Source organism: Hyperoodon ampullatus (assembly GCF_949752795.1).
Source record: "Hyperoodon ampullatus genome assembly, chromosome: 6".
NCBI lineage: Eukaryota > Metazoa > Chordata > Mammalia > Artiodactyla > Ziphiidae > Hyperoodon > Hyperoodon ampullatus.
Genome location: NC_136919.1, coordinates 62598156 through 63174871, shown reverse-complemented (window position 1 = coordinate 63174871; position 576716 = coordinate 62598156). Strand labels below are relative to the sequence as shown.

General features: G+C 39.6%; 1 protein-coding gene across 9 annotated transcripts; it reads right to left on the bottom strand.

The window, feature by feature from the left end:
- Nucleotides 1-108130: 108130 nt before the first annotated feature.
- Nucleotides 108131-543320, bottom strand: NFIB (nuclear factor I B; the record flags this gene model as incomplete). 9 transcript variants are annotated; one of them, XM_079705898.1, is made up of 13 exons in its annotated part: nt 108131-109699; nt 120828-120875; nt 122885-122973; nt 132963-133045; nt 136114-136279; nt 140323-140507; nt 144350-144484; nt 164590-164708; nt 168332-168452; nt 174686-174754; nt 204676-204729; nt 331412-331943; nt 337969-337998. In XM_079705898.1, the coding sequence occupies 13 exons, from the start codon at nt 337996-337998 to the stop codon at nt 109570-109572; spliced, it is 1761 nt and encodes a 586-aa protein (XP_079562024.1). In that variant the 3' UTR covers nt 108131-109569. The 9 variants fall into 9 exon arrangements, with proteins under 9 accessions (XP_079562024.1, XP_079562022.1, XP_079562023.1 ...); XM_079705896.1 differs by lacking the exons at nt 120828-120875; nt 337969-337998 and adding an exon at nt 543076-543320 and having other exon boundaries at nt 108133-109699; XM_079705897.1 differs by lacking the exons at nt 120828-120875; nt 337969-337998 and adding an exon at nt 543076-543319 and having other exon boundaries at nt 108133-109699; nt 136141-136279.
- Nucleotides 543321-576716: the final 33396 nt, after the last annotated feature.

Here is a 576716-nt window from a genome sequence, read left to right as displayed (position 1 = left end):
TATTACTCCTTTATTAAAACAGCCTTTTGAGCTGGTCTGTTTATGTGAATTTTGGAAAAACATTGTGTTGGTGAATTATGTTACAATTAGTGAAATTTCAGGAAGGAAAGCATTCAGGACACGTATTTTATGGCCATGTCACCCGAAATATTATTGCTAGTGTCTGATTTATCAACAATCTGCTAGAGGGATGATGTTCTTCTTCTGTATTTTTAGGAGAGCAGGAGGAAGACTTGAGTAGTTATGATGTGGTCAGAGACTGATTTATATTTTTATTATATTGCTTCCCATAGCAGTCAAATAATTCTGAGCAAAAAAGGGAAAAGGGGTAATTGTAATAGTACAAACTTGCTGTAAGACATAGAGTGTTCTCTTTACACTGTTTCTCAGTGTGAAGTTCTGCGTGATGTTTAATACTGTGGCTGGACTTTCAAGTCTGCTGAAATCACAATTCTCACGTAATTACACAAGGCACATCCTGTGGATTTGCAACCACAAACTAATGGCATAGAACAGAAGAAAAGATACCTGGGGGATGCAAGCATGTGAAATCCTTGTGTTTTTTTCCATCATAGCCAATAAGCAAATTAAATGCCATCCTGACACCCGTGGTTTTGACTCAAACACGAGTACCTGTGGGTTCAAAGAATGCCACTGAAATCCAGCTCGGGCCTGTTACTGACCATGTGTGTCTCGGATGATGTGTTTTAGGCATAGGGCTCCATGACCAGGGACAAGCTTAACTCAAACTACACTGTGGTTTGGAAGAGTGTGCCTGCCAGTATCCTAATGCACTTATACCAGCAAGGGCTGGGTCGAGAGAGTGTCATTTGGTCCAAGGATAGGAGGCAAAGGCTATTTTAAGAACAATATGGTTTGGGGGGATCTCTGTGAAGTTTATGAGTCGTCAGAGAGGAGAACATAAAATTTGCTCTACGCATGTAATTAAAATACAGGGTAGGGCTTCCCTGGTGGCGCAGTGGTTGAGAGTCCGCCTGCCGATGCAGGGGACACGGGTTCGTGCCCCGGTCTGGGAGGATCCCACGTGCCGCGGAGCGGCTTGGCCCGTGAGCCATGGCCATTGAGCCTGCGTGTCCGGAGCCTGTGCTCCGCAACGGGAGAGGCCACAACAGTGAGAGGCCCACATACCGCAAAAAAAAAAAAAAAAAAAAAAAAAAAAAAAATACAGGGTAAGGGTAACTGAACTCAAGTGTAAGTCAGAGAAGAGCAGAGTGGAGCCAGGGGATCATAATAAGCATCCTGGTTGAAGTGAAAAGCAATTTGTGGTGGGGCTTTCAAATTCCTACTTTAGTGGACCGATTTGGAAAGCTCACAATCTTCCTGGCTGGGTAGGTTTACTTTCAGAGCCCTTTCATTTCCAAAAAAAAAAAGTCTCTAAAAATAGCAGTGGAGTTTGGTTTTGTTTTTTTCTGCAGGACAAATCACACAGTTTTATAAATGAATCCCTGTTTCTTGGGAGCAAACGGCTAAGTTGAACAGTAATCAGCATTCCTCTCCTCCGTCCATGATGGGGTGGGGGAGGGGACTAGGCCACAAACCCCATCTTCTCCCACACTTCCACCAGGCCGATCAAATTCCAAAGCGTATTCTAAATGCAGATTTATGAAATGGAGACAATGGAATGGGGGGGGAGGAGACTTTACCTCCCCCCCCACCAAACAAAAAACACGTTACTAACTCTCCTGGAGTTTCCTGTTCTGTGGACCAATCATCTGCTTGATGCATGGCATTATTCACTTGGTCCCAGAAGAGTGCATGCAGTGTCAGGAACCACCCATCCTCCTGTGCAGAAGGGGCCGTAGGGATGGCTCCACTGTTAACCATGCTACCTGTTACCACAAACTGGTGGGCCTCCTACATGAGCAAGACTTGGCGCCACATAGAAGAATTAGACTGTTACTTCTATTCAGCCCTATAAAACAGACCCCTCACAGCCAAAGACCAAATTTATAAAGTAGTTGGGCATGGGCGAGATAGAAGGATACAAACAGATTAGGGAAGAACAAAGGATCCTCCACATGGTTTTATATTATAAGTGATCGGTAAAAAGAACAATTAAGCAAAAACTCCTAGACATGGGCCACTGCCTCCAGAATCTCAATGTCTAAACATTTTGGGGAGGACAGTTTCCCTTCTTTTAAGTGGACTATTAGCTTAAAGTATAAACTATACTGAAATGCAGAACATCTGAGTGGAAAGGGCCTTAGCCTTAATCTGGACTAATATCATCGTTCCCCCTCCTGGGAAAAAGCATCCAAAGATAAAGCACAGACAACTTTCAAAACTACAGACCAAGAGGACCTTTAAGATGGCGGAGGACTAACACATGGAGATCACCTTCCTCCCCACAAATACATCAAAAATACATCTACGTGTGGTTCCACTCCTACAGAACACCTACTGAACACTGGCAGAAGACCTCAGACTTCCCAAAAGGCAAGAAACTCCCCACGTACCTGGGTAGGGCAAAAGAAAAAAGAAAAAACAGAGACAAAAGAATAGGGATGGAACCTGCACCAGTGGGAGGGAGCTGTGAAGGAGGAAAAGTTTCCACACACTAGGAAGACCCTTCACTGGTGGAGACAGGGGGTGGGTGGGGGGGAAGCTTCAGAGCCATGGAGGAGAACGCAGCAACAGGGGTGCAGAGGGCAAAGCGGAGAGATTCCTGCACAGAGGATCGGTGCCGACCAGCACTCACCAGCCTGAGAGGCTTGTGGGCTCACCCGCCGGGACATGTGGGGGCTGGGAGCTGAGGCTCGGGCTTCAGATGTCAGACCCAGGGAGAGGACTGGGGTTGGCTGCATGAACACAGCCTGAAGGGGGACAGTGTGCCACAGCTAGCTGGGAGGGAGTCCGGGAAAAACTCTGGACCAGCCTAAGTGGCAAGGGACCCTTGTTTGGGGTGCGTGAGGAGAGGAGATTCAGAGCACCACCTAAAAGAGCTCCAGAGATGGGCGTGAGCCACAGTTATCAGTGCAGACACCAGAGATGGGCATGAAATGCTAAGGCTGCTGCTGCAGCCACCAAGAAGCCTGTGTGCAAGCACAGGTCACTATCCACACCTCCCCTCCCGGGAGCCTATGCAGCCCACCACTGCCAGGGTCCCGTGATCCAGGGACAACTTCCCCTGGAGAACACACGGCACGCCTCAGGATGTTGCAACATCACACCAGCCTGCGCCACCACAGGCTCGCCCCACATTCCAAACCCCTCCCTCCCCCGGATCTGAGTGAGCCAGAGCCCCCTAATCAATCGCTCCTTAACCCCCTCCTTTCTGTGTGAAGAACAGATGCCAGAGGGTGACCTACATGCAGAGGCAGGGCCAAATCCAAAGCTGAACCCCAGGAGTTGTGCGAACAAAGAAGAGAATGGGAAATCTCTCCCAGTAGCCTTAGGAGCAGGGGATTAAATCTCCACAATTAACTTGATGCACCCTGCATCTGTGGAATACCTGAATAGACAATGAATCAGCCCAAAATTGAGGTGGTGGTCTTTGGGAGCAACTGTAGACTTGGGGTTTGCTGGATGCAACTGACCAGTTTCTGATTTTTATGTTTATCTTAGTTTAATTTTTAGCGCTTGTTATCATTGGTGGATTTGTTTATTTGTTTCATTGCTCTCTTCTTTTTTTTATTACTTTTCTTATTTTTTTATTTTAATAATATTTTTAAATTTTTTTATTTTAATAACTTTATTTAATTTTATTTTTTCTTTCTTTCTTTTTTTTTTCTCACTTTTCTTCTGAGCTGTGTGACAGACACGGTCTTGGTGCTCCAGCCAGCTCTCAGGCCTGAGCCTCTGAGGTGGGAGAGTCGAGTCCAGGACATGGGACCCCAGAGGCCTCCCATCCCCATGTAATATCAATCGGCAAGAGCTCTCCTAGAGATCTCCATCTCAATGCTAAGGCCCACCTCCACTCAACAACCAGCAAGCTCCAGTGCTGGATGCCCCATGCCAAAAAACTAGCAAAACAGGAACACAACCCCACCCATTAGCTGGGAGGGTGCCTAAAATCATACGAAGTTCACAGACACCCCAAAACATGCCACCAGATGTGATCCTGGCCACCAGAAGGAAAAGGTCCAGCCTCATCCACCAGAACACAGGCACCAGTCCCCTCCACAAAGAAGCCTACGCAACCCCCTGAAACAACCTTACCCACTGGGGGCAGAGACCAAAAACAACAGGAACTATGAACATGCAGCCTGAAAAAAGGAGACCCCAAAAACAGTAAGTTAAGCAAAATGAGAAGAAAGAAATACACAGCAGATGAAGGAGCAGGATAAAAACCCACCACTCCAAACAAATGAAGAGGAAATAGGCAGTCTACCCAAAAAAGAATTCAAAGTAATGATAGGAAAGATGATCCAAAGTCTTGGAAATAGGATGGAAAAAACACAAAAAAATGTTTAATAAGGACCTAAAAGAGCTAAAGAGCAAACAAACAACGATGAAAAACACAATAAATGAAATACAAAATTCTCTAGAAGGAATCAATAGCAGAATAACTGAGGCAGAAGAACAGATAAGTGACCTGGAAGATAAAATAGTGGAAATAACTACCGGAGAGCAGAATAAAGAAAAAAAGAATAAAAAGAATTGAGGACAGTCTCAGAGGCTTCTGGGACATCATTAAACACACCAACATTCAAATTATATGGGTCCCAGAAGAAGAAGAGAAAAAGAAAGGGACTGAGAAAATATTTGAACAGATTATAGTTGTATAAAAAACTTCCCTAATATGGGGAAGGAAATAGTCAGTCAAGGCCAGGAAACACAGAGAGTCCCACACAGGATAAATCCAAGGAGAAACACGCCAAAACACATATTAATCAAACTATCAAAAATTAAATACAAAGAAAAAATATGGAAAACAGTAAGGGAAAAGCAACAAATAACATACAAGGGAATGCCCATAAAGTTAACAGCTGATCTTTCAGGAGAAACTCTGCAAATGAGAAGGGAGTGGCAGGACACATTTAAAGTGATGAAAGGGGAAAACATGCAACCGAGATTACTCTACCCAGCAAGGATCTCATTCAGATTTGACGGAGAAATTAAAACCTTTACAGACAAGCAAAAGCTGAGAGAATTCAGCACCACCAAACCAGCTTTATAACAAATGCTAAAGGAACTCCTCTAAGCAGGAAACACAACAGAAGGAAAAGACCTACAAAAACAAACCCAGAACAATTAAGAAAATGGTAATAGGAACATACATATCAATAATTACCTTAAATGTAAATGGATTAAATGCTCCATCCAAAAGACATAGACTGGCTGAATGGATACAAAAACAAGACCCGTATATATGCTATCTACAAGAGACCCACTTCAGACCTAGGGACACAAACATACTGAAAGTGAAGGGATGAAAAAAGATATTCCATGAAAATGGAAATCAAAAGAAACGTGGAGTAGCAATTCTCATATAAGACAAAATAGACTTCAAAACAAAGACTATTACAAGAGACAAAGAAGGACACTACATAATGTTCAAGGGATCAATCCAAGGGGATATAACAATTGTAAATATTTATGCACCCAACACAGGAGCACCTCAATACATAAGGCAAATGCTAACAGCTATAAAAGAGGAAATCAACAGTAACACAATCATAGTAGGGGACTTTAACACCCCACTTTCACCAATGGACATATCAACCAAAATGAAAATACATAAGGAAACACAAGCCTTACAGGACACATTAAACAAGATGGATTTAATTGATATATAGAGGACATTCCATCCAAAAGCAACAGAATACACTTTCTTCTCAAGTGCTCATGGAACATTCTCCAGGGTAGATCATACCTTGGGTCACAAATCACGTCTTGGTAAATTTAAGAAAATTCAAACCATATCAAGTATCTTTTTCAGCCACAAGGCTATGAGACTAGATATCAATTAGAGGGAAAAAACTGCAAAAAATACAAACACATGGAGGCTAAACAATATGCTACTAAATAACCAAGAGACCACTGAAGAAATCAAAAAGGAAATCAAAAAACACCTAGAAACAAATGACAATGAAACACAATGTCCCAAAACCTATGGGAGGCAGCAAAAGCAGTTCTAAGAGGGAAGTTTAGAGCAATACAATCCTACCTCAAGAAACAAGAAACATCTCAAATAAACAACCTAAACTTACACTTAAAGCAATTAGAGAAAGAAGAACAAAAAACCCCCAAAGTTAGCAGAAGGAAAGAAATCATAAAAATCAGATCAGAAATAAATGAAAAGGAAATGAAGGAAACGATAGCAAAGATCAATAAAACTAAAAGCTGGTTCTTTGAGAAGATAAAATTTATAAACGATTAGCCAGACTCATCAAGAAAAAAAAAGGGAGAAGACTCAAAACAACAGAATTAGAAATGAAAAAGGAGAAGTAACAACTGACACTGCAGAAATACAAAGGATAATGAGAGATTACTACTAGCAACTATAGGCCAATAAAATGGACAACCTGGAAGAAACGCACAAATTCTTAGAAAAGCACAACCTTCCAAGACTGAACCAGGAAGAAATAGAAAATATAAACAGACCAATCAAAAGCACTGAAATTGAAACTGTGATTAGAAATCTTCCAACAAACAAAAGCCCAGGACCAGACGACTTCACAGGCGAACTCTATCAAACATTTAGAGAAGAGCTAACACCTATCCTTCTCAAACTTTTCTAAAATATAGCAGAGGGGGGAACACTCCCAAACTCATTCTACGAGGCCACCATCACCCTGATACCAAAACCAGACAAAGATATCACAAAAAGAGAAAACTACAGGCCAATATCACTGATGAATATAGATGTAAAATCCTCATCAAAATACAAGCAAACAGAATCCAACAGAAAATTAAAAGGATCATACGCCATGATCAAGTGGGGTTTATCTCAGGAATGCAAGGATTCTTCAATATATGCAAATCAATCAATGTGATAAACCATATTAACAAATTGAAGGAGAAAAACCATATGATAATCTCAATAAATGCAGAAAAAGATTTTGACAAAATTCAACACCCATTCATGATAAACACTCTCCAGATGCTGGGCATAGAGGGAACCTACCTCAACATAATAAAGGCCATATATGACAAACCCACAGCCAACATCATTCTCAATGATGAAAAACTGAAACCATTTCCACTAAAATCAGGAACAAGACAAGGCTGCCCACTCTCACCACTATTATTCAACATAGTTTTGGAAGTTTTACCACAGCAATCAGAGAAGAAAAAGAAATAAAAGAAATCCAAATCGGAAAAGAAGAAGTAAAACTGTTCACTGTTTGCAGATGACATGATACTATACTTAGAGAATCCTGAAGATGCTACCAGAAAACTACTAGAGCTAATCAATGAATTTGGTAAAGTAGCAGGATACAAAATTAATGCACAGAAATCTCTGGCATTCCTATACACTAATGATGAAAAATCTGAAAGTGAAATTAAGAAAACACTCCCATTTACCATCACAACAAAAAGAATAAAATACCTAGGGATAAACCTACCTAAGGAGACAAAAGACCTGTATGCAGAAAACTATAAGACACTGATGAAAGAAATTAAAGATGATACAAACAGATGGAGAGACATACCATGTTCTTGGATTGGAAGAATCAACATTGTAAGTATGACTATACTACCCAAAGGTATCTACAGATTCAATGCAATCCCTATCAAACTGACAATGGCATTTTTCACAGAACTAGAACAAAAAATTTTACAATTTGTATGGAAACACAAAGGACCCTGAATAGCCAAAGCAATATGGAGAAAGAAAAACGGAGCTGGAGGAATCAGGATCCCTGACTTCAGACTATACTACAAAGCTACAATAATCAAGACAGTATGGTACTGGCACAAAAACAGAAATAGAGATCAATGGAACAGGATAGAAAGCCCAGAGATCAACCCATGCACAAATGGTCACCTTATCTTTGATAAAGGAGGTAAGAATATACAATGGAGAAAAGACAGCCTCTTCAATAAGTGTTGCTGGGAAAATTGGACAGCTACATGTAAAAGAATGAAATTAGAACACTCCCTAACACCATATACAGAAATAAACTCAAAGTGGATTAAAGACCTAAATGTAAAGCCAGACACTATAAAACTCTTAGAAGAAAACATAGGTAGAACACACTATGACATAAATCACAGCAAGATCCTTTTTGACCCACCTCCTAGAGAAATGGAAATAAAAACAAAAATAAACAAATGGGATCCAATGAAACTTAAAAGCTTTTGCACAGCAAAGGAAACCATAAACAAGATGAAAAGACAACCCTCAGAATGGGAGAAAATATTTACAAATGAAGCAATTGACAAAGGATAAATCTCCAAAATATATAAGCAGCTCATGTAGCTCAATATCAAAAAAACGAACAACCCAATCCAAAAATGGGCAGAGACCGAAACAGACATTGCTCCGAAGAAGATATACAGATTGCCAACAAATACATGAAAGGATGCTCAACATAACTAATCATTAGAGAAATGCAAATCAAAACTACAATGAGGTATCACCTCACAGCAGTCAGAATGGCCATCATCAAAAAATCTACAAACAATAAATGCTGGAGAGGGTGCTGGGAGGGAACTCTCCTACACTGTTGATGGGAATGTAAATTGATACAGCCACTATGGAGAACAGTATGGAGGTTCCTTAAAAACCTAAAAATAGAACTACCATATGACCCAGCAATCCCACTACTGGGCATATACCCTGAGAAAACCATAACTCAAAAAGAGTCATGTGGGCTTCCCTGGTGGCGCAGTGGTTGAGAGTCCGCCTGCCGATGCAGGGGACACGGGTTCGTGCCCCGGTCCGGGAAGATCCCACATGCCGCGGAGCAGCTGGGCCCGTGAGCCATGGCTGCTGAGCCTGCGCGTCTGGAGCCTGTGCTCTGCAACGGGAGAGGCCACAACAGTGAGAGTCCCGCGTACCGCAAAAAAAAAAAAAAAAAAAAAAAAGAGTCATGTACCACATTGTTCACTGCACTATTTACAATAGCCAGGACATGGAAACAAAGCAACCTAAGTGTCCATTGACAGATGAATGGATAAAGAAGATGCAGCACATATATGCAATGGAATATTACTCAGCCATAAAAAGAAATGAAATTGAGTTATTTTTAGTGAGGTGGATGGACCTAGAGTCTGTCATACAGAGTGAAGTAAGTCAGGAACAGAAAAACAAATACCGTATGCTAACACATATATATGGAATCTAAAAAAAAAAATAGCTCTGAAGAACCTAGGGGCAGGACAGGAATAAAGACGCAGACATAGAGAATGGACTTAAGGACATGGCGAGGGGGAAGGGTAAGCTGGGATGAAGTGAGAGAGTGGCATGGACATATATACACTACCACATGTAAAATAGCTAGCACAGGGAGATTAGCTTGGTGCTTTGTGACCACCTAGAGGGGTGGGATAGGGAGGGAGAGGCAAGAGGGAAGGGATATGGGGATATATGTATACGTATAGCTGATTCACTTTGTTTTACAGCAGACACAACAATGTAAAGCAATTATACTCCAATAAAGATGTTTAAAAAAACCAAAAACTACAGACCAACCCTCTGTTTTGGAAGCAGAGTAGCACGATTAAGAGAAGAGCATGGGTTCTGGATCAGATAGATCTGGTGTCAGATTCCAGCTCAGTCACGCCCTGGCTGTCACTTAACCTCTCAACCTCTCCATTTCTGTACCTGTCAGGTCAGGATAACAAGATCAAGGTCAGCAAAGGCTGTTCAGCCATAACTGTGGCACAAGCCCCTGCAAAGGCAGCATTAATAATGGGAAAAGTGATTGAATTGGATGAGAAGACTCAGGGAAAAATTAAATAAATATCTTTTAGTGGATTGGCAGAAAAAAAAAAAAAAACATCAAATATTCTGGTGCCGAAGTTTTTCCCAGAGCCCTGGGGTTTCTAAAGCCTGTTTTCCAAGACCAGAGGGGCAAAGAGAAGCTGGGAGGGTTGGATTCCAGGACCCCCCCCACCCATTCCTACTTGCTCCTTCAACCAAAGAAGCTTTGTAACTTTCTCTGTGACATATTGGGCTTCTGAGCTACATCCCAATGGAGAAGATATACAGATATCATCCTCCTACCCCCAACCAAAATGCTTGTGGAGGAAACAACACAGCACAGAACTGAAAAGGAAAAGCTGGGCAGCCTCAGGCAACCCACCTACCACCTCTGCACCTCACATCTCACATGAGAGGTTTGGACCAGCAGCACCTCGGGTCTCTTTTTGGAGCCTCATCTCTTTCTCTTTAATGCATAGCCCCTCTCCTCCCCTCCCGCCCCATAAGGAGAATAGCACTTTCCTTTCCCTTCCTGATGGAGAGAAGCCATGCCATTCTCCCTCCTGGTGAAGCCAGCAGACTGAGACCCAAACTCCTCATCACTCACTCCTCTGTGCCAGGGTGAGGTTTATCCTTGCCCATCTCTCCTTCCGCTGATGGCTGGGAAGAAGGAGAAGAGGAGGGAAGTCAAAATGAGCTAGGTATTTCTTTCTGTTTCTAACTTGCACTAGTCCCCCAAATATTGTCCTGGAGAGGAGAAGAAGTGGGGATGATTCAGCCCTCAGGGAGGCAAAGCGGCTTTGAGCCATCCTGAGGATGCTCATCATCAAGAGCTGGCTGCCCATGTCTGTTGAACTCGGAGACTTGAATAATATTGTGCACTTTATCTTTATAGCCTCTTTTATGCTAACAGGCCTGGGGTAACAAAAAAGGGCAATGTACTGCAGTCAGCTAAAAGCTTTGCCATTTGATTGCTTCATAATTTTACCATTCATCTAATTTGGAGTGCACATTCGTGCCACAAACCTGTCTGTCACCCTTAACAAGCTCTTTGGTACAGACCAGAACAATCCTCCATAATGTAAACAGCCTTCTCCTTCAGCAGAGAAAGAAAGCACACAACACATTTTTAACACTCACAGATGTAATTGCTTTGGACTTCCCCACCCATGGTATAGGATTTCTCAATTCCCAGGACTTTTCATCAACGGATAGCTTTTAAAACCTTTTCCCTATTCTTTCTTCAAAACTATTTCACGCACATTTTCTTAACACCTTCTGTGCACAAGCCACCATAGCAGACAATGAAAGTGATGGGACACCTGTAAGATCTGGACTTTGCTCCTTGGAGAAGAAGCCAATGTCTTAAGGACTAAGACACACGTGGTTTAGCCTTTGGTTCTTCCACTCAGAAACTGTCACCCTGCCAAGTTAATCATCCTCTTCCATCTAAGTTTTCTCATTTGCAAAGTGGGGTGCAGATATTATTTGTTAAAATTGGTAGAGATCAAATAGGGTAATATATGTGTGTATGTGTATAAGCAAATTATACATGTATATATATATATATAATCCCATCCCACGACTCCCCACTCCACTCCCCTTCCCCGCCACTCTTTACTTCATAAACATACAATCAAAGACACACCCCAAGGGAAAGAGAGAGTGAGGGAGATTAAGAGTGAGAGAAAGAAGCCTTTACCATCAAGTACATGTGGATTTCATTTCAGTTCCTCAACTGCTTCCCTAAAGATCAAGACCCTTCTTCCATTAATGTAATTTCCTAATTTGCACTATGTGATAGCTGACAAAATTCAATAGGAGGAAGGATAGAGAGTAGATCATGCCACTTTTCCATCAATCTGTATAAATTTTCAAATGTCTATAAGAATAGAAATTGTTTAAAATGAAGAAAATTCTCGAAAGAGAGCTACCAAGTCACATGGGAAAAATTGGGGGGATGTCAAATCAAAAATGACAATGCAAATTATGTCTCAAAGTTAGCAACCAGCTTGATTGATTTATTTCACGCTTTGACTAGGTTAACTATTGGTTTTGATATCATCAAAAAGCAAATGCTATATTGCAAATGCCATGCGAGTCATGGGACCTTTTCTTAATTATAGCCATCAAAAGTGGGTCAACAGGGAAGAACCTCCTTCTTGAATGAGTCAGTGAAAAAGTTGATAACAGATGACATTAAAAAACAGGGCCCCGGGACTTCCCTAGTGGCGCAGTGGTTAAGAATCCGTCTGCAATTGCAGGGAACATGGATTCGAGCCCTGGTCCGGGAAGATCCCACATGCCGCGGAACAACTAAGCCCGTGCATCACAACTACTGAGCCTACACTCTACAGCCCATGAGCCACAACTACTGAGCCCACATGCCACAACTACTGAAGCCCACGCACCTGTAGCCCATGCACCGCAACAAAGAGAAGCCACTGCAATGAGAAGCCTGCGTACCGCAACGAAGAGTAGCCTCCGCTCACCGCAACTAGAGAAAGCCCACGCGCAGCAACGAAGACCCAACACAGCCAAAAAATAAATTAATTATTTAAAATATTTAACTTAAAAAAAAAACAGGGCCCTGAATAGCTTCTCTATTTTATGTAAATATTCAATGGTGACAAAATAATGAGTGAGATAATGAAACATGAGGTGGATAAATTACTGTAGGAGGGCAGAGTGACTAAAGTGTAGTTTAAAAACTTGATGTGGTCTACGTAGATGAGCCTGGAACTAGGTATTTTAGGGAAGCTAAGGTACTAATAGAGGTCAAAGGGTTGTTTGCTTGGGTGTTTTGCTTTGTTCTGGTTTAGATCTGCTGGAGGCTACAATTATAAATCTCATATCTGCCACTCCTACCAAACCAAGAGCTCCTGGAGATAGTGTCCCAGGGTCTAGAGACAGGCCTAGCTTATAGGAAGCATTTAATCATGATGATGACAAAGACTACAATGACAGCAGTAAGAAGAACAATAGCTATTGCAACTGAAATAATAATAGTTAACATTTATTCAGCTCTTACTATGTTCCAGACACATTTCTAAAATTTATATGCATGTGTGTATATATATATATTCCTTTAATATTTATGAGATCCCTCAGTAAATATAATATTAGTTTTTTACCATTTGTAGAATTAATTTAATGTCTTTTTGTTCTCGTTAATACCCAATTCCTTGTCAATCCACTCTTCCACTGCCAAGGGCCATGGCTGTCTAACTTGGATCATAGTGAGTCTGCTACGGCTAGAGAAAGGACCCTGGCAGAAAGAGGGCAAACCTGCCAGAGAGAAATGAGAAAGCCAACCTTTTCTGTCCTGAAGGTGATGAAGCCAAAATCTTAATTGGGGGTTATCCCTAAATAGAGGGATTGTGTGTAATTTTTATTTTTTCTTATGTGCTTATTTATATATGCCAAATACCAAACAGTGAATGTGTAAGACTTTTTAAGTATGTAAAGAAAAACATTGAAGAACCATTTTTCAAAGAAAGAAATATGCTACAGTCTATGACATGAATTTGAATCAACAATAAATTATATGATGCCCAGACATATTACAACCAGTGTCACACACACACACAAAAAGAAGTAATGTCATTACAAACACTGGCCAGGAATTCAGGACTTACTTGATTTTTCTGTCCAGTTTGAGCCCTGAATTCTCCGAGCCCTGAAAATAGTAATAAAAATGATTTTTGGAAAGAAAAACAAAACCTCTCTAGGAGGGTTAAGAAAGCTGGGATGAAGGAAAAAAGAGAGACAACTTATCAACTGAATTCAAGTATATGAAAATTGTCATAAAAATGACATGGGGGCTTCCTGGTGGCACAGTGGTTGAGAGTCCGCCTGCCGATGCAGGGGTCATGGGTTCGTGTCCCGGTCTGGGCAGATCCCACATGCCGCGGAGCAGCTAGGCCCATGAGCCATGGCCGCAGGGCCTGCGCGTCCGGAGCCTGTGCTCCGCAACGGGAGAGGCCACAACAGTGAGAGGCCCGCATACCGCAAAAAAAAAAAAAAAAAAAAATGACATGGACCAGCTGTTCACCATCCCCATTTAGGACAAAACAAAACAAAGAAAGTCTCCCATGGCAGTGAGAGTTTGGTGTGCAACAAGAAGATCTTCTTGAAGATAAATGTGATGGACATGGAAAGTTCACAGCTCTCTATCCCTGGAAATACTTGAAGCTAATATAAACAGGTGACTCTTCTGGGGTCTGCATGGAATAGTTTTGCATGGAGCCTGACAAGTTACAATCTTGCAATTCTTACCATACTCTGATGGACGTAATCTATTGGCATTAGAGCTGGGATTTGACACCTTCATGTAGGGAGTGAGCAAAACAAAGTTTCTCCATGATGTGTTTAAGTGTTAACTCAGTTGCAACCACATTAATATTCCATATCTGAAACAGCTGACCAAAATGTAGACTCCTCCAAAATGTTCCCTCTGAAAGAAACTTGGTAACAGAAACTATTTTAGAATAATATTGGACCACCACTTGTGTCTTTTCTCTTGCTAAACTATATTAAAAACTGGAATTATAATTGGACATGGTAGAGTCATTCAATTGGAACCCATCAAACTGATGTTGCCAAAACCCTGATATGTTGGCTTCCTTTCTGGGGGGTAGATTAAAAGAATATCCGTGTTCCTGCACAAATAAACTCAATAGATCTAGATTCTTATATTTCCTATGTATGTAGTATTTATTTAATGACTGCTCATTAAACATATCACAACAGGCCAAATATTTATGTGATACTTTACAATACTTAAAGAATGTTCCTATATAAATCTTATCTGATCTTTATAACAATGCTAAACAGGGCCAGTATGTTATCATTTTAATGATTCTGAAATGAAGGTTCAGAAAAGTTAAATGACTTGCTCATCTCCACTCGTCTAATAAGCATCAAGGACTAAAACTGCTGGGACCGTGTGGTTAATCTTTCAAGTCTTTTTTTATTTCACTTCACCATTCTATCCTGTCTCCATCCTTTAAGGGTTTATGGTATAGTTGGAGACATGCAGGTCAAAAATTTAGAAGTATTAATATCAAATAATACCATAAGGCAATGCAAAAGTCACAGGAACCTATAAAATCAAATGGCTAAATAATGACATAAATCATAAGGGCTGCCAGAATTTAGAAAACAAAGAAGTCAAGATGGCTAGAGGAGTCCAGACTTGATGAAGGAAATAGACATGATATCCTGAAATATGGATAAAGTTTTGTAGACTAAGCAATGAAGAAAAAAATGTTTCGGATAAAGGAAAGGGCAGAAGCACTGAGTGGGAACTTCAGTGAGGGTTTCCGAGGACCACAAAGAGATCTGCAGGAGTGCCAAGTTTACACAGTCAAAGGGATGTATGTTAGGATTGGGGAGAACTGTAAAGGGAGGTAGAATTAATATTGACTAAATGTCATTGTTCTAAGCACTTTATAAGCCTAATACTACTTATTTCTCATACCCTAGAGGTGGTTATTATCCCTATTTTCCAGATGGGGAAGCTGAGATTTCAGCCATGTTAAGTGGTTTGTCCAAGAGTTTGGCTGCTTTGGTGAATTGCAAAAAAAAAAAAAAAAAAAAAAAAAAAAAAATGGCCACAATTTCTCCTGTCTGGAAAGCATCCCCCTTTTCAATATGCCTTTACCTCTCCTTCCAGAAAGAAGTGTAGTCGTTGGTGGGAACGTAAATTGGTGCAGCCACTATAGAGAACAGTAAGGAAGTCCCTTAAAAAACTAAAAATTGAGTTACCATATGATCCTGCAATCCCACTCCTGGGCATATAACCAGACAAAACTCTAATTCAAAAAGATACATGCACCCCAATGTTCACAGCAGCACTATTTACAATAGCCAAGATATGGATGCAACCTAAATGTCCATTGACAGATGAAAGGCTAAAGAAGTTGTGATATATATATATATATATATATATATATTTTTTTTTTTCTGATCACATGGCCATCCAGAATAAAGGCTACATTTTCAGAACATCTTTGTAGACAGTTATGACCATGAGACTAAGTTCTGGTCATTAAATTAGAGCAAACGTGTCATATGGGAGCTTCTTTTGCCCCTCTTTTCCTTGCCCTTTCACACTACTTCCAACCTGCAGCACAGGTATGAATCTCACACTTAGCCACCATCTTGGATCATGAAGACAAGGATCACACATTAGACTGAGTAGAACTGACAGATGCCTGCACCTCTGATGTCCCCGTGGTGCCACCATACCAACGCTCCTACCTTTGCATTATTTTTATGTCAGAAAAAGTGACATAAAATATTATCTTGATTAAGCTACCAGTATTTTGGAATTTTGTCACATACAAGTCAGCTGCTACACTAATACATTAGTGGAGGGAAGGAAGCATCAGAGGACTGTGGTGTCTGTCCAGGTAGAGGAGATGAAGATGGTGTCTGCAAATGAAAGAAGGTTTGAGCCTGGGTGATTAAGGACCCTACAGCATTTTCCCTCTTTTATCTATTCAGTTCCCACTACACAACCAACCCACACCAGTGAGTTTTTAAATTGTGGGAATTTGTGCAGTCAGTCTTCTCCCTGCATACTTTTTTCATTGAAGTATAGCTGATTTACACTGTTCTGTCAGTTTCAGGTGTACAGCAAAGTGATTCAGATATACATACATATATATATATATTTTTTTTTTTTTTCAGAACGTTTTCCATTATAGGTTATTACAAGATACAGAATATAGTTCCCTGTGTGATATAGTAAGTAAGTCCTTGTTGTTTATCTACTTTATATATAGTAGTGTGTGTCTGTTAATCCCAAACTCCTAATTTGAACCCCACGAGTACCAGATCAGAACAGTTGCCCATTCCCAAAGGCAGCAAGATGAGAAAGGGTTCATAATATGCATAGGATGGTCATACGGAAGGTTGGCAAGGTCAACATTAGTGCCTTTCTTACGTGAAATAGAGTTGTTCATATCCCAGAAACACTATAAATCTGCACCATTTCATCAAAAAAAAAAGGGGGGGGATGTCATTCAGGATAGAAGGAAATGGTATTCAAGGTGCCAGGGACACATCAGTTGACACAATGGACAAAGACCTGCCTTCATGGACCTTCCATCCTGGAAGGGAGAGGCCAACAAAGAACCATAAACATGACCAATAAAGTCAACGATATGGCATGTCAGTGATACCTCCTCTGTTAAAGAGGAAAAGAAGGGTAGGTAGCCGGGCTGGGGAGGGAGAAATATCCATTTGGCAAGATCCCATACTTTTCTAGAAGGCACATTAGCTGAAGTATATGGAACTCTCTGGGGAAGAAGTTTGTACACATCCACAAAAGATATGGATTTACTTTCGATTAATTTGCAGGAATAATAATAAATGTATTCACTCTCTTTGTGTCAATGAGGTCACCTGAGAGGTTAATCTAAGCATGGGTAAGACCCATATATTTCCCCATTTAGAAAAATAAAAAGCCCAATAGAATTAACATTACCAAAGATACTGCTTGATAGTTAAAATCGTATAATAACTATAGTCATTTTAATACAGCTCACATTTTGAGCTCTTACTACGTGACAGGCACCGTGCTAATGGCTTAACAGAGATGAACTCTCAGAGAAGATTGTACCTGAGGCAGAGGGCTGCCTATGGAAGCCCTTTTTCAAGAATAGAATCAAAAATGTGTTCCTAATTGCCACAAAAGTGTGTATGCAAGACTTCCCGTGTGTGAGTATATGTGTGTGTGTGTGTACCAGCCTTGTAAATACTGAGGCACGTTTGCCTTGGGCACCTAAAGAGTTTGGTAAATATTTAGATGTCAGATGGTTAAAATAGCATTAATTGAAACCTTTTTAAATACCCTTTGGGATGGGGGATGGATTATGGTATAAATTTATTGGCTGCTATTTAAATGAAAAAAATTACAATGCACCATAATGTTCATTCTAATCAAGTGATGCTTGAAGATTGAATTTCAGACTGTAAATGTGGTGCACACATTTGTCTCTGAATGAGACTTCGTGTCCCAGCTGTTGAAACGTTTGTGGGAATGGGAAAGTTTTGTGGACTAATAGATTCCTGCAGCAGGGCATAAGCTTAATGCAGCAAAAGATGTTTTCACTGAAAAGACAAATCATCTTATTTTTCATATATACACGGTCATTCTGGGTACACTTATGCAAAACATTCTCCCAAGAAGGGTCTTTGACAGTGGAAAAGAGATATCTGGGAAGGAAAAGCAATTTCTCCTCCTGAAATACAGGGGGTAACTTAGAAAAGTAGAATTTTGGACAACTCTGAAGATACTAGCTGAGAGTATCAAATGTTTTCAAGAAATTATTCAGTTATCATGAAATACTATTTTTATTTGTGGCACAAATAAGCCAGAATAGACAAATGAGGCTGTTAACAAGGTATTTACTTATTTCTTTCGAAATTATGCTGAGTTAACCCAACCACAAATCTTTGCAGCATAAATCTAAAGCAACCCCAAATTTTAAGTAACTCGTCCAAATGTCCATGAATTAGTTATTGCTGGAATTAGGATTGGAGCCCAGGACATCTGATTTCAAAATCAGTGTGTTTGACCAGTGTCCTTACAAGGAGGACATATACACACGAGAGAGGGAGAGAGGGAGAGAGAGAGAGAGAGAGAGAAAGAGAGGAAGGATACATACATACATACATACATAATGAAGTTGATTGATCAAATTACGTTTTTGTCCTTTAAACTTCTACGATTCTTGCAATAGATAATTTTTGGACTGTTGTTTAGACAGGCAGCCTCTGCTCCCTCTTCCTTTGATAACCGTACCCAGATTTTTCTCTTAGAAACAACCTTCTCCCAAATGAACTTCAGGCTGACTTCTCCTCCAGCTCCAAGAACATGATAGCTTCAGTCTTGGCCAAAGAACTGCATTCCCCCCCAGCCACAGGGTTGGTTCATGGTTGTGCATGTGAACTAATCTAAGCCAGACCCGGTGAGACATTTTCTGGGGCTACTAGAAGAAAGACAGGTTCTCTTTCCACCTGGACATGAAATTGGAAGACGCTAATGCAGTCATCACACCAACACATGGAGTCTGACAAGGAAGCAAGACTTAGGAAAAGCAGAGACAGTTCAAAGATAGAAATGCACCCGCCCCCGAGGAGTTTTGAGTCCCCCAATTCAGCCATGCCCACAGCCAGCCCCACCCCTACCCCACATGTTATGTGAACCTGTACATGCCTTTCTAATGTAAGCCAATTTGGACTGTGTTTTCTACTGCCTCTTACAGCAAGAGTCCCAAGGGATACAGTTCTCCTTTCCAGGGAAGACAGGACAGGAGAGGGACAGACAGATCTACTTAAATCGGCACAATAGGGCTCAGAATCTTAGCCAGGGGCAGAGGGCAGAATATGAGATTTCAGGGGTTGACAAGAAAGCTGTACGAAGTCATTCCTAAACCTCAGATTCTCTACTGTATAGTGAGACAGGGCTCACCCCTCCCTCCAAGGTCTCCATCTTTATGTTTCTGGAGTTTCAGTAAACAGTAGAGAGCTCAAATATCCTTACTGAGAAGTTAGGGAGCATGATCAAGGGGCAAAAGCTTTGTTTGCTGTGCAATATTTTTTTCCTTTTCTCCCTCTCCCCTCACACTCACACACACACACACGCCCCCCACACATGTATCAACACACACATATCCATGCAACCTCCAGACCCCAGGATAAAGGAACATTGAGAGGAGACACCACACCCTTCCTGTTTTTCTCTTCTATCTCCAAGTTGTACATAGAAAAATATCCCAGCATCGTAATGGCTGTAACATAATCCAGGCTAAATGTAGAAATTGCAAAGCTAAGGCTGAAATAGACACCACGTCCTTAACTCAATCTCATTGAATCTCTTTAAAACAAAGTAAGAAAGGAAAGGACAAAGACAAATCATACTGGGGAGAATGGTCACCTAAGTAAACCACCAAGTCGGGTTGGTCTGTCTTTTGTCAGTGTGGGCACAGAATCTGCCGGCGCTGTCAATGTACTTTTGTGGAGAGTTATCACTGGCTACATAAACAAGGCATATCGTTTCATGGCAGCAATAAAATACACACACACACACACACACACACACACACACACCCCACCCCACCCCCCCTCTACATGAATGCTTTCTGGCTTTTCTATTGCTCTGTCCCAGACAGAGACAGAAAGATTCTGAGGACCAAATGACGTAAAGGGGAAATGCTGTCTTTTCTAAAACACAGGCCTCAGACTGCCTTTTTTTCTTTTTTACCTTTAGCATCTGAGACTTCAAACAGAAACTGAGGCCAACAAAAGCCAAGAAGCCAGAGCCACCACCTTGCAAGGGTTAAAACTAGATCAAAATCAAATGGCACTCTGCACCACGTCTTCTGCATGACTGATACTGCAATCGATCTGCAGCGGTTCATTTTCTCTCTGGAATCTCTGCCTACTGAGAACAAATACAAACACATGTGGAACCAATAGGAAGCAGACCAAGGGCTTTAAGAGTGCTGCACCAACCTGTGTCAGAGAGTGCTCACTTAGCAGATGGGGGAAAATAAAGAGTCAAGGTACCTGGAAGTGCTAACAATCCTCTTTTGTCTGTCCACTGGAGAGTACAGATGGATTCCGATTCAGAATAAGAACTGTATTGTGCCCTGCTTGACTCTTGTACCGTGTCCCAGGATGAACGGAGGCCCAGGTGTCCAACATCTTCCATGTTCAAGACAAACATGATACGGATTCTTTCCCGCTGCTAGCATTTGAAGTGCTGATGTGATCACCAATCTGGGGGAAATTCTACTTAATAAATCAGCCTTTCAAAAATATCTGAAAAAGAAGGATTTGCCATCAAAGCATTGCCAGTTTGTGGGCACACCTTACTACACGTTGATTCTAATTGCAAATACAGGATTCTTGCCCTTCAGTTGATAGCTAGGGGTGATTAAAGTCACTTAAGACTGAAGCTCTAGCAGGTGCTCCTTTATTTTTTTAAGATGTAACAATGAGAGTGTAGGGGTCACCCGTGGTCAGAGGAGGTCAAGTGGTTCTTTTGGCCAATGGGAGTCCCAGTGTTCTAGTGAGTTTCCAGCTTAGTTCATTGCATTCCACCTGAGTCCCTCACCCTTGTCCTTGCTGGCTCCTTGAGCCACTGCCATCACAGACCGTAACCAGTTCCTCTCTGAACCAGGCCCAGAACAGTGGAAAAGTGTCTGTCACTCCCAAGGCAGCTGCATGGAGCTGAGAGTGTGTCCTGCTGCGCAAACTCAAGGCCAACCCAGAGGTTGGTCTGGTAGGCTCCTAAGTTAAATGCCAACCTCTCATAATTCCTTTCCCACAGCCATCAGAACATCATTTTAGATGTTCTGCTGTGAACTCCTTCTCACTAAATCTTTGTGATACGAGATGCCCTGTTGCCATTAGCCTTCCAGAGGCCTTCTCTTGGAATTTCTCCTTCGCTCATTAACCGGTGGAATCAGAATCTGGAATTGGTGGAAAAAAAAATAAAACTCCTCTCCTCAGACATTTTATGAGAGATCACAGAATGTTCACTTGGCTGTTTGTTGTCGTTGCTGCCTTGTGACATTAGGGGGTGGGCTTCCCGTGTGGACTGAGGGTCAAGCAATGATAGACTTTGCTAAAATTAAAATCGAAAATTTAATTAAATTCCACACATATTTCTTGAGCTCCAGTGCAAGCTGGTTCCAAACTTCAGGTTTAAGGCCTATCAAAGTGTAGTGATTTTAAGCTGAATGGGAACTTCGAACTTCTTCTGTCAAACCACCTAATTTAGAGGTGAGCGCCGGAGAATCCAAGTGACACGGGAAAAGTCATAAAACTGGAGATACAGCCAGCGAGAGACCAAGCCCACGTCTCTTGACTACACCCGAAAGACTAGGGCTCTTTCTTCCACGTTATCCCATCTGTACCTCTTAGTAGATGATGATATTCTATTTTTTTTTAACTAGCTGAATCTCACCCTTAGGCCCTGCACATGTGCTTTTGGGGAGAAGGAAGGAGGAAACTGCTTTGTCAATTCTTCTTTCAAAGAAAGGTTGAGAAAAGCTCAGCCACAGTTGTCCTGACAGAGCAATATCCATTCTTTCCTCAGGTAACAAGAAAGTAGGGAACAGAAACATCAACTAGGTTCAGACAAACAATCACAACCATTGCTAAAGACACCATGACAACACAGTATTTCCACAGGAAGAGTAGTGTAGTTGTTTGGCTCACCTAACGATAAAATTCTCTCTGGCAAATTATTCACTATCCGATCCCTGCCCTACGCACTGGCTCCCCACAATTTTCAGAAGCAAGTTCTAACACCTTGGCTTAGCACTCTGTTTATACCTGAAATGATTTCTGGGGCTTCCCACCCTAGGCCCCTCCCCTGTACTGGAGGCCTCACACACCAAACCTTGTTTCCTCTCTCTCCTATAATAGAGTTGAGACTACACACATAAGCAAGAAACTACATTTTCCGGCATCTTCAGTAGCTAAGTATGACCTGGGATTAAATCCTCCTGATGTGAGCAGAAAGGATGTGTCACGTCCAGGTCTGAGCTTTTTGATCCCCTCTTGTACCATTTGCCAGAGGACACCGGCTGTGAGAGGTGTGGTCAGCAAGATCACAGGGAGAAGTTGAACTGTGGTACAGTTGCAGCAGAGGCTTCAGAAGATCTTACGGGGAACCCTCGAAATGGGATGGATAGTCAGAATCATCTACCTTGAAGTTAGTAGAACTGGCCTTTCTTCATCTGTGTCTTAGACACATACTGCCACAGGGGAAGAAGCAAGGCAGCTCCCTTTAGTTGAGGGCAATTCCCAAAAGGGGTTCAGCTGAGATCTTGTAGCCATCAACACCCCCAGCAGCTGGGAGAATGTGTGTCTCCATCCCAAAGTGGGTGTCTGGGCTGTGCACCAGAACATCCACTACACCAATATTCACTACGCTGCACACAAATCTGGTCTCTCACATCATGCCAAAACCATCCTCTCCTGATTTTGCACAGGTTGCTTTCCCATCTCAGCTCTTATCCATATAGTTAAGTCCTATTTATTCTTCAAAACAGCACAGGTACCTTCTCTTCAGTCTTCCCTGACCTCCCTGAGTCGACTCTGCTTTATTGCCTCTCCTTTTTTGCTCCCATTGTAACTTTAGCCATCATTTTATCACATGACGCTGGAATAAGGATTTAAACACAAATTAAAGAGTAAACTCCTTGAGGGAAGGGACAATGTCTTATTCTCCCATATACCCCCGATGTTGACATGTTCCCTGGCCTATAACAGGCACTCATCCAATGTGACTTACTAAAAGTGTGAGTAAATGAATGAGTTAATACCTTAATGAATGTTCACATACGCTCTCATTTATTTCCAAGAAGAATTTGAGGCAGCCAAGTTCCAAAAAACGCAACATACTGCAGCTTATAGAGTAGCAGCTCAAAACATGCAAAACCTGGCAGAAATGCATGTCTCACTCCATGGAATGGCACACTACTGGAGTATAAATATGAGTCTTGGAAAAACCTTCATTTCAATGCTACAGATACCCAGATTGGTGACAGCAGGGTATCTTATCACGAGGACAAGAGATCCTAGCCAATAGCACTTTCAAGAATGTGTAAGCAAAGAGTTAACAGTCTCACAGCTGCCTTTCATTGGAGGTGTTAATGAGGTGACTGGGGGAAAGGATTCTTAAATGAAATTGTCTTCACCCACTCCAGTTAAATTCCAGTACAATGGAAAGACATGAACCTCTCTCCACATAGCCTCTTTCCCCACCCTCTTCTAATGGGCCCTGACCTTAGCTCTGTGGTTGCATGCCTTGGAACGGTCCACTAAGAACTTGGAACTGCCCACTTGCTTTCCAAACCTCAGGTTGCCTTGGGGAAGTTACTATAATTTGGTTACCAGAGATACTTAGGTTAAGGGAAATGATTCAAAAAATAATGTGTGGTGAGACAGAGCTGGGATGTCATCTGTCCAAGCAATCAGAAACCCAGGCATGAGGTCATTCCAATGTACTTTCTGCTTGTTTATTTATAAATGCTCTGTTTCTGTGGCATGAATCAGAAGGGCAATATTTTAGAAGAAAACGATCCTGAAGATACTGACCAGACAGAGTCTTTGAAAAAGGTCTCAAACATGACCAAAAAAACAAGAGAATCATTCCAGCTGCAAGTTGTTAACAGACCACAGTACCCCCATCATAGAAAAGTTAGGGACAAAAGGATGCTGTAGTGGGTAGATAGTGCTTGGGGCACCAGTGATGTAAATTTCTGAGATTAGTCCTTCAGGAAAGAGGTGGGTTAACATCACTATGATATAGAGAGAAGGGCCACAGTCTAGGGAGTCAGAGAGACATGCTTATTTGAGTTGGGCAAGCAGCTCACCTCACTGACTCTGAGTTTCTCATCTCTAAAGTAGGGCTGATGATCCTACCTCAGTGGATTATTGCGAGGCTTAAATGTGATAAGACGTAGGAAATATTTAGCACAAGACATAAGAATATTGTTGTTGTTGTTGTCATTGTTGATGAGGAAGATCATTTGGCTAGGAATTCTCTACTCATGATAGAATGCCATTTGTATGGCATGTGTATAATATTAATGTGTATAATACTAAGCATCTCATTGTACTATGGGTAGAAGAAGAGGCTGCTTTTCTCAGGACTAGCTAAAGCAAATAAGAGGAGAAATCCTAGTTGTTCAACCAGGATGATTCTCTCTGTTGAGAAATTACTTAATCTCTCTGAACCTTAGTTTCCTTATCAATTAAATGAGTCTCATAAGATCTACCTCATAGGGTTTCCATGATGTTTAAATGAGTTAGCAGCTGTAAAGCAAAGAGTACAGTCTCTCGCTCATAGTAAAGAGCTTTATTGTGACTGTCCTTGACTTTTTAAATCACTCTCTAGTTATCTCGTTGGTCTTTATATCAGGATGCTATTGAAGAATCCTCTATTTAGGGGAAAGGAAAAAAAAAGAATGCTCTAGCCACTTAATGATTATTTGTTCCAATGACAAATAACCTTCAATTTGACCCTACTTTCTAGTGAATAGATTCACATTTCTTGAACAATGTCTATTCCGGCTCCTTACCAACATATGACAAATAAAATTTTCTCATGGTCATCAAAAATGTTGTAGAGGTTAGGAATAGGCCAGGGCAGCAGCTATGCAAATAACACTTAAGCACACTTTACATAGTTGACAGGGAAAAGTAAGAGGCCTCTAGGCCAGCTCTTTTCCACTTACACTAAGCAAACAGACCCCAAAAAAATTCAATAAAAGCTTAGCCTAGCAAAGGAAGAACATTTTTTAAAAGGATCAATAACTCAGCAAAACTTTTGTCACATTTTAGTTTAATATTAAAAATAGAAGAAGCAGCTCTGTTCCTTCTGTTAAGTGTTTCTGTGAACATAAAACTTTTTTTTTTTTTTTTTTTTTTTTTTAATTTATTATTTATTTATTTATTTACTGATGGCTGTGTTGGGTCTTCGTTTCTGTGCGAGGGCTTTCTCCAGTTGCGGCGAGCGGGGCCCACTCTTCATCGCGGTGCGCGGGCCTCTCACTGCCGCGGCCTCTCCTGTTGCGGAGCACAGGCTCCAGATGCGCAGGCTCAGTAGTTGTGGCGCACGGGCTTAGTTGCTCCGCGGCATGTGGGATCTTCCCAGACCAGGGCTCGAACCCGTGTCCCCTGCATTGGCAGGCAGATTCTTAACCACTGCGCCACCAGGGAAGCCCCCATAAAACTTTTGTAAAATATAAAGTTTGAAAAAAAAAATAAAAGAAAGAGAACCAGATCAGCCTAGGCATATTTCACAGGGAAAATGTAACTTCAAATTTGCCTTAAGTATTTTTTCTATTTTTGCAGCAAAATATTATATGAATGCACTTAATAATAAACAGTAACCTCAAAAATAATAAGCGTATTTGAAAAGCACTTGCACACCCACTATTTTACTTTATCCTCACTACAATCTTGTAAAACAGGTGAACTGAGCTTATTATTCCCCCATCTTTATGCAACTGGGACTCAGGGAGGCTACTAATAAGACCCAGGTAACAGCAAATTATCAGACGATTCAAAATTCTCATCCAAATCTCCTTACTTCTTACTCTGGCATTTCACCTGTTGCATTTCAAACAGAAGGAATATAATACAAGGGATTGGATACAAACATGTTGGAAAAGCAAAATCAGAGAGAAGCAACATAAGTAGACAGTGATGACTACACTTGTGGTTAGAGTTATTGGAAGGAGAAGAGAAGGATGGGGCTGGAAGAGAGGGTGCAACATTCTCAGAATCTGGTGTGAGGTCTTGGTGCCAATTCACCATCCAAATATATTTCTCAAGGAAACTCAATATCCATGTCTTGTGACATGTAACCCAGCCTCTTTATTGATTTTCGCATTAAAATAAAAATATAGAAAAAGAAAAAATATTTTAAAACACTGTAACAGAGCAACAGAGCATATACAAGATTTAAAGGCATTCCTGAGAAATAGAATCATCCATGGCTCTTGCCCCAGCCCGGTGCTGCAATCCCATTTGCTCTCCCAAGGGGGCGGTGGCAGGCCCCAGTTGGGAAGGAGGACTAGGGTCCACCAAAGCACTTTGGGAAAGTGGGGCTCTCTGGATGTACCTCGTTTCAGGAGCTCCCTGACCTAGGAATGATGCAATGTTGGAGGCCTGAATGATCTTAGTGAACCATAAAACTTAAGTACAAATATTCCTGGGTGTTAACCATATATTCAAGCACAACCTGAATTTTTTTAAATGTTTTGAACAATTATAATCGACATTTATTGAGCTTACTATCTGTCAAATACTTTACTAAGTGCTTTTCTGTATCGTCTCATTGAATCCTCACCAAAACCGTATGTGGTAGTTACTTTTACTATTCCTATTTTAAAGACAGGGAAATTGAAACTAAGATGTTAAGTGCCTTACCCAAAGTCACACAACTAATGCATGGACCTGTTATATGAACCTAGGCTGTTTAATTCTAGAAACACATTTATAACCAGTGCTGTTTTCTTCTATGTCACTGGAAGCGTGACTTTGTTTTTTTTCCAATTCCTGCTCTAAACCCCTTAGTTCTCTGGGACATATGAAAGACCTGTTATTGTTTGGCCAAGGGTATAAAAAGTCAAAGAGGATATAAGCCACAATTTGCTTCCTGATTATATTATGCTCATATACATCCTGCCAATTACACCAAGCAGCGAGTCACGCTTTTTTGCTACACAATGTAGTTTTTCCCAAAAAATACATTGTGCATATTATATCTGGTGTGATTGACTTGTATAGCAACTACTATTTCATATATTTCGTTTTGTTTTGCTGTTGGTTTTTATTTCTTCTGGAGGAACCCAGTCCTAAAGCATCATTACACTGCTGACCTAGAAGTGTGAGTTAGGGAATTATGAATACCATTTACAAATGCACCTGGTGGCAACTCAGGACTTTATGAAAAGACACTAATAAAAAACTAGAAAAAGAATAAGATGAGATAGGAAGGTGAAATTCCAGGGTTTGATTGATTTCAACCAGCTTTACAGGGGTTTGTTTTGTTTTGTTTTTTGTTTTCCTCCCTCCATGTATGTTTGTTTCTGTGGTATACTTAAAAAGAAAATCCATTCCCTACTCTTCTGTTAATACAAAAGGATTCCCGTTTGTTTCTGTGGTATACTTAAAAAGAAAATCCATTCCCTACTCTTCTGTTAATACAAAAGGATTCCCCATGGGCTTCCCTGGTGGCACAGTGGTTGAGAGTCCGCCTGTCAATGCAGGGGACACAGGTTCGTGCCCCGGTCCGGGAAGATCCCACACGCCACGGAGTGGCTGGGCCTGTGAGACATGGCCTCTGAGCCTGTGCATCCGGAGCCTGTGCTCCGCAACAGGAGAGGCCACAACAGTGAGAGGCCCGCGTACCGCAAAAAAAAAAAAAAAAAAAAAAAAAGGATTCCTCATACCAACCCAAGGTCATTACAGTGCAATTAATATTGTATTCTGCCAATAAAGTTGTTAGTTATGAATTATTACATTCTCCAGGCATAGATGATGGACATAAATTTGGAGAAATTCTATCAGGAAAAAAAAGAGAAATGTAGTAATGGGAACATGCCATCTTCCATTTGAAACAGGACATTTGCCAAAACAAGAAAGTAAGCTAACCAGAATTTCAACACCTCCTCGGTGTTAGGAATTTTCACCTTTATTACTAACATGCAAGTCGGCCTCTTTCACCTCCTAAACACTTGCCAGTGCAGAGACCTACACTGCAGCAATTGGGAAGCTACTATCCTACTCTCCAAAGATAATCGCCCTCCGCAGTTAAGTGTTTGCCAAAACCATGGATTCAGGAGCACTAAAGGGCTCTGAAAACATAGTATTTTAATCATTGCATTTTAAAACATGCTTAAACTGCATTTTCCAGCTAAGGAGTGGTCTTGGCTATCAATCATATCTCCCTCACAAAGGGCAGTTCTCAGGCTAACTTGGCAGCTTTGAACAATTCGGTTGATCTGGAAATTTTTCATCTCCCCAGTTAGCATTCTTCATGTCCAAATCCAGGTGCCAAAACTTTTACTGAGCGATAGAACTACTGCTTAACTGCCTCTCTCACCTGCTACTGTCACTGCGATAGAACTACTACTATGTTTAGAGCTACTTCAGGAAAAGAATTGTCAAACCATATGTTGCAAAGTGACTGTTCCACGTCCCTTAGCTGTTTCAGTTAGTGCCACTATGCAATCTCTCACCCAGCAGTAGCTTTGAGCCTATTACATGGCTCAGTTGAACCAGAAATTGAGCTCAGGACAAACAGCACATTGGGGTAATCCATACACCTAGAGTGACCATACACTCAATTTGCCTCAGATGGTCCTGGTCTATGCTGATTGTCAACAGCCCATTTCCACTCACAAAGTTGTACCAGTTGGGACAACTTATGCGGTCACCCTGATTACACCTATAAAAGACCAAGGGACCAGGATGAGATGTATCTTAAGCCAGAACTTCCTCACTGGTAAATTTCATCATTCCCCTCCTCTTCCTCTTGGTAGTTGCCAGCAATTTCACCATTAAAGCTTCAAACCATAACCTATTGTACCTCTGGCATTTATTCCAGAGTCTGACATAAAGGGTAGTAACCTTAGAATTCTGCGTGATGGAACATGTCAAATCACAAGGCATATTGTTCATTCATACCATCCAAACATATTTATTGTATCCCTACTATTTGCAGGAACTATGCCAGGAACTGGGGACCTACAATGAAGCAGGTAAATTACTGCCCTCAAGGGGATTGCAATCTCAGGGAAAAGATGGATTTAAGACAATTTTAGTGATATAAGTGGTACCAACATCATGTACAATAGGGGTGTACAGAAGGGCTAACTAACACAGCCTTGAGAAATGTAGGGAGACTTCTTGAAAAATGTGACATGTAACTAAAGGAAAAGAAATGAGATAGAAGGTTCTTTTCTACATGTTACAGACAAAGGCACATTATGAGAGGGAAAGTCTGCAGGATGACTAAAGTGAAAATGAGAGGATGAGTAACCAGACTGGCAACAGGGATGTAGAAGGGCACAGAGTAGGCCACGTATGTCATTAAGGAGATTGGACTTTATCCCGGGGCAATGGAGAACCAGAACCAGGCTTTCATAGAAGCGTGACTTGATCAGATTCAATTTTAGAATGATCAGTCTGGCTATAGTATTATGACTATGAAATCATGAAACTCTTTTTGTTCTTAGGGAGAGGAGGGGCATTATTTTTGTGTTTTATTTGAATGTGTTGAATTGAATCATCTATGGAGAAAAGTCTCCTTGATAAAGTCAACCATGACTCGACAGTGAGGCACTCTGGGCTCAGTTGCTAATTCCAGGGCTTAATTTTCTGGTGTCCTTGGCCAAACCACACTAGGCTTACTTGGACCTCCATTTCCTTGTCTATAATACATGGACTGTTGTATTCACCTTTTACACAGGGTGATGTGAGGAACTGCTAATGAAATGCAGCCAACTTAGAAAAAAACAATGTTACAGAAATGCTTAATAAGTCCAAATAACAGCCAAGAGAGATGAAATGTGTGTGTCAAATGTTCAAGTGTACAGTGGAAGGGTTTCAACTACAAGATTTAATGATCTGGAGGCTCATTCTCACTACAGCTGTGTCCCAGCTAAATCTGAGCCTGGGGAAGCAGTCCTGCTCACCAATTAAGAGATAATCATCTCAGATCACCTCTGCTCAAAGCATGTCTCTGTACCTGGACTGGGGCTCACTTTCATTAAGAAGCCTTCCCAGAATCTGATGAGTCCAAGCCACAACTTAGGAAATCACACTCTGAAACTAAGCTCTGGAGGAAAATCATGTGCTAATTAAATGATGTTTAAAAATAAAATAATTGGGTGTAAAACGGTAAGATCTATGAGCCTCTCCATTACCCTTTTCAGGTGTTGCAGAAGACCAAACTCTTTGGATTTAAATGTAAGAGTTATTGATACGAATAACCGTTATTCATTGAGTGCTATCTATATGCTCTTTTAAGTATTTTGGCAAACATTAGATCATTAGTTCCTCTCACTAGAGAGTTATAAGTATTCCCTATTATATCTTATTTCTCAGCACTTGAGTTTGGAGAAGTTATGTCCTTCCCATCTGTAAAGTGACAGAGCTTGAATCATAACCCAGGCTGGTACAAATCTCGGCTTATGCTCAATGTCTCCACACTGCTCTGCGAAAAACTATTAAAAGGCCTATCGCTGCCTTCCTTCTTGCTGGGCTCTTACTTTCTCACCCTGACCCAGTCCTACTGCTCATACCATCTCTGGCATGAGAAGTTGCTGTTTCCAAAATGTGAGTCAGTCAAGATAGGAAGGTTAATTTATTTTCGTGGATTCATGTCAGTGAAACTTTTTTTTTTTTTTTTTTTGCGGTACGCAGGCCTCTCACTGCCGCGGCCGCTCCAGTTGCAGAGCACAGGCTCCGGACACGCAGGCTCCGGACGCATAGGCTCAGCAGCCATGGCTCATGGGCCCAGCCGCTCCGCGGCATGCAGGATCCTCCCGGACCGGGGCACGAACCCGCATCCCCTGCATCGGCAGGCGGACTCTCAACCACTGCGCCACCAGGGAAGCCCTGTCTGTCTCCTTAACCAGAATGTTAGCTCCATGAGACAGGAGCACAGATTTCTCTTGTTCTATTGTACTACTGCCCAGGAGAGTGTGTGGCACATATGGGGATTCAATAACTATTTGTGGAAAGAAGGTATGAAAGAAAACAGGATGAAGAGATAGTGGAACAGCAGTGGGGACATGAGCATGAGACTATTTAAATGGGGTGATCAGAAAAGGCTCTTTGAGGAAATAGCACTTGAACCTGAATGTTGAAAAGCGTCCAGTTATGCAATGATCAGGAAACAAAATATTCCTTGTGGATAGACCAATTAAGGATGAGTTTGACAAGTTCAAAAAGCAAAAAGGACTATGTAGGTGGATTATGGTGAAAAATGTGGATGCATCTATTTGACAAACCTGAGCAGTTACTATCTACTGCTAAAGTTTCCACTACAGATGCTAGAAAAAAGTGTCCTCACATTTTCTGTCTGTCTGATTGTGGCAGCCAAGACTGAGTAGAGGAAAAGAAGAGAAAACCATGGTAATACAGGTAAAACATGGAGACAGAATTTTTACAATTCAGAAATAAACTTAACAGTGAAGATCCTGTTTTACTCCAAAAAAAAAAAAATTCTAAAACAGTCAATTGCTTTCCTATATATCAGTAATGAACAAGTGGGATTTGAATTTAAAAAACACAATATCATTTTCACTAGCACCAAAAATATACAAATAGGTATGTAAAAATCTAACCAAAAATGTATGAAATTTATATGAGGAAAAATAAAATCTTTGATCAAAACTCTGAACAAAATCAAAGAAGAATAAAATACATGGAGAGATGTTCTCTGTTCATAGATTGGCAGAATTGATATTGTCAATATGTCAATTCTTCCCAACTTGATCTATAGATTCAATGCAATCCCAATCAAAATCCCAGCATTATTTTGTGGATATCAGCAATTTAATTCCAAAGTTTGTATGGATAAGGAAAAGATGCAGAATAGCCAACACAATATTAAAGAATGAAGTTGGAGGACTGACATTATCCAACTTACAGATTTGCTGTAAAGCTACAGTAATCAAGACAATATGGGATTGGTGAAAGAACAGACACATAGATCAATGAAAAGAAGAGAGAACCCAAAAATACACCCACATAAACATAGTCAACTGATCTTTGACAAAGGAGCAAGCGGAATACAATGGACAAAAGATAGTCTTTTCAGCAAAGAGTGCTGGAACCACTAGAAATCACATGTCAAACAAGAAATGAATTTAGGCATAGACCTTATACCCTTTACAAAAATTAACTCAAAATGGATCATAGACCTAAATATAAAACACAAAACTATAAAACTCCTAGAAGATAACACAGGAGAAAATCTAGATGACCTTGGATTTGGCAATGACTTTTTAAATACAACACCAAAAGCAGAATCCATGAAATGAAAAATTGATGTTAGGCTTCATTAAAATTAAAAATGTCTGCTTTGCTTCACTGTTAAGTGAATGAGAAGACAAATCACAGACTGGGAGAAAATATTTGCAAAAGAAAAATCTGATAAAAGACTGCTTTAGGGCTTCCCTGGTGGCGCAGTGGTTGAGAGTCCGCCTGCCGATGCAGGGGACGCGGGTTCGTGCCCCGGTCTGGGAGGATCCCACATGCCGCGGAGCGGCTGGGCCCGTGAGCCGTGGCCGCTGAGCCTGTGCTCCGGAGCCTGTGCTCCGCAAGGGGAGAGGCCACAACAGTGAGAGGCCCGCCTACCGCAAAAAAAAAAAAAAAAAAAAAAAAAAAAGACTGCTTTAAAAAATATACAAAGAACTCTTAAAAATCAACAATAAGAAAATGAAAAATCTGATTCAAAAATGGGCCAAAGACCTTAACAGACACCTCATCAAAGAAGATACACAGATGGCAAATAAGCATACGAAAAGATGATCCACATCAGAGTCACCAGGGAAATGTAAATTAAAACAATAATGAGATATCACTATACACCTATTAGAATGGCCAAAATTCAGAGCACTGACAATACCAAGTGTTAACGAGGATATAGAACCACAGGAACTCTCATTCATTTCCAGTGGGAATGCAAAATGGTAGAGCTACTTTGGAAGACAGTTTGGAGGGTTCTCATAAATCTAAGCATATTCTTACCATAAAATCCAGTAATTGTGCTCTTTGGTATTTACCCAAAGAAGTTGAAACTTACGTCTACACAAAAACCTGCATACTAATGCTTGTAGTAGCTCTATTTATAATTACCAAAACTTGGAATCAACCAAGATGACCCTCAGTAGGTGTGTGGTAACTAAACTATGGTATACGCAAACAATGGAATATTATTCAGAACTAAAAAGAAATGATCCATCAAGCTATGAGAAGACATGGAGGAACCATAAATGCATATTTCTAAGTGAAAGAAGCCCATCTGAAAAGACTACATACTGTTTGATTCCAACTATATGGAATTTTAGAAAAGGCAAAGCTGTGGAGATAATAAAAAGATCAGTGGTTGCAAGGGGTTAGTCGGGAGGGAGGGATGAATAGTGAGAGCAGAGAGGATTTTTACGGCAATAAAACTACCCTGATTCCATAATGGTGGATATATTTTTATATGTCATATATATATTTATATGTCATTATAAATTTATCAAAACTCATAGAATGTACAAAGTTCAATGAACCCTAATGGAATTTATGGACTCTGGTTGATATGATAATGATATGTTAGTATAGGTTCACTGGTGGTAATAAACACACCACTCTGTGAGGGATGTGACTAAGGGGGTGTACAAGGGGTATATGGAAACATTTGTACCTTCTGCTCAACTTTGCTGTGAACCTAAAACTTTTATAAAAAATGAAATCTATCTTTTAAAATGAGGAACAGAGAGAAGGTAAAAATAGCACCTAGATTTTTGGCCTAAGCAACTGGGAGAATTGTGGTGACAATACTGTGCTGGGGACACTGGAGGAGAGGAAGGTATTTGGGGCTCGGACAAAAGTTCCACTTTGTAAACTACTCTACAAATTTTAACCCTTTGAAAACCAAGAACACATGTCATAACATGTGATACCAAATTTACTGCTTCTGTGTGTCTGGACTTGGAAATAACATTTCTCCTTCTATCTTTGTGCATATACTTGAATTTGAAATAACAGTTCTCCTTTTATCATTGGGCGTATACTTGAATTGCTCTAAATTTTTCTTCATATCTACTCATACAGATAAGTACACTCAGATAGAGATTACTTAACTGCCCAAGGTGGGTTCACATTAAGAAAGAAACCCAGGCTAGTGAAAGAAGAGGAATGTCAGAGATGAGGCTGTGAGTTCCATGCTGGTGTGAGTGGCTGTGATCCCTGCATCAAATCCCAGACTAAATCTTGGAAGAGGATATGTCCATAGAAGTTTCCAGATAGACTGAAGGGCTTAAAAGCAGAGGACACTGGCTGTCCCTTTCCTGACTGGGACCCAGAGAGTTGAAGGGCCCAACTGTCTCTATCACCCAGCAGGGGCAGGACCAGGAAGGTAAGCTACTAATAACCTAGCAGAAGGGCATGGGATTCCCCCCAACATTTATCATCATGCTGAAGTGGTTAGTTTAACAAAATGTTTCCCATGAGCCAGAGAAGTACACAGTGACCGGGCAAAGGAGGGAGGAAGGGGAGGAGAGGGGGAGGAGAGGGTAAGGGAGGGGAGGGGAGAAAGAAGGGAATGAGAACTCAGCCTAAAGAGACCTTATAGTCAGGACTAGAAGTAGGTGACCTAGGTGAGCAGCCACTGGCCAGATAAGGACACCCGTACCTCAGGGGAAACCAGCATGAATAGTTGACAGTGGAGGACCAGATGCCCCTCTCCCTACCCTGCCTGGGCACTATATAAGCACACAGGAGAAAGAGCTACAGCTTCATAAAGAGAAGACAAAACCTTGAATTACCTGAAATTTACATCAAGCCTCCTGGACTAATAGGAGGCATGAAATAACAAAATAAGTCCAGTTGGAGAAAACCAAAGTTATAATACAGTTTTTCACCCCTGATTATAGGGAAAGCCTTGTATATGCTATGTATAAATGCTTTCAGTGTTCACCAAAAGACTTGGGTCTGTTTGATTGACAAGGAGTGTAACCAGTTCCTCTGCTCAAATTATTCATGATTCAACTTCAGAACAAAATGTTCCTATTGTTCTTCTTTCAGGCTTCTAGCTCAGTTTATTTGAAGCATATCTGGAGAATCGCAAGGTAATTTTTTTTAAAAGTTATCATCTGAACTATGTATGTTCCTAGATGAATCAAGATTTCCTTGATATGCTGCAATCAAAATAAAATGTAGCTATCAGCTGGATGCTGAAGTGGGTATGACTGGCACTGTCATCCAACTACTGGTTTAAGTATTTATATTCATCAAAACAAGTTCATATTTTTCATCAACTGACTTTTTAATAATCAATATGCATTCAAACTTTAAAATGTTTTTCACTTTGAAAAGCACTTTTAACATCATTTATATATTTTATAAATTGGAATGGCTTGAAAATGTCATTTAATAAAAAAAGGCTGTTACTGAAAATATTTACAAGCTACTGTTCTATATGACATAAAAGTTTTCATTTTAAGGACAATATTTTGGCAAATATCACTCATTGTATAAACTGTCTATATCTATCTTATCATTAATAAACACTAGCTTAATACTACTAATAATAACTATTTCCTTTTTTATTGTGGAAAGAACACTTAACATGACCTCTACCCTCCTAATAAATTTTACGGGTACAATACATTATTGTTGACTATGTATGATGTTGTAAAGTAGATCTCTAGAGCTTATTCATCTTATGTAACTGACACTTTATGCCTACTGATTAATAATCTACCATTTCCCCCTTCCCCTAGCCCCTGGTAACCACCATCCCAGTCTATGATTTTATGAATTTGACTTTTAGGTACCTCATATCAGTGGAATCATGCAGTACTTGTCTTTCTGTGTCTTGTTTCTTTCACTTAACATCATGTCCTCAAGGTCCATCCATGATGTCGCACGTTAAAGAATTTCCTTTTTTTCTAAGGCTAAATAGTATTCCATTCTATGTATATATTGCATTGTCCTTTTCCATTCATCTATGATGGACATTTAGGTTGTTTCCACGTATTAGGTATTGTGACTAGGGCTGGAATGAGTGTGGAAGTGCCAACATCTCTTCAAGGTCCTGATTTCAATTCTTTTGGGTAAATACACAGAAGTGGGATTGATAGATCATATGGTACTTCTATGTTTAATTTTTTGAGGGACTTCCATACCGAATAACTATTTATTTCTTGGTTGCTATTCCATGTAACAAGCAGTGTTAAGAATTTACATTTATTGTCTCTTTTAATCTTTCTCTCAACTCTTTGAAGCAGATATCATTGCTACCTCCATTATCACATTTGAGAAACTGAGACTTAGTAACTTGCCCCAAGTCAGACAGGTAAAAATCGGTGGACATACCTGACTTCAAAGTCTGAACCCTTAACCGCCAGAGAGTTTTCTCAATGGTTTCTAAAAACCCAATTCATGAGCGATAAATGGAAAAGTCAAGAATAGAGAAGTATAAATCCCTTGTGATATTGGGTCACTTTAGAAAATACTGGAACTTTACTGAGAGCTGTGAGTTACATTTTAAGAACACAGTTCCTTTCTCTCTAGTCTCCCTGGCAGCAGCGATCTGACAGAGGTCGCTGTAGAACAAAATCTTCCCATACCTGAACATCAGGGGGAATTAAGTTTTTCTATGAAATAATTATGTAAACACTAGAGTGATAAAGGATTTTGAGATACCAGAAATAAACTGAGAATCCCCCGTTATGGCATTAGTGAGGCCAAGAGAGCACCGTTGGAGGAGAAAAACTTGATATTACCAGAAACAGGCCAGCTCAGGGGAAATCAGTTGTGCGCCAAACTCCAGATTCCTCATGTGGGACCACCACCTAGTAGGCTCCACAAACCTTGGGGGCCTCAAATCCATGGAATACACTCTGTCAGTGCCCTCACCCACAGCTGTGTGTCTCCACATGTAACCAACAGGTCTCAACTTCTTCATGATAAGGAGCCTTGAACGAATCCTGGCACATGGAGGCTGTGTGGCAAATTCCAGAGAACAAGGCAGATAACAAGGCAGATCTATATGTACAGACATGGAATGATATCCCAGTGAAAAAATGGAGCACAAAGCACTATGCATCACAAGCTACCATTTGTATGTAAAAGATAGATATACATAGAATATTTCTGAAGAAATAAATAAAAATACTGATAACAACTGTTACCCCAGGGGAGGAATCTGGGTTCTGGAAAGAAGTATGGTAGTGGAGACCTTTGCTCTATGTGCCCTCCTGCATATTTGCATCTTTTGTTAAATGGAAATGCTACTTCTTCACATTAATAACTAAAAAATCATAACCCCCTTGAATACAAATCATTTTGGAGAATCACTAATCCCTGAAAGAATCTTTAGGTCAATATGTGTTTTTTCAAATTTATCCTCTCCATTTCTGTAAAACTAGTCCTGTTATGGTTTATTCCTATTACCATGAACTACATGTTATTGGAATGAAAATGATTTATTCTTTTCACCTTCACTATTTTTAGGGTGCAAATGTGATGATTGCCCCAGATGTTTCTGGTACTAATAATAAATTTGACCCTCAGGATCTAGTCTAGGGTATGCTGGACAGGTCAGGAGTCCCTCTGGGCCAGCAATGCCAACTGCTTTTCTAGTCACTCTTCCCAGTCTTGTGAAAAAAAGAAAAAAAAAATCAAAACACAAACATGTCAAGACAGCATGCTTCAGAGGCTTGGGAGTTGAGATATCGTAGATTCTAATCTTTATATCCGGGCCTCTGGTGATCTCACTCATAACTCGCCTGACCCTGCCTGGCCCTCTGTTTTCCTGTTTGCAAAGTAAAAAGTCTACACCTCCTAAGCTCACACAAACACTGTAAGGTAATGAGCATAAATGCCAAATATAATACACACTACTCTTTCTCAATCTCAACAATAAATGTGCCAAAACAGTGGCAGGAAACCACATGTCTCAGAAAACAAAACTAAAAAAAAAAAAACCTTTAAAGGTCAAGAATTACAGTATTGATTCCCACTCACTTTAGCCTTCACTTTCTCAGTGGTTGATGTCAGTGAAAAACTGTGGACTTCGGAATCTGACAAGTCCAAGCGTGGACCACTAAACTGAGTCCCTTTAAATCAGGAACTGAGTATCATCTTCGTTGTGTCCTCAATGTCTCCCACTGTATCCAAATCTAGCATCACTCAGGCAATTCTCCTCCAGCTACCTTATCCATGCCCATGGCTTTCATAACCACCTCTGCCTAGATCCTCATACTTTTAAATCTCCAGGACAGACCTCTCATTTAACCTCCAGATATGTTTATCCAAATTAGCATTTCATTTTAGATGTCTAAAAGATATCTTACAACACTTCCAAATCCAATGTTATAAATGTTCGCTTTAAATCTGACCATGATTCACAGTTTCCTATACAATAAAGACCCTCCCATCCAGCAAGCTTTGTGGGCAAAACTTCTAGAGTCCTCTGTATCACTTTCCTCTTCTTCACCTCCACATCCAGTCCATCAACAAGTCCTTTCAGTTGAACCACCTAAATAGTTTTCTAACCCAGCCTCTTTTCTCCATCACATTCCCACCACTATTCCTGCACTAGGCCAACTAGTTTGTCTATGTCTGGGGCTATTACAATAGTCTCCTGCCTGCTTTACCCTCACCCACTCTTGCCCCTCTCCTGTCCGCTCTCCACATTGAAACCACAGTGATCCTGTCATTCAGTGCTGAAAAGTCTCGAATGCATTCAATGTTTTTAAGACAAAGATAAAAACAAACAGAAAGGCTTATATCTCCAGCTTCACACCTACACACACACACACATACACCAGCCACGCTGGAACCTTCCAGTCTTCCTTACTTGCCATGCTCCTCTCTGACACAGGCCGCGTACTTACTGTTCCCTCTCTGGTTATGTTAACTCTTACTCATCCTACACTTCCAGCCCAGGCATTTCAACAACATTTCCTTCCTTCCCAGAGCAGAACAAACATCCTATGATACACTCTTTTAACAGCATGGATCTCTCCATCTTGACATTTAAGATAGTTGCAGTTTTACATTTATTTAGGACATTGCAGTTGGCACGTATTTTTCCATTCAGGGAAGTGCCATGAAAATAGGGGCTGGGTAGATTTTTGGTCATCATTGCATCTCTACTGCCTGACTCATGAAGGTACTTAATGAACATCTGTTTCATGAGTGTTTCAATGAATACATTTTTGTGGGGAAGAAAAACATAACCAAGCTTTGATACACTCTCTGTATGATCCTAAGCAAACAGCTCAAAATTTCTAAGTGAAATGTCTTGATCTATAAAATGAATATTAAAAATAATTGACTTACCAGGTTTGGAGAAGGATTAAAAAAGGTGGTATCATGAAACTTTTAGCCGTGTGCCCAACAGTATCTTTTTTTTGAAATTCAAATCTAATTTATGGTTTACTAATTAAAGTATAATTGATTTATAACATTGTGTTAGTTTCAGGTATACAGCAAAGTGATACAGTTATAAATATATACACATTCTTTTTAAAATTCTTTTCCATTATAGTTTATTACAAAGTACTGAATTTAGTTCCCTGTGCTATATAGTAATCCTTGTTTTTTATCTATTTTATATATAGTTGTGTGCATCTGTCAATCCCATACTCCCAATTTATACCTCTCCCATCCCTTCCCCTTTGGTAACCATAAGTTTGTTTTCTATGTCTGTGAGTCTGTTTGTGTTTTGTAAATAAGTTCATTTGTAGTATTTTTTAGATTCCACATATAAGCTATATCATACAATATTTGTCTTTGTCTCACTTACTTCACTTATTATGATAATCTCTAGGTCCATCCTTGTTGCTGCAAATGGCATTTCATTCTTTTTTATGGCTGAGTAGTATTCCATTGTGTGTGTGTGTGTGTGTGTGTGTGTGTGTGTGTGTGTGTATCACATCTTCTTTATCTGTTGATGGACACTTAGGTTGCTTCCATGTCTTTGCTATTGTAAACAGTGCCACTATGATCATTGGAGTGCACGTATCTTTTCAAATGAGAACTTTCATCTTTTTCAGGTATATGCCAAGGAGTGGGATTGCTGGATCATACGGTAACTCTATTTTTTTTTTTTTACAGAAACTCCATACTGTTTTCCATAATGGCTACAACAATTTACATTCCCACCAACAGTGTAGGAGGGTTCCCTTTTCTCCACATCCTCTCCAGCATTCTAAAAAATAGTAGTTTAATAAAGATAAGTTCTCTCCTCCTTGACGCCTCATTTGGTAGTTTGAACAATGAAAGTGGTCTCTAAATAAATATACAAGTGATTTAGTAAAGACATAAGATTTGCACAGACAATGCAGTGTTTCAAACAACTAGAGGGACAAAAATGGAAAGACAAGGTCCAGGGTTCCAGGTCACAAGTCAGTAGAAAATACAAAGTAGAAAGATAAAATAATAATCTGAACTCAACATTCAAAAACAACAATCTCATCCAACAAAACAAGCTTTTCAACAAACCCACATAGGATTCATTGACAAAGTAGCTAGAAGTGCTGTGAGTTCAGGGAAGAGGAAGATCATTCAAGCTGGAGGCAGGTAGGACTAAGGTGGTGACTTTTAGGGTGGGTAGACGAGTGACAGGTAAAGAATTGGGAGTGTGTGTGAGCGGGGGCGGAGGTGGTCAGCTCTAGTAAGATGTAAGAACAAAACAAAGGGAGCATGACTGTTCCGAGAATGATGAGGAGACCAGTTGCCTGGGTCACAGTAGATAAGGCTGGGAGCGTGGTTAATAGCCAGGTGTATGAAGTTTTGAATGCTAAGGTGTGGAATTTTTTTTTTAAATTAATTTGTTTATTTTTGCTGTGTTGCGTCTTCGTTTCTGTGTGAGGGCTTTCTCTAGTTGTGGCAAGCGGGGGCCACTCTTCATCGCGGTGCACGGGCCTCTCACTATGGCAGCCTCTCTTGTTGTGGAGCACAGGCTCCAGATGTGCAAGCTCAGTAGTTGTGGCTCACGGGCCCAGCCGCTCCACGGCATGTGGGATCCTCCCAGACCGGGGCTCGAACCCGTGTCCCCTGCATTAGCAGGCAGATTCTCAACCACTGCGCCACCAGGGAAGCCCCCTAAGGTGTGGAAATTTGACTGTTCTCTGAACAGGAATATTGACAATATAAACTCTTACAAATCTAGATGTATCACAATCATTTCAAATCCAAATAAAATACAACAGAGCTTCCCTAATTTGGATTCTAAGTTTCTCCAAGACAGCACTTCAGAGGAAGGAAGGAAGAAAGGATGGAAGGATGGAAGGATGGAAGGAAGGAAGGAAGGAAGGAAGGAAAGGAGGGAGGAAGGGAGGGAGGAAGGAGGGAGGAGGAAGGAGGCAAGGAACAAAGGAAGGAAGGTGAGAGGGAGGGAGGAAGGAAGGGAGGAAAGGAAAGGAAATGGACAAATGGACATCTGGCAAACAGCTTATGCCTCATAAGTTTCACATTGCATATAAATCCGTGGTTGAAGCCTGTCTCCGTGACTCCCCAAAGCATGCAGGTAAAGAGCATGTTGGCTTCTAGTGTCTTGGGGGGATGTCATCTCTGCTCCAGTGTCTGCCTCTGACACTTTATCTGCACGCCTCCCCAAATCAAAAGTTACTTGCAAGGCCCACACACAGAGCAAAGGCGCATGGAGCCCCAGATGGGGTGTTCATGGGCATGACTATGACCCATGAAATCTTTTGTGAATTACCTTAAGGATTTGGACTCATGAGATGATTCTGGGTGGCCTATCCTGCCACGCCTGCTATCTCCTCCACCATCCCCACCACCCTCCATTTCCCCTTATTTCTCAGCAATCCTAGGAATATATGAAACAAAGGACAATTCGTCTTCTACAAAGTTAAGGGGAGAAGTTCAGTACAAAGCAAATGACATATGTGTGTGTGCATGTATGTATACATAGATATGTGTGGGTGTATCAAAAGAGCAGACTTCTGGGCTTCCCTGGTGGCACAGTAGTTGAGAGTCCGCCTGCCGATGCAGGGGACACGGGTTCGTACCCAGGTCCGGGAGGATCCCACATGCTGCGGGGCAGCTGGGCCTGTGAGCCATGGCCGCTGAGCCTGCACGTCTGGAGCCTGTGCTCCACAACGGGAGAGGCCACAACAGTGAGAGGCCCGCGTACCACAAAAAAAAAAAAAAAAAAAAGAGCAGACTTCTTCATATAGACATAGGGAACTCGAATGCAACTGGGAAAAAAACCTATGAATTTCATCAGCAGCCTTCTGCTTTTCTTTTTTTTAAAATAAATTTATTTTATTTATTTATTTTTGGCTGCGTTGGGTCTTCATTCTTCATTGCTGCACGCGGGCTTTCTCTAGTTGTGGCAAGCGGGGGCTACTCTTCATTGTGGTGCACGGGCTTCTCACTGTGGTGGCTTCTCTTGTTGTGGAGCACGGGCTCTAGGCGCGCAGGCTTCAGTATTTGCAGCATGCAGGCTCAGAAGTTGTGGCTCACAGGCTCTAGATAGTAGGCTCAGTAGTTGTGGCACACGGGCTTAGTTGCTCCGCAGCATGTGGGATCTGCCCAGACCAGGGATCGAACCCATGTCCCCTGCATTGGCCGATGAATTCTCAACCACTGTACCACCAAGGAAGGCCTCTACTGCTTTTCTGACTGAGCAGACAAGGATACCAGCTATATCCCTTTCTATGTTTAGTCACTTGGCTTTTCTGAGATTCCACCACATGAGCAAAATTGAGCACTGTCTCGTAAGACTGCCATCCCTCTTCTCCCTGGCAGAAGAGGAGTTCCCTTCACCCTTTGCCTTCTATGAAAAACAGCAATAGCACTTGCCTCTAGGGGCCTAGTGGCCACTTGACCACGGGAACCCTTTCAGATTGATCTAACTCCTTCCCTGAAAGCACACATTAGACTGCCAAGCACCACTCACTAGCCCCCCAGACTAGCTCAGGCCCACCTGAATTATGTTTACATAGTCACCTAGACTTTTTTTTTCATAGAGTTCATCACAGTTCACAATTGCATTTTTTGTGTATTGTATTTGTAACATTTATCTCCAAATGGACTGTAGCTCCATAGGGGCAGAAGAAGTATGGGTTCTGCTCACCCTTGTATTCTCAGTGTCTAACCCAGCACCCAACATATAAGTGATATTCAATAAATATTTAAGGAAGGGAGAAAAGAAGGAAAGAAGGAGGGAGGGAGGGAGGGAAGGAGGGATTGGCCGGGAACTTTCTTCCCATCTGGTTCCTTTAAGGTCTCTGCCCAGTTTTTCTTCTTAGATTAATTTATAAAATTCTTAGATTAATTAATTAATTCTTAGATTAATTTATAGAATCCCATAAGGACAACTACTGGCTATAAATAGACTATAGCCTCTCAGGAATTCTCAGACAAAAAGGGAGAGACAGATGAAAGGAAATGAAGATTAAAGCCTAATATTTACCTAAATGGGACATCATAAAACTATCAAAAGACAAGACTCAATTTTAAGGTTTTGTTTTGTGGGTTACTCATGGATTAGTAAGAAATAGGAATATTTAGATTCAAAATAAGATATGATAATTATAAAAGAAATAGACACAAATTGCTGTGAGACTATGGTGTTGAAAAGGTACTGATCCCACCTTGGGGACTAAGGGAAAGTGCGTTACATGAGCTCTTTAAAGAAGCTGACATTTGACCTGGACTTTGAGGAGTGAGCTGGAGATTGTGTCAAGGAAAAGGAAGAGAGCATCACTGAAGCAGAGGAAATAACATGGTAAAGACCCAGAGATATGAAAGGGCCTGATGATTCAGACACTGGGGAAAGGTTTGGGAAAACTGGAAAAGAAGATATAAATTGAAAGTGGTGGGAGACTGAGCTAGAGAGAGAGATTTTCTTCTATACATTCCCCACTGGAACTGAAGCAGAGAAGGAAGCGGGCAGAACCTGGACAAATTTAAGGAGGAAAAGTGATAGAGGAAAATGCAATAGAGGGTTTTGCGTGTCCAAAGGACAGAACATAAATACCACTGTTCCACAGTCTGACTTTGCCCCACTGAACAACTTTATTTAACCTCTCTAAGCCTCACTTTCATCACCTGGAAAAATTAATATAATACTTGCCTCAAAAACCCAGCATGCAGCCAGGCTTTTAAAAATACTAGTTTCTGCTCCTCTTCTCTCCCAAAGTGCCTTGCACAAGGTTGCGGGGGGAGGGAGGGAGGGAGGTGGAAAATAGAAAAAAATTTTTAATGTTTGTTTTCTTTTCCTTACGAGTTTTGCTTCACTTCCTTTAACCATCCTTGATCTCTCTCTACCACCACCTGCCTCAAGCCTAGTTCCCGCAAGCAACCAGTGCTGGCTTTGACAGGTCATGATTTCTTTGGATGGATCCTTTTTTTTGCCATTGTTTGCTTCAGCTGTCATCCCAGGTCTTGGCATCTCTACAGGTTCCTATCCCTCAAACAGAAGCATTATCAAAAGGTTTCGGTTTTCAGTTTGTAATTACTGGGCTGAGTACCGGAGCTCTTTTCACCTCCTGCCCAACCCACATCCTCCCTAATTCCCACGACCACCAACCAGTCAAGTTTCCACACCTGCACGCAGAAAAGGAGTGTGTGAGGCTCCCTGGGAGCCTGGCTATTGTTTGGGAGAACTGGAAGCCACCGTGCTCAGAGGGTCCATCCTCGCTCCACACCACACACCCTGCTTCCTGTCAATCATCCTGGAACACCGAGCGCTGGGCAGACAATTTTGTCCACAGGATGTTTGTTTGCAGACACTGCCTTCCAAGTCTCAAAGCTCAAGACTTCTCCTGACAATCCAAACACTAGAATGAAAAAGCGGGGGGAACCCTTGGGCAGTTCTTTTAAAGCCTAATAAAGTCTACTTATATTCAAAAGTAGCAACAGGTTATCTCAGCTTGCAGAGGTTGAAGAAGCTAGGAAGCCTGATCTTTAAAATCCTGAGCCCCTGGGAAGTGGAGATACAGGTTTCCAAGAGAGGGTACTAAAAACATGTCCTTAAAGCACCTTCAGCATATTCCAGAGACAATTTCCATAAAGGATCAACCCTTGTTTCTTTGGGCACACTGGACTGCTCTGAGGGTAAGTACCTTGCAACTAAGCCACAAAGCAAAAGAATGTGCAAGACATATGTGCATAGACATTCAAAATTCTCAACCAAATCTGTGGGATAAATTCAATTGCCTGAGGTCACTGGGTAATTTCTGCAATCTAAATGTTTGAGACTCTAATGATTACATATGAAGCGATTGTGTGAAAAATGATTTTAAAACAATATATCCTCTTCAGGGAGCAGGTAAAAGAGTTTTCCTGCATGTTAATAGTGAAAAGATCCCCCAGTTGTCTTCTTAAGTCACTCAATAGTTTACTTGATATCCCTTGGCCTGTCTACTCCTACAGCTTCTATATAATTATTATACAGGAATTTTGAACCTTTGTATATTTACCGGCTACAACTTACAATCTTTGTATCTCTAGGAAATTGACCTAAGCTCTCTGAGATGATTTTTGACTGTGAAAAAGGATCATCATACAAACTCCACTGGATGGTACTGAAGCTCAATTGAGATCAAGTGTGAAAGGTGACGGGCATGCAATAGATGCTCAATAAACGGTAACTTAGAAAATAGAAAAGCAAGGGAAATTTGAAAGACAATCCCAGGATTGGCTTTAAAGTGGCTCTGACTACCACTTTCACTCTCTCAACCAAGTATTAAGGACAACCCACCAATAATCCTGGTACATCAAAGAAAGTCACAGAGGCCTTAAATAAGAACCATTTTGAGATAAGACATGGAAAGATGATCCAAAATACATTATCTAAAGCATCCTAAATCCAAAGAATTTGTCACGTGGGTTACAGGTTCATGAGCAGAATCAAGAACAAAAAGCAGTATGTTCCAGTTCATCTCTGGAACATTAACACACATCTATCAAGGAATACTACCACCAAAGCAGGACTCTCACAGTTCTTGCAGAAGGCCAGCTTATACTAGATACACCTGGGGTAGATCATTAATTACACTGACTTAGGAGCTTTTGGAAACACTTGTTCAAGTTCTGGCCAGATTTCCATACAATACTCAACTGCTCTAATAGAAAATTAATTCCCAGGATATTACAAGGATATGTATAGTCTGAGAGTTTTCAAAAGAAATCTCTAATGTACCAAATGTGGGTTTTGGGAAAGCTCACTAAACCAGGTCACCAAATGCTCAAAATGTGTGGACTATATACAAGAGAAAATTATATGCTGTTTTAATAATTTAAATAATGCTGACTAAAATTAATTTTATCATTTTATATGTATTGAACTGGCAAAGATTTAAGAAAACAACCATCATCAAGAGGCAGGATCAAGATGGCAAAGTAAGAAGATATTGAACTCACCTTCCACCATGGACACACCAAAACTACAACTAAACATAGAATGCCTCCCTCTGAGAATGACCTGAAGACTAGCTGAACATCATGTCTACAGCTAAGGGTATTCAAAATAAACCACTGAGACAGGTAGGAGGGGCCAGAGACAGTCTAGTCAGGACCCGCATCCCCAGTGTAGTGACCCACAAGTGGGAGGGGATATCATAAACACATAGGTCCTCCCTAAGGAGTGAGGGGTTTGAACCTCACATTGAGCACCCCAGTCCCAGATAACGGCATCAAGAAGACAAGCCCCTGTAACCATAACATTTGGCTATGAAAATCAGTGGGACTTACATCCAGGAGAGCCAGAGGGCTGTGGGAAACCAAGATTCCTCTCTTAATGAGCATGTGCACAAACCCACTCACTCCAAGTCCCAGGGCAGAGGCAACAATTTGAGAAGCTTCAGGGCCATATGTGAAGAAGATTCATTGGCTAGCTTTAGGATGAGTGCTGAAGGGGCAGAGATCTGCATAGGCACCATTTCCGACATTCACCATCTACCTTGCTAGTACCACTCACACTGCTCCAGGAACCCCCTGAGGACCTACTCCACCCCACACGTCCACCACAGCCAGCACCCCTCCAAAGCAGGTTCCAACCCACCATAGCCAGCAGGCAGCTTCAGCCAGGATCAGCAGCCCCCCACAGCACCTTCAGCCCTGGGGAGCCTACCTCACCCATCAGTGCACCCGGAATTGTTGCGCTGGGTCCCACAGGCAGCTACACTGGGGCCAGTCCCCCCCACTAGCAGACCCACAGCAACTACAGCAACACCACAATAAGATGGAACGTGCAGCCCACACAGGAGACACATCTGGAGTATATGGCTCTGGTGACCAGGGAGGATTGCTCTTCTGAACCCCACAGAAAACCTTCATAAGGCCACTCCCTCAGGAATGGGAGGCAAAGCTGACCTACCTAATATATAGAAATGAACAAAGAGTTATGCCAAATGAGGAGACAAAGGAATATGTTCCAAACAAAGGAACAAGACAAAACCCCATAAAAAGACCTAAATGAAATGGAGATAAGAAATCTACTTCATAAAGAGTTCAAACTAACAATAATAAAGATGCTCAGTGAACACAGGTGAACAGATGAACATAGTGAGAACTTCAATAAAAAGATAGAAAATATAAAAAAGAACCAATCAGAGGTGAAGAATACAATAACTGAAATGAAAAATACACTAGGTGGCATCAACAGCAGATTGGATGATGCAGAAGAACAGATCAGCAATCTGGAAAACAGGGTAATAGAAAGAACCCAATCAGAACAGAATTTTAAAATGTTTTTAAATGAGGATATGGGAATTCCTTGGCAGTCCAGTGGTTAGGACTTGGTGTTTTCACTGCACGAGTTCAATTCCTGGTCAGGGGATGAGGATCCCACAGGCTGTGTGGCAGGGGGGGAAAAAAAAAAGAGGATAGTTTAAGGTATCTCTGGGACAATATCAAGCATATTAACCTTTGCATTATAGGGATCTCAGAAGGAGAAGAGAGAGAAATGTGTCAGAAAATTTATTTGAAGAAATAGTGGCTGAAAACTTCCCTAAGCTGGCAAAGGAAACAGACCTCCAAGTCCAGTGAGCCCAGAGAGTTCAAACAAGATGGAACAAAAAGAGAACCACACCACAACACATTATAATTAAAATGCTGGAAGTTAAAGATAAAGAGAATCTGAAAGGCAGCAAGAGAAAAACAACTAGTTACGAATAAGGGAATGCATATAGATTATCAGTTGACTTTTGAACAAAACCATTACAGGCTAGAAGAGAGTGGCATGATATATTCAAAGTTTTGAAAGGAAAAAACTTACACTCAAGAACACTCTGCCTGGCAAGATTATCATTCAGAATTAAAGGAGAGATAAAGAGTTTCCCAGGCAAGGCGACCTTCAAGATGGCAGAGGAGTAAGACGTGGAGATCACCTTCCTCCCCAAAAATACATCTACGTGTGGAACAACTCTTACAGAACACCTACTGAACGCTGGCAGAAGACCTCAGGCTTCCCAAAAGACAAGAAACTCCCCATGTACCTGGGTAGGGTAAAAGAAAAAAGAAAAAACAGAGACAAAAGAATAGGGACAGGACCCGCAGCCGTGGAGGGAGCTGTGAAGGAGGAAAAGTTTCCACACACTAGGAAGCCCCTTCACTGGCGGAGATGGGGGGTGGGCAGGAGGGGAAGTTTCGGAGCCACAAAAGAGAGCACAGCAAAAGGGGCGCAGAGGGCAAAGCAGAGAGATTCCTGCATAGAGGATCGGTGCCGACCAGCACTCACCAGCCCAAGAGCCTTGTCTGCTCACCCGCCGGGGCAGGTGGGGGCTGGGAGCTGAGGCTCGGGCTTCGGATGTCAGACCCCAGGGAGAGGACTGGGGTTGGCTGCGTGAACACAGCCTGAGGGTGTTAGTGTGCCACAGCTAGCCAGGAGGCAGTCCAGGAAAAAGTCTGGACCTGCCCGAACAGGCAAGAGACCATTGTTTCAGGGTGTGTGAGGAGAGGGGTTTCCTTCCCTGTCCATCCACAGAAGGCAGAGCACCACCTAAATGAGCTCCAGAGACGGGCACAAGCCACAGCTATCAGCTCAGACCCCAGAGAAGGGCATGAAGTGCTAATGCTGCTACTGCAGCCACCAAGAATCCTGTGTGCAAGTGCAGGTCACTATCCACACATCTCCTGCCCCCGGAGCCTGTGCAGCCCACCACTGCCTGGGCCCTGTGATCTGAGGACAACTTCCCCGGGAGAACACACGGTGCATCTCAGTCTGTTGCAAAGTCATGGCAGCCTCTGCTGCCACAGGCTCATCTGGCATTCCAATTATGACTACTGTACCCCTCTCTCCCCCCGCCCTGAGTGAGCCAGAGGCCCCTAATCAGCCACTGCTTTAACCCCCTCCTGTCTAGGCAAGGAACAGATGCCTGAGGGCGACCTACACTCAGAGGCAGGGCCAAATCCAAAGCTGAACCCCGGGAGCTGTGTGAACAAAGAAGAGAAAGGGAAATTTCTCTGTGCAGACTCAGGAACAGTGGATTAAATCCCCACAATCCACTTGATGTACCCTGCATCTGTGGAATACCTGAATAGATAATGAATCGTCCCAAAATTGAGGCAGTGGTCTGTGGGAGCAACTGTAGCCTTGGGGTTTACTGTCTGTGACTGATTTGTTTCTAATATTTATATTTATCTTACTTTATAGTGCTTGTTATCATTGGTGGATTTGTTTACTGGTTTTCTTGCTCTCTTTTTTTATTACTTTTCTTATTTTTTTATTTTAATATTTTTTAATTTTTTATTTTAATAACATTATTATTCTTTCTTTCTTTCTTTCTTTTTCTCCCTTTTCTTTTGAGCCGTGGGGCTGACACAGGCTTGGTGCTCTGGACAGCTGTCAGGCCTGAGCCTCTGAGGTGGGAGAGCCGAGTTCAGGATATTGGACCAAAAGAAACTTGCCAGTCCCACGTAATATCAATCGGTGACAGCTCTCCCAGAGATCTCTGTCTCATCGCTAAGACCCAGCTCCACCCAACGGCCAGCAAGCACCAGTACTGGACGCCCCATACCAAACAACTAGCAAAACAGGAACACAACCCCACCCATTAGCAGAGAGGCTACCTAAAATCATGCTAAGTTCACACACACCCCAAAACACACCACGGGACACAACCCTGTCCACGAGAAAGACAAGATCCAGCCCGAACCACCAGAACACAGGCACCAGTCCCCTCAACCAGGAGGCCTGCACAAGCCACGGGACCAACCTTACCCACTGGGGGCAGAGACCAAAAACACTGGTAACTATGAACTGGAAGCATGCAAAAAGGAGACCCCAAAAACAGTAAGTTAAGCAAAATGAGAAGACAGAGAAATATGCAGCAGATGAAGGAGCTAGGAAAAACCCACCAGACCAAACAAATGAAGAGGAAATAGGCAGTCTACCTGAAAAAAGAATTCAGAGTAATCACAGCAAGGATGATCCAAAATCTTGGAAATAGAATGCAAAAAATACAAAAAACGTTTTAAAAAGACTTAGAAGAACTAGAAAGCAAACAAAAAATGATGAATAATACAATAAATGAAATTAAAAATTCTCTAGAAGGAATCAACAGCAGAATAGCTAAGGCAGAAGAATGGATAAAGGACCTGGAAGCTAAAATAGTGGAAATAACTACCACAGAGCAGAATAAAGAAAAAAGAATGAAAATAATTGAGGACAGCTGCAGAGACCTCTGGGACAATATTAAATACACCAACATTCAAATTATAGGAGTCCCAGAAGAAGACAAAAAGAAAGGGACTGAGAAAATATTTAAAGACATTATAGGTAAAAACTTCCCTAACATGGGAAAGGAAATAGTCATTCAAGTCCAGGAAGCACAGAGAGTCCCATAAAGATAAATCCAAGGAGAAACACTCCAAGACACATATTAATCAAACAATCAAAAATTAAATACAAAGAGAAAATATTAAAAGCAGCAAGGGAAAAGCAACAAATAATATACAAGGGAATGCCCATAAGGTTAACAGCTGATCTTTCATCAGAAACTCTGCAAGCCAGAAGGGAGTGGCAGGACATATTTAAAGTGATGAAAGAGGAAAACCTATGACCAAGATTACTCTACCAAGCAAGGATCTCATTCAGATTCGACAGAAAAATTAAAACCTTTACAGACAAGCAAAAGCTAAGAGAATTCAGCACCACCAAACGAGCTTTACAACAAATGCCAAAGGAACTTCTTTAGGCAGGAAACACAAGAGAAGGAAAAGACCTACAAAAACAAACCCAAAACAATTAAGAAAATGATAATAGAAACACACATATCGATAACTACCTTAAATGTAAATGAATTAAATGCTCCAACCAAAGGATATAGACTGGCTGAATGGATACAAAAACAAGACCCATACATATGCTGTCTACAAGAGACCCACTTCAGACCTAGGGACATGTACAGACTGGAAGTGCAGGGATAGAAAAAGATGTTCCATGCAAATAGAAATCAAAAGAAACCTGGAGTAGCAATTCTCATATCAGACAAAACAGACTTTAAAATAGAGACTATTACAAGAGACAAAGAAGGACACTACATAATGATCAAGGGATCAACCCAAGAATAAGATATAACAATTGCAAATATTTATGCACCCAACATAGGAGCACCTCAATACATAAGGCAAATACTAACAGCCATAAAAGGGGAAATCGACAGTAACACAATAATTGTAGGGGACTTTAATACCCCACTTTCACCAATGGACAAATCATCCAAAATGAAAATAAATAGGGAAACAGAAGCTTTAAATGACACATTAGACAACATGGACTTAGTTGATATTTATGGGACATTCCATCCAAAAACAACAGAATACACTTTCTTCTCAAGTGCTCATGGAACATTCTCCAGGATAGATCATATCTTGGGTCACAAATCAAGCCATGGTAAATTTAAGAAAACTGAAATCATATCAAGTATCTTTTCCAGCCACAAGGCTATGAGACTAGAAATCAATTACAGGAAAAAAACTGAAAAACTACAAACACATGGAGGCTAAACAATACACTACTATATAACCAAGAGATCATTGAAGAAGTCAAAGAGGAAATCAGAAAATACCTAGAAACAAATGACAATGAAAACACGACAACCAAAAACCTATGGGACACAGCAAGAGCAGTTCTAAGAAGGAAGTTTATAGCAATACAATCCCACCTCAAGAAATAAGAAACATCTCAAATAAACAACCTAAACTTAAACCTAAAGCGATTAGAGAAAGAAGAATTAAAAAAACACCCAAAGTTAGCAGAAGGAAAGAAATCATAAAGATCAGAGCAGAAAGAAATGAAAAAGAAATGAAGAAAATGATAGCAAAGATCAATAAAACTAAAAGCTGGTTCTTTGAGAAGATAAAAAAAATTGGTAAACCATTAGCCAGACTCATCAAGAAAAAAAGGGAGAAGACTCAACTCAACAGAATTAGAAATGAAAAAGGAGAAGTAACAACTGACACTGCAGAAATACAAAAGATCATGAGAGATTACTACAAGCAACTATATGCCAATAAAATGGACCTGGAAGAAACGGACAAATTCTTAGAAAAGCACAACCTTCCGAGACTGAACCAGGAAGAAATAGAAAATATAAACAGACCAATCATAAGTACTGAAATTGAAACTGTGATTAAAAATCGTCCAACAAACAAAAGCCCAGCACCACATGTCTTCACAGGTGAATTCTATCAAACACTTAAAAAAGAGCTAACACCTATCCTTCTCAAACTCTTCTAAAATAGAGCAGAGGGAGGAAAACTCCCAGACTCATTCTACAAGGCCACCACAACCATGATACCAAAGCCAGACAGAGATGTCACAAAAAAAGAAAACTACAGGCCAATATCCCTGATGAACATAGATGCAACATGCTCAGCAAAATACTAGGCAACAGAACCCAACAACACATGAAAAGGATCATACACCATGATCAAGTGGGGTTTATCCCAGGAATGCAAGGATTCTTCACTATGTGCAAATCAATCAATGTGATACACCATATTAACAAATTGAAGGAGAAAAACCATATGATAATCTCAGTAGATGTAGAAAAAGTTTTGACAATATTCCACACCCAGTTATGATAAATACTGTCCAGAAAGTAGGCATAGAGGGAACCTACTTCAACATAATAAAGGCCATATGTGACAAAACCATAGCAAATAACATTCTCAATGGTGAAAAACTGAAACCATTTCCTCTAAGGTCAGGAACAAGACAAGGTTGCCCACTCTCACCACTATTGTTCAACATAGTTCTGGAAGTTTTAGCCACAGCAATCAAAGAAGAAAAAGAAATAAAAAGAATCCAAATCAGAAAATAAGAAGTAAAACTATCACTGTTGCAGATGACATGATACTATGCATAGTGAACCCTAAAGATGCTACCAGAAAACAACTAGAACTAATCAATGAATTTGGTAAAGTAGCAGGGTACAAAATTAATGCACAGAAATCTCTTGCATACCTATACACTACAGATGAAAAATCTGAAAGAGAAGTTAAGGAAACACTCCCATTTACCATTGCAACAAAAAGAAAAAACTACCTAGGCATAAACCTACCTAAGGAGACAAAAGAGCTGTATGCAGAAAACTATAAGACACCGGTGAAAGAAATTAAAGATGATACAAACAGATGGAGAGATATACCATATTCTTGGATTGGAAAAATCAACATTGTGAAAATGACTATACTACCCAGAGCCACCTACAAATTCAATGCAATCCCTATTAAACTACCAATGGCATTTTTCACAGAACTAGAACAAAAAATTTCACAATTTGTATGGAAACACAAAAGAGCCCAAATAGCCAAAACAATCTTGAGAAAGAAAAACAGAGCTGGAGGCATCAGGTTCATGGACTTCAGACTATATTACAAAGCTACAGTAACCAAGACAGTATGGTACTGGCAAAAAACAGAAATATAGATCAATGGAACAGGATAGAAAGCCCAGAGATAAATCCATGCACATATTGTCACCTTATCTTTAATAAAGGAGGCAAGAATATAAAATGGAAAAAAGACAGCCTTTTCAGTAAGTGGTGCTGGGAAAACTGAACAGCTACATGTAAAAGAATGAAATTAGAACACTTCCTAACACCATAAACAAAAATAAACTCAAAATGGATTAAAGACCTAAATGTAAGGCCAGACACTATAAAATTCTTAGAGGAAAACATAGGCGGAACATTCTATGACATAAATCACATCAATATCCTTTTTGACCCACCTCCTAGACAAATGGAAATAAAACAAACAAACAAAAAACAAATGGGACCTAATGAAACTTAAAAGCTTTTTCATAGCAAAGGAAACCATAAACAAGAGCAAAACACAACCCTCAGAATAGGAGAAAATATTTGCAAACAAAGCAACTGACAGAGGATTAATCTCCAAAATATACAAGCAGCTCATGCAGTCAAAAAACCAAACAACCCAATCCAAAAATGGGTGGAAGACCTAAATAGACATTTCTCTAAGGAAGACATACAGATGTCCAAGAGGCACATGAAAAGATGCTCAACATCACTAATCATTAGAGAACTGCAAATCAAAACCACAATAAGGTACCACCTCACACCAGTCAGAATGGCCATCATCAAAAAGTCTACAAACAATAAATGCTGGAGAGGGTGTTGAGAAAAGGGAACCCTCCTGCACTGTTGGTAGGAATGTAAATTGATACACCCTCTATGGAGAACAGTATGGAGCTTCCTTAAAAAACTAAAAATAGAATTACCATACCACCCAGCAATCCCACTACTGGGCATATACCCTGAGAAAACCATAATTCAAAAAGATACGTGTACCACAATGTTCATTGCAGAACTATTTACAATAGCCAGGACATGGAAGCAACCTAAGTGTCCATCGACAGATGAATGGATAAAGAAGATGTGGCACATATATTCAATGGAATATTACTCTGCCATAAAAAGAAACGAAATTCAGTTATTTGTAGTGAGGTGGATGGACCTAGAGTCTGTCACACAGAGTGAAGTAAGTCAGAAAGAGAAAAACAAATACCGTATGCTAACACATATATATGGAATCTAAGAAAGAAAAAAAAAGTGTTTCTGATGAACCTAGGGGCAGGACAGGAATAAAGATGCAGATGTAGAGAATGGACTTGAGGACACAGGGAGGGGGAAGGGTAAGCTGGGACGAAGTGAGAGAGTAGCATGGACAATATATACACTACCAAATGTAAAATAGATAGCCAGTGAGAAGCAGCTGCACAGCACAGGGATATCAGCTCGGTGCTCTGTGACCACCTAGGGGGGTGGGATAGGGAGGATGGAAAGGAGACGCAAGAGAGAGGGGATATGGGGATATATGTATACATATAGCTGATTCTCTTTGTCATACAGCAGAAACTAACACATCATTTTAAAGCAATTATACTCCAATAAAGATGTTAAAAAAGAAAAAAGAGTTTCCCTGGCAAATAACAGCTAAAGGAATTCATCACCACTAAACCAGCCATACAAGAAATATTAAAGGGATTTCTTTAAATGGAAAAGAAAAGGCCATAACTAAAAATAAGAAATTATATTAAAGGAGACATATCACTGGTAAAAGCAAACATATATTAAAGGATCAATAATTTACAAAGCTAGTGTGAATTTTAAAAGACAAATGTAGTAAAATCAACTATAAATACAATAATTAATTAAGGGATACACAATTTAAAAGACAGAAAATCTGATGTCAAAAAAGTAAAACAGCAAGTGGAGGGAGTTATAGTGTTTTTAGTATGCGTTTGAACTTAAAATAGACTGCTCTATATAGACTGGTTGTCATACATGAACCTCATGGTAACCACATATCAAAAACTTATAATAGGCACACAATAACTTAAAAGAAAGGAATCCAAACATAAAACTAAAGAAACTCATCAAATCACAAAGGAAGAGAGCAAGAGAAGAAGAAAGGAACACAGAAGAACTACAGAAACAACCAGAAAACAATTAACAAAACAGTGATAAGTACACACCTGCCAATAATTACTTTAAATGTAAATGAACGAAATGCTCCAATCAAAAGACTGAGTGGCTGAAAGGATTTTTTTAAAAAGTCCCATATACATGCTGTCTACAAGAGATTCACTTCAGATCTAAAGACATACACAGACTGAAAGTGAAAGGATGGAAAATGATATTTCATGCAAATAGAACCAAAAAGAAAGTTAGGGTAGAAATATTTGTATCAGACAAGACAAAGTCTGTAACAAGAGTGAAAGATGAACATTTCATAATGATGAAGAGATCAATTCAACAAGAGGATATAACACTTGTAAATATTTATGCCCCCAACAAAGAAGCACCTAAATACATAAAGCAAATAACTGGATAACCACATGCAAAAGAATGACCCAGATCACTCTCTTACACCAAAAACAAAATTAAACTCAAAATGGATTAAAGACTTGACTGTAACACCTGAAACCATAAAACTCCTAAAAGAAATCACAGACAGCTCTTTGCCATCATTCTTAGCAATATTTTTTTGGATCTGTCTCCTCAGGCAAGGGCATGAAAAGCATAACAAACAAGTGGGACTACATCAAATAAAAAAGCTTTTTCACAGTGAAGAAAACCAGCAACAACACAAAAAGACAACCTACTAAATGGGAGAAGATAATTGCAAGTTATATATTTGATAAGGGGTTAATATCCAGTATATATAAAGAACTCAGACAACTTAATATTTAAAAATCCAATTATCAAAGGGCAGAGGACCTAAATAGACATTTTTCCAAAGAAGACATACAGATGGCTAACAGACACATGAAAAAAAATGCTCAACATCACTAATCATCAAGGAAATGCAAATCAAAACCACGAGATAGGGGCCTCCCTGGTGGCGCAGTGGTTGAGAGTCCGCCTGCCGATGCAGGGGATACGGGTTCGTGCCCCGGTCTGGGAGGATCCCATATGCCGCGGAGCGGCTGGGCCCGTGAGCCATGGCTGCTGAGCCTGCGCATCCGGAGCCTGTGCTCCGCAACGGGAGAGGCCACAACAGTGAGAGGCCCGCATACCACAAAAAAAAAAAAAAAAAAAACCACGAGATATAAGTCCACACCCGTAAGAATGGCTATTATCAAAAAGGCAACAAATAACTAGTATAGGTAAGAATGTGAAGGAAAAGGAATACTTGTTCACTTTGGGTGGGACTATAGATTGGTGCAGCCACTGTGGAAAATAGTATGGAAGTTCTTCAAAAAGTTAAAAACAGAACTACCATTGGATCCAACAATTCCACTTCTGGGTATTTTCCTGAAGAAAATGAAAATGCTAATTCAAAAAGATATATGCACCCCTATGTTCATTGCAGCATTATTTATAACAGCCAATATACAGAAACAATCAAAATGAACAGATGAACAGATAAAGAAGATGTATATATTGGGTTGACCAAAAAGATCGTTCGGGTTTTCCATAGCATCTTATGGAAAAACCCGAACAAACTTTTTGGCCAACCCAATATATAATGGAATATTGCTCAGCCATAAAAAAGAATGAAATTTTGCCAAGTGCAACAACATGACCTAGAGGATATTACACTAAGTGACATGTCAGACAGAGAAAAGATAAACACCATATGATTTCACTTATATATGGAATATAAAAGACAAAACAAACAAAACAGAACAGAAACAGATTCATAGATACGAAGGAGGAGCACAGGGAGTTGGGCAAAATAGGTGAAGGGGATTAAGAGGCACAAACTTCCAGTTCCAAAATAAATAAGTCACGGGGATGTACTACACAGAATAGGGAATATAGTCAATAATATCATAATAACTTCAAATGGTGACAGAGGGTAAACAGATTATGGTGATCATCTCATAGCATATATAAATGTCTAATCACTATGTTGTACCCCTGAAACTAATATAACATTGTATGTCAAATACTCAATTAAAAAAATATCAACCACCAGAGTACTGAAGAATGGAAGGTTGAGACTGACACAGTCAATCTTGAATGATGGTTGTAAAGTACAATAATATGAAACCAATATGAAAATATGTGGCAAATTATTTTTTAATAATTTATTAAAATAGGTTCATATTTTGTGACTATAGCTTTCTCTTATGATTAGAAAAAAAGCAATACACATTTTACCAACAAAAAAAGCTCAGCATTCACAGATGGGTTATTTATACAACCTGTAGCAATATCCCTACTAACAGTATTTTTGAAAGTCAATCACACTGCCCTTTAAATGCAGTTAATTAAAATATCGACTTAGAAACCCAAAAGAGTTTGATATAAAGGAAAAACGGTTGCTATTTCATTTTTCTTGGTCCATATTGCTTTATCTAAGCAAACTGCAAAGTGTCCTAAAAGCCATATGGGAGATGTACTTCCTCACAGCTGCAAAGGAAACATTTGCAGAACAGAAAACACCAGAAATCACAATATATTCTTAGAGTAGAATGGAAAGCACATGAAATATTTAAAACATGGAGTTGAGATTTCATATTAAAATATTTTAATTGCCGGTAGTGAGCCATTCCTTTTTATTTCAGGGCTCAGTTAGAGTAGCAACAACCGAGCAGGGAGGCGAGGAGGGAAGGAATAAAGGAGCAAAAAACAACAGTCACTCTAAGTGAAAACAGTCCCGACCAAACCACAGAAAAATTAAGTTTTTCTTTTTTTTGAATGGAATTGTGTTTTGTTTCTTACATAAGTTTTGGTGCTGTAAAATGTGGCACGTTTTATTCTATCCATTCCCTCTGAAAAGCCGAACAGAAACCAGTCCTCATGGTTTCGAGAGAGCAAACTTCCCCTCTCTCATGTTTCAACGACACAGTCTCCACTTGGGCCGGGGAGCGTATCATATATCATAAATCACTCTCTGATAGATATTTGGCAGGCACTCAGCACCCCAGGCTATGCAACCACGTACAGTATGGAAAATTTTTAAGGTGGAATCTTGATTCTGTAACTTAAAGACTTAATAGCACCTCAAAACATTTTACTACTTCCTGGTACACACACACACACAAAGCCAAGAAAGTGGAATGCTCCATATGGTTTTCGGCTTTATAGGATATATACACAATAAGCCATACAACTGTAAACCTGGAGGCGTTCTCTTGCTGTTGTTAATTCAACCTCAGTGAAAATGAAAAAAAAAAAGAAAACCAAAAACTTACAGAGTTTGATCCCAGCCTAGATCCTGAAAGAATCAAGTCACTAGGAACTTCTAGAATCTGCTTTTTAACTCTCCAATCCCCCACAGGTAACCATTCCACACCTTCTTAGAAACTGGGGGAGCAGCAGGACTAAGGGGCTGGGGACAGATTTTATGGTAAGATAATAACATGCTGTCAAAGGTACTGTCAGAGATTTCAACAGGAAGGCTTAACAGTTGATGAGAGTCATAGAAACCCCAGTAGAGTCTGTCTCCTGATTCCGGGCCCAAGTCTGACATTTCGAGGGCCTCTGTGCATGCCCTCCCACCTTCTCAGATGTTGCAAACCTTTTCAGACTTACATATTCTTCCTCAGGAGCCTCCTTCAACAAATCAAGCAGTTTTTGAAATTGCAAACTGCCTTTAACCCCTACATCACATCACGTCAGCAGGCACTGGGGCCCGTTGGAAGACTTCTCTCCCAGCAAAGCCCTTGTTGTGAAGCCATGAGAGCCCTTCTGTGCAAGAAGGGGTTAACTCCGCAGTATTTGGATGTGCCTGAATGTTCTGGGGCTGAGTTATTCTTAGAAGGACTAAGTGGAAACGGGGGAAATGCAGACTGGGCAGTAGGGCACTGAGTTCTCTGTGGAAAGAAATTCAATGAACACTTTTTCAAGTTTAAAATAAACGTGAAAAAGGAAGCGTTTAAAATAAATACTTCTTTTTTGCTGTTGTTGTTCACAAATTAGCCGTAGTTTGGACAGGCTAAATAGAAAACTTTCAGTGCAGTTGATGGAGAGTTTTCCTGTCCAGTCCCAATCAATTTGAGAAGAAAATTGAAGTGAAATTCAGACAGAATGGCGGGGTGCGAGGGATGTTAAATGGTTATACTGGTTACACGTGTATGCCTATTTACTTATACTATTACTGATAAGTAACTCACAAAATAACTTATACTCTAAGTAAATTATATCATTTCCACCCACCTGGCCTGTTTTTACCAATTTATTCTTGAGATGCTGACACTTCCCATCAATGAACGTCTTAGCCTTGATAAGCCTGATAAACTCTGAGGCTCACTGCTCCTCTCCCAGTCACTTGAGAGCCCACCTATAGCTGACCATCAAGTTCAAGACTGACCTCCTAACCACTTCTAAAAGAAAAAAATATATATATGATTGTTTTTCAGGAAGCACTGAGCAATGGCCCTGCCCAAGCCGGACACGTGTAACAGCCCTTCAGTCCTCTCCAATTCCCCACCTCTTAAATCAGTGGTTCTCAGCCTGGGCTGCAAATCAGAATCCCCTGGGAAGCTTTTAAAACTTTCCAAGGCCCAGGCTACATCCCAGATGCATTATATCAGAGTCTTTGTGGGTGAAACTGAGGTATCATTATTTTTTAAAAGGCCTCAGGCGCTTCCAAGCAGCCAGAGTGAAAACCAGCAACCTGATTGTTGTCCCTGTGTCCATCTTGCTCTCCTTCAATCAATAATTCCTCTGAAGTTAGCAGTGAGGTTTCTAAAGTAACATATGCAGTCACGTTTTCTCCCTATTTACCAGTCGTAAGGGTTCCTTAAGGCCTTCAGGAAAGCATCTGAATACCTTAGCGTGACAGTCAGTCTTCTGGCCTCCATTTCCTTCTCTGGCTGTACCTCCTGCTCATCCCTGCCTCCACACTCAGCAGCCCGGCCCGGCAGGACTACTGGAACCCCACATACACACACACTAGCCATGGAACAGGCTACTCTTTCAGGCTGGAAAATTCTCTCTCCCCTTGCCCAACACATTCTTATGTCTATCTTCTCATTCACCTTTGGATTCAAGTCTGGTGTTTCTCCTTGGGAAGTCCATCCCCCACAATAGCCCCAGGCTGGGTAGCTGTTCACCACCACTAGTGTGCCCCGCAAACCGTAGATGTATGTGGAGTACAGGCAGAGAAGCTGCCCATCACCACCAGTATTCCCCCCATATCCTGGAGCTCCCTCTAATACAAGTGGAAAGACTGTGCCCATCTATTTGTTTTCTCTCCCACTAGATCATGAACAGTTGGAAACAAAGATCTTGCTGCCATGTGCCCAGTTCAGCACCTGGCCCGTGGTGGAGGCACAGAATGAACAAGGGCTAACAAGTGTTCCATGCCAGTTCTACCCAGGAAACTCCACTTTCAAATGCAACATTATGCTGTTCCTGGTGGAGAATACCTCCCAGATTATTTGAATCCTCTCCATGAAACCCAACATTTTCCTGGGGTAGACACAAATTGTCAACATTCTATAGGTTCAATGAGATGCAGCTGAGAGGTACCTGTGAGGGGGCAGCAGTTAGATTTGGTGTCAAAGGTCAAAGTGCCTTCAGGCTACATTCTCAGAAGGGAAAGACCTCTGCTGCATATGTCAAGAATCAAAATATTTTTGTGGCTTCAAGACTTCGACCCACCTCCCAGTTGATTAATTCTCATTGAGAAAGAGATAGAAAAATGCCAGGAGAAATAATTCAGCATGGGAAGAGATTTAGACCATGAACTCATACTCTGCAATTGTGATAGCCTGGGGTTCGGTGCCAGAGGGATGAGAGTAAAGGGAAACAATGGCCTATCATTGCTTCTGGAAGCCCTGTTGGCCACAGCCATGCTGCCTGCCCCAGGAGCTGAGGAGAAATGGTTAGTCAATAAAATGGAATGTCCCACGGTGACCTACTGAAAGCATAAAGCTAAGCTAGTGGGAGATTGCTTTGCATGCCAGGAAGAGAGGGAGAGTAAGAGATGCAAAGAAAGAAGGGAAAAGGTAAAGGACACTAGGAGAAAAAGGAAAGAGACTTTAAAGATGAAGAGAAGAAAAGCGTGAGAAGAGGGCCAACAGGTATAGAATCTCCTGCAACCATCTAGAAAATGAATATTCTATTCTCATTTTACAGATGAGGAAAATGCAACAGAAAGGAGTTAACTGACTCAAAGTTATGGATCTACTAAGTAACAAAAGTAAAAAGAGGAAAGAAAAGGAGTGAGATTCTGAAGAGCAAAAATGTGGGGGAAAAGGGACGTGTGAGAGGCAGGAAGAGGAAGACAGGCAGGCAGAATAGGCCAAGAATGTAATTTAAAAGCAAATACAGCAGTGCTGATGTGAAGCCCATGCAGCATGAAGCCCATGCCGCCCTGGGACCATACCAGTCTCTCCCTTCTCTGAGTGTATGGACCTTTCTTGGGCCTGAGCCCACGTGCTCATCTGCTGCCTGGCCAGGTTGTAGTCTTACTCTGTGGAATTGCAGAAACAGCTTCAGGGAACAAAGTCGGCTTCAAGTGTTTCTGGCTAACCCTTCAGTAGACTGTGGAGAGCATGGAAGAATACAGAACATGCCCCAGGCCTAAGAACCTGTGCTTCTGCTTGTGCCCTGGACCTCAACCTAGAGAAAGGGTGGCCAGGCCAACTTCTCCAGGTCCATTTACTGTGACAAGAGGCCCTTCTAACCCCGACATCCACACCCCAGACACATCCTACTAGGCTAACTGCCGCATTCTGGTTCTCTGGAAATTGCAGGCCAGCTGCAACGAGCTTTGTCCTTATTGTCACTTCACATTATTTTTGGTGTACGTTTGTCAGTCTTGAATGCTAATCTGAGTTTCTGAGTTGGAGGAACCCTCTTTCTGTCCTTTTTTTCTTACACGTTGACACATAAGGGTCACTGCTTCAGAGAGGAGTCTGGCCAGCTGGGTGGGAACAATAATTTCAGGATGGAGGTAAGCAGCCCCCGAATTGCTCACATTCCTTTCTTCGGTTATCAACCATCATTTTTCAACAGGTTCACATAACATGCCAGCCTGAACGCACAGAGCTCCAAAACTACAGCTCTTTGCTATGGGAATGTTACTAAAACAACAAAAAAGTTGTAACCAAGTACCCAGTTATATCAGGCATTGTGAGGCTAATGATATCAACTCTAACAACAATAGCACATTTTATGGAGCACTCAACATTTCACAGATAGCTTCCACACGGATTATTTCATTTCATTGTCATTAGCAATCCTAAGTGGTAGGTGGGGCAAATATTTTGCCCTGTGCCTGGGTAAACGACCTTATTTTTGTTACAGCTTGTTTAAAGTAGTGAAACATAAGAAACAGTGTAAATGTCCAATAGTAGGAGCATGACTATATAAATTGTAATGACTCACACAACAGAATATTGTATAGCCAATGTGAAGCAGGTCTGTATTTACTGATGTGGAAAAATGTTTATAATGGTAAATGAACAATGCAGGTTACAAATATCCATACATATATAAAGAACACTTTTTTGGTATATTTATGGGCAAATTTGCACAAAATTTCTGGCAGATTATATAACAAATACTTTTCCTCTGGGTGGTGGATTTAGGGTGAATTAACTTATTTTTTTCATTTTTTATTTCTTAGTATTTTCTGCTTTGTCACTTCTATTTATTGCTTCTGTGATTTAAAAAAGGAAGGATGAGGCACACAATTATTTTTAAGTAATTAAGTATTCCTCTATAGCTTCTCACTCCTGATTGTCACTGCTTTGAGATAAAGCAGTCTAAACTGAATGATGTGAAGGACTCAATTTGGGTCAGCAGTATTTCAGTCTCTGTCTTAAATATACATTTAAAAATATATATTAGATATCGTAAGAGGAAAAATAAACAGTTCTTGCCAAACATAAAACTTAGTCAAAAGTTTGAGGTTTTAATTGTAGTTATTTGCAGTGAGTCTGTTTTTTGTGACATAATTGATGGAGTAGGTGCCAAGGTCATAGTGTGCTATTTGCAGAGATATACTAGCTAGTGAAGCAATAAAAGCAACAAACCTTAAGAAGTATTTACATATAAAGCATAAAAAAGTTTAAAACCAAGCAAATATCTTTAAATATAGTGGCTAAAAACGTAATCATAATCACTACAGAAATAAAATCTGTCTCTAAAATTAGAGTTAGCTCAGGCAAAGTAATGGGTAAGGTCTATTTAACTTTCAAAGGAGAGATAATTCCTATATACTATAAATGTTTCAAGAGCATAGAAGAAGATGGAAAGCTTCCCAGCTCAATACAAATAACTAGTATAAATCTTGTATTAAATGTGTAAGGACATTTATGGGAATGTATAGAGAACGACTTGGAAGAATATACCTCAACTAGAGGTCAATCTCATTTAGGTACATAGAGGAAAAAATTTTAAAGTATAAGAAAATTTAATCCATCATTGTATGAAAACAATCAAAATGAAATAGGATTTTCTCAGAAATGCAGGGATAGTTCAACATCAGGAAATCCATTGTATTTTCACAAAATTGATAGATTAAAGGAAAAAAATTTTTAATTACCCAAGGAAATGGATAAAATATTTAACTTAGAAAAAGATATTTTTCTGAAGTCTCAAGAGGAAAAGATACATAATTAAAACTGCATTATAATGCAAGATTGCACAATTAATGAAATAGAATAGAGTTCTGATAGATCCATGTCGATTTCCATATATCAGTGAAAATTAATATACAAAATGCTATATTCCACAACAATGGAAAAAACTAAATCATTAAAGAAAATCATGCTGAAATGATTTGGTATTTACTGGCCATTTATTTAGGGAAAAATTAATGTATACTCCTAATTCCTATTATACCCCAAAATAAATTCCAGATGACCAAAAGAAAAAAAAAAACTTGACATAACAATAAAAGCATTAGAAAAGCACGTGGGAAAACATTTTATAGACATCATAAAGAACAAAAATAGTGAAAAATTAAAACTTGTAATGGCAAATAATATCTTTAACAAATTAAAATATTATAACAGATTGTTAAAATATTTGTAGCATATATAAAGGACAAGGGATAAAGATCCAGAAAATACAGAAACGTTACAAATCAATGAGACAAATAAGCCAATAGAAAATGGATGAAGAATATAAACAGACAATTCACAGAAGAAGTGCAAGGATATATACAAAGTATATGTAAAAATATGCTCCACCTCACTATTAACCAATGGGTTATTTTCTCATCCATCAGATTAGCCAAAAGTTAAATATTGATAATATGCAGTGTTGATGAGGGTGTGGGGGAAAAGGCATTTCATGCTTTGTTGATGGGAGTGCAATTTGGAAAACCTAAACTCTGCCTTTGGAAGGTACTTTGGCAATATTGACCAACTTATCTGTAAGAATACTTGCTTGATTGGTTGCATACTTAGAAATCTTTCCTACACAAATACTCTCACTTAATTATGCAGAACCTAAAACAATTTAACTGTAAATTAGTTGAAGTATCTTTAATAATATTAATGGCATTTCTATTCTATGGAATAATATGCAACAATTAAAAAGAATAAAGTAAGTTTTCATTTACTGCTCTTTAGTGATCTGTAAGACACGTTGCTATGTTTTTTAAAAAAGCAAGTTGCAGAGCACAAAGAGCAATATAATTTGCGAGGGAGCCCCAAATAGTTGTGGAGAAAAATGAAGAAAGATGTGCTCCAGACTCTTAAAGATGGCAATAATGGAGGTGGAAGAGTAAAGGAAACTTCAGCCACTATCTTGACCCTGTCACATATCTAACTGGCAGAATCAATATACTGAAACACAGTAACTGATTAACAAAAATCATTATTTCATTCTTGCCTCTAGTTCCCTGTTATTCACTCAAATCACATTTTTAGACTTCTTTAGAGTTTACTTATAAAAGACTTTAATAACAATTCATGTCTATAAAATGCTTTACAATTTACATAGTACTTTCTTATTCATTATTGTCCTTGGTCAGGAAAACAGAGCAAGTATTATTACCTTCATTTTCCAGGTGAGGCAGAATCAAATAAATTGTCTAAAATTACAGAGCTAGGAGAGTATTGAATCTGTGCCTTCCTATCCCACTTCCATTGCCTATCACATGACCTCAGAGACAAGCTCACCGAATGAAAAAATTTTATATACTATGAGTCAATCTGAGACCAGCTGAAGGAACAGTTATTGAAGAACACAAAGTCTCCATTGAGCATTTCTACATGTAACATTGTCCCAAAGTATGAACATAGCAGTAGTGTGCACTCCAGTTTTACATAAGAGCCCAAGAACTTAAGTGACTTTTCCGAACACATGGCTAATTAATAGCAGAGTCAGATCTAGAACCTACCTCCTCAGCGCCTAATCCACTGATCCCTCCACCACTCTACTCTCACTTTTCTACCATATTCCTGCCATACCGTTCATCTTTATTTTTTGTATGTGAGGCATTGCAGATGCAGAATATATGATCAGAGATGGCTGGTGTACAAATTAAGATTTCCCGACCCTTTTTCCCAACTGCACTCATACTGCATTCAAAATATGAGAGATCGTGATAAACCTTAGCCCCATGGTATAGATACAGAGCCAATTAGAAGGAGTCTAGGACTGAAAAAGTTTGGAAGAAAATTGATTCCAGCAGGTTTATATTCAGATGAAGGAATGGAAGCCTAAGGAGGTAAAGTGACTTTTTCCATGTTCGTTCAGGAAGTGTCATAGGCAGTTCCAAATGCTGTCCTCCTCCCATTTCCCTGCCCTGTCTCATAGATTAGAAGATCTCACCAAGCATTGGAAATTCCAGAAAGAGCAAAGAGATGAGAGGGTGTTCTCTTGAAAATTAGGAAGAAAGGAAAATCCAAGTTTGAAAACCTATGTTTAAAGAATTAAAAAGCAGAACGAATGAGATGAAATTGGTGTTTTTATATGTAGTCACACAATTTTTATTTTATCATTAGAGTTGTCCATTTATTTATTTATTTATTTATTTTGAATCTGTCATCTAACTTTTCACTTTCTTTTTTCTACCCATTCTATATTTCTTTTTCACTCCTTCTTGCCTTCTTTTGGATTAAATATTTTACTATTCCATTTCACTCTTTATTAGCTTTTTGGTTATGTATTATTCTTTTTAAAGCACTTTTCTTACAGATTACATTATGGGCCTTAGATGTATAGCAAACTAGAATAAATTAGTATTTATATTCCATGCCAAGCAATGGGTGTCTAGACACTTTAATTACGTTTACCCTTCTCACTCCTTTTTTGTTATTTTCATGTATTTTTATTCTTCTCATACTTAAAATCCCAAAGACATTTTTGTTTACTTCATACAATTAACATATTTTTTAAAATTTTACTCAACTGCTTACTCTTTCTGTTGCTCTTCTTTACTTTCTGTGTTTCACTTTTCCATATGGGAATATATGTCTTCTCTCTGAAAGTATTTCTCTCAGTATGGGACTACCAGCAAGAGTTTTTGAAAGTTTTTCTTTGTCTGGAGATTTCTTTATTTTACCTTCTCTGAAAGAAAATTTTTCTTATGAAAGAAAGAAATTTTTGCTAGATGTAGAATTCTAGGTAGAGAGATTTTTTTCTTCCAGCACTTTAAAGATGTACTATCTTTTGGCTTCCATCTTTGCTGTTAAAAATGTAACACTTATTGTTGTTGTTTCTATGCAGATAATGTATTTTTTATTGGCTGCTTTCAAGATTTTTCCCTTTGTCTTTGGTTTTCATCAATTTCACAAGATTGTATCTAAACGCATTTTTCTTTCCATTTATCCTACTTGAGGTATAATATGCTTCTTGAATCTAAGGTTTGCTATCTTTCATCAGTTTTGGAAAATTCTCAGACATTATCTCTTCAGATGTCTTATACGTCTCTGTATCAGTCATTGTTTTTTTCCTAGTGCTTAAGTTTGGATACATTTTAATAAAGAGGGGCTGTATCCAATCTGCTGTTAAACCTATCTTCTGAGTTCTTCATTTGTTACTGAGGTTTCACTTCAGGAACTTCTATTTGATTTCTTTTACAGATTTCACTGTTGAAATTATCCATATTGTGTTCTATTTTTTTGAATATATTAGTCATAGCTATTTTAAACTCTGTCTGCTAACTCAAATATTAGGATCATCTGTGGGTCCATTTTTATTGGTTGTTTTTACTCAGCTTCATTTGGTCTTGTTTCATGGCATATCTGTTTATTTTTGTTCAAATGTCAAACATTGAATATCAAAAATTGTAGAGGACCTGGAGGCATCTTTAACTTCTGTCAAGAAGGTAGAATAGGACATATCACCTTTGTCTGATCAAAAGAGTTAGCTATTTCAAGACTGGATTTCAGTCTTTTCAGTCTTTCGGTCTTGGCTTATTTCAATTTTGACCTTACTGCTAAAGGAATGAAACTTTGTTGTCCCAACTGAAAGCCCAGGCTATTCACCAGTGACCTCTCTCCCTTGGCAGAACCTGAACTGAAATTTTTGTCTCTGCATCACCTTGAGACTAGTGAAAGCTCCATTTGATTCCTTGGTACTTCTGTTTCTGAAACCTCAATTCCTGGCTATCTTAATAGCCTTGAATTTCAAATTTTGTCTTCCAGACTCTGAGAGAGAACTGAACCCTCTGATCAATATCTCTGACTCCTAAGAGATGTTCTGTGTTTGGTTTCTTTGCCTCTCAGCCTTATAAGTCAAGGAAGAAAATTTGCCTAAAATACCAACCCTGTCTCAATGTGTTTCCCTTCTATACAGGACCTTGGACCCTCAAATCCTGGCTGCTTTGGTAGTTTTTTGATGTCTTAAAACAGATTTACTTTAAATTTCATATAGTTTCTCTAGTTGTTCTCACTTGAAAGTTTGATCTGCTTTGAGATACTTAGTTTTTATGGGAAGCAGAACTCTTATAGAAGAAATTGATGTGACAGAAATGATATATTAATTTTTGTGCAAACCTCAAATACAAATTTGGTTAATTTTTTAATTAAAAAATTCATTTTCATGAAGTCATGCATATAATTACCTCAAACACACACACAAATAAGTCCATGTATAACTAACTAATGAACTCCAAATAGGGTCTGTAGGTTGGACTGATATCAATCTCCTGGTTTGCACAATGTACTACAGTTATACAAGATGTCAACTTTGGGGAAGGCAGGGTGAAGGGTCATTCATCTAAGATACAAAGTTAGTAAAGCAGAAAAGTTAGAATTCTTCATTAAATTCTTTTTTGCTTTGATAACAGAGTAATATTGCTTTTTTGTAATAAAATTAGAGTGATGCAAAGATGCATAACATAGGAAGTTAGATTCAGTCAAATACTATCATAAAGAGGAAACCACTGTTAACAATGTGATGCATCTTTATTGGACTTTATGTGAGTAGCCATTGTGGTTTATTGGATAATTTTAAAGTAACAGTTCTTTTTCTTATGACTTTTTAATGATGGCTTTTCCCCCCATTTCTTTATAATAGACTCAGGATGTATTTTAAATTCTCAGGGACATAACTCTGTTTCATACATTTTCTTTCTGACATTTCTGAATCCTGAAGTACTCAAATTATTTCTTATTCATTTAGTTAACTTTCATCAATCATTTATTCTTAAGACAGTTTTCAATTACTATGTGCAGTGATTTGATGCTATCACTTGTATTGTTCATCTAACACAATTAAATGCATATCACATGTTACATTTTTATACTCCCTATTCTTGTGTGTATTTATACCTTCTCTTTTGTTATGTCCATTATAAACCTGCTAGACAGTCTCTGGGAAACTCATGTGAAAAGTCTGTTTCTCCCTGGACATTTCTCAGCAACTTCCAGTGAATATACACTTATTTTAAAATTTAAAAAATACATTTTCCAAAACTTATCAAAAGAAACTTCATCTTTGAGAATTGCCCAGTTTTGGCCAAAATGCACCCTTTGTCACATTACAGGATAAACTTTTAAGCAATTCACCTAGAACACATTCACTTTATGACATTTAAGGTGTTCTCCATCTCGACTAAAGGAAGAAGCAATTTTCCTTTGCCATATAAACAAGTGAAATTATGCCAAGGGGGAAAGTGGGCTCTGGGCTCTTTAAACTATACTTTTAAAAGAAAATAGGCTGTGTGAAGTCCACTGATTTCACAGATTGGTTGTTCGCAAGCATGCCAATTCAATTGGAGTAATTTCCTTTAGCCCATTAGAGAAAAGTTACAGAGAAGCCCAGTGTAATCTTCTGAATTTATGGTATCATCTGAGAAGGGATATTCTGTGACTATGAAAAGTTATAGTTGTTTGAGGCTAAAAGGAGTGGAGGCAAATGGTATGATTACGCTTTCCTTCATGAATCAATTCCAGATGTTGCCGTTAGACTCCCTGAGTGTTGAAGAAAAAAAAAATATTGGTGCTGGAGAGACCTTAGAGATAATCTAGTGGAGATGTCTCCTTTTACAGAGGAGGAAACTGAGGCCTAGAAAGACTGTGTGTGCAAGTCATACAGTCAGGTAGGAACAGGGGTGAGTCTAGAACACAGATCTCTTGTCTAACCCAATAATATTCCAGTGGTTGGGTTCCCATAGACAAGAGTAATCAGAAATCTCAAAGACAGCTTTGAGATAAATAGATCTTTTTATCCTTCTACAACCAGTACATAATATTAATACTTCTTTTTGACATTTCAAAGTCCATATTATATACATGCCTGAATAACAAAGTTTGGGAGGCATATTAGTAGAAAAACTGGAAAAGATCTAGGGTCTTTGATGAGAAAACAACCAGAAATATACTGATGACTTATATTGTAATTAGTTTCCTTTTAAGTGAGATATCCTCTAAATTTTCACTTTTAATAAATGTCTCTAATTGAGGAAGGCGTATCAAGTACATCTGACATAGACCTGCTACTCACTTAAATTGTTTCAAAAACAAAAATATCACCTAAACCACTGCATCATTCTTCATATTTCAAATTAAATGATTTTGCCTTCTCTCTTCTAGAACACTAATATCATGATATATTGATTCAATGTTTGTTTGTTTGGGGACACTTGAGATGGCTCTTCAATCTGACTCTTTTAGAACGGTCACTTTACAAGTGGTCATCCCTTATTCCTCACTCCCACAGGGGCTAGAGTCCAATCAGAAGTCCTCACACAGCATGGAAGGCACAATGTGCACTTCATGAAAGACAGTGCTGGGGTTCTCCATTTTGGCAGGATGAACACATGTGAGGGCTGTGGATTGTGGAGGAGAGAGATGAGGAGGCAAAATCTCAACATGCAGGGCTGTAATTCATTTCCATTCGGTTACAAATTGCCAAATGATCCCAATACAGAAGTGCACGCTCAATTTGAAAAATTCTATTCTCATCCGCTTGCTCACCTCCAAAGAAGTAACTTGTTAAAGTATTAATACAAAAAGCAAATATAGGGACAACTCAATCCAAAGACATATTTTACAATCCCACTTTGCTGAAAGGAAACTGCTTCTAACTTCCAAGCCTCAATTGCCTCATCTATTAAATGGTGATAGTAATAACCTAGATAGTTTTAACTTGCATTCAGTCAAAATAATGTATGTAAAAGAGCTATTGGACAACGAGTGAATTATTATGAGTTTGTTGTGTTGTTAACAGTAGTCTCTCATCATGTAATCACGAAGTATCTGTTTTAAAACAATGGTGCTCATTAACATTTTCTCGTTAATGTTAATAGTTAGACTTCATTTCTGAACATAGCATGGCAGAGAGAGAGGACAATGTAAGGTAAGAGTCACAGCCGTTTACTAGAACAGGTGATGCGCCTACACAAATTTTTAAGCACTCAGAATGCCCAAGGAGAAGTGGAATATCTGAATATCAGTCTTTAAAAAAGTGTGGGAGACTGATAGTTCATAACTTAGTATTAATCTAGAATGATCCTATTACCACAAAGAAAACAAAACTTTGAAGCTCACATGACATCAAGCATGAGGGGTTTTAATAACAATACCCAAGTTAGTATACCTCTAGGAAATGTTGAATGGTATTACCCAGGAAGTACCATGGGGATTAACTGAAAAAAACTTGTATTTATAGCAGGATTTCTAAAGAGAAATTGCCTACTTTTGAACAAGTCTCTTAATCTGCCCCACACCCAGGAACCTAAATTGGGTCCGAATATGACTGAAAGAAAATAGTATCCCTAGAGAGAGCCCAGACAAAGAGCTCTCAGATCAGAGAGATAATTTTAGCAAACTGGTAAAATGGTCACCATTTTGCAGAGTAAGTTAGAGAGAAGCTGTATCAGTCAGGACAAGCAAAGTTATTCTGTGGTAACAAACAGCCCACAAGAATCTCAGTGTCTTGAACCAAAGGTCTATTTCTTATTTTTGCAGAGCTTGCTACAGATCTGGGAGTCTCCCCAAGTCAACCGCACTCCATGTGTCAGCTCAGCACCCCACTCAGTTTCAGTCTTTCGGCTCCTCCATGTCAACACATGCCCCCATGGTCACCACAGCAAAAGAGCAAGCCGACGGGCCTAAGGATGCAATTCAGTGCTCTGGCATTTCAGTGACACATGAGTTTTCCACTCACTCCTAACTGGCTAGAATTAGCCATGTTGCCCATGAAAATGCAAGGGGGCAAGCAGGGAAGTATAATTCTCCCATGTACTGTTGCATATCATTAAGCCTTTGCCAGAGAGGCTCACTTTCTGTAGAAAATAATTGAAAATGATTATACATAAAGTCTAAGCCTCGAGCAAATGCAGAAATAAAAATTACAAATTTTTAGTGAGGGCCAGAATGTGAGGACGCATTCCAACACATACAATATGGAGAGAGGACATCAAGGGACATGCAGATGATAAAGGTAATCATTCAAACTAGAGAAAGCACTGGAAATTATCCATAGAATCTGCCATATATCTTACTCATTTGGTGGTACTTGTACGTGTTCAACAAATTTTACCTGAGGGACATGGCAGAGCACAGGTTCTGTCTTCTCTAAATGTATCCTTTTATTGCCCTCATAAAGTGCAAATTTAAAAGACTATCTAGATGGTGATATAATAGATGGTTGGACTGGTATGATAACCAAGATGTTAGTATCGAGAAACAGCAAAACAAAGTACACAGCAGCCCTTACAGCATTATACCTATTTCATGCCATCAAATCCAGCCCTTAAAATTTCAAAATGAATCATACTTGAGTGGGAAATGTGAGAGTAGACACTTCTAAGCACTGGCCAAGGAAAGCTTTGTCTGATATATTTTCTTTCTTTAGGGAGGTCCCCTGAAATAGGTGGCGATGTCATTTGCATTCTGAATACTATGGAAAATTTCCCTTCTTGAGTTTCTCTCCTAAGGCCACACTCCAGCAAAAGCTTAAGGCAGGTCAAGTCTATAATCTATCTGTGCTCTTGTGAATGAACAAAGGACCAATGGATCCTTATCTGTTAGGAAGAAGTGGTGACATAAATTGCCCAATAGTCAAGGGCCACCTGGTTCTCATTTCCATTTGCAGCCATTTTAGGACCTAGCAATTCCACTGTCATTTACTCTTGCTACTTTTCCTGATAATCAAAGGAGCTTTTACCCAAACTAAGTTAACCAGGACCCAAAGAGTGTAGTTTTGGCAAACATGGTATCAGAATCTTTAACCTAGGGAGAGAAACTCCTAAAGCCCCTTTGAATAAAGGGCTTCTGGAGGGAGAGTTTACTGGGAAAGCATGTCTTTCTTTGTCTTTGTTTTTTTTTTTTTTGCATAGTACAAATTTACAAGAACACCCAAAATCAGACTTTGGCAAATTAAATCAACCGGGAATGTATGTTTTAGGTATACTGGGGGGGATGGGACAGGAAAGCATGCTTTGCAGAAAAGATCGTAGAAAGGGAAGCATGGAATCAGCATATTTTTAGAAAAGAGCATTGCCTTTACCACCCAAATCTTAAATCTGACAACTTCCCTAGCAATCTAGAATAAAGTATTTATCCAAACACATGTCCTTTCGCACTCAACTTTGTTACCCCTAAGAAAAATGTAACATTAACATTATTTTGGGAAAGGCATTAAGAGATTTTTAGAGAAGTCTCACAGATGGCTGCTGATTGTGCTCAATGACTTAAGCATAAAAGAATCAGCAGCACAATTTATAGATTAAATTGTTTGCATCCTAGCATTAACCTGGACTTCATTAGTTGTCAGTTAAGGAATTGTCGAGAAAAGCAACAGGTAGGATGTAGTTGAGCGTTTGCTGATTCTTCTGTTAACTAAATGTTTGTTTGAGGTAGTTGACCAGTGTGAACTGGAGTTGGGTTAATCTCTGACCTGAATGTTCCTCTCAGCAGACAGAGGCCTGGAGTATTCTTAAATGTCCTCATGCACAAGATAGTGGTTCTCAATAGAAGAGAGATTGGACCATCTGTTAACATTATTTCAAACATACATAGTGAAATAAAAATCAAAGGAACTACAGATCATCAGATTAAATACTTCCTCACCACATGAGATATTAATTGCTAATAGAGTACTCTAAGATAAACAGAAGAGAACATTAAAATGGTTAAGAAGTTGGGACACTTTTTACAACAGTGTATTTGCATTTTAGGCAATATCAATTAACTCTGCTTTAAAACCTGAAGTGATTTTTATCACTTTTTACTTCCTCTCACTTCCCATACTTCTACTGTCCAATTTTTGTTGCATTTGTTCTTTTTCTAGGTTAGTATTTATGACTTTCGTACTCCTTTCTGCAATTGCTGTTCTCTTGGTTGTCTCATCTTAGTTTCATATTTAAATGAATGAGGTGTTTATCACCAGTTTTTACTGCAGTCTGTCTATTCCTAAATTCTTTATTTTGACTCAACTTGTTTGGAGTAATTTTTTTATCAGTTACTTTTTTCAAGAAAGACTTATGGGTGCCATGTCTGTTGCATTTGTTCCTATTTCAGGATGTCTGAAGTAATCTTTATTTCTGAAAAACAGTGTCTAGTTTAATAAGATTCTTTTCCTCTGAATTTGATAGACATTTGTCCATTGTTTTTACAGTGACTGTTATACATAACATCAAATTTCTCTTGATGAACAGTATGTCCTTTTGAGGAAATTTTCTTTTATTACATTTGTAAATATTTTCCTTTTCCATTCCTCAGCTTTAGAAAGAGACAGCCCTTTTGCTGATCGTTTTAGATGTCTTTATATCTTTCATCTCTGCTTTGTCTTAATCTCCTTATCTTTTGTCCTCTGAATTCCCTGAAAATGGCTCAAGCCTTCTCTACAAGTGGTCAATTTAATTTCTTGTTCAGCTGCTTCTTAACAACATGTGAAGGAATTATTTTAACTTATGATTTCATAAAAGCCATAGAAGGGATGAATTGATAAGGGCTAATGCTACCCTAAAATATGAACCATATCTGGTTAACTAATATATATGAATGTCTCATTATGTAAGGATAATGTGTAGTGGAAAATTCACTTAAAGTGAATACACTTAAAACAAGGACTTGACTGAAATTTGAAACTATAAGGATAAGTTTGTCTCAGTTTAGGTTATACTCTGTTAATTCTTAAAACAAAGAAAGGATCAAGTGTTGGAATTTAGGGGCATCATTTTTTGACAATATTGTATCGCTGCTTATTATAATATCATTCCCTTCACATTTGACTTTAATGAAGTGATCATAAAGAGAGTAATTTATAGAAAATATTAAGCAACTTCATTAATTTTTCTCAGGGTTTCTCTAAACCTTTTGACATTTGAGTCTTTGTCTTCCAACATACCTGTCATATCACCCTTCTTGGTGATTTTCTATTCTTCAAACGTTAACTGATCTAAAGCTGCCTGATGCTCAAATGCTATGATTAGAGTGATTTTCCAACATTATTTTTATGAAATCCCACACTGTTTACAAAGCTTTTTATATAACTTTGCAATCAAGTTATATTGTATTTTGCATTTTATTGCTGGATGCTGTAAGAGATTGAGCAATCCAGACCTTGCTGTGAAACATGCTACTGTCAAATAACTTTTGGATGGAGGCAATTTTTACATGTGTTGAGTTCTGTGAATGTTTTTTACTTTCCATATCCCTGCATATCTTACAATTCCAGATATAATAAGCTTATAATTAATAAGCTTTATGTATTAATAAAATTAATGAATTTACTATTCAGACATTTGTTAAAGACAGTAAGGAAGGCTATTCAAGAGGTACTACTACAATGGGGGTTTTGCAGTAGGGGAGAGAGATGGAGCTTAACATACAGCAAGAAGCAGGGTGGGGTCAATGGATGACAAATGGTTAAGAGGAAACATCTAGGCTGTGGGGGTTATTGCAAGACCAACTCAAAGGATTCTTGCTACAGGTAGGTCAGCATGATCAGATACCAAGTGTGAGAGATTTTTCATCAACTGACTCAACAGGATTCTTGCTAAAATTGGACTAAGTAGGTCAAGGCCGAGTCAAAAAGAGGACTCAGAGGAGCCTGACTCAAGTTTGGTCAAGGACAGTCTTTGTCAGTGGGCAGAAGGGCTTTGTCCCAGTACTGTCCTAGGTTCTCTCCTCTTTTCCATCTTATTAGGTGTGTGTAGCCTTTTGAATGCCCTTGTCTGTGTCAATGTCTCATATTGGACTCATCCTTTCTTAAAATAAGGGCTATAAACCGATTTCAAATTTCTCAGCCTCTCCAACTACAACTTCTGTGTCTTCCTCTCTTTGCTAGTTTACAAATCCACATCGTTTTGGATCCTCCAAAGGTATCACTTCTTCCAGGGTCAAGGCATTCTCTTAGTTCTCCCTGCAAAAGTTCTCTTTCCTCATGCTGCTGTGGACTTCGGAGTTTTACAAGCCTCTCTGGATTTAGGTGGGAAAAGATAACTTCCAGGCTGATGGCTACCAGGAAGACACCCCCATTCCTCAGAATTCCTTTCCCTGTGGTTGTTTCCTGACGGCCTCCCTCTATCAGATATCCCCCGGAAGCAGCTGGAATCAACCCTCCTCTGCTTACTGCCTAGCTGAGGGTTTCCTTTTTAACTCTTTCTTATCTAAGTACATGTGGTTGGCTCTGGACTACCTGTAATGGACTAAAATGTGAGATCGCATAAACCTAGCTTATAATAATTCCACTATCCACAAAGGGAAGCATAATAGCTCTATTATAAATGATTTCTCTATGCAGAAAATGTATATATCATGGCCAGGATGGCATAGCATGAGTTGTTCTTTTGGTTTATTATTTCCATTTTCAGAGTGTATTCAGTTATGTTGTATGCAAGGTATAAGACTCTCAAGGTGTAACAAGATAATGGATAGATGAAGTCTTTGTATACATTGATACATAGATTCAAATTTGAGTTCTATTGCTTGCTACCTTTGTGAATATGGCAATGGGTTATTTAACTTGTTTGTGCCTCAATTACCATATCTCCCCATTGGTGTAACAATGCCTCCTTTACAAGACCTCTGGAAGGAGCCGGGAGTACACATGTAAAGGACTTAGCATGGACCTTTGCATTGAGTAGACTCTTGATGACTGGTAAGTATCCTGAATATCAACTTACATGTTACCAAGAAAAAAACATTTTCCATAAAGGTAAAAGCCTTAAAAAATCATAACAAGAATTCCCATAATCCAAGAGTGCAAAGGGATCTCAGCCTCTGCTACAGGTAGAGTTGTTCTGAAGACATGCTGGAGAGCAGTTACTTAGTAATATCTCACCCAGCCTCTACCTACTGGGGACACAATCAAATGACCTGAAGCAACAGTGGCTCCTTGAACCTTGGACCTCTTGGGGCTTCAGGTTTCCCACCCAGATGACTCCTTCCCTTAGACCTATGGGCAAATACTTAAAAGAGATTAACATCTCACCTTAACAGCCTTATGACAACCAGCTAACAAATAACACAATGAATCTTCAATCAGCACCCAGTAACCCCTCCCACTTGACAAAATGTGAAAACAGAAAACAGAAAAAGGATTTTCCCCTCAAGGATTCCCGTTTGATATACTACCTTGACCTGCACCCAACAGTTCAAATCATGAAAATAAGAATCTTTTATGGTTACTGGGAAAATTCATAGTTTATCATATTTTGTCGGCTGGAGAGGAAGAAAAGACTTGGCCAGGTTCCTGAGGGAGAGACAGCCTGTCATATTTGCTGAGATTTATTTATGAAAAAGCACTCAGGATGATCCTTTGTGCAACATGCTCCCCTCCCGCTCAGAGCACCATTCATGCAAAGCGAGGAGGAGAGCCTTCCAAACTGTCTGGAGCTGAAGGTAAAGAAAGGAGGGGACCAAAATAAACAGGGGGACACTCTCAACTGTCATCATTTAATCCTCTTGATTATTTAAACTTCTGCAGAATAGTGGTTGCAGATTTGAAAGTAATACATCTGTTCCTTTCTCTCCCCACCCCCATGTGGTTTTCTAATCCCGAGGTAATTACGTTTTGACAAAAATTTATTGGGACATCTGTTTTTTCCCTTAGATCTGCAGGTCACTGTGTGACTCTAACAGCAGCCCAGCAGAGAGCTGTGCAGGACAAACCGAGCACAATGGCTGGAGGGGTCCAGGGTGTGCGCTGGGCTCTGGGTATCAGTTACAGACAGAGAGGGCAGTCCCCTGGTGCCAGCAGCCCACGCTTTCTTGTGTGCCACCTCACCTGGTGCTCAGCACAGTATTCTGGCCAAGAAGGGGGAGGGGATCAATGGGGGGGCGGGGGGTGGGAGGAGGAGGACTGGCTGGTAGCAGGCTGGCAGTGTGCATCAAGATTCATGCATTTGCTAGGTTGGCATCCAATATTAAAATAATTCATGGAGGGAAGAGGATGGGGATGCAATGCACAGGCCATATGTTCGGAACCCCTGCCCATAATGGCTGGCTATGGTTACCAGAGTCTGGTGCCGCCAACTAGATTAAATTATGGTGCCCTGTGGAGGCACAGAAATCACAAAGATTTCTCAAACTTCCGGCATTTGCTAAAACATGGAGTATCCTAAGAACTTTACCCGTACATAAAACTTCTTTTATAATTTTTTTAAAAGCACAACTTCACTTTGGTTTACTCTTTTCAGTGGATAAACCACCAAAACGTGCTAACTCCTATTTTTTCCCACAAATCTCAGCTCCCGTAGGAAATGCTTATATCAGAGTTCCACAGGGAATGCCTTTTCCCCGTGATTTTCTGTCTTGGAGCACTCATAAGGAAGTTTATTTTCCTGAAGTGTCCAACCCAATATCTTGACCTAATGTTTGAAAAAGAGTCTGGGTGCCTCTGTGCCAAATGAAACCATGGAACATTCTGAGATGTTTCTGCCACTAAGAACTTAATTAGGAATTTCAGTAACTAAATAAATTTCCATTTCCCCTTCCTCTGGTTTATTGATTTAAAAAAAAGGATTTATAACCTAGATATTTCACTTTCAAATAAACTCCAAGCTACATTCAATGACTTTCTTTCTCCTGAAGAGTATCAAACTAGCTTTAAAATGATTCCATACAAATATCCACTCCCCCAACCCAAATGTAAGAAAATAAAATGCCTCTGGTTATAACAGGGCATCTTTTCTATGAATGGATAAAAGTCATGCTATTTCCTAAATTTCTTTACAAAGGGAGATGGGAACAAATTCCCAGTTTTTAAATGGAAACACTGAGAGGTAGAGAGAAGGACTAAAGGTCATTTAAAAATGTTTTACTGCCAAGCTGGACGTGGAGCACCAGGCACTGGACCTCAGTTCTAGGCTCCGTTCTTTGGATTATCAAAGAACCCAATGATAAAAAAAACATCTAGTGGCTTCTGCAGAATCCTGGTGTCCCGTGGGATACCAGGTAGTCTGTGGGGAGGACAAAACAAAAACAAAGAGTTTTTTCTCTCGAATGAGTTTGGAAGTACTGGCTTACAGAAGCTTAAGCAGGCTCTTTAAGTCTGGGAATCTTTAATTTTTTATGGAATTATGGAGCTTAAGAGAATGAAAAACCATGGGATATATCTTAGCTCAGGCTGCTGTTACAAAATACTATAGAATGGATGGCTTAAACAACAGAAATTTCTTTCTCATAGCTCTGGAGGCTGAGATCAGGGTGCCTGTATGGTCGGGTTCTGGGGAGGGCTCTCTTCCCAGCATGAAAATGGTTGCCTTCTGGCTGTGTCCTCACACAGGGGAGGGAGAGGCTCTGGTGTCTATTTCGCTTCTCCTAAAAGCACTAATCCCATCCTGTGGGTGGGGGTTTGGGGTGTCCATCCTCATGACCTCATCTCACTATACCTACTTACCTCCTATAACCATCTCATTTGGGTTAGGGCTTCAACAAATGGCTTTTTGGGGGTCGCAAACCTTCAGTCCACAACAGGTTGCTGTTCAAACTTTTTGACTGTAGAATTATGAGGTTTAGACTGACCTTCAGTTTTAAACTTTGATGCAATAGGAATATCCTAATTGTCCCATGGCACACAACACAAAGTACTCAATTATTTTGAAACGAATTCGTTCACTCTTTTCACACTATCTCTATTTTTGTGCCAGTATCTGGAACATGAATCATGGCAGCAATACCAACCATGGTTGAAAAATTATAGAGGACAAGTGTGTGTGTACATGGGGTGGGGGGAGAAGTGACAATCAGTGTGTTCAATGTAGGTAGGAGAAAGGCAATCGACATACTGAGAGCTGTAACACTGGAAAAACAACCTCTGAAGCACACCAGTGAGTACACACTCTAATCTGGGAACCAGGAGTGTTACATGCAGCCCTTTCAGGTGCTAGCGTAGGGTGTGTGTGTGTGTCTGTGTGTGTGTGTGTGTGTTGGGGGTAGGGAACTCTAATCCTGTTTTTCTTTATTTGAACAAAAGCTATTAAGATTTCAGAATTAATCTCCCTAAAACTACTATTCTACTCTTTTCTTATTTCACTGCCCTTGCCTCACCTAATTTTTTTTATACTATCTTTTCCTCATCCTAATTTTCTCACTGATTTTTATTGTTTTCTTGTGTTATTGTATTGTAATTGCATAGTTTATTCATAAATATTTGCATAAAGCCTATTTTGCTGTAGTTTTTGTTTATTGGTTTTGGGAGTTTTCTTGCTTTGTTTCTCCTCCAAAGCAGAGAAATGAAGTTCAATGTAGAGAACAAGAAGAAACTTCCAGGATAACAAATTTTAACTTCTTTGGGTTAGATCTTATAGAAATGCTTAGAAAGAGAATGGACTAGGACTTTTTACTTAAAATGACAAATCTTTATTAATGTTGGGTTCTAGAACCCATGATATTCCTCATGCAACTTCTCAACATGAAATGCTGCCCCCCTTCTGGCTCTTCCCATCAAAATACTAGCCATTCTCTAAGAAACAACTTAAGTACCTCTTCCCTAAGCCTTCCCCAGGTCCTCAGTGGGAACCAACCTCTTCCTCTTTAGCACTCACATAGCCCTTTCAACTACCTCTCTGTGCCTCAGCTTCATCTTCCATAAAAGGAGAATAAGAAGAGGACCAGTGTGTCGTGATAAAACTTTTACATTACAATCTCCCATGCTAGATCTGTGCTTGCTGGATCCTCAAGACACAGAATGGTATGGAATATGGTAGGTATTTCATAAATGATTGTTCGACTGACCTAATAGAACCTAACCAGAGAAGTTCAGGGGCCAAAAGCGACAAGGAAGACTGCTTTATCTTCATCTCAGAAGGAGCATGGAGGTCAGCAGAGCCCCTGGCTAGAATTTAGGGAAACAAGGACCAAGCTCTGCCTCAGCCTTGAACTAGCTGCTTGACACTGGGAAATGCACTCTACCTCTCTGGATCTCAATGGCCTCATCCTGGAGATGGAGCAGTTGGGCTGGGTGAGCTCCATGCGCGGGGGGCTGCGACACTACAGGACTCCCCGATGACCAAAACGCACAAATGGTTCCTTCATGGGAGGCAGTGAGTCCCGTCCGTCAGAAAACAGCCAGCATCCGGAGGGAGGCCGCACTTGGTGTACGGGTTCCACATCCACATTTAGGTAAATTACAGGTAAAACCCTCTCACTCCCAGATGAAAATAATTTGGTCCTTCCCGAGCCTATTTTCCTGTCACCAGCGTATTTACAATTACTGTTTCAATGTTCCCCTCTTGGAGGTCATGGGAGCATCTTTTAACAAATACGATATGCACCCAAACGTACCAGGCTGCTTGAAAGGACTCAGATGTGCTAATTAGAGCGTGGGGCACACGTGTGTGTGTGTGGGTGTGTGTGGGGGGGCGTGTGTGTTGGGGGGGGTATGGGGCGTGTGTGTGTCTGCGTTCTCCCTGCACACACAGAGTGGCAGCTGGATGGATGGCCTGCCGAGGGGTGAGCAGAGGGCCCCCTGCCAAAAGCTGTTCCTTTAATTCACCTAAATGATGACCTTGAAAAATTGCCCTTTATGGGATGTGATGAGGTGTGAATTCAGTCTCCATCCTCACTTGGGTCCTGTCATTTTCTGCGCTGATTGCCAGTTGTGCCAGATAACATCAACTGGACTGGCAGAGGGTGGGTGAGACTGACAAGGTCCTCTGGGGAAAGCTGACATCAAAAGACCCTGCAAACTCATTTCAGTCATGGGCCTCTCTCTCATCCTTTTCTTTTTCTGGCTGCAATCAAACCAGCAGAAGTTGGTACTGGTTCAGTGACACCACCCATGCAGCTTAACTCCACCCTCTTTGATTGCCGGGCAAACGGCGTGGCTCGTCTGAGATGAGGCCCTGGAAGGTGCTCTATGCATTCCCTTTGCTTCTTAAACTCTTGGGCTCCTAACCCAAAGCAGCTCACTGCAAACTTATTCTGCATGTTCCAAAAGGGTGAGAGAGGAGAGCACGCATTCTGTAATTTTTCTTGTGCTCGAGGAATCAAATGCAGTCCATTTAACTTCATCAAATCACTGACAACAGGCACTGATACAGAGGATGGAAAATATGCAAGGCCAGAGAACAGCCAAAATCTGACAGTTTCTATCAGTATTAAAGCCAGATGTTCCACTGGCTGTTCAAATTTGATAAAACCCTCCAATGATAAAGGCTTCTCCCTGGGATCAGTGGGTCCCAGGGTCCATTCATCAGTATGGGGTTCATGTGGCAGTGTACCAGGCCACCGGGCAACATTTAATGCAGCACCAGGGCCTCTGTGAAGGCGAAACCGGTCCTCTTTTGTCTGTGGGCTTCTATAGGTTGTTGTGGCTTGAACAGATCTGTTTACGCTACACTTGCTATGGCAACGTTTATCTGATGGGGACAAAAGACATTTTGATTCTTGAATTAATAACACTTGAGTCAAGCCGATGATTCAAGAAGATGTATTCAAACAGTTTAACTGAAGGCAGTGTTTTCTTGGAAGCTAATTAATACAGCCACAGACCTTTGGCTGAAGTGATCTAAATGTGCAGCAAGCAAGTGTTACCGTGTTCTGTAAACCATCAAGCTAGGCCTGCAGTGAGTGAATGGAGAGGAAAAAGAATAAATGCACATCCTGTTGGCATAAGCCTCGAATCAGAGCCTGGGCAATTGCGCATTTTAAGGAGGACCCACAGAAATGGCTTTTGCTCGGCCTGATAATGTATCTGAACACACTGTAAAGTGCGAGAGGGCCCTGAGCACAGGACTGACTGTGAATTCACCTTCCAACCTTTCTCTTTGGTCCCCTGATGACTGTAGGCTCTAGTTGGCCCAGTCCTCCTTCTACCTGCCCCTGAGCTGTAACCACCCGCCCCCCCAAGGCTCAGGTGACTCGATTTCACGGCAGATCTTTCCTGGAAAGCAGATGTAGCCCCAGGGGCTCAGGTAAATGGCTCTCCCTCTTTCCCCCCACTGCAACTCCCAAACAGAGGTTTCCTTTTCTTCCCTCTATTGAAAACTTGCCAAAACCCACTCCATACTGTACAGCCAACCCCTCAACAGGCAATGGAGAATGATATTAATTTAAACTTCTGCCTTATTAAGTAACAAAACCCAGAAATAATGTGATCAAAGCCAAAAGACACAAACTTCTGCCATCTTTCTTGAGATAAAAGGAGTAAAACACCCATTAAATGAAGGAGGCTTGGACACTTAATAAAAATAGCTAATTAAGTGTTGGAGTAACTTAGCGTTTTGCCCCATGAGCCCTGCAATACTCAAGACTAGCCTGTATTCCCTCCAATCTCACTCCTTCCTTCTGTGACTCAGGCCGTCACATAATTCTTTCTTCATTCCCTTCACTGTGTGCCAGGGACTGCTGTATGCACCGGGAGTACAGAAGTGAGCAGCAGACCAGATCCTGGCTCTGGAGTAACAGACCCGCGGTATTAGGGTTGGTGAGCAGGACAGGACAAGCTGGTGTTAAGTGTCTGGATGAAAATAAATCAGCAGAAGAGGACTGAATGGGGGGTGGGAGGACTCAGGGGCTCCTAGTTGGCCAGCTCATCTGAATCCTGAAATGCCCATGAGAATATGTCCCTTGGAATAGAACCCTGCTCCTCTCTCTTACTTGTGCTCTTACAGTCTGTTTTTCAACGGTGTTAAGTGAATTCTGTACTTCACCTCCAGAAAGGTTTTCTCTTCTCCCTTTTTTTTTAACTTTTAATCTGCAAGTATTTTCAAACCTCTAACACAGGTCAAATATACAAAAAATGAAAAAGGCTCAGTGTCCACTCAACTATGGCCCACCTTCTGGATAGGAAGGTAGCCATGAACATCACTAACTCCAGGAGATCTAAAGCTGTGGTTGCCTACCATTCCTGGGCCACAGAGTCATCTGAGCAGAGAGTTTAAAATGTAGATGTGTGGGATCCACCCCAGCTCTGCCAAGGGAAGATCTCTGGAGCCGGAAGGAGACCAGAACATTTGCATTTTAATGAACCCCACCTTTAGATTAACTCTGTTGGACACTTAATAAAAATAAAACAAAGAGTGAGAGCTACCGGTATCAACGAAAGAACACTGGAAGTAATGAACATCAGTCACTAAAGCTCCTTAAGGCAGGTCCAAGGCCTTATCTAGTTTGAGAGTTTGACCTTTTAATACAGGACCAGATGGGATTCAATCAGTGAAAATGTTAATGAGAGAAGATACAAGTTCAAATCCAGCACAAACTTGGTCCAGGTTCCTGTAGGAGAGAGGAAATAATACCTCCTCTGATGAATGTCATGTAATTTAAATGAAAGAAAATATAGAAGAGCAACTGTCACTGTTCTTTGCAGATAACAGATGCTTTGAAATGGGCAGTTTCACTGGCCTTGGTTTCCTTCTATAGAACTCACTGCGATAAATGTTTGAATGTGATTTAAATTCCACCATGACTTTCCTTCAGCTATTCCCCTAGGAGAAGGAAAATATTTAAGAGAAAAGCATTCTTATTTCTAGTTTTTCTTTCTAGCCAATATTAGTGATTGGATTGCTTCAGCAACCAACCATTTTGATGAAAAAAGAATACATCAGACTTGACACTAGAAGCTGGCCCACTGGTTGCCAGGAAATCCTAGAAAACATGGGGCTAGGAGGGCTTTTCAAGATCATCTGGTCCAAACACCCTGTCTTTTATTTTAAAAACCTAGGGCCCAGAAAAGGAAAGGAATTTGACCGAGGTCACAGAGCCAGACAGTAGCAGAACGGAGGCAAGAATTCAGTGAAAGGGAGGTTTTCAATTTTTCTCTGGAGCTCTTAGTATTCCATGGAAGGGCCTCAGCATCATGAAGGAGAGAGAGTGGGGATACTCCACTCTTGCTTCAACTAGAGGAAGCCTGTTTTTTACCTTTTTTTTTTTATAAAGCTAAACATCCTCAGTATGGTTTTATTTGAAGAAATAATTTTACTATTAAAGACAACAGAATCACTCCTGGGCATATATCTGGAGAAAACCATAATTCGAAAAGATACATGCACCCCAGTGTTCACTGCAGCACTATTTACAATAGCCAAGACATGGAAGCAACCTAAATGTCCATTGACAGAGGAATGAATAAAGAAGATGTGGTACATATATACAATGGAGTATTACTCAGCCATAAAAAGAATGAAATTATGCAGCAACACGGACATACTAAGTGAAGTAAGTCACACAGAGAGAGACAAATATGATATGTATCACTTATATGTGGAATCTTAAAAAAAATGATACAAATGAACTTATTTACAAAAGAAACAGACTCACAGACTTCGAAAACAAACTTATGGTTACCAAAGTGGGGAGGTGGGGAGGCGGGGATAAATTAGGAGTTTGGGATTAACAAATACATACTACTATACATAAAATAGGTAATCAACAAGGACCTACTGTATAGCAAAGGGAACTATACTCAATATTCTGTAATAACCTATATGGGAAAAGAATCTGTAAAAGAATAGATATATGTATATGTATAACTGAATCACTTTGCTGTACATCTGAAACTAAACACAACATTGTAAATCAACTATACTCTAAACTAAAATAAAAAAATAAATAGGATATAAGGATATATTGTAAAAAATAATAATAATAATAACAGAAAAGCACTGCACTACACTATTCTGTAGTTTTCATCACAGTTGTTATTATTTGCTTCCTTCCCACCACCTAACTTAGTGCAACCATTATCAGAAGACAATAATACAATTTTAGAAACTGTACCTGAAGCCAAGTGTTCACATACTATCTTCTCACCCAAATGTCCTTCTTCGTTATAATAAGATAGAAGCATCATGAAACTTCCACTGAACAATTGCAAGAGAACAAATGAATACAAAAAGACCCTATAGGTTTAAGATTACAAGTGCTCAGGGGACAGTGGAAACCAAAGAAAGTCCAATACAAGTCTTCTCAAATGTACTGTTATAGATTGGGGTATGGTTTATTAGCTCTTCATTATAAAAACCACTTATATCTATTTGTAATTAGAAGATTAATTAACTTTTCCTCTTTCCCCTTATGACTTTTCAACCAAGAATAAGTAAAAATTCTAGCTAAGATTAAAAGAAGATGTGTCAGAGACTGCTACTTGCCTGCCAAATAACCATTCTCTCCTTATGAACAAACACCAGTTTTATTAAAGGAGTAAATGGGTCCATTCAAATATGTATCCAAACTCCCTCGCAACTAAAGAATATCAAGAGAGAGCATTACGACTGATGAGATGTGAGTACAAATGATAGAGAGGGACTCCTAGAAAATCTCTTAAAGCACGGCTTCACACACTTATTTTGCCCTTTACTCACCCAGTTTACCCTATCTGAACATGATGGATGGCATTCCAACAGTCATCTTGCTAACATGAAAGTAAGAGTTACACACTATGGATAGTGGAGCACAAAGCTAGAAAGCCCTAAGTCTTTGATGGCATCAGGGAGCTACCATATCACCCTGAGTACCGATCCCCAATGTATTTTACATGAGAGAAAAATAACCCCCTAAATATCTTCAAGTCACTTTTGTTGTTGTTGTCGTCTCACTTTTTCATTTCTGTTACTAGCAACCAAAGAGAATTCACAGCTTAAATAGTAGGTCAGCCAAAGTACTATAAATGAAGCTAAGCTTAAGAGTATTTCCTATGTAACAGGAAGCATTATTTGCCAGAAATCTGCCCAAGAAAACTTGTTCGAGTGAGATTTCCTGCCTTTTTTATGTTTTTCCAGATCTGAAACTTTTGGAAAGCTTATATGAACAGTAGAGTACGTGGGCAGTTATCCAAAGAGAATTGTTTTATGTTTGCCCAGCACTGTACAATGAACAGTGTTCGATACGATTTGTCAACGATTCTATATTTCTAAGAGTCAACTCAATGAAAGAAACTTAAATTTCAAACCATTTTCAAGAGGAGCTTATTTTATATGAACACGCCATTTAGGGCACACTACTAACTGAGATCATTTTCAGACTTGTCATATGACTGTAACATTAAATGACATTCATACCTACCACCTCTTTGCTTGGCCTTTGTATCAGTTCTCTTAGACAATATAGACTAAAAAGCATAAAACCACCAAGTCTCCATTAGGGCTCCCCAAAGCCATGCCCAAGCATAGAAAGTGTGTATCGAACACATTTGTATATGTGTCAGGTATAGAAAACAGCAAACTGAAACAGAGTGTGTCGTTTGAAGTCCTGAAGTTGACTAATGAGCTGGGTGGGAAATGGCACTGAGAGTGTTTCCTTCCAGCTTTTGCAAGACAGAGGCAAGCAGCCAGGCTCAGGAAATCCACTCAGCCAGGCACTGGGCAAAAAGAAAGAGATCAATTGGGATTTTGGAGGCACTCAGACAGAGCCATCAGTAGATGCAGTAGCAAGCTAGAGTTCCAGAGTGTGGCCATCAAACCCTGGGAGCAGTCTACCCCACAGATTAAGAGAAAGCTTTTGACAAAATTCAACACCCATTTATGATAAAAACCCTCCAGAATGTAGGCATAGAGGGAACTTACCTCAACATAATAAAGGCCATATAGGAAAAACCTACAGCCAACATTGCTCTCAATGGTGAAAAACTGAAACCATTTCCTCTAAGATAAGAAAGAGACAAGGTTGTCCTCTCTCACCACTATTATTCAACATAGTTTTGGAAGTTTTAGCCACAGCAATCAGAGAAGAAAAAGAAATAAAAGGAATCCAAATTGGAAACGAAGAAGTAAAGCTGTCACTGTTTGCAGATGACATGATACTACACATAGAGAATCCTAAAGATGCTACCAGAAAACTACAAGAGCTAATCAATGAATTTGGTAAAGTAGCAGGATACAAAATTAATGCACAGAAATCTCTTGCATTCCTATACACTAATGATGAAAAATCTGAAACAGAAATTATGCAAACACTCTCATTTACCATTGCAACAAAAAGAATAAAATACCTAGGAATAAACCTACCTAAGGAGACAAAAGATGTGTATGCAGAACACTTTAAGACACTGATGAAAGAAATTAAAGATGATACAAACAGATGGAGAGATATACCATGTTCTTGGATTGGAAGAATCAACATTGTGAAAATGACTATACTACCCATAGCAATCTACAGATACAATGAAATCCCTATCAAACTACCAATGGCATTTTTCACAGAACTAGAACAAAATATTTCACAATTTGTATGGAAACACAAAAGAACCCAAATAGCCAAAACAATCTTGAGAAAGAAAAACGGAGCTGGAGGAATCAGGATCCCTGACTTCAGACTATACTACACAGCTACAATATTCAAGACAGTATGGTACTGGCACAAAAACAGAAAGATAGATGAATGGAACAGGATAGAAAGCCCAGAGATCAACCCATGCACATATGGTCACCTTATCTTTGATAAAGGAGGTAAGAATATACAATGGAGAAAAGACAGCCTCTTCAATAAGTGTTGCTGGGAAAACTGGACAGTTACATGTAAAAGAATGAAATTAGAACACTCCCTAACACCATACACAAAAATAAACTCCAAATGGATTAAAGACCTAAACATAAGGCCAGACACTATAAAACTCTTAGAGGAAAACATAGGCAGAACTCTCCATGACATAAATCACAGCAAGATCCTTTTTGACCCACCTCCTAGAGAAATGGAAATAAAAACTAAAATAAACAAATGGGACCTAATGAAACTTAAAAGCTTTTGCACAGCAAAGGAAACCATAAACAAGACAAAAAGAGAACCCTCAGAATGGGATAAAATATTTGCAAAGAAAGCAACTGACAGAGGATTAATCTCCAAAATATACAAGTAGCACATGCAGCTCAATATCAAAAACAAACAACCCAATCCAAAAATGGGCAGCAGACCTAAAAAGACATTTCTGCAAAGAAGATATACAGACTGCCAACAAACACATGAAAGAATGCTCAACATCACTAATCATTAGAGAAATGCAAATCAAAACTACAATGAGGTATCACCTCACACCAGTCAGAATGGCCATCCTCAAAAAATCTACAAACAGGGATTCCCTGGTGGCGCAGTGGTTGAGAGTCCGCCTGCTGATGCAGGGGACAAGGGTTCGTGCCCCGGTCCGGGAAAATCCCACATGCCACGGAGCAGTTGGGCCCGTGAGCCATGGCCACTGAGCCTGCACGTCCGGAGCCTGTGCTCCGCAACGGGAGAGGCCACAACAGTGAGAGGCCCGTGTAAAGCAAAAAAAAAAAAAAAAAACTACAAACAATAAATGCTGGAGAGGGTGTGGAGAAAAGAGGACCCTCTTGCACTGTTGGTGGGAATGTAAATTGATACAGCCACTATGGAGAACAGTATGGAGGTTCCTTAAAAAACTAAAAATAGAACTACCATATGACCCAGCAATCCCACTACTGGTCATATACCCTGAGAAAACCATAATTCAAAAAGAGTCATGTACCACAATGTTCATTGCAACTCTGTTTACAATAGCCAGGACATGGAAGCAACCTAAGTATCCATCAACAGGTGAATGTATAAAGAAGGTGTGGCACATATATACAATGGAATATTACTCAGCCATAAAGAGAAACAAAATTGAGTTATTTGCAGTGAGGTGGATGGACCTAGAGACTGTCATACAGAGTGAAATAAGTGAGAAAGAGAAAAGCAAATACCATATGCTAACACATATATATGGAATCTAAAAAAACAAAAACAAAAACAAAAAATGGTTCTGAAGAACCTAGGGGCAGGACAGTAATAAAGAGGCAGACATAGAGAATGGACTTGAGGACACAGGGTGGGGAAAGGGTAAGCTGGGACGTAGTGAGAGAATGGCATGGATATATATACACTACCAAATGTAAAATAGATAGCTAGTGGGAAGCAGCCTCATAGCACAGAGAGATCAGCTCGGTGCTTTGTGTCCACCTAGAGGGGTGGGATACGGAGGGTGGGAGGGAGACGCAAGAGGGAGGAAATATGGGGATGTATGTATATGTATAGCTGATTCACTTTGTTATACAGCAGAAACTAACACACCATTGTAAAGCAATTATACTCCAATAAAGATGTTAAAAAATAATTACTGCAAAAAAAAAAAAAGGCGTAGCTGAGAGTTTCAGCTCTAAGGCCCTCAAAAATTCAGCTGTAATAGTAAGATTATCTGAATTGTTTATGTATTATGTTTATCACTTATAAAGAGGTACTGAAATATTTACAATTATGATATGATAGCTGAGGTTTCTGGCAAAATAATGCAGTTGCTGGGGGATATGACAATAGAAGAGAATATCAACATGAGCAGTCATCAGTTGATACTGGTTATAGCTGAGTGATGGTATACATACCACTCTTTAGTTTTGCATATATTGAAAAATGCCATTAGAAAGAGTCTTGTTTTAAAGAAGAACTCGCTTGAACTATAATCATAACAACAATGCAATTAATAGTACCTGGCCACTCTAAGGTTGGTGCCCTACCCTGACCGTCTGTCTCTGCACCTTCTGTCTCTCCTACAGCAGTCTTCATAAGGTGTAGTTATTTTGTTTACCTGATTTTAGTCTATTTCTCACTGAGCTTTAAGTTCAGAAAGAGAAACAGCTCTAATTTACTACTGAATATTCAGCATCAAGCCCAAGGCCTGTGCTGAGTGGGAGCTAAGTTAGTATTTGGGAAGGAAGGAAGGAAGGAAGGGAAGAAAACCATACTAGCACCACTGAAGGCACTTAATATGTCATTTACTATCTTATTTCATTTAATTCCAACCACCCCATGAGAAAACAGCCATTAGAAAAGATATATGCAGGCCTTGCTCTAGGTCATGAGCTGAGAAGTAGCAGGACCAGGATTTGGAAATGACCTGGATCTGCTTGGCAGGACTGAGAACACAGGCATGTGCCGCCACAGCACTCCAGACACACCTGTTGAGCACAAAGATGATTTCGGCTCACAGAGGGTGAGAATTGAATCTCGACTCAACAAACAGCTAATATGAAATCAGTCCTAAGCTAGTCTTTCTATTATGGAGTCTATTATTTAATGAACTCACTTGGAAAACACATCTACTGGATGGCCCTCCCTGGTATACGATATCTACCAGCAAATCTAAAATTCTGCCTGATGCCCAGACCAAATACTGGGTAAACCACTGCCCCAAATATGTACTGAATATAGATTTGACTTAATGCCAATAAGTTTTTGAAGATACAGTACAAATGTTACATAAGGAAGGAACTGAAAAAAAAAAAAAGGAGCAAAGTAGAAACCCTACAATCAGGATAGAGTTATAGTAAAATAGGGTCAGGCAGACCTTGACTTAAATGTTGCCGTTCAGTTATGTAGAAGCTCCGGGAAAGTGACTTACCTTCCTTGAGTCTGTTTCCTGAGCGTACTGGTATGGATAATAGTACTTCTAAAATTCTCATGGGTATGTAAGATACTTTTAGATGCGGATTGAATTTATCCTCTTACCTTTTTCTGCCCGCGTCGGTTTCAGCGTCTGAGGCACTTTTGCCTGGCCGGCTGAAGATCTTTGGTGTAAACAATAATCTAGCTACTCCTCTTCAAATACAACTCTGACCTTCAGGTGTTTGAACTGATTGGTCAAGAGATACTCTGGTGTGAGGTCCATTTATTCCATCAAAAGGGTCTCCATCAGGGCTACCCTGGCGGCGCAGTGGTTGGGGGTCCGCCTGCCGAGGCTGGGGACGTGGGTTTATGCCCCGGTCCGGGAGGATCCCGCGTGCCGCGGAGCGGCTGGGCCTGTGAGCCATGGCCGCTGAGTCTGCGCGTCTGGAGCCTGCGCTCCGCAATGGGAGGGGCCACGACGGTGAGAGGCCCGCGTACGGCAAAAAAAAAAAAAAAGAAAGAAGCTAGGGCTTCCCTGGTGGCGCAGTGGTTGAGAGTCCGCCTGCCGATTCAGGGGACACGGGTTCGTGCCCCGGCCCGCGAGGGTCCCGCGTGCCGCGGAGCGGCTGGGCCCGTGAGCCACGGCCGCTGAGTCTGCGCGTCCGGAGCCTGCGCTCCGCAATGGGCGGGGCCACGGCAGTGAGAGGCCCGCGTACCGCAAAAAAAAAGGGTCTCCATCATCGTTAGTACAAATGTGTCTCCTTGTAACTTCTAACTTTTAGTCCTAGTTGTGCTCATCTGAACCTAACATAAGTGGTCATGTCACTCTTCCACGTGACTGAACATCAATATTTGATAGTGGAGAGTGATCCGGTGCTTCCAGGTAATACTTCCAGATAAAATATCAGCAGTGCCATCAACCTCAGTTTTCCTTGATGATGATTATGCCTACACTAAGTTTCATAGTAACTCTTTATAATAAAGTATGGTTTTCTAAAAACTCAAGGATGTCACAGCTACATCTCAGCAATGAGTGTAGAAACTTGGTCAACCACTAGTGTGCAGGCTTCTTGTAACACATGTGTGCAATTTTGCCTTTTCAAAAAAAAAAAAAAGCAGCTCAGATGATAGAGGAAGCTTCCTGGGAGATGAGGTGTCCATCAGTATGTGTGAGGCTTTTTGTCTGAGCTAGTCAACCAGTTCAGAGAAATGAAGGAGTCACCCCAGAAGTTTTCCTCAACCTATCCTGATAAGGATAAGCTTAATGTCCCCTAAATGACTCTTGATGTTACTCCAGAAAGGAACCTAAGTAATGATTCTCCCTTCCTTGCTTGTGTTTTTTAATTGGAAGACTGGGATCTATTGCTTGAGCAAGATAACCATACCAAATTAGACTATGCTTGCTGGAATAAGGAGTACATACATTTTAAAGTAAATAAATGGTTTTAAAGCATGACACAAATTAAGCAATGTGAATAATTACCATCAAGCTTTCATCATCATTTGGGATCCATCTGGGGAAAATGACATAGGAAAGGAGCTTCCCTCCACAGAAGAAGCCCTCACAGGCTCAGCCTGAGCCTGGAACAGTGATTCTCAACTCTGATTACAGTGGATTCACCTGAGGAGCTTTTAAAACTAGCCAGGCCCACTCCCACACGAGATTCTAATATGCGGCTAGGGTGGAAAATCACTGGCCTAAAAAGAAAACAGTGGCCTGTGAATGCTGGGGTCACCAGGGGACTTGGGAACCCCTCAGAGGTAGGGTCACCCGTCTCAGCAGAGAGCAGCTAATTCTGCCCATTATCCAAGTGTCTTGGTCCCCTGAGCCTCTTGTCTCCTCAGGTGAATGAAACCCTGGTGGCTCCAGGTGACCATGCTTGTCACCATTTGGTATGGACTCCAAGCAGGGCAACATCATTCTCTCTGCTTCTTTCTCCCGCATCCTTCTTTGGCTTCTAGATTTCCTCAGAGGCAGCCATAGGACACAACGCTAATGGGGAGATAGAGGCAGCTGTGGTAATAACGCCTCCCCCCCGTCCCAGACCTCCTTCCCAATCATCCCTCGCCTAGGACTGGTCTCAGGTGTAGATAGAGCAGCCTGATAATAGCAATCACACTGATGATTTATGAAGTATCCGCTAGGTGGCACGGAGGTAGAAGCTTTCCATCTATCATTTCTGAAAAAAGATACTATCTTCATTCTGTAGATGGGGATATTGATGTTCAGAGTGATTAGGCAACTTGACCAAAACACACATGGCTGGGACCCAAATCTAGCTGGCTCTTTCCAGGACACACTGCCCGTCTTTACATCTTGCCCCCTGCAGTTTCTTATCCGCATCCTCAAATTACATGAAGTCCAACCCATGAGAAAACGAAAAGGCCTCTGGGAAAGTGGAGAGAGTGTGGGGTAGAGAGAGCGGTGAAGACTCAGAGCCTGTGGAAAGGAGGCGTTATTGACGGTGACAAGGAAAGGAGGAAGGGACAGGACGAGGGCAGAGGGAGGGATGAGCTGGGACACTTGTGAGAACCAGAGGCTGCAGGGCACCAGCCGCTGAGGAAGGGAAGGAGAGGGGAAGAGAGAGGGCCCGTCTCAAGAGGCCAGATAAGGCCGAGGTACGTTAACATGTATAAACTGCACTTTGTTTTCTCCCCTTAGGACCTGCTCCTTCTTTGGCGCCTGCCAAGCAAAACTCACTTAACTCTTATCAGATTTAGCCAAATCTTGGGAAGGCCAGTAAGTCAAAGGCAGTGAACTGATGTCTGGTTTCAGAATATCCACGTCAGAAACCTGGTCAGAACATGGTGAGAAGAAATGGGTAAGGAGGAATGTGGGAGCGCGTTTGGGGGCCAAAAGTGTTATAAGTAAGGGGAAAAAGAAAATAAACAGAAGTTAAATTTTACTCTGTGCTGACCTGGATTCCACTCTTGTGACCCTAGCTGGAGAAAAGCCCTTTGTCCCATGTCAGCCAAGTGTAGGGCCAGCTGCTACCGTTCAAATTAAGCCAAGCGGTGAAAAATCTGTTGGTTTGCGCATGCGACGTTGGTTCCTGAGATTGGGTTGGTCCTTCCCTGCTCTCCTCCTCTCTTCTCCAGGCCAGGGGAGGCGGGTGCCTGTGCTGACCCAGGACCTCCCTGGAGACACAGGCTGCACGCTGGTTGTCAGGCCCCTCCTTCGGCTTAATCAAAAGCCACCTGCAGGAAACTAGTGGTCAGATGGACTTTCCCACAATCCTCAGTTAGCATGACGTCAGGTCAGAAGGTTGCCCTGGAAGCCAATAAAAACAGAGCCAGACACATTTTCCCTGGGGGACTGATGTCCAGACGGGTTTCTCAGCTTAGCTGCTGCCCACACATCCATGCTGGTGAGCCAAGGCCGGGGGTTGGTTTTCTAATCTTCCCAAAGGTAGATAGGCTGGTTCCCTGAGCAGAGACTCAGAGTGAGGGTAACTGTGGGAATCAGGGAAGGGGAAACCTCTTCCTTGACACCCTCCCTGTCCCTGTTGGACAAATAGGGGAAAAAGAATATACTGTGAGGTGAAAACGGTGCCTGAGGAAGGAGCACTGGAGGAGTAAAGCTAGAATACGGTGCTAATCAGACAGGAGTCTGAGATTTTTAAGTAACCAAAGTCTACTTCATGCACTTTGAAATTCCACATGACAAGCCTTTTGGGAACACTGAGGATGGCCTCAGTCCACAGGGTCGTCCATAAATTCAGCTATAGAAAGACCGAGAGAAACAAGCTCTCCAAAACTGATAACAACAATGGCTAGCACCCTTTCTGGTCCATGTGTTACGTATCAGGCACTGTGATGGGTGATGCTCAAGCATGATCTCGTTTAATCCTCCACAGCAGCCATTTAAGGTAGGGCTTCTTGTTCCCATTTTACTGAGGGTAAATTTTAAATGAGGAAACTGAGGCCTCAAAAGTCTTAGTAATTCCCCCACAAAGTTTGGCTCTGTGCCAGGCACCTGTCATACCTTACCTCATCTACTTCTATTGAACTGGAGTTGCCCTCAGATTCTAGTTAAACAGGAAATGCTGCAAAGGCATTAGAAACCCCACCCTGTGCCAGGGAAGGAGAACCTGTAGGAAGGAGTAAGCCGGTTTTGCTTCCTCTGCAAATCATGGTGCTGGCACCTGGTTGTTGCCAATAAAGTTTTTGAAGAGAATGAAAATGATCACCTTGGCCCCAGCTTAAAGGTGCATTTTATTCCACAACTCAGAAACCAAGAAGCCTGCAGAACTGATGCCCAAGGATCAAAAGCATTTATCTAGTGCCAGGTTATATGAGATTAATAAGTCTTTCATAAATGAGTGGATGAATAAACGAATGATTTCTCACTCAAAAGTGTGGCAGGGCAAGGCTGGGCTACATTCCTATACCCATTCCTACCTGATTTTCCATGTCTGTGTTTTTCCGTGTATGTATTGCCATGTCTGTGTGCCTCTCTGCTTAGAAGCTTTTGGCTTAGAAAAATCAGACCTGAAGACAAAGCTTAGCAATGTGAAATTAAGGCTCTTAGTCATTCCTTATCGAAAAATCACAGTAATGATTTTTTTTAAGCCCATGATCTATTTTACCCTCTTATCTGTATTTATTTCTTCCAGTAAACAAAATTTAAACAAACCCAAGAAAGCTTCTAGGTTCTTCTTCCCCTTTTGCAGGAAAGACAGTTCTTCAGACATACTTTCTTTAAAAATAAAGTGCATATAATTTACCACATTCAAGACTTAGAGTTCTCTATTTGTGGAAGATTCCGAAAATAGAAGCATCTGCCATAATATCAGGGCTTTAGAGCTGAAGCGTCTGTCCAAACTCACAGACTGGTATTTCAAAATATTGAGGTAGTCTCCAGCATGGCTGTGATGAATTCTGTCAGGAAAAGGAGGCCATTTTCATTCTTGAACCCTCCACCTGGCTCTGCCTCACTGCTGACTTCCGTACCTGCCCGCAGCAATATGTGCTGGCCTGTGCAGGGCCTCGCACCATCAATGGAATCCACTGTTTCCCAGCGGGGCACCTGCATGGCAGCCTCAAACTGTGAGGCCATACCATAAGCCCCTCCTTTCTCCTCCGGGCACCCAGCGTGAAAGAAAACTTGTTGAGGCCTGGAAGCCCACTTGCATCATAATTAGACTGCTTGGCCAACAGTAAACCACCGACATCTCCAGGAGAACACAAGAAACTACTTCCCAATCTTAGGTACCTGCAAAACTATGGGCCAAGGCAGTGTTAGCATGGGACTTGAGCTCTCGCCTCTTGCCTCTGAAAGAATGTTAGGAGTGAAGACTGAGGAACACTACCAGGCGCCCTAACTCTGCTTCTGACTTCCAGTTTGGTTTGGTTTTCACAAGGGTACATGCACCTTTAAGCCATCCTCAGATCTGTGAGCTCATCAAGAGTGGGACCCCATAACACATAACCTGGACCAGATCTTAGCCGGAGCTGCAAAACACTGTATTCCACGCTACAAAAAGTCTTCTCTGAGGAGGTGTTAGTGCTATTATGACAATAAATATGGTTCAATCTAAAAATGCTTATTTATGACAATAAAAATTATTCACTTTGAAAATGTTTCACTCTTTCAATATCTTGTATTGATTTGTTGGTTTATTTGAATTTAAAAGACATAACGCAAAGGTAACGATCGTGGCTTTTGCAGTCAGGCATACCTGGGTTCTAATCTTGTGTCCACCACATCAAGGATGCGTGAATTTGGAGTAAATTGCTTAATCTCCGAATTCCTCTTTTTTTCATCTGAAAAATGGGGATATTGACAGCTAGAATATTACTGAGAATTAAATTAAATATTGTATGTAAAATATTTAGCACAGGCCCTGAACCACAGTAATAGGTCCATAATTAATGATCACTATTACTCTATTGTTTTAGTACAAGCCCAATGATAAATTAGTAAAGAATATGATGGTAGAATAACATCTTGAATGACACCGAGTTTCCAATGTCCACCTTCACCAAAACTTAATGAGGTTTATAATTTTGCAATTAAAATTGATGACAAACCATCCTCACATAAATCCTGGAAAACAGAGAAGGTCAATGATTGCTTTAATCTGATTAAAGTTGCTTTAGTTCTGATTTGAGGGTAAGAGAATTCTAAGATCTTCAAGTTCTATACTATTCAAAAAAAGATAACCAAACGATTTCATCAGACCAAATTGTAAGACACATGTTAAGCAATTTAGGGCTGCTCATTGGAGGATATTTAAATCTATCATTTCCACTGTTTGTTTGAACAAGTCACCTCACCTCTGTGCCTCAGTTTTCTCATTGGTAAAACAGGAATAGGATTAAATAAGATAGTGGAAGTAAAATACTTAGCCCAGGGCCTGACTCAATAATCATTCAACAAATGTAAACTATGCCCACTCTTGTGTTACTGCCAACAAAGCTCTTTCCCTCTTATTTGAAAGTTTCCTGCACTCTGTCATCCTGTTATGTACCTTTGTCATTGTTCAGGGTAAATCTTGATATTGTTGATTTGGTGATGATTTGTAACATGTGCTGTCAGACTTATTTCTCCACACAAACCTCCTTAAAACTGGATGGAGAATGTGCCCTGAGAGTTCTCACTGGAGGGGCAGCCAGTGGAAACAGGGCTCCAGAACCAGAAAATCGGAAGGGGAAATCACTGAACCTGGAGCAACCCATGTGGCTTTCATTAGCACCAGGTAACATACTCACAATTTAATAAGTACTCCCAGTGAGGACATAAGCTAGAGCAGAACCCAGTTTTGATTTCAAGCTACTCAGGCAAGAGGTCAAGGAGAAAATTAATACAATCTCTACCAGACCTAACGGGTTTCTCTTCTCATAGAGGAGAGATCATTCCAGTGCTACACCTTTTATCCCAAGCCTTAAAATAAATCTGAGTCTTTTCTGCTTAAGGAATTTATATAAAGTTTTACAAGGAGGTAAAAGTTAAATGTAGCTCTATGTTTAGCTGACTAATCAAAATAAGAGTAGATAAAATCAGAACTTCTCTGAAAAACTGAAGGTACATATATGTTGTATTTATGAAGAACCCACAAATATATCAGAAAAAGTCAAGAATATTTAAGAATCCTTTCTTTCATCTCTACTGTATTCCATCTACTCTAATTAGTTAATCAGTTAAAGGCTAGCTATAACCTTGACTATCATGGAGCTGGATCTAAAATGGAACATGTACAAAAAATTTTCTGTGATCTTAATCCTTTCTTATGACCTACAAGTGATATTTACATTTTTTTGGTTTATATCTTTATTTTTTCCTTAATCTGATTCTTGCTTTTCCTAGGCTGTGCCTCATACATTAAAATATTTGCATTCACTAAGAGTCATTAATTATATTCTAGTTTGTGTATGGACTTTCTTCCAAATGAAGGAAGCAAAGGACACTATGATTTCCTTTCCTTCCCTCTGCCTGTGTCAGCTATAAGATATGAAGAAAAATTAATTAGGCTTAACCCTTGACTTCTCAATATGTGTGTTTTTCTGAAAGCTTCTCTGAAATGGAAAAGAATGTTTATGTGTACAAATAGGCCAGGCTATTTTTTATCTATGTTATTTTTACTTAATCTGAACTCTAATTTGGAACTGATTACTTTGCTAGATTATGGAACAACCCAAACAATATTTCACAAATAAAAGTTCACAGCGAAATTAACGGGGAAGCCACATATATGCCCGTGTACTCCTACTTCTGCACATTCTTGAAATTCCAGTTTACATTTAGTTTTGCCTGAAATATTATTTAAGTATTCTGGATATTTTGGTTTAGTATTGCAAACATTAGGTTGTTCATATATTTGTGTTTTTACAAATTAGACAAGGAACTGCAGTATAAATGGATTTGGGGCTGAAATTTCTTTTAAAATATTTTAATTTGAATTTCTCATCATAATAAAGTTCTATCAGTGCCACTCCTCTTATATGTTTCTCTGGATAGGTGTAAAGCCACTTTATTTTTGTACTAACAAAGAGAATTTTGATTCTAGAATAGTAAAAATGTGAGAAACAGTAATTGGGAAAAACATATACGATCAGGACAGGGTGGATTTGACTCACCTTCTAAGTCTCTCTTTCTGAGAAAAGTGTCTTTTCCCTGTGTACCATGAAGGGTACTGGGCGGCTGCTGGAGGGTGCTGGGCATGGATCCAGGGCAGCCCTGGGCTCATTTACCTCCACAGTCACACTAATGGGGGTGGGGAAAGCGCCGAGGGGGCTTCTGGGAGACAGAACAGCCCCCAGCTGTTGTTGTTAAATGTGGACACACCCTTCAGGTTGCCAATCCCCAGGGTCCCCATTTGTTAACTCTGCCTGTTAACCCAGTTATGCTACCTGCCCTGCCCCCCTGCCCTCAAGCTGTGACCATCTGCAATTTTGACCCCCGCAGCAATAAACTGCTCGCTGCAAAGACTTCTTCATATAATCCACCCAGAAAGGAATCACTTATTGTTAAAAAGTAACAGTGGTGAGAACTTCTTGGAAAATGCAAAAGTTTCCCACCTCTACTCTGCCCTCCATCTATCCTTCAGGCCCTTATGTGGACTACTTTGGTCACATTAAAATCCAGCAGCCCAGAGTACCCCAGAGGGGGGCATTTTATTGACATGGAGGAAAGGACCATTTTAGAATAAGAGACACCAATGAGGATCATTGAAGTTTCCAACCCTGAACAGAAAGAGCAATTCTGGACAACCCAAGGATGGCTTGGGGGCATTTGGGACTGGGTGAGCAGGGAGTGAAGGGAGAACCAAGAAGAGGGGATCCCACAGAGGGAGGTGGCCTGGAAGGGAAGAACAGAACATTTGCTTCCTTTCCTGTGGGAGCAGCTATGGTGTCCTGTAAAGACTTTGTGGGGCTCCTCTGTATGAAGTCTGGAAAGCTGCATATCTCAGGCTTATCCAATCTCTCCCAGTCCATTGCAGATTTCACCTCCTTATCCAGACCCCACCTTAAGAGGAAAGAATGGAGTGTCATGTGAGCAGAGCACAGATGCCAGCTGTCAGCTTGTCCAAGGAGGGAAGAGAGTCAGATGCTGCACTCTTGCCTGGGGCTTCCTCTGCCCTCAATGTCCTCCGTTCACTTCTCATGACTTTTCTCTATTTGAGAAAACTTCTATTCCTTGCAAATTCTTGTGTCTCCTATAAAATAAAGCTACTTAGAAAATTAACACACTTAAGAAATCAGTGCTTTTCTTCCCTCACAAAGAAAGGAAAGTATTGACATCACCTGAAGGGAACTTCTAGAAGCTAAGATCAGGTCATGTACAGACGCGCAGTTTCCATTTCAAGAAATGGTCTCTTGGAAGGACTCTGTTGGAATATCTATCAGTAGAGACTTGCTGGCTGCCACGGAATTAAGGAAAGAAGTAATGTTCTCCAACAAGTAGCAATTCAATTATTTCAATAACACACACAACACAAACACACACGCACACATACACACACACGCAAAACCAATTGCTAATGAAAATAACTCATATCTTCATGTCCTCACTCTAAAAGAAACTAATCCATTCATTTCTGACTAATGTGTCACACTGCCCAATGATGAAGCCAATAATAATAATGATAATAATAATAGTAATAATAAGTAACACATTTCCAGCACTGTAAGAGCTTTACACGCACAATCTCGTTTATTCTCTCAACAGCCTGAGACACTCTCACTAATATCTAATTTTACAGATAAGGGAACTGAGGCAAAGAAAGTTTATGTAACTGGCTATACAGCTGGCCATTTCCAGCATTTGGAATCAGCCAGTTTAACTCTAGAGCAGGGACTTGAAGTAATTGTTGTGTACACTTCCTCACTGCTATCTCTCTTCTATCCCCAAATCTTGACTGATGCCAACAAAGCCAAACATTTTCGTAAGGGCAAAAAGTCGCTCTATACGTAAACATTTTATTTCAATTATAATATTCTTAAAACTACTTCCAGGACATTTCTTAATCTTCTAAAAAATCCAATTACCATCTCATCTCAGAGCCGTCCAGGATTCTCCATTTTTTTTCAGTAGATAGCAGTCAACTGATTTCCATGCAACTCTACACACAGCATTGTAAACCCACTGTATCAGGGCAGTTTGGGGAGGTGAAAGGGACCCGAGTCATGAATTAGAGGTGGTGGGATCAGGCAGTTGGATTCGTTTCAGCAAGTCTTTGATTGGGATGGTCAAATTCCAGGCATTTTTATCTCTTTTCAATGAAGCTTGCATTAGTTTTGCTTCATTTGTGCACATCACTCAGACGGATCGCAAAACCCTTTAAGCTCATTCCTTTTCAATTAGCTATTTTTGAACTCCAGCTGACTCCGTTCAGAATTGCAGTATTCAAGGAGTCTGGATTTGGGACCCCATCCTCAGTTTCAGCTCGCGTCCCACCTCCTTGTGCATAAGGAACATCGACCCTACTTGCACTGAAAAGTAGCACCGCTTCTTGGAAACCTAAGATGCTGCTCCTTTCCAGGCACTGGGAGAAAGAAATTCCTCTCCTCCAGTACTCACAAAACCACTAAACCCACAGCCGTAGGGTGGCCCCAGGACTTACCTTTTCTGTTGAGTGTGTGTGTTTGAGGCCCTGTGGTTTTTCCAGTCGAGGAGACCACAGTCCAGTCATCCCGGGCACACGTTACATCTTCACCTCATTGCTGAAAGGCCTTTCTCAGAGAGTGGGGGGCTGAAATTCTAGAACTGCACTTGCATTTCTACTGTCATTGTTTAGAGAGCTTGGGAGGACTGTATGTAGTAGGAATTGCAAGAAGGGTTTAAACAGATACACACGTGCCCAGTGCAATTGGAAGTACCGAACTGAAATAGTAACCATCCCAGATGCTAAGAAATTAAACCCATGCTACAAAATTCCCAGATGGAAGGACCAAGATCCACTTCCAAGATATACTGACCCCAACGCTAACGTAGGAAGAGCGGCGGGAAGAGGTGGAGGAGGAAAATAAAACATGAGGCCAGAGTCTGTAGCATAGCTCATTTTATTGTTTAAACAGTTTTTGCATAGGAAATATATCTGCTTCCAGTAATTGACTGCAGTATGAGCAGCTGCTAGCAGTATAGGCTGGATATAACAGTAACAATCACATTAAGTCAAGCTTGATTTACACCAGTTTAAAACTTGTGGCAATTGAGTTCATTTGCAACCCACAAAAAGTACCCAAAGAACATTATCCTCCAACCGGGCACAATAAAACCTTCGCTAACATTCTGGCCCAGTCTGGGGCTGATCCCAGAGGTCTGAACGCCAGAAATTAAGTAACTGTCATATAATACATCCTACTGCTAAAGGTTTGTTACACGGAGATTGTGCATGTGCCTCCTTTTTGAAAAAATTTAATTAAAATACAAGGTTCTGTATTTATGGCCCATGAGGACAAAAATGCCAAAAGTTTTAAAATGGATCAACCCTGGTGTGTAGCTAGCAAGCAATAACTGACTACTCGTCACCTACAGTTGTACTAAATGTATCTAAAGAAACACACAGTCCTACAAAAGTTGTTCTCAGAGAAATATCATTGAGGTGAGGGCACCTCTTCCCAGGATGCTAAAAGTTCTATGTGATATAAGCACAAATTAACAGCTTGATGAAGACATAATCTAATGCAGCTTTGAGAAGCCTATGCCTGGGATGGAGTTACCCCTCACATTCTACAATGTTGTAGAGATTTTTTTTTTTTCCAAGAAAATGTCATTTGAAACATATTTACAACTGAACTCAACAGAGACTGTGAAATTGAACAGGCACTGCTCATTTGTTTGAGTTTTTTGGTAAACATTTTGCTGGGTTTTTTTTTTGTTTGTTTCTTTCTCGTTTTGCATCAACTTTTTTCAGTCCATGCAACTTCAATGCCCTCGATGAAGAATGCATAATAAGCCATACTTCTTAAAAAAAAAAAAAAAAGACTTCCTTCTGCATAAAGAGATATATTTGCCACATCAGTCCCTGTAGCACAGTTTTCAAAACCATTCTGTCAAAAATACAGTAATACAAGACTGGCTTTAGTGTCACCAGCTCACACTGCCTTGTGTGTATGTAGGCCACCATTTGTTACTGGTACTGTATCATGCAATAAAAGTTATCAGAGGCTGGGGCTGGCGTGCTCATAGGCTAGTGGCACTGAAGCGTTTTCACAATCTCAACAATTTGAACTGCAACACACAGATATCTCTAAAGAGTCTTAACTAGTGAACCCTTTTATTATTTAAAAAAAAAACAAAAAAACAAAACTACTTACAACCATTGAAGAAAGAATTGCAACAACAACAAAAAAATGTAAAAATTGACCGTCTCCAACTTGTCCCCTTTGACTATATGAACAATGTCACCAACAGATCTGTGGCACGGACACAGTACAAAGAGTTGTCATGGCAATGAGTTTGGCTGATGCAAAGGTCATTGTGCAGGGTCAAAGGGCAAAAATCAGTGGTCCATGTTACCCCCCAACTGCAGTGCTCCACCCCACCCACACAATTTTTAAGGAATTAGAAAAAAACAGGGGAACGACCAGAAAGTGCAAAATATGAAGAAGGCAGCTTTCAGCTCCTTCAGCATGGAGTAGAACATTCAATTTTGAGCTTTTACAATTGGACTTGAATAGCCTGCACATTTAAGAAAAAAAAAGTTTTCAATAGAAACCCAATTTTTTAAAGTCCAGGAAGCATGCAGCTGGTTAATGTTAACCAAAGACCTTGACAGGAACATGTAAACTATATTGAATGTCATGCTTGGGGCCTATCTGCCAGCAATATTGTAGAGTTGTTTCATTAAAAATGAATACTGTACACTGAATATGGGATAACTTTCTGCAGCCTTCATCGTTTCACACGGTACATAGAGTTTGAATCTAGGTAAAGAACACATGTCCTGGTGTCACACCGCTGAAGATGTCCCTGTGCAATCTCTTTTGTTGAGTCCTTATGAAGCTACAAGTCACAAATCCAAGATTCTGCTCCCTGAGGACACGTTATGTGAGACATAGCACGGTTTTGTCATTTTCTGCCTATCCTGAATGCTCTGTGAAACAACCTTAAATACCATCACGTAACAATCACAAAAACTTTTGCTAAAGGCCGTATATACTAATAAAAAGACAGTGGTGCTTCTGACATTCTGAAATGCTCTGAAAACCAACTTTTCCAATACTAAATACAACAAAATAACCTTCATAAAATATAACTTTTCTCCATTTACACTTTTTTAAAGGATTAGTATCCTATGCTTTTCAAGCACAGGAATCTGTGAAATAACTCCTAACATGGACAGATTTTTTTTTTTTTTAATACATAACTTAAGAGCCTGGAGAGTTTTAACTCAAGTCCAGTCTCCAAACAAGGAATATTCTTGTTTACTTTAAAAATGGAAACAACATATAGTTCCATTATAATTGTTAAAAAGTTAGCTTTACAAACATGGGAATTTTAATTTAAAAAAAAATTCTTAACAAAACTATACAGTGTACAAATTACTGTCTACAAGGTAGGCGGTTCATGAAGAAGACCTTTCGCTCTTCTTGCTACTCGCAGCTTCACAGATTCATTCACATATTTTTTTTTAATGGAGCTGCCCACCCGAACATTACCCCATAACTATATTGCTATAATTAAGATTTTTGCCATGTCTTTATGTACAGTCTCCTTCACTGCCTTTTTCTTTTTTCTCCTTAGACAAGCCTCAAACGCTCATGTCACTCCAGAGGAAACACTTCAGAGGCACTGTGAGGGGTGGGCTGCAAAGCAACGCAGGGAAAGCTGAACAGTGCCGCGGAGCCGGGGCTGGAGACGCCACCCCCTACTGATGCCCTTGGGTGACCTTCACCATCCTGTAGCTCTGCAGTTCTGGGGAGGGGAGGGGCGTGCAAGACCTGCAAGAGGGGGGGCCCTTAGTCACAAGATACTTCCTGGTAAAAAGAGGAGGAGGCCGAAATGGATTTGAGATTATATAGAGAGTAGTATCTTTTTAAGAGTTTTATCTCAAAAGGAAAGGAGAAAAAAAAATGATTAAAAAAAAAAAAAAGCAACACTTGAACTAGGCCTTTGTATTCAAGAGGCAGGCAGGAATACCCACAGTGTGTAACTTATTTAGCTAGAGCTGCTCATTCACTGGCAAAAAAAAAGAGAGAGCGACTCTGCTCTTAAAAAAATACTGCGTGTCCTGTGAGGTTGATTTGTTCACCTACTAGGTTGAAGAGACATGAAGAGCTTGGCTGAGATGATCTGTTTTCCACCAGGGCAAGTCATCACAGAAATGACTGGACTTCCTTTTGAACTTGCGCTCCTGCTGTGCTTTTCAGCATTGGGGCTATCAAACTGAATGGGCTAATCAAACACAATTCTCAGGCCCATAAGCATTGTTCTAAAGTATTCATTATTAAATGATATGCTGTGAGAACAATAGATAGTTTATTTTATTAGGCCATGGCCTGGGGGAAGGGGGTCGGGGGCTCCTCAGGACAGCCCACCATGTGTCACTAATTCTAAAAGATTTTCCCCCTAGTAATGAATTCCCTCAATGGGACTGGGGCGGGGGGCGGGCAGTGGGGCAGAGTAAAGTAGAACCAGCCTCCATTCACCCTCTAGCCCTCCAGGGAAATTAAATCCAATATATATACTTGAGGTACCATCCCTTTAAAAAAATCCCATCAGCATCTAATGGGCTTAATTCATCCACAGGAAAATTCATTTCTAAAAATTCTCTATTTCCCTTCGAATCTGGTTCTCTGTTTAAAAAGGGCAGGTAAAATGAAAACTTAACAAGACTTATTATTTTTGTTCCTTAAAAATTGAACTTTGATTTTAATCTAGAAGTCCGAATACATGTAATAATAGCCCTCTGTTCAATCTCCTGGATATTAAAAAAATTTTCCAAGCGCACTACCATCCGTTTGAAGTAGTGAGTCACAGGTAAATCACAGACTAACATTCATGAAATGAAGAAACGGGGAAGGAAAGTGGTGGGGAAGGGATGCGGGAGCACCCCCTCCAGCAGGATGGCATATTTTAGAGGAGAAAGTATGCTCCGGTGTTAAAGCCCCAAAGTTGAAACATCTGCTAGATGTACTTTTCAACGACTATCTTTGCTAACTATGAGACAGGCTCACTCTCCACTGTGGATCCGGAACTTTCAAGAAAAACGACCACCCCCCCCTAAAAAAGATAAGACCGTTTGTTTTAAGCCAAGTCTGCCTCCAGGTGAATTGGTTGTGTTTGCTTGCTCTTACTCTGTTGCTATGAAAAGCAGAAAGGACTTCCACTTGCACCCAAGGTGGGGAGTTTGAGAGGGAAACCTGTGAAGTCGAAGTTTCTCACAGTAGGCAGAACAGTCGCTGTGCAGCCCAGGCCCATCTCAGGGTGCACTGCTTCACAGCTACACTGTAAAGTGTTAAAAATCCTCCCACCCACCCCAGAATATATATATATGTATATTAAAAAAAATCCCCTGTCCATCTCTCAGTACACAAAAGGACCTCATCACACTGCAAAAATAGCAGTACCCACTTTGGTCAATTAAAACAAACAAACAAAAAAAAAGCATACATTATTATTTTTTTTAAATCTGTGTACTTACCTATAATAACCAATACAGCTAAAAGCACTACCTACATAGGCAAAACTTGGTATTGCATAATTCGTATAAATTTGAAATCCCTCCCCCCCAAATATTAATTGGAAGATGAAAAACATGAAAGGTTAATAGAAAAAACACCAAAATACTGAAAATATTGCTGGTCGATTACAATTTTTAAGCGGCAACTATACACAGCCATGATATGCTTTATAAATGTGAGATAAAGGTATAACTGTCTAAAAAATCCATGATGTCACACATTTTTCTTCGTCTGGAGTACAAAATATTTTGTCATAAAAATGGTAAAGATTTAAAATGATAATAAATGCAGCAAAACAAGTGTAGTGATGTCACTTTTTTGTGTTTTTTTGTGTTTTTTGTTTTTTAGATTTCAAGGCAAGGCACGTAATGTGGACATTATATCTTCGTGCAAATTAGGATTACTGGAAAGAGTATTTTTAATTAAAATTTTAAGAGACATAGAGGCAAAAATGTGTCTGCCCATGCACACCACAGATCTGTCAATACAAGAAATTTGTTGAACAAGGCTAATGTCTGAAAGCACCATGCAAGTATTCAGCACCCTGATTACATTTGTTTTCTCAAGAGTGCATTTTTATATCCTACACCCTGGCGTTCCCAGTTTGTAAACTGTAAGCTTTACCCTTGTGACATGGATTTGCCTGCCTCTTTGTCTCTAGAATGCAGATTTTATAGAACCTTTTGTACACCCTATGGGTTCTTGATGCAACCAGTAATTTTAAATAAATAAATTCTACCTCCAAGGAGGCTGCAGCTAAACCAACATAAGTGCTGTGTTTTCATTAATTTTTTTTTCCTCAAGCACATGATTTGTCTTGATTTAATGCCTTTTTACTGCCCTCAAAAACTGAGGGGAAAATAAATTCGTTCAAAATTATTTTAAATTCTTTTTAATCCCCTCAATTTAGAGTCCAAGGGCTGAAGGACTTATAATCATGATTCCCCTTTAGATATAAATTTATAAATTGCACTTGCCTCTGTTAAGTGTTTCTTTTGTGGGGAAACTATTATATTAATTTTTACTGTTGCATGCAGAGATAACACTTCACCTACATAGAGGCATTTCTTCCATAGAGCCTTTGTGTTCAAACTGTTTTTTTTTTTCCTTTTTTCTTTTTCTTTTTTTTTTCTTTTTTTCTTTTTTTTTCTTTTTTTTAAGATTTCAAACTGGGTTACACACTGGAAAAGGCTGGGTTAAGGGCCAAAATTTAATAAATCTGTACTGATAACTAAAGGCTACAGAGATTTCATATATATTTTTTTTAACTTTTAGAAATCAGAGTGCTTATAAAATGGCTGGCTCATGGCTCTGTCACCCAGCACTTCTGATGCCGCCTCCTAGCCTTCGTTGGTGAGATAACCAGGAATAGTGATTCCATGCGTAAACAACAAGAATACTAAACCAATAAAACTAGCTTATCATGCAAATATTAAGGCATCTAGAAAGTCAGTTAAAATATATTGTCATAGAGACAGAACATCTATTTCCCAGCGGACTTCATGTAACAAAGGCTACTTTGCAGGGGCTGCGATCTACCATCAGTGAAATATCATCGACCCTTTTTATGTCATTACAGTTTCAACCTTAAGGGAATTAGTGATTGTAAGTGCTGCGATTGCTGGTCTATTATCTTCTTTCTTCAGTTTCTTTCCTTTCTCCCTTTTTGTTTGTTTTGTTTTGTCCAGTCTTCTCTTTTCCTTTTTTTTTTTTTTAATTTCTTAAACTAGTGCTGTATTTCATTTTTCCCTCAGTTGCTTGTTTCTGCTTGAAGGAAAGGTTCTCCGATTATGTTCAAACCGTAATTTTGGACATTTGCCGGTAGGATGGGTGTCCTATTTGATACTTGGAAAGGAACCAAGCTAGCCCAGGTACCAGGACTGTTGGCAGGAGAGGGGCAGGAGGGAGGGAAGAGAAAAAGAAAAAATACAACGTTACTCTATAACAATATTAGAAATATAAATTCCATAGGCATCAAATTACTACAATAACTTTTTTCCAAATTGCAGTTTAATATGAGATACATGTGCTAAATTATAAACATTATACGTATATAAGCTACATGGTCTATTTCTTTCACGGATGGTAAGACTAATTGTGAAAAAAACTCGAGTAAGACTCATCCATAGTTATTAAACTCTGATTGAGGATACTCTTCCTAAAATACTTGGTCTACTTTGATGTAAATATAATATGGTTTTTTGTCAAAAAAAAAAAAGAGAAAGAAAAGAGCAAATCTACAACAGTGCCAACATACTTTGCAAGCAATATTCTGATCTTGTTTTAATTCACCAGCAATTGTGATGTATTTCAATCTTTCACCTGCCTATCGGTTGAATAAAATTGAAAGCCATAATGAAAGAGATTTTTTTTTCCCTTCACAATAAGAGAAAATACATTTTTCGGAAGGCCAGTGCATAATGTGTAGTTGGAAGCTGACACCAGAAGCCAGGGCATCCCCTGTCCCTCCGCATCAGTCATGTCTCCACATCCCAGCTGCTCTGAGTTTGGGAGTCTGGAGAGCGGCCTGGGAGGAGCCCCACAGGAAGGGAGTAAGCAGAGGAGAGGCTTGCCCCTCTCCAACCAACTCTAATTTCACCGATACTGTATTTTGGGCTGTATAAAACAAAAACAGTTCAAAAAACAGTTCTCTAATTGCTACTGGCATAATCTCTCATTAAACAAGTATCATACAGAGGAAAATAACATGACACCTACATGTCACAAAACAACCCCATAACATACATTCTGGGTATACCTAATCAGATGCATTATTTGTTTCAACATTCAACTAGGAACTAATGTCAGCTAAGTAACAGCTGCATAAATAATCATGAAACAAGAAAACATCCAACTGACAATTCCATACCCAGTTTTGTCATCACCTGGCATGGAAATACAACTTCAATGTTTTAAATTTAATTTATCCTTTAAATTTAATTTATAGCCTTTTCTTTACTTTTGGAGCCATGAGATGGCTCCAAAGATGGCTCCGTGAGATGGATTCTACTATGGTAGCTATCAAGCTAGACACCCTCATTTTTTCATATTTAAATTAATATTTAACAGAAAAATATTCACAATGACCTTTTATGCTCAAGGGATTTTGTGATTAGAGTATGAGATCCATAATAACAAAGTCCATTTCTCTTTCTGTTCTCCATCTAATATAGTACCTGGTACATGGTAGGTGCTCAGTAAATTTTTGGATTAACAGGCAAATCAATTAAATATTCCAAATCACACCCAACTATATATTTTTTAAAAGTGTTGCTCATAATCACATAATTTCATGAGTACATTGCAATTTGGCCCCCTATAATAAGAAAATAGGCATCTCTGAACTTAAAATTAGAGATGTTTAGCATTAACAAAAATTAACTATGCAGGAAAAATCATATAATACTTGAAACAAAAAATTCAAATAAAAAGATATGTCATTATAGGATAAAAAATCACAATTCTATAGAATAAAAAGTTGTTATTGGAACCTTTTCTAAGAGACTTAACTGTTTTCACATATTTCTCTCTTCCCACACACGTCTTCAACAATTATTTCTTCATTTTGCACCACTGATTGGGAAGAGTGTTACATGATGCATCATGAAACATTTTCCCTCCACTGTCCTACTGCACTTGATTACATAGTACTACTATAGCACTACCTCAGATCATAATTATCTGTATCTATGATTATCTTACTTACTGAAAGGTAAGATCTCTAAAGAAAATGACCTTATCTTATCAATCCTTATTGCTGGCCATAGCTGATGCTAATTATTTCTCAACAAATAAATGACAAAAATGGATCTCCATTATTTTTAACCTAAAGCAGGAAGCATGTATGAAAAACAAAAAGACTAGCTCAAATTGATAATCCTTGACAGTAAAAGGTCAACGACAAGTAAATAACTTTGCAAAATTAACGAGTCCCAAATTAAATGGGCTCTAGGAAGTCATTTAGAAACTGCATATTTTAGGAAAATAAAGTGTATTTTAATGCTTGAAAATAGATGTGACTCCTTAAATGGAGAAGTCTACTGATTAACGGCAGAAAAGACAGGAATTCAGGGTTTATTTTGCAATAGTTTTCTTACTCAGTTCTTTAGAAGAGACATGGATTGTTAGTCTATGGAAAATCCTTGATAAAAATACATAGATGCTAGTGACTAACAGGACTCTTGCTGCAGAAGAGCTAACAAATTCAATTTAGATGTTTATTTAAACCTTTCAAACCTCCCATGCTACATTATGACCACGCCAAAATTGCAGTGTGTGATATATTTGTCAATACTGTTTATGAACCTTTGGGGGGAAATAAATCTCAGACATTAACACTATGCAGACCCCATATATGAGTTTACAAGTCTCTTATTGCCAATGTGGAGGTTAAATACAGAACTGTAAGGCACAGACATTTTTTAGAGCTTTTTGGTAGTCCCATTGAAAAAAATCTGGTAAAACTAATTCAAAGATTATGATAACAGTGCAAAGAAAAATGTTTAACCAAACAAAATAACTTAGATCATTTAATTTCCAAAAGACAATGCCTCAAATCTCATCGTTTTTCAGGTAAAAATTTAACAGTGCTTTTTACATATCAACTCTCTCTACATAAGTCAATGTCAATGATTGCCAGCATGGATAAAATAAACACACTTTCATATTTATGTACATATACAACTAGTTACATGTAAAATGCTTAATCATTTTAATTTCTAATAGAATGAAAATCATATGGATAACCTTATGTTCAATCCAATAATCTGTCTCTGTCTATTAAGAGATGAGAGTCTCTCAATTGAAAGATTTGAAAATATTCAAAGTCAAATTAAGCTACTTCAGCAATATATCTTCAAGCACTCATTTACTTGGTCTTCATTACATTTTCCATTGCCAAATCACCTTTTTTTTTTAAGGCAAACAGAAGATGAGCATGACTGAAAGCACATCATTAAAAAATATATACCTGCCATACTAGTAAAAAGAGAAAAGAATACAAGTACTTCGTGGAAAATCAGGCACAAAAAAAAGCCCCAAATATTTTGACAATACTTTAACACAAAGCAGAATTCACCTTAGTGACTTCTACTCTATGTACGCTCTAAGTATATAATGAGATATTTCATTAAAAATAAAATAAAGTTAAAAAAATTACAGGAAAAATTAATACATCTGATATCATGGATCATATTTTCATATGATTCTGATCAAATGTATGATGTGGCTGCCCCCCCCCACCAAAGGAAAGAAGCAAATAAACAAATTATTTTGACCTTAAGACACATTAATGGTAGGTGATGGTACGGCTTCATTTTATACTGATCAGACTATCTCAGAAGCATTGTGTTTCTTCTAGGCATCATTCTTCAAGAGAAACAAACTCTATGGCATTTCTTTGGTGAAGAAACTCACCAAATCATGTCATTTGAGGAACATTAAACGGAAACAGGGAAGACATGATAGTTGAGTTGAAAAGAAACATAGACTTGTTCCATATGATTCAGGTAGACAGAATTAGCGTAAAGGCAGAAACTTCCAGAAGATACCATGCTGAGGGCCTACTATGAACAAGGTACTATCTTGGGTGTTTTACATATGCTATGTCACTTAATTTTCTCAATGAACTCTTGAAATTGCCATCATTATCTCCTTTTCACAGATGAGAAAGTTGAGGCTTAAACTCCTCCAAGGTTACCCACCTAGATCTCAGATATGAATCAGTTCTGATCCCCATGGCCATTTAACTATTATACTGCTTCCCTGGGAAGTTAGACACTGACCAAACATTCAAAAGAACTTTTGAACAGAGTTTTCTGAAGGCAAAATGTATTTGCTTCAGGAGACAATGAATTTCCCATGCCCCACACAGCTGGCTAGTGCTGCAGCAGATTTGTGCACAGAATATGTGATCGGTCTGGGTGATCTAGCAAATCTGAAATTTGATATATCTATCTCCTTTGAAAACAAAGCTAGTTGAGACCGACGTTATGGTGAGGATTAAGGAGGAAGAAGATACCTCCTTCTTCTTTTTAAAAATGATACACTATTTATATATTTCTTATCTGGGACAAATTGGATAAAATGGCTACTCTTTGCATCTACAAGGAGTAAAGAGACTCTGTACCTTTCAAAGAAAGAAAGTGAGAAAACTCCTCTGGACAAGTCAACATTTGACTTGGTTGTGCTTTATAAAAATTACGCATTCTGTGACTGTGTATTCTAGACCAAAAAGGGTTGGGTCCTTAGCTTTTAACTAGGTACCCACGCAAGAACCATGGCATACCAAATAAACATATATGGAGTCATAAGTTTAGTAAAGAACCAAAGTCAAAGGCTTCCTTCAACTATTCGTCCTGAAATAAAAGCTAATTTAAGAATGGCAAAATTCATTTATTACTAGTCTGTGTGCATCTGATAATGGGTTGGGCAACCCATTTGTCAAACATTTTATGAAATGTCAAAGTATCCAGTGTACTAATACTTTTCAGGGGAATAATCATATCACCCATTCAGATTTTACATACTGATTTAATCATAAGACTACCATATTTGCTTTAAAGATAGTAAGTACTCTTTTAAGAAGCTTAAAAAAATATTACGGGAATGAAGCACCAAGAATTGTATATATTCATACATACCTCAACTGTACCAGTAGCCACATTACTTATAGATAGCAATAAAAATAAGCAATGGCCCAGAAAGCATGGAAAATAAATCAAATAAATACCTTAATTTAAAAGCAGGATTTGCCCTTAATTCCACTGCACCTATTTCAAATACCCCCAAGAAGGAAAGTTTATTATTTCCTTGGCTAAACATTTCTAATTTTGTTACTATAATATTAACACACAGGTATTAGTATCTCTCCCAAAATGCACAATAAACAATTTTCCCTATTAATAGCTAAAATCTACCTGGAAAAACCAATCAAGGGCAGGCTAATGAAGTATTAAGTTAGAAACCATACTGTCCTGGATGTGTGCATTTGGACTGGCAGCTTATTTCAATATAACACAAATGCTGCAGACTGTGTCTTATGAAAAAATGCTCCATCAGACCAGGGGAAGGAATATATGGGTAGTATTTAAGTACCCATATATTTAGGAATTATTACATAAATTATTATATATAAAGAATATATCTAAGAATTCATTAATGTATTAGAACAAAGAAAATGGTATTTATTAAATATACTAGTTGCTAGCACTTACCTAGTGTGTGCATTTGCCAGGCACTGATCTACGTGCTAGACCTACTTTAAAGCTTTCAATCCTCATAATACACTTATGAGAAAAGTACCATTATTATTCTGACTTTACAGATGAGGAAACTGAAGCTGGGAAGTTGTGTCTTGCTCAACCCCTGCTGCTGTTAGATTGTAGAAGCCAGGATTTGAAATCTAGCAGTGCGGTTCTAAAACCTACATTCTTACCCACTACACTTCACCTAACCTCCCTCTTCTGTGAAACACACTACTTATATTACTAAGCAAGAATTCATATTATCCTTGAATTATACAAGAGATTCTATGAATTGAGGTCCAAATCATTTAAGCACACTGAAATTCCCAAAGAATATAACTTTTGAGTCCAAATTTCAACACAAATACCTGTATTTTATTTATCCAATTCCAAATTCTTTTCAGCTGAAGGCAATATTTACCTTTTTTGATGTACATACAGATGTGGCTGTATGTCAGTAACTTGCTTGTTGTGTTCCACTTTTGATGCAGCTAGACTAGAAGTGAAAGTGCTTTACACAGGTCTTGGGTTTCTTCAATTTATTTCCCCCATTTTTAAGTATCATTATTGCCATCAGAATGATCCTATTTGCATGCAAGATGATTTCTAATGATTATTACTATTTGTAATAATCTGTATTGGAAAGCTCCCTGGCCGGCTCTTACCTAACTGCAAAGTACTCTTGTGGGCTCTCTGAGAAACACCAAATATCATAAACTGCAGGTGTCTCAATGGAATTATTCTAACTGCAAGCAACAGCACTTCATAGTAATGAAAGAGAAACATATCTGTTTCTTAACTAAGTAGGTAAATAGCCTGCTTTATTGCTACTCCTTGGGGACCAACGATTTTGAAAATAACATATCAAATCGGTAGGCCATCAAAGCTCATTAATTTATATTCAGTTGTTTCAGGTGGGTTTTGTTATCAGGGCATGCTGGATTGCGTGTTAACTTTACTGTGTGAGTACTAGCATTTTCTAAATAAAATAATGGCATATGCTGGTGAAATATGTCATCCAATGAAAAGCACAGGGCAAGAAGAGCCCTTATGTATGGGGCCACTGCAGCTAATTACCTAATGTGTACATTATAATGTCTGTACTCTTTTAGTAAACAGCCCTTACAAAATCCTAGAAGACCCTTCAACAAGGCAATCTATATACTTGAAAGTAATAAAAACTTATTTCCTTAAAATGTTTACTTTAGACATAAGTAGGAAAAATACTCTTCCCCTAAACAGGCCAAATTTTTTTTAAAAAACCCTAAAAACTGTGTTCCATATTTTTCATGTTTTAGAACTGAAAATGGAAGATAGAGATTTACTATGAAGACACCTAATTGTAAATAAATTACAGTACACAGATGCATATGTATCTAACAAGCTATGTAGCTGTGGGAGGTTTTAGCCCATTAAAAATATAGAATTATGAGGCTCAAAGCAGTGATTTGATCTCCTCCCACAGACTGCACGGCAGCAGAGAATCCTACGTGTGGATTTCCATCCTCTTTCTCTAGTCTGTATTCCTTTCTATCCCCGGGCTCCTTTTCAGTGCTATTGTTACAAGTGCTACAGCTCCCCTTATTAGCATATGTGAGTCTTCAACAGCAGACAAAATTCCCTACAAAAATAGTGCTTCCAAATAGTGCCTTTCACTAGAGAAAATCACCCAAGGCATACCAAATTAAATAGAAATGTAAGTTTTCTACAAAAGCAAAATGTGATTCTTTCCCAAATGATTTTCATTGAAAAGCAAAAATCAGTGTTATTTGCACAATTTCACCTCTAAAGGACAGAACTTTTTTGTCTCAGAATTCCTAAGCATAAAATCAAAAATGATTAAGGCACTGAACATGTTTTTATGTTATGCCTGCTACTCTGTTCACATGTGCAAAAAAACCTTCCTTCTCATAAAACAAAAATTAACAAAGGAGAGAATAATTGTAGCTGTCTGCAATTTCTGAATATTCAAAATTTGTGTTCTTCAATTTCTTGAACTTTTTCTCCTTTTGTAATTTGTTATTACGATTATTATCATGTTTACTCATTCATATGCTTTGTTATCTCAGTAAATATGACTGAAAGTTCACTATATACCTCCTAACAGCACTAGCAAACATGAGAATCAAAAAAGTAAGTTACTAAAGGGTGCGTTGGCCACTGACAGAGCTGATTTCTCAGGGAACTAATACATATGTAAATATGGTACTTTCCATGAAACATCTTCAAATCAAGGAGGTGTTTAATATACTTCTTTCACTGCAAAGGGTTAATCAGCAAGGTTTACATTTGGGAATTTTCGGCATCATGTTCCTCCTTCTCCCGCAGTACAGCCAAAAATCATCTGACAGGAAACGTAAGATTAAGTTTGTCCTACCTAAGCGAACAAAGAGTGCTCTGAACAGGCCACTGGTTTACTGCAGAGCGGGAACTTTTCTAATCCTGCTGGAATCTGCAGCGCTGCTCAGAAAATATCGCAGAAAAAGTTGTTTTCTTTCCTCTAACATCTTGTCTCTGGGTCATCCCATTTTGGTCACACTGCAGATCCTGCTGCTTCTCCCATAAAGGTTAACTTAAAGCTCCAAACATAATCATGTGGAAAATGGACATTATTGATTCCTATGGTCCATTGTTCCCCTATCCTAAGTCCCTGAAGTTCAAGTTCAATCTGGAATTACATCATGTCTGGTTTCTCCTGGTTACCAGACGGCTTGAGACGTGACCACGGCTACAGAAAAAACAAACAGCCTTCTTCACGCTTCGGCTCCCCTATCGATTCAAACGTAAACTTTTTTTCTTTCTCTCAAGTATGCTTCAAGTATGGAGCATGGTTAATTTAGAGATTAAGCTCCAAATTAGATTATCTAATGGCATCTTAATGGATTGCTGACCCATTTCCTGTGGGATGGCAGCATGCAAGTCTGGCTGGAATACAATTAATTTCTTAGGAAGTCTTCTGAAGAGTTTCCTAGATAAAAAGGAAACGCTGTGTTGTGCAAATCTTTCTTTACAAACGGAGAAAGTTAGGCAAAACTGCAACAAATCCCAATGTATTTTTCAACAGCCAGATTACAGATACTGCGTGTGTGTAAACACCAGATCAAGATCATTTTTAAGAACGATCACACTTAAATTTTTGATTTCATAACAGGTGCAAATAATTTTTATGAAAATGGAGAAGTAATTCTTTTAAATAGAATATCCAAGTACAAAGAACAACACTACTTAGCAGCCCTGGTTCCCAAACAATGGTCATGTGCAGTTTTGGCTTTTGCAGCTCCCCTCCTTGAACGGGATTCTTCCATTCATCTACCTTATCAGCATTTCTATCATAGTCCCAGAGTGGTTCTAGGGGCCCAGAATGGTGTGTAAAAAGTTGAACATTTTGAACACACTTTAGAGCTGACAGCTGAAAAGGAAATTCAGCACTCTGAGAATAAAGCTCCCCCCAGGAACTCCAGGAACAACCCAGCTGTTGTACTGTAGTTATGTGTCAAGATAACAAACTGAAAGCAGGAAATGCTAACCTAGTGAATTTGTAGGGATGGTCTAGGTATAATGTTGAAATACAAGTTAACTATTAGCATTACGTAAAGCCCTTTAATTACATATTACCCTTATCATACATGTGCCACATGTATACACATATGCACATGTGTATATGCATGTACATACATACACCAGTATGCATATACACATATACATATATTTACATACAAACATAGTTTGCACCACAATATTGAAAATTATTTTGTTTAAATATTCATTCTTGAGTCGTTGAGGACATATATTTTACAAAGAAAATTTTATGGACAAAGCAGTGAAAATGGTACATGGTTGAGGACAGGGTTATGCAAACAGGTTTAGATGTATGAAATGAACGCTATTACTCCTTCCTTTTTTGCCCTCCTTCTCCTGACCAACCAGATCCAAATATCTTTACTGGCTGCTAAATTTCTCCTGGGAAATCAAGCAACTCTCTAGAATTGCAGTAATAAACGACAATTTCTTACAAAAACATGTGTAAAGTAACTACAGAATGAAGTATTCAACTCATAGAAAGGAACTGCTAACACATGTAACATGGAAAATAGCTGATAAAAGTCTCTTCGGTGCCATTCAATTATGGCATCAGCAGAAACACAAAAATCCCTCCAATTATTTCAGTAAAATCTTCATTTATTCATTATTTCAGAGGCTGAGCAAATGGTTTGTGTAAACATATCCTTCAGTAACACACACATGTTTATTTTAGCCATCTGAAGGCTGCTGCTATGTTTATAGAAGCCATCAGACACATACAGCCACTCACTTGTGGCTTTGCCTTTTCTTGAAAGGGTTGAAGAGGGAGAAGAGGGAATGAAACAATAAATCCAGTTTCTCTTTTGCATAAAGCACTACCTCCAACGTTTTTAAATAACTTCTGTTTATGTTATTCTTGGATTGTCCTTTGGCTTTCTTGTTCATTCAATTATATTGCTCTTTCATATTTGCTAGTACAAGCTATGTTCTGGCTATAGTTTCAAGAAAGAAAGCCAGTTAGGGAGTTAACTGCTGTATTTGTTTATACCCACATAACTCACATATGTAACAGTGTAATTTGTCCACATCAGAGGACAAAGCACAGACACAACAGTACCCTTATGAACAACATAAGCAACTCATCATCACCTATTACTCGGCTAAGAGCTGAGCCCCTCCAGCCTCAAGCAGAAGCAAGCCCTCCACCAAGGGATTTCACTCTGGGTTGACTGCAGTACCTGACCTTTGGGTTAGAAAAAAATTCACATTTTCAAGACGCAAGCAACACACACACACACGCACACACACACAAATGGCTCACAAAATTCTAAGGTCAAAACAACAGAACACCTTCAGGGTTGCAACTTAATAAGTCTGTGAAAACTTTCCAACGGAGTCAGCTTTGGTTCCGAAGAGAATGTTTATACATTGTGGGTGGGGGACGCGTGGAGAGGGAGGAGGATGGAGGAAGTCTTCCAGTTTTGATTATACACACGCAGCTCCCTCAGCACTGCCATTTTCAGCCCTGAAGAAGGAGCTGCTTTGACATGGAAACACTTCTACAGAAGGATGGGCACAAAGCAGAAAAGGGGGCGACCATGGACAAGTGATTATACGAAGAAGGTAACGGCAGCAAACAACAATCAAAACAAAGCAAAACCAAAACACCTTCTTTGCTTTGTCCTTTGCTACTACTACAAAGTCTCCGGGGATTGCCTTTTGTTCAAAACAAAAAGCAACAACCACAACAAAAATAACGTGATATTTTCTTTATTCCATTAGGACAAAGGCAAACGATTTAATTCTCTGGTTGAATAGATAGACATTTCTCATGTATTTTTAATTTATTCAGATCATTCTAAAGTTTCAGCAGTGCCCTGAAGATTTTAGATGTCTGTTATCTGCCTTAAAAGTAGTAGTGTTACAGACATTTGTGATTTCTTTTTTCAATATCTTTTCTAGGAAAAAAAAAACTATTGAGTTTCATAAATAACTATAAGACACACACTATAAACCATGAATAAATTATGAATATGTTATGCCACAGACATGACCTATTTTATGATCAAATATGGACTCCACGTGTGCCTATTTTTGATAAGTATAACAAAGCAAAGCAAATTCCTGTCGCATTTGAGCACATTTACTCTGAACCGTATGATACTTGGATTTTAAGAACGGTGAGGGTCTGTATCAGTCACAGTGTATCTGGGACTGCCCACCACAGAGATTCAATAAATACCTGTTGAATGTATGAACGTGATGCCTGCCGTTATCAATTATGTGCCCTCTGAATCATGATAAAAAGGGAAGAAACAAACCAAAAGCTACCTTCATCAAGCTTTTTGAAGCACTAAGGCCATTCTACATATCATGATCTGCTAATCCAAAAAAATTATTTTTGAGAGAGAAAATAAAAGAAATCTTAACTACATGAATTCCAATTTTTTTTTCTGATTATGACCTGAAACTGATGACCACACCACTTTTTCACCAAGAAGGTGATTTGTAAGATGAACAATGCTCTCCTAAGAACTGAGTTTAGTCATCATATTAATTCACTCCAATACCTGCGTTCTGTGGTGATTCACTGTCCACTCACCTTTTCCTTTTGGGGATAACAATTTTTGAGTTGAAACATCACTACGAACTAGGTACAGTTATAGTTTAAGTCTTCAGTAATTTATATCCTTATTTCGCTTTAATGTACTTTAGCAATACTACCCAATTTTAGATAAGTAAATGTCAATCAGTAATCCACAGATTTGGAAGTTCACACAGCTATAGCCACATTTAAAAACACAAGTTCTTTCCATCTGACTCGCAATTTTTTCTAAATATGTTAAGGCTTGTATGTAGAAATGGGCCATTTGGCCAACCAACAGAGCATGGAATATAAGGATAAATAAAATTAGATCCAAACATTGTGTTATCAAGTCGAATCAAATTAAATTTTAAAATACTTACTAATAAAGACTATTTAAATAAATAGTTTATCTTCTTTCATTGAGTTTATCTTCTTTTTTGTAAGTATATATTGTATTTTTTCCAAATGGAGGAATAATATAAGCTTCATGGAAAAAAATCAAAATAGGTAAAAATGTACACATTTTAAAGAGGATGTTATACTAATCTTTAAAAAGAGGAAAAGTCATATGGTATTCATTTCAGGTAGTGAATTAATAAAAAGTCAACAAGCTTTTAAAACAGAATCCAACTAATTTTCTTCATTTTTACCTGAGAAAAAAGTGGGCATTTCATTAATTTCATTCTTTGAAACTCTACTCTTCAGCAGTTTCTGTGAAGCATACGGAGATGGGCAGCACTTTTACAACTGATACCCAAGTATGTACTTTTAACACAGGGATGCTTAGTAAAGAGAGGATGACAATCATAACACAGTTGGAAAATTATGTTGGCTCTACTTTTGTTGAACTCCTTATGGGATTACCTCACTCTCTTCTGTAAATTTTTATCTCATTACATAAGATTATACCATGAATTTTAATCATGTAATTTGTCAATTTGACACAATTTATTCTTTATTGAAATAATTCATAAGAAGCTGAATTAGCACTACTTACTTTCTAAAACCCGTACATGAGACAATATCAAAACTAGTTTCGAAAATGAAGTTTTAGAATGATTTTCTCAGCCAACCAAATAAAGTCAGCTCTCAGTGATTCACATCAATGTAGAAACAGAAGTTAAAACTTGACTTAAACAAAATTCCTTCTCTAGCTATTGATTCCAACAATCCCCCCACTCCAAAATTCATGAGTGTTGCTAATAACAGTTAAATTGACTAATCTGAAATTTTTCTTTTAGTTAGCTTTTTCCCTCTGAGAGGGGAGTAAATGAAGAGTAAAATGGCTTAAAGTTAACAGTAAAGAAAAAGAACTGAAATGAGAAGAATCTATAATATGAAAACCCCATGCTTTTTCCTCAGACAGCTGAAAAAAAATCTTCCCTAAAACTGTGATTTCATTTTTCAGGTCCTAAAGTCTAAGTGTCAAATCCCCTCCTCCCCATCTCCCCCGCAGTATTATAAATCGTTTACAACATTTGACAGCACTTAGGAATTCCAGTCACCAATTAGCATATGCTCTAATCTCCAATTAATTTGAAGTTGCATCTAAATGAGAAATAAAGGAAGAGGGTAGGGAGAGAAGGATGATATAGCCAAAACAACTAAAAATTTAACATATATATACTTTCTGTAAAGCTAGTTAGAAACAAACACTATAGCTCATGTAATTTTAGGTGTAAGTGTAGGGTTGGAAATAATTAAAATGTTACCTTTGCCAAGTAATTCCCAATGTATCCTCACTGGTACTGGGGTATAAATGCCTGCCGTTTTGATTCATGGTCCAGTCACAAATCCTCAGCTGTCAATTGAAACCTAGCAGTCAGATATGGATCGAGCAGTACTACAGTTTTTAGTATTTAAATGAACACATGCAAACTAGTACTGTACATGGCATTAACCTTACTTTCCCAAGAGGCAACTTAAAAAAAAAAAAAAAGAGCAAAAGAAAACCTTACTCTGAAAAGCAAAATTCCTAGACTGTTTTTCAGGAAAAGCTATTGCAATATGCTTCTCTATTAATTAAAGCATACAAGAGAAATGAGTGCTTAGAACATAACAATTAGACATTAATTAGAGTACAAAATGTGCTGAAATAAAAGCAAACGTTAATGTTCAATAGAGAGATATATTTTAGAAAAAAAAATTTAAAAAGTTTTTAAAAATACGTAACATACCAAATAATCTGCACTGAGTAAAATAATCAATAACTTTTAAGCATGCAGTTTGCAAAACACAGAAGACATGCAGTTTAGAGGAGAAGGGTCCCACCTTATAAACATCCTCCCTAACTTATGTTTAGAAGCATCAAGGGATTCAGTTTTAGATGTTTACTAATTTTGTTTTATTCAAAGTGGCTTATTTTTTTTCAGACAGAGTTGATAAGAGTTTCTACTTTTATTTTAAACTCAGAGTAATGGCATTGGAAATACTTTACCACATCTGAATAGAGTGAGGAATGCGCTGAATACAAGCTGAAACGAATTCTTCCCAGATCTCCAAATCATCAGCTCTGCCCTGCAGAGGTTGTTCCAGTAACCCTATCCAGCTCTGTTTGGTTAACAGCTGCCCTACAGTGCTAGCAGATTTATTGAAAAGATATATTGCTTATTTTTATCCTTAAGAAAGTAAACTTATCTGGCTTTGGGGGGAAAAACACACTAGAAAATCATGGTTTTTAATCTGTAGAGAGCTATGCTGTAAATTAACTGAATCTTGCATTGAAAAGATGACTTATTCAAAGCAGTCCACTAAACCTTGTTTGCTGCTTTTCAGTAAGCATTTCTAGAAGATGATGATTGGAGCCAAAGTCCCTTTAAACTCATGATAAGTTATTTTAATCCTTTCTGATAACGTTATGGCTAAAAAAAAAATTGGCTATTAAGAATCTTTTCCTTTTAGACTCTAGTTTCTATACACTCTAGGTAATAGTGATTCTGGAGTTTCAGAATATTTGGTTTTGCTCATTTTTCTACAGATCTATGAGGCTCCAAAAACACCACCTAAAATTCCCCAAACATGTATTTTAATTACACTGATATTTCAGGTAAAAGTAATTTTATAAATTAAAGAACTGAAAATTAATTAATCAATTAACTAATTAAAAAGCTGAAAAAATTCCCTTAATGTAGACATAGATAGATTGAAAGATATGTAGATTTTGCTTAGAATATATGTCATAAATAAGACATAAATCAGTAAAGAAATTAAATTAGAATGAAAAATATTCTTAAAATGGACCTTAATGCTTGCATAAAGGAGAAAATTTTATGGCAAGATTTTTAAAAAGTGCTCAAAAAGGAGCATCTAATCAGAAATGCAATGTGATGGGGCAACTTGAAAAATTATTTCTTCAGTAACAGTAGTCAGTTGTCTCCTTCAAACTATATTCTTCTCAAGCAATACTATGAAAACAATCTAAAGACAGTTCAAGAAGCTTGGCTTCATATAAAGATTACCTAAGGACCACTCATAGATTCTGCTCTAGTCCTAGTTTTGAGTCAAGTAAACATTCTGAAGAAGGGAGGCATAGAGCAGAGCTCTAGGCAGAGCACATGTTAATTCTGCCAATAATTAATTTCAGGTTAGTCTCTATGAGCCTCTCAGGTTATATTGGAGAAATTTTCATAAAGAGAAGCTATTTTCACAAAGCCAGGTGACCTAAATATCACTCACTGATTGGCTTGTTGTCTCCCAGACAACTGGGGACACTATTGTCTCCTTGGAAGAATGCATATGTAAATCAGTTAGTTTTTTGTTGTTCATGTTGCTAATTTTTTGTTTGTTTCTTTGTTAATCATCCCTCCAAAATGTCAAGTGGGCTGTCTTTAGCCACCCGTTGAACACTTAAAATCAACATACTTTTGGACTTTTCTTTCGTAACAGTAGTCTCAAAGGGATGAAACCTGACATTTTCAACCATAGTTAAGGTACATATGATCAAAATATCTTCTCCCAAACAGATAATTATGCTTAAATACACAAAAAATGATCACTGAGTATATTTAATAATCTACATGCCAAAGAAATGGGCAGGATATCAATTAGTATTGAATTCATTTCCTTTCAGTTACTGAAAATATAAAATAAAATTTAAATTTATTTAGCTATTTAGATTGTGGACTGGCATTATCAACATTTCTAAAAGTTTCTGAGGAGAAGTACTTATACCTGCTTATATGTTATAACTTACTTAACCAGGTTACTTGATCAAGAGCCTTTGAATCAATAATTAACCTCTTGATTAAGCAAAATTTTAAAGGTGATCGTGTGGACACGGGAAACAATAAACAATTGAAATAGAAACTGTATGTTCACTGAAAATTTCCATGATACTAATTCCTAATAAAATCAATTCCTAAGAATCTTGTTTGAATAGGATAGTCCTGACTCAGCAAATTTTGAACAGATTCTCAGGTGATGAAAGGTTAAGTGTATTTAAGCTTCTTTTTGGAACATGTTAAATATTCTTGGTATTAGTATAATTCAGAAATCCTAACCAAAATGGATTTTACTTTAGACTTTAAATGTTTAAAATAATAGGTGATAATCTTATTTAAGTTTAGGGTAGTGATTCCTCAATTTCTGTCCTGTGAGAGGGTAGGTGTTATGTAATTTAGCTATCAATTCTTTTTTTAAATTAAATTTTAAATCTTTAATTTTAAGTGGTACATAAATACATGCCTTTCATTAACATAAAAATTTTCTGCAAAGCTTCAATAACGCCCTAGTGATTTTTCCAAGTATTTTTCCTCAAAAAATAGAGAGATACTTTTTCCCCCTATAGTAATCAAGTTTAAAACACCACGGGCAAAGTAGTTTAGAAATTTAGTTTGTTAAAGTTGTGTGTTTGTAGCAACTCGTACATTTGTAACAATACAGACTCTTTGACAGATCTGATCATATGCACATCCTCACAGAAATGCACACATATAAATAATTTTAATTCTTTAATTTATATGCATCCACAAACATGAAATAAGATTGTCTAGAAAATTAAGGTAAATTTTGTATTAAAACAATTATGCCCAGATTTCCAAAAGCAAACAGAACGTGAGGTAAGGAAGTTTAAGATTCTCCTTCAAAAAAGGTATGAGTGAAGGGATGGGGTTGAAAAAATCCAAACTAAGAAAGAAGTGAAGGTAAAGTTTTCACTGCATATATTCTTAAGATGATGTCCCTAAAATCTCTGGAATGAGAACCTTGTTCTTAGCCCAACTCAATGAGTTTCAGAAAAACAAGCATGGGGACCATCTAGTTTCCCTCAAAAATCTGCCCAAGGGGAAACACCTAAGATCTGGATCATTATCCTTGCCTACACCACACTCAAATATTCATGCAGGTAGAATCAACATTGCCTGTGATTTCAGAATAAGAGTTTGTTTATTCACATGATGGCCCTCCATTGTTATTAACATGGGCTTTTGTTAAATGCCTCACAATTAGCTTTGGGAACAAAAGAAAGAAGCTAAGAAAATGTTCTACTTTGCTGGACTCAGCAAACAGTACTAACAGTCCCTTATGATGACAACAACTTTCTGTTGAACCAGTAAACCATTAAACTGTAAACAGAATAATCAACACAGGTAAATTTATCTTTTTGCTTTTCTTTTTTTTAAGCTTACAGGGATCCTCAAGGGAATATCTTGAAAGGTGTGTTTTATGTTCTTTTGGTTTTCTTCATTTCTCCAGATAGCCCCCAGAGAAAAAGATTTTTGGGGGGTGGGGGTGCTTTTGGGGGTGGGGTGATTAAAAAGATTAATCCTTCGGGATTCATATTTTCCTCTTAACTCTTAGATTAGTTGATTTTTATTTTATTAATCACCTACCAGAGAGCAAATAAAATGGCCTCTGAATGAAAAGGATGTAGCTTTACTGAACAAACAAAATGGTCAAGATAAAATTGTGATACAGGTGGAGCGTGTAAACATATAAAAATGAAAAAGATATTCAAGGTCATCCTGGTACCTTAAAGTTACATCTAATATCAATTTCTGAAAACCGTGCTTCTTGATATTTAATAAACACGGTAGGATTAAGTTAAATGGGTATGCATAGTTCATGAACTAAATAAAAACTACTGACCATAAATTATAAGAACTAGAAAATGAAAAGGATTTTTTTTAAAATTTTTAAATGGAGGTTACTTTCATCTGTAAAATTTAAGATTTCAGGGGAACTTGGAGATCATGTAGTTCAACCTCTTCATTTTCCTTTCCAAGATAAGAACAGGACAGAAAGGTTTAAAGGCCTGTCCAAGGTTAGACATGTCCTGTCATGTCACTAAAACCACACCTCCTGACTCTTAATCCCTGTTTCTCTCCCACGACACAAGTTTGCCTGTCATTATTCTTTTCCTACCCTACTCTTCATGTGCAGCTCAAGAATATTTAAGGCTAAAATGTCTATAATTATAACTCTTCATAATTTCCTTTATTTCCCTGATTCTGCTTAGATCTTCTGAAGTTAAAAATTTCAGAAAAGAAAATTGTCTCCCTTGTGATTGCATTGACTGAAATTTAAGGTTACAGTAAACAATTTTATTTTTATGTTATCTAGAATAATTTATCTGGATATTAGCCTTTGATACCAAATAAAAGTAAGTGAATGAATGGATGATAAAAGACAGACTTTGGAAGGTTTTTTTGTTTGTTTTTTAATTTTAAGAACTAGCCAAAAAGCTAAACATTTGCATAGCCATTATTTTGAGTGAAACTTCCTTTAAATGTGTTTCCTTTCCAGCTAGCATATGTGAAAGGTGACCTCTTATCCATTTACATACCTACCCAGAAGTCATGTGATAGGGTTTTACGTCAAGCTGTCAATTATGATAACAGACACAATAAGAACAGCCCAAGTGTTGATAGCCTGCTTCCTGACTTTATTGAAAAGTTTGTTGATAGTCTACTTGTGGCCTTTCAATTGCTTGCCTTTAATAAAAGACTACCTTGCCAGTGGTTTTAATGTACCTAGCTTTGGCTTTGCCATTTGTCAGGACAAATATTATAAAGGGATTTCAATGAATATCTTAGATAAACAAAAATAAAATCGTACAGAGGCAACATCTTAAAAAGGCCATTGGGTGTAACAGAAATTTTTAGTGTCATGAGAAGTCCTTTCAAATTCTAGTTTCAAATTTTTATGAAGAAAAGTGTTGAAAACATTTTCATGGAAAGTAGCCCAGTGATTGAAATTGAAATAAGAGCATCATACAATCATGCAAGAGATGTAACATGCGGAAGCCCGGGCACCAGTAAAATCCATGCAACTGTGAGAAGTAATGCAAGGACTTGAGTTGATGAGCCCATTGATTCATTAGCTCTAATAATAGGTAGCATATATAGTCAGGAGATTATAATTTTGAGATTATGAAAATAAGCCTCGTATCTTATAAACTAGAGCTGACTCGACTTTGTTGTCTCAGGGAAGGCAAAAGTGACCTCCCATTTGCTCCATCTCAAAGCTCAAATCTATATCAAAGGTTAATATGTACCTTAGCCCAACTCAATGAGTTTCAGAAAAACAAGCATGGGGACCATCTAGTTTCCCTCAAAACTCTGCCCAAGGGGAAACACCTAAGATCTGGATCATTATCCTTGCCTACACGACACTCAAATAGTAATAGTATGTGAATAGTAATCAATAGTAATTGATTTGAATAGTAATCGAATTACTTCGAATAGTAATCTTTTATTTCCAAACAAAAAGCTTCTTAGCTACAAACTTTTTTTCCAACTTGCAATAAGGGTTTTTTTTAAATACGTTGTACTGATGTGTAACAGTAAGGATTTATACTTTTATTATGGCCTTACACTCGAGTATAACGGTGATCAAATTAACCAGACCTTTTTATATTACCAAACTTTCTATGACTACAAAGAAAGAAGGCCTGCAATTTAGCAAATTCATTATGAGGCTGATCAGATATGAAATTGGTGCTAACTCAAGTAAGCTGTCTCATATTTGCCATTTATACTAAAATTGTTAGACTGGATTATACAAAAATTTCTGTATTTTCTAAGCAATACCCAATACTCTGCTATATAATTCCCATATTCTTGGGGAGATGAAATTTAGGAAGTGTGGTTTCTTCATTGCCTATCATAATGAATGTGCACAGTGTGTTCAGGAAGTATAAGGAGGAAAGGAAACACCGCATTTTACTAAACTTCTGTGAAGTTAAGCCAGAGAGGAGGTCCTTGACACTTCTGAAAAAGTTCCAAATCATAAAAAGACATTTCTCAGCAGAGACTAAAGAGTTCGGTTTGCCAAAAACCCACAAGTTCTTCAAGCCACCACACCATCGTCCAATAGAAAAGTTAAAGAATGAAGTTCCAATTGAAGTTCTGATTTTAACATTTCCCCCATGCCAATAGTGAATGCATTAAATAAGCCAATCATCTCAAAGACAGTCTAGTTCCAGACCTTGAAAAACACTCAAGATTGAGTTAAGAGATAAAGGGAAACTTTAAAGTTCTGATCAGCTGGCATGAGCTGATTATTATGACTAATTAGAGGACTCTTTTTAATGGAAAATAATCAATTGTTTTAAAGAAATCTTTTTTGAAATATTCTTCAAGATTATGTGATTTTATTTTTCAAATTCAAATGAGATATCACATTTAGAATGGTAGTGGAATTCCTGTGTCAGAAAAGCTATATTTCAAGGCAGTTAGCAACCAGTAATGAACAGTAATAACCATTATAAAAAGGAGCACAGTGATGTATAATTACTAGTAACAACTGCATGTATACCAAGTTAATGGTTATAAAAGCGTATGCTTTTAGTATTCAGATTTGCCAAAATGAATGTATTACTCTTACCAGTGGAGTACAGGGTTAATTTTAATATTTCCCATCTTAATTTAAGAAGTCAGTGTCCTTGTGTGTTAGGAATAATTATACTGAAAGCTCTGCTTTAGTGTCATTGTGTGGAAAGATTATTTATAAGATAGTCAAAATTATTCAACAATTTTAAATTTATTGTTATCTCTAATTTATGTAGGCTATATTAAAGTTCTTTTCTAAGAAAAAAATAGCACTCAACAACGCACATCAATACTTTTCATAACCTAAAAGGATAAATCTTTATAAAGCAGTCGCCAATAAACTGAAGAATGTACCTGGTGACAATATTTATTCTTAAGGGGTCATGTATATTAAAAGCTAAGGGGAATGTTTAAAAGAACTCTCTCAGACTAAAACCATTGCCTTTCTAATTTTGAATTTCTCCTAGCTAATATAAAATGATTGATTACCTTTATTTCATGTACCCCTTGATTTTTCTTTCCATTCATCACTGAGTACTTTAAACCAAATGCATTTAAAACCTGCTGCTAGAAGAGTGGTCTCTTTTAAATCTTTGGAAAGTAATGAAAGGACACAGTAAATCAATCTCATTTCTGCTGTACGGAAGAATAACCTTTACTCTACTGAAGTCATTTAAACTGTTTCTGTCCCTCTGTTCCTGGACAGTAAACATAAAACTTCATCTCTAGGATTCTGTTAAAATTTGAAAGGATTAAAGTAATTGAAAGCTTTTAACTAGAGCCTTAGTTTAGTAATATACATGTATAGTATGATACACATATACACTCATTTTCTGCATGCCTCAAATTGTAGCTTAGTATGAATTGGCATATAGGGCTTCTTCAATTCAAAAAGTAGCACTAATTCTTTCATTATACAGAAGACAAATTATCTGTCTGTATGGCACTTAAAACTGAACATTATATTTTTCATTATGAAGCTTATATAATTTTTCTTTCAAAGATCAATACACATTATATATTCCATAAATGTACACCATATTTGACCCATCTAATCATATTTATATTGTAAGAGGTCTTCACTTGACATTGTCTACTTAAATAACAAGTGGTGGCCTTTGATGAAAAAAGTTTGTAGTTCTAGAACTCATATATATATATATTTGTTTCAATTAAAATGTGCTCAGAACTCTATCTACGTTAAGACTAGTATTTTCCTGATGCTCGTTACATTTTCTTGATTTATCCTTCGACATGCGAAAGGAGAAATAACTTTTATATAATCAATTTTTGTGATCATAATTACATGAGGCTCTAATGACAGTCATAAGTTATAAATTAAAAACTTAAAGCTGCCTTAGGTTAGGACAGGAGGATGGGAAGATTGCTTCTAAATACATGAAAGTGGTTATAATATTCTAAGTGTGTTTGGGCTAAAGGTTTAAATAACAGAGGCACGATTCTATGAATTAAAAGTTAACTGAAAACTAGAGACATGTCATTAAGAATGCAAGTCTCATGACAAGAATATTTCTGAAAATATGGGAAATGATTTGTAAGAGAATAAGTTTCTAAACCTATGAATCCTGCATATGTTTTTTAAAAACACAAGGAACATATACATTTGTCAAATAGAACCATATTACAGTAATTATAGCACATTTCATATTATAGCAATTTTAGAGGTGAAAAAAAGCAACATTTCAGAAAATTATGTTGAAAAGCCAATGGCTGGCAAAACCACTAATTATTATTTGGTATTTTCATAACTGTGTACAGATGTTTTTAGTTAGCTCTCACTCTTGTTTTGTTTTGTTTTGCTTTTTTTTAAACCTGGCAAAACATCAAGTATCTTGAATAAGCTATCATCTTTACGATTTTCTCTGAACTCTGCATGTGGTGACCTTTAATATAAGCAGTCTGCCACCTTGGCCTGCAACTGGGCAGGATTTGAAAGTTCCACATGAGGCACAGATAGGCATGATAAGCATAAACTAGGTGGACAGGTCTAGAACAAAAGAAGCTGGCATGAGTACCTGCACAGGCTCGCTACATCTGTAAAAACTCAGTTGCACATACAACTTATATTATAAATGAAGAGCAAGCTCATTAAAACCGGCTCTTTCCGATTCATTATAGACATTTTTCCCTATGCAATATTTTGCACACTGTTAATTTCAAACTGCTCTGCTATTAAAACTTGAGAGCAGCAAACATATGCATCATAAAATATATTTAAATTTGGAAGTGTTTAGAATGATTTCTGTCATCCCGTAACTAGAATCGTGGGATTTCTGTATTTGTATGGTCCACGCTTTTGACTATGGCTAATTTGTTTATAAGCTACCATTAATCCTGGCTGTATATTTTCACAGTTTGGGTAAACACTTCATTTGCATTAAATTTACAGCATTAATGAGATGTGAAATTTAAAATGCTACTTGAAACATAAATGATGTAAGAAAGCAGAACCAAAAAAAGTGTTTTATCACATCTGAAATCAGTAAACCAATTTAAAGCTATTAAAATAGGAAGGATGCATCGCCTGAGATTTTAGCTTCAAAACTCATCTTCTTGGACTAAAATACCAAAATGAGGAGTAAAACATCTGGAAAATATGAAAGAGCTCAAAAAAACACAAATTGTGAATTGGGTAGTGCTCCTACTTTAATTGGCTTTTAAATCAATTGACAATTTTTGTCTTTGGAAGGTATAGGCTGGTAAGCTCTCAATAGCCAGTAAGACAGAAAAATACTCTGGCTAGCCAAACACTGTTTATTCATGGATGTTATGAAATATGCTACAAAGAAGGAAAAGGTCTTGAGCCAATTTGAGACACCCTGTTTAGAGAGGCGAGAAACAATGGATAAATGAGAAGATATTTTGGAAAATGAAATGATCAATTTCTTTCTCAGAAGCCCCGTGAGCCCCGTTCTGAGTCAAGATCTGAGAGGCAGCATGGAGAAAAAGCACCAATGCAAAAGCGTGGCTACACCATCACACCTGGGTGAAACTTGCCCACCTGTTGCTGATGTAGGAAGGATGGGTCTCTTGGGCTTAGTCCCACATATCGATTGGCTTGAGATGTGCCTGAGGCTGTGTAGGCTGATTAAGGAAGAACAAAAACAAAGATAAAAATTGCGAACTATCAAATGAACACCCTGTCCACGCAAATGAAACCCAGAGAAGTGGGACTTGCAACCAAAAAAAAAAAAAAAAAAAAAAAAACCACACACAATGTCTTTCTCTTCTCTTTCGTGTGAGTGAATACCACTGATATAAATGACAGTTGACCTCAAGTTGACTGGTTTATCCCCCTCCCCAAAAACCTATCCAGTAACCATATCCCATCCTTTGGTGTGGGCATCTCACACATGCTCTGGTTACAGTCTTGCAGGAGTACCAAGAACTGGCTAAATAGAAGGGTCCCTTTCCTAGATGTACCTTTTTACAAGATACTGGTTGTCTAATAATGGGATAATCAATGATGGCCTGTGATTCTAAATGTAAAAGCAGACTGAAAGTCTGTCAGGAAAAAGTGAAAGCTTTAAATGATGGGATTTAAGCAGATGTGCTTGATGATATAGGATGAAAAATGTCTTACTGAAAAGTCTTACTAAAAAGAATATCTAATATTATTAACATAAAGGAGAAGGCTATTTTATTATATCATATAGAATGAATTAGCTCAGTATTTTATTTAATGTGAAAATGCTCTTAAGTTTGATAGAAATGTTTCTGAAAAAAATCATTTCTTTTCCAGAAGCACAAAAAGTCAATTTTTTGTGATTGGTCCAGAGAGGGAGTTGACATATGGTGAATACTCCTTCAATTATTACGGTCTCACCTTGCAAGTACTTTTTGTACAGGTACTTTTTGGTGCAGAGCGAATTTTTCAAAGAAAACATCTCCCTAGTCCTAAAGATGTTTGTTCCTTTTCACAAAGGAAAGGACTAATGTATCTTCCCAGCACTAAGCAATCCCATTGTTCCATGTCAGAATAAACAGAAAAACTAAATTTTCATCATTTATGTTACATCTATAGGTCTGAAGAAAGCTATAATATTTGGTTTAAAACCATCAGATTAATGAGGAATCCAGACGTTAATTCTTAAAAGGTGTTTTTAAAACGAATACATTAATTCTGCCATGATCATTTGGCCCATTGAGGCTTTTTTAGGTCAACTTTTTAAAACAGTGAAGATGCTCACAATTCACCTTTTAGTTATTCCTGAATGAAGGGCTCACTCAAGAGCAGCCCTAAGCAGCCAGTGGCCCCTATTCAATCTCCAGACCTCTGGAATTCAACACACACCATTGAAGAAGAGCCTCACCCTTAGAGAGAGGACACCAAGTCTGTGCTATTCTTTCTTTTCAACCACGAGAAAGAGGTTTCCTTGGCCTCTGTGTTTTCCTTAATTTTTCTGATTTATGAATTCAATGGCTAATTTCTCATCAGTGGTGCCTGGGGAGGTGCAGCGACAACTTTGTTTAGAGGAAAGAAAAAAGACTCACTATATCGCTTTTGTGCAGGAGTGGAAAATGGACTGATGGAGCCATCCTTATACAACCAAAACATTCCTGTGAATATTTTATGATTTTATAAGTCAAATAAGATCTCTTTTTGATCAACCTGTATGTGAGTATAAGAACAATTCATTAACAAACAGGCTGACAGTACTCCCATAGGTGAGCTGCGATCCTTTCTGTCGGATCTTCCCTTGAATTTAATCTATTAATGTCAGTATAAGGGTAGGTACCAGAAGTTTCTGGAACTTTCAACTACTTGAAAGTCTTTGTTTTCTATTTGCTTTTATTTAAATTGTTGACTTTGTTTGCTCAAAGATGCCCAAGGCATCCACTTTTAAAATTTGGATGTAGTATTTTAGTGACTGTAATGTACATAGCTAACCTGTAGCACAAAGGATTCTTAGTCTTCCTTGACTGGGTCTCATCCATCTGTGCATTCAGGGAAGTGTTCACTAGTGTAGGACACTCTATCAACAAACTAGTTACTGAGAATTAATGATTACTGATGGGAATTACAAGCTTGTATGGTTTTATTATTTGATGGGGCCTCATGAATTTTGAGAAAGAAATGCTGAGTTCACTTTACACTCCAAGTATTGTCCATTTTTCTTGTAGGGTTCCTTCCTAGTCTTTCAGAGGCCACAAAAAAAGAGCACTTTCCAATGGCCAAGAAAGAAAGAACCAGTGGTACTTCTAAATCTCTGCAATTTCACACAGGAATTTCCAGAGCATAGGGATTTTCTTGTTCTAAAAATGAAAATAGAAGCTCTGGATTTAAGATATAAGTATAATTGACGAGAAGCATGCTAATTTCTCCTGACTGGAATTTTATCATTCCACTTTACCAATCTGTGCACACCAGCTCCAGTTCTAAAAAGCTGGCAGTTTGGATGAAGCCAATTGAAAAACTGTGTAATAACTCCTATGTACTTATGAGTACACTCTATACAAAGAAGCAAAGGAATCATTTGGGTTATTGGTATGTGCTATGTAAATTCACTGGCTAAATCTCTGACATTTAAAATGTTATGGCCATGCTAAAAATCATAATACCTGATGCACCATAATAGGCTAAATAATCAAAAAAATTTTTTTAAAGTTGCAGACAATGAAAGTGCAGGTAGCTTACATGTGCCTAATACTAAGCTCTGAAATGTTTTCTCCACCCAACATTGTGTGACTGTTTCTCACAATGACATAACCTGCAGTGATGTAAACATGCAATTATCTTACAGAGGTACTGATTCAGCCTGCCTTGTGAAGGGGCTTAATTTCTATAGGAATGCTCCAATAACTAACAATTACCTAATCTCTCTTCGGGTGATATAAAAACCTTGTACACTGTTATGTTATTCAGTGCATTTTCAATGTATACCTTGAACAAGCAGGCATGACTTATTATTTACGTTATAGCTATTTACTCAAACAAATAAGCTTCTCCCTTTTCAAATAGGATGCACTGAGTGAAATTTGATAAGAGAGAGCTTGCGAGAGCCAGGCCACATTCATGCCTGCTAGTTCCACATAAATGAGAAATCTCCATCGGGTCGGGTAGCTGGAAAAGTTGCCGTGTTTTCCACCTTGGATCAGATATCCAACGGCGCCTTTGATGGACATTTCTCATTTCCTACAGAAATACTTACTGGTTGCTGTAGGTGAAGCTGCCTCACCTTCAGTGGATGTAGTGATGGGTTTAGTATCTGTCATGGTCAGGGTCACAGGTCGCACTGCACTGGGATGGGGAGAGGGTGCCAAGACAGGAGTGAAATGGCCAGGCACTTTCCCTACTACTTGACCACTGCTGTTAGGCTACAAAACAAAAACAGAATGCCGGGTGAAACACTCCAAAAGGCAGTCATCTCGTCCAACAACTCCACTCAGCACACTCAGCTGAGCGGACCCCGCTCTCTCAGATCTGAGTCGGAGAGGCTCGTCAATGGTTAGTAGTCATAAGAAGCAGCAGCATTTAAAAGAAAGTCTTCAGCTTCAAAGCACTTGATATAGGTTTAGAAATCTTTACAACACCCCGAGAGCCAGGTAGAACTGATCCTTCTACTGAGTTGGACAGAAAACTCAAGTGGAGACTTCAATGCTGAGCCCGAGGCTAAAATAGAAGTCCTTACTGAGCTAGTGAGAATTAGAATCAGTGCTACCTTCATATCTGCTCTTCATGGTCACTTCTGGCTTTCAGAACACAAAATTTACCTAAATGATGATATCATTGAGACAAGGAAGACAAGAATTTCTAGGAGACCAGAGGCATCAAACTCAACAATTCCCATCATTTATAGTCAAGGCCTATTCTTTGGCATACAAAAATGCTAGCCCTTGCTCACACACAGGTGCGCTCAGAACCACACGTCAGGCAATTTCGATTCTAGAATCTCCACTCGACTTGTGACGATTTACTAATATAAGCAGGTAGAATGATATTTTAAACATTTAAAATTCCAGGGTCCACACAATGATATAAAAAGCTGAACTAGGTCCAACCCTACACCTACAAATAAAAGACTTCCAACGTAAATTAAAATGTGCTGAAGTGAAGCAGAGGGCAATCAAATATACTCTGCTTTTTGAGTTACTCTTCCATTGCTGGGCATGGAGAGTTACACAAAACATTGATTGTTGACACTTGTGAGAATTAAAGAGAAAATCTGCTAGGCAGTGATGGAAAAGATATTATTATCTGAGTTTTAGCCCCAGTACAAAAATAGTGTCCATAGTGGGAGACAAAATTCTAAGGGTACACTGTTTGAAGAAATACTGGAATGTATTTTTCTAGACAGAGAATGCTATTTTTAATTGTGCTCATGCTGGAATTCACCAGTACATAATGTACATAACAATTTGCTATGAGGGTGTTCTCCACAAATATTTAGTCTTTATAATCTGTACCACTTTTAAAGTCAAAAAAGCAATAAAACAGAATATTTATCTAAATGCCTGCACATAAATTACAAGTAGACATTTCTTTAAAGAAAAAGATAAACAGCTAAGAACACTTAACTATTAGAACTTAGAGACATGAAGTAAGTCTTAGTTGGGTGCCTCAGAGGCCACATTATTTATTCTATAAAGAAAATGAACTTTTGAATACCCTGAATATTCATCATGAGTAAATTAAGTATTTAAGTCAGGAAAACTGACCAGATTTTTTCCCCCTATGGAGACCTAGGAGAGAGTTATATCTTAGACTAATTTTATTTAAAATATTCCATTAAATAGCATGACTGTCTCACTCTAATCGGTGTAGCAACAATGCAATTAATCTCCAAACTGCTGTGGGAAGGACAAAGCATCTCAGTTGCTCGACTTAACAGTCAAAATCAGTGCAGCCCTGGAGGATACTGGAAAGGAACAGTTGACAACAGGTCAACAAGTACTCATTTTTTCCCGATTTTTAGAGCTAAAAAGGTGAATATCAAGAGCCCTATTTTGAAGTGCAAATTACCTGGTTTTGAGTTGAAGTTAAACATCAAAGCAGATATAATGTTCCTGCAAAAACAATTCTGCAGTTTATAATAAAGACCCACTTTTCCTTTCAAAGGGAAAAAGCAATTGGTTTCTAAAGAAGACCATCAACGTTTGGTTATGTGACCACTGCAAAAGACTGCTTTATATATCTCCCCCAAGAAAAAAAGAGTGATCATGTTTTATCATTGGTGGTACATTAGATGGTAAAAAGCCTTTCTGTATATTGTGTTCACCAAAACAGTTTGACAGTACCTACCTGAGAGCGTGGAAGAGCAAAATAACAATATTGTCAAGAAAATACTGCCACCAAATATATTACCTTGCCCACCCTGCAAGCTTTGTCTACTGGAATTGAATCGACATAAACCAACAAACATGTTTCTCTCATTTAAAAAAAGTGAAAGTGACAAAGAAAGAATTCCCAAGCCACTATAGACAACTTTCCTGAAACTCAGGGTCAGAAGAATGGAAGGGTTATTTCTTTTCAGTTTTCTGTTGGTTCAAACAGATGAAGCTACACTATAAAGCTTGTCTTTTAAGGTTGTTAATAGACGAACTTTCATATTGTAGATATGAAAAGAGAGACATCTTATCTGAAGATGAACAGCATTAGGAAAGGATTATCCTATTTATAGTACATTGCTCCTATTATACAAAATCCTGAGAGGGAATTTTTTTTTTTTTAATTGAGATGAGAGTAAGATGCTTCTCAGAAGCTGGGTCTTTACCTTGAAAATATGAAGAAAAACTGAGAACAATATAGGCAGATTATCACCTAACATGCCCTCTTAACTTATAAAGAAATTGAAATATACGTAATACAAGCACTGAATAATTAAAGAAATGCAGAACACTAAGGCCCTGATTTTAATTTGCATAATTTTTCCCCTAACAGCGCCTAATTAAGACATCAGTTAAAAAAAAAAAAAATCCAATGGAACTCTAAGATTTTCCACACTGAATTAACGTTAAGGACTTTTAATGGATGTCTTAATTAGACTTTGTTATTCATGGAAATTCTACACAAATTAAAATCAGACCTTGTGTGCACTGTTCCCAGCTGAGTCTAGCAAAATGCTCTATGGAACTGAGACTTTTGAATCCATGCTCTGACAGCAAATTTTACTTCTAAATTGATATACCAAGATCCTACTGTTTTACTTAGTAATTATTATTACAGTCATTAAAAGTGCTACACCATTTGAACATTTTCTTCTAAAATACAAATCATTTAACTTTAAATTCAAAATTCAAGAACAGTATGCTTAGTTTAGCATTACTAGTCAATGGAGCTAAAAGTATAGGTAACTTAATTTTAAGTAACCCAAATAGTGCTGGATATGTTGTTACTCACAAAAAAAAAAAAAAAAAAAAAAAAATCAGAAGGGACCATTTTGCTCCATGTTAACAATTAAATTAAGACCAAAGGGATTTTTTTTCAGATCTTTCTTTGTTAATTCTAAATTAATATGCACATACTGTTTACTGGCATTTTAGTAAATGAACAGCATTAATGACAGAACACTTATGAAAATCCCGCAGAGCGTTAAAAATGTGATAAGAAGTGGACAGGAGTCTTGGAGGTAAAAGAGCAGAGCCAAATACCAGACCATAAGATCGAAATTACATTATAGATTTTTGATATTATGATGATTGATAGACCTAGCTTTGGCAGACTGTCTACTTGATTGTGGAAAATCCTCTTATACCAAATCCCCATGAAGTGACCTCTCCATAGGAGAAACCACATGTTTAGGGAATGAGGAAGGCACATGAGTCACTACACTTATACAAGGAATCCTTAAAGCCACTGCACAGTGTTTACCATTATAAAAATTAGAAAAAATAAAAAAGACTTCTGGTAATGTCACTCATTATGAAACATAGTCATGTCTGAGCAAAGAATATTCAAGTAGTCATCAAACACTGAAAATGTTTACATTACCAAAGCTTATTTTAATACCTAATAGTTGGTCTATAAATACAACTGTAAGGTCTTTTGTGTGTGTTTATTTTAGTTCATACTTCGCTTCTGCCTGAAATAAGCACTTTGTCTCTGTGTCAAACCAGGTATTTCAGAGGTGTGAACTCCAGCTCAGAACATTTTTGTCAGTGGACCTTCTGCATTAACTTTCTCTTCACTCAATGAAAATCCCAAAACCAAGAACATCTTCACAAATGTGCCCCTTCCTTTGGGGCAACACACTTCCTACCTGTCATTCAGCCACCTTTCAATAAAAACTTAGTGAGTCACCAAGAAACTTCCTGAAGATGGATTTCAAAAGCTTGCTGTTCTGCCAGACACACTGTCTAAGTAAGCTTCAGGGCTTACCGTTAGACCTGTGCTTTAATTATATGTTCTCTCTCATTTTTACCTGGCTGGTTTGCGGACTGGATGGGTCATAAGAAGGTACATAGTTCTTCAGAGTATCCTGAGGATTCAGGTGGGGAGGATATCTGATTGTTGGATGAGAGAAGTAGCTCGATGGGGCTGGAGGGAGAATAGCTTGTGTTGGAAATGGCAACGGTGAGGGTGGAGGTGGAGTCCGAGTTGAGATGACTGCAGGAGACAGGAAAGGAAAGAGGACTCATTAGCTGTTGGCCATACTGCTCCGTCCCAATCCTACAGAATCCTGGGAAACTATACAACCGAAGGCTCTTCATTTCCTCCCTCTGATTTAACCAAACTCTCTTAAAATAAGCTAGTCTTTTACTATTATCCTCTATGCCAGGGCTGCTAAGCCCACACAGATATCACCACCAGTCTAGGGAATGAACAATCTTGCTTTCTAGATCTATGACTGGTTTAAAAAAAAGAAGGTTCTCTTTTATAGGTTAAGCCAATAATTCATAAAATATTTCCTTCAGCAAAGTTATTTCCCATCAGAACACATTCTTTGATTAAAAAGTCTTTGTCTCCTAAGTACAGACCAAGTCACAGCATTAAGTAGAGGGCAGGGAACCCACACATTTTCTACCAAAATTCAAAACAGAAGTGTACTCCACTTTTAAGTAAATATTTTGCATTATTTAGAAGGGAAGCCAATAATTAGTAATGTCCTGAATAATTACCTGATCATTGTATAAATGCTTTGGAATATTTGAACATAAACCTGGGAACTCTTTTTTTTAATGAAAAGGTTCCTTTTAAAACCAAAAGAGTTCTATTTTCTTCCTACTCTAACTTTTACTACATGTAGCTCAAAAGACATTATTGAGATAAGACCAAGAACAAAACCCTCAGAAATGCAAATTTAAACTTTCATATAGGCATATTAACTTACCCATAAATCACATATTTTATAAAGAGAAATAATGTACAAAACATATGTGATGTACATAATGTTTAATTTTACTGTAATTTTTCAAAATTAGTGTGATCATAATTTATTATTTAGTTTTTAAAATATAATGCTTAAGTTTAAAAATGGGGAAAGAATACAATTGCACAATAATTATCTCCATAATGTTAAATTTGTACTTTACATAAGTACAATTTAAGAGTATCAACCAGTATATATAGAAGTGAAGATTAACTGTCTATTTCTATTTACTATTTTGATCCAGATCATAGGAAATTTATATGATAAATGTTTAGTGTTTTATGAGACAATGTAGCAAACAATATGAAAAATAAATTCCTTCCATGACCTATAAATGAAAATCATCTGGAATGACTTATTTCCAGCTTTGTAATTATGTACAAAAAAAATTACCCTTAAGGGATATTCCTTATCTTCCCCAAAGAAAGCTTTTTCAGAAGATACAAGAAATTTAAAATGTACATCATAGAAGAATCATAAACTCAGTTTTATGGTCACAACTCTTCTCCCTGAATGTCCAGGGAACTCAGAATCCTCTGGATTGTTGCTACAGTACAGATTCCTGGGCCTAACCACAGACCTACTAGATGAGGACCTCCAGGAGTGAGGCACCAGAAAGTGTATTTTAAACAAGTGCTCCATGTAACCTTTGCACACACTGAAGTTTGAGCATCCTCCATCAAAGGGATGCATTTCAGAGAACAATTACATATTTCTTAAAACAAAACTCCTTGTTGAAATACTACTTTATTTAAGAAGTATACACACTTGAATGTGTAATTTAAGAAAATGCCAATGCCTAAATTAAATTGCACATCTTTTGACTTAGTGTTGAAGTGCTCTTAATCTCAGCTCAATTTAACCACGGTCTTTACTTATATCTGTACACAAACCCTTGGAGGATATATACATAGCTCCATCATGGGTCCTCTGGGCTTTAAGATCATTTGGCATCAGTAGTTTTGGAAGAGATCTCTTTTGATCTGAACTGGTACATAGCAAATCAGAGCTCAAATCTCTGGGCTCCCAAGTACTTATGCTCAAATAAGCTCTGGCTGGCCTGATACAAACTAGATAGAATGCAGAATTCCCAATGAAAGTAAAAATGGCTACTTTACCAATAAAAGTCATTCTTGTCCTTTAAAGAAAGAAAAGCAAACTACAAGGCAAAAAATGTTTCCCTTCATTATGAAAGAATTCATACATACATGCATGCATACATGTACATTTATGTATTCCTTGCCTAGATATTACAAAGTCTTCCTAATTGCCTTCTTTCCTCCAGTCTTGTTCCTTCCAATATATCTTGTATAGTCTCAAATTAATAATTTTTTTAAAAAAATATCATTTAAATCATGGAACTTCTCTGCTAAGAATCTTTCAATGGCTCCCTACTGCTTCAATAATAAAATCCCAACAACTTCACAGGTTTGTACAGACCTCAAGTGCTTTAAGACCCAGTCTTGCTCCACTTCTTTGGCCTCATCTCTGGCCACTCTCTCCTATTCAGGGCACATTTCAACATTTGCGGATCCTTCAACGTATGGCAGTTCCTTGCTGCAGTGACCTCTATTGCATTGATACATGCTGTCCCCTCTGCCTGAAATGACCGCCCCCCCTGGCTTGTTCCCTCCTGTGGTGAACTCATTCTTCAAACTTCAGTTGAGAACATACCTCTTCCAGGCATCTAATCCTCCTCCAAGGATGTAACCCTGTTCATATTCGATGCCTGGCTGATGATATGGTCCCTCTCTCTCCCCACTAAGCCATGAGCTCTTTAAGGAGAGAAACTGTTTCTCATGATAAGGTGTCTGCCACAGGCCCTAATATATTACATATTGAACATATATATGGTAAAGGACAAAGGTGGAAGGCTTACCTAGATCTCTCATGGTTTATTATGTAAAAATGTACTGTTGAATTTTTCCAAATATTAGAAATATGAACACTTTAATCAGATATCATAATAAATGGGTGATTTGACTTCTAAGTTAATTTTGTCCAAATACTCAACATTACAAATGTATGAAATAGTTACTGATTTTTTTCATCTATCTTAGCAGTACAATAAATAAATGTAAAAAATTTTATATACCACAGCTGACTTGTATATTCTTCTCTTAATTTTATAATTGTCTTAATGATAGCATTGAAGGCCATGCATTTTTAAGTATAGGGACAATACATATCAATATATATTTATAGACCAAAGCTAAGAACTTTATTATAAACAGATGTCATATCCCTTGAATAAAGGTTTAAAAACTAGATTCAGTTTTTTTGAAGAATAAAGAGTTGTCTCACCATAAATTTAAAGCAATAAAAGTATCACTATAAACATATATTTTTTTATATAATAAACTTTCTCCACCTAAAATTCAGACTACTCCTCTCTAGGGTTTAAGAGCAATAGGTAAAAAGTATGCAGTATTGCTTATGAATTATATCTCATTTTTAATTTTGAAAGAGGATTTAACATTAATTGTTCCTCAAAGTATAAATGTGAAATATTGGATTCTTTTCCTATTTAAATTATGATATTAAACATAATATCAAATGTACTAGCCCACAGGAAGGATTTATGTATATGAAATAATTGTAATTATTGAATGAAATGAAATAAAAATAATTAATTTTACTCCCAAATAAGTAGCTAAAATATTGATTTCTGTAGAGGAAATAGTATCTATGGAAATAGTGTCTATATATCAATGCTGCTGGAAATACTCTAACTCAGCAGCATACTTGAAACTCCATCTTTCTCTTAGTAAAATATATAAAATTAGGACCAACCTGGAAGCTACTGTTAAGATAACTATATATTTTCTTATTTTTTGTGATTGTAATCTTTCCAATACAGGCAATTAAAAAATACATTAGGTAGATGCTATTTAATTGTATGGCTTTAAAATTTTTCCTCATATATTAATAAAAATTTTTTGGATCAGATTACGACTCTCCCTCTTTGGTTGAGAAAATAGGTCACCTTAGCTATAAGGATAGAGTCTTGATCCATCCTTGAGGGTTTAGGCTCTGCAAACAAGAGGGAGGTTTCTCTTCTACGCTTGAAACTCCTTACCACTGTGTGCAACTCCAGGTATTCCGGGATGGTGGTGCTGGGGGAAAGTGCTCAATCTTGGGGAGGAATCTTGTGGAGATGTAGAGCTGAACAATGGCTTTTCAGGCTTCTTCATAGTAGTCGGAGAAGACATATCTGCAAAGAAAGAGAGGAAAGCCCAAGCTTTACAACTTTCTTAAGCTACAAGATTCACATCAACCTAGTAAGAGATCTCATTTCCCAACATTTTACAATTTTTGTACTTTTTGCTCTTTTACAAAATACATACTGGGGTCAAAGACCCAGCTACGTTGGAGCTTTGAAATATCTGTCAGAAACAATCTCCACTGAAGCTAACCCAAGGCTTCATTAACAGTATCATCGGAATTATTCTGACCACTAAATAAATTTTGAACTTCTGAACAACTAAGCATCACGTTTCCCTCGGTCCCTTGGTTCACATCAAGGTCTTTTTTTTTTTTTTTTTGTGGTATGCGGGCCTCTCACTGTTGTGGCCTCTCCCGTTGCGGAGCACAGGCTCCAGATGCGCAGGCTCAGCAGCCATGGCTCACGGGCCCAGCCGCTCCACGGCATGTGGGATCTTCCCGGACCGGGGCACGAACCCGTGTCCCCTGCATCGGCAGGCGGACTCTTAACCACTGCGCCACCAGGGAAGCCCCTCAAGGTCTTTTTTAACCTCAGCATTTCATTCTTAAATGTATACAGTTCAGGGGTTTGTCTTTTGACCAACTGAAAAAATAGAGAAAACCTGGTTCAAATGTGAAAAACAACCCTTGAGTATGCTGGTAAGTATAATCTATCACTGATTTAACATCTTTTATGGAAAACTCATTACTTGTTTAGCAAAAAAGACATTCCTTAATTTGTTCATTCTGCAAATATTTATTGGGTTCCTCTATTTGCCAGGTAAAGGGAGGATGTTACAAAAAATAAAAAAGTAATTGCTGCTGTAGGGATATTCACGGTCAGCGAAGAGAAAAATGGTAAGAAGAAAATGGTTGTCAACAGTTGAGAAGGAGAAAGTGTGTTGAGAGCAGAGGTGCTATGGTATTTGCTGCTACTTCTCCAGCCTCACTGCACAGGGGCAGTGATCACCTCAGCTTCCCCAGGTTAAGGATGGTGCCCCCAGTGACACCATGTTTAAAACATGGATGGGGGTGACATTCCCAGAAGGAGGAAATGTTCCAAAGGAGGGGGGCATAAAATATGTAAGTACTACACATAGTCTGTGGAGTGGTGAAGTACAAAGATGAGAGAGGGAGCGAACAGCTGGCAGGACCCACACAATGAGGGGTCTCAGATTTCATGTATAAATGTCTGAATGCTTACCCTGATAAGAAAACACTATTGATGGGCAAAATAGGATCATATTTGCTGTGTAGAGCAATCCCTCCAGAAACTGCATGGAGGATGAATTAGCTGAAATAAAGACAGTAATCCTGGATACCACTTAAGAAGATTAATTACTACATTCATTCCATAGATATTTACTGAAGGTCTAGTGTAGGCCAGACACTGCGCGAGATACTGGGGACACAACTGTGACCTAGATTTGGCTTCAGCCTCTATAAAACTTGAAATCTAGACAGGGGATACAGACAAGTTAAAAAGGAATTATAAAAAGTGCTGTGACAGGAGAAGTATTCAGGGCTTCATTCATTCATTCATCCCACAAATATTTAATACTGCCAAAAGACAGATATGAGACTTGAAATAAGAGTAGAGATAGAGCTAATGCAATAATAGATATCTCAACAGAATTAACTCAATTCAATAAATAACTAATTTAGAAAGTCATCATCTTGGGTGACCATGAGACTGTACCATACAGCTAGTTGGAATACGGAATTCAGGAGGGAACTCCAGTTGGTAAGGAGAGATGTGCCCTTTTTCCAACACCTAAAGTAATGCTGATTTTTACAGAGGTTTATAAATGTATAGTAAAATGTTCCAAAAATCACATGAGCCATGAAGTTTAGATTTCTATTATCAAAAACTTTAAATATATACATAGGTAGACAGAATAATAATGGATTCTTCTCCAGCACTCAACACTCAGCTTCTTCAATTATTCAATTATTTCATCTTTACACCATCTATACTCCCTCCCCCTGCATTACTTTGAAGCAAATCCCAGGCATCATATAATTTCACCTATAAATATTTCAGTTTAAGAAATATTTTCATATTTCTCCTCATAAAAGGAGAAAATTTTATTAAAAGAAAAATACCCCAAGACTTTATCACACATAAAATATATATACACAATTTGCATTTTTAATTAAGAACTTTTTTTTGACATGAGAAAAAAACTTCATGGTGCTATTAATATAAGAAACTAGTTATCACTGTTTTACCATTTAAAAAATTACCTAAGCTCTGGTAAAGGCATCCAATAAAATTAAATATATGTTTTCAGCACATTGACATGTAAAGAATACATATGCTACTGTAATTACAGTAGACATCATAGTCTACAAAAAAATGACAGGCGTACTTGTAGCCGTAAGCTACAATTTGTGACTAACTGTCTGTCACTAGCCTATCAGAACTTTGATGAGTCAGTGTACCATTTCCTTATATCTTTCTCAAAAAGAAAAAAAAAAAAAAAAAAGGAAAGAAACTTTTACTAACAAAACCACAGCAACGAATGCTGCTACATTAAAAAAAAAGAAACTTTTTAAACCATTTAAAAAATAGACAAAGGAAGTTCATTTCAGCTAAGTTACCTTAAAAATGCGAAAAATAATATTTGACTCCACTTAAGAGCTATGTGATTTTAAAAGGTAATACACAGGGCCTTCCATGGTGGCGCAGTGGTTAAGAAATCCACCTGCCAATGCAGGGCACACGGGTTCGAGCACTGGTGAGGGAAAATCCCACATGCGGCGGAGCAACTAATCCAGTGCGCCACAACTACTGAAGCCTGTGTGCCTAGAGCCCATAGCAACAAGAGAAGCCACCGCAATGAGAAGCCCGTGCAACACAACTAGAGAAAGCCCATGTGCAGCAACACATAAATAAATTAAATAAATAATTTTATTTTTTTTAAAAAAAGGTAATACACAAATATAGGTTTTGGCCTGCTGCAAGTTAATCACAGACATATAGATTGTTAGAGGTGGAAAGAACCTCTATAACATCCCTCACTTTATAGATGATGTAATAAGTTTCCATTCCAAATTTTTAATTTAAAATTAACTCTTAGAAAATGAAACTGGTTAAGTTTCTATCGACACTCTTATGCTTTACTTGTGCTTCAATATAAATTTTGAATTAAATTAACGTGGGTAAATGAGTTCCTAAAGACTCCACAGTATAAGTAATAAAGCATATACTATACATCATTTAAAAACAATTAAATATGACCAGAGTTTGGGAAGCAGAATGAGTGTCATTCTAGTTATGTCATTTCTGGAGAAGATCAACCAAGGCTATTGCAACTACTACAACTATTTCAGAATTTTCATTAAACCCAGGCGAATTCACATGAGCCTCTTTTCATAAAGGGCATATAAATCAGGGGTGTTTGTACAGAGAAATTCAACAATATAGGTGATTATGTAGTTTTTGAGAAACGAAGCCTTTGCAATTTCTTAGTCAAAATGATACACTTGGCTTTACTGGGTAATTATTACAGGTCCATTTATTTTCTAGTTCTCTTTAGGCATACACTGAATAATAATGGTACCTTCATGTTCAAAACACACAGGGGAATTATAGAGGCCAACACTGCAGAAACAAAATAAAATTCACTCTTCAAATTGTAAAAGGGACCATAAACTGCCTTCTTTTTAAACAACAAAATTAGCTTAAAGTAAGTAAAAATAAGAATGGGAAGGTCCACTGTCCATAGAAACAGTTTTTTTAAGAAACAGATAAAGAATGGAAGTATTAGAAAGTAGGCTTAATTGCCTTTGTTTTCCCACTACGTGAAATTAAACTTGGGCTCATTAATCAATAAAAATATACTGCTATACAGCCTGTACAAGGCACTAAGTACTTAAGGTGACACAAAATGAAACCCCTACCCCCTCACAAAGAAAAAAAAACCCTCTGGCCTGAAGAGGGAATAAAAATAAAAGGTTAATTATCTGGGAGAAATAAGGGTAGAGTTTCTAGCTATTGCATTTTAAGCATGAATCAAGCTCACATTGTTTTTATTTTAATTTTATTTTGAACGTCTGAACTCCAACAGACCTCATGCCCAACTTAAAAATGATATCGTTGCTATTTTTAATGCTCTAGTATGTTACAGAAAAAACATGTTTGAGGAGTGGATATATAGGAAAGATGTTTTTACGTGACCTTTCTGTGGAGAAAAACAAATGTCATGCTTTTCACAATCTAATGTCCTTCAAGCAGGAAGAATCATACATAAAAGGATTACGTTGAAAATAAGTTGAATAATAATAAAGCTGAATAATATATAAATATACAATAAGTTGAATAATAATAATAGATACTATTAATGCATAAGTTGAGTAATACATGAAATAAAGAAGTTGAAGAGAGAAGCCAGATGATAAGAAAAGGATTAGCTGGTGTTTTTACTGGTGGGAAGGAGGCAGGAGCTGCTGGTGGTGGAGGAGAGGGAAGCAGAGGACAGTGAGGGCTTGAAACCAGGCAAAGAAATTTAAATGTGATTGCAAAGCAGCACTATATAAATGAATTGACTGCCAAAGGGAAAACTTTCCAAAAGCTCTATTTTTTTTCCATTCCCCAACTCGGCCCATTTGATTAAATAGTTAAATCAAGAATTTCCTGTCTCTTCTCTTTCTTAAACATTCCTCATCGTGGTTCATCATAAAAACAGTAGTTGGAATCATCTCCTTCAGACGATACCTTCTTCATTCTAACATCTAGCATGGTACCACATTTTTACTTTAATCTTTCCTTATCATTCTATTTTATTTAAACTTTAAGCTCATTTGTTTATGGCCTCCTGGAGGAGAAGGGGGGCCAGAAGGGATGTGCTTCTAACTCTGTGCCTTTCCTAGCATAGGATAGTCCCTTGGGCTAGAAAATTGTTTTTCTGCCCTCATATTCCATTTATAGAACAATATTTTAACCACTGAACCAACTTGATTTACTTTCTCTTTAAGTAATCCCTCCTAAAGAATTTTGGTGGTCTAGATTTCCTTAATGATCTTATGATTGTGTCTTATATTATTTGATTTTTTTTCATTATTATTTTGTACTTGTTATATCCATAGCATGCCTATATGTATGCTTAAAAAAGTTGACTAATGGCTTACCTCCTACAGAAGATGATTTTATCAAGGGCACAAAAAAAAATGTGGAGGACAAGATCATGCTACTCAGGAAAAGAATTTTTTAAAATCTAGGATTAAAAGAAGGTAGAAGAAGTGGAGCAGACACTGTGTCTAGGCAGTTTATTTTAGAATCTCTTGCATGTGAAAGAAGCTATCTGGGGGAATGATAACCAGTAGCGTAGGATGAGTGAAATTACCACAGTGAGTCTATCTTAAAATGTATGATGCATGAATAGATACCACCAGACGAGAAGGAACTGAATGTAAAGCAAAGAGAGAATACAAAATCAGTCACTGAGCTTCTAATAAGTGTGAGAAACTAAGGAAAGGCATCAAGTTCAAGATGTTAAACAAGACAACCTGCTCCGTGTCCTGGTGATGCTTACAGTTCAGCAGAGAGGACAGACATTAAATACAAAAATTCATTAAATAATTGCAAATGTGATAATACTGGATTATAGAAAGGATTCTTCTTAATGGCAAAAAATTAGACACTGTCTTTTTAAAGGAGATTCACATTGATGGTGCTCGCCTTCAGTGTCTACACCCATGTTTAGATTTATAATTGGACAATTAGCTATGGCTTTAGAAACCAATTGCGTAGTTAAATACATAATAGAAAACTACCATGTAAGAAAAAGTTCACGTAGGTTACTTATATAAGTCAGTCCATTTAGACTTAAGCATGCCTTTAAATAAGTATTTTGCAAAAGCAAGTTATCACAGAATTTTTACTAGCCATACTGTAAGTTTTTTGGGCACTCTGACATACCTATATCCTAAGCCCTGATGCATCATTCATTTCACCGCAACACTTCAAAGAGATAAAGGCTTAAGCAAATAAAGAGTTAGATCAACTCATCTCCCAACAACGTAATTTCATCTACAAAGGAAGAGCCTTGCTGTGAAACACAGCGTATGCACTCGACTAGTCGGCAGCTTGCACAAATGGCGCTCCAGATGTATATCTGTTCAAGTCAGCCCAAGGCAACAATTTTGATCAATTCTAATGTGATAAAATGCTGCAGGGAAAGTGTGCAGAAACGTGTTTACGTCAGCCCTTAATTAAACTGTTGTTCACTTCCAAAGAACCTTAGGAAACACTAATGAGACATGAGTTTTGGCAATTTCTTCATCAAAGCAAAGACCCCTTCCTCAGTCTGTAGCAACCTGTCATCCAAGTCGCTCCTGGGATAAATGTCACATGACACTCCAATCAGTTAGCCACCTGTTAGTAGAACTTCACTGAAGTCAACTAGTGATCTAGGGCAAGCTCCAACAGTTACCTCAACACCTGCCTGTCTGGGGCACCTGCTCCTTTTTCACATATAGGAGAGCAATATGTTAGCCTTTCCAATATGCTTCAGTGGATTAAGGTTACAAATCGAATTTCTATCGCCTACGTAGAAAACACATCATTTTCTTTTAAAAAAAAATTCCTTTTCTTCTTCCCTACATGACACTTACAGTTTACAACTACTTGAAGTCAATTTTGCAAGAACACACAAGAATTCTTGAATTTCTATGAAGCTGTTCTTTTCAGCATAGCATAACACTAACTTAAAATATATTAACTGTGCCATTCCTATGATTTAGAAAAACATATTTCTATCTAGTTAACAAAGAAGCAAATTGCCTCAAAATCTTTTAAAATTCCAATCCTTTTACATCTTCCTAAGTTGTCTTTCCTATTTACATGTCATACTTGTAAACAAGTCTAAAAGAACCCTCTTGATACAAATCACCACTTGCCGACTTCTCTTATTTTCCAGTATTTAATGTTAAGGTATATTTTATTATGATGTACTTATAAAGCTATAATCATTGTTAAAAATGTCTTCCTTATTTTTTACATTATCAAGCTGCTGAGCAGATGATACAGGATTCTTTTTTTGCAGAAGAAAACTCAAGGTGCAATGAAACTTTGGTCCTTTGGTATGAGCATGATACAGATCAAAGAAGAAAAGTGCATATGTGGGAACATTTAGCTTAGGGAGTCCAGTGCCTAGGATTTGACAAGATTTTATTATATTGACAAGTCTTACTAACTTAATACCCCTCACAGTTTTCCAAGTTTCTTTATTTTTTACAGGTTTTAGACTTCTCTAGATTTTAAAGAGCTTTATAGATTTACAAAAACTCTGGATACAGAAAAGCTCTTCAGAGACCAAACCCATTGGAAGAAGGCAAAGGTGGTTAACATGCCCTTTACTCCACTGAAACTCTGTCAAGCAACACAAAACAGACTGACAAGTGAACGTTAGCTAAACTGGGGAATTTCTGCTTTCCATTAAAATGTTGGGGTGAAAGCTGGATGACAACATGAAAAAGGAATGACCCATCTGTATAAAATAATAATGGTCTTTATAATACATGAGATAATAAATGAGAGGCTACTAAAGCTGGTGTGTGGGGTGAGTTCAGGAGCTGGAAATGTGATCCTTTTACTTCAGGCCATAAATCCGGAGTCAGTCCTGAGACAGGGAAACAGCTTGGGCCCTGTGCCCAGAGGACAAGGAGAAGGCAGGGAGGATGACTCTGCCAACTGAGCACTGAAAGAGACCCAGGCTTCTCTTCCTCTGTTTTTGCCTGGGGGTAAATTGTGTGCAGGAGAGGAAAGTTTAGAGGAGAGGCTATTTATAACTGTATAAATGTTATGTAAAATACTGCAATTACCAAGCACAGAAGATCCCGGCCCAGAGCTTTGATGGATTTATTTCTATTGTTTCCCTGTGGGGAACCATACTGATCCTTACTTTCCTAAGTTTTACCTGTAGATAAAGGACCCATGTGGGGATACAGCCACTGTGGAAAACAGTATGGAGGTTCCTTAAAAAACTAAAAATAGAACTACCATACGACCCAGCAATCCCACTACTGGGCATATACCCTGAGAAAACCATAATTCAAAAAGAGTCATGCACCACAATGTTCATTGCAGCTCTATTTACAATAGCCAGGACATGGAAGCAACCTAAGTGTCCATCGACAGATGAATGGATAAAGATGTGGCACATATATACAATGGAATATTACTCAGCCATAAAAAGAAATGAAATTGGGTCATTTGTAGTGAGGTGGATGGACCTAGAGACTGTCATACAGAGTGAAGTAAGTCAGAAAGAGAAAAGCAAATACCATATGCTAACACATATATATGGAATCTTAAAAAAAAAAAAAAAAAAGGTTCTGAAGAGCCTAGGGGCAGGACAGGAATAAAGACGCAGACATAGAGAATGGACTTGAGGACACGGGGAGGGGGAAGGGTAAGCTGGGACGAAGTGAGAGAGTAGCATGGACATATACACACTACCAAATGTAAAATAGCTAGTGGGAAGCAGCTGCATAGCACAGATAGATCAGCTTGGTGCTTTGTGACCACCTAGAAGGGTGGGATAGGGAGGGTGGGAGGGAGACGCAAGAGGGAGGAGATATGGGGATATATGTATATGTATAGCTGATTCACTTTGTTATAAAGCAGAAACTAACACACCATTGTAAAGCAATTATACTCCAATAAAGATGTTAAAAAAAAAAAAAGGGGACCTATGTGGGGAAGTGCCCCAAGGGAGTGAGTCTGTAGGACAAGAAAGGAGAGAGACCAAGTAGGTGCCTTTACTTGAAAGCTTTGCATATTCCCTGAGGTACCCTCTCCATTTCCCCATTTCCTTCACAATAAAATGGGGCTCTCTCAGCTCCCGGCAAGAAAAGATGTACTGTGATGCCCAATGGTTTAAATGAAATATAAATGACAGAAATGAGGTGCATGGGTAGAGTCACAAGGCCATAGATTCACTGTTCTTTAAATATATTTCAGAGGACATGCTTCAAAATTGCTTATAGAGCCATGTGCTGTGTCTAAGTAGTTTGGATATGACGGTGGAGTTAAACAAACCACTCAGGCACTGCTAGTGAGAATATAAATTGATAAGACCTTTCCAGATTTTGTGCCAATATTTATCTAAAGTCTTAGAAATGGACATAATATTTAACTCAGGAAATCTACAGTAGGAATGTATTTATTCCTTTAACAAAATTTCATTGAGCATCTATGTATTCGGTGACTTAGTGCCAGACAATATGCCAGGTACGGGGGACAATGAATAGAACTAGACAGGAACAAAATGATCAGATTTAAGTACAAAGATTTGTATGCAACGATGTTCACTGTATCTTTATTAACTATACAAAAACTTGGAAACTATCTAAACATCCACAAGTAAAGGAGACCTTCAAAACTGTATAGTATAGCCAAAGGGTGGCATACTATGCAGCATTATAAAGTGGAAATTGAATGACATGGTAACATGCTATTATATTATAAATAAAAGACCAAAAAAAAAACCAGAAAAGAATTTACAAAATAGCATATATTGTATAAGCCCAATTTAGTGCAAAAATTTTACTTGACATAGAATACATAGGATATGCATAGAAAAAAAAATATAGAAAATAGACTGGCATATAATATATCCAAATATTAACATGAGTTATCTCCATGTGATAGAATTACAGGTGACTTTTATTTTCTTGTTTATATTTGACAATTTGTTTTTCAAATTCCTCACAAATAAGTTTTACTTTTATAATAAAAAATGGTAAAATACATATTTGGAGAAAAAAATACTGCCTGTAGGTCCATAGAATATTATAAATAGCTCCCAGTGATGGGTGGACAACACCGGATCTTAATACTGTGCCAGACATTATGCTTTAAGAAGGAAATGCCTCACTGGTCTTAGATATTGGATGCTACAAAAATGTAAAATGAAACGCTTTAATGTAACGCTTGCAATTTAGTTGGCTAAAGGCAAAACAATATATTTTTGAGAATACAATTGAAAAGAAATATCTGAATATCTGTTTCTAAGGACTCTTCTAGATGTAAAATTTTATGATTCTGTGGCAAATGTGAATAAGTCCTTCCTACACACTCCAAGTTAACAAAAAGCTCTGAATGTTATGACAAGACATATGGACTTAATCCCACTACAGTAGTTTGATGATGATGCCAGATGATTCAAAAAATAATTAGCTGCCATGTTAAGAAAGTATCTCCATATATATATATTTATCACACTCTAAAATAACTTCAGAAAATCGGCAAGCTACATTAAGAAGAGATAAGATATCATCTTCAATTAGATTTCTCAATCTTTTTTTCTTTTAAGGAAATCAGTTCTTTTTCAAAGGAGAAAACCGAAAATATGGTAGTCTTCATGTTAAATATATGAAAACTCTTACTTTAATCTTTGAGTTATTTAATCTTAACTACACAAGCATATTACTACATCCTTGAGCAATCTGAAACCTTTTGTGAAAATTTAAGTCTCTCCATATAGTATATTCCAACCCAAGCCTGTAAGTAGCATGTTTCTACAAGTCTCTGTTTATCACAGCTCTATTTAAAAAAAAAAGTCTCCAGGCTACACCAACACCCAATACCAAGTTAAAGCTCAAACCCCTTTGAAGCTCATGAACACCCTCCTGAGACATTAAAAAAAAAAAAAAAAAAAGCCTTGAATAATGAAGAACAATGCTAAAAGAGTGAATACTGAATAAATGAAAACTTATTTTTAAAAAACACTTCAAAATACTTTTGTCCATTAAGCAATTTCATTTCAACAGACAGACGATGATAAAGTATCTTGAGTAACGTCAGAAAATCTAATTTGAAAAGAGGAAAAGCACCAAACAATTATGCAAGGTTTGGAGTATATTTTAGATGCTTATTAAATATTGGCATAGGTAAATAGCTGCTATTCGCCATGCCTCTGGGGAGAACCTCTTGGCTATAGAGGCTTATTAGTGTTAAGAATCTGAGAGCCATGGACTATAAAATAAAATCAATACCGTAACCTTAACTGTAAAAGTCAGAAAGATACTGGAAGAGTTCTAATTTAACAAGATTACAGATGACTTTTTAGAGAACATTTGGGGAAAAGCCATGCATTTAGCAACATTTATGCTACAAGACATCTCAAGGTTTAGGTTGTTACTAATGCTGTTATTATACATGCTGGTAATGGTTAGGGTTGATTTTACTGATGTGTTACTTTAGTGGATTTACAGGAAAGTCCTGGAAATGATCTGGAACTTATTTCAAATAAAATCATTAAACTTAGGTAGTAAACTAATTGCTTAGGAACAATTATGATTTGATGTGGTTTAGTGTAGCAGGCAAAAAAAATCATGAAAATGTTAAGGTCTTCACTTTGGCAGCTCAATGCAAATATGATTACTCTGCACAATATTCTGTTTCTTTTAATGGAAAAGTAGTCAAAACTAGTATAAGTTGTAGTTTTTAAGTTCAGTCTAAATCTATATTTCCCTTTTGACAAATGTAAATGAAGAAAAAAAAGAACATCCTGTCAATGAAATTACTATGATGGCATATTTATTATCTTAATGGTTTTAGAAATCACGTGAAATTGATCAGTAACAAAACCTCTATTTGGTAATGGACCAATTACATTTGTGAGATAATGTCATTGAAACAGAATATTGTCACAGGATAATGGTCTCCTATTGCTATATCCCTAGTCATTTAGAGAAAATATAAATGTTGCCGTCTGGCTGAGTCATTTATTTTCAAAGTAGGAGACACAGATCCCATAACAATGTTCTGTTATAATAACTCAATCTCTCTCAATCATTTGTTGTACCAGAATGGTGCAGGACAGGGCTTGTATTTGTAAGAACCGCACATTCCTCAGGTATAAGGCAAAACATATGATGCCTCCAAGCACCTAAACAGCCAATTATCAAGTTATTCAACAAGAGCATTTAAAATAAACATCTAAAAAATAATTTAGGAAATGGAAAATGTTCAGAGTCTTCAAAAAGATTCATGTTAATGAAAGCTCAAAGACTCAAGTATTAAAGACCTATAAATACTCTGACTTCAATTAATTTAAAATCCAGAACATTAGAAAACAAAGGAACCTTACTATCCAACTTTATATCACAGATGAGAAAACTCAGTTTACTGACATTAAGTGTTCTGTCTAAGGCCATACCATTCTTTATATTGATAGTTTCCTGATCACCATTATAGTGCTCTAGGCATATGGCAAAAAATTAGAATAGAAAAGAAAAATATATATACAGCAATAAATATATAATTTTTATATTTTGACACACATAGCTCAATTTAAACTGAATGTATATCACACACCTCAACTAAAGACATTCTAGACTTTAGGATTATTTATTAACAACATCTTATTATTAAAAGGAAAAGAGATTCTTAACCTGAGTCCAGCCCAAGAACTGCACTAATGAATTCCTGGAGCCTGTGAACCCTTTTGCTATTATATGTATTTATTTGTAGTAAAGTTTCATATGTGTTAGGAAAAAAAAACTGTCATAGAGGTTTTGTAACTAGTTTGCAAAACCATGAACACAGCATGACAATGACTTCTTTGGAAGGCAGTATATACCGTAATAATGAGCATGGATTCTGGAGCGGAAGAGACAAGGCTCCCATTCTATCGTTGCTACTTATCCATGTATCTATGTCAAATTTCTTAACCACTGTAGTGATGAGCTTAATGAGCTGTAAAACGTTTGTTTGTTTTTAAATAGGATTGAAAAGAAAAATATATGTAAAGTCTTAGCTCAATCCTGAAAGGGAGTAAGTGCTCAATAAATGGTAGCCACAAATGGCAGGAGGGTCTGGTTTTCCTCAATTTAAATGTATTTGTTGAATGAAAAGATTTAAATTTATGTGGTTTATTCAACAAATAAATGATATACAAAAGTGAGTAAATATAAAAATAGTTAATAGAACTATTATAGGTTAAAGACAAGTTGAAAATACAAATATGGTATTGGATCTGCTTGGGACCTTCATTTAAACAAAACAAACTATACGATATTCTGGGGAATTTGCACTTGGGTTATACAGTATATATTAAGGAATTATTGTTATATTTGTTAAATTAATAATGGTATTGAGTTGTATTAAAAATAAAAATCATTGTCTATTAGAAACTTAAGTATTTATAAGTAAAATGACACATTATCTGGGATTCACTTTAAAATACTTAACTGGAAGATATTGAATGAAACAAGATGGGCAAAATATTGATAACATTTAAAGCTAAAAAATGGTACTTGGAAGCTCACTTTATGATTCTTTCTATATTTGACATTCTCTATAAAAAAAAGCTTTTTAAAACTTTAAATATCGTGCTTAAACATTCCATCCAAACCAGCTCTTCTCCACATTTATCCATCAAAAGCACTCATATCTCCCTTCTTTTTTTAGTTCAAAAAATTAATCATGGCACAAATATTAAGAGGTTGATTTTTTAAAAAAGAAGATACACATTTTACCATCTTAAAATTTTGTTTTGACAATTCTTCCAGACCTGAAAACTCATAAATTCACCTCTACACTTACTCTAGTTCTACAAGGTCTAACAGAATCTTCCATGAAGCTCCCTAGAACTGTCCACCTGCCAAGACTTGTTAAGCAGTGTTCAAATTCTCCTAGTCCATTTCTCCCTATGTAGGTAAGTTTATATATTGCTTCCTTAGGTGGGTTGCAGGATAACAGAAAAATACAAAAAAAAAAAATCACCCTTTGAAAAAGAAGACCTAGGCTCTGCTCTTAATTATCTGGACACTATGGATGAGACAGCCTCTCTGATACTTAGATTGCTTATCTGTCAGATAAGGAGCTTGAACTATGTCTCCCCTAAGGCTTCTAATAATGTGTTCTATCCCTGAAAAATCAACTTCTTATTGTATATGATATGGTGGTATAATAACTCAAAAGAAACTGGCTTTCCAAACTACTTCAAAATAAACTTAAATAGGAAATTAATGTGTAAATGGATTTGAAATAAAACCTTTTACCACTCTAAGAAACTTTTCATGGTACACTATGATAACGAAGCACACTGTCTCCCATGGATTTTCCACTTTCCTAATTTAGACTGTGTTCTACCAATCTAGAGAGCCAGTGTCACACAGCAAGTTATTTTTTTCAAACTAATTATCCATGATGGTTTTTCTACAAAATCCTGTATTTTCAAATCATTAAGGCTCCAGAGGACAGAAATATGAGTATCACTTTCCCCTAGTAAGTAGTATTGTCCCTTCTAGCATGTACACAGGTTGCGTCCCATCCAAAACGCTCCTCCTGATTAGAACACATGAAAAGAGCACAAACATCTGTTAATTAGTAGGCAATGTAAGGAGTTCTGATGAAAGCCTTCACCAACAACGTATTGTCTTCCTTTCTGTTTGAAAGATGTTCATAATGTGATTTTTCAACTACAGCAGTGTAGCCGAAGAGAACGAAATACACTATGATGAAGGCATCCCCAGAGTTTGCCCTCCGATGACATAATATATGGAGAGTCATTGCAAGTTCTGTAAGAACTGTAAGTTCTGTAAGAACTGTAAGTTCTTGATTTTTGATATTTTTTTTTAATAATAAGCTAAACAAAAAAACTTTAAAATTGTACTTAAACATTAAATTCAAGCCATCTCTTCACACGTATCCATCAAAAGCGCTTGTATCTTTGATTTTGTCTGGTTCAAAATTTGATATTTGAACATTTGATATTTAATCCTTGTGATACAAACTCTAGGACTGTAAGGAATTGCTGGTGTTCTATCTGGTCCCCAAAGGGAGCTTAAACATTCTTCCAGGAGATTACCAAGCTGTTTCCTTGCCATTTTCTAGGACTTCATTTAATGTCAGTAGTTACTCAACTATTTGTGAAAGCTGCTCATTCACCCAACTTCTACAGCTAGAAAAACCTTGAGAGTTTATCATTTGTCAGACTGTAGTTTGGGCTAGGGCACTGTTTTCCAAAGTCTGAATGTAGGATTAAATCTCCCTATAAATTCTTAGATGGGGGAAAAAAGGTTCTGAAGTCGTAAACTTAATAAACATATTCAGTCAATATCCACTCATGGATATTCACATTCACAGCACACAGTAGTATATTAAATATTCTACAAGCTCATTTATGAATAAAAAAGTTTAAATTTTTGTTTAAATAAAAATTTCCAAACTTGGTTGAATGTTCTTGTATCTAGCATATCTATTAACATTTTTTTAAACTTGTGAAAGGCTGGTCTCTGATTCCGGTTCTATCAGTGTCACCACATTCTACTGACTGTAATTTATTTCCTATACTTGATTAAATGCATGATACTAAGCTGGCATTATTACTCTTTAGCTCCCAGTGTTCCCTTGAGCCCTTTGGCTTAATTCATTATTTATTTAATACCATATCCTTACAGTACTCTATAAGGTGCAAATTAAAATTGAGCACAACATATAAGACTCTATTACTAATGAGAACATTTGCAAATTTATCACAAATAAATCTCTAGGGCTTGGAAATATATTAAAACTTCAGAAAAACTAGCTGAAGACTTATTTGTACGACAGAACTGTAAATTTTTTTAAATAGTGCTTTTTTCTGGTACCTATAGCAACCAGAACGCGATGCCTAAATATTGTCTATTTGAGAGTCCAGTATAAATTTTTAAACTACTTTTGAAATTGTAATTACATTCCAATACACCTCTAAGTAGTGCTAGTTTTTGCTAACATACCAATTTATTGATTTTTGTGTAAAGCTTTATTTCTCATAATGCTTAAAAGTAAGTTGGGCATGGAGATAGTCCCCTCATAACCTGATTTACATTATTTATTCTCTGTGAAGAAACTTTTTTCATAAATAATAAAAATTTATATTTCTTTTCAGCAGGCCAAGGGCTGGAAATTTAATTCATTCATATTTATGTGCCCAATGCCTAGAAAAAGTCCTGGCAAATAATAGGCATTTGATAAATGTTAATTTAGTTCAATTATCGCAAATTCTAAATGTGTAGGAACTAATAAAATTTTACTGCATTAAAAGTCTTTCTGAATTTACATTTTATCTAAGATTACAAGTTGTTTAAATACTCATTAGACTAAGAAGCTGTTAAATTTTCCATTTAGAAAGCCCAGCTGTATATTACAGATATATTTACCATATCACTAAACGTCTATTAAATAGCGTTTTAGGAGTTTTATATTCAGGCTTAGATGGATCGGCGACTATTAGAATGGCAGAGACAAAGTGATACTACCAAAGAATTGTTTCAAATGTTCAAGCATACCAATTACTAGTCTGTTAAATTTCCAGCCACAAAAATACTACAAGCTTTAGTCCCAAGAAAGTAACCTAAATTAGAGGAAAAACCAAGACCTGCCTCTATTTTTCGTCTTACATCAGAAGTTACAAAGGACTACTGTAATGATTTCAAGAGAATTATATCAGTGAGGAATTTAGTCTGTGAACTGGCTCAGGTGGGAAAAAATTTCAGGTAGACAAGCTCTCAGATGGAATATTTTGTGGGGTAAGTATTAGAATAATAAAAGAAATTTTCATCATGCAAATTGATAAGCTATCCTGGTTCTATTAATTTAACCATTAAAATGATGGAAAGCAGGATCCAAAAAACAGTTTTCAATAGAGGTAGAACCAGTCATGAGGTTTAAGACTAGGGAATTGATAAAAGAGACTAAGCAAGAAAAAAATATTCTAGAATCTAGGAAAGAATGTAACAGCTGCTATATATCCCTTTGTTACTGGCCCAGTTTTCTTTTTCTTCCTTTATGTATAAAAGAATATAAAGTTAAAACATAAACATTATGTAATGTAGATTCTAACAAATTTAATTTCTATCACTATTTATCAGAAGAAATTTAAGCAAATTATAAAGATTCCTATGAAATGTTTAACCCTATTAAGCAGTGTTCAGTTTGAAAGTGTTCATGTCTATATTCTACAAAATTAAAGTTGCAACTCTTTTATGTCCAGGAAATTGTAACTTTTTTGTGCTTTGAAAAGCCATATAGATATAATTATGTCTATAGTATGCTAAAATAAAAACACTTTTTTCATTAAATTATTAAAATACAGGAATATTTGTCACTGCATGAATTTAGATTTTGTATTAAAATTTTGCCTAATTTTTTAAATGAAATGAGTATAATCATTTAGTTACACTATACCCTTTATTTTTGCCTACTTGGAATAAATCTCAAAGGTTTAGGTTTGTGGTTCAGATTATAAGGGAAGGTGGAATGCCACATACTGTCCATAATTTTGTTATTTTTGATTCACATATTTCACTCAGTCGTGTTAAGGGTTATGGTAAAAGTAGACGTTAATGCAAAGTTAACACAAATAACTAAGGCAGACCCAGGAAATAATTAACAGTGAATTTTAAACATTTCTGCCAATTATAAGCACAAATATATTTTAAGCAACCAGTAAGTAGTTATTGCATACAATTAGCACAGGGATTTTTAGACATGTACTAAAGCTATTACAGTATCGAGTGGTACTCAATATGCCCTTTAGAAAACTCTCTTCACTACAGGCAAGTATGTCTAAAGAATATTTGAAGATGGACAAGAACAACCAGGGCATTTTACTTTGCAAGTTTAAAAAAAGCAATTTTCATCAAACAAAAGGACTGCATTTGGCTTAGCAAATTTATAACGATAGTACTGTCCTGCCCTCACGTTTTCATTGTAGTTGAAGTCTTCTTCCCACAAGGGCTTACTGTGTACATTACAAAATCTTCAGTCTTCAGAATTAAAGTGACAGACTTTTTTTTCTAAGCACACATGAAAATGGATCATTCTTTCTTACTCTTAATATGCCTTTACAGACTTCTCCAATAATTCCAGTCATCTTGACAAAAGAAAATCACCAAGACAATACAACAATTTTACAAAAAGAAAGAATGACAGTTTCCCTTCTACTTTTCAAAAATGTTTTATAATATGATTTGAGATTGGCTTTATTCAATAGGCTGAAAGAGGAATCAATTCTTACAGAGTGACACTCTCTATAATAAAGAACACCTACACTTCTGCACAACACATCCATTGCCACACATTCACAATGTTATTGTTATTACCATTAGAATCTTTTCCAGAACAATTTTCTGATGAGGAAAATATGGCTTTGTTTAGAAAAAGCTGACAATGTCAGTAAAACAAGCAATAAAATATAAAGGGTTGAGGGTTTTGTTTTTATTCTTACTTCTGCAAGTCTGGTTAAGTTCCTGTTATTTCCTGCCTTTGCTAATGAAACTGGTGTTCTGCCTATCAATGGTTCATGTAGCCAACAAATATTTATTTGCCCCTACTAAGCACTAAGTGTTGTGCATGGTTCCCAGGCGCTGGTTACACAGTAGCCAAACAGATAAAGTCCCTGCCCTCATAGTATAGACAGATTTAGACAATTAATCCCATAAACAAATACGGAACTACGTATTATAAGCACAATGAAGGAACAATACAAGGTGTCAAGAGGTAAAGACCTGATTTAGATTGAAATTCCTCAGTTTAGGCTGGGACCTGAAAACTGACCAAGAATTTGCCAGACGAAGAGACAGAAGAGGAGCCCTCCAGAAGGTCTTGGGTATTGCATTTCCAAATCTAAACAAAGCAGTAGGCTCAAGTGCAAGAAGGAAGCAGACGGCCCCTGCTGAGGCTGGAGCAGTGGTCAAGAGGCCAGAGGACAAGAAAAAGGTCCGTGGATCATAGGAAGGAATTCTGATCTTCTCCTAAGAGGAGCAGGACGTGACTGAAGTAGGGGAGTGATATGACATTATTATGTTTTAAAAGATGGTTCTGTCTAAAGAATAGATTGGGGAGGTGGAGTGAGATCTCAGAGCCCAACTCTCCAGCTGATTTTCAAATCCTTCCTTAAAACGATCTCCCTTTATTTCCATCCACACACACACAGCTTCCCACCAGGGCTCATACATGGCCATTCAGAAATTTACTTCCCCGCCTCAATGCCTGCCTGTGCTTTTTGTCTGTGCCCACGCTGTCCCCTTCTTCACTAGTTAAAAATCTCAGCATGCTAAAGGAGACCCACCTGACTCAATGTCAATTCCTCCATGAAGATGTTTTACCCTTCTTTAAATGCTATGGCGCTCGGTAGCAAAACATGGAGCAGCAGAAAAGGAGTCCTGAACTTTGGCTTTAACTGCTAAGCTTCAGAGCTATTTGGTCTCCTGAGATTACTGGACATGCAGCTCCTCAAGCCTCAGATACACATGCCCAAGTCATGGGCTAAAAAACATTGATAATGAGGTGGGGTTTTTTTTTTACATTTTTAATAAAATGGAGAATTTTATCTAAAAGAACTTTCAGATACATTTTGTGCTGCTGATATAAGTCATATTTGCACACATACCAACAAAAACTGTTAGCTAATCTTTGTTTCCATGTTTAATAATCTCCTTCTGTGGCAAAAAGGCATGAGTATGTCCGATGAAATATATTTAATCCAATAGATTTTAAGAATGAAAAGGAGCAAAGTATGAATTCAGAGAGTCAAATAATACCTATTTCTTAAAGTTATACTTTTCCCTAGAGTTGCCCTAGAACTGGGTTATAGTTTTATCTAGATAGAATAACTAGATTGACTCAGACACCAAGTGTCTTACATTACACTTATTTATTGTTCATGTTGTACCTACTTCCAAAAGGAAGTATGGCTTCCTTTAAATGGCAACTTCAGTAACTAGCACCTGTGAACCGCTTAAAGCCTGGCTCCTCCTTAAAATACCCCATTAAGAGGAGCAAATTGATTTGACTGAATCAGAACTTGTGCTTCTACTACAATCCAGCCAACTAATGTAGCCAGGTCATCATCAGTCACACACACATTGAGGGTTCTAAAAGATCATTTTGTCTAAAAAAAAAGTTTAATAAACACATAAAAATATGGGAATTTTGTAACTTAACTTTAACAAGATTTGACTAGTACATGACCTTAAAAATAATTTTATTGCAATCATTTCATGAAAAAAATATAATCCATATTGATTCAATTATGAAATTTTGACTAAATGAAATTTATGAAAGGAGCTGACATTTTACCCTACTGTTCCTAGAGGCAACGTCTTATTACTCACCTTGATCTCTTTCATGCCATGTTCGGCTTCCAGCAGCTGGTGAATTTGGAGAGGGATAAAAGTCTCCTGTAGGACTTGGTTCCATATTTTCATCTATGGATATAGTTTTGGGTCTTTTGCTGTTAAAATATGACAATAGTGAATGTTAATGGGATTTCTAGAAAGATGTGTAGCATCTGAAAATACATAATCTGAGAATTTTCTTACCATGGAAATTTCCACAAACACAAGTAACAGTATCTCAGAACCATTTTGAAATAATGGTGAGTATTTAAGACATCAATAGGAGTAGCAGACATTTCTAGTTGTATGTATCATTTATTATAATATATCAGAACTGTACCTGCCTAACAAATGTGTTTATTATATTTACATGTTGGAATATATTTCCAGTAGTAGAACATTATTTTCAGTACTAAAAAGTGAATTCTTAATGTGATAGGTATACTAATTTAAAAATTGTTATCGATTATACCTGGCTCATAATTATTATCAATATGAGTAATGTTCATTCGTACGGTACTTGCCATTAAAAATGTAATCCCTTCATATCAATTCAAAGATAAGTAAACTCCTTAACCTTCCTAAACTCAGTTTAATCATCTGTAAAATGGAAATAATAAAAAGGGGAGTGGTTGAGAGGATTAAATGAGTTATTAAATGTAAAGCTCATGCATTTAGTGGCTGGCATTTAGAAGACACTTATAAAATAGTAATTATTAGTAGCAACCCTATATTTAATAATATTAAAAAATTTATAGTACTTTACTGATTATAAACTATTCCATATATCCTTTTTTTTTAAATAGACCTTTATTGGAGTATAATTGCTTCACAATACTGTGTTAGTTTCTGTTGTACAACAAAGTGAATCAGCTATATGCATACATATGTCCCCATATCCCCTCCCTTGTGGGCCTCCCTCCCATCCTCCCTATCCTACCTCTCTAGGTCATCGCAAAGCAGAGGGAGATCATGCTGCTGCTTCCCGCTAGCTATTTTACATTCGGTAGTGCATATACATCAATGCTACTCTCACTTCGCCCCAGTTTCCCCCTCCCACCCCGTGTCCTCAAGTCCATTCTCTGTCTACATCTTTATTCCTGCCCTGCAACTAGGTTCATCAGAACCTTTTTTTTTTTTTTTTTAGATTCCATATATATGTGTTAGCATACGGTATTTGCTTTTCTCTTTCTGACTTACTTCACTCTGTATGACAGACTCTAGGTCTGTCCACCTCACTACAAATAACTCAATTTCATTTCTTTTTATGGCTGAGTAATATTCCATTGCATATATGTGCCACATCTTCTTTATCCATTCATGTGTCGATGGGCATTTAAGTTGGTTCCATGTCCTGGCTATTGTAAATAGTGTTGCATTGAACATTGTGGTACATGTCTCTTTTTGAATTATGGTTTCTCAGGGTATATGCCCAGTAGTGGGATTGCTGGGTCATACGGTAGTTCTATTTTTAGTTTTTTAAGGAACCTCCATACTGTTTTCCATAGTGGTTGTATCAATTTACATTCCCACCAACAGGGTAGGAGGGTCCCCTTTTCACCACACCCTTTCCAGCATTTAATGTTTTTAGATATTTTTCCTAAAAACTTAGGTTATTTTGATCCTTTATTCTTAAGATCAACCATGAAAAACAGGCCATTGCCAAATTCAAACCAAAATAACTTTCAAAGTATTATAATATATTTTAATAAAGAAAACAGTTTTATCTCAATTACTAAGAAAAGTGAATATTTAGAGCAGAGATTAAAAAGCTATTCTATGCCACATGCCATATTGCTTGATATACTGCTTTCAAACATCTCCACCAATACCCTATTAAACAGTAAGTTATGAGTATAGAAATGGATATTTTTCCTTAAATTAAAAAAAATCTTATTCACACCTATGGAAATAAAAACTAAAAATGATATCTTCTGAATGAACTTTATACAGTGATAATAAACCTAATGTCATAGGATTTCAGAGTTGTAATTCACTTTAGAAGCCATACACATAAACCAATCCTCCATTTTCTTACAAGGGGGAAGACAAATTTGGAGAAAATCAATTGCCCAGGGCATGTTAATGGAAGCAGTCTGACACAAAGTAAAGACTTCTGACTTCTGAGACTGTGCTCTTTCTACTACACTGTTTCCAAATCCTGGAAGCATGTGCATGTCTGGGTATATTCATAGATACATTTGTGATTAATATTTGACTCACAACTCCCGGAGTATTAACATGATGCAGAAGATGGCAATTTCTATCCATGCTAAACCCCAGTGAGAGTAAATAGCTTCTTTAGTTTCTTTGTAGGGTATCCAAAGTTAGAATGTATTTTTTAAGCCTCCTTTAATCTAATTCTCCCATCTGTAAATCAGCAGTAAATATGTATGGAAAACTTGAAATGAGGGAGAAAAGATTTTCATAAGGAAGTAATAGAGAAATGTTTTTTAAACCTTTTTTATTTGAATGACGTAGTATCTGATACTGAATGATCATGAGGAAAGATCTGTGTTGACAGCATACCAATCCACCAGACAAAATAAAAAATTACTAATCACATTTTAAATTTAGAAAAACTAAAGCATTTTTAACACTTCACCATATCACAGACAGTTTTAATGATAATAAACCCTATTATCTTGCTATGCAATCTAACTATACCAAAATATACTTTGACCATAAATGACATCAAATTGAACACAAACAAATGTGCATAGCCCCATAATTAATTCAAATGCAATTAATTTTTGTTTTTGAGAATAGCATAGGAATATAGTTATCCAGATTTTTTAATTTTTTAACAGTTGATACTGTGAAATATATGTTTTGCTCTGGAACTCATGTATGATCTTCTGTCTGATCGTGGGTATATTTAATGCTATGGAAATGAGATTGCTCTTTCTATATTGAAGATCCAACTCAAAAACCCCCAATAAAGCTATACTATTTGTCTTATTCACTCATCCCTCTTCTATCATTCAACAATAGGGGAACATATCATGAAATCCTATGTACTACAACTTGCCAAGTTAATTTTCCCTCATTTAAATAGGAGGTCTCTTTTTAAACTCCTGTGGGACTGCAAGTTACAATCAGAAGGTCAAGAGAGAAATATGAGAACGTCAGCAGAGAACTAAAAGGCAAAGTCACCTCACTGTAGCTGCTCCCCAACAAAGGCTGGTTAGGCCAAATCTCAGAGCAGGTAATACTTTCACTGGTAACTGAGAGTTAACTAAATTATTCAAAGAACATCAACTAATTGAAGAACCTGGCAAACCTGTTGCCTAGAATAAGGCTTTTTAAGGTTAAGTAAATGACACATTTTATTTTTCATGTTTCATTATCCCCAGCTTGGACATGGTATTAGGGTAAAAGTTGGATGACTCAATCCTAAACCAGGGATCTTTGCTATGGCAATATCATTTTTAAAGTCACCAAAAGAATTACTTATAGAGTTATAATACTTCATATAAGGGAATAAAAATATTAATACATTTTCATAGTTCCCTTGTCTCCCCAAAAAGACTTTTTAAAATGCTTTGAACAACAATTTAACTTTCAAATTTCAAAATAAATTTAACCAGGAAAGATTAAAACTTTGTGTAAAATCAGCAAAAATCTTGAACTCTTTATTTCCCCTTTCTCTTTACCTGCGTACCTATCTATCTGCATGTCTACTTATCTACCTATTTGCATATAGACTGAGAACAAAAGCAGCTCCTCTTTCAGTTACCTGCTTGGTGGAGAAGACAGCGACCTCTGAAGATTGACCCCCGAGTTCATGTCATGATAGTATGGTTGGCTTGGGATTTCTCCAATTGGGAAGTTGACTCCAGTTCCCTGGGTTATGGGTGCTGAGGAATGAAACAACAACACCAACAAACATTGGGAATGCCATTTACTGTTGTCATCTCTATTCAAATGTAATAATCTAATCTTTTCCATGCCTCTGGGCAAGGATGAGGGGAACTCTCTTTACCTTAAGAATCTAATACCAGCCATTCACTGGTTAAGACTTGCAAACATCCTCACGATGCCAATGTTCAAGTGTGGAAACTTGAGGCACGCTGACTATCATCACTGGTTACCCCTTCTCCCACTCCCACTGCCCAAGCTTCTTCACTCAGTCCTTTGTGTTAGTCGTCACTACACCTGTCACCCCACTAGTCTCTAGATGCACCACAGGGAACAATATATGTTGCCTATTGCTCAGCACCAAGCAAGGCACTCTGTACTAAGTCAGATCTCAAAAACCAAATTATTGTTAAATAAATCAAATTAGAATAGTTTCACAAAAGGTGATTATTATTTTATAATAATGTTAACATTAATGTTAGAATGCATTAGAAATCATATTTATAATTATTTGATATAAAAATAATTCTTGTATTAGGACAGGTATATAAGTAAAATTGGCAAATATGAAATAAAAGTCAAGATTCTTTTCCCAAAATACATATTCAGGTTTCACATATGAATGGTGAGTACAGTTTTACTCAACAGCTATGTTTTGTTTTTTAAAAAGTTTGTATGCCCAATTTCGTAAATCATTTAAAATATACTCATGGAGTTTTATACTTTAAGGTAGTATTTTATAAATCAAGAAGTCTTTTTGAGTTTGTTGAGGTATTAAGAACTGAAAATTTTACTGTAATATTGGTTGTTATACAATGAATTACATCTTTTCAAATTTTTTAATTGGTTTCTAGACATCTTGAATAAATCTGTCAGACAGCATGTTGTGTTAGACTGAGTAGGGTCTTGGGAAATAGACAGCCTTTTAGTTTTAACTCCCTCTGCCACTTATTGGCTATGTGCTTCAGTTTCCTGAACTGTAAAATGAAAATTAGAATAACCTATCACATATGATTATTTTGAGGATGAGACGAGGTAAGGAGTGATAAAAGTCCAGCATCATGCCTAGTGTATAACAGATATTCAACAAATGTGAATTCCCTTCTATCCTTGCTTTCTTCCCTGAAATTCTTCCCTGGCAACCTAGAGTGGTCAGCAAAGATGAAACAGTTCAAAAACCCACGCAAAGCTGGTGAACTGGTACAAATGAACCTATTTGCTGAAGGTCTATTCATTCAATAAAATATTGTGCCCATTACTGGCAGGTGCTGCAAGGGACACAAAATAGTCTAAGATAGTTCCCGTGCTTAATAAGACATACTGGGCAACAAGTTGGGTACACAAAATAGTCATGAAAAACACAGAGATACAAGCATAATGCGTTTTATAATGAAACTTCCAAATGAATGACATGATCAATCAATGCTATAGGATTTCAAGGAAAGAAGAATCTGATATGAGCTTGAATGGTCCAAGAAATCTGTGGAAAAGTCACAGCTGGCCCAGGGCTTTGGAAGATGAGTAAGGTACTAAAGGGAGGTTACTCTAAACAGCAATTACTACAGGAGCAAGGTCATGGGCAGAGATGATATACAAGATGGAGGCCAGCCAGGTTGGTGTCAAAGGACAATGCTTAAGAATAGTTTCTATCTTTTCACCTGTTTTTATCAGGCCTTCAAGATCTCCAATGAGAGAAAGTGTATCCTATGTGGGGCGGGAAAATTCTGGAGTCCTTGAAATTCACGCTAAGAATACAAAGTCTACTTAACCTTCCCCTCTCTCCAAACTAACCACATGTTGAGTAAAAAATTCCAAAGGGACAGCCGATTTTCAAGGACTTTTTCTTACTCAGAATTTTTAATAAACGTTTGAAATGTGTTCACTGTCAGTTGAATCGTACTTCAATTGCACTTCACTATCAGTTGAATTGTACTTCAATATCTCAGGCAGGCTGAGACTAACAAAGTATTTTTAAAGAAAATATGATTAGGAGGTGCATGCTTTATTGTAGAGAAACAATCAAGGAATATACAACGATTATCTCTCCCCATTAAAAATTAATCAATACATACGAGATTAGTCTCAGCTCTAAAACTCTGGAGTTTCTGCCTTCTGTTAGGTTGTTCATATTATATAATATGCTTTAGCCTCATTTTACACAGAAATATTAGTGTTCAACGTGCAACTATGCCTAATGGCCCAAGTTCTTTGGACAGTTAAAATGTAGCTGCTTGTTGTGGCTTGAGGTACACCAGAGGTTAAAAAAAATGCAAGGTAAGAAATCCCACAGTAACCACATGCTTTAAAGTTTATTATTAGAACCATGTTCTATGTGACATTGGAAAGCAGAGTATGTGCTGGAAGGAGGCATTTGAGGGGCTCAGTGAAGGTAAGCAATCTATTTGGCTTCCAACAGCAGTGGTGGATTCAATTCAAAGAACTGAGTTACCAAAAGGAAACTTACAGGTTATATCAACTATTTGCAATTTATTAAGCTCATGCAATATTTAGGCAAAGATTTGTAGTTTCTATTTAATAAACATATGGCTTGATAGTCAACACAGATTGCTTGACCGTAAGCATACTAGGTATAATTTATAGGAAAATGATAATTTAAAATCTTTGGAAATTTTGTTTTTTTCTAAGTTTTGTTCCAGAAGGATTCTTCCAAAGTATCAAGGAAGCAATAGTGGAATCTAAACAAACAAACGACCAAACTCAAAGAAAAGGTTACCAGAGGTGGGTGTTGTGGGTGGGAGGGAGAATTGGAGGAAGGTGGTCAAAACGTACAAACTTCTAGTTATAAAATAAATAGGTATTGGGGATGTAATGTACGACATGATGACTACAATTAACACCACTGTAGGATATACAGGAAAGCTGTTAAGAGAGTAGATCCTAAGAGTTCTCATCACAAGGATATATCGTTTTCTCTCTTTTTTACATACCTGTATGAGATGATGGATGTTGACTAAACTTACTGTGGCATTTCACAACATACATCAGTCAAGTCATTATGCTATACACCTTAAAATTATACAGTGCTACATGTCAACTAAATCTCAATAAAACTGCGGGGGTGGGGGACAAGACAGAAAATCAAGCTTTAGTCATGGCTTAAGCGAAACAAGAACAAAAACACTTTGTCTATGGATTTACACATGAGCACTGTAAAATTTAGTGTGCATTTTTACACTAAATGGGAGATTACGGAAATTAAAGTAGATTAATAGCAAACATGGCGAGATTCTAAAACAGCACACAGGCACAAAATTTATCTAATGACAAAGTGCATGAGAACAGCAAGTCCCAGGCAGATGTGCCTGTTTAAAAGCCTCTGGAAAAATTTACATCAGATGCAAAGATCAGTGTTAGCACCTCTCCCAGAGAGCAGCAAGGGGCCTGAAGGCTGCAAATCATGTTTAAGAGGCTGCCAATACCCTCTTAGAAACCAAGCTCAGAAGAACCTCGGATTCCAAGGGTTAGAGGCCAGCCCTTAATCTCTCTTATTGTTCTCCTCACTCCAAAAGCTGATCCTAAATCAACTTTTAAGATGGTGATAATATCATTCACCAGAAAGATCACTATCCTAAAACTGAATAGCTTCATTAGCTAAAGTCAACATGCACATTAGAGGGTCATATGAGAGTAAAACCCCAGAGGACAGAAACCATTAACATACCGTAAACCCTCAAGAAGTCAGAATTTGTGATATACAGCATAAGGGTTGTGCTGAAGTTGATGTTTACTTAGAAAACCCTTATTTCATAAACAATGAAGTTCAATTGTGTAAATAAGATTATAATGTGGATATATTAAAACACTTAGGAGAATAACTTCTCAAGCATTTCAGAGACACCTATTTATATATGGAGTAGAAAATAAATGTTTGCTGAATAAAGTAACTAATGAATGAATACAGATAATTAATATACTAATTACAAATTAGTAATGTTTGTTATAACAGATAACTTAAAAACCTCTAGGAGATGACAATATGAATCAAGAAAGAATGAATGGTATCTGTTAAATTTGCCTCATTTCTGAACTATTATAGAAAGGTATTCTTTTTTAAAGATTTTTTTGATGTGGACCATTTTTAAAGTCTTTATTGAATTTGTTACAATATTTCTTCTGTTTTATGTTCTGGTTTTTTGGCCACAAGGCATGTGGGATCTTAGCTCCCAAACCAGGGATCGAACCTGCACCTCCCGCTTTGGAAGGTGAATTCTCCACCACTGGACCACCAGGAAAGTCCCTAAAAAGGTATTTTTTAATCTATTTTTATGTTTCAAATTCAGATTTCTCAAAATATTAATCTGGGCTTTTAAAGTTCTCATGTGGCTCTCCTACAGCATCTAGCATAATGTTACCTATAATGAGGAACTAGTAATATTTTCGGACAGATGACTCTACTGTCCTTCTCATAAGAAGGGTGAAAATATATCATAAAACTGAGAAAAGTACAAATTTAAACAAATAATTTCATAATGTCTCATAACTGTAGCAGCATAGCCTCTCTGCTAAAGAGCAGTATGGGGAAACACACACACACATACACACATCTTTAAATACCCTCTTCCTTACACGATGCCATAAAGTAAGTAAGTCAGGCATGTTCCTTTCCAAATTAAAAATAAACATAAAAAAGTTCAAATATCAGAGGCCTTTGCACAACACATATTGATCAGGAAAAACACACAAGGCTCATCGCCTTGGTGAATGAAGTAAATGAAGTAGATCATCAGAATCCTCTTGCCCAGCAAATATGAACCCTGTAAGTACAGGCATACAGGATATTAATTTGGTCTCCTACACTGCCCCCAAGTCAACAGACCCAGGGCAGAAGTCTTTGCGGCATACATTTATCCACTGCAGAATTATGTCAGAAAGGATGCTACTAAAGTCTTAAATGCTCATGTACAGAACTCTCTGAAATACAGGCTGTTTGCACTAGTCACTTCAGAAATCTGAACTATTTGAGAAACTACAGTTCCAAAGACAAAGTCACCTACTACCTTGGAGATTACTTCACTCAACACCATGCTAAAGCACTACCTATACTTACCCTTAGTAACTCATTCTTTTTTTTTTTTTTTTTGCGGTACGCGGGCCTCTCACTGTTGTGGCCTCTCCCGTTGCGGAGCACAGGCTCCGGACGCGCAGGCTCAGTGGCCATGGCTCACACGCCCAGCCGCTCTGCGGCATGTGGGATCTTCCTGGACTGGGGCACGAACCCGTGTCCCCTGCATCGGCAGGCAGACTCTCAACCACTGTGCCACCAGGGAAGTCCCCTTAGTAACTCATTCTTGTTTGTTCTTTTTGGATCATCATAATTCTTGTTCATGACCTCTGAATTTGACCCAAATGAAAAACACAACTTAAACAGGCTCCAGAGTGCCCCTACATCATCTGAATAAATCATTCCAAACTGTGACACTCTCTATCAAAATGTCAGGTGAAAATACACCCTTCAAAGTTACATAAATAAGCTAAATCAGAGAAGAGAGCAAGTAGAGATGAGTCACTCCCTTCAGCATAATCAATGAGATAAGAACTGCATCTTACATATATTTGCACACACCAGTAATAACTAAAAGAGTTGATCAAGGAAACTTCCCCCTTGCTTAGTTAGCTGGCCAGGTGAACTTACTCGAGAAAATTTTCATCCAGCCTGCCAAGAATGGTGTCTCAGGTGAGGTGGCCAATGAAAACAATTGGACATTGTTTTGGATAACAATGCTTTCTATCTATATCCAGCTACAATCTGCAAAGTTAATTTCTGCATCCCTCTACACTCTGCATGTTAGTGTGTATATCCTGTACATCTCCAAGCCCTCACCAAAATGTTAGCAAAATGAAAAAGCACTTATCTACAGGAAACTTATGTGGGTTATCATAACAACACTGAGTACATTTAATTAATCACACTTCCTTTGATATAAATGACCATCTATGGTCACAGAGTGAACAGTGAATTAAACGAATACCAATAACACAGCAAGCAGAACAAACGCAAATTGTTTTTGTACTACAGAAAGTGTTGATTAAAATGCAAATATTTTAGAAAACCAGACAAAATATATTCACTTATGATTTCATCAAAAGGTCAGAGATTTTAAAACACAAATTCTCCTAATACACAGTTCTCCTCATACTGTATTTAAGGTTCAAATATAAAATATTTTAAATCATACTGTATAGTTAAATAATAAGAAAAGAGTTTACTTACTTCTGGATACCCTCACAAGTTCTGATACATTGAAGACTCCAGATTTTACAAAACTATCCTCAAGGTATCCTGAAAATAAACATCAAGATGAAAGAGATCAACATAAGCAGGAAGCAAATAAATGATTAAACACTAGAATTTGTTCAAGTGTTTTAAACCAAAGGTTAGAACAAAACCCAAGTATGCTTACAACGAAGAACTGTAAAAGCAAAACTCTTGTAAAATGCCAACTGGGTCTGCTTAAACAAACGTTTAACTTTTAGAAACTAAATAATCTCTCAGGAAAATTTTTTAACTTTCCAATTGTACAGGGCAATTGGTATGGTTTTATTTGCCACTGCCCACGCATAGGGAATGAAGGTTCAGGGGCCCTCAGATCGGTAGCACCTGGTAGACTAAAGTCCACCCATTAAAAAAAAAAAAAAAGAAAGAAAAAGGAAAACCACAACCACAATTAGCACCTTGTTGGAATTACTCCAAAGATCTCTTGAAACCACTGTTCTTTCACAAATCCTTCCCTGATTAAAAAGTGAGTTGCTGTTACCAGCACTCCCACCCTCGTTCCCATCATGGATCACACAAAAGCAGAACCCGTACGTACAGCAAATACTTTACACAGACCTATTTCTGTGCACCATTAATATACCTCACATGATTTCACTGCTGTCTCACCCTTGCTGCCACTCCCTGGGACTCCCTTCATTTCAAGAACTGGATCCTTTTTCTGGCAAATGTGGTGAAGCCAGACCTCCAGGAATGCCTCCTGACCCTTCCGTGACCTCCAGGTCCAGGGCCCACAGTAGCCGTGGGCCACGGGTCAGGAGCCTGAGTAAGTTAGACATGCTTGCTAACTGGTCTAATTCTGTCCAGGACTGCAGATGGGGACACCAGTCCTACCCCCAGGTTCTCATCCAGAAGAAGGAAATGTAGTGAGGGTGAGGAGGGAGGGAACACCTTAGGTAGGAGGGATATGGCTACTCCCTGCTGCCCCAGGGAGAGAATAAGAGTGAAGAGTGTGAAAATCCTCAGAATTAAAATGCTTCCAGGAAGAAACTCTAAATTCCAAGAACTGGCAATTTGATTGGATGTTACATAAAGCTTCAGGGCTGACCAAGAGATTAGATTCAGGGCAGGGATGAGAGAGGTCTGGGTGTTTTAGCAACATGGCTCACTCAAGTCAAAGAGCTGGGGTTTGACTCCTGACTACGGTTTGTCAGTGTGGCACCCTGGAGTAATTAATCATAATAATTAATAATTCTAAATTAATAATAGTAATAGTCCTGGAACATTTAGACTCTTTGCACCTCAGATTCCTCATTTATATATTAGAGATAATAAAATTACCTACCTTACATCGTTGTTACAAATAATAAGTGAGATAAAAATATAAAACCCGGAGTAGGCACTGAGTAAATGTTACCAATAAGTTAGGACTGGTCTATGAAGTCAGCAATCACCCATACACTGAAATATGCACACTGAATCCCAGACACTCTCAAGTTATTTGTAAATCATCATTTAGAAATTTTACCAGAAAGAAAGCCACCAGCCCACTTTTTAACCATACACAGCATGAAAAGACAAAGTCATTCAATTAGCACATATGCCTCGCTGCTGTGAATAAACAGGGGCGCTGCATATGTCTGAACACTGTTTTATACCCATCCATCCACCTTCTTTAGAAATAGCAAAAGAATGAGAAGAAATTATGAGATCTCAGTTGGTGATAAAACTCAGGTCTCATGTTAAGTCACTGCTCTGAAAAAGATATACATTTTTAAGAGGATAATAACAAAGTGTCCCCACTTGATGCAGCTCTATTTTAAGAAACGCCTACTTCTTCAGCAATTAATTTTTCACCAGGTTGAATTCATTTCAGTGATTATTGAGAAATTTCCAGGTAGACAACATTGTACAAAGTGCTAAAAAGCCACTGAGACAAAAAAAGGACAATGACTCCCTCTGTGTGGCTGGAGACAAAGATGTTTTTAATTTTGATAGGTTATCATTGTATACAAAGATTTCTATTGCTTTTGTTGTTTTAAGCATAATAGATTATACTTTATTTTACATGTGGTAAACATAACATTTTATATATGACAAATACATTAAATACAGAGAACTTATTTATCATGACTACAGCCTGTGTGCTTAACCAATCAGACAAGATTATTTGTCCTTCCCCTACTGTACTCTGTAAACACCTGCCCTCAGATCTTTCTAACGTAGCTGCCTCTGATCAGAAGGCCCTCTTTCCACAGGCTCAACTCACAGCCTTCAATGTCCAGCTCAACCACCGTCTGCTCCATAATCTGCTTTTCTACCCTCTCCTCCCAACTCCTGTGCCACCTAGAAATAATCTCTTTCTTCTGTATTCACATAGCACCTAGTTTGTTCTTACTTTATATCACTTTGCACATTCAAGTTTACCAAGATAATTGTTTTCAAGCCTTGTGTTTCTTCTTATTTGGGGGATTGACTGGGTTTTGTTCATCTCTATATCTCCCTTAACAACTAACTCATTGCCCACATTACAGTAACTACGAAACGCTTGCAGAACAAATGTAAAGTTCAGCTTTTTGAAACATGGTCACAAGTGAACACCTTAATAATTTTATAATATTGAAGATAAAGATAGCTTAAGATCAAAGGATAACTCTACTGACCCTTGTTATTTTCTGGAACTTGTTTGCCGCGGAGTTTATTTAAGCTTTTGGGCAAAATGGGAAAGCAAAATGATTACAGTCAGATTATATCTCTGACTTTGTTGTGTAATTAATGTACAACTTTAGACATTTAGTACAAAATAACTACCAAGGGACTAGAAGGGTTCAAATAGTTCACAAATATTTATAAATCGATGAATGAGTGAATGAATAGTGAACATTTCATTTATATAAATTATACCACGTGTAATACTTAATAACACTTCAATACATGGATATTATCTGAAGTTCATTTCCTTATCACTCCAATGAGTAGTTAGGACTCCATTTGCTTCTAAGTCATGCCCATTAAGATGGAGTGATGTGTGGTCCTGTCACGAGCCGAATCCTAAGGGAGAGAAGAGCCACCTCAAGGTAATCCTACCAGCAGGAAGACAGCAAGGCAGTCGCACACAGACAAATACAATGACTATCTCATAGAAAAGGGAAGGCAACTCAGAATGCTGAGGGTGCTTCTCCACTCCCTACCCCCAATTCCCCAAGTTCTAAGGAATCTGGATCTACAAGGGAAACTGAAAGATTTTACTAAAACTATGAAAGACATTGAAAATATGTCAGAACTGCTTTGGCACCCACTAGCCAAAATGCAACACCACAGGTCCCACTGGGCTCCACTCCTGCATGGAGCACAGCGAGACCTCAGTAAAAGGAGGGCTCCCAAGGATAAGTGGTAATACCTGCTGACCATGACCTTATAGGAGCGAGGTGGGTGGGAATCAGGCGGCTGGGTAGACTGGGAGAAGCACCTGAAGCAGATGGCTGCCCCCTTCATGCATCTTTGCACACAGCACAGCCTTTACAATGGACGGACGTTACCCAAGATGAGGCGGGCTAAAGAAAAGAAACAGTGGATGACACGGTACTTGGACAGCTAATAGTGCTTGCTCACAAGCATACGAGAGAGTACTTAAGGACTCTGGCAAAATAACTGGAGAGGATCATGCAGGGGGTCAGAAGCCCTGCTATACAATACAGAGGGTAAAACTCAGCAAAATGCAGGTGCTTGCTGTTAATACAACCTCATGTGTAACCTCCAGGCTTCTGGGGCCTTCTAAAAACATGGTTTTCATGTGTTACATAGACCACTGTGAATCTAAATAGCTGACACAGAGGCCAAAGATCTTAAAGCAATTTGGAAACATTCATATAGTAAATTCCCTTCATCTACCAAAGGAAATATGAGCAGCTCTGAGACAGAGCAGCTGCTTAATGGTTACTGAGCAATATTACACAACAGCTTACACCAGGAAGCAAAGAACAACTTAGCATTTATGTGATGCTGTATTTACACTACATGTATGCTTTTTAAAAAATAAAATTGAGTAGGAAATAAAGACCTCTGCAAACTGAAAATTCTCAAAGGCAGTATCAAATTATATTATTTTACTGTTTTTATTCTTCTCTAACAAAAGCAACAATAAATCACAACTCAGAAGTTAATATAGTGTTTAACCTCCTTTACAAACAATAACAGAGGGACGCAATGGCATATCTAACTGTTAATATCTCAAATTATAATCAGCACCATTTAAATGTTAAACAACATTTACACAGAAAATCCAAAGGAAGACTGATAATGGCTCATTTTTATGGTCTACTGTGTTCTATTCTTGAAATTAAAAAAAAACACAGAAAGCAGTTATTAAATTCATGAAAGCTGTCTTCAAGTATTTGAAGGACTGTTAATGTAGATGGTGGATTAGACTTATTCTGCATAGTTCCAGGAACTGTTTTCTTGGCTCAGTAAACAGATTTGTCATCCAATAAGAAAAGTCCTAGAAAGGATGGTGAGACCTTGCAAAGGTAATAATAACCAACACATGCCAAGCTACTGCACCAAGATCTTAGAAAGCATGAATGCACATCATGCCCACAATTATCCTCAAGTTGTTACCATTTTACGGAATGAGGAAACCTGTGTCTACAAATATAGGGGGTTTCCCAGTGGATGTAAAGACCCCTCCATTGGATTTAAGAATTCTCACTTTGGGTAGGAAGTTGGATAAGAGCACTTCAAAAGCCCATGCAACTCTCAGACTCCACTGTTTTACATGGTTGTTTTCCTGTTAGTTTTCTTGTATTGCTCAGTTTGGAGAAAGAAGAGGACACTGGGTATCTCACAGGCATGCTCCAGCCCTAGGATTCCAATTGTTCACTTCCTTCAACTGAGTGTAAAAGATGCCTAAATTGTTTTGCTTATAGATGTAAAGGGGGAGAAGATAAGATTATTTCATACTAGCTCTTTGCCAATCTTTATAAAACTTCAGCTACCAAAACTAACCCATTGGTGATTTTTCTGGTAGTGGTGTTATAAGACAGGACTCTCTTCAGTTTCTCAACTGATCTGAACTGTCCATGGTTAAGGATGGAAACTGTGATTATAAAATAGATACACTAATCCCAGCAAAGATAACAATTCTCTGCACAGAGACTGAATCTCAGCCTATAGCTAACATTTTAGTATAAATTTACAATTAAGTTTGTCCTTCAACATGAAATGTAAATCCCTGATGGTGATTGAAATGACCTGGTAGAGTCAGAATTTTTCTGACTTTAACACACTCTGATAGTAGTATATTAATATATTATTTATATTTTTAAGTATTTCCTTTGAGTCCATTAAGCTTTTCCTACATATATATAATATATATAAATATGGATTTTTATAAAATTGAGATAAAATTTAAATAAATGCATATCCTGCCTTTTTCTAATTAACACTGTATCTTTCCCTTTAGATTAAATACTTTTCCAAAAGCATGATTTTAATGCCTGCACCATATTATGCTGCATGGCTGTATCATACTTTATTTGACCATTCTCCCATTGTTTGGCATTTTAGGTTATTTCCCAGTTTAAAAAATATTATAAACAGCACTGCCATTAACATCCTAGGACACAAATTTTTGTCAGCAATTCTTATGATTTCCTTAGGCTGGAGTTCCCAGAAGTGGAATTACTGGGTCAAAGGACATAAACTCTTTTAAAGCTCTTGGTAAAAACTGTCAAGCTGCTTTCCATAAAGGTTTTTGCCAATTTATACTCCCTCAGGCAGATCATGAGCGTTTCCATGTCACCACCCTGCTGCCAGAATTACATATTAGTCATATTAATGGGATTTGTTTTTAACTGTGGCAAGTTGATAGAGAAAAGATATCATTACATTAATGTTATAACTTTCATTTAATTATAATAAGGTTAGATTTTTTCACATACATATGCATTATTTTTTTGAAGAGAACTTTCAAAAATATGTAAAATAGGAATAGTGCTAGCAGGAATATTTTATTCATAATGTTAATGAGAATACTTCTAGAGTTTCACAGTTAATAATTTTGGCCATTAACTGATGATTGATTTTTTCTCATCATCTGATATATTCGTTTCTTCCTAGTTTTCTCAGAGTTTTTTTTAAAGTTTTCTGATCAGAATCGTTGTTGAGTATTATTAAATGTCTTTTTGGCATTGTGAGATTATCCTTTTTTTCCATTACAGCATTTTTTGTTGTTACATATTACGAATTCTTAGATTAAATTATCTTTGTTGGTCCATGGAACATAGCTTTTTAAATTTACTGTTGAACTGGTTTATTAACAGTTTTCTTCCAAATTCTCTATTTGTAGTTGGGATACTTTTGTGGGAATCTTTGTATTTTATTTGCCAAGTTTTCATACCAGGGTTATATGCATGCTTCATAAAATGGTTTGGATGACAGTCATTATTTTTCATAAAAAAAAAAAAAAGTTGAAAGTTTGGAAAAACTCACTGGTAAAATCATCTTTCCAGAATGTGTTTCAGAGAAGAGTCTTAGACAACTCCAAGTGTTTCACGAAATTTAATCTACTCCTATTTTCTGATCTTGAGACAATTTTATTACATATTATTCAAGAAAATCAATTCTTGCAGATTTTAAAATTTCTTAGCACAGATACTTTATGGTTTACTAAGTGGGCTATGTTTATTTTTACTACATTGAAATTATAATAAAATTAAATTAAATTTTATAATATCATCTTAAAATATACTACAATTAATATAATTATATTAAATTACATTAAACTATACTAAAAAATCAGCTCTGTCACTTACTATGTAAACTTAAGGCAAGTTAAGCAACTTTTCTACGTCCCCCCATTTCTCTTCTCTAAAATACCAGATAATCATAGTCCCTGTGAGTCAATATGAAAGCTGTGTATTATTTTCAAATAATGAGAGACATTTCATTTTAAAAGCAGGGAAAAGGAAGACAGAACTTCCAAATTAACAGCTAGGAAACAAAATACAATGAATAGGAACTTAAGACAGTCAAAATAAGGACATAAAATATAAATAAATGATTAAAGTAAAACAAGAGGAATAAAATCAAATATATCAATCATTATAACAAATGTAAGTGGACTGAATTATCCCATAAAGAAAGCATTAGATTAACTTAAGCAAACAAAATCCAGCTACTTTTAAGGAACATACTTAAGACAAAGTGAGAATAAGAACAAAAAGTTGAAAATAAAATAGTAGGCAGAGAAGTCAGGCAAATTCACACAAAAAGTAATCTGTGTCAATTAGCAATGGTTTTAAGATGGAATTTGAGATGAATTAAAATAAACAGGTTAAAGAACATTATGAATGACATGCACCAAACAATATTGTGGAGAAATGCACCAATACATGCACCAAACAATGTACTGATGCAGCAAACAATATTGTGGAGAAATACATAAGATAAAATCTAATAAAATACAAGAAACTTGATAAAAATATAACTATAGTGAGAACTCTGAATACATCTTTTAGATTTGAACATGACTATTAGACAATTAGACTTATTTTTTAGAATGTGTCTTTTAGATTTGAACATGACTATTAGGCTATTAGACTTATTTTATATCATTCAAATACCTCTTATACTCTGTTGGTATATCCATGGAAATTTTATAAAAATTGATCATGTTCTTGACCAAAAAGAAAATGTTAACAAATTCTTAAAAGTGGAGAATTTTTCATGCCATTCTGTCTCATCTTTGGCAAATAAAACTAAAAGTTAAAAAAAAAAGTGACCATATCTTCTGAACTACATGAAAATTAAGAAAATAAGCCATGAATCAAACAGAAAATCAAAAGAAAAACTGTCAGCCACCTAGAAAGCAATGAAAAGAAAAAGACAAAAGAAAAAGGAAAATTGTTTACCATAAAAGAAAAACAGCAAAACAATCCAACAAAAATTCAAAAGGGAATTAAAGATAAAAGCTGAAATTAATACAATAGAAAAAAGAGGAATATTTGAAACAATGAAAGGAAAGATGATTCTTTGAAAAGACAAGCAAAACAGAAAAATCATTGCAAGCTTCATTAAGGGAAAAAAGAGAAGGCAAAAATATATAACTACAAGAATAGAAGGGAGACATAACCATAGAAACCAAATGCATTAAAAGAATTATGAGATTAACACATACAACTTACTGACCGCAACTTTGAAAACTTAAAAGGGGCAATTACTTACTAAAATAAAAGTAACCACAATTGTGCAAAGTGGACCCTGAATAGAACATTACCTAGTGCAGTGGTCCCCAAAATTTGCTGATCATCTGAACCACCTGGGGTTCTTAAAAAGCAATTTATGCGTGGCTTCCACTCCCAGCTATTCTGATTTAACTGGTATGGATATGACCCAGACATGAGGATGTTCTAAAAGTTGCCCAGGTGATTCCAATGTGCAACAAAGTTTGGGAACCACTACGCTAGTCTCTTGTTATTCGAAATGTGGTCCCAGAACCAACAGCACTGGCATAACCTGGGAGCTTGCTGGAAATGCAGAAGCTCAGGCTCCACCAAGACCCTCGAAATCAGAATCTGCAGCTTAATGAGTTCATATGCACTTTAAAATTTGAAAACCCTAGAACAGCATAAAAAGGTATTTTTAAAACCACTTTTAAAAATGACCTAGGTACAGATGGGTGCACAGCTGGATTTTATCTATCCTTTACCTTGCCTTCAAATCTCAATGCTATTTACACTCTCCCAGGCTGTAGAAAATGATGACAAGTTACCTGATGAAGCAGGCGCTGTCATAAGCCTTTATTAGGCCAGCAAAACTTAAATAACTAAACTTGCAATGTCCCTTATCAAAACAAAGCAAGCAAGCAACCAACCAAAAATCAAGCAAACATGTAAGTGCAACTTCAGGAATCCTAAACACAGCACTGGAACCAGCCAGAAGTCTCACCCTGGCAGGCCTCTGACTGTCTTCAGCGAATTAGGCCTCCTTCTAATACTAACTCGTTGGAACTGATGCACTTTGTTTAATGTATGCTGTCCTTTTTTTTTTTCTTTTTTTTTTAGCTGCTTGTTTGGAACAAAATGAAATGCATATCGCATTGTATCCTTCCTGCTTGCTGTTTTTTTCTCTTAAGTTTAAAAGTTATGCATTGAGGATAAAGTATACTTACGGAGAAATGTGCACAAGAATACCTATTAAAATAACTCCCATCAAGTTTGATGGTGTAACTTCAAGGGATTAAAAACTAACTATTTTGGATGGAAAAAAAAAAAAGAATCCTAAATAAAATTGAATATATTCAATTCATATATTCAAACAGAATATAACAATGTTACCAAAAAAAGATACACTATTATCATTAGAGTTTATTCCAGGAATGAGTGCAGTTCACTATCAGGAAATCTAGCGATGTAATAGAGAAAAAACAAACAAACAACAGTAACAAAAAACAACAACACATGATCATATCAATTGAGGCTGAAAATGTACTTGACTCCAAGAAGAGAAGCAGGCTTCCCTAATAACAAATCTAAGCAGAAATAGAGATAAAAGCAAACAACAAAGACTCTTTAGCAAAGCCAAAAAAAATTATACTAAAATGAGAAAATTAGCCTGCCATTCCTAGTTACCCAACCTCTTCAAGCCTCCTCCTCTTTTCAGTCCTTAAAAATGTAACCTGTAAATAAATCAGTCACAAAAAGGCAAACATTGTATGATTTCACTTAGATGAGGTATCTAGAGAGTCAAACTCATAGAAACAAAGCAGAATGGTGGTTGCCAGGGGCTGGGGGGAAGGGGGAAGAGTGAGTTGTTATTTAACAGGTACAGAGTTTCAGTTTTACAAGATGAAAAAGTTCCAGAGATTGGATGCATAACAAAGTGAATAAACTTAACACTACTGAACTATACACTTAAAATGGTAAATTTTATGTCATATGTATTTTACCACAATTAAAAAAAAACTGATCTGGAATTTGAGACCTAGAAAACTGTTATTAATTGCATATATATATATACATACATACATATATATATTCAAGAACTACTTTTTACATTGGAGTTTATGTCTATAATCTTATTTACAATAATTACTTAGATATAACTTTCTATTTAATTATTATTCTCATTATCAGTCTGCAGTTATTGCTATATTTATAACGATCAGTATATATCTGAGGACTTTCCTCATCCTAAATTTTTTCTTTTTTAATTTTGGTGCATCACTTTGTCAACTGCAACAGGTTTTCAAGTAAAACTTTTACAAAGAAAATAAGGGACTATTTTTCAAGACCACAAATAATAAAGAATCTATTTCTATCACCTTTGATGAGAAATAAAATTCCTTGAACATTAAAAGAAATGCAGGTAACTTTTTCCTCTAGGATAATTACAAGATTCTTCTTTTTACCCATGAAATACAAAAACTGCAACAGGATAATATTTAGATATTATTACTATTGGCTGGATATATTAGCCATATGAACCAGCATATTTAAATTATGTCGAGTTCACAAAAGTTTTCTTCATTTGTCCTTGATTCTATTTCTTTCCTAAATGCTCTGATTTCTCACTAAGAACACCTAAATAAATGCTTAATTTTCTATTCTCCCATCATAAACCTTTTTCTCACCATTTTTAACCTCTCTGTTCTTTTCCTCTGCTTTTGGAGCAAATATCTGTATCAGTGATTATTTCCACAATAGCAGTTCTGTTTTTTATTCTTCCAATCCAGATTTTAACTATATGAAAGCAGTTTTAGTTTTCTTGCTAGTCTTTCTTACCTCACATGGTACTCTGTTCATTGAAGCTATTATTTTATCTGTTCATTTTTCATGTAAGTCCCTTTTTCTAAGTAAACAAAATGTTTTCTCTGAAATTTCTTCTAGTTTTCATTTTCAAAGATATGTTCTTCTGGATCTTAATGACAGACCCTTTCCCTTGTTCTTCAGTATTTTCTCACCAAGGGCATAGCTGGTTGTTTTCTTTTTACTTACAGGGTAGTCTATCCAAATTTAGGGTTTTGCCTCAAAAAAGCATACTGTATTTTTAGGTTGAGATTGAGGGCTCTAGAATTGACATAATTGGATCTGGATTCTTATCATTTACTAGCTGGATAACTTTGATTAAATTACTTAATATAAATAAAGAGTAATAATAACCATAATAATGATGATAATAAAATAATAGTGGCTATCATTTTTTCAGTGTTATATGCCAGGGTCTGTGATAAGCACTTTAAACTCTATCTCAGTTCAATTTCCACACTTGCTCCTTTTTTTATTAATGACTGAATAAATACTTAAATTCTCTACCCCCTCCAATTCTCATTTGTGAAATGGAAATAATAATAGTAATACTGAACTCATAGATTTGAGGTGAATATTAAATAAGAACGTGCATATGAAGTGCTTAGGGTTCAATAAATGATTATTGGTAATGGCAGTACTTGTAGTACTAATAACAGTGTTAGTTGAAGTTCCAATTCCAACCAATCTAGTGACTGCAGGTCTTTCATCTAATGAACCTCTACTATAAAGTGGTGGGCTCTTCTCACCCCACCCTAGATATGTAAGATCCTACCAAGAAGTACATGAAAACCCTCACTTTCTGGAAAGACAGATGGGACCAACTTTACAAAGATCCTTATCTGTGGTGTTAGGAATTAAGACTCTAGCCCAGAGTGGAGAATTTTTGAAGGATTCCTGTTAGGAAATGGAATCAGACTGCTAGATGTCTTCCCATACTCCACTCCCTCTCTATAACCCATTTCCTAACCCTGCTGGTCTCTGGGTTTATAGCCCTTTAAATTGATATAGAAAAAGCTCTGAACCTAGGGGATGATAATAGGGTGTAATCAAACTTAAATGTCTACAATTTCTCAAGGAATCAACACTGATATCTTTCATGAGATAAAAGATAGGAAAACCACCATGTTTTAGATTAAACTATATGGGTCATATAGTTATGGATATCTCACCACTGAGATTCTAATTCCTTTAGTCTTAGTTTTAGTGTGCTTAGAAAAAACTTTCAAGGTTTTATATATACTCATGGAAGTTTTAGTGAAGAGTTGGGAGAATATGAATGAGAAGTTAAGCCAGAAAGGTGGACCTTATACTAGATAGCTAATGATAATTATTCTGCTGAATTGCCTAAAAAGACCTGGATTTAAATCTCACTACTCTAAGTCAAAATTCTAGCAGACTTTTTTTTTTTTTTTGGTAGAATTTGACAAGCTGATTCTACTTACGTGAAAATACAAAGGACTTAAAATAATTTTTTAAAGTTATTATAAACACTTACTATAAATAAGTTACGGAAATCAAGAAGAAACTTGGTATTGCAAAAGACAGACATATAGATCAATGAGATGGACCAGAAATAGACACATAAATATATGGCTATGGATATCTGGTAAGTGTTTATTCCCTTCATATATATATGTGTGTGTGTATATATATGTGTATATACATATATAATATATAATAAGTATATATTATACATAATAGGTAGATATGCAATTTATTCTATGCCAATTATACCTTAATAAAGTAAAAATAAATAAATTACCGCCTTAACCTATAAACAGTAGTCTCGAAATTTTCAGAAATCAGTATTTCCACATCACAAAAAGAATCACAAACGAATAAGGAACAGTCAATGTAATCAGGAAAAGTTTTGAAAATAATGACTTCCATTACATGCAATTTTTGCTACTTCTAGAAAGCTACCTTACCTGTTTCCATATTCATGATCATGCAGACGCTAGGAACATTTTGGTACACTCACTAAACAAAAGCATAAAACAGCAAACAGGACTTCTCTATAATTCATTTGATTGGGAGAAGAGAACTCGATCCATCTAAGACTGGTATTCTAAATCGGTAATCATATTAGAGCACTGCAATTCTGAGTCTGATACGTCCCTACAAAATTCATCATCAGATCATGCTACACGAGTTAGGAGTTCAGAACGTCTCCGAAACAGTCATATCTAGGGTGTAGTGTACCTACAGGGCAGAAGAAGCCCACCATAACTGTCTCTATGAAACACCCTACTTTTCCTGACTTAGGTCAGGTTCTGGGGCTGGGGATGTAACCTCAAGAACAAGTTACAATTGCTTTAGCCTACTGTAGGTCTAAGCCTCTATTTCATAAATCCTGAACACTGATGAACACTGTCTCTGACCAGACATTGCCTTAGATACTGGGTTTACAAATGGAGTTATACAGTCCTCACCTGAAGGTGTTCAGAATCCACTAAGTGAAAAAGACAAGTAAATTGTGATATAGGTGCCATTATGGTAAAGCTGTACTACAGACAGGGTCTGGAGAAGTTTCACTGATAAGGTGTCAAGGGGGTACAGGCATTCTAGGCAGAAAAACAACACAAAGACATAAAGGCTAAGGCTGGATACAAGGTCCACGTGGGCAGTGGAAGGGCAAGGAGAGAACACACCATGAAGGGCTGTATTAGATGCCATGGAAAGATTAGGCTTAGCCTAGAGTGGGAACCTTTGACACAGATAGGGGAGGGGAATGAAATAATCAGACTTGCACATTCTGAAGATCACCAGATGTATCACAGGGATAAAGACCCAAGGCAAAAATACCAGTTACAGAGATTAGGAAAATTATTAAAATAATCTAGGTGCTCTAGTTAAAAGGAGAGCATGTCAATATTTTTTAAAATAACACATTAAGATTCAGCACTTAAAAAAATATTTTGCCTTCCTCATCTGTTATAAGAGTAACTCCATCAGTGGTCTTTCCTTGTCTCTCAACTCGTCTTTCTACATGCTCTCTCAAAAACTCATGGACACTCCATGGTTCACCAGTCAACATTATATAAAGCAATGTAATTCATGTGGGTTATTTCTAGATATCAATAAGGACATATTAAGTATAAAATAGTAGAATGCTTTAGTATGTCGTGATGTGAGAGGATCATCTTCTATTCCTTGCTTACTTATTTAGAAAACATTGCTCAGCTTGAAAGAATTCAATTCAGAAGATGACTACAATCCAAAATACTAAATTTTGAAACTAAAAATCCACTACACTTACAAAAGTGCCACAAAATAAACAATGGAGCCAGTATCTTACAATAAATCATGTCATTCGCCATTGGTATCTGTCAGTGGCCTCTGTACCTCTCCAGAAAAAGGGGCTCCACTGACGCAGACTGCAGCTAGTTGAGAAATGCACAAGTAAACTTGTATCATTTGCCATGTGACTTCCTTGTGCCAGGGCTCCCTGGGGCCTCTTCCTCGATCTCCTGAGGTCTCTAAGCCCCAGACAAACCCTCCAAATCTCAATCTTAGCCCTGCATCCCAAACCCTTTTCTCCTGATGGCTCATAAGCATTTTTAAAAAACCATAAAAAAAATTACAGCTTTATTGAGATATAACTCTCATACCCTTTTAAAGTGCACAATTCAGTGGTTTGCAGTATATTCAAAGAGTATTGTATCTATCTAATTCCAGATCATTTTCATCACCTTAAAAAGAAACGCCACACCCATTAGCAGTCACATATCCATTTCCCCCAACATCTCCAAACCGCTGCCTTTATGGATTTGCCTATTCCAGACATGTCATATCAATGGAACCATACAATGTATATATTTTTAAAATACATCATGTCACTGTTTGTTTCATGTCATTAACAAGTGCACATGATGATTTTAATGATGATAAGATCAAATCTGAAAGCCAAGTGGTTTTTCTGTGTTCTTCCTCCTGAATGCCTTGGGGAAATGAATATGCTCAGGTATGGAATAGGGGTGGGGAAGGGGATATCTCTATTGGCGTCAAGAATTAGAAATATTTCAGTGCAAACAGGAAAGTGTCCCTAGTTCTATTACATAAAATAAAATGAAAGAGGGCTTCCCTGGTGGCGCAGTGGTTGAGAGTCTGCCTGCCGATGCAGTGCCCCAGTCCGGGAAGATCCCACATGCCGCGGAGCGGCTGGGCCCGTGAGCCATGGCCGCTGAGCCTGCGCGTCCGGAGCCTGTGCTCCGCAACGGGAGAGGCCACAACAGTGAGAGGCCCGCGTACCGCAAAAAAAAAAAAAAAAAAAAAAAAAAAGAAAGAGTGCAAGGCCCCTGAAGACCAGCACACAAGTTAAAAGACCCCAAAAGACCCAAAGTTATAACAACTTTGAAAACCAAAACCTGATTTTTTTCTTAAATTCTCTGACCACCAATGATACTATTAGGTAAAAGCCAACATGTGTCAAATTACCACACAAAAGTACTTGCTTAAGTTACTTGACACCTTGATACTTTCTGATAGTTACAGAAAAAGAAAAAAGAAATGAGATTTTAGTTGATCTGCCTAGTAAGTTGAAAACGCATTTTTCAATCTTGTGAGGTAGAAACAGATTAAAATCTAAGTAGCTAGATATATATATATATATATATATGTATCGACTTAGCATTTTATTCTGCTTGCAATATACAGAATTGATCCCTCTTTCCAAGCATGATGCTCTCATATGCAAGGTAGGGTCCCCTGGGTGCCTTTGTATAGGACGATACTTCCAGCAAGCTTAGCTTCTGCAGAGTTCAGTGATTTTAACTAGCCTGGAGCAAGTCCACTCTCTCTGTGATATCGAACAATCCCAGCTTTCCAGCTGTGAGAAGGAAAATGCTTTGCATTATTAAATTGTAGCCATATGCTACAAAAGCCGACCCTGTAAATATGGAGAGGGAAAAGAATTTAAATTGAGAAGAAACTTCAGATGCAGGCGGTCATTGTAAAAGGAACCTGAGGTACTTGAGTGAAAGAACTACTCAGGGTAGCAGGCACAGCCATAACCTAACCTAGGCTAATTATGAGGGAGACCTCTTTTCACACAGGGACTCTAACCCTCCCTGTGGGGAACCTAAGCACTCAGCAAAAAAAGAAAAACACGTGACAGTGATGCCTTCCAAAATTTAACAAACTGCAACTTATTTAGCTGCGAGACCTCTTGAAAGTTTTCTGGAACTAGGTGCAAGTATAAATGAAGGGCCTACATCAATGTATTAAATTTTCACTTGGACTCTATGTTACCCCATGATGATGTCATTTCAGATACCACAAGATCATGCTATGCAGTTACAAAGTAAGGAAACAGGAAAAACAAAAGCTTGAATAACTAGCTATAGCCCAAGAACTAGTCATTTTTCTCACAGCTTTGTGAAAGGAGAGTATATCTTAGGTTTAAATTACACTTGTGACTGTGTACCAAGTGAGCCCCTGACCTGTGCAAATGTAAAGCACATGAACCTCAAAAAAGGTAATGGAAAACAAGATGGAGGCCACTGAACTCCAGCAACTGCAATAACCTGGCACTGAAGCCTCTTCCTTCATTACTGTCCTGATCCCACAGCCTCAGAAACACAGCTGCCATCTCTCCCCAAGCTCATTCCCACTGAGGCAAGGGTCAGTCAAGAGTCCCCTCCATCTCCTCTCCTCACCCCCTGTCCACTGCCCCTTGTCCCGGCAGCCACAGCTATTAAAACTGCCCCCAGGGACTCAAGTGTGGGGCTCTCTGTGAATGCCAGGGGACCCAGACTCTGTCCTGCTAAGTCATCTCAACGAAAAGATTTCTCCTTTCTTTCTCTTCGTGGCATGCTCACCAACACTTAGGCCAAGCAGAGACAAGACCAAACTTTTCTCATTTTTCAGAAGGCGATGCACCACAATAAACTGTGTTATCTATCGGGGGCAGGGAAGGAGAGGCAAGGAGAAAGGTGCCAATAATGCAGTGGGATTACCACTGACTTCAGGTTTTGACCCATGAAAAAAATGAGTTTTAACCCACATTTGCCAATAACTAATTGGGACCTTGGGCAAATCACTTAACCTCTCTGCGCTGTTTTCATAAGTAAAGTAGAGAAGTTGGACTAGCCATCGATAAGCACTGACAACCTGATTTTTTTTTTTTTGATTAATGTTTCCAAGCTTGTGTCAAACAAATAAAGATACTGGATTACAGTAGTAAATTACTCATTTAAAAACTTTCTGTCTTGGGGGCGGAGGGGTATAAAATATAAATATAACATAAAGCAACAATCATAATACAGGTAGAGAGGCCCAACTCTGCCTGAGAGAATCCAGTAAGACAGATGGAAGAGTCTGGACATAACGGATGAACAAGAGCTTGTAGGGTGGCTACGGCAGTTCTGGCAGAGGAAAGAGCAGAGCACGTGGATGAAAGGGAAAGGAAAGGAACCTAGTATACTTGGTATCTGTTACTGAACAGCATTTAGAGCCATGACACAGAATATGGGTATATAAGGAGTGAACCATCAGTTTTCAAGAAAGTCAGATCCGTGTTTTATGAAGTGTATTCCTACAGTCTTAGAAAAAGAAAGAGCAAGGAGAGAATAGAGATAAGGTTTTTGCACTACTGGAAGCAAGAAATCATGTGTAGGGCCCAAATAAGGGTAACGGGAACTGAGAAGTGGGGTGGATTTTAAAGAGCTTCCAAACGAAAAGATGAATGAATATGTGGAGGATCCTGAGAGAGAACTTATGAACTACTCTAGCCGAGGGTGTCTGGGGAGATTCCGGTGGCCCTGTAGAGATAAAGCCTGGCAGAAAAGAAAAGGAATTGAATTTTAGAGTTGTTACCCATGCGACCTATATGGAAACGTGTCCAAAAAGTTGGGCACGTGAAACATTAGGAGAGAGATCTGTTCCAAAGGTATGCATCTAGGAATAATAAGAGGTGAATGAATTTAAAAGTCACAGGGGGAACTGAAAACACACAGAAAACTAAAGGCAGAAATCTGGTTAATAAGTAACTGAAAGAAAACATTATGGTTCCTGGATTACCAGGAAAAGGCCCTGTTTTCAAGAGCACAGTCAACAAAAGGAAAAATAAACAAATGGGACTACATCAAACTAAAAGGCTTCTGCACAACAAAGGAAACAATCAACAGTGAAAAGGCAACCTATAGAACATGAGAAAACAGTTGCAAACCATAGGTCTGATAAAGGGCTAATCTCCAAAATATATAAGGAACTCCTACAACAATAGCAAAACAAAACAAAACAAAACAAAGACGACTAATAACCTGGTTTAAGATGGGCTAAGGACTTGAATAGCCTTTTCTTCAAAGAAGATATACAAATGGCCAACAGGTATATGAAAAAAGGCTCAACATCACTAATAATCAGGAAATGCAAATTAAAGTTAAAATAAGATGTCACTTCATACCTGTCAGGATGGCATTATCAAAAAACAAAAAAAGACAGTAAGTGCTGTGGAGAATGTGGAGAAACTGGAACCCTTGCAACACTGTTGGTAAATGCAAAATGGTGCAGCCACTATGAAACATAACATGGGTGTTCCTCAAAAAATTAAAAATAGAATTACCATATGATCCAGAAATCCCGCATCTAGGTATGTATTGAAAAGAATTGAAATCAGGATCTCAAAGAGATATGTGCACTCCCATGTTCACTGCAGCGCTATTCATAATAGCGAAGATGTGGAAACAACCTGAATGTCCATCCACAGATGAATGGACAAAGAAAATATGGTATATTCATACAACAAAATACTGTTTAGCCTTTTTTTAAAGGAAATTTTGCTATATGCAACAACATGAATGAATCTTGAGGACATGATGCTAAGTGAAATAAACCAGTCACAGAAAAACAAATGCATGATTCCACCTATATGAGGTATCTAAAATAGTCAGTATCATAGAATCAGAGTAGAAGGGTGATTGCTAGGAACTGGGGCAAAGAGGAAATGGGGAATTGTTAATCAACAGGCAAAAAGTTTCCATTTGATCAAGATGAATAAGCTCTAGAGATCTGTTGTACAACATTGTAACTAGAATCACTTAAAAATTTCTTAAGAAGGCAGAGCTCATGTTAAGCGTTCTTGCCACAATCAAATTTTTTAAAAAATTAAAGCAAGGGAAAAGTTTTCAGTAGAGCATGGTCAAGTGAACCAAATAAATGTTCAAGAATATGGAAGCAGGAATAGAATGGAAAGGAAACACTGGACTCAGGTCATAAAAAGTGAATTTAATGAGAATCATTTCAAGTGGGGACAGAAGTCCAACTGCAGGAGAAATTAAGTAGAAATTTTAGTCTTTTATATCATGTCATGAAAAAGAAAAGCAAGATGGGTCACTTGGTTGAAGGGGGTTGTTTGAATGAGGGACAAAATATGCATTATTTTTAAAGTAAGAAGTTGTCAGGACGAAGTTAATAGAATAAGGGAGATATACTGAGAGGACCAGGAAAAGTAAGGGACAGAGAACATTTTCAATGGAGAGACAAGTTGGTACCTTCAGAAAGAAGGAGCACTATGGAAAGGCAAGTAGGAAAAACATTTATACAATGTGAATACAAGAGACTAAGATATAAAGTGTTGCCAGGGGAAAAGCAATCTCAAAACATACATTTGGGGCTTCCCTGGTGGCGCAGTAGTTGAGAGTCTGCCTGCCGATGCAGGGGACACGGGTTCGTGGCCCGGTCCGGGAAGATCCCACATGCCGCAGAGTGGCTGGGCCCGTGAGCCATGGCGGCTGGACCCGTGAGCCATGGCCACTGAGCCAGCGCGTCCGGAGCCGTTGCTCCGCAGTGGGAGAGGCCACAACAGTGAGAGGCCCGCGTACCGCAAAAAAAACAAAAAAAAAACAAAAAAAAAACCATACATTTGTATTCTTCCTCTTGTCATTATTAAAAACTATGTAACAAAATTTCATTCTGCATTTCCTGGCAGGCCAAATGGCTTACTTAGGAAAAAAAGGACTACCTTAAAACTAAAATTCTATTCCACCGTGAGACTTGAAAATATCTGTTTCTTTTGTCTCTTTTATATAACCTCTAACATCCTATTCTTATGCATCTTATGATCTGTAACTCTGTTTATGTCATCTAAAGTCTTTAGGGGAGTGCAGTGTAAAAATTCAACAAATTTCTCTTGGGATTCACAACAAATGATACTTCCTGCAGAAAGTCTTCTTGATCAACCCAGCTGGAAGAAAAAGGAGGATGAAAGAGCCCTCCCTATTACCTTTTCCCAAGCACCTGCTACTTGCCAGGTATGCTCTCCCATCTAACGTTTACAACTGGCATGGGTATAATTGACTGTGCTGAGTTCCAGAGAAGGGGGCTGATTTGGTCACACTCCTCATGGTCCTCATGATCATTGTAAAACTTAGAACCTTGATTCGGGGGAAATTTTTAATTCTACCGTTCATATTCGTTGCACTTCACCACACTCCTTACAGTGGCTGGAAGCAGTATTTCACAACTTTGAACTCCCATGACACTGGAGTGGTAGCACTAAGTAATATTTGGTTTTCACAATATGTATAGAATATTGTATGTACTTATGGGCTGAAACTTTGGGGAGAGCAAGGTTTATGTGTAATTCACTTTTCAATCTTCCACAGCATTTAGTCTAATGCCATGCACAAAATAGATGCCCATTAAATATCTGTGGCTGAAAAATCTACCTACAGACAGCTCTTTCAGGGCTGTTTATTGTTCTTGGCGTGGAATGGTGGAGGACAAATGGCTGTCTCTACTCATATAGAGCTGAATCAATCCACGCCCTGTCTCCTGGAATGTAGTATTTAATTCTGAGCTCAGCAACCAGTTGGCACTCAATTAGTAGTATTCATGGCCTAACAGGGTGGATAATTGGGGCGATATAGATAAATCCGCTTCTTTCATGTCCTTATAAAATATTCCTAAATTGTCTTTCTTTTTCCCCCAAAACTAATATTACAAGTGATCAGACTGGACCCATTCTAGAGGCTGGGCATGGTGCCAACCGCGATGTAGATCAACTTTTGAGGAGTGAGTTATACATGAGCACCCATAATGCAACCTGCAAAAATAAGTAGCTGAGGACTATTGCCTTCTGGACCTTTTAAGATTAATCTGCTAACAAAACTCATTACCTGTCCTCTCCTCCTTTACTCTGAGTTCCATCCTAAATTTGAACATTTAAGAGCTTTACTAATGTGATGTCTTCAAAAAAGTTAGAGGATAAAGAAGAAAAATGTCTCTGAAACAAAATCTATTAGGGAAAAAAAATCCTTTGATTTTTGTACTGACTCACATGGACTTCATTCTCAAATTACTTAAAAGCTTTACCTATTGTGTTGGCCCAAAAGTTTGTTTGGCTTTTTCCATAACATCTTATGAAAAACCCAAATGAACTTTTGGGCCAACACAATATGATGTCAGGTCTTACCACAGTTAACCTGTCTTTTACTGTCTTTCTATTTATACTTTTATGAATAGAAAGCCTGTTTATAGTCTGTTGCATATTTTAAAGAGCTGAAGTTTAGAATCAAGTATCATGAAATAGTGCATTACCCCCCATAAAAAAAGTTGGTTCTGGTGGATATGATAAATAAGGATATGAGAATGAGTGGGCATGAACTTATTAACTGAGGAGTGAATGGACTGTTATAAAAAAAAAAAGTCAGAGTGAATTTTCCCCTTTCTTTGACCTTGAACACTATATTCTAAGATAAAACGTGCTCTATGAGGTTATGCAGGGCCTATGCAAATATACCTGCTTTCATACGCAAATAGCAAAGGAAAATGTTGTATTATTTCTGTAACTATTAGAGTGTACTATTTGTCCCAAATGCTAAATTTTGACAAAAACAAAGTGAAAAGTCAAACAAACGTAGGCCCTAGTGATCCCTGCAGATGATAACTACAACTGCAGATGCTAGTTTTCTTGATTATTTGGTTGGTTTTCATTAGTTTCATGACAACCCTTTGGTAGCTTCAATCTCAGTATCTATAGAGTAGTGGAGAAATCAACCTCAAAATTTGTTTGATTTAAAAATTTTCTTAAATGCAAGACCAGCATATTATTATAGTTAATAGATACTATTATGGGTCAAAGGAGAAATCAAAAGAGAAATAAAAAAATACCTTGATACAAATGAAAATGGAAATGGAACACACCAAACCTTATGGGATGCAGCAAAAGCAGTTCTAAGAGGAAAGTTATTGTGACAAAAGTCTACCTCAAGAAATAAGAAAAATCTAAAATAAATAACCTAAATATATACTCAAGGAACTAGAAAAAACAACAATCAAAGCCCAAAGTTAGTAGAAGGAAGAAAAAACAAAGATTAGAGCAGAAATAAATGAAATAGAGACCAAAATGATAATAGAAAAGATCAATAAAATTAAGAGCTGGTTCTCTGAAAAGATAAACAAAATTGATAAACTTTTATCTAGACTCACCAAGAAAAAAAGACAGATGCCTTAAATAAATAAAATCAGAAATGGAAGAGGAGACATTACACCTGATACCACACAAAGTATCACAAGAGATTACAATGAACAATTATACTCTAGCAAATTGAACAACCTAGAAGAAATGGACAAATTCCTAGAAACATACAACCTACCAAAAGAATTGTGGTGAAATAGAAATTCTGAACAGACCAATTACTAGTAAGGATATTTAATCAGTAATCCAAAACCTCCCAAAGAAACAAAAGTCCAGGACCAGACCGCTTCACCAGTGAAATTTTTTTGGACATGTATTTCATTGTTTAGAAATTTCTAACAGAGCTTCCCTGGTGATGCAGTGGTTAAGAATCTGCCTGCCAATGCAGGAGACACGGGTTCAAGCCCTGGTACAGGAGGATCCTACATGCCACGGAGCAATGAAGTCCGTGTGCCACAACTACTGAGCCTGCACTCTACAGCCCGCGAGCCACAACTACTGAAGCCCACATGCCTAAAGCCCGTGCTCTGCAACAAGAGAAGCCACCCCAATGAGAAGCCCACGTGCAGCAATGAAGACCCAATGCAGCCAAAAAATAATTAATTAATTTTAAAAAAAGAAATTTCTAACAGAGCTATCATTAAGTACCTTTGTCAGGAGATGCCTACAAGAATCTAGATTGGAAAATAGGGACAGGAAAGACTGTCAGCTCTTCTTGCAAATCCACACAACATTGGGACAATCAGCCCAGCTTTTAGGTGCAAGGTGATGGATCACCCAAGGTACAGCCCAGCATCCCCCATGTGCAGATCTAGATGAACAGCAGGAAACTTCACAGGTGTAGATTTCAAGTGCAACCCCAAATGATGAATGACTTTCTTTGGTAGTACCCAAACAAGACACCAGAATAGAATCTGTAGAAAATCAAATCTATCATGATCAGCATTCCTACCTGAATGCAGTTAAGCTACCAAACATTCAAAGAAGAATCAATACAATCCTTCTCAAACTCTTCTAAAAAAATCAAAAGCATGTCCAAAGTCATGTTATGAGGTTAGCATTACCTTGGTACCAAAATCAGATAAGGATGTCACAGGAACAGCAATAACAACAAAAATTATAGGCCAATATCCCTCATGTACATAGATGCAAAAATCCTCAACAAAATATCAGCAAAGCAAATTCAACAATACATTAAGAGGATCATATACCATGATCAAGTAGGATTTATTCCAGTGGTGCAAGGATGGTTCAATAACCACAAATGATATACCACATTAAGGAATGAAGCATAAAAATTATTTGATCATCTCAGTAGATGCAAAAAAAATTGACAAAATTCAACATCCATTCATGATGAAAACTCTCAGCAAAGTGGGTACAGAGAAAATGTACCTCAACATAATAAAGACCATATATGCAATCCCACAGCTAACATCACACTCAATGGAAAAGCTGAAATCTTTTCCTCCAAGATCATGAACTAGACAAGGATTCCCACTCTCTCCAGTTTCATTCAACATAGTATTGGAAGTCCTAGCCAGAGCAATTAGGAAAAGAAGAAAAAAAAAGAAATAAAAGGCATCCAAACTGTAAAGGAAGAAGCAAAACTGGCACTATTTGTGGATAACATGATATTTTATATAGAAAACCCTAAAACTCCATCAGAAAACTGTTAGAACTAATAAGTTACAGGACATAAAATCAATACTCAAAACTCTGTTGCATTTCCATACATTAATAATGACCTAAAAGATAAATAAATTAAGAAATAAGAAAACAATCACATTTATAATTACACCAAAAAGAATAAAATACCTAGGAATAAATTTAACTAAGGAGTTGAAAGAACTGTATATTGAAAACTACAAGACATTAATGAAAGAAATTGAAGAAGACACAAATTAATGGCAAGATATTCTGTGTTCATGGATTATGATAATTAATATTGTTAAAATGTCCATACCACCCAAAGCAATATACAGATTCAATGTAATCCTTATCAAAACTCCAATGGCATTTTCCACAGAAATAGAAGTTATAAAATTTATATGGAACAAAAAGAGATCCCTAATAGCCAAAGCAGTCTTGAGAAAGAAGAACAAAGCAGGAGGCATCTCTTCCTGATTTCAAACTGTATTACAAAGCTATAGTAATTAAAAGAGTGTGGTATTAGCATAACACAGACATACAGATCAATGGAACAGAATAGAGAGCCCAGAAATAAACCCACACATATATGGTCAATTAGTTTTTAACAAAGGAGCCAAGAATATACAATGGGAAAAGGACAGTCTCTTCAATAAATGGTGTTGGAAAAATTGGAGAGCAGCCAGATGCAAAAAACTGAAACTGGACCACTATCTTATTGTACTCAAAAATTAACTCCAAATGGATTAAAGACTTGAATGTAAAATCTGAAACCATAAACCTTCTAGAAGAAACCCAGTAAGCTCCTTGACATAGACCTTGGTAATGATTTTTTAAAATCTGACACCAAAAGCAACAACAACAAAAGAAAAATAAACAAGTGGGACTACATCAAACTAAAAAGCTCTGCATAACAAAGGAAACTATCAACAGAATGAAAAGGCAACTTACTGAATGGGAGAAAATATTTGTAAATCATATATCAGATAAGGAGCTAATATCAAAAATACATAAAGAACTCATACAACTCAATAGCAAAAAGTCAAACAATCTGATTTTAAAAATGGGCAGATCTGAATAGATGTTTTCCAAAGAAGACATACAGATGGCCAATGCAGGTACATAAAAATATGCATTACATCATTACTCACCAGGGAAATGCAAATTGAAACCACAGTGAGCTATCACTTCACACTTGTTAGAATGGCTATTATCAAAAAGACTAGAAATAACAAATGTTGGAGAGGATACGGAGAAAAGGAAACCCTTGTGCTCTGTTGGTGGGAATGTAAATTGCTACAGCCACTATGGAAAAGAGAATGGATGTTACTCAAAAAATTAAAAATAGAGCTAGCATATGATCCACAGATTCCATGTCTGAGTATTTATCCAAAGAAAATGAAAACACAAATTCGAAAAGATATATGCACCCCCATGTTCTTTACAGCATTATTTACAATAGCCAAGACATGGAAACAACCTAAGTGTTCATTGATGGGTAAATGGATAAAGAAATTGTGGTATGTATGTGGTACATACATACAATGGAATATTATTCAGCCACAAAAAAGAACAAAATCTTGGGCTTCCCTGGTGGCGCAGTGGTTGAGAGTCCGCCTGCCGATGCAGGGGACACGGGTTCGTGCCCCGGTCCGGGAAGATCCCACATGCCGCGGAGCGGCTGGGCCCGTGAGCCATGGCCGCTGAGCCTGCGCGTCCGGATCCTGTGCTCCGCAACGGGAGAGGCCACAGCAGTGAGAGGCCCGCGTACCACAAAAAAAAAAAAAAGAACAAAATCTTGCCATTTGTGACAACATGGATGGACCTTGAGGGCATTATACTAAAGTGAAATAAGTTAGAGAAAGGCAAATATTGTATGATCTCTCTTATATATGGAATATATATAAATATAAATTAAAATAATATCTTAAATGCAAGATGAGCATATTGCTATAGTTGATACACCTTATTTAACTTATTCAATTATTTATGTAATTCCATTTTTGTTCCAGGTAGGATATAAGGTGGCTTATTTGACATTTACCCAATATATGATCTTAATGGTTCCCAGAGATTTTGCCCAACTACACACAAAAGCTGCCCCACAAAACAGCACAAGCATCCTACAAATTTTGCAAAAAAGAAAAGTAGGATAAGTCCATGTCATTCTAGGTCAGAAAGCTCTAGTTAATGATACTTGGAATGCTTCAGAAGTTTTCATCACAGAATTTGCAAAAAGTGTCCTAAGATTCAATGTTTCTTTGTTATATTTCCAGCCAAGAGAGAGCTCCCCACAACCCTACAGTCTTCCTGAACTCCAAGATGAGGCATCCACTTCTAGCTGACTTAGAGGCAAAATCCAACTTCTAGATTGCCTTGTTTTCCTTGGATATCAACCACTCCAGCATTAGGCAACTGATTAAGATTGGGAAGTCTAAAAGTTTATAGCAGAAGGAATGTAGAGACACAAAATAATATAGCAAGTCAAAGTTCATTTCAAAAGATTATAATCCAATCACACACATCTTCTAAAAGCGAAAGTAGAGGTTTTAATCATTGTAAATAAAATTAGGTCTGTGTCTAAGTTCTTAAATTAATGGCTTGCTCTCCTTTGGTCCACAACAGTTGTATGCTATAGTTGAAAGAGGACTCTTGCAGCTCTACTGCTTAGAAGGGATTAATTTACTGTTCAGAAAGAAGTATCTAGATATAAACATATAACTTTTGACCCCAACATAAATAAGAGAAATGTGCATCATACAAAAAATGAAGTAGCCTAGTGCTTCTTGACCAAAATAACAATGTCATGTCCTTGGACAAAGTCAGACTTTTTGGGCACCTTAGCCCAGAAAAGAGTATGGTGCCCATCCCCACTATGTAACAAAGAATAAATACAAAAAATTAAATCACGAAATAGTACAAGGAAATACTGCAAAGACTATTTAAGTGCTTTTAAAATAGTAAAAAAAAACCCTACTTAAGCACTTTTAAAAATAAGTAGCAAATATTCTTCCTCCCCAAAAATGTGTCTCTTTTGTTCAAATGCATGTGATTAGCTTGCTAACTAAGTACAAATCCCAATCAGGAAACACAAATTAAAAACTAAAGGCCTATCTGTAGACTCCATACTAGAGTCTGAAGAGCCTTAAGGTCACCCTTCAGAAGTTCTTCTGAATCAGATAGTCATGTCTGATGCTGGAGAAAACCCAAGCCAGAGGGATGCCCAGTTTGTGGGAGACCCATGCATCTGTACTTATAGAATGACTGGATGTGATCCCACCTTCATGTCAACAGTGGTAAACAGATTTCAAAGGGCCTTTACCTCCAAAAGGGCTTGAATTTTTGCCATCTCTTCCCAAGCTGTTATGAAATAAACACAGAAGGAGATGGTGGCAATGTCCAGGGGTTGCACATCTCCCAGTGGAAAACTACCAGTGACAAGAAAGAGCTGGAACTCAAGGCAATCTTTTTCAGAAGTTTACTTTCTCTTTGTTGTAACAATACAAACAGCAAAGTGATTCGACTGTTTCATTGCTCATGGTAGTAGATTGAATTTGCCCGTAAATGTATCATGCCTTCTCGATACAATAAATTTAAACTTCAGAGATTTCACATTTCAGCCAAAGCCAGAAAAGAGAGATGAAAAGAGGCTCCAAGAGATAAATTATGCTCTAAAAATACCAAACATGCTTATACTTATGAAAAGAGCTTTTAATAATAAGTATAATTTACCCCAATTGACTGCAAAACAAAAACCTTAATAAGTTATGATTTTTCACATTTCCAGTTAGATACTATTCAATATTTCTAGTGGTTTGATTTATGTCAAGGTATTACAGAACAAACTCTTACTTCCATCAAACAGAATTCCTTCATAATATCTAAGGTTAAGTCCATAATATAATGATACACAAAGCATGTTAAAACGATGGAATGCTTCTGAATCATCAAAGAAAATTCTAATTTTATTGACTTAATTTTGATATTTTATGTTTTATTATATTCTATCTCTGAAAAACTGGTAACCAATGTACAATTTACATATACATAATATTCAACTAATCATAATATACATTTACCTGCAACATTCCAGTTTTCAGACATAGTTCACAAAAGGTTTGATTTCCAAGGAAAATTTAAAAGGGAAAAAAATAGAGATGCTTTATCTTGATTGTTTCTGCTAGCCATATTATATGTAAACAGATAAATTAATAGGTGCTACACTGAATGTAGTAAAGAAAATTTAACCAAGCTTCTCAACAAATATTGAAAAATCATATTCTGTCATTATATAACTATTCAGAGATTATTCATTCAGCTCAAGTAGAGAACATTTTAAGTGAGTATGATTCTTTCTGTACATGTTCAGAAATGCATTTCAAACAATAACAGCTTTATTAATTTCAAACCAAGCTGTCATTCAAATGCAAAGAGCATATCCTTTGTTTAGTCTGACTTAACAATGCTTATCAACTCTTTTTCTAGTAAAGGTCCCCCTCCCTGCCAGTTCTTTGTAAAATGAGTGAAGAAGCTTTTAAAAAATGTTTGGATACAATTCACTTTTGGTTATCATGCTACACAGAGGAAACGTTAATAATTAAAAAGAAGAAATTTTAGTAAAGTTGAAGACATTACAAGCTAATAAATTTTCTCAACTTCAGAAAATTTCTGACAAATTTTATTATATTCTAAATAGCTCGCTTTCTTGGCCCCATCCACACAAAAAATAAAATAATCAATTTAACTGGAAGTTACATTTAAATTTTTTCAGTTTTTTCAATGTTTTGCTACCAATTTGTAGTCATATTAAATGATTTTTATGAAAGTAAAGAAAAATCAACTTAGTAAACATTTTATATCTATACTTAATTAGAATTGTTTTTATCTTTGAAGGATATACTACTTTTGTCATACCATCTGATTTTGTACAATACAGAATAAGTTAATATGCAGTTGGAAAAATTTTTTCGAAGATAAAAATTGAGAACAAAATATAGGCAAGACTCAGAAAGAAAAAAATATATTCTGTTTTGACTTTGCATTTTTACTTACATATTTACTTGTTATATCTTTCTAACATCATTTTAAAGCAAGAATGCTCTGTCATATTTTCTTGTAGTTTTGAGGGTTCTTCAGCCTCACATTAGCAAAGTATTATGACAGGAAGATCAAGCAATTAAGGACCTAAAACTAAGTCTACCTGTGGAAACTTTTATCATTACCTTTTATAAATTTGGGGGTCTATTTTCAATGAAAAGCCAAATGAGATCATTTTGGAGGTGGAGGTTATATGTGGTTAGTTTGAATTTTTTTACCTGTTTGTTTTGTTTTTGTTAGGTTATTCTTATGGCATTCTTTTACTAAAGTCACAGATATAATTAAAATTTTTATGAGATTAAAATATTAGAAATTCTTCTTTGCACTAGTTTTTATCTCATGAGAAAAGATACTACTCCTAAGTCAACGTCAAAATTCTATCTCTTCAGCTTTAGGAAAAACAAAACCATGAAGACAGTATGGTTTCTTATAAAAGCCATTTTCAGATCTGGAACAACTTCTGAAAATAAAGAGAGTATTCGACATACATTACACTACAGGAAAAGTCTTACTTTCATTATTTCCTGATTCTGGGAATCCCATTAAAAACATTATGGAATAAAAACTCATTTGCAAAAATCCTGCATGAAGACATAACCACTACCACCACCACCTACTTTTTAAAGTAATGAGATTTGATAAACTATAATAAGAGCATGAAAAATTATACTTTTTCTTGTGCATTTTAAAAGAAAGATTAGAAGGTTTTTTGGCTTTTCAAACACAGTGACTTTTAGCACCTGAAAGATATACAACTATAAAATACATGCATATTCATTTTCAAAGAAACACCAACAAAAAGTAAAACATTAGTGATTAGGTACATACTGATGACGCCAATGTGGAAGTATGTGCCACTGTGAAGGGCCTAAAAAGAATCACATCTTGTCCTGATCATACCTGCCTGCCAGAACAAAATAGGCAGCTGACCAATTACGGGGTGTTTATCTATACAGTGGTACCTTTGTTCTCCAACAATGTCAGATTGCAAACGTCCTGGAACACATATTTACCTGGAGGATTCTTGGCAGGATCATTGTGGCTTGGACTTCCTGATTGTCCAGAATCTGTAAAGAAATCACAGAAAATGTTTTCTTTTTAATTTGTTTTGAAAGAATTTCACAATCCTCAGAAGGACTTAAAAAAATTTTTTTAACGTAGAACAATGAAGTCGAGTGTTTGAATAAAGTATACTTTCCTAAGCCTTTCAGGAGCAATGTTTTATTTATTAAACTAGAAGAACATCTATATATATATATATATATTTTTTTTTTTCAAGAGGAAAAAAGTAGCGATCTCTAATATTTGTGGGGCAGGGCAAGGCTTTTTTAAAACAAAAGGTCTGGCGACAAAGCCACTGAAGGTGGTTTGAAGGTTGGGCCTGTCAGGAGCAGTAGGAAATAAAGCAGATACATTCCCTAAAAATGCAATCTGAGTGTAATTAAACATGCTTTTTTAAAAAACCTGAAAATGTTTTTATTCAATGAGTAAAAATACATAGAAACTAGAGTCCGTTTTTCCAGGATTTCAATCGCATACACACATATCCACTCCAATAATCCCCCAACCTACTGGATCCAGGCCCAGATTTGACTGCATCCCATGATAGCAATCGATTTGCAAACACCAAGAAAGGCATAAATTACTAGGTAGAAACCAACACGGCTTTGTGGAGAGCAAATTGTTGGATCAATTTAATTTCCATCTGTGATAGACGGACAGACTCGGCAGATAAGGAGGAAGAGATCAATGCAGAACATCTGAATTTCCTATCCCACATTGTTCTTCATCGATGCTACAGAAAGGAACATGGAAGCTACAGTACTGTTAAAATGCCTTTTCTAACTAACCTGACACTGTTGTGTTTTGCTCACTCCCCTTTCCTCCATGTCCCCTCTGCATTTATCTGTGTCATTTGCGCCATATTATTATACACTTACTTGCAAGTTGCTTTGTAATCTTCTTTTATTGGTTCTAGTATTTAAGTTTTGTCTCCCCAACTAAACTGCATGCTCCTAAGCAGAGGCAGAGATTCTGTCTACTTCTTTTGTGTTTTCCTCAGTGTGCTGTTCACGGCTGTGAATGCACTGGGCTGGATGGCTCAGATTCAGCAGCTTTCTTTGCTTGCCTAGAAGAGGCAATTTTGAACTTGATAGTGAATTTCAACAAAATTTCATAGGCGGCCACAGACAAGTCTCTTTCCTGAAACCTGGCCATTATACCCAAGACAGGGATCCAGTCTTATTTAAGCAGAAAAATCTTATGCTGGTTTTTTTCAGCAGGGTTATTCTGCTCTTCCACTGAAGTTATTAACGTACTGCAATTGCTGCTTCTACTATTAACTGCAAGGACATTCTGTTGACTTCTTTCTGTATAAAACTTGGTTATTTATTTCTGCCCTTTGCCTCATGCCTGCTAACTAGATTTAATACTGAGATCAGAACTGTGCCCCTTCATCCAATTTCCTTGTCTTTTTTCTTTTCTTTCCTTTTTTTTTTCTTGCCCTGGAACAGTTTTTATAAAATCTCAGTAAATATATTTAATGATTCCCACATTATCCTCCAATTTATTTCTTATTTCCCCAAATGGAAAAGAAACCAGTCAGGACTACTCCTGCAATCTGAGTTCTGGCTAGAGTCTTCTGCAGATAGTCGAAGAGAGTTAGGTACTCTCCAAAAGGTTTGTCTCATCTCCCATGAATTGTATTAGTTTTTCTGGAATTGAGGCAAGACTCAGTGACTTATAACTTAGGAGATCAATCTTTCTCTTTCTTTATTCCCATAAAAGATGGCCCAATACTGGCTACTTTCCAGGCATGGAGTATGACAGTTACATAAAAAGAGAAAAATTATATGATTTTGCTATAGCCTCAGCTGTTTTTGCCGTGAGTTCCTCTGACAAATGTCCCCCAGAATTGACATGACATTCCAGCTTAATCTCTCAAGTGACTCTAACATTTTGAGAAGTTCCTATTTATGCAGTATGTACCCACTGACCAGAGCCTCCCCATATTTTACTTTTCCCTGTAAAGCTACTTCACATTTATGGAGGTCTAGATATTGATCCCGCATGGTGGCTAATGACACCTTCACGATGACACAACATGAGGTAAATTAGAGTTGCCATCAGGGAATAGGAGCTGTACACTCTAGGTGAGCCTTAGTATTTTTAGTTAAATCAACTTCAAAACAGAACCACAAAATTCTTTCCCAACATCTTGTGGCTGAAATTTGGATCCAGTAAAGAAAAATGTCTCTTCCATTCCTGAGAAAGTATCCATTTAGAACAATGACACCCCATTACCACAACATCCCATTTGGAAAACCCTATTTTTTTTCTGCTTCAAATTACCCTTTTCCCCTATTTCCAACAACTGCAGACCAACTTCTTCAATTGAAAAAAAAATGTAATTTCTGAAAAATAACCCACAAACATTTGAGGGAAAGCTAAAGGAGACCCTAAACTTGAGGCATACACTTGCTTTTAATAATAATAATTCCACTTTCTAAAATAATCCGGCATTTACTGGCACACATGACAGATTTCCCCTCATAGTCCAATGTCTGTGCCCTCTCATGCAGTAAAACAGCATAAACTGGATCCCCAAAACACAGAAGAGGCCCCCTCAAGGAACGAGCAAAAGCACACTTACTTTTCCAACTGTAAATTCTAACACTCTAATCTACTTTTAACTCTTATGTCACCTTATATCGGTCACTTAATTCCAACTGCTGGAAAAGGAAGTAACCAGGGAGTCACAGTTGGCAGAGAAACCAAGAATGAACTGTTATTGTGGTGAACTTCAGAGAAAGAATTACTTAGACCACATCTAAAACCCTTCCAATTCACCACCTAGGTCAAATTACTCTATACCCAAAGGTTTTCTTTAACTGCTTCCATCATTTGCTCAAGTCATGTGTGTGTGTGTGTGTGTGTGTGTGTGTGTGTGTGTGTGTGTGTGTGTGTGTGTGTGTGTGTGTGTGTGTGTACTTCATATGTTACAGCGAATCCCGGCTCTGTCTCTCACTAGCAATGTGACCTTATACAAAATTACTTAACTCTTAGAGCCTTGGAGTCTTGATCTTTAACTGTAATACTACCTACCTTACAGAATCCTTGCAAAGATTTTACTATATAAAACATCAAGTACTGGTCAGACACATCTTACACATCAATAAATGAAAGCTATTATTAAACAGAAAAGACACATTCAAAAAATGACTAATATTTTTAACGGACTAACTCTCAGGAAGAAAGGGAGAAAAGGGATATGACTAAATTTGTCCATCCCAGTGTAAGCATCTAAAATTGTCCGTGGTGAATCAACTGAAGGTGGGCAAGTGTGTGCCCTCTTGAATTCCTCTGTAAGTGCTTTAGTCCCACCCTCCCCAAAAGGGAGGAAGGCATTGCTGCCATTTCGAGGCTCTCAGGGAGCTGTCATGCTCAAAAGGCAGGAGATACCAGCCAAGTGATGAAAATTACCTTCTAGAAGACTGAAGTCTTTGAAGGAGGAGGGCTGTAAGAATGGGACTGTGAGGTGCCCAGCACACACAGTCTTGAGGCTAGAAAGATTTTGATGCAGCGGAGAAAAAGGGAGGGGAAGGGGTCTTGAAGGCAGCAGACCTAAACCAGTCCTCTGTCATTCCCTCCACATTTTATTTCCTCTTCCCTGATCTCATTCTATAACTTCTACATTTCTTTGTCTGTCTCTTTCTGACCTGACTGGACGGAAAGTAGGATTGAAATACTTTGCATATTTCCCATCCTTTGTGTTTTAAAAGTGTGAATGAAACATATTATATTTCTTCTAGGAAAAAGAATAGTTAATGAGACCACTTCTAAATTAATGTTTTTTAAACTCAATCAATTCCTCCCTCCCCCAGGTTAAAGATTCTCTAGGAATAAGTAAAGGTTCTCATCCTTACATGATCCTTATTAACTTTCCTTCAATCTTTCCATCCACTCCTTTTTAAAAAGTAGCCAATCTTTCATGGCTCTTCTAATATCTAAACTTTACCTAAGGAGTAACCAAGTTTCTCTAATGACACAATTTTATGGAAGATCCTGAGATACTTAAGTGATCTGAATGGCTTGTACAAAGTTACATGGCAACTATTAAAACGTGTTCTCTACATGGGCCACCCATTCAGACACACTGCCTCTTGAGTGGTTATGATGCAATCTTAAAATCATGCAAAGCCAAATGAACTTTCACTCTGGGAACTTTATATTCCCCTAATCTCCCTCCTCCTTGCCACCATTTACCAATATATTCAAGACCTTCTTCAGAAATTTAGAAAAAACCTTTAGCTATTCTTTTTAACTGAAGTTGGAAATAATTATTATTATCATTGAAGTCTATACACTAATTAATGCTTTAGAAAGAGGCCAACTCTAAAAAATTTAGTTTGGATTTTCATTGCTAAACCGAGGAAATTCTAATGTTCTACTGATAATCTAATGGAAGTCCAATAAAATGTTTGTTAAACATGTAAGATAATAAATAAATACTGACCTGTTAAATGTTTGTATTAAGTACTAACATTCTCGGGGGGAGGGATGTGGTGGGGGATGAACTCAATTAATTGATGTGGTTGGATCATCACAACTATGAAAGGTTTTTTGAAGGTCATTCATGTAAGTATCAATTAAATGAGAATAAGATTTATGAAGCACGTTCTGTATTCCAGTTACTAATGTTTGGAACATATTAGGTTCTCCATAAATGTGTATTAAATTTCCATTTAATTTACAATAATGAGCTTTAACATATTGTTTTAAAAAGAATATACTTTCTACGCTATCTAGAAGCTCAGAGCTTGCTCAGACAGAAATGTACAAATTTTAAAAAATACACTGTGATAGGTGCTGTAAATGAGTACATACCAAGAAGAAATAATTAGTTCCTCCTATGATGGATGGGCAAGGGCATGTCATAAAAGATATCAGAGGGAGGTGACCTAAGGAACAGGGTCTTGAAAAATAAACAGATCCCACATCTTGCTAGTACATATTCCTCTTTACTAACAAGGCGATTTCTTCAAAACCTAAAACTGATTAAGCTTCTTTCCTGCTAAAACTCTTACATGAGTCCCAATACATACAGGAAAAAACTCCAAAATTTTAGGATGTCATTCAAGGCACTTTGATCTGGCCCCTACCAACACCTGGGTCACACATTAGCCTTTCAGTTCCATGTGTATCACCTCCATTTGATGCCCCTGAGTCTTTGCATGCGGTGTCCGTCTTTTTTCTCCCTAAAGTCCTCCATGTTGAGGTCATCCCTTTTAGATTCTGAACTATATGAGGGCAGGGATACTGCCCTACTTAGCCTTATGGCCATAATCTTTGGTATAGCACCTGACACACCTGTTTAAGTCAAATGAACAGAAAACAATTGGCCTATAAACTACGGAAGTGCACAAAGAAGAAAGACTAGAAAAAAAGGAAGAAAGACTAGGCATGCTGCCTCTGTGCAGAAACATCTAAAAATAAATGATACAAATGAACTTATTTATAAAACAGAAATAGACTCACAGACATAGAAAACAAACTATGGTTACCAAAGGGGAAAGGTGGGGGAGAGAGAAATTAGGAGTTTGGGATTAACAGATACACACTACTATGTATAAAATAGATAACCAATGAGGACCTAGTGTATAGCACAGGGAACTATATTCAAAATCTTGTAATAACCTATAACGTAAAAGAATCTGAAAAAGAATATATACGTATATATATGTATAACTGAATCATTCTGCTGTATACCTGAAACATTGTAAATCAACTATACCTCAATTTTAAATAAATAAATAAATCCTTGAGAAATTATCCAGTGGAAAAGAAAATCAAGTAGACAAACTTTGGGCTTCCCTGGTGGCACAGTGGTTGAGAGTCCGCCTGCCGATGCAGGGGACATGGGTTCGTGTCCCGGTCCGGGAAGATCCCACATGCCGCAGAGCGGCTGGGCACGTGAGCCATGGCCGCTGGGCCTGAGCGTCCGGAGCCTATGCTCCGCAGCGGGAGAGGCCACAGCAGTTTGAGGCCCGCGTACCACACACACACACACAAAAAAGGTAGACAAACTTTTGTGACAAGGAAAGGGGATAGAGACACAATTCCCAGGGTGGGTCTCCCAGCCTAATGTAAGGCTCAGTTCTGCTTCCCTTAATTTCTGAAGGACTATTTGGAAATGGGAGGGGGTAGATAAGAGGCACTATTTTGGGTCAGAAATGAAGGTTTGGCTCTCTCCTACAGAGGGAGGAGATGCTTGTCAGGGGAGGTCCAGGGAGCAGGCCACTAGTTTGCAAGCAAGAGGCCAAGAAGCTTTTGATGACCCTTATATATAAGCTGTCTTTCTACCCCAAAATTACACATTCCAGGAATTCATTTTCTTCTCTGATACCATGACTTGAGAGGCATGATTTTTATTTATAAAAAAAAAAATTTGAGAGGCATCATTTTTATTTATAATCATTCTGGTGAAAAGAAGGGATTGTACAAGGTAAACTGTCAGGTCCCTTCTGGCTCTAAAATTCTATGACTCTATAACAATATAGCTTTTATATCAAGGGATATCAGAAGAGTAAATGAAACCCACACTGTAACCTGTTAACCTACAGATAGCCTCTTGCTAGAACTAAAATTAGTCATCATGTGATAAAGGGCCCCTTTGTCATATTCCTTGGCTTTAAGCAGGTAAAGAAATAGCCCATTGTCAACTAAAGATACCATGAGAGTTTTCTAAAGGCTTAGAATAGTCCCCTTCTTTCTCTCCAAAACATTATTAACTACTGACATACTAAAATAGTATATTTTTACAAATTAAGTATATAGTATGCCAGAAAGAATCACTTAAGAAAGAGAAAAGCCAATGTAAGAAACAAAAACCTGAAGGAAGGGATACAAACCCACGCACTTTATAACAGGGAAACACAAAGTTAAGACAAAAACATCCACCTTTTTCAAGGAGAGAGGAGAAAACTATTCTTCTCAGACAAAACTCCCTCTCCGTCTGTGCAAAATCCTGCCTCCTTCTTGGCAGTTTATTTTCTACAAGGACTGATTTCCCTGGGAGTTATAGTGAGTTAGGTTTATGTAATCACAGTTCTGATTACATAATTTGCTGTATTTTTTCTCCAGCACGTTAAAAATCTATACAGCTTCAGTTTTAATGGAGGACTGTTTCATCAATTGGGATGCCACAAAACTAAAGTTTTACAGTACTTCCTTCTTCTGCTCTTAAATGGTTGAGAATAACAGAAAGAAAGAATCTGGGAAAACTAAGCACATTCTTATCTCTCATAAGCATGTAAGTGTGCGGGGAAATGCTCATTCTCTTCTTCTCTGCTTCGGTCTATCTGTCCCTTCTCAATAGATTACATTATATGGCATCCACTTCTCTGCAAAACTTGGGTAACTAGCTATCCATGGGAAGCGTTAACTCTGTCACTTGGTTAATGGAGTCCTTGACATATTTTTGCTGAGTCTGTATCCATTCCCCTAAACCCGGTTCTGAGCAGGAAGAGACATTAAACCTCTCTGAATACTTTTGACAGAACCAAAATAATATTTGGGAGACATGGTTTCTTACATATTTTCAATCATGCTTTTTAATCCATATTATTTTCCATCTGAAGACCCATACCTTCAGATCTCCCTTTTTATTGGTTAACATGGATTTTTAAAATATATATTCTATACAGCAAAACTCAGAGATTTAAAAAAAGGTTGCTATATTGAGGCTCCTTAAAGATAAAGTAACTTATTTAACCAAAGAAAAATACAGAACAAGAGAGTAGACAGGTACTATACCCTCTATTTCTTACCCCTACACATTCTACTAGTTCTATTATTAAACTTTCTTTTAAAGAGCCACCTTTTTCTGCTTAACAGGAGCATTAGGTTCAAAGCATCATATCGCAAGGATTAAAATAAGGATTTGTTTGGGCTCAAGACCAAAATTTGTTCACAAGGAATTAGCCAAAACCATAGGGCACTGAAATTTCAGGGAAAAAAAGAAAATCACACACCCATTTGAGAGCATATTTGTTCATGCCGGGGGACTATTCACCAATGCAGATGGGAAGACCCCTGCACAAAAAGTGTGAAACCTGCCAACATGTCTGGCCAGAGGTTTGTATTGCCTCATTAACTAGCACCAAACCCCCGCAAATGAAAGCAGGGATAATTGTATCTGACCTTTCTGGCCTCAGATTAAGTTCAATGACTCTCTACTGATCCAGGGATTGAGTAAACCAAAGGTCACAACCAGGATCGTCTAAACTTCTTGTTAGCCTATAGAATGTAAAGATACCATACTGGTCATTGTCAAGATTGCAAACTTTCTACAGTGTGTTTTCAATTAAGTAAATAAAATGTGGTAATTAAATCAAGATTGCGTAATATGTTTTTGATTTGTAATCTCATTTAAATTAATTAACTGACTCAATCCCTGTTTAGTTTTTAAACTGGCCTAGTTAGGGAAAGAGTCCCTGGAAGCAAATCCAGTTTTCTATCTTTAAAAACAAGGCAAAGCAATCTGGCATACTTTAAAAATGAAAAAAAAATTTAGATGCACCAGCAAAATATAAATACAGAGGCAAGGGTGTTAGCGTAGAAGAAGGAGGAGTTTTATGGCATGATTTTGACTAAAAAAATAGATCTAGCACTAGAGAGAAATAAACCAAAACATTATTTATTCAAAACATTTCTTTTCCAATTTTATGAAGATTGCATGTTTGTTGGAAGCAAAACATTTCCAGCTGTATTTTAAGTTTCTGAGGAGAGTTGTAAGATTTATAATCTTTCCTAAATGCTGCCCATATCTTATAATATGAGATGAACACGCCACTGCGTACTTTAGAAAACAATTTGCCAATGCACTCTGCCACATGAAAACAATGAAGTCCTTTCCAAAACCCCACCAGATCCAGGAGGAAAAGATGAGATGAATGTTCTGTCTTTCCCATCTGGGAGACATTGTGGATTGCAGCCATACTATGTAATATAATTTTTTTTCCCTTGGAAACCACGAAACCTGCATTTTATAGCAAGGTATGTAGTGCAAAGAGAATGCTGGTGAAATATGAATCTGAAAATGAAAACCAGAATGTCATCAGACTCAAGAGCATAAGTGTGGAGGCAAATTGAAAAATCAATGCAAAATTTCAACATAAACGAAATGCAACATTTGTGATCCTATTGGTCTGAAATTTTCTCTTAAAAGAAAAGCAGGGGAAAATAAATGCTCTTTTACCACCGAAGTCCTGAACAGCACTAGTTACACTGCCTGGCACAGTAACTTACTTATCTGCTTTATTTTGTCCTGGGGTCTTCATGCATTATTCTAAGTCCTACACCTAGCACATTCTGGGTGTACGTGGCCCTTCTGTGCTACGTCGGTTTTTGTATTTCCCCAAAACTTAATACAATATTGCTTATCTAGATTAAAACCAGACATAAGACTTTCTAATATTTTGTTGGCAATCTTTCTTCTCAGGGAGCAGGACGTGTTTTCTCACAACTGTCTGGAGAGTCAGAACTCCTGGGTTCCATTCAGTAACTGCCAACACTTGTGCTCTGACCCTAAGCAAACCACTTCATGCCTGAATCAGTTTGTATCTTGACCAATCACTTAAAACCGAATAAGAAAAGGTAGGAGTTTTTAGCCTTAGTCATTTCCAACAGGAATAAGAGGAAAAAAATAACTTTATACAACAGTGAAAATATGCACAAATATTTGTGCGGAAAGGCTAAGATTTGTTTTAATATACTTTAAGGTTTAATTTCCCACACTCACACCCACCCACCCCCACCAAGAAAAACCCCTCCTAGTTAGTCCTCCTCCATTTTCACTGTATACTTCCCCTTGAAAACACTAACAACGCAGGTAATTAAAGTTCTGCATTAGTGTACAGGTCTCCTGTTGGAGTGTAAAATTCATGGGTCAAGATACATGTTAGCCTTATTCACTGCCTGGCGTTTATATCTGCTGAATAAAGGACCACTCTTTACAATGAACAAGACCTTGATGGCTGATATCACTTAAAATACTTTCCATCTTTCTGAAATTATAATTAAATTGGCAGTAATGCCAATCATAATTTTTACTTGTTTGGTTATTACCTACATATAGTCTATTTTTAAGTGTCTGTAAACTCTCTACAAATATAAATTTAGCAACTGATTCAGTCAATGACCAAAAAGTCATATCCTTATTTTTTCCTGTGCTCCTTTATTCATTGGCATGTGTTCTTAAAAAGAAATGTTTTACCTCAACAGATTTCTCCATTATTTAAGGTAAAAAGATACTTCGCCAAATCACTGAAATGTTTAAATCATTATATGAGTTTAGAGAAAAGAAATCGGTGGGTTTTTTACATACCCTACTAGTTGTATGTCATTAATAAGTCACCCTTGCTTTATTATTAAATCATGGCTCTTAAGTCTATGATGATGTATTCATATAAAAATAAATGTATGTATTTAATCAAAGGTGTATAATACATAGCAGAGTAATAGAGTAAGATAGAGATAATATATTTCTACCATGGTAAAGTAGATTTGTACGTCAGACGTTCATTACTGCTTTTGTTTATAAAATAATTTTATCATAATATTGGAGGGAAAAAAATCAGAGAAGTCACTTGATGAAACAGGAAGCTTGCTGATGTGGCAGATAATGGTATTAAATGTTCTAACAGTTCCTTGATAAGTGGTTCAAAGAACTTCTGTCCTCATGGTTTCAGGACAAAAGCTAATTTACCAGGAATAAAACTACTTGAATAATACATCATGTGAAATTTTTTTAAAGGATAAAATGAGGAAACAAATGAGGAGATAGTAACTTCCTCCTGCAAATGAAAACTGTGCATGAGAGGAAAGTAACTCAATTTTACTGGTAAAATAAAAACCAAAAAATGGCTAACGAACATGACTTTTCCTTCTTTTTTTCAAGAGAAGGGTCAGGATTATTCTAATAAGTGGAATGATATGTTTGAAAGAACTCTGAAAAGTTTATAACTCAACAGAAATATGAAGATTTGTTATAATTTTATGGGGCAGTATTTTTTCAAATGATCATTTTAAGAGGAAAGTTAAAAATACAGGTAACTTTAAACAAGAATACTAAAAAGCCTATTATAGCAGCCTACTATGGAATCGACTGTCCATTACTATGGGTATTTGGAAAATGAGAAAAAATGATGAGAGGCATGCCCGCTTGCTTAATCCACTTTAAAGAAGGGAATCGAGAGTATAAGAGCACGGAGCTGTGAACCTTGTGCTCAAAATTCCTTCCATTTTGTCATTTTACTCAGTTTATCTTTAATGGAGATTTAAATGGACTCCTTAAGATTCAAAAATCTCTACGCTATACCTAAACACTATGAAAAAGAACAAGTTTCTGCATTATGCCCCATCCATATGTCTTAACCGTGAATGGTATCAAACCTATGTAATTTTATACATCAAATGCCTTCCAGATGTGACAAAATTTTAACGCAGACCAACGTCAAGTTCTTCACTGTAGACTCATCTCCCATGCTCACAAAGATTATTTCCACTGCACATAACATTACACACGGCTAATGTTCAATTTTCCAAATTGATTATTATGCTGCCATTTCAAAAATGACATTGCCTTCCAGTCAAACAACAAACTACAAGCTATGCTGCATACCCAACCTCCCCCTCAAAATCACAAAAGAACCAAGAAACCACATCATTATTTCCAAGTTGTAGACAATGCTTGATTACAAGGGCAGTTGAACTTTTCCTGGTCCATTCCTGATACCTCCAAAAGATGGAGAAGGAGAGGGTGATTATAATTTTTTGCCATCAGAACAATTGAGTCTGTCACCTGTTGTTTTGGGTTTTAAAGACTGGCTCTAATTACAGAAGATCGAATACTTCCTGACATTTACAGTATGTTAACAATTGAAAATTAACCAACAAGATCATTCATGGAGAATTTTCAAAAGCATCTAATAATGCTGATGAAAAAACATAAACTAAATTTTCCGGTAGGATAAAAAAAAATTTAGTAACTCAATGCCAGTAAGAAAAACTAGTATGATAAGGCTTTGGATAATATCCTGCAAACTTAATCCCTCCCACAAAATTAATGCTTTGAACCTTACCTCAATTCCATCCCCCCACCCCATCTCCAAAATCAGAATTGTCATGTAGTGATAATTTGTCCTCCAAGACATCCCTCACTCTGTTCCTGCTAACTACATTTCCCAGCTCATTAACAACTGGCTTCAAATTAGAGCCATCCAATGGGAGGCTCTGGTGGGAGTTGTGGAACTTGGAGAGTGGGAAGATAGGAGAAAGGGAGGTGTTTCTTCTCTTCTCTCTACTTTAACAGGTATCTCCAAGCAATGGCTGTCTCCTTTGTGTTCTAGCTTCCACAGGGTGGGCCCCTCTCCCTGTGGTCTCCAAGGGCTCTGGCAACACCACCTCCTCCCCTTATCCCTCCATCCCTCCAGCCTTAGTTGCAGTAGTGGGTTCCTACAGATGCTAATGTCTGGGTTGCCTCACTGCCCGTTTGGGTTTTTACCTGTTCTAACATCATTGTAACTGGTCTCCCCTAGGTAATTCTTTCTAGTGGACTCTGGTAAGAGCTCTATTTTTCTGGATCCTGATGGATACAGGTACTTTTTGTCATATTCATCACTCTAAAATAGATGTCAGGTAATAGAGTTAGCGTTAGCGGACTAAATATAATCCATGTAGAATATTAATAAATTTCAAGTCATTGTTACGATTTTCATTAAAAAAGGTGAGTCACTGCTCAGTACACAGTACAAAATGCTATACCCCAATGTGTTTTATAATGCATGATATTGGCAAAGATAATCAACATTTAAAAAAGATCAATTTTAAGGGCCTTCCCTGGTGGCACAGTGGTTGAGAGTCCGCCTGCCGATGCAGGGGACAGGGGTTCGTGCCCCGGTCCGGGAAGATCCCACATGCCGCAGAGCGGCTGGGCCCGTGAGCCATGGCCGCTGAGCCTGCGCGTCTGGAGCCTGTGCTCCGCAACAGGAGAGGCCACAACAGTGAGAGGCCCGCGTACCACAAAAAAAAAAAAAAAAAGATCAATTTAATTAATCAGATTTTCAATGCCAAGCTCTAAATCCATCTCTTCCAGCAGATCCTCTGCTACTCATACCCACCCATCCAGGTTTACAATTTCTTCTTTTTACCTACTCAGACTTAGTCTTTCCATCCAACTTTTAACAATTAACATGATACCTGGGTTTTTCCTTGTGCATGTGATTTTCCTACAAACATGACTGCCTGCTCCTTGACTGGATCAATTTATGAGCCTGATTATTTTTATAGAACGTTGTACATTTATTTCTATCTCATAAACAACTTTGAGTTGCTTATCAATTATCTGAATATCTAACAATATCATGTGGAGATAATAAAAAAGTTGTCTTAAATATAGACCAACAGGGCTTCCCTGGTGGCACAGTGGTTGAGAGTCCGCCTGCCGATGCAGGGGACAGGGGTTCGTGCCCCGGTCCGGGAAGATCCCACATGCCGCAGAGCGGCTGGGCCCGTGAGCCATGGCCGCTGAGCCTGCGCGTCCGGAGCCTGTGCTCCGCAATGGGAGAGGCCACAACAGTGAGAGGCCCGCGTGCCGCAAAAAAAAAAACATATATATAGACCAACATATATCAACATAAGAATAATATATATTTGAAAAGAGAAATAATTTCAGCATTACTTTTTTCTCTAGGAAATAGTTCACTCACTTGACGTCTAGCATTTTCACATTGGAAAATTCATAAAATAAGAATAGACAGAAGTATTTTCTTCAATTGGAACTGCATAATCTATGGTGCTTTACTAGAACACTTCACAAATAGGAGATAACAAAAATGTTTATGTTTATATGTATAGGGAAGTATATGAACTCACAATACTAAAACTTTACAATCACAAATGCAAGCAGTATGGATGTGCTTGATATTTTACAGTGTGTTAGATAACACCCCACTAGAGGGAAGTGACATTGCAGAAAACATAAAGCATCAGTTCACATGGTGTCACCTTTTTCTGATGAAACTTTAATAGGATGGCACCGGTGCTTGGTGGGTGTACTCAGTTGCCAGCACTGCACTATAATACCATGACCCTGGGTTTCCTCTCAATCATTTTGAACTTTCCCACCCCCCCACACCGAAAGTTTTATTTTCATGTTTCTTAAACATTAGTGCCCTGGTTTGTGATAGTTACCACCAAACATCATATGGAGAGGGTATCAACTGAAAATTACGGTTTATTAAATTTTTTTTAAACCTGAGCCTGAAATCTATTTAGTCAATTTTTGTCACTTACGGCAAAATTTGTAAATTTAATTCAATAAATATTTATTGAAAAAAGAAAATGAGTTATAGTCTAAATAGGCATAAAATGAGCATAAAGTAAGAAGAACAATAATTTCTACTTTTTGCATTTTCCCGTCCCTCCGTTTTGTTTCCAATGAGAACATTATAGTGCAATGAATAAGCTAAGAGACAACCTTCATAACATGACAGTAGACATATTGCACAGGCATTGAAAACTACAGGAATAATGCTGAGACCACGAGATAGAGACAGTCCTTGAATTTCTCTGGCAACATGGACAAGAGGCAGGAAGCCTAATGCCAGATAGAAAGTGAATCTAAATGTTAACCAGGTTTTTTTTACTACACACACGGTATTCTATACTTAAACTTTTGCTATAAGTTGCCGTCCAAAAAAAAGACAACAAGAAATAAGAAATTATCCCCAGTTCTTCCAATGTACTCTACATGTGGATTCTGTGATTTAAGAGCCATCACATAGGAATATATAACTCAGAGACAAGATAAAACAAATGAAATTGAATTGCTTACATTATACCAAGCAGATAACTGAAATTATGACAGATGTAACTGGCCCAGAAATAGGTGTAAAGAGGCACCCTCCTACAAATGGGCTGATAGAGCAAAGAAGAAGTAATCTCCACCTTCAAACAATGTATTTGAAGATCTGGTTGGAAGCCAATAAACAGAAAATCTCCATCCACTTACAAACGTCACAGCAGATATAATGGAACAAAATAACACTGAAACAGTTTATAAGGAAATGATTTTTTAATACTGGAGGCGGGTTGTATCACCTCAACCCAGTGGCATGAGCGTGGTCTCTCTCTTTCTCAGGGAAAGAGTAAATCTTTTAGTGTGACATTCCCTGAGTTGCTTTATAATGTGCTATGCTTGACCTGGAAAGAAATTTTCGGTCTTGGCATGTTGGCTGAGAATGCCAACGCAGGTAACCAGGGAGTGCTAATTGTGGTGTCTCTCTGCCCAAGACTTGGACTGAAACCATTAATTTACTTCATAGGACCATTCAACTCCCGGAAGAGGAGAAGGACTTCTGGTACCACTGACCTAAGCAGAACTGAAACCAACTAACAAAGACAGCAAGGTTGGAATGTTACAGCTTCCGTCATGAACCTGCGAAGCTCTGTCACCTGCCTGAGGGGAGCATAGCCCTTCTCCCTCCCGTGGTACTGGTTAAGAAATGAAAGAAAAAGCAACAGCTACTTAAAAGAAAATGATGCTTGCCATTTTACATCTTGTTGACAAAATATTCGATTTTCTAGCAGACTCTATATCTAAGGAACACTTTAATGAAGTAAAGATGGGGTAGAAGTCTAGCTAATTTTGCAAGGACATAAAGCAGAAATAATCTCTAAGAAAATGGTCATTTCTGGGTTTTGCTGGAAAATATAAACTACAAATGAGAAGACTTTTATTGGGCTGCTGCATCATTCTCATTTATTTAGGTTTGTTTACTCAATGGCAATATTAGTGATGGCAATGAAGTCAGGGTTCCAGACCCAACTTGAATACGAAAGTTAGGTTACCCCAATCTGGACCCCAAGCCAAAGCTTCCTCCTCACATTAGGCTCCCATTCACAGTGACCCTTGTGTTTTCAAAGTGACCACACTGCTCAACTCTCTCTTCACTGAGCAGGAATCTTTCGTGCTATGATGGATGTGTATGTCACACCACGAAAACCAAAATACAACAGACAACACAAAAGAGGAAAAAGGAGCCCAGGAATCCGGTAAGGACATTTGGAAGAAAAAAGAGGGGGTGCTTAAGAAAATGGTTTTCAAACTTTCCTTTGAAAGGATAAACCAACAATAATAAAATAATTACTGAAAGTTTTCTATTAGTATCATCCAGCAATTACCGAAACTGGAATTAACTGATATAAACCAATCAACTGGTAGAGAACAGTACTTATCTCCTCAGTCCATTCGCCATGCTAAAAATGATCCTAAAAGGTGGATTTTTTTTCTACGTTATTTTACAAACAAGCTCACATTGGCTGAACTTTATTTTCTGTTCCTCTGTTTACCTGGATTTGTTTTCAGCAGTAAGACACAACAAGAGGTGCAGTGATGATGAGAGTCTCAAGGCCATTACTCTTCCCATGAGATGAACAGGGAAGATCTATGATAAGTGGAAGACAGCTCCATTTATGTGGGTTAGAAGGAAGAAATAGGAACTTACTCTAGAACTTTCTTTGAAAAGCAAAGAGAGAGCTTTAAAACCTCATGTATTTCTATTGTGCCTAACTTCTCATTTTTCCCAATAGAAGGCAAGGTCTGATAATTTGGGGCACTTCTGATTTTTCAGCTCCTGGTTGGGAAAAGGGATTCCTGTTCAAGGGAGGGATGCTACCACTGCTGACTCCCCTCCCCCACGCCAGCACACAGGACAGTTTTAGAGCCAACCGCCTTACACCAAAATACGCCACCTTTAACCACCAAGCAAACAATAGTAATTAAGAACATTGCGTTAATTGTGTCTCTTCCCCAGAGGATGTGTCCTCCAAGGCTCTCTGAAATCAGACTAGGAGATTAGTAGCAATTTTACTCTCAATTCTCCTATTCCCACTAAAAAACAGGGCCTAAGTTCCTCACACCTACCCTCAGAATTATAGAGTCTATAAGTAAAAACCTTAAAAAAAATCAGAATACTTAGATCAGTTCTTCATTAGGTAGTTTATTTAACCATAGAAACTTTGATCATCAGCTTCTTGACTGGTTCAAAGTTTGCTGTCAATCTCATGGAACTTTTGCAGTTAAAAAAAAAAAAAGAATTGTAAAGAGCTATAAGATGCTTAAATGTATTTTTTAAATTCAGAATTATAAATGTAAGTTTTCATTGGTCTTTCACTGATGATCAAGATGACTGATAGTTTGGGCCCCATCAATCAAGAATTTGCAAAACCCATGTCACATGAGTTGGAACAACTAGCTACTGACAGTAAGGTTCTTTCTCACCTTCCATTTGCACTAAGTGATAGAGATAGCAACAATGCCTTACAATTTTCAAAGCACTTTCACCCACATGATTTTGCAATCTGAAAAGAGGCTGGCTTTATTCTCATCCTCTCCAATGGCCAGGAAAGAATGTATGTAGCTTGATAACTTGCAGAGTAAAAGGAAACCTGGATTCTTCTTTGCAGTTCTCCTACTGACTTTCTTGGCGACCTCTGGGATGTCACTTACCCTCTCTCTGCCTCAACTGTCTATCTCAAATGAGCTATAATAAAACTTTTTTATCCCAGTCCACTGGGTATTGGAACAATGAATCTGATAGGACACACTTTGATCTCTATAGGGAACGCTGCCATAAAAATAAAGACATTGTCGTGATTATTCTAATTGAGTTATTTGCAAATGGAGCTTCTTGATGGAGCCCAGCCCTCAGATATAGAAAAGTAAATTCTGCCAGTCCTCTAGGGTGCAATTGCCTTATGGTAATTATACCCATAACCACATTTCCTTATTACTGTTATAAAAGACTATGGTTCAAGGGGAAGCAAAGGGGGAGTTTAAGGAAAAATATGCTGTTTCTTTTCAATGGAAGATGCTGAACTTGCAAATGTGGAGCCCAAGGCTATATGTAAACTTGGACAGAATATGTGTTCCACATTAGTGGAGCGTTTGTTAGTCATGTCAGAAAGGCAGAGGTGTCCCTGAGCCTGCAGCTTTTCAGCAAATTTTGGAAATAATTTAGGGGAAAAAAAGGCAAAATTACAAAGGTAACCTGGGCCTAACTCGAGGAATGCTATAAAACAAAGAACAAAAAAAGGTTCAAGGCTATACCATCCTTACCAACAGAGGTAGCATATCACAAGATACAAGAAAATTAAACTGAGCTTCGGACAGATATGCTATGGACAATTTTACATGAAAAGCCGAAAGAGAATATTGGGGCTATGTTGTACTTTCCTTGAATCTACAGGCAGAACATACAGTGTTTCCCCTATTAAATGACAACAGCCATGAGAATTAGTAGGTGGCTCAGTTCTCCATATTCCTCCAATGGAATCTTTTCAAAATAAAGAAAAAAACTGCCTTGCATTTTGAAATATTAGCGACATGAAACTTTCTTCTGATGAGAGGTATCTCTGGGCCCATCACACTATAGAACTCCAAGGAACATCACAGTGTGGACTGCAGTGGGGAAGACAGCTAGAGTTGTTCTGTATACAACCTGTGGTGGCCCTATGTGTCACGGGGAAAAACTTTTTAAAAAACCTTAAAATTTAGGGTTCAAATAAGGGGCATGTATTTAATGTTTCTTATTAGTATTTTTTTAAATTTCAATCTTCCAAAAAGCATTTGTTGTTGTTGGTTTGCATACGATCTAAAGATTCAAGTTAAGATCTAGGTCTCCCAATAGATTGGGATTGACATATATACACTAATATGTATAAAATGGGTAACTAATAAGAACCTGCTGTATAAAAAAATAAATAAAAGAGTAGCAGTGAAAAAAAAAAGAAAAAGATCTAGGTCTCCCAAAAGATCAACTGAAGGAAACATGTGGGACCATTTGCTGTTTGGTGACAATAATGCTACTTGCTTTATCTTCATTTCACAATCAGTGACACCTTCAGTCTACAAGATTTAGTGAGCATCAGAATCATTTGAGATGCGTGTTAAAAATTCAGATTCCTGGACCTCACCCCCAGTGGCTGTGATTCCTATAGCAGTGCTGGGGCCAAGAAATGGCACTTTCAACAGGCACCCCAGGTTAACTCCTTTGTGCACTGTTCTCACACCGCTTACAAGGATGCTTTCTCACAAACCCGAAAGCAAAAAGTAGCATGCGACTACAGAGTCCTAACAAAAACAAACAAACAAAACTGCAGTCCTCAAGCCAAGACCAATTTCCATTTTAATCTCTCTCTCCCTGCCATGGGATGCACCAGCAGTTAGCTACAGCCAAAAATCACATGCGTAGAGTGAATCCTAAAAAGCAAACTAAATCCAAATCCACATTGAACCATTCTGAACTCTATCACACTTCACAGAGCTTTAAATAGAATTCTACTAGAAACATCATACCCTGACTGGCCAAGGGATTCTTTGGGTTCTGTTGCTTTATCCAAGTGATCCAAAGTGACCCCAGGTTCCACTCTCTGCATGTTCAGCTGTACACTTTTCTCCAAGTCGAGCACAGAAGGATTTAAAAGAAAACACAAATATTGGCATAGGTGACTTGAGGTTGCTTGACCTTTCCGAAGGAAGATTTTTGGCAATGGTGTCTTGGCAGCTCCCTGGAAGGCCAGGCCAGGACACAAAGAGGAAGACAGGAAGCCGGGAACTGGCCATGTGTCCTTGGCAGGCAGCAGTGCGGCAGGGTGAACCACCCTCATCCCTGCCAAACCAGAAACAGTGGGGAAAGCCCAGCTAATTGGCAAGTCACAGCCGGCTACAGTGTACATCCTCCACTTTAAATGCCTGATAAAGTTAAATGGTATGCCAGACCCTAATCTACTTAAACAGGATCCAACTTTACTTTCGGAAACTTGATTTGCTCCTGTTTGTGCTTCCTTGAGGAAGTGGTGCAGCAGCATCTTAGGATGGCTGAGGGCTGGAGAGATAAAACCAAGTAAAGATGAACTGGAGTCCAGTACATTTTGCTTTTTGAAAGGCCATGTATGCTCATGCTTTCAATTTTAACTAACAAGCATTCTACTTGCTCATTTATTTTAATTCAGAGGAAACTCTGAAGTCGACATTGTGTACTGAGGATGGATCTCAGTACATCTGAAGGCAACAGGCATTTAAAAAAAGGAATTAACAAAACCTATTAAGATATCCCAGGAGACCACAGAGCTGCACCCAGTTTGCAGTAGGCTATTGTTTTTACTTACATGTTAGTTGGCGCAAACATATTTTCCAGTAGAATCTGTATGTACTAGTATAATATCGCCATTATTGGAGCCTTTTACTGCTCAACTGGGGAGTCACACAGGGAGAAGGGTACAGAAGGGACTGTGCAAATAAATTGCTCCTTGCTGCTGCTGTTAACATGGTGAATTCTGGGACCTGGAACTGGGAGTGTAATTTCCCCCCCAGGGGAATGTCTGAAGGCTTGATAAGAGCAATTAAAAGGATGTGCTCAGTGGTTGGGCAAATTTCCTTTTATTTTCTATGAAATTGTTCATGCCTTCCCCAAAACTCACACAAAACTTTCAAAGTAGCTTCTGCTTCTTTCAATAGAGTAGCTGATGGTGAAGTTAGATGGAAAAAATGCAAATTTCCCTCAGAATCAGAAGAAGAGATTACAAATAAACATAATCCATTGCTTTCTGCCAGATATTTCTTAAGGTCTACAGAACATTCATCCTTTAAGCAACCCAGGACCACAGTCTGACTGAATCTGTTTTGGTGAAGTTACATGCTGAGGGGTAAAAGACAAGGGCAAAACTTAATAGTCCCTGATCACCATTTAAAACAAGCAAATATTAATAATAATCTTTATGCCCAACGCCAAGCTCTCAGAGTCAATAAGTCTAGATGTGTCCTAACTCCAAAATTACTATTTCTATAAGCTGCAACTTACCTTGAACTTCCCAAACTCCACCTAATTGACTTTGGACACTAAGTATCCCCAACTTTTAAAAATTCTCCTTCCCTTTTCCTTTGGGAAACCAATCCTTCCTAGTTCTAAGCCTGTCTTTCTGGGGCTCCTTTCCAATCTCTATGGCTATCTCCTCATCTGTAGACCTCTTACATGTTGGTGACACCTAAGACAACCCACCGAGTGGCCCCCCATCTTGTCTTCATTTGTTCCCCCTGAACAAACTCAACCAGCTCCATGTTTACAAATATTACCCATTTGCAGGGGACTCTAAATCTCAATTTCTAGCCCTAACCTCTCTTTTTAACTGCAACATCTCTCCCAGTGTTGCTAGTGCACAATCCGGGCACACTCTCAGCGCCCCCATCCATACCAATTAAGGGCACCCATACCCACTCAGTGGCCCAGGCTGAAAACTCAGGCGTCTGGAAACCCCATCTCCCTAAAGCCTCACATTCAACTGTTGGCCTAGACTCTATCTCCTACGTTCACTCCCTCATCTCCTTCTGAAATGCTGCTAAAATCCCTCATTGAGCCTTCATGTGTCCTCTGACAACAGCCTCAGCCTTCTCAGGCCATTAGGATTTATCATTCACAGTGAAGCCAGACTCCAACCTCTGCACTTCCACCAGGAATCACATCACTTCAAACCTTAAAACACTTTGATGGCTCCCTTATTGACCAGAACAACCCATGACCTGCTCTTCATCATCTGGCCCCAGCCTAGCCTCATCGCTCACTACAGCCATCAGACAATCTTCTTCTTTCACCCCTTCTTCCATCTATGCCCAACTTCCCAACACGTAAACTCTAGTACACTCTAGAAATTCCTAGAATACGCGGTGCAACTGCAGGTCGCTATGCCTTTGCCCATATGGTTTCTATTTCTGAAATATCCTTTCTTCACTGCTAAACAAACTCTTAATTCATCTTTCAAAGCCCTTGAATTTTGTCTTTCTTTCCTGAACCTTACTTTCTCCCTCCTAAGGAGGCCACCCCACCCCAGGGCCCACAAAAGCTTGTTCATGTCTCCAATATAGGACTTGAACACTGCATTATGGCTGGTTGCTTCTATGCTGCTTCCCTGTGTAAGACTGTGACCTCCTTATATTGCATTCACCCTGTATAATTCTGGGAGTTCACTTAAGCTGCAGAAAGGATGTTATCTTGGATATACCATCCATGAAGAAACTGAGACAAAGAGCTTTAATTCCCCAAAGAAAGACAAAGCAATCTATAGAAAAGCTTCACAATGACCTACCAGTTTATACAATTGATTAAAACTCAATATTTAGGATTCTGACTTGTACTTACCAGATTTACCCACTTGTTTGTTTACAAAACAAAACAAAACACAAGATTGAGGGCCTACAGTGTTCCATGTATCATCCCTGGGGCTCAGTCTACAAAGAGAACAAAACGTGATTTGTTCTTCTCTTCATGCAGCTTACAATTTAATCTGCATTGTGCTGAATTTCATCACTTACTAATAGGTAAAATGAGCTCTGTTTAAAATTTATAAATAAGCAGTATCCTCAATTATTACATTTTTTAAAATTTTTATTTACTTATTTATTTTTATTTTTGGCTGTGTTGGGTCTTCATTGCTGCGTATGGGCTTTCTCTAGTTGTGGTGAGCGGGGGCTACTCTTTGTTGCGGTGCATGGGCTTCTCACTGCGGTGGTTTCTCTTGTTGCGGAGCACGGGCTCTAGGCGCGTGGGCTTCAGCAGTTGTGGCTCACAGGCTCTAGAGCGCAGCCTCAATAGCTGTGGCGCATGGGCTTAGTTACGCCGCAACATGTGGGATCTTCCCGGACCAGGGCTCGAACCCATGTCCACTGCATTGGCAGGTGGATTCTTAACCACTGCGCCACTAGGGAAGTCCCTCAATTATCACATTTTGAAAATAAAATTAACGTGATACACACAGATTTAGCTGTGAGACAAACATTTTTTTTGCTTGATTTTTGTTTTTAACGAGTAAAACATCTGAGAGAATAAGAGCTGTTCTAAATGTCTTGTTTAGCTGTGATGAGCAGAATGCATAAAGGTGATATGGCAAAATAGCTATGGGAGCATAAAATAACAAGACTATGAAACACTGAGACCACAGCTTTAAAATTCTCTGACCTCCACCGTCTCTCAGGATAGCTGAAAGGAATCTGTTGACGAGCTTTGGATGCTGAACAGTCAAATACAACTTCAGATTGAAAATTACTTTATGGTCACACCCATAGATTGAGTGATGATGGAGCCAGATTAAACGAGGGACTCAAAAGGAGTCCTGAGAGGAAAATATTACAAGAATGGTTTTCTATTATGGAAATCCATCATTACGTGAAATAAAAAGCTAATTTTGAAAAACCACAACCAAGGCAAAGTTTCTAAATAGTAAGACATGAAAATACAAGTTGAAAACCGTTTTCTGTCTTTAAAAAAAAAAATTATTCATATGTATGGCACTTATATGGTATTCTCTAAGTTATCTAAGAAATGTTGTAAGCAAATCTGTGCAAAGAGGTATCCTGAAATGTGATGTCATATTCCTTACGAAAAAATTTCCTTTTCACAATGTCAATTAAAACCAAATTTAGCTTTAAAACTGTATGACCTCTACCATTTTTTAGGTTAGCTGAAAAGAATCTATTGACTAGCTTTGCGAGCTGAACAGTTGAATGCTACTTTAGATAGAAAATTATTTCTTTCACTCTATAAGAATAATTATCACAGCGATTACACAATTATTATAATTATATCTGTAAGAACTGTTATTGGGAATTTCTCTCTGAAACAGTCTCATGCATTGCAGGGGACATTTATCTTTTTTAATGATCACCAACACAAGTGTCTTTTTGTAGCCATATAAGTGATTTTACCTCTTCCTATTAATATCCTCTCGAAGCTTTTAGAAGCCAAAGGACACACCTCCACATTTTTTCCCTTAAAGCCATTGTTTCAGTTAAGCCAGGTCTGTGGCAGTTTTTGAGACAGAAAGCTTACACTTCCCCTTCATGGCAACACAACTTCACCATGTGCTTTCCTAAATGGATGGACACCCCCCCCCAAAAAAAACCCTCCAATCTGTGTTTCATAAACTGTACTCTAAGAGAAGTAGCAATAAAGTTTATTACAGACCTAAAGTATCTGCATAAACCCGGTTAATTGAAAAGTGGGTGGAGAAGGCTGCCAAATTAAATGTTTACATTAGCACAGCTGTATTGTAAAAACATTCTGCCCCCTGTGCTTTGTAATTATAAGATATTTCTGGACTGTGTATCTCTACAAAGTTTATCTCCACTGCCAAGAGTGTCTTGGCACGGAGCGGCAGCAGCTCTTGGCAGCCAGGAGCCCTGCGCGCGGGCAGGATCTAAAATGGCTGCCAAGCGGCCTCCTGAAATGTCGCCGGCCCGGCCCGCCTCGCCAAGGGCAGAGGGCAGCGGCGGCCGGGCGGGCCCACAGCGGCCTCTGAGGAAGCCAAGACGCACATTTCCCACAGAAAGAAGTCCTGCTACCACAACTGTTTTTTTTTTTTTTTTTTTTAAAGAGCTGCTTGAAAAACTAACTACAAAGTAATACTGCAAGGCTCCAAGTTAAAAAGTGGTGACAGGGGTCTTTTCTGAATTCCACTCGCCTCCATTTTTCAGTGACGCCTATGCCCACAATGATTGCTGCCCATGAGAGAAACTCGCGTAATTTTGTGGGGAAAAAAAGTAAAGTAAGAAGACCTCACTATAAGGAAATATACTACAGAAAAGCATGAGCAAAGGCCACATTTTCCCATTTGCAACGCATGATTTTGACCTGGATTTAGATAGAGTCTTTGGCAAAGCACATGTGTATGCAAAATGAAAACCAAAAAAATATTTAATATGCTTCCTTCTCTTTCGTTAAGGGGCTATGCTTCTCTGACATCATTAAAGGAACAAATCTGAGGGGGGAAAAATTTTATACCCTTCTATGGCAAACATACATAGCACAAAACCCACTTAATTGTAAAAATTGAGACCAAACCCATAGTGACTGCAAGTTCCAAGGGCTGACCAAAAGGAGGGAGGGCCAGGCAGAGAGGGGCTGCATGGAACTCCAGCCACCCAGTTTGCTCGTGGTAGGAATGTACAAAACACTTGAATTACAACTAAAGGTAAAATGCTTCTGAAGTACAGCTAGATCTCGCAAGATATATATTGTCTCTGTCCTGTTTTTTTCTCTTAAACTTAAGTCCCAGCTAAAATGCTGTGTCCACAGCTGCCAAACATTGCGTAATGAGGTCATTGGATTTTTCTCTTTTAGGGTGTCCCACAATTTTAAGCTCAGTTTGAGAGACACAGTAGGCCTGGTGTACTATCCTATAATCATTACTGGCAGCAATTACTGTTCCATAATTCTAAGCTTCAAATGAATCCAACGTTGCCTCTGCAGAGAGATAATTCAGAGGTGAAAGATGAATTCCATGATGCTGACATAGACCGGTGGCACTCATTATACGCATAGTGCTTATTCACTAAAGGCCCAAGCTTTCTAGCTTTAATTATAAGTCCACACACTCAGTGCAGCCACACCAATAATTTCTACTTCATTTTTTAAAATCCCCATCATAACCAAAGAACCTCTAATGTCTCTTTAATGGTATATTTTGAATGCTGTCCTTTCCCCAGTACTCACCTGAAATATATATATATATATATGTGCCTACATATACATAATTCTTGGACCTTTTTAAGGCAGAAGATTTTCTCACCATTATTATAATTCTGCACAGAAGACATATAGGAATTTTTAGCCGTTGTTTAATTAGTTATCAGGAGAATCAAAGTCACTTAGCTGTATAACACCAGGCCACTCTTAAGTGACTGGTGAACCAAAGTTGGCGTGTTCAGAAAATATCTCTAGTTCACCGTTAACTTACAAATACTTTCAAAACTTGAGCTTTTTTTTTTTTTTTTTTTACTTTCATGTGAGTTTATGGTTTGATGCTGCTAACTTCTTAACTTTCCTTCCTTGAGTGTTCCCAATTCTAAAATGACAAACTGTTCAACAAACAGAGGAATTCAATAATGTTGATCTATCACCTACTACATGCAGAGACTCTGCTATAGTATACAGAAATATGAGATTAAGACAACATGTTTTACACAAAAAACTAAAACTAAAACTAAAAAACAGTTTCAGATTTTCAGAAGAACTGTTTTTCTTTTTTCTTATGTGGGTCATTTTGGATACATATTGCCAAGTATATAGTCTGTGTCCCCAACTAAAATATAAGTTTCTGAAAATCATACACTTTATGTCTTGTTGAGTACACAAGACACTGAAATACATATAAAGCCGATCCCTACACTGGAAAGGATCCTAGTGAGGATCAATGCAATTAGTTATGCAAAGCACCAGTGCCTCATACGCTGTATGTGCTTAAAGGTTCTCATATCCTCTCCTTCATCAGCAAATACCTTGTGGATAAAGAGTAATAAGGTAATAGTAAGGCTAACAGTAAATGGGCATTTGTTTACATATCCAGCAGTGTTCTCAATACCATATGTGGATTTCCTCCTTGCAATAAACACTGTGGGATAGGTACTATTATTATCCCCATTTTCAGATAAGAAAACTTGCCCAGGGCTACTCTTCAATTGACTAAAACAGCCAGGAATGAAGCTCAAGCAAATCTGACTCTGGAGTCCCACCTAAATCTAATGTTTTCTCAAATTAGAAGTGGCACCATCGGACCCAAAAAGAAAGAAATCCAGGTAGAAGTTATTCCTCTACAGTTACAAGGTTCTTCGGGCAACTCCTAATTTTTGACACATAACGTCCCAATGTTCCCAGCGGAAGCCTCCCTTGAGTGGAGCCTGCTGACTGTGGTGAGTTTATGTTGTGGTTTGGTAATGTGCACAGGCTGGGAGAAGGATGAGACCAGAAAACCCTTTTTGCCCGTGGCAGCCCACAAATTGAGGACTAAGTCAGTGCATGCAGTTGAAAGGCAAAGGGCCAGCTCAGCATGAGTAGCTCAGCGCCTTGATAACATGTGACCACCAGACACCCTTTTCAAAGCCACTGCCCTCTTCATTCCCCACAAACCTCCTAATCTCCCACCAAAGTCCTGAGACTTCACCACAGGATCAAGTAATTCCCCCTCTAAGCCACATCTCGCAAATGACAGCCTGATTTCTCCCCCTGTGCCATTTTCCCCACGAATGTTACTGCAGTCTTAGCTGTACTTAACCAGGGTTTAGGGTCTGATCATTTGTCCACCTATACAACACGGGTGCAGAGGAGAGCCAGCTTCCCCTGCCACCTGACAGAGATCCACCAACTCCACTCTCACCACGTCCCCCTCCTCCTTGGGTGAATGAGATTCAAAGAAAGAGTACAGGTCAAAATACTTCTTTGCTTCAGATTAGGTGGTTACTTACAACACAGAGCACAGAATTATCAAACTTACAAGGTCAAGGACCACAGGATGATGCCTCCACTTGAAAATATGGCCAGCTACACCCAGTGTTCAAAATCTAAGTTGAAAGATTATTTCCCATTCCCGAAACAGCTCTATTCTCCCCCAACCCAAGTCACTTTGAATCATCTTTCACATTTTATTCTCATATTTTTAATCTTATTTTAATGACCTCAAGGTAGGTCATTTTTAAAACTCGAGGCAAAGTGCTGGCTCATCTTTAAGAGAATAAACCACTAGGTGTTAAATTCAATGGCTGTTTGAATTCTCATTGCAATCGGCACCCATTCTAACATCAAGGTTAAATTGTCAAATAGAGAAATAAATTACGCGTATTTCTAAATTTGTTAACTCAAGAAAATTGAATTATTCTCATTTCCACTAGAGGCAAAACCAGAGATGACTTTATGTCTCAGAAACTTTAGTATGACTTAAGATTCATACTTATTCATACTAACTTACTTAAATCTGTAAAAACAGACATGGCCTAAACTTTTATTCTGCTGCTTTGCAAGTGTATTATACTCACATCCTCTTGGTAGTTTCACTTACCAAAGTTTTTTTTTTAATAACTCTTCACAACTACTTTTTATAAAATGGTGTAAAATTTCCCCATATTATGGTCACTCCGACCATAATATGAAAATCATTTTGCCAAAAAATTCCCTGGAAGTTTTCCTCATTTTAGGTTCCTGCGGTTATTTTCACAAACTGAAAAAGACCATTCAACATTCTTTTGAAGGTGCACAGTATTCTATTTGGGGGAGAAAGTACATATTTCAAAAGATGCAAAAATATTCATCTTTTTTTCAAATAGCTACAGCATTAAATTTGACTAGGCCTACTGATTCATTCAGTCTGTTTTAAAATTTATTTTCAATATGATATGATTTCTGCCCTCATTCCCTACTTGAAACACTCCATCTCTAAGGCAGTGGGGAGAAAATGTCAGAGGTGAAAGAACATAAAATTGTATGAAAATAAAAATGTTTTCTGATAACTGACATGTCAGAACAGGGTAGACAGAAAAAAAATATTTAATGCTGCCTATTCATATATCCCTTTCCCACATGATCTGCACAAAATTATGTTATCTCTGTCTTATGAAGAATCAATAGATCTTAGGCCAATTTTTTTTATAAATAATGAGAAAATGCGGCAGATTATGACTAGGTTTTTCACCAAGGGTTTTTTTTTAAATAGTCATTTTTACCACTTGCTAAAGAATGTTCATCTCATCATTAAATAATTATTCACATTTCAAATACTAAGCTGGTATTTCTTTAAACAAAGTCCACGTTATTGCACTGTTGATAACTTTACGTTTGAGGAAAAAAAGAATCAAAATTGATCAGTGAATGTAATGACGAGTCCTGACAAAGACTCAACATTTATTAGAAGGCAATTGCTAGAGAACGTGGTTTTAATTGTGCATACATATTTTTATTCATTAAGATGAATAACCAATAGAATCCCATACTATGGTCTCCCAGCCTTATAACACATTAATAAAGTTCCTTAAAGGTTTTGGCAGGGGGCCAGCACAGTCCATTAACTCTTTGCAAGTTGTAAAAAGAAGTAAAGTCATTTCAGTCTGTTTTGTGGTTATGAATGAAACAGCAGGCAGCCTGTATGGAAACGTCACTTTGGATATGGTATTGGTAATGGATGCTTTGCTGCTCAATCAGAACAGTGTGGGGAGAAGTTAATGCACCTTACACAACCCAAACCCTCATGCACTGCAAAGCTAATCTAGTTAAAAGTGGAGGGAAAAGAGCAGAGAACTCCAGGTTCAGAAGATCTGTTCATCTCACTAATACGCTGTCACACTGCATCTGAGTAATATTGCCCAATGTGAAGCCCAAAATTTTAGAATACATTTGAAGCGATGGGGACTGCTTTTCCCTGATGATTCTTTTTCCTAACAAAACCTGGGGCAACCACTTAGTCAAATCTGGACTGTAAATTAGTAAAAGGTCTTTTAGTTAACGTAAGAGGCAAAATTCTACCTTGTAACTCTTTGTTTTGCACCCCTGTATTGAGTCATACAAATGACTGCAATGATTGGTAACTTCGTGTTTGTCTCTGACTTTGCCTAACGATTTGAATTGGAGTGCGACATTCTCCCCAAAGCTTTGCAGGGCCATCTGTTCTCATTTTTCATGACACTACAAACATTTTCTTTTGGAAAAAGGATTCAGTATTTTGCTTCCTTTTCAGAATGAAGAGCGGAAAACTTGAATGAAACTAAATATATAGAAAGGCATCCAAGTTGTACAAGTAAAGTAGTAAATGTGGAGGGCATTTAAAACATTTTTCTTCTGCTCCAGTGTAGAGACAAAAGTGCCTATTTTTTCTTTAAAAATGTTTTTTTCAAAAAATAACTGGAAATATTTACAAGATTGAAAAAAGAACTTAAAAAGAGATTAACGACCTTGAGTTTGAGAACACCAAAAATTCAGAATAGCTTTACAAATTGTTTTTGGCATTTCAGTGATGAAGAAAATACTAAAATATAAGCATACACAAACACACACACACACACACACACACACACAGTCTCCTTTAATTCCCAACCCAAATATGAATAGCATCGTTAGCCAGTTACTTCTGATTGTTAAAACCACAAATTGGCTGTAGTGACCTGTTGCTTCATATGAGGCCAAAACATAAAATTTCAAGCAGAAGAGGTAATTATAATAAGTATAAGAGAAAACATCTTCATTATTTTAATTTTGTTCTGTTCAAATTTTTAGTAAGAAAAAAACAGAAAGAATATTTTTAACTTTCAAATGTAAATGTTCTTGAATGAGTCCTAAAAAAAAATTCCCATTTCAAATTTCATTTATTCAGAGTCAGTTTTAATATGTATCAAGATAGCTGTATCTCTTGTACACTGCAGATTTTCCAGGAACTTATTATGTAATTTATTTCTGACTCAGTAAAACTAAAGGAAATCCTAGTTAACAGGTTGAAATTGTATTGAAATCGTACATCTGCATGTACATGATTATTTTGACTCTGTTTAGACTAAAAGCCAGATACTTAATAATTATTTCCTAAAATTTAGAATATTAATTACGTACATAAATTTCTACCATGTTAGGAATCACTCCAACCTAGGGAAAACCCAAGATAAAACTGCAATCTTTCATTTAAAAACAATACTGCCCTTAGCTTCATGTCCATGAAACTGTATTTTAAAAATATGTATCGTGTGTGTTTAATAGTAATACTACCTGCGCTAATGTTTTTCAATCTGGAATTAGAATTAAATTACAAAAATTGCATTCAAAAAACAACCTGAATTCAGATATTAATGGGTCTGGGAGGTTTCTTAAAAGAAATACTCTTCATTTCCTACAGCAATAGTATGAAACTACATAGAAATGTACAGAAACAGAATATATGGGCTATACAGATTTGGTCTACAGTAGTTAATTTATAAAGTAAAATAAAATAATCTTAGTGAATTTAAAATGACATTACTATAAAAAGCAGTGCAAATGGAGAAAAGCTTTGACCACTACATTGTCTACCTCTAAAAAAAATCCTAGGATAGTTACTCAAGGCAAGGAACCAACAAACTGTAATTCAAGTCCAGAAGACAGAGTCCAGAGGCAGGAGCAAAGCAAGGTAAAAGGAATAGGTGATGAGGGTGAGGGCCAGAGGTTTGTTCACTTATCACAGAGATGGTAACCACCCTGCACATCTGCCCTGATGGTCTCTCCACCTCTCATACCTCCCCAGGCTAGGGGGGACCCTCCAGGTCAGGCCTCTCCTGGACCCTACAATGAAATGTGAGTTGAACCATATGGTGCCATGTTATTGATATTAAAAATGATTAACTTTTTTTGTGACAATGATATTGTACTTAAAGGAAAGGAAGTATATACGTTGGAAAGATCTTCAACATCAATAATAGATAATTAAAAGATTAAAACATTTAAAGAATTGTCTCTCAGTTAAACAGAATATCCCCACCAAAGGAATACACCACTGGGCTTTATAGATAACTGCAATTTAGCTGGTATTAAGTGGACTGTTGCCTCAGTGTTAATGCAAATAAACTGCCGCTTCTTGAAGAATGAGTGCCACCTCTAGAGGTAGGTGGGCATTCCTTAAAAATGAACTGTTCTCACACCAAAGAGACACAAGTTAATAAAATCCCAGAGAGAATCTAACCTACAGCTATGAAGAACTTCTATGACCTGCTTAAATGAGCAAATCAAAAGACTCATATTAATAACCAGCATACTTATATTTAATTGGTGAAAGCAAAACTACTCCAATTCATTTTAAGGTATGGATGAGTCACATAAACCACTCATTGACTTAATTTTACTTAGAAATTACTCATACACTTTTGTTGCTGTTCTGGAAGGTCATGTAAATAATGATACACTCATTTAATTTTTAAACTCAATCATTTCTTAAAGACAAAATTAAAAATATTAAAGTAGAATGCGTTGGTTAAGTATCTCTATGAAAATAAGAATGAAGAAAAAGTTAGAAGGGAACTAACAACTTAAGGTAAGACTCAATACAAAATATAGGATTGGAAATTACAAATCAACAATTTCCTTATTAAGTCTGAGTGGTACTTAGTAATTATGTGAATAATTTAGGAAATCACCTGAAAAGTTTTATAATTCTTCCAAACAAAAACACGTTTCTAAAAAGTCTACTGGTATGATATTGCCCATCATATATGTTTAATAAATATTTGCTAGATAAATGGACTTATATTTAAACTATGTGGTAAAAATAATATCACTCACATTTATAATGCTTTACAACCTACAAATCACTTTCACATAAGCTACCTTATCCTAACAACGGTGTTAGGTAGGTATTAGTAATCCCATTTCATAGATAAGGAAATTAAGGCTCAAAGAGACTGAATGTTTTACCCAAGGTCAGAGAGCTAGTAAATTCACTGCTTAGAGAGTAATTAAAGTTTAGAGAAGTCACTTCCTTTTTCCCCATGCCAGTCTCAGAGACACACAAACATAACGTGCATCACATGTGAAATAGACAAGCAAACGTTATATGTCAATCATTGCATACTTACATTATTTGCCTATTTCCATTTGTACTTTTGTAGGCACTGTTTTGGAAAGGTAATATAACATATAATTACATCTTCCTTTAAAAAATGCTCTGATAGGGCTTCCCTGGTGGCACAGTGGTTGAGAGTCCGCCTGCCAATACAGGGGACATGGGTTCGTGCCCCGGTCCGGGAAGATCCCACATGCCGCGGAGCGGCTGGGCCCGTGAGCCATGGCCACTGAGCCTGCGCGTCCGGAGCCTGCGCGTCCGGAGCCTGTGCTCCGCAACGGGAGAGGCCACAACAGTGAGAGGCCCGCGTACCGCAAAAAAAAAAAAAAAAAAAAAAAAAAAAAGCTCTGATAATCATCTCACTGCCTAGGAAGTTTGAAAGAACAGAGAAAAAGAGCAGTCAGGAGACTCCTGTCTTAATTATTGCTCACCACTAAGTTCATCTTTGATAAGTTACTTATTCACTCTGGCCCGCAGGTTCATCATTAATCAAATAAGTGATTTATGATAAACACTAAGTTCCTTCTGTCATCTATTCTCCACAGTAGTGGTTCTCAAGCTTTAATGTGCCTAAGAATCACCTAGAGAGCTTGTTCTAACCCAGTTTCAGGTTCATCCTCAGAGATCTGATTTCATAGGTCAGAATGGGGCCCTAGGACTCTGCCCTGCTAAGAAGCTCATGAGTGATCTGATGCTTCTGGTTTGGGAACCACACTTCGAGAACCACTGCTTCACACTAACACAAAAAGCACTTTAGAAAATGTAAATCTGACCATGGTACCCTTCTGAAGCCTTCAGTGGTTCCCCAAAACCTGAACATAAAGTCTGAAGTGCTTCCCGGATAACAGGACCTGGGCATCCTGGTCTCCACCCAGGCTGGTCCCTCAGGATCCCTCTCAGGGCCACCTCATCCAGGAAGCCTTTCCCGACATCCCAGGCCACTAATCTGAGTTTCGCACCCCTCTGCTGTGTCTGGTGAGGAAGCGTGGTTCCCTCTCTCCTCTTACACGTACATAACGGGAACCATGAACTTACTTATCTCTGTTTTCCATGCACTGGTGTTGGTATGTAAAAATCCCCCCCACTCTCATCCCACAACATTTAAGGGACAGTGTCCCCCCCCTTTTGTTTAATATTCCAATGCTACCTTCCATCTATACGTCAGCTATCAAACATTTCTATTGTTTCTAGCAGAGCCTCCTCTACACTTCTCCACATTACTCCCCCCTCCCCCTCCCCCAAGTCACCACATCCTAGCTTACCACCAATGCCCCTTCCTTAAGATGTGGCCAAGATCAGGAAACCCCAACGAGGACACTCAGTGGAACACATCCCTGCATAGGGCACGACCTCCCCCCTCCTCCACCAGCCTGTTCCACTCCTCAGAGGCCTCCACATGGTCAAGGACCTCCAGGTACACTGGGCTGGCTTCATGTCCCAGACCTGCAAAGCCACTTGATTGGATGCCTGCTATCACTGTCCTGAAATTCTTCATTTTTGAACAGGAGGCCCCCACGTTAAGTATGGAGCTGGGTACATCTCACATCGCCGCCTACCATTTTGACCTGTGCTACTCCAACAAGCAACCTAACAGAAAAATCCTCCATGGAAACTTGAGAAATCCAGGCTCAAAGTTTCCCTCTAAGAACTGGTCACATTTAAGTCTTTCAGATTAAAAAAAAAAAAAAAAAAAGTATTATCGATTATATCCCTCCCTTTTTTTTTTTTTTTTGCGGTACGCGGGCCTCTCACTGTTGTGGCCTCTCCCGTTGCGGAGCACAGGCTCCGGACGCGCAGGCTCAGTGGCCATGGCTCACGGGCCCAGCCGCTCCGCGGCATGTGGGATCTTCCCGGACCGGGGCACAAAACTGTGTCCCCTGCATCGGCAGGTGGACTCCCAACCACTGTGCCACCAGGGAAGCCCTATCCCTCCCTTTTATACTGACTACCAGAACACTTGTGCTCATTTGATACTTGTTAATCTACCAGGCAACATTATTGAGCTTTATAGACTACACATTTGTACTCTTTTCCATATTTTCATTCTCCATTTCTATTTCCTTGGTCCTGGTTGTCTTTCCCATTTGAAATGTATTCTTATTTTACTGAATATGGAAGTCTTGCTGAGACCTGCTTATTCAGCAGTGCAGTGAACATGTGAGGGAGGCGTGCACTGTGAAGGTGGTCGTCCTGGATAATTTAAATTTAAAAAGATGCTACTACTTAAAATATGCTTATATGTCCATTAAGAAAATCCAGAAACAGAAGAAATTTAGGAATGAGTGTAAGGCTGAGAGAGAAACAAGAGGAGGAAGGACATTTGCTTTTCATTTTTACCCATATGCAGTATTTAATGATTTTTCTATAAATGTATTAATTTTAATTTTTTAAGTAAATAGTTGGGTAAAAAATAACATGTCAAGCTCATGAATGGGGTGCTTAGTAAGGCAAGAAATAGAAGAGTAATGGCTAAAGCAGTCTTTATTTAATCTCCAAAGATACCAACTTTCACATAGGTTTCTATAGATTTTCTAGCATATTTGTAACCAAAAAAACACAAAAATACTTAAAAAATGAGCTTGAAAAATTTAGTCTCTGGTGTACATTTAATGGTGTCCAATGAAAAACAGAGGTGACAGCACTGAACACCTGTACATACTAGTTGAAGGCTATTTTATGAATAAATGTTAAAAGTTAACTAATAAATAAGGAAGGATTTGGGTATTTGGGGGTAAAAAAAAAATGAGAGAAAGCAAATGTGTAAAAAGTTATATTGACCTGAGAATTTTTGCTTATTCTAAATTTAAAATGCATCCTGATTCAATTGTAAAGAAAGTAAAAAGTACATCATCAAAAAGTCATAAGAAAAAGAATTAGAAACTGTTACATTAAAAATTATCAGATAAACTCCAGGGATTATTCTCAAGAGTCAGATAAAGATGCACCATTTGTTAACAGTGGTTTTCTCTGAATGATGTACTGAGATGGAGTCTAACTTCCTATGTTATGCACTTCTACAATACTGCAATATTACTACAAAAGCAACTGTTACTCTTGTTATCAAAGCAAAATTTAATAAAGAATTCTCAACCTTCTTGTCCACTTGTTTGCTTTGTAACTTGGATAAATGTCCTTTAATCATCTCGTAAAAGGCAAATAGTAGTCTCTTCCAAGCGGGACTGTAGCGAGAATTGAGACACTTCATGTAAATTCCCAGCACAGTGCCTTGTTCATGGTGAGTATGCAATAAAAAGTAGGTATTATCGTCACTCTTAGGAATGAAGATAAAGCTGGTAGAATTCAAATTTAGTCAGCTATAATGGTCAATATGAAGAAATAACACAGATTTGTGTTGTTTAGAAAAGACAGTCTGGCAGAAGTTACCTGAAAAGCTAAATGCTGCTGGTCAAGAATTTTTGTTTTTGCATTTTTCTAAAATAACTTTAAATAAAAAATAAAATACCTAAATCTTTGAAATTAATAATCATTTGCAAAAAATATACAAATTGACAAGCAAGCTGGGCTTATGCCACAGGGAAGTTCTGTACTAACATGGACCCATATATTAGTTTATCCAGTCACTTTGCTGACCCCAAAAAGTCCCTGTGAAGGCGGGGCATAAACTAAAGAAGTTCTGGTATGAGAAAGGCCCAAAGCAGGATTCAGGTGGGTCCTGCCAAGGCTCACCTGTATCCACTGGTAAGAATGAAGGTTGTGTATGTGTGCACATGTGTGTGTACAAAGTTGCAGAGGAGGTAAGCTTCCACAAAAATGAGTGAACCCCAGAAGAGAGATTCTGTATCCTCCAAAGGGTTCACATCACCCGGATCATGACACCAAGGCCAGGGCCACATAACAGTCACTTCAATTCCATCATACTCATGTGACACTAAGGACTATGTTGTATTTGCCAAAATTGCTTTTAGAGTCTTGCTAAAGAAGGGAAAATAAGTATAATTTTCCAGTACAAATCTGTATCAGACAACCCCACAACTAACAGTCATTTATTTCACAAGGGCTACTCTAGCCTATGTACAGGACATGGTGCTTTACCCTGGACACTACAACAGCTACCCCCATCCGTCTTCTAAAATATTGCCATAGTAGCATACATAAGTTATGAGTAATTTTTGGAAAGTGCTGTTGGGCAGAACTTAATAAAATTAAGTGGAATATACATGAAGTGATTTAATATTTGAATTCATAAGCACGCTATGCCCCAAAGTCATATTCTTTGTATTGAGTTGACCACTTTGATCAATTGCCTTATGATGACCAAAGGAAAAATAGTAGTAATTTCCAAACCTTCTGGGCAATAACTTTTCCCAGGTTACATCTTTTACATATATTACACGCAACCCACACTAATTCCTATTTAAAGCAGATAGAATCTAAATTAGATTGTCTTACAAATTATTTCTGGAGTGGGCATGAGCAACCAAAAGATATCAATTATCTAATTATTTAATAATGCTGGGAGATAGAAAAAAAGATACAAACTAAGCAAACTAAATTTACATTATTTTGGAAGACTCATAAATCCTGCTCTGACTGGCCATATTACTAATTATTTCATTTAAGACCACTTCATTCCCCCCAAAGATTTTTAGAACACTTACCAAAGAACGCATACCACTGAGATCAAACAAACAGGACAGTCATTCTGAGTGAAGGGAAAGTTAGGGTAAGAAAATAAAATATCTGTGGCAGTGAGGGGCACAAAAATGTAAGCCTTTAGGTCCTGCTACTTTGCCAGTAAACTGTACTTTCTGAACCAGACTCAGCTTCTCCTGTGATTGCTGAGAATCCCTCTATTACTCTGTGGAACTAACGGCATTTTGAAGAAGGCAAGGATTGCTGAGCCTAACAAGGGAATAAGAATAATGAGGTGTGAGCTACAAGGCAGCATTTGGAAGGGATACATTTTCCCAAAGGAAAACTACCGAAGGAACAGGCCAGGTGTCCAGGAAATATAGACAAACATGATCACCATATTCAAGCCAGATATAAAATAAAATGATAATTTTTAAAAAATATTTACAATTGTTTTGTTTCCATGATACATTCAAGAGTCTGACTTCAAATAACAACCTCCAAACCGTGTTTCTGTTTTCAGTGCTTTTCTTGAACTACCATAAATGCTTTTCCTCAAGTAGCACCTGATAAAACCCAGATTCTACCCACTGGCATTCTATCCAAGCCAACAGAGCTTCAATAAGGCTCTTGAAAAAGATTTTTTGTACATTAATCCGAGACTTTGAAGGTTCTGGGCAAGCAGGAGTGAGGTATTATAGAACTCTGAGTTGGACTCCTGGCCACCTGAGAGACCAGTAACTCTACCCATGTCACTCAGCTAGTCTACAGAGATCCCTTCATTCCTCTATTTGATTTTGGTATTTAGTTTACTGGAGGTTTTACCAAGGGCTAAAGAGGCTATTACTACTGCCCAGATTTGGTCAGGGGTTTGGCATCTGACATGCACGGTCCCTTTTTTCCCATGAGCTCAAAGTGGAGAAGAATTTTTTTTTTAAATGCATTGGTCTTGATCATAGCTGATGCTTAGATTTCTATTAAGCCTGTAATCTTGTAAGTTCAGACACTTTTCAGTTATTGATCTACCATCCACCCAACCACTGCCATCATAAAAGACACTTATTAAGGACCTATTTGTTGACACTGCCCTTGGAGACACCACAGAGAGTGATTTTGAAAGAAACCCTTCCTATCCTCTAGGGAACCTAAAACCTTTCCTCTCTTAGTCTCCTACTAGCTCTGACTCTAGACCATTAAATTATCACCTCAGTCTCCAACTACAAAAACATTTCTTAAGTGCCAGTTCTTCAGTGAAGGGTGGCTAATGAAACTCATGCAGATAATCTGGTAGAAATTTTGATTGCTTTAGCCTTTTTTCTCCCCTAAGATGTTGCATCCTATGGAGTTTGGTACATCCTCTATTTCCTCTCTGCCATGTTTAAAGGCTTTTTTGTTTTTTAAAATTTGGTATGTTTAGTACTACCAACATTTTCAACAAGAATAGCAAATCTAAGGTGCGAATAATGGTATTATTTACTATCTTGATAATAAATATCACTATTTATTATCTATATGTTAATTTAGGTTAATAGATAGAGCTATATTGTCTTCTGAGAAATTTTAACATAGAGTCATCTTGTGGCACTAGGTTAAAAAAAAGTTTGGGTTGAAAAGATTTTTCTACATAAGATGTAATTTAGGGTTACCATGTCAAAACTGTGAACGTAAAATTAAACCTACTAACTATTTTGGTTTGCAGACTCATTTACTCAAAATTAGAAACAACTCTACATTTGTTGCAAGAGAATGAATTCAAGCTAGGATATTGTTCATTCACATGTTATTCCTGTTTTATGTGCGTTTTATGGAGGAGGCATGTTTGCTGGGGTTTCTTTTGTTTTGTTACCTTTACTAAATGGTGAGTAATGTTAAACTGCCTACGAACACTCCAGGGCAGAATTCAAGAAGAAAGCTTGAATAAATAACACTACATTTGATGAGATTTAAGAAATCCAGGGTTCTGCAGATGACAAGAAAATGGCATGTTCTTGTTTATACAGTGGAATTCAAGCTACGGTGAATAAAACAGTATATCAAACATTCTCCTGGAAGAGAAGAAGCCAATATCTTGACCCGTTACATCAGAACCCACCCTGTGACTCTGAAGGCCAAGGTTCCATGCCTGGGAACTAGACTAACTTCCCTGTGAGAAGATGAATCTGCACACAAGCTACTTCTCCATCTCCAGCCCTGGAAGAGCATCAAAGCAGCCCTTCGTCCATGATAAACAGTCATCTCAGCATATCATGGCTTCTCCACAGTGAGCCAAGGAATCTCCTCCCAGCAGGCTGGGGTCTGATGGGCTCATCAGCCTCCTTTCCAGGTGGAGAGAAGGCAAAGTCAGGGAACAAGATCCCATGAAACCTCTCCACCAAGGATTATCAGACACCTGTTTGAAATTTTTAGCATTTATTATTACTGATCATAATGACCATGTAGGTCCACTGCAAAGTCTTACGCCACAAAAAGAACACAGTCCTTTCTAATTAGTACAGGTATCATAAACAAGGTAAAGGCACCTCTCTGAAGCTGTCGTAAAGCCCTTGTGATTCACAGGCTCAGAGACGCTTTGATTCTGTTTTGTGAATTGAAGTAGGGGAAAGACTTAGTATTCTCAAATATCGTAAGGGGGTGGAGGGGGGCTAAGAGGTGGATTATTCTGCACAAGGGGTCTTCCTTCCTACCAGATCTAGAGTTCTGGAGAAATCAGGAGCCCTGCCCGGGAACCCTGGTTTCCTCCTGCTGTCACTCTGGATGCTGGACCCAGTGTCCTGGCCAGTGGATCGCAGCCGACAGCTCTCATATCTCTGCATACCCATCACCCCCACGTCCTTAACACTCACAAATTCCACCCCTCCCCACGCTTCCTCCCTTTTCTCCGGCCACTCTCCCAGCTCTTTACTCTTCCCTAAGGAACCCTCATTTCCCTTCTAGAAAACCTCCTTCAACAAAGTGTAAATTCCTCACTTCTGGCCCATCTCGTCACTAAAACTCAGCCCTGTCCAGATGAGTTTCCACCACCCAGAGCTTCTCTTCTTCATCCAATGAGATCTAGCCCTGCTCTTCCTCCCTCGCCCCCCGGCCCACGAACACACATCCCATCCCTGTCTTCCTTCCTGGCCCTCTCTGCCCCTCCCAAGGAGGGTTTTCTGCTCTGAACTAGGTTTTATCCTATCTACAGCCCATCTAGCTTCCTCCCAAGTCCATGAGCTTCTCTAGAACTACAATTCACAGTGAATTACTAAACTTTGTATGCCCAGGTCAAGCCAAATATTGACACATCAGAAGTCCTTCTGCCCTCCTGACCTGACCCTCTGCTTGATATTCTCACATTTCACTTGAAATCCAGAATCCTCTCCCTCGCAGCCCGGCTACTGTCCTGTATCTCAAAGTGAGAGGCTCCTCTTGGCTTGAAAGGTTAATCTCTCTGCCTAAATTCCAAAGTCTGAAGTCTCCTCTTCCTTGAATAATATTACAAACAGGTGTTATACATCCAGTACTGATTATATGCTGGGTACTGTGCTAAACATGCATTATCAGAGCCAGGCCTCACAGCAACCCTATCAGGTATTAACAGATTAGGCTGAAACATATAAGGTTTCAGATATTCAACTGGTTTTGACCCACAGAACTGTTATTATGTATTTATATGTGCAAAATTACTAGCCCCATTATACAGTAGGAAAAACTGACACTCAAGGAGACAAATAGTTTCCCCAACATCACACAGCTCAAATACCTAAGACCTCAAAGCTCATGCCGCCGTACCACACTGCCTCTGGAGCATCTTTTATCCCCCAACTTTGCACAGAGCTGGCTTTGTCTGCAGACCTTTATGGAGGCAATTCTGATTTTTCTCTCCATTAGTTCCTTCAACAGCCAGGCTAAGACCTGTTTACACGACTGAAGTTTTCCTAATGAATCCCAAACCAAGCTAATCCCAGTCTCCCTTGAATCCATGAGATAATCTCATGAGCTGCCCTTTCTTATGCCCTCTACCCCTCTACTCGTTCTTTACCAATGGGTTGTTTCTTCTCAAACTGAACTACATACTTGGCAAAGCTAAGAAACTCTAGCAGGGATGCCATTTCTCCTCTCTGAGCCTCTGTTTTCTCATTTATAAAATGAAGGTGTTAGAAAGGTCCAGAGTCCTCAAACTGGCTTCTGGATTAAACAATAAAGAGGAAATTATGAATTTAATTTAAAAGTGAAGTGCCAGTACATAAAACAGACCAAGGCTAGCCTGATTCAGAGAGGGAGGCATAGAGAGACCATCTCCTTAGCACCACCCATTATCTTTCCCTCCAAAAACGCAAAGGAATACTATCTTGGCTCCTAGCTGAAGGTAGCAAGTTGTCAAGTCCTTTGGATCCTTGGATCCCTATTTCCAATGCCCTGAAGCCCTTCTCAAACTAAACTGTACTAAATCAGTACTAAACAGGACATAAGCAGTACTAAAGCCCTTTTGATATTGCGAAGACTTCCTCCTGTGTCAATTGCTTCCAGTCTCTCATTTTTTCCAAAACACTCTCTACATTCCACTATTGTCAACTTTCTAGAATACTGCTTGGAACACATAACTCTCTTGCTCAGATACCTGTAGTTCTGTGGAAGGCAGAATTCTAAGAGGGTCCCTTAAATTTCCTGCCCCCTGGTCTACATGCTCTGCATAGTCCCTGGGACTGTGAATATGATGGATTTTAATCCCATGATTAGATTATGTTACGTTACACAGTTGACCTTAAATTAGGGAAGTAATCCAGGTCAACCTGATCTAATCACATGAGCTCTTTAAAAGCAGAGCATTTTCTCTAGCTCATCTCAGAAGGTAAGTCAGAGAGATTCAAAGAAGGAGAAGGAATTAATGTGCCATTGCTGGCTTGAAAATTGAGAGAGCTACATGGTAAGGAGAGGGGATAGCCCCCTGAGAGCCAGCAAAGAAATGCGGACCTCAGTCCTCCAACCACAAGAAGCTAAATTCTGCCAACGAGAATGAGCCTGAAAACAGACTTTTCCCCGGAGCCTCCAGATGAGAACTCGCCCCAGCAGCCTCCTTGATTTCAGTCTTATAATAGCACAGAGACTGTACACACTGCTCTGGACTTCTGACCAACAAAATTGCATATTAATAAATGGGTGTTGCTTTAAATTGGTGGTAATCTGTTACACAGCACAAGAAACATATACACCTACTGAATAAAGTCACTTCATATGGCATTCGGGGTCCTCAAAGGCCATTTCCTAAACTCCAGGTTCAGCTCCCCTGACAGGAAGTCATGCATTTCAAGCCCCAGGGAGCTGGACCACTGTGCCTTTGCCCATGCTACTCCCCTGGACAAGTCTGTCCTTCTCTTTATCCACTGCATTTAGGAACCCGCATTCCATGCAGACAAGATCAAATGCCTTTTCTGTCCTAGAACTTTTCCTAGTCTTTGGAATCAGCATTAATCCATTCCTTCTTTCTGCTGCTCCCTTGGAATGTTACCTGCAGCTCTGTTTTCTGAGTTACACAGCTAACCAGGGGCTCAGAGAGGTTAGGCACTATGCCCTGATCATAGAGCCATAGAGCAGGGACTTGAAGACAAAAGTCTTAGTCTATCCTGACAGAAGCCAGGCTGCACTCTGTATACTGTGAGCAGCAGAGCAGATCTCAGAGCTGATCTACTTTAACCAAGCCCTCCACTTACTGATAAGTGACTACATTAGATTCCAGTTCAAACGTCTATGTTGCCTTGTTTTTCTGAATTGCAACCCATTTGCATCAATTATAGCATGCACAATTCCCACCCACAGTTCCCAGAAGAAACACATTTAGATATGAACAGTGTTAAAAATAAGCATTCAAGAATTTTTTATTTTACGACATTTATCTATGAAAATGTAACCATTCATTATTTAATAATTACACTGGTTTCCTTTATACTTCAAGTTCTTTCCCGGTTGTGCAATTCCACGGGAGAGAGAAATCAAGAAGCAAAATTTTGAAAAATTACATTTGACCTCAATGGTTAAAAAAAAAAAAAGGAAAAAAAGGAGGAAGCTGTGTTAAAGGAACAAGTTAGAGCCAATCTAATTTCAATGAAACACAAAAGCAGAAAAACCTTCCTATTAGTTCTAGCTCAATTCCTCCACACCTACATCTGATAAGGAAATGGCAGTGCCTGTGACTGATAGAGAAGTGAAGCAGTAGGAACCCACCTGGTCTCACAGGCTCTGGCCATGGCTTCCTTCCCAGCCACCCTGTACCCTATCAGCGCCTCAACTACACTCCAGTTGGCCAAGAAGCCACTGATGGGCATTCTGTGTATCTTCTGGGATTCTGTCCTTCAAGTAAATAGGCTTCTACCTAACCCATAAACAATCTAAACAATACTCAAAGACATAGCTCATCATAAAGTAAAAGAGTCCCTCCTTAAATCCATTCTCATCCCTTATTGTATTTCCCTGAACAATAAACAACTTTTAAGATCTTTCTGGCCTACTCAGAAGGCCATATTCAACAAGCATAAGGTGGAAAACAGTCCTAAGCTAGGACTGTTTTTTTGTAGCTTAAGTCCTAAGCTACAAAAGCTATGCCACATTGAACAGCTATATGCCAACAAACTGGACAACCTAGAAGAAATGAATAATTATTAGAAACATACAGCTTACCATGACTGAATCAAGGAAAAAATAGTAAATCTGAATAGTCCAAGGAGATTGAATCCACAATCAAAAAATCTCCCAATGAAGAAAAGTCCAGGACCAGATGGCTTCACCGGTGACTTTTACCAAATACTTAGAGAAGAATGAACAACAGTCCTTCTCAAACTCTTCCAAAAAAACTGAAGAGGAGGGAACACTCTCAAACTCCTTTTATGAGGCCAGCATTATCCCAATACTAAAACAAGAAAAGGATGCTACTAGGAAATAAAACTATAGGCCAATATCCCTGATGACTATAGATGTAAAAATTCTAAATAAACTAGCAAACCAAATTCAGCAGCACATTAAAAGCATCATTCACCATGTTCAAGTAAGATTTATCCTTGAGATGAAAGGATGGTTCAACATATGCAAATAAATCAATATGATATATCAAATTAATAAAATGAAAGAATTATATGCTCATCTCAATAAATGCAGAAAAAGTATTTGACAAAATTCAACATCCATTCATGATGAAAGTTCTGAACAAATTAGGCATAGCAGGAACATATCTCAACATAATAAAGGCCATATATGACAAGCCCACAGCTAATATCATACTCATTGGTGAAAGGTTAAAAGTTTTTCCTCCAAGATCTGGAACAAGACAAGGATGCCCACTCTCACCACACCTATTCAACACAGTACTAGAAGTCCCAGCTAGAGTAATCAGGCAAGAAAAAACAAGGTATCAAAATTGGAAAGAAAGAGGTAAAATTGTCTCTATTTGCAGATGACATGATTTTACATATAAAAAATCCTAAAAAGTCAACAGTAACAACAACAAAAAACTTAGATCCAACCAATGAATTCAGTAAAGTTGCAGGATACAAAATCAACACGCAACATCAGTAGCATTTCTATACACTAATAACGAATTTTCTGAAAAAGAACTAAAGAAATCAATCCCATTTACAATGGCATCAAAAACAATAAAATACTTAGGAATAAATTTAACTAAGGAGTTGAAAGATCTCTACTCTGAAAACTATAAGACATTGATGAAAGGAATCAAAGGAGATACAAATAAATGGAAAGGTATCTTGTGTTCATGGACAGGAAGAACTAATATGGTTAAAATGTCAATACTACCAAAATCATCTACAGCGGGGTCCCCAACCCCTGGGCCGTGGACCGGTACCAGTCTGCGGCCTGTTAGGAACCAGGCCACACAGCAGGAGGGGAGTGGCGGGCGAGCGAGCGAAGCTTCATCTACCGCTCCCCATCGCTCTCTTTACCACCTGAACCATCCCCTCCCCACTCCCATGGAAAAATTGTCTTCTACAAAACCAGTCCCTGATGCCAAAAAGGTTGGGGACCGCTGATCTACGGGATTAATGCAATCCCTACCAAGCTTCCAAATGCATTTTTTACAGAAGTAGCAGAAACACTCCTAAGATTTATAAGGAACCACAAAAGACCCTAAATAGCAAAAGAATCCTGAGAAAGAAAAACAAAGCAGGAAGCATCACACTTCTTGATTTCAAGCTATACTGTACAACTGTAGTCATCAAAACAGGAAGGTACTGGCGTAAAAAGAGACAAATAGACCGATGGAACAGAATCGAGAACCTAGAAATAACCCCAAGCATATATGGTTAACTAATACTTGACAAGAAAGCCAAGCATACGCAACAGAAAAAAGACAGTCCCTTCAATAACTGGTACTGAGGGGTGGGGGGGGAGGGGTTGATTGGGAGTTTGAGATTAGCAGAGGCAAATGATTATGCATAGAATGAATAAACAACAAGGTCCTACAGTATAGCACAGGGAACTATTGGGTTGGCCAAAAAGTTTGTAAAACCCAAACAAATTTTTTGGTCAACCCAATATATTCAATATCCTGTGATAAACTATAATGGAAAAGGATATAAAAAAGGATGTACACATATGTATAACTGAATCACGTCTCTGTATAGCAGAAACTAACACAACATTGTAAATCAATTATACATCAGTAAAATATTTTTTTAAATATAAGTAGTGCTGAGATAATTAGCTCTTAACATGCAAAAAAATGAAACTGGTCCCATATTTTATACTAATCCCCAAAATTAACTCAAATTGAATTAAAGACTTAAATGTAAGGCCTGAAACCATGAAACTCCTAGAAGAAAATATAGAAACAAAGCTCCTTGATATGGGCCTTGATAATGATTTTTTGGATATGACATCTAAAGCACAAGCAACAAAATCAAAAATAAATAAGTGGGACTATATCAAACTAAAAAGCTGTACAGCAAAAGAAACCATCAACAAAGTGAAAACCATATATTTGATAAGGGGTTAATATCCAAAACATATAAAGAACTCATACAATTCAGTAGCAAAATATATATATAATTAAAAATGGGCAAAGAAACTGAATAGACATTTCTTCAAAGAAGATGTATGAAAGGCCAACAGGTACATAAAAAGATATTCAACATCACTAGTCATTAGGAAAATGCAAATTAAAACCACAATGAGATATCACCTCCTGCCTGTTAGAATGGCCATCAGCAAAAAGACAAGAGATAACAAATGTTGGCATGGATGTGGAGAAAAGGGAATATATCCAAAGATAACAAAAACACTAACTCTGAAGATATCTGCACTCACATTCATAGCAACATTAATTACAATAGCCAAGACATAGAAACAATCTAAGTGTTCATCAACAGGTGAATGGATTAAAAAGTTGTGAGATCCATCTATCTATCTATCTATCTATAATTCAGTCATAAAAAAGAAGAAATCCTACCATTTGTGACAGCATGGATAGACCTTGAAGGCATTATGCTAAGGGAAATATGTCAGATAGAGAAGGACAAATGTTGTATGATTTCACTTACATGTAGGATCTAAACAAACAAACAAACTCACAGAAAAAGAAATCAAACTTGTGATTACCAGAGGCAGAAGGTGGGCAGAGAGGGAACTGGAGGCTGGTGGTCAAAAGGTACAAACTTCCAGTTACAAGATAGATAAGTACTAGGGATGTAATGTACAACATGATAACTATAGCTAACACAGCTGTATGATATATAGGGAAGTCGTTGAGAGTAAATCCTAGGAGTTCTTAACACAAGGAAAAAATTTTTTTCCTTTTTTTCTTTATATGAGAAAATAGATGTTAGCTAAAGTTGTTGTGGTATTCATTTCACAATATACATCAAACCATCATGCTGTACGCCTTAAACTTATACAGTGATGTATGTTAATTATTTCTCAATACTGGGGTTGGGGGCGAAACTACACCAGCATTTGCTGAGACCTCTGTTCCAATGATACCACAGTTTTTTTCTGGACTCCACATCATAGTTCCGTATGGAGACCCTATTTCCCTAATCATGGAAAACTATGATCTCACCACTAAAAATAAACAGCTAAGAACCAAAGAGAATAATTGAAATGGAAAGTGTCCTGAACGAAAATCAAGCTTTATATGATCTCAGTTTAATCATCTGCCCTGTCTTGTTTTTTTCCAGAATTATATATTTTCCAGTTTCATATTTTCTTTACCACTAATGTAGGTATATAGTTTCTTCCCTTCAAGGACATTAAGTAGTTTTTGAATTGTATAAATTTTCCTCTGAAAGCATTTTTTAAATATGACCTGTAGCTTTGTTTACTTGAATGCATTTGATTTGGATATCCAAGGATTTAAAATCCTAAGGAATGCTATGAGAAAATAAATAAATATAAATGCTGTCCTTAAGAGGCCAGTGATTATTTGGTACTGGATTCATCCTTACACTATATTCTTCCTCAAGTACAGGGCACTTTATATAATGTATTTGAAAGCAATAAAGTGAACTCAGGATGGAACAAAGTGATGGATTGTGTCTGGGGTTTTTGTGGTTTTATGGCTTTGGGCTTATAAGCAAATTTGTTTTATGAAAACAACATGAAAAGGCCGTCATTTATGATATTAAAGTCTAATATAAAAAAATAGTAATGTTTTCCAGCTCAATAAGCAGGCATTAAGCTTAGAAGCAGATCTGGTTCTACCAAACTCTCAGGATTCACTTCCAAAGTTGCTGTCATTGTCTACAAAAAGATCCAAAAAGTATTTGGAAACACAGAACAAAATATTTAAAGGTCCAGGCCAATATAATTGTTTCTAATTATTTTTCTTTTACATTGGTTGTACATAATATTTGGTCATTGTGGTGAAATATGTGTTATTTCCTTTTGAATGGATCTCATTTCAACAAAATTGATTAAAATAATGACTTAGAACGTTGATCCGGTAAATTTTTTAACAGTAGTTCAGAAGATTCAATTATTGTAATCTTAAATTGGCTCTCATTGTTCAATAAACATTGACAAAATAATTAATTGAGAAGGTATGTACTCTACATTTTAAAGAACATGTTATTTTTTTCTAAGATCATTTAATGATGACAATTTGGCTTTGTAACAAAACTGAAAATATTAATTCATTGAGAGATGAATCATCTCTCATCCAGTAAGCCAATAAGCAGTATTTAAAGAATATTTTTCATTAAAATCTATTCAGTAAAAACACCCTCAAGAACAGCAATGAATATATAAGACTATGAGTCTCAAAACAACAAAAAACAAAAAAAAATTTAACATGACCTTTATTAACTGAAGCATGTATTTTTAAAAGCATTCCAGATAATTGCTAATCACATTTTAAAAATAAACATTAGATTAATACAGCCAAGGACACCTTAGAAATGAACAATTAGAGTTATTCAGATAATTCTGTCTTTGCTATGGACTAAAAATTTTAAATGACTTTTTTGTTTACATTTCAAATGGCTTTCTAACTTATAAACTCAAGGTGTGTTTGTGTCTCTGTGTGTGTGTAGAATCCTTCCTAAGGATGCCCCCAAAATACTACAATTTTAAAACCTTATTTATCAGTTCAAAGCTTTCTGCCACTTACCACTATCTAGTGTATTACCAGTTCCTTGGTAAAACTTTATTCTTAGACTGTGACATCCCTGTGGATGACTGTGGAAACAGCCTTCGCTTTTTATTCCCAGAGGTTAATATAAGACATAAAATATTACTAGGTACTCAGAAACTGTTTACTGAATGAACAAAAAATTGATGAATTTTTTTAAATCAATGAACATTGTTCTGAAATGTCCCTCTTTAAACTTGAAATGTATTATAACAGGTATTATAGAACAAAAGCAGAGCTGCTTTGGATTTTCATGAATTGGATATTTTCCCAAATCTAAGTAATAGGAATCCTGTCATGAAAACAGGAAGATAATAACAATACGTTGTGACTTACTTGTAATAATTTTTCTAAAATATCTATTTCCTCTACTGCTATATAATTGTTGATGAGAACAGTCACCGTGTGAGACGTCATTGATAAATAGGCATTTATAAGAAGCCTCACAAAAGGTGGCTTTAATTCTCAATACAGACTGTCAACGTGGATACTATTATTATCGGCCCTATCTTACAGGTGAGGAACAAGAGAGGCCTCAAGAGGTTAAGTAATTTGCTAGAGTTAATGCTGCTGGTGAGATGCAGAGAAGAGCCTCCCAGGTTTCCAGAGCCTGTGTTCCATCCACTGAACTACCGTGTCTCTTGGTACTTTGGAAGAATCTATATCTATGAATTTAATTTTACATAATTTCTCTTTCCAAGTGTACTTTAACATAATACCTTTTAAAGACAAAATTTCATTTTTAACTCATTTTGAATCATTCATTTACTCTTCCTTTAATCAGATTTCAAATCCAACTTTGCATTTCTATGTATCTTTTTTAAATTGTTATAGGAACAGTAGAAGTAACTGTAAATATACTGTGTTGAAGCTGACTTTAAGAGTTATTATATAGGAATAGAAACATACACATCAAAGGTTCATATTGAGTCATACTGAGTCATAAGGTTCATATTGAGTCAATATGAACCTTATTTTTCTTACTAGTGCTTCCCACATCTCAACCAAATAATCTTCTACTTGAGCCCATGCACTAAATCCTACCTACTCCCACTACACACTCAAATTTAGTGGTCAAAATAGCAAACATTTCACTCTTCACTTAATGTCTTTTTTTTTTTCGAATTTTATTTGATTTTTTTTTTTGATACAGCAGGTTCTTATCAGTTATCTATTTTATACATACTAGTGTATATATGTCAATCTCAACATTTAATGTTTTTGAAATATGTCAATTACATACAAATTCAAACTGCTTGTAAATTGGTGTATGCAGTTTTGCAAATATTCCAGTGAAAAAGCTTCCTTTCTGGCCAGGCTTTACCATTACATAAGAAAGGACCTCATGGTTTGCCTCTCTCAGTCCATCTGGGGTCTCTCTCTGTGACTGTATTTTAATCTTATTAAAGTTCGTCACCAACGTGGTTTATCTCTCACTTGAACCCAAATCAAAATCAGCTTAATGTCGTGTTCCTGGTGACTCAGTATGAAACAGGGACATGTCAAAATATCTTATATTTGGGGGATCTTAGAAGTTATTTTTTTCCCTTGACTTCTTTTAAATTTTTTTAGGTGATAACTTTTATGACTAACATTATCAGGTATACTACCTACTTATAAAAAGGCTTTGGGGAGATTTATAAAAAAAAAAAAGAAAGAGAGAGAACCACTTAAACTCAATTAGAAGTATCCTAAGTATCACAAGAAAACAGAATACGTAAGATTTAATTTCATATCACTTCTGTATTCACATACGGGTAACCCCCAACTTACTAAGGAATAGAGCTCCAAAAGCTCATAGGTGAGTCAGTGGTCTGGACCTCACTTTGAAATCTCCTATCAAAACAATATCATACAAGGTGACTAGGTTTTCATACCAGCCCACAAAGCCCAATTCAACCCTGAATGCACTTCAGCTACGATACCAATAGTACCAACATGAAATCTGAGTCTAGGGAAGCTGGCTTGAAGACTCATGCCAAAGTGGAGAACAAGTCTTTATACAGTGAATTCATTCATTCAACAGACATTAATTGAGTACCCAGAGGCTACAGAGCGTCAGTTTTACATGTTCTAATTCTGGAATTAAAGAGACCTGATCTTTAAATATTAACTGGAGATAAAATAATGCCTTAAAAGAAATTTTTTTAAAAAAGAAATAAGATAGGTAAAGTCCTTGGCACGTAAAAAATTAACTAATTTTAGTTCCTTTCCTCCTTTCCCAAGGGACAAAAAAGAAAAGGGGGCCGTAGCTTTCTCTATTTAAATTCCTAAAGAAAGACAACCTTAACTTCCAAACCCTCTTCTCTCCCTGTGGGCACTCCCATCTCCCTGACACCCATCCTCCCAGGTCCTGTGCCCCATGCCAGCCACCTTGGACTTCCCACTGTTCCAGGTACTAAAAGCATCACCTCTCAACCTAACCTTGTCCTCATTCCTGCAGCCTTTACTGTCCACCAGGTGCTAAAAGAAAAGCAGATGATATGAATTTAAAACAATTGCTTTTGGTAATTGACGTTTAGTTTTTAAGAAAAAGTCTGTCAATCCCAACGAATTTCTAATTAGTGTAACGTTTCGGACAGTGTAAGAGTGATGTAAAAGAATTCAGGAAGAGTATAATTGGAAGATGTTTGGGGACAGGGAGACAGCCATTCCTTTATTCCTTCAGAGTGAAGAAAATGCAATGAAGACTCATAGAGTCTTACGGAAACACAACTTCAAGGGGGCCCACATGGATTGGAATGCCCAAGAAGACTTCTATGTTGAAGGCCTTTCCTAGGATATAGGCCCCATGAGAGCAGGGATGTCATCTGTTCAAAGTAACCCTGAATCTCAAGGACCTAGAATAACTTCTGGTACATCGTTGGCAGTGAATTGAAAAAAATGTGGAAAAAAGAAAGGACACTGGCTTAAATTTAGACCTGACGAATGAGTAAAAATTGACTGGGACACATGGGATTAGTAGAAGTGAAGTCCCTTAGGTATAAAAGAGTAGGGCTCTTTGGCAAATTTAAAGAAGAAGAAGGAGACTGTCAAGATGATGAGTCAGAAGCGCTAGGGAGAAAAGAAATGAATTTGGAGAGGTGGGCAAAGGCCAGATCTGGCTGGGCCTTTCAGGATGTATAAGAATTTGAGACATTTTTTTCAGAGACTGCCTAACTCCCTCATCTTGAGGCCCCAACTTGGACTGAATGTTCCACAACCACAACAGGTCTGATACAGTGGCAGGGAGATTCTGGTGTGGGAGGCATGGAGGAAGAGTAGAAGCAGCCTCTGTATGTTAGGAAGATGAGTAACTCGAGCTATGCCTTTAGAGCTACCATACCTGTACTAGAACACGTTGCTAATGGATAAACAGACGGTGGATATTTGAGTCCTTTGCCTAAGGCTCTTCCATGAAGAAAAATCATACTTTGAGGCATTGTTTATACGTTCAGACTGCTTGCTAGCTAGCCAAGCACGCTGGGATAGTTCATTGAAAGAAAAACCTGAAAAATGAAAACATTTTACTCCTGAATCTCTCTCTTTGTGTGTGTGTGTGTGTGTGTGTCTGTGAGAGAGAGAGAGAGAGGGAGAGGGAAAGGGCGAGAGAGAGGGAGGGGGGAGAGAGAGAGAAGGGCAGAGAAAGAGAGACGGAGAGACAGAGAGAGGGAGAGAGAGGAAATTCTGTCAGGGGGCTGACTTTAAAAGAATGGAGGATTACACACTTCACTGTTCAAGGGTGACAGAGAGAAAACGAGGCTGGCACCAAGCAGGAAGCCCAATCCTGCCTGAATAAAACACTGCACATTTATGCAATCCCTGGTACGCGATCTTTTATCACAAACTATTTTGATTGCAAAGAGAGAAAAGCGCTAAGTAAAAATTATTTACTCTGGGTCTATTATGAAAAGAACAGATTAGCTCCCTAACACTTCGTTCTTTTTGAAGGTGTATTTTCTACCTTCCTGGTATGATTTATATTAATGAGAGGTTTAAAACAGGTTTTAACTTAAGAATGATTGCTGATGGTGAAGTGAGTAATTATACACCTTCTGACAGGACACGTGAATGGCTCATACAAGGGAACTGCATAACATGCCAAGCTAATCCTCCCTGCATAAAAAGGGAGAATACTTTGCAAGCTGGCCGATTTTAAGCTCCAGTTAACAAAAACCCTTTTTGTTGGAGCCTAAAACAAGAATGGGTTAACAAAAGCAAGGAGGAAAAAAATCTCATTTTTTTCCCTTCTTCACAAAATATAGTATTACAGGACTTAAAAGTTTTGAAAGGCCACGATGCGGCTGAAAGACCTGAGAAAGGGGCAAGGTCTGGGCCAACAACGACAAACTGAAAAGAAGGCAAGGAAAACCAGAACCTCTTATCAGTAGGGAACGTTATGATGTGATTCTAGTTTATTGTCGTTGGTGTTTAATTTTTTATTTTTAACGAGTTAAAGGTGTAGCGAGAGGGAAGGCGCCAACACTCTCTGGCTAGGTAGAGATGAAATGGGTTCATGGATGTTATAAAGGAAAAACCTTAAGCCATGGTGGGCGAGTCAACAGTGTGTGTGCCATTTCTGCATGGCTGCATTTTTCTCATACAAGAGCCACTTCTGGACAATAACAAGACCCCTGAAGCATCTGCTTAGGGATTACGTTTCGACCCGGCTACACTGAGAAATGCTCAGTTAACACAGAGCAGCCATGGGCTTAACTCTGTGCGTGCCTGGCCTGCCCACCACCAAACACACAAAATGCACAGTGGTCCTAGATGCTCTCTGAAGAAGACACTCAGCTGTTGGCACCACTCACCCGCTCAGGGAAAGGCAAGGAAGAAATAAAAGCCACCACATTTACTCCACATAATGGGAATTGAGAAAAGGAAGACTGGAAGACAAAGGTTAGCAGGTGAAAGGAAGGAAGCCCAGAGGTCCATTGAATTTCTTAGAGGGCTAGGGATCAAGTCTTAGTATTATATTCTTTTCTAAGATGGACATCACCTTAGAAAATTTCAAATTAGAAATCTAACAGACTCCTTATACTCTTATGTCTCGTATATGATTCATAGAATCCTAAATTTTGACAAGTTCCTAAGATGAGTTGAACTATTCGTCCTACTTTACTTAAATATTTAGATGGATTCATTGGCCGCTGCGGTGTCTTCTGCACCTACAGGGAGCTATGATCACAGAAATCAGGAACGCCCCCACCTACTTGCAGGGTCCCCAGACTCAGAGCCCAAGGGCTGCCAGGTCTCATCTAGCAAACTGACACGCCCAGCAGGACAGGTCAAGAGGGCAGGCCTGCCTCTGGTTCCTGCCTTCTGCTAACGCATGCTGCATTTGCTCTTGACAGGACAGAGCAGAAAGTCTTCACTTTTTAAGAAAGCCAAGGCAAAGAACAGGAAGCTGAAGTTGTGGCACTTCCTAAACTAACTGTATTACTACTGCTCTTCAAAAGATCCTTTATACACATGTGGTTTAACCCTAAAGATAGTAAATCATGTTGAAATTGTGATATCCACACAAATATAGCTTTAAAATACTCTTTCCAAATGCAAATAATAAGTAAATCATTTCCATTCCTTCATGGGTAACTGGAAACTGAAATTTCTAGATGTGGAGGAATTTCTCAGAAAGTGATCCCAAAATTTTCATGAAAAACATTTAACAATTTACCATAAAGAGGTTTGGTAAAGTTTGAGGTTCAGTATTCAGCTCTTTTGCTGTTATTCTTTAATATCTGTTTGCAAACTGCATATATTGCAAAGTGAGCCTATATACAAGGCAGAATTAACTAGTACTGTGAGCTGAAATATTTCAGTTTAATTAGAGTCCATCAATTTTGATCCGAAATAATGAGCAGAGGACACTTTCATCATCATTAGCACTCATTCCAATATGCAAAAGGAAAATTGTTCTGAAATGTATACATCTTCTTACATATATAAAGCATCTATTGATTATAATTACCAAAACAAAAGTCAAGGGCAATGCTTTCTTATTATGTTATACGTCAAGGAAAGATGCTTAGAGAACTTCTGTAACCCTTGGAAACACAGCACTGGAGCCTGGAGTCTTCTGACTCACTGACTCACTGTCAAACCTAGGAGGAATTATCCTACAATAAAATGTCAGAGGATTACTCTCTAGATTGGATGGCAGAGAGATTCGAGTTCTCAGCATCAGAAACATTACAAAATGCATGTGCCAGAAAAGTACATGCAATAAAAGTACTGGGAACAAGAACCCATTAACTGCAACATGTAAGAGAGAAGCCTACTGCTTGATGTAGCAGGATAAGAAGGAATGAGACTGGGGAGAAGAGGCATGCAGGGATATTATTAATCTATTTTTAAATTTTTGTTTCTTTATTCATACATTCATTTAAATTTTTTATTTAATTATTTTAAATCTTAGTCAAATAAATTTAAACAAAATTTTATTTCTTAAACTGGGTGATGCATGCAAGAGTTTGTTGAAACATTTATATTTTTGTATGTCTTAAATATTTCAAAATACATTTTTAAGAAACTGAACCAAGGGAATTAGGATAGGAATAATGAGGTGAAATCACCGGATCAAAGAATTGTAGGGAAAAAAGTAGCTGCAAGGATGTACACTTGGTCTCTTTGAACAGACCAAGAACAACCTAATATTTTCAACTTTAAATCCTTTACTATAATCGGGGTTTAGATGTGGCAGTCTTAGTATGCAGGCCTTCATAACAGGTAGGAGCTTAAGAAATATATGTCTATAGATGATAATGATAATTTTACTCAAATAGGACATTACGGAGAATGTTAGATGATTGAAAATCAATATAAAGAACAAATACTATGTCAGAAAAAACAACTTCACGTATAGTGTAAGAGCCTCCAATGGAAACTTATAAGGAAGACTGGCAGGCTGATTCTTTTGAGGAATTCCTAAAACAATGTTTTTGCAGATTTGCCTATTGAAGCTTTACCTTTACTGACCTTATTTTCAATCCTGAGCTCTCTCTGAGTCTTCATACATGCTGTTTCCTCTTCCTGGAATACCACTGCCCTTGCCCTGGTTAACTTTTGTTTTTTTTCTTTTTTTAACATCTTTATTAGAGTATAATTCCTTTATAATGGTGTGTTCGTTTCTGCTTTATAACAGAATGAATCAGCTATACATATAGATATATCCCCATATCTCCTCCCTCTTGCATCTCCCTCCCAGCCTCCCCATCCCACCCCTCTAGGTGGACACAAAGCACCAAGCTGATCTCCCTGTGCTATGCGGCTGCTTCCCACTAGCTATCTATTTTACATTTGGTAGTGTATATATGTCCATGCCACTCTCTCACTTCATCCCAGCTTACCCTTCCCCCTCCCCGTGTCCTCAAGTCCATTCTCTATGTCTGCATCTTTATTCCTGTCCTGCCCCTAGGTTCTTCAGAACCATTTTTTTTTATTCCATATATATGTGTTAGCATACGGTATTTGTTCTTCTCTTTCTGACTTACTTCATTCTGTATGACAGGCTCTAGGCCCATCCTCCTCACTACAAATAACTCAATTTTGTTTCTTTTTATGGCAGAGTAATATTCCATTGTATATATGTGCCAGATCTTCTTTATCCATTCATCTGTCGATGGACACTTAGGTTGCTTTCATGTCCTGGCTATTGTAAATAGTGCTGCAGTGAACATTGTGGTGCATGACTCTTTTTGAATTATGGTTTTCTCAGGGTATATGCGCAGTAGTGGGATTGCTGGGTCATATAAAAATGTGGAATGCTTTGCGAATTTGCGTGTCATCCTTGTGCAGGGGCCATGCTAATCCTCTCTGTATCGTTCCAATTTTTTTAGTATATGTGCTGCTGAAGTGAGCACCCCTAGTTAACTTTTATTCTGGCCGCCTTCACTGATCTGGTGTATGTGTCTGTCTCTTTTTTGTCCCCATAAGATTCTATATTTCAACACCATAACTTTCCCCATACTTTCATCAAACTTGATTGACTGCCTCCCTATATCCATACCCTACAGTTACTTGAGGTACTAATTCCCATAAAGCCAAGAACTGTGTCAGTCTTCATCTTTGCATTTCCACTATCCATACTACTACTGAGTGGCTGGCTGAATGAACTCTGACTATTCTAAAATCTTTCCACTTTCTTCTTCAGTTTAAAGGATACACAGAATGCTCCATGTACAATATATTCATTCTCTAACACCAGGAAATATATAGGTATGTAAATCTATGTGCACATCAATATATATGATTGGCAGATGAAAAGTTACACAGAACAAATAACTTTCTTATACAGCTTGACTGATACATACTAAGGTATGTGCTGAACATTGAAAGCAGCTGTTGACACTAGTTTTTTAGGAAATAATCACTAAGTCTCTAGATTTTATTCCTTTAAATTCAAGCTCGGAAAAGTTAAAAAAAAAAAGATCTGGTGTTCATGGGATACTATTTAAAACTCGGGAGGCAGCCTGATAGAGTAGAATGCATTCTGTATTTAGGAACTCAGTTCTGGACTGCTCCTTACCTAGCCTAGGTGATTCCTTTAGTGCCAAAGGCCTCAGGTTCCTTATCTGTAAATGATTAGATTAGATAACAAGGGCAACAACCAATATTTATACAGCTTTCAGTTGATGACTTTGACATATGCTATCTCATCCTAAAAGACCCCTCTGGGTTTTCATGTGCTGTGATGTCAGTTTTACTCAAAACTATTATTTGGTTATACGCCATTTACCAAACTAAATCCAAGAAGTAAATTTGTTCAGATAATTAAATTCTTATTAAAAAAAAAAAAAAGCACTGTTGTACTGCAATAGCTAGAATGACTTAAAATGTAATGTTGAATAACAATTAGGTGCTAAATCACCTTCAAAGAACCGACTACCTTTTGTTTTGCTGCTCACCGGAAGCATCACTGGGACCTGCCTGATAGTAAAGATCAAGGGGCTGGCTTTATTTGTCCACGGAGAAAGAAGCAGTCATCTCTGCAGGAAGGGTTCTGTCAGAAAGAGTGCCTGTCCCTACTAGACTGCACCACTTCTCCCCAAGGCTTGAACTTGAACTACTTAACTCTACAATACTCATAGAGTTTTTAATGTAATTGCTACTGAAAGCTCAATGCATTTATTTAAACTCACATTAAAGAGTAAATGACTAATTTCCCCAAAGCAGGTTTTGATAGAAGACAGAAGTCAGCTCTGTGGGTGTCTGGCCTCTAGTATGAAGACTACACTGGGTATTTTTTAAACGCAAATTTGAAGCATAAAAATAATACCGTAGTAATCACTCTACCTCCATCTTGCATCCCTATAACAAAGCTTCTTCCCAAAGATATACATATACATTATAGATAACAATTCTACATGGAACTGCTCACTAACAGCTAAAGTAAACTGGTATCCTTATGAATGTAAGGTTCTCTGTACTGCTGATTGTAGCTACTGCTTTTGAATTTATTTTCCAAAACTGACTTGAGCACAAAATAAAACCATCTCTTTACAACTTCTCTTTTTCCTTACGTTTGCAGTCTCCAGAGGAAGACTCCATAATTTCATCTTGAGAACTTCCTTGTCAGTAATCATTAGTGATGGAGACAGAAATTAAAATTGATTATTTGAATTCTACAAGCTGCTTAAGCTCGTAATTATCATAAAACTATGTTATACCCCAAATGCCCTCATCCTCTGGGAATGTGGGTGAGGGGCTTACATGAAATAGTGCATTTATGTTTCTCCAGGTTTAGGCCGATGTATGTAGAGTTGTATGGAAACTTAAAAACACATTCTTCTCGGCTGGACTAACCGAGGCAGGAAGTCACTATCCCCTCTTAGTAGACCAAACAATTCTCACTTCATTGCTAGAATTAAATTCCAGAGAATTTTTTGGATTCTATTTAATGAATGAGGATATATTTTTCATGTGGTGTCATTGTTTTACTACTTCCCATGTTTATTTGGACAGATTCAAGCACTGGGTAGGAAATGTATTGGTTGGCAACTTCAGTTTTGGAAGAGAAAGTAAACACATGCTGATTAGCAAACAGTAAACTCTACTGTGTTTAATTTTGGCTTCTCTTAAAAAAAAAAAAACAACACAAAAAAACCACTATTTGGTGTTGTGTTCCAAGTAGGAGCATTTGTCCCTAAGTTCTTTCCTAACCCCTTACTGGAGGGCTTCCAGAATTACTCTCATTTTTTTCCCTTCTTCCCCTAACACCAGTGGCAAACGCCAACATTATTTAAGAAAATACTTGTACATATGGTATCCTCCTAGCACAGATTTGCCATCCAGTTGAACAGTAGGGCCACTAACCCACACAAACTAAACTGCAAAATTATGAACTGCATAAACATAAACAATTATTTCCAGCTCTGATACATTCAAGGTAAAATCACACTTCAGGAAATCCCAGAAAGGCTATTGACTGAAAACGATCAGGTCTGAGAATTGAAGGTGGTAAATATGACAAAAAGCTAGAATTTCAAATGCTCTCTTTAGAGCCAACTTCTTTCATTTATCTCATTCGCTTGCTTTACTACGGCCGCCAAATTATCCTTCAAATTTAAGTTTATCCTTAAGCTTATCCTTAGCTCTCTCCTCGTCTATCCTCAGAGGCTCATTACAAGCAATATCACCGAAAAAGGGTCCAGGAATAGCACATACACGGAAAAGCCTCAGTATCTAAGATATATCCCTGCCCATCGGGCACAGACCCTTTTCATTATTTCAGAGCTCCGTTTCATAACAGAAAATTCATGTTTGATCTTTTATTCCTCATGATTAAAGCTCACTTACCATTATTCAACTTCCCATGATGCCTCTGAGGTATGCAAAATGTTGTCCCCACTCATCAAATGGGAAAGCCAAGGCATCCAGAAGCTATATAACTTGTCAAATGGCCCAGCAGAAGAGGTAAGCGCCATCTCTATCAGGTCTACATTGTTTATTCAACAGGCATTATTATGAATCTGCCAGGTTCTGCATTGCGCTAGGTACTATACCTATGTTCTATTATGTTCTAGGCCCAGGCAAAAGAGTGCTAAATGATCGAAGTTCCAACCCACATGAGGCTAACAGCTGGTGGGGGTGAGAAGCAGTAAACCAGGAAACAGGTGAATATAAAATATGCCAGGGAGAGATAGGGCGAACAGTCAAGCAGAGTAAGGGAAAAAAGGCTTGGAGGAGGGAGCAATGGATGGAGGGGTGGGAGAAGGCCTCTCTGAGCATACCTCTGGATGAGGTGAGGGGGCAAGCCCTGCAATGATCTGGGGAGAAAGGCTTCCCAGCAGCAAGAACAGGGAGAGCAAAGTGCTGGAGGAGTGGCGAGAAGGCCAGCGCTGCGGATGCTAAGAGAGCAGGTGGAGTGTGACCTGGGCAGGAGAGGGAGGCAGGGGCCAGGGCTTACAGCCCCGGGAAGTCACCATGAGATGGGGAGACTGCAAACACAAATGAGACTAAGCTAGAGAGAAAGAACGAGGGTGATGAGTTTGATACATAAACTCGTAACTAAAATGCACTGCATGGAAAAGAGGGGATGCTTCTCTCTGCCATCAGGTGGAGACTATATAAGCACAAACACACAGAATGGCCCCGGTCTGAATTTTTTACATGCTAGGAAACATTTTCACGCTGGCTGATCCCATCAAATACAAAGAAGTGGCTCAACAGCATCCAGTACCTAAGAGAGACCAAAAGCATTTCCTTCTGTAAAGCTCTGCAGCTGAGGGCTTACATCCGCCTGGTCCAATCAGTTCAGTTCCAAACAAAGGTAGGAAATGGCTGCATCCTAGGATTTCATTGTGGGCTCATGAGTCAGTGCTTTGGAACTTGGTGTCTTTGGGAGTGAGTGTCTATTCTTCACGTCTCTTGCCACAGGGGGAAAAAGGTACAGATAAACAGTAACACAACTTCACCCTACTGAGATACGAATCTGTGGGCTTTTCCACCCCTTCTCAAAAATAAATGAATGAATGACCGAAATTCAGGTCCTTCTTGTTTTTTTCTTTCTCTCTCTCTTTTGTTTCCTAATTCCCAGCTCTCCCATGTGTTTCCTAAACAACATAAAGTCAACTGGTGGTGAAAGTACACCACATGGTAATTATTTAAAGGCTGTTATGTTAGACCATGAAGTTTAAAAGAAATTTGTATTCTATAAAAGTGGCCAATAATGTATCCCATGACATAGGGATCTAAGAAATGAAAATTAAGAAATTTGTTGTAAAGAACAAAATGATTCCCCATAATTTAACCCAAAAGATTTGTGGTATTTTACTTTCAAAATGTTAGAACAGTAATTTAACTTTGAAAACTATTTTTTATAGAACAGTCGCAAAGAAAACAATATATAAATTCTAAGTGTAAAGTAAGCAAAGGAGAAAACAGTGTGTGTGTGTGTGTGTGTGTGTGTGTGTGTATTTTAGGAATATTATTCTAAATTAAAAAAGCTTCAGAGGTATATTTAACCTACAGGCTATTTTCTTCAGGAAAAAGTATATTATAGTAACAGCTGGATTGACACAGCACTCCCATTTCTGATGAAAGTTATAGAAGGAACTATGTACTGTATCTGATCTAATATTAGAAGTCACTTATTATCTATGATGGAAAAGGGAAAGAAAATAAGATGAGGAAGCAAGGTTTAAATGAGAATGAGAAAGGGGCCCCTGGTCTAACATAAATATATATAAGCATATCAATCCAAACATCAGCCAAATTAATTTATAACGATATCCTTGTGATCAATGTGACATAACGACAAGAAACTTACATGATTATACTGAGAAAGTTCAGAAACAGGATATTTCCATCTAAGCAAAGTAAAAATTATTTTCAGAACATTGGAGAAATCTGGTGTTTTCTACTCAGGCAGAATGGATTATGAAAACAATAAAAAGAATCTCCAGAGAGACAGAGTGAAAGGGTTTCTGTGTTAAGGAGAATATTACACTTCACTTTTCCAAGGTGGAAATAAACTGAGAAAAATTGAGGGGCAAAGGTGAGAATGGAGAAAAATAAAATCACCAAAAAAAAGAAAAAAAGGAAAAATGTAATAATGAAACAGGACTATAGTTTTAGCTTATATTAGTTTTTGCCCTTCCATTAAAAATTATACCTTAAAGTTCATTCCTCTTGACTGTATTGCCAATTTCTCAAATAATACACCGGTAAAGTTCCAAAATCTCATTAGACATATAAATTACATGTATAAAGGTTCTTGTATAGCCTGTGGAAACATTTTAAACTTCTTGTATAATATTATTTTCTTCAGCAAAATTGGGCCTAAAGTTTGGAAAAATTCCTAGAGAGTGAAACATCCCCCCCCCGCTTCTCTCTCTCTCTTTCTCTCTGGATAGTATTACCCAACTACATACCCAGCCATATATCTTTACACTACAGTTTCCTACCTATTCCCCTATCCATACATGTATAATGCTTCCATTTTGAAGCATATGGCTGGGGAGCCAAAAGAATTTAAATTGCCTTCAAAATGTGCATCGCATTATAAATGGTGTGAAAAAAGATCTCACTATTCAGCTCTCAACTTGGAGCATAAAGCAAAGAGGAAGCAACACAAGACTGCTTCAAACTTTATCCAAAAACTCAACAGCTTCACTTGTTTATAGAGGTACAAAAAGTATGCGACACAGTTTATAAAACAAGAATGGCGTACTGTATGCAAAAGTAAAGTTAAAAGCAAAGTATAGTAACAGCCCTATCTCGTTACAAACACTTGGCAGAGTGTCTAAAGTACCATGGTCAAAAACACGATACTGTCTGAGCTGAACTTCTGCCAGAAAGCACTCCCTAAGTCCAAGTCTCTTTAGCCATCATCACTACCTCATTTGGCAATCTCTCCCACGCCTCAGTTCATCTACTCAAAATTACTCCACAGAAACACAGAAAGCAGACAACCTCTCTAGCTATACAGGCTGTAAGTATCACGATGTGGTAGCACTGGCAAGTGACAGTGCAACATGCAGTTCTAAGGTTAGAAAGCCAGGACCAACTACACTGCATCCTCAAAGCTAATTTACATATCAAGTTGAGCTGGGCTGTCTTAATTTTTGGTAATCCAGGGTTTCTTCCCTACTCTCACAGTTAAGTCCAAAGGGTCTTTCTGAATCACAGCAGCTGAGAAAGAAGGCACATGGTAAGAATACACTCAGGCACCAAATATATTTTAGGCAAGTAAGGAGCAAATGTATTCAGAAGTAACCTGCCATTTAACCATTCCAGGCAGAGCTTCTGAATAATTCCAGATCATCAAAGACTGCAACCCTAGCTATATATGCATGGCATACCAGGCAATACCAAGGCTAGGGAAATGTCAAGACTTAGGTAGTAAGTAGATAAACAGAATATGTCAATATGGGCATCTACATCTATACTTGGCATTTATAACGAAAAACATGGCAATGTATAAGACAAAAGTACAAATGTGGCAATGAAAAGATAAGTGATGGGAGAGAAAGAGCTGCATGAATTATTAATATTCTTTGGGCATGGTAGAACTGGCTTCCAAATTTTTCTTTAATTCACTTTTCTCCTAGCATATTAAATAATTCAAAAACACAGATATTCTGATCTTAAGTTTACAGCTTGCCATATTTCCTAGAAAATAAACAATAATTAACAAATTTCATAGTTGTCCACCCCTACCCCCTTCTCTTCAAGAAACTTTATACTTTGAAATGTAGATACATAAACTACTTTTGGATCAGGGCTCACAAATATGTGTCCAAAGGAATAATATGTACAGGTTAGTCTGGTATATACCAGATGTAAGAAAAAGCAAATCCACAACCAGAAATATCAGTATTCAGCAGAAAAATATATTTTAAATTAAATCTCATTCTTCCCCTCCTTACAGATACAGAATCTAAGAAAACCAATCACAGGTATAATTTTTTTGACTTTTACCTGAAAAAGAAAAATTCAATTTGACTCATGAATCTAGGTTCCCTATATACATAAGGTTACAAAGATAATAAGATGGTCATTTATAAACTGGCTTCTCTGAGTGGGCCTCCTACCATATGCTGATATTCAACAAAAAGCATCTGTATGAAAAGACCAGAAAATTGCAAATGTAGAACTTACAAGGTAAACTAGGCAGAAAAAGGCTGCAAAGCCCAGGTCTTCATCAGATGCTTAACATGTTAAGCCTCGATTACCAAAAACTTTAAGAATTCTCAGTAAGCATAACTAGTGAGTCTTCACTTATCAAACCATTCTAAATGCAAAGTAAGCACATTACCTGCACATTGAAATAATTCATGTGTTCTTTTCTCAGATATTAGAACATGCATGAGAGTATTAAAAACAAACTACAAATCCCCCCTCTCTCTAGAAGTCTTAAGAGTCTAAAGTTTGCGTTGTATTTATCTTTTCCTACTCAAGCCTACAAGGATTTGGTCAGACTTATAGAAGTTATTAAGAAAAGTCCTGCAGGAAGAAATAGATGGAGGATTCAGATCACCCATGCCTAACCTTTTCAGGGCACCATGATCTCTCCCCTTGTGCTATACGTCAGAGATGTAGTGAAAGCCAAGTTTTAATTTAGAATTTAATAAAAATTGATTAAGCATCATGGAGCACAAACAAAGCTGCTCCATAAATCTTTCAGCCCTTTTTGTGCTAGGAAGAAAGCAAGCACTGTCTGCTGAAGCAGATGACAGATGCTGGCTTAAAGATAAGTATTATTTATACTTCTGTACCAGATTTCTTCTTATGCATATCTTATCATGCATGGGTATATGATCAACAAAGCAATGTTGTATCAGTCCGAGACATTCGAATGTACCCTGGCTCCATGGGAATGCGTTAAAGAGTTCAGGCCTAGGGTTCAATTAAACCAAGGTGGAGAGGGAAGAAAGTTTTGAAAGAAAACCAAATATCAAGATGGTTGTTATTTGAAATGTTCTTTCACACACAGGCTAATGAATATATATGCACTGAAAATAACTTTGTTCTGAACATATGCCTATGCATTTTAAATAAACGATGCATGTTGGAAAGATAAGAGGGTTTACCAAATCTAACCACATCAAGTTATCTCTATATTAAACTGCAGTTATTTGCACAGTATGTTGGTAAGAAGACAGCACCTTGAAAGAAATCCAGTACTTACATAAAGAGATCACGGATTTAACCGAGTTTGCGAATATTTTAGTCATCAAGTCTACAGTTTAAAAACTAAATCTCATTCTTTCTCTCTATATAGACACAGAAACTATGAAAACCAATCACGTGATGAAAATTCCAGGAGGCTTTCTGACTTCTAACAGAGTGAGGATAGCCAATGATGGGAAAGAGCAGTAGAAACTATTTACGTTACCTTTTAAAAAAAGATCATATTCTGCATTATAAGGTGCTTGAAAGTGCAGAATCTGGCATGTGACTCCAAAACAAATGTAACTCAGAAAGAGAAGCCACCAGGTGGATAAAAAACAGCAATCACAGCTGTCTTGACCTTCCTTCTCTACCCCAATTCCTGACCCCTTCCAGGATCTAGATTAAGGGTAGGCTTTCATTTTGTTGCTTTTTTTTTTTTTTTTTTGAGGGAAGATAAACTGGACATAAATGAGTCTTCAAGTGCAGCCAGAAAATCAATCTATGGTTAGATTCACCTAATTAAGGTTCAAAAGTCAAACAAATTAACAAACTTGTGTTCATCCATTTCTCTATACGGTATCGTATTGTCCTTCATTTCCCTTACCATATTCCTTCTAACAGTCCTTTCTGAGAAATCTCAACCTCACCTCAGATGGCCTGAAAGCTGGAGATACTCACCCACTCAAAGGCCAGAAAACCACAAGTGCTAAGGCTCGGGTGAGAGTAATTGTCTGGGTGAGCCCAGAACAGAATCCTTGCTGCTCCAAGGTGTCCTGCACAAGGACTAGATGAAGCCACAGCTACAGCTGCAAACATACACCAATGCTTTAACCTGACACCAATAGCAAAATTAAACTGTCTGGTTTCTTAGAAATTACTGTATAGATATCTCTTGAGAACTAGCAATGCACTAAAATAGAATACACAAATCAGTACTTTTATGTGGTAATACTAATCTATCACATGCAATAATTTTTCTTTCCTGAATTATATATGAAAATACATCAATAAGAGTGCAGCAATTATGAGCAAATATTTTCAGGAATTACTACTGTGTACGTGTCTTAAGCATACAACGCTACATGAAATCACTAAACCACATAACTGCTAAAAATATCCATGTTTCTCTTTCCAATTAAATAATGCCCTTTACTATACAAAAAGTCAGGTTGTAGGGGAAATGGTAGATAAGGGTTATTTTTAAATGACCTTACAACAGAAAACAGAGTTAAAATATATACCACATATGTATAACTGCATCACTTCGTTGTACACCTGAAACTAACACAACATTGTAAATCAACTATACTTTAAAATATGTACGTGTGTGTAGACGTATATGTGTATGTATGTGTGTGTGTCTGTGTATATATATATATATATATATATATATATATATATACACACCATATACTAGTGCAAATTGGATGGATATATTTTCAATCAGCTGATTTAAATGATAGAAGTTCAAAAAAATGTAAATCATCCACTTATCCTCTCACCCAAGTAAGAGAGAAAGAATTACATGTCTTTTGAGTTACCGGGGATGACTACAGTTAAGTTTCTTTGTTTGTTTGTTTTTGTTTTTGTTTTAACATCTTTATTGGAGTATAATTCCTTTACAATGGTGTGTTAGTTTCTGCTTTATAACAAAGTGAATCAGTTATACATATACATATGTTCCCATATCTCTTCCCTCTTGCGTCTCCCTCCCTCCCACCCTCCCTAGGTGGTCACAAAGCACCGAGCTGATCTCCCTGTGCTATGTGGCTGCTTCCCACTAGCTATCTATTTTATATTTGGTAGTGTATATATGTCCATGCCTCTCTCTCACTTTGTCACAGCTTACCCTTCCCCCTCCCCATATCCTCAAGTCCATTCTCTAGTAGGTCTGTGTCTTTATTCCCGTCTTGCCCCTAGGTTCTTCATGACCTTTTTTTTCTTCTTAGATTCCATATACAGTTAAGTTTTGCAAAAAACTTAAATCTCTATACTATCCCGCAGAATTCCTCCCTCCCAAAAGTAAAATAAAATAACTGCTTAGTATGCTCTGCAGTATTTGTAAGTTCGCAAAGCATGCCCAGTTCCAATACTCAGCTGTTTGGCCTTGGATAAATTATCCAACCTCTCAGTTTGAATTTTCAAGTCTGCTTAAGGATAACAGGCTTAAGGTTTGAATTAAATGAGATGTAGGAAAAGCATTTAGCAAAATACCTGGAACATAGCAAGCACTGAGAAAACAGTAAGTACTGTTATTATTATTCTTGCTGCTATTGTTCTTCTTACTATTAAAGAATTCATGATAAAACTCACTGGCCAGACAGGTCTAGCATGTGCCCCTTTTCTCATCTCTGATTCTAAGACATTGAGCTGTCCTGATTCTCCTCCTACTTCTGGGACTTCTCACTTCCATTCTCCTTTGTTAATCCCAGTGCTTCTACCATTTCCTTAAAAGTCAGCATTCCCCAAAGCTACATTCTTGGCCCACTTTCTCACCCTCTGCAGTGGCAATCAAACCCTTGGCTTCAAAGGTCTGAGATAACAACAAAGCTGTATTTTCATTTGTCTACCAGATATCACCACTTGAAATGTTCCTAAGTAACCAAAAAACCAAACTCATTCTCTCACCTCCAAATTTTGCACCTTTCATGCTCCTTGTCTCTGTTGAGGGAACTGACATTTACCAAGATGACCAAGTTAGAAACCTCAGAGTCATCCCCAATTCCTCTTCCTATACCCATAGCATGTCCCCCCTTTCTATTCCCACCAATGCAGCCTTTTCCATGTCCTTGCTTCTCTCCTGATTTTCACAGTAGCCCTAGTGCAGCTTGGTTGTTGTGTTCAACAAATATGAACAGAGCACCAATGATGTGCCAAGCACTGTCCAATTTGAATGCAAAATAGAACAGAACAAAACAAAACAGGAAAAAAAAACATACAAGCCCTTCTCTCAAGGTTCTTTGTGTCAAGTAGTGGGAGAGATCTGTAAACACCTAATTATACTATGATGTTATACAAGCAATAATAGACCCACGTAAACTATAGAAGGAGGGCACAAGAGGGAGAGACTATTCTATTTGGATAGGTCAGGGACACCTTTAGTGTGGACACTGCTCCAGAACAATGTTTTGAGGGTGAATGGGAGTTTGGTGGGTACAGAAATAGAGAGAAAGGCATTCTACGTGGCAGAAACAACATGAGCTAGACCTCCAACTTTAGGCTCTCTAGCCTCCAAATCAACCTGTATATTTTAAAACTGTGCCTGGCCAAAGCCCAGGTCTAACTATGATACGTCCCCTTTTCCATAAGACCTTCCAGGGCTTTCCACTGTTTCTAGAATAAAATCCAGATGGCCAGGTAACTGAGGGACTCCAAATTCTGACTCAGTTAGCTGGGAGACAGCTTCCACTGGTCTCCATACCCCCTTCCTTGGGTACAGCAGGTTTTGTCATATAGGACTGTGTCCCAGCCATCAGATAGCCTCTCTGCCCTATATCTTGTGAAATCCCATTTATCCTGTGATATCAAGATTCACTTTTCTGAAGCCTTCCCTGCCCAGCTGACCCTGGATTATTTCTTCCTCTCAGTTTTCAGACCCTTTGTTAATACCTCTATTTCTATACGTCTCACATCTGGATTTGTAGAGTGAATACCCACATGTCTGTCACATCATTTTCTAGAATCTGTTGCTCTAACTAGGAACTTCAATGAGTAACTGAAAACCACTTTACCTCAAATTAATAAATAAGTATCAGGAAATACCCTAGGGACTTCCCTGGCAGTCCAGTGGTTAAGACTCCATGCTTCCACTGTAGGGGGCCCTGCATGCTGCACGGCATGGCCAAAAAAAAAAAAAAAAAGGAAATATCCCATACCAAGCCCTCTTATTCAGTGCCGTTAACAGATGTAAAGGGTTAGAGGGACACAGCAATGCAGATGTGTGGTTCATATAAAACCACTAATATCCTACTGCCATGGACTGAACTGGGTCTCCCCCAAATTCATATGTTAAAGCCCTGAACTCTGATGTGGCTATATATCAAGACAGGGCCTTTATGGACGTAATTAAGGTTAAATGGCATCATACGGGTGGGGCCCTGATATGACAGGATTAGTGTTCTTCCAAGAGGAGACCCTAGAGAGCTAGCTCTCACCCTCTGACACATGAGGACACAGCAAGAAGGCCGCCACCTGCAAGCCAGGCAGAGAGTTCTCACCAGAACCCGACCATACAGGCACCCTGATCTCTGACTTCCAGTGTCCAGAACTGTGAGAAAATAAGTATCTGTTGTTTAAGCCACTCAAGCTCTGGTATTTTGTTATGGCAGCAGGACCTAAGACACATACCCTAGTCAAAAGAACTTGAGCAATCCAGGATTAAACGGTGGGACTGATTTTTCAAATGTCTGGTATGATGCTCAGTATATATAACTTTTCAAGCCGACCAATTAATCTCCCAACAGTAACAGTTTTTGTCACCAATTTACAGACAGAGAAGACTAAGGGTGTGAGGCCTTCCATGAGTCATCCAATAATCCAGTGAGAGCCGGTGCCCATACTGGAACAGAATTCTAAAGTCCTGGCTTTCAAAACCTTGTCCTGGAAGAGAAGCCTACTCTATGTCCACAGAAAAATGTGCCAGTAATCTAGGCATAAGTGGCACGGCTCTGCACTGCCTCAGGCCTGGAGGGCTACCTGACACGGCCTGGGCACTGTTGCAGGGCAACATGACAATCGGGGATCTGATGCCTCCAAAGCATGGGCTTTGGAGTAGGAAAGCTGGGGGCTGAAGCCTGCCTCCACCACTGACTAGCTGTTTAGCTTCAAACCAGTTATACAATCTCACTAGATGTCAGTTTCCTAGTTTATTAAAGGAGGATTTTAATACTTACCTCGTAGGGTTATTGTGAATATCAGAAGTAAGATACAGAAGGATATAGCCCGCTGTCTGACATACAGTCAAGACAATACTTAGCAGGTACCAAGCCTCAATGTTACCTCATCAACAATTTCACTCCCACCTAAACTAAAAGCAAGAATAGGTGATTTACCTCTTCTTATCTATAGTGGGATTTCTGCCTATTTGTTTGTTTGGTTTGGGTGTTGACTGTACACCATTTACTACTTCCTGGTAGTAATATCAATAATTTTCCTCCAGGGGCCACTCACCCCCCCAGTCTGAGATCATGTCCCTTAGGTGTCCTGCCTTCATCCCCCTAGCTCCAAGAGCATGCAGGCAAGTGGGCCTTGCCAATGACAATGCTGTACCAATTCAGTGACTGGCTCAGGGGGCTGGATGAGAGCCAGCCCAGGAACTTTTGCTGGAACTGTTGAGAAGGGATCACTTTCCTTCCCACTGGAGGTGCTCAGCTGATGGAAGGTAAACGTGCAGCTCTCCACCATGAAGGGGGAGCCTGCCCAAGAAGCAAGGTAACCAAGACAAGAGCGGCAGAAGGCAGTCAGAGAACCTTCCTTGTTACATCATTAGAGGACTTGAATCAAGCTATACCTGAGGACGCACTGAACTTTTCAGTTAACATCAGGCAGTAAATTCCCTTTCTCACTTCAGCCTGTATGACTTCAGTTCCTGACACTTACAATTAATATACAACCTGAACGCCAGCAAGAATCTGACACTTTTCAGTGACCAAAAGGACCCCTGGAAGTAAACAGAGAGAAAAGTTAGGAAAGAGAGACAAAGCTACAGGCAGCATTTTTCAGGGAATGTCAATGGGTTATTACATATCTAAAAATGTTAGTTAAATTAGTGGATGAAACTACGGGAATGTCCATGTTAGTGTCCAGACAGCCTGAGACATTGGTTAACGTCTCATAACGTTTCAGTAGACAGGTTCTGGAAACCATGGGTATGCACTAAACTAGGCTGTCAGTGGCATTTTAATGACAGGGAAAAAAACCCATAGGATATCTTGAATTTAGTTCACTGAACTATAGCATTAATAATAATAGATAATTTTGTTAAATTCTCACTGTGTCAACCAAATGTTTCAAATTTAGTATTTCCAATCACATATAATATCTACTCTGGGGAGTAGATATTATTATCCTCACTTTACTGATAAGGAAATTTAAGACTCAGAGAGTTTAAGTCTACTGAGCAAGTTGAAATAGTAAGTTGTGGAGCTGAGATTCAACCTCAGATCTAACTTCTTGATTTTCTTAAGTATTACCAAGAAATGGTATTACCCAGAAATTTCACTGGTATACAATAAGATCCCCTTGCTTTATGTCGTTCTGCCATCATCTGCCTCTTCATCAAACTATTGACCGTAATTCTTCATTCTGTGTTCAGTTTTGTGATCATCTGATTAGAGACATCTTTGTCTCCCACTAGACTAGCAACTCCCTGAGTGCTGGGCAAGCACTGCTTTTGCTTTTCACTGTGTATTGCCTGGTGAAAGCAGATGCTAAGGTAAGTAATGTTTAAAAAAACAAAGGAGGGCTTCCCTGGTGGCGCAAGTGGTTGAGAGTCCGCCTGCCGATGCAGGGGACACGGGTTCGTGCCCCAGTCCAGGAGGATCCCACATGCCGCGGAGCAGCTGCGCCCGTGAGCCATGGCCGCTGAGCCTGCGCGTCCGGAGCCTGTGCTCCGCAACGGAAGAGGCCACAACAGTGAGAGGCCCGCGTACTGCAAAAATAAATAAATAAGTAAAATAAAATAAAATAAAAAAACAAAGGAGAGGGAAAAGAGAGGGAGGTGGGAGAAGCAAGGAAGGAGGAAGGGTAACCTACATCTCTGAACCACTCCTTCACCACCCCCAAGTCCATTCTTGGGGTAAATGAGGGCCTGGCAACTGTGATTCTGTCCCCACGCAAAGGGCTAGACAGACGCATCCCTGGACCATGAAGGAATAGCATCAGGAATGTCAAAGTCTTGTGGGTATTTCCACTGGCTCACCCCCCAAACCACACCCGGTAGGAACAAACGCACTCAAAGGTGTCACCTATTTGTAAACCCTTATTCAAAACCCCTGAGTCGCTTTCATCTTCTCTTGATAAGTCTTAGGGTGACAAGCCAAATCAAAAACTCACTAAAATGTTCCGTTAACTATGCACCTGAGAGGCTATCACTCTCAATGTTTAGCTCTGCCGTAGAGAAGGGTACGCGGGCCTCTCACTGTTGCAGCCTCTCCCGTTGCGGAGCACAGGCTCTGGACGCGCAGGCTCAGCGGCCATGGCTCACGGGCCCAGCTGCTCTGCAGCATGTGGGATCTTCCCGGACCGGGGCACAAACCCGTGTCCCCTGCATCGGCTGGCAGACTCTCAACCACTGCGCCACCAGGGAAGCCCAGAGGAGGGTTCTTTTGAAGCTATGGCCTATGGAGCGTTATTGTGCTGGGGGAAGGGAGGCAAGAGGTGTGGGGGACAGGAAGAGTTCATTGAACAATATCTGAGCACATGTTATCTTTCCGTTCCCTTTATATAAATTCTCTGACGGACAATAATGTCCCCAGGTGGCTAATGTCACAAACCTCCTAAACATGAGAGAGGCATTGTACCATTCCTCAAGTATGGCTTTTTGGAAGAAAAGATCAGAGTGGAGTCAGAATGAAAGCCTGGACCCAAGAGGAAGAAAGAAGTCCAGAACCTCAGCTTCTGCCATTAAAACCCCCAAATGTGGACCAAGATACACAATATATCACTGGAACTGCACTCCCACGATGGGGCCACCACTGCTGCCATCTGACTATGTAAGGGAGTATTGAAGTCCCGTCACAGAACTTTGGTGGCTAAGAGAGACTGTCACAGTATCTGCAGAAAACAGTGTGCCTTAGGGAAAATACCAGTATAAAGCAAGATTAAACATACCAAATTCATCACTGGGAGTACAACATATAGAATTATTCGATCAACCTGTTTAACTATCAATTGTATTTTAATTTAACTTTGTGAGAAAAGCAATAAAAGATACTAACGCATCACCTTTCCCAGAGAAAGATAAGCAGAAAAGCACCTTGAGAAGTCAGGTTTATCCCCAAAAAGGGGTCTCTTTGGACTAGGACACACTGACTGCAAATACTTCCTTTCTTCTAGAATACTCTAATTATCAAGTTTTATTGGAAAGAACATGCATGGATCCATCGATCATACTAAATAAATAGTAAATGTTCATAGTTTTTCAAAGGCTTCTCTTAGGTACTATCTATTTCCAAGGGATGGCTGAGATGCAAATCTAACTTTTTGCATAATTAAAAATGATGGAATTTTGTTTTAAAAAAACAAACTAGAAACTTCAAGGAAAACTCAACCACTTGGCATTCCTTTGAAACATACACATAAAGGGCTTTACAGAGCTCCTCCTTGCCTATAGGTGTTTGTTGTGCAAGACAGGAATTCTGTGTGCAAGAACTGAACGAGGAATTGGAACCTTCCCTCCAAAGTTGTACCTAATTGCTTGCCAGGATATATGGACAGCAGCTAAAGAGTTAATCTTTAGCAACTCTGCTCAAAAATCCTAATGGCAGACTGCCCATCATTCTTTTAGACAGAGCTTGTCAGGAAAACTAGGGCAGCTTGTCCAGCTCAGCAGTCAACTGATTACTAGTGAACTCAATGGGGCTCCCAGCCAACCCCTGAGATTGCTGCCAGACCCTTGGGTATTCAAAGGCCAAGTTCCAATGTGGTTTACTTTGCCAGAATCACATGATGTCAGTGCTATTTTCTTCTGACCAGACTAACCAGTCATTCAGGTTCCTGCGAATGGTATCAGTGAGCGAGGCCGGCACTTCACTGGTAGAGGTCACAGAGACACGGAGGTGCTGGGCCTTGTCACCAGGGCCCAGGGGCCTCCGGAGCCTCCCGTGCAAGGGCAGCTGATCCGTTTGTCAGTCCCAGCGACCCAGATCCTGCACAGTGTCCTGTGCCCCAGAGTCCACTCCACGACCAGGAATGACTCAGGCTCCCTGGACAGGGGACACTTAGAGCCGAAAAACAAACAGGTCCAACTTTTATAAATAACCAGCTGGGTAGGAAAACAATAGAAAACAGGCCTTGGCTTTCACTCCTCTTACATTATTTGAGGTTTAATAGGCGAGCTGCACAAACTCTGTGGGATTTAGTCAGCTTTATCCACATGTGCCCACATTCCCTACACGGTAGTAAGGCATTAATTAATTTTTACATCTATCTGGAGATGTTTCCGTTGCTACAGGATTTGCAAGAGCGCATGCATCCAAGGGGTAGCCAGTTTTTAAAACTGTGGTTACCCTTATCTCTCAAAAAGAGAAACCATTTCACTCCCCAAAACACAAGGCAGAGAAATAAAAATGAGACCCACTTTTTAACCTTTCCTTCCTCTAGGAGAAAGTATAAGTGTCAGGAAGAGTAAAAGGGCTGGTATAGCCTGTGGACTTCCCTTTCAAAGTCTGGAATTTATTTCCCAATGCTTTAAGTACCCTAAACTATTTCCAGTTTTCCTCTTCATTATTTCTTTCTTAGGGCACTGTGAGACCGATTTATGATGAATTCATTTTAAAAACTCATTTTTAAAGCGGTTAAGTCTTGAAAATATTTTAAAAGTTAAAAATATGACACAAAGATTTTCTATTTTATCATGATATTTAGCTTTTTTTTTTATTTAGCTGTTTCCATCCTTTCCCTTTCCTGTTGGTAAATAAAGCACTGAAACTGCTGAGAAAAAATATGCACTAATGTAAGAATTATGACCATTTTCAAACATCTATCATTTTTAAAACAAAACAGAAACTGCTTCAGTTTTAACATGCAAAAGAAAAATAAAGAAAGATAATAATTCCATTAACTGTACTATTAGCATTAAAGACAGTACATGTTTGATGAGTGAATGAGTGAACGAATTTTCTATTATTCACTAATGGGTACATTCTTACTAAAAATTACCTTGGGGAAGCCTCTGAACAAAGTGACTGAGAAGATGATTATGAAGACAAGGTGTCTTAAGGTTTACTAATGGACCCTGCCATATTCCTTTCTGCCACAGCTTTGTTGTGGAGGTGGGCGGCAGTGGACGGCCTATCCATCTCCTTGCAGCAAAAGACTGCACCCATGACAATCACCTGTATTAAATCCAGGTAAACCTTTACAATCAAACGTCAATCTGTCAAGGAAGTTGCTCAGTAAGAAAAGACTGGAGAGGGAGGGTGAAAGGGAGACGGGAAGGAAGATCCTTAGGACAGAAGGAAGGAAAAGAGACCCCCCCAAAATTATTTTTTCATCAATGCTTCATAACTTTCATTTATTCCATCCATGAAAAAAGTTTAAGAAGATTGGCAACAACTTCAAAATCAATGTGATCACCACTTATTCAATCAAAATCAGGTGCTATAGTTATCTTTCCCTGATGGTTATAGCTCATCTTTGACTATTCAACTTGTCTTTTGTCCTGGTCTTTCATTTCCTTCTCAGATGCATCATCATAGTATACCTCTAACATAACATCTTTAATGAACTAACAAATGTTTGAAAGAGAGAAGCTTGCTAGATACAAGTTCTTTGGTGCAAAGGGACTAAGCAGTCACCACCAATTAGATTATAGCTGGATAATTTGACAGTTCTCAAGATGACTGTTTCAAGGAAGGCTGGAAATGTACAAAGAGAGAACAGCCTGTATGTGTGTCATGTGTGCTTTTCTCTGACTAGGACAATACGCCCAAAAAAATCCCAGAAGGAAAACAGAAAGGGAAATTCTGATCCTTTTGACAGTGAAGAAATAACACACAAATAAAATGTTTTAAGTCAAGTTGTCTGAAATTCTCTTTTGAGAATAAGTAATATCCTGGGAGCTGCCTCCAGATATTTTTGAGGAGTTAGTACAGTAAGTACATATAGCTCAGGCCAAAGTTCAAAGCTCCCCATGAGGTAACCACACTGTATTTTTTCCCATATGGCCCCTGCTGCCCCATGCATTAAGTTCTGTATTCCAGCCACACTGCATAACTGCTCCTGCATTTTCCTGCCCTTTGACTTTTCCTCATGCTGTTCACCTGGTCTAAATGCTGCCCACACACTTGCAAAACCCATGTCTTGAGATCAATTAAAAATACCACCTCTCTGGGTGTGGAGAAAAGGCAACCCTCCTATACTGTTGGTGGGAATGTAAATTGGTGCAGCCACTACGGAAAACAGAACGGAGGTTCCTTAAAAAACGAGAGTTACCATATGATCCAGCATTCCCACTCCAGGGCATATATCTGGAGAAAACTCTAATTCGAAAAGATACACGCACCCCAGTGTTCATAACAGCATTATTTACAATAGCCAAGACACAGAAGCAACCTATATGTCCATCGACAGGTGAATGGATAAAGAAGATGTGGTATGGATATATACAATGGAATACTACTCAACCATAAAAAAGAATGGCATAATGCCATTTGCAGCAACATGGATGGACCGAGAGATTATCATACTAAGTGAAGTAAGTCAGACAGAGAAAGACAAATATCATATGATATCACATACATAGAATCTAAAAAAATGATACAAATGAACTTATTTACAAAACAGATTCACAGACATAGAAAACAAATTTATGGTTACCAAAGGGGAAAGGGATGAGGGAGTGATAAATTAGGAGTTTGGGATTAGCAGATACAAACTACTATATACAAAATAGATAAACAACACGGACCTACTATACCGCCCAGGGAACTAGACTCAATATCTTGTAATAAACTATAATGGAAAAGAAACAAAAAAACACCACCTCTCCACAAGATGTTCCCTTCTCCCCCACAACCAGCGGAGACTCTCTACTGCATCTCAGTAGCTCCCACATTTATACTTCTCTTAAAGGCCAACACGATAGGGGTTTACATTACTTGCTGATCTACCTCTTCCACCTGACACAGCATATAAGCATGGAGACGTCCACCTTCAGGGACTTGCACTCTAATAATTGCTGATTGGAAGTGAACTGATGAGGCTCATTTATTTTACTGGACTCCAGTGCATCAGTTCTCTAATAGCAGCCCAAAGGCCATCCACTCATCCAAAAGCCAACCTGCTGAAATACCAGTGTTTATAGTAACACACAGGTATCTGAGCTAAATAATTGAGTTATCAAAAGCTTATTAATGTCTCACCAAGAACAGAATTGGAATAAGGTACGTTTTGCTTTTTTTTTTTTTTTAATGTTGTTTGGTTGGCATTCTGTGTGCATGTGTGTGTAGGTGTGTGACATGTATGTGTATATGTGTCTGTTAACAGGCAGGGGCTAGAGGGCTAAGTGATAACATTGATCTTTTACCCCTCTTCAGTGAACTTGAGACAAAAACATTAAGTTACAACCCTCAAATCATTAGCATATGAAAGGACCAACCTTGTTTCCAAATTTGAAATGAAATAAACTTGGCTGAACCAGGAGTCAACTCCTGGGTACTTTGTGTTCTGCAGCTGCAAAAGAATCTTGCGGAATGTGGTGACCATTCTGCCCCTAACAAATTAATGGCATATCCTTAGTGTAAAACCACATGGGGACTAAATCTCAATGGTAATACATACCAATGACTTTGAGCAACTAACCTTGCCTTGTTTTACTCTTCTCATGAAATGAACATGCGGGCAGTGACTGGGGTGGGGGTGGGAGGCAACAACCTTCATGTTAACCAAGCATGATCTAAACATGCAGGGCATACCAGGCAGAAGTGGTAAGAATCTAATATAATTAATGTGGACACGGATGTGCTCTGATTTCTTTAAAATACTTTAAGGGTAGTAACAGATGAACCCTCCTAACATCCTTTAAAAGAGAACAAAAATTATGATTCACTTTTACTGATGAAACAATGGAGGGTAGAGAAGTTGCACAAGGTCACTAAAAATTAACTTTAAACAATTCAGTTCATTGATGAGTGTTGGCGTGCTTTGTAGAGCACTTAATAGACTATGAGGATGTCACACATGAGAAATGATCAAATGATGGTCTGACTGCCTTTCCAAAACCTCAAGTTCGACTCTATCCTGTTCAAGGTAGCTCCAGATTCCAGGGACCCTTTAGCCTCCCACCTCCACCCCCCAGTCACGCTAATAAGGAAGTAGTGAATGACACAGATTCCGGAATCAAAGTACCTCGTCTACACCCACCACTCATCAGCTGTGTGATCTTGGAAAGTACCTTGACGTTTCTCTCATACGGAAATGGAAGGTAATAATGGTACCTGCAGCCATATGGCTGTTGTGAGAATAAAATGAAACGTGTTATGTAGCTTCTGTTGTACCAAAACCATTCATTTTGAACTACCTTTTCCAGAAGCCTCAAACCAACAAAAATACCCATCAAACGCCAGAGAGGTTGAATCTGAGGGTAACAAAATTCTTACTGAATTCCTGGTCTTAACGATCTGGGTTTTCATCTTTCATCTCCCACTAAAATGCAGTTACAGAGGGAAACAATGTGGTAAAAAATGTATGAACCACATACTCATTGTGCATATTTAGAAATAAATACATTTCCTTCAAAATTTTAACTAGACAAGCTCCCCTCCTTAAGAAAGAAAATCTTTTCTTTAGTCCACACGCCCAATTTCATTGCTATAAATCAAGAAGAAAACATACCAGGAGAATGGGATAGAAGGAAAAGAGAAAGACTCATAGAAAGATACAGAGAAACAGAAAGAAAGAAAGGAAGATGAGTGAAATATAATATTCATATTCCTGCCTTGGGTCCACTAACTTCCAAAAAGAAAGAGTATGTGTCATACCATTAACACAGTTTAGAAGCACTAGACTGTTGGCAGCCACAGTTACAGAACCACGAGAATCAAGGTTACTTAATTGTCATGAGCTCATAAATTGGACCCAAGGTGACGAGAATAGTTGGGTGAGAGGGATCTGAGTTGAGGGTGACTTGCTCCAACATGGTACACATTACAGAGACCCTCTTCCAGTGGTGACGAGATAGACAGCCTTCTCAGGCTCACTTCCAGACCTGCCTTCTAAAGAGAACCAGGAACTAACTAAGCTCCCATGGCTTGGTTTGACCTGGCTTTGCCTCTACCCCAGTTCTGAGGAGATTCTGCTCTACCTCACCGGAACTGAGCAGAGCTGAGAGCACCTAGAGGAAGAGCCCAACTCCTAACAGAGCCTCAGTCACTTGTAGGGATGAGGCAGTTTTTCCTAATGGTTTAAGCACCAAGCACTCCAAAGCCAGACTGCCCTGGTTCTAAACCTGACTGGGACACCTACTAGTTGTTTGGCCTTGAGCAAGTCAGTTCTATACAAAGCCTCAGGTTCCTCACCTATACAATGGGAATCAATGCAAGGTCACTGCAAATAGTAAATGAGATGATACACGTGTATAACGGAGGCCAGTCCCAGAAGGTCGTGGACACGAGGTGACTGCTGTGCCTTATTCCAGCTACTGCACAGCTGCAAAAGCGTGTGAGACACCGGAGGTGGCTCTCTCACAAGCTGGACATGAGACTGTGAATGCCCCAGGCTGGCAAAATCCAGCATCCCCAGTGCCTCACTCGGGGTTAAATGAACAAGGAAGAAAACCTCAAAAATCTTTCAGTCATAAAGAGATAATTCCAGGGATGACGTCTACAGAGCACCGTCTATGGTGTCTTTGTCTGAATTTATTAATACACGTACGCAGAATTATTTGTCAGTGCTAGAGAAAGATAAGATTTTTTAAAAAGGGACAATGGCTTTTTTAGAGAATTATATCACTATCTCCTATAATTAGGTTTTGTTTAATGCAACCGAGTAAACTGTCTGAAAAGTGTGGGCTTTTTTCCCCCCTCCATTTACGTTTTTAGTGGCGCTGGCTGTTGTTGTCAAGCATCTTGAGTGTTTTTTTATTGACATAGTAAGCTGTAAAAGAACCTCTTTGATGACTCATTTTAGAATATAAATTCAATGGAAGCAAAGGTACCGCTTATCATTACTGAGAACTTTCATTCAGATCTTCTACTTTTATAACTGCTCTGATCTAACAGGGCAATTGATTCCAACATGCAATTTAACCAACAGGCTGGTTAACCTTGGATGCTTATTAGTAAAGGAACAATGCTTTCAGAATTATGCTGAATGATTCAGCCCTTCCAGTCAAAGAGCTTTGCTGGTAGGTGAGAACAGGATGGCGTTTAAGTATCTGAGAACATTCTACCCACCTGGGGTACGTGGCCCTGTTCTGCTTCTGCCACAGAGCAAGGAGCTGGCATAAAACTAGCCCATACTTCTTGGATGAACCCTGAGGAGGTCTCATGACTACACGCCTTGTGAATTCTCTTTCTGCTGCTGCTACCAGCAATATATTTTTGAGTTTGCCCCTGGACGTCTTACAGTGGAAACCGTTCTAAATGAGAGTTTGCTGAACGTTGATGCGAACTAGGAAACTACTTTGAGCAACAGCCCCACTATTCCAGCTGTTTACTTTTCTGTTATACCTTCATTTCCTAAGTACTCTTTTTGGAAAGTTTTACACAGTGGCTTCATAAATCAGGTTAGTAAGGATGTCATTCCATTTTAAAGCACATCACATGGAAACATTGTAACAATAATAGACACACATGCACCTGTCTATGCGCACATTCACACACACACCTGCTACACTTGAAATTGAACCCCAGGACTAACAAACATACCATCCCTAGCTCTTTTTACGAAACCCTCTTTCTAGGATCTGCTTTCATTCAGGGGCTGCTACAGAATACCAGTGCTTCCCCAAACCAAGTTCTAAGGTGCATGAACTATTCATAAAAGTTCTATAAGGAGAGAGGGACAATTCTATAACCAAATTTGTCACTTTGCTGAGGACAAATTCGAACCACAGGCACACAAGACTGAAGAGAATCAGTTAGGTATTGTATGAACCCGGCCAACAATTCAACAGCCATATCTCAGAGTGATTTTGTTGTTCTATCTCTATTCATTGTTACACAGAAAGCTCATGAAGCTATAACATTGTTTCTTTGTTTAAAAAATAAAAGGCCACTGAAAGAAAAGCCAATTACTTGTGATGGTAATAGAAGTGAAGAGAAAGTGAAAAGGCCTACAGAAGTGGTGCTTCTTGCCCAAATACAGATACCTGGGGAAGAAATTATATTCCACAGAGCTACCTGTAAGTTTAGAAACTCATGATCATCCTTGGAAAAATCTCTCATAAATGTCAAGGGTCTATTATATATCAAAATGGTCTAAGTGTTTAGTCATCATGGAAATAAACTGGACATAACTGTAGATGGCCCTGAACAAAATCCTATCTTACATATGATGGAGAAGAAATTTCTCACACAAGTGGCGGTCCATTGGCTTAGGCTCTAGAAAAAGGGGCCCAGGGGTACCCGCGTCCCCTGCATCGGCAGGTGAACTCCCAACCACTGCGCCACCAGGGAAGCCCGGAAATCAGGTATTTTGAATTTGAGAACTGAGCATCCAATATCACCTCCAGATAGGTTCACGCTGGTTGGAGTTTAGCTTTTGTAGAACAGCCTCTGATGGCAGTTTAAAGTAGGGGGCTCCAAGGGAGCGCTCTCATGAACAAGGGCAGGACTGAACTGCTGGATCCTGAGAGGACCCACGAGACACAGGGGTACGGAGCACAGGTAGGAGGAGTCAAAGTGCACCGACGTAAGTGAGGGCCTATGGACTTCAGAGACATGGATCCAGTTACTTCCAGGCAGTGAAAGCTAAAGGCAATGGAGCCTGCAAGAGAGCCTTCTGGCCTCCTGCTGAACAGCTCCCCTGGGCGGCTCAGCACCCGTGTGATTGCACCCAGGGCCCAACTGAGGGCTGACTACAGATCACCCCAGACATTAAGACACATTAAGAAATGTGTCCAAAGTCTTCCAAACGAAAATGTTTCCTTTTAAAAATCACGTAACTGGGGCTTCCCTGGTGGCGCAGTGGTTGAGAGTCCACCAGCCGATGCAGGGGACGCGGGTTCGTGCCCCGGACCGGGAAGATCCCACATGCTGTGGAGCGGCTGGGCCCGTGAGCCATGGCCGCTGAGCCTGCGCGTCCAGAGCCTGTGTTCCGCAACGGGAGAGGCCACAACAGTGAGAGGCCCGCGTACCGCAAAAAAAAAAAAAAAATCACCTAACTGTCCTTTTAATCCATGTTCTTATTTAATTTATAGAGCTTTTATAAAACTCACTAGTCGCTTTCTAAAAAAAAACGTTATTGGGCTCCTAGAAGGAAAGGATGGTCTAACTTTTCCCCAAATCTCCCTAAATCTCAAGGTGCTTCAAATACTAGGGACTTTCCCCTCTTCTCTAGAGTTTTGATTTCCCATGGAAGACAGCCATTTAGAAAAGTCACTAGCATGCAGATACATGTTGTCAAACTTTTCCAGCTGCACAGCTAAGGCCACATGTAGGTGTGTGAGTGGAGAACATCTACTACCAAGGCTATAGCTGATTTCCACCTAGAGTGACCAGCAAAATATAGACTCTTGCAAGAGAGGTCAGACCCTGCCATCTGGAAGACCAATCACAGATTGATTGGCTTTAGACAGAGGTAACAGGCGGGTACATAGTATAGCCCCATGGGACCTGCTCTTTCTAAATTTGTGGACAATCAGTTCAGAGAGCTACCCGGATAGTGACAAAAGGGAGCCTGTATCACTGATCCATGTTTCTCCATCACAGTACATTTTGCCCTTTCAATGGCAAGGAACACTTGGGTATACTACACTGGTGGGATCAAGGAGAGGAAAGGAAAAAAAAAAAAAAAAAAGCCAAGACAGCAGAACGTAAGACTAAAAAGAAAACTTGATAAAGGGGAAGAAAGAAGGAACTTAAAAGCAGCCACATCTCAAACTTTCGTTTGAAAGTAACTGTAGACCATTCTTATCACATGTCAGCCCTTAATGAGGTGGCGTAGCTGACTTGGTCACATTCGTCTTTTTTCCCCCCCCCCGTATCTACTCAGTTCACCTCCACGAATCGCACCTGCCTTCCAGGGCTCCTCCCACTTGTCGCCCTCCCCACCGCGGCCTCCTAAACACAGGCCACCGATCTGATGGCATATTTCAACCCTGGCTTTGATGAAGAGGGTCACTTTGGCACACAGGTGATTTCCTTGTAGATTAAGAACATTTACTTTCTTCCTGCTGGATCCCTCCCAGAGATACCATCAAACCTCTACCTACGCAATTAGTTTTCACAGGTGGCTGTTTTGCCTCCAGTAAAACTACTTTCTTTCTCCTTCTGCAAGTCAAAGCAGAGCGAATGCACATGAAAACATTTCAGATATGAAATAAACACTTTCAAAAAGGCAACTATGATGCAATGCACTGTTCCTGGCTGACCCAAGTCATAGAATGAAGTCCACACACCAGGATCAAAGTTGGGAGGAATCATTTCTGGGAGAAGGGGCAGGAGATTTGGGGGGGAGAGAGGGCAGGCGGAGGGGAAAGAAGGTTGGAGATAAGGAGAGGAAGAAAAGCCACAATTTATGCTGGTTCATAATCAAAAGGGGTTTGCTGAGGACTTTTCTCCTTTAGCAAACTCTTCCTGTTGGACGTCTGTACTCACCATACACAGAACTGTGTATGAGAGGGGGATAGAAAGAGGTTCATACACGTGAACAGTAGTGGCTGAGGAGCCGGTTGTGTGTTTGTTGGTTGGTTTTGTTCCTGTTGCACCAGGACACTTTCAACATGAAACTAGCAAGTTCTGAGATGTTGTTGTTTCTCTGGTCCTTTTTCTAGGAAAAAGCTCCAATTTTTGAGGCAGCCACTTCCAAAGGAAAAAAAAAAATTCAATGTCGACATAAATCCCTTGAACTAAACATCTGTTTAAACTGTTTCTAGGTCAGGGGTCTAAAACTGTGAGACGCTAGGGGTGCAGACATGATTTCTTTCCCAAGGCCTCCAAGTGCTGCAGCCTGCACACATCCCGCAATATTGTTTAAACATCTGGTCTGCTTCCCCCTAAAGGAAAGGCCTGATAGGGTGGGTTGCTGTGGCTTTTTATTTTAACCTATAACATGATTTTGTTACTTGTGCAGCCTCTAAATAAACTGCTGTTAAACAAGGTGTTTTTTTTTCCATTAATGTATTATTTAAATGTTTCAATGGCATTCTGAATGGCATAGGGGGGTTTGTTTCACAAAAGCTGCAAACTCAAGGATGATCATAAAGAAATGGTTGCCATCAGTTCTTCCCTGTGCAGGAAAACTCTTCCAGGATTTTTTCCCCCATTATTCTCCCTCATTGCTCTGACAAAATAGAGCAGATACCCTGATTTTAAGTCAATTTCTATACCTGTATTTGTATATGGAAAAAAGACTTTAAAATATTAAAACATAAACTCATTCCAAAAAGGTGGGGGGTAAAGAGAGAAGAGGGATGCAGCTTCCCTTGTGGCCTGGCTCAAACTCCTGATATATATGGAATTCAGCACCGGTGACATCAAAGGGAGCTGAGTGGCCATACACAGGTTTCCCACCTAGATTCCTCATATTTACAGCTCAAATCACCCAAAGAATTTGCCTTATGTATTCGTTATGGAGAACAATTATGGATCTCGGTGATTAAAGAGCTTAGGGAAAGCAAGAGGGAAAGTGAGCCCCAGACAAGTGGAGCAGCACATTCAGTGAAAGTGAAAGTGAACGGTGCAAACTAAGCCCAAATACCAGAGTTTGTGCTCAGGCTCCGGCAGCTACTCATCCCCCAGCCCCTAGAAACTAGTATTGCTACTGTGTCATGTCTCTGCCCCTAAAACATGCTGGAGGTAAAAAGGCAATCCTAGAAAACTCCCAGTTCAGTGAGAAAGAGTGATTTTGCTGTTGTACAGCAGAACAATAGTCCATGGCTGTCAAGTATCATAAAGGGATTAGAGTTGTGTTTTGATTTATTTTAATGTACAAAGGAAGAAGGGAGACAAACTTCAGAGGGTTTGCCTCTGGCCCAGACTTCCGGCCTTAGGGAAACAAATTTCCCAGTGAACATTACAGAAATATAGAAATGCTCATTTAAAAGCGACCAAAAAAAAAAAAAAAAAATATATATATATATATATATACTTTCCTACTAAGACTAGATATATGTTATATTACAAAAAGTCAAATGCTTTTTTCCTCCCTCTCTGCTACTAGGGGAGGTGGTCCATCACACACCACTGCCCAGTCAACAGCCATTCTTATATCCAGGGAAGGTTATTTCTATACTTAGGTCACTTTTTCAAAATTCAAAAGTATATGTCTAATAATAATGTTTTTAGGAATAAAGAAAGTAACTACAAGAGGTTAAATAATTATCAAAATAGAGAAACCAAAGGAACCCCTAATGTCTGTGTACCTAGGAGCATTTAGGTGAGAAAAAGACATTTTACGATGGTTTCTCAGGAAAGTAAAAATAATCAGCGATGAGTTTTTATGTGTCTCAGGATTATCCAGTGTATAATAAGACAAATATTTTCATTAATTATTCAAAGGCTCTGTTCTGCTATGTCTTCTGCTACAACACTATAGAGATACTCTTTCCTGACTATGTCTTATTTTCGACAGACAGTATTTCTAGGAAATGCAGAAGAAAAGAATTTCAAACAGTCCTGAAAATATGAATTTTTAAATTCCAATCAGAGGTTGTTAGAGCCAATAAGAAACTTGAAAGGAAATCTGGGCTATCCCCCCACCTAAGGCAAAGTCACACCTAGAGCAACCTAAGCAGATAATCACCTAATCTAATTTAAAAATAAATCAGGTTCCATAAATTCCCTCCCTAACGCATTCCTGTGCCTAACACCCTTCTACTCACGAAATTCCTTTTCAAGTTACAGCCTAAGCACATTCAGTCATCATCAAGTGAATAAAAAGACAGATTTAGTGGATAACATGAGAAACTCTGTAAGATCAGTCATAAAAATTACTGGATCAGAACTGATTTATTTTGGCTAGGTATATGTGGGCCATCACAACAAAGTCCTTTGGATCAGGATTCAGAGCAAAGGCAGATGCTTCCCACTGTGGACTGGACATTATATCATATTTGCAACTAGGAATATCTATCTATCTATCTATCTATCTACAAACCACAAATAGTACCCAGCTATGAGGGAGGTATTATGGACTTAATATTTGTGTACACACCCTCCCTAAATTCATGTGTTGAAGCCCCAAACTCCAATGTGACTATGTTTGGAGACAAGGTCTTTACGGAGGTAATTAAGCTTAAACAAGGTCACAAGGGTGGGGCCCTGATCCAAGAGGATTAGTGTCCTTATAAGAAGAGACACCAGAGATCTTTCTTGCTCTCTCTCTCTGCCCTGTGAGGACACCATGAGAAAGCAGTCACTTACAAGCCATGAAAAGAGGCCTCAGAATGAAAACTAACTTGCTGACACCTTGATCTTAGACATCTTGGCCTCTAGACCTGTGAGAAACAAATGTGTGTTGCTCATTCACACATATTTGGTAATGGCAGCCAAGGTGACTGAGACAGGAGGCATATCATGAACACCCTTATGTTGATGACATGTCCCTCTCTTGAGACACTCATTTGTCTTCCCTGACATCTCTGAGACAGAATTCCTCTCATGTTTAGGATGACTCCTTCTAGTTTATTTTATTCATTTACCAAATGTGTATTGAGCACCAGCTATGTAGCAGGCATTGAGCTCTGTGTGAGATATCTTTGTGAATGAGTTTACAGGGCAGTGGGGAGAAAAAGAATGAATGAAGCAATTCTAATACTATGTGATAAGTCCTATGACAGGGAAGTACAAAGTGCTGTAAGAGCCCAAAGGAGAAGCTACCATCTCAGACAAGGGGGATCAACTTACTACAGTACAAAATGTTTCAGATGGGCCCTGAAGGATGAATGAGAACCAGTCAGCAAAAGGATGGGGAATGGAGGTTTTGGTCTGATGACAGTGTACATACATGCTGTGGGCTAGGAGATGTGGGTTCCTCTCCCTTAGTCACTCACTGTAGACCTCCCTCAGGGGTCCATCTGCAGCCCTCAGATCTTCTCTAGAAACAATCTCTCCTTTAATAGCTCCATTTACTTCCAAGTCTTCAATTATATTCAAATCTGAATTCCTAACCAGAACCTTCCTCTTGTGCTCTAGCACTCTTTTTAATTGACTGATCATCATTTCAGCATGGCAGGTGACCAACAGCTTGTCTAAAATCTAAGTCTTTATCCCTTCCTCAGATCTGCTCTTCCTCTTGGGTTGCCCATGTTTTCAAATAGCCCCAGGCTTCACCCAGTGGTGTAGCCATCTTCTCCTCCTCCTCCTCCTCCCTTACCCTCCATGTCCATCCATCACCATGCTCCCTTTCCTCAATATCTCCAGAATGTGCAGTCAGGTCCCAAGCATCAGATTTGAAGACTAACCTATATTGATTTATTATTACAAATAATGACTTGACGCTTCACTTAATTGAAAGCTGCAAAAATCCATGAATGAAAACACAAAATCCAAGAGATAAAGGCAGACAGGAAGTGGAAGTTGCTATCATAGAATCCAAACAGAGATAAACAGACAAATGAACACAAATTTTGAGCTCTGAGCTTTCTATCATACGGGGAAAAGAAGATGACGAGACTGACTACACAATTCTCATCATAGGATGAAAAGAGGCATGCCAAGAAATCTGTTGCCCGGAAGGGATTTCTCAGAGACATAGAATACTAGGGCGCTGAACAAGGGAAACAGAACAACATAATAGGAAAAAGCAGGTTTTGTAAAATAAGGAAAGATCTGCTACATATGGATCTTTTACATATAAAATATTTCTTAAATATTTCATTTACAGTGAAACCACCTAAAGTTAAATCATGATTCTGCAAATCCAGTCTATACAGGAGTACAGTGAAATGTTTCTTATAGAGAGCTCTCTAACAATCATGAAAGCCTCACCTGTCCCTGAGACCATCTCTGTAAGTGCAAATGCCTCGAAGGGATTTTTAACCAAAGCTATGTTCGTAACTGAGGTCACAAATTAGTACCAAACATACTAGGATACTAGACTACTTCTCGTCTTTTCCTATTTCATTTCCTCAGCAAGGCTTTCCCAGAGGACCTTAGCTAACAAAGACGCCCCCCACACCCCAGTTTAATCTATATACTGACATCGTATCATTCTTTGTTTCCTCAGAGCAGTTACCACAATCTGAAATGACTTGTTTATTAACTTGTTGATTTGACCTGATCATTCTTCCCCAACAGAAGGTAAGCTCCCTGAGGGCAGAGCTCATGTTTGTCTTGTTCACAATTATATCCACAGCCCTTAGAAGTACCACTGGTTTGTAGCAGGTGTGCAATTAAAATTTTTTTAATTACTGAAATGAATAAGGATGTAGTCTATGCTTTCTGTTTTAAATCTTTGTATGCTGTACCCCGTACATATGGAAAAGACAAAGATAATATTTTATATGAAAATGTTAAAGCCTGGCTTAAAAGGTCCTCTTCCCCGACTCCATTTTCTCCCTTCTCCAATCCATCTTCCATTTTGCTGTCAGAGTTGCCATCTATAAGACAATCTAATAATAACTGCTCCAAGATTTGTGAAGAGCTACCCACTGGCAACTCTTCATAGTGGCAACTGAAGCCCTCAGCAACCTGAACCTTTAAGCCTAGTCTTTTACAAGTCTCTTCACTCTTCCCACACAAGCGAAATCTACTCACTGTCCCCCTGGTCACTCATGGTGCACAATCACCAACATGCCCGTACCCATGTCCAATGACTTACCTTTCCTTGTGCTAATCCCAGCATCCAGGAGCCCCACTCCTCACATTCCTGTCTGAGGAAACTGTACTCATCTTTCTAGCTCATTTCTTAAGGCACAATTGCCTTCTCTGGATTCTTGTGAATTACTAAGTCCCTGCTCTCTTCTCCAATAGTACTTTTTACCTGTCTGTATGGCATTGTCCACCATCTGTTCTATACGATCTAGGTGGTTAGTTTTATGTTTCTGTTTCCATAACTAGGTTAGATTATGAACTCCCTGAGAACAAGGACCAACACTTTATTGATCTTCAGAGTTCCCCAATCTTTAGCACACTGCTAGGCATATAGTGGGCACTCAACAAATGTTCATTGAACTTAACATCTGCATAATTAGAACAACTCAAGAGGCATTAATGGTGACTGCTCTGGATTTCAGTTTTACATAGTTGAAGGCCTGGGTGCAGCACCACCATTTACTAGATTAGCTGATGGATTTCAATTTTGAACAGTTGAAGGCCTAGGCACAGGGAAACCATTTACTATATTAGAAGTGTATGAATGTCCACTTTACTAGCTTACAGTATCATATTAGTAATTGTTGCATGTAGTTCTGTTGCAGAAAAATTATTTACATTCCAGTATACAAATACACATTTTTTCCTAACAATGACTCATGTTACAAGGTGCTCTACTATATTAAAAACACTTTTAGAGACTCGGTCCGTAGACCGAACTTTTACTTTTTAATCTGACACCACATATAACACTATATCTCATTCTGTGCAGATTTAAAATGATTCAGGGACTTTTTCAGCCGCATTTGCTGATAAAAAGACAAATTTTTCAAATTCGGCATCAAATGTAAAACTAGTTTTTTTCCCTCTCTTTTTTAAGATGACAGAATCCTGAAAACCTTATATTTGAAGAAGTTTAATAACTCTAAGTACTTGGTTGAGAACTAAAATTGTGCCACTTCTTCATTGCTTTCAGTACTGCACCCCCACCAAGATTAAGTCTGCCAAATTACAACATCATTTCCAAAAGTACTAACAATCAACAGAGAGGGCAATGAATGAAATCGCCCATATGCATCTGTCAGGCTATTGAGCAATAAAGCATACAGGCTGAGAGAATGGTATTGAGACATATGTGTTCTTACCATCTGCACATGGTGCAGCAATGCATTTCACACATATGACACACCTGAAGCCTAATTTTGCATATGAAGAAGAAAGGCATTCATGCCAACTCTCAGCACAACTCACATCATATCGGTTTCACAATTGGTGGCTTTACGTCACTTTATGTTCCATATGCCTGTATGTCCAAAATATTTTTCCTTGTGACAAATGATCGAGACATAGAATCAGGTATCTTTTTTAATCAGAGAGGATACTGGCTTTAATCTTATGCTAACAAAATCTCAGTCACACTAAAACAGAGTATTTGGGAACAGATTTGTTTGCCTTCTCAGAACTAGTTAATTTTTACTTTAATCATACCTCAGAAGACTAAAGAAAGGAAAGGAAATTGAACTGCATAAAAAAACAAAGTGGCAAGCTATGTATATTAATTTTACATTAGATATTTTGGAAGGGCAATTCATTATTTATACAGGTGTTACCTGACCTCTGTCCAGGGAGTTATTCATTTTAACCTATTAATAAGCACACTATAAACAACAATGAAAGTTACGTGACCTTACACAGCTGTCTCCAGCCACTGTACTTCCATCGTTAAGGAAACTGTTAGATGACCCTGTTGTCAGAACACACTAAATCTGTCTGAATAAGGGAAAACAAGACTTTTTCTCCAAAGGATAAAGCAAAAATCCTGGGAAGAGTTGCTGCTCCCACTGTACAGTCACCCTTGTTATTTATCATTTATTATTTACCTATGTTTTTCGTATAAGCATTACAGGAAGCTTTTATGCTGCTTGTGGCACATAATCAGTTGCTTATTGCCAAGGGAAAGACTTTTTCCCCAGAAAGACAATCTGTGCACACACTAATTTGAAAGACAGGATAGGAGCTGCAAGTGTTTTAATAGCCCATTATCAAAAATTATCCCTTGGCTATAAAATCCCCAGACCATTGGCTTGAGATCAGCTCAAAGAAAAATGAGATTACAGAATTTAATCTAGTGAAGGGGAGTGAGAGATGAGTTTTAAAAAGCCTTAGATCACCAAAAAAAAAAAAAAAAAAAAAAAAGAAAGAAAAAAAAAAGAGAGCAGACAGAACCGAGATCAGCTTAGATTAAACCTTCCACATGTTTACCTCATACAAATCTGACATGTTCCAAGATAGATTTTAATTTTTAAAAGTATGCTGTTACTTTGCAACATTTTAATAAAGAGTGGGGAAGGTTCAGAAAAAAATTATATGGTGAGGTGACAGGAAACAAAACAGCATTTTGTCTTAAATTTGCACAATCTAATTTATAGCAATAAAGCAGAACCTATGAGTTCTGGTAAATGTCAGGGCTGTCATGTCCATTACATATGTGGGTAGGTATGAAGCAGAGTCTCCGTAGGCCCTTCAAAAATTGCACACAGCCGCACTAATGCAAACCAGAAGTCTCAGACTGCTGGATGAACACTCGGATTCATTCCCATGTGGATATTTAGAGAGGGTGCCCTCCAGCCCCACCCCATCCTCATTTATGTACATTTCAAGAGACCAACAGGAGGCCATAACCATGGAGGTAGCTCGTGAGAAGACAACTCCCACCCCGACAAAATCTGGCCCAACCCCTGTAAAGCAAGCAAGAGCCCTGTAGAACCTCCCTCTCCCCCTCTCCAACCTCTGCTCTCTTACATCTCCTCCCCCTTCTCCTCCCCCCTCCCCTCCCCGCAAGCATCTGCCTTGCCCAATCTCGCCTGGGCCAGCTCCAATAACAACATCTGCTTGGCAGCTTTTCAAGCCCACGGATAGTTATCTAACTGAGGCTTTTGTGCTGTACTGTTTATTCTATGTGAAGAAATGCCTCCTTAGTTGAAAGAGTACTTTAGAAAAACTGTGCAGCTATTAGCAAGTGAAGCACAAGGCTAATAACCCCCACCTGCTCATCAAATTAATTATGACATCTGAGTCATTATAACTCAGAAAGAAAACACGACTGCAGATTTGTCACATGTAGGAATAAACATGTATTAGGACCAGAAAAAAAAAATCAGACCAAGAGACTCAGCTGGACAAAACACATGCTTCCACCTTGCAGAAACTGGAAATATGGATCCTATCTTCCCAAGTGAACTGATGAAAAAGGATGAGTGGTTGGCCAGACAGCCACACTAACGTTAAATGAAGCAACATGAGATAAAGTCAGGGAATATGGAACCTCAAGGAGAACACTTAAGGAGTCAATAATAATTTCTTTAAACAAACCAAAACACAATACAAAGCCATCCCACCAAAGAAACTATGCTGTTCAAAATGAATGTGAGCCCCTGTCACTTGGTCCATCTTAAGTATACTCGCAAGGACCCAGGAGAGAGAATTTTTTCCTCTAGGTACAGAAGGATATTTTAGCAATGCTAATAATAGTCTAGGAAGAAAATACATTCAATATGAAAATAAAAACTTGTCATGAAGTTATTTAGCATTTCCTAGTTTTATGAGTGCATAAAACTAGCATTGTCAAAAGGCAAATTCTGGTCAGTAGCCATAAAAAATATTAAAATTTAAAGTCAGACATTTAACATCATATCTCATAGTCAATAGTGTTTTGCTAATATTTCATAGTATTATTGAAAGTGGCAAGTTTTCAGTGTATTGTTTCAATAAACTTAAAATAGCTAGCAATCTCTTATTCGTTCTATATATTTCTGGCATTTGCAATGATAACATATCTTTTAAAATATCTTATCCCCAAATTTTGAATGTTTTTAATCGTGATTTAGAATACAATTAAATTTTAACAAAAGTAAAATTGTTTCAAATAGAACATGATTTAATAGATGATAACCCAACCAATACAGCCATGACATATTCTTTGTCATTATTTCAAAAGAAATAAAATTCTGAAAAAACATTTGCATGAAGCACAATAAAAAGCACTCCCACTTAAATACTGTCAACTATAAATGTAAAGCCTTTTCACCTTTCTGCAGTATCTTTACTACTGAAAGAACTTTTTTTATATTTTTGGAGTCCTTGTGCTGCCTATCAGAAAACACGAATCCTTCTTTAAAAGCATATTACTATTTTGCCAAATGATATCAGCCTACTACATTTTATAGTCTACCTCTAGGAAAGTCATCCCATTATAGCAACAGCTATAACCAGTTCTGGCAAATAAAGTTCTTTTCATTCTGTTTTATAAGAAGCAAAACCCACAAAAGAGTTCATTTTAACACAGAACACATTAAATTTATAAATCCTTTGAGGTTTAATATAAAATGAAAGCAAGTCTCAGGAAGCAATACAATTCATTTTTTTCTCTCTCTCAGTAAAACAATTTTGTATCAGACTCCAGCGCTGAGTTGATTTATGTAAATGTGTTACTTAACCTCAACTTAAGATATAAACCCAGAGCAAACATAACAATGGCAATCCTGACACTCTACTTTGCCAAATCAGAAGATTTAGTCAGCCTAGACTAAAAATGAATTAAGATTATATGGAGAGTGTCAGTCCTAAGTCAAGAAAACATGCACAGCCAGAGCAGGCCAGAGAGATCACTCATTAAGTAATCAGCGATGCTACAGAGCAGTTGCATGTCTGGGAAAACACGTTCCCAGTTTTAAACTCCACAGCAAATCAAGGCACTCTTTTTAAATGGGTGCATTTTCTGTTTTTTTCCACATCATAAATCCTGAAAAGAACCTCAGCTCTCTGTTTATTATCCGCATAACTGTCCACATGTTGAGCTGGAATAGGACTTGCGTCCTTGAACGTAACATGGGCCAGTGCCCCAGGTGGAGAGATGGACTCAGGGCTAGGAAGAGTTAATGCCTCCCTCCAGAAAATAATCTCCAAGTTGCTTTTTAACAACTGCTTCCCACAATTATCAAATTCCTTTACCATGACAGGTAACAGCTACATATCCCAAAGAAGTATGATTGTGGACTCTCCAGCAGCAGATTTGTCTGTGTCTCCTGAGACACACACACACACACACACACACACACACACACACACACACACACACACACAAGTTACAGCCATGCTGGTCAGGCATGCTGTACAGAAGTCTGTCTGGCCAGGCCTGAAAAGTCAATACATTATTTTGTGAAAAATATCCTTAGCAAGTATCAGTATTTGTTGTCGGTTGGCCTTTGCAAATTCTAAAGGCACACCAGAAAGAGGGCTACAGAAACCCCAGCAGTTCCCAGATCATACACAGTACAGGGATTCTCGTAGCCACTTAATCTCAGCACGCATCTCCACCCCTACTTCCTTCCCAATGGTATGTGGTCTTGAAAACACAAATGTTCACGTTTCCTGAAGCTAAGCTGCAAAGGAAAAGTCCCCTCCCAAGAGGCTGAGCTGTAGGCCCTTAGTGCCCCTGAAATTGTTCACTCCAGTACAACATGATGTGACACTCACCACAATTAGCCACAGGGAAACAGTCTTTTTTTCACCTCTGATGTCATATAATAGATAAATCCATGATTTGAGATTGTATCAGTGAGCCATGTTATCTACAAACAAAGTATTTTAGGAAGAGTTTAAGAGGGCCACATTATTGCAAGGCTAATAACTTAAAGTGTCTAAAGGGCTGGGGCTCCTCTAAATCTCATCTTGAGATACTCTTGGTTGAAGAGGAGAAAATGATAGATGCAAATGATTTTTCAGAAATTAGACATTTTCACTGGTAGTTCTTCATTCTACGTAATCCTTTCTTCTCTCATTCTCTACCCCTTCTCTGGCTGGCATTTTTCTTCCCTGTGTGCATACACACACGCGCGCGCACACACACACACACAGGAAGACAGCCATTAATATTAAGAACAGTCTTCTGTAATGTTTTTCAGAATTTCTCAGGGGCTTAGGAGGGCTGCAGCCTTGCCAAAATTACAAGCTTTCCTCTAGTCAGAAGGGATGTCTTTTCAAAGCCCAGCCCTCATTTTTCAGTCTGATGTAAGTAAATTTACCTCTGTGTGCTGAGCTGAGCAGCTTTTCTTTGTCGTTTTTGTTTTTCTAATAGCTGCTGCTCTGGCAGAGCTATTCATTTCAAAGGGAAGTTAGAAGCATTCTTCACTCTTCCCCTTTTAGATTATTTGCAGTTACTGACTCTTCTGAAATCTTAGATTGGAACAGAAACCTAAAGCATAGCACCATTTGAATGCAGCAGATCACCAGCATTCCTGGGATCACATTTCTCTAGAGCAAGTATTCAATATGAGGCATAAGAATTAAGTCTAAATAGGTTAAAATTCACAAAATAAACAGGGAGCAGTATCTGTTTTAAAACATGGTTCTCCTCCATTCTGATAGCATGTTGATGGATAATAAACTTTTGGAAACACTGTTGAAGCACCACACAAGAGGTGGCAGAGTTGTGTTTGTTTTTTAGCAAAATTAACTGATTTCTTGAGAAAATCAAGTAAGCTGCACAGAGACAGTTAACTTTTGGAAACATTGTTTAGGCAACCAGTAAGAGACAGTGAAGTTATGTTTTTTGGTTGATTTATTTCAAGAAAAAGTCAAATCAACTGTCCCAGACCACTAATCTGATAAAATCTATGATAAAATCCAGTGGATGAACCATCGCTTAAAGTTCTTAATCTGTCCCTGCCTCAATCTATCCAATGGACCTTAGTTCACAATGGTGGACAACACTTTTGGTCCTTTTGCTGAGGGTTTACATGGACTGGGCCAAGATGGCCTCCCCCTCCCTGAATGCACCGAGATTTGTAAATTCTCCATCTGTGTAACATATTTAAATGAGTAATCCAGAGTACATTACCTTTCTGGTTACCTCATGTTAACTTTTTCTTTGTCAATCAGCATGCACCTCCTTTAATGAACACACTTGGGTTAACGATGGTTTTAGGGTCTTCGTGATTGTCAATCTCGAAGTCACAGTAACAGGTAACAGTAAAGGGATATCAGTGCCCTTGGAGTGAACAGTGAGGACAACATACATGGAGTCCTGGTGGGGGGACCCTGCCAGGCCAGAAAGACTCTCATGACTACCTCCTGAGTCATCCTATTCACCAGCACTGCCTTGAAGAATAACGAACATGTATGTAAGTGAAAACCCTTTTACACACTGGGGATTAAGGCCTCAGCATCTTTATTTCCTCGTTGTGCATATTTATCTGAAAGGTCATGAGTATGGTACTCTCCTTCATTGCATGCTAAGAAACTGATGCAAAACTAAGCCTGCAGGAAAGGGGAAAGACACTACCTTCCTGGGGCAATTTTCAAATGTCACTACAAATAGATAAAGCAGTGAGAAGGAACTCCTTCCTCCCCTCCTTTCCCCATGCCCCCCTTTTCTTTTGTTTTTGACTTTTGCGTGAATTCAGTCACCTTAATCTAATTCTATTATGCTTAATGAAGCCAAAAGACTAAAAGTTGTTGATGTTCAAACCCCTACCAGTATACCACAAACTTCCTTGAAACTAGGAAGAAAAAAAAAGAACTCATACTGAGAGAAGACTCTCTCAACCGTATACAATAGCTCAACCAATTACCAATTTGCATCTGTAATGTGAGAAGATGCTTACAAAGAATTACATGGTCAGGTACTTCATATTCATTTTTCTGTTGTTTTTTAATTAAGCCCAAAAGTTCTAGATTTACCATACTCAACTTCTGAGTATGAGATGGAGAGCCCAGCATTGATATTCTTTGGACTTGAGCCATTTAAAATGTAATGGAAAAAACAGCTGGGGAAGGATCCCATGCTTAAGCCCAGCTCTCGACTACCTGTTGGGTGACGACTTAATGGTTCTCAGCTGTAGAATGGGGACAATATCTATCTCACCCAATTGAGATAAATATTAAATAAGATACTGTAAATAAAAGACAAAAGTGTAAGTAATTGGGCCTCCCTGGTGGCGCAGTGGTTGAGAGTCCGCCTGCCGATGCAGGGGATACGGGTTCGTGCCCCGGTCTGGGAGGATCCCATATGCCGCGGAGCGGCTGGGCCCGTGAGCCATGGCTGCTGAGCCTGCGCATCCGGAGCCTGTGCTCCGCAACGGGAGAGGCCACAACAGTGAGAGGCCCGCATACCACAAAAAAAAAAAAAAAAAAAAAAAAAAAAAGTGTAAGTAATTGATAAAGTATACTTTAAGCCCTTAATAAGGAAATACATTAACATAATCCACATGCAATTACCTTCACAGCAGTATGGCTTGCAATTCACGGGATAAAAGGAGATGAATGACCGAAAGGGATGGATCCGAGAAGGCTGAGAGGTAGTGTCCAGGGCATTATTTGTGGAGTCAGACAGGCTTCAGATTAATCCTGCCTTTGCCACCTCCTAGCTGTGTGACTTTGGGAAGCTTATTTTAAATGCTTTGGACTCTCATTCTTCTTTAAATGAGGAATAATAATGTCTATCTTGTAAAAGAAGCTGGGATGTTTAAATAAAATACTACGCATAAAAGCCCCTGACTTCAAAAAATAAAATTCATGCAAGGGGAAACGGACCACACCAAAAATTTCTTATGGACAGTTTGTCTTCCACATCTGCCTTGTTAATGCAACTTCATGTAGTTACCTTCTAAATATCTTCAAGTATTCTGGATTAAGTTCAGATTATGTGCTTTTAAAAAGTGTATCTTTTCTATATCAAGCAGAAACGTGGCAAAGGAAAAATACTTTTGTAAAAGAATAATTTATCAACTTAGGAAATTTCTTTATGGTGCTATGAAGAATTTGTTTTCTTATAATGAGTTACTATTTGTGACCCATCTGTAAAAAATAAAACCTCAAAACACATTTTAAAACAAATAGGATATTTTAACCTTCCTAAAGGATAAGCCATTTTATATGTTGTGTTTTGGGGAGCTTTTTTAAGTAATACGTTTGTACTTAACCTGAAAGGAAAATAGAAAGTAACTGCCCAATAATCAGCTATATTTTTTGCTGTCTACAATTCAGAATTTTGAAACAAAGTCCTCAAACCCCTCCCCTGAAACAAGTATAATACACATGGTTTGCTAGCATAACTTATTTTAAGCATCTTTGGGCAATATGGATGTATGCGCACGCTCACACACACGTGCACACACGCAGACATACACACACTAAAATTTTTGAATCAATAAGTCATTTGGAAGAATCTCCAGAAGTGTGCCGAGGCATGTTTTTGGTGTTTTGCCAAATTATGTGCTTCTGTTTGTGGCTTTCAAATATGGATTAGACAGACGCACAAGCATGTACTGCTTGGCAAGTAGCAACAATGGTCTAGTCTGAATTTAGTAATATAAGCTTTTCATTAGTCCTCTTAGGTGAAAGAAAGAATTAACAACAACTTGTTTGAGCTCTACCTTTATATCCCTTTGTCATCCATTCTTGTTCACTTGCCATAGATTAGAAGCCAAAGGAATTTCAGATGTCCTCTGCAGATAGACCTAAAGCAAGGGCTTCAAACAGGGGTTCAAATGTCGAGTACATTTAAACTGGAACCTGAACTTTTGTTCACTGTTAGCCTAAAGCTATAACTCTGCTTTTTCAAATTCCCCACTGTACTTGAACATCCAATGTGCCCTCTTTTTTTTCTGACAAAGAAACAAAGATAGAAATTACCTAAAGAGATAAAAGGTCACTTGAGATTTCTGTTTCTCATGTCTTCAAATTATCATACACAAAAGTAGACTTCTACATGACAAAGAGCTCACAAAGATGTGTCTGTCTCTATGACGGTTTCTGGGAGAAGTTGTGTCCTTAATGCCCTGTTTACACCACAGTCACTCCAAACTTCAGAGGTCAGCTTCTCAAGACAATGGACTTCGGTGCTAAATTCAGAAACATTTCCAAAGCAAAGCGAATCCCAAATTCTGTCACAACCATCCTCATGACAGTATGTCTTTCTAACCAGGACCAATAATCATTATGATCGTCGGCCCTTTTCCAGATCACCTTAGAGAACACCAAGGGACGTTCAATTGATTTGTAGTATTTGACGTTTTCTTCTGTTTGTGCGTAAGAATAATCCTGATATCTAATAGAAAAGTTCACAAGAACCAAGAGGTAAAAAAGATTAAATGCTGACAGTGGCCCATTGTTAACTGAGTCCCCTGTGTGAAGCTACAGAAAGATTAGTTTATACAGCTGCTGCTATTTGTCATGACACTGCTAACAAGAAAAATATGTTCAATCGAAGTCTTACTTGGGACCTCCAAACCTGGACAGTTCAACGGTCTGAAACATATGTGGAAATCAACAAACAACACTATGGAGAAGGAAGACACCACTGTATCCCCTCTGGTTGTCTCAGAGGCCAAGGAAAGAAAAGATGTGAGCCTCTGTGTGAGCACAGCCTAGAACGTTCAGATTTGGGGTTTAGAGAACAAAACATGTAAAACAAAGGTGAGCTGGGGATTGGGGCAGGACCCTGTAAGGAGCATTACTAAGGTGTGATGTTGGGACTGCGCAGTAGGGAATTTAGACCTTTAAGCTCAGCGTGATTCATAAATGGTGACTTTCTCTGGAGAAAGTGAAAAACTAGGACTCAGAGAAAATATCTCCAGTCAGGGAATGAGATGAAAACCATGTCCTGTGTCCCTTACATTTCCCAGCAGTAGAAGTCTGCTCTGCCTATCAACTATAGGCATGCTGATAAAAAAAAGTGTGTTCATCAATTTTAGATTTTCAGTAAAGCATCTAAGAGAGGCTAAAAATCCAAAACAGGCTCCATACAAAAACATTATCAGTAACACGTATTAATCAAGGTGTCAAGAATAAGTCAAAGTTCATAGTCTCAGGAATTTTTCATTTTAGTGCAGAAAGAGAGGGTAGACCCAAAAAATATATACATCTATATATATTTACATACACACACACACACACAAACACACACACATATATGAGAGAGCGCCCAATTCAGTTCACAAAGCCCTTCCATACACGTTATCAAAATTTATCCTCTGAATAACTGTTAACCCTAGCACCATTTTACAGATGGTGAAACTGAAGCTTAAGTATCAGTAACATAATGGAACCAAAAAGGGAAGCCAGGTCTCCCACCATAGCTCTTACTTCTGTATTAATAGGAGAATATTATGTCTACCGATCCCCATGAATGAAAAAAGTGTATGAGGCCTGAAAACTGTGAATACTATTTTCAATATTAATAAATATATTCTCAAAGTTGTATCCCCTTTCCATTACCTTTCACACAAACATTTTACCTAAGACTCGACTGCTAAGCTTGAGAGCTTACAGAAAACCCAAATATAGGGAAGTTGAGGCTAACAGTGATCAGACTGTTTCCATAGGAATGGCAGGTCAAAGGGCTTCAAGGACACTTCAAGGTAAGAGTTCTGAGGCAGGAGGAATTGAAATACCATACGTCAGCAGACAAAACACAAATCTAGTTTGAGGTAAGTTGCTCATCTACAGCTCAGTGAACCTCAGACATTTTCCTGGATGAATATTTATGGGCCGTACCATGTGAGGCTTCTAATCTGAAGTTGCTCCTTCTACACACTCCTTTCTCACTCTTCCTCTCCAGTTCATTATCCTATTAGGAGCTGGCTGAGGAGGCCATCTTGAGCCTCATGGAAGGTACAATTACCATAAAGCTCCCGACTGCAAACAATGGTCTTATAAAAATTATGCAGGGGCTTCCCTGGTGGCGCAGTGGTTGAGAGTCCGCCTGCCGATGCAGGGGACACGGGTTCGTGCCCCGGTCCGGGAAGATCCCACGTGCCGCGGAGTGGCTGGGCCCGTGAGCCATGGCCACTGAGCCTGCGCGTCCGGAGCCTGTGCTCCACGACGGGAGAGGTCACAACAGTGAGAGGCCCGCGTACCGCAAAAAAAAAAAGCAAACTCAAGAGGTGACAATGGAGTTTGATTCCTTTTGCATATTCTTCATCTAAAACAATCCTCCTGCCCCCACATCTTTTGTGCATTTGACTAAAGCATCAAAATACACTTTCAACATAAGTAGCAGAATTACTTTGCGATCAGCTGAAGTGCCCGTTCCAACCCTATAAACGTGATCCAAGATGGTACTTCAAAACGACACACCTTGGAAATGACAGGTAGAATCCAGTATCCTATTTCTGAGGAAGAGAAATTAATCTTGAGTCCTATATGTCTAGTTTAGTACAAAGTCTGCTAAAGAGGTTATTCCTATCCTGGATTAGCTTCACTAAGCCAGCTTAAGATCTGATCTAAAATAATAGATTAACAAAATTGCCTATGTCCAAATCCTGATTCCACCACTTACTTGTTCTGTGACCTTGGACAGCTGATTTAACCTTTCTGTTCCTTGGTTTCCTTACAGGTAAAAAGAAGATAATAACAGAGCTTGCCTCACAGGCTTGATGTAAGAAACAGTTGACTATGTGTGTGTGCATACATGCATTAAACACATAAACCCACACACACACTCACAGACTCAAGTGTTTAAAAAGAATGCTGGTATCTACTCACTCCATCAAATCTTTACTCAGATGTTGCCTCCTCAGTAAGACCTATCCCCACCAATTTTAACAATTCAATCTTCCCTACCCTTGTACCCCCATTTTATCGATTTTAAAACTAGATGCGAGTGTTTCCCACAAGATCAATGCTCCTACATTCAGTATTCAATTTACAATTTATAACATGCCTTAAAAAAATGAGGCATCTCATTGGCTAGTCTCCTCCTATAGCAACCAGTTCATAAAGAATTCCATTCCTCCATCAGCCAGTGTTAGGAAAGGTAGGACCCAGAAGACAGCTCGGGGTGGGCACGTAGGTAGGGTCTGTGGTTCCTTGGAGGATGCATCTCTTTTGTGACCGATGGAACACTCTCCTCAGTAAATAGCAAAACAAAAACAAAGTAACTCGAGATATGGAGAAGGCCCGGAAGGGTTACAGACCCAACTGACAACAGTGGTTTCCTCAGAGGATGAGCAGAAATAGACCAGGAAGAATTTTAGCTTTTACAATGAGAAGCTATTTAAGTATCACTGTATAACTGAAAAATGATTTTTTTTTTTTTCGGTATGCGGGCCTCTCACTACTGTGGCCTCTCCCGTTGTGGAGCACAGGCTCCGGACGCGCAGGCTCAGCGGCCATGGCTCACGGGCCCAGCCGCTCCACGGCATGTGGGATCTTCCTGGACTGGGGCACGAATCCGTGTCCTCTGCATCGGCAGGTGGACTCTCAACCACTGCGCCACCAGGGAAGCCCTGAAAAATGATATTTAAAAGCCTGGATATAGTGCTACCCAAAGTCCTACTCTGAAATTTGTGACATAGAAAGAAGTCTGATATTTCTCAGTAAACACTGTAATAAAAGTGAGTTGCAGCACTTATGTAAGGAAAAACAAAAGAATAGTCAAATATAGTATCAAGCCCCTGTAAGTCTTTATGGTATTCATGTAAACTCTTTATGATTTTTTGGTAAATATTCATTTATTCATTCTAACTTTTCCTCTATGCACCTGTTTTCTCTATCCAGTACCAAAATACATGAACACAAAGCCTCAAAACTGTGCATTGTTAGGCCAAATATCTTAAATACCTAGAGACTACTAAAGGAAAAGCAAATATTTTATTGTTCCACAAGCATACTGACATGTACTTAAAGTGAAACAGACAAAAAAATTTAAGGGTGCCTGAGAGTTTATGTTTGAATAGAATTTTCTGCTATAATTCTGATGTTCATTTCACATCATATAAGACCCACAGCTGAACACACCCATAAGTGTGTTCACTTGACCCATAAGTGAATACACACAGTTAAAAGAATGATTTTCTATAAATTAATCTCTAGTTCTATGGTTCAATACCAAATATTCTTCCAATTTATGGTGGTTCCCTTTCAATCACCTCTTCCAAACTATGGACTCAAATCAGTACTATTTTGAAAACAAAAATTCTCTTTTGTATTTTACATCACTGAGGCCATTAAAAATATAAAAAGGTTTTCTTATAGCAATTTTTCTGGAGATTTATTAGACTGCAATACCTCACATGCAAAATAAATTAGTGGTCCATAAATTGCATTGCTTCTTCTTTGCTGCAATATGTAAGGTGAGCCAAAATGGGAAATTACATATATTTTTCTAGATAAATCCTGTCAAATAATCATGAGAAGAGCAACCAAAACAAAACAAAAACAAAAATCTGCATTGCAGTTGCTAACTTGAACCATGCCAATGAACATTCAAAAGATTAATCAAAGGCTTGACAGTTGTTAACAGTTCACCATGGTTCCCACAATTATCCAATTAAACATATAATGCAAATAGTAGAAGTCTTATGGGTTCCATAGAGCATGAATATCAGGCTGCTTCAGAAAACTATTAACTGTAATGTACTGTCTGCTGAGTCAGAAGAAAGTGAAAGGAGAACCAGTACGTTTATAGAGGAAGGCAAGCAGAAGAAAAATAGAGTGGAGAGACACGTAACTCAACCACCCTTTATGTGGTCATATAAACACAACAGACAGTGGTAAAATCTAGAAAACAAAACTTAAGTAACAATTATTGTAAAACCAAAAGAATGCAAAGCAATGATTTTACCCTATAATTCCTACTGGCTGCACGATACCCACAGCATACTTCAACCACACTTCTCTAGTTTGCTGCTACGTTAGAAACATGGATGTAATTATAGTTGTTGGCTTTTGACTCTGTCTGTAAACCATGCAGAGATAAACTGCTATTAGTGAACATACCAACTCCATATAATTGTGTTTTGACATTATAGGTAAAAACAGTGAGAAGAAAAACTAACCACAGCAATTATAAACAGCATGCTCAAGGTCATGTCAGGTCACTTATGACCTTGACTAAATTGCTGTAATCCCTAAGCTGCATTTTCACACGTTCAGATGCATGCACACGCATGCACACACACACACACACACACACACACACACACACACACAGGTGACTATCCCATACTTGTCTTTTTTAGGGAAACAAATTAAGTGAACATAAAAACTACTAAATTATACGTTCAGAAATACCCAAAGGAATACAAAATATGCACTGTATCGGTCAAATATCTGTACTTTTTATAAAACCATTATATTTTAAAAAGCCAAACGTAAATTTTAGAAGAAACATTTTGTGGTAGGTGTTCACTCTAAAAAAATACTCTATTTTGCAGCTGTATCTACTCAGGGGAAGAGAAGAATTGAGGCAATTTGATTCAGTATCAAAACTTCTGCTACTGTATAAGTTGGGTTTAGGTTGCCTTTTTTGGAGAGTAATTTTTAAATGCTGAATCCATCTACTTACACTTATAACATTTCTGTAATGATTATCCAACTATTTACCTCATTTTATTGGCTACAGACAGAACTATTACATCCATTTCTTTTCTTTTTATAATTGTCAGCCTTCCCCTCCCCCAGCAAAGTGGTAGCAAAGGGCATCAAGTGGGCAATAAATATTCAATAAGCATTATTTAAGCATGATACTCGGGAATAAAATACAGTATTGTTTTCAATGACTTTTCCTCTAAAGTATAATATGGTTTGTACCATCAGCAACAACATAAGTGTGAAAATCACAATAACGTTATATTATATGTGGTGGCCCACATTGCAGAGGTCCAATTTACAAGTGAAGTGATTAATTTTCAGAGATTATTTATAGAAGTGGCAATATATATACATAATCTTTAGTATGTGTTGATGCCATTAAACTCATCTCATCTATTTGTATATTTCTTAAAAGTACACAGAGATTTGTTTTGGGTTTTTTCCGTACGCTTTTCTTATTTGATCTCCTTAATATGCTGATCAGGAATGCAAGAGGATTTGCTTTTATTACAGATCAGGAAACAGGTTCCTGAAGGTGGGCTTACTTGCCCAAAACCACAGGACAAATGAGAAGCCAGGGAGCCAGGTGTGCAGGGCTCCAGTGCCCAAATACCCAGATTCAAATCCCTGCTCTTTCTCTTACCCACTGTTGTACAAACTCGGGTCATGGCTGAATCCCTTTCTGTCTGAGTATTTTTACTTCTAACAGGATGATGATGATGCTAAGAGTGATGGCTTCCATGTCAAGTACTGGTGAGGATTAAATGAGAAACACTATGCAAAGCCTTTTAACACAGTGCCTGGCATATAGTAAGAGCTTAATAAATATTAAATGTTATGACTTTGTTATGGTTACTGCCATCTTAGAGCCAGCTAAAACAACTTTGACAGGGTTAAAAAAATAAATAAATAACCCCATAAATATCAAATCCAGAGATTAAAGTTTGGCACACATCCTAAAAGAAAACTGACATAACTAAATATCCCTGTAACTCTTGACTGGGGCGGGGAGGCTGGGGGGTTGGCAGGGCCTGGTCTTAGGGAATGAACTGCATTGGCTTTTCTTAAAGGTTTTCTAACAATATACTCATTGATTGTGTCATCCCACCATTCACTGGACACAAGTTTAAGGAATTTAGATTAAAGTGAGAAAAAACTATACAAATTAAAACTGTGGTGAAAAGGCAACAGTGCACTAGTGTCTGTACCCACTTTATCTTGAAGATCAAAGTTCCCCTGTATTAACTGCCACATTCCAGCCCGGACAGAATAGTTTCTGTGTAACTAACTGGCAAGTCTAGCATCTTGACTGAAAGTTCACAGTTAAGGGCTTTAACATAATGTCTTGGAGGACAATGGACTCCTCATTCAGGGCAAGAGCAATCCCGATGGTGTTCAGGGTCTGCATGAACTCAAGCTGATTCAGCCTGGGCCTTCACTGGTCTTTTTATAAAGTATCTCTGAAAAGAAATCAAAGGAATAGGAAGAGAAAAGTATCTACATTCATGTTTGGGGGCAAATATATAAAGCCAACATGTTTAAATGTTTTGAGACAATGTCTTAAGAACATCAGAGAAATCTCTGTCACTTGTTGCTCACTGAGGGACAGAACAGCAGTGTCTGAGGAACAAACCAATGCACATCTAGGCAGCTAGAAAGAAGAAATATTTACAGTGGACAGAAAAAATATATGTAATTATTTCTTACTCTAGGTAGGAAGGACCACACTCAGATTTGGTGACAGCCCTTTAATTGACAGGTATACATGATTATAAAATGCCACTCACATCCCTTGAAAATGAAGAAAGACCCTTTAATGAAAGAAATTGTTCTACCTGGAGATGATTAAAGAACAGGCTTTTTAAATGGAGGAGTAGTAGTAGTGAAGTTGGGAATATGAGATGTGAAGGGGACAGTCATGGGTTCAAAACTTAGCTCTGTCACTCACTTGCCGTCTGACTGGAGAGTTATTCAACATATTTAACTTCAACTTCTTCATGTATTAAATGATGATAATATACCTACTTCTTTGGGTAACTATAATGATTACATTAAATAATTCATGTGATACACAGGACATTCTCAACACACTGTAGTTATTTTTGTTATTGCTACTATCAGTACCGATTGTTACTACCATAATAATAAAGCAGCAATAATAAGAGGGATCCCTGTCTTTTCTGAAGAGAAAGCAGAGTCATTTCTGGATCCTTCCATCACATTATCCTTCTCAAAGTCTCACTGTCTTATCTAAAAAGGAAATGAATCCGTTGAACCAAAAGGTCAATGAAACATATAGGAATAGGGGATGGAGGAGTGTTTGCTCTGCAAACCCCAGGGTGAGTTACAAATCTCATAATCTCTGATCTAAATAATCCACAAAGCAGGCACCAAAAATTCAAAAATAGTTTTGTCTTTGTTTAGAAAAATTCTACAAAGAAACTATAATGGAAATCAATTATGGTATGTGTCCTTCGTTCACATACCTATTTTCTTCAGAAAACTCTCATCACAGAAGGAACCCAGAGTAAATTTACTCAGATGTAAGCAAACGTCAATGAACCTGAGAAAAATGTCCCAGCTCTTCTAACAAATAATAATGATAGAAGAAAAAATATTCTGAGACTTGTAAGGAAAACCATTAGTTTAGCATGGCATGAGCAAAGTAGGGAGGGTTTTTATCATAAACCAATCATAAAGGCCATGATGCCTATTCTTGAAGAATTGGATTACCATGTATGGCTCTTGACTTGCTTAATCCTCTCTTTAAGGCTGTTTTATCTTCCCTATGTATCCTTTGTGGTCTACACAATAAACACATCCAATTTCAGGGTCTCATACAAAAGCACACTAGAATAAGAGGAAACAACAAATGAGAAAGACTGCTTAGCTTAGGAGAAAAGACTAGCTTGGAAATCACTATAACTTTTACTTTCTGTATCAGAATTAATTATTCAGAATTGAAAGAAACAACTTACAAGTCAAAGATAAAACAAATGATCATTTCAATCCTTTTAAAAATGTGTGAATAAGTTAAAATGAGCTTATCTTTTTAACATGCAGAGGTTATTCCTCACTCTATAACATTTTCTTTTATTCCTCCTGCCCTAATGTGAATAGAGTAACTTCACCATCTAGAAGTAGGGTTAAGAAAGATCTCCAGAGACAAACTACACGGGTTTAAATTTGCTCTGAGTCACTAAACTAGGCCACAGAGTTCTCATTTGTGAAAGGACAGTAAAGTACCTCTCATGGTTAAGGAGGAATAAACAAGTCACACAGATAAATCTCTCAGAACAATGTCTGATACATAGTAAGTGCTCACTAAGTGTTAGCTGAACAACTATATACTAAAAAGCATAGTGGAAAATCACCACAGCCTAGAAAATCCTACCTTCCTTTACTCAAACTATCTGTTGAGGCTGAAGTCGCTAGGCAAGACCTTTTCCAAGTCATTAACTCATTTACCCCTACTGAAAGCTTTTAAGATTACTATCCCCATTTTACACAGAAGAAATGGAGCCTCGGGAACTTTAAACACTTGCTGAGAGTCGTACAGCTAAAAATGATAAAAACCGAGTTTTAGGCTCAGTACTTCCAATTCCAAACTTATGACACTGTTTTCATGGCTCCTTCCAGCAAATTCCAACTCCCTGTGCTTCCAGTCACTTCCTCCAAAATCACAGTCACCTCTCAGGCTGCCATGTTAGCTGCAAAATCTGCAACAGATCTGCTGACATCTGAGGAGCTGGAGAAATTACTGAGTGTACCTCCAATACCACACTTCTATTCTTCTGTTTCTTCTATTAGTTGCCATCATCATCGCGAAGCCTAACACATACTCACTCTTCCTCCAAGCTTCACTACTGTTCCTGATTCTCTCACCTCTGAATGGTGCTAATGCCGCTCAGAGCCCAGTGCAATGGCTAGGGCTAGGGCAGAGTTAGGAGCAAGGCCAGAGTTCAGAAAGGCAAGCATCCTGACATGTTTTCAATTTCCTGCAAGAAAAGCTACACGCTATAAGATGTCATAGAACATGCTTGTTATTACCATATGTACCCGACAAAACTATTTTTTGTCATACAGATGAAAAACTCATGCTTGTTCATCAAAATCATCTATTCTCATGGTCTCACTGTTTTCTCAGAAATTGTCACAAGTTTTTGTAAGTCATTTCCTTCAGATGATAATCACTAACATTACTCTTTCCACAAGTGTTTATTAAGCAGCTAATAGCAACTTTTCAGTTAAGAAAAAGAATAATAAACAGCGGATGATTCCTCTTAAATTGTCTTTCCCTATTGAAAAGTTAGTACAATGCTCGTCTTCTCTATATTGAAATCCCCATACCCGGCACAGTGCCTGATACACAGTGGGTACTCAATGAATATTTGCTGAATGACTAAGCAACTTGTTTGTAGATAGGAGGATGGCTTTAAAATGCCATCATAAAATGGCAAATTGAGACCTTTCCTTTTAAATTTCAGTGTTTATAATCTCGTTGTATCTGCACATCATAATCAACATTCAACTGTACAATCAATACTCTATATATCCCCTCATGAGGAATAAGGGGAAGATAAGTATGAAAAAAGATCACTGCCCTCTAAGAACTTATATTCACATCTTATTTGTCTGAGGAGGTGAGGAAGCATAGAGGAACTTAGCATTTCACACACTGGATTCAATTCTTTCTTCAGGGGTTAAGCCTGGTAAACTTTAAGGCTTGAAAGCTAGTTTAAAGAAGTTACCTACGTTATAGCTACAGCCAAAGGATTATCAAAGTTTTCATTTATATTTTTTCTCTAATTTTCTATGAGGAAACATTATATTCTAGAATAGGTATCATTTACAGAGAGCAAAATATATTAGGAAAATTCAATATATAAAGCTGGGGGTTATTTTATTGTTGGGTGTGTCACTGTATCAATCCATTGCTCTTAGTAAAAAAAGTATAAGTTTGCATCAGATCAGATATTTCAGCCTGACTATAAAACATACCTCATCACACTGAAACAATTCTTTTTTACTAGTGAGTTGGAGAGCCACACTTGATTTCTAAAATAATAATAATAATAGTGATATAAACTGGACACAAAACTGAATTCAGCTAACTTTAGAGTATATTTTAAACAAAATATTTTTGCAGCATGTTCTGCTTTCCAGATTTTTTAACTGCCTATAGAATTATCTTCTCAATTCTAAAATATCTAAAACAAATTATTAGATAAATTAAAAAGATATTAAATAAAACATTTTTAAACAATGTATACAGGATTACACTGAAATCTGAAGCTAAGCTATATATAAGAATAATGTTGTTTAATTAGAATTATTAGAATATTATTATCTACCCTAAAAAAGAGATTAATTAATCAAAGCCATTTAGTATTGAGTATTTTAGCATCTGGGTTACAACTTACTATTAGATTTTTCCCTTATTAATAAATTATTAAAAACACCAAATCTGTTAGCCTACCAAAATAATAAAATATATCATTCTCATATAGTATATGTCATTGCCAAATAGAATTCATTTATATAAGATGCAGATTCTTGGTTATCTACCTCATTTTGTTTTGTTTTTGTTATATAACCCCTGAGAAAACTCTGCTTGAGATTCACCTCCTCTCTGTGACCTTTCCAGTGCAGTCCCACAGGGTCTCCACCCAGAGAGCTAGGCAAATCCAACTATATATAGTAGTTGGTGAGACCATTAGTTAGTTGTATACTTTTTCCACTATCTTGGTCATTTTTCTGTCTCTCACTACAGGTGACCATTATCCTCTCTTTTCTACTGATAAATTATTTGGGAAAGGTCATCTATATTTTCACTATTTTTTCCTAACCCTTTAAAATATTGAAATGCTTAGTACAGAGCTCCCACTCAATAAATGCATTTCTCAACTGCTTTTCACCTGTATATCAAGTGTTTTATATTTTCCTTGAAAGATACATTTTAATAAATCCATACGTGTCCACTTTCCCGACTATATGATATATGCAGAATCATATTAATCACACACCAAATAAAAAGAATTAATGTACCATATCTACATATACACACACACACAGACACACACACACACACACACACTCTTCAGGAAAACCTAATAATGATTGGTCAAATGAATAATAACAGGATAAAGATTATTACCGAATAACTATTGAGGAAAAGTTGCCAACACCAAAATTTTTTAGGCATTTAAAATATACGTTAGTGAAATGATTTTTTTAAATTATGTAATGTATTTTTAATGAATAAGACAAAGCAGTCAAAAATTATTCTTCAGAAAATAATCTTACACAAAATACTAAGATCTCTCTTCTCAGCTTTTTGCGGGACTATAATTCAGCGCTATCAGAGACACAAAGGAGAAAAAATATATATCACCATTCGAGCCCGTGAAAAGGTTTGGGATTTTAAAGTCTTGGTTTCCTGCATAAAATACCAGTGCCTCAGGTATTTCCTGCTAGGCAACAGTTACAGATATGTTCCTTTTTCTTTCTGATTATGCTTATGTCTGAGATTTCCTTATAACCCAAATGAAAAGCCTTATGAAAAATGGATAATGTAAAGTATACTGGATTCTAAGCAGAAATTTAAACAGGAATCCGGCATGTCTTTATGCTCCTAGGAAAGGCTATTTCCCTCAGTCACCTACAGATACTGAAACGAGCATTACGATTCGCTGTGTTTCTATATCGTTCATTTCTTTATGGATCGATTTTGAGACATTACATAGAAACTAAAATCTTTTAATTTTTGCTATCATAATATGTTTCTTCCTACTTTTGGCAGAGTACTGTTCCTAATTTAATGCTCTGCCCCACAAAAGGGAGATCAAGTCTTCCAGAATCCTTAGTATAGGTGGTAAGCATTCACTCATTGAACAAATAAGTACTCAGTACATACTATGCGCAGGCACCATACTGGTTGCTAATTACAAGTCATAGCAATAATTGCAAACATCTTACTGAGTATCTGCAATATGACAGGCATGGTGTTAAGCACCTCACAAGCATTTTCTCATTTCACCCTCACAATGCACTGCACAGCTCAAAAAACTGAATCTTAGAAAATATAACCAATTTACCTAACCACATACTGAATAACAGTAAAACAAACATTTAAAGCTGCAGCTTGATTCTAGAATATGCTCTATTGCTAATACAGATACTACACTTCATATGGTTTTATTTTACTCATTCCTGAAACTTAAAGCACATATAAGATACAGACACTTCTTATACAGTGACCAGTCACCAGTGGAGATATAAAAGAAAACAAAACAAGTCTCAGTAAAAATCAGTTCTTCCCAGTTTGAGGAACTTTTAAATTACCACAGTAACAGTTGTCTGATTTGCCCCTAATGTTCTATATTCAGTTTAAGTAAATTCATTCATTCCATAAATACTTATTATCTATTTTATAATGTGCTCCCACAACATTTCTACTGATTTTGCTGTCATGCACTTACATAATATCCGACTTTTACTCATCTATTTTTCCATCTACAATTGTGCCTTTAAAACATGCTTTCAAGCTTTCCTCATAAACTCTCAAACCAGAAGTTAGCTGCTAAAAGTAGCTGATATTAAACTTTTTCTAATACTGCTAATATCTCTGCTTTAAAAGTTATTAATCTCTGCTATATTCAGGAGCACCTTGATATACATAAGTACATTACAGGACACTCATATAATTTACAGATAAATCTTTCATGTTATAAAAGAATTCTTACCTTAGCAAAAGGATTCACTGAAAGTTTCCTTTTAAAATTGAATGCCCCTTGTGAATTTAACATGTTTTGGTTTCTAAAATTAAACTAAGAAAAAATTCTTAGAAACATCTCAAATAAAAGAAGGCATATGAATGTTTGTTTTAAACTGGAAAAAAAAAAGCAGTTTTTTAAACTAAGATGAGAGATATACACCACACAAAGGAAAATGGAGACATAGTAATTATCAAGCTAATCTGAAAATTGTAGACATCCAGGAAGCAGAACTTAAATCAGCTTCTGATAACCAGCTCCCATTTTTTCTTCCAATACCTGACTTTCAAAAAAAAGTTTTTCTTACAACCAGTCTCAAACATGACCTTTAATGGTTACTGGAAATCTGGCAGTACATTTTTTAGGGATCCTTTCTGTTAACAACTACGATCAAATCCATATTAATTGACCATAACTTAAACAGTTTTTTTCACCCACTGAAAAAGATAAAGATAGTCATTCTCATGAAGACCATAGCTATAGGGTGACTTCAGTAGAATATATCCTATGAAAAGCTATAAAAGAAAAAAACTGAACTCTTGAAGCAACTGATTTCAATAAATTACAAATGATAACACATATCTTTTAATCACAATTTTTCTCTTTGTACCTAAAAAAACTTGCTGCTATGTTCACAAAATAACACTTTTAATTATTTATGCTTATTTATGCCCATGTAGCCGTAAAACTAATGCAAACAACCAAAGTGGCTTTGGGCCTCTCTTAGACTCAGTACCCACAGCTGTAAAGTGAGAAGGTCTCTAGGGATTCTTCCAGCTCTAAAAATCTATGAGTTAAAGACCTCTTTCTTTAAAAAGCAAGCTTTTTATCTAGATTGAACCAAATGATTTGACTATTGGACTTTGAATTGAGCAACATGAAAGTGTTACTCAAGGGTCAAGTTACACATTTTCTATTTCTCTTTAATAAATAAAACGTATTAAAATCCCAGATTTAACAAGAGTATGCTAAACTTCATTAAACATTGCTTAATGTGAAGGGGATCTTCCCCCTGCCAGGGTAACCAGAAGCCAAATTCCTAAGATGCTGGAGCTAAGAGGGATAGTGGAAGTCTTCTGGCCAACTCTGTCACTTGACAGATAAAGAAACTTAGTCACTGAGAGGCCCCAAGTCTCCCAGGTACTTGCAGGAGGGAGGGCTACCAATTTTCCTCCCTTCCGCTTCAGCATGCTGCTTCAGTCACTATGTGGCATAGAGTGAAACTCTACATCAGTAAACAAAGGAATAGAAGAAGGTAATTCCATTACCAGGTCACTAAATAATTTAGAGCCTTTTTTTTTTTTTTAATGCAAAGACCTTATGTTCAGAAACTTACAGTTCAAAGTATGTTAAGTAAAACCATGTCCATATGCAGATATGTCTTCTCCCATATGCATCTTAAGAAAATAGCAAAGAAAAAAAATAATTTATCATCAGCCCCTAGGAAACAAAAACTGAAATTAAAAGAAAGAATGGAGTAAATCTAAATTGTATATTTTCATTCCTTCTAAAAGGATTAAATAACAGAATTCTAAATGGTTTGTTTGTACTTTCCATGCAATATGTAGATTAACCATGAAATTCTGTTTGGGACACTTTGACATCTGTTTTCAGTGCATTACAATGAAATCTGGGGACTTGATACATACATTTGCTGTAATAAAACTGTCACTAATCAGTGTTTTCCAAAATATTGCCCATAACTATTACTATTCAGTAGTCTCATTTGCATGATCTAATATTGTTGCTACATCATGTTTTCCCTGACAATGTGTTAGCTGGTCCCAGGCACATGCTCTAAAATGGCTGCAAACCACTCAATAATCCCAGCATTTCCATGGTACTCTGTACATATGCATGCAATCTGCCCCGGAATTGAACTAATACTACATCCTTCACAAAATTTTTTCCCTGTAACTGGAACACCCAAGGTTGAATTCACATCCCCAGGTGTGAAAAGCTCAACAAAAAACAAAAGAACCCACATAGAGGAGGAAATTATGCCTCATGGGGCTTACACAACAGAAGATGTAAACACAATCCTAACTCAGAACTCTCTTTAACAAATCTGTAATAATTGTTTGAATAGTGAATGCCCAGTCTGTCCTTAACTTAAACCATTTCCATGAAACACAGGACAAGATTGGACCAGACTTTGAAATTGGGTCTGCTTTATTTTCTCCAGGATTAATAAACAGCTGTATCAATGCAGGGACCAAGCAAGAAACACCAGTTCACAAGGTGTTAACACACCTCCGGGATATTAGATTGAACAAATGTTTCCATTTCATACTGCATATATCTGGTGTGTCATGTGCAAATCTTGGACCTCAGGCGGAGAGTGATTCTTTTATTTTTTTTGAGATTTTTTTTTATGTGGACCATTTTTAAAGGCTTTATTGCATTTATAACAATATTGCTTCTGTTTTATGTTTTGGTTTTTTGGCCATGAGGCATGTGGGATCCCCGACCAGGAATCAAACCCACAACCCCTGCGATGGAAGGCAAAGTCTTAACCACTGGACCGCCAGGGAAGTCCCAAAAAGTTATTCTGAGAGCCCAAAAAAAGGTCTTCGCCAAAAAACCAAAAACTTATGAAAAACAATTTGTCTACCTATGCTAACTCGAAATGAATTCCATATTTTATCAGTACTTAGAATCATATTCATTCTCCTTAATAGTCCAACATAATTTCATTTTGTCCTCCTATGAACTCATCTTAAACCTGAAATATGTTTCTCTATACACGTTTTATATCATACAAATGTTGGATACAAAAAGCAGATTAATTGTAGGCCCTAATACTGTGTTGTTAGTACTAAGAAGTCATTCCAAATGTTCCAAAAGGGATTAATGTAGTATAACAAGTCTATTTAATTATTGTAAGACCAGTGATCCTCATATTACTATAAGCAGCTTTTCCCTTATTTGGAGACTATAAATAGAACAGATACTGTTACATGATAACTATAAGTCTTAACCAAAAATATTAATGCTTTACCATCAGGAAATTTAAAGAAATATGTCAGCTTCACCAGGAGGCTAAGAAAAGCAACCAGTATTTAAGAATCATGTATGCATCGATTTGCATACATGGTCAATGCATATTGACCATTTCAGGTCAATATCAACTTTAAATCCTAAGCGCAAGCAAAGCTTTTCAAATGTATTAGAAGGACAAAATACTAAATCCTTCTGCCATCAACAGCAATCCAGTCTACACATGTCAAAAAATTTTGGATGTACTTTTTTATGTACTAAATAAAATACATGCTTCTTGATTTTGAACAGAATAGCAACTAAACACCAGGTATGTTCTCAAAAAGAAAAGACATGACACAGATTATTAAAAATTATGTGCCAGAATCAAAGCAAGCTAATCAATGTTCTGATTCTACTTTCTGCACACCCTAGTTACCCTTTAAAAGAAACAGTGAGATAACTTTTCCTATGAACTCCTGGCCAGAAACCCTAAGTATAATTATAATTAAAATGCTGCATAGAAGAATATGAAATTTTTTTGCACTGCATCAGTGTGACGTGTGATATAAGATATTTCCCTAGTAGAGACTGTGGGTATGGGCTAACGTGTCCACTTTGCAAATCTGCTGTACAAAGTAAGTGAGAGGAGCAACCCACTGTCCATGGGCAAGAAGCACCATGACTGGTGCCCCAAGGAAAATCTGGCCCACAAAAGAGGCTTCAGGACCACCGGATCCAACCAACCAGAGCCACAAAACTCAAGCGCTCATCCCAAATCTAATTTGGGAAGGAGAAGAAGATGTTTTAACCACTTCCCATTTGGCTTTCAGTTGTTCTTAGAAAAAGTGACATCACTTTAAGTAAGAAATATTAACTTTTTTCCTCTAAAGATTATTTAATTAATTTTCTTAACACCATAAAAAAGGACGAGTGGGAAAGACTGACTTAAAGAGGAAGAGTCCAGTGGCAATAAAGTGAAAACAATTCATGTAACTAATGAAACATTTTGAGTTTCGACCCAACTAGGGATCATTTTTAAATAAGACACTTTCAGACTTGAGTCTAAAAACCAGCAGCTTCCTCCTCTAGGACAATCCAGTCCACATCATCACCACTTCTGTCCAACCAAATCTAAAACATAAGTGTAGCTCTCCCAAATGTTGGCAATTTCATGTTTTTATAACTAAAAGTCCTGTGTTTTCACTGGAGTACAGTGAATTACAAGTACTTCCTACTACACCCTTCATTTGACACAAAGTTATTTACTCAAAGAGCCAACTAACAAAATTATTTTACTCCTTCCTTTCAGAGACTCCTAGATTGATCAGGAAATTAACTCTCTGATAAGTCTGATATAGAGGACTGCTAAAACTGTACAGTAATTCTACTTTAAGTTGATATAAAAACCATACACAACTAGGAACATGTTCCTACTAGGAAATATCTATACACATCACCGTCATCAGGACTTTCATTTTCCCTTTGGAGTGTCTTATCACCTGAGATACACATAAACTAATTGATGACCTCTTGCTGCAACACCTAATCACTCATTCTCTTCACTATTGGGCATCTTCTCCGGATGTCTATATTATGCCGTGTTCCTTTATAAAGAGCAATAATCACTCTTATTAATAACATCATTGCTTTCACTTACATGAATTATTTCATGTAATCCTAAAACAGCCCTGTGAAGTGGGCATTCTAATCCTCATTTTACAAAACAGAAAACTAAAGCACGTGGAGCTTAAGTGACGTAGCCAAGGTCACAAAGTTCATAAAGAGAAGAACCAAGATTATGAAGACATGTCAGATTCATGCACTTATTTTTCTATGTTCTACAAAAACTAAAAGGCAGGAAGAAGGGAGATGTGCTCAACTGTGAAGGAATCCAAAATGCAAAGCTGACAGAATATTTTAAATGGTATGTTATTTACTCCTCAATCTATGAATGAACCATCCTTCTTAAGTAATTCCTGAAAGATCTAGGCCTTACTTCTCTTTTTTTCTCTACCTTCACTTCTTTTCAACTCTGCAACACACACACACACACACACACACACACACACACACACATCAATTACACATGATCCAGGAACTTAGGCTCTTTAACTCAGAAGCTGCGATTTGTTTTACATCATTTCAGTGGAGGAACTGAGGCAGACTTCTGGAAGAAATCACAGACATTTTAAAAATCCTTGGGGGCTGGCCGCTGTTCTTTTATCACAGTCCCACTGCATATGACCCATTAGCCCACTAACCACATCCAAACTCGATTCTTTGTAGACTCCGCCACTGAAAACACCAATGAATGAGCAGAAAGGCATGAGAGGTGTTTTCAAGTCTAGACTGGATTTTATGGACGGGAGAGAGAAACTGAGGCTATTGACTAAAATCAGACGTTTCATTTACCTTTCTTCCTTGGATCCTCAGGATGCTGGATTATCAACACAATTAATGCTGAAAAGCATTTAAATTCCTTGATCTTGTGAACATTCCTGGGGAAAAAATAGTTTAAAACAGCAACAACCAAAAAAAAAAAAAAAAAAAAAAAGAAAGAAAGACAAACTCTCTCACCTGCCATTTCAGATATTTTTTAAATGGGAATAGAAAAACTGCATGCTTTTTTCCAAGGTTCTAGTGCCTGGACCACATTGTCTCTCATCTGTCAGTGTATCCACACACATGGATAAACAGTATGGGACATACAAGTAAGGAAATGCACATTCTAACTTAAACTTCCTTTTTTCCTCTAATAATTTAAAAATAAAATGTAACAGCTTGGATTTTAAATATTTAATCTGGCAAATATAGGAAAAATCATGAACTACAATGTCATATTTGGCAAAGAAAAATTTGGTAGGATAAAAATATCTGTGTTTTAACATTTTAGAAGGCATTTCCAATATTTTAAAAATAAAATTATTTCACTGCTTCGGAAGAGAACAGAGGTAAATTTCTCTATTTTTGCATAGGAGGGTTTCATAAAGAAGGCAAAACACAATTTTTATATTTGTTAAAATAAGCATTGAATTTCACATGCTGGCAAATGTCCCCAAAGAAGTAAAAGCTTCAAATTTACCAATGGTTCACTATGTTTTGAAATTTAGCTATTTAAGCCACAAGAATAGGTTTCCTCTAAAACTATAAGATGGACTATGTAAAGTTACAACATGACTCTCATTTCTTAAAAATTTTGTTTTACTCCTACATGTTTAGTATACAGCTTTTTCCAATACCAGACAAGTTTAAGAGGTGAAGTTTAAAAGTCAGTCATTTTAGGACTTACGCATTGCTAATCCAAAGCATAACTAAATTTACCAGTTTTACCCTATATAGTGACAATAAAATATTTTTATTGTAACAGCCGAAAATGTTGAAAAGTAATTATTAGGGAAACCATAAATATAAAAAGCTGAAAAGCCAACCTCAGAAGAGAGGGGAAAAGGAAATGGTGATATGAATAATCATAAAACACGGAAACTGAAAATCTAAGCAGAAGAAATCCAAATCCCTCTAAATGCCAGAATACTACCCCCCACCTCCTGGAGCAAGGAGGACTGCAAATTTGTCCCTATCACTGTCAGCAAACAAAAGAAAGTCACTTCTACGGCTAGACCATGTCAAACAGAAGACATCACTACTGCGGAGGGACGCCTGGAATCCACTGGGGTGTAAAGTCAGGGCTGGGGCTTTTTGTCAGCTATTACCATAAAAGAATAAGAGGAAACAGTGACATTACTACACAATAGAAAGGTCAAACAGCTTGCAGCCATTTCATGACCCAGACAAGTCAAGGTCAAAGGATTCAGGTAGCAAGTTAGCCAGGGCATAAGTTACAACACAAATGAATTGTTTTAACACATCAGCTTTGGTCAATTAAACCTAACAAGGCAAGTTGCATCACGTAGCAGGGTTCCTGACACTAAGGCCAGAAGCTGAGACCAACCTCATAAAACAAGGCTTTTAACATAGCATAGCAAATTTAAGGTAATCCATCCAGAAACTGCAGATGTCAGAATAATAAAATACAAGTTGTCCTAAGCAGGAACATTTTTCACACTTCAGAATTCACTAATAGAGGGGTATAGACTTCATATTGACATACTTGGGTTATTAACATGGGCACAAATGTAATCCCCTACTCACACGAATTACAAAATACACCCTATTTCAAATAACTATCTTAACATCTGTGCTTATGATCAGATTTTCGTCCTAAGCTCTACCATTCCGTGAACAGCAATACATTTCTCCAGGTATATTTTTCAATATGAGTTTTGAAAAATGAAGTTTTAAAAAAAATCTTCAGCTTCATGCTGCATCAGAATATGTATTAGTGTCACAATTATGAACTGATGCTTGTTAAATGCTTTTGTGTAGTTTTGTGGGAGATACATGTATTTTACAATTCAACTCAATACTACTTATTAAATTTTCTATTTTGAGACACGGAGTTGACGCTAGCCAGAATTTTAAAACTGCAATATATTTAAAGAATTTTTTCACAAAAGCAATTCTTATTTTCTTTTTTTGTGCTTGTTTAAACAAACCCCATTTTCAACTGATTTGTGCTTCATCCATAACTTACTACATGCTCTGAACTGCCTTAAAATGGGATTCTGAAAATAAACAACCTCCAGGCAACTCTCAGCTAGTAAAATTACTTCATCCATCACCCCATATTTTCAATTATATAGTTCTTATTCAGAGTTCTTTAATTTGTCTGTGATTCATCAGTGCTGTCCTGTTTAAACTATCATCATAAACAGAGAGAATATGTGTATCTAAGTGTTTTATTATAAACAATATATTTATGCACAAGAAGAGTTTGCATCCCCCTCTTAGAAGATTGCTTGATGTAATTTTGAGGATATTTTTTTCTCGTATGTGTGGCCTTCAATTCAGCCTCAAGGTCTTTCCACCTCATTGGTTAATTGGTGGCCATTTCTTCCAATTTTCTGAATAATATAACAACCAAAAAGCCCAAGCATTCAAGTCCCATTAGCCTCACATCCTATACCATCCAGTCTAATACAAACTAATCCCACAGACTCCCTCCTCCACAACACGCACTTAAAGTTCGCAAGTTCTCTGCAGTTTGGTGATTTATTCTCTATGCCAAATCCCAACAATGGAATTCAGTGAAATTAACCACATCACATAATTAGAGTTCAAGGACCCAAGAATGTACTTTAAGATGAGACGACATACCACGCTGCCACAGAAAAGTGAGCTTGAAGAGGAAGCTCCCCTCTTGCTATGCTTGGCGCTGAGGCATGCTGCTGTAATAACTCCTGTTTCCCATCACATAACCACTAGTCCTTGAGATTTCTAAAATTATTCCTCTGCCACAAGGATGGAGGGGAAAAAAGGTTGTAAAACTGCTTTGAACATAACATTGGCTGATCATTTGCTCTGTCACAGCGCATACACGGACAAACTCCTCAAGTGTCACGAGTTCAACTTTCCTCAACTTCAAACTAGGAAATGCTACCTTTTCACAGACTGAAGCGACACTTCCACCTAAAACTAGTTTCAGAGCCAGGGATCACCCTCGCCTTTGCCCATCTTTTTCAGATATTTAATAATTCCCTATTTTAATGAGCACCTCTTAGGCTACTTCCACTCTCTGAAACCTTAACCTTCCAACAAAGCAATAATGATTCTTTTGATTATAAAGTCAGTTATCATGTAAGCCAATGGGATGACAGACGTGAAAACCTATTTATCTCAACTTTTATGAATTCCAATTTCTATGAATTCTGGCTCAGCCTCCCACTGGGTCCCTGAAATTCCAACTGATTGGCAGGGATGGCAGGAGTAAAAGTGTCATAAAACAGTTTTTTTAAGCCCACTGGTCTAGTTTTTCAGTTCAGTCAAGCAGAATGAAAGTTTATGAGACAGACTTCACTCATTAGATATGTTGGATTGTTGTTCCAAATTATAGTGCCAAACTTAAGAGTAAAAACTTAATGGAGGGGGCTTCCCTGGTGGCGCAGTGGTTAAGAATCCGCCTGCCAATGCAGGGGTCACGGGTTCGAGCCCTGGTCCGGGAAGATCCCACATGCCGCGGAGCAACTAAGCCCGTGCGCCACAACTACTGAGCCTGTGCTCTAGAGCCCGCAAGCCACAACTACTGAAGCAAGCCCGCACGCCTAGAGCCCATGGTCCACAACAAGAGAAGCCGCCACAGTGAGAAGCCCACACGCCATAATGAAGAGTAGCCCCCGCTTGCCGCAACTAGAGAAAGCCCGCGTGCAGCAATGAAGACCCAAAACAGACAAAAATAAATTAATTAATTTTAAAAAAAGTTAACGGAGGATTAAAACTTTAATTTCCTTTTGGCAGTTTCCTTGTAAATTCCAAATTTAGGGAAAAACAAGTAAGTAAATAATAAATCCTACCAAATCTATAGTACAGCTATGTGTGGATATACCTCTTAGGTACCACTTTAGAACACAGAAACTTTATAAAGAAAGAATTAAAGCAGTGGCAACAGGCCTCCTCAATGGCTCCTGCCCAGCTGAGTCTGCAGGCACACACCCTGTATCTGTCAGGGAGCACCCCTTGGGAGACCTAAGCATCATCTCCTGTCATTGCACTGTTCCCCCAAATTACCATGATTCCTGAATAATGAACATCATTTTGGTCCTTTTGCATATGGAGTTATTTTCCCACACAAGAGGCATAGCGCACTAAATTTGCAAATCCAAACGTGTAATCTAGATGAATATTTTTCCTTACAAAATGTGTACAGCAGTGTATACGGTGAGAGGGTATAATGCAGAGAGTGACACCCAATGCTGTCAGCAGGACATTTCACCAACATTTGCTGCCTCCAAAAAGTGGATCATTATATACTTTTTAAATATTTGAAAATCATAATTGATAAAACAAACGATATACCTCTCTCTCCCTCTCCTCTTCTCTCTCTGTCTCTCTCCTTTCCTTTTGAAAAGTGAGATCATATCAAGAGCAACTCAAGAGCTTAGTTTGCCATATCAGAACACAGATGCCAAGCTCTCCCAGCTGGCAACTGGGGCCTCAGAGTTTAACTCTTGAATTGTCCAGCAAAGCTATCAGGGCAGGAACATCATGGCAGAGAGGGCAAACTTCTGGCCCCTTAGGCTGTGTTTTCTTCTTATCAGTGAGAAAATTGCTACATATCTCATATTACAATATATGTTCCCACAAAGGTCTCATTAAGCCTAGGAGCAAGACATGCCAGTAAGAGCCCTTCTTTATCTGGTGAATTGTGCGAGAGCCAGAATGCAAACAAGTGTGCACTAGAGTTCATAAGTTCAGTCAAGGACAGGACGCTAGATGGGAAAACTTGACAGTGTTCCCCTAAATCAAACATGCATACAAATGTCATGCTTTCTGAGCATTTCACAATGTAAGCACACCAAATCATCCTGGAGAGCAGCCTCATTATGAAAGCTTCCTTTTCCCCATAATGGGAAATATCTGCAAATGAAGTGAAATTTATTAAAAGGTTAAAATATGCTGTCAACTTGCAAACAATTATCTACTTAAGCTTTTCATAAAAAAAATAATTGTTACCCGAAAGGATTCTAAAAGTCAGTAACTGAGGGAGGAAAACAATTCTTAGCATTTGCTTCCTCCCTAATGAGATGTGACAACCAGGAAGGATTCTATTTCAAAAACAATAATAATGATTACAACTTCCCCTGTAAACAAGTCACGTTTTTCACAATGTCGAAATGCACTTTGATCATCATATCAGTTACCAATAAAACAACAGAAGTTGCCATCCACAATTTTAAGGATTCCACAAAGGCTAAAAAGGAAACTCCTCTCTCCTGAGAGCCACGAGGTTCCAGGCCTCTTTAGCACTCCAAAACATGTTTAATAAGAGTGCAAAGCACAGTCCAAAAATCAGTCAGGCTGAGTTGAAACTCGAATCTGGTAAATTCATGACAACAGTTACTCTCTCTTGAGATCTTGAAACATCTTAGTGTGTTGTGACCCATCTCTTTCTTCAAAACCCTTTCCTGCCTCAGAGAAAGCCCAGCCCCCTACAGCACGCCACCCTTCAGACAGGACACAGTGTGGCCACTCAACGCCTCCACAGGCCAGACTTCCTTCTGTGCAGCCTTTTGGGTAGCACTGCTAATCCTTCTTATTAATTAACGAGATAATGGTGGTTAACCAGAAAGCAATATGAATGCAAACCATCTAGGAAACTTCAACCAAAATTATTTCAGCCTTTTGGTTGGTCTTCCTGACGTTAGGTTTCCTCATGAAGGTTTTCTCATTTTTTTTTAACGTTTACCCTGTTACACATTACTAACTAGAAAAAAAAATAGAAAGGTCCTCTCAATGGGTTACTGTAAAATTTGGAAGTGTGGAAACTGAAGGAACTAAAAATTGCCTAAGAAATAAGCAGTGATGTGACTGAAAGCCACAGTCAGTCCTGGCAAGTGCATTCCATGTCACTGCAGCCAGCTAGCCCTCCATACCCTTCCCAGAGCACACGCAGAATCCTACAGCATACTTCTGTCCCGGGAAGGTGTGCTGTGCGAGGCTTGCCTGGTTTTTGTTTTGTTTTGTTTTGCTTTGCTTTCAAGAAGGCAGTAACAAAGACAATATGGGGAATAGGTACCACCTGCCCAAGAATCACTGGACATCTTTAATATCTTGGGGAAAATGGAGGCCACTTCAGAGCTGTTTTTCCTTTAATCTGTCACCATCTTAAAAAAAAAAAAAAAAGAACCCCCCCCCCCAAAAAAAATAGATAAAAGGAAGGGTTTTCTATCAGCTAAGGTTTGCTGCAGCAAACAAGCAAGCAGCTTTCATTCAGGGATTGTCAAAAACTTTTCAGTGTGCCCACTGCAATGCGGATGCCAACCAACGAATCAAAGGCATTCAGCAACTAGACAAAGAGGGTCTGATGCCAACCTCGGTGCCACTGGCAACCATTATTGGCATCCAGCACAGTGTCTGCCTTTTTTTTCCCCCTCGCCTGGCACTTCACAAACAAAATGGCGGTTCTTGTAGCAACGAAACAGCCGAAGCGCAGCCCTCTGAATCAATACCGTCAAATGATTTTATGGATTTAAACGCAGGGACTCCCACATGATGTGTATATTTTAGGTAAAGTGGGGGGTGGTATCATTTTATAAATGACTATATTGAACATGACCCTTTCCTAAACATGGAGCAATACAAAAATGGACTAAATTGTGGTCAACCAGACTCTAGGCACAGAAGAGGCTGAATAACAAAGAGATTTAGCTTTAAAGGAAATTCTGCCTTGCGGCCATGGGATGCACAAGTCTAATGAACTATATATCAAAACTGATTTCAAAATGCATACATTCTCCCCAAAACTGTATCAGATGCAGATGTAGCACTAGAGCTTGTGTCAAAGCTCTAGTAACTCTTTCCACATTTCAAAAAAAGATGAGGCTGAGGCTGCTGGGCATGAGAAAAAAAAAAAAAAAGTGTGGGTTGAACCAAAAGGGAAAGAGGGAAAAAGCATAGGAAGTTGGTCAACAATGAACTTTATTATTTGTTGGTCTTTATTTCATCCTCCAGAAGAGATGCAGTTTGTGATCTTGTATAAATAACCAAGAGGACTATTGACATTTCTAGATCTGGAAATTGTCAATATATTGTAACATCACTCCACACTGCAATGCGGATGCCAACTAACAAATCACAGGCATCCTGAGCTAAACAAAGAGGGTCTGATGCCAATCCTGGTGCCAGTGGCAACCATCTTTGGCATTCTCTCTGTTCTTTCTCATGTTTTCCTCCCAGTCGTTTAGAAGTGGGGAGAGAAAGAAAAAAGGGGGGAAAGGTAATTCTGTTGCTCATTCTGTTGCAAACATTACATTTTTCTTTTCTGATTTTTCTTTCATGTTTTTCTTTATACTTTTTCACCTGATTGATAAAACATACTTAAGTGGGTTTTCATGCACTTAGAGGAGAAATAAAAAGTCACGATGGGAGATATGCAGCCCTCTGACTGACTACAGACTTATATTTTAAAATTCTTTCTTTAATCAAATGCACTGCAAAATGACATAATTAACCTACATTTGACCAAAGGAAAAAGATATAAATTTTGAAAAAAGGAAAACACAAAAGCATCCTGATGTGACTTTTTCAAAGAAAAAGCCAACAGATGTTAAGAAGATATGGTGCACTCACAGGTAGCAGAAGATATAAATTAGGTGCACAGTGTAAAATAATAAAAGGTTTTTAAAAGAGAGACTAAAAACAACAACAAAATCAATGTTTTATCTGAAAATGTGGTCTGCAAGAGTTGCTTACAACTTTATGACTATCATGACCGATGGTGCAATGCAGAAAGCATTTATGCATTTTTCTTCCTTCAATCTATCTTCACAAATCCAAAGGATATGTTCTTTATTGTCAGTTCATCAACCAAGAGAGTTGGCTGCCTGCCCCAGGAGTGAATGTACATGCGTGCACACCTCAAGGACTAGCCTTCAAGCAAGCTAAAAGGTGAGCAGCAGTGAAGTGCTTGCAAACCTTCCCTCCCTGCACTAAAAAGTTACATGACCCACTTTCTAAAACTTTACTTCCAGCCTTGACTTTCACAACAGAGTTACAACACACTGACAGTCAATCCAACACATATATACAGCCCACCTTAAAATGTCACCTCCTAGACAGCTGTCAATCAAATTAAGTGTCATGTGTTAATGAGCTTTTATTTTGGGACACACAGGGGAAAAAAAAATTTTTTTCCCCAAACCGTCATTACCTGGACTTTAATTTTTCAGTGTATAGAAATACCGAATGCAATATTTCATTAAAAAAAACCCCAATATTTCCAAACGTATGATATCAAGCACCATTACTGAAAATCAAACTAGAAATTTTTAAATGACTTGTAAGCATATCTCTAAAACTATACCAAGGAAATACAAAGACAAAAAGCACATAGTAAGTACCTAGATTTCTGAGTCAAAAGAGTGATTCTGGTATTTTATATTTTGGGATGATGATGAAGTTCATACCATTTACTAAATCCCACACTTATATAACACATATCAGATAACCGTCTGCCACCTGGCTATCTGCAGGCCACTTTCCCTAGCACCAGGCCAAGTTAGCAAATGACCCACCACCTATGGCAGATTAAACTACAGTCCACTTTTGGCAGGTTGTTTTTTAAAATGTTTTACTATGGACTGTGCTAATACAAGGACATCTATATACCGATATATTTATTTGAAGTATTTCTTTAAACCTCCTTAAAGAAAATATATTAAGAAAAATAAAAATAATAAACATGTTTCATGAACCCAGAAAACACTCAGCAAAATATATCACCTATTTTTGAATCATTCAGGCAACATTTATACCACTCTCTTTATCAAGGATTTTTTAAAATAGGTACGGTATGCGGTTTCTGCATTCTTTTTGAGATTTATTTTAATCCAGTGTAACCAGTCTACTTTCTGTTTTTGTTCTGTAAGGAGAGCTGCGACTTCCCTCCTCGGTAAGTTTTATGAATTTACACTCAAGTAAACGAACAATATTAAGTGTTCCCAAGTCACTCTGGGAAAATATTATAACATAAATTATTTAGACAAGAACTATGATCCCTTTAATCTACAGCGAATATTACACAATCAAAAGTAGGTGTTGATAGAAATATTTAAATTAAATAAATCTAGGTCTACGTAAGGTATACTTTCTGATACTGGCTATCTTAAGCATTCTGTAATAGGAAATGTTAATTCTATTTTTTCAAGGCAATAGCACTAGATTCGTGAACAAAGTTGATCTACCTCGTTAGTTAGGAGGTTAATACAAAGATTGTTAAAGGACGGTTTGACTATTCATAAATCAAGTTACATTTTCAAACTGGGAAAAGATGACTAGATGCAAAGAATGTAGCCGAGGACAAAAAATGAAGTGTAATAAACTATAGTTTTCGGACTATCCTGTGTCTTTGAAAAAGTGTATTATTTCAAAGACACTTGAAAACACATCTCTTTGTGGCCTTTAAATATCCATGCCTACCCAGGTGGGAAAGCTCCACATCTATTTCCATAGCTTGCACATGGCAGTGGACAAGCAAGTGGAGGAGGGCATGCCACTCTCCCCAGAGCAGGTGAATGAGACCCAGGCGCCTCCAGGACCATCTAACCCAAGCCAGGTGTTCCTTGTGTGGGGTTTGCGGGCAGTGTGTGCCAGGCTAGAAGAAAGAACAATCTGCTCCTACCTTGCTCCTGCACGTAGTATGCCAAAAACAAATCAAGCTCCTTAACTGATACTGTGATATGATGTGGCTGGACACAAAGTGCTGGGTTTGTGCAATGTGGGGATTTCATGAGCCGCTCTCCATCGGTACTTTCCAAGGGGATGCCTTTGAACAGGATCACCATGACTAGATCCAGACGCCAGACTTTGTCTGCCTGTCGCAGGCAGTCGATTCTCCTAATCTTACCCTTCTGGTCGGGATTGGATAAGACACAGCACGGGTGCTTCTTGCCAGTCACGGTGAGCACAAAGTCCTCTCGGTACTCCTGGCGGATATCTTTGCGCAGTTTGGCCAGGAGCCTGGATGCCCACTTCTGTTTGATTTCAGGCTTTTCGCTGAGAAGCTCATCTTTGACTGCTCTTTCTTCATCCTTTGACATTCGCTTCTCGTGCTTTTTAAAGTACTTGCGTTTCCGAGCCTGCAGGTTGAACCAAGTATAGGCAATTGCACGGACGTGTGGAAGTAGTGCCTCGATGAATGGGTGAAATTCATCCTGTGGAAGATGAGGAGGAAAAAGAAGACATACACAGTCAGTTTAGTTTTTTAAAGGCTCCAAAACATCAGACCACAACCCATTCCCAATTCGGTACCAAGAGTTATGCATAAAAATAACATTCTTTTCTTATTTAAAATTATCAAAATAGCAGAACCAGAAGAAAATAAAGTATGCCAAGCTGCCCCTTTTCCACCAAAACTCACAGGTTGATTCTCCCTCCTAAAAAAGAAAATAAGGTTTATATTTGTTTTTCCACTCTGGCCCCATCCCCCTCATTCCCACCATGTATCCTACATTCTTTAAAACGTAAGCGACCAAGATGCTTGGCACCTAATTCAATATTTAAATATTTGATTGACCAACTAACACTAAGCAGTACCATTTTACAAAGAACACAGTGAGATTTTTTTTTTTTTAATCGGAGCAGAGCTGTTCAGAAGGCAGGAGCGATGCCACAGTTCATTTCTCTTCTCTGTGGCACAGAAACACAAAGCATATAGATGCTCAGTGTAATGCCACACAGTTCCCGCTTTTGGAGCATGCTCTCAGCAAGAGGCTGCTGGTGGCACAAAGAGCATGCGCCATTAAACTTGATCCATTTTCTTATCAAACGTCCAACATTCCAACACTGAAACAGCACCATTCCAAGAGTGGTAACTAGAGAAACTGGTATACAGTGAGGGAAAGTGGGCAAAGGACACAGCTTGTCGTATCAGTGTCCTGAACAGAAGGTTTCCATACTTTGAGCAGCGCATTCCCTCCCTCCACCAGCAACGCTGGCCCCCAACACACACACACACACACGCACGCACACACACGCGCGCGCGCGCGCGCGCGCGCGCGCTGCTACTCTCTAACAGACCCACAGACACGCTCTTGCATTTTTAAATAAAAGTTTCTAAAGTTGAAACAAAATTGACTCGGATGTTCTTCCGGCAGCTTTCCTATAGAGTCTGAAGCCCCACAGAGTCAGTTAATTTGTTAACCGATCACATGAGTGTGGCAATTATTCTAAACCCCTTAAAAATCAATCTGAGGTGAACAATGAAAAATGGCAACTTGGCACCAACTTTACATTCTTTGTGTCTCTGCATGCAGTGGCAGGGTGACACCAGGAGTGCACCGCTGGTCACTCCCTGCTTTTGTGGAATCAATACAATTCATCTGCTACGCCTCTGAATTCTTGGACAGGGCTGTGGGTGCCCGTACGCATGGACTTGTGAATCTGCACGTGGAGAGATCCCGTCTTGTGAATTAAGTGGTTTACCTTAGGCTCCTGTGTTTTTCCTGCCTGTTTCATGTAAGCCTTTTATAAGGGAGGGAAGCGGCGACGAGTGGCAGATAATTTGCACCTCCAGTTATTTCAAGTTACTTCCCAAAGCAGTCAGTATTTCATTACTTCCTGCCATAGGTAAAACCTGCCTCCTAAGCTCAGGCCTCTTACTGTTCCGAGAAAGAGCTTAACATCCAGTCGTGCACACTGTATGCAGGCAATAAGGCCAGATCTGAAACAAATGAGAACTTCCACTGCGGCCACTTTTCTGGTCACTGTATTGTCACCTCAACCACAAAATAACTTTCTCTAACTGTTTATATCCCAAGTTAGCATTGACGTCTTAGTGCTGGTCACCCTGACCTATGTGGAATAAATTCTATGTAATCAGCAGACTGATGAATTCCATCAGGTAAAAATGATGAAAGTATCACAAATGACACTCTAACAAAGAAGACACCCCCAAACTCCCATAGAGTTATGAACTCATTTTTAAGATCAAATTCAAAGTTTCAACGCTAAAGACTGCAGCATGTTCGCAGTCTGCAGTTCAGATCCGGAAGAGGTGTACATCCCATCCAATCAATAATGCAGTTTTCAAGTGTTTTAACATATCGCTGTAAAATGTTTCTAGAGCAGAATAAACCTAAATCAAAATTTTATAACAATACAGAATGTAGATGATTACATCACAGCATGAGGCATAACCAAATGCCATAGAGGAAATCATTAAACCGATCAGTAGTTTCCAGCAGAGATTTGAACAATTCAGTTACTATGCGAGCACATTAAACTAGGCCATGGAAAGAGTTAAACCACAATCTGTTCTTTGTGTGGGAAGGCAGCCCTGCTCACAGCAACCACAGCCCATGATAAGACCTCCCTATCTCCATATACTTTCTGATGCCAGGCTTTCAGCATTCACTGTAACTACAAAAACTTTGTTTATCCCCCTTAGAAATATATGCAAAAGGAAACCCTGCTCAAGGAGATGTGGACTCAAACATGCTTTGGGAACTCACTTCCTATATTCTGACTTTAACTATGATTTATTGATATGATCAAAAAACATACATATATACTCATGAACTAAAAACTTGAGATGTAAAGAGTACATGGGGGCAGGCGGAGCTTTGCCTCACTCACTTTACCCTTGCCATACTTTTAAAAATATGATATTATTTTAACAGATATTAAGCAACGTGTTAACTTCTAAGTACTTTTATCCTTAAGTACTATGTTCAGTAACATTTCATTTTCCTATAAAGACATCAAACATACTTTGATTAAATTTGTTTGAACTTCCAATCATCTATCATGTAACAGATCTCAAAATTTTAATAACTTATTTAAACAATCAAAATGCAAATTTGAGGGCTGAATTTGGAATTTCTTAGCAAATGCACACAAAACAATGTTTTTTAACGTTGCCTTGAGTTTGTTGCCAATGCTGCCAAGTAATGTTTTAAAACATACTTTTTTCCTATTGATAAATAGAAGTAGCAAACTTTCTCAGTCCACAGTTGCCTTATAAATATCTTTCAGGGCTTTACTATTATGTGAATTCCTTTCAAGCAAAACACTTACTTCTGACATGGAGACATATCCTCAAAAAAGTGATAAGTAGAGATTTTCAGCAAGTCACATATATTTCTGTGTTAACATGACTAAAATATCATCTCCCAAGTATGACTGTTTTCTAATGCTGTTACAATATATTTTTAGTGATTTTGAATGATATGAATATGGAGCATAGTAACTTGTCTTCATCAAAAAAAAGTGATTAAGGTATTCAGATGTCCTAATTAATAGATTATCACAATAATACTTTAAACAACTATGAAAATTATTTTTTAAGAAAGCAAAGCATGTAAATGATCTAAGATCTAATGGCTCTATGCTAAGGTAATATGCCACCTTGCTCTCTCAGAATTTTTATTAAAACACATTGGCATTCAGTAATGCCAATTCTTTCTCTTTTTAAACTTCCTTTACTTGAATTAAATTGATAAAATAAATAACCTAGTTACAAATTTCAAATATAAAAGTAAACAGTCCTAATTCTACTGGAAATATTTCTTTTTCTTCACAGAAACAGCGGTCTCCATGAAAGGGATGGAAAATTAGCTCAATATAGAGGCAGAAGAATAAATACTAGATGTTCTTGGAGCACTGCTATATAACAGTAAACCAGTTTTTAAAATGTACCTTAAGAACTTGAGAAACAGTGAAAGAAGAAAAAAATTCAATGCAATCATTCCAAGTGAAAGTTATACTATTAAGGATTTACATTATTTTTAGAAAAAGCAAATACAAAATCATATATGATGGTTCTTAATTTTCTTTTTATATCTGATTTATACTGATACATAAATACAGATTTATATCCATGTACTGATACTTTTGAATAACACTTTGATAAATATCAACTTTAACTGTAGCTCCTTCTGAAAATTCTTTCTAAAACCTAGATATCCTTTTGTGACAACTGAAACACTTAGTAAAGTTTTCAATCAATTAAGAATGTTTCTCTCTTTTGTATCTACATATCCTAAAAAATGTTTTGCTGCAGCTATTAGGCTCTTGTAACACAAAACTAAACTACTGGTCTGATATCAAAGTAACACCGTTAATGTTACTTTTGCAACACCTTACACTACCTATAAAGTCACACAGGTATTAAAATGAGAATTCTAAAGCTAAAATTTCTTCTCTAGTCTAGACCTTAAATCCCCAAAACAGTTTCAATATGTCAACTTAGATTTACATTATTAAAACAGTAGAGAATATCAGTCATCATGAATTAGTGTTGGTAAGCATGCACCCTTGAATACTAATGTGATAGCTGAATGACTATGCTGTATATGCTCCTAATATTCCATATGTCACGATGCTACAATATTATTTTTAACTTACACAAATTTAGATAAAGCTAGTGACTTTTCAATACATATTTAGAGGAAACCGAAAATGCAATGTAATCGCTAGCAATGTTTCTGAAAAGCCGATCCTGGAAATATGAACTAATATAGAAAAGCAATCCTTTACATGAGAGTAAGTGGTACAGCACTTTGCAAGTGAAAACCTTACCTCAATTTGTTTTATTTGAACTATGCTTCAATAATGTAAAAATAATGTCAAATGGATGTGGTTTACCAGAAAGAGGGAAAAAAATCCTGCTGATGGGTAATATGAAAGGTAACTTTTGCAGCTGAAGGCAATTCGTTATACCTGAAACAGTTTCATCATCATATTTATTGGCCATTATTCACAGCCTTAAAAATACAAATAGCTCAGCAACTCATTTTTCCAGTTTTGTTAAATTAAAGTGCACGTTTACTTGCTGAAAATAGCCATATCTAAGTTAATCATACTCAGATGCCAAACAAAATATAAACAATAAAAAATGTGTCAGCCAAAAAGCTACAGGACTGTATCCAATCACTGAATAAGCCTTATCATTGTTTTCATCTTCATTCACAATTTATGAATGCCTCAATCCTTTTGAATCACAATGGCTTCTAATTGTCATACAATTGAAACCTTAATCAGTTGTTCATCAGAAAAATGCATCATCATGATACTGGATTTTTAAAAAATTGTAACACACCTTAGACTAGGCGACACTTCTTCAACTGTTTAGTTTTTAAGCCAATGTCAAAGAAAATGGTTCTCAATTACTAATCGTGACATATCCTCCTAAAAGCTGAAGTCAACTGCCCCATACCTTTAGAGGTTTAAAATACTGCTTCAAGTAACAACTCTGGGCTAAGATATTTAGTCAGCTCGTCAGTTGGCTAGTTAGCTGGGCAGCGATGCCCCCAGGTAAGTCTGTTTGGTCTCGCCACTTTTCCATTTGACCGACTGCTTTAAAATTATATAAATTGTGTTCCTGCAAAAGTATAAAGCCACTATTTTATTTCGTGACACTGTTCCTAAAGTCTTAGGACAATTTTCAGAGTGAAAAAATTTAAATGACCTTACTTTCCAGCATTTCTTTCTGTCCTACGCCCAAATATCGTCAAATGAACAGGTCTCCACAAAATGAGCATGTTTTAAAAGTCCTTAACTTTCACCACGACCAACTAACTCGAGTCCACGTACAGACCGCCTTTGTGGCGTGGTCACTGGAAACCTCAAAGTGCGGATCGCGATGGACCTGAGTTTCAGATCCCCAAATTAAGCAAAGGAATGGGTCCCCGGACCACAACCTCCGAGTCGCTTCGTCTCCCGCCCATTGCCTGCAGCGGAGTCCAGAGGCGCCCACAAGGACTCCTACTGGAGTCCCCTCGCCCAAGTTCACCGGTTGTTTATAAGGGCTCAGTCCTCCCCTAAAGCTCCTCTAAAGCCGGAGTCCGCCTCGGCGCGCAAGCGAGGCGGCGGGCACCCTGGGCAGGGGTACAGCAGGCACTAGTGGGGCCGCGCGCGGGCTAGCGCTTGCGGGGCCCGGGCCCTGCCCATCCCCTGCGGCCTCGCCCAGCCCAGCCGCCCTGGCAGGGCGCGGGCGCCCGCTCTCCGTGCCCAGGACGCTGGGCTCGGCGCGCGCGGTGGCCGTGGGCTAGGGGCCGCGCGCCGGCTCCCGCGCCGCCCTGCAAACCCCGCCGCGACTCCGGGCCACTTCTTCTGAGGGGGACCGGGGTGTGCGGAGGTTAACTAAAGCCATTAATTGTCCGCAGACGAGAGCAGCAAAACAAAACAAAGGCATTTCGGGCTAGAGAGAAAGCTCGAGAAAGTGACCGAGGCATGTACCTGAGTGAGACAGATGGGAGAATACATCATGACTTCGCCTTAAAACGCACTTTCCCGGAGATGCCCAAGAAAATCTTCGAGAAGCAAGAATTTCATCTATTCATTTTACAGTCATCTGAGCCCCGCGATGCGATCAATCAGGACGGGGCTCTGCGCTGGATCACCGCAACTTCACAACAAACCCAGTCCTCCTTAAATAGCCAAAGATTCAAGTTCACTCGGCGTGCTAGATTTCCCGGGGTGAAATCCAATCTACACTTTTAACCCTCCTGCAGTCCGAGCGCGCTGGCCGTGCTCGCCGAGGCCGCCGCCGCCGCCGGTGTTGGCTGCTTTTCGCCTGGGTTTGGGGATTTGTTTTCTGTTTTGCAGTTGTTGTTTTTGTTGGGGGCTAGGGGGTGCGCGAAGATTCGGTGTGGGTTGGATTGGGGTGGTAGTTGGTGGTGAAATGCTTTTTTAAAAAAGGCGGGGAGGGGGGCGCAGGAGAGAGGGCGGGAGGGAGAGCGAGGAGAATGTGTCACCGCGCTGGGAAAGTTCAAGGTTACAGCCCCGAGCACTGCGGCAGGATCCCGGAGTGGCGACCGCAGGCGAAACTTTGCCGCGAGCCGACCATGTGTGTGCGCGAGGGGGAGCGTGAGCGAGTGCGCGCGGGTGGAGGGGCGCGCGCGGGAGAGGGCCGGGGTGGGGGCGGGGTGGGGTGGGGGAGCCGGGAGAGGCCGGGGTGAGGGAGGGGGCGCGAGCGCAGGTCTCCCGGGCGGAAGAGGCTCGCGGCGCGCGGTCCCCGGCTGCAGCCGCCGCTGCCCGCGCCGACTCCTCCACGCCCGGCTGCCCTCCCGCGCGCCTCGCCCCGCGTCTGACCCGGCCGAGCGAGGAGGCTGCTGCTGCCGCCGCCGCCGCCCAGAGGGATCGGAACGCGCTCCTGAAAAATCCCAAACGATAAATCCCGCTCTCCCGCTCGGCTCCAAACTCCTCTCTTTTCTGCTCTGGGCTCTTTTTTTCCCCTCCCTCTCTCGCTTTCTTTCGTTGCAAAACTTGGAAGTTGAAAAATTCACCGGTTCCACCCTCTGGACCCCGGTCGAGCTCTCTCCAAATCAGACTTAAGGATTGTTTTATTATTTAATTACACAATCATCGCTTTACTCCTCCTCCTGCAAACGCGCATTCCTTTTGCACCAGCCTCTCCACACCCCCCGCCCCCCACCTTTCTCCTCCTCCTCTTGCTTCTCTCTCTCTCTCTCTCTCTCTCTCTCTCTCTCTCATTTGTTAAAGCTCTCATACCACTGCAACAGCACCACGACTTTTTTTATTATTTTAAATAAGACCTTCTTTCCACCCTTTGGGCAAATCCCGCATCCCTCCCCACCCCCACGTACACACCCCTCGAAAACCCGCCCTGGAAGAGGTATTTCGGTGCTCGCTGCGGACTCTTTAAACCGCGGGAACCTCCGAGTGGGAGAAGCACTGAGCCGGACTGGGCCGGAGAAAGGAACGAATGGAAAATTCCCTCACACCCAGGCCGCCCCGGGGCCCAGGCTGGGGCGCCGACTCTCGCACCCCGGGCGGGCGCGGCCCGCAGTGCCCGCCGGCTGAAAGGAGGAGGGGGAGGCCGGGGAGGCGGGGGCCTGAGCGAACTTGGGCTCAAGTAGTTGGGGCGCGCCGGCGCGGATGGGGGCGGGGCCCTCCGGGGTCTCCCTTGCGCAGGCCCGCGTCCCGGGGCAGCTCCGCAGAAGCAGCGCGCCTCGCCGCGGTTTGCCGCCCTCCCTGGCGGTGCCCGGTGCACGTGGCCTCGCTCGGAGAGGGAGAACCGGGCCGAGCTGCCGCCGCCGCCACCGCCTCCGGCGCCTCCTCCTCCTATTCCTCCACCTCCCGCGGCTTGCTCCGCTCTTTTCCTCCTGCAGCCCCTCTGGCTCGCCCCCAATCCCCACCCCCCCGGGGCCCGGGGCGCCGGCGGAAAGCCGCTCCCGCCCCGCCTGGGTGCAGGCAGGGCGGGGCCGCGGCGCGCCCGGGGCTGCGGGGCGGGCGGGCGGGCGCGCGCGCGCGACTGGGGTGCGTGTGCCGCTCCAGCCCTGCAAAGGCGGCCGCGCCCGCCAAGCTCCCGCGCGAAGCCCCGCCCCCACCCCGCCGCGAGCCGCGGGCCCCGAGTGAATGAACTTGATTTCGGATATTTGGAGGCCGGCGGTTTGCCTTGCACCCTTTCTGCGCGCGCGCGTGCGCACGGGCACTGGCACACACAGACACACACTCTCACACACCCCGCCCCCCAAATTCCGGTTTTCGGCCAGGGGTGGGTGGGGAAGAGGTGGAAGCAAAGGCTGTGCAGACAATGGAGAGAGGAAAAGTGAGTGCCAGGGGCTCCGCGTCTACCTAGCCGGGGGCCGCGGAGAGGACTCGACGGCCCCAGCCCCGGGGCGGGGCCGCCCCCACCTCCAGCTGTGCTCTGATTTCCCTTTCCTCTTTTCCTCGCTTCCCCCCTCTCGATTTTTCCCCTCAACTTTCTCCTCTCTCTCTGTCTCTCCGGCTCCTGCCCACCTCCCCCCACCCCTTTATCACCCCACCCCGAGGACCCGAAGGAACCAGTGACTTTTTCCTTCAGCAAGTGGGAGTTATCCACATCAAGCATTTCACAACGACACATCAAGAAAAGTAGGCAGGTTCAAGTCAACCATGAAATGGTCACTTTTTAACCCCGTCCTGTCCTCATTAGGGAAATGCTCAAACACAGTCCGTTTTCAAAGAGCACTCTTAATGAGGCGAGCCTGCCAAGTCCACCAGCTGCAGGCCCCGTAAACCAAGAGCCCAAAGAAAAAAAGCACTGGGGAAAGAGGGGGAGTTGAGAAGGCCAGGGGTGGAGGTGGGGGGAGCGTTGGTTCTGGGAAGACAGGTAAAGTCGGGAAAATTTAGAGAACTCTCCCGGGTTAACTCTTTAGGGCACACACCACCGGGAGCGGCCTCCCTGCTCCCCCGGAGGCAAATCCTCCAGTCAGGTCTCTGACAACCTTAATTTCCTTTGTGTGGGTCATTTCTTCTTTTTTGAAAAGCCAGGATAAAGTTGATCGTCTTTATAGATGAAAGAAATGAGGTGACAGTCCGGGTTATAAATACTCATTTCTCTCTCAGAAATTTTTAGGCGATCTCATGCTAGATTTTAAAAAAAAAATCCCCAAAGCATCACTTTGTATTGCACATTATGCTGCATCCCTTTTCTCACCCTCATTCCAGAGTCTGAGGGGAGGGGGGCGGGGAAGCGCTACTGATAATACCAGCTTTAACTACTGGAGTTTCCCTTTGAACAAATATTCAATTTAACCGGAGTTAATTTACCATAAAAGACATTCCCCTTGGCACGAATGCACTTCTGTCCTTGAACACACCTCTTTGAATGCCTGAACTCGTACAGAAGCCATTATTTCGAGGTCTCTTTAAAAATCAAGCGCCCATCTCTCTCTTTCTCTCCCTCCCTCTCTACTTCCCTCCCTCCTCACCACACCACCCCCAGTGAAATCCTGGCACCCAGAGAGCGCTTCGTTCAGCCAGGGATCCTAGAACGAGCCGCTGTCCCCTAGCAAAAGAGGCCCAGTGCTGAGCCCTGGGCAAGTGTCTGCAGACAACGCTACCCCTCCTCCCTTATTAGTTTCCCTTACCAACAGAAACGGTTTCCTTTTGCCACCCAAACTAGGTCCCATCCTAAAGTTTCTCACAAGCTTAAAAAAGAAAAATGAAAAATTGACAACTCTTACACAGAAGAGCCCACAAAAGCTGCAGCAGCGCCAGGGGTGAAGAAGCAGCGACAGACCCAGGTAAGACCCCAGAGAAGTGAAGACGTCCGGGGCCTCCCAGGCCTATCCCTGAGGGGTTCAAATCTCTCCCTGTTTGTAGGGCACTTATGGTTGGGCACAGTTGGATGAGCATGGAAGATGCTTGGTAGTTGACGGTTTGGATCTGTTTCTGAGAAAAAGGAAAATAAAGGAGTAATGGTGAGGAGGGGAAAACTAAAAGGGAGGAAAGAATGGGCAACACAGACATCCGGAGTAGCTTATGGGGTGCTCATTTGATATGGCTTTGACTGTCCTCTCAGGCCTTGGAGCCATGGGCGGGATGGCTGACCGACCCCCCCCCACCCCCCCCCCACCCCCCCCAGAACACTACTTCTTGTACAGCTAATGCCCAGGCCACTGCAGGTCTTCCCAGGCTGAACTCTAAGAGAGGCTTCGGGAAAGAGGAGCTGATGGACTGGGGTGTGTGGAACATCTGTCTTCTCTCAGCAGGACCCTTCACTATCTGTGGTTTGAGAAATGCCAGTCTTTTAAATCCCAGGTAGAAGAGCAGAGAGAAGGAAGTGAGAAAGTACATAGGGTATTTTAGCCACTTTCCCTTTTACCCAGCATTTCTGTGCCACGGTATTAAGAGTGGTTTTAAAGTATCTCTGAAAAGCTTCTGATACTATCAAAGTGGGCCAAACACTTTTTAGACTGGTACTTACCTCTCCTAAACTGCCTTCTTCTCTCTCTCACTCACTGAAAAAGTTAAAGCAAGTCAATTTCATTCACCCCAAAATCTGGCTGGAAGAAAGAAGTGAAAGGCTTCTGCAGCAACAGGAAAATCTGATATTTCAGAATCCCTAAAGACCTCCTCCCTAGATCACCTATTCCCTGCCACCTTATAGAGAGAAAAGTTTCTTTTCTGACAGTTTATTAATTTCAAGAAGTGCTGGAGTGTCTGTGCTTCAGGTGACTGGATTTTTCAAAACTCAATTGTATATTTGAAAAAGTAAGTAGTATTACCCAATTGGAGCCTTTCATTGACCTCCAGAGAGGAGCTTAACATCTCAAGGGTCTTCTAATATTGATTTTCTTTTAACCTTCTCCTTTCTAAAGAAATTCAGTGACAGGTTGTGAATCCTGAGCAGTTTAAGGAAAGGTTCTTGGAGCTTAACAAAGCTGTCATTTTCAATACACGCGGGTGACTTTTCTTTTTTTTTTTTTTAGCTCTTGCATGTGATTAGAGGGGAGGCTCAACAATTCCACACACCCTGGCTGCATGGCCAGTATCAATATTTTAAAACTAAATACAAAAGAGACAGATGACCTCCTGACCCCAGGAAACAGGCCTGCAAGACTGCAAGTATCCACTACACCATGCCCAGGGACCTTTTCTTCTTCCAAATGAACCATAAAAATCATACACGTGTAGCCTGTAAAACACAATTTTATATCCACAAGCAAGAACATCAAAAATCCACTCAACAATGCATATATAAACAACCAACAAGTACCGAAATTGTCTGCACTTGATGGGAATTGCAGAATCATGCCCAGCTCTCTCAGCCCTTAAACTACTACTGTCAAATTAGGGTAGCGATTTTTCCCTACTAGAAAATTCACAACCGGTTAGCTTCCCCAAGCCCCATTGCCAGCACTTTGCCTTTCACTGAAATGAATAAATAACCGTGGACTTTTTTCCCATCCTCTGGGAGCTGTTTGGTGTCCCCTGAGGACAAAACTAAATGAGAAAAATGACGCTGTTAATAATGTCGCTGCTGAAATGCCTGTACTCGACTGTTTAAAAAAATACCATCCCACTAAGTGTGCCTACATTTCGGGCACATTTACAAGCCACCACTGAATCTGAACACAGACTGGCCAGCATTAAGATTAGCTGGCTTCCACTTCTGTACAGAAATGAGGCCAGTTCATCAACAGAGATTCCCAAGTTCTGAAGACATTTGCTTTCCGGGATTACAATGTCAGCAGTTGCCCTGTAATTTTTGCATGATTTATTTTAAACTTTGAAAATCATGGTAATATTGCCTTGCTTCACTCACAATACTTCAAAAGTTATAGGCACTTTCACATACAGTCTTCTTTGCTGATCATTTGAGAGTTGTAGCTATTGTCCTTTTTCAAGATAGCTGACCTTTAAAGTAAAACTATACTATCATTTTATTTCTACATGTAAATTGGCTTCTGTTACCCATCTACATGTGCCTCTGTGACATGAAAACAGATCAGTTTTAAAGATCTGTTTAGAAAGCTTCATCCAGAATGGCTAAGTCGTCTTTACATTCTGCATTAAGTGTAGAAAGTGCATTGCAAACCAACTCAAACTTTCTGCATCCCTTTCTCTAATTCTTTCCTTGAAAACTGCCTTTCTGTTTCAAAACCAAAACAATGCATAACAATGCATAACAACAGGACTGTGCATTTTAACTTTCAAATTTAGCCAACAATTGCATAATTACAAAGATAGAAGACAGTTGGGCCTATACAAAATGTATATTGATATTTAAGTAAACTTTATCTCTGAAATATATCTGAAAAAATTTTACAATACACAGTAAATTAATAAATTCCAAAGCAATAATATTGTCAAATTGTGTGATGTCACAAACTTTGAAAGCAAAGTTACAGATGTTCGTGACATTACATTCACCAATAATTATGCTGCTGCTCAGTCTGACCATCTTAAAATTAAATGGATGCCTCTGTCTACTAAAGAATAAAAGGAATTTATTTTGGACATCAAACAATGAAACTGTCACCGTTTATTGTATGAAACACTCAGCTAATCAATTTCCTATTAAAACAGCTTTCAACAATACTCAGCTTTAAAATTCATCAGGGCCAGTAAAAACCTTTTGCCAGTGCACAAGAATGCAGTCCCAACCACGGACGATAATTACCCTTCTAATACTTTTATTGCCCAAGCACTTTTTCCTGCGCTCCCCATCAGTGAGGCAGGAATCTGCAGTATAGTGTATCAGTGAGTTGGAGTGCTTGACCTTTGCCCACATATGATTTAATAGGGACTTTTCAGCACTGGAGCTTTCTCCATCTCTCATACCATTAAATGAAAACATCAAACCTCAGATGTAAAACTGGAAACCACAACGTTTTGTGTTTCACAACTCTTTGCAGTTTTTACTTAGGCTGCTTAAAGGTCAGTTTCTTCGCCTCACAGTGCTCTCCCCCATACAGTAAATATACTCAAAAGTCACACTAATTCTCATTTTGATTAAATCTTGAACTCCCCAGTCAGATACACACATTCATCCTGCTTATTTACATTTGCATTCTTTTCTAACCACATAAGCATGTGTGTATGACTTTCTGGATTTATTCCATTTTAGGGCTGATTTAAATATCTGTTCAAGTATGGGTTCACAAGTTAACTTTTTCCCGCCCGTTGGAAAGTTAAAATTACAAAGGATGGTGTTATAGGATCCTGTCAAAGAAAGTTAGAGTTAATCTTGTGTATTTTGGCGCCTTTTCCCTGCCAGCTACTGTACTTGGTTTGGGGGAGCGGGTTGGAGACCTTGTCTGTCCCATCTCAAGTTCAATGGCAGTTCTACTAACTCCAGGAGAAGATGGCCATGTTCACAGCACTAATAATAATTCCAATCACGCCACTTCGGCATTTTGTGTCAAAGTCGAAACTGGCTTCCCCGCCCCCTTCAACCCGAAAGCTGCCAAGTCCTCACACACTCCGCATTCAACCACAACTTAATGGATGGGATATTGTGCATTAAAATGTGTTCCAGACATACTGGCGAAGAGAGGACAAGGAAAAAGGGAGACAGACACACACACACAGTTAGGCAGAAGGGAAAAAATCCTAGAGCAAAAACAGCAGGGCAGGAAAAAAAATTATTAACAGGAGCAGGAAGAAATCCATCATTATCTTTTTTTTGTTTTTAAGGGAGGGGGAGAGTGGGAGGAGGGTTAACAATTCTATCCTGCCACTTCAGGAACAAGGGGCTAGGGGTAACTAAACTTTAAAATGAAGATTGATTTTAAAAACTCCAGTACACCAGAGCTAAATAAAGACACTTTTAAGTGAGCATACATAACAAATCTGTGCATATTCACCTTAAAGAGAAGAAAAAAGCTCCAAAAAGAAAGAATGGGCTACAAGGTACAACTAAAGTATCATTTGTACAGTAATTTTCTCCATAATGGGGGAGAAGGGGGGGAGTAGGGAGTTGAAGCAGGAAAAATGCTACATTTCACACTGTTTTGGACTCACAATGTTATCCACTGATTCTCACCATAAAAGTGTGACATATACACTAAAGTTGCCAAAGCTTAAAAAAAAAAAAAAAAAAAAAGCATTAAGGCTGGAAATCCAACACTATAGCCCAACTTGTAAAGAAGAAATGACATTTAGGTAAAGTCTCTTTACAATGTACAAACAGTAAAATATCTGTGTCTGGGGATAGAAGGGGATGCAAGGGACAAACAAGACAAGCAAATAAAACCCGTCATTTCAAAGCCACATACCACCGCATTCTATTACGTTAAATAAAAGAGATGTTGAGTCTGTAACAGAACCCTGGGCCGCTGACTTCACGTATCTGAGGTACAGACTTGTGGACTTTCTCAAGGGTTGTTTTGGTGTCGCTTATTGTATTTATTAATAGTTTTTATTTTAAAGCGCAATCCAGGAGTTAGTCTCTTACTTTTGTTTTTAATTATTATTTCTGCAATGCCACAGTTCTTGGCCCAAAGAAGAAAAGGCGGCAAAAGTCAAGTCTAAAAGCAGGCAGCCCCTCAGCCTGTCTGGGTATCCAGTTTTGCTTCCTCTCACTTGCAGAAGACTGTTTCTCGAAGTAGACTTGAAAGCCGTCCAGAGTGCTGTGTGTGTGTGTGTGTGTGCGTGCGTGCGTGTGTGTGCGCGCGCGTGTGTTTGCTGGGTTTTATTGTTTTAGCAGGGCTGCTCTGGGGCTGGGGGCTGCCACCCCGCCCGCGTCCGGGCTCCGAGCGGGCTAGGCAGATGCAGCCGGCGCGGCCGCGGGGTCGCGCGTTCGCCCCTTCCCCGCCCTAGGATCGGCCGGGCCGGCGGCGGGGCTAACCCGGACCGCGGCCACCCGCGCACCCTTTCCGCGCCCCGCCCGCGCTCCGCCGCCGGCGCCGCCGCAGCCTCCCCGGCTTTCTCTTTCTCCGGCCCACCGCCCGCCCGGCCCCGCCCCGCCCCGCCCCGCCCCGACCGGCCCAGCGCGCGGGAAGCGCGGCTCTTCGCTTCCGCCTGGCGGCGGGAAGGAAACCGAAAGGAGGAGCCGGTGGCGGGCGCGCGGCGATGCATATTCATCAGGGCGCCCGAGGCGGCGGAGGCGGGAGCGGGCCCGAGTGGGTGTGGCGGGCTGCCCGGCGCGGGGGCCCCTCGCGAGTGGCGGCTCAGCTCTTTGTGCCGCCCGGGCGGGGCCGGAGCGCGGCGACGGAGTGCGGCGCCGCCTGCCTGCGGGGCTGCCGGGCTCCGCGCGCCTTTGTGCTACCGCGCCCGGGGGCCTCCCCGCGGGCGTGCGCGAGAGCGGAACCGGGCGGAGCAGCCGCGGGAGACTCATCACCAAATGATAATAACGAGCACGGGATTGGTGCTCTTCCCTACTAGCCGCCACGTTTTCGGTCCCCTTCTCCAGGCCACGTTTGTTTGGGTGTAAAAGGAGTTCTGAAATGTACCTCACTGCGTAGCGTTATCATTTATAGGCATGCATGTGAATGTCAATAATAATCAGCCCCAAAGAAATATGCAACCCCTGGGTCCCCAAGAAGTAAACACCCTAGATGAGATGTGGTAGCGGGCTCATGCTCATAAAGCGGTTTTGATTAATATTTTTTAAACTTAAATATATGTAGGTTTTTTGCTTAGTTTTCAAGTAATCCAGTCAGTTGCATTTTAAGCATCTGTAGTGTGGTAACATAATGTTTAACGTTTAAACCAAGTTGTTATATAGCTCTGATTTAAAACTGAAGTATTAAATGTAAAAATATAGCACTCACCCTAAATTTACTTAGTACTAACCCATATGTGTTTAGAAAAGATTTTATTACAGAGATCCTGACTAATTATGTAATTGCACAACAGGCAACAATAGTTTCAAATATCCTCTAAAAACCCTGTTCAATTATGTGATTACCAGTGGGACCGGAATAGCTCCCAATGAATTGTTCTTATCTTTCTACTAAATGTGAGCATGTCACTATTTTAATCCCAATTATATTTACCCTCAAAGTCCAAGAGAACTTAAACAACATTGTTCAGGTTCTTTGTTCCTACAATACGCATTATAAAACAAAGAAGACATTTTGGCCTCATTATCCAAAAAAAAAAAGTTTTTTTCTCCTGCACTGGCGTGGGCACACACACGTGTATACATGCATACATTACCTACATATAATATACATATTATGTACATGTTTGTGAATAGTATACATATCTCATTTCAATGATAAGTGCAAAACTGAGAATTGGATTGACCCAACTGAGCTTTAGAAAATGCCGAACTTTAAAATGGGTTATTACCAGTTCCCAATTTCCCTTCAGAAAAAAAGTAACAAGTGTATATCTATATAGCTTTGGGAGGGAGATGAAGGATGGAGACACACACACACACACACGTATGTATGTATCTCCACATTTAGCTATAACTTCCCAAGGAAAATTAATTTTTAACATCTATCTTGTTCCAAGTTAGGTAATTTTAACCACTCAGCTAGTATAGCTCTAATTCAGTATACTCAGGCAGTCAATTCAAGTGGGTAACAAACAGATCTGTTTCCATTCTAGGATTTCCTAATAGTAGTTTCATGGTTCAGTAAATCACATTTAGCACTAACGAATCAAATATAAAATATGAAAATTCAATGTGGCTAAACTAAAATATATTATTTAGGGTGGTGGAGGGAGTGTTTAAGTGAGCAATGTTATCAAATTCTAAGATTTTTACAAGTGTGCCTCAGAAAGCTTCTTCTCTTATAATTATTTGAAGTCCATAGCAGAGTTACCAATCCTTCCCAACATCTATTTAATGCAAAGGAGAAATGACGTTACAGAGAGAATCCAGTTTTCTTTAGGAAATATCCTAAGACACGAAATGGGAAAAGGAACAGGAAAGGGGAAAGGGAAGGATTTCCTGTGCTTCTGGTGATGACTTGAATGAATCTAGATTTAGTGTCACCTGTCAAAGAATTTCTTCCTAAGTATATTATTTAGTAATAGAATGTACCATTGTATGTTACGTTCAGCGTTTCATAGATTATCTGTTTTTATTTGCGTGTCATTTTTTTCTTTTGACATGTGAAGCTTACAAGAGTACTTATTCATATGTATACCGATCACTCGTCTGTCAAATACGTACACATATTATAATTAAATGATATCCAAAGTTTATAAAATAAGGAGATTAATTTTCAACATGTCCTATAGAAATCGGTCTCACTAATTTGTAGTCACCTCAGCGGGTTGTTGCTCCTAAATCTTTTAATTGGCTAATGATCATGGTCTTCTAATCTACAACACTGGTTGATTTTCCAGTTTTCACATTTTTTGACATAAATAAATATGTAGAAATTCAATTCAGGAGTGTTTTAAAATAGATTCTTCTTTTAAAATTAAAATTATCTTGGTTAGAAGCCTTTCCTAATATACTTAAATTTCAATATCTTTTTATATTCAACTTTTTGTAAATTATAACTAATTATTCGTTTTAAAAAATAAGGAGTATCTAACGTTACTTAGGCATTTTGGCCTTCTGATACATCTAACTGAAGGGATTCCAGTAGAAAAGCTAATTTTTTTCTGTCTTTAGTTACAGGCACAATTCATTCCTTAGAACTAGAAGATTCTCCACTACACTGAAACTTTAGATTTTCTGTTTTTTCCTAAAGCCAATTAACTGGTAAAGCAGTTTCTGTATTTTTTTTCAAATTTAGAATTTTTTAGTGTACAAGCAACATCTGCGTGTGTTTATCTTTGAGAATAATCACAATATAACTATTTCTAAAAGGCATGCATTATTACAATGCTTTATGTAATAATTAAGTAATTCCTCTACCCCATCTCAACCAGTAATTTTCAGTCATTACCCCAAAGGTTTTTATTTTGTCTTATTTCTCTATTTCTCAAAAATACAGGAGGTGTGTTTTTATTTCTATTATTTTTATGATTAAAGGGTACCCACTAATTTATTAGATTATTTTATTTAGTCCATTATTGTACTAGCATTTGTGCAAATTTAGTGTATATAATAAAGATGGAATATTTAGAACTCAATACTAAATAAAACACAATACCATCTTTTAAAACAATTGAATGATTACGTTTTAGAATTAAAACTATGTAAGATATAAACCTGTGTAAACATTCATATTAAATATTACCTCTGGGAGATAGTTTCAATTATTTCTTAATTATTTTAAAAATATTTAGAGAGGCTTAAATTAGGACATTTATTGTATAAAGTGCCAACTTCTGGCATTTTGTTGGCATTCCACAGCTGAGAGCTGTCTCCATACAAGTTTTATTGAGGAGAGGAGAATGGATATCTAGAATATTGTTGTGTAAGAGGGATACCCAAGTATAAATAACAACCTCTGGTGACTATTTTTATTTTTCATTGGTTACAGCCGTCTTTAGCTATAATCCGTTATGCCTCTTCTTTGGACATTGACTGGGAAAATAAACAGTGTCTTTGCCACGAGACATAGTTGCTCATCATACAGAATTATATTTGTGGAAAAGACTTCAAGAGATTACCAGATAAGCCCTTGCAATGGGGTCAAAACTCCACACTGCCCAGGACAGGCACACCAGGTCACTTTCTAACCATTGAGAGTATGGGTACAAAAATAAATATACACATGCAGTGTTCCTTCTTTCACTAACTGCACGCTGCACCTGTGCACACATATATCTGATGACATCTGCTAACATAATAAATATCAAGTGGCTTGTAGTGTCATCAAAAATCTGAGGTGGTGGTATGGCTCACAGCCTCCTCAGCCCCATGCTATGGTCTTGGTAAATTTCACAGGCTAAATAGAGACAGACTCAGACTCATTCTGTACATGAACCAGAGGTTTTCAAGGGCAGGTTAAGGTGGTTTACCCAAGGGGAAAAAAAAAAGCCTCTAGTTATGACTCAGTGTGTGAAAAATCTGCTCTCTGATTCAATGGTGATAAATCAAGGATATCTCCCAGCTTCAAAAAAAGATCATTTTTATCTCAATTGTTATGAATTCTCAATTTCAAGGTTAAATTCTCAACCTTTCTTAGCCAGCATATGTTTTTAAGACTTAGTTTTTAAAAAAAACACAAAAAAACTATGAGCAATTAAATCTTCATAACTTGCTTACTCGCTTTTATATAACCTTAGAATTTTAACCATCAAAATATCCATGAAAAGAAAACAATAAATTTGAATGAATTTAAGCTGCAATGATGATTAAATTGAGCAAAGAAAAAGCAAGTGTTTTCTCAAAAACTTTTCAGGATATTTTGTGCCATATGTAAGGTTTCTGAAACAACAGAATCACTAAGGTATTTTTTTAACCATTTTCAAAAAACAGAAGCATCTGGCAATCCAGAAATCAGTGAGGCAACAGGATGCAAGAAAGCGCTAGACAGTCTACTGATCCTTCACTACAGTGCTGGCAAAGGACCATCCTGCTTTTTGCTCAGTGGGCCATTTTCAATGAGAAAGTGAAACTCAAGTCCCCTACATCCACATCCTGGGGCTGATTGTCCTCAGTGTCAAAGATTCATCTTGACATATCTAGAACATGGTAGTATTATTTTAATTTGCCCACTACTAAGGAAGATCAATAACCACATTTTTGTGGATATATTCCCCAACTAAGAAGGCCTAGATGCAGTCCAAGGAGTAGAGGAAAAATGCAATCTTTCTACAAACATGCATCACATGTTTAGTATGGGGCTGGGCACTACCCTGCAAGGATGGGTAGATTTTTAAGAATTTCTGCATTTATGATAAAAAGGCCTTCTATTCCTTTGTGCTAATATTCTCCTCTAAATTTGTTTATAAGAAAGTAACCTTCCCAAGGTATCTTGGAAGCCTTCAGATAAACACATTAAATAACAACCTTTGGTTTTCTGCTCACTTTATGGGTAGTTGATGTGGATTTATAGAATGAAAACAGTGTTGATAGAAAGCAAAGGAAAATGTAATTACAGACAATAAGTTACCCTTCCCACCCCACCACCCAGTAAAAGCAAAAAAAAAAAAAAAAAAAAAAAAAAAGCCTTCTATAATATATTCAGAAGCCAAACTAACAAAGTTGGGAAACTTTTGATACCACTATATTTCATGAGGTGGGACGTATTTTTATAAATGACAGGGCGACGGGGAGAAAGAACAGTGTTAAGTGGGAAATTTCAGGCACAAAGAGTTTACCTATGTGCAACTAATACTGCCTGCTTTTTAACAAATTATTGTTTAAGCATGGTTGACAAGCAAATACAGAGGTCAGGACAGAAATAGAAGTTTCCAGAACATACCTAATATCACTCTCCCTTTTTCTCCTCATGTCTGCTACCATTCTGAGCTGCCCTTAATATCTGTTTTATCTTTTTCTTTTTTTGTTATACAAACAACAAAAAAAGAGCAGAGATATTTTAAGTGAAAATTAACAAATATAAAGGACATCCACCTACAGTCCCATCACCTATAAATTTGTTTTGTTTGCACATATTCCAATCCAGTATTTGCTTACACACACATAAACTATTTGCGTGGTTATAATCTTAAGGTGGATAGAATTTTGTTTTGTACATTTCCACTTATTTACATTATTGACATTAGTGAAAGGACACAAAATTTAAAACGTTAAAACTAGAAGAGACTTTGGGACTTCTAGACGAGATAAAGAAACAAAACTGGCAACATCCTGTGTATTGCCCTGTCATATTTTTAATGTTGGATTTCACTGTCAACATGTTAAAATTGGGATATTTTACTTGAAAATCCAAATATCCTGCTGCTCTTGAAAAAGTGGGAGGGGAGACACTTTGGGGACGACTGTTGCACACAGGTTGGAGGAGAGCAGCTGCTGCCCCCGTTAGATGGGGCTTGGTCTCCACAGTCCCGATTACACCGGTTACCAACTTGCCTCTTCTTTCCCCGAGTTTACAACCCTGATCTACACCAAATGCTCTTCTTGTAGATGAAAACGGGAAAACAAGTTTCAGAGGGGTAAAGTGACTTACTTAGGGCTACTAAGCTAAACATTAGCATTGCCCACATTGTAAAAGAGGCTGACTCTTTTACAAGACTCTAAACAAGCACCACGTGTATTCACGTTTATTTCCGAGCATGTGGGGAAGTGAGGTTCTGGGCGCCAGTCCGATAACCTCACTAGAACTGCCTTGACCACAACCTCCTTTACAGACTGAAATGTCCCAGGTTAGCCACCCACCACCTTTTTGCTCCAGGTCATAATTAACATTTGATGTCCATAAGCCAGACACCTATACCCCCATAAATCCTGGCCGTGCTCACAGTGACTCCTGTTCTTTCTCTCATTAAAAACAAAATATCAGAATGCAAGTGAAGGAAGCTCATCACTTTATGGAGATAACATCCAATCTGCTGTTGTTGATAAAGGAACTACCTGATTAAAAAGTAAAAAAAAAAAAACTTTATGATATTCTTATCAGACCTACCTCATAGAGGTGTGATGATATACCAATACCCTAGCAGACAACCACTGTCCTAGAAAATATAAAACTCCCATATCTGTACAGAGACTATATTTTTGGAATGTTAAACCAGGACACATGGTGCCACCAAGAATCTTTTTTAAATGAATTTAAGATTTTTGGAAAGTTTTACAAAAGTTTAAAAAAATGATTCATTGTTAGCTGTGGTTTAATAAATGGGCTTTATGACAAATAATAAAAATGTAGATCCTCTAAGAATGCCTGGTCTCTATATCTATGTGGGCAATTCTTAGAAATTTGCCTAGAAAGTGGGACTTGATGGCAGTAACCACTGTGTTGGATTGCCATTAAGTGTCCCATGCAGTTTGTACTTGCTTGTAGTGCTTTGTTCTCCAGACAGAACACCTACTCTCTAGGTTCTGTTCCCAAATGGAGAAGGACCTGAGAACACACAGACCACGTCATGGAGTCAGCACAGTAAATAATTGAGAAGCTCCTGCATTATGTACTCGTTGAGTCTACAGTTACTCTCTTGGCAGGCACAGAAGTGGTCCATATTCAATCAGGCTCTAGGCTCATTCACAGAAGCGGTCTTTTATTTTAATTTCTATTTTTTATTGGAGTATAGGTGATTTACAATGGTGTGTTAGTTTCAGGTGTACAGCAAAGTGATTCAGTTATACATATACATATATCTATTCTTTTTCAGATTCTTATCCCATATAGGTTATTACAGAGTATTGAGTAGAGTTCCCTGTGCTATACAGTAGGTCCTTGTTGATTATCTATTTTCTGTATAGTAGTGTGTATATGTTAATCCCAACCTCCTAATTTATACCAAAGGGGAAAAGTGGAGGGGGCGGGGGATAAATCAGAAGCAGCCTTAACGGCTCTCATTCTGGCCAAAGCACCATCTTAGTTGAGCAGCACTAAGGAGGCCAGACCCTCTGTGCCCCGTTTCCCTTTCCCTGAGGACCGGAGATGCATATTTCTTCTGGAGCATTTTAAATGAGTATCTACAAACTGGATCTTCTCCTCTACTATGACCAATGGCAGCACCTAAGTTAAGCAAGGTCTCCCCTAGGGTGATGGTTTTCCCCGTTAGGTTAAAATGAGTGTCATGACAAGTGCTAATTACCACATACTGAGGTCTAACTATGGCTCTGCTCTCTGCTCAGAACGTCACATATATTATCTCAGCTCTTTTTTTTTTTTTTGCGGTACACGGGCCTCTCACTGTTGTGGCCTCTCCCGTTGCGGAGCACAGGCTCCGGACATGCAGGCTCAGCGTCCATGGCTCACGGGCCCAGCCGCTCCGCGGCATGTGGGATCTTCCCGGACCGGGGCACGAACCCGTGTCCCCTGCATCGGCAGGCGGACTCTCAACCACTGCGCCACCAGGGAAGCCCTATCTCAGCTCTTTTAAAGATGCAGAGCCTGAGGCAAGGGGAGGTTAAGTCACCAACAGAAGGTCACAGTGCTCCTAATCTCAGTCTTTCTAATACCAAAGCCTGTGGCTACAGCAGACCAGTACATGCAGCAAGAGCACAGGGCAAGGCTGTAACCATCTAGGTGAGTGTAGCCCCGTCACAGGTGTTGCCTTGGGAGGCTTCACAAGTATTCCTTAAAGCATTTTTATCACTTGTCTTTTGAAATTGTCTTTAGAACCCCAGGTACATTCTTTTAATATTATCGATGGGATAGATCTTCCTCCTTTGAATGTGGGATTTGAGTTTTGGATATATCCTTGATTCACTCAATACACTGTGGTGATTAAAGAATGTATCAAGCTGGGTAAACCAGTTTGGGTTGAAAACAAGGCATGACAGAATGTAACAAGATGATTTTCATTCTCCAGAGTGTTCTGAAGGTAACGGAATAGAGGCTTTAGAGTTGGACTTAGAGGCACCTGGGTTTTGGGTTCAAATCCTGACTTAGCCACCTAAAAGCTACGTGATTCTGGGCAAGGCACGTAATAATTCTTAGCCAAGGTTTCCTCACCTTCAAAAAGAGCATAAGAAGGGCTTCCCTGGTGGCGCAGTGGTTGAGAGTCCACCTGCCGATGCAGGGGATACGGGTTCGTGCCCCAGTCCGGGAAGATCCCACATGCCATGGAGCGGCTAAGCCCGTGAGCCATGGCCGCTGAGCCTGCGCGTCCGGAGCCTGTGCTCTGCAATGGGAGAGGCCACAATAGTGAGAGGCCCGTGTACCATAAAAAAAAAAAAAAAAAAAAAAAAAAAAGAGCATAAGAAAATAATACACGCATCAGGGCTATTGTTTGAGGATCAAAAAATATTCTGTGTCAGGATATGTAGGAGAGTGTCTGAAATTTAGACCTTTCTCAATAAATATTTCCTGAATCTGACTATCAGATTATTATTTGTCTCTGTCCTTGTGCTTCCAATGTGGTGAGAGATGATAAACAGGAGTTAACAGAGTCTGTGACAATGACCAGACCCCAGCACCCCTCTGAGTGCTACTGGGCCTGGTGTATAGCATTTATTTGCTATTATACTTGAAAATTCAAGAGTGATGTCCCTAGTTCCCTGACGCTAGGGGAGATGGATTGAAAGGAGGCTGTGGCGTGGGTTGAAGTTTATGGGAGGCAGTTTCTATCTCAAGCTTACTCCTTGGCACTCTCTAGAAATGTGCAAAACACGATAGCATCTTAAGCAAGTGCCCCTTCCTACACATTTATGGACTGCCTACCCTACAGTGGGTCCTGGCTCAACATGGGACAAGGGGCACTGCTGTTGTCACAGTTTCCAAAGGGCTGGTTTTGTGACAGGCATAGAATGATGCTACCCAAATTATAAGAACTGAGAACACCCCAGAACCCGTCCACATATACAGTGTCATTCATCAACTGAATAAGATGATGTAACTCTATGGGCAACAAATGAGCACCTGCTATGTCCAGGAGACAGAGTGTGAACAAACGATTTTCTAGCATAGAGGAAAGAGACCTGGAATGGAGAGGGGGAGGGGAGTGAACAGAGATAGAGAGTTTGTGTGGTGGTGTTCCAAATTCATACGCCTGCTAGGCTTCCCTGTAAGGCCAAAGAAGTGGTCTGAGAATTCTGGAAACCTTGAAGGAAACTTTATCAAAAGAAAGAAAGAGAAGTGTGCAAAGCTTTTCGCTACATACAGTCAATCAGGGGCATCTAGCGGAGATGGGGGATGGGAGCAGCCTCTGAGGGCTGTAGAGCTTTGGCAGCTGAACTAGAACCACCCTGGGCTTTCCTCTGCAGAATCCTACAAGTCTGAATACTTAGAGTCATGTTTTTCTTCTCAAGCTGACATATGTTCATTTATACACTGTAGCATTTATTAAGCATCTTAACTCATTTAATCTTCTTAACCATCCTATAAGAACAGCCGCAATATTGTTTTCACTTTACAGATGAGAAAATTAGGGTATAGAGAGAGTAAATAACTTACCCAAGGTCAATAACTTCCAAGTTTCAGAGGTAGGATTTGAACTTCCGTAGTCTGGCTCTTAACCACCAATTTTATGCAAACTTTTTCCTCTCCTCTACATGCTCCTCCCCCCAATAGAGTGGCTTTTTGCCCAACTTTAAAATCTTTCCTCTTTTCCTGCAGGGCTCATTCTAGGTCTCTCAACTCCCAAACTGGAAGCCGTAAGTGTGGGCAACCTTAGCACAACTACAGAGTGACACTAAAGGCCATCAAGACTTAGTCACTAAGGAGAAAAGAGGCACTTCAGCAGCCTTGGCTTCATTCTTTGGATCCCTAAGGGAGGAGACCTAAGTGACTACCCCCTCTGTCTCTCTTCCTGGCTTTAAAAAAATAAACTGTCGTCCACTCATATGAAGGAATGTTATACAGCAAGGAAAAGCACAAACTTCTCTACAACAGGCATGTAGAAAAGTGCACATCATAAGTTTATAGCTAGGTGAATAACCCATGTCACCAGTGTCCATATTAAGAAATGGAAAATTACTGGCAATGCAGAAACCACATCCCATTCTCCATTCTCTGCCAATTACTACTCCCACCATCCTTCCCAAAGATAACCACTATCCTGATTTCTAACAATACAAAATTGTATTGTCTGCTTTTGAACTTTATATAAAGGGAAGCATATGATATTCACTCTTTTACTTCTGAACGGTTTTGTTCAACATTTCATGTAAGAGTTCTTCCTGCTGTTGGAAAAAACAAAGTTGTTTTGTTTTTCCACATTGCAGTATGGAATTCTATCGTATGCATACAACACGGTTTATCTCTTGTATACTTGACAATCACTGGGTTGTTTCCAGTTTGGAGCCAGTAGGATAAAGGGAATAGAAGCATTCTTCTACATGTCTTCCAGTGTATGTATGTATGCATTCTCTTGGGCATAAACCTAGAAGAATTTCTGGGTTACAAAGTAGCCTATGAACAACTTTAGTAGATAATGCTAAATAAATTTCCAAAGTGATTGTACTAATTTACACTCCCACCAGCAGTGTAGGAGAGATTTAGTTGTTTTACATTTTCCCCAACACCTTGTATAATCGGTCTTTTTTATTTCTGGATTATAGTAATATCTCACTGTGGTTTTAATTTGTATTTTCTAGTTGACTAATGAGGTTAAGCTGCTCTTCACCTGTTTATTGGCCTTTATTTATTTATTTATTTTGGCCGCGCAGTATGCAGGATCTTAGTTCCTGGATCAGGGATCGAACCCATGTCCCCTGCAGTGAAAGCACATAGTCTTAACCACTGGACCGCTGGGGAAGTCCATTATTGGCCACTTGGATATTCTCTTTTGTGAAATGTCTGTTTGAATATTTTACCCATTTCTGTTGGGCTCTGCTCTTGTTTTTTTTTTTTCCCCCTTACTGATTCATAGGAGTTCTTTACACATTCTGGATATGAGACTCTTGCCACTTCTACCTGTTGCAGATTCTCTTCCCATTTTGTGACTTGCAATTTCACTCATTTAACGTTGTAAAATTTTTGTGAGTTTTTTTAAAAAACTGTATTAAGGAATAATTTCCATATAATAAACTGAACATATTTGAAGTGTACAATTTGTTGAGTCTTACCATATGAGTAAACTCCTGAAACTATACCTCATTCAAGATAGGAACCATTTCAATCACCTCCAAAAGATTTTCTGTGCTTCATGGTAATCCCTCTCTCCTGCTTCCCGTCCCCTGCAGGAACTGATCTGCTTCTGTCATTATAACTTGGTTTGTATGTTCTAGAATTTTATGTAAATGAAATTATTCAGCTTGTATTCTTTTTCATCTGACTTCTGTCATTCAGTATATTTTGACATTTATTCGTGTTGTTCTGTGTATCAATAGTTCATCTCTTTTTATCACTGAGTGGTGTTCTATTGTATGTTATATCACAATTTATCCATCACCTGTTGATGGGCAATTAGAATGCTTCCAGTTTGGGGCTATTACAAATAAAGCTGCTATGTACATTTGTGTACTAGACTTTGTATGGACATAGACTTCTATTTCTCTCAGGTAAATACCTAGGAATGAAATTTCCGGGCATATGGTAGGTATCTCTTTAAAGGGTCAACTTTTTAAGGAACTGTCAAACAGTTATCCACGGTGGCTGTACCATTTACAATTCCATCAGCAATGTATGAGAGTTGCAGTTCCTCCACATCCTCACCAACTTAGTATGATCAAGTCTTTTCGCCTTAGCCATTCTAATAGGTATGTAATGTGGTCCATTATCATCTGAACATTTGTTTCTCTAATGGTAAATTGTGCTGAACATCTTTTCATGTGTGTATTAGCCATTCTTATATCTTCTTTGGTAAAGTATTCAAAATCTTTAGCCCATTTAAAAAACTGAGCTGTTTCTTTTCTTTCTTTTTTAATCAATTTATTTATTTTTGGCTGCATTGGGTCTTCGTTGCCGCACGTGGGCTTTCTCTAGTTGTGGCGAGCAGGGGCTACTCTTTGTTGTGGTGCAAGGGCTTCTCATTGCAGTGGCTTCTCTTGTTGCGGAGCACAGGCTCTAGGTGCGTGGGCTTCAGTAGTTGTGGCACGCAGGCTCAGTAGTTGTGGCTCGTGGGCTCTAGAGCACAGGCTCAGTAGTTGTGGTGCAGGGGCTTAGTTGCTCCACGGCATGTGGGCTCTTCTTGGACCAGGGCTCGAACCCATGTCCCCTGCATTGGCAGGTGGATTCTTAGCCACTGCACCACCAGGGAAGCCCTGTTTATTTTCTTATTGTTGAGTTATTAAAGTTTTTTTGTATATTGTAGATACAAGTCCTTTATCAGATATTTGATTTGCAATATTTTCTCCCAGACTGTAGCTTTGCTTTTCAGTCTCTTAACTGTGTCTTTTGAAGACTAAAATGTTAAAATTGTGAGGAAGTCAAAATTATGGATCCTGCTTTTAGTTTCATATCAAAGACATTTTGCTTAATCCAAAATCACTAAGATTTTTCTCTTTATTTCTTTTGGAATTTTTAGTTTTATGCTTTATGTTGAGGTTCATTTTGAGGAAAATTTTGTATATTGTGTAAGGTATGGGTTGAAATTCATTTTTTCCCATATGGATATACAATTGTGTCAGTACCATTTATTGAAAAGACTATTTTTTTTCTCCACTGAATTGCCTTTATACTTTTGTCGAAAGTCAGTTGTCCTTATATGTATGGGTCTATTTTCTGGACTCTCTATTCTATTTCATTGATCCATTTGTCTCTCTTGATGCCAATAACACCGTGTCTTAGTTACTATTGCATTATAATAACACTTGAAATTAAGTAGTGTTAGTTCTCTAAATTTGTTCTTTGTTAATGTTGTCTTTTGATTAACTCTTCTGTTGTTCTCTTGATGTACTCTTCTGGTGTTTTGTTTTGCTTGTTTTTTAACAAGTTTTCGCTAAGGAACCTTGAATCCACTCAGACAGACACTCTTCTTACTTGGAGCAAGGAGGTGAGAAAGCCGAGGTGGAAGGTGAGCGGGAAGGGCACCTCCGATTCATAGTAATTCTTAGAAGTGACCCAGCATTGCGCCAGCTGTTTTGCATACAGCCTCTCATTTTATCTAAGATCCTTGTAATTTCCCTTCTAGGCATATATTTCAGAACAGGGTCACAAAACCTTTTCTGTAAAGGACCAGATGTTTTAGAGGGGGCCAACTTCCCGGGCTTGGACCGATGCATCTGCACAGTCCCACATGCTAAGAAAGGTTCTGTGCTTGTTGCATGCTCTGCTGTCCCCATGTTGAAACTCTTGATAGCTTTTTTCTTTAGGCGAGGCCCTTAATTTTCACTATAAATGAAATACTCTGTAGCCAATCCAGATTGTAGGCTCTGCGGGCCGTACAAGTCTCTGACTCACCTGCTCGTCTCTGTCCATGTTAGAGGAAAGCAGCCATAGATGATATGTAAAGAGTGAGCCCAGCTGTGCTTCAAGAAAACTGTATTTCTGAACACTGCATTTGAATGTAGTATCATTTTTACACATCATGAGATATTTTTCCTCTTAATCATTTGAAAACGTGAAAACCTTTCTTAGCTCCAAGGCCATACAAGAACAAGCAGTGGGTTCTACTTAGCCTATGGGTGGTAGATTTCTGGCCCCTCCTTGGGGAAAGTCCTGCACATGTGCAGTAGGTGAGGTGGACTGGAAGCTCACATCAGAACAGTTCGTGAATGCTCCAAACTGGAAACAAACCAAACGTCCCCACAAAGGTAGAATGGTTAAATACACTGTTGTGTATTTATCCACAACATATGATTGAAAGAAAGAAGCAAGTCACAAAAGAGTATATGCAGTATGATTTTATTTATATAAAGTTCAAAAATAGGCCCATAGGGCTTCCCTGGTGGCGCAGTGGTTGAGAGTCCGCCTGCCGATGCAGAGGACATGGGTTTGTGCCCCGGTCCGGGAAGATCCCACATACCGCCGAGCGGCTGGGCCCGTGAGCCATGGCCGCTGAGCCTGAGCGTCCGGAGCCTGTGCTCCGCAACGGGAGAGGCCACAACAGTGAGAGGCCTGCGTACCGCAAAAAAAAAAAAAAAAAAAAAAAAAGGCCCACATAAGCATTGAAACTAAAATAAAAAAATTAAAAGCAAGGAAATGATCATAAGAAACATCTGGATATTGGTTACCTCTCAGGAGAGGGAGACGATAGGGAGGAGACTTCTGAGGTCCAGGCAATGTTGTCTTTCTTGACTTGGGTCATGTTTACATTGTTGTTTATATTTATTCTTTGAACTATACCTTTTATGCATCTACTCTGAAGTGTATATCTCATCATTTTTAAAAGTTCAGTTCCTGGCGCTAACCCTAAGTTGGCATTTGGAGCCCCATTTCATAGTGAGGTTTGTGGTGGGCCCCAGGGGGCAGCTGCATGCCCAGGCCACATGTTTCCAGCTTCCTGAAGCTCCTCTGATATAATTTTGAAGACCTTTGGCATCCTTCTGGCCCTGGGCTTCCACATTTGCCAAGAAGAATCTTGGCTTTTATAGCATTCAAATGTTTTTTCTTTTCAGTTTGCTTTCGTCTCAGACACTAATGCTCTCTGCCAAATTCCCTCAAGGTCAAATCCACGTTATTATGGGTTCCATTGTCTTGAAGCCTTTCTTGTTTGCAAATTCCATTTTTCCTAATTTCAAAATATAATTATAAATGATTCAATCAGATTGAATTGGGCAGTGGATGTGTGTGCTGACTACTTTCCCTTTAACCCTCTGCTCTTCAGTGTTTATTCCCCTCTTAATATTTCTACCTTCTGGCTCTCCATGTGTGGCTGTATGTTGTCATTAGCTGGGCAGGGCTAAATTGAAAGAAAGGAAAATATGTACTCATGGTTGAAAGGACATGCATTTAGGAGTAAACCAACTGGAGTGTGAACCTCACTCAACTTATCAGCTGTGTGCTCAAAGCCAGTGACCCAACCTCTCTGAGTCTTTTCTTTCGTTAATGGAAGTGAGGGCTGAAAACTATGAGAGAAAATCATTGTGAGAATCAGATGTGTGAAGGTTAAACAAGAAAGCCTGTGACATGTACCTAGCTCTGCCCCTTCTGCTACTGCAGGACTTGTGGAAGGGACGCAATACATTTTAGTTTTCTTTCTCTCTCCCTCCTTCCTTCTTCTCTCCTCCCTCCCTCCCTCCCTTCCACCCTTTGCTTTTGCAAGATTTTTCTCCCTACCTCATCAACCACATTAATCCAGCAATTCCCTAATGAAAGAAAAGCATAATAGGCAGGTTGGGGCCAGGAAAAATTAAAGGTGAAAGATTTTGCTCTGGAGCCTGAGGAAAGAGCACAGAACACACTTTAAGTGCCTACGTCTCTTTATACTCCTCCTTTTCCCTTGAACTCATAAGTCTGCTCACACCTAGAAATCCAAGAACCACAGCAAGGCTGCAGTCAGAATCTTTAGAGAGCCTGAGAGAGATGCACCGTGATTTTAGGGATAAAAATTGCTTCCATGTAAATCACTTAGAACTTTATCTGGCATACGGTCAGCACTCAATAAATGTTGGATATGATTACTGTTATTATTGTCGTTATGATTATTATTGTCGTTCAGGACAAGCATCCCCACTACAGGCTATCGAAGTCGTAAGGCCGTTAGTTGCCTTGTTTACCAATTGGCTACCCAAGTTACAAATCACAGCGATGGTTGTTTCTTTTAGCGTTTCCCAGCCTCCCGTGTCATTTCCCCCCACGAAAGGTTTCATTCTGCCTTCTCCAGAACAAACATCATTATAATCACTTCTTGTTCACATCTCCGATATCCCCATGGCTCTTGTTGCTCTCACTGGTAGTAGCAACACCTCTGAATTTACTACCATCTGCAAATATCATTAGCTATTGTTTATTCCCTCTCCCACACTATTAATGAAGATGTTAATTAAGACCAGAAACTAACACTGACCCCAGCAGCAATCCACTAGACATTTATCCAACTGGATAAACTTCTGTTAGTCATTACCCACTGCTCCTAGACATTACCACCACTCCATTCCCTTCATCTGCTAATTTGTAAGAGACCAGGGGAGAGAATTAGGGAGCCCAGTATTATTTAAAAATTAACACTCTGATACTTAGGGTTTTTGGAAAGGGATTTGGTGGAACATCAGAAGGGCAGTTGTCAGTAGTAGGCATGAGTGAAGTGAGCCAGCCTCCAAAAGAATTTGGTAACTGCCTGGCTCCACTTATGGGTGTCTGATAATTTAGCAACACACTGTGAGGCTGGAGGACACTAGGACAAATTATAGAGTTTGCTTTCAGCTTCTTCCTTTTACAGATGATAGGACTGAGACCCAAAGAGGTAAAGAGACTTGTCCAAGGTCACTTCCCTGGTTCGTGCTAGAACCTGAATTGGAACTGGGGGCCTCTAATTTCCTGTCTCATGCTCTTTGCAGGAGCCAAGCTGATCATGCTTCACAGAGGTTCTGTTCAGACACCTGCGCATTAGCGTTTGCCTACTAAATCCTAGATGCACGGAGCAGTGTCCATCAACTTCATCTTGTTGTTCCCAGCAAATCATCTCCTATAGTAGGAGTTCTTTACATACTTAGTAAAGAAATGAGCATTGTTCACCATGATGCACTGTTCTCTCAACATATAAATTAGTGCTTCTCAACCTTGGCTAAACATTAGAATCACCCAAGGGAGCTTTGAAAAAATACCGATGCCCACAGCACAGCCCTTGAGATCTGGATTTAATTGGATTGAGGAGCGACCAGGCACTGGTAATTTTTTAAAGCTCCCCAGGTGATTCTAATGCAGCCAGGGTTGCGAGCCACCTCCGAGGATAAAGTGTTTTTCCAAAGATTCCTAAATTGGGAAGTTTCTTGTTCTACAGAATGGGGTCAGTACAGAACTGCTGTAACTTGGCAATTAGGAGCAAACCTTTCTCTTAAACAGGAAACTGACTGCTCTGCAAACCTTTTCCTTGCAAAGAATTCAAATTACCTTGCCAACCCAGAATGATGTAGTTTGGAATCTATTAATCTGGTGGTAGTATTTACACCTGGCAATTTTTCCAGGCTTTAACTGTGTAGGCAGTAGTGCCAACTTAAAGCTCTCAGGTGGTCCCAAAGTGAGTAACTGTTTTAGTATAAAAGCTGGCCCACTGGAAGCGAAGCAGAGTCAAGCAAGGAAGAGAGGACTCACCAGTGTTTAGGGGTTTGCTTATTTAGACATTAATACTCATTGTACCCGTTGCAGTAACAAATGCCTTCCTGCCGCTGGTACGGCAATGAAGCCTTAGCAGATGAAGAATGTAGGTCAAAGACAAAATAAGGAAACATAATCTCAGGCTTCTTCCTGGACAAGAGCCCAAGAAGAATAAAAGACAAGGCTCTGGAAGGCTTCAGAGGCTGCTAGGCTCCTGGCATCATACTTTGTGGTCTTTTCCATTTTAGGGGAACATCCCTACATGACTATGTGCCCAGCAATACTCACACACCTTTCAAAGAGGGAAATTCAGAGCACTCGTGTTTGGTTGTACAGGTTGTTCACTGTCCAAGGGTGCCTGGTGCATGGGGTTGAGATCTGCAGTGGGAAGAGGTGTTTCCAGGAAGGACAGATGGTTCTATTTGTAGTTCGCAGAAAGGCCCCACATGGAAATTGGGATGCCTGAAGACGGAGAAAGACAGGCACAACAGGTTTCCACATCCTGGTCATAAGTAGCAGGGGCCTTGTGATGAAAACAGGGAAAGAGAGAGAAGAAATGATGGAAAGTGTTGGAGAGGGACCGTGAGGGACTGCCCACCCTCACAGAATATGCCCCGAATCAGTGCCTCTCAATGGCCGTGAGGCTGAGATGAGACAGGAAAATGTACAGGAAGCCAGTGAAACATGGAAATGGAGTAACTGTAGAACAGACAATAAGATGCACGGAAAAAGGAAGTCCAGGGTGGGAATATTTTTCACACATTCACTCTCTCACCAACTGAAGTTGGGGCCCCAGCCACGCATGGCTCACAGGCTTGCCCGCTGCTCTCACAAGCTGGTCCAGGCGGGAAAGAGAAAGGAAGAGAAGGCAACCTGGCAACCGTCCCTGGTGGAGGGTCAGGACAGGCGCCTCCACCAGTGAATTCTTCCAGATGCCCTGAAGTGTCCTCCTAAGACACGGCCCGAGAAACAGCTTAGCTAGAGAGTGAGTCCTCTGGAGGGGAAAAAAATCAGTCATTTCGACAAGGTCAAAATACCAAGAAAACAGCTTTCCCAAGTGAGAAGTTCTGGGTCAGGATCACAGTTCATTAGAACCTATTCTTGCCTGCTTCTTACTTCTTAGGTTTTTTGGCCAGGGTGTGATTTTTAGTATGTGCCCTCAAACAGACGCTCTGTGGACACACAGTCTCTAATAAAAACATGTAAATGGGTTGGATTTTGGATAAGGGTTCTCTCCCTGTTAACCATTGAAAAGAAAGAACTCTAGGGGAGGGACTGCAATACTGGAGCCAAATAGTGCCATCCAAGGACAAATGAGCCCAGGTGGTATTTGGGCATAGAATATGACTGGGCCATGCTGTGGTCTGCACTGCTCCAATACTGGGACTCAGAGAGCAGTCAGGTTTCCATTAGGGTCTGAAAAGTGGGGTAATGTGGATGATTTCCCCTTTGCTTGCACCTTAGAAAGCTCAGGGAGGAAGCCAGTGGAGTGAGAAGGAAGGCAGGGCGGGAGGGAGGAAAGGAGATAGGGAGGATTCATTTATTGAGCACAGACTGCTTGCCAGACATTGCTCTTGGCTTTTTCATACATGCAATTCCACTGAATCTTTAGAATACCACTGTAAGGTAGGTAATGAGTGCCTACCTTGCCTAGCTAATGAGTGGCCAGGTTATGTTTAAACCAGGTTTGTCAGATTTCCAAATTCCTCCCTTTCCCTCTTGTCTCCATGAACTAAATCTACATACATATACACCTGTATATATGCACGTGCATATGTGTTTTATCACACTGGTGTTTCTTAATACTGCCCTTGTCACCAAGCAACCAAACAATGAGGGTAAATTTCCTCTGTTATGTTTCTGTTTTTTATAATCTTCTCAGGCTAATTGGTTTTCCTCTCTTCAGAGTTGCCTCCAATGTTGTTTTCATCAGACTTTGCCTGTGTGTTATTGAAGAAAGGAGGAAAAGAGGAAGGGATAAGGCCGAGGGAGACCATTTGTCCTGGTTCTGTTGCCTACTGGGCATGGTTTGTTTTCTTTTATTGTTGGGGGGAGGAGAATGCCACTGTTTGCCACCCTGTACCACCAACTGTGGGAATTCTCAGATCTCCTTTAGATAAACAGTTCAGCCCTCTTTAACCCACAACCTGCTGATAGCTGAAATCCTCCCTTTGCTTTCGAAATAGCCATCCTTGGAGAAGCTTCTTTTCAAGCAGCCATTCCATACTTCTCTTAAAGAGGCATTGAAGACCTTGCCCCAATTTCCAGGGGCCCCTGCGTTTTTTGGTTTTTTGGTTTTGTTTTGTTTTTTCCTGAGAGGAAGTGGAGAAGGGCTGGGGGTGGGAAGGCAGTGATGAGGCTGCACCTCCCTTCCCACTGGCCACCTGCTGCCCAGGGGAGGAGAGCTGTGACCAGGTTCTCCCCCAGTCCCCACCCCATGGCTCCTTGGAGCAGACACAGATGCTTCAGGAGGAGATGCTATCACAAAAGGGTTTATTAGGGAAAGAAAGTGTGAAAGGGATGGGGCTGTTGGCAGGGACGCCTGTTCCATGCTTCAGCCTCTGCTGTCTGCAGGTTTTGTTGATCGCTCCTTCCCTTTCTTTCTCCACTCCCTACTTTCCAAGGGTTTATATTCACTTTACAAAGAAAAGCAATTGCCAGGCAAAGATGTTTAGAGTACTGTATTAAAGTTTGGTGGAGAGGAGGGAAGAGGAAGGAAAAGGCTGGATTGTGGAGGGCACAGGGTGGGGGGATGATACTGGCTGCTGAAGACAGTGAGAGAAAGCAAAGGCAGGCAGGCAGGCATGAGAGGCCCCGAGCAGCGGCCAAGAAGCGGAGAAAGGGCTGCCGGGGACAGGGGGACAAAGTGTGCCTGAAGCCTTATAGAAAAAGAGCAAAGACCTGAACAGGAGGAACGGTTAAAAACCAAAGTGCAAATGGACCTTGGGGTTCTCCTGGCAAAGAGTTCCACCAACAAAATACAAAATAGGCCACCGCGACAACCCAGAGAAACAAGTGCTGTGGAGGCCGTTCGGAGATGCCACAGAAAAGGCCCAGCAAATAAATATATAAAGGGCAGAGTATGCTAATATGCTGAGAGCCTTTAAACGGGGGAGTGGGGCGGGGAGAGGGAGAGAGAGACTATGAAGGTCTGAGACAGAGCGACATCAAGTGAAAGCAAAAGCAGCACAGAGACAGACAGGAACAAAACACACACACACATAGCCAGACCCCATAGAGGGACACAGAGAGAAAGACAGAAAGGGCTGAGGGAGGGGAGTGACAGGGGGCGAGTGGGGTGAGAGAGAAAGTCTCTAGCCAAATGCGGGAGACTTGGCAGTGGGACAGCGGCAGCCGGGGCGAGGCAATAACTGCACTTGCTGTGTCTCATCTATTGTTGTCTGGGGGGGGGGGGTGGAGGGGGCAGGGGGAGTTGTTTGTTTGTTTTGTTGTTTGGCCTCTTTGTCTCTTTTGTTCCAAGCAGTTAGTTTGCTTCTTTCCCAGACACTGGGCTGATGGAAGAGCTTTACGGATTTTTCTTAAAGAAACAGGATTAGCTAGTTTACCAGTATTAGTAATTTCTCAGTCCTAACCAGTTCCTGCCTAAGTGACTGTTTTATTTTTTATTTTTCCTAAAGGATCATATTAAGAATGGAGAGTCAGTGTTTACGCTGTTTTTCTGTGCCTGATTAACAGGAATGAACTGGTCAATTTCACCCTCCCCACTCAACCTTCCTAGGGGTTTGCCAACACCGCAGGGGGCGGGGAGGAGGAAAGACAAAAAGGAGAAGAAAATCCTACAAACAAAAGTAATGGGGAACACACATAAATAACTCCAAACACATTGGTAGATATTCTACTTTTTTTAAACCTAAGCATCAAGATTCGAAATATAAACTTGAAGCTTTAAATAATCAGAAGAGGGGCTTTGAAGGAAGAGGGATGGCTCGGTCATCCCTCCCCTGACTCTGCCAAGGCACTGCCTGCTCCCTCAGAGTTACACCCGGGCTTTTCCCAGGCTCCATCCCAGAAGATAAACAGCACAGCCCCCCGGCTCTGGGAGCCTGTCCTGGGTCACTCCCCACCCCCTCCTTGGCCTTCCTGAAAGGAAATGACCATCCTGCACACTCAGGGAGCCGAGGTGCCAGTGTCACTACGCTGAGTGCGGAGTTGCTTTCTATTCATTTGAGGAGAGGTAGGGGAAAGGGGTGTACCGCAAGCCTTTCACGTCTTTGTTTCCACAGAGACTCCCTGCTTCCTGTGCTCCTAGTAATTTAACTAGGTTTTGGTCTACAGCAGCTTCTGTAGGAAATGAAATTTTAAAACACTCCCAAATTCATCTCTGTTGGGTTTTTCCATTTCTCTCTAATCCTCCCGCCCGAAGCACAGCCAGCCCTTTTCTTAATCTTATCTTTCTCCTCTCCTCTCCTGCCCTCCCAATGAAATCTAGGGTGCTGGAGATTAAAAATAAATACAACCCTAGGACTCTAGAAGGGTAGGTGGGGTAGGGATGGCAAAGGGAAGTGGGGGGGCTCCTTTGTGAATGGATCCTTTATACTCAAAGTAAACACAGACCACAGTGGATGCTTCTGCCCTCCGAAGTGTGGCTGGGTATCGCTGGCTCTGGGGGGTTAAGGTGCTTCTCCTTCATCCCGCCCTTGAGGAGTTTGGGACTTAAGAGACTGACAATTTCGTCAGCTGCTCAGACTTGGGGATGGCAGGGTGAGGAGTTAAGAAGCAGGGCTGCTTACACTCACGACTTTAGCGCTGCCCTCCTCCTCTACGTTAATTTTTCTTCTCTCGCCTCCCCACCTCACCCCACTCGCCACGCCTTTTAAAAAGCCGCCACAGGCATCTCGCAGATGATGGCGCCTCGTGGTTTTTCTGTTATTGCTGGGGGGCCATTTGAACGGGCGGGGGACACCTCCCGCCTTCCCAGGCTGACCTCCGCTGGGTTTTCTCCGACACAGCCTTGGTGGCAACGTGGACCAGGGCATGCAGGGACCGGCGGGGGGTGGAAGGGGGTGGGGCGATGGGGCGAGGAGGGGGAACCTCGGTCCCAGGCGGCCCAGCCCTAGTGGGGCCTGTGCGAGGCGCGGCCTGATGGAGCACCGGGCGAGTGGCGCACGTGTTCCCAAGCTCAGGGAGGTCAAAGGGAGGACATGGTGGGGCAGGTCTCGGCAGCTCTCGCGGGGAGGCATTTGTAGCCACCTTTGCTTTGGGTAGACGTTTCACGTCCGCGGGCACACGAGGTAATAGACATCCTCCTAACCTTGAGCGTCAGGCAAACTTGATTCTGTTGCCGGGGACGCTGGCGCACCCGGACTGAACCCATTAGCCCCTACGGACGTCGCGCAGGGCAGGCGTCGTCAGCGACCGACGGGGGGAACGCATCCGGCACGTGGAAGGATCAAGGCAGAGGGCTGGCCCCCAACCCTGGCGGGGTCAAGTACGATCCCCATCCTAATCCGGTGGGATTCAGAAACACCCGGCGACCCCAGGCCCGGGAGTCCGCCCCGCGCGGGTCCGCAGCGGATTTCGTTTCACTTCCCCGCACGCGGTGCGGCGTACCCAGAGATCCAGTTTCCCCGGAACGTTCCCGTTGACTTGGTTTGAAAGTTAAAGCCCCGGGGTAGTAAGGCTGGCCGCAAAAATCTCCAACTCCGCTAATCCTAGACAAAATAAAAACATAATAGGCCACAAACCAACCAACTCGGGGCCCTTTCTGTGGGTGTCTCTCGGCGGGGCACCCGTTGCTTCAGGACCTGGAGGGAGGGAACCTTTCTACCTCGAATTTTCCGTGTGTAGGAAGCCCTCAGGAAGGTGTTAGAACGGGGTCTCCCCCCTAGTCCGGTCTCCTAAACAGGTATAAAAATATCCCCCGCACCGGCTGCATCCGCAGCTCTGGCGGGGCTTGGGGGCGAGGGCCGAGGGGGAGGCACAGGAGGCTTGCCTTGAGGCTGAGCTCCAGCACGAATTTGCCCCACACCAGGACGGAGGGTCTCCTTGGGAGACGAAGCCCAGGCGGAGAAATCGCGGCCTGGGGACCCCTGGCCTCACTCAGGAAACAACCCGCCCGGCGCGAAGGATGCGTCTCCCTAGCCCAGCGCCGGGAAACTGGAAGGCAGGCGGACTCTTGAGGCTCCAACAGGATGTAATCTCAAAGAAAAAAAAAAATCTAAAAAAAAAAAGAAAGAAAACTAAATTTGCACAAAACTAAACTGCAAGCCCACAGGTCCCTGCGCCGCAAACGAGGTGGGGGAGGAGGGGGCGGAACGGCCAAGGCGCAGAGAGTGGAGGATGCGGAACGAACTCCGTCCCCTGCAGAGTCGGTGCCTTCGGGGGCTCTACCACCGCGCGCTCCCGCTCGCAAGGTTTGGACTCACATGGGAGGCCGAAGGTGGAGGGAGAAGAGAGAAAGAGAGGTGGAGGGGGCGGGGGCGGCGGGGGTTCTTTTCCTCCTCTTGCCAGCGCCAGCCGAGGCGAACTAGAGGTGGCAACGCGCTAGAAAACTTTGGAAAGTTTAGGTAGCACGGTTAGCGGAGGAGGCGCAGGGCGTGCAAGCTGAGCTAGGGTAGGCGTGGGCGAGCTGGCTGGGTGTCATTGGGAGGCCAGGTCCTGAGGCAGTTAAAGATCCAAGTCTCCCGGATCAGGTCCGCCCACGGCCCCAGAGATTTCTAGGGGCCAGTGACCCTGGGGAGTTTGAGGGCGTTTCTCTAGGGGACAGAGCAGGCAGAGCTGGGATTCCGCAGTGTGTGTTGGTGCGGAAAACATTACCCCACGACAGCTCAGAGCAGCAGCGGGAAACGCTTGTCTGCCAAAGCGGGGATTAGATCCGCCGGCTCAAAGGCTCGGTCGCCCACCTTCTGCCACCCGGCGAGGGCCTTGCGCGCGCCAGGGATCCTTCGGGGTGATGCGCTCAGTTTCGAGTCGCGCGCCGGGTCTCCGTGCACCACGTGCGCCCACGGCCTCTGGCGGGGACATTTGGGAGAGTGTCCCTGAAGGGGACGGGGCCAGGCAGCCAGGATCAGGCTTCTGCGACGTTCCGGCCTGCGCATCCTTGCTGGAGGCAGGACGCAGTGGCCCAACCCAACTTCTCCCTGCGCCCTGGGAAGGAAGTGTAGTGCGCTCTCTGGAGCGCAAGGCCGCCGCCGCCCATTCCACATACCGCCTAGCATTCTGCTTTTCCTCACTGCGCACCAGGGAAAGGCATAATTCAATAATATCATCCAAGTGCAACACGGCCTTTTCCTCTTTTGCTCTGGAGCCTAGGGCGTTTCGAAGGGGAATCTCCCAATTCCCAAATAAATACCTATGGGTCTAAAGCCGAGCTGGGTTCTGTAGTAACTACTTGGGGGGGGGGGGGGAGAATTCAAATTGGATGTGAATTTACATCCCGAAGCGGCTTATTTAGGCTCATTGAGTGCCATTCCAAACGGCCCAGCTCGCGCTATTTCGAAAGAAGCTGGAGATTGGAGAGAAAACAGGGTTATTTAAGATGACTTCCAGAACGGGACTTTCCTTCCCCGGCTCCCTGTGCGACTGCGTCTGGGCTCCCGCTTAAGGCAGCCTGAGCGGCCCAGCCTTTGATATTTAAGCCTTGCCAGCTCCCGGGTGAAACTACCTGTTGGGAGATTCCGCAACCTAGGCATTCAGCCCTCCTTTACCCCGTGCAAAATCCTGGCAGCGATGAGGATGGTTCTGGGCTTGGCACGAGAAGGGAGAGGACAGAAGAGCCGGGAGCAGCGGACAAAGTCCCTGGCAGTGCCCAGCGAGCTGCGCCCACGCTTCTGCTTGCTCTTGGGGAGCTGGTAATAGTACGCTGAGTGGGGCCCCTGACTTCAGGGATGGGCCCAAACTCAGCACGATTCTCTAAATTCGGAAACCACGAAGCGGTGCCGTTTGTGCTGGCACCTCGGTACAAGTCTAACTTTAAAAGACAAAAAGCCTCCAGGCGGCTTCCTCGGCGCCCACTCCCACCCCGCACTCCAACACCCCGCACTTTTCCCTGTACCAAAATTCACCTTACTATTTCTTGGAATTCGGAAAACTCCTCCGACGCTTGGACTCGCTGCAACCCAGAGGCTGCTTAAAGCTCTTGCAAGAGTTGCTTGAGGGAAATCACTGTGTTCTTGCGAGCAAACAGAATCTCTGTATTTTTAAACAACCTAACTGGATGAGGGAACGGAGCGAAGAAAGACAATTTGAGCAATCTTTGCAGTCTGTTAGAGGAAATTTCGGAGACTGGGGACAGGGGGCTTGTCTCTCACAGGAACCTGTGGGAAGGACAGTTCGGGCCGGGCCCTGGGGCTGTAAGTCTCACTTGGGAAGCGCACAGCCCGGGTCTGGCTCGCGCGTTTAATAACATTCTTTCCGGCAAAGTCTCCAGCAGATCCTGCCCTGACATTAAATTGGGGTGGGTGTGGAGACGCAGGCTGCGCTAAACCGGAAAAATTTCCCCCAGACGCTGAAGGCACTCCGCGCTGTGTCTCCGATGCGGGTTTCTGCTTTTTGATAGCGAATTCCACTCCGTTTTGGGAGAGGTGGAATTTGGGAGAGGCCCTACGGAGGGGCGCGTTTGGGGTCGGAGGGGACGGAAAGACTTCCTCTATAGCTAGGGGTACAGAGGCGCTTTACTTCTCGGCGCACGCGCTTACATTCCCCCATTGTCACAAAGCACTCGGCTGAAAACGAAATGGGGACAAATATTAGGCAACTGCAGGAAAGGAGGGGTGGTAATCCTCTTCTTGTTTAGGATACTCGTTTTGACAGCGAAGACTGAGGGGCTACACGGAAGAACGAGAATTTATTCATGAGAATTTATTGCACAGGGATGAGAGTGGAGACTTCGAGCCTAAAAGCTCAGAACGTTTCCCGCGCCGCAGTCTCTTTTTACGATCCTGGCAATATTGGGCTGTTCGGCCCTTAAGGCACACCTCTAGTCCCAGACCTTAGTGGTATTTCCCTTCCCCGTGTGCCTTCTTCCTGTGGCCACTCATCTCGGCATCCTCGCCCAGAACTAAGGGCGTCTGGAACAACTCCTGCAAACATGCGCTTCGCAGGGCGCACACGCACCAGTGGGCTCTCCCCGCGCGGCCCGCTCGGCTGCCCCGGGGACCCCTCGGGGGCCTGGGAAACCCGGAGTATTTTCCAGCACTCAACCTCGGCGCTCCTGTTCTATTTCAGTTCAGTCCCAGGGGCACGGACCCAAGGGTAGTAAACAATGCTGCTTATTAGAGATACAAACGGGCACAGAAAAGAACCGCGCGGAAAAGCAAGCGCAGAAAGCATTTTAACAAGTGGCCAGACATTCAGAGCTGCCTTTGAAAGTGACTTCTACTGTACAACAGAAGGCGTTTCTCTAAAAACACTGAAGTTCGAAGAATATAGGTTTATCAAAGCATGATGATTGGAGCAGTTTTTATTTATTTGGCTTTGCTCTCTGGAAATCAGGCAGAGTTGCTGCTACCTGCCGAAGCCTCTCTACCAGGCACCTCCTTCCTCCTCCCTCTTCCCCCTCCCTTAGATCGCTAGGCCTCATAAAAAAGGGAGGGGTCTTCCAGGTGTTGGCATACTTTGGAACCGTTATTTCAGATCCCACAAGAATTGAAAACACTACTTTCCCTTCGGGCAGAGACAACACGGGCTCTGGGGAGAGATGTCATTGTGATAGGCGAGGCCAGATAATTCAGAGATACAAAAAAAAAATTACACTTTTTCTTCTGACCTCCAGAGTGGGGTCTGAAGATTCCTCCTGGGGAGCGGGTGAAACCAATTTCTGCTCTGCCTGATGGCCTTAAGAAAGGGCCTCCCATCTGCTCTGAACACCCCCCTTGCAATGTCAGGAAATCTTCCTGCCTGCAAATATTGGCAAGAGGCTGCTACGACAGGCGGTGCTGCTTTAAATAGGAAGAAGACAACAGGGCAAAAGGAGTCTCAACCTTCCTACCCACCAGACCACCTGCCTCCCATCCCCAAAGGCCCAGCACTGGCAAAGGAGACTCTAAGGAAAAATCTCTGATCCTGAGCAGGGTGGGAAATGAATCCGTGTGTGTTCCAGGAACACGCCTCTATTGGATTCTCAGGAGCTGGGCTGCCCCAAAACAGGTCTCCCCAACCCAGCTGCTGAAGTTTTAGTGTCTGAGCATCTGTACCCTCCATGACCCAGTCTCTCCGCTTCTGTTGTGGTGGCTCAGTTAATGCTGGAAGAAACTTAAGAGGTTCCTCCATCCAGTTCTACTGGGTGGCTCTGCTTCTGCTTGTGCTAAGGAGAGGGTCTAGTCTCACGAAGGCCAGCCCCGTGCCCCACACAGAACTCTCAGCCTAGGAGATTGGACTGGGGCTGGCTCTGGCCGGGCCAGGGGGCTCTGACCTTGAATTTCATCCCCTCTGCCAACCAAGGGCATCTCTTTTGTCAGGAAATAATCATGAGGCCAACTACACCCAAGGAACAGCCTAAACTGTCTTTTCCCACCTCCCCCGGCCCCACCCCAAGCTGATGACCTCACAGTGTTCAAGCATTTTTGTTTCCTAATTTAATTCCTGTATTATTTTAGAACTTGTTCCGCTGTCTCTGGCCCTTTCCGCCTACCCTAGTTGACAACTTTTAGGAAGGGTTTCTGCCTGATGAACTCAAGCTTGAGAGACCTCCTTGCAAAGCCTGTGGCTGAATTTTAGAAGGTGCCTCAGTCACTTTTGGGGGTGAGCTCTGCTCTGTCCTTCCCACAGTTTTCCAAATCAACTGGCCTGTATCTTGTAATTTTACAGATGTGGAAACCAAGGCTCAGAGAAGGATTTGACTTACTCAAGGGCATATAGTGAGCTGAGAGCAGAGTCTGCATCAGACTCCGAGTTTCTTGATTTGAAGTCCATTTGCTCAGTTTTGAGGGTGGTATGATCGCTAATAATAAACTACTGTTCGGGAAGCATCAACTCCATACCAGACTACATGCCATGACAGACACTTTACATAAGTCATCATGACAGCAATTCTAAAGAGCATCATTAGCCCCAATAAAAATTTAAAAATAAAATTATAAAAGTAATGATATGCATAAACCAAAATACTTCCAATAATACAAAGGGGCATAAAATGAAAGTAAAAGTCTCCTACTCTGCCCTTCCCCCCTGTCCAGAATACCACTGACCTTTTTTGCCCTTTAGTGACTTTCTCCGTATCTGATAGACCTTATCATTACTCTATGAATGAGGAGAGGTTGGCTCACATCAGGCAGACTGGCTGGGGCTACCTGTCTCCAGGCTCAGCACTTCCATTCTTCTGCATTAGCTAAGGTGAGTGGGGAGAAAATGGAAGTGAAGGAAGCCAGAGATTAAAAAGAAGGGTCAGGCTAGAGTTAATCTCACCCCTTCCTTTCCTCTCCTCCTGCCCCATCCAGGCTCCCACTAATGCTACAGTTTTTCAGGAGCTCAGACCATAGGCTCTCTCAGGGCAGATAACCTGATGCTCATCTGTGATATCAACTAGACAAGCAGCTCTTCTCAGGCCCCTGTCACCTGAGGACTGTCACCCAAGTGCTGCCCACACCCTCTACTAGCTCTAGGACTGGTGCAAACCTCTTAGGCTTGAGATTTCCCTGCCTGTCTCTGCGGGTTGTTCCAAAGCTAGAATGAGAGGCAGGGAAAGGACCCCATAAAACTTGAAATCTCTCCATGTAAATAGAGCAGCTGCCTTTCAAAGGCCTGTATAGGACCCTGTGCCCTGTTCGTTCAGAACAGTGGATTTTTAGGGTTCTTTGCAAAAAGGGTGTGTTTTGGGGATTTGAGGGTTAGCATTTTGTGAGTTGTGCCTGTGGGGCAGCGCTAGAAGTACGTCTTAGAGAAGAAGGGGCTGTTCATTTATCCCTGAAAGACGGCAACACTGAGTCTTTGGAATCTGAGTGGATTTCTTTCTGCTGGAGAACAGATACAGCTAAGCTGGTGAGGGCCGAAGGAGGTAGTTACCTTGCCTGGGTTGCACAGTGGGGTGTAAGAGGTGTGGCTGAAAGGATGCTTAAGCCGGTCCCTTTGGGTAGCTGTCTACCTCCCAAGGCTGATCTGAGACTGTTTAGGGGCTGGAGCAGTGGTGAGGGTGAACACTGGCGGGCCTGAGCTTCCCAGAACCAGTCATTTCATTTGTTATTATTTTTTTGAGTGGAAGGGAGGGATATTAAAGGATGGATGTGATCGTTTTTCCAGGGAGCTAGTCCTGTCATTGAGGCTCCTTCATTCTGGAAGAATCTTTAGAACCATCCTCAATTGAGGGGCCTCCAAGTGAGAGCAAATGATAAGCTGCGGCCATGGTCTCCTAAGCTTTGCAGAGGAAGAGCCGCTGGGGAGGGGGTCTGGTGTCTCTGAAAAGCCCATCTACACACATGCCCAGAGCCCGGTGACACGCACAGATATGAGATGGGACGGAGGGAGACTGAACGTCAGGCAAGAAGAAGAAAACGGTTTTAAAGTGAATTAAGGGAGCTGGGGAGTGGGCGGGTTCCAGAGAGAAACCGTGAAAGGAGGGAAAGGCAGATTTTCCTGGAGGCCTAGCCGGGCTGCAGAGCTTGCCTTCAACGCCGGTGTCAGGACAAAGGATGCTGCGCCCCCTGGTGGCACACCGGCAGCCGGCGCCCGCACGCTACGGCGGAGACCGGGCGGCCAGACCCAGGGACCAGCTGGAAAAGTCGGCGGGTCAGATGCCTTTTCTTCTGTTTGCTAAGGGAGTTGAAGTTGAAATAGCCTTTGCTTTCTCAACTCTGCAGTCTAAATAGAGACGCTGGTATAAAGAGAGCGGGTTTTGTGATTGTGGTATGCAGTTTAGGCCGACAGGACAATGCCTGTTTGGAAGTAGCCTGGTGGGGTGGGAACTGCCCTGGCTGGGAGAAAAGACCTGCGTTTTAGGTGGAGTGCTGGTCTGGAGCTAGTCTTTAAAAATGTAAGAACCTCTTTTTCCTAGTCTTAACACAAACGGGGATGCAGTAAGATGTTTTGAAGGTCTTTTCCAAGCTCCAATACTGGGATTTATGAGATAATCATTACTCTTTTCCCAGAGCCTTGCACATTTGACATGATTTTTTTCTATTGACACACAGGTGCAAATGTTACATGTTTCGGCATCATACGTTCCCTGGTTCTGAGCAAAGATTTTTGTGGCTCCTTTCCTCTTAAAAATGCAAAAGAATCCTCTTTTCACACAGAAGCCATCCCCTCCACCTTTTGTGGAGCCTCTTGCAAAAAGCAGCAGGGTGAGCGCAGATCTTTAGTCTCTGCTCTATTTCTTTTAAAAATAAAGTAGGAAAGTGTTGTGCTGGAAATTATGCTGCTAAGTGTTACATGTGGTAGGTGTGAATGTATGTTTCAATAGTTCCAGGCACAAGACCAAAAACCTCCCCAGAATTAGCAGAATTTTCAGCTATAATCTGGCTAACATTTCTGCAAATAGGTACAAAGACCAATTTGGGAGTATGCTGCCTCCAAGGAGCTGTATAGTTGGGTTTCCATTGAAATTTGGGGCCATCCCTTAGATGGTCAGGTGATTTTAAGTAGGATTGCTGAGAGTTCCCTCTCTTAAAACCTGCAGATCGAGTCTGAGTAGCCAGTTATACCCCACGGCAATTTCTCCTTTCTGCTCTGCACTTGAAGTCTTATCGTTATAGAATGGGTACATTTTCGTTTCCGTTTTTAAGAAACTGATTATAGTGCTGCAAAGGATCACTTGAGTAGCAATCTTTTTTTTTTTTTTCTGTACGCGGGCCTCTCACTGCTGTGGCCTCTCCCGCTGCGGAGCACAGGCTCCAGACGCGCAGGCTCAGCGGCCACGGCTCACGGGCCCAGCCGCTCCGCGGCATGTGGGATCTTCCCGGACTGGGGCACGAACCCGTGTCCCCTGCATCGGCAGGCGGACTCTCAACCACTGCGCCACCAGGGAAGCCTGAGTAGCAATCTTAGTTTTGCAGAGGTAGAGGGAGTGTGCAGCCATTGTCCCATGGTAGACAGTGTCACCATGCCATATGCTACCCCAGAGGAGCCAGGTCCATCTCTCTGCGAGAGGGGAAGCAGGAAGAAGAGCAGCCCATGCAACATGGCGGATGGCAGCTGCTGAGGACCGGGCTAGTGCTGTGACTTGGAGCACTGTGCCCATTCTGAAGTGAACAGCTGTGTACTGGGCTGAATTGTGTTGTGTCCCCTCCAAAATTCATACGATGAAGCCCCAACCCCTAGTACCTCAGAGTGTGACTCTATTTGGAGAGAGGACCTTTAAAGATGCTATTCAGGTAACAGGAGGTCAGTGGGGTGGGCTCCCATCCAATGTGACTGCTGTCCTTATAAGAAGAGGAGATTAGGACACAGGCAGGTATAGAGGAAGAGCCTGTGAAGACACAGGGAGAAGGTGGCCATCAGTGAGAAGCCAAGCTCGAGACTGAGGCCTTAGAAAAAGCAACCCTGCTGACACCTTGATCTGAGCCGTCTAGCCTCCAGAACTGTGAGAAGATAAATTTCTGTCATTTAAGTCACTCGGTCTATGGTACTTCGTTATGGTAGCCCTAGTGAACTAATACAAGCGGCAACTTGGCACCAGCCAATTCTGTGCTCCATTTAGGGCTGCAAACATAGAGTTACCAAATTTTTCTAGTTTTCAAGAGAGGTTAGGAGTCTTTTGCTTTTTAACTCTTAGCAGCAGGGCTGGTGGCTTCACAGACATGCAACCTGTGCAGTCACACAGGACCTGGTACTAGGAAGGGCCTCGGTGCTTGGTTTAATGTGAAATTCTTAAACTTTGAACGAGGGGCCTGTATTTTCACATTCCACTGGACCCCGCAAACTATGGAGCCAGTCCTAACATGAAGTTTGAATAAAGTTTAAGGTTAAATAAAGTTTAAATAAGGCTAAGAGTATGAAACAAAATATGTCTGAGGCTGGATGCAGCATGGGACACGTGTATGAACTTTCTTTTGCTAAATGGATTACGATTTCCCATTCCCCCAGAATCCCTGGGAAGAAATTTGTAGAGCCCAGAGGCTTTCTGGGGGTTGGAAGAAAGGCACAGATATTCCCCAGGTGTGAGATTCTACATGAGCTAGTGTAACCCTAACCAAAAAAAAAAAAAAAGAAACTTTTGTTTTAGGGATGGGTAATAAGAACGTCACAATAAGAATATGCTGAACAAAGGGGAGGGATAAACTGGGAGACTGGGATTGACATATACACACTACTATATATAAAATAGATAACTAATAAGAACTTGCTGTATAGCACAGGGAACTCTACTCAAAACTATGTAGTGGCCTGTATGGGAAAAGAATCTAAAAAAAAAAAAAAAAAAGAGTGGATATATGTATATGTATAATTGATTCACTTTGCTGTACACCTGAAACTAATACAACATTGTAAGTCAACTATATGCCAATAAAAATAATAAAAAAAAAAAGAATATGTTGAGAAAAGGCCCAACACGAGGAACTAAGTGTTTGGTTTGGGATGGAGAGCTGGGTTGGGCCCTGCATATGCCTGATGCTGGAAGCTCTCCCAGAGCCATCCACCTGGGCACCGAGTTGGGCTTTGGGAAACTGGAACTGAGTATGTTCCCCAGTATGACCAGTAGGACTCTGAGGGGCAGTACAGCCCACTGTATAAGCAACATGGAGACACAGCAAGTGACAAAGTGAGAGGGACTGGCTAGACCCCAGTTTTCTGCCCACAGCTGGGGAGCAGGATTCTTTCTCCTTTGGGCTGAGCCAGTCCCGAGATTCTTGAGAGGTTTTCACAGTTGGGCTGGGTTAGGAGTGCTGAGTTGAGAGAGGGAAATCTGGACTGCCTGTTTCAAGGTGGGCCTGAGCACTCCACTGTAAGTGAATGAGATTCTTGAGGGTCATGGTGCATGCCATGTCAGTTGACTCTCATCTGGAAGGGAAAATTTTGCCCCTGGTGAAAGGAACATCAGTCATCAGTGAGCAGAGTCCCGGGGATATTATGGAGAGATCCTGTTTTTAAGGCTATGCATTGATTTATAGAAGCTCACTGAAAATATTATAGTGGAATGTTTGGTCAGGAGGTCTGCTTTTCTAGTTCTATTTCTGCCTGGTACTGGCTAACTGGAGAGTGTAAATTTTTAAAAAAAGTAATTTCTTATGCACATTTATGCAAACTCCCTCAGGGGAATGAGTGAAAGACTGTTTGAGACCCTCTGAATTTCTTGGAAGAAAGTTGCTGTATAAATTAATATAGAGCTTTTTTTTTTTTTTTTTTCATCCCAGGTCTGCACGACACTTGGAAGAACACTTCCCATCACGCAAGGGAGAAAATGAAGCTCTCTACTGGTCTCTATCAGAGAAGCTAAAAATTCCCCCTCTCTTTTCTGCAAGTTTCCCAAACCCTATGACTCTGATTTCCAGGCCAGAGAGTAAGGTTTAATTTTTATTACTCTTTATACTTTGCATATGGAGAGTGCCTGAACAGCACTGTGAGGTCCTAGTTATTATGAGCCTGTTGTGGGCAAGGCCAGGCCTTGGTGTGACAAGAAATTCAATCACACCTGCTTAGTGATCTGTGGGCCCCAAGTCAGCTCCTATGTTCTCCTGACAAACAGCGCCCTCCCCCGCCCTGGAGTTGGTGAGCAGACTCCTTCTTTGGGCTGAGCCAGTCCCAGGATTCTTAAGGGGTTGGGGTAGTGACCCCAAATTTAAGAGAATTGGAATTCTTTATGTGGCGTTTCTACTTCCATTCCTAAACGGTAGGGAAGGAGAACGAGCATGTGGAAAATAAGAAACCTCGCTAAAAATTGTAACTTAAAAGACCACTGGGTTGGGGCTTCCCTGGTGGCGCAGTGGTTGGGAGTCCGCCTGCCGATGCAGGGGATACGGGTTCGTGCCCCGGTCTGGGAGGATCCCGCGTGCCGCGGAGCGGCTGGGCCCGTGAGCCATGGCCGCTGAGCCTGCGCGTCCGGAGCCTGTGCTCTGCAGCGGGAGTGGCCACAGCAGTGAGAGGCCCGCGTACCGCAAAAAAAAAAAAAAAAAGACCACTGGGTTAAGAGAAATGAAAATTATGTCCACATAAAAACTTGTCCACAAATGTCATAGCAACATTATTCATAATAGCTGAAAAGGAGAAACAGTTCAAGTGGCCGCCTGGCCACCAACTAATGAGTGGATAAACAACATGTGGTATATCCCTACAATGGATTACTATTTGACAATAAAAAGGAATGAAATATTGACACATGCTACAACATGGATGAACCTTAAAACATTATGCTAAGTGAAAGAAGCCAGCCACAAGGGAACACCTATTGTATGATTCCATTTATATGAAGTTCCTAGGCTAGGTATATCTATAAAGACAAAAAGTAGACCATCGGTCACCAAGGGCTATAGGTCAGGGTGGAGACACTGGAAGATGACAGTTGAGTGGGTCAGAGTTTCTTTTGGCGGGTGATGAAAATGTTCTAAAACTAATTGTGGTGAAGGTTGAACAACTCTGTGAATGTACCAAAACCATTGGATTTTGCACTTTAAATGGGTAATTTGCATGGTGTGCAAATTATGTCTCAATAAAGCTGTTAATCTTTTTTTAATGATACTCTAAAAATGACCATTGGTTTATATATTTTTCTGAAGTTGCTCACCTTGGGATAAATGTGTCTAGGCTTAAAAACAGATTGTATGAACTAAGTAAAATGAGAATGTGGAAACAGTGATTTTTCTCCTAGGTAGAGAGGCTGATTTGCAGAACCATGTGTAGCCACAATAGTTGTACCAGTAAATGTTTTGAACTTTGCTGAACATTTTTTTCCTTAGCCTGAAATCATTAATACCTGTTTGAATGATGATACGGAAGTGGCTTTGTTGTTTTTGTCTTTTCCATATTCCTTTCCCTTTCCTAATAGCACCCCGATTTTCTCTTAAGGACCCACCCACCTCATTTTCAGTCCGTATGGTTTGCATGTTGCTGAATGCCTTAGGCTGTATGACTCCAACCTGATCAATTAGCAAATTCTACCCAGTGGTGTTGGAGCTGGCTCATACCAGCTCATCTGAACCAACCAGTAAATTTTCAGGAATTTTGCGAGCCAGTTGTTAAATGTCATCACCATTAAAATTTAAAGTATATATATTTATAATTAAATAAATTATATTTAAAACAAAGTTAATAGGCACTCAAAACTCATCACTTTCTAATTATTTAAATGCATTATACTCTTATCTGTGCTCTTGAGGCTACTGACATCTATTGGATCTGGATGGTGGAAGTACTATATAACGGTCTGCTACTGTGCATCCTTTCCCAACTCCAAGTTCAGTGACTTCCTGTTGATAACTTGAAATTGGACATGGTGGCAGTATTTAAACCATGGAGGTTAGGCAAATATTATATATGAGGGCTCCCCCTTTTTTGTCAAGGAGATTGTTAAACATTTACTAGCTGTAGTGGGTTGAATGGTGTCCCTCGCAAAAGATACGTCTGTACTCTAATCCCTGGAACTTGTGACTATGATCTTATTTCAAAAAAGGATCTTTGCAGGTGAAATTAAATTAAGGATTTTGAGATGAGATCATCCTGGATTATCCCAGGGGGCCATGCATACAATCACGTGTGTCCGTATAAGATCAAGGCAGAGGGAGATTAAACACAAATACACAAAGGAGACACACAGATAAGAGACAGAGGCAATATGACTAAAGAGGCAGAGATCTGAGTGAAGCGACCACAAGCCGAGGATTGTCTGGAGCTACCAGAAGCTGTAACAGATAAGAAACAGAATCTCCCCTAGAATCTCTGGAGGGAGAATAGCCCTGCTGACATCTTGATTTTGGATTACTGAGCTCCAGAAAAGAGGAAGTAAATTCCTCTTATTTTAAGCCACCCAGTTTGTGGTAATTTGTTACGGCAGCCACAGGAAACTAATGTACAAGCTGCAGCATTATACATGGTTCAGGGATGGGCATGTGACCCATGCTAGGAGAATGGGGGGTCTGCTTCTATTGTAAACGAAACACTCTGCTTCTAGCCGGGGTGGCTATGTGGTTCCATCTTTGCCACCATATTTATTTGCCAAAGAAGGAAGACAGCATAGAAAGTGGTAAAGTTGGGATGTAGAGACAGAAAAAGAGAAAGAGAGAGAGAGTCCAGACAATGTTATTTGAGAAGCTAGATGTGTTCTACCATTGAATTTTTTAAATTCTTTGAACAAATTAATTTCTTTTCTTTCTAAACCAAGTTCTTATCCAATAAAGCCATGTTAATTTTCAGAGCACAGATAGGGTTATAAATACAAACAACTGCTATCATTTCATTCGTTACTATTTAAATCAAGCATAACTAACAAAGAAAATTTAAAATATATATATATATATATATATATCAAACAGTGAACAATCTGAGATCTACCTGAATTCAATTGTGTTCACTTGTTCCACAATTATTGAGCCAACCATGTCTAAAACATTCCATTCAGGACAGATATCCATCTATTTAAGAGCTTAACAATTTATTTGCCCATAAGGAGTTTAGTGTAGCCCACATTAATGAGGTTACCAGCAGGATTAACTTTTCATGACATAGTCCATATTTTTCCAGACAGTACTAAATTCATGTAATTTCATTATTTTTCCTAAAGAGAACTTGTTTAATGCACAACTGAAATATTTTAACTTGTTTATGAGATTACATTTAAGTACATTCACAGATCTCTGTGAATAAAAAATCTCTCTCAGAATTTTTGGGTTGGGAAAATATTCTTATAGTGATTTCCAATAATACTGTACCTTTGGTAATTTTGTACCTTTCAGCAATTTTTATTTTCCATTATCCTTAGTAATTTCTGAGTGTGGACAAGCACATTTCGAAAGGAGCATGCCTCAGAAAATCCTAAGGACAGACATACCGTATTGAACTATTTTTAAAGTAAAAAGAAAATCTTTTATCTTTAGCATTTCTATCTCTAACCATTTTTCCAGTTCAAGAGGTTTAAAATTAATTCTGTACCTCATAATCCTATCTCTTACCTCTATTTTCAAATACCTTTGTTTTTTGATGAGCACATTTTGGATGGATTCCCAGTCAACTTTTAAAATTTAATTAAACTCAGCTAAGTTTAACTCAGATAGCATTAACAGAGAGTTTCTTGATAGCTGATTAACTGGGAACCCATCTTTAGGAATTCTAAGAAAAAAAGGTTGCTGAGCGTTGTTTGTTGCTAAAAGTTCTAATACTGACCTCACTAGCATCAATAAACGAATGCCCACTTGTCTTGATTTAAAAAGGAAGTGAACTTTCAAATGCAAATATCCAAATATTACATTATTCTGAGTATGTTATACTTGCTAGTAGCATTACTTACCAAAAAAGAGAATTGGAGTATTTTCAAGCCAAAAAACCCACATAAACCATCAAACACATAAAGAACAAGCAAGCAGACTGCACACACACACACACACGCAGGCACTCACGCACACGTATGTGAAGCATAGGGAATAAAAGATTTTACTGAGGACATATATCATACATTCATCGATCAATGTTCAAGCCTACTCTCTTAGTCTAGAACAGTACTTCTCCTGTACAAAAAAGTAGCCACCTCGACTTCCCTGGTGGCGCAGTGGTTAAGAATCCACCTGCCAATGCAGGGGACACAGATTCGAGCCCTGGTCTGGGAAGATCCCACATGCCGCGGAGCAACTAAGCCCGTGCGCCACAACTACTGAGCCCGTGTGCTGCAACTACTGAAGCCCACACGCCTAGAGCCGGTGCTCTGCAACAAGGGAAGCCACCGCAATGAGAAGCCCGTGCACCACAACGAAGAGTAGCCCCTGCTCACCGCAACTAGAGAAAGCCTGCGGACAGCAATGAAGACCCAACGCAGCCAAAAAAAAAAAAAAAAAAAAAGTAGCCACCAATGGAGAGGGATGGACTGGGAGGTTGGGACTAGCAGATGCAAACTATTATATATAGCTAAACAACAAGATCTTACTATATAGCACAGGGAACTATATTGGAAAAGAATATGAAAAAAGAATGTATATATATGTATAACTGAATCACTTTGCTGTACAGCAGAAATTAACACAACATTGTGAATCAACTATACTTCAATAATATAAATTTTTTTTAAAAAGGTAGCCACCAAAATTTGGGGGGAGATTAGAGTCGTTATCTATTTGGACTTGCAAGAAAACATGGGAAAATCAAAGCTTAGCTTTCAGAATCCCCATTTTTGTAGCCCCCTAGAAGCCTAAAATAAAAATTGGGAACACATAAAGTTCACCAAAGACAGAGGTAAACAGACTCACAATAAGTGTTTAGAAAGCTACTTTGTTCCCATGAACAAAAGCAGCATTTAAATATTACTCATTCTTGATAACGCTGGCTATGGAGAACTCAAGCAAGTTTGCTTTTTTCCTAAAGCAAAAAAAGAAACTCACTCACCACCAAAGCTGAAATACAAGGAACCGGAAAAAATCAGTGATTTGTTCCCTGATGGCAGCTTTATGCCAGAGGTACAAGAGTTTCTTTACACTAAATTGTTTTCTTCATGTGGAAAACATTGATAGGAATCTAGGTGAGTGGATATAATTAAGTAGTTGTGTGGCTCTAATATGCTCTTTTTTCCCCATCTAAACACCTCAACATCTGCCCAGGAACCAGAGGAAAGGAACAGCCTTCGAAGAGTTTGGCCCCCGAGATATTTCCAAACTGCCGGGACGAAGGCTTGGAACAACTACAATAGGGAACCATCCTGCCTTGGACCCGAAGCTACATTGATGACCTAATACATCTTTCCATCTCTGACTGCCATAGTTTTATGAGCATCAAGAACTGGGCATCTGCCATAGTCAACAAACAGAGCTTCTCCAGAGCTTATACAGCCACAGAAACTCAAGTATCCCCCACAACATAGATAGTACAGTCTCCCAGGGCTCAGGGTGCTGCCTCTAGCTTTCACCAGGTATAAGATGGAAATGCTTCTCTGGCAGGATAATTCTTAAAAGGAAGCGTGCGTGTTACCCTCCATGTTGTCTTGGCTTAAGAACTCTAAGTCAGTGCAGACCAGATTGCTGAGAAACTAGCAAAGGATGGCTTAAGGGTCCTCTCTCTCAGGGACCCCTTCCAAAGCCCTATACCTCATTTTGTATTTGTAATTTTGCATTCTTTTGGTTGAGTCCCCTTAACTGCATAAGCTGTAGAATCCCCCCCACCTCCCGCCCCACCAAATGGGGATCTGCCCTTACCTTGAAAAGAGTGTGAAAATTAAACACAAACTCCTATTCCTCTTTTATGGATACCCTGCTCCCCTGGCAAGTCACTGTTGATGATGAGATCCCTTGGTTTGTGTCTCTGGTCCTCAGCTGTCCTCTCAACTAGAGCAGTGGTTCAAAAACTGGCTCCTGGGCTTCCCTGGTGGCGCAGTGGTTGGGAGTCCGCCTGCCGATGCGGGGGACACGGGTTCGTGCCCCGGTCCGGGAGGATCCCACATGCTGCGGAGCGGCTGGGCCCGTGAGCCACGGCCGCTGGGCCTGCGCGTCCGGAGCCTGTGCTCCGCGGCGGGAGAGGCCACAGCAGTGAGAGGCCCGCATACCGCAAAAAAAAAAAAAAAAAAAAACTGGCTCCTTAGCTCCTAGTGGAAAGAACACTCCATTGTGGGCTAACTATTACAATGTCTCACTGCTCCACATTAGCTAAGTTTTGTTTTCTACTTAAGTTGATGGATTCGGAGTAGGCTTCTACACTTTCTTAACAGGGCTCTCGAGGGACCAAGTCACAGCATCATCTATTTTTTTTCTGATTACAAAAGTAACAGCATGTATATAGTATAGATCCATAAATAACTTGAAACATTATAATATATAGCACAGAAAGTGAAAATCTTTCATAATCCCACACAGCTGAGAAAACCAGTTAACATTTTTTTAAAGGCATATATTAAAGTATATTTATTATTTTACAAAAATGGGATTATATTCTCAACTTTGAAGTGTGCTATTTTCCACCTAGCAACATGTCTTACACATATTTCCATGCCAGTCTGTAAAAAATGATCTTCCTTTTAATCTTCTTTTCTTTTTAATGGCTCGATGGTATTGTATTCCATGGCCGAACCAAACTTTCCTTAACCAATTGCCTGTTAGTGCACATTTGGGGCCTTTCCAGTTTGCCCCGTAACACAGATTCTTGCAAACATCATTTTACACTTACATCTTTGAGCAGTTGTAGGAGTATTTCTCTATGATGAATTCCCAGAAGGTGGATGATTATCGGGTCAAAGGGTATGAGCACTTCATTTTTAATAGCTATTGCCAAATTGCCCTCCAATAATTTTATACCGATTTATACCCCCCAACCACACTGTAAGAAGGAGGCTGTTTCCCCACCCCACCTTAGCAACACTAAAATCATGCAATTTGGGGATGTCTGATGTGAGTTAGGAGTTAAGAGATTCAGCCTGTGGAGCTTTTTCCCTTTGTGAACAGCTAACAAAGACATCAAAAGTCTCCCCCTTTCCTTGATGAACCCTCTGCTCTGAGTGAGCCAATACCCAGACAGACATCTAGCTAATGTGAGAGGTGAAAATTCTAACACCTAATGCTTGCGCCTAGCTGGATTAGAGACAATTGGCCAGTGAATGCATAAGCAAATGTGTGAGTTATAGAATACTTAATAACTTAATTATGAAAGAAATATAAAGCAGTCCTGACTTGGGCACCTCAGTTTTAACGTAAACAGCACATTTGATCTCGTAGCATCAGAATATTTACAACGGCACAATTCCTGGAATTCACCCCTATGTTTAGTGGAGGAAAGTAATTTGAAAAATCTATTCTTTAAAGGTACGTGAAAAGTGACTTTGAGTCAGGCCATTTAAGAAGAGCAACGTTTGCCAACATCCAGTCTGAAGGAGCTCATTCGGAGGATTACCATGGTTTATGTCTCCAGAATCAGGATGAATGGGCATTAGACTGAGAAGAAACTTTAGGAGTTATCCAGTCAAAAGATTTCGAACCTCTACTCCACGAAGATTTGGGGTTGCTTTAGGGAGACAGAAGAAGTTGACAGAGGAGTAAGGCAGCAGGGGTTAAAGGCACATGGTATTCTAACCCTAATTCCACAAGAGCCCCACTGGGATCTGCTTCATATGGTGGGTTATACAGTGCCTTATCTGGAGCAAGTTGATCCCTTACTTTCCTCGTCTATAAAATAGACATGATAACAGTGCCTGTTAAGAGTAGTGAAGATTAAATTCAATAATACTGTACATGTCACGGGCTTAGCCAAATACCCTGCACATGCCAAGGACTCAATGAATGTTTACTAATGTATTATTTACGATTTTCCTTTGAAAACGGATTCTGCCGCTAAAACATACACTTGAAAACCACCCATTTATTTTTGTCATCTTGCAAATAAGGTGGTTCTTTCAGATGGAGTGGTGTTAGATTTTATTTCCTGCTTCCCAATCCAATGATCTTACTCTGAGACCCCAGTCCACTTTCACGGAGACTGCTGGGGGCTCTGAGGATAATCGGACTCCCACACACCAGGTGGCTTCACTCGCCAACAATGTGGCCAAGATCACAGCTCCTCTGTCTGCGTTCCCATTGATTTATAGAAGAAATATCAACGTACGAAAAAAAAAAGTTTCCCTTGCCCTGTGGGAGAAAGTCCCTGCAGGTTCACCATGAGAATTGAACATGGAAGTTGCAAAATGTTAAAAAGATTACCTAGTTGCCATCTCATCCATTATTATGAGGACAATTGAAAGGAGTTCAGAAAGGGACACTTAAACCTTCTAAGACTGGCCGAATTTTCTCTTCTTGGCCAGATGTTTTTAAAAGGAAGAATTCATCCAACAAACATACACTCTTATCAAGCCTTTTCTCAGGAAAGCTTGTCTCTATGTAGGGGAAGTTTTCAAGTTTTCCTAATGAATCACAGACATAAGCCTGGAGGGGGAGAGCTTCCAGCATTTTCCTCTTTGAATGGTCCAACATGAGACCAAAATCCAGGGAGTAAGGAGCAAAACCTTCCAAACCGTCTATCTTTTCTACCCAAGAACTCCTTCCATGCCCATCACTGCTGCTGCTGGAGAGCCAGACGTGGGTTTGGGGAGGGGCTTCTCTGTGTCAGGGCCATTTGGGGTCTGTGCTAGACTTAAGAACAAGTAGACATAAAAGCTGTAGAATTAAGGGTTGAAAACAGCGTTTAATGAAACCCCTCCCTCCAGACGCTCTTGATCAAAGTCTCTCCTTGCACTAAGACAACCGGTCTACAGTTGCATACATAAAACTCTGGCAACACTCTGTCCTCATGGCTTTCAACAGAGGCTTTAGACCTCTGAAACTGGGCATTGTCCCAGAATTGAGATCCAGTTGCATTACGCATACCAGAAGACACACCACCACAGCCGAAGCCCGTGCAACCACTTTCTTTTAACCTCGCGTCTGTGAAAAATTACTTTCCAAAAAAATAAGTGAAACCCGATGTCTTCTCCGGGTGGTTATTTTTGCGCCTATGAAGTCAGTAAAACTCTCCAGATTTATTAGACAGCCCTGCTGCGGAAGACAAGACCACTTCCTATTCCCCAGCAGAAATGTGTGCCATTCCTTTCTGTAACCTTCTGACCACAGCTTTTAATTTTATTCATTTCTTTTATTTTTCCCAGAAAATTTGTCAGAACCTTCTAAGATAAGTGGCTTGGCCTGCACTAAAATCCCAATCTCTGGCATCCAAAAGTGACAAAATGAACACATTTCAGGCTCCTCTAGCTTTTCTTCTTTCCTTCCTGTTTTAGAGAGACCCTCGTTCCTTTTCATCAGAAACAGCAAAGAGTCTGGCTGTCTCTCCTTCAACCACTCTAAACACCAAACGTAACACCTACCAACAAGTTATACCCCTGTGGGTATCCACTAACCATGGGATGATGACCATGACAATGACAACTGGAATCAGCTCTGTTTACTGCCACAGTATTTATTGAGCCCCTACTGTATATGCCAGGGTTCTCCTGCGTATGGAGATGCAAAAATGTAGAGGATAATGTACATTCTTTCCAGGAGCTCAGAGTCTACTAGGGGAAATACACATGTTAACAAGTACAAGTCATTTAGTGTGACAGGTTTACTAATAAACATAATCTTGTGGGATACAAAGACTAGGACGTGGAAAGGTAATGAAGGGCTTCTCAGAGGAGATGACTCTTGAGCTGTGTGTTTAAAGATGAGTAGGAGTTCATAAGATACACTTAGGGAAGGGCATGCCATGCAGAGGGACTACCAATTGCAAAGGATCAGAGGTGTGAACTAGCATGGTGCATCTGGGACCTAAGACGTTCTGTGCGTTGGGAATGAAGTTCAAAACGTAAGCAACCTGTGTTCATGCATGAATGTGGGTAGACTTTTTAGGCAAAGGGGAACTACCGAACAGGATAAAGACTTGGCGTAGCTGGGGTAGTGTGATCAGCAGAAAGAACACAAGTGGCGGAGTGCTATCCAGGGGAGAAATGAAGAGAGCCTGAACTATGCCAGTGTGATGGGAATGGAGAGGAAGATTTAGAGTGATAGCAAAGAGGAAGACATAAAAAGGTAGTAGAATCGCAAAGATTCCCACTCCAGAAGGACTTTTAAGCAATTGTATTTCATTATTTAACAGTGAAAATTACCTCCTAAATGCTTTTAGTATTATTGACTCACTAAATTTTTTTTCTCCACCTATTTCCAAAACTGATTTGAAGTAGGAAAGAGATTCTCTAGCTGCAGCCAGGGCCACCGTGTATGACTGTGTAACCTTGGCCATCTATGAACTAATGAAGAGCTTTTGTAGTGCATTATACCTGGTTCAGTCATTCTGAATATCGTTTAAAGAAACTCATACCAGCACCATCCTGACTAGCTTGAATTTTGATTATCCTCGTGTTAATATGCCATCTATCACAACTTACTTTTTACTTCACTGGATGATAACTTCTAATTCACTTACTCATCGTTTCAGGGCATTAAGAGAGAAGGTGCTCTTGGCTACGTGCGCTCATTCGGTTTTGGCAAAGGAAAGAAGGTGAAGTGCAGCATTTTGGGAATCAGAAGACTCTTGATTTGTTCCCTATGAAACTGGGCAAGGCACATAAGCGCAGTTTTACCAACTGTTTAATGGCCCAACATTAATGTCTACCTCATAGTTCTGGTGTAAGAATTAAACGAGCCTATGAATAGAAAGTGCTTGGCACATAGTAAGTTGACATGTCTTAGTACTCTCTGTGCTTGAAATATAGTATCTCATTATAATCTTCTAGTTTTACAGAAAAGGAAATTTAAGCTCTTGGAGGGCCTTTGTTTATCATTATATTTCCAGTCCGCAGAATAGTGTCTGCCTCAAAATACCTAAGTGTCTTGCTAAGAGGGATTAAATAATAACTTGTCCAAAGTCAAACATCTAGTAAATAGCATGATTAGGATTCAGACCTAAGTCTGCACGATTCCAAGCCCAGTGCTCTTTTAATAATTTCCCAGTTTCATTGTATAAAAGACAAGGACGTGGAAGCTGATTCAAGTGCTGCTTTGTGCCTTCTTTTACTACCAGTTCTCAAATGATTTGATTATTATCCTTTAGGGTTCTCAGTATAAGTAGTTTCCATCCATATCATTTAAAGGTCATTTCCAGAGTATTTATACAAGGGTCAAGCTCATGGCTTATATTTTTTGCTTGAGCCCCATTTCCAGTTTTTAATGCTTTCTAGGTGAGGTTCACCTGCTAGAGTCTACAGAAGGCATTTCAGCCTTAACATCTCCAAGCCAGGGCTCATCCACCGGCCCCCACCTCTCCCTTCTCCCACATTCACCCTCCAGAAGCCCTGCTTCCCCTTATGTCCTGATAGATGACATTTTTTCCACCCAGGCACTCAAGTGAAAGATTTTGGCTTCAATCTTTACTCCTCCCATTTTCCTTATCTGACTGGACACCAGGTTTTATTGTTTCTATCTCAGAAATGGTTTTCAGGTCTGACTTTTCCTTTTCACCTCAGCTGCTACTCTCTAATTCAGTACAGTGGTCCCTCGGTACCGGTAGGGGATTGGCTTCGGCCCCCATGGCCCCCACCAGAATACCAAACTCCAGGGGTGCTCAAGTCCCTTATATAAAATGACACAGTATTTGCATATAACCTACACACAGCCTCACACATACTTTAAATCACATCTAGATTACTTATCATACCTAATACAATGTAAAAGTTATGTAAATAGTTGTAAACACAATGTAAAGTCTGTGTCAATAGTTGCTGGCAAATTCAAGTTTTGCCTTTTGAAACTTTCTGGAATTTTTACTTTTTTTTTTTTTTTTTTTTTTTTTTTTGGCATTACGTGGGCTTCTCACTGCTGTGGCCTCTCCCGTTGTGGAGCACAGGCTCTGGACGCGCAGGCCCAGCAGCCATGGCTCACGGGCCCAGCCGCTCCGCGGCACGTGGGATCCTCCCGGACCGGGGCACGAACCCGTGTCCCCTGCATCGGCAGGCGGACTCCCAACCACTGCGCCACCAGGGAAGCCCTGGAATTTTTACTTTTCAACTATAACCCATGGAGATGGAGGGCTGACTATACTTCATCATCTTTTGTCTGAAGGGTTTGGGCAGCTTCCAAGTTGACCTTCTTCCCTTCAGTCCCTTCCCTCACCAGCCTTTTGAAGGCAAAATGATCTTCCTCTAACATAGAACAGATCTGACACTCTCCAGCTCTATAAAACCTTTGCCAGTGCCCCTTACCTCCAGTGTAAGAGGTTATACTCACTACTATGTAATATTTTATTTAAAACCGAGCCCAGTCAGATTTTCCTGCCACTCTTCCCATGAGTCCTTAGCTTTAGCTATACTGAACCACTTGCCCTTCCCCAAATGCCCAACATACTTTGGGACTTTGGGCCTTTCTTCCAGCTGCTTCCTCTGCCTAGAATGACCTTCCCCTCCTTTTTGGCCTTGAAAATTCCTGCTTATTCCTTAAGGCTCAACCCAATTTCACATCCAGGGTGAGGCTCTTTTCACTTCCCCCAGCTGACTCGAGGAAAATTAATTTTCCTTTGCATTCATCACAGCACTTCCAACGTTTTTATTAAAATTAGTTCTTTATGTATTAATGGTCCATGGAGACTTAAGGTCAAGGACTACTTAATTCATTGATGTGACCCCTGTCCCAATATAAAGCTAGTTAAGTTTTTTTTGTATTTAAGGAAAAAGCACATTGGTCTTTTTTTTTTTTTTTTCTGTATCTATTTCTTTTGAATTTTATTTTATTTATATTTTTATACAGCCGGTTCTTATTAGTTATCCATTTGCACATTGGTCTTTTAAAAAAATTAATGAATAACAGTATAAGTAGTAAAAGGAAGATAAGTCATGTGGAGAGTGGGATGATATCAGATGTTAGGGATTTTGGTCTCATTCATAGGAGGTACTCAATACATGTTAGTTAATTCATGAACAAATCTACTTTATAAATACTTGACCTCACTCCAGGCACAACTTTGCTTAATAACAAAGGTAAAGAATAGCTATGAAAAGGACAGATTGGTCTCAGGATCATATGAAACTGGAAATCCATTAAAACCATATCACTCCTAATAGTGAGGTTTCTTTAGACTTGCATGCTTTCTTACCCTGCTATGGGTCACCCTCAACATAGGATGTTTTCAATGTTTTAAAATCCTTCTTGGAGTTCTATCCATCTCTTTGTTTAAAATGTAATTTCCAACCAGCCAGAGAACCAACATTTTCTTATAGTTGTACATAGCCTGTTATCTCTGAAACTTTTGTCAACTTTTCCTCTTTATATGTCAGCTTTGGAAATGAGTTTTTACTTTTCTGTTGTAGGAGAAAACACTCACGTAAAGAACTGTTAATACTAAAAATATCTAAGTACCTACTTCTTAGGGTATGCAGTCTGCAAATCTCTCTTCAAGGCTATTCAGTGGTTTACAGGACCTGTTTTAATGAAAGATCTCACTGGATTGGGGAGTCAGAGACTCTAGGTTCTAGTTCTGACCTGCCTCTAGTCACCTGAGTGATGGTTGGGCAAGTCACTTAAACATTAGTTTGCAAATTTGGAGCACCTAGACCAGACTTGGACCACAGATGTATGTTGTTTACCCCTTACAGTGTTTGAATGAGGTGACAATTTAATTGGGAGATTTTATATAAGAACATAGGTTTTTATTTTCTCTTGAGAAATCAGCAGATCTGGCCACAGGGGTCCCACATTCCTACTCAATTTGTAGTAGCTTACCCCTTGAACCCTCTAACATGGCATGGGCTCTCCAGGGCTCCAGTGACTTCATCGTTTTCTACTGACCTTTAGTCTGCCCTACACAGAAGCAAAATACAAGTTTCTGTTTGTCTATGCACTTGTACTCAAGGGTGATATTAAAAACATTTAAGTACTAAGGCATGGGAACTGACCCATCAGAATGGATACCTCTGTGCTAGAACAACATCCTGGGGATGCCCTGCTCTCCCCAGCTGCTGTATCATGTGGAGGTCCAAGAGTTCCTAGAGAAAAGGCAGGGGCAGCATCATTTAGTGGGCTGAGAGCAGCCTCCATTTGCCAAATGCAAGGACTGTGCTGACCTCAGGTGCACACTTCCAGAACTTAAACCCTGCTTGATCGGTTGTTTTCTCAGAGTAGAGAGCGATATTCCTGTATCCATGTCTCTTATTGAAAACAAGTAAATGAAAGAAAACTAGATTAAAAAAAGGTAGAATGGTTTTCTTGCCCTTGGTTGCCTTGTTCATCCACCAACTGGCCGCTACAGCATATGAGTTTGATTTCCTGGTACAAACCAATCTATAAACTCTTTTCCAGCCTAAGCATAAGGAACCTCTAATTTTATCCATTTTATAAATGGAGTGAAAATTTTGCAAAACATCTTGAAGAATTTTGCAAATCATTGTACAGAATTTATATAAGGTCTAAAACACTGCTCGAAATAATAAATCACCAATAAATTATCTCCATTTTCTTACTGGGCTTTTCAATTTTAAAAGCACTCCGATATTTCTTTTTTTTTCTTTTTTAATTTAGCCATGGCTATTTTTCAAATGGAATTAGTGACCAAAAGCTAGCCTCAACCTCTAATTACAGTAAGAGACACTAGAGAGGAGTTGTTCCAGACACTGACCCATCTTGGCTCAGGGAAAGGCTCTGGGCAGTTTTACTATGTGCTGGCTTAGTACCTGGGGCCAGGAAACATCTGTTATAACATGCGGTCCAGTGGGTACTCTGCTTAATTATAAAATGGCATTGCAGTGTCCCTTTGAGTTGGCTGGCCTTAGCTTCTAATGCTATACCATCAAGCAAAATGCAGTTCTAGCTGTTCTGTAAACTGAATATCCAACCCAAGTGTTGAAATGCTTTGAGAAGAGTGAAAAAGTTAAACCTTTGCCCTCAGGAAAAAGGTATGGGGAAAGACAAAACAAAGAAATGATTTCTAAAAGCAATTGAGAAGCTTAGATCTGAATGGGCGTTCCTTATATAAGGAATGGGGGAGCTGATTCAGGGATGACTCACAGTTCTAGAATGAACTGTTTATATAGTGCTTCCTCCTCTTCCAGGAATCCTGTTTGGAAGCTCAGGGACAATGACAATCGAGAAGCAAAGGGAAAATTGGAGAAGAGTGAGGGAGTGCTCGGAACACTCAGAGGCTCATTCACCTTGAGTAAGAGGACACGTTTCTGTCCCGAGTCCACGCAATCAGTTATGTCCTAGGACTTAGGGTTAATTCTTGGAACACATACACTTGGGAATTCTTCCTAATGGCATGAAACTCTTATTAGCCCTTAAGAGAACTTACCTTCCCCAATCCTCTAATACGCTGAGGGGAGAACAGAGCCCATTGTCAACAGTGTCTGCTGAGGAATATCTTTTGTCTCATAGCTTGTTGTAATCACTTCCAGACCAGGGGTATATTTATGATTTACATAATGTTGCAGAGGAAGAGGTCTTAAGGACTTTTTTTCTCTAAATCTTTCTGAATTATTATTTTAGACTCCTTGCCAGGTTTTTTTAAAGGGGGAAGTTGATGAACTTTTAAACATGTCATTACATGCTCTGAAATACCAAATCTTTGTTCTTGCAAAGTTTCTTGTGGAAAGTTTACGGGCTGTGTGTGTGAGTGTGTGTTTGTGAGTGTGTGTGTGTATTTAGAAACAGGTAGAAAAGGAAATGGGTGAAAAGGAACACTTGAGTTTCACTGATAAAGTTAAATACATGTTGTGTGTTTCTGTTAGAACAAAAGTTGGCAGATTTGGGGGGATCTTACCCAACATTTGGGGTGGGTTTTGGAAGGGCAGCTCTATGCTCACTTTTCATCATGTTTCAATAATTAGGGGTAGGAGCTGAAGGGTTAAGCCCTAAAGCAAGAAAAGATCTCTAAGTCAGAAAACAAAGGGAAACTTGCATATTTCTGAAGATGACATCGGATCAGCCTGTGGATTTCAAGCAATTATGCGATATTATGATTCCCACTGAGCATGCATTAGTTGGAATACTGTTCTTTTTATTTCTCCATGTCCCGGGGTTGTACACTGAAAGAGCCCTGTTCAACTTCGCATGTCAGAATTTTGAAGGAAAAATTATAGTAAAATATGTTTAAAACAGTGGGGCCTTATGTGAGTGAGCACAACATTTTCCAAGGCTTTCAAAAATCCTTTTGTTAAAAATATGGTTTTTATTTTGTTTCTTTTTTTCTTTCTTTCTTTTAAAAATTTTTTTCTTTTCAGTCAAGCTTTTACCTCCTCTCCTTCCTGGAGAAAAGAAGACAGAAGTTTCAAAGGATATCCGTAACACAGCCTACATTTAGGGCCTGGGGACTTATAAAGGCTTTGTTTTAAATGAGACACCCCACGTGGAAAATAAACAAGTGAGAAAAGTTCTTCTGTATATAGAACTTCAGTTCCAACAACTGTGGTGACAGTCACACTGTCTGAGTAAATGTCCCCCAGAGTTGTCTTGTGAACAAAATGATGATTAATTGGGGATTCTGTGAGTTGAAAGATGGGTTGTTCATAAAGGGGAGGAACTTTTCTAGAGCACGAGGAAGTGAAGACTCAGCTTCTGGGTTGTTCTAAAAGGTGAAATGTCTTTTTTAAATCGAATTAATTAAAAACAAAATAAAACAAAAAGCAGGCACAGCGAAGTGCACAGATTAGGAACGATGGTGGATGAGTGTTATATTCATTTTATTTCACCATATTCTTTCTCCCAAAGGAGAGAAGTAACTTGTTTGATCAGTTCGGAATTGCATTTAGCTGTAATTGACAGAGACTTGACTTCCATGGCTTAAACATATAAGAGATTATTTCTAAAAGAAATCCTACCTCTGGCTCACTGGGGCTCATAGCATGGCTTCTCAAAGTCACCAGGGACCCAGGCTCTTCCTAGCTCTTTGCTCGCCCATCCTGAGGCCATGATATCCCTCTAGTCATCATATGTTCTCTCCAAGCATGAAAGAGGGAAGGCAAGGTAAAAAGGAAAGCCCTCCTAGCTTGGTTAACTCCCTTTAAGGAGCTTCCCCAGAAGGGCCTCAGAACATTTCCACTTACAATTCATTAGCCAAACCTTTGTCACATGACTGCACCTAGCTGCAAGGGAGCCTGGGAAATGTAGTCTTTTAGGAAGAAAAATTACTGCCCTGAATTAAATCAGGATTCTATCACTGTTAACAAGAGAAGAACAGGTATTAGATTCGAAACCAGAAGTCTCTGTCATACTCATATAAAATATACTTAATGCCAATATATTAGCCAAGGATTATTGATTGCTTCTGTTTGAATTACGTAGTGTTTAAGGCACTAGTTTAAGAACCCAGTTTTGCATTGCATTTTATCAGTGCACATGGCCAAAATGAATTCTTTTGCACACCTCTGATCTTTTCCTCCACTACTGGTGAAGTTTAAGCTACAGAAGTTTTTGGGTGCATAACTAAAGAGCAGAAAATTCCATATACTCCTGAGCCTCCAAATTGAGCAAATACAGTTTCTTGTCTAGAAATTATACTGAGAAATGATTGCATCTTCTTCAATCTTTTTCTTCCCCACGTTGTTGGAGCTTAAACTTCCTCCATCACAAAAAAGTAGACATTTTAGAAAATTTGTGGGTTTATAACTGGAGAAAAGGAAGAAATTGTAAAGACTAGCAACCAACTTAGGCAACACTATTTCCTGCACGACTGATAACGCTCCCTTGAATTTCTTCACTCCCCTGTTTTACGCTGCTTAAAATTCTACCGATTAAAGATTCACTTTGGTTCCCAGGCATCCCCTTCTAAAAATGCCAATTTTTAAAAAGAGGTTAAGTTATTAGTCATTCAAAAATCAGTGCCAATTACTTTAATCAGATTGCTTTCCTACTGGCTATGATACAACTTCACTGAATGGGAGGTATTTATTTAACTAGTTTTTCTTCTCACTTGAAAAATAAAACACACTGGTGGCAAAAAATTCAATCTGAACAAAAAGATACACTGTGTAAATAAGTCTCCCTTTCAGCCCAGATTCCAGGAGTCTTTTCCTTGCTGATGGAACAATTACTAAACATTTCTTGTGAGTATTATCTAAAGATGTATTCTGCATGCAGAAGCATACATAGATATTAACACACATATACACACAATGCAGATATATAAAAATCCTTTTGTTTTACCCAAATAATCATGTACTGTGTACATTATTTTGTACCTTTAAATTTTTTTTAATATCATTGAAGAATATTTTTTAATCAGCATATATACCTCCTACATTTTTTAAAATCCCTGTTAAAACAGCAGTTTTTAATGAGGGAAGTAATTCTATATTTTTGGAGCATGGAGCATTTTGCTTTAATATTTTATTGTGAAGGCAACAGTGTCCTGGCACCTATGAAGGAAAACCTTAAGAGAAAGGAGAAGAATGGATTGGCCTGGGATTCTAATTCCCACGTGTGACACTTCCTACAGAAACTAATGTTCCAAGCTCCTAATAATTAAGTTGACTGCACACCTAGATTTCCCTAGGATAGCCCCCATTTATGCTTGCTGTCCTGGCATAATTTTTGACCACTTTCATACTCAAAATGGTCCCAATTTGGATGACAATTATGTAATCACCAATGTAATAACTAATCGACAAATTAAGTAGTTAGGATCAGCTGCAAAGATTAAAAAGGCAGCCTAAATTACCTGACAGTGGGGGTTGTCTACTTGGGACCCTGCTTAGCTACTTATGAGCTTTATGATCTGGGGAAGTTATTTAACTGCTCTTTGCCTCAGTTCCCTCAGCTTTCTAAAGGGAGTAATAACTGCCTCATAGTGGAATTATAAACATTCGATTAAGTAATGCCTGTGAGGGGCTTATCACAATGTCTGGTTCATATTTAGGGCTCAATAAATGTACCCATTTATATTATCATTATATTTTCACCATTTTCCTCCCTTCCCCTGCCAGACCACTTCATTCTTACAACTGTATAAAATGCTATTGACTGAGATTCATTTAGGTGAACAGTCATCATCTTCTAACAATGGATCATGATATAGCCATTTAAGAAGAAAACTTAGGTGTGTACAGGACAGTGATTGTTAATTGGAGAGACCCATCATCCCCACCTACCCCCAGCCCTACAGAAGAGGGAAATCAGAGTGTGGTTTGAAGGTAGAGCAGCACTTTGTACTTCGGACTTGATTTGATTTGGGTTTGATATTAAATGTTTTTAATTTCAGTAGCATTAGAAAAGGATGTGTGCGTTTTCTGTAGAAAAGAGGAGATTTATTCGAAATGATGGAGAGACACCGCTGTAGCCATTTGTACTTTACCAGCAGAGCTGTATTAATCTGTTGTTAATGGAATTACTTCAAAAAGAGGGCTCAGGAGAACTGACAACCAGTCACATAAGATGGTAACATCTTAACATAATAAGATGGTGTCACTTTCCATATATTATTTCCCCCAAAGCATCCCTTAATGGATCTCCCTCTGGCAGAAGCTACATATCAAACAACGAATGACAATTGTTTGTTCAGACAACCTGGAAACTCTTGAGGCCTTTTAGGGAAGGATAAAGGAACTTTGACTCAGTAGGAGTGGGAGTGGGAGGACGGAGCTATTGAAAGAGCAGGAACAGGTATTTTTCCCTTCACATTCATTTTCTTAAAATTGAATTAGGTTTCTATGAAAAGCTGTTTTGTAGAATAACAACCTCTTTCTGGTTTTACCAGCTGAGACATAAAAGGCTATTTGTGGTGTGCTGTAAGTTCTGAATGCAGGTGAAAATTCCCTACTTACTGGTTATTTTAATGATAATGAGAATAATATTTTGTACATAACCTGACCCATTTAACCAGGGATCTTAAAATCCTTATGTCACTGTGGTATGGTGTCATTTTGACTCTGGGTGAGAGGGTTGCCTGAGAGCTTGATTAATTTTCAAATTACAAAATTCCCTTCTCCTCCTTCTTAGGTAATTTTTTTTAATTAAGGGGAAAAAAGCATCATTTGACCCTTTGAGGACAGGATATAGGAATATTTCTGGCTTCTGCCATTACTTCTTATCCAAATAATGTACAACTTTCTAGATATATTGGAAAAAAGAGACTCAATCCAGTAACTAGACTCACCTCTGAGCCACAGGCTAATGGAAAATTTTAAATGGCGCATAGCGCCACAAAAAACAAACAAACATACAAAAAAGACAAACAAAAATACCCCTCTCTTTCACCTAGATCTAGAATGCTTCTGGGTCTTTAACCATGGCGAAGCCTGGAAGAAGTAGCCAGGGGAAACACACGACTTAAGGTGGCACAGGGGTTACAAAAGGTGAATTGAAAGCTTCGGGCTAAAGACAAGGAGCAAAAAACAAACCAGGGACCAGTTGTTGCCTAATACTTGCACCAGATTTTGACCCGATGAGCTGGTGATGTAAACAGAAAAGTCTACCCAGGCAGGTCAGAACGAAAGGGAAATATCTTCACTCACTTTGAGCCAACCTTGAATTCATCTATCCGGAAAACAAGAAAGCAGAGTAATCCTCCCAGACTTGAGACACTCTCTCTCTCTCACTGTACAAGTGAGATGGTTAGAGGGGGTTCTGCCTGAGAAATGCCATCTCACTTGGACTACCCCTGCCTAGAACCTCGTACCAGAACACTGAGTCATTGCCAAGAGCAGTGGTAGAAGGGGTACCGTCTCCGGGGCTCTCTGCAGGGCTTGGTGTTTTTCATCATAACCTCTAATCCACACAGCTATGCTGCAGAGAAGGCTTTTCCATCCCTGCTTCTCAGAGCAGGCATCTGAGTAAGGCACACAAAGCCACACAGCCAGGAAGGCGCAGAGCAGTGACTCAAACCCAGGTCGGGGGAAGCTGGATTCTGCCACTAGCCCACCTCATCTGTGCCCAGATCTCTGCCACACTGGGGCCCAGGTTCTCTGACCCTGGATTTTCCTCGCTGTGGTCAACTGATTTCCTGTGCTCTAGATTATCAAAGCATCTGCAGAGTGAATCCCTTCTCAACCATTTTGCATACAAACTGCAGTGGGTGGCTTAACACCCCCTAACAGGGCAAGTCTCACTGCATTTGTGGTTTGTGGCCACCTCTGACTAGCCCACAACATCCAGTTTATGTCAATTTATGTTCCTGTTCCCTTTTTGGCTAAGGAGGGGGGTGTCACATCTTGGCTCTTTGCCCTCTTCCCCCTCTCTTTTATTCCTGGTCCGCAGCTTCTCCTTCTTGTTTTGTTTTTTTTTTTTTTTAAACCCATGGACCTCAGCCCTCAATCCCAACATGTATTTATGACTAAAACCCACTTATGAGCAGGTGGTTGTCACACCAGCGCCAATGGGGGTGTGGAAATGGCTGTAACTAGCATCGTCCAATAGAACATTCCACAACGAAGGAAATACTCTATAATCTACACTGCCTCACACAAGTAGCCACTTGAAATGTGGCTAGTGTGACTGAGGAATTGAATTTTTTTTTTTTTTTTTTTTTTTTTTTTGCGGTATGCGGGCCTCTCACTGTCGTGGCCTCTCCCGTTGCGGAGCACAGGCTCCGGACGCGCAGGCCCAGCGGCCATGGCTCACGGGCCCAGCCGCTCCACGGCATGTGGGATCTTCCCGGACCGGGGCACGAACCCGTGTCCCCTGCATCGGCAGGCGGACTCTCAACCACTGCGCCACCAGGGAAGCCCAGGAATTGAATTTTTGGTTGAATTTTAGTTTTAATTAAACGGCCACGTGTAACTTGTGGCTACTATAGTGAATAGCACAGGATGGGCATCCAAGGAAGGCTGAAAGACGGCTACATTTCTGGATGTCTCGGGATCTTAGGTCATGCCCGGGGCTCACATCTTACTGCTGGGAAACCCAAGGATGGGCTGCTTCATCAGTAGGAAGTCCCCAAGGATCCAGAGTGATGTTTAAAAATAAATATCCAGCTTGGTTTAGAACTGGACATGGAAATGGGAGAAGGAGAAGGTCTGGTTGGGACTAGAATAGTCAGTGGGATGGGAGATGGGGCCAAATTAGAGAGGGAAACATGCAGAACAAAACTTTGACCTTTTTTACTTGCTAACTGTGTGATCTTGGGCAAGTTACCTACCCTCTCTGAGCCTTGGATTCCTCATTTGTGAAATAGAGAATAACATAATAATGATAAAGATAAAAATACCTATTTGTGTATCGTCTAACTTTGTGAGTAAGCACACCATCGTGGACGTAAAAAACATTTTTCTAAACTGTTACCTCTCTTTAAATAGTAATTAATTCTCATTATTTTGGGCCAATGTCTGGAAGATCTAGGGAAGTTGTAGACACACAAGGTGTGAATACATCTCTTTAAATAGTAATTAATTCTCATTATTTTGGGCCAATGTCTGGAAGATCTAGGGAAGTTGTAGACACACAAGGTGTGAATACATCCAGGCAGCTGGGGGGACTTTTTGACTAACAGCAAGCGAGTACTGCTGGAAAAGGGGTGTTATATAAGTGCAGGGGGGAAACATTTTATCCAGGGCTTAGGGAAGGTTGGTAATATACTTGGGGTTCGGTATGGTTAAGGTGACATCAGGCAAGGAGACAGGCAGTGACACGGCCCTGTGGAAGCATGGGTCCACTGGAATGTAAGCTCCCAAAGGTCAAGATAGCAAAATAGTGGCTTATGTGTAGCAACCACTCAATAAATATTTGTTGAATGAATAAATAGATAAGTAAGTGTGGAGTATCTTACGCCCTCCCAGCTCAATCCACTTACAGAGGGCAGTGAAATAGTGGTGCCACGATGTTTCGCACAAAGCACCGGCCTTTCACATCTGCTTTACCGGAAAAAGGCAAAAAAACCCTGAGCATTTGCTTTTCATCAAGGGCAGTTAAAATAGGCTCCTGTTGTTTGTTTCTGACTATGTAGTTTGTCTCCCTTATTATAATCTACAGTCTCTGAGGGCAGGGACAAATGCACCTGGCCCCTAAGAGTTACCCAGGAAGTATATGAATTATCTTCCTAAAAGAGTTACAATCTGGGAGATACTTTTCAGAAGGCAATTCTTTTCAATGGAAAGAAGAGGCTTCCTGAGAAGTGGATGAATAACAACACCGCTTCAGAGAACACAACAGGGAATGTGGAGCTTCTGTCTGATTGTTGACCACACCAGGCAGACAAAGAGTGATCCCAGAGAGAGAGAGGAGATGGAAATCCCTTCATATGGGGTTCCTGTTTATACGGAAGGTGACTTGACAGAACCACTCTTCCCGTTGGAACGTAAGTAATCACTGTGAGGGGAGGCACAGGGCCACCACAGAGTTGGGCACACAGGAGCCCTTCAATAGGGAGTTGCTTGGGACAACCCATTTGGAAAATAGTTTGGTATTATCTAATAAGACAGGCACACACCATGGCAGAGCAATTCCACTCCTAGGTCTAAATCTTCAAGAAACTCTTATGTAAGTGTATCAGGTTACATGTGCAAGAAAGTTCACAGCAGCACTGTTTGTAAGAGCCCCCCGATGGAACCGACCTAAGTGTCTCTCGATGGGATAAAAAAGTTGTGATGTATTCCTTTAGTGGAATATTGCACCACAACAAAAATAATTGGCATAAATGAACTACAGCTGCAAGACTGGAGAAATGCATCAAAAAGGGAATGAAAGTCCAGAAAAGAAGAAGCAAGCAAGAAAAAGAAGACCTAGGAGAAGGTTCTGCAGACAGGGCAACCCTGGTGATACTAGATGTCTTGCATACTGAGGTTCTTGGGCTGGGCATCTGGAAGCTTCCCAACAGTGCACAACTTGGAAAGAAGCAACGGAGAGACATCAGCTTAGCCTTGGGCTCAATAAAACAAAGTGCAACTCTTAAGAAGAGAATTATTAGGCAAGAGGAAGATGATAAAAATTGAAAACAAAAGGTAACAGGCTCACTCTGTCCTTGAAACTCTTCCTAATAGCTTAACAAAAAAGAACTTGGTAGCAAATTCACTTAGCAATGTCTGTAATTTATCGTCTGTGTGAAGTTTAACGGCTTAGTTTATCTGTGTACAGTTTTATTCATAAAACGGATATTGAGTTACTCTCAAGTAAATCTCCTTTTATTAAGGACCCGATACTGAAATAGAAGTGGATCCTAATACACCATTGATTACTCTTTTGATGCCAAAGAAAGGGTGGGTCTGTTTGCCTTCTAGGGTTGAGAGGAAGGAGGTGTCCCAGAATTAATCATTCAAATAGGGCTGTTACACCAGGAGAAGAGAAAAGAGTGTCAAGGCAGTGTTAAGAATCTGGGAAGGCTGCCAGCATGGTGTGCATGATTAGGGTGGATAAAAACATAAAGAGAAATATGGTCCAGTGAGTACTGATCTGTTCCCTTTTCACTTTTAAGGGTGGTTTACTTTTAAACAAAAATTGTGTGATTTTCAAGTCGCTATAAGAACATAGCTGACTCACACATTTCTTTTAAAATCAGAGTTTCTGCAAGCAGCACGCTGACAATAAGAGAATTTGATCTTATGCCTTTTTAAAGCATCTTTCATGATGGCAGAGAGTACACTCTGAAGATTTCCATGAGACATTCTCATCTATGGCCACCTTAAGGAGAGCCACCTCTACTGCCATATCTAAGGCCCATTAACATTTACAAATTAAAAGGCAGTGGGAAAGAACATAATCTTGGCAACTGCCTCTTGGGAAATCTTACAACTGCAAGAGCGCCATGGAAGAGTGCTTTAAATACCATCGTGGTTCATCCAACCTCCTCACAATTGTATAGGAGGGCATGTGGCCAAAGGCCTTGCAGGGAAGAGATCGGGGTGCCCAAGCTCATGATTGGTTGGGGGAGAATGATGCTGAGCGAGCCACTTAGCCCACTCTTGCTTCATGAGGAGCACGCCACATGCTTCTTTGCACATTCTTTTAAATCCTTGTGTGGTTGGCATTTGGAAAAATATCGACTGCAACCAGACGTCGCAATCCTGATGACAGCTCTTGAAATCCCGTCTTTCTCACAGCAACATCTACTATCAGCTCCCCACCCTTGTCAGCCTTCCCCACCCAAGTTGTGCTCCAAATGAAAGAATTTCAGATGTGCTTGTCCTGCTGTCTCCTCCAAAGGCCTTGACAAATATTCAGGTGGTAAATAGCTCTAGAGAAATGCTGCCGATAAAATTAGTTCAAATATTTCACAGAAAACAAACCTGACACCATCATGATACTTGAGAGCTCAGCACTTCCGAACCTTTCCAAACCCTCTTGCCTTCAAAGCCCAAACGTGGGTTGAATTGGGAGATTGGGATTGACATATATACACTACTGATACTATGTATAGAATAGATACCTAATGAGAACCTACTGTATAGCTCAGGGATCTCTACTCAGTGCTCTGTGATGACCTACATGGGAAGGAAATCAAAAAAAAGAGGTGATATATGTATACGTATAGCTGATTCACTTTGCTGTACAGTAGAAACTAACACATTATAAAGCAACTACTCCAATAAAGATTAATTTAAAAAATAATAATAAATTGCCTTTATTTTTTTCCCTTTCTAAAGCCAACCCTTGCCACCTCCTTCTCTCAAAAAATAAAATAAAATCAATAAAAAAGAACAAGATGGTGATAGGATTGTCCAACCAGGAATTTTACATTACAAATAGCTGTGCTGAAGGTTAATATCCAAGGTCAGATGTTATTAATATCCATTTGAAGTTTGTTCCTCTGGTCTATGATCTCGTCTGAGTCACCTCGTTGATTTATGACGTGGTAGTCCCAGACCATCATTCATATTCCTGAAATTCTATTCAGGCCTTGGTATCAAAGGCTCTCTTTAATACCCTTTTTGGTTGTGTCTGACCTGTAGTTTTACAGCCCTTCCTCTTATCTCCTTCGCACAGGTACCCCTATACCTGGTGTCCAAGGTCATTTGATTGATTTTTCACCCTGCCATTTTCTCCTTTTCCTTCATTTTACTGTAGAAAGAAAAATTTTAACTCTTTTCTTGAGAAGTATTTCATGGGATTTCTCTCCCCAAAGCCAGTTCTCCACCTTGATTTTCAAGTAAATGGCCTCTTCAAGTATTGTACATAGGCCTCCTAATTTGTCTGTATCCCATATGAGGCATTTATTTTCTCCTATGTAGCTGAAAGTCTTGGGCTCATACCCCCAGCGGGAGCTGACAATCCTCAGGACTTACTATGTGCTAGCCACACTAAGGGCTAGGGCCTTTGGTGGATTCTCACCTAATCCTCACAACAATCCTATGGGGTAGCTGCCATTATTTTATTCACTCAGCAGATGAGGAAACAGAGGTTCAAGGAGGTTTCAGAAACTTACCCAAGGTCACCCAGTAGTAAGTGCCAAACTTCGGACCTAAGCTTTCAGTCTTTCTATTTCTGAAGCTTGTGCATATTATTACTTTTTAGCTGCTTTCCTCTATTATGATGATGATAACTGACAGGCAGTCATTATCCATGATATAACTGTTATACAAAAGTGGGCTTGGAGGTCTTTGCAAAACCCATATTAACACTAAAATTATATCAGCATCTGGTATACTTATATAAAAACACTTTTTCTGGTACATCTAAAAATTTAAAAATTTTAACCATTTGAAGAGTAGCACATGCTAATATAGAAAGTTCTTAATTAGAAGAAAGAAAAAAAACCCATCAATATTCTTAGCAGCTCAAAAACCACTACAGTTAACATTTTGATATATACTTCTTGCCATTTTTCTATGCATAATTTATATATTTGTAATCTTCTGTATATACAAATTTGAATCCTGTATTTCCTCCTCAGTATTATAATAATCACTTCCCCCCAGGTATTTTCTACTTTTTTGGGGGGGGGGCGGGGTACGCGGGCCTCTCACTGTTGTGGCCTCTCCCTTTGTGGAGCACAGGCTCTGGACGTGCAGGCTCAGCGGCCATGGCTCACGGGCCCAGCCGCTCCGTGGCATGTGGGATCTTCCCGGACCGGGGCACGAACTCGTGTCCCCTGCATCAGCAGGAGGACTCTCAACCACTTCACCACCAGGGAAGCCCTATTTTCTACTTTTTTGATTGCCATAGTCCCTAACTGCAGTAAGATCCTGATCAACACATGCTGAATCATAAGATGAAATCTAGTCATTCATTATTAACTTCATCAAGTTATAGAATAGATAATACATAGGCACCTTCAAAATTTCAAATGTGAAGAAAGACATACAGTAAAAATCTGCCTCTTACTCTTGACTTAGAAGGATACCTTCTTGTACAGAGTTCGGAAGTCCAAGCTCCCAATTGTCTTAGTACCCACTTCTTGGAAACATATATCTGGATAACCCAGTTCCTTAAATTCTGGATTCAAGAAATCAAAGTCCAAAGAGACATTTTTCCTCTAGCAAAGGTCCAACTTCTTAGTTTTTGTCTTTTGTCCTAGAATTCTAGGTCTTCAGGTAAGTGACAGACCCTTCTAAAGAGCCATACATACAGAACTCAATAAACAATCATAATCCCATACACATAATAATCCTCATATTTTAAAGAGATGCATACATAAAGGACAAGGAAATAGTTTTATTATGCACCCTCACAGAGTAAAACACAGGATTCCGTTAGGAAACAAAAGGAGTCTTATTATTTCTCTTTGCTACATACCAGTGTGTCGAGTTCAGTATAACTGATGTTGGTGCTTCCATATTCATACATTTATTAGACTGTTTAGACAAAGTACCAGTACAGGGGAAGGCTGGCTTGGAGAGCTTAGATGAATGTTTTCTAGTGTAGAGATTCTCAAAGTCTGTTCTATAGAATAATAGTTTCTTGGGATGTTATTTACGTGTTCCACAGAAAAGGGGGATTCCACAGACTAATAAGTTTAGAAATTTTTAAAAGAAGGAAATGAAAAAATGAGATTGACCACAGAATACTTTCTAAAGAGTAGGATCCCACAGAGCACACTTTGGGATTCTGGCAGCTTTGTCACTAAATAGGTATCAGGTTTGGGACTAGGTGACTAAATTATTCATCACTGTTTGTCTCAGCTTACTTAGGTAACCATTTAATTAATATGAGAAAATTATTTTTAGACCAGTTTTTGCCAATAACTGTTACAAACAGATCTCAAAGACCTCTGTAGCCTTGGGTTCAGACCTGTATTCTTTTCAACCTGGCTACACTGCTTTAGCAGCATGGCGAGCATGGTGACAACATTCAGTACTGAAATATTATTACTAGGCAACCACGAATCTCAAGTTTTTTCATTGGAAACATAAACTAGAAAACAATTTTTAATGAAGAATGATCTTAAAAATAAAAGGTATAGTTTGCAAATGCATATAACCGACACAATGCTAATATCCAGGAAACAGACAATCATTGCAAATCAGTAAGAAGAAGAAACAATTCAATGGAAAAACGAGCAAAGGATAGAAACAGCCAATTCAAAAACCACAAACATATGCCAATAAACGTGTGAAAGGACTGCCTGATTTATCAAGAAAATACAAATCAAAACAAGATAGCATTTCATATCTATGAGACTGGCAAAAAATTTTTCAAGTCTGGCAACGTGGGCATGTAGATTGGTACAATTATTTTGGAGAATAACTTAGCAATAATTATAGAATAAAAAGTGCTTATTCTAAAACACAGAACTTTCATGTCTAGGTACATTTCAGGGGGCAGTGTTTTCCAACCTCTTTTGCATCATGGCACACATAGAGAATGATGATATTCACATAACACACTGGGGTAACCTGAGGAGGCTGCTCACAGCAGTAGATGACACATCCAGTGGTCTGTGTTTCCCTCAGGTCCCACTTGGCTTCCCTGAGGGTTTAGGGACCCCAGATCTTCTACTCAACTGTAAGGTACTCCTGTACTGCACTGGTTGGAAAGCTCTGCCCTAGAGAAGCTTGCTCTGTACGCTCAAAGAGATGTGTACAAAAATGTCCACCACAGAATTTTTATTATACCCAAACCAAAAAAAAAAAACAAACCACAAAGTGGCAACAACAGCTTAAATGCCCATTAGTAGGGGAATGGATAAATAAATTCTGTTATACAAGGGAACACGATATAGCAGTTAAAACTCATGAACTTGAATACAGGGGTAAGTTGCAAAACCATAATGTTGAGTAAGGAAAGCAAAATGTAAAAAGATCCATATACTATATATCATAATATATGCATGCAAAATTTTAAAACAGACAAAACTGTACATACTCACATACCTGTTAGGTAAAGGTATGAAAATATTCATGGGCGGGGTATCACCACCTTCAGGGTAGCGAATGCCTCTGGAAAAGGAGGGAAGGCAGTGGGATTTGATGGTGGGTGAGGGACTCAACGGATATCTGTGCCATCCTATTTCTTAAGAAACAAAAGCAAATGAGGCAAATGTGGCTATAAGTTATGTGTTAAATCTGGGTAGTAAATACATAGGTCTCATATATTTTCACTATATTTTTTGTGCATTTGAAATATCTCTTTTTTAAAATTTTTTTTATTAGTTTCTGCTTTATAACAAAGTGAATCAGTCATACATATACATCTGTTCCCCCATCCCTTCCCTCTTGCATCTCCCACCGTCCCACCCTCCCTATCCCACCCCTCCAGGCGGTCACAAAGCACCGAGCTGATCTCCCTGTGCTATGCGGCTGCTTCCCACTATCTATCTACCTTACGTTTCGTACTGTATATATGTCCATGCCTCTTTCGCTTTGTCACAGCTTACCTCAAAATTAAAAAAAAAAAAACTAGATCAATGGTTTTAAGCCTGTATACACATTAAAATTACTGAGGAGTTTAAAAAATTTCCCATGTCAGGGCTGCATCACAGATCAAGTCAGAAACTTAAGATGTTTCTTAAGATGGGGCCTGGATGTCGGTATTATTGAAAACCTTCCCCAGTTATTCTAATGTCCAGAACTGCTGATTTAGATGACCTCAAAAGTTTCTTTCGAACAATATTCTCTTTTTCTAAGTATTTTAATTTCACTGTTTCCTCATATGGTTTCAAGTGAACACAACTGTATGAAAAGCCAGGCTCTGTTAATATTCACTGAGAATTTTCCTTCTGTCAAAACCAGTTATCTTTTCCGGGTGCTTATGCGTCTTTTGTTTTCTAGAACCACATATAACTCCTCTCCCATTTAGTTCATTCATCTCTCCCCCTTTCTCCTACCACCTTTCTGAGACCATCCCAGCAGGAAAGTCATCCAAACTCCACAAACTTAGGCTCTGAGTCATTCGTATGCATTGCTTTTGAACATATTAAATAGATCCATATGCTTATCTACAGTAAGATATAGGTTTTTCCTTCAGAAAATAGAATACAAAAAAAAAATTCCAATATGTACACTTAAAAAATTTTAAGTAGGCATCTAAAATGAAGCAGAAATTAAAAGTAACTTGGGCCAGAATTTTGAATATTAAAACACTACAGCAAATGGGTAAAACATAAACCAAATATATGTCTATTTATATCCAAAAAAGTTACTCTTTCCCTGCCACATGCACAGAGACAGCTCTCATAATGGCTCCACTTCAATCAGAGTTGGATCACAAGTAGAACAGTAACGAAAGTGGCCGTTTCCAACATTTCTACCCCTAAAGACTCTTTATTATCCTCTCCAACTTCAGAAATTCCTATGAAGTCATCATCAGCCAATCAGAGCTTCAAATGGTTTGAAATAACTCATGTAGCCAGCCACATTGAGTTGATATAGAATCAAAGAAATGTGACATTCTCCTTAGCCTGGGCAGTTGTGTCATGGTTAAACGTATGATTTCCATTAGATTTCCCAAAATGTGGAAAAATCGCTTTCAGACCCTCGGCACTACCTCTGGGGATACTTATTTTAGATTACAACCACTAACTAAAGTGTCACTGTCTTGAATACACCCTACCAAAATCTAATCTGAGGCACAGTAAGAAAGGGAACGCTGAAATACGATATATGTCAGCAGACCAGGGAAACTTCCAATACTACTTAACTGTCATTGGAAGGCAGACTGATATCCCAAGAGGGGGAAAAAGAAAAGCAAGAAATGCCATAGTTACAAGATCAGACAGACCCGAGTTTGAATCTAGGTTTTACAATGTTCTAAGGCATGACCTTGGTCAGGTTACCTAATCTCTCTAAAGTTCAGCTTCCTCATGTATAAAGTACAGAAAATAAATATAATTATTTCCATAACCAACATCCAGATCTTGGTTTCTAATAGTATTCTCCAAGAAGAGGAACCAGGACTCCTGGTTCCCGAGAAATGCCTAATTCCAAGGCTGGGGCAAGTACTGCATAAGATGAGCCTGGAAGCCAAGTGGAGCACCTTGCAGTGTCAGAAAGTAAGAAAATGCTCCAAAAATAAACAAAACAGGGGCTGGGGGTGTATGCCAAAGGGACATGAGAGCCAAATGAAAGAGTTCCCAATGACCAAAGCTGAGATAATTTAATCAACAAAATAAATAATGTGGTGTTGGATTATAACCAAAAGTATAAAATAAATACCCTTAGGTCTACAGTGATATAAATAAATGATTGAATGAATAAATGGGGGAGAATAGACAAGTCACCCATATGGGAAAATTCCAAATAATTCATGTAGATACTGCCCCCTCAAACATGGGCTGTGCACAGTGATTTCCTTCCAGAATACACTAATGCGGAAAGGAGGTAGGGGGTGAGGAGAGTAACTTTTCAGTGGAGAAACCTGACAAACACTACTTCAGCCAGGAGTTCAAGCAGCTTAACACTATCAGTGATAAATCATGTTGAGAGCAGGCACTCTTTTTTTTTTTTTTTTTTCGCGGTACGCGGGCCTCTCACTGTTGTGGCCTCTCCCGTTGCGGAGCACAGGCTCCGGACGCACAGGCCCAGCGGCCATGGCTCACCAGCCCAGCCGCTCTGCGGCATGCGGGATCCTCCCGGACCGGGGCACGAACCCGTGTCCCCTGCATCGGCAGGTGGACTCCCAACCACTGCACCACCAGGGAAGCCCCAAGAGCAGGCACTCTTGATACGATGTGACGAGAATGGCACTTTACCTCTGTGGTCTTCCTCCCAATATAATTATGAGAGAAATCCAAATTGAGGGACATGCTACCAGAAAAACCTGACCAGAGCTCTCCAAAACTGTCAGGGTCACCAAAAACAAGAAAAGGCCGAGTGAGAAACTGTCACAACCAAGAGAACTTAAGGAGACAGGATGACTAAATGCATTGTGAGATCCTGGGACAGAAAAAGGACATTAGGTAAAATCTAAGGAAATATAAAGTATGGACTGTGGTTAATAGTTATGTATCAATGTTAGTTCATTCATTGTGAAACATGTACCATACTAATGTAAGATGCTAATAATAAGGGAAACTGGGTGGAGGAGTATTCAGGAAACCTCTATACTATCTTTACAACTTTTCTGTAAGTTTAAAATTATTCTAAAATTAAAAGGTTATTATGAGAAATATTAATAGTTACCTCATGGGGTGGGGGTGAGGATCAAATTAAATGACAAATTTAAAGCATTTAGCACAGTGCCTGGAACACAGTACAAGCTAATACCTGGGAATTATTGTTGTTTAGCAGATTTAAGCAGAGTTAATTCATGAGCAGCTTACCAATTCATTCCAGAAGTAGAATACTCATATTACTTGGGGAGCATTAAGAAAGGACTAATAAAGCCTACCATCTTACGTATTTACTTGTGTTTTAAGCATCAGTAATCTTGAGAATTCTATTACTGTTATCTTTGCTGGGCGAGTCTATCCTGTCACTTTACTTTTCTAGTATTGTTCCGCATGTCAGGATAGAACTCTGAGTAATGAATTGGACAACACTTCTGGATTATTACACTTTCTCTGCACAGAGCTGGGCAATGCTCCTTCTAATAACTTTCCTCCAATTCCATCTCCTTATCCAATGAATTTAACTTTAGTCATTTTATGAGAAACGTGCTGCATACACCTCCAGCACACTGGACCACCTCTGCACTGCTACAGCGCTGCATATGTCCTAAAGAGTGCATTTAACCATCTGGTGTTTGTTTCTCCCCCCCCAAAAAAATCTCTGGCTCCTACTTATACATCCATCCCTTCTCCTTTGTCCATTAAGCCTCTTTGACCCTGCTTTCAACTCAAATTGGAAGTCACAGCAACCTCCTCTGAGTGTTTGAATTAGATTTGCTTTTGAGCACTGGAGCACATTACTGCAGGCGTTCTTCGTGATCTCTCCCAGTCTGTCAACTCCCTGTGGGCTGAGGCCAACTTCAGCTCCACCTGGTAACCTTCTCCACATTTAGCACCAAGTTGGGCACATCCAGTGCTCCAGTAAACATTTATTAAAGTGATGCTAATTTGGATGCCATCCAAAAAGTAACTGAAGCACTCAAATGTGGGGATTCATCCCCCTTAGCAGAGACACCAGAGAGGGATTTCCTGAGGTGTCTAGGGACGAGTCCCAAGAACTTACAATAAAATTAAAAAAAATAAAAGCGTCCAGTGACTGCCTTCTTTTCCCTAGCAGTTTTTTTTTCATAGTATAATTCTCCCTCTTCATTTATCAGAATCAGTCATCTTTTCTTTTTATTTCTTATTAATGCCAGTTACAGTATTCTTGGCTAACTAGGAAACACAGAAATGGTTAAATCCAACATGTTCCATTTCTTCAAGACCAAGGAAGGGAGTTTTGAGGTTGAACTGCTGATTGCTAAATTATACAAATAGATAAAATAAGACTCGTATCATCTATCCATCCATCCATTCATCCATCCATGTAACCATCCATCCTCTTTCAACAGCATTTACTGATTGATATGATATGTTAGGTGCTGTGCTGGGTACTGGAGATACAGGGATGAATAAGAAAGCCCCTGCCTTCAAAGATCTCCCAGTGCAATGGAGTGGGGGTGGCGGGGAGGGGGAGGGGGAAGGGAAACAGACAAATAAATAAGTACAAAGGCAACATGATAGGTGTCATCATAAGAGTAACGTGGACACTCTACTTGGCAGAACATATTCGTAGAAAAATGGTTGGCCAAAAAAAAAAAAAAATCACTGACTGTTTCATGGCTTTTTTCAAATAACTTGTCTTGCAGAGGATTTAGAAGGCTGAGAATGAAACCGTGCCTCTGACATTTCCTAACTCTGACCATCAGCAAGACACTGAACAACCCTGAGTCTTAGCTTCCTCCTCTGTGCAAAATAGTCTCATTGCAATTATTGCCTAAAAGTATCTTAACTTTACTGGGAAGATCAAATGGGAGATCTTGGTAAACTCTAAAGGGCTGTAAGAATATGAATAACTACTGTCACATTTATTACAAGGCAAAGGAGAACATTTTCACCTTACAACCTCCTCTGCCCAACTCAACCCCCTTAAGAACTGAAAATTTTGTATGGTCTATTTAATCGAGCTCCACTTTTCTGCTTTGACTAGACTGGTATTTGGTGGCTTCCTCAGACCTCTGGGTGCCCAAATATCAATACATACTGTGAGAGAGATCCTGACGGGCAGATTTTAGGCATCATTAGAGGCGCCGCCCCCATGGCTACTCAGCCATGGGGTTAGCAGTTTGGGTGGTCTGATTTGAGAACCCTGTTTTTCAGTCTAGTCAGAGACCAGTTCATATCCTGGGGCAGCAAAGAAACAAAAATTAAAAATCAAGAGATGCCACATCTTAAAAAAGAAAGCTTGGATCCCGTTTGAAAAAGGTAGTAGTGATTAAGAAGGGGAACAAAGGCAATAGATGGTGAGTGCCGGAATACCGTCTCCCACAGGCTGGCACGGGCTTGGCATCCTGGATGGATCCAAAGCAAAAAGGCCGACAGGATGTGGAGCCACATGCTTTTCTTGTGAGCCCAACAAATGTAAAGATCCCTTAATCCACACCAAAATAAAACTGAAATGTAAGCCGACAGGAGCCCGGACCCAGCGTGACCTCTTCCACCGCGTCACTGTCCATCCTCCAACCTACTGAGTTCCCTGGCCATGCTGGATTTCACCTAAAAAATGCTCCCTTGTCCCACCCCTCCCCCTCCCATATTCTTCTGACATTTTGTGCCACCCAGACAGCAGCCCCAAATGCCTCCTTGGGTGACATCACAGATAGCCATGGGTTGCTTCTGGTATCCCATCTGTTCCTGCAGGCCTGGCCTCCGCGAGGGCGAGATGCGAAGGGAGTGTGGAGTGGAGGCTGGGCGGGGGCGGGGTGGGGATCGGGCCTTTGAAGCTGTTTTCTATCGGGCGCTGCAGCTGTCAGCGTTGGCTGCGGAAGCCCGTGATTGTCCTTGCAGCTCCCGTTGCCCGCGGTGCACTGTGCTTTGGGATATTAATTGGGCTTTCATTATGCGAACGTACCCAGAGGCTTTTGCGGTTGATTCCTATATCTATATTGATTCATAAAAAATGCCAATAAATAACAGCTCTCTCAAAGCAGCTTTGCATGTTTTGGATAATGAGTTGGTTGATGTCCCACCTCCCCCACTCCCCCATTTTTCTTTCCTTTCTTTTCTTTTTACCCATTACCGCATAATAGATCACAGAATCTTTAGGACAATGGACAAGCACATGGGCTAAATCACCTTATTACAGTTCCATATAGTTGAAAAGAGGCTTAATGCTAAATTATCAGATCCCGGCTATTGTGGAAACCGAGAAAGAATAATGCTCCCAAATAACCCGGTGGTGCCTCTGTGGGCTCATTGTCTGGGGATCTATTGGCCGGCCTGCCACGGGAGCGCTCCATTGACTCAGCAATCCCCTGAAATGAACAGTGCGGCCCAAATTCGGGCTGGAAGTGAGTCTCTTTTACTTTTTGGTATATTGGAGGTTATAGGATATTTTCAGGCCTGGCCTTTCAAAAAAAAAAAAATCTTGTTTTACATTTGTGGGTAACTGTGGGCAAAACTATGTTATTAGATTCGAAACGCCCCAAATTCGGCATGTCACAGACGACTTCGGCTCACAGAATTACCGTATATTATCCCACATAAAGTGGAGATGAAAGCAGAAATTGTACATCCGTTTCATTTCACTGAAACTTTTCAAAGGAAGGAAGGATGTTCATTAAAAGTTAACAGTGACACAGCTGTGCAGAACTCTCAGAGAAAATGTCATTGTCACGGGAGCCTGACTGTGACCAAGTATCATTCTCCATAGCAGAATGTGAGGTTCCTGTGGTCTGTTGAGCTGTTAATGGCATTGAAAAAGAAGAGCGGTGCCCCCAGGAGAGTGGCGATGCAGATGGATTTTGGAAGGCCATTGTTCTAGCCTGCGTGCCATAACTTTAGCAAGAAGTAAATATAATTTTGTTTCCAAAAACTAGGTAGACTCAGAGATCCTAAGGAAACTCTTCTCATTTCTGGGAAGATGGGTTGGACATCATTTCTTTGTAATAAACTATGTCCAATTCTCTCTCTGTCTCTGTTGCTCTCTTTCTTTCTCTTTCCCTTCCTCTTTGAATAAAAGGCCCACAGATATTAGATGGGCAACAGTGGAAATGCAAAACAAACAAACAAAAAAACCCCACTGCCTACTAAAACTGAACTTTAATAAACTTGCTCTTGCCCTGCTCCACTGCCTACTGTTTCTGCAGTATTATATTTGGTTGTCTCTCATACAATCTCTGAGAAAAACAAGAAGACAGGGTAAACAACAGAGGCTTAGGTAAATATGCAAAGATAACTGTGTATTCCTGCTATTAGATAAATTTCTCTTGAACTGCTCCATGCAAATGTTCAGCAGTGACCACGGAAATTTGGGTAGTAAAGATAATAAGTGATAATTTTGGGGAAAACAATCCATATTTCTCACTTCCAAGAGATTTTAAAATATCCAATGTGATAATTTGAAAAATGGGTTAGTTAGAGAATAAACATCTATTTTTTTTTCAAGATTTGAGAAATTCTTCACAAGTCTCTATCTGACTCAAGACTAAAAAGAGATTTGGAACCAATTTAAGAAAACCATTAAATTCCCCTTCAAGACCATATTAAGTAATGATTATACCTTCGTACCAATATTGTCTTTCAATTTAATGGGGAAATAACAAGACAGCCAGCAAAATCATGCAAAACCTTTATCCAACTGAGGTGTTCTGCTGAAGTAGCTATACAAATGCATCTCTACTAATTACGGTATATTAATAAGTAGGAAGATAAGATTCCATTCAGAAGGGCACAAAGAAGATGTAATGGGCATGCACCGCCTTTCAGGGCACACAAGATAAAACAGAAAAATGACAGATATTCAAGGGATGGAGCCATTCTGTCATTCTTATGGTTTTCTCATGTTGCTCAAATGGATCTTCACCAGTATAATGTTTCTTATAATGGCCTCCATTTATTTAGTGCTCACTATGTCCCAGCCTCCATGCAATATGCTTATATAATATTTCCCACTCCATTATCAGAAATGGCAAAGACCAATGGCTCCTTATTTATTTTTAAAAGGACTTTGGAGTGGGGTATAACAGCAGAGATATGAAAAGGACAAAGAAAGGTATTTATCTGCATTTGGTAAATTCTTTTCCATTTTCCAGCTTAATTTCTTCTTGACTAAACTCACAGCAACTTAGGGCTTGCGGGAAGGGGATAAACCTCAGAGTATCTGTGCTATTTCTTCTCCCTGAAATATCTGCAATTTATCCTCTGGCCTCTTCTATTCTTTCCCTCACCATTTCCAAACAATCCTATGCCAGCTCTGTGAAAGCCTGGAAAACCAGCCCTGCAACTGGAGGAACCTTCCCCAAAGTGGTCATATTTTCTGAACCTCAAAGCAAGACACGTAGCCTAAGAAATAGGGGCATTTGAAAGAAAAACTGGCTAAACTTTGTGAAATTTAGACTCTCCCAGAAAATCCAAGGCATAGCGTTGACATTCTTTTAGGAATCCCTGGGTTATAATTCAGGACTGCACACCAGACAACCCAAAATTCAGCAGAGACAGGAATCCTTTCCACGTCCTGAGCGGATCTCTGACTAGATTCCTGTAGGCTCTGCCTCTCGCAGTTGGGCCATTTGAGAATGTTTGCTCCAAGTCACCTTCTCCTGAGTGACTATCTCAACTTCATAGGCATGAACAAACAGAGGGTCCCACAGCTTGAGGGCGACTGATGTATCTTTACGGAGCAAAGCAAGCTGTTAAAAACAAAATAGAACAGGAACAAAGAGTTCCTGTACATGCAAAGTCTCTGCTCCACTCACAATCTATCTCTGACATATAAGTCTTTTAGATGGGTGTCAACTCACTCAACAGTAATATTCTAGAAAGCCATTAAGCCAATGTGTTTGAGAGGTAGGGATTTGATAACCTAGCTACTTGCCGCATGTGGCTACTGAGCACTTGAAATGGGGCTAGTGCAAATTCAGATGTGTTGGAAGTGAAAATACCTGCAGGATTTCGAAGATTTAGAACACAGAGAAAAAAATGTAAAATATTTCATGTACAATTCTAAAATATTGGTTACATGTTGAAATAATATTTTGGAAATATATTACAGGAATTAATTTCATCTGTTTCTTTTTTTTAATGTGGTTATTAGAAAATTTTTAAATGACATGTGTGGCTTATGTTTAAAGTTCCCATTTAAGGCTCGCATTATACATTCCCATTGAATATCACTGGTCCAGATAGTTGAACAGAGAAACAGAACATGATTGCATAGGCCAAGGCAACAGATTTTTAGAAATTACCTTTGCTTTGCTCTTAAGTTTGCAGTTGACGATAATACAAAACTCCTACATACACGACGAGAAAATATTTTACATGCATATCTTTTGTTCAGATATATTTTTTATTAGCACTGAGTCGCTTTTTGAATTAAAAAATAGGCAAAGAATTTTTAGACAATTAAAATATCAGCTTGAAATAGAGACTTGCAGATACATAGTCTTCAGTTTTTAACTTTTAGCATTCTCAGAATCATAAAAAAATAATCTTTTTGATCTCCCAGCCCTCAAAAGATTATTAAAAGAAGTTTACTTGGAGGAAAAAAAAAAAAAAAAAAGAAGTTTACTTGGATTCGATTTTTAAATTCTTTAAACTCAGAAGTTATGTTCAAGTCAAAAAAAGTCAATGTTATTTATGCATTTGAGGAATATAGTCGCTATTCTGAGAAGAAATAAAATATTACAGTATGCAGTGGGAGATGTTTAAAAGTTGCATACATATTCTAGGTTTTATTGTTATTCTTAATAATTCAAGCAAGTTCTTGTTTTTTTAAATTAAGGAACTTGGTAAATAAATATTTAACATTTAAATTTAAGCAAAAGAGTTTTGCCCGAGTGTACTCTGTGCCCGGCCAAGACGCGCAGGCTTCAGATTCTTTCACCCGCATGTTGAGATCATCTTATATGACAATTTTACCTTGGTGCATATAACAGCTAATCAGCTATAACAAACAAGTGCTAGATCAAAGGCAAAAACACACATTTTTCTTCACTAGCAAGTCCTGGGATTTAAAACTTCAATATCACCTCTAAGGCATGCTTTCATAATAAATAGTATCATACAAATAGCAGAATGCATTATAAACAGTAGCTTTATACTGCTTACTTAAAATCATTTCAGTTTATACTTATAGTAAATACTTAATCTTTAGACATAAAATGTTTTCACACAAGGACAAGATTCTTGCTTGATAAATGTGCAGGGATGCTATTATTTCTTACTCAGAAAGCTTAAAAATATGTGCATTCAGAAATGTTTGCCGTAGTACTTGCAAACCCAAGCTTCTTCATGCTAAAAGAGATCAATCCAAGGCTGACACCAAAGGGATGGTGTTGCAGAATAAAAACTACATGTTTTTTCCCTTTGGAATTTTTTTGTTTAATTTTGGGGTTTTGGCCCAACTTTGGATTGTTGAGGCATCAGGTAAGAATCTGTAAAAACATACATCCTCCCCAAGTTGAGTAATATACAGACCACAGCTGTAACTGAAGTTAAGCCACCAGCTAAGAATAAAAGCACCAGAAAACAAACCAACCAAAACCTAAAGCAAACAACATGCTTATCACACAATAACTATTGAATAATGCAAATATTAACAACGCAAACCAAGCAGGGGGCCTCCATCTCAGGAAGAAGAAAAGCCAGCGAATAGAAGGCAGTGATTGGGAAATCAGGTCAGCTCTCCCTCCTCGGTAGAAAAAGTGGATCAGGACTGACATCTGCTGGCCTTGTTAATGGGATGTACCCATTGAAACAAGGGTCTTGGAGAACAAAACATTTGGTGGGGTGATACTGCATCACTGGGGTGGGAGGAGCTTGGCAAAGGCCTTCCTGATGGGCCGCCTGCAAAGTGGCCAATCAGCGGCCGCCCCTCCAGACAAGAGTAGCCTCAGTGTTTTCCTCTCTTTGATGTTTCACCTTCATAACCAGGAATGTTTTTCCAATCACCCTAAGAGGGGACAGAATACTATATAGGTGGATTTCTCGTTAGAATTACACGTTTTGAGAAGTAGTCGTCAACGAGATACTCAATAGAGATGATGATTTCAAGTCTTTACCAAAAGACTCATTGGAGATTAAATTAGTTTAAAAGGCTAAATGTGTGTCCACAGCCTGACAAGCTCGGTGGCTTTCACCCTCTTGAAACTTCATCAAGTCAATGTCCCAGATCTGACCTTTGTCATTCCCTCTTCTACTCCCATCACTTCTCCCCTGGAATCCATCTCACTGTACAGATATCAGGTTTGGGAGATTTTGTCCTCATGAGGCCTTGCTTCCAAGCTCTGCAGTCTTAGTTTTCTAAGCACAGTGTTATCCACCATTGGGAAAGGCAAGTTCCCATTGTCTTGGAAGGTATGAGAAGCCTGGGACAGGGTCTATCTTACTCAAGTCATCTTCTGGGCATCTAGCACGGTCCCTACTACATAATAGTCCCTCAAAAAATATTGATTGCTCTACTTTGAAAGTTTAATATTCTATATTCCCCCATGTTGCTTTTAGGAATGCAATTTCTTTTTGGTGGATCTGAATAGAGCTGAATATTCTAATATTTAAGTAGATACACTAGTTTTAATTGCAAATAAGCAATGATGCTGAGTACTCTTTGAGTCTCTTACCAGTGCTCACTTCCCTATTATTTCAATCTCATCTCTTATGGGAGGCACAATCCTACTGTTTGTAATAGTAAAATTAGGTCATGGGTTGTAGAAATTCTTCTCCAGAACAATCCTTAACATGCTTCATCTCAACGATAAAAGTGAAACTGGTGGGCCAGAAATCTTTCCCCCTCTACCCTTTGCTTATATGACTTCTAAAGTGTGTCAAAGTATATGTGACTGTGTCATATACATGTGTGTGCCTTCTAGTATATGTGTGCATGAGTCTCTGGACATGAACAACTTACTTAAAAAAATTTTTTTATAAAGCATATAGAAAAAATGAAACCTGGAAAACTCTCCCAAAAGACAGAAGGAGGAGAAAGCCTGAAACTTTGCCAGTGAGTTTAAGAGGCATACTAATGAGGCACCATCTTTAACAACACTAGCAAAAACTATCCGGCCTAGGACAAAGCGGAGTCAAATTGCCACCTCAGACGGCATTTTGGAAGGTGGAGGCAAAATAGCGCATATAAATCATTAGCTTTAAGGTGAAAATTATTAGCTTATGTCCAAAAGTGTACAAAACCCATTTTCTCTTTTCACCTTCTGTACTTTCTTCCCAACTAATGCAAGAGAAGAACAAAATAGTTTCACTTTTCTTAAATATAGTTGGAGTAAAGGTTCTGTTTTTTTGGGGTTTTTTTTTAGAAAAAACTCTGAGAAGATAATTCTGAGTATTTATTCCAATGGTTAACACTGTTATGGATTTCATAATTTATATTTAAAATCCTCCTAAACCCCAGTATTATTTTCAGATTAAAAAATAGATCTTAAAGAAAAGAAAGGGCTTAGATTATTGGGTTGTATCATCTCAATATTTATAACTCGAATCTCAACAGTTTTGTTGAAAACATGTAAATTTACATTTTGAAAAAAATTGAAGGGGGAGATTAAAATCATCCTGCTCAAAACCTTTGCAAAGCATTTTGCTTTTTATATACCACGGTAACCTAATAAAGACACCATCACTTGACAGATGGCGTGGCACATTAGCCTCGAAATAAAACACTAGATGCCAAAATTATTAACTCCAACATGCTCAGAAATAAAAAAAATGAATTTTTGATTCTTTTTTTTAAACATTTTTCTCTTCCCTCATGTTATCCTGCAACAAAAAGTACTCAACTTGTAAAAACAAAACAACCCTTCAGTACATACTCAAAGGCGGTTTGCAAATACCAGGACGTATTTGAAATACGGAACCTGGAAAAGATCACCTTGGTTAATATTCTCAGTCCTCTTTAAGACCACTTCAGCCAACACATAGAGACTCGCCACTTTCGCATTGTTTGAGCAGAACATTTCTTTTGTCATGCTATTGCACCTTTATCCCTGCCCCCTCCAAACATATAGTTGATGGGATAAAGACTTTCCTCAGCTCTGTACTCCTGAAATCTAAGCCTCTGTGGCTATGAAATGATGTAGTAGGGGTAGGGCTGGGTCTCCAGGCCATGATGAGCCCTGCTCAAAATAAAGTCTTGTCTCTTTAAGAGATGATGGATTTTTGCATGCGGCCTCAGCAGCCAGGGCAAGGCACTCACGCCAGGTGGCAATGCTCCCATATCCCTGTTTTAGGGTGTGAAAGTAAATGTGGGGTACCCCTTTCCCTGAAATTTCTCCTGCTTTTATGGAGGCCGGCATTCGTATTTTGTAATTTTTTAGAATCTTCATTCAAAGTTTAAGTGATACTGGATTTTCCCTTCCCTTCCTTTCCTCCTCATCTTTCTTCCTTTCTTTCTGAAGCTCTCATTCAGCACATCACTTTTTAACCTCATCTACATCAGGACAAAAAAGGGAGTAACACACATCACAACTTTTTTTTTTACTAAAATAATACAGAAAGAAAGAAGGTTATCTTGTTTAGAGAGGAAACGATTAAATGTTTTTGCCCCCTGTTGGCCTGCTGTCTCTTAAAATATTATCATGTTAGTTCAGTGCCACCTAAAATATCTACAAATGCAAACCTTTCTCTGCCAAAGAGATGTCATAACTTGCATTCCCAGAAAGGAATTCTATGCTCAGATTCCCATTAAACAGACTCAAGGCCTCTAACCGACTAAGGAAACACCTCAAGGAGAACATTCCAAATATATGGACCAAGGACATGAAACTCTTTGGATAATTTTTTTTTTAATTTCCAGATTTAAAACTTAGTAGGTCCTTTCTGAAAGGTGAAATTTAGAAAATCTTAAAAATAATATGGCAATATTTACTGGTCTTTCCTCCCACCTCAGGGGTTCACTTTCCTTTCTATCATGTAACTAGACGAGTGCTTCCACATCCAGAAATCAGGCAGGAGACACTTCCAAGCTATGGGCTTGATATGTAATATGGAAGCTATATTAATCTTTTTGTTGTCTTTATAGGTTTCAACAGTCCCTACTGGCCATCAGAAGAGCCAGGAACAGAAGCATCAATAAGCACACTTACTGGGCCAAGGATTCTTTTAGTCAGTAAATATTTGTTGAGTGACTACCAAGTACCAGACATTATTCTAGGCATTGGGGACACAGTAGTGAACAAGAAAGGTCCAGATGAAGGCAAAACCTCAAAATTCTCATTGGACAGGAAACAAGATCATACACACACACACACACACACATACAGAATAAAGTAGGTCACTTCCTAATTTTTAAAATACTCTCTCCTACCAGCTTGGCATTTGGGGCTGAAATTTCCATCATGGAATTAATTCCTTTGATTTAGTTGATTCTCTGTCTTTATTTGGAGATTATCTCATCTTAGGAGCTATAATGGGGCAGGATCTTTCACTCACTCTATGAGCTAAAAATGCAGAGTTGTTTTCCCCATCTTCTTTGCAATAAGAGAGTAGCTGCATGACCTAAGCTCAACCAATCTGATACGTTTGCTCTTGGCTTTGACTTGGGAGCTAGCGAGTTAAAGAAACTAGGACCACAGAGAACCCATTCTGGGTGTGGACGGTGTAATAGCAGCAGCAGTGCTATCCTTCAAGGGGCAGCCATGTAATGACAACATCCTGCTTTGAGGCTGGAGGCATCAGTGGTACAAGCTTCAGCGTCCAGCCTTTAGCAGCAATAGCAATGGCGCCCTCACTCATTTTTGGTTTGCCATGATTTTGGCAGGGGTTCTAGTTTATGGGAGAGACTCATTAGTTTTTCACCCTTTTTCCATTCCTCCTGGGCATACAGCTGGATTATATCTTTCAGTCTCCTTTCTGAGTTAGGTGTGACCTTATTACTAAGTTCTGGCTTATTAGCCGTCAAAATAAAGATGCCACTTCCAAGGTGAATCCATAAAGACCTCCCATCAGATCCTTTATAATCTCTCTACCTCCATCTATTAATTGACTAACAATACCCAGAATAACCTGGAAATCACATGTTGAATACGGCACAGCCTCCATCAGCCTGGGTCCCCGAATGGCTGCAGGGAGTAGACCCTCCTCCTCAATTAGATTTTAGTAAATGTGAAACTTCTATTGTATTATGCCATTGTGATATTAGGATTTATCTTTATAGGAGCTAAATTTTCCTAACTAATGTACCCATTTGTACCAGAAGTGGAATGTTGCCATAACAAAAACCTAAAATGCATGATTTTGGGTAAGCAACAGCGATGTCAGTGGCAAGGAAACTGGCTTTGGAGGCTGGAAAGACGAAGATCTATTATGCAGTGGAAAAATCTTGGATAAAACTGTCTCCTGATATAATTCAGAAGACAAGTCAGGTGTATGCTGATTCTTTAGATCTAGGGGAAAGGGTTGGAAAACAGAATGTTAGTAGCAATTTGCAAAAGAGTGGATGAACTCAGGCAAGAACTGGCTTGCTTTCAAACAAAAGTGAAACCGAATGTCAGAAGCTAGAGCTGCTGAAAAGTTGGAAAAATTGACTGCTTCCACAACTCAAACAGTAAGAAATCAGATTGAATAAGACTTAGTCCTGCAGCTAAGATCAAATCAAGGGTGTGGTCTTCCTATCTAAGCTTGATGGCCTTAGGCTGTAGATGGAGACAGTCATTGTGATTAGGAAGCAAAATCATAAATCAGGTTTGAGAATTATGACCAGGAAAGAACTTTGGGTACAGTTACTAGCACATGAAGCTGATTGGAAGCAAATAGATTAGAAGTCTATTAGGTTTTTGAGGGAATTATACTCCCAAAGAAACCATGAGCTTGGACTAAAACAAGCCTTTGAGTATCAAAATAAATTTTGGGCCCCTAAATTTATCAACAATGTATGGGCTTTGAAAGCTATGCAGCCTCCAAGGAGGGTATACTTTCCTCCAAACATAACAGAGGTGACCAAAGAAGAAACTTCCAGACAGTGGAGCAAGGACCCATGAAGAACAATGGACAAGAGAGTTTCTCCCAGGAAGCAGATCTAGGGTTTATTCTAGAAGCTTTCTTCACTCCCAGGGTAGGGTTTTCAGGAAGCCTGCCCATTAGAATTTAACATCTTTACGTACCAGTGATCACTGGCTATCTTCTCTTTTCCACAGGGGTGGGTTTACTATCATTTTGTTCTTGTTCTCTCATTGTATATCAGATGCTGTTGGGAGGAGGTAGTAGGTAACTTGTCCTTCTAGGTATTGGTAGCTGGACCGTGAGGAGTGATGGACCTGAACCTGATGGAGAATACTGAGCATCTCTAGAGAATCTGAGCTTTGAGCCAAATTCAGTGACTGGACAGTATTTGGGGTTATCTTTCTCAGGGAGGAGATGATTGTGTTCTCTTTGTGGACAGAAGCATGGCATAGGTATTTGCTGACAAGAGGATGGGCTGGAACAGAGATTGCCTAGCTGTTCCTCTGTTCCTGGGCCACAGCTGGACTATATTTCCTAACCTCTCTTACAGTTAAGTGTGGTCATGTGACTGAGTTCTGACCACTAATATGAGAACAGAAGTGATGGATGTTGCTTCCAGACTTGGCCTATAAAAATTTCACACATGGACCTCCACTCCCCCTTTTCTCCTATTTTCTGACAGAATGTTGAGGCTCAAGGTGATCTTGGGAGTCATATGTTGAAAATGTTAAGGCTCTCATCAGCTTGAATTCCTTAGTGATCACACGGAGCAAGGCCTCACTTCCTTTCCTTTGAATTCCAATTGAACTTTGAGTGAGAAATACAGTATCTTGTCTTAAGTCATTGAGATTTCACAGTTTATCTGTTAATACAGATAGTATGTCAGTATTACAATGTACTGGTTGCTGCCTTATCTTTATTCCTGCCCATTTCCTAAGGCTGGTATGGTCTTGGCCACGCTGGGAGCTTCTGAATATCCTTCCAGTTTATTGCTTTTCTGTTTGTCATTCAGAATTGGTTTACTTGTTTGCAACTAAAATCTCTGATTGGTAGATTAGTTGTAAAAGTTAAATAGTGTCCTTAGCACAATGCCTGACACCTAACCATTCTACACATGTTAAATTTCCCTTTGGTTTAACTGGAAGGACCAGTTTATAACTTCCATATGAGTCAATAATAGAATCTATAATAAAGTCAGATGATATCTTAATGCAAATCAAATTGTTGTCTCTAATTCACTGACCAGCTGACCATGCCTTGAGGAAAATGTTGTATGTTATTGGTAAATTGCGATGAGATGGGGAGAGGAAGTCTCCAATGTTGCTGAGCTGGGGTAGGTCTGAGGAGTAGTTAGTCAGGTGCGTGTCGCTGCTCAACTCAGGGGCTGAACTCAGGTGGGAATGAGCATTCAAAGGAATCAGATGGGAAGCAATTTTGTCCACTTAATTTTTCCAAGGGCATCATTACTATATAATAATCCAGATACTGTGGAATAAAAGTTCAGAGCCTTCTCAGTATGGGAAATGACAAGTGTTACTTGAGAATAAAACTTGATACCCAGAAACCACACGAGGATATAGAACATTTCCAAAGGAGAAGCCCTCAGTTCCTATGGTGTAAGTTTGTCTGCACAGGACAATGTTAATGAGGAAAATATACCTGTAGGTAGGTAGAATTATACCTTTACGGTTATATTTTAGACCATAAGGTTTAGTTAGTTTCACTCTTGGTTGCAAGGGATAGCCAATTACATTAGTTCAAGTAATTAAGGCTTATTATAAATATTCACATGATAATAAGGGAGATGGAATTTCCCAGAAATCTAAGAATATGAGCCACATTAGCTAAATTTCACGGATCTAGAACCATGAGATCATTCAGAATCTAAGTTTATCTCTAAAGACCTCTGAAACTTGATTCTGTATATTTTCATTCTCATTCTAAACCATGAACATATTTCAGCTACTTTTTTATATCTTTCTTGCCATCAACTATGACTGATTTATTCCATATTTCTTTGCTCTATACTTAGGTTGTAGCTTTCTTCCACCAATAGGGTCCAATATGGTGGCTTGAGCTCCAGCCATCACATTCAAGTTTCAGAGACCAAGATAGAAGAAGGAATAGAAAAGAAAAAAAGGCAAAATGAACGTGCCTACTGTCACTGAAAATAAATTCCTGGAAGCCACCACATGATACTTTTGTTTATATTGTCTTGATCCGAATTTATTCATGGGATGCTGAGAAATCTAATCTTTATTTTAGATGGCCACAAGTCCAACAAAAATTGTTTTATTAGTGTGGAAGAAGAACATTAGAGATTTTGAGAGGTGAGGAAAAAAATGAGATGGAATCAAAGAGGGAATAGCAGCCCTTAGAATTGTACTTAGTTTATTTTATTTAACAAACACTGAAGTAGTACTTATTAGGTTTCAGGCACTGTTCCAAAATGCTTTACAAATATCAACTCTTTTAATCCTCATAGCAACCTTATGAAGTAGGTGCTATATTATCTCCATTTTACAGATGATGAGACTAAGGCACAAAAGTTAAATAATGTGCCCAAGTCACATAAGCCATTAAATAGCAAAACCTGGGCTTAAACCCAGCCAGTCTGGCTCAAGCACTACCACAAAGTTGGGATTAATAGAAGGATGCTCCTAGCAGTATGCTGGTACATATTTAACAACTGGTTCTCCAGGGGAGGTGGGGGGGGAAACGCTGATTTATAGTGTTGGCTGATATCCGTGGTATAAATACTCTCGCCATAGATAAATAACCGCAAGAACATAGTTAAGAGCAAAATGTAGCCAAATAATTAGGAAGTGATGAGTTTTGAGAATTTATTATGTTTTCTTTTTAATATAATTGATTTAATTGTAAGTTACATCACTTAGTTGTTAACACTAACTATGTTTAACCATAGGTTCGCAAATTTCATGAAAATTTAACAGTTGGGTCTTATGAGCAAGCACAAGTCACCTTCAGCACAGTTTGGCACTGGATGTTGCAGTGACAGAAAGTCAGGAGTCAGAGGATGAAGGTGATGAGCAGTGAGAGGGTGGGTATGGAGGTTATGTATTCCTGAGTCCTCAGGTAGATGCTGCTCTTGCCCCCCTAGGAGGATCCAGCCACCCTCCTATTGAAGCTATTTGGGCACAGAACAGCGTCCACCTTCTCAAACTTGACATCTCTCCTCTGCTCTGGGGCCTAGAATGCTTGGCTCATCCTGATTCAGACTTAGAACACAGATACATACAGAAAGTGATGAATTTAAAACCAAGTCTTGGGACTTTCCTGGTGGTCCAGTGGTTAAGACTTTGCCTTCCAATGCAGGGGGTGTGGGTTCGATCCCTGATTGGAGAGCTAAGGTCTCACATGCCTCACGGCAAAAAAAAAAACCCACCAAAAAACAAAACAAACAAAAAACGTAAAACAGAAGCAATATTGTAACAAATTCAATAAAGACTTTAAAAATGGCCCACATCAAAAAGAAAAAATCTTAAAAAAAATTTTTTTAATGAATAAAATGAAGTCTCATTAGTTTCCTTCTCATTTCTGTTGATATAAGGAATATCAATTTTAAAGATAAACCAGTCTCTGGAATTAGTCTTTTGTTAGAGCTCTGTTTACCTTGGACACCTTGCAAATGTCAGCAATTTTTACCAGACCTATAATGGATACTTTAAAAATGTCAGTTAGTGATAAGTAAAAAGTAATGAACTATGGTTCTTGGAGATGTCTGTTTCCATTTTGACAGCATTATAAAAATGAACAAAAATATTAAGATGCTATTCATTTAGAAATCTAAACATCCCTGTCCTTCCATTGCTTCTCACAAAGTTGTTATTAAATGAAGACAAAAATAAGTCTTAGTGAACACACATTACTAGATACTGGCAATTTTGGTAGATAGTTGTGGGTACTGATTCTTAGACCATCTTGGTCTCAACATTGCATTATTAATAAAGACACACATTATTACTACACATTAATACACATCCATATCTATGACCCATACAATTTATCAATTCATCTTTTTCAGAGGTCTTAGTAGAGTTTAGATAAAGCTCCTGATGCTGGGGAGTGGGGCTCACAGTGCTCAAAGAGTTTAGCATATACTGTATCCCACTTTCCTCTTGGCTCAGAAAATGATGGGACTTTAAATTGCATGAACCTAATATGGGGGCAGCTGGCCATCTAACCATCCAGAGAAGGAAAAAGATTCTGGCAGGGGCTTCCCTGGTGGCACAGTGGTTGAGAGTCCGCCTGCCGATGCAGGGGACGCGGGTTCGTGCCCCGGTCCGGGAAGATCCCACATGCCACGGAGCGGCTGGGCCCATGAGCCATGGCCGCTGAGCCTGCGCGTCCGGAGCCTGTGCTCCGCAATGGGAGAGGCCACAACAGTAAGAGGCCCGTGTACCGCAAAAAAAAAAAACAACATTCTGGCAGGAGAGAAACCATCCCTTGTTTCTGAATGGGAGAGCTACTGTGAATTTTCATGAATGATAGAAGGATCCTGTGGTCCTGGGTTCTATTTCTCCGTGTGGTCTTGGTTTCTGTTGGGGGCCTTCCCTGATGCCCCTAGACTGGGTATAGTGGTCAGTCTCCATGATGGCTCCCCAAAACCCCCTCCTGGTATTTATGCCTTTGTTTCGTTCCCTCCTACATTGTGTCAGAGTTGATTTGTGACCAACAGAATACAGCAGAAGTGACAGTAAGTCTCTTCTGATTGTAGGTTATAAAAACACTGTGCCTTCTGATTCTCTCTCAGGTCACTGACTCTGTGGGAGGATGGCAGCCTGAAGAAGAGGCCCACATGGTGAGGAACTGAGGCCAACAGCCCTGTGAGTGAGCTTTCTTGGGAGAGGATCCTTCAGCCCCAGTCAAGCCTTCGGACGACTCTAGCGCTGGCTGACATCTTGACAGCAATCTCAGGATCATCTCTGAGCCAGAATTACCCAGCTAAGCCACTCCTTGACTTTGGGCTCTCAGAATCTATATGAGATAATAAATATTTGTTGTTTTAAGCTGCCAAGTTCAGGGTGATTTTTTTTTCCCCGTCCCCTATGGTTGAGCATTTAGATTGTGTCCAATTTTATAAGGGCTTTGATCTTAAAGTCTTTTTTTTTCTTAAACCCCATATTTGTTTATTTTGTTTAATTATTTATTTATTTATTTTTGGCTGTGTTGCGTCTTCGTTTCTGTGCGAGGGCTTTCTTTAGTTGTGGCAAGCGGGGGCCACTCTTCATAGCGGTGCGCGGGCCTCTCACTATCGTGGCCTCTCTTGTTGTGGAGCACAGGCTCCAGACACACAGGCTCAGTAGTTGTGGCTCACGGGCCTAGGTGCTCCGCGGCATGTGGGATCTTCCCAGACCAGGGCTCGAATCCATGTCCCCTGCATTAGCAGGCAGATTCTCAACCACTGCGCCACCAGGGAAGCCCCAGGGTGATTTTTTTATGCAGCAACAAATAATACCGGGGCTTAGGTTATCTTTCCCTATGGTCCCACATAATTTATTACTCAAGACTGCAATCACTCATTCATGTGTTGAATCTTTTCTGCTTTGGGGAAAGGAATTCAGTTGACTGTTGAACCTCCATACCTAGAATAGTGCTTAGCACATAGTAGGTCTCAATAAATGTCACTGAACAAATGAATAAAGTGAAATGAGATAACGGACATGGTTTCAGACCACACCATGATTACTGCTCGCTAAAGAATGAGTCAGCACAAGTCAAGTTGGGTTATTCTCTCGAATTGTGAGAAATTCATACTGAACCTTCATTTCCTCTCTTCTATTGTTACTGGCCTCCCTACCATCCTCCCAAATAACTCACAAGTCAAGTTCTATTCTTCTGTCACCACCACGGAGATCTTGGAATGGTAATCTGGGGTCTGAGGAAGGAGCAGGACTCAGAGGAGAGAATGAATGCTTCGGTGGTTTCCTCCCAACTCGAAGTGAGAAAGAAGGGTTTCTATGATTCCCCAGACACAGGAAACACTCCCCAGAGGAGACTGCTCAAGGTGTGGGATATAGAGTTAAACTAGACCAAGGGACAAAGCAAAATTAAGGGTGGGACATGGGGCTTTTAGATTTTTTTTTTTTAAGGAACTTTCAAAAATGTTTGTTAAGAAGAGGCTAAAAGTTCACTTACTGCTCTAAGTGGTGTGGTGTCTGGTTACAAATGTTCTAGGACAGGCACTTCTACTTCAAGGCCCAGCCCTGCTCACCCTAGGAGAGCCACATTACAACCCCCCACCCCCTCCCCCCAAGCCATACCTCTCTAACTGGCAGAATATACATGGGAGGTTTTCAAAGAACCCCTGGATGGCTCTGAAGTCCCATCAGGCACTAGCTCTCAGAATCTGTTGATAAAGTCTTAATGAAACACTATGAAAAGACCAAAAAGCCTTTAGTTCGAAAGGAATAAATCTCCAGTGCAGTGCATGATAACAGAGATCCGATTTTAGGGCAGGTGGAACCTTCCCAGTGTGCTGAAAAACCACATCGTTTAGGGGAACACAATCAGGCTAGTTTAAATATCTTTTCCTCTTTTTTTTCCCACATGCTCAAGAATGTGGGTGGGGGGAAGCATGGTCTATCGCGTTATCACTTCCCATGCAGAACATTTTGGGGGGAAATACAAAGCACTCAGCTTGGTATTGTGCATGGAGTCTTGAGCATGGAGCAGGATGGTTTGATTTCAGATCTCTCATCTGTTATTTCTAATTGTTTAACCACAGGCAGTTAGCTTTTTTGAGTCTCAGTTTTTTTAATCTGTTAAGTGAAGACACTAGTAATTACCCCCTAGCACTCACTAAAAACATGTTAGCTGAATCTGAATAGGGTTCTCAAGGCCAAAAGAAATTAAAAAGCTGCAAGTGGAACTTGGGAATGCTTGATTAAATCTAAGGCCTGCAGAAAAAAGTAAATCATAGGATGCCTACCAGCTTGGGATGTTGTGCTGCGATTTCCAAAGGTAATTTAATATCTTCTAGGATACATAAAAACAGCATGACCCACGAGAGCCACAAAATGGTACTTCCATTGACAATGTCAAGCTCAGTCTTTTGTTTCTACATTTTCAAAACTATATTAATAAAACTTAGAATATGCTGGTAAAAGCCACTAAAATGGAGACAACATTGCAAATGACTTGCCAAAGTTAATAGGCCTAGAATCCTATTTGGTCCAAGAGTCTGAGCTTCTACTATTTCCATCTTTATCAAGTTACTGAAGTGTTCACTTCGGTCTACTTGGCACTTATGGTTATCATTAGGAAAAATACCTCTTTGACGTATTCACACAGGCCCTCTCAGAAGTCTAGTGAGGCCCATGCCATGTCCAGGTTTCATAAGAGCTAGACATAATTCTAAAAATGGAGATACATGGGAGCATAATTGGACACCAAAAGGCCAAAAAACTTGTTTGCCTTTTGCCCTCCCCCACCTTTTTCTTTCAAATTCATTTAATAGTTGAGCTGATAATTTTACTTCTGGGTACCTCAGCTTCCTCATTTGTAAAATGGAGTTTTCATTTGATAGGCTACTTAAGAGGATTAAATGAATTAGTATATACAAAGCACTTCAAAGTGTGACTGGCACATAGTGTATGCTAGTAAATGAGAGCTGTTATTCTAATGATCAATATTAATTTTTAAGGGAAATGGCTTTTATGTAAATGTTTGAGAAGATTTCAAGCATGGTCCTCATCCACTAAAATCTGAAATATTTACCAGTATATAAATACTAGGTCCCCTTTGATCTTGGCCCTCCCAGGCTAAATGTTTCTCTGGAGGCCTTCTCTCATCAGCCTTGTATAGTTCCCCCTACACACTGCCAGGTAAGTCAAATCAAATAGTCGTTCTATTCATTTTTTATTGCTGAGTAATAAATTACCACAAAGTTAGTGGCTTAAAACAATACACAGTTATTATCCCACAGTTTACGTGGGTCTGGACTCTGAGCACAGCTTGCATTGGTCCTCTGCTTAGGAGCCCACAAGGCTGCAATCAAGTTGTTGCCCAGGCAGCATTCTCATGGGAAGGCTTGACCAGGGAACAATCTGCTTCCAAGCTCATTTAGATTGTTGACAGAATTCATTTTCTTGCAGTTGTAGGACTGAGGGCCCTAGTTCCTTGCTGGCTGTTGGCTGGAGACTGCCCTCAGCTCCCAAGTGCCACTCATGGTTGCTTGCTGCATGGGCTTTGCCCACATAGCCACTGGCTTCACTAAGCCAGCAAGCAGAGTCTACGGGGGCATGTTCGCCAGCCAGATGGAGTCTTATAAAACATGACATAATCATGTGAATGGCATCCCACCACCTTTACTATATTCTGTTGATGAGAAGACAGTCACAGGCCCTGCCCACACTCAGAGGGAGACAATTACACAAAGAATGAGTGGAGGAGGCCACCTCCGAGGCTTTCCGCCACTGCCCCAGAGGGGAAAGGTCGTGCCCAACTTCCATTTAAATTCCCCAATTCATTTTCTGCTCCAACCACAGAGGTCAGACAAGGTTTTATAGTCTGTTAATTAGAGGGATGAAATGTAGGGAAGGCAAGGGAAAGTAGAAAGAATGGAGTTTAAGAGAAAGTCAAAGACGAGACAACTACTCTCTCCATGTAAACTGTGGAAGTGGTGATGTCAGTGTCCAAAAACAGCTCCTTAAATTCCCAGAGTCCCTCCAAGATGGCTTTGGGGAAGGCAATCTGAGTAGGCACCTGAGGTGTGTGAGGTACAGGCCTAATTCAGCCATCCTTGGACCTACTGGAGTCATAAGGATGGAAACTGGCCCCTGACCATGAACAAAAAACTGTTTGCCATGTGGATTAAAGGGAAGATACATTTGACCTTCTTTAAATCCATAAAGGATTATTATCAAGACACAATCCAATTATTCTCTATGTCTTCTGAGGGGGAAATGGGGGAAATGGTCTCCAATTTCAGCAAGAAGAATCTGTATAGATCTAAGGAGAAAAGTCTTAACAGTAATGATGATTAATCGCTGAAACAGGCTATAAAAAGAAGCTATAAAATATCTGTCTACTGAGGTGGAAAAAAATAGGCTAGACACCTATCTAGATGGTGGTCCGAAGGCAGTGAAGGAGATGGTCCAGACCTTTCCTTATGCACATAGTAACATCTTAAAAATAAACACTTAGTAATGTCTTAGTCATTTCGGGATGCTATAAACTAGACTGAGTGGCTTATAAAGAACAGAAATTTATTTCTCAGTTTTGGAGGCTTGGAAGTCCAAGGTCAAGGTGTTGGCAGATTTGGTGAGTGGTTAGAGTCTGATTCTTAGTTCTTAGATGGTTACCTTCTCTCTGTGTCCTCACAGGGCTGAAGGGGCAAGAGAGCTTTCTAGGGTTTCTTTTATAAGGGCACTAATCCCATTCATGTGGGCTCCATCTTCATGGCTCTACCTAATCATCTCCCAATGGCCACACCTCCTCACACCATCACTTTGGGGATTAGGTTTCAACATATGAATTTAGAGGGGAATGTTCAGACTACAGCAATTAAATAAATCGAAGTCTGTTTGTTGCTATTGATGACCAACCTGATAACAGTATTTTAAAAACTGAGATCCTGGGACCAACTGTGTCAATGTCATCCAAGGTGCTGTTTAAAATGCCAATTCCTAGGTCCATCTAAGGATGTAATGAGTTAAAATCTCTTGTGGTGGGGCCTGGGCATTTGCTTTTTTAACAAGTGCCCCAGGAAGTGTTTATGTACAAATTAAAATTTGTGAACCACTGTAAATGAAATATAATCCATATCAGAATTTGAATTCCTTCATTCCAATATCCTTATCCCTACACCACCACCCCCAACCCTAAATTTCACAGGCACAAATATTGTGTCCTCCTTCGAGCAGCCAAAAAGCATCCCATAGCCCCCAAACTTCCATCCCTAAATACGGTCAAGCAACCAAACTACATGGACATAGGCAATGCTGCTGCCATGCTGGTTCCCCAGGGAAGTTACGTAATAGGTCTCTGGCACATAACATGCTTATTAGAGTTACAAACAAACCCTATCTCCACCTCTCCAGGAGACCTGTGTCCTGAGCAAAACCACAAGAATATGTCTGCTGCTTATAGCCCAGGGTAGGGAGTAGGGGCATGCTTGGAAAAGCGTGTGTGGTTTGCTGCACGGAAACCCGGGGTGCACCATCCTACCCAGTGTGCAGCTGTAGTCTGAACTCTGTCTCTACATACTGTACTTGAATTTTGCAGGACCCTATTAGGGTCCCCAGAAGAGCTCTCATATGAAGCCCAAGAAATCTGAGGAAAATGTGGAGCCTACATGATGGACTAATTTCATTTCAATAAAATTCCCATATTACATTCAATGCGCCTGGCTATATTAAGTTTTGTCATAAACACTGGGAATACTTCCAAATTTAGGCTTGCACAATTATTTTTATTGGTGCGTTAACTAAAAATGGTATATGCATAAGTCAGAGTGTACATTTGACTTCATCTGGGGAGCCAAAATGAGCTTTAGTTTGATTTATAGTCATTTTACCCCTGTAAATGAGATACAGGAAATCGGGGTTAGAGTTTCTGATCACAGCATTCCTAAACCCTCCGCGGGTTCCATCCCCAGCTCTGCCATGTATCTAATGAATTTAAATTCCAAATGTCTATCGGCAGCCCACAAAGTCACCAAACAAAGAGGCTGGCTTACTTTCAGACCCAGAGCCATCCAAACTGGTCAAAAAAAAATAGAGGTTTGTTGCACTAAAGTGAGACTGGGGAGCTCTTGGTGCTTTGAAAGGCTTTAATTGCGATGGAAAAAATCCTTTCAAAGATTTTTTCCCTTAACATGGGCCCCTTGGAAACTTTTCATAGGGGAACTGTAAAATATTTATACAGCTAGCAGCACTGTTGAAAAAAAAAAAAGCAAGCAAGAAAGAAACATAGCGCTGAATGAGAAGCAGACTTGAAGTGAGCCCTGCAGATTCAGGGGATCCAGAGAGGGAGGTTCCTGTGATTTCAACCCCTGGAAAACAGAATTAATTCCTCCCAGCCAGGCCCACAGACAGGGTTGACATTTTGAAATTCTTCATTTTGGAACAAGGGGCCCTACGTTCTCATTTTGCACCACGTCCTGCACACTATGGGGCTGGCCCTGCTCACAGAACTTTCCCAGGATTGCTGTTTTCAGACATGTCAGTGTGGTTCTCCCTTCCCTTCTCTGTTGTCTTCTCTTTTGCTTTCCCTCTTCTGCAGGAACCTACCATTCTGATGCTGCCCTTTGCCTGTCCTTAGTGGCATCAGCTACACTCCCCATCGGTTTGTTTGGCTGGCAGACATTCTGCCTGTACAGCTTCATCACTCCAGGACATAGAAGACGAACAATCCATATCAGAGTTCTAGAAAACATGGCACTGTCCTTGTGAATGGACCAAAAATTGGAGAATTTTAGAGCTGAAAGGAACCGTGGTGATCTCACTATATAGAGTAAATTTAGTCCTGGAAAGAGGCAGGAAATTTCCCAAGGCTACTTTGTTTATTAATATCAGGTTAGGGACATGGCTTGCTCATTCTACAACATCTGTCAAAAGGGGTTAACATGGACAATTAGAGTCCCCAAACAGCCCCCAAACTCATGCGAACTCCTGCTTCAGTATTTTCTCTAAGCTTTAATCAACAGCGACATTACTAAAGAGAGGGCTGAAAAGATAATCACTTTCTCCACAACAACTTCCCAAATATTTTCATTCCCTCCCACACACACTTTATCTTTTACTGGTGAGGATACTTGGTAGTTTAAAAAACAGAAAACCAATAGATGTAAATCACATGGCCTCTTCATGGCTCCAGCCTACCATCAATGCCAACAACCCAGCAACCTATGGAAAGGAAGAGGAGAAGAATCCAAGGGCTCAAAAAACCCACAAAGTAGATAAATAACACCAGAGAAATCAAGATTTGGCTACATTCCGGTAGCTAAAGTACTAAGGGGCAGGATGAGACACAGTCCTGAAACTTTCTAACAGGTGACAATGGGTTACAGAATTACCACAGTCTCGCCAATCAAAAGGGACCCTCTTGTCTCAAGGCTGACTTAATTGCCATAATTCAATTAACATGCTTCCACTAATTATATAAGCTTTTAAATGACAGTTCAACAGCGGCACCACTGAGAGTAAGCCAGTTTTTTTCATTTTTAACTTAATTTTAAATTAATTATAAGTAAATTGCGTTGATTTCTTTTTCACATCCTGCCTGCAACTGTTTTGCTGCAGAACTAGCACATAATTTTAAAACTCTTGATCTTATGTAAAAGAGGCATTTAATACCACATGAAATAATGGTAGTATACATAAATATAGAGAAGTAAGCTTTTTCTTTCCTCCCTCCCTCCCTCCCTCCCTTCCTTCCTCCCTCCCTCCTTCCCTTCCTTTTTCTTCATAGATGACAGTTCTAACCAGATGTTAAATGAGATAAGTAACAGTCACACCAACGGAAAGAACATTTACTTTCCAAATTCTTGACCTAGAAACAGTGTCTTATACATGTCAAGAAATATTTGTTAAGTTAATATCAATATTAATTATTGGATGAGATGCTTTGGGCATAATAGAAAAAAGTTGAAAAGGCATCAAAGCCCTGGTCCCTGATCTCAAGAGTATAGACACTCCTTCCGGAGATAATATGTAAGTATATGAACATAACAGGTCATTCAAAACCTAGCTGGAATTTAAGATACTAAAGGAATGCATAGCATATAGTACATAATAAAAATATAAAAGGAATGCAATGGATACTAAGAGGAATACATTGTATAGAGTATAAAAATGGTAAATCAGATTACCTCTTCCACTGAGGAAGAAGGTGGGCTATCAATATGAGTTAGCATATCTACATATGTAGATATGATATGAGATATGAGATATCTACACATGAGAGTTGACAAATGTAAATTGCCTGCTACAAACCAGTGGACAGTGGATTTATCACAACTGGAAACATTTCAGCAAAGCAAAGGATGCCATACTAGGATTGGGCAGGTGCTAATTTGCATAGCAGCACAGATTCATGTTTTAAAAAATAATTTTTACTGAAGTACTGATTTACAATGTTGTGTTAGTTTCAGGTGTATAGCAAAGTGATTCAGATTTTATATATATATATATATATATATATATATATATATATATATATATATATATATATATATAAAGAATATATATATTCTTTTTTAGATTCCTTTCCCTTATAGGTTATTACAAAATATTGAGTATAGTTCTAGCACATATTCATTTTGAGATACCTTTAGAGGTGACGTCCAACAAAAGTATATATTCTTTGCACCAAACCATACCCAGTTTTTGTATCTTTTCATGATTTTTGATTGAGTAAAAAAAGTATATAGATATGTCAGAATTTTTATAGCTATTTAAGACTCTAAAGTCAGTTAATCACAGAAGAATTAGAAGTAATATTTTTTTCTTGAAGGTTATTTATTCCACTTTTCTACTAAGCACTTCATTTTATTCAGATCAAAATTTTCTCTTATGTGTTTTCAACTTAATAATGTTATAGGAATATGAAAAGTATAGGAAAACTCATATTCCCATTAATGTTATCAGATGAACTGGCTGGTGTCAGCTCAGTTAGTTGAAAAATCAAAAGAGACATTTTAAAATTTAGGTAGCTACCATGCTATTCAGGGTTATGACGGCAAAGGAGACCTTGACCCATGAAGATGGGACTAACCCCTAACCACCTTCAGGTCAGACTAACCATCACTTCCTTGTGGAAACTGTCACTTCCTCCCCACCCAGACATGAGGCCTCTAGGTATTGGCTACTTTTCCCTATAGAACACCGAACACCTGAAATTGATTAATTTCAAGCAATCATTGAGTGTTAGCTCTTCCCAACAGGCCATGATCTCCCTGACGGTCAGTAGAACCTGTTTGCTCACCACCGTATTTCCAGTCTGGCATGTATTCTAAAAAGTCTCCTGTAAACATTCTTAGGGAGTAAGAAAAAGAAAGTAAAGCTCCTTCTTAATTCTGCTAAGGTCCATGTATTCATTGTGCACCTTTCAATTGTACCTGATAAACATCCAGCTTGAACTACTTTAAAATTTAAAAGTCAGTAAGGCTTATAGGCCAATAGGTTCTTAAAACCGAAAAAGTATTTGCTAGAATTGAAGGGAGGGGAGGCTGGTAGGCACATTAAGCAATGATGCTCACAGAGTCTCCCAGCCTGGTCTGGAAGCAGCAGAGGCGTTTCCACAGTTCTGGATTCTCAACAACAGTAGTCTTGGTATGGATGGCTTTTATTTTATTTATTTAAGAGCCATAGGGATTCATGACAGCTCAAATTACCACTCCTATCTCTAACGACTCTTTCCTGAGGAACAAGTATGCCTGAAGAACAATAGCAATTTTACAAATTAATTCAAATGGTGCTACCAGTATAACTACTTTTGATTGATTGACCTAGAAAATAGCATATATCATGTTTTGTTTTGAGGAAGACTGAGAGGGCAGCTACCAATATAACTACTTTTGATTGATTGACTTAGAAAATAGAAAATAACGCATATATCAACTTAGAAAATAGAAAATAATGCATATATCATGTTTTGTACTTAGAAAATAACGTAGAAGAAAATAGAAAATAACGCATGTATCATGTTTTGTTTTGAGGAGGACTGAGAGGGCAGGGAGTGGCAATAGGGTTAGGAGCAAGAAGTGTTCTAACTTCATTCTTTTTCTTTTTTTTTCTTTTTTTTTTTTTTTGTGGTATGGGGGCCTCTCACTGTTGTGGCCTCTCCTGTTGCGGAGCACAGGCTCCGGACGCGCAGGCTGAGCGGCCATGGCTCACGGGCCCAGCTGCTTCGTGGCAGGTGGGATCTTCCCAGACTGGGTCACGAACCCGTGTCTCCTGCATTGGCAGGCGGGCTCTCAACCACTGCGCCACCAGGCAAGCCCTGCTCTAACCTCATTCTTAAGGATGCTTTATTGCTCCTCTACATGAAAGCACAGAGTGGCCAGTAATATCTGATTCTTCTGGGGCCCTGGAACTCCCTACTGTTTTCCTGTGTGCTCACGGTGTTTTCTCACACTGAAGCTACTCGTGTAAATCAATCCTGCTTACACAGAGATGTGTATGATGAGAAGGATTTTTTTCTTTATGAGTTATACTTTCAGCCCACATGTGGCTGCACATGAAATATCAAATTTTCCCCCCTTTTTCACTTTGCGTGTCGAGTCAGGCCTCTCCTCTGTTTACACAAGGACAGAAGAAAAGTTTGAGGAAGGTAAAAGGGTCGCTGGGCCCATTATCCCAGCGGTCTATGGTTTGCTCTTGCCATCTCCTCTCATCCATCATTGTCCCCCGCAAGAAACTCATCTATATCCCTTGAGATTTGGTTATTTTTCCTACATAATGCTCCTTTTAGGGAACCTATTTTAAGATCATTATGTTCTCTGCAAAGCACATTTGCCAGAACTTTCCCGTTGATCCCAGTTTTCTGTCTACTCAGATTCTGTTTTCACTGTTGAGGCCGTGCAGGGAATATTCTTTCTGATTGTGGGGAATGGTACCGTAATCTTACACCATATATATTTTTATACTGAAAGTCATAAGATCTTTATTTTGCATTCCTTAACCATGAGCCGTCATCCATTTCCCATCCATCATAAGGGCAACTCAGGCCGGCCTGCTTCTCCACCAGAGAGTTCCTGGGAATTGAGTCCTTTTACCTCTCATTTTGGAATAAATGGGGTTATGCTTGTTTGTATATTTTGGTATAAACGCTTATAATTTCTAGCGTCTCCGACTGTCTAATTCCAGGTATTTCATGCTTCTAACACTGACGTCACAGCTGTTTTCATTAAAAATAAGCACAGGGTTTGAGAGAGTAGAGAGAGGGCCCAGTTAGGAAACAAGAAATAGAGACACAACTGCCTTAACACTTTGCTGACTTAATGAAGATGGGATGGAGGGATAGAGGTATTCACTGATTCTGGGGACAAAGAATGTCAGCGTCTTTCATCCCTATATTCTGCAGGACACTGTTTCCAGAAGATGTGAAAAACAGTGCTCCATGGTCAAATAACTTTGGGAAACTACGTGTTCCCAGAACACATTAGTATATTAAGGGCTCTGATGGTTTCCCATTAAATAAACCTATTTAACCTTGTTTATCTCAGCATCCCCTAAATTTATTTGAGCTTGAAACACTTGCCACAGTTTACCCAGAGGTGACCTGCAGAATGACATTCCTTGGACTACCCAATTAGAAGGCAGAGAAATACAATTCTATTATCTTACAACTGATATGCTCTTGGTAGATATTAAAGACATGAATTTAATTTCCTTCTTAAATCATTGCTTCACTGCATCTCTCAGAGACTTGAGCCAAGGGGCTTATTGACTCAGAGGCCAATCTCTGAGGGTAGGTTCTTGGCATTTTGAGTGAGATAATGGGCAGGAGAGACAGGCGTTATAGAGAGGGAAAGGATTTTTTTTAAATTCCTTTACCTCCAAGTTGACATATCTGGGGGTTAGTTTTGACGGCCTGGGTAGAATTTTACCCAAGGTACATCTAGGTAGGAAGAAGAGGTGGAGAAGGGAAGTCCACTCTTCCAGGGCTGCCAGCATTTGGGGGATAATTAGAGAGAGAGGATGAAGGGTGAACTGACCAGGTCTGTTCCAATTTCCCCTCATGAGCCTTTGGACTAGAGATGAGGGAGAAGATTGGGTAAATATGGAGGGCTCAAGTCCCCGATCCCTACCTAGGAGACATGGTGCTTAGTCTGAGGTGTGGACAGGCAGAGTATCTGAAATGAATTTTACTGCTCTGCTCTAGGTTTTTGAATGACATAGATGACCCACCAATTCCCATAGTACTCAGATGAATTGAGACTCAGTGAGTCTTCCATGGGGCCAGATAGGTCATGTGGCAGAGGTTTAAAGGGATCCTTAGCATCCGAGAGAGCCAGGCTGTGGCCGAGTCGGCCAGGAAGGGCCACGAGAACCTGACCAAGGTGAAAGGAGCCAGAATACAAGGTTTGCCACCATTGTCTTCAGCACGTGTCCCAGCAGGAATAGAGGGCAAAACAGGGATGCTGCATGGTCTATGACCCCCTCCCTGAACCCCCAAAGTATCACATGAGCCCTGCTACCTGCCCCAACCATGCACCTGAGGCCACCGTGTAGAGAATTTGGGGGAAAGGGGCAGAAATAATGAAGACTAAACCACTATTCAGAGAGACTGAGCATTAGCTATAGGGAATATTTACATCTGGGGATTGGGCTAAAATTTAAATTGAATTGGGCAGTTAGTTATTTCCTGCCTTTCTACCCATAGGGTGGGGCTTATAAGAAAGGCCAGATTGATAATAAGCAATATAAAGAGACTACATTTTCTTTGCACATCTGGATTTTAGTGTGATTGGAATTTCAGATATTGCTACATCCTTCTTCTGTGCGTATATTCACAAAAGCTTATCTCAGGCCACCTAATCCCCAGTTTTACGTCAAACTGCAGGATTGCCATGGTGCGTCAAAAGCTTTTTTTGTGGAACTGTAATATTGATTTGCTTGGCTGTCTGTCTTATTGCACCATGAGCTACTTCACTGCAGAGGCCTTATTTCATTCATTTCCCCCCAATACATAGAATAACACCTTAATAGAACAGATATTCAATAAGTGTTAGTTGAAATGAATGAATGAGTGAAAGAATGAAAGAAATATGCTCAGCCTCTGCATCTCGGTTGTTTCTCTACAGGGGGGAATCTCACCTGGGTATTCCTTGCTTTTAATTGAAGTATAGTTGATTTGCAATGTTGTATTAATTTCTGCTGTACAGCAAAGTGATTCAGTTATACATATATATATATATATATTTTTTATATTCTTTTCCATTATGGTTTATCACAGTATATTGAATATAGTTCCCTGTGCTATACAGTAGCCCCTATGTTCATAGCAGCACTACTCACAATAGCCAAGACATGAAAACAACCTAAATGTCCACTGACAGATAAATGGATAAAGAAGATGTGGTACGTATACACAATGGAATACTACCGAGCCATAAAAAAGAACAAAATAATGCCATTTGCAGCAACATGAATGGACTTAGATATTATCATACTAAGTGAAGTAAGACAGACAGATAAATACCATATGATCACTTATATGTGGAATCTAAATACAACATAAATGAACCTATCTATAAAACAGAAACAGACTCACAGACATAGAGAACAGACTTGTGGTTGCAGGAGGTGGGGTGTGGGAGAGGGATGGATTGGGAGTTTGGGGTTAGCAGATGCAAACTATTATATACAGAATGGGTAAACCTGGGTATCCTTTATGATTACAAGAAGAAAAATGAGCTTCCTTGGAGAGTTTGGTAGCAGCCATGTTTCTGTATAGGCACAACATTCTTTCTTCTTTTCTTTATCTCTTTCATCTGTTTTCAATGGCTTACTCTCTTTTCCCTTTGCCTTTCTTCCCTGGGAATGCTTTGGATATGAAGGTGACACTGGCTGGGAGAATAGAGGAGTGGTCTTGTCTGGGAGTGTTTCCAAATCCTCCTGAACTGTGACTCAGAAAGAATCTTAAATTTATATGACAATTTTGGGCTTAAAGGAAAAAGAGAGTCTTCTGTTCATAGTATGATAACCTTGCTAATCTCTAAATGACTTTCCTGTCGCTGCCGTCCTCTTGTACCCTCCCCCCTTCTACCACTGTAATCTCTGTAAGTCAGATACAGGCTGCATGTCTGGCCTATTTTCTCCTTTAGATTGCAAGCTCATTCAGAGCTTGCTTCGTCTTTATTATTGCATCTCCATGTTTTACAGTATGGGCATTTAGTATACGTTTGCTAAGTGATTAAACTAGATAGCTTATGATTCCTTAAAAGCAGGAAAAAGAAAAACTTACTTTCCAATGCGTATAGACCTTGCTATTTCCCGGCTGCTTCATCAAGCCTAGCAGATGTCATAGACGGTCCACCCTTGCCCTCACCACTCTCTAGCTGAAGAGATGCCTGGGTATTTCAGGGAGTGCCCAGGAGGACAATCAGAAATAAGTCAATTTTTATCTTTTCGCTCTGACTGCTTTTATATGTGCCCTGTCCTGGGAGCCTCCTAGAGTTCCTAAAGATGCAGAACTCCCAAGTTGCTAAATGGCGCTGGGCTCCCTTCAAGACTCACTGCATTAGAGCTGGGCTGAAACCCAAGAAAGATGGAAACAAGGTTCGGTTCCCTCTTTTCTGCTTATGCTCTTCCCACAAAACCCGGAAGAGATGAGTGTATTGGTAGCTTTCTCTGTAAAGATGAATCCTTGACCCCTTTTGGGTCTTAGTGCCAAAGGGAAGCTTTCTCTAGACTCCCAACTAGGAACTAAAGATCTATGTGTACTGGTGTCATACCTGTGGCTTTCCTTTTCATAATCTTGTCATGCTGCATGGCAAGAGCCAGTTGACTTATCTGTTTCTTCCATTAGCCCAAAAGCTCCATGAAGACAAAGATATTGTCTATTTTGTATACTCTTACCATCTGTTTACCTATCATTATATCTGGCATATAATAATAGTAATAATTTATCAATTATGATAATAATAATAGTTACAGTGAATACTGTACTTTTTTGAACCAGACAGTCTTCTAAGTGCTTTACCTATACTAGTTCATTCGCGCCTCACAACAACCCTTTGAGGGAGATACATATGGATAAGCGGAGGCACAAATAAGCTTAGTAACTTGTCGAAGGTCACCTCGCAAGTAAAGAGTAGAATTGGAATTTCAACATATGAATCTGGTTCCACAGCTCATGTGCTTCACCACCAGACCACTCCAGGACACTCACTTGATTACATGGTACTGTACTCTACGTTGAAACTCTGGGTAATGGGCTCATTTGTGGAAGCAAATGTAGTCAGACTGGCCTGAAGACACCCTTTGCAGGGCCCTGAGGGGGCTCCCAGCACGTCAGGGAGCACAGAGTTTATGAAAGAAGCAGGGAGTGTGAACAGGACGTAGGAGTAGAGTATAGAAGAACGGATGGTTCAAGAACCTGGAGGGAAGTCAGGGGCACAAGTAGAGGCTGATATAAGTGGGGGGTTTGAAGGAGACAGAGTTAGGTCTAAAGGAGATTTTTGGATACATTTCTACGTGAGGCAGTCTCTAGAATTCCCATACCACCTCTTCTAGAAAACCTTTAGTAAGGATCCACATTATGTTTTAAATTTGGCTTTCTTTAAGTAAGACCCCTCACTAAAGCTGGGAGTCTTACTACATGGAGTTCCAGAATTGACTCAGCTTTTATAAGCAGTCTGTGAGGTGTGTGAGTTCATTGCTACAGCTTCAACCTTGACTTTGCATCTCTTGGGGGAAGAACGAGGAGGAATGGTGATGGCTGGAGCCTGAAACCAGCTGTATTTAGGATTTCTGATCAAGTTCCCCCTTGTTTTGGAGTTTGGGATACATGTATTCACGAAACTGCGAAAGGGAAAGAGGGGAGGAAAGGATGAGATGGCGCGGAAATAAGAATAAGAGAAAGTGAGGGAGGGTGTAGGAAAACCCGCGTCTTTGATTTGTGTTGTGTGATTTCTGAAACTGCTCCAGCCTCGACATAAATCTACAGGATCTATGTGGCTTCATTAATCACATTTTCTTTTGAAATGGAATTTTCTGCCTCGGAGCCTTTGAACGTTGACGTCCAAATACAATATATTCTTTTAAAATCACCTCTGGATAAAGGCAACACTGTTGGGGTAATTCCCCCAGATTGTAGGCGGAATCTGTTTGGTCCTCAGATCTTGATGATAATATGCTGAAAATAGAACCTCCCTTCAGAGAACAGAAGAATTCTGGTATGATTAGGATCCCAGTTGCAGACACCCTGAGCCAGGAGTCCGTGGAGAGAGAAAAAAAGGAAAGAAAGAAAGAAAGAAAGAAAGAAAGAAAGAAAGAAAGAAAGAAAGAAAGAAAGAAAGAAAGAAAAAAAGAGCCCCTTGTCTTTGATGAATAACAACAAGCAGCGCCATCTAGTGGCAACTCATGTTTATCTTGGAGTCGGCTTGACCTTGACCTCCCCACCTAGCTCTTTGCTCATTGTCAAACAAGCCGGAAAACAGGAGTTCATCTTTCCAGTGGCAACGTGACCTGAAATCTGATGGCAGGTCTTAGGTGAAGACACGAGAGTGTTAAAATTGCTGCCGACCAGAGGTTGCATCCAAGGCATGTTTTTTGGTTTGTTTTTGGAGGGGTTGACTTTTGAAGGCTGGTAAGTCCACAAAAGCAACAGAGAACAAAAAGTGTGTTCCTGGGAAGGGATGGAATCCTTCCCTTCACTGTCATCATCCCCGGGAGTCACACCAGATATGCATCACCTTATCTAACCCTCATATTCCCCCTGTTTTGCTAATCAACTGAAGCACAAAGCGGTCAGGTGCAAAGTCAAGCTGTCAGAGCAGCAGAGGTGGGATTTGAATCCCCATCTGCCTAGAAAAGCTTTCGCTCTGATTCAGCTTTTGTGGGGATTTTCCTCCGTCAGCCAGTTCCCTGGAAGACCCACGTTTCCAGGCCTTTGCCACGGATCTTCAGCCTTTCAGGGTGATGTGATTGAGATAAGTCACAACACCTTAGAACAGGCAGGAGCACCAGAAAGGTGTCTCACGCTTCCTCTTGGCTGAGCTATGGAGAGCAGAAACAGCCCACATGTCATGTCTCAGGGCTCGGATCCTGTGGGTGAAGTTGCTGCAGCTGACGGTGGATAAGTGCTCTCTTGCTGCAAGTCACCACCAGCTGCCACTCCTGGGGACACTGCCGCTCCAGTGAGCTAGGCTACCTCCTGCCTCCACTGTGGGGATGGCAGCCACACCTCCAGTCATCCTTTCTGCCCCACACTGCTCCCTGAAAGTGAATTCCATCCATTCGGATGTGGTTCTAAGAAACCATTTTCTATGCATTAGTATATTTTTGTTGCACAGAAACAAACTTTACCTTCTTTATAATTAGGGACTAGATAGATGTTGATTTTGAAATAATGAAGTACTTGTTTGATTCCCAATTTACTTGAGGCTGTTCAACTGATGACTTGATCAGAAAAATAAATGTTAATTTGTTTTATTTATGAAAGCTCACTAAAGTATGGAATAGAACATAGTGGAATATAAACTCTCTTCAATTCAACAGGTTAATGATGGAGATTAAGAAAACAGGTCTGGCCTACTCTAGGCTCTCTTAGAGAGCAAGAAAGAGGCATTCAGCTAAAGCCATAAGCTTATGGTAATAAAGCAAGCATATGTAGTTCTGAATTTTTAATTTAGTTACTCCATTACAGCTACACAGGTAAAATGTTTTACTTGAGCAAACTCCGTAGGCCACTGCAGCTACACCAACATGAGGGACATAAAGTAATAGGTTATACAGAGAATTAAGACTTCCTCTTGCTATTTTAGTTGATGCCTAAGAAAAGACGACAAAGGAGGTTTCCTGACTTTTCAATAAGCAAATTATTTTACAATTTGAATAAACAAATCTAAGCGATAACAATATCATTGATGGGTGAGAGCTACAGCTGCCAAAGCCATACGATCAAAACAAGGATTCTGTTATACTCTAATGTTTCATCCATAATGTTAAAAAGTTGTCAGGGAGTCTAGTTTGTGAATGACTTACTTTGCCCTGAAATCCTTTATGGTTGACATTTTGGAGAGACATTTTCTGAAAGATTAGATCAGAGTCACTCTGATTTTCCATCAGCAGGTATTGGCTTTGGTATAAAATGCAGACAATGTGAGCATGGAAGTAACAGTGGGGTCTGTTGAGATATCTGTAAAATGCTTTTTAAAAAACTAAAAGCACATACAGTCTCGAAGTTAATATAATTAAAAATTAGAATTAATTTCCTCTGATAACTCAGGCTTTAACGTTTCTGAAAACCAACTTGATACGGGTTTTAGAACTAAAACTCAATTTCTTTCAACATCAGCAAGAAGGCAAGATAGGAAACCCAATGTCAACAAACTCTCTGTTGATGAAAACAACCCCTGATTTTTAAGACCCTCGGTCACGGTAGCCATGTAAAGAGGGGTGAACCAGGATGGCAAACTTGAATAAAGATCTGGTCACTTAGTGGACTCTGACTTGTGCTATCCCTGGTTTACAGTCTACACCATCACTTTTTAAAATGTCTGAAACCATGGCGAGGACCCTGTTTCCTAATGGAAATCTCACTCTAGAGGTTCTACCCATGGCGGCTGGGTGGAGGAGGAGGGCACCATGTAGCCCTGAATGAATAAGAATAAATATTATTTGTTGCAACCCTACTAGGTGCCAGTGTTGCATTTGTATTACGAGCCTCAGTACTAAGTGTTTTTTGTTTATTTGTTTGTACATTCCTCTTTTAATTCTTGCATTAACTCCCTCCTCTTTATTTGTGTGACTCTGAGAGCTTAGGTAACTTGCCCAAGTTCAAGTAGATTTTTGCCTGAAGAGTCAGAAGACTTTGTGCTCTCTCCTTGCCAGGCTGGGAAAGTAGTCACCAAGGGCAAGAAAGCACCCGCACCCTTTGGGTGGACACAGAGCAGGGAGAACGTGACACGTTCGCTTGTTCAAGCAGTTCCTCCGACTATGTCCCTAAGCTCCAAGTTGAGTCCACAAAATTGTCATATTCTGACACCCTCCACTATCCGCCCCCCAACTGCTTTTCTTTTTTCACAAGGTAGTAGAGATGTTAATAGTTTGGGAACTGAACTCATGGCTTTGTGGAAATAGACAGCCACCAAATGGTGGGTCTAGGAATGCAGTGGGAAAATAGTGAGGTGTTTCCAGGACTGGCCCTAAGACAAGGCAAGGGCACTCTCTGCACTACATGACTCTGTCCCCGTGGACATCACTGATTGGCCCAGTAATGGACACCTGACCCAAACCAAGCCAATCAGATCTTTCCCCGGGATTTTTTGAATAGTACCTAAGGGGCTTTCCTGCAGGCAGCAATGCTGTAAGTGTAAAGATCAGGAATTGCTGCTGGTTGCCATGTTTCCTGCCATGTAGAAGTTAGTTTGAAAATGTAAGGCCAGACACTATCAAAATCTTAGAGGAAAACATAGGCAGACCACTCTATGACATAAATCACAGCAAGATCCTTTTTGACCCACCTCCTAGAGAAATGGAGATAAAAACAAAAATAAGCAAATGGGACCTAATGAAACTTCAAAGCTTTTGCACAGCAAAGGAAACCATAAACAAGATGAAAAGACAACCCTCAGAATGGGAGAAGATACTTGCAAATGAAGCAACTGACAAAGGATTAATCTCCAGAATTTACAAGTAGCTCATGCAGCTCAATATCAAAAAAACAAACAACCCAATCCAAAAATGGGCAGAAGACGTAAATAGACATTTCTCTAAAGAAGATATACAGATTGCCAACAAACACATGAAAGGATGCTCAACATCACTAATCGTTAGAGAAATGCAAATCAAAACTACAATGAGGTATCACCTCACACTGGTCAGAATGGCCATCATCAAAAAATCTACAGGGCTTCCCTGGTGGCGCAGTGGCTGAGAGTCCGCCTGCCAGTGCGGGGGACATGGGTTCGTGCCCCGGTCTGGGTGGATCCCACATGCCGCGGAGCGGCTGGGCCCGTGAGCCATGGCCGCTGAGCCTGCACGTCCAGAGCCTGTGCTCAGCAGCGGGAGAGGCCACAGCAGTGAGAGGCCCGCATGCCACAAAAAAAAAAAAAAAAAAAAAATCTACAAACAATAAATGCTGTAGAGGGTGTGGAGTAAAGGGAACCCTCTTGCACTGTTGGTGGGAATGTAAGTTGATACAACTATGGAGAACAGCATGGAGGTTCCTTAAAAAACTAAAAATAGAACTACCAGATGACCCAGCAATCCCACTACTGGGTATATACCCTGAGAAAACCATAATTCAAAAGGTGTCATGTACCACAATGTTCACTGCAGCTCTATTTACAATAGCCAGGACATGGAAGCAACCTAAGTGTCCATCGACACATGAATGGATAAAGAATATGTGGCACATATATACAATGGAATATTACTCAGCCATAAAAAGAAATGAAATTGAGTTATTTGTAGTGAGGTGGATGGACCTAGAGTCTGTCATACAGAGTGAAGTAAGTCAGAAAGAGAAAAACAAATACTGCATGCTAACACATATATATGGAATCTAAAAAAAAAAGGTTCTGAAGAACCTAGGAGCAGGACAGGAATAAAGATGCAGACGTAGAGAATGGACTTGAGGACATGGGGATGGGGAAGGGTAAGCTGTGACAAAGCGAGAGAGTGGCATGGACATATATACACTACCAAACGTAAAATAGATAGCTAGTGGGAAGCAGCCGAATAGCACAGGGAGATCAGCTCGGTGCTTTGTGACCACCTAGAGGGGTGGGATAGGGAGGATGGGAGGGAGGGAGACGCAAGAGGGAAGAGATATGGGGGCATATGTATATGTATAACTGATTCACTTTGTTATAGAGCAGAAACTAACACTCCATTGTAAAGCAATTATACTCCAATAAAGATGTTTTAAAAAAAAAAAAGTAAAATGTAATACCAACCTAGCAGGTGTCCATCTCAAGTGACCCACTGTTTTCCCTACTTTACTTTGTAATGCATTTGGTTTTAGTTTGCCTGGTGAAGCTTATATCAAAATGTGTGAAAATCGCAACATTGTCCTTTTGGGAGAAACAAAGGAAAGAAATAAAAGTAACATTGGAGGGGGAAAAAAAAAGAAGTTAGTTTGAGAGAATAAAGACAACATTCAGAAAGAAATGTGGGATGAGATGGAGAGAGTGTGTCCTGATCATCTTTAATAACCTAGTTCCTATTGTTTCTGAAATCCCCTTGTACCTGTGCCTAGATCTATGCCTCTCTTTAAATCAGTACATGTTGTGTTTCTGTCACTTGCAACCACTGGATTCTGGCTGACACAATCTCCTTCCCCAAATGATTAATTCATTGCATTTTCAGTCTCCTAACAGAATACAAAAAGCCTTGGGTTGGGCTTATTTTTTAAGCTGTTTTAAATTAAAGAACAATTGCAGTTCAGCTGTCTTCTTAGAAGCATTATTAGTACCAGCCAGCTGAGGAGGTCTTGCAGACTTGAGGCAGAGGCCAGGCGAGGCCCTTTGGAGATGGGAAGGCAGAATTTGTGAGAAATACGGGGCTGAGGGGTGGGATGGGGAGGTTTAGAGAATAAACCACAGGAAGAAGAGACCTCAGAGTAGAAAATGGTTTTGGAAGTGAGTCGTGGAAGAAACAATAAACAGATATATACATATATTTTACTTCAAGACAGTCTGAGGCCGATCCTTCTGAGCCCCTAATCAAATAGAAATGGCTCTTTTTTTTTTTTTTTTTGGAAGAGAGGGGTGATATTCATTGCAATTTTTCTAGAATATTATTTCTAAGAATTCACTGACTCTGGCACAACTAAATAGAATCTGGTCCTACCCTCAGCATATATTTTTATTTGAAAGTTTTTTAGTGTTACATAAATAACAAACATGAGTTTTTGCTCAGTCATCCATAAAATTGGGCCTACAGGCCTTAAAAAGCACCTTCTAGTGATCCTTCATTTAAAACATGGCGGAATTTTAGAGCAGTAAACCTCATTATAACATACTTATATTTGACATTTTCAGGCTGTATTGTTCATGTTTTTAAGTCCTGGAGAAAGGTCCATTAAAGCTGTGTTACTCACATTAGTTCAACATTTAGCCATTTATAACACAAACCCCAGTCTTTTGGAAAATGTCATTTAAAAAGTTCCACCATATATGGACATAATTTATTGCTTGAGCCCCATTGTCTACTTATAATATGCCCTTTATCAGACCCAAATGCCCACTTCATAGAATTTCGTTTTGAGCAACAACTGACTTCTTACATTATCCAATGAGGCAGGAAAGTTAAATTACAGCCAGTTCATATCATAGAAACAAAATGTTTCCTGCAATTACTGATAAGGGACAGTTCATTTTCTCTCTGTCATCCTGAAAAAAACCTCCTAACAACAATTCATGCCTGGTTAAACAGGATTTCCACATCTCCCGCTGACATCTTTCCAAATAATTCAGGGTTGTTATTACTGTACAGCCCTGGCAAGGCTCAAAAGCAAGCAGACTTGACGAGTCTGCTCAAAGCAGAGCTTAAGTAGTTGTAATTAATAATAATTACATGTCCACTACACTCCAGTTTTATCATATTATCCGTCAAGGCAAATAAGATAACCCACATACAACATGCTTGCAACAGGATTCGGGCATTAATGAAGCCACTCTGCATATGCCATCTCTCTAAAGTTTAAAATATTTGTAGCAGTTTCTGTTTTATTGATTTTTATTATTCTATGCCTGGTTGCAAAATGTTGTTGGATGGGCTACAGCTTGGGACCTGCGCTATTCTTTTCCAAAAGTCTTCTTCTCTCCTGCCGTGACTCGGATTCGAACCGAGGTTGCTGCGGCCACAACGCAGAGTACTAACCACTATACGATCACGGCGAGCTACAGGGGAGCTGAGTGCCAGGGATCCTTTAAGAGTCACTGTGATATTAAAATCTGTGGAAACACTGCCATCTATTGCCTAAAGACGTACATTTTCTTAATATTGGCAAAGAGGAGCAGTGTTTCAGTAATCTCCACTTATTTAAAGGAACAATAACAAAGTGTCTGAACATGAAACTAATATTGTCTCCTTGGCTGATGGGCGCAATTGTATTATGTAAGATTCACTGGAGTCACCGTCAGGAAATGATCATCTAAGTAACAAGGCTGAGAGAACCCAGCCTGTTCACTCAAGCTTCCTACTTTTAACCAATAATGAATACAGATTTCCCACCCCGAACTGCCACCACCAATTACGCTGCATTAAATGACACATGAACCTGAGCCTCTTTTGTGGTTTCTCCACTGCTAGCCTTATTTCCATGTGCTTAGGCAGCAGAGACATAAAAAATACGGCAAGAACAAAATGGACTGAGGACTGGAGAGAATCAGGGAGGCTTGTTCTGCCCTATTAGAGGAAGCCGGGGTGAGCACACCCTGACTGAGGAAAGGCCTCCTTTCAAATCCATTGGTCCCTAAAGGTTGTTTTTCTTTCTGGAATATTTGTCTTAAGCCACAGTAATGTCAAAAAAAAAAAAAAAAGCTTTCTGATAACGTTAGCAACCCACCACACAAAGAAACTGGAGTGCTCCATGCTAAATAAGTTTCAAGGAGACATTTTTAAGAAATTTCCTTGTTATCAAAAAATTAAAGTTGTCTGGACAAGCTATCCCCCAAGGTTTGAAAACCTTAAAAGGAAACACACAGAAAAACCTCTTTCTAATCACTGGATTGTAATCGGGTGTCTCCTTTAAGCCTTCTGAATGGAGAGGCCCTGGGAGCAGCTGGGGCTAGCTGGCACTGTGTATGGGATGGCAAGAACCGAATCCATCTGTTGGGTGGCTGCCAAGAGCTCCAGTGCTTCTGGAAGGAGGATATTTCTGCAGATAAAAGCTTCAGACACAAATGGTCACTCCCTCCCTCACTCCCTCCCCTCTGATCATCTATGGCCCCTTCTCTATCTTCCTTCAAACACTCACAAATCCATTTTTCTTCCATGGTCACAAAGAAAACTATTGCCCTGAGTTCCTGAGCGAGCCTTATATATTCTGGGCAGGAAGCAAGGCAGTGCCCTATGGCCTGAACAGGAATGCAGGTGGGGGAATTTGCTAAGAGGTCAGTCCGTGGCAAGAAGGCAAAGCGAATCTCCTGGCTGGCAAAGGGGAGGTTCCCGAAGCACCATCATTTGTGTACCACCGTCATAAATTTTGCTATGGGCTCATACTAATTGAACAATAAGGGAAATCTCTCTCTTTAAAAAAAAAAATCAACTCACAGAGTACAAATTGTGGAAACAGACTTCTAGAGTCTAATTTTGGCTCTGTCACTAAGTGGGGGAACTTGGGCTGCTTCTTGAAACTTTGTGCCTCGGTTTTCTCATCTGTAAAGTGGAGATAATGATGGTAACTACTTCACAGAATTCTTCTGAGGACTGAATAGGTGATGACATGCCAAAAACTTTAAGTAGACCTGTCACATAGTAAGCACTGTAGAAATGACAGTTATATTATTTTGTACCATTCCATAAATTGAAAAACACCACATCATGTTCCCTAAACAGAGATCACTATGAAATAAACTATGAAAACAAAACAATAGAGTTAAATTCTAGCCAGATATTCTGAGCCAAAGTTTTGCTCTCAGTTAAAAAGGAAGGTGGGCAATGTAGGAGAGATGTTAAAAAACATATTAGCCTCTGATCAAGGCTTCTCTTCGACTCATCTGAATAACTGGAAGAGATTTGAAAAGGGAATAACTTTCTCTTCACAGGATGCAATATTATGAAATGTCATAGTCATTACCACCCCTGAGATTACCTCACACATTGCATCTGTCAGGCTAGGTTATGCTACGTGACAACCCCCAAATCCCAGTGGCTTCGAATAAGGAAAGTTTTTCCCTTGCTTGTGTTCCATGTTCACTGCAGGGCCCTGCTCTGCGTCTCCTCACTCAGGGACCCAGGCTAAGGGAACAGCTACTTCCATGAACATTTTTTTCATTGCTTTACAAATGGAAAGAGAGCTCTGGAGTGTCTGGAGCCAGCAACTAAAAGCTCTTCTCAAAACTCACTGGCTAGAATGGGTCACGTGACTCTGCCCTGCTACTAAAACACCAAGAAGAGCACTGGGCCATGTGCCTGGAAGGCAGAGTTAGAAATCTTAGGTGAACAGCGTTCATGACTTCCAGCCATGGCACTAGTGGAAACGCCAGCTTGGAGAAGTCTGGGAGGCTGTATGCCTAAAGGCAGACATGACTGTGGAGCAGGGCTTCCCGTTTAGTTGATGATGTCAGTCATCTTGCGGTGGACTCTGAAATATTCCTGCCTATTTAAGAGGAATGGGCTTTTTTTTTTTTTTTTTGGTACGCGGGCCTCTCACTGTTGTGGTCTCTCCCGTTGCGGAGCACAGGCTCCGGACGCGCAGGCTCAGCGGCCATGGCTCACAGGCCCAGCTGCTCCGCGCCATGTGGGATCTTCCCGGACCGGGGCACGAACCCGTGTCCCCTGCATCGCCAGGCGGACTCTCAACCACTGCGCCACCAGGGAAGCCCAGGAATGGGCTTTTAAACAACTACCGGGCTTTTCTCCTGACCGTCACTGTCTTCTTAGGGATGTACATTAAGATTTCTTCTACAAGCACCAGTACATACAACCCACTTCAAAGGGGTAAAATTATGGAATCAAAACATGGTTTCGGATGGCATTTCCAAGTTCTTTGCAATTTACCAGGTGATTATTTTTTCTGACTTTACTATGTCAACACTGATGTTATTACACTCTCCCACTAATATATCATTCACAAAGACTTGTTGGGGACCAACTATAGTCCAGTCATTTTTCTGGATCTTAAGGATTCAACAGAGAATAGGAGAGACATGTATCATTATTTCATGCAGTTTTGTTTAGTGAGACAGATACAGGTGAATAACAGGTGAATAACCAGATAGAATATATAAGGTGATGTCATGGAAAGGAATACATATACACCTATATTGCTTAAAGTTAGTTTTCAAGTTAGACTGAAGTAGAGAAAGCCAGGGAAGGCATGGCATCACTTGGTGGAGAACCAGAGCGAGACAGAGAGAGAGAGAAAGCCTGCTTTGTCTCAAGTCCTTTCTCCAGTCATTCTACCTGTGTGACCTTGGGCTAGTCACTAGACCTCGCTGGATCTCTATTTCCTCATCAGTAAGGTAAGGGGAGGGCTTCCCTGGTGATGCAGTGGTTAAGAATCCACCTGCCAATGCAGGGGACATGGGTTGGAGCCCTGGTCCGGGAAGATCCCACATGCCACGGAGCAACTAAGCCTGTGTGCCACAACTACTGAGCCCACACGCTGCATCTACTGAAGCCCGCGCGCTCTAGAGCCCGTGCTCCGCAACAAGAGAAGCCACCTGCGCACCGCAAGGAAGAGTAGCCCCCACTCACCACAACTAGAGAAAGCCCGCGCGCAACAACAAAGACCCAACACAGCCAAAAATAATAAACAGATTTTTAAAAATTAAAAAAACATAAGGTAAGGGGTATTGGACTAGAGGATCTGTCAGAATGTTTACGTTTCTGATGTGCCATCCATTTAATTTAGAGAAATGCATTCACAGACAATAGCCACATGTAAAGATTTTGAAGGGAAAAAAGCAATCCAAACAGATGAGTCCTTATAGCTATACTTTTTTTCTTAAGTTCACAGAAGCTGTCCTTTTTGTCTGCTTCTAAATGTTGTGAACCTTATTTCCCTGCCTATGGCAACATATTTTAAATACAGAGGGGCTGGTCTCTGGATTTAAGTTGCGCGTAAAGAAGAATGTCTTGCTTGTGAGGAGCGTGTAGCTACGGAATTCATTCCCAAAGAAGAATATACTGTGGACTTCCTTTTTCAGGAAGTTTTTAAACTTAATACGATCGCTGCTTACCAGCGTCTCATTGTTAGAAGTGATGGAGCAACAGACTTTCTGCCTTTCCTCTTGCTGCCTGAGTACAAGATTTTCCCTCTGATGGAGTCATTCCTTTCCCTGAGTTTTCATAATGGATTCCAACAGGGGAGCAGGGACTGACAAGAGGGCCTTGGGAGGCCTCCACCCGCACCCCCTCCAGCTGAGTCCTTCCCGCAGTGTCGCCCCTCCTACCTTTTCCCAGACCCAGCTCTGTTTCCTCCTCCTCACCCTCTTCTTAGCTTGCCTCCCCCCTCACTGGGGGTAGGGAAATGACAGTCAGATCCATCACTGGGCTGGAGGCCAGGAGCAGCAATCCACTGGGTTGCGGCTGGCCCAGGGCCCGGTTTTCAGACAAAGACAGGTTGGGAACCCCCTGCAAAGAAGGCCCCTCTGTCCTCTCCCCCCAAGCCCTGTTTCCAGCCAGGGCCCAGACAGCTATGACCTTATAGGGACCTTAAAACCACTTCTTTGTTGGGTTCTTTCTCTAACTTCATCCCCATCCCAGGGAGCTGTGTGTGTGTGTGTGTGTGTGTGTGTGTGTGAGAGAGAGAGAGAGAGAGAGAGAGAGAAAGAGGGAGAAATGGAGGGAGGGAAAAGCTGGACGAATTTGGTACACATAAGAGAATTTGATACATGTAAGGGAACCAAGGATCGCTCACACACACCCCTGGGAATACTTTGAGGGGGAAAAATAAGGTGGCTGACAGCAGAGGAGGTCCAAGTAAATGGTCGCTCCCGATTTCACACTTTCAAGCATGTTACCATTACCATAAAGAAGGCTGACAGCGCCATGGTCTCAGGTTTGACCATCTCCATAGCATTTCCTGCATGTATCAGAAAATTTTTGATCATGAGAAATCACAAAGCACGAGAGAAAATGCTTTATTTTCAGAATGCTCGTAACCACAAAATGTTTTAACAGGTTACATTTTGAAGGGTAAACTGCCTGGAGTGCTTTTCCCCCTTGCTTATTAATGAATTTGATTTAACCAAATCAGAAATCTTGCTGTGGGGAAAGCAGGAATGGTGAGGGTGGGAGTGGGGGGATGGAGGGAAGGCTTGTTGGTTATTGGTTTAATTTTAATTTTTTTTTGCCTGGAGGCACCATTAGAAAACTCCAGATGCAAAGCTTTCTAATAGAATTCCTCATCTGATACAGCCCGCTGGAATACGTGGGCCTAACCTTTACGATCTGGCGGGCCAGGCCTCTATTTGGAAACCTTATGAGGGGGGCCGATCCATTAGTGATAATATGAACAGCTGAAGGCCTGCGGCGGCAGAGAATTAGGAAGAGTGGTGGCAATGGGACCCCCTTAGGAAGGGGGAGGGTGGAGAATGGGATCGCCTAAAATTGGAGAGGCAGGGAATGGCCCAAGACCACATTATTTTGTCCCATCATATTAGGAAGTTAAGGTTTTAAGAAAAAGAAGTGTTGGCAGGATGGGGACCAGTTAGCATTCTGGATTTATGGCCATGAGGGTTCTAGCCAATCACCTTGGGGCTATTTTTCTTAAAGAAACTTCAGTATAGGCTGCTGGAGGTTCTGGGGCTGAGAGCCTTGGAGAAATGATTTAATCTCTCTGTGCTTAAGTTTCCTTCATAAAAAGGGGACAATGACGATGATGATAATAATATCTACTTTATAGGGCTGTTGTGAGGATTAAATAAACATGCAATGAGTCCGTGCTTAATAAATATTAGCTATGTTTTTATCAGACCAGACACGGGAGGGAGCTGCTGTGAGCTTCAGGCCAGGATGAGGAGGTGTCAGAGGGGCGGACATATGCCAGGACCCAGAGATGGCCTGAGGTTTACTGACTGGACTCTGATTACGATGATAAGTGGCATCCGGGCCAAGTGGCTAGTCAGAGGCCAGAAGGAAGAATGCCTCAGGGTCTGGACAGGTGGTTCCCATCCCAGAGATAGGGGCATGACTGGGACACATAGTGAGAGTAAGGAGAGAGGCATAAACACAGTGTCAGAATCCAGAAGGCCCCCAACGTGGAGACAAGTTTCGGGCTGTCACGTGGTCCCTTCTGCTCTAAGGGAGCCAATACTGGACCCAATTTAGTCAGGAGATGTGTGGAATGGGAGTTGGAGGAAGAAGGTATGGTTAAGACATGTAAGCCAAAGTCATTCCTCAAAGCCCCTCTGTGTAGACGGATCAGGGCCCTCGGCTCAACAGCTGGGCCTCTTCTTTCTCTGGATCTTTTTTTTCAGTAACGGTGAGGACAAGTTTGCCCTTAATGTGACTGAGCTCTCACACATATGAGGTACCTGGCCCGAGTTGGGGTAGGGTTGGGGGGAGATCCATGACACACCTCTGCAAAGGAGTGGACTATATCTTACTCATCTTTCTCTCTTCCCCACACTTAACCTTAGTGCCTAGAACGCAGCACAGACTAACTAGATTAAAAAATTAAATTGGCCTGGTTGTGCATCAGAACTCCAAAGTTTGGTCTCCCTTTAGAGCTGCAGAATGAGCTGCTAAATACTTAAGAGCTTTTAAATTGGCCCCTTTTCCTTAACTTTAGGTGTTTTGTTATCAATGAGCTTAATTTTGCCTTTCCTGCAATACGTATCACGAGTACACTTATGTTGAATTGCACATGGGTCTTTGTCTAATTCTGACATCCTCTGTGAAGGTCAATAATCGTTGGGGCCATAATCTCCCCTGAGGTGGGGCTATGAAATAAACAAGCACCATTACAGATCTGGAAGGGACTGCTACCCAACTGATCAGACATCAGTAATATGGAGATTAGAAATATGGGAAAAATTGTGCTACTAGCATCCCCTGATCTCTCAATTCTTCAATCACGAGAGAGACAAAGACAGACAGATAGACCGACAGACCAGGGAACGGGATAGCCTGATGGCATGAACATTACATTACCTGTTCATGCTTTGTTCTGCTTTATTCATGATGAAGTTTCTACTCTGAGAACATTCATTTAACCTCCTTTGCCTCACTGACTTTAAAAAGAATAATACATCTGCTCCTTGCCTACTATACAAAGGTATTAAGAGAAAGATGTGAAACATTCACAGTGGTTTGAATGACGTTACGTAGAGCATACAACTGCCATATTTTCATACTATTATCATCATTATGGTAGCCACTGTTGATTTGGAAGATAGATATTAAGTTTACAAGATGAAACCAGATTTCTACCCTAGGTAACCCTAGAACCATAAAGATATCTTGGATGAAAAACCTGGCCCCCTGACAGCTTTCCCTTAATTATCATCAATTCTTTGAGTGGGCTGAAACAAAAAAGAGAGAGAGAGAGAGAGAGAGAGAAAGAGAGAGAAAAAGGAGGGAAAACCAGCCTAATTGAATGTAGGATAAACTATTCATTAGCAAGCTAAATAGCTGCGACATTTAATAACCTATAGTGCCTCATGAAAAACTAAGACATTGCCAAAAGTAATTGAAGTTTGTGATTCTCTAAATTGTTATTTAAAGCAGAGTTTGGCAAGGCTCTGTGGGTCTGCACCAAGTTTAATTGCATTTTTAAAATTCCGGGTGCTGATTGAGTTCCCATACGCGTTATTTGTGTGGTGAATCCCTTTAGAGTACACTTGCTTATAGTGAAACCTTATGCAAGGATTTTAAAGTTCAAAGCATGTAGGATCTATCTATATCAAAACCTGTGCTTTACTTTCTGACCTTTTAACTGCTTGATTCCCAGCTTGCATATAACTCCCAATTCTTGCCCTTCCTGTCCTGGTTTATTTCTAATAAGATGGCCTGAATTTTTATTCCTACCGCAAAGAGCTTGCTGGGGGGTTAAGATGGACTTGACCCAGGGAGAGGATGTCCCCCAGTGATGACTGAATGGGCTCTGGGGCAGAATCACCACGCAGCCATGTTTGCCTGTGGAATAAGCAGCAGTTGCTGTGTATCCTAGAGACCATTAAATATACACAATGCATTTAGTACAGACCTTCCACACAGTACATTTATGAGAGGCATCTATGATTGTGTGACCCTCATAATGACTGAAGGGCTTCTCCACTCCCTGTAATTTCCCATGAATAATTATTTTAAAAGAGCTACAATTTGTTGAGCACATATTAAAGCAGCAGGCACCATGCAAAACATTTCACAGGAATTAGCTCATTTCATCTTCATGGGAGGCTTAGGTATTACCTTAGGTATTATTATTTTCTCTATCGTACCAAGGTGCAGAGTTGGTTAAGGAACTTGCTCAGGACCACACAGCCTGAGCCACCAGAGCTGGGATTCGAACCTACCAGACTGATTCTGGATCCCACCTGCTTCACCAACATCCTGCACTACATACCATTTACACAGTGCTGTGCCCCACGGGTGAAATTTCCTGACCTTCTCCCCATTAAAGTTTTTATGTCCTATGTCTTATCACACAGGAACCTGGATCTCTGATAGTTTTAGTTTCCTACCCCGGAAAGGAGATCACAAATAATGGCTTCCACAAGAGGCTGTGAGCATTAAAAGTGAACGAGCAAAAAATGCATTTGGTAAAATGTCCAGCAGTACACACCATGTATTAGTTTTCTGGGGCTTCTATAGCAGAGTCCCACAAGCTGGGTGGCTTAAACAAGAGAAATTTATTGTCTCACAGCTGTGGAGTCTAGAAGGAGTCAGCAGGGCTGGTTCCTTCTGAGGGCTGTGAGGGAGCGTCTGTCCAATGCCTGTCCTCTAGCTGCTGGTGGTTTGCTGGCAACACTTGGCATTCCTTGGCTTGCAGATGCATCACCCCTTCAATTTCACATGGCATCCTCCCTGTGTGCTTGTCTGTCTCTGTGTTCAAATTTCTTTTCTTTTTTCAAATGATGTCAGTCATATTGGATTAGGACCTATCCTAGTGACTTCATGTTAACTTGATTATTTCTATAAAGACCCAATCTTCAAACAAGGTCACAGGCTGAGGTACTGGTGTTATCACTCCAACATATCTTCTGGAGGAAGATACAACTCACTCCCCCAAACAAAACCATGAGCTACTATTTTTATTAGTAATAATGGTATTAATAGTGTTTGTAACAACAAACATGTAACTTTTATCCAGTACAGTGTTTGCAATCTGCCAGAGACAGCCACACCCCATGCTTTAACTCAGGGCCATGCTTGTGACTCAACCAATCCTGGGCAAGGTGGCAGGAAAACTTTTCAGAAGGCTTTAAAACAACCCCACCATCCCATGACTCTTCCGCTTACATGTGGTGTTGGCTTCCTCCATCCCAGAATAAGTAATGGGACAGTAGGAGGCAGACTTACAGAAATTTGGGAAAGGTAGATCAAGGCTACACAGCTAGTTATGGCAACAGTGGGACTAATTGGTTTGCCAATGCCTTTATTTTTTTCTTGCATGTAATGTGAGTTATCACTTTCTTGCTCCTCCTTGGCAATCTCACGCCACCCACCTCCACCCACCGTGCTCAACTATTACTTCCTATAGATGGAGTCCCGAACCAATGCCTCCATCTTCAGTTTCTTTCCTACAACACAATCCCATGTGTCTAATTAGCTACTCAGCCTCCTCACTGGAAGTCCCGTAGGCATCTCAGGTTCATGGTCCAAGCTGAAGGCAGGTGCCTCCCAGCCATCCACCTTTCCTCTCCTTCTATATCACCTTCCTCAGGTAAAGGCATTGCCATCCCCTCAATCTCCTGAACCAGAAGAAAACTTGCTGCCATCCTCAGTCCCTTTCTCTAGCCATGCTTCTCCATCCCATTTGTTCTAACCTGACACCAATTCCAATGCATTCTACTTCCTAACACTCCCAGGAATCCTTCTTGGCCGACTCTGGCTTGTACACAGATGTATCCCCCAATGCCGAGCACAGTGCCTAGTATACAGTAGGTCATCACTTAATATTTATTGTATGAATGAACAGAAAATAAAAATTCATCTGTGACTCCTCATCATCCACAAAGTCCAAACTCTTAAACAAAACATTAAAGGTTCTTCAGTGTACATCCCCAAACTATTTCTCTAGTTACATTTTCTACAACTCTGTTCAGTCCCCCAAACTAAGACAAGCAAAGAAAAACTATTTGTCATTTTCCAAGCATGTTTATGATTTTCATGTCTCTAGTTATGCAAAATTGCATATTCAATGTGCTGGCTTGAGATGTCAGTGAAATAGCCAGATTGAGATATCAAGTAGTCAACTGGATATATGAACCTAGAACTCAGAAGAGAGACTTAGGGTTGAAATAAGATGCTTGAGAGATGCAGCATATAGGTGGTATTAAAACCAAGGCAATGAATGAATTCACCTAGAGAGAGAGTATATTAAGAAGAGTATTCACAAACTCCACATACATTCTCAAATCAGACCTGTTTTAGGTGACAGTATGTCATTCAAGTAGCAATGCTAGAAGGCAGTGTCCAGAAGGAACTGACACATGAGTTACAAGAAGCAATGAAAATAGAGATTTGGAAGTCATCAGCATAATGGTAATTGTTGAAGCTCTGGCCAAATAAGAGTGGATTATCCCTGAAGATATTATCAACCTCATGCCAGAAAGCAAGATTTGTTTTCATGATCAGATGCTGGAAAACTCAGAAATGCAACCAGAAAAACAAAACAAAAACAAAAAATAAATGTAGATTGTATAGCTACCATTCCCTTATGCAGACATTTGACATTGACTGAATTTTTTCCTTATTCCCATTCACTCCTTGACTATTAAAAAATTGTGAAATATGTCATATGTAGATTATTAATCATGAAAAACCAGAAAAAAGCTCAACCAAGTCAAAAAGAGAACATTGTTGGGATGTCTAAGCCCTTATTTTACACTCTCTACGTCCTCATAGAGAAAACCAGTATCCTCACTTTTGTGATAATCATACCCTTATTTTTCTTTATTGCATTACCACCTATGTGTGTATTCCTCAACCATAAATTGTTTAATTGTGCTTGATTTTGAACTTTATGTAAATGGAACAATACAGTATGCATTCCTTTGCAGCTTGCTTCTTATTCTTCTTAATTAATTATTAAATTAATCTGTACATTTTTGGGGGGAGTTTCTATGTTCATAATCATATACATCACATGAAAACAATGATCATTTTGATAATTTCTCTTCTTTTCTATTTCTTTTCCTTGTCTTATTGTGTTGGCCCAAGAAATACAATACAAGTTTGAATAAAAGGGATGATAGCAGACATTCTTCTATTTTTCTGATCTTGAAGAAAATGCTCTTAATATCTTAATGTATTACTACTAAATATGATATTTACTGTAAGTTTTTGTAGATAACTTTTATCAGGTTAAAGAAGTTACCTTCTACTGCCAGTTTGCCTAAGAAATTTTTATCTTTTGTAGAACTTAGATCATGTGGTGAATATTCAATTTTAGCAAATACTTTTTTGGTATCTCTTGAGATGATCATACACTTTTTCTCTTTTAGTCTGTCAGTTTGTATACTAATTTTCAAATGTGAAACCAAACTTGCATTCCTGAAATAAACCCAACTTAGTCATGATGTATTTTATTTTGGGGGCACTGCTGGTTTGGTTTTCTAAGATTTTCTGTAGGATTTATGCTATGTTCTTGATTGAGATTGGCATGACTTTATTTATTGTTTTATACAGCCAATACTTATTTCTGTTTGCTTACATATTTACCACTTTCTGTGTTCTTCCTTCCTTCTTGCATCTCAGATGTTTTATCTGGGGACATTTTCTTGATGCCTGAAGAATATCCTTTAGTATTGTCATTAGAGAGTCTGCTGTTTTCTGTGTCTGAAAATGTCTTGATTTAATCTCCATTTCTGAAGTACATTTTCACTAGGCATAGAATTCCAGATGTCAGTCCTTTTCTCTCAGCATATTGGGGATATTATTGCATTTTTTCTGGCCTTCCTGGCTGAGAAAGGAGATCCCAGACTTGCCCCTCTGAAGATAGGCCTTTTCTGTCTGCATCCTTGCAAGCTTATTTCTTCATTTTGGCTTGGCTTTGTTTGTTATGCTTTCTTTCTGTTTCTGGTTTGACTATAATGTGTCCAAGTATGGATTTTTAAAAAATTATACTGCTTGGGATTAGCTGGATTTCTGGAATCTGTGGGTTGGTGCATTTCATCAGTTCTGGAAAATCCTGAGATTATCTATTCAAACGCTGTCTTTGCTTAATTCTTGTTCTCCTATGTATCTAGGACTGCAGTCAAATATACATCATGCCTTCTTGTTATATTCCCCACGTCTCTGTCTCCATTTGTATTTTTTATTGTTTTGTTATTCTGTGCTGCTTTCTGGATGATCCCTACAGGTCTCTATTTTAATTTCTATAGTTCACTTTCTTTTCAGTTTTCATTAATCTACTGTCAAACCCACCCATTTCACTTTCTTCCATATATAACATTTATTTATAGTTTGTATCAGCCTGTGAAAATGTGTATGTATATTATACCTGCAGTAATATGACTTGAAATTACTTAATATAATCATACATTTAAAAAAATTGTGCTTTAAAAAGCTGATTTAATGGACATAATAAAAATAGCTGGGCCCACAATAGCTAAGTAAATACACTCCTTGTCTCTTAAATAAGCAAACATTATTATATAATCTTTCAGATGTACACAAGAGGGAATAATATCTAAAAAAAAACTCCACATGCCCATTATTCAGCTTCAATAATTATCAATATTTTAATAATTTTATTTAATATTCCCCACAAACTTCAGACACATCTTTCTTAGAGCATTTTAAAGCAAATCCCAGACATCATATACTTTCATCTGAAATGGCATTTGATTGGCACTCATCTCTAATTCATAAGATTTATTTTTTGGTGGAGAACTATCATGCTATTATCACACCTAAGAAAACCAACAGTAATTCCTTACTTCACCAAGTTTTTTATTTAAAGAATTTTATATTTCATTTCTAGAAGTTCAATTTAATTCTTTTAAAATGTGCTGCTTCACATTTTATAGTTTATTATTTCTTGCACATATTTCCAAATTTTTCATTTCTTTAAAAATATTAAACATAGTTTTTTTCTAATCTGTATCTTAGCCTTCCATGATCTGAAGTCCTTAGGAGTCTATGTCTGTTCTGAGTATATGGGGTTTTTTGTTTTAACTCTTGCTCATGGTGCTTTATTTCCTCGTGCATTTAGTTAATTTTTATTGCAGTCTGCTCATTATTCTTGGAATTGTTTTCATGAGAATTCTTTGGGGCTTGGAAAGAAGATGTGTTCTTCAGAGAAGACCTGCATTTGTTTTTACCTTGCTTTTCTGTGGCATGATTAGTCTGGGGTCACTTTCAATTAAATTCTTGGCTTGAGGCTTTTCAGGCCACTCAGGGAGTGTGAATTCAGGCTGTAAATTTGAGATAAGTTGTAGTTCCAAGTTCCCAGTAGTGACTAGTTCTTTTTCTTTTCTCACCTTCTCTCAGCTGTTGAGGTTAAAAACAGTGTATTTTTTCCCCTAGCAGTCCTCTGATTGAGGGTGGGAGTATAGAGAAGTGGAAGAGCTGCTTCCAGGTCATTTTTACTCTGAAGGTATAGTTCCTTTGGGATAAAAGTTTGTGGACTCTTCATCTTGGTCAGCCCTGGGATTTGTCTCCCATTCCCCGTACCTTGGAAGTTGTGAAAACAGAAGTTCGGGTTCATCTGGTTCAACAAATGGCCTCAGTTCCTGGGCTGAAAGTTCCTTCCTTTCTTGAGAGTTCATTGATAGATTTAAGATGGTGATATATTTTAGACAAGAATTTTAATTGTCTACAGAAGGAAGGTTGATCCAGGTACCTACCCTGGAAATGGAAGTTCTCTATTCATCCTTTGAGCCACACTGATCTGTGCTTCTGACCAATGAAATCAGAGGAAACTTGACCAAGAGTCAAAAAAGTATGCAACTTGTGGTTTGACCGTACAAATGGGATTGAGAAAAAGCCTGGTTCTTGGCAAACATACAATATTTGAGTATATGGATCTCAAAAAGTTAACGGCCAATGAACCGAAATAAAGTCTTGGAAGCTAAGTTCACCAGACGTAGTTTCTTGCAGTACATAAACCTTAACTACGTCTTACAATTCTGTCTTACGTGCTCAACTAAACTAATTCTTTGAGGAAGATTTGTCATCTGTTTACGTATCTCTTAGCACCTACCATAGTAGGCATAGTTACTAGCTGAATTAAGGAACTAAATTATTGTAGCAAAAAAGTTTTTATTTAAAATCTAAACTGATTTAACTGTTTATGTATTCGAAGAAGCTGGGAAGGGACTGTCATAATTCCCATGGGAATGGTAATAACATTTTTCCAGCACTTTCTTTTCCTTAAAGGATCTAGGGGGGATGGGGAAGGTACTGCCCGGAATAGATGCTTCCTTGTTTATCAGAGAACAGTAATGAGTCCTTGGATATGCAAAGGGAATTCCAAAGCTAAGTATGGGGATAAGGCTAGAAACAACTAGAATGCTCTGCATAAGACAACGGTAAGAGTTTTTATTTTGCCTTGCGAGAAGAGCAAAGAAGAAAGAGAGTGGGAGAAGAAAGGTGGGTGGGGCGGTAATTGTGCAGGATGCAAAGTGGCCCAATGACTTTCCAGACCATCGATACCTGATATTCCACTTTAAGGTTTTCATGTTTCTGCAATGAAAAACCTTTTCTATCTTCCCAGTCTCCAGTCATGTCAGCTACACTTGCAGAAGTTTTATATGAGCATGTGTGTGGAGTCAGGAGTTGCTGGGATGGTGAGGTACATGTGCCAATCAAAGAAATGGAGTGGCTCCCAGTTTGGGTTAATGCTAGAGTGGAATAAAGGCACAGCACTATGATAAGACAGTAGAGAAAAGGAAGTTGGTGGAATGGCTGATCAAAGATGAAGGCTGCCATGAACTTTAAGTCCCTGAGAAATCTGACACAATTTGAATTCAGAGTTTAAAGGGCAGGATGTTTGTCCATAACACCTGTGTCATTATTAATATTTATACTAAAGTTTAAAGGCATGAGAAAGTTGCTCCAACCTTCAGCAGTCAGCAGTTAGTGTCAGGGTCTAATAATTCCCCAGCCAAGGTTTTACTTCTCCCGCTAGGTGTCCAGCAGTTGTTCTCAACCTTAGATGCACATTGGAATCACTGGGAGAGTTTAAATTTACTGACACCCAGGTCCCACTCCAGATATTCTCATTTAATTGGCCTGAGGTGGGACCTGGGCTTTGGGGCTTTCAAAATATCCCCAAGTGATTCTGATGTGCAGGCAAGGCTGAGGATCACTGGCATAAAGCTATAAGAGTATTTTAAGGACAATCTGAAACATTCCAATGAGGGGACAAAAAGTGATAAGGAATGTATGAGTTGCAAGTATGATCATAAAGGAGGTTAATTTTTTTTGAAATGCATTATTATATCATGTAATCCCTGCACCTGTAGGGGCCAAAATATAAAAATGCAAATGACAAAAATATTTCTTAGAGCCTCTATATAAATGAGAACAAAAATCACCTATACCCATTCAGCCTACTATTTACATTAACACAATTTACTATTTGACTGCATTTACTCTAACTTTACTTTTTCAGGAAACTTTTGTCCAGGAAGCTGAAGTTGCAGGTAATGTTGTTGTTCATTTCAAGAACTTTCCCCAAATTCATTTATTCTTTCTCCATTCATCACCCCTTTCTCAGGACAATAAATAGCTACAAAAGATGATTTACTCCTCAAGACTCCTTTTGAAATCTTCCCAAATCTGTGTCCACCAATATTTAACCATAATATAATAAATGTTGCCCAGTTCTAATTAAGTGTCCCCTTATACTGCACTGAAAGATCAACCTTAACTCAGACCCCCCCAACTCATAAATAACCTCCCCTGTCCTGCATGCTACTAAAACTCTGTCAAAGTGATGATCTCCTCTCCTTTGATTAGCAGCAAACTGGACTTTGTTTTATCAACTAGGCATAAAGTATTTATTCACTGCTTGTTCAGGGATGCTCATATATTTCAGCTGAGAATTGTCCAAATGTCTTCTTTCAAAACATCAAATAAAATAGCTATTATTTGGCCAGTGCCAACTATGTGATTTACAGACATTGACTGTAATCCTTCAAGGTTGGTATTGCTAAACATATCTTTCATATATGAGGTAATGGGAGTCAGAAAGTTTGGAACTTTACCGAAGGTCACACAGCTATAGTTAGAGCGGGGATTTTGATCCAGGTGTTTTTGATTCTCACACCTGAGTTAGCTCCACGGCAGGTACCATGTTGCCTCATTGAGGACTGATCTACTCTACCTCGCTGGAGTAATCACTTGAGGTCTTATCAATTTTAATGAGTCATCACCAGCCACCTCCTTCCCAATGGGACACCACCAATGTAGCCAGACAGAAGAAGTAAAAGAGTTGCTTTGTAATTTTCTTCAACTACATTTCTATGTTTTAATTCTTTAGCTGGAGAGTGTTTACCAGATTATTCTTTATTACATCTTTGTGTACCTAATATACTTTATGTTTTCTTTCTTTTAAAAAATTATTATGAAGCATTTTTAACATGAACAAAATAGTCAGCATAGTATACTGAAGATTTAATGTGTCCATCACCCAGCTTCAATATTGATCTACTCTTGGCCAATCTTGTTTTATCTATATTCCCATATACTCCTCCTCCCAATATTATTATGAAGCAAATCAAAGCTGAAATAGATTTTTTTCATGAATATTTTAGTATATATCTCCAAAATATTAGGACTTCTCCAATATGTATCTCTGAAAGATAAATACTTTTTAAAAACAAAACCACAATACCATTTCAGGTCTAAAATAAGTTGACAGTAGTTTGTGAATGTCCAATCACCCAACTGTCCCATAACTATCATAATATTTTAGAGTTTGTTTGTACAATTTAATTAACTTCCAGTGACTCAAGATTTCTTTCATCTCCGCTTTGAGTTAGAGCATGAAAACTCATCCTAATGGGGATATTTCTCTTATAATGCAGTATCTATTACCCATCCTCAGTCCCACCAAGGTATCAGTTCTCAATGTTTTAATTTGAATTTTCATGAAAATTTGAATTTTCATGAAGTCTAATTTTTTCAAGCGTGCCCTTATTTCTTTCAAGTTCTGAACCTATGGTCCTATTTTAATTTGCATGTCTGGACCAGATAATATCTTTATGGGACTCAAAGCTCCTTGAGGATGGCAGAGGATGCAGTTAAGAGGTATTATCAATACAAATTAATCTGGGAGGTCTGCTCTAATTTTTCATGTTTAAGTCAATAAGTACTTGGACATATAAATCTGACTTTTTTCCTGTAGCAATTTACATTCCTGTTATTAGAAAGCATTTCTTTCTTATTCCTTCATGGTTATCTGTGTTTCTAATGAGCAATAAAAGAGTTGTCTACAGCTGATGTGAACCAAGAGGGAAAAACTAAGGGATTATATAGTTAGAGGCACAAGCTCCTTAAGTTCCCCAAGCAGTTTTAATCAAAGCCCACCTTTACCGGTTCATTGTATCCATGGCACTTTTACATAAAAATGTAAAAAAGAAAGAAAGGGAGAAGGAAAGATGGAGCAAGGGAAGGAGGTAGAGAGGAAAAGAGGGAGGGAGGGAGAAACTAGCTCATGCCTTTCAAGTTAGATGATGATAAATTCATCTTGTCTGTCTTTTTCAAGGAGTGGTAAAGTCAGCAGCCTTACAGGTCACCTGTCAGAACCTAATGAGGAAATCTCAATCCTGGGACTTTACAGTCTACTCTGCCTTATTCCCTAGTTGAAATGTCTATTCCTGATGAGGAGTCCCAACTTGGCAGTAGCTCTGTAAGCTAAACAAACGTCTGCCAAAACATTAGGCAGATGGTTGTCAAATGATTCTGCCATTCCCAATATGAAGATCACTGTGCCCCGCTGGCGATGGGATTACATAGGGACCAAAGCAAATTAACAGGATGAGGGGGAGAATTCTATCAGTTTGGCCCACACAAGTGGTTAAATAAAAGCAGGAACAATCAGAGCACTGGGTTTTATTTAGATCAGAATGTGCTTTCTCGGAGGGATTGGAAGTATTTGCAATATGATTTGTTCTTTGCTACTCACACTGATTGCTTTGTACCATTGTGCCTGTTAAGAAACCTCATGGGTTCAGAATCTCACCACAGTGTGGCTCTGACTTTAGAAGTCCCATGAAAGTGGGTTCCTGCTCTGAGCGCCGAATCTTGTTCAGGGTGTTTTTTGCATGGAAAAGATACTTGGTCTTCTCTGACTACCTCTGCTCAGAGACAATATCTCTGAAACTACTCTTAGCAGAGGATAAAAACTGACACCATCCAGGCTGTGTATTATATAACAAACACTTGGCAGATTTCTCGTTCTGTGCTTAACTTTGACATGAAGTTAGTCAGTTATGTTTGAAGATGAAATGAAATTCTTGCCAACCCAATACTAGATAGGGAGAATTTATCTCCAACCATACTATGATGTTCCCTTAATACCTTTCAAAAACACAAGTGCTTACATCCTAATCGGTTTTTAGCTTAAGATCTAATCATCCACTCTTAAATTAAGATGCTTGAATGAAGCCAACTCATTTGGAACTAAGCACTTTAATGTCAACAGAGACATATGGTATGGAGATGGAATTACAAAGCCTCTCTTCTGAGGCATCCATTAGGAAAGGAAGACTAAGACCCCAGCATCATTATTAGTTTACTCATTTATTTCTCAGTAAATAATTGAGAGTATCATCATTTTCTGAAAGTGGAAATGGTTGAATAACTACATGTTAGGGATAGGGTACCTTCCCATTCGAAATGATTAAACCACTCCCTCACTCTATAGTTACTACCAACTTCTTTTGTAAATGGCATTACATTTTTAGACTGAAGAAAATACAACATGTATTACACATACTGTGTGAATATACAGGTAGTGTAGCCACATGTGGAACAGTACATCTCAGTCTAATTATAAGTTGTCACTTAGGGTCCCTCAAAACCAATGAAAATGTCAACATAATAATGTAATTATAATGTTATATCTGACTTGTCATATGGGAAAAACATATTAATAAAGAGTTGTGGAATTCTGAGCCTTCGAGGAGATTATCTTATTGAATTTAGATACAGAAAATCTGCAAAATAGAAGTATGCAAATTCTGCCCATCTTGGTCAAATTAGTATGTTCAAGAGTCTTGAATGACTTCAAGTTATTCAAAGCATTTGACTAGGAGGCAGCCCTTTCTCTTGCCTAATTAACTTCTATTAACTCTGAAATATCTCTTGGTAATGGTAGGAAGGGGGTCTTTTAAACCACCCAGACTGTGTTGGCTAACTCATTTTAATATCCTCTAGTTCTCTTTTGGAGCATTTGTCACAATTATGTTATTATTTGGTTAATGTCCATATTTCTTGCTAGTTTATGAGCTCTGTGAGATTAGTACTGCACCTGTCTCTTTCACGAATTTATTGCTGTAGTACATTGTACCACCTATTAAAAATATTCAATGCCTTTCATTAAAGGGCGCCTTCCTCTCAGAGCAGTCTATTTCCAGTCCTGTTGATCTCAAGCTTAGTCACGTGTCTTGTTTAGGCCAATAAAATATGAGTGGAATTGACATGTGCCACTTCTAAGGAAACGCTTTAAGAGTTTCCACATGGCTTTACCGTTGCTCTTTCCCTTTGCTGTGAGACCAGCATAGCCCAAATAGGGCAGCTCCTTTAACCTGAGTCCCTAAATAAAGATTTGGAGTGGAGTCAAAGCTGAGTGGGGATGGACATGTAACAAGAGCAAAAAATGAACTTTTATGGTTATAAACAACTATGATTAGGGGTTATCTGTTGTTGTTGCTTAACTTTGCTTGATTTGATTGATGCAAATATCCAATGACTATCAGAATGTCTGGCACACGGTACGCATGCAATACCTATTTGTTGACAGATTGAATCAATCGGTAGAGATTATATGATCTAGACACACAAGAAGTTTAGGCATACGCGGGTCTAAAGTAATAGGAATCTGAGTGTACATCATTATTTCAACCACAGAAGTTTGGGTTTAATGTAAATGTAATTCAGTGTTTAATTATTTGCTTTTGAAACCTAAGCCACTCAGGTTAAATACATGTGTGTAAAAAAAGTCATGCATAATTGAGTGCCAACTGGTGAGGTGGAACAGTGATTTCATGGAAGTGAGGGAACAGTGGAGTGTCACACTAGCCAAGCAAGATTTCACTTGAAGATGTGAACTGGATGAACAAGGGGATTTATCAGGGCTTTTAGTTAGTGGTGGGGTGAGAAGAGGACATGGCAGATTTCTGAAGGGAAAATACATGAAAACAAGCAAAGGGCTGGATTAGGGAAACTCAGGGATGGGAATTAATGAAGTTGATGCTTAAGGCAGATTAGTCAGGTGGCAGAGTGCCGAAGGCATGGATTAGAGAACTCAGAGACTGGAAACAGTTAAGAAACCAGTTCAGAAAATGCAACATCATAAAAGTGGCAATTCACTCTCAGTCTATAAATTCAAAGTGATCTTAATAAAAGTACAAACAAGATTATTATTAGTTTTTTGGAGTTTTTTTAGGAACTAGGGTAGAAAATTCTAAATTCAGATGGAGAAATACGTAAGAAAAGACAGGAAAATTCTGAAAAACAATAATAAGGAGATATTAAAATATGTAAAATCTAAATAATTAAAAGAGCAATTTGGGCAGGCAGCTCAATGGAAGAGTTTTGAAGATCAGAAACATGTATAACTTCATTTGCAAAATTAGTATATGAGAGGTGACATTAAAAAATCAGTGGGAAAAGATGGCTTACTTAGTTGAGGTGGCATCTACAAAATCAGTAGGTTGGACTTGACCTCATATCTTGCACCAGAATAAATTCCATGCAGTTCAAAGAACTGAATGTACTAGATTGAACCATATGACCATCTCTTGTAGTAAAAATAGTCAAATTTTGATTTTATACCTCTCACTTCATAAAAACTGAAATCGTGGAAGTACTCAAAGAAACCTCAGGGTTTTTGTTTTGAACCTTGAGATGGGAAAAACTTTTTAAACTGTTACACAGATTTTGAAGGCCTATAAAATAATCGATGGCTAAACTCAACTACTTAACAATAAACTTTTCTGCATGGAAAAAATCACCATAAACAAAGTCAAAACACAAATGACAAACTTGGAACAATATTTTCAATTCTTATCACGAATATGGGAGTAATTTTTCTTTGTCTTTAGGTTAATAACTTTTATAAATTAATATGCAAAAGACCAATAACCCAATAGGAAAATGAGAATGGTATATGAACAGATACTTGAAAGAACAAGAAAATCAGCTGGCTCTTATTCATATGAAAGGAGGCTCAGTCTTACTCATTATATGCAAATGCAAATCAAAATTAAAGTAAGATAGCATTTTTTACCTATCAGATCTCAGAGATCTAGGAGTTTTATAACACACTGTATTGGCAAACTCAAGCATTTCTAGTGGAGTCTAAATTGGTACAGCTTCTATGGAGGGAAATTTGGTCTCAGCAATCAAAATTACCTAAGTACATAGTCTGACCCAGCCATCCCATTTTTGGGAAATTATACTAGAGATGCACCTGCACATGTGTGAAATGACAATGGCAACATCATTAATTGCATCATTGTCTACAAAAGCAAAAGACTGGAAACAACCTGAAGGTCCATTACTGGCCGATGGCTAAATAAGTTAGAGTACAGGTTCATGACCAAACACTAAGCAGCGGTAACAACCAATGAGAAAGCTCTTAAATCCTGACATAAGACCATGTCCAAATCCTGTTACATGAGGGAGGAAAAGAAAGGATAATGTGCATTGTACACTATCATTGATCTTAAAAAGGCTAAAAAAGAATGTATAAACAAATATATCTTATCAAGAACATCTGAACACATAGTTTTCATAAGTATAAAACTTCTAATGGGAACATATGTATATGTATAACTGATTCATTTTGTTATAAAGCAGAAACTAACACACCATTGTTAAGCAATTATACTCCAAAAAAGATGTAAAATAAATAAATAAAACTAAAACAAAAAAAACTTCTAGATAAGAACATACAAGATACCAATAGCATTGGTTGTTGTGGGAAGGGGAACTGGATAGCTGGGAATAGGAGGAAGTGACACTTTTCTTGTCTATCCTTTGCACTTTTTCAATTTTGAACCATTTTCATCTATTACCTATTCACAAAATTAAATTTAAAATGACAGATCAGTTAAAACTAATTGACGTCAACATCTTTTGAAAGACAGCTGTTCCCACTGCAGATAAAGTAATATCTGACTTGTAGAAAGCAAAACAAAACAAACAAAAAAATCCAGACTCAACGTAATAAATGACCACAATATTCTATGTGTGGACCTATATGTAATTACAATAATTATAGTAAATGAATGTGTAGATAATCCATTTCCCCCATTGCAGTTAGAGTGAACTAACACATAAATTTGATCATGTCATTCCCTTGCTTAAAATCCTTCCACGGCTCCCCATTGACCTGAGAATAATAAAATCTGAGCTCCTTAATATAACACTCAGGCCTTCTGTTATTCTGGATGGTGCTTCATTATTCCAGCTTCATTCCTCACTCTTCTCTCTACTTTTTTTTTTTTTTTTTTTTTTTTTTTGGCTGTACGCGGGCCTCTCACTGTTGTGGCCTCTCCCATTGCGGAACACAGGCTCTGGACATGCAGGCTCATCGGCCATGGTTCACGGGCCCAGCCGCTCTGAGGCATGTGGGATCTTCCCGGACCGGGGCATGAACCCGTGTCCCCTGCATCAGCAGGCGGACTCTCAACCACTGCACCACCAGGGAAGCCCTCTTCTCTCTACTTTTATCCTGAATTTGTCTTTAGGAACCAAGCTCCACTCTCGACCTTAACATATATCTGCTCATCTGCCACATTTCCTTTTTTTTTTAAGCTTAGAAAAGTCTCACTTTTTCCCCTCTCCCCTCCCCCACCTTGTTTTTCAATAATTAAATATCAAGTCACCCTGATGCCCCAAACTGGCTAGGTCTAGTCTTCTCTACAGTTACTTAACATCCCACACCATTCTCTATGGTTGTCCTTACCCCACTATAGTAGTTCCCCCCTTATCCATGGGGGATATGTTCCAAGACCCCAGTGGATGCCTGAAATTGAGGATAATTCAGAACCATATATATACTGTGTTTTTTCCTATACTAATGGGTGGTTAGAGTATAAGTGAATAAGTTGGACAAAGGGATGATTCACCACCTGGGCAGACAGAGCAGGAGGCTGCGAGATTTTATCACTCAGAATAGTACACTATTTAAAACTTATGAATGGTTTATTTCTGGAATTTTCCATGTAATATTTTTGAACTGCAGGTTGACCATAGATAACTGAAACTGCAGGTCGGGGGCACCACTATATTGGTAATTAATACATTCATCTTCTTCAGTAGATTGTGAGTGCTTTGAGGGACCCCCATGCTTGGTCCAAAAATCAGCAGAGTTGACTCACGCTAAACGTTTCTTGAATAAGAATACAAATGAACCAGTGTTGAAGGAATCCAACCATGAGGTGGCAACGGGGATAGAGTAACACAGGCGATAGGGAGAAATCATCCAAAAGAAAAGCAGATAGTACTTGGCCACAGATGTGCTGTAGCCAATGAATCGACTTTGTAAAATTCCACCACAGTGGATATTTTCTGCCAGGCCTAATCTTACAGATCAGAAGCCAGCAGGAGTCCTTTTCCCCCCGTAGAATTACAGTGTTTCTTCCCCCATAGAAGCACAGGCAACAGTGTGTGTCTTCCCCTCCCCGTTCCATCAGTCAGCCCACCCTGGTCCGTCTTAGGTACTAACACAGAACACAGGAAGCCAAAGACCATACTCTGTGATCCAGATCTGCACTTTGCTCCCTGTAAGCCGTGGCAACTTTGGCTGTGACAGTTACTCTTTCAGGTTTTAAGTGGATGCTCTAGGGCCACTGACCCCAAATGGTACAAAGGTGTACGAAAAGCATCAAGGAATCTTCCAGAAGAGTCCAATGAGCAACCAAGGGATGGCAAAACAAGGAGAGAACTGGATCCAAATGTCATGCATGTACATCCTTGCTGACACTTCCTCCCAGGGCATCCAGGCATTCGCTCCAAAGAGCACCAAAGGCAGAGGGGACTGGCTGGGGACCTCTGGGAAACCTGGGCAGCATGGCCTGGCACTTTAAAAAACATATACCTGCAAATTTTGCATTCTAGCTCATAAGTTATCTGGTTATCTTAATAGAAATAGGTTTTAAATTATTTGCAAATTAAATTACTCAAAAATCTTTATGTGCAATCAGTGCTTTAGGTTGATATACAGAACACATCCTCTAGTTTCTGCTTCCTAGCCCAGTATACTGTGTGGCACATCACTGAATTCTTACAGAATGTGCGGAACCAATAAGAAAGGCATAGCCCTGTTCGATTTTATCCTTGGCTTTTAGATTTCTTAAAGGGACTCTCATCTGGGAAAATTTTCTCTCCTTGAAAGTGAGATTTTTCTTGTCCACCAGGACTGAGGGGCCACAGTCCTATTAGAAAGTTCTGGGGATCTCAGCACAGAGTCAGAGCCCATCAGTTTGCTGTATTAATTTTTCATTGAGCTATAATCATTAAAAATCATGCAGCGCTGCCCAAAGGCAAGAGAGCATGCTGTGTTGATTTGTTGCCAAGGCCGGCCACAGTGGTTCCTGTGCGGGGAGTGTGTGTCCAACAACTGTTCGAAAGTTGACATTCAGACAGTGGGACAGTTTTACCAAAACACAAGGACGTGAAACCTGTGAGCATAACTTAAAATACAGCCTATGGCCATAGCATGAGAAACTGCAACCACCTAGGGATAAATCTAACAAAATATATAGACGTCTTTATGGGCATAAGCACCAAAGAATATAAATGTAGACTTGAATAGAGAGCTATACCGTGTTCTCAGATGGAGAGACTCAACATGTAAAGATGTCAACTCTTTCTGAATTAGCCAATGCAAATCCCAATAGGAATAGTCCCCTGTGCATTTAATAAATACCCTAGAAAAACAGTCACTCTCTTCACCTGTCAACGTCAGGATGGTGATGCTGTTCATGACAAAGAAAATCTATAAACCCCTTTCCCATGTCGAGTAGCATAATTAAGTGGATTTTCCTCACATTTTATTAAAATCTGTATTTTGGGGGATATAAGGGCCATTCAGATAGTTTACATTATTGAAGTCATTTGGTTTTCTCCCTTCTTTTCTAAAATCACAACATGTGTTGGCATCTGAGGCTGCAGATTACATGTTGCATTTCTGCAGCGAAAAGTCCTGGAAAACAGGAAAAAAAGCCCACTTTCTTGCCAACCCATCACTAGTGACCTATTTCATACACAACTGAACAAAACTGGTGGGATTAGGTGGAGAATAAAAAAAAAAAGCAAGTGGCTTCCCTGGTGGCGCAGTGGTTGAGAGTCCGCCTGCTGATGCAGGGGATGCGGGTTCGTGCCCCGGTCCGGGAGGATCCTGCTTGCTGCGGAGCGGCTGGGCCCGTGAGCCATGGCCGCTGGGCCTGCGCATCCGGAGCCTATGCTCTGCAGCGGGAGAGGCCACAACAGTGAGAGGCCCGCGTACCACAAAAAAAAAAAAAAAAAGAAAAAAGAAATGCAAGTAATAAAAATTGAAAAAGAAAGATCAGGGTGATAATCTAACAATGGCTTATAGGTGATAATCTAACAAACTCTTACAAAGGGTTTTCATTTGCATTATCTCATTTATTTCTTGCAACAATCCTGTGAATTGGATTGGGTATTTTAATTCAGTCTACTTGGTTTACTTTGCAGATAAGGAAGGAGGCACAGAAACTTGTTTTGTAAAACCAGTGAATGGCAGAGATAGGTTATGTTTTCTCTCTTAGGCAAAGCGGTCTGTGGAAAGAGCCAGGACCTCAGATTCAGGCAGGCTTGCATCCAAACCTAGAGAGTGTGCATTTTCATAATGGGAAAGATAAGGGAAGTCTGGTGGTGGCGGGAACTGGGATTTGAAGCAAAAACAGAATTTGAAGTGTTAGGAGGAAAAAGGAGGGCGTTTCTGGTGAGGAAAAGGAGCATGCTGACCAGAAGTTAAGGAGAAGCCAAGCTGATGTGGGCCCAGCCAGGAAATGATCTCAGAAGCAGAAGGCTTATGAAGAGAGCATCACAAGCATGGAGGCTGGATGGAAGGGGTTGAGAGCTTGGTGGAGACCCCGAGGGCCAGCTTGGAGAGCTGTTCTGATGGACCAGAGCCCTGAAAATTTCAGTGGGATAGGTAGCATGCTTTGGGATCTGACAGACCTTGATTCTTGTCCCGATCGCTTACTTGCTGGGTCAGTGATCTGGTGAAGTTATTTATCTTCTTATGTGTCCAGTTCCTCATCTGTAAAATGCAGTAATATTACCTCATATGATCATTATGAGGGTTGGATGAGTTACTGAATGTTACATGGTACCTGTCGTGTGGGATTTACTCAATAAATATGATTGTGACTATGAACATGAGAGTGACATGGTGACAGGCTACTAGATAAATGAGAAAGGTCAGTTAGATATTAAATAATCCATTAAAAGAGTATTGCTTGTTCTCTTTTCTCCACCCCCTCTTCAATATAAAATTAAATTAAATTAAATTAGAAAAAAAAACAAGAGTAGCTAAAGGCAAAAAAAAAAAAAAAAAGTATTGCTTGGTTGGGAAACCAGTCAGTCATAGACAAGACATATTTTACAAACTCTTCACTGCAGATACACTGGAGCGGACCGTGCCAGATTTTCACTATTTAGGGTTCATACAGTCAGAAATGGAATCGTACCATTACCTTCCACCCTCTATCCTCACCCCGTCAAAAATATAAGTGGAAGTATTATCTACGAGCTGTGCATTCTGGCTGCTTCGAATGTTCTTTTTCCAAAAGAAGGACTAGGACTAGGAGACATGATGGAAGGTCTTGGAGATTTCATTTAGGAAGAAAACAAACAAAAAGAAAGCACACGAATTCACACTCAAGGGCTCCGCTAAATGAGAAGAACATATTTCAAAAAATAAACACTCTGACTAATCAGAAAGAAATCTGCTCTCAACTCAAAGGCCTCTGCATAGATATTAACAACATGGAGAGAAGAAAATGGCTCATTAATGATTCATGAAAATTGCTGTCACCATCAAGCAAAGCAGATTTTGCGATGGAGAAAATGACTTGTTTAAAACGCACACACACACACACACACTCACACACTCTACTGCTATCCGAACCCCCTGCCGCTTTGTGCCTTTCTCTCTGCCTGTCATAGTGTAAGTCACCACTAGAGGGAGCCCAAGTTTCTTCAGTCCTGGGCCCACTCCAGGCACCAGGATGCACTGAACCACGATGGGGGGCACATCGTTCTGTTCCTCTGCTGCAGGGTGGACATTGCGGGTGAGATAATGCTTTCTGGTGGGGGCCGTCCTGTACACGAGAGATGTTTAGCAGCATCCCTGGCCTCTACCCACTAGATGCCAGTAGCAACAGCAACCCCCTTCCGGTTTTGATAATCAAATATCTCCTGGCAATGCCAATGTCCCCTAGGGTGGGGATATATAAAGCTGCCCCCCCGGCCCCTGGTTTAACCACTTCTCTGATGGAGCTCATGGGCCCCCCCACCCCCGCCCCAGACTTTGGTCTCTGACAGAAGAGTGTGGCAGAACTGAAAGCAAGTCGAGACGCCAGCTCTATTTGTCTCGCTCTCCTGCCAGCAGCCCAGGGAGAAGAAGAACCCGGGAAGGAGTGATCTAGTCCCCTGGCGGCCCCGAGGCTGTTATCAGAGACCCGGCATCTCAGGCAGCCTTTATTAAGAGAGGAAACACTGTCAAGCCCTGTCTGGGGTGGCGTGAGCTGAGACGCTGCTGTTCTCTTCAGGCTTTTGGTAACAGCTCAAATGATTTGTTAATTATTCATTACTATTTGTCATAAAATCCTGAAGCGCTGCCAAGTGGTAGCATGTGGGCAATACTAAGGCAGGGGACATGTCTTTTCTTATTTTCCAGTGACTATCAGACATGGAGGGGCTGGGCAGCCTGGAAGACACAGGCAGGACGGTGGGCACCTGCCCTGGAGCATGCAGATGAGGGGCCTGGAACACACTCTCCACAGCACCGTCCCCCGGGGCCCTGTATCCTACGTGCCCCTCACACTCCCTGCTCCATTTGCAGTGGAGATCATAAGGCCAGAGGAAAAAGCAATGGAGATGAGGGCTTCCTGCACAAAAACAAAATCTGAGGCACTGGGACCCTCCTGTTTCAGAACCTTCCCTCCTCCTCCCTGCAGGGGTGGACACAGTCCCACTGGCAAGGGCGCTCTCTTGCCTTTCTCTCCCTCCCTTCTCTGCCCCCCAAGGCCTCTTTTGTGATGTCTCCTCTCTCTTTATTCTCCTTTATGGTTGCCTTTGATGTTCATTTTAACCAGATAAAAATATGTGGCTTATGGCAGGGATGCTGGGGCTGAGGTGACAGGAGATACAGTGTAATTTGCCCCAGATCTTGAAAACACCCAAGGGAGGATGGCCTTGCTTTCAGCCCCGTGGAAAGAAAACCAGGAAGCTGAACTATACCTTGCCTGACAAGCAGCCAAGGCTCTGAAATTCAGTGAGTTTCTGTGAAGTTAGAAAGTTAAATTCCAGAGTTACAGAGATTCCCCATCCCAGGAGCTAGAACCAAGGCCTTGGTGTGGGAAGGAGCTGTAGGACCCCAGCGTGCCAGCCCGAGGGGGCAGGGAAACAGCAAAAGCCCATCCTCACACTAACGACTCAAGAAGTTGAGGGAAGTAGTGGCTGCTTTCTTGAGAATCTCAGTAGAGTTTATCACTTGTCAAGTTCATCCCAGCCATAGGTCAGCAAGGACACCATGGGCTGTCCTGATTGGATGAAAAGGCTACTTCTGTACCACAGGGCACCAGCCTCACTTTTCTTCGCGACCTGCATCCACCTGGGGTGCTGGGAAGTTGTCCTCATTCCTGACACAGCCTGTGCACAGTAGCTGAGCAGCTCACACTTGGATCCAAGCAATCATCATGGCATGAAGAAGCCTATAAAATGTGGGGATGCCTCGGTGGGAGAAACACTGCACACAGCAGCCCAAGAGAGGATGGGAGAGTATGGAACCAGTCTCGAGGTTGCATATGAGCCTGTGGCTACTGCTTCTATTAACAACACTTCCTGTGTGTCTGGGGGTGCATGTCTCTCTTCTAGTGCAGAATTTTATAAACTATTTATTCATTCAATATTTATTATTTATTCATCCAAGAGTCATTCATTCGTTTAACATATATTTATTCATTCAGTAATATTTATTTACCCATTCACTGAGTATTATTGATTCAATATTCATTCAATAAACACGTATTGAGCCCCTACTATGCTCCAGGCACTGCTTTTGTCTCTCGCGATATACCAATGAAGAAGATAAAGATCTGTGTCTGTGGAGCCCTTGTAGGATGTCAGGCACCTTCTATTTGATTCAATCCTCACAATAAATGTTTATGGGAAGCATTCTTTTTTCCATTTTACAGGTGAAGAAAATGTAGGTATTAAAGGGTAGAAATGATAATTGAGCCAGGTCTATGTGACTCCAAGTCTGTGTTCTTTTCAACCTGACGGCCAGCCTCTGGAGATGTCACTTTACCCAAGGAAGAGTAGTTAGCTTTGCAGTAAGGATTCGATAGTTTCCCCAGATCTTATGTATGGAAATTATTCTCAGAGAGGAACAAACCAACTTCCACACAAAGTGCCAAATGCAGAAAACCAGCCAATTCAGCCGACCCACTCAAACTGAGTGTGAAAGGATGGATGTTCACTACGAAGCACTCAATTATCAGATCTTAGTTACATAATAAGTATTTAGCAAGACTTTAAGATAAGTGAATGAATAAGGAGCTTTCAAGAAGAAATTTACAACAAAGGTAGCCAATGCAGATAAAATGCTTGTACTTGTTCCTCCTTGTGGAAGAGGGAATAAAGCTAATTAAAATAAACGTCTTTGCCAGTAAGATAAGATGAGAAGATATGGGTCTAAGGTATTCAGGAGTAGTGAGCATTTGCAACATCCAGCATAATACAGACACAAGAAATACATACTGATCTACTGACTGGGACCCAGGTGGAGTAGAGAGGTGGGAATGGGTTTCCCATTTGGTTTGGAGAACTTTAAATTTGTTGCCCTGTTTCTGAGTGTGTGAAAGCCACTGTGCATAAAAAGACTCTCACTTTGTTCCTTTACTTTGTGCTCCTCTCAGGAAGGATTTGGAACTTGAGATATAATCCACTTGAGTAAGATGCTGACAGGGACAGGACGGAAGCTGAGGTGAAGATAGAGAGGGTTGGACTTCCCTGGTGGTGCAGTGGTTAAGAAACCGCCTGCCAATGCAGGGGACATGGGTTCGAGCCCTGGTCCGGGAAGATCCCACATGCCGCAGAGCAACTAAGCCCGTGCGCCTAGAGCCCATGCTCCGCAACAAGAGAAGCCCCCCACTCGCCGCAACTAGAGAAAGCCCATGGGCAGCAACGAAGACCCAACGCAGCCAAAACTAGAATTAAAAAATAATAATAAATAATAAATAAATAATTTTTTTTTAAAAAAAGAGAGGGTATACATGAAGAAGGAGCTGATGTCCATGAGGGATTTTTACATGCTAGGTGTTTTACATACATATTTCATTAAATTTCAAGACAACTTCAAGAGGTAGATATGATCACGCTCACTTACCAGTGAATGACAGCTCTAACAAGTCAATTGCCCAAGATCTCACAGCTGGAAAAGTACAGAACCCAATCCTCCTTCTCTACTGTTTCCCCAAAGAAATCACAGGTCCTTTTCATTTTAAGGATTTTATTGCTAATCATCATGATGAAATAAGCAGGGAGGAACACCTCCAACAAGTGAGAGGAGTTACAGTCGAGCCTCATAAAATCTCTTTCTGAAACCAGAGGGAGAGGCGGAGCTACCATTGGAAAAAAAAATAATTCCAGAGACACTGGTAGCTTCTCTCCACCCAGCCTCTGCCCCCCCCATGCCCTCTTTCCTCCCTCACCAAAACCCCGACCACAGCCCATCCCTAAGTGTGCCACACTCACCCACACAGGGATCAGAAGTGGGCCCGGGACAGGCAAATCTCCACTTCTCGTGTTCTGCACACTCCAGGTTGAACCCCTGCTGGCCTGTGTCTGCTCTCCTTGGTTGCCTCTTTTCTGTTCAAGACTATTTTGTGATGTCCAGTTTTTTCAAAGTTGGCACGTGTGCAAACATTGGGATATGGAGGGGCAAACTGAGCCTGCCGGGGCCCTGAACTCCTTTAGCAATGGGTTGACTCAGAGCCCCCCTATGAGAGGCCCCACCTTGACCCTTCCTACCCAGTGGGCAACATACAGGTTTGGCAAATCACACTCTCAGCCAAAGGGACCAGGGCCTCTGGAGTCATCTGGATTCTATCACCTCCCAACTGCATAATCTATGGCGGATTTCTGGGACTCGGTTTCACCATCTGGCAAAGGGATATAGTAGCCTACTATCAACCTGAAAGAGTCAGGGTGAGGATGACATAGGACGATCATCATCGGTGTGGTGCTTCACAAACTCTGATGATGAGAATCACCCAGACACTTATTGATGTACAGATTTCCAGGGCTCTTCCCTGGAAGTGTGGATTTGGTGGGAATAGGTTGTGGCTTATGGTTTGGTTTTATTTGTTTATTGATCAATAGATTGATTGATAAGCAGCTCCAAATTATATTCTAATACTCAGAATAAGGAAGGTTTGAGAAACATTGTTTTTAGTGATTGATAAATATTCATTGATCAATATTCTTATTCTCTCTCCTCCTGACCTCTGACCAACTGCCCAAATCCCAGGTATTTAAAATTCTATAGCCCTCCCAGTTTGCTGTATATTTCAAAACTCTTGAGAGGGCTGTTTCCTCAGGACCACAGCTTTGGTTGTGGCTCTCTTGAGAGTCCCATGTTCCCACTGATATTCTTTAGGAACTGAGTCACTGGGGTTACTTTTGCCCACCGTCATGCTCTGAACACTTCCAGGTTTGGGTGTGACTCAGTCTCGTGCATTTTACTGGCTTCTTTGCTTAACACGCATGCTCCTAAATCACGTAGTAGGCGCCTGAGACTAATTAGTTAGAAGCTGGGCATGGGGGCTCTTCTGCATTTAACTATGCTTCTACTTAACCTCTTCTTTCTACCCCTGTCTTATATTCCCTTCCAGACATTAGATCGCAAGAACCTGATTTGCAGCCCACAGCCCCCCATCTTTGTTACTGGCTGCCCACCTTGGTTCTGCCTGGCGAGATTTCCAACTCTAACTCAAGTAAAGGACTGACTATTATAAAGACTATTAGGAATGAAATACATAAATGATTATGCTTTTCCTAGGTGAGTCTTTATCATAGGCTTGAACATTTCAAGTCAAATATTTTCCACTCTATTTTTATCGCTGTTGAGGTTAAATAACTACATTTTCAATTTTTTTTTAAAGGACTCTATCAGGGATTATCACGTGGCATACAACAGACTGGCAGGCACTACAGCAGTGAAGTGAGCTACGTGACCCTCAGCAAGTTCATTAACCTCTCTGTGCCCCAGTGTGTTTATCTGAAAATCAAGATAAATTAATATGCTCCTCCTGGGTTGTTGAGAGGGTTAACGTTAGTTCATGGAGCTAAGATGTTCAGTGCAGTGCCCAGACAGTGTTGGTGGTAGCTGTTACTGTCATTATGGCAGCCCGTGTTGCAGAGTCTGTGTGCAGCTTTGTCTGTTGACTCCGTTTTCTTCTCTTTCTACTCACTGGCTTCCCTGCTTGCTTTGGGTTCCTGCTCTCTCATGGCTCTGAACTGCATATGGTTTTCGTTTGCCACAGTTGTGATCTTTCAACTTATTCTGATTTCAATTTCATGATCTCACTTCCAAAAGGTAACCTTTCTCTCTTCCCTGATTCATCCCCCTGAAAGAGAGAATCTGATTGTCCTATCTCACCTTTTGTCCCTTCTGTGGATGAACTCTGGGGGGTGGGATGGTCATCCCCAGACAAATTAGCAATAGCGGGGTCAGAGGAGTCGCAGGTACAAAATCCGGCTGCTAAGGCAGCAGGGATTTGGGGTGGGTGATTTCCTTTAGTGAGGGTATGAGCAGGCAGGCAGGCAATGATTAGCATCTTGTAGCATAAATTCAAGACCATATGTCCTCAGCAATTATATTCAGAGTTGCTTTTATGAACTCTGATTTCTGTAAAAACCAGGAGGTAATGCCTAAAAGAACACGGGACAACAAACTGGGGGAATGGAACCCAGACTCTTTCCATAATTTGTGGTAAGACCTTTGGTAACTCTTTTTATCCCCCATCTCTTCCTCATCTGTGAAGAGAATGGAATGGGATGGATGAACTCCCACCCCATTCCATTCTCGGAGGTAGAAGTTCCTTTCTACCTCCAAGATGAAAAAGAAATGGAAATGGAGAGGCATGGTGCCTAAAATCTGATCTTGGACCAGAAATGGTTAGATAATTGAGCTTGATGCCTAGTTTGAAGCATTAATTATCTGAAGAATTCCATATTTATTGATATTCTTGGAGACAATTATCTATACGGTAAGCATATGTTGACTTAGCATAAGGTTGCTATTAAAAAATACTGTGGAAATGAAATATAAACTTCTCTCATCTTAGGAAGCAACAAACTCCAAATCACTGATCCTGTCTTTCACTTAAACAGGTTTGATGATAAAGCTCCAACTTCCTTCCTCATGGCACCAACGTTGCAACGTTGCTTAGGATGAGAAGTCAGCATGAAAGCTGGACTGCTTCTAAGTAGACTTGCCTCCTCCCTGAGGTCAGGTGGTGGCTAGTCTTTAACCACTGTTGTCCCATAGCTGGGCTTATTTATAAACAAGTCGAATCATAAAATGTCAACCACAGGTGGAATGTCCCCCAGAAGTATTTTGCCAAGGCTTAGGCCAAATATTGATTTAATAGGAATAGAAATGTGCAGTCAATAACACCAGGAAAATGAAGATGAAATTTTTTTCCATCACTAAGTTAGCAGAAGACTGCAAAGCTACTAAAATTATAGCCACTGTTTAGGAAGAACAAGAAATTTGCTCATCTTTGGACAGTGGATGCCTCAAACAGACTTTATCTATGTAGTTCTTTTCACCAGTTGAAAGTAGAACTTAAGGTTTTTCTGGTTCCTGCTTAAAAAGTAGCTGACACCTACTCTCTGGCCTGTCAGAGGGCCTTCAAACTCACCCAGGAAGTTTGGTCTGCCACTTTACCAAAGCAATTAGTGATTTTCTGTCTCAGAGTGGCCTGACACACGCAATGGTTTTGTCCAGTCTGAGCTGCCTCTCTGCTGGGAAAATAGGCTTCATCACCCGAGACTCCTGAAGTGACTGGTCCAGCATGTTCGTCAGATGGAGTCATCGAGGTCTCCTTGCCCCTAGCTACTTGGCAAACCTATGCTCTGCCTTCAACCCAGACCCAGAGGTTACATTGTTTTTCCCTCAGTAAGTTCCCCTGCTCTTTAGACTGCCCTCATAGCTCCTGAAATAGGCATTTTCACACTTAAAAGTAGTGATGATGGAGGATCATGAACAATTTGCCGTGATCAACGGATTACTTATGGATCATGAGTTGACTGAAATCTTGAGGTGACTTTTGTGTCCCTCATGATAGAGTACTTTCCAATACAGTGTCTTTCTGGTGATACATTCATTGACATGGGCACTAACTAGGCACATACTTCTCTGTGTTCTGAAATGGTCCCAGGCCGGCTCCAAGGTGTGGAAGAAAATTTATTGTTCTCAATACTCTCTAGCCTGGTGCTACTCAAAGTGGTGGTCCATGGACTAGGGCCCATCTGCAGAATCTTCTGTTCCAGGCTCACGGTGGGATAAGTACAGAAATTGAGAGAAAGGGTTTAGAAATATTACAGCCATTTTACAGAATGACTTTTATGTATGCTGAATGCAATAATTAAAATTTGGAGCTTGTATTTGTATGACTTTTAAAATTTCATTGTCTAGGGACTTCCCTGGTGGCGCACTGGTTAAGAATCCACCTGCTAATGCAGGGGACACGGGTTCGATCCCTAGTCCAGGAAGATCCCACATGCTGTGGAGCAACTAAGCCCACGAACCACAACTACTGAGCCCGCATGCCACAACTACTGAAGCCCGAGCACCTAGAACCCATGCTCTGCAACAAGAGAAGCCACTGCAATGAGAAGCCCATGCACTGCAACGAAAAGTAGCACCTGCTCGACGCAACTAGAGAAAGCCCACATGCAGCAATGAAGACCCGACGCAACCAAAAATAAATAAATAAGTAAAAATAAAATTTTAAACTTAAAAATAAATAAATAAAATATCATTGTCAAATAGTTCATTTTCATTACAATTTATGGTCTCTGATACATTTAAAACAACCAACTAAACCAAAACTGCTTCTTCCCCACAGATAATTCTAGAGCAATGCTTCTCAAACTATTTCAGCTTTTCTTTCTAGGTTTCATGAACCATATTAAGTATCTTAATATTTAGGCTTTACAAAGAGAACCCAATGTGCAGCACCTCATGGTGTAGACTCTCCCTCACCCTACACACCACCCAAGAGTAGGGAATTTTCATAGTTCTGGAGGTGATGAAATGAACACTTCTCAGCTCTCAGAGGCCTGGGGTGTTGCAGAATCCCCTCCTCAACACTACTGGGGAAACACTGAAGGACAGGTTATGTCTCAGTAGGGATCCCTGGGAAAATCCAGTTGTATAATAAACATTATATACATCACCTGTCACTAAAGGATATAATTTTTGACCTAGTGGTAGCAGAAAATCAATGGTCATCCAACACGTGGCCAAGATTCTAAGACTAGAATTAAAGGTATTCTTTTGGATTCTGTCATTTAATAAGTTTCAGAGAAGAAAGCCTTGAAGTGGTCCAGTTCAGTAAAGAAGTCAGTTGCTTCATTTGCAAATATTTTCTCCCATTCTGAGGGTTGTCTTTTGGTCTTGTTTATGGTTTCCTTTGCTGTACAAAAGCTTTTAAGTTTCATTAGGTCCCATTTGTTTATTTTTGTTTTTATTTCCATTTCTCCAGGAGGTGGGTCAAAAAGGATCTTGCTGTGATTTATGTCATAGAGTCGTCTGCCTATGTTTTCCTCTAAGATTTTTATAGTGTCTGGCCTTACATTTAGGTCTTTAATCCATTTTGAGTTTATTTTTAAATAACTTTTAAAAAATATTTTTTAATATTTTTAAAATATTTTAAAATACATTTTAGGGAGTGTTCTAATTTCATTCTTTTACATGTAGCTGTCCAGTTTTCCCAGCAACACTTATTGAAGAGGCTGTCTTTTCTCCACTGTATATTCTTGCCTCCTTTATCAAAGATAAGGTGACCATATGTGTGTGGGTGTATCTCTGGGCTTTCTCTCCTGTTCCATTGATCTATATTTCTGTTTGTGTGCCAGTACCATACTGTCTTCATTACTGTAGCTTTGTAGTATAGTCTGAAGTCAGGGAGCCTGATTCCTCCAGCTCCGTTTTTGTTTCTCAAGATTGCTTTGGCTATTCAGGGTCTTTTGTGTTTCCATACAAATTGTGAAATTTTTTGTTCTAGTTCTGTGAAAAATGCCAGTGGTAGTTTGATAGGGATTGCATTGTATCTGTAGATTGCTTTGGATAGTATAGTCATTTTCACAATGTTGATTCTTCCAATCCAAGAACATGGTATATCTCTCCATCTATTTGTATCATCTTTAATTAAGGAGGTACAATTATTAACAGGGTGGTTAAGTGACTTGCCCAAGGTCACACAGCTTTAAATGGTAGAGCTGGGAGTTGAACACAGGCAGTCTGGCTCCAAAGCCTCACCTCTCAGATTCCCCAGAAGACACTTTCAAAACACAGCTTTTGACTGTGATCACAGCTTTTGACTACCAAGGTGACAAAAAAAAGAGGCTATGGAATCTGTATTCTTAGCCTCAAGAAGTGAAGAGAAAACCTGCCATCCTGAATAGTTCAGTCAAGGAACTGAAAACCCATAGCAGTGCCAGAGGCAGCATGAGGAAGTAGAGAGAAAAGGCCAATCTTCTTTGCCCAATTAGACCATTTGGGAAAAACCCCTCAAATTTAGTTGGTAAAGAATAATAATAAATAAATTTAACCAAGGAGGTGAAAGATTTATATACTGAAAACTACAAGATATTAATGAAAGAAATTAAAGAAAACACAAACAAATGGAAAGACATCCCATGTTCATGGATTGGAAGAATTAATTTTGTTAAAATGTCCATACTACCCCGAACTATATACTGATACAATGCGATCCCTATCAAAATTCCAATGGCATTTTTCACAGCAGTAGAACAAACAATCCTAAAATTTATATTGACTCACAAAAGACCATGAATAGCCAAAGAAGTCTTGAGAAAGAAGAACAAAGCTGGAGGCTTTGTTCCCTGATTTCAAATTATATTACAAAGCTATAGTAATTAAAACAGTATGATATTGGCGTAAAAACAGACACAGATCAATGGAACAGAATAGACAGCCCAGAAATAAACCCACACATATATGGTCAGTTAACTTATAACAAAAGAACCAAGATTATAGAGTGAGGAAAGGACAGTCTCTTCAATATATGGTGTTGGAAAAATTGGACAGCCACATGCAAAGGAATGAAACTGGACCACTGTCTTAAACGATACAACAAAAATTAACTCAAAATGGATTAAAGACTTGAACATAAGACCTGAAACCAGGGGCTTCCCTGGTGGCGCAGTGGTTGAGAATCTGCCTGCTAATGCAGGGGACACGGGTTCAAGCCCTGGTCTGAGAAGACCCCACATGCCGCGGAGCAACTGGGTCCATGAGCCACAACTACTGAGCCTGCGCGTCTGGGGCCTGTGCTCCGCAACAAGAGAGGCCGTGATAGTGAGAGGCCCGCGCATCGCGATGAAGAGTGGCCCCCGCTTGCCACAATTAGAGAAAGCCCTCCCACAGAAACGAAGACCCAACACAGCAAAAATAAATAAATTAATTAATTGGAAAAAAAAAAAAAAAGACCTGAAACCATATAACTCCTAGAAGAAATCATAGATAGTAAACTCCTTGACATAGGTTCTGCTGATGATTTTTAAAATCTGACACCAAAAACAAAATCAACAAAAGCAAAAATAAACAAGTGGGACTGCTTCAAACTAAAGAGCTACTGCACAGTAAAGTAAACAAAATGAAAAGGCCACCTGCTGAGTGGGAGAAAATATTTGCAAGTCATATATCTGATAAGGGGCTAATATCCAAAATATATAAAGAACTCATACAACTCAATAGCACTTTGGTATTGTTATGTTTTACAAGATGCGGCCATATGATATATATTGTTCTGCAATTTTCTTTTTTATCTCTCATCAGTATGAGAGAGAAAAATATATCATTGATAACATACCATGTCATTTAAATCAACTTATGGGTAGTATTCTACAGTACATTATATTTAGGAATCCCCAATACATATTTAGCTTTCCCTCCAATTTTTCACTATTTTAATGAGGCAATGAACATTCTTGTACATGACACTTTCACATGTGTATGAGTGGATTGCTATAGAAGAGTCTTAGAAAAGTCCTAGAAATAGAATTACAAATTAAGAGATAAGCATGTTTAAAATTTTGATAGACTCTCTCAAACTGTTCACAAAGTAGCATGTATATTCATTCCCATCAACAGGGTGCATGTGGACAAGGGGTATTTTTAAAGCCTCTTATAACAATTTTAGACAGTCGCTGACATATTACATCATCCTTGAAGATGCTAAGTGGTTAGGACTAGACCAGGAAGTGATTCCTAAACAATGCCACCTTAAAGCCACTGTAAATCTACATAATAGGAAAAAATGATAGAAAATAAAACTGAATAGGCATCCAAAATCCTTGACCTAATGAATGAAAAGAGAATCTAGGTCTGGTTAGTTTGAGTATGTTGCTAATCTTAGAGACATTTACACTGAATCTTGGAAGAAAGCTTCCAACAAGCACCCCATAACAGGATTACAGGAGGCCCAAGACTGTGGGTCAGTGCTTCAGCAAGTAGTGGTGGAATTGCCCTTTTCTCCTCCTTTTTATGGAAAATGCCCTCATGGTACTGAAACCCATACTAGCAGATTTCAGAAATGAAGCCACAACTGAGAAAGAGCTATGGAAGTAGCAGTAAATCTGTAGGCATGAGTATGCTGAGCCTTTGGCCACATTCCTTCTGACAAGCTGTCCATACTGCTGAGACTTACGCCTGGGAGCTGTAACCTGCTTCACCCACGGGACAGTGTTTTGTACATGTTAGCAAAGTTTCTGGGGTAAAATGTTACCACTGAGTACTATTTTGGGAATGGAAACAGGAGATCTGATATCTGGCTCAGACGCTATCCCTCACTGGTGCTTTGTCCTTAGGTCACCTCTAAGTGTCTCATTTTCTTCACCTGTAAAACGGGCCCTGTAATGCTTCACATACCTCCCAGGCAAAGTCCACATGAGATCATAGGTATGATTACAGTTTTTAGCACGAATTGGATTTCAAATGTGAGGATTTGTTAGTAAAGGAGCTTCTCCTACAGGTCTTTGTAAACACCATGGCAAAACAAACAAAGAAAACCCTAGTCAATAAGTCAAGAGAAATGATTCTGGACTTAGGTAGTGGTGGTGGTAGTTGTACAATCTTGAGAATATACTAGAAATCGCTGCTTGTAAAAAAAAAAAGAAGAAGAAGAAGGAAAGAATGAAAAAAAGGAAAAAGAGAGACACCTTTCTAAAATGGAAAGACAACAAAAGGTGAAGGAAAATCACTTCTTTGGAGTGTATTTTATATGTCAGGCCCTCTTCAGTTCTTTAGATATGATGCCTTAATTTCATCCTCCCCATAGCCTGAGGTGTAGAAGTTATTATCCATATTTTGTAAGGAAAATGAGAGAGTTTCAACACCTTGCTCAACGTCACAAGGTAATTAATTACCTTGCCCAGGATTTGAATCTAACTCTCCTTGACTCCTAACCCTGAGCCCTTTCAATTGCACAATGCTGCTTCTAGACCTCATCAGAAGCTCAAAGCAAGTCAGAATCATCAGTGACATCAGACCCATTTTTTCAGTCTCCTTTCAAGAGACTCTACGTGGAGGAACTTGAGGGCTCACCTTGACCTTAACCCTCAAAAGTTAAGTGACGTGTCCCTGCCTGGGAAGGATAATCTATTATGTGTCTAGTGTTTATATATTAATTGTACCCTTCCTGGGTCTATTTGCATTTTCAATCCCAAACCCTGTTTTGGGTTAATGAGCCCCACAAGTTCCCCAGCCAAATGTTTACTGGCTTCCAGCTTAACATAAGCTGGTATCTAATCAATGTAGACGTTGAAACAAGTTCCAGGCTGGCAAATTCCCAAAGCAAAAGGAGGTAAATGAGAACAACACGAATGAGTCAAACAAGGGAACCACCATGGGGGAACAGTTTAATCAACACTTAGAGAAACATGGTTGCCTCCTGCTGAGATGGGACTATATCTGTTATGTAGATGTCCTGGTGCCTTTAACCATACCCTCTTCCTCAAGTACAAAACCATTCTGCCTTTCACACCACTCCTGCTGGAGAAGTTGGGAAATCTCAGATCCAGGTTTTTTAAATTAAGTTTAAAAAGTAAAGGATAAGAGCAGACACTGTGGGTGCCTTACCCATGACCTCAGCAATGCTCGCCGTGAACCTCATGACACTAGTAAAATCTCTGAGGATTGCGTCACACCGGGGAGCATGATAGACCCGAGTGCAAGGCAAGCTGGGAATATTAGAGAGCTAATCCAATGACTGTCTTCATCCAGTGCTGACTAAGCTGATGGGTAACAAGTTTGAAGGACAAATAGCCAAAGACTGGGTTGATATATACGAATAAGTCTCTCAGCATTTAACCCCATGGTTGGGATAACTCAGAGGCATGCTCAACACAGTCCCCCAGAGTTCCGGGCAACTGTTATGATACGGCACCTTTATTGGCATCCTTCTCTTCCCACTCTCACATCACTGTTCTCCTCCTGCTGTTTCCTGGAATTATCTTCCAAAAAGTCTACTTGCATTAGAATCTTTGTCTCAGAGTCTCCTTTAGGAAAAACCCAAACTAGCCAAGAGTGACTCACACACTCCGAATGAAAAAGGGTATAGTCATTAAGTAAATAAGATATTCAGGATCATGTAAAAACCAATAATGGAAAAGAATCTGGAGAAGAATATACATATGTATATATATGTATAACTGAATCACTCTGCTATACACCTGAAACTAACACAATGTTATAAATCAACAATACATCAGTAAAAATGTAAGTAAATAAATAAATAAAAGAAAATGAGCCTTTGACCTTTCTCTTTATTCCTCCTGTTGGTTTTGGATTTCTTTCATCCCTTCAGAACTCTTCCTTCATTGACTAATCACCTAAGGTCCTAAGGTTTTGCCTGCCATCTGTAAATTGAGCGGTACCCCCCTCCATGGCCATGCCTACAGACAGATGGTAGCGTAGCACTCGCTAGGTCTCTCTTTACTTGAAAAGTTGAACATGGCAACACACAGAATGTTAGGCTTAGGCAGGCAAGAAGCTGAGACCTAGAGGGGCTCCATATCTGCCAGAGGCTTACCCAACCCTGCTAAGCAGGGTTCCTTCCTCTGCCTCACTGGTTCTTCCCCCTCACCTCATTCCCTGCATGGGTGTCACGTGCACCTTTGGTTCCTATCCAGGTACCAGTCTGGCTAAATTACTCCCAAACCCCTTCACAGTTCTTTACCTCCAATGACCTCACCTCCACCTTCGAACCTCTATCTTTTAAGTAAGAGTTGAAATACTGGAACAAGCCCAAAAGAAAATGACCACCAGACTCTTCCTGAAACGCCATGCTCTAGGAGATTATTCCTTTCTCCCACAGACAAGACTTTTTTGGTCACCGAGCTGAAAAAATTCTTCTTAGTTCCTATATCTCAGTTTTGCTAAGTTTCTTTACCTATATCAGAAAGAGCTCCTGTTTCATTCCTGTCAAACAAATCCCTGCCAAATACAGCGCCATGGCCAAGGGCATAGTTAGCCAGGAAGTCACCATATCTTTGCCCCTTTCTGATGGCACTGGGGCAGGAGGGGTGATGCTCATCCCCTCCCTCTCAGCTCAGTGCCCTCCCTCTGGGGTACTGCCAGCTTCCCTCACTAATTCACATTTGCAGGAACCCTCCCACAGGCAATTTACTGTTCTTGGGAAGATGAATTGGGAGTGGACAGTTTGGACATTATTTAGGTTCTCTTTTGATTGTATAGAAGAACACAAAGCAAGGAATGCTTGGGAAGAGTGCTACAATGCATTACTCAAGTGTGTCAGTCTGTGCAAAGCCTTTAAGGGCCTGCATTGTTTACTAAACTGTTATGGCCACCTCCTAGTTATTACAGGGAATGCTGTTTATATCAATATTTAAATATGCTATTTCTCCCAAATGAACCACAACAGCCTCATTTAAAGTTATTTTATTATGATGAACAGATATTTGGACAATTTAAAACTCCACTTCCTATACAAACAACTCCAATAATCCCTCAGTTTAGCATGTAAATACATATTTAAACAATTTAAAAACACATTGACTACATAATTTTTATTTGTTACTGCTCAAAAGAAAAGACTTTTTATTTAGTGTGCCAAATAATGCGAATTTAGATGCCTTCTGAAAAGGATGTATTATTCATGTGGAAGAGAAACAAAATCAATAAATGAAAATTCAAATAAAAATAAAAGCTATTACGATACTGCACTCAGACAATGATCATCTTGTGCATTATTTACTCAAGGAAAAGACACAGGAAAATGGCCCTTTTGGAACTGGGCTATGAACTGAGTCATATTCAACTTCTGCTGAGGCTGTTTGAAAATAAACAAAATTGTATGTTTCTAAAATTCTGTTCAGTTTCTTTTTGTTTGTGACTGTAAACTGATTTTAAAATTCAACAACAAAATACATTTGGGAGATTTTTTTTTGGGGGCGGGGGCGTTCACGGGCCTCTCACTGCTGTGGCCTCTCCCGTTGAGGAGCCCAGGCTCTGGACGCACAGGCTCAGTGGCCATGGCTCCTGGGCCCAGCTGCTCCGCGGCATGTGGGATCTTCCCAGACCGGGGCACGAACCCGTGTCCCCTGCATTGACAGGCGGACTCTCAACCACTGCGCCACCAGGGAAGCCCCATTTGGGAGGTTTTTAAGATGATGTTATTATTATTTTTCCTATTGTTATCACATTACTTATTTCATTGCTGCAAGGTATATAGAATACATTAAGGTCCTGAATAGGGTTCTAAGGAAAATCATATCTCTGCTTATGTGTGTTTCTGTAGTTGGTGAGAAGAGGAAGGCTATCCATACTGGCACATCTTGGGAAGCTTCCTTAATTTTCACATAGGCATCAACAGTTGTCAAGAGGTCGGATGACCTCTTGGTCAGATCTTGCCTCTGACACCACCACTACTCATTCTGTAATTTTCATCATTAACTTCTCTAAGCCTTGGTTTGTCACCTGTAAAATGGGGGTTTAATGATAGTATCTCCATAATAATGTTGTTGGGAGAATTCAAGGAAACTCTTAGTCCAGCACATGGTACGTGGAAGTTACCTGATCGATGTTAGCGATAAGAATATCTAAGAGTGACACTGCCTGTCCTCACAGTCAGATGGCTGGCAAAGCACATGGTTCACCTTCACCAGCAACAATGAGCATGTGCACTTCAGTTTCTTGCTGAAGAATATTATGTTAGACTCTGCTGCCCATTTCTTATCAAACATTATGAGAAATAACGTTCATGGAACATTGCCTGAAAATACCTTACATTTTATCCTTAGCTCAAGACAGATCAAAAAGCTACACATGATCGAATTTATAGAACTGATATTATCAAATTCACTTTGTTGCATTACATTTCATGCCAGAAAAGGAAACAGCTCTAGGGAATTAAATATTTATTTATCATGGGGATGTCTACACACGTTATTACATGGTTCCTCCTTTTTTGAAGATCCTTTAGTGCCCAAGATTAGGAAAATACTTTTCTTATTAATTCATTCAAGAACCGTATCTTGCTCACTAGTTTTTATTGGGCATTGTTCTGGGTACTAAAAATGCAATAAGTGAACAAAAGAGACCAAAACCACCACCCTGAGTCATGGAGTTTCTAACTCCTTGGCAACTGGTTTATTTTTATCTTATGGATGCTGCAAATCTTATAACTGACTTGGTTCAACAATTTGTTTTGGCTTCTAGGAAGTTCAGAGCCAAATGATGCAGGTTCTTGGAGCATACAACCTTGTGCGCTATCTTTATTCCAGTTTTCTCATCTATTTCTTTATTATTCTGCTGTAAAATGTGTGTTTCCATAAGCAACCTCAACACCTTCTGGGAGAAACAAAGATAGGAATTGATAAATTCATCCAAGAGATGAATAAACAAACACAACAATGCAAACATAGGTCTGTGTGGATTCAAATGACTGTAAATCAATTTTACCTACATCTTGAACTACCATCTAAGTTTTACTTCCATTACCTCCTACCTCCAACCTCAGGGCAGTAATGCATTGAACTTCATTCATTAATTTAACAGATAATCACTGACCATCTGCAACATGCCAGACTCTATTCAAAGTGGAGGGACCCATAGTTAACAAGACAGATTAGGTTAATGCTCTCTGATCCTGTATCTGGATGGAGGCCTCAGAAAGGCTTGTCCAGTATTCAAAGACCTCTAGGAAGGGGATATTACACATTCATTTCATGGCTGGTTCTTGCATTGAAAGTCCCTCTCTGAGAGAGTGGCATGGACATATATACACTACCAAATGTAAAATAGCTAGCTAGTGGGAATCAGCCACATAGCACAGGGAGATCAGCTCGGTGCTTTGTGACCACCTAGAGGGGTGGGATAAGGAGGGTGGGAGGGAGATGCAAGAGGGAGGAGATATGGGGATATATGTATACATGTAGCTGATTCACTTTGTTATACAGCAGAAACTAACACACCATTGCGAAGCAATTATACTCCAATAAAGATGTTAAAAAAAAAAAAAAAAGTCCCTCCCTATTTGTGCTTATATTTGATCTCAGCCCTCAGGTTGCAAGTAAGGCCTTATTTTGTCCTCAGAGGAGATTCAAATTTTTAATCGTGTCTATCATATTGCTATGGACTGAATATATGTGTTCCCCCCAAACTCCTATGTTGAAACCCTAATCCCCAATGTGATTGTGTTCGGAGGTAGTACCTTTGGGAGATAACTAGGGTTAGATTAGGTGATGAGGGTGAGGTCTTCTTGATGGGACTAAGGCTCTTAGGAAAAGAGGAAACGACACAAGATGGACGGACCTCTCTCCCTCTCCCTCTCTCTGTATGCACCAAGTTAGGCTATTTGAGGACATAACCAGGAGGAAGGCCCTCACCAAGAACCAACCATGCTGGCACCCTGATCTCAGACTCCCAGACTCCAGAACTGTGAGAAATTAATTGCTATTGTTTAAACCACCTAGTCTGTGATATTTTGTTACAGCAGCCCGAGTGGACTAAGACACTATGATGAAGGAATTCAGCTGCTAGAAGAGGCTGTACCAGTCGTCGCTGATTAAACTACACAATACAGGGCTTCCCTGGTGGCGCAGTGGTTGAGAGTCCGCCTGCCAATGCAGGGGACACAGGTTCGTGCCCCAGTCCGGGAAGATCCCACATGCGTGGAGCAGCTAGGCCCATGAGCCATGGCCGCTGAGCCTGCACGTCCGGAGCCTGTGCTCCGCAATGGGAGAGGCTGCAACAGTGAGAGGCCCGCGTACCGCAAAAAAAAAAAACAAAAAAAAACAACTACACAATACACCACATAGAACGGGGTTAATAGTTGTGTTTGCATCTCTTTATTCAATAAGATTGTGACTCTACTAAGTTCTAGACACTGCCAGGAGCTGAGGATGTAGTAGTGACTAATCAGTACGATCTCTGGCCTAACAAGTTAATAAGACATACTGACAAGTAAATAGGTAATTACAAAATAGTGCTGTGAGTACTAGAGCAAGGGAAAGGACAGAGTGTTAGGGGCACACAGAGGAAGCACACCCACCTGGGGTGTCTGCAGGGACTTTCCCTATGCAGTAATGTTTACACTGAAATTGTCAAGATAAGTCAGAGTAATCCCCATGTATATGGGGAAGGAGGGGAATGCCTTCCAGAGCTAGGGAAGAACTAATGGAAAGGAAGACTTGGAGGTTAGAGAGAGCATGGCTCCTTAGGAAGAGAAAAAGTAGTACAATGTGTATGGACAACAAGGAGGGAGGAGATCCTAGGACAGAACTCTCAGGACCAGCAACCTTCACAAATAGGGGAGAACAGTCAATGCCATCAGCACTGAGTGGCCCAGAGGGAGGAGAAAGCCCAGGAGGGTTCATTGTCATGAAAGTAGAGGCTAGAGACTGTTCCAAAACGGGAGAGTGGTGGCCTGGGTGAAAAGCTGAGAGTAAGGAGGGAAAAGTGCCCAGGGATTAAGCACAAAGGAAAAGGAAGTGGCTGACAAATGTGAGGAGAGAAGTTTCAATGAAGTGGTGGGAAGAGGTGTCATTGCTCTCTCTTCCATCTACCATGTCGGCCTCAATGAGAGGGAATTTAACTAGACATCAGGTACCCTTGCAGGTGAGCCCTTTGCTGCATAACTGTAGCACGTATGGAGTATTTATGCATATAAGTACATACACACACACACAGAGGCATGTGCAGGGTAGACCAAAACACATCAACAATGATTTCTTCTGCATGGTGGGGTATGTCTCAGTCATGGGATAACATGACATTTTTCTTATTTATCCCTTTTATAATTTACATTTTCTAGATGTTGAAAGTCTATTATTCTTGTATCATAAAAACCATGAAGTTAATTTTCAAAATTGAGTTACATACATAGGGGATGCATGGCAGGTATAAAGCTGCAAAGCTGGGCTGCTTTATCTCTGAACCAAAACGTAAATGTAGCCCTATTTTCGTGTCGGTTTTTCCAAATGCATTTTTCTGTCTTTCTTTTTTTCCCTAACTAGCGAGGTTTCATATGCTTAGATACCAGGGAAAGTTTTGTCTAAATAAGACAAACTGGTTTTATGAGGCTGAGAGACATCTTCCAAATTTGGGTAACTATTATATTGAAAATGTGCCCTGAATTCAGACAAGCTTTGAGCACATACAAATACTGCCTTTTCATAGTCCTTCTTTCCTTCATGCAGAGCAGAAATTTTAAAACAGAAATTGTTAAGGGAACATTTGCCTTGCTGAGTTTCAGCCAAAACTGGTAAAAGGGCAGGAAACTCAAAATGATCTGTTGGCCTTATAGTTACCTTTTTTTCAATTACAATATTCAGAGCAAGTAAATATCTGGCAGAGAAAAGCACTTTTCAGATCTAATGGAAAGAAATAAGCTGTTCAAATTTAAGATCTTTTAGGAAATAAACGGGTAGCACTCAGATCGCAGAAGACACACAGAACTCTGCTGACTTAAGCAGCCTCAGTGTCTAATGCCCAGCAACACGCTCCCTTCCCCCTCCCCCTCCCTCAGCTGCTTAGCAAACTCCCAGAGGGACGGCAACGAGGTGATTCTAAGTGGAAAACAGAAAATCAAAAAAGACCCTTTCTGGAACCCATCAGACATGTGATTAAAGAGGAAACCAGCACTGTTCCTTCCTTCCTTCCTTCTACACCCCACACACCTCCCACGGCTAACTCAGCAGCAGTACCATGGCTTTCCGAGCTCATCATTAGCTCTCACAAACCTTCCGCCAAGCAAGTAGTCTTAGACTGGATTAACAAATTTGTTCAGCTTTTCGATTTGCTTATTTTTTGTCTCCTTCAATCACAGCATACATAACGGTTATGAATATTTTTTAAAGGACACAAAAAAAGCAGGATACCAATTGTATATGCCCTGTGATCACAGCATTTGTGTAAGATGATGGATGCCCCATGGTATCCTCTGACTGGCGTTGCATCAATGAAACACTATTCAGATGCCCAAAATGATTAAAACAATTGCAAAGCTTACAGGTGTTTCAGAAATAATGGTAAAGAGTTTGTGTACGAATGCTGTGTGTGCCACCTAGATGGCCCCATCCCAGTGGGAGATATTCATTCCTCCAGCTTCCAGGAATGTTGCCTTTGGTGAAAGGGAGTTGCCCCGCCCAAGGTTATGCCACCATTCCCAGAGACAGGCTCTTTTCAATGGCTGGTCTGTGCTGCTACATGAACATTCAAACTCCTTGCCTTGAACTGGGATAATTAAGAAGGGCCATTCCAGTTCTAGAGCTCCCCTGGGGATCGGCTGAGGTCTTTGTTGAAACTTTGATGAACATCATATTTCATCTTTCCCCTCTGCCTGATACTGTTTCCCATGCTCTCCCATGGGTGCTCTTCCAAGAGCATCCCCAATAAAATTCCTGTAAGCCAATATCCATTGAAGACTGTTTCCTAAAAAGATCCAATTTACTATAGCATGGCAGACTATTATTTGCAAATATATGGCTTTCCCTCTCTGTGGGAATCTCACAACTCCATACCTGTTGATGTCAGGCTGGGCCATGTCACTTACGTTAGCAAAGAAATGTGAGCAGAAGTGAGAAATGCCACTTCTGAGCAGAAGCTTTAAGGGCCATCAACTGGTTCTACCATCTTTATTTTCCTTCTGAGTGTCATGATAGGAACATATAGCACTGGTCCTTCAGCCGGGGCCCAGCAATAGAGTATATAGAGCTAAGTCAGAAGTGGCCCACCATCGACATGTAATGTAAATGAAAATTAATGTTGCTATAAGCCACTGAGATGTGGAGATTACGGAACATTGCAGCATAGCAGTCTAAGCGAGGTGAGAGAATAACCTCACCAAATTATAACCTCAAATGATATTTTTAAAAGTTCCCTCTCCCCATTCTTTTCATCCTCAATATCTCTAACATTTAGACCTGTCCTTGAAATGTCTCTTTGCAAAGCTGAATTTCAACTGCCTACCAAAATGTAACTTCATCTCTCTTGATCCCCATGAGCGAAACAAGGTCAAAAAATGAGGAAGAACCCTCTGAACCTCCTTAGATGTTAGGGTGGATAGGGGAGCAGAGGGGCAAGAAAAGAGAGAGGCCTCGCACCAAAAGAGAGACTGCCCTTAGCAGACCGCGGTTGAAGGAAGAAAGGAGTGGAAAAGTGTGCACTTAAAATTTACCATCTTTCCATTTATCCTCGTTACATTCATGCGAGGGAGGGGGAACGCTACACCAAGAAATATGACCAGGATGTTGGCATTGCTTGGCTTGCAGCTATGTAACTCCAATCTCAGCCTCCATCATCACATGGGATTCTCCCTGTGCATCTCTCTATCTCTGTATCTCTTCTTTTCTCATAAGGACACCAGTCATATTGGATTAAGGGCCCAGCTGAATTCAGAATGACTTCATCTTAGCTAGTCACATCTGAAACAACCCTAGTTCCAAATAAGATCACATTCTGAGGTGGGGGTTAGGAGTTCGTTATATCATTTGAGAGACACAATTAAAGCCGTAACAACTGGCTTACTAATAAAGCCTTGCAAAATTGATAGCTTTTAGCCATCATAGACATCTTCAGAAGATTAACAATTCAACATGTGGAATTTCTAATTTAATATATCATTAAGAAGACAATGCATTAGTAATGATATGAAATTGCATGATGGATAGCATAAGACATGAATTACTCTTAAGAATAGTTTCTTTACTGCACTGTAAAGTACCCTGTACAGGTATTCAATCTTTCCATGCCCACCCAGCCTTTCCTGAACACTCCTTTTGCACAACATTATAACTAACTTTTTGAATTGCTTGTCAACAAAGAAGCCTCATGGTAGGCCTTTTATGTGTCATGTTCATAAATGAATTGAAGAGAAAATCTTTCTTAAAAGAGCAACTAGATCTTACGAGGTATGAGACAGTGGATGAAAAATAATATTATTCTGAATCACTATAAGGGAAGACTATCTATAAATGACAATATTATCAATAAGGAGAATTCCCATGAGAAATAAAATAAGTAATAAGGTCAGATTTTAAGATCATAAGCCCTAAAAGGTATATATTTAAAGATGCAGAAGTTACTGAGGATGATGAGTCTAAATAAATAAAAATAGAAGAACAAAGAAAGGAGAATCATTAAGGGAATTATTAAAAAAAGCTAAAATTTTGTATGAAAATGAACTTGAAGACAGGTGGAAAAGAACTTTTTTTTTAAAGAAAAGGAGATCTTCGTTTTAAAGATGCTAAATTTTACCTAATTACTTTCTAAAAAAGACTAGATGCCATACTTGTTCCAAGCTATGTGACTAAGCTTTGTGATTATATGGTACACATCAACTTCAATCAGCCATGAAAACTTTAATGAGAACCCTAGCTCAGAAACAAGTAGTTTTTCAGAGGATGATGCAAATTCAAATAGAAGAAGTGTAAACTACACAAAGCAATCATCTTAGAAACAAAGAATTTTGCAAACATCAACAGGTGCAAATCATGCATGATGGTGTGGAATCACATTGAAAAAATAAATTATATTCTGGAAAAGAAAAAAAATAAAGAAAAGAAATATGACCAGGATGACCAAGACCCAGGGGTTAGCAGTATTTGAGCAGAAGAATTATGGGAAGATTTTCTTCTACTTAGTTTTCTGTAATTGCAGAAGTATTTCTAACAAACACATTCTTCCGTGGCTAAAAGAAATGAAATACTTTTAAAAGAGAAAGATATCCTTCAGCAGGCAACTGCTGCTAACTGTCCCAATCCATGTCCCCATACTATGTGATGGAGGGTCCGGAGGCAAGCTCAGGTGATGGGGGACAGAGCTGGAGGGAGAAGTTCTCAATCTAGGAATAAACACATATATCAAAACCAGGAAGAGGGACCAATGTATAAAAGTGTCAGGCAGTGTGGAAGAACACAATGTGCAGGACAGCAATACCCATGCTGGGGCACAGAATATGAGCAAGAAGAAGAATGATGGAAGACAAGGCTAAGACAAAGTCAGGGGTCTGGCGTGAAGGATTCAAGGTGATGGGCAGAGGTCTCTCAGAACCTACTGCCTGTCAATTGCACTGTGGCATTCTCAAGACAGTCACAGATTGCTGTATTAATTGTTACAGCCACTATGGAGAACAGTATGGAGGTTCCTTAAAAAACTAAAAATAAAACTACCATACAATCCAGCAATCCCGCTCCTGGGCATATATCTGGAGAAAACCATACTTTGAAAAGATACATGCACCCCAATATTCACTGCAGCACTATTTACAATAGCCAGGACATGGAAGCAACCTAAATGTCCATCAACAGATGAATGGATAAAGAAGATGTGGTGTATATATACACACACACACACACACACACACACACATACACAATGGAATATTACTCAGTCATAAAAAAGAATGAAATAATGCCATTTGCAGCAACATGGATGGTCTTAGAGAATATCATGCTAAGTGAAGTAAGCCAGACATAGACAAGTATCATACAATATCACTTATATATGGAATCTGAAAAAAAAAGCTACAAATAAATTATTTACAAAACAGAAATAGACCCACAGACATAGAAAATACGGTTACCAAAGGGGAAGTGGGGTGGGGAGGAATAAATTAGGAGTTTGGGATTAACAGATACACACTACTATATATAAAATAGATAACCAACAAGGACCAACTGTATAGCACAGGGAACTACACTCAATATTTTGTAATAACCTATAAGGGAAAAGAATCTGAAAAGGAATATATATATATATAAAAGGAATATATATACATAAGGAATACATATGTAATATATGTGTATATATGTATTTTATATATATGATCTATATATATAAATAACCAAATCACTTTGCTGTACACCTGAAACTAACACAACATTGTAAACCAACTATACTTCAATAAAAAAATTTTAAAAAGCACAAAGGGACAAAATCCTGGTAGGACAATCTAGAAGTTTCTCCTTATCTTGGGAAAACTGCTCCTTAAGTTTCTTTCTGTTTTCCTCACACTGGTCAGAAGGTTACTTTATTAATTCAAAGGCTCATTTTTAAAAAAAATTCCTACGATAATAATGACATGTGACTTCTATTTGCCCTACAAAATCTGCATCCATTTTTTTCATGAAGGAGACTAAAAATATCAAAATCATGATGATAAAGAGTTAATGATGACTGTTTCTGAATCCATGTTCTATGAATGGTTCATCCCATTTGATAGTGTCTCGGAATCTCATGCATTCCTATGGAACTTCATAGTTTACAAGGCTCCTTCTAGTTCACGACCACATTGAAATTATTCCTCTCAACAAAGTTGTGAGAGCGACTTCCCTGGTGGTGCAGTGGTTAAGAATCTGCCTGCCAATGCAGGGGACAATGGTTCGAGCCCTGGTCCGGGAAGATCCCACATGCTGCGAAGCAACTAAGCCCATGTGCCACAACTACTGAACCTGCGCTCTAGAGCCCATGAGACACAACTACTGAGCCCGCGTGCCACAACTACTGAGCCCACGTACCACAACTACTGCAGCCCGCACGCCTAGAGCCCGTGCTCTGCAACAAAAGAAGCCACTGCAATGAGAAGCCCGCACACCACAACGAAGAGTAGCCCCGCTCGCAGCAACTAGAGAAAGCCCGCGCGCAGCAACGAAGACCCAATGCAGCCAAAAATAAATAATTAATTAATTTAAAAAAAATGTTGTGAGAGAGGCCTTGCTGTGTCCATTTTACAGGTAAAGGGACTGAGGGCTGTGACATGAAAGGGGGTGTGTCCACCGTGGAAATGCGTTGAACCTGGTCAGTTCTGAATTTAAATTGTGACTCTGCTACTTAGCTGGGTAAACTACTTAATCTCTTTGAACCTCATATTCTTAATGTTTGACAAGAGATGGGGAGTATGCCTCACAGGGTTTTGTAAACATTTCAATGAGGTTTTAGCCCATGATAGCAGGGCTATGGCAGCAGTGACTATTCTTACTGTTCAAGGGGCAGAGCTCAGGTTGGAACGCACTTAATTCTTAAACTAAGGCAGCGTTCTCTCTCCTTTGCTATAACACAGATACGTCCACAAGGGTAGGGTGGAGGGCCATGCAGGACCTCATTTGTCAGGTCTCTAAGAGATTTGGCCTGGCTCCCATGCTTCAGGCTTGTGTTGTTCTACCAGGTTTCAGGAGACACTGTCATTATTTCAATAGAAATTGTCACACCACATTATATGAGGGGATAGGGTTATAGATTTTGTTGTAGATTTTGGATTACCAGGAATAAGCACTGATAATTGAGGCAGAAATATTTTTGGCTTGCTAAATGTGATTTCACAGATTTTTAGAAAGGAAAAAGCATGCTTTCATGTAAGTTTATCATTAGGTCTTTTAAAAGAGGAAAATCTCTGAATGTACTCCATTGTTAAATTCTCCCACAATAGCATAACCTTGATGCTGAAATCATCTATTTCAAGAATGTGTTAGATTATGAAATAAACATTGTAGGGACAAGGATGTCAGAACTCCTTTATGTACTCAGCACTAGGAACAGAACACTTTGGGCTCCTACCCATCTCAAAGTAGGTGTCTGTTCATTTTCCTTGGATCAGTATTGAATCTCAAATAAAAATACAGCTGAATGGACCCTTCGCAGGACGAGGTTGTACATGAGCGTGTCTAGCACAAAGTTAAAAGTATGAAAGACTTTCTTTAATCTCCATGCAAGGCTATTTTCCTTCTTCTTTCCATACTCTTCCCTTTGCAGATAAAGGTTGTTTTATAATATGGGGAAGATCTTTTGAGGCCAAAGGATTATTATTTATTTCTCATTAATTAAAGTGGCAGAATCAGAGGACCAGCTTCTCCTTTGAAGTAAATCAACTCTTTTAAGTTAGATCAGATTTCACATCAATTAAAGCCACCATCATTGAGCAGACCTGTGGAAGTTCACCTCTTCTTTAAAACTGTTTAAGGGTTTGGCTGATACATGAGCAATTTTCTTAAGGGAGGGAATTTCCTAGTTTGTCTTTTATTTTAAGAATTCCTTGTGGGATGTTGGAGTGGAACTCGCATTTTCAGTCCTCCACTCATTAGGCAAGTACTATTTCTCCATGTTTAAATTCAGCAAAACCCCAAAACAATAAAAACAAAACAATCCCTTTCCTCATGGAAGGACTTTTTTATTCAGGGTAATAAATAGCACTGTCATATTTGATTCAACATTTTCAAAGTTCTCATTAGGAAACGCTGAATGCTTTTGGGTTAGTTGTCAGATTTCTTGTTTTCATTTTTGGCTCGTTTATCATACTACATGTCAAACCGTAAACATTACATTCGAATTTTCCATCAGCATCATGGAACAATGAAGGGGTATTTGGACTGCTGCTGTGTGCAGAGGTCCTTCTGAGTCCGGACTGGCTTCCTCCATCAGGCGATTAAGTTCTTTTTACATTAAGAATATTGCTCAGATGCCGTGCTACAAAGCAGGTAAAGTAGTGGTTTCTAGAGTATATTTCCATGGTTTTTGACTCCTTCTCTTATGGCTAACAAGATATCTGCTTTTATTTCTGAAAGAGGCACTCAATACACCCACTCCTTCCTCTAGGAAGGACTACTTGGGTCCTTTCCTCTAGGCATAAACCCTACTGTAGAAGGACTGGTTACTCCCTTGCTTGTCCTGAGTGCTCAGACCTCTGAGGCCATTCAGACCTGGCCTTTCCCAGTTTTCCAGTCTCTCCTCTCCCCAAGAGATGATGCCCTGGGGCCTTTCCCACTACGGCACTCACTAACTCACAGAACCTTTGCATGATTAAAGTCATCTAACAGTGGTGCTGCTGTGCCTTATTTTCTCCTTTCAAACCATACCTGTGTCTCTTAAATTTTTGAAAAGCCATTTACTGATTCCAAACACATTCTCCTTAAACTTCAATGGGGCAAAATGTTTAAAATCTTCAGATTGTATTGATGTGGTACCTTTTAGTGTCATTTGTGATACAGACAAAATGATCTGCTACCTTGTCTTCTCTCTGTTCACAGCAGTCCTGTTAACATCCATCTTCCACTTCCTGTGAAATCAAATACTGGGGAGAAAGTCTGGTCCAAGGAAGGTTACTACTGCAAGTAGACTGTATCCACAACTTCTGGGAAGCAAAACGCAGGGCAAGTGATGCCATGTTCATGGTTCTGAGAGATTGCAGGGGAGGTATGCTGAGCTCAAGGGGAAGGAAAAGTCAAGTTCGTCTCATACATCCCAAACAGATATACAGGGATTCCAGGATCAGCAGAGTTCCTCAGTGTTTTTGCCAACATCACAGCAGCAATAGACTGAGAAGTGAACTTTGTGTGAATGACAGAGAGCTAGAGGGCAATTTTAATTGCTGGACTCTTTGGACTGGTCCAATGCCTAATTTCCTGAATTCTTCACTAAAGACTGCTTGTCTTTTGAGGGCAAAACAAACCATTCCAAGCACTGACTGGGAGCGAACATAAATCTGTACATTCTTTCAGGTTTCCAGGTGCAGTATAATTATAAATAAGGACTGGCTGAACCAAGGTGACCCTAATTATCTTTATTAAAAACACAGATGGGAGGCAACAGAAGCTAGTGTATAAGAAAAGCCTATTCTTAGGTCAGAACTATGTTTAAAGATAAACTAGGGACTTAGAAAATTCCATTATTTGTATATTCTCCTGTATTTCACTTTTTTTCACAGATTATCTTAAACCTCTCCTGCTCTAATTCAGAAATTATTATGGTATAGTGGTTAAGGCTCTAGTACCAACTAGAATTTAGGTTCCATGTCCTCCACTTACTAATTGTGGAATACTGGGCAAGTTACTTAAACTTTCCAAGCCTCAATCTCTTCATCTGTATTATGGGAACAATAAAAGCTACCTGGTAGGGCTGTTGTGAGATTTCAAAAAGACAGTGCATCTGAAGTGCTTAGCTCAGGGCTTGGCAAGCAGTAAGCACTTAATAAGTACACTCTACTGTTGCTATTATTTAAGTTGGATGATTTTGTTGATTTCAGCAGAAGTGAACCCACATGAATGGCTTCACCTTCAGAATCCGTGAGCTCCCCATCTGTTTCCTTTCCACCATCTCAGTTTCTTCTTGTCGTGTCATTGGGAAACCTTGGCGTGTTGTGGTTTGTAGCCCATCCAAGCCACTTCCATATCTCCTAATAGGTGAAGTACCAACACAATCCCTATGGCATTTACTGCTTCCCAGCAAAGAAAATGTCTAATTAGAAACATTGAAGACTTTCCTTCCTAGAGCCAGATTCCTCCCCAAGGATTGTCTCAGCCAATTATGGCTGCAGGGAGTTTATTGGACATCTTGGGAAATAAAGTAACAACCATTGCATTTTACTTTGTTTTCTAGGAACATAAAATGCTCTACACTTCCTGCTTAGTTTGTGACACATGTAATGAGCACTCTGTATTTCCTTTTCTACAAACTGAGGTGCTCACCAGGTCTACAAAGCTTAGTTCATTGCTGTCTTTCAAGGCCAAGCTACACAATGTTCCACACACTTAGAAGTGCTATATATTCATTCTACAAATCACAAGGTGCCCACAAAGTCACGAGAATCTGCACACAGGTTGACCTTGCCCAAGGTGCATGACTTGAATGGAATGCCAAATTTTATAGAAAAATACTTTGGGAAATGGAGCCTTAAGTTAAATGCCAGGTATCTAGGTTTCTGGGTTTTTGTTTGCTTGTTTTATGGCCGTGCTGCGGAACCTGCGGGGATCTTAGTTCCCCAGCCAGGGATTGAACCTGGGCACATGGTAGTGAAAGCGCCAAGTCCTAGCCACTGGACAGCCAGAGACTCCCTAGGTTTCTGGTTTTCATCTTGTTAGTAGGTAGGAATGCTGCCAAATGTTACTTTGTTTGGGATTATTTCATATTATATCCTATCAGTGTCACTCCATTGATTTTGGGGGAATCCCCTATGAGCTGACCATGGGGCAGGTGCTAAGGGACACACATGCATAAATAAAAATCTTTACAAGCAATGTCTTAATGTTCAAGTCATTTTGGCCAAGGCAGTCCTGCTGGCTCCCCCTAAATGGCAGTTCATCAGTTTCTGGGAGGCTGTGTTGTAGGGAATCACTCACTCATGGTACAGAGTTTGGGATCTCTAACTGAAATTCTCTGATCTTCAAAAGGAGGTAGGGAAAGGGAGGAAAAGAACTAAAGCCTATTGAATTCCACTGTGTGTCTGACATTGTTTTAGAGACTTTTCAGATGTCACCTTATAACACATGAGGCACTTTCTATGCCTCATAAGAACTCCTTTGAGGGAATTCTGTAATGCACTTGTATTCATCTTCCAGCATCCCTTCCATGCAGTAACCATCCCTTCCATGTACCTTTATGCCTTTAGCCCTGGTGAGTTGTCAGTTACTAAGCCTTAAGACTGTGGACACTGAAATGGTTATTTGGTCCAGGCTAGACTGAGCAGATTTCTTCTGTGAGTTACACCTGCTAGAGGAGCAAAGATCTCTTTCTTTAGACTGGCCCAGTAAGGGACAATTCCCTTGCCATTGTTGACAGGAATTCTCAGGATGGAATAACATCCAGAGAGAAGTAAAACTGAGAGATTGAGAAAGTACCAGAACTTTGAAATATTACTTGAGCTCCTGGTTCTAACCTTGCCTGAAACTGAACAGACTGCCATGGGTTTCCCACTTTTCCCCCCTGAATCCAGTTTGTTTATGTCACTTGTAACGATTAAAAGAGTCCTAGACAAATAAAAGAGCTATTACATTCATTTTACGAGTGACCAAACCAAGGCTCAGATAAGAAAATTTTCTTGCCCCCGAAATGGCAGGGCTGACGTTAAATCCAGATCATTTTATCTCCAGAATTTGTGCTCTTTCGATCCTGATGCCTCCCTCGAAGGTCGAGAGGAGTTGTGGAACACTTTCCAGACATCTGAATTCTCCAAGTTTAATTATGTTTGCAAAACAGACCGAGGGTCTGCTGTGGATTTCACATTGGTTTGAGCCAAAACGGGCCCAATCAGGAAAGCTTACTAACAAAAGGCTCTGGAATGGAACTAACCTGCTAGCACCAAGTGACTCCTACTTCCTACTGGGCACTTAGGTGAGGAGGGAGGACACGGACCGGCAGAACGCTAAATCCCAGCCGAAAGGACTACTTCACATGATGAAAAATAGCTCAGGCCATCCCAGATGCAGACCAAGGATGTACGGAGATGTGGGACATGGACTGCAGAGGAAATCAGGGTGTCCAATAGTTCCAAATCAGAGGAAATGTGACAGGGTTCTTGTTGGGGGCAGAGATACTGGGGAATATTAGCTGCAGTAGCTAGTCTAAGAATTGTCTGCAGCCATGGGCAGCCCTGGAAACACTTAAGGTCACACTGGTCATTTCAGTCACTCCCCCACTCATTCATTCATGCATTCATTCACTTTTTCAGCAAACATTTGTTATGCACCTATTGTGTGTCAGGCTTTCTGCTGAGCCCTGGGAATTCAGCAATTAAGATGGGGTTCCTGCCTTCACAGTTTTACAGTTGGAGGCCACGTATGCCAGTCATTGGTGATTGTGTCTGTGCATGTGTGTGTGTGTGTGTGTGTGTGTGTGTGTGTGTGTGTGTGAGAGAGAAAGAGGGAGAGAGGCAACGAGAGACAGAGATCTGGAATGTTGATACTGAGGATTTCAGAACCACCATTTATGCCGGTAGAGATTATCTCCTTCTAAAATCCATCTACATAACAAATACGCCTAGAAGGAGGAAAGCCTTATTTAACTCATCTGTGTGAGTAGAAATTCTGATGGTTGGCAGAAAGCCTTGGGGATGAGGACCAGGATGGCACAGGTGGAAGGAGGAGGACTCAGCCCAAGGAGAAAAAGAGCTTCTGAAATGGGACCTGTGGAGGCTGTTAAAGACAGCTGTGCTTGTTCCTCTCCTGAGGCCCTACTTGAACGAGGCGTTCAGCTTGGGCCCAGGACAATTACTGGAACAGGGAGACAGATGTCAGCCCTTGATGGGTAACTAACTGTAAGTAACACTGTATGGAGCTTTGTGGATTATAAAAATAGTTTTCATGTACATTATCTCACCTGCTTTTTATAGCAACTTGGAGAGGCCGTTCTGATTAAAGTATTTTTTCAGTTGAGGAAAATGGGGATCATGGAAGGGAATCGACTTGCCTAAGCTCACCCAGCAGGAAACATGGCAGGCATGGAACCTGAGCCCCAATCTTTTGGGTGCAAAGCTCATGCCTTCCAACTAACTGCACACCTTACTTCTGCTTCAACCCAGGAGTCTCTGCGCATCAGAACCGTGCAGAGGGAAAAAGAGGCTAATTAATAGTCAGAGAGCTATTCCGGTGGCACAGTTCCTATTTCAAGAATACTAGCCTGAGGGCAGTATATTCCATCAGACTTTAAAAAGCATGATTGCTTTTTACTTACTCAAGAATTTGGCTAATGAGCATTTCCTTGAAGAGAAGGGACTCAACTGAGATAACATGGAAAGTTCCCAGGGCAGAGCCACTCACATAGTAGGCACTCAACTCAGTGTCGCTGAATTCAAGATCTATACCCTGTCTCTCCAGCCATAATTCACAAGACTTTTTCCAGCAGTCACACTGATCTGTTTTAAATTCCTCCAGCACATGTAGTTATTATCATGATCCCAGTATAACAGATGAGTAAACAGAGACACAGAGAGGTTAAGTAATTTGCCTGGGGTCACACAGCAAGTCAGCAGGGCAGTGAGGATTCAAACTCAGGAAGTCCACCTTCATAGTCTAGGTTTCAGCCCTGTACCTTCTTCAAGGCATAAAGTGAATGAAGAGGAAAGAACATTCCAGCATGAGGAAACAACATGCATTTATCTCCCAATGTTGTCATCAAGCTTTCATGAATTTATACATAAAAAAGCAATTAGAATAAGGCTGGCTCAATCAATGTTAGCCATCATCTCACTCGTGACATAGAGTTCACATCAAGAACCAGTTTCTCAGGGAAACTTCTCAGTTTCTGCTGTCTTGATCAGTTCCCCTCTTACAAAAGTCAGACTATCCTTTAGAGCACTGATCTCAGTCTGTAAATATATACCCATTTGTGATATGTTTCTTTCATTTTCTTCTGTTCCCCAATGCCCAACCCTTGCAAAAACAAAACAAACAAAACAAACAACAAATCCCAACATAATAAGTATTTTTTGAATGAATGAGTGAGTGAATGAAACATTCCTTGTCGCCCTAGAGCCCTACATTTTTCTCCTCTGGGTGGGAGGAGAACATTCTTCTTTGTTTCTCTTCATGCCATCTCGGACTCTCACGCGTTTCCCACAGCTCATCTACATGGTGTTTACAGGTGCCTTCTGAAAACCGCCTACTCCCTGGTTTCTAAACTCAGCTAAGCTCTGTCTCTGAAATGTCAGCCTCTCCCGTTAAATCTTTTTCTCAAAAGCAGTGAGAAATTCAGACAAGGAAAGTTTTCAGTTCCTCTCCGCCTCGTGCCAATTGTATAATGACTCTGTGGGATTGAGTTTATTTCCAAATCTAGACCCACTCTGAGCACAATGGAGGCTTCTAAACTCATCCCAGTGGATCGCAAACCCACTTTTGACTTTTAAAATTTACAGATTTTTCTGGGTTTTGATGAGGGGCGAGTGGGAACAGAAAGTTCTAGAAAACATGGTGGTGTCGTTTCTGTTCATCGTGTCCTTTTCTCCTCTTGTCTCAGTGTGGTCCTTTAGAAACTGTACTCTCTTTCTGCTCCATGATTGTACTCTTTAGAGACAAATACTTGCCTTGCCTTTCAAACAAGCTGTTTTATTTCTGGATGCTCATAAAATGAAGAGGCACAAATTCCTTCAAACACACCTTTTTGGCTTCCTTAATACAGAGGTTTTCTTAAGAGCCTTGTTGTGCTCTTTGCTCCCTTAAACTTAGCATTTAAATTTTCTTTCTTCTGAAATCACCCTACTCACCAGCATGAGTAAATGTGAGTTTTAATCCTCACTCTGCTATATTACCTTGACTTTTTCATTTGTAAAACTGACTATGCCTACATTACAGGTTAATTGTGAGCCTTGAAAATGAGATAATGAAGAATGGCTATCATCAAAAATACAAGCGATAACAAGTGCTGGAGAGGATGTGGAGAAAAGGGAACCCCTGTGCACAGTTGGTGGGAATGTAAATTGGTGCAGCCCATATAGAAAACAGTGTGGAGGTTCTTCAAAAAATTAAGACTAGAACTACCATATGATCCAACAATTCCACTTCTGGGTATGTATTTGAAGAAAATGAAAACACTTAAAAAGATATGCATCCCCATGTTCATTGATGCATTATTTACAACAGCCAAGGTATCAAAACAACCTAAGTGTCCACTGATAGACAAGTGGAAAAAGAATATGTGGTACGTATGTACATACAATGAAATATTATTCAGCCATAAAAGAAAGAATGAAATCTTGCCATTTGTGATGACACAGAGGACCTTGAGAGCATTATGCTAAGGAAACTACATCAGAGAAAGACAAATACTGTATGATCTCACTTATATGTGGAATCTGAAAAAACAAAAACAATAAAACAATCTCATAGATACAGAGAATGGATTAGTGGTTGCCAGAGGTGGAGGTGGAGGGTAAAAGAAATGAGGGAGGGGGATCAAAGAGTACCAAAAACGAGAGAGAGTGAATGTGTAGCAGAGTTGTAAACAGGGCATTTCCTGGTTTCTGCTGAAGCCCCAAAGCCAAGAACAATAGGTGGCAAGGACTCCCTCCTTCTAGAGAGATGTTGGACCATCTAGGCAGGATTTTCCCCCAACTCTTCTGTGCCCTGAGCCTATTTCCTCCTGCAGGGGTGCATTAAGAATCATCCGAGGGGAGGACCCTCTCAGAAGAGCCACAGAGGAAAGAGCCACAGAGGGTACCAAACCCAGCTTACAATAACACCAGGGATGTCATGGTCCTTCCTCCTCTCTCTCCACCCTGGAGGAAACAGAGGCTGCTGGGCGAGTAGGGGAGCATGAGAGGACAAACAAGTTGGAAGCATAACTATGAAACAGGCAGGGCCATCTCACCTATCCCATTGCTCACTACAGAATTCATGAGTCAGGCACATGCTGCCCTGGGAGAGCAGCTTTGAATGGGATGAGAAATTGACATCTGGATATTGGAACAGCCTGACAATTCAAGTACAGGTTTCTGCACTAATCTCTTATCCACAACTTTTGGGGCCAGATAGATTTCAGAATTCAGAACTTTTTTTTAAGTTTTAGAAAGGGTATATATTATTTATCCTGTTATCAGTGGGGGTAGGGCAGCATCCCATAATCAAACACATCAATATTTCTGCAGCAAATATACTGTTATCCACACCAGGTGGCAGTACGTAATGACAGCGACTACCCTCCCATCAGTTTATGTCATGTTTTTTTGCTACCAAATGACTTTGTAGCAAACTTCAAAAATGTCTTGAGGGGCTTCCCTGGTGGCGCAGTGGTTGAGAGTCCACCTGCCGATGCAGGGGACACGGGTTCGTGCCCCAGTCCGGGAAGATCCCACATGCCGCGGAGCGGCTGGGCCAGTGAGCCATGGCTGCTGAGCCTGCGTGTCCGGAGCCTGTGCTCTGCAACGGGAGAGGCCACAACAGTGAGAGGCCCGCGTACCACAAAAAAAAAAAAAAAAAAGTCTTGATTTTTAGAGCTTTGAGGATTCTAAAATTGTAGAGAAGGAATTGAAGAAAGTTTCCCCAAAGTGAAATGTTTATTGATGCTTGAAAGTGACCCGAGAAGCCAAAGAATCTGCCCAAAATATCCTCCAGGGGCAGGAAATCTAACAGTGGGAGTTGGAAAGAGAGTAGTGCAACAACTTTTCTGCTGGAACCCATCAGATTCCACTCATCCAGGTAATCAGTTCCTTCTATAAATATGTATGTGCTTTGCCTCTGCATTTTTCACACAGCAGGTGATCAATACATTTAGCTGGCCTCGTTTTTCCTTTACTTCTTCATAAATACTGGTAGATAGCCCAGATCCTTTCCCACATGGGAAGCTTAATGAAGCTTGAGCCGCAGCATCTCACTTTGAGGGGACCTTTTCCAAGGATGCTGGGATGAGGCAGTAACTGGAGCACACCCCTGTCTCAGGGTCACCATCTGGGACCTGGGGGCAGCTGGACTCCCAACACAAACCCCACAGATGCCACCCCCATCCTTCATGACTACCTGCCCCTGGGTGGGGGGCTCTTCAACAGTCTGGACTCGGAATTTGTCGCCAAGAAGAATCAGCAGGATTGGCTTGTCTGCTCCCTCTTTGGAAGTTTGCTTACCCCACCTCTAGGACTTGGTGGGGAGCAGGCTGGGGCTGAGGAGGGAGTGCTGGGCACAGCAGGGACAGACGCCATGGCGATGGACTAGCTACACTGAAGGGGGCCCTGTCCGGGGATCAAAGGGCTGGAATCCTTCTATGGCTTGGTCCCTGACACCCACCAAGAAATGCTCCCTGAGCAGGAAACCACAGAGGAAGTGGTGGACGTATCATTACTGAAAACAAGTTGTAAAGCTGAAACTTCTCTATAAGGTAAGTAATCATTTTTTCAACAACTGTGCTAGAAGCCAGGATTATCTTTCCATTATCCCCATAGAGAATTGTATTACAAAATTGCTGTATAAAATATGCAGCCAAATATGAAGAAAAAAGGACTATTGAAACATGCCAGGCAAAACTAAAACATTATGTTATTTTCCTGGATTTTGTGAAGCTTATGATATATATATATATATATATATGTGTGTGTATGTGTATATATATATATATACATATACATATATAAAGTTTATAATTTGGTATGCTTTCTTTTCTTATTCAAGATAACTATTCAGGTTCATACCTAATTTTGTACTTATATTTTATTCTATTATTAACAGTTTTTTTTTTTTTTTTACAGAGGGACCCCAAACTGTACAAGTTTCACATCCTACAAACTGAAGACACTCGACTTCCCCCCTTATACTACTATTAACCTGAATCTTGCATTTTTATTTTGAGCATTTTCTATGCTGGTTGGGGGAGGGGAGATTGCCTGAAGGGGTGCTTGGGTATAGTGGAAGATTCAGCCTCTGAAATGCATGGACCTGCTACCCATAAGGAAGATCCAGCATGAGCCATGTGAGGTGGTCTGGAAGATGGAAAGATGTGACCAAGTTCAGACCTTCGAAGAGAAGCTACTTGTCCTTGAAGAAGGATGGGATGGGGACAGGCTGCTGCATGAGGTTGAATGGGCATGTCTCTTAACTCTTTCTGGAGAGGAAATGGATAAAACTCCAGAGATGGTAAACATGAAGGCTTAATAAGGATAATATAATATGAAGCAAATAATTAGTGGGGACTATTTCTGGAGATACTGTGAAGATAAATGAATACGGAGAGATGCTGGAAGCGCATGTTTATTGCAATTTTAGAATTAAGTACGTGATTAGATTTATTCTAGGTAGTCTCACCCTTTACCTTTTCCTCATTTTCCCTCCTCGCTCCTCCTCTTAAGTGATAAAGGTTTCCAAAAAAAAAAAAAAAAAAACAGAATTTTCAATGAATTTTGTTGTAACTTGAAGAGAATGGGTAGGGGGCTTGGCTGAAAGAGAAGTGTTTTCTGGAAAGGTGGGTGTTGTAGGTAGTTGTTGATAGGAGAAAACAAGCATGGGTTTGTTAGGTCTTTTGAGGAAAGAGAGAGAAGAATGAGGTTAGAGATCTAAAACTCACTCTTTGATTGGATGGCGGAAAGAGAGAAAAAGGGGCCATTGGAACAGACGAGGGCACTCCATCTCAACAGACAAGCGCTCTGAGGGGAGGACCTGCCAGCATCACCAGGCTCCTGAGGCATCAGCCTCCATCACACAGGCTGCTTGCATAGGAAATGGACAGATGACAAAACTTTCCTTTCTGCGTGACACAGGCGAGGCACAGCAGTCCAAACAGTTTGGCATATAAGTATAATGCTCATGGAAGTAAAGCAGTGATCTATCACATGGTGTGGGCAGCAGCTGAGTAAGGTGGGCACCAATGGAATTTTCTGTCCAGAACCCCTCTCTCATTTCCCCAGGAAACTCCCCACACCTGGTCCATAAATCTCCTTTGGGAAATTTCATTGTCTTATATCACCTCATCCTTTTGGAAACTGCTGACTGGTCTAGGGGTGAGGATCTATGCCAAGCCAATCTAATCAAAGCCTTCCCAGCAACTTAAATAAAATCTAGAACTGACACTGACAGATCCCCTCAGACAGTGACAGTTGTATGACAGAAAGTCCAGGAAGTGCTGGGCCCTGTGTCTCATCTCACCGAGAAAGATTCTCTGCAGCCAGTGGGAATGAAGGAAACACTCTCACTGTACCTGGGATGTGAACCCGAATGAGAACCAGGTGGTATTTGGCCTCTGGTTCCAGCATGGTCCAGCTCTATGCCTCTGCTTCCTACACGTTGGTTCATCCACATCTCCTTGGACTCCATGAAGCAGTTAAGTGCCCCCTTTTGCCGGTACTAGTTCAAGCTGGGTTGGGTTACTTAATACCAAAGGAGTCCTAACATGCAGCTTAATTAAAACATGTGATTAGCTGAGCGCTGGGACCTCTTTACTTCAACCCTGTTCACAAACAAAAACGTATTAGCTTGGTCTCCCACCTTAAAAAATAAAAGATACTGAACATAATGTCTCTTTGATGATTTAATATCTCCTTGGTACTATCAGTTATTTAGAGCAGCGAGGACGAAGGCGTGAGAAACACAGACATACTGACTTCAGGAAACAGAAGAGATATTACTTAAAATAAATGTTTGAAAGGAGTTGTTTTCTTGAAGTGAGTTGTTCCATTCAGCAGGCATTTTTCAAGGGCTTACTCTTTGCTGGGCACTGTTCTTAGCACTAGGGATATTATCAATCAGCAAAGCAGACCAAAAGCCATTCCCTGGGAGAGCTTATATCCTAGCCTCTTTCTCCCACAGAAGTAAATCAGAAACCTTCTGGATAATGTAGAATGCCAGTTAGCTGTGTGCTAATTAATTTGGAAACCTAGGCATCTTTGTCAATGGGCAACCACACGTTTCGCAGAAGGCAGATGATGAAGAGTCCCCTCCACCCACTTTTCCCACCCAAGATAATGCGGCAAAAAATAGTTCCTTATGTTCTATCAAGGAGGAACATACCATTGTACCATTTCTTGCCCCTGCTAAATTGGGCTCCATTTCATCAAACAATTGCACTGTTAAAACTTATTATCTCCCACCTCCTTTTGTCTCTGGTACTTTCTGAAGCATATTTTTACCCGTGTCACTGACACCACTATCATAGGCCAGTGAAAGTCTACCTGGCGAATGGCAAATATAACCTGTGCCAGGTAGGGAGTACGTGCATCAACAGTACTCTTGGCTCCCCTTTGTACAATTTCTTTCCTTGGGTCCAATCTGGAAGTCATTCCATTTGTCAAAAGGCCAGCGGGTGATGAAACAACCCTCCCACCGTTGAACCACCAGGGCAACAATAGAGGGAGAGAAAAGAGGAGACAGAAAGCCATAGGATCCAGACCATGTCGAAAATGGCCCTTCCTGGTTAAAAACTAGCAAGTTCAGGCAGTTTTCTGAACGTTTTGAGGAAGCAGCTTTTCCTCACCATGGAGTTAGAAGGACTCGTTTTAAGTGTGAAATGTAATTGGTTGGAGTTTAAGCCTTTGAATTATCTGCAATTAGCCATAAAAGCCCTGAAAGAAGAAAGCAACATCTTTGTGCAGACAGACATGCCCTGGGACAAAAACTACAGAGGAAACATGGAAAAAAGCAGGAAGAGGGCGTCCCATGGAGACCTTCTGGTCCAAAGAGACCAGAAATCCACCTGGTGCTAGAATAGACACCATTTTCTTTGACACTGTTGATTAAAGTGTATGCTTGTGTTTGGAACAAAAGTTTTGTTGATTTTAAACCAGCGTGTTAGAGAGGAAATTGGATGTTAATATCAGAACCACATGTGTAGTATTTGTAGCTTTTTTGCATATAACATGTATCATAACTGCAGGGGAAACTGTATGGATTCATTCCACAGAGGACATTCAACTAATCACTATTTTGTCTCTTCATATCAGTTTTAAAGTAAGTCTTTTTACCAGTTGAAAGATAAATACATTTCATTGTTTTCTCATTGTGTAAAATTGCAGAATTCATGAAAGCACTACAAAAGAAAAATCACATTTTAAAAAACCAGCGACTCTTATCCCATTGTGGAGGAATAACCACTATTAAATATTTGGTGTGTATTCTTTTGGTCTTTGTTTCTATGTGTTTTTGTTTCTTCTTAGTGATCACATTGCAATACTGAATTGTAACCTTTCCTTTTTCTACCTCGGTACGGTGTAATGAAGATTTCCCCCACAGCATTAATATTTCAGATGATTCCAGCTTTAACAAAGCTGCTTCAGTTCCCTGTAACTAAATTTGTGTCTCACATTCAGGGTAATTTCCTCAATGAATTGCTAAGTCAAAAGATGTGCCAGTTTTAAAGATTTTTGATAAATATTGCCTATGTGTCCTCCAAAGAGTTTGTGTTGGGCCTACCAATTTACTCTCCCAGCAGCAATGTTTGAAAGGGACTCTTTCTCCTTCCAATACTAGGAATCATCCACTTTTTACCAACTACTTAGGAGGAAAATGTTGCTCACTGGTTAAATTTAAATTTCTTTGAATACTTGTAAAGATTTTCCCATGGATTCATTGTCCTTTAGCATTTCTTTTTTGTGTGTTGTATTACCTCTTTACATTTTTTCATAATATTCTCAAATTATCCTTTATAGTAATCTTATAATTGTTCTTATTACATAAATTGTCCATTCACATTTTAATTTATATATAAATTGTAAATTAATATATATTTATTATATATAAATGTATTGTTTATATTTATATGTATATATCATTATATTTTTTATATAATCAACTTTATTGACTTTTTCCATTGTGAATTTTGCTTTTATGATACACTTAGACAAATATTCACATTTTCCCTTGTTGTTTTATAGTTTCTTTTACGTTTTTTCTTTAATTCTTGGTTTTTACTCTTTAGCCATTAATATTTTATTTTAGTGTATGGCATAACTCTTTGGATGCAACTACTGATTTTTTAAAAATAGTTTTCCAGTTGCCCATCTCCATCTATTATGTAGTTTATCTTTCTCCATTGATCTAAAACGCCCTATTGTCAGTGTTTCATCTAAGAATAAAGATTTAGATTGTCTATAATCAAGTCTTTAAAGAGTTTCTCAGTAAAATTTGTACTTTTCTTCACCTACACCTTGTACCTTACTAGTGTAGTTTATTCCTAATTATTTCACATATGTATTACTATTGTGAAGGAAATTTCTTCCCATCATGTTTTCTTACTCAGTATTTTTCAAGATGTCCTCTGAGGAGCAGTAGTCCTAAGAAATGATCTGGAAAAGTTTCCATAGTCTGAACAGTTAAGGAAAAACTTCTCAAAGCCTATGTATATGTGGCTGGTGAAACTTCAGGAGGAAGCCAAAGTATGAAATGTTTCCTAGATGCATTTGGTGTAGAATCTTAATTTTGAAGAGCATTTGTAGATTTCAGAGGGACAACTATTTTAGAAAACACACTCTAGGAAATTTTGCTCAACAGTGTTATTATGTATGATTTCTGCCTATTACTTCGAGCCAGATATTGATAATATTAACAAAGTGTCTTCCTATTTCTAGGTAGACCTTTGTTGGCATGTATCTAGATGATTATATGATTTTTTCCCCTCTTTTGAACTACTGATGTAGTGGACTAAACAGTAGACGTCTTAACATTAAACTAACCCCAAATCCCTATAGGGAAAAAAAAAAACCCTATTTGATTCACCAACTTATTATGCTTTTAATATAGTGCTGGACCCAACATATTAATATTTTACTTCGCTTCTTGCATCCCTATTTATAAATTAAATTGGAGTAAATTTTCTCCTATCTTCCCTCTGTTTCTCTTTCCTTCTACCTTCCTTCCCTCCTCCTCCATCCCTTCCTTCTTTCCTGCCTTCCTTCCTTTCTCTGTCTTGTTTTAGCATTAGAGCTAGGCTAGCTTTATAAAATGATTTGAATAGCTTTCCATATTTTATATGCTCCCAACATGGAGATTCTTAGAAACTTTAAAAGAATTTTTCTATAAAGTCAATTGCCAAGTGTTTTTTTTAGTTAAAAAAATCTATGTTAACTTTTAAAAGGGGGTTCCTGATGATATGACTGCTTAGGTTTTATACTTCCAGACCTAATTTTTGGTAGCTTATATATTCCTTAAAAAACATCTGTTCCATGTAGACTTTCAAACATGCCCACACAGAAATTTATAAAACATTCCTTTTATTATTAAAAATACCTCATGGGCTTCCCTGGTGGCGCGGTGGTTGAGGGTCTGCCTGCTAATGCAGGCGACACGGGTACGAGCCCTGGTCTGGGAAGATCCCACATGCCGCGGAGCAACTAGGCCCGTGAGCCACAACTGCTGAGCCTGCGCATCTGGAGCCTGTGCTCCGCAACAGGAGAGGCCGCGATAGTGAGAGGCCCGCGCACCGCGATGAAGAGTGGCCCCCACTTGCCGCAACTAGGAAGGCCCTCGCACAGAAACGAAGACCCAACACAGCAAAAATAAAAATAAATAAATTAAAAAAAATACCTCTTAACCCTATCTTTATACATTTATTATTGTTTTCTCTAGTTTTCTCCCCAAAGGACCAACTCTTTTTCATTCTATAGTTTTCTTCTTTCTAAATCATTAATTTCTTCTTTAAAAAAAAAAATTCCTGTGGAAACTCTCTTTAGGCTTATTTTGTTTTCACCCCCATCTCCCTATGTAAAGGCTTAATTCATTTCTTTTAATTTTAAATAAAAATAGAAATGAAAAAGAATGAAAAGCTATAGTTTTTGTTTGGCTATGATTTGACTAAACCTTGTAAGTTTTGATACTAAATGCAGGATACTGGTGAAAAATGCAAATCCTGCAGCTAGATTGTTTTATCTCAAATCCATCTCCATCACTTATTCTCTGTGTGGCCTTGAGAAAGTTACTTGACCTCTCTGTGCCTCAGTTTGTTTATATGTAAAAGGAAAATAATCATACTAACTTCAGGATTTTTGAAAGAATTATGAGATAATATATGCAAAATAATTATAATAGTGACTGACACATAGTAAATGTTGAATAAATATGTATTATGCAACCTTTTTATTTTTTAAACAATTTGCACTTTTACTCTGAATCCTATTTACTTCAGTTATTAGGTCTCTAATAATTTTTATTAATTGCCAGTTTTTTTGTCCTACAGCTCGAGAATTTAGCCTATAAAATTTATGGCAATGTAGCTTTTGAGGTAGATGGATGAAGGAGGAAGTGAATTACATTTATTGAACATTGCCAGACATTGTGTTGATGGCGTGGTTGCTTTCAGAGCTCTAACATGGGAATGCAGAAATCTGATCTATGTTGGTCTGTTATCCAATCCTGCAATTCCTCCACTATGATGCTATACTTAAGTTTCATATTACGTGTTTTATCTTTGGAGTGAAAATGCACACCCACGTGTTCACCATCTTCCTGGGTTTGCACACCTGCTTGGTTCTCTTCCAGAGACTAGTTTTCAGAAAACAGGAGAAAGACACTGTGGAATTACTCAGGTACTGAAGAGATATTCCTAATATTCCTAGATTCATTTATGAAAGAGGAAATGGCTTTCTCACAGGTCTTTTAAGCAACTTAACAAAGAAGAGGACCTCGCCTCTAAAGCTAATTCCAGGATGAATTTCTCATGAAAAACCTAAAAAAGGGGATGAAGGACAACCGAATGAGACGTGGGTGAACACTTAGCACCCATTTCACTGAAGAGCTGGCCAAAATGGTCTGATCTGATGTGTGCTGAAAGGTCTTTCTGAGCTAAAATATCCTTTTTATTGGCTTCCTCGATTCCTTTCCTGAAGGTGCTAGTTCTCAATCTTGGCTGCTCATTTTTAACCACCTGGGGAATTTTAAAACATATATGGAGGCTGGGTCTCATGCCAGGCAGATGAATCAGAATCTCAGTAGAGCAGGGACCTTGGGCATTTTTAAAGTGATCTTCAGATGATTCTATTGTGTAGCCATGGTTGAGAGCCACTGGATAAAGACATTCTTTCCCAAGTCCAAAACAAAAATGGCAGATTTCAATCTTAGCGATTAGCTTTGAGTCATCTTCCAGTTTAGGAGAGAACAGAATAGGCTACGGGACAGATACATTTTAGAAGGATTTAGAAGAAGCTTGGAGTTTGGAGACTTGGCCAGAAGGATAGAACTGGACAGGTGAAGGTGTAAGAGACACTGGGCAGCTACCGCTAAGGTAGGAACTTGGGGGACATGGGGAAGGACATGGGGTGGGGAAATGTAAAGGGCTCAGATGGAGGAAGCCAAGCAGAGGAGAAAGGGAGCCAGCATCTCTGAGGGGCTGAAAATGCACAGGATGCCACGCTGACACATTATGCTTCCTAAGGTCACTCATTTCTCATGACCACCCTCTAAAATGGAGTTATTTCCCCCAAGTTAAAAATGAGGCATTTGAGACTTAGATTTTTCAAGCAACTTTCCACTAACGCATTTGGCAAGATGGCCTTGAATCCGTGCTTGTTCTTCTACCCAGAAGTTTCTCTAACATGGTGCCAGTGACCCTACCTTCCTCAGACCTCCTGAAACTGAATCTTGAGTCCAGGAATGGGAATTGTAACAAGTTCTCAGGTGTGATAGTTATGCCCCTAAATGCTTGAGGCCTGGTATCTCACACACCAGTTCTTCATAAATGTTAATGGCTCTCTCAGGGATCGTGTGAAAATGCAGATTGTGACTCAGTGGGACTAGGGAGGGGCCTGAGATTCTGCATCTCCAACAAGCTTTTGGGCAGTGCTAAAGTTGCTGATCCCTGGACCACACTTTCAGTAACGAATCCCTATACCCAACTGCCTGGAACCCCATCCATACTGAGGCCAAAGCCTGAATCCCCAGCACTCAGGCTTCCACAAGCAGCTAGGCCAGCCTGGACATTCATAGGCATGTCTGCTGATGGCTGCTCAGCTGGCTTCTCACCAGGGATGAGAGCTCGCCTTGCTCATCTGTCAGAGGGGAGAGCCAAAGCCATTGGCAAGCACCTGCTCCGAGCCCTCAGGAAACCAGCGCCGAATATAGCCGCACAGCAGCCGAGCTGCGGGGAGACAGGCTTTACAGGCAATTGCCTGTAACCACAGTCCGGCACCGGCCCCAGCACACAGCCTGCAACCAATTCCATTCCTGCCAAATGGCTGGACCTGGGAAGTTGCAAGGAAAAGAGCTTAACCACCAGAAAGTTGGGGTTGAGATCTTTTTAGTATTGTTTTTTCTTAATCAGTACAACATTTGGGATCTATTACCATGACTTTTCGGTTTTCCCAGTGTGGGGGCTTTATGGGATTTCACCTTCATTGGGGAGTATTTCAGACTTAGGAGTTTAATTCTGTTATCTTCCTTCCTTGATCATAAAAACAAAGGCACTGACCAAGAACTTGTTACTTCATGAGGGAAAGAAATCATATTTCTCTGTTATCTCCCAAAAAGGGCTTGGCTCTTTCTGAAAAATTAATCACCCTATCTTTTGCACCTTTAAGCTCCTTGGCATTGCATGGAAAATTATCTGTTCCACACTTGAATGAAGCAAAAGCAACTCTATATGCCTCATCCTTAATCTCTCTTAGTTTTCTTCCAATTAGATGTAATCTTTTTCCAATACTCTAATTAATACTTCCACATTAAATATTAGGGCTTGTAAGAGAAAAATCAGCTGTAATATAGTTGCATCAAGCCAAACAGGATTTTCAAGCCCTTGCCCTTAATCTTTCTTTCAATTTTCTGCCATTTAGAAACAATTTTTCCCCCAACACTCTAATGAATGCAAATGATATTCGTGATTAGTTAGTATTATGCTAATCTGAGCCTGGAATTTACCTAAATCTGCATGGTGTTGTCTGAGCACCAGATTGCTTTGGGTTTCTGAGGAAAATTACATTAGCCTGCCAGATGTACAAAACATGATAGAGTAGAAATCTGAGCAAATAATCAAGATTACATTAGTTTTGGTTCTTAATGAACAACTGTTGGCATTAGGGATTACAGACAAATTATGGTTTTCCTCTCTGAGCTCAAGCAGCTAAGCAGCTGTTGTGAAGGTCCCCTCTTCCTGACTACCCCTAAATAGATTGGGAGCCCCTAGGGCAGGGGGAAAGCATCTAAAATTTCACGTAATTTAATTTGTTCCATTACAAAGTAATCATCACTCCGAGGCCCACAGCTAACCTCTAAATTTCCCCCCCACCAACCTCTCTCTGGAATGCAGGAGAAATTCAAGTGAGTATCTGGGGCAGAAATTCAATGTGTTTTTCTTCTCTCCCGGCTTGGAGGGACGTGGGTTACATGCCTCCAAGCCGTACCTGCTTTCTGTACCCTTTGGGCCACTTTCCAAAAGGGTGCCTGCCTAATTCCTGCTACTTGGGTGACACAGATGGAATGCTGCTGATAAGGATTATGTAGGTAACACAGTACATCTGGCTACAGTCTAATAGGATGGGTAAGCCAGAAACTTGCAGAAAACAGCAGCCATCTGAGCTTAGACCCTTGTCCTGTGTCATTTGATCTATGTCTGTGAAGTTGCACTATAATGAAATCCTTGTCCTGCAGTGGATGTGTGGTGTGTGTCATCGTGGTGCGGATGGTGTATAGGTAGGGGTGTTTTCATAGCCCATGGCCCTGTTCCTGGACTTTTTTTTCATTAAATCAATCAGCAAAAGAGGGCTGTTGGTGTGGATTTTTCTGCTCAATTTAAGTGCCCTCACTTAGAGCATGATGCCTTCTTCTATGTGCTATTTTCAGGTCAAGAGCCATGCTTTCTCTTGCCACTGGGCTTTTATACGTGCTGATCCCTCCGTAGAAATGAATCTTCTCCCCTCTCTCCTTTGCCTCTGCAGAAACTACACCACCTCCAAGATGAATTAGGTGTCTCTTTTACATAGCTTCATGACAGCCGATACCTCACCAACAAAGGACTTGTCCCACTGTACTCTACACTCGATGTAAGCTCCATGAGGAAGGGAAGGAAGTTTGCCTTGTTCATATAGCATTTTTTGTTTGCATTCTCCGTGCAAATTTGTTGACAGTGAGTAGATTTATGCAGTCATAAATGCAGTGTTAATAGGAAGACAAAGGTTTGGGTCTATAAACCATTGTAAAATGGATGTTCGAAATGATAAAACGCTGGCAACAAGGTCATCACAAAGATATTTATGTTCTGTATAGAGGCTAAGGACCTGTCAACCCATGGCCTTATGTTTTGGAGCAAGATAACTAATGAAGAACAGGTGTTTGTGTTTATGGGCACAGGCAGCTCTTGACTTGCTCTAGTTGGCTGAACACAGCTGCCTTGAGAAGGGAACTTCTTTTCCTGCCTCCTGTCCCCACCTCTGTGATCATTCCCCACCCAGTGAGAGGCCCATTGCTGGTGAGAATCTCATTTTTTTTTTTTTAAATCAACACCACCTATTATTCAACTGGATAGCCTAGATTCCCCAGCTGTCATCATGATCCAGTATCCAGTGGTGGGATCCCAGATGGACTGATGGGATAGAAAGAATAGAGTAGAAACAAGAAAGTGGAGTAGGAAGATGTGTGTTAGGTCCACCTCCAATCTTAACCTTCAGCCCTCACTACCTCCGTCCCATAGTTTCTGGGCTCAAGAGGGGCACGGGAAGAAACCCAGAGAGAGGAAGATGGAGAGAAGGGGAAACCAAGTCATAGAGGAAGGAAAGCTTCTTCCTTCCCTTCCTTGTCGATAATAGGATAATAGGCCATCTTGCTGGTTCTCAGCTCCCCTCTCTGGATGAGAGTAGTGGAGTCTACTCTCACTCCCTTAGCGATGGGGGATTCCTTCTCCCCTGACAGAAAGGGACTGATGAAAGGAGGAAGGGCCCTTCCCCTGAAATGGAAAGGTGTTGTGCTCCTGGCCCTGGTTGCCTGGAGCCACTGTTGCACCTGGTACACTGTGGGTGAAACTGTCTTTGATGGGTCCTTTGAGGACCTACTGCGCATGTCACAGAATTTCTAGTGACTGCCGTCTAGTGCACTTTAGAGCACAGCTGATTTGTAAGTGGTGTATGTGTTTAGGGGCGTCTCTATGAAAAGCAGAACGGGCTTTTTAAAATACATTTATGTATTATTATTTAATACATTATTAGATATTTATAAAATGTATAAATTGTGTGTCCAAAGCACTAATGATGGGCTAAGAAACTGGCACTTAAGGCAAGCTCAAGTTCATTCAACAGGTCTTCTAGATGACCCTCTGAACAAGGGTACGGGGGGTGGGAGAGAAGTCAAGTGAAGAAACATGAGGCCACGTAAAACATGATCTCTTCTCCAGAAATTTACCATTGAGTTCAGGGAAAAAATGAAATCAGTGATACTAGTCGTACATAGACTAAAATGGACAGGAGCTCAGAATCTAGGAGAAATCACTTTGTCAGAACAATTGATGAGCAGAGTCTTTCGGGAACTGAAGTCACTGACTTGATTGCTAAGAATCATTTCTCCAACATGTAGTTTCTGTGGCTTTTTTGGTGGGAAGGAGGGGTTGATTTTACTTTTTAACCTTATTTTTTGTTTTTCCTTATGTGTAGAATTTATTTATTGGAAAGCACTGCAGTTATATTTTATATGCAGCCAATAATCAATATTAACATGAAGACTTTCTGTATACTGGGCAGGTTTATGTATATCAACTCACTGAATCCTCACAACAAGCCTTAAGAGCAGATCCTGCTACCATCCCCATATATAATAGTCAAGGAAATTGACTATTCGCCACAGAGAGGCGAAGTCACCTAAGTGTATCCAGCTGGTTGATAGCATATTTGGGATTTGATCCCAAAGGTAAGGTAGTCTGGCCTTGGAAGTCCGGACTCTTAATGGCTTTTGCAAATGCATGCCATTCTGACTCCCAACATAATCTGAAATACCCTCTAAAAGCTATTTTTATATCCTATACTCTCCTGCATTTTAATTTTAGCTGCCCCTCAGTTCTCTACATTATAAATATTATAAAATGCAGATTGGTGAGAATATGAAGTTTCCATATTCTAAAGAAAATATTTATACTTTCTAACTTTCATCCATTCCATATGAGGTTATGTAAAGTGCAAAAGGTATTACCTTACATAGTACCTCAGATTTCCTTCTACTAAAAATTTCAGGGGAAAGAAAATTCTTTAGGAAAACACCTGTTCTATCCGTCTTCTTTGATTTTTACCAAAAGGACATTTCTTTATGTTTTCAGTGGGAAATTAAACATTAAAGTCTGTACACATTATTTTCCCCCCTCACATTCTTCCATCTCATTCCATCACCTTATTTGCAAAATGAGGGCCCATTCTGTTGTGCTAATTCTCTGATGAAGATAAGATTTCAACATGCATTATAAATATGGACCCAGCCCAGTAGCCATCACCTCCTTTGAGCCTTTCCTGTTCTTCTTCCAAGGGCTGATTCTTTTATCCTTAGAGCAGCTCAGAGGAGAAACACCCCAGTGGAATGTTCTACACTGGGACAGAGCAAGACTGCAGGCACCCAAATAATCACTCTCTTCTAATGAGTATGAAATTCCTTTAAAAGGTGGGGCTCTGATAATAAAAGACCTCTAAATACAAGACTCTGAAGCACCTCTATGCAGATAATGAATTCAGCCTCAACAGAGAACTTTCACCTTCACTCACTGTTTTTCAACCGGGGTATCATGACCCATTAGTGGGTCAAGATATCAATTTAGTTGGACAGCACCTTCATTTAAAAAAGATGAAATAGATGGGCTTCCCTGGTGGTGCAGTGGTTGAGAGTCCGCCTGCCGATGCAGGGGACACGGGTTCGTGCCCCGGTCCGGGAAGATCCCACGTGCCCCGGAGCGGCTGGGCCCGTGAGCCATGGCCGCTGAGCCTGCGCATCCGGAGCCTGTGCTCCGCAACGGGAGAGGCCACAGCAGCGAGAGGCCCGCGTACCGCAAAAAAAAAAAAAAAAAAAAAAAAAAAAAAAGATGAAATAGACTAAAATAAAAACCATTAAAAGTGCATTTCAGGCATTAGGAGTAAAGAGTATTTTATGAATGTTTAATTTTCATTCTATGTATTTATGTGTGTGTGTGCTAGGTTATGATGGGAAGCCCATAAAAGTTGGAAACCACTGCATTTCATTTGCTTCCTACAATGGCTCAAAGAAGCAGGCAGGACTCACAGGTTAAATGGCTTCCTTATGCTTACAGACCAGTTCAGGAACATCCATCTAGTTCTTTTGATTCTCAGTGCCACTGTCATTCCACTGCCCCCATTGATTCAGGACAAGAAAATGAAGCCAAACAAAAGAAAGTAATAACACTCTGTTAACCCAGCAGTGGATGACGCTTCTAAGGTAACAGGGGACAGAGCAGTACAAAGGATTCAGAAGTCTCTCAGCCTTTTTGAAACTCTCTACACTAGATTCAAAGGAAAGTATCCAAGAACTTCCAATTAAAAGATGAATAAGTTCTGGGGTCTAATATACAGCATAGTGACTATACTTAATATTGTGCTATAGACTTGAAATTTGCTAAGAAAGTAGATCATAAATGTTGTCACCATACACACACACACACACAAGTAACTATGAGACGGAGGTGTTAAGAAACCTTATTGTGGTAATCATTTCATAATATACAATGTATCAAATTATCACATTGTACACCTTCAATGTATATAATGTTGTCAGATATATCTCAATAAAGCCGGAAAAATAATCAATCCAAGAACTATTTTTTAATATTTCACAAGGCCTTTCAGAAGTGGTAAGGCTTCTAACTAAAATGTCAAGTTCCTTTGCTTTGGCTAGAATTACATCAACTCAGTGTTGTAACATGGGTTGTAATGTGCTGTTCAGACGTTCTTTGATGTCTCTGGTTAGTCCTAGTGTAGCGGGAGGGGCTGATGCCCTGACTCTTCATCATGACACTGCCCGTTACCAGCTGTGTAAATTTGAACAAACTATTTAAATCCTCGGAGCCTCAGTTTCTTCTGCTATAAAATGGGAGTTACATCTACTCTTCAGGGTTGTTGCAAGAATGAAATAAGATCATATATACGAAGTGCCCAGCGGAAAAGCTGGTACTTAGGGGTGCTCGGTAGATTGTCATGTCTAAAAAAATGCAGTAACTCACAGTTCAATAAAGGCAACTTGCTCAGTTAATGGAATCTTTCAAAATACAGAATAGACGTGGAAACATAATGAAAGAAGTACCTTTAGGGGCAATGTTGAAAACTGATACCGTACAAATCATGTAGCCCCTAAATGCTGCCTATTTGCTGAGAGACTGGGATGCTGTTTTCTTATTCCTTGCCTGGGGAGATGGCTTTGGCCAAAACCTTTTGGTTGCTCAATAATTACTCACTTTACCGGTTGATAGTCCTACAGCCAAGAGTTTAGAGAATATTAATCAATACATCAGCAAAATTTCCCTATACCCATGCTGTTGTTTGAAATTCCCTATTAAAGCTTAGAAAAAAGCCAATCTGCACAAGCCAATGTTTTCAAAGCATCTGATAAGAAAAGCACTTGCGAGGGAGATAAAGTGAAGGGAAACATCCCAAACCGACAAATGTGGCTGGTTCTGAACTGATGGTTGATTTGTTAATTAATTTATGATGGCGCAACAATAATTACAAGCTACTGTTTGTCAGCCAGATCACTTGTGATGAAGTCAAAGGTTCACATCTGTGTGCATGTCCCAAGGATCAATGCATCAAATTAGCTCGGTTGGCTTTTTTCCACTAAAAGCTAACATGTGTCATCAATATTCCAGCGTTCGTGTGTAAACTAATTGATTGAACATTCATGCTACATAAACATGCTGTTTGTATTATGTGGGGTACCATTTATAAACATCTTTGGTGCCAAAATAATAAATAGCCTCACATAAGATAATTAATATCTTATTGGAAAAATAAAATGGCAATTTAAGGTTATTCCTTCTACTTATGGATAAATAAAAGCACTGTTGCCTCTTCAAAAGTCTTGGTCATTATTGTATGACATAGTATTCTATTGTACAATTCCTCCTTAGAGACAATCTGAGGAAATTTTACAGACAAGGTGAAAGAACTTTGGTGAGGTTGTTCAGATTTATCAATAATAGCAAATGACCTGTAACTCTAGAAAGTTACAAGAGTCATTGTCCTCTGCAATGCATGCTATAACATATATGATGTTATTTTTAGTCTCATATTCTTCCATCTGTATCTACCCAAAGTCCACATTTGAGAAATCCAAGTTTACTTTCCTCTGCATAACCTCCACCAGATTAGCTGTCGGCATCAGTATTAAACCTTGACACTTGGTCGGAACAGTTGAAGACACCTGGAAGGTAGAGTGAAGACTACTTATCTTGTAGTAACAGCTCTTCCACTGCTCCTTCAAGCCAGAGGCTCTGCTTTGGAAGGGAGAACAGTGCTCCTGGTTGTAGCAGCGATCAGAGTGTTCGGGAACAAAAATAATGATCCACAATTTTTCCTACCATGTCTCTCTACCGTCATTTCACATTAAAATATCCCAAAGGAAGCATGGGAGGAGGCAAGTAAACAAAAGCAGTTGTCATGTCACTAGTTTCTATTAGACGTGGAAATGAATCTTATATATAGGGGCAGTAGCTGGCTGAGATGGCTGTAATATTTTCTAGGGGACTCCAGAATACTCTCCCAGATTCACTTTATGGCAGCACAAGGAAAGGGGGTCTTAGGAGGAGGGGTGGGTAGCCTTCCAGGCTCTGAAGATTGGGCTGCAGAGTTTCTAATACTGGAGCAGCACTCCCAGTGCTGGCTTTGGCAAGCAATGTTCTCGTTTTCATTTAGACATAGACTTACAGTGTTTGAAAAGGGCCCAGTCTAAATAGATGATTTTTTTTCACTTTACCTCCTTCTCAAAATCATTTAGAAACCTTTACATCTTAACAAGTGCTTGGGTACCTTCTTTCTCACTTTCCCAAAGACCCATGTCCCTCCTAATCTACTAATTCCATTTTAGGTTTTAGTTATTCTCAGTGTGTTTCCCTGAGTCCTCACTCAAACACCAGATGTTAAAATGCCAACCCACAACCGAGGCCTTTTCCAACATTACAATAAAGGTAACACACATGGAAAGGTGATTGAAACAGAGTGGGAAAATAATCAATCCTCTTAAATGAAACTTATTTCATCAAAAATAAGAAATTAAACAGGACTTCCCTGGTGGCACAGTGGTTAAGAATCCCCCTGCCAATGCAGGGAACATGGGCTCGACCCTGGTCTGGGAAGCTTCCACATGCTGTGGAACAACTAAGCCTGCGAGCCACAACTACTGAAACCCGCGCGCTCTAGGGCCCGCTTGCTGCAACTACTGAAGTCTGCGTGCCTAGAGCCCGTGCTCCGCAACAAGAGAAGCCACCGCATTGAGAAGCCCGCGCACCACAACGAAGAGTAGCCCCCGCTCGCCACAACTAGAGAAAGCCCACGTGCAGGAATGAAGATCCAATGCAGTCAAAAAAAATTTTTTTTAAACAAAAAGTTCACTTATTCCAAAGTCTCCTTGCTTTGGTCATTTACCCCTCAAAATACATTATTAGCCTTTCCCAAAATCTCTAATTTTGTAGACCCCTGAAAGATCTTAGACACTATGGTAAAAGTAGAGTTGAGAAAATAGGAGATTGTGGATGTGGACAACAAAGGTTTATTCCCCTACTGCCTTACCACTTGGTAACAACCATGAGACTGTCTGCTGGAAGGGAAATATAATTTTGCTGCTTTTAGCTTCTGGGCCTTCTTCCAACTCTCACCCTCAGCTTTAAAACTTTGCTGCTAATTTCACCATAATTCCTATATGCTTCTAGCACATTTAATTTTCATCTTGAAAAGGGCAGTGTGGTGTTCATAACTTGAGCTACAGATTAGAAGCCCATCATTGATCAACTCAGAACTTACTGTGTCTCTTAGTAAAATGGGTTAGCAATAGTCTTGAGGCAATTTAACAATTATTTATTAAGGGACTTTTATGTGCAAAATACTGTTTAGATTTGGTAAATAAGACCTGGTGCCCATCCTCTTGGGGCTTATAATTTTGGTTGTACATCTGGGCAACTAAATAAGACAAATCTTATATTCATACATAATAAATGTCATAAAAAAGTAGGTTCATTTGTATTGGAATAGTCACAGGTTACACACAGCATAAAAACATATTCAGTAATGCTAGGGTGTCTCAGTTTAAACAGTTGCTGATGATATAGTTACTTCTAACAATCGTGAAAATGAGAGAAAAAAATCCCATTTACAGCATACTGTGTTGTCCGTTGCATTATGGGACAAGCTAAATCATTCCCATTATAATACATGCTAAGTGTGAGTTAAAGTAATAACTTCATCAAAGAATTATTATAATCTGAGTTTTGTGGTCCAAAGAACAAGCTTATATCAATGAAAAATCTAAGAGATGAACTGCAAGATGGTACAGATGACCCCTGGGAAATTTTCCTTATTTCATGTCTTCTCATTAAATATACAAAAGGAGGTGGTGGGTATTATTATCACTGCTATTGCATGGGATGTTGGTGAACTAGTAGTGCATTGTTATGTGAAGGATTAAGCCCTCTGAGTTTAGCAGTAGAATTTGCAAAGAGCATCACATAGCATTTTAGACAGCTAGCATTTTCTCTGTACCTGGTGGAAATTTACCATTATCTCAAGCTCCAGAACACTGGCAAAATTCTGGGAAACTTTTCTTCACCTACTCATATTTAAAACCACCAGATAATAATATGTGTACCTTCAATTAGTTTTGCATTTTACAGTTTAAGTCGTTTATTTTACATTATCTCATTGGAGCCTCACAAAAACCCCATGAGGTAAACAGATATCAAAACTTGAAAATGGAAATGCTTTGCTTGCCAATTTCTTTTCAAAAAATTTCCCCCAGATGGCTTATGACTAGAGCGAGTCTAATTGTCTCGAGGAAAGATGAACGGAATCACATTTCCAAAGACTTCAGCCACCTCCAATCCCAGAGCTGTAGAATTCTCAGACTCAGCTCGAGGGGGAGTGAGCTGACCCACCGGACGCACAGGGAGAGCTGAGCCTTGGAAAGAGGTCGGGCTCAAAGCTGGAGGGGCAGGCAGGTGCAGAGGAGGCAATGGCAGAATACACGACCGTGGTCACAAATCATGAGCCATAACCCAGGTCACTGGATGAGACAGTCGACTGTTGGGTTCTGGACGAGGCGGAACAGAAAACCCCCCCGATCCCGCATTAATGGCATCCACTTCAGTAAGTTTCTTAACCTCAAAGTCCAGTGGTCCCATCTGTAAAGACGGGCTGATAATTCCTATTTCACTGTGCTATGCTGAAGACTGAATGAGATGACAGATATAAATTGCCCCCCGCCGAGTACCCAGCAAACACCTGGCAAATAGGAGGCCCTTAAGAAACATTGATTAAGTCTTTTGCCTTTAAAATCGTAGTATTTAATGTTTAAAATTACCTTAATATGTAACATTGGCCATTGAATCTTGCTAAGCCCAAGGAAATACTTCAGGAGGCTCTGCTTTTAAGAAATTTGTTACAATTTGCAATGAAAAATACTGTATTTTTAGGATTCATTTAATGTACGTGGTTCCCACCAGAAAAGTTTAGATGAATTCAAAAAATCAACATGGTTATGAAAGCCCCATAGGAAATGCTAGAGTTACATTTACTTAATCCACCCTATGTATTTTTGGAGCACCTACTAAGTGTTCAAACTAAGAGTCTGTTTAGTCACAGCTTGTTGTAGCCCCTTGTACCGTGAACTTGGGATTTACAATGCAATCACCAGGTGCCTCACTGATGCCATCTCATTCATCCTCACGACAGGTCGGAGCAACAAGTAATGAGTATGATTATCTGCACTTCACAGCTGGTTCTACCAGCCGTGAGAGGAGCAAATTCGTTTGCCAGAGGTCACCAAATCTACATTTCCCAGGATTCAACCCTGTGCTCATAAACATATCCATTATGTTATAACCTCAGAAAATGAGCACAGTAGTGAAAAGTTAAAAAAAAAACAGCTGCTTTCTGAATAAAGGTATTTTTTAGAGAGGTGCTGGGTTGAAATTTATGTTAGAGCAGTAAGAAATGAAAATTATTATCAAAGCTGTCCATTATACCCCATTATAAAACATGCTAAGTGTAAGTTGAAATGACAATAATGATCATAACTAACATTTACTGAATTTTATCCTGGCTCTTTGCTAAGCACTTAAAATGCAATGAGATTTTAAATGCTTAGTCAGTGAAATACATAGGATAGCTACACATAGACCTTAATAGAACTTGTTGTGAAAAGAACTTTTGCACTGAAGTGCATTACCCTGTGTTGCACATTGAGATGCAACAGAGGAAGGTAATTCTCTTTCACTGGCCTGGTATATTTTTACTGGTATATTTTTGTATATCCAAGTTCACTTTCTCAGCCCCTCAGAATATATATTATAAACATACTATAGAAAATGTCACAAAATAATCTCAAGGAATTAAAAAATGCCTAAAAGGTCACTACCTTGACACTACCTTGACAACATTCAGCCATGTTCCATAAATACACTGTAGTTTCAATGACGTTGTGTGCGTCATATATCTCTCTTTGTTGACTAGTCTCTAAACTGGAAAATCAACACCAGCTTTCTCATAGATTGAAGAGATAACACTCCTTGAGAACATGACCCCTTGCTTCCAAAAAAGAGCAGGAAAAAAGGATAGACAGGCACTTGTGTTTCCTTACTCTCTGATTAAATTAATAAACATCTGATCACTCTTTATTAAGATAGGATCCAAAGGATATTTTCCTTATCCAAAGTTTATAGGTTGAATTTGTTATGCAAGCATGTAAATGAAAAGATATCATAGAAAATGAAATAAAAATCTTTCTGAGATAAAAGTGTCTTGGAAGAACGTTAATGTATTTGTATTTATCTAGCTACATCTTCCATACAGTTTAGTTTTATTTAAATATGCTAAAGTGGTATTTCAAATGAAAACATATCACTAAAGAATATAGGTATGGAAGATGTGTAATAAAAAAGTGCAATCTACCTATGATAAAATTTGAAATATTGACAAAGTAAGAACATTATTTACAGATGCTGAAATCATTTTTTTTCACTCAGACATCTCCATCATCATTATTGTTGTTTTTTGACTCAGGAACTGATATTTAATAAACTATTAGTCTTTACCCACATCATTAACTGCACAGGAGATGGCTTAGGTAATGGTAATGTTAACATTTACCTACAAGACTAAGAGAGAGTACTGAAAAGATGTATTAACTACCTTGGACAATGAGTGACGAATCTGAAAATGTAATGTCTACATGTTTACCAACACTATGGAGGAAACAGAAATCATTCAGAAGCCTTTACTAATATCACAAGTATCCCCTGCTTATAACATTGGGACATGGGTTTAATTCCAACATGGAGACATAGCTTGTTTGTATCTGCATCTAGAACACTATCTGGCATATAGTAAGTTCTTAACAAATATTTGTTAAATGAAACATAAGTGTCATAGCTTTTAATTCTGGAAATAGATTCAACGTATAGACATAATATCTTCAGGCAACTAGTTGACATGGTTATTATCTGTATGGTGTGTATTAGTTTCTATTCCATTTCTAAAGGAAATAAAATAAAATTCAAAATTAAATAAATATTGAATTTTGATTTTTCAGATATACCTTTGCATAGCTGGTAGGTTACAAAGGAGTGTGAATATAGTTAGTAGACTAGGCAGGAATTTTTTCATATATAATTTTAGCATATTAATCAGATTGTTTAGGAATTCTTGCTTGTGGTGAAGTAAAATAAAATACCGACTGTAACATATACTAGTTCTAGCATTTGTAAGAAGATACATTAATTTTAGGATTTTCAGTTAAAAATAATTAATAGTAAACCTAAGTTCACCTCAACTTCTCAAAGACTTTAGAGAAATATTTGCCGTGAAAACAGTCTCTTCAATGTCACTGTACCTATATTGATGTTTGTTGTCAAGTCATTTAATTAAAATTTGTATGGAGAGCAGAATTTGACTTTTAAAACAGTGATAAATTTATTAGTATTGTCTTAAACCAAATGATAAAATGATATAAAAGTATCATATTTTAACACATCAACTTCTCAAAAAGAAAATTAGTTTCTTTCAAGAAAAATTAAAAGTATATTACATCCAACTAGATTCATTGGTATTCAACCAAGAACCACCTTTGTGCCTTTGATAATGTGAGAACGGGTTAAATTTTTATGTTTACCTGCCTGTTTTCTTTGATTAATATTTACGAGACCGTGAGAATTTCAAGTCTCAGACTAGCAATTAGTTTTCTGAATTAATTTTATGGATTAATATTTATATAATTGTCTTTCATGATTAAGGTAAATTTACAAATGTTCTGTCCTGGTTCTGTGGGATCAAAGGATTAGTCTTATGAAATTTAGAAAAAAAAAATAATGTCTGGTGCATACCCGTTACCCTGAAGTTTTAAATAGCTAATAAAGAAGTTCTAATAAGTCTCAAGGAGAGCTTTAAATAAGCAGTACAAAATAGAATGGAAAGTCCAAAAATTGTTTTTTTAAATTTTCCTTTTTCAGTAATTCAAAAGGAAACATACAGCATCATCAATAACCATTAATGAAACAGTGCTATTTATAAGACACATCTTTAATACATTCCAAGTGGTATTTCCTTTTAAATAACGTGAAAGGTCATCAACAGAGCTCTAAATATAGCCAACCAACTGTAATTTAAACTGCTTACATGATTTTTCTCCTTGAAAGAACTAACAGGCAAAATAATCTAAAGAAGTAAAACATACATGGTTGCCTTATTAAAAAAACTGCATGTATGTACATACTCAACATACACACACGAACTCGCTCTTCTTGTGTTTGTTTATTTTTAGCTGTCTCAATAAAATGTTTTTCCTCCCTCTGTTTTACTAAAACATGCCTATCTAGGAAGGAAAACAGATGTAGAATTGGACAACTACGTCTTGTTTGGGTTTTTTCCCTGTCAAGTAGAATTTATGATCATTGTCACACAATAAGAGAATCTAAGTGAAACAGACAATAAGTCAGGAAGCAATTGCCAGGATACTTGAACACCGTAGCTTTGGAATTCAGGATTTGGTTACTAAAACTTCATTTGATTAAGCCAAATAAGGATACAATATCCTTTCTTACACAAAAGTCCCAGAGTAATTTTAAAAATAAAAGAAGCAATGTCATGGTGAGAGAAGAATCACAATAAACTAGTTTGTAAAGAATCTTAAAACACCTTTTAAAATTATTCCTTAAATCCAAAACAGGGGAATCATGGTATAAAGTAGCTCGCATGCACTTTCCTCCCTCTTCTGATATATTATTAACAATAAGCAATAATTTAGTTTAATTAATTAGGTTTTCCATGAATCATGTCATTCCAAGTTTTCAATGACACATAACATATTAACTGCTTAGATATTTTTTCCCAAGTTAACCAAGCTTATTAAAACTGAATTGTCCTTAATAAGAAACTTACATATTATTCATGTAACCTAACGAAGGTAAAATATGAAAATAATTTATGAAAACATTTTTCACTGAATATTTTACCTCTGAACCTGTCCCTATACCCATTCTGCATCTTCTCAGGCAATAAAAGAACATACGTTTTAAAAAAATGAATAATCAGCTTACACAAACCTTTAACAATAGTATTCACAACATAGTTCTCTTGGGAAGCTAAGATCTCTCTGCACAGAACCAGAATGATGAAGCTTAAGGGCGAAATATTTACAGTGATTATCTCAGTCTACGCATGTGAATCTCAGTTTTTAAGTATAAAAAAAAAAGTTAGAGTAAAACCTCTGACTTTTTTTTCCAACAGAAAAGAAATGTTTCATTTAGTAAAAACATTGATTTTAAAACTCACTTCTGGGAACGTTCTAAAATGATAGTGAAGAGGCACAGTAACGATTCAAACACCACTTCCAATCCTTGGTACAGTCATGTCGAGCAAATCTTTTACATACTCATTTTGCAATATCTTTCTCCAAATATCTGCCAGTTATTTTAAGAGTTCACTGCACCCATGCACAAACCAGTGCGAAAGTCTGACAGCTACAACCATCAATGAACATTTGCCACCGTAGAGCTTCTATCACTTGTAAAATGTACTCCAACTGGAGTAAAATGGTGGAGGGAGAGGGAGAGAGAGAGAAATGGGGAGAGAGAGAGAGAGAGAGAGGGAGGGAGGGAGGGAGGGAGAGAGAGAGAAAGAGAGAGAGAGGCTTCTGTCTTTCCTTGAGGAACTGGCCTTTCTCTCTGAAACTGAAAACAGCAACAAGTAGCAGCGGCGGAAAAGTTTTCCCGCAGGCTGCCACATCTCACATTGGTGAGAAGGCGCAGGGAAGAGCTGCAGTGTACAGGGAAACTTCTGCACACTGAGCTCTCAGGAAGAGCCCAGAAGCAACAGCACAGCATCCACCTTTCGGGAAATTCAAACACATTAATAAGAAACCCTCTTGCCTAGCAGCGCCAGAAGCCCGGACTAATCGGAAGGTGCTCTCTTTCATCTGGACACGGGAGATGGGCTGACCACCAGGGCTGGGCTGGCCATAGCCCTCTCTACCTAGAATAAAGTGCCCATTGTTTCACACTGTACTAATTGAGGGAAAACAGCCCTTGCAGTAAGCATAATAATTATCAAAGCCAGCAAGCAAAAAGCAGTCAAGATGTAAATGAAAGGGGCAGAGGGAAAGAAAGAGAGGAAGAAAAGAAGAGAAAGGAAAAGAAAGAAATGGAAGAAAGGAAGGAAAGAAAGAAAAAGAACGGCAATAAATGCTCAGATGAATTAACCCAAGAATGAATTTAATATTCATACTGGAATGCCTCCCTGCAGAAGGTTTGCCCATTCATGTCACGACTATTGCATACAAGAGACCATTGTCCACAAAACAGAAATCAGTAGATTGAAATTTTTCATGTAGCAGTTTTTTTGATCTGAAAGGTTTCCTCTCCCAAAACCAGAGCCTTGAATCCCAGCATTCTGATTAAAGAACATTACAACTTCTCTCCTCCCAATATTATTTTTAAAGTTGAATCACCGGATTCATCAATGTCCTGAATTTTTATGCTGCTTTTTCTCTTCCCCAAATTTGCAGCTGGACAAATATGAGGATTAAAAAAAAACCCAGCAACAACAAACCCACACACATTTGCCAGAGCAAAGAAAAATAATGAACTGAATATGCATATCCTCATTAACTAAATTTAATTACACTGAGTAGCATAGTAATCAGTGGTTGCTCCAGTTACAGTATTCATTGAAAGGGAGGTGGATTCCAAATTAAGGCGAAGCGTGGGGGACAGTCGCATACTGATGAGGGAACCGCACACAACATGATACAATACACTATCTAAATCATTATTCAGAGAAGCTGCAGAAACAACTACATTACCCTGTTCTAAGACTAATGCAAGAACAATTAGGCAAGAAGGCTCCAGTCCCCCACTGACTGTCCCACCTCCATACATTTCACACCAGCCAGCCCAGGGCCAACTGTACCATTTGCATTTTTCTTTTTTTCAAGAAGTGAACAAAAACTCACACTGCCTTTTTTTTAAAAAAGCAGGTCTATGTCCCTGGCCACAATAGCGGGGAAATCCTATCTCGCACACTGGTGTGCGGAGCCACCGCAGGCTCCCACAACTTCAGCTTGAACTTTCTGCAGGCAGGGAACTTTATAACATGTGCATGGAACAATAAAGCAGGGGGGCGGAAAGTTTGGGGGCGGGCGGGTGGAAAAAAATGGGATCCCATCAAACTTACCATCCACCAGGTCCTGGCTGACATGTCATAACATAGCTGCCATTTTATGGAGCTGTCCGATGTTTTCCCAGCCATTATGCTGTCAGCAATCTTCATCAGATGCAGTTCAATGGAAGATAAGACACCTAATCAAGAAAACATCGGCGGTGGCTTTCTGGACTACATGTAGGCCAATCCTTATCACACTGCATCATGGGAAAAGCTCCTTTATTAGCAGAAGGAACTACTGCAACCTCACAGATAGAAAGACAAGGATCAGTTCTTTTGCTTTTTTTTTTTTTTTTTTGGTCTAAAGGGATTGGTGAAAGTAGCTAGCGTTCTTTGTGTATCATGTGTACAAGAGTTAAGTATCTTGCAAGTGGGCGGCTAACTGCTTTGCTGGGCTATGCAGACTAAAGTTTATTTGCATTCTTCTCTGTTGTATATTGTTTGACATGGTCCATGGTCCTTGCTGAGCAGATGAAGGGAGGGGAAGGGGGTGGGAGGGAGGGGAGAAGGAGCAGTAATTGCTCAGAATTAATATCTCCCCCAACAAAGACATAACAGTTTCATTGACACAGTCAGAACATGGTTCAGATGTCACTGCACACACCGGTGTGCGGGTGTGTGTGCGCGAACACGAACACGAACACGAACACACACACACACACACACAGTGGAACACACAGGTAGCAGCTGCAGCTGGATTCAGACGAGGTTGCCAAAGGCTACAAACTCCATTCTCATGCTGGACATATGGAAGTAGTTTAACTCTTTGAAATCTCTGTTCAAGAAGAGCCCTGCAGTCTGCAGAGATAAATCAGCGTTGAGAACAGTTTCTCAGTCAAGAGGCATCAGGCCCAGGGCTCTCTCCCTTCTGAAGATAGCCTAGAAACACTTCCTTCATCTAGGAAGACCTGATAAAAATGAGAAGGGAAGGACAGGGTTTGCCCATAATCCCAACTCCAGACTTAATTCCTCACTTAGTCCTTCTCTGTCCTACTCTTGGAAAGGGATTCATTTATTTTCCCCTCAGCACTGATCATTTTTGCTTCATCCTGGACTTAGAATTAGTTCTTCCAGTCAGCACACACAGAAAGTAGAAACTAACATTTACTAATAAAACCACTTGCTCTGAATAGTTTTTTCTATTCTAAAGAGTAAAAAAATCTGAATACTTCAGGGAGAATCTTAAGGAGTCATACAATTAGAAATCCAGGCCAAGTAGATGGATTCCTGCCCTCTCTTTTGCTAAAACACGAAAAGGCAAAGATACCTCCATGAGTGGCGGGCGATACTGATTTTCAGGGCCCCTACAGCACACCACCCCTCCAAGTCACCTTTTTCTTCAGTGTGCGCTGCTAGTGTTCCCCGAATGACTTTTAAAAGGCTTAGAATTTACATTTGCTGCAGACAGTTTAAAAGGACAAACTCCTACTTGATTCAGACACAGTGAAGGGAGAAAAAAATTGCTGCATTACCGGCGTTTTCTTTTCTCTGCATGCGGTTTGTGTGAGGCTGCAAAGGCAACTTGTTTCGGCCTGTGAACTTCAAAGAGGAAAAGCGCCTGCTGTGAAGAGCCCGGTCCGTCAGGTATTTTTATATTCACTGAGGAGGCCTGTCAGCCACAGTCTCAGACAGGACAGGAGCTTACGGAGGCCTGCCTCTGGGCTGGCAGCAAAATCACCTGCCCTTCGCAGACCCGGCTGATCCTCTCCCGGCCCCAGACTCTGGCTTCTCCCTCCTCACTTTGGATGTGTTTATTCTCAGGAGGGTGGGGGGGAGCAGAGGACAGGAATGCCCCACCCAGGCCTCTGCCTTTGAAGTATCCCGTGACCCCAAACCTTCCTTTTTTTCCTTTCTCTTTCCCCACCCGCTTCTTCATGTCTTATTCGTTTGGGGTTTTTTTGTTTGTTTTTTAAAAAATTTTGAGCAATGATTGTATCATAAGCCCAGTAATGGTAATCATGATTTCCCGTTTTAATCTGCTCAGCTAACAGCAGCTCCACTGAACGCCTCCTGTGTGTCAGGCAGCCCATGGCGGACACGGGGGCTCCAGAGGTTAATGAGCTACAGCGTGCGTCCCGTTCCTCTCAGAGCCCTCTTCACCCAAAGTCCTGACAGGCAGGGCGGAGGGGAAGGGAGGGGCTCAGGCAGGTATTTCCTCGGGCTGCTCGGGCCCAGCAGCTCCTTGGCACCCAGGACCTCACTCCGCATGCATTCCAGAGCCCTCACTGGGGCCAGCTGGTGGGGCTGGAGGTGAGGCCAGCGTGGCCTCCACGCTTCCTCCCTCTCCCCTGCAGGCAGCCCCGGCCAGGGCCCACCTCTCTCAGTTGCCCTGCGTGGAAGGAGAACCCCCCCCTAACTTTTTCTGCTGCGCTGCCTTCAAGGGGCTCTTTTGGGGCAGAGCCTGACTTTGGGGTGCTGATATGAGAACACTCCTCAGCCACCAACACTTCACTGCCTGCCTCAGAATCCTTTAAGAATCTTGGCACACGGCACGGCTAACGCATAGGTCTATCTGCTGAGTGTCCGTTGTCATTGTCACTGTGGGGACACCTCCTCTGATGAGTTGACAAACAACAAGTGGGAAATGATGAGAGATGACGGGGAAGCAGAGGCCGGTGGGAGTGAGGCTGTGGCATTTCTCTACGAGCGTGTGAACCGTGGGGAACAGAGACACGGGGGTAGAAATAACAAAGCTGTGCGCTTCACTCGCTCGGCTGGGGAGCACCAAGGAACAGGAGACCGGGGATCCCTGGCGGAGCTAGAAAGGGAATAAACTCAACATCTGGGGTCATATTCACAAGATGCATACCCAGGGGCTGACTACTCACCATGCGCGGGCCTGGAGGGCGTCTTTCACCGACGCGAAACTTCCTAGTGTGCCAGTCTAGTGCACGCACGGAGAGATCAGGCGAACGGACTCATGGGTAGAAGCCGGTGTGATTGTATTCATTAGCCGAACTAATTTCACCTGACTCAGGTCAAAGGTTAACTAGATGTTAAAAACACCAATTAAGCTCGCAAAGCACTAATGACTAGCGAGGAAGATTTGTGGGGAGATAAGTAGACTGTTCCATCCCACCTGTTTTAAAGCCCTAAAATGCCTCCAATCTCAGTCTTTTCCCCTCAGATCGCTCTTTTCATCATAGCATCTGTCCATGCCCAGTTCTCTCCCTGACTCCCCTCCTCTGTTTCCAGCCATGCTGCCTGTAGTCACCTCCCCCAGTTTCCACACCTCACTCCGTAGAACAAAAGCTTGGCAAAAGCCAGATCTTAGCCCAATGCAATCACCATTTTTTTTTTTTTTTTTTTTTTTTTTTTGCCGTACGCGGGCCTCTCGCTGTTGTGGCCTCTCCCGTTGCGGAGCACAGGCTCCTGACGCGCAGGCTCAGCGGCCATGGCTCACGGGCCCAGCTGCTCCGCGGCAGACAGGATTCTCCCGGACTGGGGCACGAACCCGTGTCCCCTGCATCGGCAGGCGGACTCTCAACCACTGCGCCACCAGGGAAGCCACCAGAGGTCACAACAGTGAGAGGCCCACATACCGCAAAAAAAAAAAAAAAAAAAAAAATATATATATATATATATATATATATATATATATATATATATATATATATAAAATAATTAAGGGAGGATGAGAAAGGAAGAAATAATTCTCTCCCTCCCAAAAAGAGAGATATTTTAACAACATATAAAAAAAGAGACCTATAAAGATAATCAGAAAAAAGAAAGAAAGAAAGAGATACAGAGATAAAAAAAGAGAGGGACAGTCAGAGAATGAGCAGCAAAAATGAAGCCACTCTGGTGTCCCCATAGCCCCTGGTAGGGGCTCCTGAGCCCACTCTGCTCACACTGACCCTCCCCTGGGCCCCTGCTGGCTTCTGATCCAGCCCCTGCACGGCCCCTAGGCTGTGGGGTTACCTAACTCCTGTTGGGATCGGTGGCTGGGAGTGGTCACTACTTGGGGCTCTTGACCCATGGAAGACTACAAGTTTAGATGCTATTTGAAGAATCATTTTCTTAAACTATTGTGATTTATTTTATATTTAGGTTTTGGGCCCTGATATTCAATGCTAATCTAATCTAATGCTGAGTAGGTGAGCCCTGTGCTCAATAAATAGTATCATTTATAGGGTTGTTATGAGGATTGAATAAGACCATGTAAAGCTCCATCACAAGCTATAGTTATTTTTTAAATCAGTACAAATTACAGAGTTGTGTTATCTACTCCAGCTCCATTTTCAAGGTTAGGGAACTGACACTTCCCAGAAGTCACATGGATAGTGGAAGAGCTAAAATTCAGCTTTTGCTCCCTGACTTCTTCGTCTAGTGCTTCTTCCCCTCTTACCACCAGGAAGAGAGACAGGATGAAGATGTGGTTTGGGGGATTTATTTGTTAGTTTCTTTCTTTCTTTTTTTTTTTTTTTTTAATGTGCTGGACACTACACAGGGGATGAACTGGTTAGCAAAGCTGAGAATGAACAGAGAAACCCAGTGAGAAGGCCTGAGGAAAACTGATGAAGACTTTAATTTCCTAAGCCATATGCTCTAGGAGGGCAAGGATGGTGACGCCTGAGTTTGCACATCCCCATGCCCAGAGGCTGGCACACGAGCACTCAAATACTTGTCAACTGAATGACTGAACTCAAACAGTGGTGATGGGAGTGGAGAGTTATTATTATGGAAAAGAGAAGGGCAGGTCTTGGGTGTGTGGGCTGATGGAGAGAGGGGTGTACAATGCCTCCTGGGGTTCAGGCTTGGGAGGCCTAGTGGATCCAAAACGTAAAAGCATGGGAGAATGGCAAGTCCAGCTAATAGCAGGAAGGGAATCTTTTCCACTAAGAAACTGTTTGGAAGAGTCAGACACATTCTCCAATCATCTACCTAGACCTGATAGAAAAAGCCAGGCTCGGGTCAGGAAAGTTCAGTAAGCCTTCCACTGGGACCACGGTCAGCTGAGGGTAACAGAGAAAGGAATTTGTGGCATGTGAGGGGCAATGAGGCAAAGGAGTATTAAATCATTCTGAGTCTCCTCTGAGGGAAGGAGTCCCACCTTCCAGCCTCTGTGAAGATTCAGGGAGAGACCTTGACCTTTTTACAAGTTATTTCCCCTCACCCTCAGGTGCTATCATCATACGCTGCAATCCCCTCAAGTCAGAGCCCTCCTGATCTGAGCTGGGGGAGAAGAGATGAATCCAAAGGGTGAACCGAGGAAGTTTCCTGCCCCAGGGGCTGCCTCTCCAGTACCTGAGCCCATCAAAACGGCGGCTGTCCTCCACAACGCTGCACTTCACCATTCCCTCCTGGTGATGCTGTCAGAAGGGGATCGGCGGCCCCTGGGCATCTCCTTTGGGAGGAAGCCCGGACTGAACCGATCCCGTGCCCACCCACTCGGGAGGACCCTGCTCCCCTCCACCTGCTGCCATGGCTTCTGGTCACCTTCCCACTGTGTTGTCCTGATCTTAATTGGTCTCACCCATCTTTAATGACTCCCAAAGGAATGCCCTGAGCCCTGTCCAGCAAGCTGGCCAAAAGGTCATTTTTGAAACAAGTGGCAGACTTCTTACCTGTTCAAACAAGGAGATTGAGGTTTGAATGGAAACAACTGGTTATTAAAGTTGGAGATATACCAGTAATGACCCACCTGAAGCTTTTCCTGAAGACAGGTGTTTGTTTCCAGAGAAGGATAATGTGACTGAAACCAGGAACCAGCTGAGCTTCCCTTAGAACATGCCTTTTTTTTATGATAAGTGACTCTGGAATTGAAGTGTGCTCATTCTTACTAACTTTTCTCAAGTAAATTTCCAAAAAAAAAAAAAGCCACATTTTCTGAATATAAGTGTTTGAAATATTTTCTCTTTTACATACCTGTTTACCAGAATTTGCGGCAGCTCTGGCCACTGACACAGGAAGATTTTTGACTTAGATTCTGGTAAGAAAATAAGTTTGCTGTATAGCATGATCTAATTTTTTGATAAAAAACTCCAATTGTCTTCATATATTCATTTATGCATATATAACTGCTAGTATATTGACACAATTATTAATGGGAGAAACTTGTACTTTATATACTTTTGTACTCAAATTTTATGATGCTCGTGTTACATTTATAAATAAAAACAAAAAGTATGGTGAAGGAGGCATGGGACCTTTCTGTACATTATTTTTGCAACTTCTTGCAAGTGTACAATTATTTCAAAATAAAAAATTTGGAAAAGAAAGTAAGTAAATACACTTCCAGCTAAATGTTTGAATTTCTGAACCCTAGAGCCAGGGATGGATACTCTACAGAGGACTGTGGTGCTATAAGCATCCTCTGTCCAGGGGATTGTAAGAGTACTTTCCCTTCATGCTTTTGAAGGCAGAGAATAAGATAAAATGGCAAAAATAAACAAATGGGACCTAAAGAAACTTAAAAGCTTTTGCACAGCAAAGGAAACCATAAACAAGACCAAAAGACAACCCTCAGAATGGGAAAAAAATATTTACAAATGAAGCAACTGACAAAGGATTAATCTCCAAAATTTACAAGCAGCTCATGCAGCTCAATATCAAAAAAACAAACAACCCAATCCAAAAATGGGCAGAAGACCTAAGGAGACATTTCTCCGATGAAGATATACAGATGGCTAAGAAACACATGAAAGAATGCTCACCACCACTAATCATTAGAGAAATGCAAATCAAAACTACAATGAGGTATCACCTCACACCAGTCAGAATGGCCATCATCAAAAAAATCTACAAACAATAAATGCTGGAGAGGGTGTGGAGAAAAGGGAACCCTCTTGCACTGTTGGTGGGAATGTAAATTGATACAGCCACTATGGAGAACAGTATGGAGGTTCCTTAAAAAACTAAAAATAGAACTACCATACGACCCAGCCATCCCACTACTGGGCATATATCCTGAGAAATCCATAATTCAGAAAGAGTCATGTACCACAATGTTCATTGCAGCTCTATTTACAATAGCCAGGACATGGAAACAACCTAAGTGTCCATCGACAGATGAATGGATAAAGAAGATGTGGCACATATATACAATGGAATATTACTCAGCCATAAAAAGAAATGAAACTGAGTTATTTGTAGTGAGGTGGATGGACCTAGAGTCTGCCTTACAGAGTGAAGTAAGTCAGAAAGAGAAAAACAAATACCGTATGCTAACACATATATATGGAATCTTAAAAAAAAAAAAAGGTTCTGACGAACCTAGGGGCAGGGCAGGAATAAAGACGCAGGTATAGAGAATGGACTTGAGGACACAGGGAGGGGGAAGGGTAAGCTGGGACAAAGTGAGAGAGTGGCATGGACATATATACACTACCAAATGTAAAGCAGACAGCTAGTGGAAAGCAGCCGTATAGCACAGAGAGATCAGCTCTGTGCTTTCTGACCACCTAGAGGGGTGGGCTAGGGAGGGTGGGAGGAAGACACAAGAGGGAGGAGATGTGGGGATATATGTATATGTATAACTGATTCACTTTGTTATAAAGCAGAAACCAACACACCACTGTAAAGCAATTATACTCCAATAAAGATGTTAAAAAAAAAGGAAAAAAAAGATAAAGCGGCAGTGAAGGCAGAGTAACAATATATTGCCATGTTGCCCCTTTTTAACAAGGTAAGTCTTGCCAAAAGATAGGAGAGTTTCACAACTAAGGCTCCTAAGAGCAATCAGGGAGGCAGTACAAGTTCAACATATGAATAATACAGATAAGCATGAAACCCCAAGCCGGAAAGCAGTGAGAGGCGGCCTGGAGTGCCCTCCCGTGTAAAACTTCTTAGGAGGGAATACAGAGGGCTGCTGATTTCTTAATCACTGTCAAAGCCTCCTACTGCAGGGTTCCTTAAGGGCAGGGTTATGGCTCTGAGGCTGCCATTAAGAGACAAATCTCCCTGCTGCCCCAACACCTGCCCCCTCCACTCCCCTCCTCTACACACTGTACACAAGTAAAGGCTGGTACTAACCAACTCAGGGAAAGGGCAAAGGTGAAGAGAAAGCCTCCAAAGGCAGTCTGGGGGAGGGTGGTGTATGTTTGGAATTAGAGGAGGGAGGAAGGGATGGACGCATAGTTTCACTGTTTCACTTGCTTTTGCCAGTCACCATTTCTCCAGCAAATATGTATTGTTTACCTGCCATGTGCCAGCCACTGTGCTAGGTGCTGGTGAGCAAAACTATACATGCGCCTTTCCCTGGAGCCGCTAACAGTCTGGGGCTGGGGCGGGGGTCAGGGGGTGACATTAACCACACGTTCACACAAGTAAATACAAAATAACATCTATGATGGGTGCTTTGATGGAGAAGTACCATGAACACGTATAATTGGGAAGGTAGTTGGTTTGCAAGAGTCCGGGAAATGGGGAAAGTCTTCCCAGAAGTGACCAAAGGAGAGAGCTGGCCACTATTTCTCACAGTAGCGTTCAAGGCAAGGATAATCGTCTTCATTTTACAAAATCGGAGGCTCAGGACAAATTAAGTCATTTGTCCCAGAGTAAGTGTTGGAGCTTGTAATCCAAAGCAGGTCTGTTGTACTCTAAAACCAATCATTGTTCCTGAAGTTCATACTGCTTTTATCTCAGAAGCTGATATTATGTCTCAGGTTCTGGTCTTCCCTAGAACCAGGGGACAGAGTGATCGTGTTCTGGGACTAGAAGCACCTTCAATTCACCATGTTCTATGGAGAGTTCTGTCTTGAGAAAATGAAGATTAGAACTGAAAAGCTCTGCTGAGGGTCCTCCCAAGCTACTCCTTTTACAATGTACCCAGGAGGACTATAAGCCATAAAGATAGGACTCCTGCTGCCATGTATATCATCTCAGTAAAGTTCCTCTGAGGTACATTTTACATACAGCGCTCTGTACAAGTCGTAAGTGATGAGTTTTTGCAAACGTATCCACCGGGACGATCCATGTTCCTATTACGATACAGAACATTTCCAATGCCCTGAAAAACTCCCTATTGCCCCCTCCAAGGTACACCCACTTCCCCCCAGGACATACACAGCCACTGTTCTGATTTTTATCACCATATACGTATATCTTCTCTAGAAATCCATATGCATGGAATCATACAGTATCGATTCTTCTGTGTTTGGCTTCTTCCACTCAACATAATGTTTCTGAGATTTATCTGCATTATTGTACATTACTGGCTTGTTACTTTTTACTGCTGAATCTTATTCTGTTGTATGACTATACACAATTTGCTTAGCCAGTATCCTGTTAATGGACATTTGGTTGCTTCCAGGTTTTGGCTATTATGAGAAAAGTTATGAACATTCATGGACAAATCTTCTTCTGGGCATGTTTTTATTTTTCCTGGGTAAATAAGCAATGAAATTACTTGGCATAAGATAGATGTATAATTAATAGCAAACTGCCATACAGCTCTCAAATAGGGTTGTACCATTTTACACACCTTCAAGTGATAGATGAAAGTTCTTATCATTCCATATCCTCATCAATTCTTGTTGTTGTCAGACTTTTAAACTCTAGACTTCTTGGTGAGTGTGTAAAGGTATCTCATTATGGTTTAACAAGCATGTACCTAATGACTAATAATTTTGAGGCCTTTTTCACGTGGCCATTTGTATCTCTTCCTCTGTGAAGTGTGTCCTGAAGTCTAATGTCTATCTTCAACTTGACTTTTATTTTTATTACTGAGATGTAGAAGTCCTTTGTAAATTCTGGATACAAGTCCTTTGTTAAATATTTGTATTGTGAATATTTCTCACAGTCCAGAGTTTCTTTATTTTCATAATGTTTTTTATTTTGATGAAGTCCAATTTATCTTTTTTCACTTTATGGTTAGTGCTTTCTATTTCCTATTGAAGAAATTTTTACTTACCCAAAGATCACCCAAAGATCACAAAGATATTCTTCTGCTTTCTTCTAGAAGCATTATAATATTAGTTTTTATGTTTAGGTTTATAACACAAGTTAACTTTTGTGTTTGGGGAGAGGTGGAGATCAGTGTTTTTGTCTTCCATATGAATACCCTATTGTTCCAGAACAATTTGTTGAAAATGGTTGCACTGCTTTTGTATTTTTGACAAACATTTGGTCTTATACTCGTGGATGAATGGCTGGACTTTCTATTTATTTGTTCCATTGCTAGATTTGTCTATCCTTTAACAAAAAAATACACATTGTCTTGATTACTATCACTTTTGAGAAGTGTCAGCCTATCAACTTTTTCTTTTTCAAAAATGAAAAATGGCCATTGTAGGTCCTTTGCATTTCCATATGAACTTTATAATTGGCTTGCCGATTTCTGCTTAGATTTTCACTGGGACTGCACTGACTTTTCAGATCACTTCAGAGAATATTGACATCTTAACAATTTTGAGTCTTCCTATCCATGAATATGTTACATATTTCCCTTTATTTAGATTTTCTTTAATTCTTCTCAGCAATGTTTCATAGTCTTCTGTGTAGAGGTCTCACGTGTCTTTCTTTAAATTTATCTCCAGGTGTCTTACATTTTTGGATGCCATTGCCAATGGAATTTTATATTTTACTTTCCAACTGTTCATTGCTATAGAAATACAATTGATTTTTATATATTGACTTCCACTTTCTAGCAACCTTGCTAAATTTGTTCATATTTATGTAGTTGGGGTGTGTGTGTGTGTGTGTGTTCTGTTTTGGTATATTCCTTAGGATTTTCTTTGTACACAATCATGTCATCTGTGAAGAGAGTTATACTTCCTTCTTTCCAAACTGTATTTTTTACTGCTTTTTCTTCTATTATTTCAATGACCATAGCCTCCATTACAATGTTGAATAACAGTGGTGAGAAAATACATTCTTGTCTTATTCCCATTCTTGGAAGGAAAGGCTTCAGTATTTCATCATTAGTATGATGTTAGCTCTAGGTTTTTCATAGTGACCTACACTGAGGAAATTCCCTTCTATTCCTAGTTGGGTGAGAGTTTTTTTTTAAATCATGAATGTGAGTTGAATTTTGTCAAATGCTTTTTCTGCACCTATTGAGATGATCATAGAATTCTTCTCCTTTAATCTAATATTTTGAATTAATAATTAATTTTGGAATGTTAAACCAATCTTGCATTCTTGTGATAAACTCCAGTTGGTGAAAATATTTTTCTTTTTTTTTTAAATTTATTTATTTATTTTTGCTGTGTTGGGTCTTCGTTTCTGCGCGAGGGCCTTCTCCAGTTGTGGCAAGTGGGGGCCACTCTCCATCGCGGTGCACGGGCCTCTCACTATCGCGACCTCTCTTGTTGGGGAGCACAGGCTCCAGACGCACAGGCTCAGTACTTGTGGCTCACGGGCCCAGTCACTCCGCGGCATGTGGGATGCTCCCAGACCAGGGCTCGAACCTGTGTCCCCTGCACTAGCAGGCAGATTCTCAGCCACTGCGCCACCAGGGAAGACCTTTTTTTTTTCTTTTATTTATTTTTGGCTGCATTGCGTCTTTGTTGCTGCGTGCGGGCTTTCTCTAGTTGTGGTGAGAGGGGGATACTCTTCTTTGTGGTGCACAGGCTTCTCATTGCGGTGGCTTCTCTTGTTGTGGAGCATGGGCTCTAGTCACGTGGGCTTCAGTAGTTGTAGCTCGCAGGGTCTAGAGCGCAGGCTCAGTAGTTGTGGCGCACGGGCTTAGTTGCTCCACAGCATGTGGGATCTTCCCAGACCAGGGCTCGAACCGTTGTCCCCTGCATTGGCAGGCAGATTCTTAACCACTGCGCCACCAGGGAAGCCCTATTATTCTTTTTAGACATTGCTAAATTTGCTAATATTTTGATAAGGATTTTTGTGTCTGTATTCATCAGGTGTATTTTCTGTAATATTCTTGTAATCACCCTGTTTGTTTGTTTGACTTTTTATTTTATTTCACACACACACACTGTATTTTATTTTTACAAGAGATAAATTAACTGACACCAAGCATTGTAAATGGATGACCACAACAAAAGCAACAATGATTGCAATTACCAAACACGAAACACACTCATACTATGTCATAATATTGACATTCAGTATAGTAATCCTCCACTGTAACAGTGCCTTTACTTTGCAGTGAAAACTGATTTGTATGTTTTTTGCCTCTGAGTCCTTGTGGGATTTTTTTTTTATTCAAACAGAAAGCCACAAAAATTATAATCATCCTCATCAGTTCACTCAGTCCCATGTAATTACTTTTTTTTTCATCTTGGTCTTTTGTTAGCACTTTTATGAATTCATAAGTTTTCCACTAGAGTTCTGAAAATGCTTATTCATTCAGTTCAGCAGTATAGTCAGTTACCAGAAACCTGTACTTGTCAGAGTCTTTTCCATGAATTCCTTGAAGATGAAACCCTTTTATAGGAACATTTTTGCGAAAGCATCAGAGTACACCCAGAACTGTCTGTAAATGACAAAAGACTTAAAAATGATCACGGTTAAATATTTGATGAAAGTTCATAATAATGCAATTGACAAGGAAATTTAGTTATTTCTGAGATATACATTTTAAAGTAATAACTAGAATTATGACTTATAACATTATACCAGAACATATAAGATTTTTAGAATTTTAGATTTTTAAATGAAATTTCTAAAAACCCTGTCTGTTTTTGATATCCATGTAATGTCAGCCTCATTAAATGAACTGGGAACTCTTCTCTTCCTCTCTATTTTCTGAAAGAGAGTGATGTTATTTCTTCCTTAAATATTCGATAGAATTCACCAGTGAAGCCACCTGAGCCTGGAGTTTTCTTTCTGGAAAAAATTTAAATTTAATTCAATGTCTTTAACAGCTATAGGCTATTTAGACTTCCTATTTCTTATTGTGTCAATTTTGATTAAATATGTTCTAAAGAAACGTATTCATCTTATCTAAGTTTCCAAATTAATTGGTATAAAATTATTTATAATATTCTCTTATTATTGTTTTCATGTCTGTGGAAAATATATTTCATTCATGAAATTGGTAATTCTTAAAATTATTTACCATATTCTCTTATTATTGTTTTCGTATCTGTGAAATATATCATAACAACTCTTCTTTCATTCCTAAAATTGGTAATTATTTTTCTCTTTTTTCCTTGATCAGTCTAGCTAAGGTTAAATTAATTTTATTGATCTTTCAAAGAACCAGCTTTGACTTTGTTTCCTCCTTGCTCATGTTTTCTATTTCATTTATTTCCACTCTTATTTTTAGAATTTCCTTTTTAAAAATTAACTTTGGGTTTAATTTTCTCTCTTCCTAATAATTACCTAAGGTTGACCATAGATCACTGATTTTATACATGTATTCCATTCTGATATAATCACTCAAACCTACAAATTACAAATTTCCCTCTAACCACTGCTTTAGCTTCATCCAACAAATTTGATATATTGCCTTTTATTATCATTTATTTCAAAATATTTTCTAATGTCTCATGATTTTATTTTAGTTCATAGATTACGTTCTAGTATATTTTTAACTTTGCAAAAATTTGGATATTTTACAGATAGTGTACTTATGTTGACTCCTAATTTAATACTGTGTGTGGCCAGAGAACATTTGCTATATATTTTAATTCGTTTAAATTTATTGAGACTTCTTTTATGGCCTAGACTAGGATACTATTATTCCTTGCTTTTAGAGAGGAGCCTTTAAAAAGTGGTCCACTGAACCTCTTGCTCATGCCTTCATGTTCCCACCCTTTTCCACATTCTGATCTCTAAGCTTCTCATCCTGTCAAGGGCCAAACTCACACCCCTGTTTTCTTTACAAGCCTCTCTTTCTTTCCTGTAAACTAGACTTAAGAGTTTCTCAAAGACTTGCAATCAGACTGATTCTCTGAAAGATAGCTTCTGGGAATATATTCCAAACCTCTAAGGAAATGGAAATCTGGGGCAAGTTTATGTTTCTAAAATATCGTGGAAGGATACATGGACAGAGAATAATAATAGTAATAAAATAATAATAATAAAATGTGAAACTCTTTAACATCTTCCTCAGTGATTTGCATCTTGAATGGTCTCTGAAAGAGCATCACGAGGGAAAGAGAGCCTAATATTAATATCTTGAGGGTGTAGATTGTATTCACCACCCCAAATATCTGTTTACAATATAGTTTAATGGGTTGTAAGGGGAAGATAATACCATTCCGTCTCTCCAGTGGAAAACAAGTGTGTTCCTGTTCCCATTCAGCACTATTGCTAGATAGCAGTGAAATGTCTGAAAGGGAAAAATCAGAATGGAAGTGTAGTGGAAATTACTAGTGTAGTGGAATTACCATCATTGGTATCCAGGTAGCCTCTCATTTCTGGGCACAAGGAAGGCTACACTTCCCAGACTTCTTGCAGCCAGGCAAGACCGCATGACTAGTTCTGGCCAATGGGATATAAGCAGAAGTTATGTGGATGGGCAGCCTTTCAACACCTTCTTTCCCCAACTTGGCAACAAATGATATTGCAGGTAGTGAGAAGACTTTGTCAGTGTAAGTTCCTGAATGGCTACTGACTGGCTATGTGGATGGCTTCACTCAAGCCCACTCTCTTTAGATACACAACAAGAAGTAAACCTTATTTTGTTAAGCCATTGTGATTTCAGGATAAAATTGTTGCTGCAACCCAACCTAACTCTTTGCTACTCAAAGCATTAGAAATGTAGTCTCAGGCTCTACCCCAGACCTCCTGAATCAGAATGTGCATTTTAAGAAGATCCCCAGATAATTCATGTATTAGTTTTCTGGGACTGCCATACTAAAATACCACAGAAAAGGTGGCGTAAACCACAGAAATTTATTTCTCACAGTTCTGGAGGCTGAAGTCCAAGATCAAGATGTCAGAGTGATTGATTTCTCTTGAGGCCTCTCTTCCTGGCTTGCATGGCTGCCTTCTCATTGTGTCCTCACATGGCCTTTTCTCTCTGCATGCATTCATGGTGTTATCCTAATCTCCTCTTATAAAGACACTAGCCAGATTGGATTAAGACCCTTCCTAATTGCCTCATTTTAACTTAATTACCTCTTTAAAGGCTCTATCTCCAAATACAGTCACATTCTGAGGTATTTGGGGGTTTAGGGTGTCAACATATGAATTTGGGAGGGTGACACAATTTAGTCCCTAACAATTCATATGTATTAGGAACACTGACCTAATCTATCCAAAATGTATAGCAAGTCATCCTGAGACTCTAAAATGACTACTGTGGTCTGATTTGTACTGAATGCTAAGATAACTACAAGGCTCCTTCTGACTTTGGGTGTTTTATCATTATTTAGACTCACCTTTCCATCACTGTCTTTGGAACAAGTAATCCTCAGATTGCAAACATATTCTGCTTCTTAGGGTTGATAACAAACCAATGATACATCTACTGAAATGCAGATTTCATTTTGGTGGTATGGTCTTGAAATCACTACATCAATTCAAAAGCTAAAGGATCCTTATTGGATGTTTCCAAAATAAAACAAGAAGGCATGTTATTTTCTTTTTTTTCTTTTTTTTTTTTTCTTTTTGCGGTACGCGGGCCTCTCACTGCTGCTGCCTCTCCCGTTGCGGAGCACAGGCTCCGGATGCGCAGGCCCAGCGCCCATGGCTCACGGGCCCAGCCGCTCCGCGGCATGTGGGATCTTCCCAGACCGGGGCACGAACCCACGTCCCATGCATCGGCAGGCGGACTCTCAACCACTGTGCCACCAGGGAAGCCCGTCATGTTATTTTCTTTTGCAGAGATCCAAGCTCTACCCAATGGCAGGCATCACACAAGGGAGTTTTCAAGGGAGTTTACTGACTGTATGTTGGACATTTACACTAGACAGACATCTTCACTATGGTGCCGAAATCTGTATACTGAGGTCTAAATTTAGATTTAGAAGGGAATCATGCAAAGTTTAAAAACATATTTTGTCATTCCAAACTCACAGACTCTTGGTGATATAAGAATGCAAGCCAATTATGTTCCAGTGCATGGGCTGGCTTTACAACGTGCCCACCAAGTGGCTGTTTAGACTCTGCACGAACAGCTCCAGTGCTAGGAGTCCACTGCCTTCCAAGCTGGCCTTCTCTCTCTCCCAACAGAGATGACTGTCCTTTATCCATTGTTATCCTTGTGGTCATGTCCACTGTTCCCAGTCATGCCCCTTTGGTCACATAGAAATCTAGTCTTTTCTCATAAAATTGCCTTTCTGATACTTGTACTTTGCTTTATAATATTTCCCAGTTTTCTCTTTTTCAGGCTAACCACATCTATGTGGCTTTGGGAGGAAAAAAACAAAACAAAAACAGGAAATCAAATACTCTTTTAAATCCTAACACCATACTTCATAATAATATGAACAAAACAAAGGGCTCCTTATAAAACTATCATTTTATGACTCTGAGCATTGATTCTGCATTCCCAACTGGCAGGTCATTTGGCATTATTTTAAAATTTCACAAACTGCAAGTCCAGAGTGCCATTAAACGCAGAGAACTGACACCAGGGAGCACAGCACAATGGTCTAGAGCTGTGCTATCCAATATGGTAGCCACAACCTACACATCTGAATAGAGTCAGGCAGACCTTGCCTTTAACTCCAATTCTGCCACTTGGAAATATTACTTAACCTTTCAGAGTCTCCACTTTTTTCTCTGTAAAATGGGAGTAACAATAAAACTCAATTACAGAACTGGCTTTACATTACCTGTTCTTGTTATGACCCCATATGATAATGTGAATAAAGTGTTTAATAAAGTAAATACATATTCCTTATCAGAAGCTGAGGGATCAAGTAACAGGACTAATGCGAAACATAAAGTTAGAGACAGTCCATTCAAAACCTATGCAATTTTGTAACCAGAGCACCAACAAAAAGGTGATCCATGGTAGCTGGGGAGATAAATTGGACTGCCCAGTAGGCAGGTCAGTATGGCTGGGGGCTGTCATCTTAGATACAAAAAATATACAAAATAGAGTAGAAATGCTGGAAATTAGAGCAAGGCTGAAAAGAGATGAAACAATGCAATCAGAAGTGGAGGTGTGAGCCATGGGCTGCCATGAAGGTGGGCATGGGAAGAGTACAACCTGCTATGAACTGGAGGCCATGCAAACCTGGGGTGGGAGCCCAGGGGTAAGTCTCTATCTTGAATATTTAAAACTACAAATGATAGGGACTTCTGCTGCCAGTACAGCAGCAAGCTACGGGTTCTTTCTCTCTTCCACTGAAGATTATAATTCTACTCTCACTATTCCAGGTCCCTTTGCCAAGGATAAGTTGTGTATGAACCAACACAATTTCCTCATTATACCAATGTGAACCTAAAGTCAAGTCCTGGCTCAACCCTTATAAGCTTTATCAACCGCATATATTATTCAACTTCTCTGAACTGCAAGGCCCTTGCCGTTAGGAGAAGGATAGTGTTCCACGCCGGCTAGTTGCATGGATTCTTTGGAGGTTCAGATAAGAAGCTGTGGAGTGCTGCACAAATATAAACTTCCTGGGAGGATGGAGTTTGAATGAGGTCAGTTTGGCTCATCTGTGACAGGGAGACATGGCTGCTACCAGCTGCAGTTCAGCTCTCAGAGTTTCAAGATGATTTAGGAGGCACAAGGGTCCTTCTTTGCTCCCTTCTCCTTATGTCACCAAGAAACACAACTCCAACAGCCTTCCCCCATCTTGCTGCCTCCCAGGGGACTCTGGAGCCTTGGACAGGTGCAAGGGTCTCTTATCAAAGAACTCCATAGAGTTCTTTAGATTCTCATCTAATGAGAATTTACTATGTACCAAGGATTGTGCAAAGCTTTCTACATGAATTTCCTCACTAGTATTATTTATCCTATTTCCACTGTTGGAAACTAAAGCTGAGTGCAGATGAGTAAGTGTGCCCAAGGTCACGGGGTGAGTTTTCTCTGTAGAAGAGTGTGATTTACATCCAGGGCTCTCTGTTCCAGTGCCTATGTTGGAGATCTTTGTGTGTGCAATCATTACTTCTTCTCTGAAGGCTTCTTTGGCGTTCTCCAACCGAAGGTGACCAAGTAACTGTAATGCATACTTTCCTCCACGGTTTTCACTTATCACACTGCAGTGCAGATATGTTTGCTGGCCTGTATCTCTAATTAGGCTTGGATTACATCCTCCTAAGACTCTGTCCTCGTTAAGTCTGGACACATAATAGGTAATGAGGATGTAATGAATAAGCAAATAGTCTCTGCACATCATATTTGAAGGCACTAATTTGACTTAGTAAACTGGCACACCATTCTCCCTTTGAATTTAAGTACTGCCACCTACCAACCCCCCACACAGCGGTACTTTAGCTTCCAACCTTCACTCATGGGGAGGGGTGGGGGGCCATAAGTGGAGTTCACTAGAGCTACGAGACAAGCTCTATGTGATTAAAAATAAAATGTTCAGGGCTTCCGTGGTGGCGCAGTGGTTGAGAGTCCGCCTGCCGATGCAGGGGACACGGGTTCGTGCCCCGGTCCGGGAAGATCCCACATGCCGCAGAGCGGCTGGGCCCGTGAGCCATGGCTACTGAGGCTGCACGTCCGGAGCCTGTGCTCCGCAACGGGAGAGGCCACAACAGTGAGAGGCCCATGTATCGCAAAACAAATAAAATAAAATGTTTAGTTTAAACATTATTTTAGTATCACTGCTATCTGCTCCTTCAACATATTTGGACTTAAAGATAATAAGTTATAAAGAAAAGCAGCCAGAAAAATGCATAACTCAATAAGATATGAATTTCCAATAGAAAATAGAAAGTTAGGCACAGATTTTAGAGAGCACATTTAAAGGAAATGTGCTTTAGTCTGATTTTATATAGCTTGAGGAATTTATTTCCATACTTACCGCATGGTATTAAAGTATACCCAAAATAGATAAATCTTTGGTTATTTCAGGAAAGTGGTTCAACTGTAATTATGGATTAACACATACCCACAGTTCATAGTTGTTACAGTTTAGCATCAGTGCAGCCATTTACACTGATAATAGATGAAACACTCCTTTTTTCCTTCCCCCCAGGCACAGTGAATGACTCCCAGTGCAGGATTACCTTCCACTAAGCAGATTTCATAGCTCCAAGCCTCACATCATTTGTAACCATTAGGGAAAATGTGAGGCTGAACCAATTAAAAAAATAAAAACTATCCCGAAGCTCACAAAACCACATAATTACACTGCATCACTTAGCATTTTGATTGTTTGAAAAACCTGATACAAAGACTCAGAAACTGCCCCAAAATGCATCATAAACTGGTGCCTTTACTTATGTAAACTCTAGGCAAAGATAGATGCAGAGAGAAGGAGATAAGTAGAAATGAAGAGACAAATACTATTGTTATTTTCCCATTATAAGTCCATTAATTATTATTTTTGCATTCATTGGTGTTTTACATTTTTAAGAGCAAATTGCCATTTTACTTGTAAAAATACCCAGCAGTATTGCCACACTTTTCTTTTCAGAGTATCCATTTGTAGTGAAAATACACAGACCTCTGGTAGAGATCAGATGATGAAGTTTGACACTAGATTCTCCTTTGACCTAAGATATATCACTTAGTCATTTTTGGTACTCAATATTTCCATCAGTAGAAAGGGGCTGTCTGCCTACCTCAAGATTAGTCACAATTTAAAAAAGGAAATTCAGCTTGTTAGTCAAAGCCACAGTAAAAATACTAAGCAGGTATTAGGGAGAGCGTGTGGTGCAACGTGTTATCTCTGCATTCCTTTTTGATGTTGAGCCTGAATGCATTTTCCCTATCCACTAACTCTGCCATCTCCCACCTCCCCATCAGTGCCATCCCCATGCACTTGGCAGCATTAGTCCTGTCCCCAGTCTTCTCAGGTTACTTTGCTTACTGAGAAGACAAAAGTCTGTCTGTAGCCAAGTGCTCTCAGGTTTCATCCACAAACACAGATCCAGCATGGGAACCCAAGATAGAAAGGTGCTGTGACAGAAGCAAAGAATAAAATTATAATGAATGTTTCATGGAGGCCAACAACCGCAGGGAGGAAAGCAGAAAAAGAGAGAGACACGAAAGGGGAGCACCTGTGGTGACCTAAATGGGAAGGAAATCCAAAAAAGAGCGGATATATGTATATGTATAGCTGATTCACTTTGCTATATGGTAGAAACTAACACAACATTGTAAAGCAATTATACTCCAAAAAAAATTAATAAAAAAAAAGGGGAGCCCAAGAGTAGGGATGCAAAAGACACAAAGCAGAGGTGAGGCGAGAAAAGAAATGAGCACAGTATCGGGGACTAGGGCATAGATAGAGACAATGGCTTTTTAAAAAAGTTAATTAAAATATTACCTGTAGAAATCAAACTACATTCACTATCTCTTCTACATAAAACAAAACTCTCCTTATTATTTCTTTTAATCCAAGTAGACAAATGAGACAATAGAGATACCCAAAGAATTAATATTAAAACCTTTTGAAAATCATCAGAAACAAAACACTAAAAATAATCTAATGTTCACATTAGAGCATAAACTTCCAGACATATTCATAGCTTGTTTCCTTAGGTTTTGATTTTTTACACAAAAGGAGATATTTTACATGTCTTATAATATTCTTTTCAACTTAACAAGCACATCAAGAATAGCTTCCCATGTCGGTAAACATATATCAATGCCATTATTCTTGACAGTCATCTCACTTTTTCAATGCATGAATGAATGAGATTTCATTTAACCAGTCACCTGTTGGACATGCAAGTGGACTGGTTTTTGGCAAAAGTGCTTTATCAATTAGCTTTCAGTGGGTAAAAAAACCACCCCAGGGCTTCCCTGGTGGCGCAGTGGTTGAGAGTCCGCCTGCCGATGCAGGGGACACGGGTTTGTGCCCTGGTCCGGGAAGATCCCACATGCCGCAGAGCGGCTGGGCCCGTGAGCCATGGCCGCTGGGCCTGAGCGTCCGGAGCCTGTGCTCCACAACGGGAGAGGCCACAACAGTGAGAGGCCCGCGTACCGCAAAAAAAAAAAAAAAACCACCCCAAAACTTCACAGCTTAAAATAACAACTGTTTTTTGGGGGACTTAATTAAACTCAAAAGCTTTTGCACAGCAAAGGAAACCACAGACAAAATGAAAAGACAACCCACAGAATGGGAGAAAATATTTGCAAAGTGATGCAACCGACAAGGGATTAGTCTCCAAAATTTACAAACAGCTCATGTGGCTCAATATCAAAAATACAAACAGCCCAATCAAAAAATGGGCAGAAGACCTAAATAGACATTTCTCCAAAGAAGACATACAGATGGGCAAAAGGCACATGAAAAGATGCTCAACATTGTTAATTATTAGAGAAATGCAAATCAAAACTACAACGAGATATCGCTTCACACCAGTCAGAATGGCCATCATCAAAGAATCTACAAACAATAAATGCTGGAGAGGGTGTGGAGAAAAGGGAACCCTCCTACACTGTTGGTGGGAATGTAAATTGGTACAGTCACTATGGAGAACAGTACGGAGGCTCCTTAAAAAACTAAAAATAGAGTTGCCATATCATCCAACAGTCCCACTCCTGGACACATATCTGGAGAAAAACATGGTTCAAAAGGATACATGCACCCCAATGTTCATTGCAGTGCTGTTTACAATAGCCAGGACATGGAAGCAACCTAAATGTCCATCAACAGATGAATGGATAAAGAAGATGTGGCACATATATACAATGGAATATTTACTCAGCTATTAAAAAGAATGAAATAATGCCATTTGCAGCAACATGGATAGACGTGGAGATTATCATACTAAGTGAAGTAAGTCAGACAGAGAAAGACAAATATCTTATATCACTTACATGCAGAATCTTAAAAAAAAGATAAGAATGAACTTATTTACAAAATGGAAACAGACTCACAGACTTAGAGAAGGAACTTATAGTTAACTGCGGGGAAGGGGGAGGAGAGATAGATTGGGAGTTTGGAACTGACATGTACCCACTGCTATATTTAAAATAGATAACCAACAAGGACCTACTGTATAGCATAGAGAACTCTGCTAAGTATTCTGCAATAACCTAAATGGGAAAAGAATTTGAAAAAGAATAGATACATGTATAGGTATAACTGAATCACTTTGCTGTACACCTGAAACTAACACAACATTATTAATCAATATGCTTCAATATAAAATAAAAATTTTTTTAAATATGAAAAAAATAAATAACCACCGTTTTTTTTTTTTTTTTAAGCTCACAATTCTTTGAGGAAACTGCAAGAGTTGGCACAGCTGACACAATCGGGGCCTCTCTCCACACAGCTTCTCTTCCTCTGGTGGGTTGACCTGGGCTCCTTCACATGTGTTAAGTTCAGGTGAAATCACACAGGTCTCCTCGGCCCAATGGAGAAAGCGGCCGAGCAGGAAGAGAAAGCCCAGCAAGATGGGCAGTGCTTGGCCTCAGGACTGAGGCCAGAACAAAATGGAAGCTTAGCTTAGTGGAGTTCAAGTCTCAGGGAAGGCGGAAACTGCATACATCCCACTTCCAGTTGCCTAGTGTAATAGTTAACATATAATGATTAAAAACTGTGTGCAGTTGAGTAAACAGTATACGTGGTAGGGCCTTACCGGGTGGAGGTCTGAGGAGGAATCTGGAAGGGCTATGCTAAAAGCCCCAACAGCTGGGATTCCAAGGCCCCAGAACAGGGTCTGGTACCCAGGGAGCCCTCAGCAAATATCCATCACATGAACACCTAATAGAGTGACTAGACTGACAGGTGAGGAAGTAGCCCAAGATACCGTGTGTCTTGATTTTGATAAACAGTAGATGAGGTCTGTGAGTATATCCTGTGGACAAGGGCACTGCACAGTGTGGGTAGTAGTTCCATTATGTGTATTTCTACCTGATTGACCAAATGTACCCAAACTGTGGATTAATATCAATAGTTCAAGGTATATGTCATAGGGCTCTGCCTTTGGTTTTGTCTGGTTTACTATTTTCACAATACGAAATTTTGTTTCTCCAAAGTAATTCCTTTTTTAAAGAAAGTTTTGATAGACCTCAGTGTTTGACTTAAATTATTTTATTATAGTATTACTTAAATATAGGCACAAATAAGATTAAATGTTGCTGATGGCTTTTATATAACTCCAAAGCTAAACGTTAAAAATAAAACGCAAACCCCGTGAAAGTCAAGTGAACAGCATTAGTGTGACAGGTGATGTTCTCTGGCTGACATGAAATCACTGGCTTACCTCAAGTGGTCCTGACGGCGACAGGCAGGTGCTTTTGAGCTCCACATGGCAATCCTGGAAGGGGCTGGGGATGTCTGTTAGTCAGCCTTCTGCAGCCTGATACAGTGTCATTGGCCTCAGCTCAGCACACATGCATCATTTACATGTCCAGTTGCCTAGTTTTCTTTTCTCATCAGCCTGGACCACTTGTTACAAGCACAGTCTTAAACACTAAAGCAAACCCATTCACCAAAATACCATGTTGATCTCAAGACAACTAGAGCTTTTCATTTTTTATATGGTCATTGAAAGGAAACAGAAAATATAAGATTCCTGTAGAGAACTCATTCAACTCATTCAACCAAGAATGGCTGGACTTCCCTGGTAGTGCAGTGGTTAAGAATCAGCCTGCCAATGCAGGGGACACGGGTTCAATCTCTGGTCCGGGAAGATCCCACATGCTGCAGAGCAACTAAGCCCGTGTACCACAACTAGTGAGCCTGTGCTCTAAAGCCCGTGAGCCACAACTACTGAGGCCACGGGCCACAACTACTGAAGCCCGTGAGCCTAGAGCCTGTGCTCTGCAACAAGGGAAGCCACCACAATGAGAAGCCTGCGCACCACAACAAAGAGTAGCACCCGCTCGCTGTGACTAGAGAAAGCCCGTGTGCAGCAGTGAAGACCCAACACAGCCAAAAATAAATAAATTAAATATAAAAAAAATTTAAAAAAAGAATGGCTGAGCACTGACTAGGCACCAGGCATTTGCTAGATGCTGTAGGTACAGCGATGAACTATACAGAGCATGGTCCTGCCCACAGGATGAACTGAACTAGGGATACTAGGATTTGCAGGTGACACCGGATTGGGACAGAGAAGCAACACGTGAAAACAGGACCTGGATTATAAAGAATCTTTATATTTTTTCTCATTATAATACTTTAAAATTCCTAAATCAACTACATGTTTATTGTTTAAAAAATTGCAAGTGATACAGAAGTCTACAAACTAATAACTGAAAGCTACCCCCTCTCAATATCCTCTAGTCCCACTCCTCAGGAGTCACAACTGTGCTGACTTGAATCTTCCATGAGATCAGCAAGCTCTGAATAAGTTCATTCTCTGAGCAGAATTCCTTTAGTCTCTTGCCTTCTTCTCCCCTCGATGGCATTTTCTAAAAGGTGTCCTTCTTATGTGAGAGAACCTTCCTAGATTGAAGTTACAAGGAATCACAGAGACTGGGCAAAACTCCTCACTTTTGTAGAATCATTACCTTGTTCTAAGTTTTGTGAAAAGGATTAAAAGTACTGCATGCAAAACACCTGGCATACAGTAGGCAATAAATAGTGATGGCTATTACAATTTAAAATATTGGTTGTTCTTAAAATGCACTGGCTCTTCCAAGTGTAGTGTTCTGTGTCTTGATTATGCAGTGATGGCAGTTCTTTTTCCAACAATCTTGGGGAAAAAAAGTGTCCTTTAATATGGCTGCCCATCAGGGATTATAGCTTTCCATAATCTTTGGAACGCCACTTCTCAGTTGCGCTTGCATTTAATATAATATCCCCTTGTTCTCACGGAGGAGATGCTAGAGGAAGGTGGAGGTTTGGTCATTTGAATTGAGATAGGCATTAGTGTCAGGACCATATTTCTTTTCCAATTCTAAAATCTAATTTCCTCAGAACTGTGTTTAACAGTTCTACGTTTACAGCTCGAGTTCCTGGCGTCCCATCCGCTCACATCACTTAGGTAATACTTGGAAAGTACTTCAAAGGAAATGGGCCCAGAAGTGCTAAGTAGAATTACACGATATGAGTCGACAGTTGGGAGCCACAGTGAATAGATAAAATCTCCTGTCTGCACTACATTTCATTTTCTCTGGTAGATTTTATGGAACCCTCATGTGTTACACTGGAAATAAAGCAGGAAGTCACATTTTTATGAATAATCTGTGTGTTGAATATTGAACAAAATAACAAAGTAGTGAAATGGATTACTTGCACTCAGTCGCCAGTAGGGCTTAATAAAAATAGTCAGAAATTAAGGGTCAGTCACTTTCCATTCTGTAATGCTTTTAATAAATAACAAAAAATAAAGATAGGAGAAGGATCATGGAGGGGGAACAGCTTTGGAAATTTTTCTTATTCAGGGAAAGTGGTTCTGGAGAATTTGAAAGGTTCTTTGTCCATGGAGAACGTTTACTTAAGAATATTCACCTATACATTCATTTGCACATTAATTAAGTCAACCTTTACTACATACCTTCAGAGAACCAAGTGCTGGGCTAGATACTGGTGTAGAAGGCATGCTCTCCTGGAGGCCAGATAAAGTGTGTCCCTGTAGAACACAGAGAAGGGAATCTTCTGGGAGGTTCATAGAAAGTGTCCCTGGACGAGGTGATATCTAAACCTTCACAAGGGTGAATAAGTGTTTTCCAGGTGGAGATGGAGAGGAAGGGATTCCACGGTGGTGGAACAGCAATAACAGAAGCCCAGAGGTACAAAACACAAGGAAGGGTGAGGGAATGACAAGGTTTAATGAACTGGAACACATCGTGTTGTGCATCTATGTTCCACGGAAGAGCCATGTGGCTCCTCAGAGCATCCTGTGCAGCTCCACAGGGAAGAAACCACCACTACCCAACTGTTCCTGTTCTGGGACTGCTCTCTGTACTTGCAAGATGAAATGTACATAATTTGGAGACATTTGTTCATTATTTTCTGTAGAGCCATTGTCATTATCCCATTATATGTTGATGGAGAAATCTATGGTTTATGAGTGCTTTCCAGCTGTGTGTAAGTTTGTGTAAGCTACACAAACCAGTAACAGAGTAAACTCTAGGCCATACAGCCCAAAGAGACATGTAATACCTTGACATAGGAAATAAACTGATGACTTATTAAAATAAAATAAGTGGGTATTTACTACTAATAATAAATAAAGAGGAAAAGTGTTTTCTCTTCTCTCCAATGCCAGAGTGATATATATATTTTGCTTCTGAGTGTCTCCCCCTAACCTCATCTCTATTCCCCCTAAATTGGAAAATCAGATGAGGAGACAGAGGGGTTCGGGAAGCTGAAGTTGAAGAATATAAATAAAACAGATGGACTACTTGACATGTGTGAATATATTCAGGGACTATTTTAACTTCTGGCAATGAGCTTAGAGTTAAATCATTGATTGGTTCATAGAAAAGTAAACAATTTTTAAAATCATGGCAATTATTAACTCCAGGGAAAATAAAAAGTTGTTCTATAAAAGAAATGTAGTCATAATATATAACATGGCTTAGTTGTGAGAAAATATTCACCTAGTTATATTAATGTAAAGACAATATGTATCTATCAAACTTATAATTATAGTGAGAGGATATGGAAGGGAAAGATTATGTGCATGAATTGGGAATGCAGGAGAGGGTATAATAAAGGTAACAGTGTTAAATCTGAAAAATCAAAACAGGGCACTTGATCATGTTATTTAGAAGTACAGAGGTAAACACATAAAAAACAGCTAAAAGTTGAAAATGGCTGCTCATATACAAACGGTCAATAAGCACATGAAAAGCTCAATATCACTAATCATTAGGCAAATGTAAATCAAACCCACAATGAAATACCACCTCCCACCCATTAGGATGCTTCCATCAAAAGTAAAGAAAAATCACAAGTCTTGGCAAGGATGTGGAAAAATTGGAAACCTTGTGCACGGCTGGTGGGGATATAAAATGGTACAGCCCTGTGGAAAACAGTACAGCAGTTCCTCAAAAAATTAAACATAGAATTAATGTATGATATAGCAATCCCACTTCTGGGTATATACCCAAAAGGATCAGAATCAGACACTTAAAGAGATATTTGTACACCCTTGTTTATGGCACCATTATTCACAATAGCCAAAAGGTGGAAGCAATTCAAATATCCATCGACAGATGAACGGATAAAAAAAATGTGGTCTATTCACACAGTGGAATATTATTCAGCCTTAAAAAGGAAGGAAAGTCTGACACATGCTACAACATGGTTGAATTATGCTAAGTGAAATAAGCCAGGTACAAAAAGACAAATACTGTATGACTCCACTTATGTGAGGTACTAGGGTAGGGTCAAATTCATAGAAACAGAAAGAATGGTGGTTACCAGGGATGGGGGAAGAGGAAGGGGGAATTGTTGTTCAATGGGTATAGAGTTTCAGTTTTGTAAGATGAAGAGTTCTGAAGACTGTACAACAATGTGAATGTACTTAATGCTACTGAACTGTACACTTAGAAGTGGGTAAGATTATTTTATGTTATGTGGTATATTTTACCACAGTTAAAAAAAGATGTTCCTGAAACAGAGAGGTGAATGGCCAAACTTGTCCCTCGGGCCATACTTTGTCAACCCCTAGTCTGAGATTGGAGGTAATGACATCAAAGAGTAGAAAGAAAATTTTTTTGCCTTAAGAGCTGGTGAATGCTGGGGAGGCAAGCCATTTCCGGGGCCTCTCTGCATCTCTTGGATTTAGTCTTGGGGCGGTAAGTCACAGATGCACAGCACACGTTCCCTGAATGGAACTGCAGCTCCTCGACGGCGACTCCTAGAGAGGGTTGAGTCTGGAGTGAATCAAACAGGGAAGGCAAGGAGTAAGAAACAACGTTTACGCTGGAGGAAAACGGGTTTCGGTAACACCAAGTCTCTCCCTCAAAAGTAAAAGTTCCAATCACCTACATTAAAAGTATCCTATGTTTGGGGACCCTGTGATAAGCCTCTGGAAAGTTCTCGTGTGTATCTCCTCCACAGAGCTGCTTCGTTTTCAGTGTTGACTGTTTTTAAGGTATACTTAAGACAATGTCAGAAGATCTTTTGAGAGGGTTTCCAAGTGTCCTGCTGTACTGTAAATGTAAGGTGTCTAGGTTTAAAATAAGAGAACAATATCACCAGTGACCTGAAGACCCACACTATAGGCATCCTCTTGGGGCCACGTTACCTGAAGGGGGGGTGAGGCGAGGCGGTGGCTTGGTTTTCTAATGCACAAGCCCTGGCAGCTGTCACCCTCAGTGAGTGACAGCACTTACGTCCTTCCACTCATGCCCACATTTCCATATTCTCTCTGAACTACCTAACTGCACAGTACTTTTATCAAACCCATTTCTTTAAAGGACACCTCCCCTGAAGTTCAGAAAATATTTTACTAAGAAACGGAGATGACACAGAATCACTGAAGAACGTATTTATGGTCCTAAGTCCTGTAGCTCCTGATTTGAGTTAGCTTATTCCTACAGCACCAATGCATCCTGTCTCCCTCTTTGCCACTGTGCCCCGTGTGGTGTCTGATGCACACTGTGGTCCCGGCACCCAGCCTGGCATGGAGAGACCCCTGGGTTTGTCCTAGGAAGGGGTGTTTTTTTCTGGTCTCAGTTAAGATCCTTGTGTGTCGGTCCTTCTGGGGACCAACTGGCTATTGGCTGGGGGGACGGAGAAGACTGGGTCGCATGTCACTCATTCTCCAGAAGGCTAGCTGAGCTCATGGCACGTGGGCATGTTCCAAAATGGTGAGTAGAAGATGCAAGGCCTCTTGTGGCCTAGTCAGAGCTGTACATTGTCCCTCTGCCACATTCTATTGACCAGAGCCATCACCAGGCCAGCCCAGATTCCAGGGGCTGAGGAAAAGACTCTTCCTCTTGATGGAGGAAGCTTCAAAGTCACGTTGCAAGAACTGTGCATCAAGGGAGGAAAATAATTTGGTCCACTTTTACAACCCATCTATCATGGGGGCCATCTACTCCCTTATTTACCCCCTGTCCACTATACCCTATACTCCAGCCAAACTCCAATCCTCACTTCCCAAACACGATGCCATATACTTTCAGACATACATGTTTCTGGACTTGCTATTTCCTTGACCTAAAATGCCTTTTTCATCCCCCCATGCCTTAACCCTTACTTAAATTGTCCTTGAAAGAGTGACTTACAACTCCAAGTTAAAAGAGGCCGATTGAAGATGCATTCCCCTTTGCTCCCAAATCCACAAGGGCAGAGAGAAGAGAAAATGACAGGTGACAAAGTATTTCAACAAAACGGGATATGGAAAGCAGATGCACGGTGCCTAACTTAGCAGACCAGAAAGAGATGTGTGCCCAAAGGTGTGGCAGCCAAGCAACAAAGTGAATCTCCTGCAGAACCCAGAGGACTCAGGAACGAGGGGCTGGTTGCCTAGTAAGATAGAGTGGGAGGGGCTGAACGCTGGATTTGTTGAATGTACAGGAAGCCGTCAATTCCTGGATCTTCCCACCCTCCCCACACAGCCAGGTGAATACCCTTCTTCACCCAGAGGCCTAGAGGTTTAATCCTGAAGAGGCTTAGCCTGAGGAACTCTGGAGTTAGAAAGAGCAGGCATAGCTCATGGCAGGGGTGCCATTCTGAAAGGAGGGATTAAGGGGATGTCTACACACTAGAAGGTGAAACTTCCAGCTGCATGCCCAATCTGGCTCTGAGAAAGCAGGCAATCAGCTTTATACACCCCAAGCAAGAGACTGTAAGATTCCTCTTTAGGGAAATGGACCAACTCAAAAAGAAGATGTAAAAATATTGACATTTGTGAGCTGCTCAGTAAAATGTCAAGATACCTGCCTGACTGCCCTCATAGGGAAGCCTCCAGCCACAGGCTTAGCTCTTCTGTACAGATTGTTCCAGGAAGCTTGAAGCAGGAACAATCTGCCAAGGTCAAGAGACATTTGAACAAAGCCTCTACTATGAGAGACAGCAACAAAACCAACATCAACCAAAGAGATGGGGAGGTGGGCGGCAGAAGTTGGGTAATAAGAAAGGCAAGTCCACGTTTCCAATAAACAAAAGTCAACACACAATACTTACCTCTGAAAATATTAAACAATAGTATGATAGGCATATTGGTTAGAAATATATTGGTAGCAGAACTAAAAGTGAAAAGTGCTGGAAATAATTGTCTCTAAGAAGGAAAGAGAGGGCTTGGCTGATTTCACGAAAAGGCTTATAAAACTATTAGATGGACTAAACTGTGTACATGCACTACTTTGTCAGAATAAAAATTTATTATTTTTTTAAATAAACAAAACCTACTTAAACATCCTCTCTTCTTGAAAGACTTCTCCATCTCCCAAGCAAGTCCATGGCTCTACTTTATGTGTCTTCCTGTGACTATGTTCATAGGACTAGTTTATTAACACATTCATGAATGAATACGTTGGTGAGAACACAGTCAAACATTTAACCACGTTTTACCTGTAATGTATCTGTTCGATTGCCTACCTTTCTACTAGGCTTTAGGCTTTTTGAGGTCAGAGCTAAATCTTAATTTAACGCTGGGCATTCAGAAGACATTCATTCCCAACATGCAGAGAGGTGGGGATGGAGATTAAATTACGGCTACTTCATAAGGCAAACATTTTCTCCCTTTATTTATTTTTAATTTATCGATTTGTAATTAGTCTTGTTGCTAAAAAAGAATCTAAGTTGACTTGCAAAAACATATCCAGTCAGAAGTAAGTGCAGAAATCAGGGCAGATGGGAAGCCTGTGTTTAAAAAGTCACACCAAAATATTATTTAAAACAAAAGAAAGAAGGGTGGGGGAGAGAGGGATGAGAAACACAAGCAGGACAGAAGGAAGGGAGGGCGTTTAAGTCATTCAAATGGCCAAAAAAAGTTGCCACATGCTTGCGCTTCATCTCCAGCCCTACCATCCACTTCGGAAATCTCACAGCCAGCTCTTCACTCAGTCTGTCCTCCCCGCTAACCAGTTCCTTCCCTTAGCCGATGGCCAATGCCAACTCATCCTATAAGACCAGGCCACTCAAAGTGTGCTCCGAGGATGTGTGCCAGCCTAGGAACAGTTTTCTGTTTGTTTTTTAAACCAGTGAATTGAGGTAAGTCTGCAAGTTGAAAGACAGCACTTAGAAATGTTTTGTAGTAATATGTTAGAGTAATTTCATATCTTTGTGCTCTAATCACAAAGTTGGGCTTGAGTTTTTTTGTTTTTTGTTTTTTTTGCTTTCCTAGTCAATCATTTTTATTGTATTTGCATGGCAGACTGAAAATTAAAAAGAGAAAAGGATTAGCCTTTTAGTATAGGTAGTTTGAAAAGCTACATTAAGACTCCTTTCCAATATCACCTCCTCCAGGAAACCTCACCATTTTCTCCCAGGTGGGGTGGGTGCTTTTCCTCCCTACTTCTACATAGCCAAGCTGACCTTGTGCAGTTGTTTTAATTATCTGTTTATAACTGTTTCCTCCAATAAACTGCGAGCTTCTTGAAGGGCAAGCACTATATCACTATATCTTAGTTATCTTTGCATGCCCTGCACTGAGGACAATGCATGGCCCACAGTAGATGTTTAATAAATGAGAACACTGAATACTGTGTCGCTATGAGGAAGCCGTCTTGTTTATCTACAAGATAAGGGCCATGTGTAGCCAGGTGCATTACGAGCTGTTTCCAGAAACTTGGAGTCTGGGTTGGAAATGACTTGAGTATTTTTTTCCCCCAGAAGCTATAGTTTTCTCTCCTCTAATATTAGTGGAATGTGGTATAAAATCCAAAGTTGTGATCTTTTCTTAAGCTGCAAGTTCATTGCCATCCTGCGGTATTGTAGTTTTCATCCATCCTCTTTAGCATAATTGCCTTAGAAGTCTCCTTCATGTTGATTCCTAACACTTAAAATTTTTTTTTCTCCAAATCTCCTGAAACCTAGACCAACTTACCTCACACCCATGTCCTCTAGGGTGCAACTGTAAGGGGCTCTGTAGCATGTGTGAGAGGCTGAAATGACAGCACACAGACTGAGAGGCCACGCTGGGCACTCACTGCACCCATGGGAACCTCCCATGAGCTCTTACACCAGCCCCAAGGTAATGCCCAGTCCCTGTGAAATTCCCAGAATTCAGACACTAACTGTAGATACTGTAAGATGGGCTGCTAGGAAGGGCTACTGCCATGTGAATCTCCTTCTCCTTGACTGTCTTTTCATCTTTTCAGCTTGATAGTCATGAGTGCTTTTCTGTTGGTTGTTGTTTTTTTTTTTTTAGGGAGTGGGGAGCTGTATGGGAAAAGGTACTCATTTCTATATTGCTGTTGCTGCTACTAAGAGGTAAAGTTGAGAGTAACTGCCAACAGCTTCCCCTTTCTCTTCTTTTTGTTCACTCGATCTGTCTGGACCAATGCACAAGGAAAACAGGCAGACAGAGTGGCTCTGCAAAGTTGCACTGTTTTTTAAAACTGATAAAGAATGTGTTTCCCACAGCTTAGGATAAAAATATATTATAAAGTGCCTGAGCAATTAAACAAGTTGTATTTGCAAACATCTGCTGTCCAGTACTGTTGCCTGTGTTCAAACAGAGCCTCACAGTGCCTTTGGCAAACCAGGGTGAGAAAAGCTGGGTGCCATTTGTTAAATGAACTCTTCCAGATTACAGATCTGTGGCCTGAGGGAATTCATTCAAATACACATGGGAAAATTAATTCCCAGAGAGGTAGTTATTCCCTAAAAAAAAAAAAAAAAACAACCCTGGGACTTAGAGTGAAGTTGGCAGTAAGTCAATGAGTGTTTTGTTAACCTCTGCTAAACCATATTTATATTTACGTCTGAGTCACAGAATCCTAAAGTTAAAAAGGGGAAAATGAGACTTCTGGTTGAGAATGGCTTCTAACAGTACCAGGGCTTCCCCTGCAATTTCTCCAATCGATACCTATAAAGATAAACCCAAAAATAGAAACTCTCAGTAGCATCACAAAGACTGCCAGCCCAATGCCCAATATGGGGGAAATGGTTAAAAATGCAGATTCAAGTTCTGAATTTTGAATCTACTATTTAATAGTTGAGTAACCTTAATTTTTCTCACCTGCAGAGTAGAGATAATGGGGACAATCTCATAGGCTTGTTCTGAGGATTAGAGAAGATATGCCTGTAAAGCCCTCAGCGCCCTGCATTGGCACCAAGTAAATACTTAGCAAATGTTAGCATGAGTAGCATAGTTTCATGGTTATTAATGTTGTCATTGTAACACAGGATTTCCTCTATTGTCCTGGAATTGTAGCAAATGCAGAAGTAATGGTACAGAATGTTCTACATTTACTGTGAGGTGCTCATTTTAGTCTTCCCCACCCCTAGCCCCAACCCACCTCCACTACTAATACAAAGGAAGAACTGGCAGAGAAGTGTGACCTCTGGGTGAATATTCAGAAGAAGTGTCTATAATAACCTCCCCTTCCCCATGGGGGAGGATACCTGATGTTTCTTCTCTAAGAGGCTAAGGGAGGGGGATCCTAAGAAAAATTCTAACTAAGTTTGGGGATTTCCAACACCCCCATTTTGCATTAACCAAGAGATTTAATGATCATCCTTACTCTGAAGTTTGGTGAGGCGACAGGTCAGCTGAGGATCTAATGTGTTCCTTGGGCTTGGAGAAATGAATGTGAAAGAGATGGCGGAATTGAGGGAAGAAGTGGCTGAGAAGCTGGTTACACTTCCACTACATTCATAGCAAGGATACAAGAACGTTCCATGGTTGGATGGTTACCA